The 576,716-nt window shown below is 46.6% G+C and overlaps 2 protein-coding genes across 4 annotated transcripts; one reads left to right on the top strand and one right to left on the bottom strand.

The window, feature by feature from the left end:
- Nucleotides 1-130,301: 130,301 nt before the first annotated feature.
- On the bottom strand, nt 130,302-302,947 carry NKAPD1 (NKAP domain containing 1). Of its 3 annotated transcripts, none has more exons than XM_086957188.1 (9): nt 302,811-302,927; nt 281,233-281,284; nt 258,864-258,984; nt 257,244-257,320; nt 254,100-254,200; nt 250,174-250,227; nt 200,825-200,974; nt 180,306-180,359; nt 130,302-133,984 (listed from the first exon to the last, which is right to left on the bottom strand). In XM_086957188.1, exons 4-9 carry the CDS (start codon nt 257,310-257,312, stop codon nt 133,486-133,488), a joined length of 927 nt encoding a protein of 308 aa, XP_086813314.1. In that variant the 5' UTR covers nt 257,313-257,320; nt 258,864-258,984; nt 281,233-281,284; nt 302,811-302,927; the 3' UTR covers nt 130,302-133,485. The 3 variants fall into 3 exon arrangements, with proteins under 3 accessions (XP_086813314.1, XP_086813313.1, XP_086813312.1); XM_086957187.1 differs by lacking the exon at nt 258,864-258,984 and adding an exon at nt 286,422-286,530 and having other exon boundaries at nt 281,249-281,284; nt 302,811-302,898; XM_086957186.1 differs by lacking the exon at nt 258,864-258,984 and having other exon boundaries at nt 281,249-281,284; nt 302,811-302,947.
- Nucleotides 302,948-303,364: 417 nt separating this feature from the next.
- PIH1D2 (PIH1 domain containing 2) lies at nt 303,365-501,591 on the top strand. Its single transcript, XM_086957185.1, has 6 exons — nt 303,365-303,637; nt 364,644-364,860; nt 420,862-420,985; nt 460,531-460,776; nt 476,737-477,023; nt 500,719-501,591. The coding sequence occupies exons 2-6, from the start codon at nt 364,681-364,683 to the stop codon at nt 500,851-500,853; spliced, it is 972 nt and encodes a 323-aa protein (XP_086813311.1). The 5' UTR covers nt 303,365-303,637; nt 364,644-364,680; the 3' UTR covers nt 500,854-501,591.
- Nucleotides 501,592-576,716: the final 75,125 nt, after the last annotated feature.

Here is a 576,716-nt window from a genome sequence, read left to right as displayed (position 1 = left end):
TCAAACGTCAGACAATGAAAAAAACTTGCCTATCTGCATTGGAACCACGGCCATTGATCCACAAACTTGTATTAAAGGAATTGAAATTATGTAGAAGTCCTGAAGCCAATTATGCAGCAGCTTTGACTTATTTATGGAACAAGAACAGGTTGTTTACCATCAGCAAAAATATTTCTGGTGGACCTTCTCTATCTGCAGATGTATCACCTTTTGAATCTCCATCAACATGCAGAAACCCGGCCTTAGCTCCCCTCCACCAAGAGACACGATCACCCGGCTCCAGCTATCGCTCTGGTACCTTCTTCAGATTAGAGGTCACAGAGCCATATAATGCATCACCCTAAGTGCTGACAGCAATGCACAACCTGTTTTCCATGCCCTCAAATGTGGAGTTCAGACAGATAATGACAAAGTGATGCCCGATGGCTATGTGTGTACAACTGAACTAAATCAGGACAAAAGTTACAAAAGTCTTCAAGAATACAATTTAGAATGGAGAGGCAGCGAGTAATCTAATCTGCTGACGCACAGCGTACCCACCAGAAAATTGTTACTGAAGCTGATGAATGCTTCTATTTGATGACACCTGACCTTTTGAGTCACTATCCAAGTACTACCCCATGGTAGTGAGTCTGTAGGGAAAGCTGCACCAACAGTCTTGCAGCAGGACCTGGCTAAATTACCTTTCCTTTGGACTTAAGAGCCAAGGCAGTAGTACTTTCTGAAGGTGAGAACTTAAGCCCAAGCAACAGCACAGCACATGTCCAGGGCTGTAACTCTTTTGACAAACCAGAAAAACAGATTTACATTGGTGGAATGCATCCTGATGTCTGCAGGAATCACGTTCTAGGCTAGTGCATAGTTACTTGTCCCATCAAGCCAAGGAAAATCTGATCAGCAATTCCTTTATCTAGTTCTCTAAATGTAAAAGCCTAATGTGGTCCTAAGTGATGCAGCCTCTTCTCCTGATTGGTCCAATGAGGACATTAGGGTGATGTAGTGCCCACCATGAAACTGGGAGACCACCTTAAAGAGAAAGGATATCTATGTCTGAAGAACCAACATGTCCGAAAGAACCAGTTTAATTGTGAATGGACAGAAAAGACCTGCAGTTTGCTCATTCACCAAGTAGAGTTGAAAGAATTAAAGATGTCCAACATGAAGCACAAACAGGTCCTGCTGGGCATGATTGATGCAGAATGAGGACGCATATGGACATACTTATAAAAAACCGCATCACAACATTGTGATTAAACTATGAAGACTAAACTGGTAAACAAAGAAAAGCTGACAAAGCCAGCAGGGAGCCTTTCACCATGCTAAGAGCAAAGCCGTGGCAGACCAAAGAAAATACAAACCTAAACATCAGACACCTGTGGCTTCAGCAATTCAACTTTTTCCTCAGCATAATGAGTCAAGAAGTGTGATCAGCCTCTGAAATAACCTGATTTTGTGGGGGGACAGTGGGGAGCTGGGACGACAACCTCAATCCCAAAAGGCAAATAGAAGGCACTCAGATTGCATCCCTCAGTTTCCAAGGACCTTGGCCCCACATTGTGATAGGAGGTCTTACAGTGCAAAGGGGAAGAGGCGGATAAACACTCAGGTGGAGCAAGCACTCAATATCAGCCTCCTTTACCCAGTCTGGTCCACACAATCACCAGCTTGATCTTACTTCAGCTTCCTCAAAACACTAGTAATAAGGGACAATGCAGGCAAGGTGTAAAAGAATAGACATCCCACCGCACATGAGATGCATGCTCATGGCTCCTTGCTAAGTACACTGTAGAACACAGAAAACAGACACTAAGTAATCTCCAGAGTGGTGAACATGTCAGTTTGAGCAAAGCCCAAGAGGGAGACTATTGAGCAAACCCCCTCTAGAAGCTGGTGCCAATCATGATCGGCATAACACCTGCCTAACTTCCCCACCATCATGTTAAGAGAGCCAGATTACTCATGGTAGGACATCAAGAGTAACAGCCAATCACCATAACTTCAGCACCTCCTATTGCGGGGCACAAGAGCCCACACTCTCACTGTTGGAATGCCACTTTTGTGTTGTTGGTGAGCACCTGAACAGCCTGGCTATAAACTAAGGCAAGGAACACCCTGTCGGACAAACAAATATCCATGTTCTACAACTCACCCCCTTACCATGATAAAAGGCATCAGCCAACACTGCCAATCCAACGACACTTCTGGAGAAATCAGTACCCTGCCTGATATGTTCCCAAGTGCCAATACCACTGACAATGGAAAAAACATAGGTCATTGTGCCTTGGGGACAAGCAGAATGCAGGAACCCAGGAGATCAAGCAGTTGCAGTACAGTCAGACCTGGACAATGAACCTTTGTCCTAAGTATTGAGATCACATTTTCAATTTTCCAAGACCTTTCCACAGGTGGAATTAGTGTAATCATGCCTAAATCAACCCCAGTGAAAAGCAACCATTCAGGAGGTGGGACTGCAGGGATTTCACCAAAAACTCCACATTTAAAGAGCAAAGCTATTGTGCTCTAGGGGTAATCTAACACCATCTTTGGCAAGTCTGCTTTCAACAGTGTAAGAAATTGGGTTACTGGTTGAAGGGGCTGAGAGCAGCAGCCACAATCTTTGTCAGGGTGAAGTCACAAGCCAACCCTAAATTTACCTCTGCTCAACCCTCGGGTAGCATGACGCAGAACAGTCAGGCTTCACTTATAGGCAATATCTAAAGTATTTGTGCCATACTTCAAACAGTAATAAAGAGAAATACCCCGAACCAAAACAATCCCAAACCAGATTAGAAAAAAAGAATAATTTTCAATAAATAAAACAAGATCAAGACAACAAAAATCCGGGGAGGAGCTTCGCGGGCAACCAAGATGGCCGCGTGAGCTCGGAGCTCCGAAGACCCTCCGATCCTCCGTATTGATCCTGCTACCTATCCTGTCCCACAGTAGTGGGAATCTGTTGCGGTGCTGTTGCTGAGGTGGGGCCCGTTCTTCGATCGAAGATCCGGGTTTCCTGTGCTGAGTTACACCGTGGTGAAGATTGGAGACGACGACGCCATAACAGTCTGGCATTACGAGGGTGACGGTGGTGCTTCCACACGGTGGCAGTCCGAGAGAGTTGGAGCGGCCCCATTCTGCGCTGGTGGCCAGATCAGATTGTCCAGCGGCCTGACGTTCTGATGAGACGGTGGAGGTGATCACTGATTTCTGCCGCCTGGAAGCGGTAGTGCCGGTTGGACCTTTCTTCTGACTGTGATACCCCCGTCGCCCATCATGGCGGGCAGAGGCGACCCGGACAAAGGGAAGCCCCCAAGAGTCAGCAGGAAACCTTCCCTCTCGCAGACCACCATCTCTGAACGTTTCTCCCTCCCAAAGGGATCGCCTGGTGCTTCAGGTCGTACTAAAGACTCGCAGCGCGATGTTTCTCCGGAAGATGCTGAACCCACCCTCCGGGATGTTATGGGGGCCATTGCGGGCATCAAGGCCGAAATGCATAAGCAGCACGAAGTGTTGTCACACAAGGTCGACACGTTGGCGATTGAAGTCAACCTCATCAGGGCCGACCTCGGAAAGACGAACGACAGAGTCAAGTCGCTCGACATTAAGACGACAGAGTTTGACTACTGATATGTCCGACCTGCAGTCGGAGGTTCGGGACCTGAAAGCCACGAACACGCTGCTTGCCCGCAGGCTCGACGATTTTGAAGGACGGGCAAGACGCCAGAACGTCCGCATTATCGGTGTGCCGGAGGGCGCCGAAGAAGACGCTGCCAATCTCTTTGTTGAGAACTTGGTGTTGAAGCACTTGGCTCCCGGTGGACTGAGCAAGTTCTTTTCGGTGGAGCGAGCGCACAGACTACCTGGTGGCCAACCAAAACTGGGAGCATCTCCGCGCCCCATCATTGCCAGACTTTTCAATTTCAGGGACCGAGATGCGATCCTGCAGGCATCGAGAAGAGGTGGTCCGTTGAAGTTCCAGAATGCCGATGTGAACTTTTTCCACGATTTCACTCAAGCGGTTCAAAAACGCCGGCAAAGCTTTATGGGCGTCAAGCGTAGGCTGAGGGAGATGGGGATGAAGTACTCTATGCTATTCCCGGCGAAGCTTCGGATTGAACATGGCGCCCGGGTGGTGTTCTTTGACTTGCCGGAGGCTGCTGGGGACTGGCTGGACACCTTGCCTCAACGTCGGAATGCCCCTGAGGATCAGTCGGAAGAGGCGTCGGGGGGTCCTGATCTTCAGGAATGAACAATGTTTCCTTGGACTTCTTTCGGTGGATGGCCCTGCAAGCGCAATCAGTCACGGACTGTTGTTTTTCTTTTTCTTCCTAATGCTGCTTTTTCAAGACTGGGGGATAACGGGGGGTGATAGGATGTCTCCTTTCTCCTCGGGGGGCTTTCCGTAGATTAGTTTTTGGGGGCGACAGGCACACTGCTGGTTGGGGGGGCTTCTTAGTCTAATGCAGGGGTGCAAGGTGGGGGGTGGTTGGTTTGAGTGTTTTACTTATGCTTCTCCTTTTTCTTTTCTCTTGAGGCAAGGTGATTATTCTCCTGTTTACTATGTTGCGGTAGCTGCTTTCTGGGGTGGAGGTTGGGACGGTGCTTCTTTGATGATGGGGGGTAAGACGCTAAATGTATTGAGTTGGAATGTGAACGGGCTGGGGGATCGCATTAAACATGGGGTGGTACTGCAGATGTTTAAACGGTGTGTACCCAATGTCATTTTGCTACAGGAGATGCATCTCATTGGCAATACGTGCCACGCACTCAATAGGAAAGGGTTTAAGATGGTGGCTCACTCGGGGTTCTCTTCGGGGTCCCGAGGGGTGGGGATTATGGTGCGCATGTCTCTCCCATTGGAGGTGGAGACTAGGGTGATTGATGACAGAGGCCGCTATGTTGCCGTTGTGGGTAGATGGGAGGGGCGTACCCTGGTTTTGGTTTCTGTTTATGTCCCCCCAGACCTGCAGACGACTACCTTCCAGGATCTTGGGGGGGCCATTTTGGGCCTGCCGGAGGGATTGCTCATAATTGGTGGGGACTTTAATGCGGTGGTGTCGGGGACCCTTGACCGTTTTCCATCCAGAGATCTTCGTAGTGCACAATCATGGCTCCCAAATCTCCTGAGCACCATGGGTCTTATTGATTGTTGGCGGCTTCTCCATCCCGCCCAGCGGCAGTACTTCTTTCATTCGGGCGCGCACGGAAGCCTCTCCAGGATTGACTATATCTTGACTCCGGCGGTCCAGGCCTCGGCCGTTTCCGGGGCCCGTCTGATGGCTAGAGGCATATCGGACCACTCCCCGGTCTGGGTGTCGTTTGACTTTGGTATCGTGGCAGCCTCTAGACTAGCACCTGTCAATCCTTGGTACTTTCGCAACCCCAAAACTCGTGACCTCCTAGCTAAAGCTATCGACCTGTATTTCTCCGAGAATACGGGCTCGGTATCGTCGGACTTATCTCTGTGGGAGGCCTTCAAAACTGTCCTGAGAGGAGAAGCCTTCTCCTTAATAGCCGAGGTGCGCAGACGCAGGGATGAGGAAATGGTGCGGTTGGAGTCGGAAATTGAGGACCTTGATTCTCAACTGGAAATGGATCCGACACCCGATTTGCTACACGCCCTCTCCTTAAAGCAGTCGGAGTATCGAGCCACTGCCACTGACGCTGCCAAGGCGATGGGCAGAGAACAGCAAGGGAGGATCTACGATGCAGGGGACAAGGCGGGCAAGCCTATTGCCTGGTTGGATAGGAGGGAGATGGCTTCCCGCGTGGTGCCCGAGGTTCTGGGTGAGGACGGGGTGGTTGTTACTGACCCCAGCGCTATTGTTTCGGCTTTTGCCGACTATTTCGAGACAGTCTACACCTCGGTCTCCACCTTGACTGAGTCGGACTCGGCCTGTTTTCTGGAGGGAGTTGAGCTCCCTTGCCTGTCGGACACCGAGCGTGACGACATGGACAGGGGCATTACGGCTGACGAGGTGGCGCTCGCTATACGATCTTTGCGCTCCGGCAAGGCTCCCGGTCCCAACGGTCTTCCGGTGGAACTTTACAAGATTAAGGCTGACACCATCGCAGTGCCCCTGCGGCGTATGTTCTTGGAGGCTCGTGAAGCTGGTGAGCTTCCGCTGGACCAGCGATTGGCCACCATTGTTGTTATTCATAAGGAGGGGAAGCCCAGGGACCTTTGCAGGTCGTACCGCCCGATCTGCCTGCTGAATGCCGAACCCAAGATTCTGGCTAAGTTACTGGCCAACCGGCTGGTGGGTGTGATCGCCGATTTGGTTCATCCGGACCAGTCGGGCTTTATACCTCACCGCAACACCGCTCTCAATCTTCGGAGGCTTCACGCTGTCATGGCGAGGGTGCACAAACTCTGCGAGCCGACCGTCCTGGCCTCACTGGACGCGACAATGGCGTTTGATTCCCTCGAATGGAATTATCTGTGGGCGGTGTTGTCTAAGTTTGGGTTTGGCCCCGACTTTATTGGTTGGGTCAGGCTTCTCTATGCCTCCCTGCTGGCCAATGTAACGGTCAACGGCCGGGTGTCAGCTTCCTTTGCCTTGCGCAGGGGTACCAGACAAGGTTGTCCGCTGTCACCGCTCCTTTTTGCTTTAGCGCTTGAGCCGCTCGCTGCCTGGATACGCACCCACCCTGACATCTGTGGGATCAAGTGGTCGCCGGGCTTTGAGGACCGAGTCTCATTGTACGCGGACGATATCTGCTCTACCTGACTTCCCCCTGTCGGTCTTTGATTGTGGCTTTTGACATGTTGAGCACTTTTGGCGGGTACTCGGGCCTAGTCATTAACTGGTCGAAATCTTACCTCTATGTGCTCAGTGGAGAAACCCCACGTCTTCCCAGGGGTTGCGCTATACAGGTCTCGCAGCAGGGGTTTAAGTACCTGGGTATCTATATATCAACGGATGCCCGGGCACGATACACTAACAACTTGCTTCCCCCTCTTGCGCGCCTCAGGCGCGATGTGGAGGGCTGGAAAAGATTGCCGCTGTCCCTGTTGGGCCGCGCGGCATTGTTCAAGATGATGTCCCTGCCGAGATTCTTATACGCGCTCCAAAACACGCAGGATCCCGTCCCTTCCAAATACTTCAAGGAAATTGAAGGTCTGCAGCGGGCCCTCTTATGGGAGGGTAGGCCGCGTATCGGCGTTGTTAAACTGACTATCCCCTGGTACGATGGCGGCATTGCTCTGCCTGACATCCGCCGGTACTACTGGGCCTCTCAATTGTCCGCTCTTAACCATGGCTTTTATGGACCGGCGGAGAGTCCGGGGTACGCCATGAATCGTTGGCTCTTGAATGACGGGATGTACTACAGAGCGCTACACTTCAGATCTCTGGATGGAAAAATGACTGGTCCCACCAAGACTGCTGTGCACATTTGGAGGGCCATCACAAGAGCACTGGGGTGGAAGGGTAGACTTACTATGGCCACTCCACTTTATGATTCTGACTTGCTGGGTAGGCTGTGGCACTCGAAGGGGTTTGACCGGTGGGACCTCATTGGTATCTCCAAGGTGGCTGATGTGATGGCCAGGGGGGAAATCAAGTCTTTCGAGGTTCTGAAAACTGAGTTTCAACTGGGTGCCACAGAGTATTTCAGATACGCCCAATTACGACATGCCCTTACGGCTGCCCTGCCCGTTGGTGAGACGGTTCCCGAATCATCCCCGCTGGAAGACAGGGTACTGGACGGCCATATGCCTGACAGTGCCATTTCCCTGACCTATAAAAAGCTGATAAATGTTCGGACGGATCTGTTGTTGAATGTAAGAGACCAGTGGGTGCGTGATGGGATTGAGTAGGACGATGAGGATTGGCAGTGTGCGGTGTCTTCCCCCAAAGAAGTGGCAATCTCGGCTAGGCTTCGCTTAGTCCAATTGAAGATACTCCACAGAGTCTATGTAACTGGCCCTAGATTGATTCACATGGGGCTCTCTGTGGACGGCCTTTGTAGGCGTGGGTGCGGTGCACTGGCCACTTTCATGCATACCATCTGGGAATGCCAGGTTATTGCTTCTTATTGGGAACTGGTGCATGCGGTTATGCGTGAGGTGACTGGTGTGGATTTGCCTGCAGAAGCTCGGCACTGCTTGTTGAACGTGTGGGGTCCGACTGACTACACTACTGCCCAAACCCAGTGGGTCACACTAGGGAACATGGTGGCCAAACGCGATATTGCTCAGAAGTGGGGCGCCCCGACTCCCCCCACCGTGGAACTGTGGAAAACCAATATGGATTGGTGCATGCTCCGTGAGAAGACTGTGTATGTGGCCCGGGGTAAGCCCAGGAGGTGGGGGGTTGTTTTGGGGGCCTGGAACTCATATACGGGTGATCTTTGTGTGCCTCCCGATGCAGGTCCGCTGGTGGTTCGTCTTTCTCCCTAGCCCTTCCTTCCACCCAACTTTTTACTTAAAAGGAATCCTGCTTTTCTTCCCCCCCCCCACTTTGTACGCCTTTCCAGTGTGGTTATTACAGAGAGCTAAATGGTCCCACCCGCCCCCTGGAATCGTGCATTGCCGCTCATGTGTTGTACCTTGCCACTTCCTTTTCTTTTAACACCTTAGCTGTGTGTAAACATTTCTCCCCAGTGCTGCGCTGTCCATTAGAACTAGTGCTGAATGGACGTTCAATGGTCGTGCGCAGCACTGGGGAGGTAGCGCTGCTGACGACCATTGGCCGTCAGCAGCACTTAAGGGGTTAATGTTCCTTTCTTGTTTATTTTTTAGGTTTTTCATGTTTATAATATAAAATTAAACCTGATGTGCTCCTCGATTTGATTTGTGCGCACCTTTTCTCCGTTCTTTATAATGCTGCCTAGCCTCAGGGATGTAAGGCTGAATAGCTGTGTGCTTTGAATTTTCAATAAAGGTTTTCCCAAAAAAAAAAAAAGACAACAAAAATCCGACCATGTAAACTGGAGATATGCAGTTTTAAAGATTTTAGTGAAAATAGCATCAAAAAGCAAAAAGCGCACAACTTCAAGCTGCATATGATGCAGCGTGGACCGGCTAAAAGGACCCACTTAGGCTCGCTGAAAAGAGTACCGTACATCAGGGTTTGCAGAGCATTGCGACCAGGGCCGGACTGGTTACTGGGCATTTTTAAGTAAACAATGCAAAACCAAATGGTTTAAAACGATTTATTCTGCTTTCTTTATATATAAGTACATGTAGGTCACCATCAACAAAATCCGCCACCACCGCAGTGAAATCGACACCCAGCTTGGCAGCCCACCAAAACGCCAGTCCGGCCTTGATTGAGGCGATCCGCATCTAAGATGGGTTGCACATCCAAAGTGATGTGTCAGTTCCGAGATGTGGTGAGGCTGCGGTGCGAGGTCCTGAACCAATGTGGGATAGGACATCGACGAGAGATCTCGATGCAAAGTTTGGCATTGAGGATGGGTTGCGTGGGTTGGGCAATGTGTTGGTTCAGAGAAGCTACAAGACTCCGATGCGGAGTCCGGAGTCATCGTCAAGGCTGCCATGGATGACAGATGCATGGTCTTGCACATGGGATGCATAGTCCAGCGGTGGTTCTGATGAGGCAAGAAGGCTGCAATACTATGCAGGGTTTTGTGACAGTTCTGATCCACACAGCAGCAGCAATTCAACAGATCTACTCGGGGTTGCGCCACACAGCAGAGGAGGTTTGTCTGATCAGCTGGATCCAGAAAGGCTGACAAGCACCTTTAGTTCTACTTCCAAGGGCCAGGACTGGGGTGGCACCACTTGGCAGGATAGACTCGCAGATAGTAGAGTACAGGCACAGGAGCAGGGTTGTTGGAAGCCTGATGTGTCCCTGAGGCTTTAGACCGGGAGGCCAGCTAACTAGCCCTTGGAGTCACTATAGAGTTCTAGGTTCAAGTGAAGCATATCCACTCCTTCTCACACAGAAAAAAGGGAAGCAGGTCAGCACAGCAGGGCAGCAATAATTCAGAGCAGCAAACCAGCAGAGTAGTAGGCATTTCAGTAGCACAGCAGTCCTTCCACCTGGCATAGTATCCACATATCCAGAAATGTACTGGAGTTGGTACCTGAAGCTCACTATTTATACTAATTGTGCCTTTGAAGTGGGTGGGGAGAAGCTTCTAGAAGCATGCCCTTGAAGGGCACTGGTATCCTGCTTTCCTGGCTAATGATATGGGGTATGCTGCGCTTTGTGTGCAGCAAGGACACAGTCTAACCAAGTGTAAGTGGGACTGGGTCCAACTCCTCCCTTACAACCTACCAGCAATGGCCCTTCCAAGCATACATAAGCTCCATATTGTGTGTGGCTGTCTGGGAGGAGACAATGCAAAAACCAAAGTTGATGGACAGAATGCAGAACAATGTCATACATTCACCCCAGTACAGATATCTGGGCATAAATCCATCGTTTTTTTGCACTCCACACCACCCCAGTTCTGACATGGCCATATGCAAATCAGTCTGACCCTGTGCCTCATGGGAACAGTCCAGCCCGAACTGCCAAGCCATGCCTTCCCTGGACCGGAAACAAGGTTCTGAGGACCGGTTTCTGGCATTCCAGCCGTCTTCAGCCCGGCTTGCTTGAATCCAGTGGTGTGGAGAGCATGGGACTCACGTCTGAGCATACCCATCCCACTCGGGGTGACAAATGCAAAAACCACAGTTGATGGACAGAATGCAGAACAATGTCATACATTCACCCCAGTACAGAGATCTGGGCCTAAATCCATTGTTTTTTTGCAATCCACACCACCCCAGTTCCGACATGGCCATATGCAAATCAGTCTGACCCTGTGCCTCATGGGAACAGTCCAGCCTGAACTGCCAAGCCATGCCTTCCCTGGACCGGAAACAAGGTTCTGAGGACCGGTTTCTGGCATTCCAGCCGTCTTCAGCCCGACTTGCTTGAATCCAGTGGTGTGGAGAGCATGGGACTCACGTCTGAGCATACTCATCCCACTCGGGGTGACAAATGCAAAAACCACAGTTGATGGACAGAATGCAGAACAATGTCATACATTCACCCCAGTACAGAGATCTGGGCCTAAATCCATCGTTTTTTTGCACTCCACACCACCCCAGTTCCGACATGGCCATATGCAAATCAGTCTGACCCTGTGCCCCATGGGAACAGTCCAGCCCGAACTGCCAAGCCATGCCTTCCCTGGACCGGAAACAAGCTTCCGAGGACCGGTTTCTGGCATTCCAGCCGTCTTCAGCCCGTCTTGCTTGAATCCAGTGGTGTGGAGAGCATGGGACTCACGTCTGAGCATACCCATCCCACTCGGGTGACAAATGCAAAAACCACAGTTGATGGACAAAATGCAGAACAATGTCATACATTCACCCCAGTACAGAGATAAGGGCCTAAATCCATTGTTTTTTGCACTCCACACCACCCCAGTTCCGTCTGGGAGGAGAGCACACAGCCCAGCTGTCAACTACACCCAGTCATGTGACCCAAAAACAGACTGCATGCACTAAATGGCTAAGGCAGGAAAATGCCAACTCTTTAAAAATTAGATTTAAGAAAATTTAATTTAAAAATCCGACCTCACCATAATTTAGGATTTTTCATTACAAATCCAAAGATACCAAACATGAACTGGTCACCTGCTCCCATTCTGAAATTACAACATATTTAAATGTGATAAGGTAACTCCAATGTTATCCTTTGGGAGCGTAAGGTCTTGAAGTAATGAAAAATGATTTTAAATGTTTTTCACTACTAGGACATGTAAAACTTAAAAGTACATGTCCTACTTTTAAATACATTGTACCCTGCCATCTGGGCTTGATAAGAGGTTTATTTTGCCAGGTCGAAATGGCAGCAGTGGCAGGCCTGAGACATGTTTAAAGTTCTATTCAGACGGGTGGCACAATCAGTTCTGCAGGCCGACTAGTAGCATCTCATTTACAGGCCCTGACATAGGTTGTGCCACTTTACTAGGGTCTGATAAGTAAATTAAATATGCCAATTGGGTGTAAGCCAATTCCACCATATTTAAAGGGGTGAGCACAATCACTTTATTACTAGTTAGCAGTGGTAAAGTCCTGTGGCCACCAAAAACGTAGTAGGCAAACAGGTGATCCGAAGGCAAAATATTAAGGGCAAAAATCATGCAATTAAATATGCCAATTGGGTGTAAGCCAAATCCATCATGTTTAAAAGGGCAAGCACAAGCACTTTGGCACTGGTTAGCAGTGGTAAAGTGAGCAGAGTCTTACAGCCAGCAAAATAGGGAGTCTGAAACAAAAAGTTAGGAGGAAAACCATGCCAAGGATGCCCGGTCTGGCAGTATCATGTAGGATGATCGCGAGACCTCCTCCTGGTATGTGGTGCCAGTCTTGGTGGATGATCCAGTATCCAGGAGGGATGGCCATGGTGATGGCTGGGGTGGATGATAAGTTGATTCAGGTTTCAGTGAGAAAATGTATGTCCAGAGAGTGCAAGTCGAAGACCTCCCATACCATGGTGGTGTGCTTGAAGCGAGATCTGTTGTCCTTATGCATAAGATGCAGGGTGAGGCGTGCATGGCAGATGGAGTAGTAGTGATGCTGCAATAGAAGTGGCAATGAGCACATGAGGAAGGTCCTACCTTGGAGTGATGCATGGAGCGGGAATAGCAGTTGCCAGCTCATTATTTTGATGTCCCAGGTGGTACAAAAATAAGCAGTCACCTAAAGCTCTATTTTCAAAACTTATTTGTGCATACTCTGAACAGCAAATATAAATAGAAAGCACTTTAAATTGTGTTTTAGGGCTGCCTGAATGATATGACTGATAATAAAAGGGAATAAAGACAGAAAAGTCACATCATGAATGAATACATACTTCTTTATAACTCATATTTAGTGTCAAGAGAAGCAATTTGCAGGCTGTTTAAACACCTGACTGGGATTTGTCTTTTGGCAACTTAAAACCCTTTTTAGCCCTGTGATCATTGCACTCCTGCCAGTGTAATTTAAAAAGCAACATTGTCGCCTTTCTGGGAAGAGCCTGGACGGGGTTACATTCTGAGAGCTGAAATGCTTCAGCTGCAGTGGGAGGCAGGAAGCCTTCTCTGCTAAAACTGAAAGCAAGTAACAGACATTAATTTCATCTGCAGTGTGAGGCAAGGAGTCTCCTCTGCTTTGAAATCATCGCTTTCAGGTTTAACAAAGGGGGCTCCTTGCCTCCCACTGCAGCTAAAGCATTTTAGCTGTAAGAATTAACCAGGATAGCCCCTCCTCCCCCCCCAACCCCGTGTGTGGCAGCCTGGCTGAGACAGCTTCCACGTGCACCCGAGTACTTCAAAAGGTCTTTAAAAGACCTTTTTAGGTCTTGTGGCGATTACCGCGCGAAAGCGCGGTCTCGCCAGAGACCTATTGTCACCGGCTCAGCTTCCCAGGAGAAAAGAGATGGCCACACGCATCTTCAAGAATCGGATCGGAGCGGGCCGCGCACGCTTGTACACATCTCCTGTCTCCTTGGTAGCTCCAACACACACAGCCACACCTCCCCCTGCTGTCGCACACGCATGCGCACACAGAGACACACACACACAAGCGCACATGCACGCACACATACAGAGACACACACACCACCAACCCCCTCGCCTCACCGCCGCACACACACGAGCGCACAGAGACACCCCCCCCGCCGCCCCCCCTCCGAAGCTTCCTGTTTCCGTCAGTTGCGTTGCACTTGTTTTTTTTTGGGGGGGTGCTTTTGGAGGGGGTAATTACTTTCAGCGAGCAGGCCCGCAGTGTTCCGGCTGACCGAGCTCCCCAACAGTGGAGTAGTGTAAGCCTTCGTCCAGCTGGCGCTCCATGGCAGCGGTGCCACTACTGGGAAGCTGATGCATGAGCTCTTATGGACCCGAACTCCGTGCCAGGTACATTGGGTTACATGTTTGGCAACAACGGCTTTGCATGAATATCATTCAAGAACATGCAGCCACTCTAACTGTCAATGGGTCTGGTTTTAGCGTGTCTATTGGTCTTTTTCCACTCTATCCAACTGTTTTTGTTTTGGCAGATCTTTGTCGTCTTTGATCACCCCCTGCCCAGCGTACTGGCGTTCCACACATGGCCTCTCACTCGCAACAGGGTCTGTTTTTTTGCCTCTGTTCACCGCAAGGAACTACGTTTGTAGTTCAGGATAATGGTGCAGAGGTTAAGAGCGTCCTTTTGTCTTAGCTTCTCCCTTTGGACATGTTAAGGAGCAGCCCCATAACCTTTGGCCTGCGTACAATTGTACTCGCATCCTTCTTTCACCCACACCCTGCTTCTCCTTTATTCTGTAATGCATAGGCTCACATAGACACCTCCCTTCAGTTTGTTGATGCTGCCTACTCGCATTGGTTGTTGTGACTGCTCTTAGGTGAATGCAGGGCTTTAAGTGGGATGGAAAAACTGGGGGGGTCTCAAAGGGGTGTGGTCAATGTAATCAAGGGTGTTGCTTAAAAACACTTAACCTAAAAATCTGTGTTTAGTATAGTGTGCTGCCCAACTTGAATTTTGCTGTTCCTTGCATTGCATCCAGATATATGATACGAGTCACATCATACCTACAAGCCAGGACTATTGGCTTTGTAAATGGTTGCTAGTTGCGTAAGATAAATAAGCAGCAACTATTGCTTATATATAATATTGAAAAAACTTCCACTTAAAGCCCTGGTGACACCACGACAATGTTGCTGCTGCTGACTTTCAAAAAGAGACGGGCAATACAGAGAGAAAATTACTCTCTCTCTAAAGCATTTCCCTTCCCCTACAACTCTCACCTGGCATGACGCCCTAACTTCTCCAGATGGGTTCCCCCCTGATTCCAGCTGTTAAGGTTAGGAATTTGGGAGTGATCTTTGATAACAGGTTATCTTTTGGTTATCATGTCAACAAGGTGGTCTCTGCTGCATTCTTCGTGCTGAAGAAAATAAAAAAACTCATGCCATACCTACCTGCTTCGGCAGGAAAAACACTGATCACCACCTTAGTGTTTTCGAAGCTGGACTATGGAAACGCACTCTTCCTTGGCACACACAAATACATCCTGAACAAACTGCAGTCTGTGCAAAATATGGCAGCACGGATCCTGCTTAATATCCCTTGGCGACACTCCACTTCAGTAGCCATACGCCATCTACACTGGCTAAGAGTGGAGAGCAGAATCAAATTTAAGGCTCTCTGCATCGCCTATAAGGCCATTCATCAGACTGGACCAAAGTTCTTAAAGGAAGCTTTTCAGGTGTACATACCTGGAAAGAATCTAAGATCAGCAGCAAGCTATCTATTGCATGTTCCCCGAACAAGAACGGCCACATGGGGAGACAGACGTTTCCTGGTAGCGACCCCCATACTGTGGAATACACTCCCCTTGCATATTAAAACAGCACCAACACTCATTGCCTTTCGTAAGGCCCTGAAGACTTGGTTATTCAATCAATAAGTTTGTGCCCTGAATTTTGTGTATCCTAGAGCATCTCACTGCGCCTAGACACCCTAGGGTATTAGTTGCACATTAAAAATCCCATAAATAAAATAAATAAATAAACTAGTGAGAACTGAGCAGTGTGAGCACGCACACGTCGGTGTTCCTGCCGTCACTACAGTCTGGGAAAAAACGGACCGCCTGTGCCAGGGCACAAAGCAGAGCCCAATAGAGACCCGTTTCAAGGACCCCTTAAAAAAAATGCCGGTGCTCAGAGCCAGTGAGACCCGGCCCACTTAAAGCCCTGGGTGAATGATTCTTTACTACAGAGGTTCTGATTATAAAGCCTCCAGGCCTCCTTGTCAAACAGGAGATCTCTGACAGTCAGAAGGAGCCTTTAAGAAAATTGATGCAGGCTGTGTAACCCCAACGACCCCTTAGGAAAGTATTTCATGCAGCCTTGCACTTAGTAAACAGAAATAGTTTAAAGATGCTTGTCAGGGGCCAACATTTATTTCAGTGTTTATATTTTGTGGCTTTTGGAGCTGCAGCAGTGAAGTGTCCTTTACAACACTCATACTTCTCTTTTTCTGCATCGCTGCCCAATGCTGCAAATATAATCCACCCCTTTGATATGCTATCTACCCCCTCTTCAGTTGTTGCCAGGTGGCAGACCCAGGTCTCAAGATTTGTAAACTATGTTGCGGCAATGAAGGAAACCGACCCTGCCACAAAGCATGCCCTGCAGCTCCATTTCGCAGTAGAGGAAATACACAAGATGTTCATCACTCTCTCCAAAAACGAGACAATAAACTGACTATGATGCACTGCTCACAACAGTCAACAGGCAATTCAGCACCCAAGATTACAGATTATGAAAGGTGCGTATTGCTCCAAGCCATCTATTGCCCTCACTCTATCTATCTATGGCCCGCACTGTATCTATCTATCTTTCTATCGCCCTCACTCTATCTATCTATCGCCCTCACTCTATCTATCTATGCCCTCCCTCTATCTATCGATCACATTACCACAGCATCACTCAGCACCACCACAGCATCACTCAGGAGCACCACAACTTCACTATGCGCTACCACAGCATCACTGAATGCCACAGCATCACTCGTTGCCACCACAGCATCAATTTGTGCAACCATTCAACAACAACTGGTTCAAATATGTTCTCTCAATGTTTCAAGCTCCATTACAAATGTCACAAAAAGATGTTAATATTTCACTTATGTTCTTGGATTTTCGTCGCAGTAAAATACACTTAACATAATCTTCACAGAAGTTATTTACAAAACTTTAAGCTGTTGCCATTATAAATTACAATAACTTTTATTTAAGTATTAATTATTAAAAAAATTAAAAGCCATTGTTATTTGTAATATCAATACATCTAAGTCACATAAATACAACACATATTGCATTACAAATGCTATAGGTGTCACATTTGCGAAAGTTAAAACTATTGGCATTGTAAATGACAAAGCTATTAATTTTGCTATTTTCAAAACCAACACACAAAATAAGAAATTTGTCATTTACAATACCAAAAACTCAAACTGTCCTAATGCGAGACCTATTGCATTGCAAATGCTTGTTCTTGTTATTGAGGCTCTAATGGTGTTCACCCCTTCTGAGGGCCCCTGCAGCTCCACTCTGCCAGTCGTTTGAAGAACCGAGGACAAAGGTGAGATTTTAGGAAGGAGTGCGCGCCCCCCTGAGACGGTGTCGAGCCCCCCCAGGGGGGTGCGCCCCACAGATTGAAGAACTCTGCCTTAGGGTAGAGCGGTTCATGCATAATAAATGAGTTCTTGGAGAAATCAATAATCCAAGCAGGGAATGTCCCTGGGCGTTCGGGTCTGGTTTCTAAGAACTCGTTGTGACGTGGGATGGACGGATGTAGGTGACCATGCCTGTATTTGGATTGCATGGCAAATGCCTAAATAAGGACTGGGATTCTATGCCTAAATAAGGGCAATGCAAATTGTGCCTATATAAGGACATGATTCAGTAATTCTATGTGCGGGCATCTAAATCGACACACAACACTTCTGCCACCTAATCATTATTATCCCTTGCAAGACCTCTGCAATAAGCTCTCAGATTTTTTGTGTAACAAAACCCCCTGCATATACTACAACTTCGACCCTCAACTGGGCCACTTCACCATTGCAACTCTTCTTCCCATCATGGCCAAAGAACAAACCCTGGCCTTGTAGCCCACTGCCATCACCATTGAAACCACCAATACTAAGGAAGAGCATCCAATCGAGAGCCTCATGTGACCCTTGCCCGCACCACTCCATCACCAAATAACTATTGATCAGTGAAGCACTAACACCCATCCTCAATGACTAGATTGACTCAGTGCTATGTCTCACTATACTTCCACAACAGTATAGGAAGGTTGGACATGTCACTGGGGTTGGAAAACTGAAATGTCATCAGTGGGTGGAAAGCTGCGCTTGTCATCTTTGTTAGAATGTGAAGGCAGAGGAGATAAGCTGAATGGTTGGGGAGTTGAGGGAGATTTGCTGCTCGGAGTGTTTGATGGTTATATGTTGTATACTCAATAAAGGTTTCCTAAAGGCACTTGAAGAATGATGCGTGTTGGATTTTAATACTGGCGACGACTCAATGAGAGCCATCAACCCTACACCTGTACTCACGCATCGCTTAACATATTGCGGTTGATAAAACCTTACACCTGACAGCGAAATTTAGACATTATTGCCATACTGTGCAGTCACAGCATTAAGGAGTTTGATGTACGAGCAAAGGCTGTCAGTTGCATTGCACTCGTGAGACACCCAGTCAGGGGGCAGTGTGACTGGTGGTGAGGGTTGTGTCCCTGAGCCCCTTTGCCCAGAGTGGACTCACAAATGATGATGTTGTGTTCAGAGACGTCCTGCTACAAGTAACATAGGTGTTGGAAGCCTGGAGCTATCAACATTGATGTGCAAGCTCAAATTCCTTAGGAAACTGAATGTGGCTTGACACGTTTCAAAAACAAGCCCTAACTTTCCTAGAAAATGACCCGGTGCACGTTACAGCTGCAATCTTTGGTGAGGGGGATTAACTTTAAGCGCTTTTCACTTTATAGCTTCGAAGTCAGGATTGAGGGGGGATTATGCATATCTTTCTTCACTTTATTTGCATAGCAGGTTAATAGAACATAAAACCAGTAAACATTATAGACTACACAACCCATGAACCATAGAGGAGTGGTCTCCATGGTAACCATAGTCCAATCAACTAACAGTCCATAGTATATAATTGCGTGACGTCCCTTCCGCTTCCTCTTTCTTCACTGCTCATCAGTTAAGTGCATTCCTTTCATTCTTCGCTTAACCTGGCGTTTTTGCCTAATATTTGTGTAGCGGTTTTATTAGCTTATCAGTTTGTGCTTTTATCTGCTCCTTGCGCAGCAGGCTCTTGCCCGAGCGTGTTGTTCCCCACGCGGACCTCCTGGTGTGTGCTCCGCGCCCTGTGAGGCCGTGCGAGGCAGCTCCATTTAGCGCTCCAGCTGGCTTTTGTGCGTGCCTGGGAATTCGTCGTCGAGCCTCGAGCCGGCCCAATTCCTTCCAACCCTCGCTGTATTGACACCGCTAAGCGGTGATTACCCCACATGTTCACGTTCTGTGGCTGTAGCACCACCTGGTGGTGTCTGCTTGTTATCGTCGGAATCAGGACGGATTTTGAGATCTTCAGGTAATCCCAGCTGTTAGAGCACCGGCGAGGGGGCTGCCTGTATATTCTAAGGGCGTTTTTTCTGTGCTCATACCCTCTATTGACATGTCTTCTTCGGAGGACCATTTTTACTCCTCTCACCAGGAGGTGGAAGAGCAATGCCCCCTCCCCCAGCAGCTCCAATCAGCAGTGGACTAGGCCTGCTCGAATGCTATTTCCAGGGCGCTGGCTCCCTTTAAGGATAAAGGGGATAAGCTGGCGAAGAGCATCCCAGGGTTATTCAGTGACTCCGATCTCGCAGAGGCGGGTCCCAGTGGCTCTCAAGTGGGGAATAGATGGGTCAGTAAGCATACCAGGGGGCACATGGAAGAGTTTCATAGACTAAGAGAAACCTTCCTTAAGAGTGTGCAAATGCTAAAACATGCACCCTGCCGGGAGGAGGAGAAGCCCGGAGAAAATTGCAACATTGTCACCCCTAATTCGGACCCCGATGGCGGTCTTCCCTTTGAGGGGGAGGTTGTATAAGAGGGAGATCTCTCCTCTGATGAGGATAAGGACTCGGGCGCCCCTGGCGTCGAGGCTCCCATTCCTCTGAGTCCCCGGAAGGGTACGGGGGCCACTTGGAAATGTTCGAGCCTACCCAAATTTACCACCCTAGGTCGGCAGAGTGGATCCCTGATGCCAAAGTGGCGGAGTATGTGGCGCGGAGAATCCGTCAACCCCTAGAGAGGGAAGTCAGGACAAGGATGACGGGAGAATGTACCAGGCCCTCACTCAAGGGAAAAGTGGCACACTCTCCAGAAATCGACGAGAAACTATGTACCTTTTTCTCAAAATATATGAGAGATCCTAAAGAAGGAATTGATAGATCCTGGAGAAATTGCACAGATAAACTCCTGGACTTGGCAGATCCCATGACCCAAATTATTCAACTGGAGGAACGTTTGAAGGAGTCAGGATCCCCTTTGTCTCCAGACATTGTGGCTGGTTGGGTGCAACGGGCGATATGCCTTCTCGGCAAAGCGAATTGTGCCCTGGCAGTGGAACGAAGACAGTCTCTCCTTATAGAGATCGACCCCCAAATTGTGTGACTTAGCTACCTTATAGGCAGGCCCCATAGCTCAGGGTAAACTTTTTGGAGAACCTTTTGTTAAGAAGCTGAACAAATTTGTTACCACCTTTTCAGCCCTGGATAAGACTCAAGCCTCCATCAAAAATATTTTTCCAGAGCAGGTTTTGCCCGGGCTGGAAGAGGCAGGGGTCGCTCCACCGGCCGCGTCCTTCAGCAAGGCCCCTCCAACAGGGGTCAACAAGGAAGAAATAATGGCTAGAATGACGGCCGCCAAGGAACCTTTCATCCCAGCAGAGATTCTGGAAGAGGTAAAGGACGCAACCACAGAGGAGGAGCCAACGCTCCTGGAGGACCCTCTGGTAAGAATGATCCTTTCTTCCCCTTAAGATCTGGGGGGGAGGCTCCTGCTCTTCTCACACAATTGGGGAAAGATAATGTCAGACCTGTGGGTGTTGCAGACCGTAAGGGGATTCCACATAGAGTTCTACGGTGCCCCCATACAAGTGGTGCGCCCATGTCCCTTGGTGCTTTCGACAGAAGAGGAGAGTCTGATAGAGTCTGAAATTTTGGAACTCTTAAGGAAAGGAGCTTCCAAACGGTTTTCTCAGCAATCTCTCACAAGTACGGAAAAAAGACAGTGGTGAATCGATCACATGGCAGCCTGGAATGGACGGGCCATATTCGGATCGACCCTAGATTTGGTGATAGAATCGGACGCTAGCAGATTGAGCTGGGGAGCCCAATGTAGAGAGATCTCGATGGGAGGCAGATGGTCGGAGGAGGAGTTACAGTTCCACATCAACTGTCTAGAGTTGCTGGCGGGATCCTTTGTGGTGAAATCCCTTACCAAGGACAGTGCCTATTTTTTGTATCCTGCTGAGAACGGACAACAGCTCGGTGGTAAAATACATCAATCGCCTGGGCGGCTCTCAATCACGAGTCGTATCCAACCTGTCAAAGGATTTTTGGCACTACTGCCTCCAGAAACAGATCTCAGTGATGGCCGAATACCTTCCCGGTCTACAGAACACGGTGGCCGATTGGAACTCCAGGAACTTCTCCGACTACAGAAATTAGCAGCTAGATCGGGCAGTCTTCCCGGCTTTGATGGACAGATGGGTACCCTGCAGTCTCAACCTCTTTGCCTCATGGCTGAACCATCAACTTCCGCGTTTCGTGAGCTGGAGACTGAATCCGGAAGCCACAGCAGTGGACGCCTTTCCTCAAGACTGGTCAGGAGAACACCCTTATGTATTTCCCCCTTTCATGATGATACCCAGAGTAGCGGCCCAAGTTCGACGACAGGCAGCGTCCATAGTGTTGATCCCATCGATATGGAGGGCCCAAGCCTGGTTCCCAGCGTTGATGGAATTGTTGTGGGATTGTCCGATACCTTTGCCCTCATTCCCTTCCATTTTCAAAGATCCCCAAGGGAACCTTCATCCTTTGGTGCTTCAGGGGCAACTCATGACATAGAAGATTTCAGGGGAAGCTGGAAAGACAAACAGCTTTCATCGGATGCTGCAGATCTCATCTGACAGGCATGGGCATCAGGTACAGTCAAGAGATATCGCTCGGCTTGGAGTCGATGGTATCGTTGGTGCCTGGAGAGACACATGGATCCCATGGGAGGAACGGTTACTCACATTCTGAATTTTTTTGCAGTTATCCCATGATGGTCTGGCCTATCAAACAATTAACTTGTTTCGTTCGGCCATCTCTGCGGGGCATTGTGAAATTTACAGCAAACGGGCAGGGGAGCACCCCTGGGTTTGTAAGTTGATGCGAAGCATCTGACTGTCTAGCCCTTCAGAGCCTAGATATTCGGGACTGTGGGATATTAATCAAGTTAGTCAGAAAGAAATTCCCTTTGGGTAAAGTAGCAACAGTACATAAGTACTCACAAGCATACAAACAACCATTTAAGACACCCACATATCACAAGGAAGCAATGTAGACAAATGAAACTTGCCAATATATGTGAAAACACTCTAAAAATATTATCCTCTCTATAATCCCTTGGGCGCTTTAATCGCGGACGTCCTGCGTGCTTCTATTCGTCTTCCCGGCTAGCCTTTTTATTTGAATGTTGTTTTTATTGATTATTGCACCGTCCTTGTGTGTTTCCCAATTTCTGTTTTTATCTAATGTAATGTATCCTTAATAAATTGTTTTTATAATTTGAAATATTTTTAGAGTGTTTTCACATATATTGGCAAGTTTCATTTGTCTACATTGCTTCCTTGTGATATGTGGGTGTCTTAAATGGTTGTTTGTATGCTTGTGAGTACTTATGTACTGTTGCTACTTTACCCAAAGGGAATTTCTTTCTGACTAACGTCAATTGTGGAACCCTATCCCTTTGGTTTCGGGGTCCCTCTCTCTCTTTTATTAGGGATATTAATCAAGTACTGAGACTCCTTCTGGGTTGGCAGGATAACCAATATCTGTCCCGCAAGGATCTGTTGGCTAAGCTGGCCATCCTCCTATGCCTCATATCATGTAAACGAGCTTCAGATGTCAGCGCTCTGGATATCACTGCACAAATCTTTAACCCAGAAGGGGTCACCTTAACCATATCACGATGAACGAAGACTAATACCAGGTCAGTATTGTATCCTTCTTTTCCAGAGCACCCTAAGTTGTGTGTGATGAGGGGCATTAAGTCATATGAGGAGATGACCTCAGAGCTCCGGCCCCCGAAGAGAGGCAATTACTTATCGCCATGCAGAAACCTTTTAAGGCGGTTCCTCCCCTTCCATTGCTAGGTGGTTACGCTGGATCATGCCCGAGGCAGGTGTGGATGTTAGTAAATTTGGTGCACATTCCACAAGAGGTGCTATGGCGTCAAAAGCCACTCAGGTAGGTGGTAGACTGGAAGATATTATGAATGCGGCTGATTGGTCGTCTGATTCTACCTTTAAGAGGTTTTACTTCATACCTATTTCGGAAGCAGCGTCTCTGGTCGTAAGTAAGCTTTAAAAATGCATAATCCCCGCCTCCGTCCTGACATAGAAGGAAACATTTTCTAGCTAACGAAAAGGAAAGTTTCAATTCTATTAAGGACTAGGAGGCAGGGATTATCCCTCCCTGAGATCCATTTCAATCTCTCCCAGCCCATGGAATTCTTTCGGTATCAGTAAGTAATGGCTTCCAGTTTCATGTCGTTAATGCATTGTTGATGTCATTGAAGTTTGGTTCTGTTGCTATCAATAAGTTATCGTTTCCAGGTTTTTATTGCTGAGGAAATGTCAATGTTATTGAATTTTGGTACTGTCGAGAGGTTGCTTTTCTGTGTTATTCCTGTTTTTCCTGAACATTGTGAAGATATTAGTATACTGAAGAATGGGATAACGGAATTGTCTCTGTGTTGCAGGGAATGACCAAAAGTTTGAATGAGGCCGTAATCCCAGCTTAACATCCTCCAGTGAAGAAGAGGAAGCGGAAGGGACGTCACGCGATTGTATACTAACGACTGTTAGTTGATTGGACAATGGTTACCATGGAGACTACTCCCCTATGGTTCATGGGTTGTGTAGTCTGTAATGTTTGCTGGTGTTTTTGTTCTGTGTTCTTTTAACCTGCTATGCAAATAAAGTGAAGAAAGATATGCATAATCCCCACCTCCTAGTCCTTATTAGAATTGAAACATTCCTTCTCATTAGCTAGGATATTTTTCATTCAGCGTCCACAAGTGACGAGTGTCCATCCTTTCAACTTTGAAGGTTCAACATGCATAATTCTGAAAAAATTCTACGCGGGAGTCATCACGCATCAGGACACCTCATTTGAGTGTTTCCACTCCTATGGTCTGCCTTTCGTCACATTGTGAAGGGCTACATGGTGATAGGCACACCTGATATTTGTTGCTGTAATATTGGTAGGTATTGTCAGTTTACTACACGGTGATGGGCACACCTTTTCTCTATTAACTAATATTGTAACTGGCATTGTGTATTCTCTTCACACACAGTGGCTGACCTGGGAATGGGACTTTAATTGCAAGTTATTTATTGTGCTTGCTCTGTTTTATTTGTGTTGATTTTGTGGTATGTTATATTGAACGCACAGTCAAGGTGCCATGATGTTAAGGACCCACTTGTCTGAACCTCCTCATTTTCTTTCCGACAAGGTGACCCTCTTCTACGTTGGAGGAGATGGAAACACATTTCTGATTCCTACCTTATTGCAATGGTAGGGGGGGGGAGTTTTCAGCGCTCCACAATCAGGTAATTCTTTTACATAGATTTAATTGGAGGCAGAAATGTATACACAACATTGCGTGTATTGCAATTGGAGAAGAAGTCAAGTCTATATTCGTAGTTACTGTATTTGAAGGTGGTTGTATTTTCATGGAAAGGGCAGTTTACACAATTCCCACATCTATGATGGCCAAGGACCGGTGGAAGACCCCAGGCAGATTCTAACGTGCCAGTCTTTTGAACGGCATCAGTGGAGGATCTAACCAAGTGATCTTTAATATTCCTGGCTCTTTTATAGGCAAACAAAGGGACCTCAATTAGGGGATCTATACTCTTAATAATGTTCCAGTGTTTGGTAATTATGTTACGGATCTTGCTGGTATGTGTCCCAAAGGTGGTAACACAAACAATTTTGTTCATTTGTTGTTTGGTCTTTGTAGTTAACAGCTCCTCTCTCGGACAATACCAGGCACGCTTTAATGATCTTTTCACAAGTTTATTAGGGTAACCTCTCATTATTAATTTTCTTTTCAGAATTTCAGCTTCCTTCATGTAGTCTTCCCTTCGGGTACAGTTCCGACGTATTCGCAGGAACTGACCGAAGGGAAGGCCATCTTTCAGTGCTCTGGGATGTTGACTGCTATATGCTAATAGCGTATTTCTCTCAGTCGGTTTTCTATGAAGTTAGGTAATTAATTTGCCAATTGCTTCTTGGAAGTTCAAATCTAAAAAGGCTGTCATTGATTTATCTAGTGTAGAGGTAAATGTAAGGTGTGGTTGGATTTGATTAAGATATGTCACAAAATCATTGAATCTTTCTTCACTATTTCTCCAAATTAGAAAAATATCATCTATGTACCTGTACCAACACCCAATGTGGGTGTGTTGGGGATTGAGACTGCTTAATGCAAAAGTGAGTTCTATATAATTCATATAGATATTAGCCAGGTTTGGGGCAAAAACTGCTCCCATACTGGTCCCACTGCATTGTTGGTAATATTGTCCATTGGATACAAAGTAGTTAGTCTGTAATGCTATGCGGAGTAATGAAATTATGAACCAGGTTGGTACAGTAAATGGTCTTGGTCTAGTATCTAGGAGCTGTTCGATGACCTGAATACTTTAGAATTGAGGGATGTTAGTATAGAGTGAGGAGATATCCAATGTGGCCAACCAGTCACTGTTGGTGTCACACTCAAGTCCTTCCACTAGGTTTATCATGTGCATGGTATCTCTCACATAACTTTTTTGTAAGGGGACAAAATCCCTGATGAAAAAATCAATATAGTGACCAATAGGTTCTAAAATAGATCCGCACCCTGATAGAATAGGTCGGCCCGGTGGATGGGTGATGCTTTTGTGCACCTTGGGGAGGGTGTACAGAACAGGAGTTCTGGGATTCTCAGCATTTAAGAATTCAAATTCTTTCTTACTCAAAAAACTTAATTCTAGGCCTTCCGTGGTGATCTTTAAAATCTCATCACGAATTTCAGACAAAGGATTTTGTCTGAGTTTTTTATAGTGTTTTGTTTCTGAGATTTGTTTTGTGAGTTCTGTCTCATAATCAGTTCTTTCCTGAATGACTATCCCCCCGCCTTTGTCTGCTGGTTTGAGAATTATCGAGGAATCATGTTTAAGAGTATTGAGAGCCTGTCGTTCCGCTAGTGTGATATTATAGGGAGTGAATTGTCTGGTAGTTCTGAGATTATCTACACTCTGTAGAACAAGTTCCTTGAAAGTAAGTAGCTCTGGCGGCATCATTCCGTTGTAGGGGTAGAAAGTGGATGGTGGCCTAAGTCCTGTAACAGATTCTTGTTGAATGAAGTCACGATCTTTAAAGAAAAGTTTCAGGCGGATTTTCCTAAAAAATTGAAACAGTTCAGCCTTTAGATTGAAAAAGTTAGTTTTCTCAGTTATTACAAATGAAAGGCCTTTGCTTAAAAGAGAGATTTCTGATGATGATAGAACATGTTTGGATAGATTAAAAATGGGAATTGTATCCATGCTATTCATAGGAGTGGTTAGTAAGGTGGTTGCCCCCATTGGTAATGCTTGTTCCTGGTTTGGCGTTCTCCTGGGTACTGGTGCCAAACTCTCCTTTTGGGCCTTGTGCCTCTGCCTAAAAAAGGTTGACCTGGGTGTGTGTCAGCTCGGCTGGATCCTGCTTGGGCGTCCGAGTCACTGGATTCACCTGAGGATTCAGAAAATGTAACAGGCTGGTATCTTTTAAATCTACCCCACGTGTTCTGTCTGTTCTGATTCGGAAAAGTGGAGAAAAAGTCGTCTTTGAGGTACGGAAAAGCCTTGTCTTTGCTGTAGTTTTTAATGTCTTTAGAGACTTTGTCAGCTTTTTTCTTTAGTTCAAAGTTGTTGAAATCTTCTATTGATTTATTTAGTTTTTCAAGTAGAGCTTTAGCCTCTATTACCCCGTCACCTCCCAATAATTCTTTCTCTTTTTCCTCTATTTCTTTTAGTTCTGCCTTTGAGTGTTCTAAAGCTGTTTCCACTTCTAGTACCATCCAATGCCTAGAGCATGTCACTGAGATCCCACAGAAACTACCTTTAAACTTCGGATCTTCGCGAAAAATGCCTGGTACATTCCTTACTTGGAGGCCTTGTGGTATAATACCTGCTCTTAGTCGCTAAGCATGCGTGCATGTAATTCTGTTCTCACATGTTTTTTCTTCAGCTTCTCTAATTTATCAATCAATGTTTGTCGGGGGCTCACAGTGTTAGTTGGTAAATTGGAAAATAAGGATGGTCCACTTGTGAGTTTGGTAATATATTCTTCGGTGTAGAGTGGGGCGTCTCTCTCTTGCATCCTAACCTTTGAGAAACACCCTATACTAGTATAGGGTGTGAGAAAAATCCAAGTTACTGGATAAGACCCTGGATAAGACCCTTGCGGTGCAGCCACCGCGCAAAAAGTCACAAACAAAAACAAGGGAACCCTACCCACTAAGAAACAAGGGCGCGTATTTTATATCAAAAGAACATTGGTTCCAGTGGAACAATTGACAGTATATTTGATACTTACTGAGCAATGTCTGATAATAGTTATGAAGGTTCGAGGGTGCAAGAAGGAAAAACAGAAACTCATAACACCGATTTGAAAACCATCAGTTTGTTATTCTTACACAAATTCAAAGAATATACAGTTAACCTTATATTATCATTTACATTAATGTGAAAGCTTTTCGAAAAAAGTAGTCCCAGGTGTAAAGTGTGAACCGAAAGAGTGGTGAAAGCACACTAAGAGTGACAACAAGTGACAGTTATGTACACGGTTTCAGCAGAGGTGTATTTACAAGGAAATGGGAAAACGACCATACAAACAATATTCAATAATATATGCAATGGCTATTCAATTCATAGGCATTGTTTAAAAGGTTAATTCCCAATGGGCGTCGACGGCGTTTCGACCCTTTATAGGATTGTTGGTCTCGTCAGGACAGGGACGGTGTGGGACATCTGTGGGGATGAGAAAGGGTGGGAGTGAGCTCCATGTGTGGAAAGGTGAATTTACAATTAGGACTGTATGAAAATGGCCTGGTACCTTAGAGGATTCAATCAAGAGCTCGTGGTGGAGTAGGTGCCAACCATGCGTGAGAGTAAAAGATAAGGTGTACTCACAGTGGACCCAGCCGGGTACTCTGGTACAGGGGAACAAACAAAGAGGGTAAGAATATAATCATGGAGGGTAAAAAGAAACAACGCGCTATATGGGCGGGCTCAAATATGGTACTTACCACTGTAAGAATGTACACAGTGGAATATATCATGCGTGGCTACAGGTATGTCCAATCATTAACCAGGATCGTGCCACTTGGTGCTTCACTGAGCACAGAAACAACGTAGGCCAGGAAATTGCCTGCAAGGGTAATTGCGGGTTAAGGGGAGCTGCCATGCGAGTGGAGTGGCAAGGAGAATAATTGCGGAAGAGCGGCGCTTACCTGCGGGTAAAACGCGGTCTGCTTCTATCCTAAAGGTTACTGGCGCTATCGGTGACAGAGAGATGAGGAGAGAGCAGAGCGCTCGATCTTCTAGACGGGAGGGATAGTGAGACAAAAGCGGTTGGCCCGAGCTATCGATACGATCAAAAAAAGTGAAGGTACAGCCAGGCACCAGGGAACAGAATTTTACACGGCATAGATACAACAATAGTGAATACATTTTGTTATTACTAACATATCATTATGTTGCAGTAAAAACACCATAGTTGATATTTACACAGGGTGAAATCAATCTACAAACATAAAATAGAATCAAACAAGGCCTGACAAGGCAAAAGTACAACAGATTCAGAATTTATAAACAAGGCTCAGAATTTACAAAAAAGCTCATAGAGAGAGCAAGGACAGACCAGGGACATGTCAGCCTACAAGTCATAAATTGGTTATTGTCCTAGAGTAGAGACAAAGCCCCTCCATTCCTCAGCGGAATTTAGACCTTCATTTATAGAGTTAGTTTTATCAATCCAGTGACATTCTCTACGTTGCAGTATTTGTGAAATATCACCCCCTCTTTCGGGTAATCTAGCAATGTCAATCACCTGCCACTTAATGTCATCAGCTGTGTGATTTTTGTCCATAAAATGTGTGACAAGGGGTGCGGAGGTAACGGACCTTCTAATACGACTACGATGTTGTCCTATTCTTGCCTTAATAGGCTGTTGTGTTTGTCCAATATACGGTAGGCCACATGGACACCAAATGCAATACACAACATTGTGTGTATTGCAATTGGAGAAGAAGTCAAGTCTATATTCGTAGTTACTGTATTTGAAGGTGGTTGTATTTTCAGTGAAAGGGCAGTTTACACAATTCCCACATCTATGATGGCCAAGGACCGGTGGAAGACCCCAGGCAGATTCTAACGTGCCAGTCTTTTGAACGACATCAGTGGAGGATCTAACCAAGTGATCTTTAATATTCCTGGCTCTTTTATAGGCAAACAAAGGGACCTCAATTAGGGAATATATACTCTTAATAATGTTCCAGTGTTTGGTAATTATGTTACGAATCTTGCTGGCGCTGATTAAATCTTCCTTGAAAGATGCGTTACGAGAGACTTGGTGGGCACATCATGTTACACCCAATGATGTGATGTCTATCTCACCATTTACGGCATGTAAGGGCAGGAGACCACATTGCAAACTCAATCCTGTTTGTTTGAAATTGAGCAGAGAAGTGGAGAATAAATAGTCTGGTAGCGAGTTGAAGCTATGTAGACAAGAGTATCAAAGCCAGTATAAAAAACATTTTGGTGTAAAGAATTTTGGGGCATATTATCAAGGGGGTTTATCTCCACTTTTTTGGCTTCAAAAGCCAAGAAAGAGGAGATAAAATTATCTCCCTATTACCTAACTGTCACTAACACCAGTTAGCGACAGCTAGTAGGAGATAGCGACCATCTTGGGCCCCACTTTGCATGTCAGAGAAATGTATCACTAATGACATGCAAAGTGGGCGTGCCAAGATGTTAGCGACTGGAAACAGTCGCTAACATCGCTATCTCCTATTACCAACTTTTGGAGATATTCGCGCTAAGCGCGAATATCTCCAAAAGCTAACACCTGCCCTGAGCAGTTCTTAGCCATGTTATCCAATGGGAGGTGGATAACATGACTAAGAGCATTAGCTCGGTAATGCATGAATATCGCGGACTTTTCAGCGATATTCATGCATTGCGGCCGATTTTTATCGCATTTGTGATTAACCTTGGTAATACCAAGGTTTATCTGCGATAAAAATCGCCGCAGGTCGGCGATAAATTTTTGTCTCTAACCAAGCAATAGCGATAATTATCGCTATTGCTTGGTAATATGCCCCTGTGTGTGCAATTGTGATTTTAAGGTGGGTGACAAGGTGCAGGTGAAAAAGTCTGAAATGGTCAAGAAGGGGCAGTTGAAGTACATGGGTCGCTTTATAATAAGAGCTGTGAGACAAAATGTTGCGGTTTTACATTCTGGTGATGTGTGGACTACCAAAAGTTGGGGAATCCACTGTCCAAGATGCACGCCCAAAAAATCTTTTTATGGATGATTCAAAGGGTCATTCCACTGTTCAAGATGCATGACACAGCATGACACAGCAAACATTCTATGGATGGTTTAAATTTGGATAGAGTGGTATTCAAAATGTTGAGGGTCAAGCCCAAGTGGCAAGATGATTATGTAATGCTATGTAACTATGAAGGGAAACATTCTGGGGCAAAGGGAATGTTTTGATTGGTCTATTTAGTACCAGAGGTAATGTGTCAGAGCTTAATATGTATCCAGATGTTTATTTGTCTTTTCCTGCATTCATGCACTGGATGGCAGATTGTTTTTTTATCCTTATTGTGGTGTATTTTATACTTATTTCTTTTTTATTACTGTGTAGGGGAAGATGCGCTATGTCTCACTATACTTCTGCAGTAATGTAGGAAGGTTGGACATGTCACTGGGGTTGAAACACTGAGATGTCATCAGTGGGTGGAAGGCTGGGCTTGTCATCTTGGTTAGAATGTGAAGGCAGAGGAGACAAGCTGAACGGTTGGGGAGTTTAGGGAGATTCGCTGCCCGGAGGGTTTGATCGTTATTTGCTGTATCCTGAAATAAGGTTTCCTAAAACCACTTGAAGAATGATGTGTATTGGATTTTAATACTTAACCACACTCCCAGACATGCTTGAAATATGCCACCATCAAACTGCTTCTCGTGAAGCCACCCATTAAGCCACCTATGCTCTCCAACAATAGAATCATCTCTTTCAACCGGCTCCTCACTGACCACTTCAGCATCCACTAGCTCCTCGGCTCAATGCATTCTGTATTCAGGTGCAACCACAGCAGGATAGGCATTATTAACCGCCACAGATGACATCCTCATGAATTTTTACAAAGGAGCCATGGCAGACTCCATTCTCCTGGGCGACTCTGCAGCATTTATACAGTCTCACTCCACATCCTCATCAGGTGAAGGCACAAGACTGACCTCCAAGGACGCGCTCTTTTTTTCACCTGCTCTTAATGGATAGAGTAGAAGCTGTCAGTCTGGCACCTTAGTCCTCAGAAGCCCACAAACTATTCTGCAGAGTGCCTCCAGGGTCAACACTCTACCCCACCCTCTTCAACGCATACAAGATCCTCCCTATGGGCAATGCCCTCCATGCACAGCACATCAACATGCTTTCCTACGCCGATGAAATGCAACTCATCTCTTCCCTCTCAGACAAGACCCCCAACATAAGACCCAAGTTCACAAGTTCACTGCCTGCATGAGCGAAGTTGCTAACTGGATGAAAGCCAACTGTCTCAAGCTCAGTACTGACATGACACAAGTAGTGATCTTTGGCAAGAAATAGGGGTGCACAGTAAGGCCAACAGTGAGCCACTGGGAGACCAACATTAAATGGGGTATTACGGTGGGATAATATACAACACAGGTTTGCCCCAGTAAATTCGCCAAAGTTTGGGGCCCGTAGAAAGGACTGCAAGAGGGGCTGCCATAGGGTAGGCTGGGCGGCAGGCCAGCAAACCATTGGTCATATGTGGCTTACGGAAAGGTGTGATGGTGCGGCCTGGGGCGAAGGAACTACACCAGACTAAGAAGCTGGAGAGATTTATGCAGCCTGCTAACCAATGTGGGATAGAGAGTGGGGATGGGAGGTTTTTGATTTGACTCTGTTTTATAATGGTTTAAAACTTAATAAAAAAGATGTTTTTTAAATCTGGCATGGATTTGATCATTCTGAACCTACATTGGACACAGTGGTCAACAACAAATAGCATGAAAACTATGAATTACTGTTCAAACATCAGGGCAGGGCTACGGGGCAGGTGTGCGAGTAAGACAGACAGCTCATGAGAGAAGCTACCATCGGAATGAAAGAGGTCTCAATACGCTCAAAAACAGAAATTTGAGTGCGGTAAACGATTCGTTCGTGCAAGGCAGCCACCGTCATGTCATGCATCCAGTCAGTGTGAGAGGGTGGGCGCTGTTTTTCCATTTTCTAAGATTGACAGGGATGGCCACCAGGAAAGCCTTCCCACCCATCTCTTTGTGCGAGGATCCAGATCTGGCACTTCTAGTGTGTCTTGGAGTAAATCAGTCCAGGAGTGAGTTGCAGAGCTAAGTTATTGCTGGAGTTCACTGTTCCTATAACCTGGCCTCAGAAGACATGGAGAGGCTTGCTGGACCACTATTGTTTGTACAATAGACGCCGACTGTTACATTATTGTGCTCACGCTTATATCCTGATGAAGACCCCAACATGAGGCAAGAATAACCCTTCCATATCCATAGGGGTCGAAACGTAGACTACACCAACCCAGCACACCATAGGACTAAATACAATGGATTTGCTTAGCCTATGTGTGATGTGATTAGGGAACATGTGTACTAGCTTAAGTGTAAAGGCCTACTGATTTTAATGTGATGCTACCAATGTCACACCACCTTTACCCAGTCCCTCACAAACCCGATCACACCCCTTCCTTCCTTCACTGAGAGCACTATCGCTGTGAGGCTTTGAAAATTACGCTTATATATTTTGAAGACAAAAAGTTACTTTTGTGATGCAGCAATTCACAATCGACACGATTGTAAGAATAAATACAATCATATTTTGAATATTGTAAGCTTTATTGTTCACTTTGTTTAATAATGCATAATGATACATATATGTGGTGAACGTTTTTTCATGTAATAAAACAGAATATTTAGAAGCACTGCGTAAACTCGGACCACTTTTCCTGTGGAGGATTGACAGCATTAAACTTCTGCTTGATACATTGATAATTACAAATCAATTGAATGACTTTTGCATTGAAATGACTTCTGTTATCACTCAAGATCAAACAGGGCAAGCCGAAACGAGGAAATAACTCCTTCAGGAGTACCTTTGTAGTCATAAGGGCTGTATTGTCTTTAGTGGGATAAGCATCAACCTATTTACTGAATGCCCAGACAACCACCAAAATATACTTCAAATTATTGCATCTTTCTTAATCTATATAATCCATCTGAAGGACCTCAAAAGGGAAAGTGGGGGGTGCAAAATTACCAGGCGGTGTGGGGGTACTCTTTCCAGGATGGTGCATCATGCACACCATACAGTACTTCACTAAATGTGCAGCTGTCTTTGGAATATTGTCATTCTGCCATGCAGGGTCTAGCAACTTGCAAATACCTTTAGCACTAATATGGGCTGAGCCTTGGGCCATCACAACGACAGGAAAAACATATGCATCAGGCAACATCTATCTCTGCTTTCCTGACTTATCATCGCAACATCCCTCATCATTTAATTGTGCTGTACTTTCCTGCCACACTGCTAACTCTTCTATTGTGGCTTCGCTTTGTATCTCCTTCACATTCTCAAGTGTGTCCTCAAACATGGTAACTTCAGGCACCCACCTAGCCGAGCCTGCTACAAAAATTATTTTCATTTTAGTCTGGGCAATTTCTTTCACTGTCTGATCCACAAAAGCATTTCCCCTTCCTACATCGTCAGTGACTTTCCGGTGGGCACTACACTTCACTATAGCCACTTTCTTAGGGAGTGTCAAAGCAGACAAAAGCCTCAATATAAGGTGCCCATGCTGGATTTTGGCGCCATGTGAAGTAAGAAACCATCTCTCAGCCCAGAGTCGCCCGAAATTGTGCGCGACCCCAGAGGGATGCTGGATGTCAGCATAAATATTGACATCCAATCCCTCACTCAATTCGCAAGCTTGTATAAGGGCAACAAGCTCAGCAGCTTGAGGCGACTGATAAGGGACTTGTAATGTCTCTACTACGGTACTCATTGGAGTAATAGCAGAAGCAGCAGTGGTAGTGCCATCTGGTAATTTAAAACAGGGGCAATCAACATATAGTTCCCCTTGCGGGCCAGATAAGGGAACATCAGTCAAGTCTACCTGTCCTTTCGTTTCTTCTTACGTCTGGATTCAGAGCGGCACATCTTTTAATCAAGATATGTTTAGCAAACAATGTCAATTCATAGCCACTCAGACATGCACTGGTGAGGTGCTCAATCAATCAATCAATAACATTTGTAAAGCGCGCTACTCACCCGCTAGGGTCTCAAGGCGCTGGGGTGGGGTGGGGGGGGGGGGGGTGCTACTGCTCAAAAAGCCAGGTCTTGAGTTGCTTCCTGCAGGAGAGATGGTCCTGGGCGAGTCGTAGGTGGGTGGGCAGGGTGTTCCAGGTCTTGGCCGCCAGGTAGGTGAAGGATCTTCCTCCGGTGGTGGTTCTGCGGATCTGTGGGACGGTGGCAAGGGCGAGGCTGTCGGAGCGGAGCTGGCGTGTTCGTGTGTAGAACATGAGGCGGTTGTTGAGGTATTTGGGGCCCAAGTCGTGGAGAGCCTTGTGTGCGTGGGTGAGGAGTCTGAATGTGATCCTCTTGCTGACAGGGAGCCAGTGCAGGTCCCTAAGGTGGGAGGAGATGTGGCTGTGTCGGGGGATGTTCAGGACGAGTCGTGCTGAGGCGTTCTGGTTGCGCTGGAGTCTTTTCTGCAGTTTGGCCGTGGTCCCAGCGTAGAGGGCGTTCCCGTAGTCCAGACAGCTGGTGACGAGGGCCTGGGTGACCGTCTTCCTGGTTGCAGTGGGGATCCAGCAGAAGATCTTACGGAGCATGCGGAGGGTGTTGAAGCAGGAGGAAGTAACGGCATTTACTTGCCTGGTCATCGTGAGGGAGGAGTCAAGGGTGAAGCCCAGGTTGCGTGTGTGGTCCGTGGGCTAGGGAGGGGAACCCAGAGCAGGGGGCCACCAGGAGTCGTCCCAGGTGGAGATGGATGGGCCGAGGATGAGGACTTCCGTCTTGTCTGAGTTCAGTTTCAGGCAGCTGAGCTTCATCCAGTCCACGATGTCTTTCATTCCGTCCTGGAAGCTGGCTTTGGCGGAGGCGGGGTCGTTGGTGAGGGAGAGGATCAGTTGGGTATCGTCGGCGTAGGAGATGATGTTGAGGTTGTGCTTGCGTGCGATGGCTGCGAGGGGGCTCATGTAGACATTGAAGAGGGTGGGGCTGAGCGAGGAGCCTTGAGGTACGCCGCAGATGATCTTGGAGGCTTTTGCGAGGAAGGGCGGGAGACGCACTCTTTGGGTTCTGTCGGAGAGGAAGGAAGTGATCCATTCCAGGGCCTTTCCTTGGATCCCGGCGTGGCGGAGGGGGGTTGTCAGGGTGCGGTGGCAGACCGTGTCGAACACAGCCGAAAGGTCAAGCAGGATGAGGGTGGCGGTTTCTCCATTGTCGAGCAGGGACCTGATGTCGTAGGTGGCTGCGATGAGGGCAGTCTCGGTGCTGTGGTTCGCTCGGAATCCGGACTGTGATGGGTTGAGGGAGCCGTTTGCCTCGAGGAAGGCTGTCAGCTGTTTGTTGACGGTTTTCTCGATGACGTTTGCTGGGAAGGGGAGGAGGGAGATGGGGCGGAAGTTCTTGAGGTCTGAGGGGTCTGCGGTGGGTTTCTTCAGGAGGGTGCTGATCTCTGCGTGCTTCCAGTTCTCTGGGAAGGTGGCGAATTCGAAGGAGTTGTTGATGATGTCCCGAAGTTTGGGTGCGATGATGGAGTCGGCTTTGTTGAAGATGTGGTGCGGGCAGGGATCGGCTGGGGAGCCCGAGTGGATGGTGTTCATCGTGTGGGTGGTGTCTTCCGTGCTGACCGGGGTCCAGGCGCGCAGGGTGGTGGTGGGGGGCGTAGGTTCAGCGGCGGGGTACGAGTTCTGGGCGCTGAAGCTGTCATGTTTATGTCGACGATCTTACGGTGAAAGAAGGTGGCGAGAGAGTCGCAGAGGTCTTGTGAAGGCGTGATGTCGTTGTTGATGGCGTTGGGGTTGGAGAGCTCTTTCACGATGTTGAAGAGTTCCTTGCTGTTATGGGTGTTGTTGTCCAGTCGTTCTCTGAAGGATGAACTTTTGGTGTTGCAAATCAGCTGGTGGTGTTTGCGGGTGGCGTTCTTGAGAGCGGTCATGTTTTCCGTAGACTGGTTGTGGCGCCATGCTTTCTCGAGGCCACGGTAGGACATCTTGGAGTCTTTGATATCGTTGGTGAACCATGCGGCTTTCCTGCTGTCCAGGTTGCTAGGAGGGTTTTTTAGTGGAGCAAGGGCATCGCGCAGTCGGTGATCCACTGTGTGAGGTTGCGGGCTCCTTCGTTGGAGTCCGTGGTGTTGGTGGGAGGGTTATGACTCAAGGAGGTGGTGAGTCGGTCGGTGGTGATCTTGCTCCAGCATCTACGGGGGTTAGACGCGGGCGGTGGTGGGTCGTTGTTTTCCTGAAGTTGAAGTGTACGCAGCTGTGGTCGGTCCAGTGGAGCTCGTGGTGTGGCTGAAGGCAATGTGGTTGCTGGAGGAGAAAACGGGGTCAAGCGTGTGTCCGGCGTAATGGGTGGGGGTGTTGACCAGTTGCTTGAATCCGAGGTTGGCGAGGTTGTCTAGTAGGGTGGTGGTGTTGTTGTCCTTGTCGTTCTCCAGGTGGAAGTTGAGGTCTCCTAGGAGGATGTAGTCGGGGGAGGTGAGGGCGAGCGGGCTGATGAAGTCTGCGATGGCTTCGCTGAAATGTGAGCGTGGTCCCGGGGGTCTGTAGATGAGGGTTCCTCTGAGGGCGGTCTTGGGGTCGACGTGGATCTGGAAGTGAAGGTGCTCTGCGGCGGTGAGGGCGTCGTCGGTGTTGGTCGTGATGCGGATGGTGTTTCTGTGGGCGATGGCGATGCCTCCACCGGTCTGGTTGTTGCGGTCCCTCCGGATGATCTTGTAGCCGTCCGGGATGGCAATGGCGATGTCAGGGGCTGAGGTGGGGTTCATCCAGGTTTCCGTGAAGAAGGCGACGTCTGGTGCTGTTTTGTCCAGGAGGTCCCAGAGTTCGACGGCGTGTTTGCGGACGGAGCGGGTGTTGAGCAGGATGCACTTGAGTTGGTTGTTGCTGGTGGCTGTTCTGGCTGGCTCGGTGCAGGACTGAGTGCAGGTGAAGTTGCAGGCGTGGCAGGTGAAGGCTCTGTCGGTGCCTTTCGGGGTGGCTTGATAGCAGGCCGGCTGCCGGCCGGTGTTGAGTGCGAGGACGGTGGTGGCGTCGTATCTCCGTCGGGTTGGCTGGCTCCTGCGAGGCCGAGGGGTTCCAGTGCTGGGCGCTGTCCAGTCTTGGATGGGCGTCGACGGGCTTGCCTTTGGCGTGCCTTCGGCGCGCAATCGGCGCGCCCACTGCGCTTGGCCGCTGCACGTACGCGTGGTCCCCACCATTTATGGCGAAGTGGGAGAGAGGATCAGCTGGGAGGCGGGAGCGGGGCGGCGAATGGGGAGCGGGAGAGAAGAAGAAGAGGGCGGCCGCAGGGGAGCAGCGGCGGGGAGCGGATGGGGGTGGGAAAGAGCGGGAAAAACGATGCAGGGAGAGCGAGGACAAGCCTGGTGAGCAGGACCCAAGGATAGGCAGCAGGCAGAGAGGCCAAGAGCAGGCAGCAGAAGCAGAGGCGGGATCAGGGCACATGGGGGCCGTGCGGTGAGTGGAGTGACCGTATCAAGGGTCTTTATCTTTGTCTTATTCAAAAGTGTATCCACAGCATGGGGTACCATGACTGTGAATTCAGTATCCAGTACAAGTCTGGCCGATTGTCTGATTGAAGTTGCCATGGCTGTGACCACTCTTAGACAGCTCAGGAGGGCTCTCGCGACTGGATCAAGGACAGCAGAGAAATAAGCACACAGCCGTTGCTTATCTCCAAGTTATTATGTTGAAACAGAAAACACGCAACCAGCCATTTCATGGTCGTGCAACACAAACAGATTATTATAATCCGGGATGGCGAGTACTGGACCTGAACAAAGCGCAGATTTTAATTGCTCAAAAGACTGCTGACAGTCAAGTGCCCAAGGCAAGGGTTACCGCACTTCCTTAGTCGTTAGTGCAAGCAAGGGTTTAATTAGTAGGGAATAATTAGGTATCCACTGCCGACAGTAGGAAGTGATGCCTATAAAGACATGCACATCTTTTTGAGTTTGTGGAACAGGAATTTAAACAATGGTACCTATGCGCTCATGGCTCAACCTCCTACCCTCCTTTAACAGTAGGTGACCTAAATAGGTGACTTCCTGTCGACAATACTGAAATTTAGAAATAGAAACCTTATGGCCATGATGAGCCAAATGCAGCAACAATTTAACAGTACTATCTCTGCAACCTTGATCTGAATCGGAAGTGATAAGAAGAGTGTCAACAAACTGCATGAACACATTGCCTGTAGGAAGCAAAAGGGAATCCAATTGACTCTTTAAAGCCTGATTGTAAATACTTGGACTCTCAGTATAGCCCTGAGGAGCTCGACAGAACCTAAAGCTTCTTCCAGCTAGGGTGAATCCAAACAGATATCTGCTATCAGGATGAATAGGAATACTAAAGAATGCATTTTTCAAATCAATGACGGAAAAGAATTTAGCAGTGGAAGGACTCATTGTCAAAAGTGTAATAATGTCTGAGACCACTAAAAACTGAGGAATTACTATTTTATTAACTTTGTGCAAATCAAACACAAAACGATAAACATCTTCGTGATCATCAGGGGAGCCTGAGTGTGTCCATTTAAGAATCGGAAGAATGGGGCTATTACAAATATTGGCAGACATCTCCTCAACCCCTCCCTTCTTGATCAAGTCTTGAATAATTTGCAATAAGGCTCTCTCTCCTGCCTGTGGTATTTTACAGGAATACGAAGAATAACAGCATTATCTTTAACCTGAATCAAAACCGCCAGGATATGCAGCAGTCCCACGTCCGTATCACCCGTCCCCCATAAAGTGGATGGTATTCCAGCACATTGAGCAGCAAGAGGGAGAGACAGGCACTGTCTAGTACTCACATTTGGGCCCATCGTCATATAAACACCTTCCGGGGAATAAAAAATAGTAGCATGCGATTTCTTCAACAAGTCTAAACCCATCAAATTTTCACCACAATTAGATGTCATCACAAATGAAGAATTTACAGTGAAAGGACCAATAGTCAATGCAAGGAGTCTTGAAATGGGGCTCACCACCGGTATACCAGAAAAACCTACCAAAACATTACTATTGTCAGACACAGCTGCCCCAGGGACCACACAACGAGAAACAGAACTTTTCGTCGCACCTGTGTCCACCCAAAATTCCTTAGTCGAACCTTGCAGTTCCGCTGTTACTTAAGGACCACGCTGGTCTACAGATACCGAAACTGGTCCCTCACTCTGTCCCTGGCTATCCTAGCTGTAAGACATTCCTGTCACTTCCTCCATATCATAATCATCATGATTGTACTGTCCATCATGAGGATTGTCAAAGCAATTATCATAAGAACGGCCCTGTGAAGCTGCAGCATTCTGAGCTCTATCAGCCCCGCCAGCTTCATGACCCCATCCACAAGAATCTCAGTCTGTAGGGTCTGCCACCTTCTGAAAAAGCAAGGGGCACTTGCTATGCCTGTGACCCTCTTCCTTACAATGCACACACTGATTTGGCCCCAAAGGCATCGTGTTTGGCTTCCTACTAGTATATGGAAGCTGTCGGGCAGAACCACCACGTCCTCTGCCATTCCCTCTAAAAGCTTGCTACAACAACACCTTTGCTTTTAAATCTTTATGCTTTTTCTCTGTCCTTTCTGTCTCCTCATTGTCTCGATGTTCATAATATTGAGCCATATTCAAAATAACAGAAGGGGAAGAGGTGGACCAGGTACTCTCAGAAGCCTGCAATCGAGTCGCAATTTCAGGAAGCAAATTAGAGACAAATCTATTAACAAACAACCGAACACCTCCCTCAATAGAAAAATCCTGCCCACTATAATCCAAAAATGTATCCTCAAACCGAGTGAAAAAATCAGACACACTCTCATCTTTCTTCTGCCTACAAGCTGACAATTTATCCCAATCTACTTTTCTTGGCGGAATAAGAGAATGCATATAGGTAATAATGCGACCTAGCAATGCTAAAATATTTCTACTAGGGGCTTATCACCTGGTTTTCTCTCCTGGTCCTATGCTTTAATTTGATCCCAAGTACCACCCAACTCCGGAACATGATCTTGAGTATGGAACTGACTCCAAATATCAACTGGAACAAGAAGACCAAAAAACATTTCAATATCAGAGAGTCATAACCATCAAGGAAGCAGCTTCAGTCAATTCCTTATAATAAGCAGTAGGATATTTACTCCTAGGATCGGGCAAATGAGTTTTAAGGGACAAAACCTCACATCTTTTCCACAGACTATAAACCCATTGCTCTTCAAACTGGGCCACCACTGCCGCTCGAGTAACATTACCACACTGGTCTGTTCACTCCGGTATCTCTGGGTGATATATGGGATGCACCTCTCTCATCGGAAACTGGGACACTGTAGTAGGACTCTTATCATGCAACCTGCCTCTGTAGGCAATCAATGTGGTAACGTTACTAAAAACTTGACCTGGGTCCATAATGTTAGTATACACATGATCTTTAATATTGCAATGAATCTGCTTTTCACAAAAAGGACAGACTCTAACTGCAACACCCCTTTAGGCCCAGGCAAGACTCAGCACTCCCCTAAGGCGAGGTAAGAAAACACACCCAATTATGGGTAAAATAAAATATACAAGATTATTAATGCAACCTTTTAAAAAGACAGGCCAATGACATCAATCATGGCAGACTCAAAAACTGTTGATTAATGCAATGTTCAGAAAGGTAAGCCAAATGTATCAGTACATGCAGATTCCCAAATGTCAAATGAAAGATTAAATGACCAATTGAAATAGAATTCAGTATGTACAGATAGCAAAGAGTAGAAAATATATACAAGAGAAAGAATGATTAGGAACACCTCACCAATTGAATTTGCAACATCCTTGCCAGCTCAAGCTGTAGGAAGTCCGTCAACAGCCCAGGAAGGAGTTTCAATCAGGAATCAAGTTCCATCACCAAGCCACAGCAATACGTCTATTCTGTGGTGAACTTCTATCTGGCCCACAAGAGCTCCTAGCTTTAATACTATTATTCAATGTGGGACGAAGATTCTAGAAAATCCTGCCCTTGTCTCATTGGAAAAAAACGAACTGGCTAGTGCCAGTCTGCGTCAAGGCCAAGACAGTGGCTGGCCAAGCCTCTGTATTTTGACTTCGAGGCAGAGTTGCACATTCTACAGATAATATCCAGTTCACTCAGGTCGGTAAGAAGCGAAAAACAAGTGAGCAGCAGAAAAACATGCCCTCTCCACTTTGCAGCTACGTGCAAGCACAGAACATGGCGTCAGTTTTGAAAATGGAGTCAGTTATGCAAACACTGCCATGCACATAGAGAAGCTTTAAGCAAGGTAGAGTTAGGAAGCAAGATGACATGAGGCCATGTCAAAGCCAATAGTAAGCACTGCCGTGAAGCAAAGTAAAGTCAGAGCAAGTTGACATGAGGTTGTGTCAAAGCCAATAGTCAAAGTCAGAAAACTAGATGACATGAGGCCATGTCAAAGCCAATAGCCAATAGTCAAAGTCAGGTTAAAGCCGATAGTAAGCACTTATAATATAAATGTACTGTTCTACTCTGTGACAACTGTCACTAAAAGACAACAAGATTACAAGACAGAAGAGAAGCAGGCACATGCAGGACCGTCGTTCATTAAGGCTAGGTTAAAATAACACACTAAAGTCAGTTAACATGGTGGTAGCTAAATCATAAGGTACCAAAGCACAAGAGTGGCTCTTTTACTACAAATATCAAAAAACAATTGCGGCACAGCATTCCAAAATTGTTGCTCCCAAAGACCAATTAACGTAGAGGACATATGCTTAAGAGCATGCTGCTGTATAAAAGGCTCATAATCTTTCATCGCATCCCAGACATCCTCCACACTGTAAATGGGATTACAACCCCACTGTGCTGCCTGATTAGCCACAACCTTCTTTTCTTCATCTCCCACCGCAGACGAGACAAAAGGGCCCACACGCTCATGAAAGATTGGTTCGTCTCTATCCTCGAACCCACAAACTGGTGTCTCAGTGCTTACAAATATCGGGGGATGAAGAACCAGAGAAGGAGAAGCAACAGACGTAACAGGCACAATTGTCACTGGCATATGCGTCGCAGAAGTATGAGCTGGGAACATGAATGCTGAGACAATAGGTGTGGCACGAGTGCTAACAGTGACCGTTGCCACAGACGGCAAAGAAATAGAAGAAAGAGGAGGAAGAGGAGCCGAAGGTACAGCCGTTGAAACGACAGCAGTAGACACAGGAACAGAGAGGACAGCTATAACAGGCTGCTGTGATGGCACAGGGACGGTAGGATATATCCTTTGAGGAGCATATGGCGGCGGGGGCCGAGTATCTAACAGTTCTTCCACAAAAGTATCTGTTTCCTCTTGAGCCAAATACGACTTGTCAATATGCAATCGGAACCTCCTATCTTCGCATTCAACTCCCTTTTCCTGTTTTTCTCTATCATTTGCTAAAGCTTTCTGAGTCAGTGTCTGCATTTTCCCTTACGGAGCCTCCTTCTTGGACTTCAGTCGTCTCTGCCGAGCTGCCTTCTGCCACGTCCTAAGAGAATCAAAGATAGACTGTCTACTTTGCCTTTTAAATAACTGTTCCTGTAAATACCAAATATTTTGTTCATCGAAATTGCCCGTTAGTAGCCACTGCAGCTCAGCATTTTCCCTTGAATATTGGTGCCATAATGTATTAAACATAATAGGGCCAAGACCATGCTTCACATACATATCAAAATTTGGAGTGCCTTCTGGAGGCGCTGGCTGAGCTTCTTCCAATCGAGCATCTGCAAATAAACAAATGTTATTTCTTAAACGACAATGATCAACGCTATTGGAAATGATAAAGTTTATTCCGATAAAGAACTTTGGTGGATAAAGAGTGCTAAACTGCACAGAGTATTAAAGTGACTACATATGATGTGCACTGGTGTGTTGTTTTAGATGTAGTAAAACAGTGAAGTACAAAAAATTAGGTATTGATTCTGGGGCCTGGCACACACTATCTAATAATCAAGGTCATTATGCCTGTGCTGGCCACTAGACAAGTGGGAGAAAGCTTCTATCTAAAGGAAGTCTATTCATTAGTAAAGCAAAACCCAACTTTGGACAAATGGAACACAACAGGGGCCTTTTCTCGGAAATGACAAAGTATAAGTTTCGATTGCAACCCAAAATGACGCCGACATATATAATGGCGCCGCAAATGCTAACATACATGAAATAATGCATAGGTAGGATTTTTCTATTCTAACATGTGTGAGCAATGGAGAATGGGGCCTGCCTATCACTACATTCTCTCCAAGGACCCCAAATGGTTTTGCATTACTTAACGCATCTTCTGCATTCATAAACATATTTGTCTGGACGCCCACACCAGTTCATAACAGACTGGCAGTGTGTCAGGGTTGGAACCCCAGGAGTACTCCATCATCTGGTTATATTTCACATTGGGATCATTAGAGCTAGCTTGCAAAACATTTTGTTGTATTTTGTAAGCATGATATCCTGTCATATTTCCAGTAGTGCAATTTGGCTATGGAGGTACGCAAGTCCCCAGCACCTTATTCAGACACTTATTTACCTCGCCTCTGTCTATCCTCAAATGGGGGCATTACCATATTATATGGAGAAATCTTCCACCTGTCCATATCGCCTCAGATACAGGTTTGCTCTTACTTTTCCCATTTTTTTCTGTTTACTTTTTTTTTAATGTTATTGGCTGAGCATACTAATTGTAAAGTATAGCTGTGTATGCATGTTGGAAATTGGCTTACTGGTTGAGGGGGGTGAAGCCCAAATCAATCAGCAATCACAATTCTTCTCAGAGTGAAACACAAGCAAAACCCAAATTAACCTGTGCTTAATCCTCTGGTAGCTTGGCACAAAGCATTCAGGCTTAACTTAGAGGCAATGTGCAAAGTATTTATGCAGCATTTCAAAGAGTATTAAAGTGAAACACAACACAAGAAAAATCTCACACCAAATTAAAGGAATTGAGTATAATGTAATAAAATATTAAAGACCAGAAATGCAAGCAGTAGAACCGGAGATATGCAATTTTAAAGTTTTCAGGTAAGTAGAGCCCTAAAAGTACAAAGCACCACTTGCGGCTTTCTGATCATGCCAGTATGGGTGAAAGTCACAAGTTCAGGTTGACCATGATAGGAGACCAGCTAGTCTTCTGAAAAGTTCCCTTCTAGAGTCCAGCGTGAAAAGTCCAGTTTGCAGTGCAGGGGGCCACGATGATCAGGGAGAGCGTTGCGGATGATTGCTACAGACCGGCATTGCTGGAGATTTGCATTGGTGGTCACCATGAGCTGTTGATGCTGTAGCACACTGTGCAGGGCTTGCGTTGCTGACATCACTGGCATTTGGTTTGGCATGAAGATTCTGGTTCACCAGAATGGGAGGCATGGTCTTGGTGAGAACAGGCCATTTGCAGTCTTGAAGAGACCCAAACTGCTGAATTTCTCTTTTCTTTGAAGGGGAACTCCGCTGAGGCTACACCAAGAGGTCAGACCTGAGGGGCACCTCTTGAGGGGGTCAGTAATGCACTCCAAGATGCCAGCAGGGCTCAGACAGGTCCAGTTGCAGTTCAAGACAGCAGGTCAGCCGGGCAAAGGCAGAGAGGCCTCTGCAGCTTGTTATGTCCCTATAGCTCAGAACAGGAGGTCAGTCAGCTGACCCTTGGAGTCACTTCAGCCTGGGATGAAGGGCCGAGGTCCAGTCTTCCTGCTCAGAAAGCAAGGAAGCAGGGCAGCGAAGTAACAGGCCACCAGGATAGTAGTCCTTCTGGCAGCAAAGCAGCCCAGCAGTCCTTCTGTTGTATCCACAGGTCCAGGAGTGTACTCAAGAGTTGAGTCAGAGGGTACAATATTTATTCTTTGTGTCAGCTTTGAAGTAGGAGAAGTTTCTAGAGGTTTCCTGCACTGGCCCCAGCTTGTCTGAGGTCACAAAATACCAGTGTCAAACCCTTTGTGAGTGTGCTCAGGAAGAGGTTTTGTGATGTTCAAGTGTGGTACGTTACAGCTCCTCCCCCCATCAAGTCAGAGATGGCCGATCCTGCCAACACCTAACCCCACTTTGTTTCATTGTCTGGGAGCAATTCACAAAGACAAACTGCTAGCTATATCTAGTCATGTGACCCACGACACAGACTGCAGGCACCATATAGGAGAAGAAAAGGCCAACTTTCTGAAAGTCACCTTTTCAAAACTGTGACTTAAAATACGACTTTACCAGTAAAGATGGTTTAAAATTAAAAAAATGTAGGCACAAAACGTGACATTTCTACCTGTTCCCAATTGAAAGTTATTAGGTAACCCAATGTTATCCTATGGGAGAGGCAGACCTTGCAGTAGTGAAAAATGAATTTACAAGTTTTTCACTACCAGGACATGTAAAACTTTAAAGTACATGTCCAATGTTTTAAACACATTGAACTCTGCCCTCTGGGCTTTGTAGGGGCTCACCTAGGGGTGACATGTATGTATTAAACATGAAGGTTTAGGCCTGGTAAAAGGTTAACTTTGCCAGGTCCAAATGGCAGTTTAAAACTGTACACACAGACTGCAAGTGAGTGGCACAATCCGTGCTGCAGGCCTACTAGTAGCATTTAATTTACAGGCCTGGTGCATGTAGTACCCTTTCACTAGGGACTTACAAGCAAATTAATTGTGGCAATTATGTATAAGCCTATTTTGCCATCTTTAAAAGTGAGAGCATAAGCACTTTAGCACTGGTAAGTAGTGATAAAGTGTTCAGAGTCCTATGGCCAACAAAAATGAGCTCAGTAAAAACAGGAGGAGTAAAGCAAACTGTTGGGGGAAGACCACCCCATGGCTGATAGGTCTAACACATGTCCACCATGCCGAAAGTGGGAAGAACAACCCAAGCTCATGGGAGTCCTCATCACTTAGGTGGAAAAACCTGGAGAAACCATCAGCATTGGCATGGTCCAAACCAGGGTGGTGTTCCGCTGTAAAGTTCATTCCCTGTAAGGAAATGGACCGCTTCAACAGCTTTGGATTCTTACCTCTCCTTTTCATGAGCCACCTGAGGGGCATGTGGTCTGTCTTTCTGAACCCGGAAGTGAATCCCAAACAGGTATGGTGCAGATTCTTTCATGCCCACACCACAGCAAAAGCTGCCCTCTCATTAGCACCCCAGCTCTGTTCGTAGGTGAGTAGCCTCCTACTAATGAATGCTACAGGTTGGTCTAGGGTCTCCTCATTTATTGTGCTAAGACAGCCCGTATGCCATGCTCTGAAGCATCTGTCTACACAATGAACTCCTTGAAGAAGTCAGAATTATTGAGTACAGGTGCTGTACACATGGCTTCCCTTGTGGAGTCGAAGGCTTTTTTGTCCAGATAACCTTCATAGGGTACTTCTTTGAGGTCAGCTCAGTTAAGGAGACAGCAATAGTGCCATCTCTTAACAAACCTCCTGTAATATTCTGAGAGGCCCAGACAAGCATTCACTTCATTCTGAGTTTTGGGGGACTGCCAAACCAGGATTATCTCAATCTTGTCCTGGAGGGGCTGCACCTTGCCCCTGCCTACCAAGTGGACCAGATATACCACTGTACCTTGTCCTATCTGGCACTAACTGGCCTTGTTAGTCAGGCCTGCAGTGCCTGAAGCACCTCCTGGTTGTGGTGCAAGTTGTTTCCCCCAGCTGGAGCTGGAGCCGAAGAGAGCTATATGATCTAGGTAGGCAGCACAGCATTCCTCTTTCGCAGCCAGGACCATGTTCAACAACCTCTGAAAGGTGGCAGGGCATTCTATAAGCCAAAGTGTATCACCTACAACTGGAAGTGGCTCTCTGGGGTAGAGAATGCAGACCTCTATTTTGCCCCCTCAGTTAGAGCAATCTGCATGTAACCTGATCAAATGTAATGAGAAATTAGGCAGCACACCTGCCTGTCTATGAGCTCTTCAGCTAAGAGGATGGGCTGAGTGTCAGTCTACATGACTGAATTGAATTCCATTTAGTCCACATAGAAGCTAAGTTCTGAGGTGGCACCTGGTGTATCAGCCTTCAGTACCAGCACCACTGGACAGGACCAGGAATTGTTGGAGGCTCAATAACCACTAATGCCAACATCTTGGAGACCTCCTCCTTGATGCTATATCTCACCTTGTCCAACAATCTGTAAATGTTGTTCTTAATAGGCATCTGTCTCTAGTATCAATGTCATGGATACACAAGAGTGTGAGCCCAGGGGTGAGGAAGAATAGGGAAAAAATGGCCCCAGTAACTGACGGCAGTCACTGTGCTGTTCTGGGATGGTAGGGTAGAGGTTAACACCCTCTACTGACCGATCGTGCTCATTTGTAGACAGGAGGTCAGGGAGAGGAATACTCTTGTCTTCCACTCTGTCAGCTTTTTCAAAGTGCAGTTTAAGGTGATTTATGTGGTGCACTCTTAAGGGGTTTCTAGGGCTCTTGAGATCCACCAGGTAGGTGGCATCCTCCTTCTTCTCCTTCACCTCAAATGGGCCATTCCAATGATTTTGAAGAGCTCTGGTATCTACAGGCTTCAAGACCCACACCTTCAGGCCAATTTGAAACTCCACCAGAGTGGCCTTCAGAGTGGATTCATTGCTTTTTGACTGGCCTAAAGATTGTCTTGAGGCTTCCAGAAATGCTGCATCTGGTTGAGGACAGCCGGCATGTAGCGCACTACTTCCTGAGGGGCTTTCCTGGGAGCTTGCTCCCACTCCTCTTTCACAGGGCTGAGAGGTCCCCTGACAGGGTTCCCAAAGAGGAGCTCAAATGGGCTAAACCCTACCCCCTTCTGTGGTACCTCCTTGTAGGCAAATAGCTGGCATGGCAAGAAGACGGCTCACTTCTGCCTCATGCGCTCATGGAGGCCCATAAGAAAGCTTTTGAGGGTCTTATTGAATCTCTCAACAATCCTGTTTGTTGGAGAGTGATAGGGTGGGAAAACTTGTAGGTTACCCCACACTCATCCCAAAGGGACATCATGTTTGCTGACATGAAGTTACTGCCTCTGTCAGATACTACTTACTTGGGGACCCCTACATGGGTAAAAATCCCCATCAGGGCCCTAGCCACTGCAGGTGCAGTCAACAACCTCAGAGCGATGGCCTCTGGGCACCTGGTACCGGGTGGCATGCTCCAGGACCTAAGGCTCGCTTTATACGAGGTCATTCTCCCAATAGATAAGGTGATGCCAGAGGTATGACCTGCTGCCTGGGCCCTCAGCTTACCACCTCAAGCCTTTTATCTTTGGCAACTCTTTCTGCACCTTGCAGAATACCACCCTGGTGGACCCACCCTGAGCTTGCCATCCAGCAAACTCAGCAGGTCTCACAGGGTGGCAATGCTCTTCCTGGTAGGCTCAGGGGAGACTTCCCCAGGTGCCTCGTCAACCTTCATGGTGGTAACTTCAGGGGCTAGTTTCCCACTCTCCTTGCCCTTCCTCCTATTGGCAGCTGCCTGGGCCATTTTTGCAGGCTCCAGACTTCCTTGACTCCTCTCTTAGGCTGTCATGACGTATGGTCATGTAGCCCGTTTCAGGCAAGCCTATCACCTCTGTGTGTGACCTGAGCTCCACTTCCTTCCAAACAGTGTGCTCTAGGTCGTTACCTACCATATAATATACAGGCATGGTTGGGCTCACAGCTACGTTTAAAGAACCTGAGACCCACCGACACACAAAGGGAACCAAAGCCACTGATTAGTGACTCTCAGAGGGGTGTGGAATTTTTAAATGTTTGTATTTGTACAAGGGGCAAAATGTTACTGAAATCTACCTGTCCTGTGAGGAAAAACACTTGTCCAACATACAACCTATGTCAGTTAGGTGGTCTGAACACATTAATATTTTTATTTTATTGAATTTGATTGACAAAATGAATACTCTGCAACTGGAAATACGTTTTGGCAGGAAGGGGAGGTGTTTTTTTGCTTGAAATATTTATACATTTTGAAAATAAATGTTTCAAACTGTATTTTTTCATAAGTTTTAACCCCTGAAGTTTGCTAGTGTAGAGATCATATTGTCAGTGCGCTACCGATATGGAGGTACTCTCCTAAACTTAGAACCTTTGTTACAAAGGGTACATAAGGATCCGTTGAGTAGGTGCATTAACCCACTTATCAATACACTGATTGCAATTAGCGATCAAACAATTACAAACAATTGTTCTCTAGGCACCTTAACCTACTGGCCTCACACTGTGTTATTATATGTGATCTTAAGGAATACACAACGATCTGTCTGTAGTGCAATTAAGACACATTACGTGCATACTTGTATCTGTGTAGCCTATTATGAACCCACTGAACTATCTCGAGAGCTGGTATCAGTGAACTGCAGATTACAGCTAGCAGTCTGTGACGAGCACGTTCCATGTGGCATCTGACACAGATTTTTCGGAACAACATACAGCTTATCTACTTTACAACGTGTTAATGCTCCATCTTTTACCTTTTCATGTCCCTCCTGACTGACAGGATTGGGGTGTTCCAGACTCTCAATGCAGCCAAGAATCCCACTCCCCAGCCCTTGTACTATTGTACACAGCCATGGCATACAATTATACAGCAGTAAAACTATTACCCCTGCTGAGTATCCTTGTGGGATTCCGGACAGGTATAAATGGAGCTATTTTATGCCGCAAAAATAGATTCAGTGCAGTCAAAGGTTTTGTAAATAGGGAATGTGGTTTTCCAGGTGTGGTAATAAAAAAGAAATCTTTTCACAAAAATGCTTCCTTGTAAATATGTCAATGTCAGTTCTTTTGAAACAAGATGAACATTTAGGGCACCCGTCTGTCTTCTAGGCAACGATAAATATCAGGTTAGACTTTACATGCAAAAGAATGTAATCCAGACTTCCACGCATGCAGATCTGTCAGTCCAAGAATGTGTTTTGTGTGTGTGGATAAACACTTACTGTAAATCTAGGTGTGGTGACTCATTCTAAAAATACACCTGACTCTCAGAAGCAGGAAGTACGGACACCACCACGATGGCTGCCCCTCTCTTTAACTTTTCGTGTATCTGCAGGGCTTTATGGCGCTTTAAGTCAAACAAGTTGAAAGTCGGGCCAGGCAGACAAATCCTTGCAATGTTTTATGGCTATCCTCCTAAGATGAGTTTAGATACAGGGGGGCAGATTTACAAGGCCCTTGCGCCACTTTTGCGTCACTTTTAACACGGGGAAAGTGACGCAAAAGTGGCGCAACAGGCTTGTAAATCTTCGCCAAGGGGTCTAAACGGAATCCCTTACATAACAAGAGAGCATAGTAAAACCAGGGGCGTAACACAGGCCCACGCAGTGCGGGGGGCCCCCGGGCTTCACTATCCAAGGGGGGCCCCTCATGCCCCCAATGCTTCAAAAAAGAACAGCTCGTGGAAGGCAGCCTGTTTTCCACCGAGCTAAAAGCATAAAAATCTTTGCAATTAGGGCCAACATGAGCGCTCTAACCTCGGGCCTGGGAGCCGCTGAACAACGGATTAGCGATGTTGAGGATCTATCGCGACAATCAACATCCAGGATCCAACGCCTGGAAGACACCACCGACGCCCTCAGACGCCATAATGCGGAGTTAGAGGACCGCAACAGACGGGGGAACGTTAGAATTTTCGGCATACCAGAAAACGCGGAAAATGATGCTGATTCTTGCGTGGCCTTCCTAGAATCATGGATCCCCATGATTACCAAGACTGAGTTCCCACATGGCCTCGAACTCGACAGGGCGCACAGGATCCCTACCTTCACGAGCAGGAATGCTAAAGGCCCCAGGCCAATGATATGCAAGCCGCTCAGATATCAGCACGCTGATCTGATTCTCCAATATGCGAGGAAAAATCACTCCATTACATGGGAAGGACACAGGATCATCTTCACGCAGGACTTCTCCAAAGACACAGTGGATGTACGTAAGGGCTTTCTGGACCTCCGCCCTAAACTTAGATCCAAGAACATCCCCTTCTCTTTCGCAGGACCAACCAAGTTCAGAATTATGATAAATGACCACCCGAGATTCTTCACCGACCCGAAAGTCCTGGCGCATCTTCTCGAAGAATGTCCAACGCAAGAAATGGATCAATCGACCGGACTCTCCAACAAAAGGAAGACCACGTGCTCGACTCAACAAGATGGAGCCAGTTAGTTCCATGTCACTCTCCTTTCATCCAGTGGACCGGCATCGGTTGCCTCGACGGAATCCTCCTCCGTAGAACTTTACTCAACTCGTGACACGGACTCCTAAAATCTGCATGCCAGGCTCATCGAAGCTACAGTACCGTGAGTTTGTAAGCGTGGCAACCTATGGCCAGCATAATGGCTTCATATAGCATGTGACTAGTTACGCTTTGTGACTGCTTATGACTCACGCAAGTTATTGCATTTAGACCAATGGGTACTCTTGTACATTTTGCTCATCTCAAGTAGCGCCTCCACTCTGGATCTTGACATTCCACATACTCAACACGTGATGGGAGTAGCGCAGCCCAACGAGTATACCATGGTCGCATCTATTAGATACTCTCATAATCTCTAAACTGCCCTTTACCTATTTAGTCCATATTAGGTCAAACTGTTTATGGCCTGTTACTCGTATTCGTATTTTGCTAACAATCTCCACTAGGCCACTTTCCTGTTGTTTATACTGTTGGTTATACTAACCGTCTACATTCATCTGGGATTGATAATATGCACTCATTATTGTTATTGTTACTCCTGTTTTTGCGTAGCATGGTACTGTCGTCGTACTCCCTACGTACGTATTTGGGGGGGAGGGAGGGAGGGGGGAGAGGGAGGGATCATTTAGAGAGAGGGGAAAAGAGAGAGGATGTAGGAGCAATCACTTGGCAGAGTCTCAGTAGGTTCCCTCTCATTTTGTATCACATCCTGTTTTTTTTTTATGCTAATGCTTATGTTTCACAGAGTTGCCACACACAACTCGCCACACCAAATCCACTTTATCCCTTATTGTTTCCACAACACAGGCTGCAGGTACGCATCACAACACTTGTATTTATGCATATTGTCAAAAAAGGTTGTACTGAAATTTATCCGATTTTGTCAGATTACGGCACCCGAACTCGTCACAACACCCCGCCAGCTTCCCAACGAGCGATGAAACATTTCACCGATGGCTAACCCCAACTCAATTAAAGACGATCTTAAAGTGATTTCACTAAATGTCAAAGGACTTAACCACCCGGTGAAAAGGCGGAAAGTGTTCGACTATCTAGCAAAAACTAAAGGAGATATCGTTCTTCTACAGGAAACAAAACTTTCTGAGGAGGACTTGCGATTCCTTAACATACACTGGTCATCCCACGTCCTGTCCTCTCCTGCGCTAAAAAAGAAAGGTGGTGTAATCACACTGTTGTCTAAGAATGCCAACCTGACACTGCTATCACACACTCACGATACAGATGGTAGGTTACTAGTGACTCATCTACGCAGAGAAGACGATCCCATACATGTAGTGAATATATATGGCCCTAATTCCGACGATCCCACATTCTGGGATTCAGTCTCTCGGTCCATTGAACATATCTCCCAAGATGAACTACTAATAGTGGGGGGCGACTTTAACCTACCCCTAGACCCCTTACTAGACCGACAATCCAAGTGCGCATTCCACCCCTCACGGTCACATGGGGCCCTTCTCCGTCTCTGTGAGCGCTACTGTCTCAAAGATTCTTGGCGACTACAGAACCCCGATGGGAGAGACTACACCTTCTACTCTGCCCCACATAACTCCTATTCACGTATTGACTTCATCCTATTATCCACCTCATTCGCACACCTGATTGAAGAAATTGGTATTGCCCCCAAACTGGTATCTGATCATGCATGTATTCACACCAAACTTGCAGGCTCCCGCTCGATTCGCCCGCCTAGAAGGTGGCGTTTTAACGACGAAATCCTTACCAACATAGAGGACAAACTCAAGATAGCGGATGCCATCGAGGAATACTTACTCCTAAACGATACCGCTGATACAAATCCTAACACTCTATGGGACGCCCTTAAGGCCACAATCCGTGGGGTCATCATAAATATTAGAGCTAAAACCAACAAAAAATTAAACAAAGACCTAGAACAATTGGAACGAGATATCACAATCCTAGAAGACCGGCACAAGGCCAACCCTCAAGACCTCAATCCCCTCGACCTTCTCACTAAAAAGAAGTATGAGTACAATGCCATAACTAGTAAAAGAGCGGGCGTTTGGATCAACCGCTTCAAAGCCCTAAAGCTTTGCGAAGGAAATAAAGCAGGTAAACTGCTGGCTTCGTATCTCAAACATAAGCAAAAACTGTCTACCATTTCATCAATAAAGGACGCCACAAACACTACCCACACAAATCAAACTAAAATCCTTGATACATTCAAATCCTTCTACGAAGAGCTCTACAAGAATGACAAATCACTGGACATAGCAGCTTGCACCGAATACCTTGAATCTCTAGACCTTCCTAAACTCTCAGAATCTGACAAAACACGATTAGGTTCCACCATCAGTAAAACAGAGATCGCAGAGGCCATCAAATCTCTAAAAAATAACAAAGCCCCCGGCCCAGATGGCTTCACTGCTTCTTTTTATAAAGCCTTTGAAAACCAACTTACCCCCACGCTCCACACTGTTCTCAACTCTACGGCGTCCAGTGGATGTATCTCACCCTCTATGAGCGAAGCCAACATAGTCGTGATCCCTAAAGAGGGAAAAGACCCGCTCCACACCAAAAACTACCGCCCCATCTCTTTGATAAATCTTGATTGCAAGATATATGCCAAAATCCTAGCGAACCGATTAAACGCTGTTCTTCCCAAATTAATAAGCCCGTCGCAAGTTGGCTTTCTGAAACATAGGATGTCAAATGACAACACCAGACTTCTGTGCCACATTTTAGAGAAAGCTAACAACTCCCAATCCCCGATGGTTGCGATCACCCTGGACGCTGAAAAGGCCTTCGATAAGGTTTCGTGGTCTTTTCTTCAATACTGTATGCGCTCATTCAATCTCGGACAATCGTTCATCACAATGGTGATGGCCCTGTACGCCTCCCCCTCGGCTCGGATAGCAATTAATGGCACCCTCTCTGACCCATTTCGCCTCTACCAAGGTACCAGACAGGGCTGTCCGCTCTCTCCTGCACTCTTCCTTTTGGCCCTTGAACCCCTTCTAACTGACATCAAAAAGAATGAAGATATTCAGGGAGTCTCCTTTGGAGATACTCAGATAAAATTGGCAGCGTATGCTGATGATATATTAATTGCAACAGAAAACCCGGCCAAATCGATCGAGGGTCTCATGACCTCAATCAGCAAGTACTCGTACCTGTCGGGATACAAGTTAAATAAAGATAAGTCCGAAGTTAAACCACTAAACATCTTCACCACCAAAGAAGTTCTTGGTACCTCAGGTCTAGCTTGGCAGACAGGAGCTATAAAATATCTAGGAATAGAGTTTACCGACAAACTAATGAGCACCTTCACACACAACGAAACGTTGACATTGACAAAAGTTAAAAGAATCCTTGACGGCTGGTCCCCTCGATTTATCACTTGGTGGGGAAGGATTGAAGCTATAAAAATGATGATATCACCGCTAATCAACTACCTGAGCACTATGCTGCCCCTCACATTCTCAAAGGATTTCCTTTCCAAGCTTGATAAATTAATTTCCTCCTTCCTTTGGCAAGGGAAAAAAGCCAGAATTAGCATAAAAAAACTAAGGCTGGATAAATCCCTAGGAGGCGTCAATCTAGCCGACTTTAGGCTCTATCAAACCGCGTTCTTAGCTAGACAAGGGGCTTTTTGGCTCATTCCCCACCCAGACTACACCCCAGTCTGGTTGATGGTGGAAAAATCCATTCTGCGTGGCCTTCCCCCTTCCACCCTCCTCACTACCAAACCACAACCCACTGTATCCTCAGGTACCATCTTCAGAAACACGAAGGCTGCCCTTCTCCACTTAAGCAAATTTTTACCGCACCAATTTTGTAAATCAAGATGGGAATCACTGTGGAACAACACCAGACTGTTATACAAAGGGAAACCAATGAATAATCCTACTTGGATAGAGAAGGGTATACACTTCCCTCATCAGCTGTTTGATGGTCCGTTGCCACTCACTTTCAACGACCTACAAAACAAGTTTCAACTCCAGAACATAGACTTCTATTACTTCTTACACATCAAAGTGGCCCTCTCCAAAATAGACTTATCCAACGTCACCCCCTCCCTCCCTGACTACCTACACACGATTAATAGACTGGGTCACCAGGTGTCCAGAATATACAAACTGATCCGCCCACAGTCCACAAAGCTGACATCATCCACACAGTCCTTCTGGGACTCGTACTCTTCCACACCAACCTCGGAAGCAGAGTGGGCCAGAATATGGGAATCTGCCTCTCAACACAAAATCAGCCCTACATTATCCCAATCTAAATTCTGGCTTCTCCACAAAGCTTTTTGGACTCCTAGGAGACTCTTCCTGCACAACATCAAGGAAGATGACTCCTGCTGGAACTGCATGGCAGAGGGTGGGGACCTTGAACATCTAATATTCAAATGCCCCTGTGTGTCCGAATACTGGGATAGAATTTTCGAATTTATCACCAAAGTGCTGCATGTCTCGCTCCCGAGGGAATTTGCAACCTTAGTCATGGGTTTCACCAAAGCTGTTAACCTCAATGAAAATGATAAAGCCCTACTTGACTTACTTTTGACAGCAGCGGTCAAACTCATACTGAACAACTGGAAGGACACTGGCAAAGCTTCTTTCCCCCACTGGCTCAACTGGGTCTCGAACCTCAGAGGAGCCGACAATATTGCGCTGGCAGCTACACCTTGGCGCCCCCCCTATAGGAACCTATGGTCCTCGCTGGACGCTCACTTCGACCTATTTAAACCACCATGATTATGCACATATACACCCTACCCATAGTTCGGGCTGCCTACCTGCCCAAGCGACTAACCTCATTGACTTATATGACTACCTTGATCCACCTATGACTGTAACCTTTGTAAATGTACTGATGCAATGCCTGTGCTTTACATTACTATTTGTGTTTAAATTGATTATTGTTTTTCGTTCCTTATGTTAATTTAATTTACCCCTCCTTTGTTCCCGTTACACTTGCATACTTGCTCTTGTTGATACCGGAACCATGCATGATTTCTGCTCACGGCTGTAATGCTTACTCATCTCTCTCAATAAAAATTTTTGTGAAATAAAAAAAAAAGAAATAAAAATCTTTGCAATGTTATTGCGGTTTGTACTGTGAGGCCTCGCTCTCAGGAGCTGAACAGGGCCACACAGGGAATCCTCCCCCCCACCCAGGAAGGGGACTAAATGAAGGGGGCCCCCTCGCTAGGTGAGAGAGAGCCTTGCTCTGTCTTTTAAGCAGCCTGCACGCTCTGACCTAGGACTGAAGCGAAACAATGTTTCAAGTGACTTTGTTTCTCTTCTGTCAGAGCGCAGGAGGCTCGGAAAGAGGATGGGGGTGGGGGCCCAGTTAAAGCAGGAGGCAGCACAGAGAGGAGAGCTGACGCAGGAGAAGGATTGCAGCTCCCTCCAGGAACAGGATCTGCTGGGACCCATTGGAAGGCAAACACACATTTGCAATATATGGTTTTGCAATATATGCATTTGCATATATGCAAGTCATATATGGTTTGGGATACAATTGTAAATTATGGATTTGTGTTGTGTAGATTAGATCTGTGTAGTGAAATAATGTGGCATGGTGTGCAGTGTAATTATGTGGAATGTTGCTACGTGGCATAGACTGGATTTGTGTGGAATGTATTTATGCAATATGGAGTAGAGAATAATTATGTGGAGGTACATTATGTGTTGCTGAGTGGTATTATGTGGAGTGTAATTATGTTGTGTGATGAATTGTGTGAGGTTTAACTGAATTGTGTGACGTGTGGAATTATGTGGCATGGTGTGGTGTATAATTGTGCGAAGTGGAATTATGCAGCATGTTACAGAGTTGCATTTTGTGGAGGGTAAATAGGTCTTTTGCAGTTAAGAGTAAATATGTTGTGTGAACAGTGGCGGCTGGTGAGTTTTGAAAGTGGGAGGGCGTAAAAGTTGCGGGATGAGTGTTATATCGCGAGTGAGCAAACAAACAAGCCCAACTGAGAACATTTGGGATGAGGGGGGTTCCACCCCAAGAATTTTTTGAGATAATGAACGGTAAATGGGACGAAAGGATAGTGTGTGAAGGGGGCATTCTGCCGAGAGAAGGTGCAGGCACAGGGAGGAGGAGGTGTTAGAAGGAGGGGAATATAAAGGGGAGATAAAGATGGGAGAAACACAAGTGTAATTAGGAGAGGGGTGAGCAAGAAGGAGGGAGTAGTGTAAAAAGGTTGAAGTATGTAATAGAAAGATCTGGGAGAGTGGGACATTGTAAAAGGGTGAGGAAGGAGGGGGAAAGCAAATGCGTAAGATGTATGGAAGACTTGGTTGAGAGAGAGACAGGTGGGTCTAATGACCAGTCAGAGAGATAGGGGAATGGACAGCGAGAAGAAGCAGAGAGATGGAGAGAAGATAGGACAAATGTGTCAGAAAAAAGAGGAGTTATAGGCAAGTGAAGGAGCAGTGGAGAGTGAGTGAAAGCTTGGAGAGCATGAGTGAGGGTGTAGCGGTAGAGAGTAGGGATGAGCAGGAGTACAAACTGGAGAGAGTGGAGGCAGAGTGGGATGGGATCAGCACTTCCTGGTACAGCGCGATTGGCGGTTAGTCAAGATGCAGATGAGCGGCCCCTCTTATTGAACCTCTGTGCATTACTAAATATTAACTGCCCTTGTCTGGCACTGTGCGCCCTGCCAACTCTGGTACAGCACTGTGAACATGATCAGCCTCTATGCAGCTTTGTGCACACAGTGAACCTTTGTAAAAAATAGTGCCTCCGAGTTAGTTAATATCTGTACCAAGTTACAAAGCTCATAAGTGTCTGTGTGTGTATCCCTGAATGTGCTGAAGTTGAAAGGGTACCGCAAAAACGGTGTCACTTTATCATGGTGGGGAATAAAGTCATTTTGCATTAAACACAAGTGATAACAATATATTGTATTTCGATCACCAAAACCCTTTTATTTTGAGCACTGTAAGGATCACACATCAAAAAAGTGATTGGCCTTCGGTATGCTTCTGGCAGTGACGTACTGTATGTAACAGGCACATTTTCACAATTGGACAGTTCACTGCTGGGAAGAGCAGAGAGAGTTACTGTTTGGAGTGATGGGGGGGGGGGGATAAAGGAGGTGCTGTGCTTGGATAAATGACCCTAACACTATACTCACAGCCACGAAGGCTAGGTGTGGTCGACAACAAATTTATAAGCTTTTAAAAAAGATCATATGAAGAATCACTTCTCAACAGTTTCCATTCGGCAACCATTTCACCCATGAGTAACTTTCACCTTCAATCTATGTCCTGCATCTATTTGAATTCAGCATAGTTCTTAGGCCGGCTGATCATTAGTTTTCGCCTATGTCTTCGCTTACTGTCTGTAAAATGCTTTAGTGGACTAATGGCACCCACTATAGAGATCTGTGTGAAAACTGAAAACTACAGCTTCACATCTTGCAGTGGCTACTAAACGTTGCATCCTTCCAAGGTCCATTCAGAGTTAGTGAACAATAATAATACTATTAGTGCCTAAAGATGGAACCAATCGTGAAGTGTGCCTTTGTGACTGTACTAATTATGCCGCACACTGGTGCCCTGGCAAGTAGGTTTGAACTCTATAGAAACCCTGACTAAATTAAATAAATGACAGTGTGATGAATCTGCCAGATGAGTCACAGAATCACAGTTGGCACAGCGTGCCCTGAATACATTCCAGTGGATTGGACATTATCTAAATAGTATTCCATCCATTTATTTTGGCCTTTTAAACATCAATACAAAAATATTTTATTGGAAAAAGAGATGGTATGGACACTCTGAAATCTTTTAACTTTAAAAAAGAATTAACACAGTTGTGGTTCACAATACTTGCGGGGGTGGAGGCTGGGGGAGTTGAAAATTAAAATAAAAACTTACCTTGCCGGTACCGCACCGCCTCTGCTCCTTGACCAGGGTCCAGCGTTGGTGCTCTTCAACAGGTACAGCTGCGTCACTGGCAACCCCTCTCAGCCAATACCGATGCTGCCCCAGCAGCACCAGAATTGGCTTAGCAGGGATACTCGCTGCCCTGCCGCCCATTAGGAGATTGAAGGTTGCAGCGTTGATCAACCCTCGCTCTCCTAATGCGCAGCCACCAGCCACAGCTAACACTAGTGCGCATGACTGGGCTGGTCGGAAAAATTCTCTGACCTAAACCCAACATGTGCATTTGTGCTGCTGTGTGCTCCGCATCACCCACTGGTCTGACAATGCATGTCAGTCAGCATGACGCCGGTGGGCGGTCCAGTGTGATGCTAAATTGGGCACTTCAGCGCTGTGGTGTCATTGTGTTGGAATCTTAGGTCCCGGCTTCTCCATGCAGAGCTGCCGTTTTTGCAGATCGCTCCCCGCAGGGAGGCGGAGGTTATCCTGGGTCACAACATCGCCCACTCCAGAGCTCTGGTGCCCTTCTCAAGCCCCTAGCTCCTGTGAGGAACCAGTCCTTGCAGATGTCGCACTCAAAGCGGCTGACATCGTAGGGCTGCTGGGGCATGGCGCACGCGCCTGCAACAAATCCTCAAGAGACCAAACTTTATGGACAAACTATGGAAATACGGCAAAATGTTGCGGGCATAGTAAAGGGACACTCATTACAGGACTACCACGCAGGCAGCTGTACTGCATAACGAAAATTACTGCATCATGTGTAGGAGACAGGGAAAGCACCAGAAAAAAGACGGTGGCCACATGGAAATACTACACCAGCTTTGATTAGCAGCGCTACCCGAGGAGGCACGATGCCTGTTATGCGTGATTTTGCATTCCAGTGCGGTGATGCGGATCACCACACTGAAATGTGTTAGTTTAACACCAGTTGCGTGGTACTTGGCAAGACTGAATTAGGTAGTGTCGTTTGGACATGCTGGGCATGCTAAGGCTTTTTTGTCATGGGGTTTAAAGTGGACGCTTGTCTATTTTTCTTTGTAAAAATAATATGGGCAGTTTCTTTACCTTCCGGTACATTTATGAACAATTTGTTAAGCTAAATTGCATTGTTGCATTGTGTGCGCATGCAGCTCTGCCAGACATGCACAAAATCATCCTACGTCTCAGTATTAACTTCCACACTTCTAAGCTGTAATTCCAATCCGAGAATGAGTTACCTGTTTGCTTTAAAATGACAGTTAGTAAAACAAGTAAGTGCTTGTATAAGTAGCAAAGGTTTTAACGGGACTTGTTTTCGTGCAAGGTATTGCCTTTCTCAGTTCATGAAAGGGATAAAAAACATGTCCAGATAATAATAGGGTTGACTGGATGGTGTGATAGCAGAATATTGAAACATGTGGATCTGGTGAGGACTGCGGGCAGCAAGTGCTTGATACGCTATTTGCATAAAAAATACTATATTTTATGTTGTTATCCTCCCTTGGTTATTAGTAAAGAAGGAGCGTTCACCGACAGCATTTGGTTAGTCTTAGGGAGACAAAGAATGCTGTGGTCTGTGGTAGATGCCGCCCAGAAGTCATAGGTATATTTATCCGGAGCTGCCATTGAAAGGAAGTGGAAATGCGCTTTAGATGTTGCTGGTATTGATGGCTACTATGCGGTTGCAGACTTCGCTGGGCTGACAGTGGGTGGGGAAATGCTACGTTGTCACCATAGGTTTAATTACATGAATCGCACATTCTCTCTGGTGTTTGTCCTTGGGGTACTTGCCGACTGGTGCTACACATGGGATCAGGTTTGCCTCTGACAGGAAGTATGGTTTAGTGGGGAACATAGTGTAAATTAATGTTGGTGTGAGGAAACAAATATAGGACCCTTTGTACATTTAATATTATTGTGTGCATCATTCAGAAGATGAAAAGTAGCAGGAATGGCTTTGATGCTGTAGAGGCTAGCAGGAAGATCTGTTTTGGGGTGGTCAGTTGAAGAGATTGTTTAACATGTTTTAAACTACCACAGTGGCATTGGGGAAGGGCAGCAGCTGAAAGGCTCTGTCTTTACTGGTAGGCAGCGGTTACATGGGGACCGGCCATCAGTCTTTCTGTCGGTGGTGGACAGGGGACCAGTGGGCGGCAGTCACAGGTTTGCAGTGACATCCGAGGGGTGGTTTGAAAAGGCGGGCGGAAAAGCATAACTGCGGGTTTCGTAGGGGCGAGAGTAGAGTTGATGGATGCGTTAGTAGCAGGCACGAAGGCAGTGGTCTGTGTTTAGAGGTGGTTAACTGAGCAGGCTTCGCTTGAAGGTGGATCATTAACATTACATAGAAGGATGTGTTTGGTGGGTGGCTGGAGGCAGTGCTTTGTAACTTTGCTGGAGGGCGCAGCAAAATTTACTGATGTATGTAAATCACCTGATAAAAGGGCGGATGTGACCAATGGAGGAACCAGAATCCTTTTTTTATGGCTGGGGTGAGCCCCTGCAATATGGCGGGTCGCTGGTTGGAGAGCTCTTGACTGGCGCGGAGAATGAGGGGCCCCCTCCATGTACTTTGCAGGGGGGGGCCCTCAGGTTTCGTTACACCACTGAGTAAAACAAATGTTGTGCCTTAGGTCAGGTCCAAATAGACCCAGGCTGGGAGTCTGGGTTTATTTTTTCTTATGGATTCACATACGGTGGCAAATAATATGAAGAGTTATTAGGGGATTAAAACAGTTAAGCGTTCGCTGGCCTTAAAGGTGCAGATCCGCCTCTAGTTGGTGAGTAAGACACAAGAGCTGAAAGGACCCGCATCAACACTGCAAAGTGGAATGACCGAATATTGCCCTAAGGACCACTGAACATCTCTACTGTTGGTCAAGTTAGCAAGGCTTAGTAGAAGTAACCTCCTGAAGACAGCAAATTTTCATGGAAACCGTGGTGGATACCCTTTCTGCGCCCTGCTTTTGCACCTTTCTATTTTTATTAAAACCTCTGTCCTGCACAGTTTCTGTTGTGATTTCCACATGGTCTTGTGGCCATCACTGCATACAGGGCCTGCTGTCTGCAACTGAACAGACCACTAACATTAACCTCTGCGCATGGGACTTACAACAACGCACATTTGAAAGGTTTTTCCCTAGTGCCAGACGTCTACCAGACCTACAAAGGATACAAAAGACGGATCGAAAGCACACACACAACAGGCAGGCACTTCCGCTTGTGCGAGGTTGTTACATTTTCACAGCTGCTGAAGTTTTTTTTCTTCTAATAGATTACTAAATATAATAAATGAGGAGTTTGTGGTTAAGGCCCAGCCAGCTGTCTGTATAGTTGACTGTATTCACAAGAATTTTCCTGATGCCTGTTGGCATCGATGCATTTTGCCATGCCTGAGACTCAGTAGCGGCTGGTGCTGTGGAAGAGTGGTGAGGCGTGGAAGAGTGGTGAGGCGTGGGGTGGGGTGGGGTGGGTGGTGTGGGGCAACATTAAAAAATCTGCCGCGTCACGCTTTTCTGCTCCTCTTCTCATAAGGCACAGGCTCCCAGACTCCAATGCAGCCTATCCTGACACTGCTCTCATGTCATGATTGTCAGGATTGGCCTAAGCGCTCTGGATTTGTACTGCCAGGGATACTGAGAGGCTGTGCCTGCTCTCTCCAAAACATCAACGCTGCTCAGGTTGGAGTTCAGGGGGCATGAGAAGGCCGGCCAACCGTCATCACAAGGATCACAATGCACTACCACTCCTCCTGCGCTTATTGTCCCCCATGACCCCACCCCAAAAGACTCGGCAGGAAAGAAACAATAAAACTGTACTAAAATGTGTTCATCATCTTTTTATTTTTCCTTTCATGCCATTTTGAGGCAGCTGGCAGGGGGGCAATGCTCTTCCACTATAGCAGAGGAGCCGCAGCTGCTGAGACTTCTGTTTTCACTGCCACTATACTTACTTGGGATTTGTGCAATGAAAACCCCATACAATGTTTTGCAAACCTATTCATTATATGCATACCCAGCCGAACTACTTTGTAAATACTGCATATATTTTTCCACTTACTCTTTTTACCTGCACTTTATTCATCTTTTTGGTATCTCTTTTTCACCATATTTTATATTTGTGCTCATATTTTTCTTGTCTCTATGTAAAACACCCTGATGTAGAATGGGCCTTGTACATGCTATCCAAAACTGCAAATTATTTAAAATAAAACAATTCACTTTTTTCAGCTAAACTAGCTTCTAAGGATGAAGACCAGGTTCCGGGGCGTATCTTCCATTGGTGCAGTAGGAGGCATGGCATCATGACCCAGAGTCTTCAGGAGTCCACTCAAACATAATTATTGTTGTATTTTACAATTCAAACAGCAGCTATGGGGGGTCCTTTTTCTTCCTTGTGCTAAGGCCTGTCACACATTGCCTACACCACTGACTAGCAATGTGTGTTTTTGGACACCCAAAAATATTTGTGCTTTTAGCCAGTTTTCTTTTTTAGATTTCTTTTTAGATTGTTGTTGAGGAAGCTGACGGGCCCTCATCAAGGTTTTGCAAAAATCATGGCAAAATAAAATGTAGGAAAGTAGGATCTGCTTCTATGGTAACCCCCACTTTTTGCTTGATGTGATCCTGTTTTTGACTTGTCTGACTGGGATGCTGCTAACCAGGACACCAGTCTATCTGCTTTCTCCATAAATTGTTGTGTGCAGTACTTAGTTACATCCCAGATTGGATACTGGGGTACCCTTATGTTAGAAGGTGTCCTGACCATCTGAGCCGCCCGGATTTTTCGCTTTTTGAACTTTTGAGCTTTTACTGTTGAGCTTTTACTGTGGGAGAGCCTCATAAATTGGGACTCAACCACAGTGAACTCATGATGAAAGAGACTGCATGTGGATTTTACGGGTGTCCCCCTGGTGAGAGTAGACCGCTACGCTGCAGCCGGAGTAAGGGGCACTGGGCTGGTTACATGCAGACACGTGTGTACATGAATGTGCACACGTGTAGGGGCTGCGCTGGGAGATTCCTGGCGTGCGAAGCCCAGGCGTAGGTACAGATAGAATGGTGTGGCAGGAATTAAGAAGAGCTGGGTGGTGACATGGAATAGGCTTTATACTATGGGAAGAAACATGTAAGGGAAAGTCAGTGTGATTTACTGTTTTCACTGACAGAACACTCAATTATTCTCCTATAAAGATGGGGATCACATGGGGTAGTTTCACTTCCCTAGGGCCTCCAAATTCTAGACACACACCAAAGTACACTCTATCTTATGTGAGAAGAAGTATTCTGTCCCAAGCCATATCTGTACTGCTTATGGGTCATCCAGAAATGTCATATTCATCTGACTGACTCAGCTCATCACCAGAGCCTGGCTGGGTCTGACCCTGCCAGGCTGTATTAATAACCTTCCTCCCCACGTTGAAGAATCATAGGCCTAGCCCTTCACGGCAAGCATTCTAAGGGCGAAGGTCTCCTCTCCAAGAAAGAGAGAAGGTGGGTGGAGCTGCAGGTTATCCATCAGCAGCTGTAACCTGCTGCCAGGCACCAAGCTGGTCTGGAGAGAAGGCAGCTAGGGGGAAGGGGCTTTTCAGAGACCATGTGGAATGAGACCCCTGGCGGACGCCATTTTGAACCATCCCAGAGGCCTGGGCAGCAAGGAGGGAGCAGGGGCAGAGAGGTGATGTGTTGCTGCCGGATAGTACAGCAGAGCCTTCCTGCCAGCCCCCTCCAAATTCTTTTAAAAGGTCTCGCCAGGAAGAAGAGCTCTCTCTGGGGTGTGGTCTGCTGGGGAAGACTGGTGCTGCAGCCTGGCGCCATGGGCAGTTGGAAGGAAGAACCCCATGACTGTCCCAGGACCCTAAATTGCGCCAGAAGGGGAATTCAGGACCAGTGAGCAGAAGCCTGGGCCTCGGCGCAAGGAGGAGAAGGACCCAGGAGGAGAGCCAGGTGAAAGGCTGGTGCAGGAAGCCAATGAAGGTAGCTCTCTGCTGAGTTTACTCTCCTGGAGGCCAGGAGGGCAAAGGAAAGTGCTCGAGAAGGGTAGAGCTGATCATCCGGAGCAAGAGGAGGCCAAAATGATAAAAAATCGTCTGCTGGGGGCCGAGCTACACCCTCCAGAAGGTAGGCAACATTTGACCTCCCAAGAAACCGACGACGAAGCGCGTTGGGCTCCGCCGCCAGTCCTAGATGTGCCCCCAGGCTGGGTCAGGTCCCGGGGCCTGCCCCCACAAGAAGAGGAAGTTGGGGAGGCTATTGCGCTCCCCTGAAATTATCCCCAAGGGGGGTGCCTGGAGCGCACCTTGGCCCCCCGAAGACACTGGAGGGAGGGGAGCGCCATCGCACTCCCCTCGAAGAAAGTTCTGGAGCCTGTGATCCCCTCCTCCAAGCACCCGGTGACAGTGGTGAGGAGGAGGGGGCGTGCCATTGCGCATCCCCCCTCATACACAAAGAAAAGCTAGGGAGCACTGTCATGCTCCCGGTGAAGACTATTATGGGGCCTGGGGCCCCAACTCCGGGCCGGAAGCCGAAGCAAGGAAGCACCGTCATGCTCCCCATGAAGACCTCCCTGTGGGGGCCCGGGACCCCCAACTCCCAGCCCCAGTGTGCCCCACAAAGGAACTGGAGTGCCACCGCACTCTCCCGTGACAGGAGGGAGGGGGGGAGTGCTGTTGCACTCCTCTGAGGTCTGCCCGGATTGGCGGGAGTCTCCGTGTCTGCAAGGCAGACCAGAACAGAGATGCCGGCTCCCTCAGCAGCACGCAAGGGTTCTTGACAGAAGCCGCCAGGGGTGGGCTACCCGAGGAGCTCCCCAACGAACATGAAGGCGGGGTGCCCGGGTGGGACCAGGCCCCCAAGAGGTGTCCAGAGCAGCCGGGGTTGGGCTCCCTGAGCTGCAATAACTCCTCTGGCATGAGGGGCCTGGGTGGGACCGGGCCCACAACCGGCTGAAGAAATGGCGTGAGGCCTCCAACACTGGAGCCGCTGCTCTCCCCGAGCAGTGGGGGAGCCGCTACTATGTTATGCACGAGGCAGGAGCGGCTCACCCCATAATGCCTTGCAGGCCCAGACTGGCCTGCAAGGAAAAACTGCGGGTTCTCTGCCTCCCAGGAGGACGGGGTCACCGCTAAATGCCTACAAAGGTGCAGGGGGAGCTGCAGGGGGAGCTGCAGGAGCAACGCAGACTCCCCCAGCACGAAGATGTTAAGTTCCTCACTAATTCTCTGGGGGACTTGAAAGAAATAACCCATCAAGGGTTCAGTCAGGCATCAACAGCATCTTGGGGCTGGAACTTTTGTTCTTCAGTTGGGGGTGTGTTTGGGACTGCACCAAGGTATGAAAGACTGAGCTGGGGATGTCTGGAGAAGGGCATCCCTTGGAGGTGGAGAGGTTCAATTGCATGAGAAGTGCCTTTACCTACTGTTATTTCTTATGAGGTACGGAATGTCACATGTTTAATGTGAAGTCATAAGCAAAGTGGGGTTATGTTGCTGGATATTCTTGCTAGGGTGTCTGGCTGTATATGCCTAATCCTGTGATTATAACTGTAATGCCTTTTAGGGGCTTTTATTGCAATGCATTATAGCGGTTATCAGCTATGATAAATACTGTCATTTTTAGTGATGCTTAAACATGTATTCTTGTTTCTGCATTAGGTGAAGAACAACCCTGACTGTTAGTCACTAAGATGTAATGGTGTATGGTTAGTATGAGATGCTCAGTCAGGGTTATGTGTCACCATGGCAGGTATGTCCATTTTAGATGCTTGTTGAGATAATGGTGTGGGTCACCACTCGGATGGTGCCAGTGGGCAAGGCCCTCGCTCCAGGTTATGGTCAACCTACTGCATTGGGGGCAAGATGATGTGCAGTCATGGGAGTGATGGTACTAGGCCCCACCCCCCGCGGGAGGGTTGGGAATGTTATACAATGTCACAAAGTAATTCCAACAGCTTATGTATATTTGTATATTGTTGCATAGTATTGAGTAGTGTGTGTCTTTAATAAATGTACTCTTCCTTTTATAAAGCAAAGTACAGACTGGACAATCAATTATTGGGTGTTATTTCTGTGCACTGGTAAATGGTGATTATTAGCCCACACCATCTCCCTTGAGTAAGCCTTAGACTGCTCTGCAACACTATCCTCTGAGAGTCAAGCGCTACAATGGGGTGTTTGGTTCCCAGGTGAAGGACAAATGTTGTCATGTTATTTGTGCAGGTCTCACAAAAAGTGCCTCATTTTCCAAAATCTTATCAGTTCCAAGTATATGGTACTAAGGTACCCAGGGGATAGGTACCCCAAATGTCTCCCATGGGCTGAAGTATTATGCCACCCATGAGAGACCATGCAATATGGAACTACAGGCCTGCCATTGCAGCCTATTTAAGTTGGTGCTTGCATCACATACTAAAGATATAGGTTTCCTATATCTAGGTTCACTGTACTTAAAACCTATAAGTCATCCCTATAGAAGTGTTTAAGGCAGGGTGCTTGGTTCTAACTGAGAGGGTGCCCCTGCATTAGCAGGGTACCCCTGCATCCTACAGTGTCCATTCTCCCTGGTTGTCAGTGAAGCAGCCATATAATATATAGAGGGGCACCGTGTAATTACGAGGTGACCATCTCGAAACTGGCTGCAACAAATCCTATCATGTTTGGTAGCAAACATGTTGGAATCATACACCAGAAACGGTGCAGGAGGTATGATTCCAAGCACTGGAAACGCCCTCTGTTAGGCTCTCAGTGTTCCCGGTGCCAATCTTCTAGACCCAGACAACACAACATGGTTGCTGCCAACCAGAGACACATTTCTGCTCTCCTGCTGCTGAGCCAAGCTCGGGCAGAGGAAGGTGGAACAATAGGTATCCTGTCACAGGGAGGTGTCACCACCTCCCAGACAGGATTTAGTGTATTAGGACCGGGTGGTGTGCTTGTCAGCACCAGAAAGTCTGCATGAGGGGCACATTTGGTGTCCCTGCTCATAGTTCAGTTCAAACCAGTTCTGGGAGCCCTTGGCTCCCGCTCTGGCATGAAACTGGACTAAGGACATGAGAGTAACCCCCCCCTGTCCAGACCCTTCCCTGGGAGGGTCCCCTGCATCTTCCCAATCTTTTTCCTAGGGTACTTAAGTGTTTACCTGGGTGTAGGTCCCTAGATTCGTTGTGGAATAAGATTCAGATTAGACACCACTCCTACTTCTACCGTCTGGGCACTCTGGACTTCGTTTGGGCCTGACTTCGTCTCCCTTCCTGTCTGCTGCATTGTCTGTGCCTGTGCATCATACAGGAAACTTCCAAGGCCTGTGAAGCATCAAAGGCACCTGAAGGAATCTCCCACACACTGCAACTAAGTCAACCAGCCTGCAGATCCTGAGATCCTTCGGACTCCATGGGCTCTGCAACACAGGTGGTGGTATTCCACAACCCAGAGGCCTTCCCTGTCCTTCACCAAGTTTAAGGCCAGTATCCCCCGTGGAGGTTGTAATAATCGAACCCCTGTGCACAGCGTCCAACTTGCAGGTGGAAAGGCTTGCTGGCTTCCTTCCAAAAAGATCTTTGGGCTCCAAGTAGCCCCAACCTCGAGCACCTCCAGTGACCAGAATCTTCAACCACACCGCATTGTGTGCATCGTGGCCTGCATCCTTTGGTGAGCTGCTTGAGGTCCTCTCGCGACTCCAGTGCCTCTGGCCTGTGGGCTCATTTGAGGGTTACACTTGTTTATTTGGGCTCCCCTGATTGATCGGGCCCACCATCACTTCCCTGCTTTTGGTGAGTCCCCTGGACCTTGTTGGTCCCGATGTTGCTCCTTCTTTGATTCCTGCTTTGGTTGCATTTGCCAAGGCTTGTTGGTGCTCCCACTGGACACCGACCCCTCAGCACTCGACATCCTTCATGGGATAGCTCGTGCATGGCTCCTGGTCCTCCTCAGCATTGCCTGTCCTCACAGTTGCAGAGTCAAGGTCCTCGTCATCCATCCTGCAACACCCCACATCGGAGGGCATTCGTCTTCCAAGTCTCCTGGTCACCCCTGAGTGATGTAGACTCTGTCCACTCTGCTTAAAGGTACCTCTCATCAAGAATCCATCTTCGGATTCCACCGGACACTTCTTCCTTCCTCCACAGCAGCACTTTCCTGAAGTCCTCCATTAGATTCGAAGGCGGTTTCCGATACCACTTCACACGTGTGCACCCGTCTTCCCTGCTGTAGGTAACTTGGGTACTAGGGTATCCATGGGCGGGGTGGCTCTCCAACCTTCTGTCCTTCACAGAGTTTCTTCATAGACTTGTACAGAGCATGCGGTTGTGTTCCCACACTGCACACACTTTTCGTGGGGTTACTATCTACTTACCTTGGCTGTTATGATCCGCAGGTTTTACCCAGTACCGTGTGCAGTACTCTGTGCACTACATGCTAATGTACTTCAATAACATAACTAAGGTAGACTCAATAACATAAATAAGGAAGACCGTGTTAGTACTCCAGCACCTTTGTATGTAATTAAAACATTATCCTTTATTTTCGTCCTTAAGTTGCTTTATGTGTTTATTTACATGGAAACATGCCATAAACGTGTACTTTTGCCAGTGCTTGTTTGTGGAGAGGCATGACATGGTTTCCAAGATCTTTTGTCCCCTTGCAGCGCTAGTAGTTTCATTCAAGAGCCGCCATCTTCACTCTCCTGAACAGTATAAATACCTGCCATGCTCCATGCTCAGTGCAGATTTTTGAGAACACTGAGATGAGACGCAGCGGGGATCGCGGTTAGGGTGACCAACTGACATGAGTACAAATTCAGGACGGTGAGTGTAAAAATTCAGGTTATAGGGTACCGATCCAGAACAAAAGTTCAGGACAGAAGGTCAAAATTCAGGACAAAAATTTGAGACAAAAGGTAAGTTTTACAGACACATCAGAGGAGGTCGCTCAATAGTATATAAGTATGTAAATAGACAACCAACATAAGTACAAGTCAAAATAAGTTCATATTAAGTTGCGATAATTGTGGAGTTCACCGTTTTCTGTGTATGCATGCAGCTTTGAGCAACTGTGCAGGTATTGTAGTGGTATTTCATATGACTGATAGAAGCAGCTTGAGTCCTACCTCACACACTCTTCTCTGCTAACTCCATGACTGAGCTACAACCTCCAGTTCAATCACTTATTGGACTAGATGTTACAGAGCTGCGGTTTTTGTAGTCACTGTTGTTTTGTTTTAGGTCACTGCTGCAATTTCTGAGTTGTTGAATTGGTGTTGCTAAAATGCACCTTTGCACTGAAACATTTTACAGTTTGACTGTGCACTTGCATTTGTATATGCTGCTGGGTGGTGATTTTTGCCATGGCTGATATCAAGTGCCATGGTGCCCTTGCACTTGTGAGATCTGCTGAGATGCCTAAGTTGCACCATTAGGGAGGCCAGTTCAGACAGCTTGTTAGTGCTCATATATCCTGCTGTTGTGTAGTCAGAGTGTAAATGGATAACGGATGTTAAGCATATGTTTTTGCGCCTCTCTTGCATTTCTATCTCTTCCAGGTATCAGCACAGTTGTTGCTGATGTTGTGGAGCATATTATAGTCTTGATAGTCTGACACTGGCGGGGCAGGAGGGGGGAGTATGAGGAGAGAGGGTGTTCATGAACGCTTTGGCAGTTGTGGTGCCCTTTGAGGTTATCCTGTCCCTGCACAGAGAGGCCCATTATCATTCTGTATGTGATAATGAGGCCATCATACATAATTATAATGGACCAATAGCAGTCTGTGCCTGGGCAGGGAGGGGCTGCTGCAGCCCATTAAATTCACAGCAGGAGTATGAGCTGGCCCCTGCAGTGAGAGCTGCAGAACTCTCAGACGGCTTACAGGGGGCAGCTCGCACCTATGTCTGCAATTACGGACAAAAGGCGTCCGTTAAAGAATGTCTCACGGCTTGACCGGTATCCACTGCGGGAAATCAGACCCGCACAGAAGCGGTTACCGGACTTTTTTGAGTCCATGTGGCTGGTGGATCGCTGGAGGACACATAATTCAGACAGGACCCAATACACATTCTTTTCGGGAGCTCAGCACAGTCTATCTCGTATCGACTATATCCTCGTCCCGGTGGCACAGGCATTCAATATCCGGGAGGTTTGCCACCTGGGTAGAGGCATCTCGGACCACTCTCCTGTCTGGATGAAGGTAGTCCTGGGTCAAATGAGCACTGGGAAGATAGCACCCATTAATTTATGGTACCTAAGAGATCCAGAAACGCAAAAAAGAAAATAGCCCAAGCTACAGACAACTACTTCCAAGATAATGAGGGGACTGTTGAGTCAGCTCAGATGTTATGGGAAGCCTACAAAACAGTTATTCGTGGGGAAACTCTATCCCTGATTGTGGGAAAGATAAAGGATAACAACAAGAATAGTACAGAGTTCCCCAGAAGGATTTAACTAAATTAACTAATTAAAACCTCTCTCTTAAAGTGTGTGATAGAGCAGGGAAAGTGGGAGTCCCTTATCGGAATCATGGATGCCTCACACAAGTCAAAGGCTGGATGACAACTGTCACCCCACCCGATGATTGTCCAGTGTCATCATTGGCTATCCTGCTCCTTCGGCAGGCTGGCGATGCAATGCCCGTCGGGCAGCACGAAAGTGCTGCACTTTAGCGGAGATCTTTTATTCCTTTAGCCAATGAGTGCATGTGTGTGAGGGACCTAAGGAGTGCAATAAGTGAGCGTGAGTGAAGATAAGTTAAAAAAGGTCAGTAGAGTCCAATAGGGGAACCTTTAATAGCATGGCTCACTGCCTTATTAAAAAACCGTGAAAAGTTGAGGGGTATTAAGGCGTGACGGTAAGGGTAATCAGGCCTTATTCAACCCTCAGTCCGGGTATGGTCAACATGTTTCTTGCCTCTAAGGCAATTCATCAGGACCAATTGCTCATAAGATTGCTCATGAATTCCTCCAAAAAATAAGGAATCAAGTATACGACCTGTAATGTGTCGCTGAATCAACCCTTCATTGAGGCCCTCCCTGGGACCGTAGTCCCTGGTCGGATTTCAAACCGGCTGACCTGGTGGGGCCAGTGCTATGAGGTTAGGTACCTGGTTAGCTGCTGGCAAGGCGTGTATCACCTACCCCGCCCACATCGGTACTGCCGCCAGCAGCTAACCAGGTACCTAACCTCATAGCACTGGCCCCACCAGGTCAGCCGGTTTGAAATCCGACCAGGGACTGCGGTCCCAGGGAGGGCCTCAATGAAGAGTTGATTCAGCGACACATTACAGGTCGTATACTTGATTCCTTATTTTTTGGAGGAATTCATGAGCAATCTTATGAGCAATTGGTCCTGATGAATTGCCTTAGAGGCAAGAAACATGTTGACCATACCCGGACTGAGGGTTGAATAAGGCCTGATTACCCTTACCGTCACGCCTTAATACCCCTCAACTTTTCACGGTTTTTTAATAAGGCAGTGAGCCATGCTATTAAAGGTTCCCCTATTGGACTCTACTGACCTTTTTTAACTTATCTTCACTCACGCTCACTTATTGCACTCCTTAGGTCCCTCACACACATGCACTCATTGGCTAAAGGAATAAAAGATCTCCGCTAAAGTGCAGCACTTTCGTGCTGCCCGACGGGCATTGCATCGCCAGCCTGCCGAAGGAGCAGGATAGCCAATGATGACACTGGACAATCATCGGGTGGGGTGACAGTTGTCATCCAGCCTTTGACTTGTGTGAGGCATCCATGATTCCGATAAGGGACTCCCACTTTCCCTGCTCTATCACACACTTTAAGAGAGAGGTTTTAATGAGTTAATTTAGTTAAATCCTTCTGGGGAACTCTGTACTATTCTTGTTGTTTTCTATGTTTTAGGACATGTACATTGGACCCCGTTAAAAATTGTCCAACCCCTGTTCCCCCCTTTTGTTATAATAAAAGATAAAGGATAGGCAGATAGATTTAGTGTGAGCAGAAGACAAAATACTGAAAGTGGAGAAAGAATTGGATCAGGCTGTGACACCCGAACAACTACATCTCCTTAATTTGAAACAAGACGACTTCTAAAGCATAGCTTAGGACAGAGCTAGGGCACAGGGCAGAGACACGCAGAGCAGAATCTATGAACATGGTGATAAGGCGGGGAAGCTAATTGCATAGTTGGATAGGAGAGAATGGGCGGCCCGTCAGGTGCCCAAGCTAGAGGGCGGGGACACCATCCCTATAACTGACCACAGGAAATATCTGACAATTTTGCTGGCTACTATCAAACGGTTTACCGCACAGCTGGTATCCACACAGATGAAGACAATAGTGAATTGCTTAGAGATATCAGATGTCCTACCCTCTCAGATGATAATAATGAATATCTTGAATCTGCTCTCACGGATGATGAGGTGGCGCAGGCGATACAGGCGGTGAATTCGGGAAAGGCATCAGGTTCCAATGGCATTCCAATTGAATTGTACACATTGCAACTGGAGAAGATAGCCCTATACCTCCATTCGATGTTCTTAGAGAGCAGAGACAAGTGGATGCTCCCCTTTGACCAATGAGTTTCAAATATCGTAGTCATCCACAAGGAGGACAAACCCAAAACCAGCTGTGTGTCCTATAGACCAATATCGCTGCTTAATGCAGAACCTAAGATCCTCGCAAAACTATTATCTACGCGCCTGAATAAAGTAATTGATACACTAGTGCACCCCGACCAGTCCGGCTTTATTCCACATCGAAATACCGCCCTCAACTTACTCTGCTTACATGGTATTCTGGGCAGAGCGCCGAATATCCTAGAACCCACCATATTTGTATCTCTAGTTGCCACCATGGCATTTGATATGGTCGAATGGCCATATCTTTTTGCTGTGCTTGACAAATTGTGATTTGGTCCCATCTTTAAGAGCTGAGTCCGCCCACTATACTTCACCCCAGTTGCCCAGGTACAGAGAGAACCGCCCAACCTCCTGAGGGGCTGTCTGATACAGATAGCATCGGATGGCTTCCGCTATCTCGGCATCTTCATCACACTGAACTCGGAGCGCCGCTTTGCCCGCAACCTGGTGCCGCCTATACAGAGGCTAAAAAGTGACATCAAACACTGGAAGTCTCTACCCCTCTTGCTGCTAGGTAAAGCGGCCCTTTTCAAAATGATGGACCTACACTGCTTCCTATACACCCCCAGAACTCAATGGATCCAGTTCCCACATCTTACTTCAAAGAAATAGAGAACCTTCAAAGAGATCTTTTATGGGATGGTAAACCCCGAATAGCCCTACCCAAATTGACCCTTAATTGGTATGACGGGGGCATCAGCCTCCCAGATGTTAGCAAGTATTATTGGGCATCCCATTTGGTAGCTATCAATCAAGGGATCTATGGTTGACCGGATGACCCCGGGTACGCCATGGACAGATGGCTACTCCCAGGGGGATAATATAGCAGAGTGCTCTATGCCAGGCCCTGCAGGTACCCTCTCACAGGAACAACTGCACATTCGTCCATGTTTGGCATGTGGCAAACAAACAGCTGGGTTGGGACCGCAGACTTACCCTGGCAACTCCACTGTGGAACTCTGAAAGACTGTGAAAGCCTGCGGAAATCTAAGGGCTTTGACAAATGGGACCTGATCGGAATCTCACAGTCAGAGATATCTGGGGTAAGGAGACTATTCTTCCTTTTGCCTCCCTCCACTAGCAGTATCGCCTGGCGGATGCTGAATATTATCAGTATCTTCAAATATGGTACGCCTTGCTCACACACGTCACAATCAAATCCACACTTCCGGAGGCCTCCCCCTTGGAGGACAGACTACTCAAGGGACATCTCCATGGGAAGAACATCTCCCTGATTTACAAAAAACTGATTAATAATATGGAAGATCCATTACAATCGCTGAAGGAGAAATGGGTTAGTGACGGTCTAGAACTGGACGAGGAAGACTGGCAAGTTGCGGTCTCCTCCCCGAGAGAAGTAGTAGTTCAGGCAAGGCTATGTTTAGTACAGCTCAAAATTCTGCACAGGATTTACATCACGGGCCGGGCCTGGTACGCATGGGCAGAGCAGAAAATGGGGAGTGCAGACGTGGGTGTGGGGAGATCGGCACGTTTATACACATCATATGGGACTTTGTACACATACAGTCTTTTTGGCAGGCCATACATCACACTCTACGGAAGGTACTCAAAATTGACCTGCAGCCCGAGGCCCGCAGATGTCTCCTAAACATATGGGAACCTACGGATCTCACCTCCTATAGCACACAATGGGCAACTCTGGCATTAATGATTGCAAAAAGGAATATCTCACAGCACCGGGGAGCCCTTCAGTCACCTACGCTGGGAAAGTGGGAGGAGGACCTAGATTGGTGTAGGTTCAGGGAGAAGTCGGTCTATGTTGCAAGAGGGTGCCCTGGCAAATGGAATAGAGTGTGGGGGCCACGGAACCACTACAGAGGTGATATCTGTACTCCACCGACTCCCTTGCATGAGTCTGAGACTCTTGAGACTCCTTGATATGTCCTACATTGTACAATGTGACTTGATTTACTGTGTTCCAGATTGGAAATTTGGAACTTGCATGTTTCCTGCTCATGAATGTTAATGGTGTTTAATAAAAAGAACTATAAAAAAAGTAATGTCTCACGGACAACGGAAAAGAGGCGCAAATAACGGTCTGTGAAATTTACGGACGGTTGGTCACCCTAATCGCGGTTCGCCTTCGCCCTTGGATGCAGGTAGGATTGTGCATTTATTTTTCTTTGATGTAACAAAAAGCTGACTCGTCTTTCTTCGCTCAGCGGGAGCGGCTTTCAGGACATTGTTAAACATTACGTAGCACCCAGAGGGAGCGGTTTATTTAAAAACAGTATTGAACCTGGTTTATCGCTCAGTGGGAGCGGTTTGTTTCAAAACATTATTGCACTCGGTTTTTCGCTCAGTGGGAGCGGTTTTCAGAATACTTTTAGAAATGTGTGACTTTTGTTTATCACTCAGTGAGAGCATTCCCTAGGCACGTTTTTGTTTCTTCAAACGCCGCATGTGAAACGATTTACAGCAAATACAGTTATCAGTCCAAAGAACGTATTTGGCATAATTAGCATCCTGAAGAGTATATGTGGGTGCTGACACTTTTCAGTCTAACAAGTTAAATATAGTATTATTTACAGAAGTGGAATTTATTCAAGTGAATGGAGTTCTAACTTCACATACTAGGTATTACATTACAAGGAAAGGCAAATATTAAGAAGTTCCACTACTTGCTTGGAATAATTAGATTCTAATCACAAATAAGCACTCTATATGTGGCATCTTTTTTCTTTACAGGTATGCTATGTTCTTACAACATTTAATATGATAATGCTTGTACAGTAAGTGTTTGTTGTGTCATGAGAGTTATCAACAAGTATTAATCAACGGAAACATCGTGTTCCAGGTCTCCCTCCCCGCATTACCCTCCCTAAATTCCCTTCCCCGCATCTAGCCACTTTGATCCTCTGTATAATTCAAACCAGAGTCAAAGCTGCTGGAAGGTGGGCCTCTTGAGGGTACTGCCCCTGAGGAACGCCCACATAATATAACAAACCTGACATTGGGTGGCTCTGTGGGTCCCCAGCAATTCTATGTCCTCTCAACATCGTCCTGACTCGAGTTGTGGTTCTTATACCACTTTCTTTGTATATGGTTTGCTCCCCCCGGGATCTACTGTGTATTCTGTGCGATTTACTGTGTTTCTTTGCTGAAGTATTGTGTGCATTGTGTTTATCTCTGTGTTGGAGATTTTTGAACGTACTAGAGAGTAATATATAATAAATACATTTTTTTATAAAAACTTGGTGTGGTTCATTTCACTTAATCTATACTCTAGGATTACATTCTGGTAAAACAAGCTGCTTTACACTCCTTCTGGACTAAGCCTGAAGGCTGTTCTCCATAGCTACCACTTAGAGAGCTTTCTAAAGTTGTCAAAGACCTCTTAAATCACCATAAGACTGGTGCAAGGGGGCCACTTACATAAGTGTACATCATATACCAGGCCAGCTTCTCACATAAAACAAGGATTTATAAAGCCAAAATGCTGGCTTCCAGCATCAGATCTACTGGGCTTTCCAAAGCTTGTTGATTGCTGTCTTGGTCTGCCACTCTATTTTCATGATTTATTTCTCAACTTAAACACCCTGCCCCTATAATACTTAATTTACATGTAATCTGCCATTGGCACTGCTTCATAGCTCATTTTGGTAGTCCTGGCTATAACTTTCCATCCAAGAACAAAGTCTGACTCTGTTTTGTGCAGATGTGCCCTTACTAGGGTGTCAGTTTGAAGATTTTGTGAACTTTGGTTAGTGGGTGAGACGTAATTGCTTATGTATTTACTCATTTGGTATGGGTGTCCATTACCTAGTAAATGTATGTGTGTTTGGTAGCTGACAATAACGTACTGTTGGTTGAATATAGTGCCGATTTTACTTGAACGAAACAAAGTTAGACAGGGAAGGGATGACAGGAACCTTTATAAACAGGCCCTGTCCCAATACCATCAGAATATAAAAATGGCCAGACGAACTTTCATTATAAATCAAATAGAACAAGCCAGTAACTAGTCAAAGACACTGTTTAACATAGTGCGGACTTTACTTACCCTCAAGCTTGCACTCAATCACTGGTAGAATCTCAGGAGTTCTGCGATTCACTGGCTGTCTATTTCCAGGAAAAGATCAATAACATATATGCAAAGTTACCAACGGCCACTACGCAGGACATAGGAAAAGCTATTAGACCCAATGAGCAAGATAAAGCGTCCCATAGTACCCTGAACTGTTTTCAGACAGTCACATTAGAAGAGGTGCTCAATTCCTTGGTCACGGCTAAATCTGTCTTGCCCTGGGATCCCTGCCCCCCCCTAGACGATGACCTCTCTAGCCATTTGCTGTGCCCCAATGATTCAAGTTATTTTTAACTGCTCTATACATATTGGAGTTATTCCCTGAGCATGGAAGGAAGCACATGTTCGACCTATTCTGAAGAAAGCTACATCTGACCCATTAGTATTCAGTAACTACCGCCCAATATCACTACTACCTCTGTTAGGCAAGCTACTTGAAAATTGAATAAATAGGCAGTTGGGGTCGTATCTTGAAACTAATAAAATCTTAGATCCTTCACAATCAGGGTTCCGATCTGGTTTTAGCACATAGACGGCGCTCTTGGCAGTTATTGACTTGTTTAGACAAGTGATGGACGCAGGAGTTGCGTCCATCACTTCAGCCTTTGATACCAAGTCACACACAAAGCTGCTGGAAAGATTGCAGACTTGTAGTATCCATAACACTGCTTTAAAGTGGCTGCAACATTTTCAAACAGACAGGCAACAGACGATTATACTGGGGCCTTATTGCTCAGACAAAATGCAGTTGGCCAAGTGTGTGCCCCAGGGGTCCTGTTTAAGTCCACTGCTCTTCAATATATATATATATATATATATATATATATATATATATATATATATATATATATATATATATGACGCCACTTGCAAAGATCGCTGTGCGGTTTGGCTTCGAGATAATTTCATACTTTGATGATAATTAGCTTATGTTCACTGTTGGTCCCAACCTAGAACTAGAGAAAATGTGCTTCACAGCAGGAATGGTGGCAATATCAAATTGGATGACTGCGAATTGCCTCCAGCTAAATTTTGGAAAGTTGGAAATAATGCTAATGGGTAAAGCCCCTACCCTTTAGTCGGAGGAATGGTGGCCTCATCAACTTAATACAGCTCCCATGCCATGCCCAAACAAAGTGTTAAAACTTGGGGATAAAACTTGACCAGTCCCTAACCATGAAAGACCATGTTGCCGCCACTACCAATTCATGCTACTACAATCTTCACCTTCTACGTAGAATTTTTCCCTCTCTGCCCACGAAATCTCGCAGGACTTTCGTGCAAGCCATGGTGATTAGTAGATTGGACTACGGGAATGCCCTGCTGGCTGAAGTGGGTGAGACACTGATCTCCAAGTTACAGGTGGCCCAGAACACTGCGGCCAGACTCACTCTGAACCGTCCCGCAGGTACTCCCTCTGACCCATTGTTGAAGGAGCTGCACTGGCTACCGGTAAAGAAACGGCCCTTTTTCAAAATCTGTTGCCTCTCATATAATGCCCTGCGAGACAAAGGTCCACTCTACCTTAAAAAAAACGTAGGGCCTCATTTATGAGGCCATGCGTCACTTTTACGCCGCCGGTGCGTCACTTTTTGTGACGCACCAGCAGCGTAAAAAATGTGCCTTGCTGCACCATATTTACAAAGTGACGCATCTAGGTAGATGCGTCACTTTGTAAACCCATGCGCTACATCATACCTGGGTCAGGTATAATGTATGCAGGGGGCGTTCTGACGCAAGAAAGGGTCATAGAAGTGACGCAGTGAAATCTATAAGATTTCACTGCGCAACTTCTAGGACGCAAATGCGTCAATTTCCTACGCCTCCCTCACAGCAGGCGTAAGACTGACGCTGGCCCTTTCACATGGGGCTTGCCCCATGTGAAAGGGCACATTGCTGGAGTTGTGTCACTTTTGTGACACACTCCAGCAATGCGTCACTTTTGCGCCATGCAGATACGTCAGAAATACTGACGTATCTGTAACTCCTTGCGCAATGATGCGTCATACTGTAAATATGACGCATCATTGGTGTCGCAAGGAGGGCGCAATGAAAAGTGACGCATCACTGTTTTCACGCAGCACTGTGTCACTTTTCATAAATGAGGCCCTTAAAGTTTACAGACCATCCCGAATCCTCAGATCAAGCTCACAGGCTCTCCTGCGTGTGCCTCGCATACGTCAAACGTGCACCGGGGGCAAGGCCTCTCTTACCTGGCCCAAGGATATTGGAATAAATTACCCATCACTCTTCGAGAGATCCCTACCTATAATATTTTAGGAAACAACTGAAAGCTTATCTATATTAATTACTCTGGTGATCCCCCCTGCTCAGATGCTCCTCTACAGCGCCGACATGCCCCCCTGTGATTTGTGCGCTACAAAAGTGGCCATAACATAACATAACAAGAAAAATGAGGACCCGGTTACAACTCAATTGTTAGTTTGGGTGCAAATTATACGCCCACTAACTATCATTTGCCTGGGGAGCAGTAGAGCTATGAGAATAGGAAATACATGCCAACTGCACATTTTCACGGAGGCAGAGCTGGGTAAACTGATCATTGGTAGTATTTGGCCCCTCCCATCCTTGATTTGCAGACGAATTTACTTGGTGAACGTTCAAAGGGTAAATCCACACAGGTAAATTCGCAACAACACTGTAAATCACCTTTACAGACAGCTACAGGAGTTTGAGATTGAAATGCAAACGCAGCCCAATTGTAATCCTAGCCTCTGGGAGGAAGTTACTAAAAAGCAAGGGCGAGTGTGAAAGTGTAAGAGTAGTAGTGTTTTGTCAGATAGCAAGCAAACAGACTCTTAGAATGAGTGAGTCTTAGCGATTGTTTGAGAATGGGAACACGTCTTAGAAAGAGTATAAAAAGCAAACACAAGGAGATGATGGACGGAGCGCTGAAACTTTTCAGACACTCAACATCAGTCACAGATCTGGGTTGAATCCATCATCATTCTTTAGCTCACTTCGACACCTCAGTTCAGACCCATCTATATGCAAATCCATCTTGACCCTGTGCCTCATGGGAATAGCCCAGCCCAAACTGCCAAGCCAGGTCTTCCCTGAACCGGAAACAAGCATCCTGGAACCGGTTTCTGGGTAACACCCTTCATCAGCCAGGCTAGTTCGAAACCAGTGGCAAAGTGAGCAAGGTAGCCACGTCTGGGCATACCCTGCCAACTTAGGGCGAACAAAGCAAACACAAGAAGATGATGGACGGAGCGCTGAAACATTTCAGACACTTACCCTCAGTCACAGATCTGGGTTGAATCCATCATCATTCTTTAGCTCACTTCGCCACCCCAATTCAGACCCAGCTATATGCAAATCAGTCTTGATCCTGTGCCTCATGGGAACAGTCCAGCCTGAACTGCCGAGCCAGGTCTTCCCTGAACTATAAATAAGCATTGGTTTCTGGGTAACACCCATCATCAGCCAGGCTAGCTTGAATCCAGTGGCAAAGTGAGCAAGGGACCCATGTCTGAGCATACCCTGCCAACTTAGGGCGAACAAAGCAAACACAAGGAGATGATGGACAGAGCGCTGAAAGGGTATAGGCAGTACTTCATTTGAGCCTGTGTTTTCCAGTGCTCAGTACCGGCACCGCCCTCTGGGACATGAAGTGATTTGCCCAGAATCACAGGATGGTGAGCCAACGCCGAGACTCGAACCTGGTTCCCCAGCTTCAAAGTCTGCAGCTCTGGCCAATACGTCAAATCCTCTCCCCACTTTTATGGTTGGCAGCTGGTTCTGTTTTAGGTTGTGCGAACAGCTGGTGAAAGCTACCTCCTGACGAAAGACCCGGCACGTATTTTTTTTACAAATTGACCACTATGTATAGGTGGAATATCAATGTTGCACATGTATTTAAAAGTATATACTAACAGTAGGTTCGGTCAAGAAAAATACAATTACTTCAAAGAGTTTACATTCATCCTGATCTCCTAGGAGAACCAATCAATGGTATACATTCAACATTCATTACTACAAAGACAATAAAGATGAGGCTGAAGCTGTGAGCTCAAAATATACAAGATATATTAAGAATCATAGATTGTGTAAAACAATACATATAATAATATCTTAAAGACACACGACTGTTCCACAACATATAAGATTACATATATAAGTGCCATATAAAAGGTACATCAAATAAAACACAACCCAAATGATAAGACACTCCACATTATCAACAAACATAGAAAAAACAACTTGATTGGGCATCAGTGACATAGCGGGGGAGTGGTCCACCCCAGGGGGCACGAGATTTGTGGGCAGCCGACCCCCGTTCTTACCTGCGGCAGACGCAGGGACCATCGCCATACCCCATCGCTGTCACTTGCGGCCATGGCAGGGCGGCAAACACTCCGGCCGCCAAGGGCGGTAAAAGGCCATCCATATGTTCTTAGTTTATATATTCAAACAAATGCCCTTATTCTTTGAGCATAGATATGACAGATATTAGTACCGAACGCCTATTATTTTACGCCAATGTTTGGCCCCTCAATGTAGAGTGTTTTACAGAACATCACCCAGGGTCTTCTCCAAGAACTAAGGATTTTTCAAGAACAGCCTGTATGATAAAGAAGACTGCGTGTCAGTGTGGAGGCAAGCTTAATATTTGTGCAAAAAATAGGTTGAGACACCTGTGTAACTCTCACCTGTTTTGAAGACCTCTTATTTACTACAGGGAAGTAGGGATCACAAAATCTCAGCAGTCCTCACTGTGGGCCTGCATTAGAAGAAACAGTATTGACTAAGTATCTGAGATACAAGTCATGTAGGAAAAAGAGAGTACAATGCGCCCTAACCATTAGCATCCCTAACTTATAAATCTCACAGCACCTCAAGAGACACACCTAAACATAAATAATACCAGATAGCATACCGGTTCTCAGCCAGAAAAACATAAAATAAGATGACTCTCTTCTTTTATAAATCACTGGGCGATGCCGCTATGGAGAATAAAAATGATAGCCAAGGAAGGTAAAGTTATGGTGGCAAATCCAGAATACACAGATCAAAATAGCCACTGCTGTATAAGCCTGTAATCTCAGATGGGACCATTTCTTACTAATCTTCCTAAATACCCTAGCAGGGTTTGCTTAGGGTATTATAATAGTGACTAAAGACTTTAGCTTAGAGTTGGATGCTGAGAGGGTTAGATCAGGCTCCGCCTTCTCCCACTGGATCATAATCTCTAAAAACCTTAAAGACACTAAAGATCCTCAGCCTGTACAATCCTTGTGGAGCACCACACAGATCAGAGACCTCACATTTTATTCCCATGTCACCCAAGTCATTCGAGAAATCACTATGCATTGTTAAACACGGCATTGATGCTTCTTGTACACGATATCAAAATATGTCCGATAATGCTATCGGCTCCTGCCTCGATTGAGCTAACCCTGACCTGGAATTGTGGTATTCCACTGACAAGATGACAGACACTACTTCCAACACTGTTCTGCTATCTAGTTCTAAGAACAAATAATCTATCACATGTCGACAAATACGTTCAGCTAAATACCCCAGATGAAGTGGGCCTTGTGCCCCTGGAGCGGTTTAAAAGCAGTCCTGAAGGGTAAATGCATGAACCTCAAGAGACTACGGTACAAAGAAAAAGATCTACCACAGAATAAGTTCATAAAAGCTGAACACATAAACAATCTGACTTCTACTCAATACCTCCAACACACATTCACATCTTTGAAAGGCAAATTTAGTAAAATGGCAACCAGCAAAAGTAGAACTGACACCTCTGCCTTAAAAAAACTGAACAGGGAGGTAGAATAGGACCCCATCTACCATGCGCTTGAGCCAAAAGCAAGAGAACGGATACATAGCAGACATACAACCACCCCAGGGCTCGACCCTTACTCCGGAAGGAGACAAAATGAAGCCCTCTATGCCACCTTTAATCTCCTGAACCTGTCTCAGACAATGACCAAACATGTTACTCAAGATCAGAGGAATGCACTTGAGGAACAAGATACTTACCTGTGGTAACGATATAGCTGTAAGAAACATAGGTAAGTTATAGATTCCTTACCTTAGAATTACCCCTGGCGTCAGACTGGATCTGGAAAGTTTTTCGTCAGCAGTACCCCTGCGCGTCAGAAGGTGGCGTCGGTCGACTCCGCGTTCGTTGTCGGCATCGTGGTCGCCGGGATGACGTCGCGGTAGCTACACAGACGCGGTCCTCATGCGCTGATGTTAGTTCTGTACACAACTTTCCACGCCAGAAGCGCAGGGCTATGCAAGACACTGACCACTGGTGCACAAAACTGGGGCCATCAAAGGAAGTCCTTCACCCTAGAAGTCAGTTCGCAGAGCGGGGAGGATGGTTGGGGCGGTAAGGAATATATAACTAACAAATGTTTCTAACAGATATATTGTTATCGAAGGTAAGTAACTTGTTCATCTGAAAGAAACAGTTGGTTATAGATTCCTTACCTTAGACTAGATACCCAAGCAATACCAACCTCGAAGGTGGGTCTGCGAACCAAGTTTACACCTGAAAGTCCTGGAGAACAGAAGAGCCAAAGAAGCCGTCTCTCCGGACTTGACTGTCCAGGCAGTAGTGTTTGGTGAATGTGTGCAGCGATGCCCACGTAGACAGATGTCATTTACGGGGAATCCTCGTCCCAAAGCAGTAGTTGCTCACCAGGGCCTGGTGAAATGTGCGCTCAACCCCACTGGATGCTCCTTCTTTGCCAAAGAATAGCAGGCTATGATGCACAGAATGACCCACCTGGAGATGGTCTGTTTGTGCATGGCCCGCCCTTTTTTAGTGCCCACGTAACCAGCAAAGAGCTGGTCGTCCACCCGGAATTGTTTGTTGCAATCCAAGTAGAAGGAAAGTGCACGTTTTGGATTTAGACGGTGGAGCATCTCTTCCTCTTTCCTAGGATGCGGAGGCGGAAAGAACATGGGCAAAGTGATGGTTTGGCCAATGTGGAAAGGAATGGTCTAGTTCTGAGGACAACCTTGTCCGGATGACTAGCCAGAAAGGGAGCTTGGAAGAAAGAGGTTATAGCTCACTCACCCTGCGTGCACAGGTGATGGCCACCAGAAAGGCAGATTTCAGAGTGAGAAGTCTGAGAGGACAGCTATGTAGCGGCTCAAAAGGAGCTCACATAAGATAGGTAAGAACCAAGTTCAAGTCCCACTGAGGCATTACGAAGGGAAAAGGAGGAAAAAGATGAGCAATGCCCTTAAGGAATCTATTTACAACAGGGGTCTGCTGTTCAGGAAGCCTAAGGAAGGATGAAATGGCGAAGAGGTAGCCCTTACGAGTGCCCAGAGCAGAGCCCTGCAGTGCAAAAGAAATGAGGAACTAGAGAACCTCAGAAAGAGGGGCGGAAAGGGGATCCACAGCCTTTGCTGTGCACCATGCCACAAATTTGTTCCACCTGCAGGCGTATACTGTCTTGGTGGAGGGACACCTGGCTGCCAAGATAATCGCAGACTTCGGATGGCAGGTCGAAAGACGTCAACTGCCGCCGCTCTATCTCCACGCAAGGGGGTGGAAACTGTACAGGTTCGGGTGGAGGACGGTCCCCTGTTGCTGCGACAGAAGAGACTTCCAGAGAGGCAGTCTGATTGGAGGATCGATGGCCATGTTGAGCAGCTCGGGATAGCAGATTCTTCGTGCCCAATCCGGAGCCACAAGAATGACATGGGCTCGGTCGCGCCCGATCTTCTTCCGCACTCTCTGCAGAAGTGGTATCGGCAGAAAGGCGTACAACAGACCGCAACTCCACGAGGCCAGTAAATCCGACTTTATCCTGCAATTCAGAGCGCAATCTGGGCATAGAGACCGGTCCGCTGGGTTTTCGGTGCCTGTGTGAGCCCACACACCCGGTTTGTCGGAGCTGTGAGCGGTCCTGGCTGCGAAATGGCCACCGGAGCCACACAGCAGCTTTGAGGGCAGACAGAGAGCTGGACACTGCTGGGGGCTGTGCGGCTGCTGCGGCCGCATTCGAGTGTAGCCTGGTAGGCCGGTGCTGCGGCAGATCGCCGAGGGGGCAGTGACTGGTGGAAGCAGATTGAAGGAGGCATTGCAAGGTAGAGTGTGACCGGGCTACATTAGATGAGCCCCTGGTGGTGGAGAGAGCCCAGGCGAGTCCCCTCTCTATGACAGAGACTGCCGGGAAGTGCGCGGCCTAGTGAAGCTCTGCTCAGGACAAAACGGGAGGTGTGACAGAGCCTGCTCCCCGTGCATGCTGCTGGGACGTTGTGGCGGGCTGTGGGACGACCTGCAGCACTTCTGGCCACGGCATTGGGATGATCTCCCACCGCATATGCAGGCGAGCGGCGTGGGGAAGTGAGAACCCTCGGGGCGGACCCGGCCGGGCCCTATATTTCAGAGGAAGGAAGCTGGCGCTGTAGGTGACTTAAGCGGCTGAAGTTTCCCACTTCCCTGGCCTCTATATACCCCCTGCATAGCACCATGCTGTGACTGCCTGCCAGTGGGAGCACTCCGCCAGTCCCTGGGGCCCTGGAGATGTAGAGTGCGACAGGTGGGAAGTACTGTGGCCTACTGGTGAGCAAACAAGGCGCTATTGCCCTGTGCATTGTCAGCTATATCCGTTGGGCTTAGAAACCTCTTCGGTGTCCATCTGACTGCGGTGCCACGCCCTGCTGCTCCCCATGTGAGAGATTTGCTGGGACCCATGACCAAGCCCTGAGCGTGACCCTGCGTGCCAACAGCCATTCATCTGCACCTGAGAGCCAGTGAGGAGCAGAAGCGGGCATACTGGGGGTAGCACCCTAGTGGGCAACAATTGGGGCATCAACGGAGTGCGCAAACTCTGTAGCTAGCTAAGGGGGTGCCCTGCAAATACTCCGCTGTGATTTCCTGAGCTGAGGGTGGGCGCTGAGCTACACAGAGACCTCTCACCTGCCACATGGTGAATGACACACCTTGGCGGAATGGGTAGACAGCGTCCAGGTGCCTCCTCCATGCGCTCGATGTCAGGCCCACCTCATTCTGACCAGGAAAGCAACCTGTCTACCGCATATAGAAGCTCCAGCCTGAAATCCAAGATTGACTCTGTTCTGCATGCGGTAACACAACTTGGAGAAATGCTTTCAGACCCGTACCTCCTCGGAAGGACGCATCGACAAGGTCACATCGGACTTCACACTCCTGCACGCTGACCACAGACAGCTAGTGGAGAGGGTTAGCGAGTTGGAAAATGGTGTGAACAAAATTATTCCAGTGACCAAGACGACTGCTATGGAGACTAGCGCTCTCGCGTCCATACTCCACTACCTGGAACGCAGAATGGATGATGCGGAAGGCTGTTCTCGCAGGAACAATGTGCGTGTCATGGGATTGCTGGAAGGCGCGGAGGGTGGAGATGCGGTCGCATACACGGACGCCTGGTTACAGAACTTGATACCTGCGGGTGTGCTCTCTGCCTTCTTTGCTGTGGAAAGGGCGCTGTTGCGCCTTCCTCCCCTAGGGTGCTGGGCCGAGACTATTTCTGTTCCGCCTCATGAACTTCAAGGACAGAGACACAGTGCTCCTGGAAGCCAGGAAGCTGGAGTCGATAAAGGTGAATAAAGCACAGGTCCTCTTCTTCCCAGACTACGCCCTGAGTGTACAGCGGCAGCAGAGTGCTTTCCTCACTGTCAAGCGCCGGATGCAGGATCTGAACTTGAAGTACTCCCTCATATTCCTGGCTAGGTTGTGACTGGTTGCAGATGGCTCCACGCATTTCTTCGACATGGTGGAGGAGGCATGGGACTGGTTTGAAGCTAAAGGACACCACACTTTGCCGAACCAACGAATAAGCATTGCGGTGGGGCGGGCAGGTGCCTGCAGAAGCCGCTGCCTTAACCATCAGATGCGAACGGCGGCGTCCCAAAAACAGCCAGTCGCGCGCTCCAGATGGTGTGCAGGTACTCCGGGAATGGCGAGACGTACTGTAGGCGGGGATGGACTTGGGAGATTGGCGTAACACTAAAGACACAGATGCCTCCTCGGAGCAATCCCTGCCTGAGTGACGATAGTTCACAGGCTGTATGTCCAGTACATGAGGGCTCGCAGTCACTTCAGAATGTAATGCCTCAAACCGCGGATGACTTGGTGTAGTGGGAACATACAATATATGATTCTGCAAGTATACGAATGAATGATTTTTGCCTATACGTTGTATGTGTCTCTCAGATGACCTGTGCGCGTAATGTTTTAATATGCTCTTTATTGTATGGTTTATGATGCAGATAGTGTAGTTATACATGCGCCCAGGGCAGCGGTTCATTGGCATTTGATACAAGACATGATACAGCACAGCTTTACACACGTCTGCAACAGGCCCGAAGTACAATATGGCCACCCCTCCCTCTCCTTGTTTTGCACGTTTGAAAATGCGCACATTGCCGTGGGTTGCCATATGGCGTTCTTGACAGTTTGGGCAGGCAAGCACTGATGCTATGCTCTTTTCCAGTTGACCCTCACAAGGTCCTTTCCCATTACCCCTGTTCGAGTTAGTACACCCCTGTACCCCTGGATGTCACAGATGTACTTAACACTCCATAACACTTTGGTATATTGCTACTGTCTTCCTCACACACTCAGCCGCCCACTTAGTCCACCAGCCTATCACCATACTATATGCTGTCTACAAATGTTATAACATGGAATGTTAGGGGTCCCCACAAGCCAGCCTGCAGGTATGAAATATACACATACCTCAAGTGTCACAGTGCCCATGTGGCACTTTTAAAAGAAACACACGTTTCACAACCAGAAATTTTTAGGTTGCAACAAAGGTGGAAAGACTAGTTAGTGGCCAATCAATCAATCAATCAGAATACTTGTAAAGCGTGCTACTTACCCGTGAGGTTCTCAAGGTGCTAGGGGAGGGGGGTGCCGCTACTGCTCAAAGAGCCAGGGCTTGAGAAGTCTTCTGAAGGAGAGTAGGTCTTGGGTCTGCCGTAGGTGGGTAGGCAGGGTGTTCCAGGTCTTGGCGGCGAGGTAGGAGAAGGATCTGCCGCCAGAGGTAGTTTGTTGGATGCGGGGGACAACGGCGAGGGAGAGGCTGGTGGAGCGGAGCTGGCGGGCCGGGTTGTGGAAGCTGAGTATGTTGTTCAGGTAGGCTGGTCAAGCGTTGTGGAGTGCTTTGTGTGCGTGGGTGAGGAGCTTGAAGGTGATCCTCTTGTCGACGGGGAGCCAGTGTAGGGATCTCAGGTGGGGGGTGATGTGGCTGTGGCGGGGGGCATTGACGATCAGTCGGGCGGAGGCGTTTTGTATGCGTTGTAGTCGTCGTAGGTGTTTGGCTGGGGTTCCTGCATAGAGTGCGTTGCCGTAGTCCAGTCTTCTGCCGATGAGGGCCTGTGTCACCGTTCTTCTTGTTTCGGTCGGGATCCACTTGTAGATCCTGCGAAGCATACGGAGGGTATTGTAGCAGGAGGAGGAGACGGCGTTGACCAGTTAAGACATGGAGAGGGAGGAGTCGAGGATGAATCCTAGGTTGCGTGCATGGTCGGTGGGTGTTGGTGCTGTCCCCAGTGTGGTCGGCCACCAGGAGTCGTCCCAGGCTTAAGAGGTGGGTACGAGGAGGAGTACCTCCGTCTTATCAGAGCTTAGCTTCAGACGGCTGTTCCTCATCCAGTCGGCGACGGCCTTCATTCCCTGGTGGAGGTTGGTTTTGGCTTTGTGCGGGTCCTTGGTGAGGGAGAGGGATATCTGGGTGTCGTCGGCGTATGAGATGATGTTGAGGTCGTGTTGGCGGGCCACTTGTGCGAGAGGGGCCATGAAGATGTTGAACAGCGTCGGGCTGAGGGATGAGCCCTGGGGGACGCCGCAGATGCTGTTGGTGGCTTTGGATCGGAAGGGCGGGAGGCGGACGCTCTAGGTTCTGCCGGAGAGGAAGAACGTGGTCCAGTCAGGGGCCTTCTCTTGGATTCCAGCTTCTAGGAGGTATGTCTTTAGAGTCCGATGGCAGACCGTTTCGAAGGCGGCTGATAGGTCAAGGAGGATGAGGGCTGATGTTTCGCCATTGTCGAGTTGGCACATGATGTCGTCAGTGGCGGCGATGAGGGCTGTCTCCGTGCTGTGGCTTCGTCTGAACCCGGACTGGGACGGGTCCAAGATGTTGTCTTCCAGGTGGCAGGCCAGTTGCATGTTGACGATTTTCTCGATTACCTTTGCCGGGAACGGGAGCAGGGAGATGGGCCGGGAGTTCTTGATGTCCTTGGGGTCCGCCTTGGGCTTCTTGAGGAGGGCGTTGATTTCAGCGTGCTTCCAGCTTTCCGGGAATGTCGCTGTTTTGAAGGAGATGTTGATGATCTTCCGTAGTTGGGGTCTGGTGGCAGTGTCTGCTTTGCTGCATACGTGGTTTGGACACGGGTCTGACGGAGATCCTGAGTGGATGGAGTTCATGACCTTGCGTGTCTCGTTGACGTTGGACCAGGAGGTCAGGCGGTTTGCGCAGGTGGTGTTCACCGTAGAGGTGGGGTCTGGCGTAGTCGGAGTGGTCGTGGTATTGAAGCTGTCATGGATGTCAGCGATCTTGCGGTGGAAGAAGATAGCTAGTGAGTCGCACAGTTCTTGTGAGGGCGGTATGTCGTTGGTGTTGGCGCTGGGGTTGGAGAGTTCCTTTACGATGCTGAAGAGCTCTTTGCTGTTGTGTGCGTTGTTATCTAGGCGGTCTTTGAAGGAGGATCTCTTGGCTAGTCTGATGAGGCGGTGATGTCTGGGGGTGGCGTATTTGTGGGTTACTCATACTATGCCAGGGGAGCATTAATTTGGATACGTCCCGAGTCCCAATTTGGAGGGGGGTGAAAATTGACATACATGGCAGATACGTACTTGGGAGGGGCCGCCTTAATGGGATGCCTGTTGTGTTGGGATCCATTTATGCCCTCAACTCTAATCAGGGTGCATTTTGGCACGTGCTGTCGGGCGTTCTTTCAGACTGGAGCTAGGTCCCCTGACTCTTGGGGGGTGATTTTAATTTGGTTCTGGACACGTCCCTAGATAGGTCATTTCCACCTTTGTCACAAACAGTAGCAACATACAACACTAAGAACTTGGGGGCATCGCTCCATCACTGGGGTCTATCAGATGTGTGGAGGTCCCTCAATCCCCAGCTGCGGTTATATGCACATTACTCACATCCCCACAGGCTGCATGTTCGCATTGATCGGTTTGCGGCGAGCGCGCTGATGTTAGCAAACTGTTTGAGTGTGGACTACCTTGGTAAGGTGCATTCTGACCATAACCCATATATTCTGTCACTGACAGATGAGGATGGAGGGTCCACCGCCCGTCTCTGGAGGCTACAGCCTCTGGCTCCTGAAGGCCCCCCGTTTCGGGAAGCGGTTGGTACAGTGATCAACACTTACTTTGAGGGTAATGAGGGGTCCGTTGCTGACATAGGCACTCTCTGGGATGCAGGCAAGGCGGTGATTAGGGGGTGCAGCATGTGGCTGAGCTGGAGCAGCAGGAAGCAGCTGGACGCGGAGGTGATACATATTGAAGGTGCCCTGACCAAATTAGAAGCAGAGTTAGCGCAAAGTAATGATGTGCAGCAGGACAGTTGCAAAATAAACAATTGATGGATGGAATGCTAGACAAAGCAAACATTCACCCCCAGTCACAAGGATCTGGGTTTAATCCATAATTATTTTGCTCACCACACCACCCCAGTTTGGACCCAGCCATATGCAAATCATTCTTGATCCTGTTGCTTAGGGGAACAGTTCCAACCCGAACTGCCAAGCCAGGTCCTCTCTGGACCGGAAACAAGCATCCTGGGACCGGTTTCAGGGCATCACCCTTCATCAGCCAGGCTAGCTTGAATCCAGTGGTGTAGTGAGCACGGGATCCACGTCCGGGCATACCCTTCCCACTTAGGGCGACATTGCAAAAGAAACAATTGATGGACGGAATGCTGGACAATGCATAGATTCACCCCCAGTCACAAGGATCTGGGTTTAATCCATCATTCTTTTGCTCACCACCCCAGTTTGGACCCAGCCATATACAAATTAGTCTTGACTGTTCCTTATGGGAACAGTCCAGCCTGAATTTGTTTGCTGTAACACTTTTCACCCTAAATGGGATGGGTATGCCCAGACGTGGGTCACTTGCTCACTGTGCTACTGGATTCAAGCTAGCCTGGCTGAAGAAGGGTGACATACTCTGAAACCAGTCCCAGGATGCTTGGTTCGAGGCCAGGGAGGACCTGGCCTGGCAGTTCGGTCTAGATTGTTCCCATGGGGCACAGGGTCAAGACTGATTTGCACTGGGAGATGGTACAGATGCGTTTTCATTGTACGCGGATGACTTGCTGATCTATCTCAGGGATGTTGGGCAGTCTAGTACGGCGATTGAAGAAACGCTGTTCAGATTTGCTACGGTATATGGCAATTAACAGCGTTCCGCTCCCTTGGGATTCTTTTCTGCAGGGACTCATCTGACCTTCTTGGGGGCAACCTGGGGCGTGTCATAACGGCAGTGCGTGCACAACTGACCTTTTGGAGCACCTTGCCTTTGCCGTTATGAGCAGGATAGCGCTGTTGAAAATGGTGGTCCTGCCACGTCATCTTTATTATTTTACAAACTTGCCCCTACACATTTGACCACCGTTTTTTAAAACCCTGGAGTCCAACATGCGTCTGTTTATCTGGAACGGGACGCGCAGTAGAGTGTCCCTGACCAAAATGTATCCGTCGACTCTCCGGGGGGGGCCTCTCACTGCCCAATATGGAGCACTACTACTTGGCGGCTCCGCTTCAATGGGTGGCGCGATGGCTGGGTGCGCACCAATTAGATGACAGAGCAACACAATTGCCCAGGCTCAGACAAGCCCAGAGTATGATGCTGTTCCAGCCACACAGGACTGGTAGCCTGCCAATGCAATTATTGGTGGAGGTGACATATTGCTGTTACAGCGAATTACGCGCCCGGTGTAGCCATACGCGCTTCTCTTCCTATATAGGACACGCCCAGGAGGTGACAGACGGTAATGGGTACAGAACTCACCAGCTGGGAGGAAGTGGGCGTACTTACACTTGGTGACTTGTATAGTGATGGGCAGCTCCTACCATTTGAGGAGCTGGCTGACAGCACGGGACTAACGCATGGTCAGTTCCTGGTGCACGCTGCAGTGATCCATACCCTGAGCTCACTGTGGGGCATCGTGGCAAAGGAACCGATCACTCATCTAACTATTCAGTACTTGCACAAACTGGACTGAGCCGTCATCTTACCAGGTGGTTTGCAGACTCCCTCAGGACCCACACGGCACCGAAGCTGCTTTCACTCCGCGCTCATTGGGATGCAGATTTGCAGATAACCACTACGGAGCGTGAGTGGGAAGATATACTTGGGGTCCCATGAGAATACCCCGCAATGTTAGTTTTCAGTTCATTCAATATTACATAGCCCATAGGGCCTACCTAAAGCCAGAACGCATAAATAAATATTTTGATCGGACGGATGCCAAGTGTGCAATGTGCAGCGAAGCAGGTGCAGACATACTTCATATGCTATAATCATGCATGACTTTGCGGACATACTGGGGCACGATCACTAGCTGCTTGAAACAGTACCTGGAGCGCACCTTAGATTGGTCATGGGAACTATGCATATTGGGGTTATACCACAGGCCCAAAAAACACAAAGTAACGTCCAGATATATTTATTTATTTATAAAGTTTTATATATTAGGCCTCATAGTGGCAAGCGCCTGCTTACTTGACGCTGGAAGTCCCCTGTCCCGCCTTTTGCGAAAGCCTGGTACCAGTCCCTGTTGTGCTGGGTGCAGACGGAAAGTGTAGCGCTCTGCCGCAAAGATGCGATAGGTCTGCGCAAGCAACCAATAGCATCAGCTTGGGATGCAATTCTATTAGATTTCCTAATGGCCTGGCAGGAATGCTCAGAGATATCAAAAGACGCACCGGTGAGCAGGGAGGGGAGGCATGGGGGGTATACCTGCACCACTCTTCCCTGCACAGAGGAAAGGAATGCCTTCAGTGCAAGACGAATCGCCCAGAGCTCCAGAAGGTTGATGTGAAGCCCAAACTCCGTCGGAGACCCGAGGCCTCTGATCTGCCCCTCTTCCACGTGGGTGCCCCACCCCAGAAGGGAAGATTCCGTCACCATAGTTTGGTCTGGTTGGGGAAGAGAGAAGGATCTGCCATTGACCCAATCCTGGTTCATAAGCCACCACTGCAGCTGGCGAGCAGTGCCCTCCGAAATCTGGATGCAATCGGACACATTCCCCTGATGCTGCGTCCACTGAAACTTCAGGTCACACTGCAGAGCCTGCATATGCCACCTGGCAGGATCGATCAGCAGGATGCAGGAAGCCATGAGGCCTCAGGGTCATCCTGACCAAAACCTGGGACATAGCCCGATTATCCCGGACTCGCTGTTCGGAAGGATAAACCCGAAACCGTGTTGTGTCCAGAACCGCTCCCATGAAGAGGAGTTTCTGAGAGGGAATCAGGTGCGATTGATGGAGAACCCCAACATACGCAGGAGGTCGGCCATTGTTTAGAGGTGGGAGACGACTGCCTGGGGCGAGTCCGCCTTCAACAACAAGTCGTCGAGATAGGGGAAGACTGAAACTCTTGATCTGCGCAGATGAGCTGCGACCACCGCCATCACTTTTGCGGACACCCGAGGGGCGCTGGTAAGGCCAAAGGGGAGCTCGGTCAACCGAAATTGCTTGTGACCTACCATGAACCGCAAATCACGCCGGTGGGCCAGCAGGATGGGGATGTAAAAATAAGTGTCCTGCAAGTCCAACGCTACCATCCAATCTTGCAGGTCAAGGGCAGACAAGAGCTGAGCAAGCGTCAACATTTTGATCTTCTCCTTCCAGAGGTCCAAGATAGGACACAGGCCCTTATCCTTCTTAGGAACCAGAAAGTAGTGGGAGTAACAACCACAACCTATTTCTGGGACAGGAACGGCTTGATGACTCCCTTGGCCCAGAGAGCAGTAACTTCCTGCTGGAGCAGGGCCAGGTGATCCTCCGACATGCAGTGGGATCACGGTGGGATGGCTGGAGGGATAGTCTCGAAGGGGAGGTAGTAGCTGTGAGAAGGTGGCTCTATATATAATGGACCAGAATAAGGTACAGTGTGTATAGAGTTCGCAAACCCCAGAGGTATAACAGAGGTTAAAGCCAGGTGTGACCTTACTCTCTAAAGTGGTAGCTTGGTCGAGCAGTAAGGCAGTACCAGAGGACAGTGTAAAGCATTTGTTGTACACACTTAGTCAGCAAAGGGTTTCACACACTCAAAGACTGAACTCCAGGCCAATTGTTTTTATATCAAAGATATAGTTGTTTTATTTTTAGAACCAACAGGTATCAAAATATACTGTTCTCAATATGAGAGGTCTCAGATGAGTACTTTGCAGAAAGGCAATAAACTTTGTAAACACAATAGGTACAGGTGTTGCAGTAGGCAACATAATTCTACACACAATTTAGCATTGACCTCAATGGGTTTTTCTACATAACACAGTTTAATACTTTGTAGATTACTTTGGTAGGTCCAGGACTGGATCCTAGATTCAGTCCTGGGGTCTAAGCTGAAAACAATTTAGTAAAAACGTTTTAGTTAGTGCAGTGATTTTTCAGGAATTTAAAGCTATTTTAAAAGTTCACACTTAGAAACTTTTCAACAGAAATCTGGCAATGTTATCCAATGGGAGAAATTTCAGGTTGCAGGTAAAGTACGATCAGGTAAGTAATTTTCAGTATTTTGTATGATTTTTAAAGAATATTTCAAGTTTTCAAAAGTAGACAGAAGAAATGTCATAGCAAAGCAGACAATGGATTCCTGTGGAGAAAATACAGGTTACTAGTAACAGGGGCGTAGCTAGAGCTTGCGGCACCCGGGGCTATCCCTCAGATTGCCGCACCGGGGGAGGGCTGGGGGAAGGGGGAGACGAGTCAGAGCACAATTGCCGGCGGTGAACGGAACTCGTCTTGTTCCGGGACCGCAGAGACTGAATACCTTCCATCCAGAGAATCACGAACTTTACCTGCCTACATAATCAAATTCTGTCTTGAAAAAGCCCACGTCCAATTGGCCACTAGGGCGAAACACGTGTTGGCTGCCTTTATCGGGTTGTGTGTCCTGGCTGCAGCCAGTGCTCTCATTATGAGCAAAACACCTGGCTGTATGGGCTTGGTTGCCATTATGGATTCAGGGGATTTGTGGGAGAGGCGGGCTCACGATTTCGGCACAGTGCTTTCACTGACTGAATGGAAGGGAAATATGGTGGTCTATTAATGACCAGCGGTTACATTTGCATATTAGGCAGCCTTCCAGAGACCCGACTTTAAAAGAGACCTAGTGTTCATTGCAAGCTCCTCAGATGACGAGCAAATAAACGGATACATAACAAGTTGTCCTGTTGCACTCCTGTGTATGGAGCCAGCATGGTCGGACAGGGACAGAAAATAAACACAGGTGACAACATAAAAGTGGCTCCCATTAGTGAACCACGGTTTTACAAGTGACCCACATCTGCAAGTCGGGGCACTTTTGAACTTGTGGTGGTGTGGTTATTTCAGGGAAATCAACTGCAAAAAACGGCACCCAATCCCATAAAACAGGCCCAGTCACCGCCAAAAACCGTGATCTGTCAGACCAGCCCTTCTGACATATTGCCCTATAGATCAGTTCTGTGTTGTGAGCCAGGACTTATCCAACGGGATGGGGAGAAATAGCAAAGCAATAGCTAGTCACATTCGCAGAATTATTGGTAGAGCACCAGTGCTCTCTGCTCCCTACCTCTTCTGCATACACACTGCCTCCTCTTGTCCCTGTCTCTAAGTTCTGTCCACACACTACATCCTTTGCTCACACTTTGCTCTAAGCTGTTTCTGCTCAGACATCTCTGCTGACACACTGTGCACTGTTCATACCATGCCCCATCTCCTCACACACTGCCTCCATCGGCTCCCTGTCCTTTCTGTTCAAAGACAAGTGCCTGTCCTCACACCATATTCCCTCTGCCCCTTCTCACACACTAGCATATGCTCACAAATTGCCCAAAGTGCTCCCTGCCTGTTCTCCTCACATGCCAACCCTTCTTCTCCCTTGACCATCTGCTCATAGTCTGCCCTTTTTGCTTACTTACTGCCCCTTCTGCGCCCACACTACCCTTTTGCTCTCACACTGCCACTCTGCTCCTTGACCCTTCTGTTCACACAGTACCCCCTACTCACACTGTCAAATCTGCTCCTTGAACTATCTGCATGTACACTGACCCCTTTGCTCACACACTGTCCCCTCTGTTTACATATTGCACCACAGCTCCCTGCCCTTTTTCATAACACACTACCCCTCTGCTCCCTGCCTCTTCCTGCTCCCACTCAATTCTTTCTGCTTCCTGCACCTTCTGCTGTTGCTACCCTTCTGATCCTTACCCCTTCTGCTCTTACCCCTTCTGCTCTCACATCTTGTTAGTTCACATATTACACAATATGCTCCGTACCCCGTCTGCCCATACACCGTCCTTCTCCCCCTGAACTTTTTTTCGTTTGATTTCTACATAGCCTTTTTGCTGGCACACTGCCCCCTCTGCTCACACGCTAATCTCTCTTACCTGCCTCTTCCCCCACACAGTGTCCCTTTGCTCACACATCACCCCATCTGGTCACATACTGCTCCTACTGCTTCCTGTCACACTGCCCCTTCTTCTCTCTGTCCTTTTAGCTCCTCGTAGAGAAGTACGACCCCTTCCCTACTGTCACTGATCACTTCTCTTCAGTCTTCCTGAACAAAGGGATTTGGATTACAGGGATTCCTTTCTTGCAAGAGCAGTGAGCAGAACAATGGGATTGCTCAGACTTTGTCCCAACCAGCATGATTCCTCCTAACCTGAAAACATTGCTGGGGCTCATGCCCCAGAGACACATAAAAGTTGATGCCCATGGCTGGAGCATTTATGTAAACCAAACCAATTAATCGGAGGGTCCAAGGGCGAGTTTAGTGACCCACACTAGGTACATGCCCCCAAACCATATAACTCATAACACGAAGAGTACCTAGAGGTCAAAACATATGTCACTCAACTGTGGATACAGACCCCAGCACCATACAAATAACACAGTGGGAACAAACAGTGCAACTGAGTGTGATAATTACTGATTTAAGACTCAAGGGCATAGGGAAAAATTCCCATCACAAGCCACACTGTACCGCCCTCTTTTACATCATTTGGGTACTCATTGCCCAGGAGGCAAAACAAAACAAAACGGACTGCCAGATGTTACCATGACCGTTTGTAAATGTGAATCAAATGTGTCAGTAGAGGGAGGTTGTCAGAAATTTTCAATGTTAATGTGGCTACTGAAAAAGCAGTGTGAAGGTAAGTGAAAAGTGAGTGGAGAAAAACCTAAAATTGGATAGGCTGGGTAGATGTTAATAGTTTATTGTTATCTCCCAGTCTCCCAAATTTAAAAACCAAGTGCAAACACAGATTTGACATAATATCTGTGATCAGTAGTGGTCGACATGTTTCAGCATATCAATGAAATAGTTTCCATGCCTTCTTCAGGACCCGTTGTGAATTAACTCCTGCTTTTGTAAGTGAGAAATAAAAAGATATCACCTGCAATGTTCAGGTTGTATGTTCAACCACATACCATTAGTTGTGGTTGTTGCACTTCACCCCACCTGGCTGCAGCTCAGGTTTAGAGGAGCACCGCTCTATCCGTCGGTGTCTCCCGGCAGTCGTCCAAACTGTCTGGGGGGGCTTTATGTACCAAAATATACATGGTAGGAAAAACATGTAGTACATTTGAACGAATATCCACCGCAACCGCGTGCCACAGTAGATTAGGGAACACTGAAAAATTTCAATAAAAGTACTCACGTTGTTTGAGAGGTGACGTCCAAGTTGGGCACGAGGCTGCAGGGTGACAGGTACTCAACACTTTAGTAGCTTGGCAAGTCCGAATGAGATCCTAATTATTTAGAAATAGTCAAGGCGGCTGCAATAATTTCGGCGGGCCTGGGGGTAAATTAACAGCTGAGCTAAAGGCATGGTGACAGCTCGGGTCGGTGCGAGGTGCCTGCAGCAGCGTTGTGAACGCCGGCGCCCTCCTTCAATTTGGGACACTGTGTTGTGAATGACAAGTAATATACAACAGACACCACCAGCAAAACGGCCAGCATGGAGGCGCGCAACTTCCTCAACTCCCGGGCTGCTCCAGCAGCAGAATGTGACGTCCCCTGCGTGGCTGCAAAGTAGCACAACCTGACGTCAGGCTATCCGTCAGAGCAGCGCCGCGGGTGAATGATTTTGAATAGTGTGCGAGTTGAGGCTGCCTGTAGCTCCTGACCTCACAGCTAATGCAGTGCACAACACTGATGGCCCGTTGCGGCGCCCTTTATAATTTATTTGGGGACACCGACACTACTGTGAGTGTCCCCAAATAAATTATAAAGGACGTCGCAACGGGCCGCCGCCCCTTAAATTGTGCCGCCTGGGCCGGTCCGCCCCCTGCACCCCCCTAGCTACGAGAGTGAGGATTACTTTTGCAGTTCAGCACTGCGCTACAAGGTGCAGTACTGGCTTCTCTCCTGATCACAGGTGAGTACTTCGGAATTTGGTTGATTTTATATGAATATTTTAAGTTTCCAAAACTTCACACTTAGAAGATATTTTGAGTCAAACCAGTCATTGTTATCCAATGGCAGGTAAGTGAGTTACCGGTTTCCAGGTGAGTACTCGACTGCTGAAGTTAAGGTTCTGGACATAGACTCAGGGGTCCCCCACGGTCAGGTAGGTACAGTTGGTTCACCCTCAGCGGCACAGGGGCGGCCGGGTGCAGCGGTAGTTCGACCCAATGTTATCCAATGAGGGGCAGGGGGCCTCTGGTTGGTGGCAGCTGGCTAGCAGGCCACGCGGCTGTGGGAGCTGGGCTCCTGGTCACTTGCTCAGGGCAAATGGGGAAGTAGGATAGGGTAAAGGTGGCACAGCCAGCCACATTCAGGCAGCTGGGTGCAGGGTGCTTTTGAGCTGTCGGGTGCTCAATGTTATTTATTGGGAAAGGTAGCAAATGAACAAAGGCTGCAGGCTCGGGGATAGAGACTCTTCAGGGGCAACCACCACTTCAAAAGGTAAGTTGGGATCTTGGAGCACAGGTAGATACCCCAAAGGACGGCACAGTGGGCTGTAGGGCGCTGGGTGCAGGGTATCTTTGGGTGTCGGGAAAGCTTACCTTCAGCTGGTCGCGGTTGCAGGGGCCCCTGGTTCTGAGTCTGCAGGCGTCGTCTGGTTCATCGAGGAGGGTCTTTGGGCACTGGACCTCGGGTCCCAGTCGCCGGGGGGACGTCCTCGTGGTCTTGGATCACTCAGGCACCGGCCGGTCTCGGCGGGTGCAGAGTGGGCTGGTCCATTTTTCCTGGCTGGCACCAGGGGTGTTGTTGCAGCAGATCCTCTGCTGATGGAAGTCCCAGTCTTTAAGAGGGTCAAGGCAGGCAGGTCCTCTGGGTGTCCCAAGGTTGCTGTCCGCAGGAGTCGCCGGGATTAGGCAGGAGCAGGTTCCAGGGTCAACAGACCGGTAGGGCTGGGGCCAAGTCAGTTGTTTTCGTCCTGTTAGCAGCTGCACAGCGGATCCTCTTCTTGATCTTCTTTTCGTATCAGGGTCTGAGGAGGAAAGGTCAGGGTGCCCCTAAATACTACATTTAAGGGTGTTACAGGAAGGGCAAGGGCAGTGACCAATAGGTCCCTTTCCTGGGGTGGGTACAACCCATAGCCTGCTCCTCTCCTGTGGGAGGGGGGGCAGAAGCCTAGCTGTGATTGGGCAGGGCTCCTCACCTCCAAGATGGCTGGAGCCCGGGGTCGTGCTTCACCTCGCCTCTCCCACCTGAAGGGTGGGGTTGGCACAGGCTGGCACACCCCCTTCCTGATGTAGGGTTTCCCGCCAGTCTTCCCGCCAGGGGGTTAGAACCGGTGGGGGCCCGTTGCTGAGTACAGCAAAAGATCTGGAGAAGCTTACAGAGGCGGCATGCCTTTGAAGCTTCCCCCTGCCCATCCGGGGGGGGGTGAACCTAGCACCTCGCCCAGGATGTGCATTGTTGTACGCCCAGGAGAGTGGGGGGCTCTCCACCCAGTAGTCCAGCAACATGTCTGCTGTGTGGCAGCCTCTGCAGCCACTCGGCCCAGACGTGGATTGTAGGTTAGGTTTTCAGGGGGCGTCTCTAAGATGCATTTTACATTAAATCCCACACTGGCATCAGTACAGGTTTAATGTGCTGAGAAGTTTGGTACCAAACTTGTCAGTCTTCAGTGTAGCCATTGTGGTTCTGTGTAGTTCGTAATGATAACCTCCCAGCGCCATATATTCTTAAAGGCATCACTTCACTTAGTGCATAGGAATGGCCCTAGGTACTGTAGGGGCACAGGGCTCATGCACCTGTGCCCACACCTCTGGCATAGGGCACCCAGCTAGAGGGGTGACTGAAGTATGCCAGGGCAGTGGGTTCTATGGGCATGGCACACACAGATGTGTGCCATGTCGACTCTTTGTTTAGTTCTGTACCTAGACACTCAGCCTGTAAAGGAAGTGTGTGGGTGTCAGGGTACAGGGCCCCTGAGGGTGGCACAATGAGTGCTGCAGCCCTCAGGGGTCTTCTCTGGTCACCATGCCCTGGGTACCATTTACTAGGGGCTGACAGGTGGCCAGAGATGCCAATTGGGTTTTAGTTTCAGCACAGTTTTAGGGAAGGAACACAGGCCCTGGGTACCTGGTTGGCAGGAGCCCAGGGCGCACTCAGTCAAAGCTCATCAGCAGTTCAGAAAATAGTGGGGCATACCAATGCAAGAAAGATGGCACTTTCTCACAGTAGCCCCTTCGGACCATTTGCAAAACCCACCTGTCCGAAGTGATGGTGCAACAGTGGGGGAGGTGATGGAGAATCCTGCCACCCACTGGTGTTTGGTGGGCCTGAAAGGACAGACTAGGAGGGTTTGGAGGCTGCTGAAGAGGGGGAGTTGGTGGACTGGACCGCCCGCTGTCCCCCGGAATCTCGCCGGTTGTTTCCATGTCCCCGGCCACGCGAAGGCTAGGTAACTGGCTGCGGCCTGTGGCCCTGGATGGGATGTAGAGGGGCACTCCTTTAGCTACAAAAGAAGCGAAAAGCACACTGCGCCGGACAGGAGAAGAAGCTCAAGGACTTGGCCGTAGCCCGTGAGTCCTGGAAGCGCTTTAGGACGTTGTCTGCTTTGTCACCAAAAAGGCGACAGACATCAAAGGGCATGTCCATCAGGGTGTTCTGGACATCCCCTGAAAAGCCAGTGGACCTCTTCCAGGCGTAGCTGCGAAGCTCAACTGACGTTGTAACGGTCATGCGACGAGAGTCAGCGGTGTCCAGCCCACAACAGATCGTAAACTTTGCTGCATCTCTCCCAGCGGCTACAGCCTGGGAGAGCACTGCCCGGGCCTCCTCCGGACACTGAGGCAGTACGTGCGCCACTGTATCCAAGACTGAGTGCGGATAATGGCCCAAGAGACATGCAGTGTTTACGGACCGCAGTCCAAAGCTGGCGGAATAGAAAATGTACTTGTTAAGATGGTCCAGCTTCTTGGATTCCTTTTCCGGTGGTGCGATAGGGAAGGCGCTTTTGAAGGTGGAGGCTTGGACCACCATGCTCTCCGGGGTGGGGTGTTGGGAGAGGAAAGTGGCGTCACCCGGAGCCGGGCGGTGACGTCGGGTGATCATCCTGTCCACGGGCCCAAAAGGAAGTCAGTGAGGGCTTCATTAAACGGTAGCAAGGGCTCCGCTGATGGTTGAAGCACCTCAGTCAGGAGGTTAGTCCTGACTGCCACGGTAGGAAGCTCGAGGCTCTTGAGAGCCTCGGTCGCCCTATGCAACACCACAGTGTATGACGCTCCCTCCTCTGTAGCCACGGTAGGAGGAGACAACATGCCAAGGTTGGGTGAAGTGTCAAGACCACTGGTATCCCCCAGTTCCTCTCTCCAGTCCTGCTCAGTATTTATCTGGTCAGTGAAAGGGTCACCTGACCCTTCCCAGTCCTAATCACCCTCCTCTGGCTGCCAATTGAGCTGAAAATGGCCACGGTGGAACAAAGGGACAAAAGTACCCATCAGGAAAGGATCCGGCGTCGGCTGATGCCGGTCCGGCTCCGTGTCCACGTAGGGATGGAGCCAGGGTTCGATGCGGGCCGGGAAGCCAACCGGCGCTGAACGTGGTAGTGGTGTCGAAGGAATCAGCGCCGGCAGAGGTGTTATGAGGTCAACCGGCGCCGATCCAGATCTAGGCCTGGATCCAAGGGAGACCTGCGGTGCCGGGGCTTGAGCCGCTGGCGGCAAAGACCTAGGCCCCCAACCGAGTCCACTGGGCCCAAAGGCGCACCTGCGGGGTCGGTTCACCCAAAAATGGCATGCATCGCCTCCTAGAACATATGGAGCTGGGCGGGAGTCACTCCGGGTCCCAGAAAGGGAGGGAAGCTCGGAGTCAACCCTTCGGGTTTTGCGCGCGGTCCCACAGGAGGGGCACAACCCGCGAGCCTCGTCAGATCGACCGACAGATGAGAAATCGAAGAGCGACAATACTTCATCAACTTCTTATTATGCTTCGATTTACCCGACCACGAGTGTGACGACTTCGATGGTTTGTCGGAATGGCAATGGCTCAGTGACCGGTCCCTCGACCTCCCTCTCAATGGGGTCCTCGAACGGCACGGAGCAGACTGTCGGCGTTCAAGCAGCTTTTGGGACCACTCCCTCGAAGCCTTCAGCATCAACAACTGACAGTCAGAGCACGACTTGGGGTCGTGGTCACGCTCCAGGCAAAAGAGGCACACATGGTGCGGATCCGTCACCGACATCAGCCAGTTACAGGAACCGCAGGCCATAAAACCGGGCATCCCTCGTGCACCTGCTCGGAGACAAAGACTCGAAACAAGAAGTCGACAAAAGTCGAGAAAAACATAGTAAAAAAATGACTGAGCTACCGCTCTTCCCGGATCTGCGCTGGATGGTGCTGAAAATAAAAGAACTGATGTTACCGCGCAAGTGCCGCAACATCATCCCAGCGACCACGATGCCGCCGACGGACGTGAAGCCGACCGACGCCACCTTCTGACGCGCAGAGGTACTGCTGACAAAAAAACGTTCCAGATCCAGCCTGACGCTTGGGGGTATTTCTAAGGTAAGGAATCTATAACTAACGTGGTTCTTTCAGATAGGGAAAGACTGGAGCCGCTGATCTGTGCAGAAAAGCTGCGACCACCGCCATCACTTTGGTTTACACCTCCGGGGCGCTGGTTAGGCCAAAGGGGAGCACAGTAAACTGAAAGTGCTCATGGCCTACCGTGAACCACAGGCAAAGCCGGACGGGGTTGTTAAAAAAGGCGTCCTGCAAGTCCAACGCTACCATCCAGTCTCCAGGGTCGAGGGCAGACAAGACCTGAGCCAGGGTCAACAATTTGAACTTCTCCTTCCGGAGGAAGTGCTTGAGATTCCTGAGATCTAATATAGGACGCAGGCCGTTGTCCTTCTTGGGCACCAGAAAGTAGTGGGTATAGCAACCACAACCTACTTCTGGGGCAGGAACTCGTTCAATGGTCGCCCTTGGCCAAGAGAGCCGTAACTGCCTCTTGGAGAAGGGCCAGATGATCCCCGACATTTGATGTTCCTTAGGTGGCATGGCTGGGGGGGTAGTTTAGAAGGGGAGGGAGTAGCCCCTTCGGACTATCTGCAAACCCCACCTGTCCGACGTGATGGATGCCAGTGGGGGAGATGATGGTGAATTTTGCTACCCACTGGCGTGTGATGAGCCTAAAAGGTCCTGACTAGGAGGGTTTGGAGGCTGCAGCAGAGGGGGCGGTGGTGGACTGGCCCGCCCGCTGTCCCCCAGAACTACAGCGGTGGTTCCCACATCCCCGGCCGTGTTGGGGCTGAACAGCTTACACCGGCCTGTGGCCCTGGAAGGAACGTGGTGGGGCACCCCTTCCGTAGCAACAAAAGGGGCAAAAATCAGTCAATGCAGCCATGTGGTGAAGAGGCCCAATGACTTAGCCGTAGCCCGAGAGTCAATGAAGTCCATCAGAGTGTTCTGGACATCCCCAGAAAAACCAGTTGACCTCAGCCAGGCATAGTGTCGAAGGGCTACGGATGTTGAAATTGTCCTACACGACGAGTCGGCCGTGTCCAGTCCACAGCGGATGGTAAACTTAGCTGAGTCTCTCCCCTCGGCAACTGCATGGTAGAGCACGGCCCGGGCCCGCCTCCGGGCACTGAGGCAGCACTTACGTTACCATATCCCACACAGAGTGGGAATAACGGCCCAACAGAAATGCAGTGATTACCGACCGCAGTCCCAAGCTGGAGGAAGAAAACATCTTCCCAAGTTTGTCCAGCTTTTTGGATTCCCTATCAGGTGGAGCGTTAGGGAAGACGCCTTTGGATGTGGAGGTTTGGACCACCAAACTCTCAGGGGTGGGGTGTTGGGAGAGGAAAGTGGGGTCGCCCGGGCTGGGCGGTGGTCTCGGGCAATCTTTCTATCCACAGAAGCCCCTGTGTTGGGCCTGGACCAGATGCCCAAAATGATGTCGGTAAGGCTTCATTGAACGGCAGCAGTGGCTCCGAAGATCTCACTGCTGGCTGACGCACCTCTGTCAGGAGGTTAGTTCTGACTGCCACCATAGGTAGCTTGAGGTGAAAAGCCTCGGTCGCCCTATGCAACACCACTGCGTTTGAAGCTCCCTTCTCTCTCCTTAGCCATGGTAGGAGGAGACAACATGCCTAGGTCTGGGGAGCTATCCAGACCACTGGCATCCCCCAGTTCCTCTCTCTAGTCCAGATAAAATCCAACTCGTTGGTGAAAGGGTCACCAGACCCCTCCCAGTCTTCCTCACCCTCCTCTGGCTGCTAATCTGGCTGAAAAGGGCCAGGGTGGAACACAGACACAAAAGTACCCATCGGTGCCATATCCGACGTTGGTCGATGCCCGTCCGGCTCTGTGTCCACATTGGGGCAGAAGCCAGTGTCGACGCCGGCTGGGGGTCCTTGAAGCCGGGCATCCCTCATGCACCAGGAGTCGATAGGCTCAAAAAACAAAGTCGACAAAAGTCGAGAAAAAAGTCTGTCAAAAAACGATTGGAGGTACCGCTCTCTCCGGATCTGCGCTTGATGGCGCGGAAAAAGAAAGAACCGATGTCTGCGCACAACATTTATCTACTGTCATACGATGTTGTCTATCTGAAACCTCAATTGCACGATCAGTTTCATTGTCTTTAAATTTCTGAGCAGCCTGTATAACAGACATTTCTTTTTCCTTTCTGTCTCTTTTGGCTGGTTTAATTTCATTCTTATTTTGATTCCTTTCGCCAAATGCGAAATGAGTCAAACATTGCCGGCCGGGCTTTTCTCTTAAATAATCTTTCCTCTAAATTATCCAACACACATGGCTCAAAACTACCATCCTTCGGCCATTGTAAAATACCATCATTCTTAGTGTATTTTCCCCAAAGCTCGACAAAGATAATAGGACCAGTTCCATGTTTGGAATAAACTTCATATTTTGGAGTTCCTACTGAAGGCACTGGACAAGTGTCTTCTAATCGGGAATCTCTTAAGGAACAACAACACCACCATCTCTTGAACTTACTGAAACCAGGCATCGTTACTTCACTGGCCTCTTACTAACATCAAGGGGTTAATCGACTAAACAGTACAAATGTACTCGCCCCTCTGCTTCGATTATTGCAACAATCGAATCAAAGCACAATCAAAAACAAGGTTGTGTGAGCTACCCAAAATTACTTAACCAAATTGTTCTCTCACACCAACAGAGGACCGTCTATTGTCTCGAAATGCCAGTCATCACCAAACACGAACCAAAGCAGGGCGGTGGTCTGGGCAGCAGTCATCAGCTGCCGTCGGAAAAGAGAAGCCGCGCTGTAAAGACCTTTGGTCCACTTTTGAATGCAGGGGTCACTTATGTGGTGCGCTTCCTCCATAATTTCCTCACGTAGCTCCTCACGACACTCAGGCTTGACCACGACCTTTGACACTACCCAACGTTGGGCGCCAATTGAAGAACCAGCCCTTTAAGGGCCTAGCGGCGCAGGGCACGCCTAAATCTCAGAGTTCACCTGCTTTGTTGTACAGAGACACGGGACACTCTGTTAAGCGTAGACAACAGGATTTATTAGCTGCAGCTATGCACAGTGATCCTAGAAGTACATCAATAGTATGTTCTCAGTAGACTGCCCCTTTACTCCGGGGCTCACAGTCTTTTATATTCTTTTTACACCTGTATTAGAACACTCCCAATGCGCAAAATGTAAACCAATGAAAAGATATGTTTTTGGGGAAAAACAAGACGTCACATGATTAAATTATCCACCCTCTAGGTCATGTTTTGACTAACCCCACAGGTGATTCAATAATGGTGTCCTTAAGTTAATCAACAGTGGTCGAAATGTTTGTGTATTGCAGAAAAGGCTAATTTGCAAAGTAGGATAAGGCGGGAAGAAGGACAATGAAAACCAACAGATGGTTTGAAACAAGGATTAGTGAGTCGGGACAAGAATACTGAAGGCCACTTTATTGGGGGGAGGAGCCTAGCGACGAACGAAGATGGCCGCATAAGCTCTCGGCTCCGTCGACCTCCTCCTGCTGCTTGAATATCCTGCTACAAATCCTGCTTTTTCGCCTCACCCCCGTGTGGGCGACCCGTTGCTGATACTGGCGGCAGTGGCGGCTGGTGGAATTTCAAACTGGTGAGGCAGATGCAGAATAAAGCAACGTATGCGAGCAAGCTCGACTGCAATAAGGGGAATTGGGGGGGTTCAACTTTTTCTCTGCATATCTTGTCCATATCCACATCTTCAACCCACTCTCCTTCCTCTTCAGCATCCTCTTTTCACTGTTTCCAGAATGCACTTCCTCACTGGTCAACAGCCTTGTACTGCAAGAACACAATGGTATAACAGAGTGCAGGCTCCTTAGATAAGACAAGCAGGAGTTTTGTCAGCTGCTCCAAAATGCAATTGACACTGAACAAGGCTTAAATACAGAGCACTGTGTTATGGACTGCACAAGTCGAAGGTGAAGACTACAGAAAATATCCAAATAAGAGGCAGAGATGGACCCAGAGTTACAGAACAGCTTAGCACGAAAGAAGCCAGAATAGACACGTGTTGGAAGTGGGTGAAAAACAAGATCAGTATAGGCCAGCCAGAAACAATCTAGGTAGCATATAATTGACATTATGCACAAGTGTAACATTTTGCCCTCCCAGAACCATATGTCGTACTACTCAGTCAAACCTTGTATACACCCTAGTCCATTATTTTGTGCTGCGGTCCCATGCTCTATGCCTCCCATCATTCTGTACTACAATGTGCAATGCAATGTGCTGCATAGTAAACTCCCACTTGTTTTTTTTTTTGCAGTGCCGTGCCCTGCAAGGCACAGTTCCCTCTCCCTGACCTGTGTAGACTCGTATTCTGCATTGAGCATTCATTTTCACGCTGTTCTGTTCCATTTTCCAAACATGCTTACCCTACAGTCCACACAGGAGCAAATTTCAATGTCATCCTGCATTCTTCACATCTACACATAGTACGTGGTGTAATCACCCAAAATCAATCTTTTTAAAGGAGTATGGTCTCACTCGTGTGCTGACCAGCACTATGCTCTGCCCTGCACTGCCCAACATTCTAGTTTGTGCTTTTAAGTCCAACCCTCTGCACTGGACTATACCATGTTTAGCACCGCACATCCCTTCATGCTGCACTATTGAATTCAACTTTTTGCAGAGTCAAACACTTAAAATTCACCTTGCTGCAATGCAACTGAATTTGCACAAAATCACTCCGTGTAATATGTCCCTAAAACACCCCTCTGTGTAATTAATTGCACAAAAATGCTGAAGGTAAAACACAACGAGCCTGCTGGCTGACGAAAATCAGCTCAGAGGGACATAATTCCACACCCACGTCACTTACTAATTGGCACCAAGAAACAGATGCAACTTGGAGCGGTTTTCTGTTGCTTGCTGTTATATATATATACATAATTTTCTTTTAACTCTGCGCTTAAGTCTTTGCAGTCAGGTGATGGGTTCTAGACATCATGCACAGCACAGTTGCATGCACGGGGTTTTTAGATGTATTTCAATGCCCCACCTCTGCCTCCTTAATGCATTTCATTTTCTACACAAACTCTCCGAGACCCGCCTCAGCCAGTGGAGCCTGGCCGGTTCCCTCCGCCATAGTCTCTGTAGCACGGTAGCACCAGTGACTGCGCCCTGTTTCCCTTCTAAGTGCACTGCACGTACGTGTGTAGCCAGTACCCACAATGCGCGAACGAGTGTCCCTGCACACTTTAAGCAAAGCTATGCCCGCTTCCACAGCACCTTCTCTTTGTGCTCACCGTAAGGGAGAGGCTTTGGGCAGCGGCGGGAGTAAAGGAAGGGTTAGGGTACAGGGCAGGCAGAGTTACAGTTATCTTTAACACTAGGGTTAAGGTAAGGTTACGTAGCGCGAGCTGTGGTTATAGTATCTTTAGTTGGATGAGCTTAAAGGAAATTAGAAAAAAGTGATATAATGACGGTGCACATGGAGGCGTTGTACTGTATTGTAATGGCATTTATATAGCGCCTACTACTACCCCATATCAGGTGTTGATGGCAGGTGGAACGCTACTCTGTAACCTGGTGGTTATTCATTATTGCTGTACACGTTGGAGGTAGATCTGGGGAAATCAGCGTGCACTAGTGCACGCACATCCGTTCATCGCCTGAAGGTACGAGTTGAGGGCCTGATCTAAAGACATATATAGGAAGGTGGTCCTCGACACAATTTATGAGAAACAATTAATGTAAGTATTAGTTATTCACAACGAACAGATAATCAGATACAATCTGAACAACAACAGGAGATATATTATTAGCTTGTTATGCTAGAAATGCAATGTACCCAACACAACAGTATCAAGAGAATTTATACTGCAGTTTATTTACATATTCATAAAATGAACAATGGGAAAAATAGAAAAGGAGGTGCTCAAGTGATGAGAGAAAGAATAAGCTGAAGGCATAAGGTTTAGAATAATACAGTGCAACAAGGGAACAATTTACAATGCACTCAGTAAAGCCTACCCATACAATTTTATATACACTATTATACAAGGGGACAGGGAAATTGGTATAGGCTTTAAGAAAATAAAAGGGGGTGTAATCGTCGACGTTTCGACCCTGACGCAATACGGGGAAATCACGACCTCTGCTGCGGGTCTTCTTCAGGACAAAAGTGGGGAGGGGACGGGAGGGAAAGGAGCACCTGTAAGGAAAGTTTAAATACGGTTTAGATACAATTTCCATCTACAGGGGTTCTATGAGAGGGGAATTAAAAAGAGTGGTTGGGTACATTACCACAATAACAAGGTGGAGGTGTATCAGGCCAGATCAGTTGGACGGGTCACCTGCGAACGATAAGAACAAGGGGGAGACTGTCAGCCCATCTCCAAAGGCACAGTCATCCCACTTCAAACAAGCCAAACACAAAGTATTCGGCCCGGATCCGACTCACCTATGACTGGTGTGTCCGTTGATAATCAATTAGTAGAGTTGTTTTAAAACAGGGGAACGATATGAATCGTGCTGCATAAGGAAAAAGGGGGGACCAAATCAGTCACGGGACAATGTAAACTATAGAGCAATCAGGTCTCGAATAACAACTAAGAGCAACTCACCCTGGTCTGGTGACACAGTGGACGTGTAACCGGTCGCTCAAGGGACGGGTCAACGGTCGCTCATGGCGAGGAGGAATGGTCTATTTGAATTGACCTGTATTGGAACAAACAACCCGAGGTTTGAGTCCAACAACTCTGAAAAATGCGACTGCAAATGTCTAAAATTACGGAATACAGCCACGAAGGGTGTCTTTAAAAATTATAATTCGCATGATTTGCCTTAATTTGGTTCGTAAATCCCTGTATATAGTACTGGAAATCAGTTATTCAAGCACAGTTGCTCGTTATCGCAACATAGGTCCAGCACATCCCGTCTCTCACGTCCGGGAAAGACCACGTGACGGGCACCCCCAATCACATCTATTAGTATTAGACCAGACGCGTAAAAGTAAACAGAGAACTAACGACTAAACGCGTAAAGGTAAACAAGGGACTATGTTCCTTAGAGTCTCTAGTTGCGATTAGCGGTAAGAGGGGATGGATACCAGCTATAATTTGGATCGATTGACATTCGGTTCCCGATCGGACCATGTATTTCCATAAAACATATTTAAAAATTATAACGCATTGGGCATGCACCAATAATCAATATTAGTAAACATCAAATGACAAATTCAAGAGTGCAATTACATCTTAGCGCCAGTTCATTTACAAACGTGTCATCAAATTTCAAAAAACAAACAAAAACAATTATGTAAATGTTAAAACAGACAAAACAATACATTATTCAATCGAAATTGGCAGCATGTGTAGAAAACAATTACATGAGACGCTGTACCTATTGTCAGGCCAACATTGATCATTTATTACATTCCAATGGGAAATAAATCAATGGGGACAAAGATACGTTCATGCAGAATACTGATAATGGCAAGGAAAATCCACTCAAGAGGGATAATCAGCCATTTGGTATTAATGCCATCTGCCTCATTACTTCCTCCTGCTCATTCAGACCCTTACTTACAGTATCGAACATGTGCATCCATCTGCATTCACGAATGCTAATGGACTGAGCAAAATTGCTTCCCCGAGGGTTTGGGGTAACTTTCTCAATTACACACCACCTGAGACTCTCAGGGGGGGTGATTAAATTTGACAAAGTGTTCCACAAGGGGGGCTCCCTGCACCTTACAGCGTACCCTGCTGCAGTGCTGCAGGATGCGGGTTTTCACCTTCTGGGTGGTTTGCCCTATGTACATGAAGAACCCCTGTAGATGGAAATTGTATCTAAACCGTATTTAAACTTTCCTTACAGGTGCTCCTTTCCCTCCCGTCCCCTCCCCACTTTTGTCCTGAAGAAGACCCGCAGCAGAGGTCGTGATTTCCCCGTATTGCGTCAGGGTCGAAACGTCGACGATTACACCCCCTTTTATTTTCTTAAAGCCTATACCAATTTCCCTGTCCCCTTGTATAATAGTGTATATAAAATTGTATGGGTAGGCTTTACTGAGTGCATTGTAAATTGTTCCCTTGTTGCACTGTATTATTCTAAACCTTATGCCTTCAGCTTTTTCCTTCTCTCATCACTTGAGCACCTCCTTTTCTATTTTTCCCATTGTTCATTTTATGAATATGTAAATAAACTGCAGTATAAATTCTCTTGATACTGTTGTGTTGGGTACATTGCATTTATAGCATAACAAGCTAATAATATATCTCCTGTTGTTGTTCAGATTGTATCTGATTATCTGTTCGTTGTGAATAACTAATACTTACATTAATTGTTTCTCATAAATTGTGTCGAGGACCACCTTCCTATATATACAATTACCCAGGTCCTGTTGACTTATTGGGTCTACCCCATTGTTTTCAATGATCTCTTGAGCAGGGATTCCTGCGAGGGTTGTCTTTGTTTATATTTGTTTGTATTATTTGTATGGTTGTACATTTGGAAGCTGTTAGGACATGTCAGAGAACGAGACACTGACTTATAGCGAAGACTATATCAAAAACCTAATAGAGGTACAGGGAAGTGGTAGTTTCTTGGGTCGAATAACAACCCCGATCGACTCAACATTAAATGATAAAATAAACAAACTAGAAAGACTTGAAAAAAAGCTCATCAGAACAAGATTACATGGACACTCACTCACTCAATATCTACAAGCGAATGTTATACCAGTAGGTTTGCAGGTTCGTAATGAGCCTGCGATCTTTGTAGATAACCCTAAATTTAAGGGCAAATTTAGCTTCATCTCAAACAACTGTTCAAGACATTGGATGGTCTTAGGGGTGGAAACTGCTTTGGAGGAAGTTGAGCGTCTAGTAAAAGAAATAGGAGATCTAAGAAAAGAAATCATAGAAGACTCAGCTTTACTTAATGCTAAAGAAGCCCTAGAGCGATTGGAGAAAACATTGAAGGAATTTGACATTTTCACTCAATCCATTAAGTTGGACAAGTTATCTAAAGACATAAAATTCTTTGATAAGAAAACTGTCTACCTGTACTTAGCAGAAGGTTACTACAATCAGGAATCCCAGGGGAGATATAGTACTAAAGGTAGGGGTGGATATAGGAGGTACAATACTTTCTCCAACTCCTCTGTAAGTAGTGGATCTGATTCCGAGCAACCAACTACCAGTGCATCTGCACAACAGGACCCGCAACCTGATTTTTTAGAGCAGGACCCATGGCAAGAGCAACGTGGCAGTGGCCGCCCCTGGGGTCGCTCCAGGGGACGGGGTCATACCAACTGGAATCAGGGCAGAGGGCAAATGAATTGGAATCAGGGGCGTACACGACCGGGGAAACAGGTCCATTTCCGACAGGAGTCGCATGGCGAAATTCAAACCCGCAAACAACACTACAGGTGGTAGAGCACCAAAGTTTGGTCAATCAACCCAGCCCTTTGATCAATCTCTCTAATCATGTCCTGACTAATGATGAACAAAAAATCCTTGAGAAGGGTTTATCGTTTGTTCCGACGAATTTGCCGAATAGTTTCAATTTAAAATTGGAGCTCTATCAGTTCTTTCGTAAAGTACGCTTGAAACATTTTTTCAATAAAATACCACACCAACCGGTATTTAGGAATACTGGTTTGAGACCACCTTCCACTTTTACACCTCCCCCTCAGAAGATGCCACACAAATTGTTGGCGTATGAACAAATCGTGATGGGGGATGTAAACAAACTATTGACGGATAAGAAATATGTTAAATATAATGTTTCTAAACAGGAACGGACAGCCCTCCAAAATCTGAAGCAAAATCAGGACATAGTGATTAAGCCCGCCGACAAAGGCGGGGCGATTGTCATTCAGAATAGGGACGACTACACAAAAGAAATCCGAAACCAACTATCGGTGGCTGCAAACTATATGAAATTACCTGCCAATCCCACCAAGGACATTGCCCTTGCCATCAAAGCGGTGACAGATAATGCTCTTCACGAGGGCTTTATCACAAAACATGAACATGAGTACCTTAATAACACTCACCCTCGCCTACCAACGATTTACACCTTACCCAAGGTGCATAAAAGGCTTAACAACCCACCTGGGAGACCCATTATATCTGGGCGCGGTTCAATTCTTGAACCGCTTTGCAAATTCATTGACATCTTTATTAAACCTATAGCAGAGAACACAGCTTGCTATCTTAGGGACACTATGCAGGTGATCAAGTTGGTGGACGAGAAAGTATTTGATTCCACACAGGAGTTATTGGTAACAATGGATATTACCTCCTTGTATACCAACATCCCGCAACATGCTGCCTTGGAGGTAATAAGAACTGTTTTGGAAGATAGAATCAGGCCACATCGAGTCCCCAACAAGTTTATAATAGATCTTTTGGAGATCGCCATGAAACGTAATTTCTTTATTTTTGATGGAGATTACTTCGTGCAGATAAATGGCGTAGCTATGGGGGCGAGTTTTGCCCCAAACTTGGCAGTTATTTATATGGACCATTTTGAACACGATTTAGTCCTCTGTGAGAACAATCCACATAGAGAGAACATCACCCTATGGCGTCGCTATATCGACGACGTTCTTCTCATGTGGAAAGGCTCAAAAAATGATCTACTTACCTTTCATAACTGGCTAAATGGGAGAGATAATAACATTCAGTTCACCATGGAATGTAGCAATCAAGCCATACATTTCTTAGACATCACTATTAAGGTGGAAGAAGGCGTTTTGCACACGACTCTGTTAAGAAAACCGACAGAAAAGAACACTCTGTTGAGATACTCTAGCCACCACCCCCGCAACCTCAGGGACAATCTCCCTTATGGACAGTTCCTGAGGTTGCGGAGAAATTGTAGTTGCAAGGTGGACTATTTTTCTGAATCTTCCATCCTGATGACCAGGCTGGTGGAGAGGGGTTACCCTAGAAGTTTGGTAAAAAAGGCCAGAAAAAGAGCATGTTTTGCCACAGAGAGGTATTGCTAGACCCTAAAATAAGGAAGGAGAATGATGATGGGAGGTTGATTTGTGTTACAACGTTTAATACCAGGAGTACAGAGATCAAAAGGGTCATTAACAACCATTGGCATCTGGTGGCAGAAGAGACAGGCCTGCCGGATCCCCCAATGCATGCCTTCCGTAAGGGAAGGAGTGTGAGAGACTATGTTGTGCACTCTATGCTACACAAGAAAAGTGCGGAAGCACAGACTACACTATGGAACCTCCCCACTGTAGTAGGCCACTTCAAATGTGGATCATGCAAGGCTTGCACTATGGCGATGGAAATTAAGGAATGCACATATAATGGTTACACTCATACCCTGCAAAGCCACACCAATTGTAACACCATGGGGGTAATATATGCCATCCTCTGCCCCTGTGACTTCATGTACATAGGGCAAACCACCCAGAAGGTGAAAACCCGCATCCTGCAGCAATGCAGCAGGGTACGCTGTAAGGTGCAGGGAGCCCCCCTTGTGGAACACTTTGTCAAATTTAATCACCCCCCTGAGAGTCTCAGGTGGTGTGTAATTGAGAAAGTTACCCCAAACCCTCGGGGAGGCAATTTTGCTCAGTCCATTAGCATTCGTGAATGCAGATGGATGCACATGTTCGATACTGTAAGTAAGGGTCTGAATGAGCAGGAGGAAGTAATGAGGCAGATGGCATTAATGCCAAATGGCTGATTATCCCTCTTGAGTGGATTTTCCTTGCCATTATCAGTATTCTGCATGAACGTATCTTTGTCCCCATTGATTTATTTCCCATTGGAATGTAATAAATGATCAATGTTGGCCTGACAATAGGTACAGCGTCTCATGTAATTGTTTTCTACACATGCTGCCAATTTCGATTGAATAATGTTGTATTGTTTTGTCTGTTTTAACATTTACATAATTGTTTTTGTTTGTTTTTTGAAATTTGATGACACGTTTGTAAATGAACTGGCGCTAAGATGTAATTGCACTCTTGAATTTGTCATTTGATGTTTACTAATATTGATTATTGGTGCATGCCCAATGCGTTATAATTTTTAAATATGTTTTATGGAAATACATGGTCCGATCGGGAACCGAATGTCAATCGATCCAAATTATAGCTGGTATCCATCCCCTCTTACCGCTAATCGCAACTAGAGACTCTAAGGAACGTAGTCCCTTGTTTACCTTTACGCGTTTAGTCGTTAGTCCTCTGTTTACTTTTACGCGTCTGGTCTAATACTAATAGATGTGATTGGGGGCGCCCGTCACGTGGTCTTTCCCGGACGTGAGAGACGGGATGTGCCGGACCTATGTTGCGATAACGAGCAACTGTGCTTGAATAACTGATTTCCAGTACTATATACAGGGATTTACGAACCAAATTAAGGCAAATCATGCGAATTATAATTTTTAAAGACACCCTTCGTGGCTGTATTCCGTAATTTTAGACATTTGCAGTCGCGTTTTTCAGAGTTGTTGGACTCAAACCTCGGGTTGTTTGTTCCAATACAGGTCAATTCAAATAGACCATTCCTCCTCGCCATGAGCGACCGTTGACACGTCCCTTGAGCGACCGGTTACACGTCCACTGTGTCACCAGACCAGGGTGAGTTGCTCTTAGTTGTTATTGGAGACCTTATTGCTCTATAGTTTACATTGTCCCGTGACTGATTTGGTCCCCCCTTTTTCATTATGCAGCACGATTCATATCGTTCCCCTGTTTTAAAACAACTCTACTAATTGATTATCAACGGACACACCAGTCATAGGTGAGTCGGATCCGGGCCGAATACTTTGTGTTTGGCTTGTTTGAAGTGGGATGACTGTGCCTTTGGAGATGGGCTGACAGTCTCCCCCTTGTTCTTATCGTTCGCAGGTGACCCGTCCAACTGATCTGGCCTGATACACCTCCACCTTGTTATTGTGGTAATGTACCCAACAACTCTTTTTAATTCCCCTCTCATAGAACCCCTGTAGATGGAAATTTTATCTAAACCGTATTTAAACTTTCCTTACAGGTGCTCCTTTCCCTCCCGTCCCCTCCCCACTTTTGTTCTGAAGAAGACCCGCAGCAGAGGTCGTGATTTCCCCGTATTGCGTCAGGGTCGAAACGTCGACGATTACACCCCCTTTTATTTTCTTAAAGCCTATACCAATTTCCCTGTCCCCTTGTATAATAGTGTATATAAAATTGTATGGGTAGGCTTTACTGAGTGCATTGTAAATTGTTCCCTTGTTGCACTGTATTATTCTAAACCTTATGCCTTCAGCTTTTTCCTTCTCTCATCACTTGAGCACCTCCTTTTCTATTTTTCCCATTGTTCATTTTATGAATATGTAAATAAACTGCAGTATAAATTCTCTTGATACTGTTGTGTTGGGTACATTGCATTTATAGCATAACAAGCTAATAATATATCTCCTGTTGTTGTTCAGATTGTATCTGATTATCTGTTGGTTGTGAATAACTAATACTTACATTAATTGTTTCTCATAAATTGTGTCGAGGACCACCTTCCTATATATACAATTACCCAGGTCCTGTTGACTTATTGGGTCTACCCCATTGTTTTCAATGATCTAAAGACAGGCAGCCCCTGCGTGACGTGGACACATCCTGCAGTGGGGGTGGGGGAAGGCTTGGTGATATGTGGGTGAGCAGAGCTCACGTTTAAACTGCCGTATCTCTCGACTCCAAATGGCGTGCATTCATTATATACATTTTCTGAATGTTCTAAAAGAGTTTGGCTATTGAACAGATCGTGATCCAGCAGGTTTGTTGAGATAAGAGGAGGCGCTCGCACAACACAAATCAACGTTCACGTGAAGCCGTGCACAAGGAAACATTGCACCTAGCCTAGGTCCTAGATGTCCCCCACGCAGTGCCAACTACAAAACTTAAACAGCAGCGGCCGAAATAAATACTCGAGTGAGGGGAGGGGGGGGGGGCGCGACCCGTGGGTGGAGAATACAAATCCACCAGCATTAAAATGTTTAAAAGTACACGTACCTGAGGGCTAGGATACAACCTCCGCTCTGGCCTGTTCTGGTGGGCCCGCTACGCTTGTTCCTGCTGCAGGAAGCAGCCAGCAGGCAGCTTCCCTCCCCTACGCAACGCAAGGGAAGCAGCGCCGGCCAATCACTGAGTACATGGAGCAGGGCTAATACTGCCCATAATGAGACCCGGCTCCCCCGGGTCTCTGCCTGTGTGGGTGCAAGGAGAGGAGTCGGAGGGAAGGGCCTACTGCGTGTGTGCGCATGCGTGGGCAAGTCATAAAAATGACTTGTCCTAAATGCGCACACACTTCTGCTGCCCCCTGCCCTCCTTGCCACGCTGCTGCCTGCTATCTGCTAGCCCAGCCTGCCGGCTGCCACTCACTGCCGCAGGGCAGGCCCGCCCCCCACACCCTTCCACGATGACGTCACTATAGTTAGTGACTCCGACCGACGGCGACCTCTCAAGGCAAATGCTGACTCGGTAATCATATGTATGCAGTGACGGTCGTCCATGGCTAGTGGGGCAACGCCCCAACGCCCCCAATGGACGAACCGCCACTGACTGGCGGTGTGGTCCTGGGAAACTTACGGCCTGGATTGCCGGAGTTACATCGAGTGGAAGTTCTTGGCCTAACGCTGACCGAGAGCCGGGACCTCGAGTACTGACCCTGCCGGGTTGCAGTGCAACAACGGCAGCCGGGGGATCCAGACACGGTCCGGTCGATAGAAGTGGAAAGCAACCTGCCCCTGGATTGGTGGAGAGCCTGCGGTTCTACCCGCATTGTGGAGGTGTAACGATCCTGTGAGTGGCTGAGAGGTCGGGGGTCCACTTCTCGGCATTCCCTTCCCGCCGGGGTGGGGCCCCCTTCCGAGAGGCCCTATCGTTGCTGGACTGTGTGCCTCCTGCCCCCGCCTGCCCTCATCACACTTCGGTCCCTGGGGGAATCGGGTGACCCGAAGTGCGCATTGATGTCTGGAGTCGATCAGTTTGCGGCGGTGCGGGGTGAAGAAGAGCCATCATTGCGAACCGTGATGGCCGCCATTAAGGGTCTGTGCTCCTACATGGTTGCTCTTTCACATAAGTCGATCGTGGATGACACCGAAACTGCCCGATCGCATAAGGACTTTGATCTGTCTGGTCCCCCTAAGCGAGCCATTTCTCCCACTTTGATCCCGGAATCTACGACTCGAGGCCCATCTAGTGTCGAAGCCTGGATAGCAATGTCTGTACTGCTGTGTGCGGCTGAACCCGCCGCCATGGTGTATCGCCCGCCCACGTTGGCGAGTCCACCTGTGGTCGTGTTCACGTGCTCGTCCCCCTATGACTTTGACACTGTGACCAACGGAAACAGCGAACATCTATCGATCATGAGAGCTGTGCAGTGTGGTGGAGTATGGAATGGTCGGGATCTGGTCGTACCGTGGCAAGTGTCATGGCGGCTGAGGATTGTGGTGGACGGTGGATATCCGTTGGACTCGCCGCACAGATTCGTGGACTGGCTGAACTTTTGATCTATCCTGTGAATATGCGGGTGCGGAACTCATGGTGAACACTCGTAGAGGTCAAGGGTGAGACTGGCGTTCGACTCGGATGCTAGGGGTTTGTGAGGGACCCGGGATCCGCCATATTCTTGTATCAGGGGGCGGGGCGGTGTAGGACGTCTTTCCTGGGTTCTACCGAATTTACTTTGCTTTGCTGCTGATTGTTTAATGGCCAGGACTGTACGTTGCAGGAGGGGGGTAGTGCGACCGGGGATGCGTGGTTCTCCTCCTCCTTTAACTTTTCTTTTCTTTCTTTTTCTGTGTTTTCTTCCTTTATAAATCTCTTTTCACTATATTTCGGGTTTTTGGTCGCTGGGCGATAGGCACGCTGCTAGGGGGGTAGGCCGTAGCCATCTGCAGGGGTGCGGGGTGGGGTATTTTTGGTTTTCCGTTCTCTGTTTCTATGGCCTTTTTCTCTTCTTTTAGTTTGACTGGACTTCCTTTTTCTCTCTCCCTGGGTTGGGGGTCAGTTTATCGAGTTACTGTTTGGACTTTTTGGGCGGTGCTGGGACTGTGGCCGCTCAGTCTCTCCTGTCATTGGATTCATCGGGTGGGGCATTAGTCGGGAGTTTTCAGAAATGTGTGCTTGCTTATATTGTTCGCTTCAAAATGTTGTCGTCTCTGCAGTTGGACATGCTTCCCTGCCCACCCGGTGATTGTATCTACTTTAGATCCTGTAGCCGGCCCCCTCCTGTTCTCTTTTCTCTTTCCATCTCGTTAACATGTGGAACTGTATTACGTACTTACCGTGTATATCCTGTTTTATTTTTAAAAATTGTCCTCTCTAATCCTGAGATGATCTCCTGGGTGTGCCGAAAAAGTCTGATTTTCTAATTTTTGCTGCCATGCCTCCGGGATGTTTGGCTGAATAGCTGTGTGCAACCTTTTCTAAATAAAGGTCCTCCAAAAAAAAAAAAAAAAAAAAAAAAAAAAAAGAATACTGAAGGCCAACAGACAGTTTGGATAAGGATTAGTGAGTCGGACCGATTCCTGGAATTGACTTCACCTCAAGGATAGAGGTGTCAATTGATACGTGACAGCACGAAGGGCAAGAGTTCTCTGTTCGCCGTGCAACACAAAATGGCGTTGCAACACAAAATGGAGTCGGAACCAGATTCCCTCAATGCTGACTGCATTTCCACTTCATGAAGTCTCACCACTGGCAAGCACAGCTCAATTTACATGTTGAAAAAGGAGTTGTAAACAGCCTAAGGTCTGTGAGCAGGTGGCAATGGAGTAGGAGCAGTTGTCCTGTAACAAAAGGGGATTTCGAGCCAGTGTGCTGGAGAATAAATGGGAATGAGCCTCTGGTGTGATGTGGAAATGAAATGGAGCCTGCAGTGACAGGGAGGAGGTGAAGTGGAATGGAGCGTTTTCTTATGAGTAGAGAAAAGTGGAACATGTAGAGTATGGTAGGAGAGTAGCTGTGCAGACAGAACAGCCTGCTGATGGCTTGAAATGTGAGGTAAAATAGGTATGTAGCTAAAGGTGGGTGACTAATATAGCAAGAGTTCTGGAGCCAGCTTGTGGTGAAAGATTGGAAGCAAAAGGAAATGGTATTGCTGGTGACAGAGTGGATGCCACAAGGCAAGCCTTTACCTGTGATGAGAAAATGGCAATGAAAGAATTGGGGAAATAGTGAAACAAAATGGAAGACTGCATTGTGAGAGAATATATGAAAGGGAACATGTAGGCTGTGAAGGGAGAGCAGGGGGAAATCATGGAGAGTTCAAGAACTAGAGTATAAAGGGAATTTATGCTATACTGTAAATGTTGAGAGAAGGAACTCATAACTCTGGGTAATGTGTATGGGGATATGAAAGCCTATGGTATGTGATAATAAAGGAACAAATAGGTTTAGCACCCATCGGCCGGCACATCCATTTAGACAACAGTTGGGACAAGTTGATATCTTGTCAGGACAAGTAGATTTCGATTGCTTTTTGTCCTTTGACAAGTAGACGATTTTAAAAATTCCACAACCCTGTGGAGGTATAGGATAAAAGCTTATTAGAAATATCAAATTTTTGGGAAGAGGGATACTGGGAGGGAGATTTAATGCAAGCATGGCAATCTTCCTACTCTATTCTACACACAGTGGTGAAACCCACCTCACTTAAAAGAAATCACCTGTTTACAACTCATAGGGTGTATTGGTCTCCGGCTCGGCTCTCAAGAGTGACTGGGAATGATTGTGTATATCCGAAGTGTGTGCTTTCTTTGGCAGATGACCTACATATGTTCATGCAGGTGCCAAAGATTGTACCCTTTTGAATGTCGGTGTGCAACTTCATAGAGGAAGTGACCGGTCAATGGACAGAGTTAAGCCCTCGACCTTTATTCTATGGGTTATGTTCAGAAGCAGGCCTACGAGTAAATCCCATCATAACAAAATGTGTTTTCTATGTGGTCCTGTTGGCGAGGTGGGAGATTTGCAGACTATGAAAATCCGAAACCTCCCCCTCTTGCTGTTGACTGCTTTAGAAGCATTAAGTTTACGAGTCATATCGATAATACTTGCGATACCAAAAGTTTGGAGAAGGTTTGGGCACTGTTGGTAGCTTGGAAACAACAGCTAAGCGGGTTAAATGATTAAGCCCTACATGCTGGAGGTCCGGTTCCCCTCCATTTCTTTCTCATTATGGGAGGGAGATGAATGTGAAAACAGCAGCATTCTTTGCGGGGACATGCTTATATGCCCTCTTTCGAGGGGTAAGAGCTATACCAGTAAGAAAGGTGGTGGAATGAGGACAAAAACAAATAGATATTAGATGAAATATTCAAGATGGTTTTATCCCTGGAGCTTGGATGCTTTGCAATGGTTTGGGCATTTTTTGTTCTGCATGGCATAGCAAACATGCCAGTGTAACATTACCCCACTTCATGCAGAGTTAATGGAGCTCTAGATTGTGGAGTTTGCGTTTGTGGTAATCTGATAATGAGTGACTGAGGGAGTCTGCCCGTTTGCTTGAAATGAATGGAAGATGTTGATATATCCACTGCTACGCATACCCCAATCCCATGTTGTGCCTTCTCAGTCAGAGTTTGGATCTCCTTCCTCCTTGGTTAGCAGTGTAGTACACAGAGGTTGTCTTGGTGAATGATTAGAACAGGTGGGTTTGCAAGTCATGGCAGAAAAGTCTGTAGAACAAATCATATAGCTAGCAGCTTCAATATACTGAAGTGAAGGAATTTTTTTCCTGATCACATGTCTTTTGTGGATAGTTCTTGCACATGTCCCAACCTTCCACAGAGGTATACCTTGTCTTATCTGACCTGGTAGTGCCTGTCCTAAAAAAACCTTTTCAATAAAATATATGTGTGTGGTGAGCCTATTCCAAGGTCCTGGTCTGAGGCTACAGTAACTCCGATTTTAAAAGCCGACACAGACCCAATAAGGTCTGTTGTTGGAGGAAAATGGTGGCCTGTGTTGAGGTTTTATGGAACTTATCACCACAGCAGAGCTTTTTTCAGGTGACTAATAACTCTTGTAACATTTCACAAGTTTACTGCTTATGAAACTCCCACTACAGTTGTACAGGTCTCATCCATAGGCAATACATTAAAATAATGTATTAAAAGACGAGCAACCCAAATGTCCATGTGGATTTGGGTATCTAAGTCAGACTTACACAATTGTGCACTAGGAACTCATTTCCAACATTTATCAGTAATATAGCATACTCACTGTTGTGGTTAGGACCAGAGCAGATCAGTACATGTGTTAGGTTTCAGTCATCGAGAATAGTATTTACTGCACATTGTAGATCAACAAATGAAGCAATATGATGTGTAGAGTGAAACCCAAGTGAAATACAATAACTAAGAAAAACGTGAAAAGGTGCTAATGGTACAAGGTATATTAGTTTGGCAAATAACCATATAATGTATCATTTCTAGAAAATATAGCAGCACTATGTTAAAGTCACATAGTGCTGTAATCATAAATGGTTTGTCTGCAGAGATGTCAAAGGCGTTTTGACCCTATTAAGAGGAAAGTGTTTCTTCAGGACCAGGATTAACCTGGGGAAACCTATCAAGAAATTGAAAGAATAGGTACTAAACCACTGCTATAGTATGTAATAAGGAGGTAATGAATAAAAAGGAGGAATGAAACCTACCAATCTCCAAGAAGAATAAATGGAGAGGATCCTAATGGGAGCACAGTCCAAGATAGATTTGTAAATAAGTGCCAACTGATGTACGCATATAACAGGTAATAAATGCTCTCGGGCAGAGTCTTGGCATAAGAGAAGGGTAAAATGTAAAACATTTTTTTTTAAAAAACATTTGAAATTGCTAATAGACTGCCTGAATAAGTTTTTTTTAAATTCAAAAAAACGCTTACCTGTGATATGAATATGGCACACTGTATAGTAGGGAAATAGGAGCACATATATGTACAGAGAGGACCAATAGGTTATCACTGTCATTTGGGATGTCGATCTATGTAAACACCAAGTACAATTATGGTGCCGAAATGAAGGCGCTGAGTGTCGTCACAGGTGGGTGTGGTACTAGGGAGGGGCCATGGGAACAGGGCCCAGGGAGAACTAGTGTGACAGGAGCTGTCAAGGAATCGGATAAAAAGATACTCCCTGGGGCAGTTAGGACTAGCGAGAAATACTCCAACTGTAATAGAGGGGAACATGAATCATAATAATACCTTTAAGAATCCCACATCAAAAATCAAACACAGCTATTGTTTACAAAGCCATATTGTACGGTAAAAAATCTCTTGTGATCACTGTGCATGCTATTAATGTTTCTCTTGACACAATATAACTGTTGTTAGTTCATCTTTGACCTTACACTAACCTAGAGTAACAAATTTACTGATCGCCTCTGGTTCTAACCACCACAGTGATTATGCTGTATTACTGATAAATGTGGAAAATGATTTCCATTTAAAATGAAATGAGCCAGGTGCAAGGTGACATGAAAGCCAGAAAGATTTTGAATGCTCTGACCGCGATTGCTTGGAATCTGGGGGAGTTATCAACTACCGCCTGTAGCTTGTGGGTTATTCCACTGACTGAAATACTTGTCCTGGAGTGTTCCCAGATAGTGGATCCTTGTAGTAGGACAGATACATTTCTAAAAGTGGAAAGTAAGGCCTAACGGATGGAAGAGAATAATAAAAGCCTTTGTGAAGGCGCTAGCTCAGAACATAGTGCTTTTATCAGCCAATCAGCCAGGTATGGCAATAAACGAGGGCCCAGTCTATGAAGAAAGGCTAGACCTGAAACTGGACCCTCAATAGTCAGAGAGCGAATTTTAGGTAAAAGAAAGGGTTCTGTATTCATGGTGCTGCTTGGTCACTGAAAAGTTCAAATAGTGTGATATTTTGGGCATATTGAACATGGAAGTAGGTATACCATGGATCTAGGGAGGTGAGTAACTCTCCTTCTTGCAGCAAGAGAAACCCATTTTAAAGGATTACTGTTCAAAAGGACGATTTTTGAGAAATGTGTTGAGCCCTCAAACGGTGAAGAATTGGATGCTATTCCATGGTCTACTTTATCATCGGAGTAAAAGCACAGGTTTCTCTGGGACTGGGAACCTTCTGAATTGCTCTTTTGAAGAGGATGGGGATCATCCACAGCAGCTCCTGAAGGTGCAAGTGATGGTCCTTTGCTGGAGGAAGACAACGTGGCCTGGGGTGGGAGAAGGGTGAGCCCACAGTTTGTACCATCCAGTGATTAGTTGTTATCTTCCTGCATTCAGACGAAAGTGAGAGCTCCTGCCCTCCCTGGTCTGTCAGGTGGGTGGTGACAAAGGCAACATTAGGAAGTCAGGCACTCTTGGTGCTCTTAGAGGGTTACTGGATTTTCCCTCTATTTTTTTTAAAAAAAACTTTATTGACAGGAAGGAATAGTGGTTAATCAGTTGCATACATTCTTCCGGCAATCGTTACATATCGTGTAAATTATCATTTCTACATTTGATGATCGACATTTCGGTAGCAAGGACTGTGTTGCCTGCGGCAACCCGAGTCTTGTATATACATCAATCGTCTGTTACAGTGTGTAAATTGCAGTCCTCTGATAACCCCTCCCTCCTATATCAGTGATGGCAACATCTCTTTTTATTCAAAACATTATCAACAACCTTCCCAACTTACCCCCCCAACCATATGTCATCGTAACCCCTTTGTTTCACCCACATCTCGTAGTAGCCTGTGTCTCTACTTGCACTTTGGAATATGGCCAGGTTAGTGCCGCCAATGTCTCGTTGTCCCGTTATTGAGGTACCTGCCACGCCTCCATTCAGTTACTCCTCCTCCCCCTCCGAGTCTAAGTCCTCTCCCTCTGGTAAGGGTTCACAGATTTCCCCTCTGTACATGTTCCACGCCGCCCAAACTTTGTTCCACTTCCGGGGTGCTGCCCGAAGTACGTAAACTGCTCTCTCTGTCACCATTAGGATGTCCATGTTTTTGGCCCATCTCCTGGCGGTGGGTACGTCAGGCGCTCCCCATTTCTGCGCTATATCCTGCTTAGCCACTGTCATAGCCAATGATGCCCAAATCAGTTCGCATCTACCCAAATCATTGGGGTCCCAGATGTTTAAAAGGCATTTGCGTGGTTCAGGTAATATGGAAAGTTTAAGGGCCTGGGAGATTGAGCGGAGTATCTGTCTCCAGAATTCGCGTATTTGTGGGCATTCCCATAGTGTGTGTATCAGTGTCCCCTCCTCCCCGCAGCCTCTCAAACAGAAGGGGTGTAGTGCTCTCTGTATTTTATGCAACAGTGTCCTGGTGTAGTAGATGCGGTGTAGGATTTTAAGTTGTACCAGTCTGAGCTTACTAGAGATTCCAACCTCCTTCGGGGAGGCCAGCGCCTCATTCCATTCGAATTCATCTGTCTCACCTAGTTCCCTTTCCCATTTTTCTTTAAGTTTTAGCGTTGGGTCTTTGAGATTGTTGATCAGTTTTTTATATGTAAGGGAGGTGGCGCTTTGGAGCATGAATTCCGTTAGCAGTCTGTCCTCCAACGGGGAGGAGTCCGGTAGAGTGGTGCCTGTAGGGATTGCCTGCAGTAATGCATGTCTAATTTGGACATATCTAAATGTCTCGGTGGGACCAAGGTTGTACTGTTGTTGTAGGTGCGGAAACGGTATTACTGAGTCATTGTCCCAGAGGTCTCCTACTGTAGAGATGCCGATGGAATCCCACCGCTCAAACCCCTTACAGCCCCTCAGGTTCCCCAATGCCTTCGTGTCCCACAGGGGCGTCATTTTGGTGATTCGACCTGCCCATCCCAGACGGGCCTGTGCCATGTGCCATAGGGCCGCCGTGTGTTTGGTCGGACCAATCAGGGTCTTCAGTTGTGACTTGTTGTAGAGCACGGACAGCATACAGTCCGTCCCAAGTTGTGACCAATCCGCCCGCTAGGCCGGGTCGTCTTTTGGGGCGTGGATCCAGTAGTTTATAATTTTGAGTTGGGCCGCCCAGTAATATAGTTGAATGTTGGGGAGCGCTATGCCCCCCTCGTACCAGCTTTTTACCAGCTTGTCGTACGCTATACGCGCCGGGCCTGTATTCCAGAGCAGGGCAGTAACCAGCGCCACAATCTGTTTGAAGTAACGCGGTGGTACCAGGTGTGGAGTATTTTCCAGGACATAGAGGAGCCTCGGGAGTGCCATCATCTTGTACAATGCCGCCCTTCCCAGTAGGGTCAGGGGCAGGGCCGCCCAATGTTTAACATCTGCTCGCAGACGATCTATGGGTGGTTTTAGGTTGTTAACAAAAAAGTCTGCTTCCACGCTTGTGATGACGATACCTAAGTATTTGAAAGAGGCCGATGTCGTAAGCAGTGGACAGTTCCCCTGTAGTCTCGGCGCCGGGCCTTTTAACGTATATAAGGTGGATTTCGACCAATTGAGAGTGTAGCCCGATGCTCGCCCGTGCGTGTCACATAGGTCTAGCAGGGCTGGGATGCCGGTATCAGGTGCGGTCATATAGATGAGCATGTCGTCTGCGTATAGCGAGACTTTGTCCTCCCACCCCTCCTCCCATTTGATGCCTGCGAACAGGGGTGTGGATCTGATCCGGATGGCCAGAGGTTCCAGCACCAGTGCGAAGAGCAGGGGGGACAGGGGGCAGCCCTGTCTAGTTCCCCTGCCCAGTGGGAATCTCGGCGATATGTGGCCATTGGCTACCACCTGTGCGACGGGTTTCGTATAAAGCAGCCGTATCCATGCTATGTATTTCGGCCCAAATCCCATACGTTCCAGTACCACGAAGAGATATTCCCACTCTACCAGGTCGAACGCCATTTTAGCGTCGAGAGAGAGAATCACAGCCTGCTCCGTGAGGAGGTGCGCTCGGGCTAACACTCTGTGTATTCTTCTTAGATTCATCGCAGTGCTTCGGTGGGGCATAAAGCCCGACTGTTTCCCTCTATTTTTGAAGGCATCTGGTAGCTTTGGGCTTGTCCTCTGCCTGATGTGTAATCCTGATAATATCCTGTCTGTAGGGATACTATTGAGAAGTCCAGCTGCCAAACTAACTGAACAAACCGTTCTAATTCCTGTTATATTCTTAAGCCACGAAAGGAAAAGGTTTGCTCTGGAGGCTTCTCAGGAAACTATCGATATCTGTCTTTCTTGATTGAAGAACAATGTCAACATATTTTCCAAATAAAGTCTCAGTCTCCGTCTCAAAAGGCATGTCAAGAATCTTGGCTTGCACTTTAGGGTGGAAAGAGGTGGCTTTCAACCAGCCCTGTTTTCAAAGTAATGGTTGTGGCTTTGTTCCTTCTGTCTATGGAGTACAGGTTAGCAGAGGAGAAAAGCAGTGCCAATTCTTGTATCATCACACATTAGCCAGGAATATGCCGATGTGACTGGGTTTTTGAACACACTTTAAGCTACCATCATGATGATAGCTATTTTAATACTTTTAATTGGTATTCTAAATAGTACCAGGGATTACAAGACTGACCGCTGGAAATGATTTAAGCATGTGAAGGTATAAAAGATACTATGCTGGAGAATCTCAGATTCCCCAAGCTGTCCCCGACGTAACAAGACCATGCCAAGTCAATGTAGGTGAACAATGTTTTGAAAGGTAAGGAATGATTGAAGACTGCTGATCCCTTGAAGCACATGGGAAGCACTCAGAGTATTGGGAGACTGAATAGGAGTCCAAGGCAGGTGACAATCTCCAAATAAGGGGAGAGTTGAGAATTATGGAATACTTCCCAAGTCACCCTCATTTGGAGTGCACCACCCACAGAACTAAAACTGATTTAAGTTATTGTATTTCAGTCAATGAAGAAAATGTGTCATAACAAGCACAATGATCCCCAGTTTAAAAATATGTATTGCTGTAAAATCCCACAAACCCCTGATCAGGCCGCATTTACAACCTCAGCATCAGCAAAGAAATGCCAGGATTCTTCACCTGAGAGATGGCCTTAGGTGTCCATGAATTTAAAGAGGTCAGATTAGACTTCATACATAACATGGCATTTGTGAACTGGCTGGGGAATTATGACAAGTTGAATTGGAAGGAATTTGCTGATGCAATCAGTTGATGACTTAATGATGTCAACTATTTTTGGGGAAATACACTCTCAAGTGTTGAACATGTACCTTATCCTAAAATCGTTCCAATGGTATATTCATAATTGCTAAGAAAGATAGAATCTTTCATTTAAAGGGATGTATTTTGTAGAACATTCTTCTGCAATAATATAGACCCCAAAAGAATAAAGAAATACGTAAGCCATTTAATCAAGCATTAAAGAGTCCAGTCAAAAATCAGCCATTTTCTAGGGTCGAAATGCCCATCATAATAGGTTGAGGCAATTACATGAGTAACATTAACTAGGCACTACCTAGTTACAATAGCTTGTTTCCTGCTCAAAATCGGTTTACAAAACTAGCATTTTAACTGATCTAACTGTTTCAATTCTTATGAGGCTTACAATCCTATTAACTTAAACGTGTTTTTAAGACAACCCCACAACTATCAAACATCAGAATATCAAAACATAAAAATCTCAAAGTTATGCAGCAAAATAGTGTGCAAAATTGGAAAGCACATGCTGAGGCAACAAATCTTACCAATTTCGGGACGCACACTCGTAGTAACCCCTTGAACTGACACCATACAGTCATGGTGTTCTTATTTGTAAGAACACCAGTAACTGCAGGTAATTGAAGATGTTCGAATAAGGGTCAGCAGAACTAGGACGTTTGAAGGGAGAGTTGTGTTAATAGTTAGGAAAGACTGAGCTGAAGTCTAGCAACTGAATTCTATATTTCCAAATGTATTCTGTATTTCTGGGAAAATATTATTTAAAGACTAGGAGAGCAGACGGATCCTAAAAGTATTTTCCTATGTGAATTGTTCACTAAATCATAATATTAGAATTGTTTCTGTTTGAATTTCAAGTAAGTTGTTTGTTAAGAACGGAAATATTTCAGGAAACTCCTTGCAGAGAAGACAGCATAAACTAAATTTCTCTTCCGTACTCTCAGCATTCAAGCTACTTTACAGAACTATGTAAATAGTGATGACGCAGACAGAGTGATTCTGCCTATTATGGGGAAAAGACTCAGTTACCAAATGTAAAAACACAATGATGCCGAATGTTCACTGAAAAAAAAAAGATTTTTTTTTGTTTATTAAGAACCTGCAAATTATTACAGGATAGATCATTATAAGCCGCACTTACCAGAATATACAAAAGCACAAACAAATTACACTGCACTCATGAGTAAAATTAGAAGTAGTTCACATGGCAAAGCAGCATTCAGTAATAACAACATTCATTACCGTCCAAGTCACGAAGAAACACATTTGACAAAACCAAGTGCATCATAAACATGTTGTAATTGCTACATTTGGACTAAAATTTAAAATGAATGTTGCACAGTCTTACAACATTTTCGTTTTCATTTTCAACTTGAGTGTTCCTTGTATTGGGAGTTTGGGACAGATTTAAAAAGCAGAACAGCACTTTTGAGATCGGTAGAATAAGCTTAAAGCAACTGTTTCAGTATGTGCCCTTTATACAGAGACAAGGGTTTTGAATGTATGCCAGGGAATACATGGAAATATCCAGTAGATCCTATTCCCTAACCCACCTGGTATTGTTTCAAAACCAACAAGGGTTTTGAAACAATACCAGGGAATGTATTGAAAAACCCTGCCGAGCCCATTCTCTAACACACAGACACACCAAATAGCGCTATTTGTTTTCGTCACACTTCTCACACTATTTGTTCCTGAAGCTGGAGACATAGGGGCCCCATTTGCAAAGTTGTTGACCTCTGTCCCCATGTCTGATGTAAGGGGCGCAAAAAGCTAAACTTGCATAGGCTACATTGCACTACTGAAACACAGAATCAGGATTAGATGTATTTTGGCCTCACAAACTGAAATTGCTAACAGAAATTGCAATAGCATGGTGGACTGTCTGCAATCGTAAACTTAAGTATTGCATTAAAGAGCATCCCGGCTGATTCTCGAGGAACACCTATAAATCCATAGTTTTGTGGCATTCAGAAATCCCTTGCAAGTATCTTCTCACCCTGGAAACATATACAGACTTAAAAAGTCCAGAGCAGCATACATTTGTTTCAAGTGTGGGAACAAGAATGTGCCAATCCAATATTTAACAAGGGTGTAGGTGGAAAGGAAAATTCTTTGAAACAAAAAACAAGAAAAGTTAAAAGTGCAAATGTACATTTATATTTGTTTTTGTTATGCAAAATTTTGGAAAACCAGTGCGAAAGATCTGCATGTGTACTTTTAAGGATCCAAGTACTACTGTAATGACTACTGTAGCTCTCATGGACTTCACAAAAATGTCTGCTTTCTTTGGCTAAACTATAAATAGTCATGTTGCTGCTTTACTCCGGATACTCTTTGCCTTCCATTTATGAATAGGAAATACTTAATTGCGTACCAGAGTGCAAAAAAAACCCCAAAGCCCTCAGACTTGCTGGATAAACAGTAACTTGATATCTCTGTGCTGCAGAAACAGTAGACACCAATTAATAGTGAAGTATCATGGATCAGCAAGTCAACAGTGAACTAGGGAACTAATTAATAATTGGGACAGCGAGAAAATAATATCTTTGAAGAAGTATAACATTACAGAAAAAAACATTACTTTTCTGCATTATTTTAAGAGAAAAACAAAAAAAGAATAAGGCGGATAAATTACGCTTGTTATTGCATTTAATGTTGAAAATATAACTATTGTGTCATAGCAGGGAGTTTGAAAAGTATACGAATTTGAGAACAACTGGACAGTTCATTATTAGGAAGGATCTCCATCACCTTAGTCTTCAAAAGATTTACCAAAATGTTCGGTTCTACAATTAAACATTTAAAAACTTAAAAAGGTAATGCTATAAAATAGTAGAAGCGCACTCAAAGCACAGAATACTTACCTTCAAAAACTAATACACACACACACACACACACACACACACGCAGGCGCACACACACACACACATACACTTCAAAGAGGTGTAGTTATCCTCAAATTATTGCATTTTTAAATTACATTTCAGAATTTCACTGTGTACTACACCCAATTACAGTTCATGTTAAATTATCCTGGTTGAAATTAAAACTCCCCAAGCAAAATAGGAAACCCTGGTGGATATAATTTGTATGTGGCCTCTGCAAAGTACGGAGCATGTAGCTCACAGATGTATGGCTAACAATCTCAACATGAGCCCTACCAACAGCCTGATTTAAAAAACACAAAACCTTAACAGCAAAAAGAAAATGGCTCTTAGATAGGTATTCCGTTTGTCTGCCTGGAATCATCCCCTTTTTGTTTGCAGTATGATAAAGTACAGGGGAAATGAACAGGCACAGTGCCTTAACCTATGCTCATTAAAGCAACACTAACAGCCCAAATTCAATTTTTCACGTTGTATAAAGAGGTTTATTCATGGAGACAAGTATAAATCCTCCAACAAGTATGCAAGACAAACAGATCTGGAACAAAGTATGTAACAGAAAGATTTTTAAAATATGGAATGAATTCCTTCGGGATGTGATGAAAACCAACTGACGCCACCAAATGCATTGCTTGGTAAACGAGGATATCGGTTCAGCACATTGAGGAATCCACTGTACTGAAATATAAATCTTGGTCATTAGTTCTTTTCAATTACACTGTGCTTTTGACAATGCGTCTGCTTTTGGGTTACAAAAAAAAAAAACACAATTGTATCCTGGAACAACGTGCAGGAGAAATAAAACCTCAATTTTGCTATCCCACACTTTCTTTCCCGAAGTTGGTCTCCATTGGGGTGTTGTCAAAGAGCAAAAGAGAGAATTGGAACAGCTCAACATGGTATTTCATGTAATATGTTTTCCGTTTTTGTCCTCTCGTGTAATGCTGGCTTCTTCTTAAATGCTTAGTCAGAACTTCAACAAAGGAGTATCATTATAGAGAAGCTCACAATTTCTCAATCACCCTAAAAATATAGGAGTGCTTTTGTAACCTAAATGCAGCCACTGAGCTATTTCCTTGCGCCTAAAGACATGACTCGTTTATATTCTCTTTACCAATTGTTTCAAACCTCCCCAAATATTTCATTTGGCGAAATATCAAGAATTAAATAGTTCCCAGCCAGTCTTGCATTTCACCTGCCAAGCCTTCTCCAGGTCAAGCGCCTAGACAATTATGGCTCCAGGAAGATAAAAAGTCTCCTTAAAATCAGTTTTCTATCAACATTGAAATACTCTGGAAGTCACATTTAAAGATATTTTTTCAGAGGTCTAGTTGTTCAGTGCCATGTCCTTGAATCAGTCTTCATCGGAACTGTCTGATCGGTCATCATTTGCCACTTTCCAATTTTTCCGTTTGCTTTTCCTCTCTTGAGATTCATAGTCTTTCTTAGCTTTTGAACGGTGGCGTCTTTTCTTATGACTTTTAGTCTGATTTTTGTTTTTATCATCTGACTCACTTGCTTCCGAGGTGCTCTCTGTCAAACCGCTGGAATCAGATGAATCACTCTCCTGCCCAGAAGATGATGGTGGCTTCCTTGGAGGCTTTTTCCGAGTTTTTTTCTTTCGTTTCACCTTTTTTGCCCGGGAAGTGCTCTCATCGGAACTCTCACTTTCAGTCGAAGACTCAACAGGCTCCTCCTTTTTCCGCTTCTTCAGCTTTTTGTGCGACCGTTTCTTTTGTTTCCTTTTGTGTGACTTCTTGGATCGCTTGCGTTTTCGTGACCCTTGCTCTTCGCTCCGTCCAAGGCGAGAAGCTTTCTTCCCATTCACCGTTTGGGCCACTTTCTGTTCATCACTGCAAAAAAACAGAGAAAAATAAACACAATGGATTCAAAATTAGAATAAATGAAAGGTCGTGAAGCTCTGCAGTCTAGTCGAAAGATCCAAACATTTCAGGTTTTGGTAACTTCTGAAGGGCTAGATGAATGTTAAATGCAGCCACAGCACAATACACACTACATTGTATCATTATTACATTTTCTTTTCGATGAGTACAATAAAACTTCATTCAACCTCTAATGTTTGAACAACAAAATATAGAACATTTATTGCACAGCATACAGCCCTTAATGAACAAGTGGTGGTTGTAACCGCAGACTCCTCACCAGGTATTCTAAGGTTGAATCCAGGCAATTTTTTTGTAGAAGTGCTCCAATGCGTAACTAGGTGCCATTGTGAGGCTCCTCCATGACTCATACCACCCAGGAAGTAATGGAGTGGAACCATTTATTAGCATCACCTTTCCGTACTGACATCAGTTTTTTGTTTTTCCACTTTCTGCACCTAGAGAGGCTGAGCATGATCAAATGATGAAAACAGTGTGCTGATCACTAACTTGGAACCATTTTAGTTGTTAAAAAGAAGCTACTCCACACAGGTGCGAGGGCTGCGAGTAAGAAACTGCTCGACTAAAGATAAATAACTTGTTCTTCTGATGGATACATCTAAACGCAGAATAGATACTAAAGCAGTACATTCTGCAGGAGGTGGGTTTGTGAAGTGGGCTCAGACCAAAAAGTCCTGCAGAATCGAGCGTAGTCCTTCCCTTCTGACCAGAATGTCAAGGCAGTAGTGATTTTTAAACGCATTCGTCGACGTCCAAGATGCAGCCGACATAAATCAAATGCAAGCACCAACACATTGGTAGTGGCCTTGGTGGAATGGACTTCAGACCTTCAGGAGGTTGATTCTTTGCCAAAGTATAGCACATCTTAATGCAGAGGACTATCCACCTCAACAAGGTCCTATTTTACAAAGCCTTTCATTTCTTTGCCCCGGAGAATCACACAAAGTGGCATGATCTATGTAAAAACTAAAAACCTCTTTGAAGTCCAACCAATGGAGACTCTCCTCCACTTTTGAGGGGGGTTGGGGAGCACAGATCACGGGTCACAAGCTTGTCCAAGCATCCAGCATTGACTGATTTCATGTAGGGGAGTCTAGCAGCAAGGATGACATCTACCAGCTCAAGTGGCAGATCAACAGCAGCTAACAGCAGCTGCTCAATCTCCACACATGGAAGGAGCAAGCTGTGAAGATTCAGGGGAGGAGGCAGTCCTCGGACAGAAGGTTCTCCTGAAGCAATAACCTGTTCTGAGGAGAGATGCTCTTTGTCAGGAGCCGAGTTACACACTCAGCTGGTCCAATCCCAAGTCACTAAGATGACATTGGTTCGGTCACTCTTGATCTTCTTCAGAAATTGTGGAAGGAGTGGAACTGGCAAAAAGGGGGAACTGGAGCTCCTTGTTCCAGCATGTGTCTCCAAATGAAATTTCTTGCAGATATCAACAAACAAAACTGTTAGATCAAGAATCCTCAGAGATACCCTCCCCCGGACTCAGGATAAAGCCTGAACCATTGAGCTCATTGTCCAAATGTCCTGGGCTTCTTGGTGCAGAGAAAAAGCCATGATTGCTACCATTTCCTTGTTCACCCATATAAATGGAAGCCTTGGTGAGGAATTAGGTGAGACTAACTTGTTTATGGTTAAAAAAAAAACAAAGTTAAAAAGTCATCTGGATGTGGCCCACAAACGGAATGTGGCGAGCCTGCCTTCAGCAGCTAATTATCAAGGAACAGGAGTACAGGAACTCTGATATGCGAAGATGGGCAGCGATCACCACCCTCACTTTCCAGAACACTCAAGAGATGCTGGTGAGGCCGAAGGGTAGCATGGCAAATTGAAAATGCTCCTAGCCCAGCTTGAACTGCAGGTAACCCCCTGTGGGAATGCAGGACGGTTATATGAAAATGTGTCCTGCAAGTCACCATCCAGTGTCCCTGGGTCCAGAGCAGATAGGATCTGAGTCAATGTGACCCTTTTGAATTTTCCCTTCTGTTAGAAAGTGGTCAAGCATCAGAGGTAAAAGATATAACTGAGGCTCCCATACTTTTTCAGGACAAGGAAACAACAAGATAAACAACCCCCATCTTTCTCCTGGTCCGGTGCACTCTTTATTGCAACCTTGGAAAACAAAAGGCTGACCTCCTGTAGCAGCATGAAGAGATGATCTACTGAAATTAGTTCTGGAGTGAGATGGATATTGAGTGGGGAGGAGAGGAAATGTAGTTAGTAGCCTGTCTGAACAATTTTCAGAACTCATCTGACAAATATGTTGGATCACCAACCCGGGAGAAAGAGCTGAATCCTGTCCCCCACTGGTTGCGCATAAACTGCTCTTGACAAAGTAAATGGTTTGTTGGAAGTTGTAGCAGGGGACAACTGGTGCTACTGCTGGTCTGTGCATTGCCTGCTCGATCTTTCTGTGTCCTTGAAAGGCCTGGCAGGTCTACTTTATCAATTGCTGGAAAGGCTGTCGCTGTCACCGGAGTACCTGGTGGAAATCATCCAGGCATATCTACGAAGGACAACACTAGTACCGATTGCCCTACCAATGCATTCTGTGGTACCCAGACTGTCGAGGATAAAATACATGGCAGTGTCCTGTCCGCCATGTATTGTCTGAGTCAGAGAAGGCCCTGCTGGCAAGATCTGCCTGACCATCTGCCAAAGGGCACATGTGTATCGGTCCAACAGACAGACTGAGTTTATGTATCGCAGTGCCAAGATAGCAGAGGAAAATACATTCATCAGAGGCGTTAATGGGAATTGAGTTAGGGTTCATCTTTAAGGGCAGAACGATAAGGTGCTCTGGCATGTGGTGCTTGGTAAGAAAATCCAGATCACCAGGCGTGGTCTAGGACACCTGGTCATCTGCCTCTTAAGAGGCAAGTAAGAAGATGGCTTCAACCATGTAGCCATCAGAGTATGTGAGAGGGCATCATTAAATGGTAGCAAGGGCTTGAATGTTGCCGGCCAGGCTGCAGAATTTCTGTCAAAACATTTGCTTTAGTCTCAATTGAGGGCAGGTGTTGGTTTAGTACCGCAGCTGCCCTCCGAACCACCACTACAAATGAGGCACTTTCTTCCATTGGTGACCCATTTGCTAGGTTGACCTTCGTCTCGGGGAGATCTCAAACTTGCTGGTGTTTTGTAAATCAAGGTATAAGGCATCATCATTGTAAACGGGGGAGGGGTGCCAGCCATCTTCCTCTCCATCATTATCACCATCATCAACATTCTGGGGTAAACCTGCTCTGGAATAGGGTCAGGATCCGAGCGAAAAAAGAGAACGTGGCGCCTATGGATGGGTGAGATGTGGTATAGGCACAGGGTTAGAATCAGGGTGCATGAAAAGGTTGCTCTTTTATATTCTCATAGCACAATATCAGTTGAGCTTGTGCTAACGTCAGTTTGAGATGAGTTATGGGCCGTGACACCGAATCATCCACCGGCACTTCTGTCACAGTGGCAAAAACCGGCATGGAACCGGGGGTTAGGGTGGAAGCCTGCACCAGAGTCATTTCGGGCCTAGTATTGGTTCTAGAGGGAACAGAGAGTGCTAGGGAGGGACCTGCAGGCGGTAACCTGAATGCATGTCCAAGTGGTTCTGTGGAACCTGAAAACACCAACAGGAGATGGATTCATAATTTGCAGCAGGACCTCTTTGGAGGCCTCAATTTGCTCTGGGTTGACAACTGCCTGGGAAACTCTTTGTGGCCAGTGACCCCCATGGACTTGTTGACCCCCTCGCGTCTTCTCTTTGGAGTCAGAGCAGTGGGATTGGGTTAACTCCTACTTTGGTTTTTCATGCATACGTTTGGACTTCTACATACCAGAAGACTTCAAGAGGGAGTGGAGGGAATGGCCCTGGGACTGGGAACAAGACTGCAACTTGAAGCAGGATGTATGCAAAGGCCATGACTTTTTGTGCTAACTACATGCAACTTGCATTATGATCTCAAATCACCTTCGAGTGCACAAGGGCACACGAATCACATTGCTTTGAGTTCACACCTCATTCGGGTTCGTAACCAACATCTGGTTCCAGCAGTCGTGGCGCAGTTTAAATCCTGTTGTTTTCAGTGGGAAAATCGTTCTCTAGTTCACTGTGGAAAAGATATGGAGTTGCCGGAAAAGTGCCAAAGTAGGAAACAGGGCTCCAGATCTGCATGAAAAAGCGCAGCAAGAAAGAAACAGAAGTCAGCGTGCGAGTGTGGCAGATCCACTCTGGCACTGTCGGAACAGCATGGAGCCGCATGCCTCCACCCACAGGTGTGTGGGGTACTGCTAAAAAATACTCTGGGCCCAGGCTGGCACCTACGGGGTATTTTAAGGTTAGAAATCTGCATTAGAAATATTAATTAGAATTAAAAAACTTACCCTTAAGTCCTATAATCTATACAAGTTTAAGGCTTGTTCTTTAGAAATTCTAAGCCCACAGTTTTAGTAAGCACATGCAATTAACTGGTGTTACAGTCAATTCAAAAACCTCAATTCAAAAACCCCACTTCCTGAGAGAAACAATCTACTGTGCACCGGGTTAAGACAGCTACTTACTGTACAAGATTACTAAACTAACACCTGCAAAGCTTGGCCAACAAAAATCCAACAGAAGACAATCTTTGCCAGTGGTTTAGATCATTTGCCACCATTCTTCCCATTACCTTTCATATGTTTGGAGCCTCTGAGAACAAAAGTGTAGCAGGCCATTTATCAATCAAGGAAACTAGTATGGGGCATAACTCTTAAGTGAAGACCACAACAAACAAAACGTGTACAAAACACAAACAATCTAGTTTTTTTGCACGCAATGTCAGTGCACCCAACCTTGCAACACAACCCCAGTTATAGTCAGAATATTCATTTATTTCCCTCCATCTCTCAGAAATAAGTTGTTCATCCCAAGTTCCTGCAACAATTCAATACTCTCATCCTCTAATCCCGAAACAAATTAAATACATAGGATTACCAGACCACCTACCACAATTTGAGCTTAATGATGCTTCTGCATCAGAGGGATGCCTAATGACCTTCGTCACAATATAACCAAGAGATTGGACAGTATTGGTCATCAAAAAGAAAACACAACAGTGGCATAAAGCATCTAAAAGCAGTTCAACTAAGAACTAATCAACATTAAGTCTGACGAAACATGAAATGACTGCAAGCAGTCAAACACTAAAGCAGATGCTCTAGGTTTGAAATTCACAGGAATGTGTCTCATGAAGCAGCGAGCAGGGGAAAAAAGTAAGAAGTATGCCAACTACATGAACTACTCAGCCAATCCAATGTTTTATACACCTTTCACAAGGCACTCTGTAACCAGGTCTTAACTGTATGACCGTGGTGGGTCTGCATTACATATCTGTATATGACCTGATCAGTCAACACAGATCCCATTCCTTGTATTATGTTGGTATCTGTAGAACGCTTTTATACCACTGATTAGGCCAAAAGCATACCTCTCAGAACAAATAAACTGTGGCCAGAATCAAGTGGTTTTCTACTGCGAGCTCTCCGTCTGAGATGATTAAACAAATGTATTGTTTAACTGTAATTGTTTGTTGTTGAAAGCTTAAATTATTCACAAGCTCTGCCAAATCTTCATCCGTGACACTGATGCAACATACTTAACTCTAAAGGTTGCATCTAATACGATGCATAGGTTGCACTGGTGTTTCTACCAATTATATGTTGTACACTGCTGTACACTCCTGGCTACATAGAAAGACCCTACCCTGGAAAAAGATAATGGTCACAAAGTATCCTATCCTATCTATGGCTTTGCCTCCATATGTTGAAGTTTTTAAGCCTCTATTATATACATTTTTACTGACATAACAAAATGTATCCAAGATAACAGCCAACAGTGAACCAGAGTCTCTCAACAACTCCAAACTGTATTTATTAAATGATACATTTAGGAGGTCTGTAGGGCTCCTAATTCACCACACAACAGCGTTGTGAGTGTTCACACACATGCGCCATTTCTGGAACACGAAATCAAACTGACGTCACTGTCACTTGTAAAGTGTCTTGCCTCATCTTCTAAAACCCTATTTCTCCATGGCTCGCCAACTTGCAGCTTAGATCCACATGTTAAACACCTAGAGCGTACCCAAGTTTTTAATACATCACAGAACTCAGAAATGTATCCTCGTTAAAAGATCTGATTCATTGAGATAACCTTTCTACATTCTTGCCTAAATTGATTACCTTATGAAGTAGCAACAGTCCCTACATCATTTTATTGAAGGAGTAAACCGATATTTGATCTCAAATATATTATTCTACAACATGAAAAAATGAGTTTTTGGCTAAAAGCCTTATAACCCCCACATACATTTCATTAGGTCCCTTGGGCGATGCATGGGCAGTATAAAATCTATGTCCACAGTGACAAGACTTATCAATAAAAATGGTGTTTCAGTCTATCCAATGCTTTCTGCAGCAGTTCCAGAATATGGTAAACTAAGTAGAAGATGCTCTAATGGACAAGTAACTTACCTTCGGTACTACCTTACCTGGTAAGGACATGATCTAGCCGCAGATTCCTTACCTTTGAACTTCCAGGCGTCAGGCTGGACCCAGAAGATTTTTCTTAACAGTACCCCTGCGCGCTGGTAGATGGCGTCAGTCGACTACGTGTGAGGTCGTCGGCATCGTGTTTGTCGTTGTGACGTCCGCGTCATCAATATAACCGCCACAATAGCACGCTGATGTCAGTACTTTTCACGAATTTCCACACCAGAAGTGCAAAGACATGAATTGATTGACCATTGGTGTGTTTAAAAATGAACAACTAGGACCCTGAAGGGGATCATTCCTGACGCTTAAAACCAATTCGAAGACACGTGGAGGCAGCACCAAATTCAAAGTAAATTCCAGAGGCAATGAATCGTATAAAAAATATATTTTTCTTTATTGATTTTTTCTTTTTTTGAAGGTGCACAAGACAGCCAACGTGTTTCGCTCCCCAAACTTGGGAGCTTCGTCAGTGCAAGGTCAAGTGAGCTGAAACCTATGTGGGTTTTTAGGTCAAGTAGTATGGCTTGATAGGCGCAAAATCGATATTTTAATTTGAACGAAATCCAGTTGAACAAAGATATTGCTCAGGGAAACAAAGGAAGAAATGACTAATTTCTCCACTTGTAAGTCCAAAGAGCGTCACGGGGGCCGTAATAAATGACAGCCAGTATGCAAGCTTGGCATTTTTTCGCGGGGGCCGGTTCGTCTGTCGTCGTAACGCGAGACCTATTAAATTGTGCAGCTTATCAAGGACTGCTTATCTCCGTGACGCTCTGTATACTAATCTATATAAATATGGAACATATGTGACATCTATAGGAACTTGCATACTATTGCATACTGACTGTCATTTACTACAACCCCACTCCGCCCTGTTTGTTGCAGCATGGCGGTGGTGTTGTCCGTGAGCACCTGCACAAGCCTTCCCTTTATTGATGGTAAAAAGGCTTTCAGTGCCAGTCCGATCGCCCAAAGCTCGAAGAGATTTATTATGGAGTAGACCAGAGTCCTCTGACCTCCACCTCCCCCAGATGGCCAACCCATTTCAGAAGGGTCGCATCTGTCACTAACGTAAGATCTGGGTGGGGGAAGGGAGAGGTGTCTGCCTTTGAACCAATGTTAGCCACCACTGCAAGTCTTTCGCAGTGCCCTCTGAAATCTGAACCAGGTCAGTGAGATTTTCTCGATGCTATGCCCACTGCAGAGCCTGCATGTGCCACCGTGCATGGGTCACTCGCAGGATGCAGGAGGCCATGAGGCCCAACAGCCTCAGTGTCATTCTGACTGGGAGCCAGGATAGAGGCTGAAACAGCACCATGTACAGAATCGCTCCAATGAAAGGGAGTGTCTGAGAGGGAGTCAGGTTTGACTTCGATACGTTGATAGTGAACCCCAGCAAATGCATGAGGTTCGCCATAGCCTGGAGGTGGGAGACGTCTGCTTGGGGCGAGCCCGCCTTGAACAACCAGTCGTCGAGACAGGGAAAGACTGGAACACCTGATCTCCGCAGATGGGCTGTAACCACCACCGTCACCTTTGTGAACACCTGAGGGGAGCTGGTGAGGCCGAAGGGGGGCACTGCTAATTGAAAGCACTCGTGACCCACCTTGAACCGCAAGTACCGACGATGAGCAGGCAGGATAGGAGTATGAAAATAAGCATCCTGCAAGTCCAGCTCTACGATCAAGTCTCCTGGGCCCAAGGGAGACAGAACCTGAGCAAGAGTGAGCATCTTGAATCTCTCCATTTTGAGGAAATAATTGAGGGCTCTGAGGTCTAGGATAGGACGAAGGCCTCCATCCTTCTTTGGGACCAGTAGCGGGAATTGCAACCACTGCCTACTTCAGGGACGGTAACCTTCTCTATGGCTCCCTTGGCCAAGAGAGTCTTGACTTCTTTGCGGAGTAAAGCAAGGTGATCCTCCATCATTCGATCGTGCACTGGGGGCATAGATGGAGGAACCGTCTCAAAGGTCCTTCTGACTATTTGCAACACCCGACTGTCTGATGTAAGTGCTCGCCAGTGGTGGAGATGATTGTGTACTCTGCCACCAACTGGCCGAGAGTGATCCTGGTGGATCGGAGTAGGAAGGTTTTGCAGTGGAAGAGGGGCTTGTGGCTTGGCTCAACTTCTGGTTTCCCAACCCACGGGGTCGGGGTGAACCGCGTCCATGACCCCTCAGAAGTTGCTGAACTTGCGGGGTCCTCTGGCCAGAATAGGGTTGGCATGGTTGATAGCCCCTTTCGTAGCCATGAAAGGCGCGAAAATTTGATCAAGCCCTAGGGGCCTAGTGAGGCCCAAAAACTTGGCCGTGGACCGCAAGTCTTTGAAGCACTCAAGGGCAGCATCCGCGCTGTCTCAGAAGAGACGGGATCCATCAAAGGGCATGTCCATGAGGTTAGACTGGACAAAACCAAAAAAAACCTGACGTTCTCAACCAGGCATGGCGTCGAAAGGTCACCGTTGTGGAAATCGATCTGCCTATCGAGTCCATTGTGTCCAAGCCACATCCGATGGTAAACTTAAGCTGAATCTCTCCCATCTGCGATAGCTTGGAAGAGTAGAGCCCGGTCCTCCTCCGAGATTCTGTGCAGCACCTGCGCAACCGTATCTTATATCGCATGGGAGTAAGGGACCAAAAGGCATGCAGTGTTCACCGACCATAATGTCAGACTGGCAAAGAAAAAAAGGATAATGTTACTTACCCGGTAAGCATCTGTTCTTGGCATGTAGAGCTGTAGATTCCCATGCTTTGCATACTCCTGCCATTTGGTGTTGGGTCCGGATGTTGGCAAGTTGTTTTTCTTCAAAGAAGTCTTTCCATTCACAATGTAGGTGACTCCTGCTTTCGGTGATAGTGCGCATGGGCATTGACTCCATTGTTAGACTGTTTTCCCACAGAGAATAAGAACGGAGTTAGTAAAGGTAGCATAGAGCTGACCGTGCGTTGTATATAAGGTAAGAAGGAACTGCAACGGGTATAGGTACCCGGGGAGGCGGGGGCCGCATGTGAATCTACAGCTCTAACTTGTAACTGTTGCAGTTGTCCGAAAGAGGGTCCTAAGTACTGCTTGGCCTACATTCGCTTGCTGCATTGCTAACACATCTACATAATAGTGTTTGGTGAATATGTGTGGTGTAGACCATGTTGTAGCTTTTACAAATGTCAACCATGGGAATGCTTCATAAGAAAGCCATAGTAGCCCCTATTTTACGAGTGGAATGCGTTCTAGGGGAATTGTTAAAGTTCTCTTTGCTTTCGTATAACATGTTTGAATACATTTAACAATCCATACAGCAATAACTAATTTGGATACAGGATTGCCTTTTTGAGGTGGAGCAAAAGCAACTAAAAGTTGTTTTGTCTTACGAAATAATGTTGTTCGGTCTATGTAATAGAACAAAGCTCTTCTAACATCTAAAGTGTGTAGAGCACGTTCTGCCACTGAATCTGTTTGAGGAAAGAATACAGGTAACTCAACAGATTGATTGATGTGAAAGGCAGATACTACTTTAGGTAGAAATTTAGGGTTATTACAAAGGACCACTTTGTCTTTGTGAAGCTGGAAAAAAGGTTCTTCTATGTTTGGTACCTGTAGCTCACCCACTCTCCTCAGTGAAGTAATTGCAAAGAAGAAAACTATTTTCAATGAGAAAAATTTCAGTGCACATTTATGCATTGGTTCAAAAGGTGGACCCATTCATCGTGTAAGGACTATGTTAAGATTCCATACTGGGGCAGGTTGAAGTTTTGGTGGTATAACTCTTTTTAGTCCTTCCATAAATGCTTTGATAACTGGTACTCTAAACAGAGACCAGTGCGGTTTGTTTTGGAGGTACGCAGCTAGTGCAGCAAGATGTAAGCAGATGGATGTGTAAGCTAATTCTGACAGCTGCAAATGTAATAAATAACAGATGATATTTTGTACAGAAACATTCAAAGGATTAATATTGTTATTATTGCAATAGATAACAAATCGTTTCCATTTAGCTGCATAACAAGCTCTTGTAGTAGGCTTTCTGGCCTTTTTGATAATGTTCAAACAGTCTGGAAGGAAGATTGAGATATCCAAACTCTATGACTTCAGGAGCCAGATCGCTAAGTTGAGTTTAGGATCTGGGTGACTGATTTGTCCGTGACTTTCTGTGAGGAGACAGAGATGTAGCTTTTGATGTGGAAATATTAATAACGCCCAACAGGGTTGTGAACCAAGGTTGACAGGCCCATGTGAGAGCTATTAGGATTAGTGTATGGGATGTTTGCCTGCGTTTCCGAACCACTAATGGAATGAGTGGGAGAGGCGGAAAAGCGTATGCAAATATCCCTGACCAGTTCATCCATAGTACATTGCCTTTGAAGAGCAGGTGTGGATAACTGGAGGCGAAGCTTGGGCATTTCGCGTTTTTGTGTGTGGCGAAAAAGATCTATTTGAGGAAAACCCTAACTTTGAAAGTATGGGAGGAGAACTTGAGGGTGAAGTTCCCACTCGTGGATTTGCTGCCTCTGTCTGCTGAGAAGGTCGGCAATTTGATTGTTTACTCCCAGAAGGTGTTCTGCCAGTAGACACATTTTGTGGTGTATGGTCCATTTCCAAATGACTTGAGCTTGGTGTGACAGTTGTAGAGAGTGTGTCCACCCCTGTTTTTGTAAATAGTACACAGCTGTCATGTTGTCGGTGCGGACTAGGACAGCTTTGTCTAGAAGGTGAATTTGAAAAGCTTTGAGCGCTAGAAACACTGCTAGCAGCTCTAGATGATTTATCTGGAGAGCCTTTTGGTTTTGGCTCCACAAGACTTGAATTGTGTGATTCGGGAGATGAGCTTCCCAACCAGTGAGCGACGCGACTGCTGTTAGCACTGTTTGTGGAACACGGTCTCTGAAGGACCGCCCTTTCGATACATTTTCTGGGTTCCACCTCTGCAGAGAGCAATGGGTGCGACCGTTTACCAACTCTAGATCAGTCAAATGACTCTGCGATAGGTTCCACTGACTTGCTAAGCATTCCTGGAGGAGACGCATATGATGCCTTCCATGTGGGACAATCGTGAAGCAAGAGGCCATCATTCTCAGTAGTTGCATATACATTTGAGCTAATAGTGAGTGGGTGGGCTGAAACTGAGCAACTAGATCCTGAATATCTCCTAGATAGGTTTGTGTGTTGGAAAGTTGGAGATGAGACTTTAACACATTGACTGTAAACCCCAGTTGGTGCAGTAACTGTAGTGTTATGTGAGTGTGCTGGAGACACTTTATGTAAGTGCTTGCTTTGTTGAGCCAGTTGTCTAAGTACGGGAAGACAAGTACAGGTGAACAGCGACTACTGCCAGGCATTTGGTAAATACTCTGGGAGCAGAGTTGACTCTGAATGAGAGCACTTTGAACTGGTAATGCTGCCCCGCTACCACAAACCTGAGATATTTGTGATGAGCGTGATGTATTGGAATGTGGAAATATGCATCTTTTAATTCTAGAGTAGACATAAAGTCGCCTTGCTGTAGAGGAGGGAGCACTTGTTGAAGTGTCAACATGTGAAAATTATCTTATTGTATGTAGTGATGTAACTCTGAGGTCTAAAATAGGTCTGAGAGGGCCGTCCTTTTTGAGTATTGGAAAGTACAGGGAGTATACGCCCGACCCTTGATATTGTAGTGGTACGGGGTCTATGGATACCTTTAAAAAGAGAGACTGAACCTCCTGTTTGAGGAGGTGTATATAATCTGGTGACATTTTGTATGAGCGCATGGAAATATTTGGAGGATTGTTGGTAAGCTCCAGGCAATAAAAAGGTTGGAAAATTCCTAGCACCAATTTGTCTGTAGTTATGGATTGCCAGGCAGGGAAGAATTGTGAAAGATGTCCCCCGACAGGTATTGAATGATCGGGGGAATCGTAGGCAAGTCACTGTTCGTTATTTGTGGGGGAGGAGCATGTTGTGGAACCTCTACTCCTTGCCATTGCTGCCTCTGTAGCCTCCTCTTCTAAAGAAACCTTTTGAAGAAGAGGGCTGATTGTTGCCTTTGTATGGTGTATAGGCAGTGTCTGAAGAGATATTTTGGACCCCCACAATAGAAGGTGTGCCGAAAGAATCCACGGTTGGAAGGGGACTGTAGGGCTCCCATGGATTTTGCCACGTCTGTATCCTTTCTCACTTTTTCTAAAGACATGTCTACTACAGGACCAAAGAGATGTTGTTTGTCGAATGGTGTGTTAAGAATGGAAGCCTGAACTTCGGGCTTAAAACGCAAAATCCTTAAGTATGCGCATCTACTTCAAAACACACTGGTATTGACGGCTCTAGCCACAGTGTCTGCTGCATCTAGTGCACACCTAATCGAAGAATTAGAGATGATCTTCCCCTCTTGCACTAAGTCTTGGGCTTTGGTTTTATGCTTTACTAGCAGAAATTGGAGTAACTGCACCATTTCGTCCCAATGCGCTCCACCGTACCTGGCTAAAATGGCCTGGGTATTAGCAATATGCCAGTAATGTGCAGCTTGGAAAGCTATTCTTTTACTATTGGTGTCTATGAGCTTAGACTCTTTGTCTGGAGCATCCCCTGACGTCTGAGAATTGGCCTGTTTACGGGCATTCAAAACCACTAAAGAGTCTAAAGGTAACCGCCCTTATATAAAAGCTGGATCTGATGGTGCAGGTTCATATTTTTGGTCTATCCTGGGGGTGAAAATGCGAGCACCAACCGGGTCGTTAAATATGTCGTCCACATGTCTTGAATGAAGGAATTCGGATTTCTAAAGCGCGGGTAGCTGCCCTGAGGCGTCCAAGCGCTATCTAAAGCGCGGGTAGCTGCCCTGAGGCGTCCAAGCATGTCTTAACATGCCTTTGAGCATAGGGAGTGTGTGGGTGGTTCTTTGGGCACCACTAAGGGTTTCAAAGAGGAAATCCTCCTCTAGAGACTCCCTATGTAATTGTACACCATGATATTCAGCAGCTCTACTTAGCAGCTCTATATAGCCTACATTATCATCTGGTGGAGAAGGCTTGGTAGAATAAAGGTCAGGATCATTATCTGTGGGAGAATCCATATTATAATCCTTCCAGGGGTCTGCAGGTGAAGGATCATTGCCCCCATCCCCATCATCATGATCATCAGGTGTTTGTGGCGAATTAATAATAATAATAATAATAATAATAATAATAATAATAAGCAGCTGTAGAGCGCACGGCTACCTCCGACGGAGCGGTCTCAGCGCTAGTAGTGCTAATTGACCTGGGCATAGAGGCGGGGAACACAGTGTTTAGGAAAGAATAAAGAGCCATGTTTTAATGCTCTCCTGAACAAATTCAGATTTGATCTTCCTTAGATGTTCTGGCATAGAGTTCCACAGTGTAGTAGTTTTAACCGAAAAGCATCGGCCTCCGATTCTGGCCCTCGCAAATCGTGGAATGACCAGAAGATTATGGTCATTTGATCCAAGTGCTCTGCTGTTGATGTATTTTCAAAGTTTTTGCCTCAGGTAATGCAGACCAGTGTCGTTCATTGCTCTATGGGCCAAGGTGAGAGCTTTATACTCTGTTCTTCTTTTCACTGGTAGCCAATGAAGACTGAGCAGATGGGGGGTTATGTGGTGACGCATTGGCACGTTCCTCACAAGCCTATCCGCCACGTTCTAGATAATCTGCAGCCTCCTGAGAAAATACTCAGGGAGCCCCAGATAAAGGCTGTTCGCACAGTCAAGCTGGGAGTTGACCAATGCGTGCACCACAGTTTTCCTACAGTCTATAGGAAGATAGTGAAGGAGGCTCAGTAGAGCCTTCCACTTCCAAAAACACTGCCGAGAGACATGGGCAATTTACACTTTGCAAGACATTTGTCTATCAAACTTAAAGCCCAGATTCCGTTTAGTTTTAAGCAGTGATTCCGTTTAGTTTTAAGCAGTTCTTTGTCATCCAAGATGAGCTGGTCAAAAGACACTGCCTAAAATTACCAAATCTGTCTCTCTGTGATCTTTAAAGGAAAACACTAATTGTGTATCATCCGTATACAAGACGACCTTCACCCCATATTGCTCAATAATTGCCGCCAGAGGGGTGAGATACACGTTAAAAAGCTTGGGACTCAAGGCCGAGCCCTGTGGGACCCCACACACAAGGGGGATGGAGGTGGAAGCTTGAGGGTCACTTGCTGTGTACGCCCCTCTAAGAAAGAGCAAAAACCAGGGCCAAACCGTTCCTGACACCCCTAGACCCTTAAGTCTGCTTAGAACAATCCTGGGCGACACTGTATCAAATGCTGCGGATAAGTCCAACAGCACCAGCAACGCACAGCTTCATTGATCAACGCAGCTTCATTGATCTACAGTTTCCCGGATAGTCTCTGCGACTTCCAGCAAAGCTGTTTCCATACTGTATCCGAATCTAAAACCAGACTGGGAGTCGTGAAGAAGATAGGTCGACTCTAGGAAGTCCCTAAATTGTATCTGGACTTCCTTTAGTAGGAGTAATTATTAAATGCTGTGTCTGTGGGGAAGGAGGTGAGGAGGAGGAGGAAGAGAAGGGTTAGTACCAACATGTTTCCTTTTTAAAGGAATGTGAGAAGTGTCCTCTGACTCAGATTTGCGTGTATATGACAATTTGGTTGCAATATGTCCAGTTTTTCGATTAATATAAAGTTCTTTAGGTTTTGGGTTCGGTTTCGAATGCAGGGCGTCAAAACAGTGCTCCTGTGGTGGTTGCGAACCATCTTTATGTTTTGGTGCCGAAGTTTTCATGTCGGTGTCTTTGGTGCTGTAGATTTTGGTTCCGAAGGCTGTTTTGGTGTCGAAGGAGTTGGGCCTGGGACTGGTTTCAGCTTCGAACCTGAAGGTTTCGGTTTGGTGCCCGAGTGTGGACGACTCGATTCCGAACCGGAAGGCTTTAATGTGCGTTTCAGTGCCGAGCCAGAAGGAGGGGCGTTGGAAACATTTTCTCGGGGCCGACCATGGCCCGAAGGCAGAGGTGGGACCGGAGCCTTTTTCTTAGTCTGAGTAGGACTTTGAAGCAAGGGAGGTTCGGTACTTGCGATACTTCGACCTTGCACAATCTCTTCATCCACATTGGAGCTGGATTCTGAGACTGATATAGGATCCTCCTGTTCTTCCTCGGCACCTAGGGGATCGCTGGTCTCTTGTTCGGAATCTTCTCCGAAGAGGTCCGGAATGGAAACGGTGTGTTGTCTCTGCATGTCGCGACGTCGTGCCCGACAGGCGCGGAGCGTTTTCTTCCAGCGGAAAGATTTACACGCATCACAGTCCTGTTCGTTGTGATCCGGAGATAAGTACAAGTTGCACACTTTGTGTGAGTCGGTGCGCAGGAAATTCACCTGGCACATAGGACAGAATTTAAATGGAGTCTGTTCCATCGACTGGGAGGTGGACCGACGCAGGTAGGCCCGACGGCCTTCCACGAGTTTCCCGATCGAAAATATTTTTTTGTATTTGACACGATACGTGGAGGAAAGTGAAAACGCGATAGAAAACAATACCGTTGAGGGTAAGTGGATTGCGTACCGATGGGAACCGAGAAAAGGTTTTGAACCGGAGCACAGCAATTCATGTCCGAACCTGATGGCGGAAACAAACAATCTAACAATGGAGTCAATGCCCATGCTCACTATCACCGAAAGGAGAAGTCACCTACCTCGTGACTGGAAAGACTTCTTAGAAGAAAAACAACTTGGAAAGGGAAAGGGATGGCAGGAGTATGCAAAGAATGTGATCTACAGCTCACATGCCTCGAACATTTCTTTCCGAAGTTCTCCAATCTCTTGGATTCTCTGTCCAGGGGTGTGGAAGGGAACGCGCCACAAGAAGTGGAAGCCTGGACCACCAAGCTTTGGGGGTGGGGTGGGTGGTGAGGAAAAGTGGGTTGCCCGGTGCAGGGCGATGGCGGCGGGTGATCGTCCTATTCACAGGGGCCCCTGTGCTGAGCTTGGACCAGGTACCCAGAAGGGCATTTGTTAAGGCCTTATTGAAAGGTAGTAGGGGTTCTGAGCTCAAGACCCTAGGCTGCAGGACCTCTGTCAAAACCTTATTCTTGACCGCCACTGTAGGAAGCTGCAGGTCGGGACCTCCGCAGCCCCACTGTAGTGCTAGAGGCACTCTTGTTGTCTGACACCACATGATGACCTTTGACTATCATCATTTTAATTGACATTGGTGTGTTACTTTACACTACCCTGAAAGTACGACATCCTGCATATGCCTTGTTTCGTACTTGTAATCTTGGAGTCTTGCAGTGGGAGCTGTCACAGAGTAGAACAGCCTTGCCAAGAACAGAACGTGGGGGAATGTGATTTTGAAAGCATGAGAGATAGTGAGGTGTGGAATGTATTTTTTGGACTTGAAGTGCAGTGTTACGAGCAGTGGTGCACAAATGTGCACTGTGTTGTAAATGGAGAGATGAAGTATGTGATGCTATAGGCAGTGGTGCACAAATGTGCATTGTGTTGTACATTGGCGAGTATTATTAAGATCTTACATTTAGCTTTGACACGGTCTCATGTCATCCTGAATTCTGACTCTGCCTTGCTTGAGCTTTTCTGCATGCACAGACAGGCTTGCAAGTTGTTCAGGTTAATCACGTTGAAGGATTGGTTTGTGAGAGACTGTTTAATGTACCCTGGAAGGCTTTCGTAAGCTTTGTTAAGATAAAGAATGGAACATGTGAGAATGTAGAGGTAACGTGGGAACTTCTTCCTGCCGAGGAATTCTTGCCTGGAAGCTGGCCAGTTCCAGTACCTTTCCTTGGCGAAGAGGGGAAGACACTAGAACCTTCTAGTGTGTATTTTGAGATTATAAAGCTGAGGGTTGTTGACCTAGTGGAATAAGATGCAGTGTTTGCATCAGGTGAAGTGTTGAATTTTGATTATTGCAATTGTGATGTGTGGCCAGTGGCTTTGATCATTCGAGGTGTTTTCTTTGTGATGTGTGAATGAGTCAGAATGCAAATCCAAAGTAATCATTTGATGTATTCAGTGTATATATCTTTCTGATTTCTTGCGTGGATGTCACGACGACGATCACGATGCAGACACAGTAATGCGGAGTCGACCAACGCCATCTACCGGCGCACAGGGGTACTGCTAAGAAAAACCTTCTGGATTCAGCCTGATGCATGGAAGTTCAAAGGTAAGGTATCTGCAGCTAGATGTCTCTATCAGATATCTTCTGCATTCGATTCCTAACAATTTCAAAAGCAACGCCTTGCGCCGTTCTACATTCAAAGAAAAAATGAAGAGCTTTCACCACTTCCCCAACCTCATTAAGTACTCAATGGGATACTGTAGCAACTGGGGTGGTTAATTTCAGCTCAGCATTTTTATTAATTTTATAACATATTTTAGCAGTCTATGTTGCCAAAACTACATGTATTTGAAAGCCAATTTAAAGATAAATGAATCCTAAATTAAACCAGGTGATAAGAAAAACGCTTTCTCAAACTTTTATTTAAAAAAAATAAAGAGGAAAATCTATGCAAGGGATAGCCAACCTTTTCGGCAGTGAGAGCTACTTATAAACAGTGAAAATCATTGTGAGCTACTTAAAGCCAAGCACCTCGAACATTACTACCAGACACTCTCCCCCACCAAGCTTCACTGATTTTAAGCTTAAAGTTCATAGAGCCAGAAACTAGGGTTTGAACAAAATACTTTGGGAACTAATACAGTGTGTGTCAATGAGTGGTCTGTGGAGTTGTATGAACATGTGTGTTTGTGTGTATGAATGGGGTATATGTGTATAGGTTACTAAGAGACTTAGTCGAATGTACTTGTGGCACAGGACATATATTTGATCATATGTGGCATAATTTCATGAATAACACAAACACCTTTTTTGTTTTAAAATGGTAGAAATTTAAAATGCAGAAAAATGTTCCATGATATGCAATTTTTCTGCACTTTAAATTTCTCCCACTTAAAAAATAGCTATATTTTTCAGTAATAAATATGGGAGACATGATCTAGGAAAGTTCGACAACTCAAGGCACTAACTGTCCTTCAAACCACAAGTGGGGAGTGTAGTCAGGACATGTTGTGGCCTTCACTGGTTTATGAGGAAGTTCTTGCTCCTGTTCTCAGCCCCTTCTCACAATATGGTAGTAAATGCCCTTATAATATCCCCACTGGGTTATGCCAATGCATTATAATGTATCTCACTTTGTATCAACTTAAGAAAATCCAGTTGGTGCAGAACACTACAGCCTGGCTCCTGCTTAACATTCTGAGGAACATTTCTGTTCAGGTCCATCTCAAGGCCTTGCATTGGCTTCCCATCCGGGCGAGAGTGAAGATCAAGCGACTAGTGCTAGCCCACACAGCTTTCTATGAACTAGACCCCAAATATTTGAATAAGAGGCTTTCACACTATCATCCATCCACCACTTTAAGCTTTGCTGATGCATTGCTGGTAGTGGTGCCTAATATAAAGAGAGATGGGGAAGTAACCTCCATCTCTGCGCTAGCTGTTGCGGGTTGGAATGCTCTTCCCCTGCACCTTCGTGCTATTAAGGATGCTAGCTCCTTTAAACATAGCTTGAAAACCTGGTTTTTAATGGTGCCTTTTAGTTTATGCTCCTCCCCTGTGAGATAAGCGGTCAATTAACCTGTAGTCCCGGGACAGACTATAGAGTAGCCGTGCGCTTTACAAGCACTATTTTATTTGATCGCAATGTAGTCGGATAGGTTGCAGCCACACAATGCTTTAAAACAGGCGCTGCAGCTTTCAATAATCCCATGGCAATTGTATCAGGTTTTTTTAATGACAGCACAGGATACCCCTAAGGAAGCCATCACATTTCTTATTCTTTTCACCCAGGAGGAGGGATAATTCTTAGGATTTCAATGGTGATTCCCCCAGAAGGAGACCTAAGATTACAGGTAGGTAACTACTCCTTCTCCTTCAGTGGATCTCCATTGATAATCAAAAGTACTGAATAGCAAGCTCATCCTAACTAGAAGAGGTCGAAAGTAAAAAACAATGAATGTTTAAGCAAAGAAGTTCCTCAAAGAGGCCTGCTACAACTGAGCGCCTGCCGTATCTTAGTCAAGTCAGGATTATCATGTAATTGTATAACGTAACCTGCAAGTAACTACTATACAAATGTCCACAATAGGGATATTCCTAAAAAACGCAGTAGCTGCAGATTTACCTTATCTATTTAAAGAACAATTATTTTAAAGTAGCTTACCCTGTAATAGACCACCGTTGACCAATAAATGTTTTGTCTTACATAGATCATTGGTTTAATCATCAATAAAGTTCAGTCACTTCCTGACATCAAGTGTATGGAGAGATCTTTTAGCTGGAGAAATCAGGATTCAGAATGAAAGTTAGCAATCAGATGGATTGAATAATTGGAAATCAGATTACTCTTTCACCATTGCGACAGAGTACCTTGTCCTCCGAACTGTAAATCTTATAAAGAGAAATAAAGTGAGCAGCAGACTCATTTCATCAAAAGAGATTGCATAAAAGGAACTATTAGATCCACCATAGAATCTGCTTTATTATCAGGCAGTAGTGCATGGAGAATTTGTGAGAGGTCTTGTGTGGACATGCAGCAGCCCCTTGAAGGTTGTTCAAAGGCCAGAAAGATTTAGTTTGTTTGTCAGGAGTCATTAATGCTTTCAGGGAAAATTCAAAACACCTCCACATATCCAGAGAATGCAAGGATTTCTCTACATTTCTGCGAGAATTTGGGAAGGCTGACCGAAGCACCAAAGGTTTGATGAAAATCAGATGGCAACATGGGTATACATGATATGCTGGGATAAAGTCTTTGAAGAATAGTACAAAAGGCTTTTTGATACTCAAGATGTGCATTTCACACTCTTTCCTGAAAGATGTCAGGAAAGAGGCAATGCAGTTTTCGGTGACAGGAACTTCAGGTTAGTCATAGGAAATGGCTGAAATGTTAGTGCCTTGAGTCGTCCAAGGACGATGTTCCATTCCCTAAGGATTGGACCTTGCATCACTGCCGGGGGCGGGGGGAACACTCAGAATAGACCTTTCATGAACGGTTTAATCAGGATTAGGGAGAAGAGTCATTGTTTAGAACATCTGTATCTGATGGCTGCCAACAGAGGTATACCAGATAACAATTTAGCAGACGCAGTAGCTAAGGCGGCACTTAATGGAACAGTACAAGCAGCAGGCTTATGCCCCTAGGTACACACCAGACACAAACTAATTTCTGTTGGAGTTGTAAGTTTCTGGTAGTTGGCGGGACTTGTGCCTGTGCCAGAATATAGTTACAATAATATCTACATGTCCGAACTATAATCAGGAGCCAGACTGTGATATTCAAGGTCATCAGGTTGTGATGGAGAATCTAGTCGTCCCTATGGGAAAGGAGAGCTTAAGGGATCTTGACATTCAAGGGCAACACGCTCAAGAGTTGTACTAGTTTGGTATACCAGCATTTTCTCAGTCATGCTGGGGTAAATATATCATAATTTTGCATGGCTTCCATTTCACCTTGCAGAGGAAACGTAGGAAAAGATGTTGGCCTAATTCATTGAAAAAACTTCCTGGCTCCTATGTTAGAAATGCCTGCTGACAAACAGCCTGTATTTCTTGGTTTCCCAGGTCGCAAACAGGCCTATCCTCAGGTGACCATAGTGTTCATACAGTCGCTGCACTTGGAGAGTGTGCAGCTGAGGGTATCTACCTAGTGTTTTGCGAAGCTCGGTGTGGAGATGTGGGTTTGGCGGGCCGGAATAACAGGCTGGGAGGCCGGATGTAGTGAGCTATAGTTTCGGATTTTATTCACAGGTAAGGCACACACAGTAGTGTTCCACAGAGGTATAGGGGAGGAAGTCCAGAGAGAACGTCGTGATGGGTGGGCTCTGTTGTAGGGTTGAGGTCTTGTCTCGGGTACTCTGTAGGGTGTTGTCATCAGATGCCGGTCGGGTGATGGGTCTCCTCGGAGATATGTAAGAGAGAGAACAAATTGGGGTTAGTCCAGTCCGATGAGGACTACGGAGTACTCTCACCTTCACCGGGAGTGAGTGGGCCAGGAACGGAAATGTGGGGAAGGCGGGGAAGGGTAGAGGGGTTAGGGTCAATTGCAAGCGGGAGGGGTATAGTGGCTGGGGTGTCCGGGTCAGTGCAAGGATAGGGATATATATATATATACAACGTGCTTGTGATACTTCGGTTATCTACACGGACAGTGCTGGGTGCTCGTGACTCTTTCTATCTACAGGTTTTTACAGGTATTTACACTATATTTACACAGGGACACGGAGAAAGGATAGAAGGTACTCACGTGCCCCGCCGCAACTCTCATCCGAGTTGCGGCCGCTCTCCTGCCACCTCCGGAGGTCGCCACCAGTCCTCCGACCACAGGTCTTCTTCCTCCTTCTCCTCTCTGCTTTCCGCCTTCTCTACGCTCTCCTCTCTTCTTCCGCTCTCCGTCGGGGGTTCCGCACCGTTCGCTTTCTCCTGCCACGAGTCCGCTGGGCTGAACAAAGTCTTGACTGCTCTCCCGGCTTTTCTATCTTCCTGGTGGAGCGTAGTTGCCGCACTTCCGCTTCCGGATGGTTCGGGTTCCGGGTCACCAGTAGGGACTTCACTTCCGGTTTCCGGTTTGTCGGGTTCCGGGTCGTCAATGGTTCGCGGATCCTGTGGGTGAAGAGAGGAAGTCCGATGACCTAGGGATGCGGTTTGTCTCGGTGTGGGGGTGGGAGGCCCCTGTCGGTTCCGCCCTTCGGATGAGGTAGGGACCCCTGATTTTCCACATCCCCTTTCCCTAGCTGTCTTACTAGTAGGGGTGGAAGGGGCTGGATAACGTGAGAGGTAGTCAGCATTGCCCTGGTCTAGTCCCTTTCGATGTAGCGTTGTGAAACGAAATGGTTGTAACGACAGGAACCACCTAAGAACCCTGTCGTTGTGGCCCCGATTGCGGGCCATCCACTCAAGTGGAGCATGGTCCGTATACAGGACAAATTCCCGGCCCTCTAAATAATACCTGAGACTGTCCACTGCCCATTTAATCGCCAGAGCCTCTTTCTCCACAACTGCATAGTTTTGTTCCCGCTGAAAGAGCTTCCGACTAATGTACAGAACTGGTTTTTCCACCCCTTTTTCGTCTTTCTGGGACAGGACCGCCCCCAAACCCTGATCGGAGGCATCTGTCTGCAGGATGAAAGGACGGGAATAGTCCGGACTGATCAACACTGGTTCCGACAATAGGGATTGTTTGAGGAGGTCGAAGGCCTGCAGCAGAAGAGGAGTGGGTTGTTGCAATTCCTCTTCAGTTCTGGCGGTCTTTTTCAAGAGGTCCGTCAAGGGAGCGGCTATCTGGGAGAACCGGGGAATAAACCTCCTATAATACCCTAGTAACCCGAGAAAGGCACGGAGTTCTCTCTTTGTGTGCGGGAAGGGAATAGAGTGTATGGCTTGTATCTTATTGTTTTGGGGACGAATGACCCCCTCCCCTAAGAGGTATCCCAGATACTTCACACTTTGGGCCGCCAAGGTCGTCTTGGCGGGGTTAATGGTGAACCCATGACTACCCAGGGAGTGAACCACAGCCTGTAAATGGAGTAGGTGTTGTGCCCAGCTGTCGCTGTATATGACTATGTCGTCTAAGTACGCCCCGGCAAAGTCGGCATGGGGTCGTAAGACCAGGTTCATAGCCCTTTGAAATGTCGCCGGGGCCCCATGTAGCCCGAAGGGCATCACTTTAAATTGGAACAAACCCTCAGGGGTTGAGAACGCTGTTTTAGGTTTGTCGTCCGGCTTTAAAGGGATCTGCCAGTACCCTTTACACAAGTCCAGGGTACTGATGTATTTAGCTTTGCCTATCCGTTCCACCATCTCGTCCACTCGAGGCAGGGGATAGGAGTCGAAAGCCGAGATTTTATTTACCTCCCTGAAATCTATGCAGAAACGGGTGGAGCCATCAGGTTTGGGTACTAATACGATTGGGGAATTCCAACTGCTGTTAGACGGTTCGATTATACCCATCTTCAACATTTGGTTGGTCTCTTCTTTTATTACTGCTCGGCGTGCTTCTGGGATCCGGTAGGGCCTCTGTCGCACGATTTTCCCTGCTTCAGTGTGGATTGCGTGTTCCACTATGGTGGAGTGTCCGGGTAGGGATGAAAACACGGCTTGGACGGAGGACAGGGCCTGTTTAAGGTCCTGTTTGTTGATTTCAGGGAGGTCAGGGTCTATACAGCTCTCGAAGGGCAGAGAGAGTGAGCCAGTCAGGACAGGGAGGGGTCCCTCCCACCTCTTTAATAGATTGACGTGGTAGATCTGGGTGACACTCCGGTTGGCATCCAACTCCAGTTCATAGGTGACGGGAGTCACTTGTCTCAAGATAGGGAAGGGGCCTTGCCACTGACCCAACAGTTTATGGTCAGAGGATGGCAGGAGTAACAACACCAGGTCTCCTGGGTTGAAAGAACGGGCCTTAGTTCCTTTATTATACTGCTGTTTTTGAGTGACCTGCGACGCTGTCAGATTCTGCCGCACTATTTCTCTGATTTGGGTCAAGTGGGTTCGGAGGTTATCAACATACTCGGGGAGAGGGCGGGTACGGTCTGGCTCAGCTTCCCACGCCTCGCGAGCCATGTCTAACAAGGTCCTCGGGGCACGTCCATATAATAATTCATATGGGGAATACCCGGTGCTGCTTTGCACTTTGCACCGAATGGCGAAGAGGGCGAGGGGAAGCATCTCCTCCCACCTTTTACTTTCAAGGCCCAGGAGCTTTTTCAGGGTGGATTTGAGGGTGGCGTTATATCTCTCCACCAACCCGTCTGTCTGGGGGTGATAGGCCGAAGTCCTTATCTGTTTGATACCCAAATTGGCGCATACTTGACGCATGAGGGAGGACACGAAAGGCGTACCCTGATCCGTTAAGATCTCCCGAGGGAATCCTACCCTACTGAAGATGGAGACAAGGGCTTTAGCGATGTTTTGTGTAGTGGGCTGCTTCAAGGGGATGGCCTCCGGGAACCTAGTGGCGTAATCTACTAACACCAGGGCGTACCTACACCCCGACCTAGAGGGTAACAGGGGTCCTATCAGGTCCATACCCACTCGGGAAAAAGGGACGTCAATAAGAGGAAGGGGTTGGAGAGGCACTCGGGGGGGTCGATACCGGCTGTTTCTCTGGCAGACCGGACACTCCTTACAGTATCGCTTTATTTGGCCATGAACGCCCGGCCAATAGAACTTGTCGAGGATAGTTTGGCCGGTTTTTAGATCACTGAAATGTCCTCCCAGCAAACGACTGTGGGCCAGGTATAGGACCTTGTCCCGAAACAATCCGGGGATAACTAACTGAGTGGGATCCTGGGGCCCCCCTTTTCTATATAGGAGTCCATGTTTGCGAAAGAAGTAAGGACCTACGTGCAGGGGGTCCTCATTGTCCAGGGCACGATTCCAGGCTTCCTGTAAGACGGGGTCCTCTTGCTGTGCGGCGCGGAATTCGCGGTCCGTTTCCCAAGGATGATCGTCGACATGAGCAGGGAAGGCGCCTGTAAAGGTTCTCTTTTCTCTTTTCTTTTGTTTCTTAGTCTTTCCGGGTTTTGAGGGAGAGTCCGTAGTCGGGGATCCATGGGGAAACGGAGCCTCCGCCCACCATTTCTTGAGGGAGTCTGTAGCGTCTTTCAGGAGGTGGGGAAGACCGCTATAATCGCTGCCTAATATGGCTTGTTCCGGGAGATTAGGAACCAGCCCGACTGTTAACATGCTACCCACATCTGCGTTTTGTTGTATCCTTACTTGAGCCGCTGGATAGCTCTTGGTGTCACCGTGAACACATTTTATAGCGACAGTCCCAGTATGGGGTCCGACAGGATGGGGTAGTTCCTGGGGTCTTAGGACACTATGTCTACACCCCGTGTCCGCCAAGGCCATCATACGGTGTCCATCAATTCTCACTGGGCAGCGAAAAGGGGGAGGGGTGACTTCGTTGGTGAGGCATACATAGTTCCGTGCCATCCCTATGTCCATCGGCTCCTCCTTTTGAGGACACACCCGGGCTATGTGTCCGTATCCTCCACAGTGATACCACTGGGGACCGGGTGGGGGAGGTCGAGGCAGGACTGGGTATGGCATCAAGGGAGCGGGATCCGGTTTTCTGACCGGGGTTGGTGCTCTTTGGGGCCGGGAGTGGTTGCTATGAGGAATGCGTGGATGTTGTTCTTCTTTGCCCCGTTGGGACTCTTGGGCTCTACTGTAGGCGCTGGCTATTTCCACCGCGCTGTCCAAAGTCAGGCGGGCGTGTTGTCTCACCCATTTTTGTGTGGCTGGATGAAGAGACGCCAAGTACTGTTCTAAATATATCTTTGCAAGGATCTCTTCCTTCGTGGCAGTGGCCGGTTTTAGCCATCTGTTGGCCAAGTCCTGTATCCTAAAGGAGAGTGCACGCGGCGTTTCTTGGGGGCCCTCTTTGGCCTGACGCAAACGAACCCTATACGTTTCGTCGTCGATTCCCAGTCTCTCAAGAATGCAGGTTTTTACATCTTGGTAGGGAGTCACTCCCTGGATATTGGCCTGCTGATAGGCGGCCTGTAGTTCGCCCGTTAACAGTGGACCAAGGTAGTGGCTCCAGCGATCGGCAGGCCAGGCGGCAGCCTGCGCCAAGCGCTCGAAATTGGTGAAAAAATAGTCGGGGTCTTCACCCGACACATATTTTTGGAGAACCACTGAGGGTAAGGAGGTGGTTGGCCTTTGTTGCCCCATGACGGTGGTCAGTTTCTCGAGGGCTTGGTCCTGAGCAGTCCCCTGTCCTTTAAGGACATCGTGTAGTTGGCCACGGTCATCCTCGGCAGTCTTGAGGAACCTCTCCATCATTTTTCCAAGCATCTCCTGGCTCTCCGCCAGCTGTTTAACCGCGGCCTCCATGCTTCCGGCAGATCCCACTTCTGACACCACCTGTGGAGATGTGGGTTTGGCGGGCCGGAATAACAGGCTGGGAGGCCGGATGTAGTGAGCTATAGTTTCGGATTTTATTCACAGGTAAGGCACACACAGTAGTGTTCCACAGAGGTATAGGGGAGGAAGTCCAGAGAGAACGTCGTGATGGGTGGGCTCTGTTGTAGGGTTGAGGTCTTGTCTCGGGTACTCTGTAGGGTGTTGTCATCAGATGCCGGTCGGGTGATGGGTCTCCTCGGAGATATGTAAGAGAGAGAACAAATTGGGGTTAGTCCAGTCCGATGAGGACTACGGAGTACTCTCACCTTCACCGGGAGTGAGTGGGCCAGGAACGGAAACGTGGGGAAGGGTAGAGGGGTTAGGGTCAATTGCAAGCGGGAGGGGTATAGTGGCTGGGGTGTCCGGGTCAGTGCAAGGATAGGGATATATATATATATACAACGTGCTCGTGATACTTCGGTTATCTACACGGACAGTGCTGGGTGCTCGTGACTCTTTCTATCTACAGGTTTTTACAGGTATTTACACTATATTTACACAGGGACACGGAGAAAGGATAGAAGGTACTCACGTGCCCCGCCGCAACTCTCATCCGAGTTGCGGCCGCTCTCCTGCCACCTCCGGAGGTCGCCACCAGTCCTCCGACCACAGGTCTTCTTCCTCCTTCTCCTCTCCGCTTTCCGCCTTCTCTACGCTCTCCTCTCTTCTTCCGCTCTCCGTCGGGGGTTCCGCACCGTTCGCTTTCTCCTGCCACGAGTCCGCTGGGCTGAACAAAGTCTTGACTGCTCTCCCGGCTTTTCTATCTTCCTGGTGGAGCGTAGTTGCCGCACTTCCGCTTCCGGATGGTTCGGGTTCCGGGTCACCAGTAGGGACTTCACTTCCGGTTTGTCGGGTTCCGGGTCGTCAATGGTTCGCGGATCCTGTGGGTGAAGAGAGGAAGTCCGATGACCTAGGGATGCGGTTTGTCTCGGTGTGGGGGTGGGAGGCCCCTGTCGGTTCCGCCCTTCGGATGAGGTAGGGACCCCTGATTTTCCACACTCGGGTAGATGTTCCGCCCAAGAGTTGATTAGATTGCCTGCCGCACAGTCTCAAAACTGCTTTGCCTCTTCCCAAGCATGCACAATTTCGTCAGGCCCTATTTTGAGATTTAATGCATTTATGCTGTGTTGTCAGTCCTGATCAAGAGGGAGGTGCTCATGAGACAAGGCAGGAAGGCTTGTAAGGGGATTGCACAAATTTCAAGATTGTTTATGGATAGGGGAGTGTATGAAGTTGGCTGATTGCAAATGCACAATGCGATTTGTGAAACTTGCCAGAGGAAGTTGGTATCAACTAAATGCTGTTTTTTTGCATTGTTTTCAAAATAAAAATATATTTAAAAAACAAAATGATGTTTATGGGCAGGGTTTTGTCTTTATGTGAGCAGTTTCCTTTTGTGAAAGGGCTTCTTGTTCTTTCTCAGAATCATCTCACCAGTGTGGATGATGGAAGAGGATATTGTGACATCATCCACCACAATAATGCTTGCTTCAATTGGTGTGCGACTGTCACCTTTTCCTCTCAAAAGTCAGTGGTCTTTCAACATTGAAAGTCAAATTTGTGCTGGACTGGTCGCATCCAAAATCTGCAATGGGAAACCAGAAGAATGCACATGAGTGCCATCAGAGATTTGCACTGGAGGACTGGTACTGTGTTGAGGTCCGAGATGGATGTGGCTAAAATTCACCAGCTTTGTCTGCCTTTCTAGTGAAAGGAATGCCTCTCCATGGGAGGTGCCCAAGAACGCTCCCTGAAAGGTAAGAGACTTTGCATCGACTAGTGGTACATATGCTTTGTTTAGAGTCCTAATCCATGAAATAGTGACAGCCAGTCCCTTGTTACATCCTCTGCTGCTGAACCTTTTACAATCCAAATATCTAAATATGGAAATAACTGGCATCTGTCTTTCTACACGTGCAGCTACAAGTGAAAGAGCTTTGATAAAACTCATTTGGCGGAATTGTGGCATAACTGGAGTGGCTTGAAGTAATAGTGCAACCTGCCCACTTCCACTTCTAACCTGCTCTGCATGCATTTGTTAATATTCTAAATATATAGGATGGTTCTACCAAGAAGAACAAATAGTTTCTTACCTGTCGGTGTAGTTTTGCAGCTTGAAGACTTTCTGGATTCACTATACTGTGCATTATTCTGCCATCTCGTGGTTGGGTCCGGAATTGCCGTATTTTCCTTTTTTTTTTGCCCAGGTAGGGTGGGCGTTGACGTACCACCATTTGGTGTCCTCTGAGACGTCGGCGCGCTTCCGGCGGAAGCTCCCTGCTGTGGTGGCAATCTTCGGATTATTTTTTTCAGTTCCTGTTTGAGTGTTGTTGTTAGTCTATGAAACCCATTCCTCTTGGCTCCTTCTTCTGGCGGAGGAGGGTGGAATCGCTAGTGAATCGAGAAAGTATTCAAACTGCAAAACCACACTGACAGGTAAGAAACTATTTGTTTTGCAGTGTGAATCTTTCTGGATTCACTATGCTGTGCATAGACTTTGTAGCGGTTGCATAGTTTAGTGCGCCAGTACCACGTTGAGGTTCCATGTTGGTGGTGGTACCCTTCTAGGGGGGGCTATTCTTTTTGCCCCATCCAGAAACCTTTTTACCACTAGTAAGGTGAATACACTTCTCCCCGTTTCTCCCCTTGTGTACCCTACTATTGTTGCTAAGTGGACCCTGAGAGAGGTGTAACTTAGCTTACTTTGCAGTAGATGAGTTAGGTACTTTAATACTGTGGATTCCCTTGTTCTCCTGTTTTGAAGTTTCTCCTTGGCGCACCATAGCGAGAATCTCTTCCATTTGGCTGCATAGCATTTTCTTGTGATAGGTCTTCGTGCCTCCAGCAACACTGCTCTAGTGCTCTCTGGCAGATTGAGGTGTGCAAACTTTAAGTCTTCAGGAGCCATGCTGCCAGGTTGAGGCTCTCCGGCTCTGGGTGCAACACTTTTCCGTTTTGTATGCTTAGCAGATCCTTTCTTTTTGGGAACTTGTGAGCTGGGCCCTGCACCATTTCCATTATTTGTGAGAACCAGGTCTGTCTGGCCCACTGCGGTGTGATTAAAATCAGCGTCATGTTGCTGGCTCTGCACTTGTTCAGTACTCTGTGTAGCAGTGGTATCGGTGGAAAAGCGTAGGCAAATGCCCCTGACCAATTTCTCCATAGGGAATTCCCCAGGGATTGACTGCACGTTTGTCTGGATGCGAAGTGTTGGCATTTTGGGCTGTTGCAAATAGGTCTATCTGCGGTGTCCTCCATTTGTTGAATATTTTCTCTAACTCCTGATGGTTGATCTCCCACTAGTGGGATGCTCAGCCTGTCCGCACCCACATTGTCCTTTCCTGGGAGGTGTACTGCTAGTAGGTCTATTTGTTTAAGAATAGCACATTTCCAAATGTTCTGTGCTAGCAATGACAGGGTCTCTGAGTGAGTACCTCCTTGTTTGTTTATGTAGAACATTGTTGTGGTGTTGTATGTTTGAACCAACACTCTCTTTCCGTATAGGTGCTCCTGAAAGGCCTTTAACGCTAGGAAGACTGTCTTTAGTTCTAGATAGTTGATGTTTTGACTGTGTCCTGGGGCTTCCACAATCCTCTCACTTTGAGGTTGTTCATGTGCTCTCCCCATCCCAGCTGGGATGTGTCCGTTGTGATGGTCACTGATGAATCCGGTTGTGTGAATGGTTTTCCCAGTGTTAGGTTTCTCTTGTTCCACCATGCCATCTCTTGATGTATTGTGTGTGTGGCAACCCCCAGGTTCTCCCAGCTCCCTGTAGCCTGTGACCATTGCTGTTGAAGCCATTCCTGGAACGGTCTCATATGTAGTAGGATGTGGGGAATTAAGTGTATGCAAGACGCCATCATGCTCATAATTTTTCCCACCGTCCTCACTGTCAGAACCTGCCCCTTGCAGTAGTTCTGTATCTCCTTCAGAATTGCCAAGGTCCTCTTTGTGCTTGGGAACACCTTGCCCTGTCAGGTGTTGATCACTGCTCCCAAGAAGACTTTCACCTGCTCTGGTTCTACAGAAGATTTTCCCCAGTGGATGGAGAACCCCAATCTTGACAGTGTTTGTATCGTTGTCTGAGTGTTTTCTTTGCAGGCGTCGTATGAGTTTACCTTTACCAGCGAGATATGGATATACGTGTATCCCCTGTCTCCTCAAGTGTGCTGCCACTGCTGCCAGGCATTTTGTGACCACCCTTGGCGCTGATTTCAGACCGAAGGCTAGCACTGTGAACTGGTAGTGTGTATCCTTTACCAAAAACCTTAGGTCGTGTTTGTGTTTTCTGTTCAATGGTATGTGCAGGTACGCATCCTTTAGATCTATTGTTGTCATGTAATCCCCTTGTTGTATCTGGGGAATTACTTCTTGTTGAGCTGTCATTTTTAATTTTTGCGTTCTTATGTACTTGTTTAGGTACCTTAAGTCCAGGATAGGACATAGCGTCTCGTCCACTTTTGGTACGAGAAAGTAAGTGGAGTAGACCCCCTTCCCTCTCTGATGTGCTGGTACCCTTTCTATGGATCGTTTGTCTAGAAGTTCCTTTGTTTAATGTAACAATTGTGACAGTTCTCTTTTTTTAAAATTTTTTATATAGACCTTTATTGTACACTCTTGTAAAGACACAGCTTAAGGCCTACAACCTCTAGGGCCAGCCACGTCATTCATGGTGGTCAGTTTACTTATCCAAAATAACACAGCCCATCAGCCGACAACCCTGGGGTCCAGCGGCATAATAGTACAAAGTGTACATGCATTATGCCATTCGTTATCTGAGCAAGTCATAGGTCTATGGTTTTTTTTCCTTTTAAAACCATGTAGAACATAATGCAACACAACAAACTTAGACGTTTGCAGGCAATACAATCATTTTAACGCATCTCTCGGATATTCAGGTGAGTGTAGCCGAAAATTAGTCTGAGTCCTCCTATGTGTTATGACACCGTTGAAGGTGTCTAGGTGTTAAGCTCCCCTAGTCTCCCATCAGTCCCCGTCTTCTTCCTCATCTGAGCTAGCGTCATCATCTTCTGGTAGTGGATCACATATATCCCCCTTATAGTCATTCCAAGCCTTCCACACTTTGTTCCATTTGCGGGGACAAGCCCTGCGCACATACACTGCCCGTTCCGTCAGCATTATTACGTCCATATTCCTGCTCCACTGTGAGACGGTGGGAACTTCTGGTGCGCCCCATTTTTGTGCTATGTCTCTCTTTGCTACCATAATAGCGAATACACCCCATATGTGGTCATACCTGGAAAGGTCAGTCGGTTCCCAGACATTTAGAATACATTTACGCGGCTCTGGTAATAGGGATACCTTAAGCGCCTGTGAAATTGTGCGCATCACTGGACGCCAATAGTCAGTTATAAGTGGGCATTCCCAAAGTGTATGGAATAGTGTATCTTCCTCTCCACAGCCGCGAAGACAGTAGGGATGTGGAGCTCTGTGCAGTTTATGCAGCATGGTTCTAGTGTAATAGACCCGGTGTAGGATTTTAAGTTGCACCAGTTTGAATCGGGCCGAAATTCCCACTTCCCTCGGGGATGCCAACGCCTCATTCCATTCCGTGTCATCAAAATCCCCAATTTCTGCCGCCCACCGCTCCCGTAGTTTCAATGTAAGTTCTGATCAGTTATTGAGCAGTTTACGATAGGTAAGTGAGGTCGCACTATGTTGTATGTAGTCTGTAAGTAGCCTGTCCTCTAATGGTGATGATTCCGGCACGTCTGTGTCTACCGGTATGGCCTGCAGTAGTGCGTGTCGAATCTTTACATATCTGAAAGTCTCGGTCGGTCTCAGGTCGTACTGTTGTTGTAGCAAAGTGAATGGGATCACTGTACCTTTATCCCACAGATCTCCCACCGTGGAAATGCCGATGCTGTCCCATTGTGTAAATCCTTTACTCGGTCGTAGTCGCCCAAGTGCCTTTGTGTCCCATAGTGGGGGGGGAGTTTTGTAATCCTATCCCGCCAACCCAGTTTCACCTGTGCTGTATGCCATAGTGTGGTCGTATGTCTCGTGGGTCCTATCAGTGTCCTAGTCTGGTACATGTTGTAGAGTGCCGAGAGCATGCTGTCTGTTCCTAATTGTGCCCTATTAGTTTTATAGGCTGGATCCTCTCTTGGTGAGTGTATCCATTGATGCACAACTTTGAGTTGCGCAGCCCAGTAATACAACTGCAGGTTCGGTAGTGCGATACCCCCTTCGTACCAACTTCTGTTTAGTTTGATATGCGCTATACGTGCCGGTCGGTTGCTGCATAATAAATTAGAGACCAATGCCATGACCTGTTGAAAGTATCTCGGCGGTACGGGGTGTTTTCCAGGGCGTAAAGAAATCGCGGGAGTGCCATCATTTTAGAGAGCGCTGCTCTGCCGAGAAGGGTAAGCTGCAAGGATGCCCAGTGCTTCACGTCAGTACACAATCGTTCCAGGGGAAGTTTCAGGTTTTTTTCAAAGAAGTCCGTCGCGTGATATGTATACCCAAGTATTTAAAGGATCGTGACTCCAGCGTGAGCGGACAGTCCGCTGCGAGTGAGGGCTCAGGTCCCTTCAGCACATAAATTACTGATTTCGACCAATTTAGCGTATACCTTGACGTCTGCCCATGGGCATCACAGAGGGTCAGGAGTTCTGGGATGCTCCTGTTCGGGTCCATTAAATATATCAACATATCGTCCGCATACAGTGACACTCGATCTTCCCAGCCTTCCTTCCAACTGATCCCTTTTAATAGCGGTGTCGATCTAATGAACGTCGCCAGTGGCTCCAGAGCCAGGGCAAAGAGCAAGGGAGACAGGGGACAGCCCGGACGAGTTCCTCTTGCTAATTGAAAGGTGTGGGAGATGTGGCCGTTAGCAGTGATTTGGGCAACCGGATTAGCGTACAATAAGCGTATCCACGCTAGAAATTTCGGGCCAAAGCCCAAATGTGACAGAACTGTGAATAAATATCCCCATTCCACCATGTCGAACGCCATTTTGGCATCCAGCGAGATAATTACCGCCGGTTCCGATAATGATGCAGCTCGTGCCAGGACTCCGTGCACCCGTCGGAGATTAAGAGCAGTGCTCCTATTGGGCATGAAGCCCGATTGGTCGGGGTGTATTAATAGCGGGAGATGAGTCATCAATCGTGTGGCTAACAACTTCGAGAATTTCGACTTCAGCGTTGAGCAGTGATATGGGGCGGTAGGAAGAGCAATCCGCCGGTGGCTTACCAGGCTTTGGTATTGCCACGATCGTTGCGGTACGCTGTTCCAGCTGGAGTTCCCCCTGTGCCAAGCTCTCAGTGTACATCGCTAGCAATGGTCGACTGAGCTTGTCTGACATTAGTTTGTACCATTCTATGGGAATCCTGTTTGGACCTAGGGCTTTCCCGGATTGTATCGCATGTATCGCCCGCTGTATTTCGTCCACTGTTAGATCTGTTTCCAGGTCTTGGACCGCATCTGGTGGAAGCGTTTGGACTATTACGCTGCTGAGAGTGGCTAGCGCCTCTCTCTCAGTAACTTCCCTCTCCTGGGAATAGACCGCCTGGAAGTGGTCTGCCAGCGCTTGCACAATATCCTCAGGGTGCGTTCGTATCAGTCCCTCTCGTGTATGTAACTGTTGTATACCTCTACCGCCTCCCTCTCTCTTGTCCAACCAGGCCAGCATTTTCCCTGCCTTGTCTCCTATATCATAAACTTCATGGGCCGTCTCCGAGACATTGGCCATCACCTGCATTCTGAGATGTTCCTGATATTGCTGCTGCCGCAGCTTCCGTGTGTGGGCTGTGTCTGTCGTGGGATCAGTCATATGTGCCATGTTTGCTGTGTGGAGTGCCAGTTCCAGCTCAGAGAGCTCCCTCTGGCGTGTTTGTTTGTGTCCCGAAATGGAAGCGATCGCCTGTCCCCGCAGGACTGTCTTATACGCCTCCCATAGAATCGACGGAGAGGCCACTGATGTCACATTCTCTGCAAAATAATATGTGGTTGTTTTAAGATCTTTCTTAATCTTGGGGACCTTCAGGTAGTTAGGCTATATGGGATACATTCTCTTACGGGTCTTTTCTCAGCTGGAGAGGCTTAGCACTACCGGTGAATGGTCAGATATGCCTCTGGGTAGTATCTCCATAGTATCTACGTTGTTCATGCCATTGCCTAGCATGAAAAAATAGTCTATACGGGACAAACTATTGTGTACCGGAGAGTGATAGGTGTATTGCTTCGCTGTGGGGTGTTTGTGTCGCCCGATATCCTCAAGGCCCATTGCTTCTAGAAAGCCTGGGAAACTGGATGAGCCGGCAGTGCGTGCTCGCACCGGGAACGTGTCCAATATCGGGTCTACTATAGAGTTAAAATCTCCCCCAAGGATAGTATCTCTCGGAGGGAGATTCAATAGAAACCCTCCCAGTTCCGGCAGCGCCATCGCCTGAAGGGCAGGTGATATATAGACTGACACAATGTTTAGAAGTCGGCCCTCCCATTGCCCATGGATTGCCGCGAAACGGCCATGTGCATCTATCTTGTGTTGTAACAAAAATGAATGGTGAGGTCTTTTTTATCAGGATACCCGTCCCCCTTGACCCAGAGGTAAACTCCGGGTGTGCAGCCATCTTATAGCCCCGTCTATCTAGTGCCTTGCATGCCTTCCCTGTGAGGTGTGTCTCTTGAAGTAAAACCAGCGCTGGGCCTTGGCGTTTGATCGCCTGTAATACTAGTCCCCTCTTTATTTCGTCTCCCAGTCCTCTTACGTTCCAAGTAAGGATTCGAAGGGGGGAACCGCTGTGTGATGCGCTACGCCCTCAGTGGCAGTGGATTGTGAAGGTTGCGCCATAGTGGGGCTTTGTGAACGCCTCTAGCTAGTCTGCTGTCAACCCTGGGGTATGTGAATGCAGTCTTCATCGGAACATTTTCAGGAGTGGAATCATGGACCACTGTTATAAGCCACCATAAGTAGTAGTGTGGGAATGGTGTGATACAGTTAGGTAGTGGGAATGTGCTTAGCCATGTCCCCGTCCGTTGTATCCGTCCTCGGTTACCGCACAGAGCAGTGTGTATACGTATCCTGTCGTATCTTGCCATTACGTGTGAAACTTGAATTACAACAACTAACCTCCCCTTCCCCGCCCCCCTCCCTGCTCCACGGACATATAACCGCCCGCCTCCCCAACTTGGCAGAGGGCTTATCCCTATCCCAACCCAATGTACTTGCTTGCGGGGGTAAGGAGTTCCATGGCGGCAGCAGCCCCATCTGTCCTCCTTAGCTTCTCCCTGCTCCGAGTCCGAGGGCAGCACGCCCAGGCTTTTAAATGAACACTGTCCTATCCACATCGGTTGGGTCTTCAGGACTCCTGGTGCTGGTCTTCATCTCCCAGATCCGCCTCCAATCGGTTTTCCAGATCAATACTGTTCCTGGTTCGTGATTCCGGATGGTTCTCGGTCCGTTGATTCCGCTGATCTCTGCCAGTGCGAAGAGGTGCCTCCTTTCAACGCCAGCCGTCCAACTAATCTTATGCTATCTCTGGTGAGTCAAAGAACCATGTTTTGTGGTTGTCGACGACTCGCAGTCTTGCCGGGAACAGCATTGAGTAAGGCAGTTCTTTTGCTCGCAGGGCTTTCTTTACTTCTGTGAAGGTTTTCCGGCGACGGGCCACTTCAGCCGTGTAGTCCAGAAAGAAGGCCAGCGTTGAATTCTGTATCTTAATTGGTGGTGCCGTTCGTGTCAGCCTGTAGTAGGCTAACGTCTGTAGATATGGATCCTACCGTCGTCTGTACATTAGACAATGTCTTTACGATGTCCTCCAAAGTCACTTCTTTGGATCCATCACCCTCCGGACCCTTTCCAGTGGGGGGGGCGTCCCTCCTTCTGTGAGGTAGTGTTCTTTTCATAGGCATATTTGTCAAGTTTCGCCTGCGTCATGTTGGTCCGTGGCCTCCTACCCACCATTCTGGATGCTGTCCCTGTGTCCAAGGTACTATCCGGTTATGAACCACCTGCGCCGCACCGGATACAGCGTGCGACTCAGTGTGGGCCGGACAACACTGCGAGGGGGGGGGGGGCCGCAAGGTGAAGAGCGCGAGCGCGCGGCTATGTTGGTTATTCCTTCGTGTTTGGGCCTCAGAGAATAGCCTGGTAGTGTTACTGCTATGGGTTACCAATCCGACCCGGTCTTAATTAGGTGGTCTTGGGCCGTCTCTTCTATGGTGTTAGTCGCTCTACGGTGTGATTTGCAATCCCTCTCACTGTCCCTGCCAGCCTCTGTATGCCCCTCGCTGCGTCAATGCTTCAATCAGGCGTACTGCATCCCCGTGCGCCCGATGATTGATGAAGGTCTCGGCCGTCTGTGCGTATTCGCTAATTTATAACCCTTGAGCCAGTGCGGGGTCCGCGGTTACTCTGGACCTTCTGCGTATGTCTAAGTCTCTGCAGTTCGGTGTCCGGGCCCCGGCAGCCGTCCTGGGTGGGGAGGGGGGTTGGGGAGGGGGGGGGGGGGGGAAGATGTGAGCACTCGCTTGTGTCAGCCCTCTTACAACTGCTAGTTCATCTCCGCTCGATCCCCCGTGTGAAATCCGGGCCGCTCTCACCTCCGCTTCAGTACACTGTCTAAGCGGCAGCCTTCTACCGCAGCGGCTACGGCTGCCAGGGACGAAGGTCTCTTCCAAGCGTCCCGGGCTGAAGCTATGTCTTCCGCGCCGCTCTGCCTCTGATTTTACTCCTCTGCCGCCCGTCTTTCCGTAAGGCCACTTCCGGATCTCGTCCCCCGTCCGCTCGCACTTCCGCAAAGCCAGGCCAGCAATAGAGTCCGGTGCTGCCTCGCACTTCGAAGGCCTCTGTCGGATGCAACGCTTCCAGTCCGGTTCCTGATGTCGGACCGTGACCGAAGTTGCAGCGGACAGTGCCGCTCTGACTCTTCCCTCGGGAGCCGCTTGTAGAGGTTCAAAGTGGTCGGATTAAAGCCCGGATTTATCGGAAGGAGCTGCCTAGCCTGCCGGTCTCCTCAGCTATGCAGCCGCCATGCTTGGCTGCTAGCCACGCCCCCCGTGATAGTTCCCTTCTTGTGTGAATCTTTCCGTTTGGCTTTCTGTGTGGGGGATGTCTTTGTAGTTCTATACAATAGCCGTGTTTTATGATGTTTAGTATCCACTTGTCTGTGGTAATCTCCCTCCATTCCTGGAGGAAGTCCATTATCCTGCCTCCTACTGGTGTTGCATGTTGGAGGAACTGACAAACTTTTGTTTTTTTTGTTATATGACACACCCCTGTGGATGTTGGCTGGGTGTGTGTTGAAGTTTTTGTGGAGTCACTTGGAGGCGGGCTGTTGGCCTCCTCTGGGTGTGCTACCTCGTCCTCTTGTGCGCCTACGAAAGGACTGGCCCCAAGGCTGGTAATGCCATGTCTGCTGTTGCTGTCACTGCTGTTGACCCTGGTTCCCCCCTTGGAAACCTTGGTTGAAGGATTGGTGAGATGTGGGAGGTTGATTGTTACCCCTGCCTGCTGGCCTTCTTTGAGGTACTCCCCTTCTCATCCCCCTGAATTGCAGGGCTTCCATTGACCTTGCAGTCTCATTTTCCTTTTCCAGCTTGTTTAACTTTTCTTCGACTGTGCTGCCGATCAGTTGTTCACGATTGAAGGGTGTGCTGAGGATGTTACTTTGTACTTCGGCTTTGAAGCCAGAGATGAGCCAGGCATGTCTTCTCTCTGTTACCCCTATCATCATTTGTCTACTTGATGTTTCCGCTGCATCTGGAGCGGATTTCAAACATGTATTAGCCATGTTTTCCCTCTCCTCTACCAGGTGGCTGGCCCTCTTCTGGTATTGGTCTGGTAGGTGCCTGAGTAGTTCTCCGAACTTCTCCCAGTGTTGATACACTTGCCTATTGATGAGGGCATTGGAGTTTGCGATACGCCACTGCATTGCTGCACTCCTTTCCATCTTCCTCCCTGTCAGGTCCATACTCTTGTTTTCCTTGTCAGGAGGTGGTCCTGTATTTGTGGTGATGTTGGCTCTCTTTCTGGCCGTGGCTGCGATGATGGAGTCAGGTGGTACTGACCCCTTGATGTACATGGGGTCCTGTGAGGAGTGTTTGTATTTCTTCTCACACCTTGGGGTGACAGATCTGCATATAGCTGGTTCTTTGAACGCCTCCCTTCCCTAGTCCAGCACACTAGGAAGCATTGGCAAGAATTGGCTCCTTGTTTGTGTTGGCAAAAGTGTTTCCAGCAGGAAACATGCCTGAAGCTTTTGCTCCTCCAGCTTCACCTTAAAGGTCTCTGCTGCCTTCTTTATGACGTGGTTGTACATTCCAAATGTCATCTGGCAGCAAAGGCCTTGAAGGGTAGGACTCTACGCCCCTTTCCGGCAATTCGACGTCGAGATCCTGCCACGAGAGATCTTGAGACTCCGAAATTGTCGAGGCCTGGTACAATGCTTCTTCCTCCTCACCACAGTAATACAGGTCTTCTTCTACCTGCTCTTCGACGAGTTCTGGAGTGTTCTGCGGTTGGCGTTCATCTGCGCTGCTCTCGCCTTTGACCTCGAGCACGGGTTTCGATGGAATCATGTACCGGCTCATTTTGTCGTCAAAATCCTTCTTTCTCTGGAGAATACTCGCCATTTCGGCCTAGAGTCTTCTCCTTTTCCTGTCCATCTCGGACACTTGTTCGGTTTTGAGATTCTCAAGCCTCCGTTTTACGGTCGTCGACATCGATGATGTTGCGGTCGTGGGCCTGGACGATGGGCCTTGCTTTTGGGATTCTTGCCTCGACGTCGAGTGTTCCTTTTCTAGAACCGCTTTCGACGGCCTTGCCTTTTCCAGGCTTTTCGCCAGCTGGGAGTCCTTAGCCAAGGATCCGCTGGTCTGTTTTTATCTTTGGGTGCAGCTGCTACGTTGAGGACTTTGACGGCAGTGCCCCTTTTTGGGAGGATTGAGACTCACTTCTTAGAGTGTCCATCGAGCGGTCGACGAGTCTTACCTCCTTCCTGGTTTCAACCTCGACATCCGTCGAGCCTTCTGGCCCTTCAGCGATGTTATCCTCTTCTTCACTGGAGAGGCCCAAGTCTCGGAGCGATGGAGGTGCTCCTTGTCCCTGCATGGCGTGCTTTGCCATCCGCTGTCTCTCTCTCACCCTAAGTGTCTTAGGCGTGAAACCACGCAGGCGTTGCAATCCTTTCTTTGGTGGTCGAGCGGAAGGCAGAGGTTGCAGACAGGATGCTGGTCCTTCTGCGCGTACTTGTGTCTGTAGTTCTCGCACAATTTGAACAGTGTCTTGTCCATCACGGTGCTCAGGGGCCCCCTGTGAGTGCATAGTCCGTGGTACATCGTAGAATTGGTTCTTCTACTTCTTCGCCGTCCCTGTTAGTTGACTGGTCCTCTGGTCACTAAGTTTTTCTGTTGAATTTCGTAGGTTTTCCGGTGATTCTGCCTCCAAAGTTCTGGAGCTCCTTCGTTGACGATCACGACCCAACGGCGGTAAAAAGAATCTGTAGAGGGCGACCACAGGAGGGAGCTTCCGCCGGAAGCGCGCCGATGTCACAGAGGACACCAAATGGTGGTACGTCGATGGCCACCCTACCTGGGCCGAAAAAAAGGAAAATACGACAATTACGGACCCAACCACGAGATGGCGGAATAATGCACAGCATAGTGACTCCAGAAAGATTCATGCTGCAAAACCTAGAGTAGAAGCTTTGCGCCATATGCTTTTTTGCACCTTTAGGAGAAGATTGAGAACCTCTTGTGATTGCTCAAGGTGGTGATCGCTCTCCTAATGTCACATAGCTTTTGAAAAAACTTCATAGTGTGCACATTTGGAGGATCTTGGCAAAGTGTGGTGTGCCAGCAGTACAGAGAAGTCAGGCTCACTTTGACTATCTTAGTTTCAGGAATGAGAACCACCGAAATGTTTCTGTGAAGTCGTGGTGTAGGATTGTTTTTGTTATCCTGATTAACCTTGGTCACCGTAGTACTAACAATATTGCCCTTATTGACTGTTTTGAGAGCCAGCCTACGATTAGCCTTTTTTGTAGGACTGAGATCTCTTGGGACCGCAAGAGCCACAAGAGACCTTACTGTATCAGCATCTGTCTTAATTACTTAAGTGGTTTGTCCACATGATTAGCAAAGAATGTCCCGCATCAAATGGCAGGTCTGTCACCTCACTTTGCCAAAAGGAGATTCTACTAGGCCATCCTTCGTGCAGGAAAGGGCATGATCATGGTGATATCATCTGAGGGTGAAATGGGTTGCATCTGTTTTTTTTTATCATCGCTTGGCAGTGATTTCATGTAGTCCTTTGCATCATGATCTTCACCAACTTATTGATTGCACCCTCTTCAAGTTACATGTCCTTTCTGTCACATTCTTCATCCTTCATATAAATCAACAGACACAAGTGGGACCAGAACTACTGCAGTGGCTGAGGAGCCATAGCCAGAGCTTACTGAAATGACACAGGTAATTGTCATGCAGTTGTTGGCTGAAGAGAAAGCAAGGATGGTGCTAACAGCTTAAAGCAAAGATTTTCCATCATTTGCTGGAAGGGTCTGAGAAAATCAACAAAAACTAGCTCCATTTTGTGGTTCCATGGGTTAGTGTAGCATAGAATACATAATAATGGTCACAGTACTCTTAGCGTCTATACTTCTCACACCGTTATCTTTCAACATCATGCTCATCTCATAATGGACTTGCATGGGGTAAATGTTATAATCATTTTACATACTGGACATTAAATTAATGTTGAATAACGGTTATCTAGAGTTAGTCCATGTCTGACATTATTTCCTCCACATCATGTTCCTCTTTCGATTCCAAAACATGGTTTGGAAGGTGTTCCAATACCTTGGTGTGTGACAAATGCAAAGTAAAAATGATGGATACTTCCAATGAAACCGTAATGGGGAAAGCCATGACATCCCCATTATGACATGCATAAAGCCAAAGATTAACTGTTGTGGTGACAATGCAAAGAAAGGTTAAGATGTCTGTTGAAGAGGTGGTGATCATGGATGGTGATTTTGTTAACCTGTTTGACCATTGATGATGGCAAGTTAAATGACAGAATTGTTTGCACCATTTTTGGCTGCTAGTCAGCATATAAAAGTTTCTCACTATTTTCCCTCCTGGATGGGAGGTTTTGTGGTAATCAGCAACACAAGAGGGGCGGACTTCTTTTTTGAAAGCAGAAATAAAATAATCTGATGCAGGGTTATGAACACCTCAACAAGACCAAAGGTTTACTTTTTTTGAGGGAAGCATTCCGATGGCCCTTTATTCATATCATCCAGAAGAGGGAATATCACAAGAGAAGAAGGATCTCTCTTGCGCTCGAGTATATACAACAGAAGGTGTGTGTGTGTCATAAAGGGTTTTGGAGGAAAAGATCTTAGAAATGTCACAGCTGGTTGTCATCTGTCTATGTATATAGGCAACAAATATACTTAGTGTGTGGGTAATCCTCAAACAGGTTTTAAAGATCACAAGTCAAACAGGCTTTAAAAAAACATTTTTTCTTTCCCTGGAGATGTCATTTTTGAGGAAAAGTCTCTCCCATTGTCCAGAATAGAAAATAGCCTGGAAACTAACTCGCCACATCATAGATCATGAAATCAGGTCTAAGTAGAACTCTGCCAAGGACTCCCCAACATTCAATGTGCGCTAGAAAATCTGAACAATGACATCTTTTAGGGGGAATGTGTGCTGGGCAGTTGTTGCTCGATTGGCTAGAGTTTGGATGCTGTTCAGTGATGAGATTTTGTTACTAAAACAACATGGTTTTTATGTCAATGGCCGTTTGAACACGGCTTACCCCAATTCTAAACTACTGAGGATTCCCAGCATCAGAACAGGGGTTACGTTAAGCATAGTAATCTATGAAAGGACCAATGCTGAGCAATAGCCATTTTGCAGAATATTCAGTTCTCATTTGTTTTTTGGGATTTTTATTTTTTTATTCACTTTTATCCAGAAGAGGGGGGGGGGGTAAAAGGCACTGCTTGCCTACTGCAAGAGGTTTTTCTCACAGCTGCAAATGGCTGATGTCCTCCTTTTCCCCTTGACTGACGTCTCTGCTAATGGATTTGTTGTTGTTGCTTTAGCTGAGGCAAAGGGGGCTTGAGACCTCAGTGAGAAAGGGAGATATATTTAAGGTTGGAACAATGCTTTTTTAAATTCTCTTTTCTTCTCCAAGCCTACTGCTCTTAATATTTCCATCTTGGTCTTTATGTGTTGCATTTCAGAGTGTTTACAGAGGAAGGAAGATCTAAGATTCTCGGTGGAGTCTATGGTTTGAGGCCAGTGTGACAGAACACCAAAGAATATCTAAGCAAGCTTGTGGCAATAACAAAGATCAGCAAGAACTAAATCATTAGCAGCTGTGCTGTAAACATGATAGGAGCCAATCATGTCTTTTTACAGGATTTCCGAAAAAATCCTCCTTTCTTAAGGAACGACATCATCAACATTCTTGGAAAGAATCCCACATGGATCTTTAGGAAATGCCAACGAAAGCAGGGGTAATGGTCATTATATGTAGATGCCACACAGACTTTTCTTCCCACAGAAAATAGGTGCTTGTACTCCCATAAGGATGATCCAGAAGGGGGATGTTTTAGCATGGTTCTTTAGAGCTCAGAGAATTACCAATTCTGGGCAAGGGAACAAAGGGCCTTGCTGAGGAGATATGCACTGTGTTTGAAAGAGAGATAAAGCTGCCTTTGCAGAACAGGAGCAAAAATAGTTCCACTACAGCACTGAGCAGACCTGGAAATAGTAGAAGTAAAGATATGTTAATCTTGTTGACACCTTTGATCAAAACCTTTTGGGAAGTACGGATATCTATGGGTGAAATAAGTGTGGGTGGAGACATATTGTCTTAAGTTGGTCAATATCTAATGGCTCTTGAGCGATGTCTAGTCTGAAGTTCTAGAGACTCTCCAACTGAGAGTTTTGGTTCTCATTCATGATGTATTTGGATTGTTAGAAAGGCCGGCCTTTTGGGTGAATCCCCGGTGGTCTAATAGGTTGTGAAGGTCACTGAGGCTTGAGAAGAGCAAAGCTGGAATTTCTACTACAGATGTTACCACCCTGACAGGAAAGTTGTATCAATTTAGGGCCTGATTTAGATGAAAGCTTTCTAAATGACATAAGTCTCTAATCTGAGTGTTGCTTCAAAGTTAAACGTCTAGGTTTCTTGGATAACTTCCTCGGTGACAGCACCCCTACCCTCAACAGCAAATACATTACCATTGTATTTTGCCTGAATGTCATGGATCACATTGTCGAGTAGAAATGGTGCGATTTCAATGGTGGAATCCTTTTTTTAATCTCTTTAGTCCTCAGAAAGGGTGGGTTGTTGCTCTGGTAAAAGGAACTCATCCATATGCTCACCTGATCTTCCCGAGATAGAGTTCTTGAGTTTGTATTCCTTCTCTTGAAGACCATGGAGCCATATCTTATCTCTGTCCACCTGGAAAATTTAAGGCAGTTTTGCCGCCCATCTGAAAAATGCATTTCTAGCCAGCAAGCAGTTCGCAGATCATGAGGGTCTGGCTGTGCCTTTTTTTCAGCCACAACAAAGGCACTTATCCCACAAAAATGGCACGTTTGCGAAGAAGGAAAATTCAGAAAATGACAGGGAAATGCAGTAAATCTCAAGGGATGTCAAGTGTACCACTTTTAAAGAAGGGTAGGAATCATTTCCATATCAAAGAAAATCCCAAAGGCTAGGCTCAGTGCTCCGAAATTCGGTAAATAGGAGCCAGAAAATAACGGAACTGGCGCACCTACCACTGACATGTCTGGCAGTGTGGGATTTTGGAGGGCTGTGATTACTTAAAGGTGCATTGACAGTTTTTCCAGTCTTATATAGTTCAACTCTATCTGGCTACATAGCTGAAGTTTCCCCTTTATTTTTACCCTAAAAAAGAGGCTTAGGAAAACAACGTCTTTCATTTCACTTGGATTATTTGTAAATTTTTCTCTCCCTTAAATTGACTGTTCCTTTTTTCAGAGAATACACAGAATTTATCAGTACAGTTTTTAAACAGGCTGGTAAAATGTGTTTTACATTACAAAATGTATCTCCTCCAACAACAATAAAAGTAAGTGATCTTGTTAACAATTCTCTGGAACCCACTCAAGTCAGGTTAATTAATGGCAGATCAATTCAGTGCTTATGATTATAAATGGTGTTTCCCTGAAGAAGAACCACCAGATGGATCCAGATGCAGCTATTCAGGCTCCTGTCACTCTCGTGAAAATAGAGTAAGGAGGAAGGAAGCCAAGGAAGTTCTTCTCTTTTTTTTACGTAGTTTTGAAACAGCAGCAAATGAGTGTGAGACCAACAAAGATTTGTATTTGTATTTATTTATTTGTAAAGCGCTAACATTCATCCTTGGAAGGACATCACAGCGCTGAGGAGAGGTGGCAAGTGATTCGATAGCAGCTCTGGTTGAGGATTATTGATCTGATCGGGGGAAGAGAACTGTCTTTAGTTGTTTCCTAAATGAGAGGAAGCAGTCATTTGTTCTGAGGTTAGGAGGTAACTCATTCCATTTTGTTGCGGCAATGTGAGAGAAGGCCCGTTCTCCCATCCTGACAGTCCGTGCTCGGGTGGTGGATGCTCTAACTGACGTTATGGATCGTAGGTTCCTTGAGGGTTTATGGAATCTAATCTTGTCATGTAGGATGTTGGGGCCTGTATCGTGAAGTACTTTGTGTGAAATACATAGTAGTTTAAAAGTGGCTCGTTGTCTCATTGGGAGCCATTGAAGCTCACGCATGCAGTTTTTGGCGGAGTCGTATTTTCTTTTATTACAGATGGCTTTGGCCGCGGCATTCTGAACCATCTGTAATTTAGAGAAAAGGTAATCTGCCATTCCCACAAACAGGGAGTTACCATAGTCCAGCCTACTCATCAATAGTGACTGGACTAGTGTTTTACTGCACTCTGTCGGAACCCAGGGGAAGACTCGTCTAAGCATCTTCAATAGCCCGAAGCCTCTGCCGCAAACTATGGAGACATGGGATTTCATGGATAAGTCCCTATCCAGTGTTATGCCTAGATTTTTGGCTTTTGCAGTAGGGTTGGGAGGCGAGCCCAGGTCACTCGGCCACCAGCTGTTGTCCCAAGCCTGTGTCCCTCTGCCGAACAGTAGGATTTCTGACTTGTCGGCATTTAGTCTAAGACAATGGTCCTGCATCCAAATTGCCAACTCAGTCAGGCAGTTTGTCAGTCTAGATTTTGAATCCTCTTTTTCATCAATGGTGACCATCAACTGGGTGTCATCCGCATAGGAGCACATTTCGACACCCCACTTTTTGCCAATGGTTGCCAATGAGGAGACGAACACATTAAACAGGGTTGGGCTCAACGAAGGCCCCTGGGGAACCCCGTATTTTATAGGTCGCGGAGGGGATGTGTAGTCTGCAGATAACGCTCAGAATTCAGAAACAAACGGTTTGCTGCAAGAAATGAGATGGAAAACAGCCTCATGACAGCATAGATATGAGAATGTAGAACACACTACATGGACTAGAGAAACTGCCGGTATGGAAAAGGAAGCTATACAAAACAAAGGGGTGCACAAGTTTGAATAACAAAGCAAAAGTTACTAAAGCACACTTAAATGCAGTTGCGTTTCTCACTAACCTATTTCTTTATATCCCTGGAAGTCAATAGGCAGATATCTGGAACCTTGCTTGCCGGATTTATAAGACAGTATTTTATTTGTTGTGCCCTACAAACACTGTTCACCGCCCCAAAATAAATGCTGCTTTGGAATTTAAGCTTCCAATGAAAGCGTTTTACATACGTTACCTATCTGTATCAAATTCTTCTGGGTACAGCTCTTTATAGCCACTATGACCCCATCTGCAAAAGAGCGAAACACACTACTTTAGCTGCCATAACATGTTTAGTAAACCAGAATACTTAAAAAGACCTTTGGGAAAATATACATGCAAGTGTGCCATAGGACCTTGTTATACATATTATAGCACGGTATGTCTTGAACACAGAAAAGTAACGGCATTGTTTTAGAGAACCTTAAATGGAAACGTACAATGTGTACAGAATGATGAAGTGCTTTAGAGTAATCCAACCATGATGACAGAGGTGCTTGGTGGGGTACATAGGAAGGTGGAGAAATCCCTAGATATATTACCATATCCCCTACTCAAAATCCATTCCTAATCCTGGTCTTGGGATCCTGGAAGTTCAAAATAACACTATTTTCCTTTTATGCAACTGAACAGGTGAAGGCAAATGCATTTTTCCACAAACTTTAATATGGGATAAATATTTTTTTAAGTCAAAATATCACTAGTTTGATGAATCCCTTTTAAAGTTAATTGGTTAGTCTTTGTAAAAACGTTTTACCCACCAATCATTTTTTCCCAAATCAATTTCTGTGGGGCATGTATGAACATTTTTGTTATAGGGCAAATTTTCTTCTGTGAAACCCAAGAGTATTTGCACTTCACAGAAAAAATAAAAGAGGCACCAGTAAGCTGGAAAATGTAACTTAAATTCACCACGCATTAACATTGATAGCCAATGTTTCCATGTAGGCCGTTTGCAGGATTCAAAAGAAAGCCCTCACTAAGAGTGGGAATATTCCAAATGGAGCAGTAACCGTGGATGTCATTCTACCACTTGATCATTCTTAGTTCTTTGGGCCCCTGAAACACCAACCCACTGAGTCAGCAACTTTGTACACAATATTTTTTTTAAACAAATTATTTATTGATTTCTCGTTAATCAATAATAACAATAACAGTCAAAGTGTATCACCAGGTGTGGCGATAGTTCGTGTTAAGCAGAGTGACACTACACAACAATTCTTGACCCAGAGACATCAGACCTGGCTGGTTTCACTGGATGCTGAGGCACACTCAGTGAAAGCACTGAAGGGGCTAAGGGCAGAAGCACAGCATGCCCCGCTAAATCCAGCAACACCTCTGAGCGGGCCCAGGCCGTCTCCTTTCCCCCTCCGCGGCTCCACCTTGCCCTTTCTCCAACCCTCTTCCAACAAGAATCAAGGCCGGGTGCATGGATTCACCAAACCATATTCAGGACCCGGGCCAGAAGGGGCCCTCACCCCATTTCTCCATCCCTCTGCTCCAAAGGAAGAATAACAGCCTGAGTCTAGAGCCTGAGTGAACTCATCTCACCTGGCCTTCCCCTTACAAAACAACTTGAATAAGCAGACAGTGCTCCACAGGCACTGTCCTCGTGTGTCATGAACCCCTGACCGTCACACCTCTCTCCAATTCTTCTCACATCTTTCACCTGTTATGAGTAGGTCGAAAATGCCAGATTGGTCTCCAGAATTGGGGAAATCATAAATCAAAGGACCAGGTAGTCCAAGGTGTGTGCAGGTATTCTTCATCCTAGGGACACCACTAAGAATAATCTGAATTGCTGTTCAGGAATGCAAATGAACTAGTCCAAATCCCTCTTATTTCCCCTAACGGACAGGACGCTGCCTTTCCATACAGAACACCCAATTCAATGGGCGTCTGAACCGATTCAGTAATTATGCATATGCATAAGCCAAGACCCTGGTGTGTTAACTACAACTGGGCAATTGACTGGCTAGAGGACAGAATTCCAGTCTGGTCTAAATTGCCACCGTCATTAGCAGGACGCATTGTAATAGTGAAGATGATAGTCCTCCCCAAATTTCTATACCTGTTATTTAATGTGCCCCCCCACTGACAGCCCAATTATTCAAACGTATCAAATCAAATTTGACGACACGGATATGGGCCAATAAACAACCATGCGTCTTGGGACTTCCTCACTCTGCTGCTTGTGCAGGGTAGTTTGGGGGCACTCAATATGAAACTGTATGCCTTGTGCACCCAAGAATAATTTCTTCACTACTGGCTTCACTCAACTCCATTCCGGCCCCACACTTTCATAGAGTTGGATCGTGCTTCTCCGTGGCTATTGACAACGGCACTCTATGTACCTTATAAAACACCGACAGCCAAAACTGACACAGGAGTGTGCCTATGCTGGGCATGGAAGGGATTGCGCAGGCGAGCTGAGCTGGAGTGTCTGTACGCCCCATACATACCTCTTGCCAACAACTCCCAGATCCAGCCACTTCATGACAGGGGTGCTGTGTTGTGGGCTAGAGGGTGACAGCTCAAGAGTATTTCAAACTTACACTCTGGGGATCGATTCATCCCTCCGTACAAGGTCACGTCCACCCTTACACCTACCCTCCTAGACACTCTTCTTTATTACCAACTCAGGGCTGCTTGCCACGCCATTCATGACACGTTTCCTTCTCCCCCGCCAGGTCTCTCAGCACTGTAACTTTTCCATGTTTTCCCATCCCTGTGCAAACTAATCACGTTCCTAAATAACAGCATGTAAACAGCATCACCGATTACCATTCCACTGCACGCAAGGCATGGGACGCAGATATAGACCGTGCCCTGACCAATAGGCAATGGGAGTTTTGCTGTGGACCGCTGGAATCTCTCTCTCCCACCTACAAATTGCGGCTAAACATTTCAAATTTCTCTACCGGCTATATTGCACTGCGCTTGAGCTTTTCAAGATAGGGCTAGTCCCCAATCCTCACTTCTTCTGTTGCGGTTCCTATCAGGCTACATCCATTTGGCATGACATGTTCGAGAGTGGCATCGTTCTGGGAGGAGGAAGTTTATATGCCCATACACACTATTAATGGGCACCTACCACCCTACACCTCCCTGGTGGAGCTCCTGGGGTATGTCTCGGACAAGCCTGTCTCTCACCGTCATGCTGTTACTATTAGCCAAACACAGGGTAGACATGCAGTGGGGGCGAAAACCTGGTCCTACCTTCAAGGTATGGTTGCGAGATGTCAGATTGTCAGGAGGAATAAACAAATTACTGGGAGCTAATGCCATTCTGCTCTCGTCCCAAAGACATATGGGAGCCCTTCTTATCTTGCTTTTTTGTAAACAAGATTCCTCCTCGTCGTTAGTTGAGGAGTCAAATCGAGAGACATAAGCTGAACAGGATAGCAATCGGCCACTTGCCTTAGCCTCCCACAAGCGATAATGCTCGATTACCCTTGTTGGGCTGGGCAGTTGTTCGAATACTTCAACAAAAGAGAGAGGGACCAAGGAGCTTTTTTAAGGTCCAGTGTCCATGCTCCTTAATTATAAATGTATACCAAAAAGGGGACACTGTTCCTAATGCAAGGTGCAAAAGTCACCCATGCAAGAGGGTGCAAAAAGTCACCCATTTAAAAACAGGGAAAAGAAGAAAAAGAACAGAAATCCTAGGTAACAGCCCCCACCAGTGATAGGAAGACCATATTGTTGTCCTCTGTTGCCCTCACACACCCCGAAAGGTGTCATGCTTCATCATCGGGCAGTTGCTCCTCGTAGGGCCGGTGCTGATTTCCCTACGGGTCCCCCGAAGGGTCTCTTTATCAGAGATCTTTTTACCTAGGATTTCTGTTCTTTTTCTTCTTTTCCCTGTTTTTAAATGGGTGACTTTTTGCACCCTCTTGCATGGGTGACTTTTGCACCTTGCATTAGGAACAGTGTCCCCTTTTTGGTATACAGTTGTTAGAATACTCATGGTGGAGCCGTGCCCTGCTTGCCGGTCAAACTCTTTGCAGGATAACATGCTGTAACATAATGTATGCCTATGACACATGCTTTCCGCTCTAGCCTCAGTATATATATATATATATATATATATATATATATATATATATATATATATATATATATATATATATATATGAATTTGTTTCAGGGACACAGGCTGGAATTGGAGATTCCAACCCCTAGTATCCCTGCACCAAATTTCGGAAATCAAGGTGAGTGTTAATAGCGGCTAGTACTATCCCATCCTAAAGTTAACAGACAGCTCTGCAAGTACGGGCTAAAACAGGAGATGTCCCATAATTAGGGGACTGGGAAATCAACAGCTCTTAATACCGAAAGGCTAGAGGGCAAACAAACTATTAGTTGACCCCCTTCCTTGTCCACTCCACGTCACAGAATGAGAGCAAACGGTAGTTAATGTCAGAATCTAAACATCCTGGATGACTGAGCAGAATTCCACATTCCATAAAGACAGCTTATAAAGCTGAAAGGTTTCTTTTGAAACGAATCTGTTAATGTTGTTTTCATACTCTTGACTAATGTTATAGGGGTTTCCAAGAAATCTGTCCTCCTAGATGTTTCTAATTTTAAACCTTTTAATGCTTGACGGTAAACTCAGCTTGGGCATTTTGTACATTTATAAAAGATACTTCCTCATTATTGTCTCACAATGAAGTATGATTGTTATAGTAAACAGGAGCAAACAAGTGTTGCAAGTTGTCAAGGGGTGCAGGGTTACTGCAACCGCGTGGTTAGCACCAAAGGGTGTTGTTATATTGACATCTCTGTATATTTGAATTTCTGTTTTCTTGCCAATATTAATGGTTAATCTGTACCTAAAAAAAACAATTTCACAAAAAGAAAAAGGTGTTTTTTGGCTAGAAGACAGTAAAATATAGCAAGTGGTTCTTGAACAGATAAGACACTGGAAGTGGTGGTTTAGTGGACTAATGCATCCACTGCAGGGGCCTGTGTTCGACCTCATGGTCACAGGTTCAAATCCATGCGGGTCCACTCAGCCTTTCATCCATCTGAGGTCGATAAAATGAGTACCATTGAGTTGGGTAACAATAAACATTTGTTATTCAGCGCAAATATATCCCGTTAGCGGTGAATGTGGGCTTTACAAATACACGTTATGTTTTGTCACTTGCAAATATGTACAAGTCACTTTTGATCAAAGAGGAGGGCACCAATCTCAACATGCATTTGAAGCTTGACAGATTTAGCAATAATTATGGAGCTTGTTGTATGGCAAAGAAATTATCAGGTCTGTCGATGGAACGTTACTTGCAACATATATGACAAGTTAATGCCTATCTAAATGTGTCAAAATGAGTTGAATTAGGATACTGCTGCACCTTCATAATGCCATTTGGTCTCTCCAAAACTAATTTACAGGCTCAGATTTAATTAGAATTTAAATTGAAGAGTCGGGCACTGTTCAGGAAACCAACTTCCTTCAAATTTGTATTACGTTTAATGCAGCGCCTGAGGAAACAGCAAAGTCTCAGTTGCGCTGTGAAGCACTGAAAAACTGTGCTACTTTTCTCAAACCGAAACCATGTAAGCCTTGGCTCAAATATCTAAAGCATGCACTGTCCGATTTGCAGATAGAAAAAGTGTGGGAATTAGGTGTGGCAATTCAAAAAAGTTGGTGGCTATTTAGATTAAAACTATTTCTCATAAATTAGTCCTAGATAAGATCAATACCAACCAGCATGTATGGATAATCATAGGCTTTGAAATGCCTTATAATTTAAATACAATTCCACATATTTGAGCTTCTATCTTTTCCCCTTGCAAATGTTTCGGACAAGCTGGAAAGGAAAGTTAGGTTCACTACACTACAGACAATACGGATTTAAGATATCATTACTTGTACTTATTACCTGTCCTTGCCAAACATTAGCCTCTTTCAGTACTGACGCCCATGTTCATTAATAAAGGAATTAGAGGATGTAACAAAGTAGTCACAGCATTCATGAATACAGACGATTCACGTGAGTGGGTGCTTTGAGAAGTTAATGAATAAGATCTTAAACAGTGTTTTTGTTTATTACTGCTATACATACTTTTTTTTATACCTCAGCAGAACTGTTAGGATTTTGTTTAAAATATTCATCATGGACTTAATTCAAAACTATGGTTTTTACTGTAGTAGTTTTCAATTGACCTAATATTTGTTTGACATTCAAAGTTAAGCTGGTCATAGTTCTTGATCAAAACTGCTTTTCATTGATTATTCTTAGGAACATATTTTAGTCCGATTGCTTGTCCCATTAATGCATGACTCAAAGTTGTTTTAGCATTTAGGACTACATGTGGCCAAAATTCGTAATTATAACAAACTGTTATTTTACGTTTGCAACTGGTTTGCCTTTGCCATACGAATAAAATAATATTTTATCTAACAGAATATTTAAATGAAAAAGACAGATTAACCCATTTAGGATATTCCTGTTGAGTCCTGATCGTCCAATGAACTGAATGGCATGCACTAACGACCACAGGGCAACCCTTTTCGAGTTAAGGGCACTAGTGGATATTAATACTACAATAAAGTGGGCTACACACTTAGTGGTTTAATGTGAACTGTACTAACAAAAGTAACACTTCAGCGGTCTAGGATAAAATCGTTCAATTCAGGCTCATGAATGACACTGAACAGGCATTATTCAGTCACACTCAAGGATACAACCTAGTCATGGGCCTGTTGTTCTCTAAAGAAACTTATAGCAGGGACTCAATGAGGCAAAGCGAGCGAGCAGTACAGTGTCCCCAACAAGCACATTCTTGTGTCGCTGACATACGGTCTATCCTCTCAGCATGCAGGAAGTGTATGCGCTCCTATGGTTCCATTGCGGTCAGCTGGGTAGCAGATGGAATAGTTATTTACCTGTAATCCTAGTTTTCCTTCAGTGGAATTGTCATTATAGTCCTAAGCTTTTAATTGCAATTTTACTTTATTATTTTAACAGAAAGGCTGTTGTTGGGCTGGGACTGTCACAATCAAGAGAGTCAACTTCGAGTCATCTAGGGTGGGCCCACTGGATATAGGGGAAAGAACTTTTATTTAAAGGAACTCTCACTCACTGAATGTTATCCAGTGACATGCTTCATCATAGAGTTCTTTCCAACTGTCTGAGGGTCAGAGTATTCTGCTACCTCTTTCCTTACAAGGGAGCACTTTTAAGGAAAAAGGGTGTGGGATTATATGAGGTCATCTTTAAAATTGCCTAGGCAGTGCCCAAATCAACATTTATTCACAAGATCGTAAGACTAGGTTAAAAACTGGGGGAAAAGAGCAAGTTGGAGTTATCACTCCTTTGCCCTCAAGTTTGATCAACTAGTTTCGGACACATACGCCAATCTAACACCCTTTTGGGAAAGGGTGGCTGGTTATTATTTATTTAATCATTCATACTATCCCATACACAGTACACTACCATAATAACCTTTCTTGGAAGAGGGCCCACTTGTATAGTGGACGCATGATACCCCGTAGGGATCTCCAGAGGGTTGTGTGCCCAGAAGTCAGATAGTCATAATGGGTCGCCACTCAGCCTAAAACCTATTCACCTCCTAGTTTTTGGATTTTGGTCACAGGGTCATTCAAATCAATTCAAGTATTTGCACTAATGCCTAGGCCTGCACTTGATTTGCAATGAGTTCTGGACTGGTCGTTGACCTAGAGGGGCACTTGAAAGAGGCAGCAGGACAACTGGCCGTCACATGTTTCATTGTGTAGAGCAGTGATGGCAGCATACTGTTTTGTAGTAATTCTAGACTGACAAGGCCTTTTTACTTGTGTTACTTGAATGACAGAATACTGGTCCTTTCAAATAAAGTTCAGCTGCCAATCTTGAACCTCCAACTCTAGAGTCGAATCCTGTGTCGTTGGACATATGCATGTGTGCCAGTGGATTTGGTATACAGTGTATGAGTGCTTGAGTGATACAGGCCTGTGAGATAAATTTTGGAAGCCTTTTGCCTGTTCATGTGCATTAAGATGAAGGGGAGGTTGCTTTTCCAGACAGTGGAAGTATATTGCTGAAATTCCTGAGACTATAGAGAGGGAACCCAGACAATGAAGTTGTGAAGGAGGTGGCGTGCGCTCCCTTTGAAATTCCATTCGGTCCTTATTCAGACATCAAGGGCTGCAGAATAGTCTTCCTGAGTCTTCAATTTGGTGGATGGCTATGGTGATGGGTGGGACTGCTGTATCGGTGCCAGAGAGTGAAGAATCTTAACGAAAGGGAGCAGCCCATTGTTTCTCTTCCTGTTCACTGTCAGATGCGACTATTGATAGTCAAGGTGCACACTGCTTACACGTCTCTGAGCATCTGTTGTGGATGTTCCAAACTGGAGACAGCCCTTCTGTTAAGAACATCACTCAAAAGCCTGACACATGAAAGGGAAGCCGACCCAAAATGGTTCTGTAAAGGCAGACAGAGAATCCACACCAGTGTCTGCTTTTTTTTTTTTTAAATAGGGCATGTTGTTCCAGTAACCAGTTCTGTTCAACCAAGAAGAGGGTGCTCCGCAGAGTAGCCGGAGGACTGCTGTGCATTCAGTGGTATTTTCTGCTGACATATAGCTTCCCAATGGAGAGTGGATAGCACCTGGAGTACGATCTGGGGAAAACATTGCCAATTTGTCCCCAGAATCAAAGGGGGAAAGAGGGATGGGGCGCGCCGCACCCTTCAGGAGGAGCTGACCATTGGATGGGATTAAAGCAGCTGACCCTGGTGCAGGGGCCCACCCACCAGAAACTAAAACTTTCACTAGGGTGATCAAGATTGCCGAGCAGTCTTTGCAATCGTCAGAGAAGCTGTAGCATTTTTTAAGGGCTGCACAGCTTCCATGTGTTATCAGTCATTGCTACCAAGGCACTTGTGAACAGTGTGCCCGATTGGCCAGCCTGACTGACTGAAGCCACCATAGACGTGTTGCTGCACCTGTTGTGTGCTCGTAACAGACTGCACGACCACAGGGGCACTGGCCCCATGTTGTGCGATCCAGACCTCCAAGAAGTAAAGATTGTAGACCCTGGGAACCTGTCAAGGTACTTCCTGTTAGTGTACCCGGTACTGCCTCAAGAATGCCCGGTGGGAAGCACTAATCTGGAGGGCAATGAAGTTGCCTTGCGGCATCCCATTGTGAAGTTAGCATTTGGAAGCTGTCATACTGAAGAACTCAGTGCCTGACAGGATTTCTGTTAACATTCTCCCTGCACAAAGCAAAGGAGTGTGTCATCGCAACCAGAGACTTGCACCAGGAGTGACTTTTGTGGTTCACCCTGACAAGGATTGTGATTATTTGTAGTAGGTTCCCACCCCCTTCAACCAATAATCCAATTTTTAACTAAGACCATCCATATGGGCTCCCCAACCCAACAGCGACGCATTGGTCATGATGGTCTGAGAAAGAGTCTCTGGTTGAAAAGGGACACTTTTGAAGAAGACTGGACGATCAGCACCACCAAGGAAGGAGGGGTTGGACTACTGTCTGTGAAAGAGTCGATTTGTCTTCCCAACTACCTGAGAGCTGACACCACTGGTCTTTTAGGCATAATTTTGAAAAGATTTCATTTGAAGACAGGCATTTGGAGCCAGAAAAATGCAGGAAGCCATTGAACCCAGAAGTCATAAATGTGGTGGCCGTTGGGCGTTTCATCCTTAGAAGCTTCTGACACTCCTGAAGGAAAGAATATAGAGTCTATCCTCTTAATGATACACTCTGGCGGATAGCGTGTCTATGAGCGCTCGCAGGTAAGGGATGAACTGCACTGGAATTGTTGTTAACTTGGTGTGATTCACACAAAGATCCAGTTGATGAAACTCAGAGTTGTGTTGTATTGGCATTGGGTATCTTGAGGTGTTGATAGGTTTATAAGCCAGTCATTCAAATAAGGCTAGCCACACATTCCCATTTTTATGAGGTATGCTGCAACCACTGCCATACATGTCAGAAAGGTTTGTGGTGTTGATTTCTGCAGGGAAGTATCCATCATCAGTATAAAGTACTACCTTTTCCGCCTCAAGTCAAGTAACTCAATGCTTTCAAATGATCAGGCTGATGAGGGTTGGGGTATATCCGGTGAAGCACCAACGTCCAAAACATTTTTTTCTTTACTTTTGTTTGGTGTCCTACGGATCTAGAATTACATGTTATCCAGTCCTATTTACGGTACCAGAAATTAACAGGGGTAGACTCAATTCTCTATCTGGAGCAGAGAGCCCAGCTCCATTGGTTCTTTGATTAGGAAAGTCTGACTTTCAAACAAAGAAACTCTAAGCCCAGTGCTATTCAACCTTTATGTTGAACCTCCAACCGAACTACTACAGCAGGCGACTATCTCCTATCACATGAACGCGGACGACACTCAACGTTACAACAAGATCACTTCCATTGAAGCAATAGACGATGAATCAAGCTCTCAGAAAAACCTACACTGTTTAACGACCAACTTCCTGAAGTTAAACTCGCAACAAACTGAATTTCTGTTAATCTTCTCCGCCCCCTAAAAACTCTTTGGAGATAAAGGAATGCACCAAGGTGATCTCTGCTCTAAATTGTACACCAATTCTGGGGGGACTCTACAAAATCGCTTGGAATTACACTGGATAAAAACCTTAACATGCATACACACATCAACCTGGTGGCTACAAATTCCTGCTTTCACCTCAGCTATCTCAGAAAGATGAAACCATTCATCGAGAACCATGACCTCAAAACTGCAGTGCAGGCTTTAGTCATGTCGAGGTGGAGTACGGCTGTACTAGCCTTGCAGGACTGCCCAAAATCTCTACATCGCCTCTAAAGGCCCATCTCAACACAGCAGCAAGACTCCTAAGAGGATCTAGGAAATTTGACCACATATCACCACACCCGAAGGCTTTCAACTGGCTGCCCTACGAATCTAGAATCCACCTAAAGATGGCCAGCATCACCCACAAAGCTCTTCACCACAACACCCCCTAATACCTATCCCAGCAACTCACTTTATCTGGAGGAAACAGACACTGTAGGAGCTCTGACAACCTACTCCTGAAACCCTCTCACTTCATTCAGAAAAAACCTTCAGACAGAGCTTTCTCTGGAGCGGCGCCAAGAATATGGAACTCACTACCTCCATGCATTAGAAAAATCGCTTCTACACCACTATTCAAAAGGGAAGCTAAATTCCTAATGAGCAAATTCCTCCCTTAACTCCACACCTGCCTCATTGTCAGGGGCCCTACTAGCACACCAGCTATTTCACTGACATGCAAGGCACTGTTCCAGTCCACTTCTTCAAACTTCTCTCAACACTCCCCTTAATGACACCATCGGCCTCTATGACTTACACGTACTCGAACTTGTTCCCACTGCTCTGAACAAAACATCTCTAGTACCGTCTCTGCTACCTGCCAAAGTTAGTTAAAAAATGTTTTGATACTATCTCTGCTTTGTTTAGCAAAAGGTTTAACACTAACTCTGCTTTTGTTGTAAAGCGCTCTGATACCCTAATCTGGGTCTTGTGCACGCCTCAGAAAACTCTAAAAATAAATAAAATAAAATCAATACTACTGAAATGTCTTCTTTGGCAGAAGGGATAGAGAAGATGATGTGAAGCTAGAGAATAGTCATTATGCACAATATTCAGCATACATGTGCATGTTTTCCTCGCCTACTCAACCAGATGATCCCCTAATGGAGTTGTGAACGGAAGAGAAGACTGTTTGGGTTGTTTTCCATCAGAAGCTGGTGTTTGCCTTTTTCTTTTCGAGTTTTTTCAAGATTAAAAGCACGTTGATGGTACTACTGCGATCACAGAGGAGCTTGAACACTGTTGCTAGTAATGCCTCTTATAAAGATCTGTACAAATGTTTCCTGTACTCCTTAAGCCTCGCTTGTGCCAATCCCTAAAGTGTGTATCAGCTTTCATGCACTGCATTTCTGCACCCACATGGACCTGGGCCCAAACTTAGCGAATGGTATGACTTAAAATCTGTTGTTTTGCTCCCAATTTTAAACTGCTCAGGTAGAGCCAAGAAGACAGACGAAGTGCCAGGCCATGACAATAGCAATGGGCAGCCAAGTCAGCATAATATTCAGCAGCACTAATCACTTAATTTTACACCATCACTTCCCTTCAAGTACCTCTGGGAGCTTTACTTGAAACTATTTTTATGACAGTCACTAATGTTTCACAACATTTTCTGACAAAGGGGTCACATTTTCTGCTTTCGTTTTCAGGAGGCACTGGACAGGATGGCGATATGGGATGGTGTTTTCTTGCCACCACTACTAAAACAGAGTTAGGGAGAGGGTCTGCGCACAGGAAAAAAAGGGTACCGATAGGGATGTGTGTACTTCGGCAAACATCCTGGAGAAAACCAAGCTGGATTAATTGAAGCTAGAGACAACTTCATCAGAGGCAGAAGAAAACATGTACCCAAGGACAGCAAAGGACAATCAGAAGATCGATGATGTATTGTTTCAAAAATGATTAAAGGCTTTTCTTGGAGCATTTGTATTAGTATGTTCAGTTTATCAGCATTTCTTACCAAGACTTCGTTGAAGGTGATAATATCATTAATAGGCGTAACCCAGGAAGCTGCAGAAATTGAACGGGTTACAAAATATTGATGAACTGAACAAGTATAAAAGAACAACAAGTCGGTTTGAGGTTTGATGAGAAGAGAGTTTGTTGATCTGTAACAATTCTCTGACCTTGAACAGCGAGGAGACCTGGAGTGGTGTCAACAGTAACAACGCCAAGGAGAATGTCGCTGAATGGTGATGTCTAGTCACATTTTTATAACACTTTCTTGATGTTCTGGATATGGGCCTTGAAGATTTCAGAGTATTCACTTGTGTCACCGGAGCATCAGTAGAAGGGTATGGTAGGGTCGGGGTCGGTGTAGGAGGCATAGGCACCATAGGTGGAATAGGTTGAGGTTTTGTCATGAATACAGCAGGCACATGTGTTGCAGAAAGCAAAATTAACACAAACTGAAAAGTCTACATGGTCTAAAATACTAACTGAGGCAAAGGGAAATCTCCAAGAATAGTGGACAAGTCCTGAAGTAATCAAGAGTCTGGCATATGTGGAATACTTCTCTTCTTTAACTTGCAGACCAACTAACAAGCGAGACAAAAGATATGCTTGGAGAGGAATCTTGCAGCACTGAATGTTTTCTCAATCTACCGCTCTATGATGTCAAGGCAGCCCTCTAGAGCAAGCAAGTTGTGAATGATATCTTCAACTTATTGGGTCCCAACATCGAGGGGCCTTTTTTTATTTATTGTCTTCTCAACAGGAGCTCCTTGGAGATGGTGGAAGGAGGGGAGAAGAGGGAACACAATCTACCATTCCATCAGATCTATAATCAATTCATGCTAGTGCAATTCTTCCTTAAGACCATGAAGCCTGATATTCACTCTATTTTCTAAGAGCTTTTTTTTACATCTTACAGACGTCACAGGTGTCCAGAAGCAGAGAAGGAAGGCAGACAATTAAATCAGTCTTCTGTCACAATTAGGACTTCATGGAAAGAGATGTCATTTTGTGAAGTAGGAAAAAATGTTTTGCAAGATTCAAAAACAAAAGAAACAAAAAAGAGGTTTAGCTCTAGGATTGTTGCGGCACTTGCTGGAAAAAAGAAATGGCTCACCTGCCACCTACAAGTAAGAGGAGATACTGGTGGTATGCTATTCCTTAAAGGAGCAGCACCAGTGTCCCCAGCCTTTCAGACTCCAGGCTATAAATCTACATAGTTCCTATTTCCTCTCACCCTCCTTTACAAATTGTGGTGAAATTGTTTTCTAGTAATTATGTTATTTTCTAGTGGCGATATTTCTATTAAAATAGGTTACTTTCTCATAATAAGTGGTTGAGAATTGCCCAATATAGGCCTTTCATTGGCATTTTTTAAATTAACTGGCTTAAAAAAAAAAAAAGAAGTGCATATTTGTTCAGTTATGTCAGATTCCGTTCAGGAGTCCACAAGGCAAGCAGGGTATACTGCACCAGAACATGGATATTTAGGCCTTTTACCACTGCTGTTCTAGGGATTGCCCCTTTATGACTGCAAACTAGGCAAGTACATCCCTTTCCGCACTGGACTCTCAGTAGTAGCAAGGGTGAGCAATCACTGGCTTCTCAGAGAGGTTAGCACTGGGTGCACAGGTTTACTCGGGCTTGAGAATCAACACCATGTTCATAGCAGTGCAACAAGATCAATGTTCTGCTCAGTGCTTCACTTTGTATAAAAGAAAAATACTTTATTATTACACAGAAAACATACAATTCCACTACACAATCGCTGCACGAATACCCGGTTCACAGGTGCAAGTCTTTGTGCTCTAGGGGCTTCCATTAGCCCTTCATCTGTCCCTCGAAGGTCTCCCTGTTAGGCCTTGACTAGTTCAGTCTCTTACCAAGTTTGCAGTAGCACCTTGGGCCTCTTCTGCCACAGCTATGGCAGCAGGATCTTACCAGCAAAAGGAGCCTACAGGCAGCACAAGGCATTGTTCTGTCATGAGCCGTGCAGCAGCCAGCATTGAGTGCGTTGCTCAGAGAGTTGTGGCAGGAGCGAAGGCATTCGAGGGAGGCCCACTCCCAAGCAGCAGGCTGTAGGTCCCAGATCATTCTGGCATTACAGACCACAACACAGCTCACTCAGACTCTCCAGTGAGTACCTGGAGCTGCTTCTTAAGCATGATGACCACACACTTGCAGATTAGGATTCTTTGGCATGGTGATCGCCAGATGATATCTTCGGCAATTAGTGCCGAGGCCAAGACCTTGATTCTTCACGAGATGCCCACAGGGCACCCCTCGGGTCACTTTAACTTCAAGACTGGCTCTGACCAAACAACACACTTTGCAGTTCACTTGCTTTACACAGTCCACTAATAGGGCACACAAACTACGAGCTGGCACTTATCCCTGCTTCAGTGCCTACCACACAGACACACCGCCCCCAGTTGCTGGAGGGCTATGATGGGGATAAATGATGAAGGTCGCACTGCTGGTCTGCCAGTCCTGCAATTTCTTCAGCAAACTTGCTTAGCAAGTCCCTGTCCGATGGATCCTTATGCCAGGGTCAATTACCACGGGCACTTTCATGAACCATTCCTCATATAGGGTTGTTGCTCTCTTCCATTGCTTACAGAGGGAGAAGAAGGGAGAGAGAGAGGGGGGGGGAGGGAGAGAGAGAGGGGGGAGAGGGGGAGAGAGGGAGGAGGGAGGAAGAAAGGGAGAGAGAGAGAGAGAGAGGAGAGCGAGAGAGAGAGAGAGAAGGAGACGGAGACCATCTTATCTGAGAGGAAGAGTATAAGTTGCTTATCGTCTGAGTAGTGAGGATGTTGTTGTTTTGTATGAATGACGTTGGCCGGAGGAATCATGTATGCGTTGAAGAGGGTTGGGTTTAATGATGAACCTTGATGCACTACGCATATGAGTTTGTGTGATTCCAAGGAGTAAGATACCACTCTGACCACTTGCACTCTATCCATTAAGAAGGAGCAGATTAATAAGAGCGGATCCTTAGATGACAGTATCTCGCTGGCGTCGGATGAGGATGGGGTGTGAGATGGTGTAAAATGCTACAGAGAAATCCGGGAGAAGAAGCGCTGTGGTGTCTCCTCTGTTAAGATCACGAGTATGTAGTCTGTGGTGGCGATGAGTGCCGTTTCTGTACTTTAGCTGGGCCTGAAGCTGGACTGCGTGGTGTCAAGGAGCTCGTCAGTGAGGCATCAGTTGATTAGTTTCTTTAAGAGCTTTGCTGGGTACGGTCTTGAGCAGGGGCAGGACAGAGGCATTTTTCCAGGTGTTCGGGAATGTGGCTGAGTTGATGGAGGCACTGAGGGTGTTAGTGCTTCGCTGATTGGTAGCAGTCCATTGGTGAAGGTGTGGTGAGGTCAAGGATCTGATGGAGCCTCCAAGTGATGGTCTTCAAGGGGGGCAGCAATTTTTATGGTAGTGACGGCAGGTCATGAGGTCTGGGTCAATTAATCAGCAGTTATAGGAAGTTGAAATGTGCAGATGACTGGGTTTGGTGGAGGGTCGCCTTTGCTGTATATGGAGGTGATTTTTATCGAGTTCCAAGAGCTTTTTGCAAATGTCTTGTGAGGGGGTGATGTTGCTGGAGGCAGCAGGAGGTGTTATGAAATCTTTAATGATGGCAAAGATTTCCTTATTGCAGTTACTACTGGCAACAAAGCGATATGCAAGAGCTTTGTACCATATCTGTTTGTGGTAGCGCCTTAGGGCTGATTTGAACATGTTTTATACTGAGGTGTGATCCCCATTGCGCTCCAGCTGTTTTTAGTGGTGTTTTGTCAGCCTGAGGTCTGATGATCCAGCTGCTGATATTTTTATGGCTTTCAGCAGGTCATTGATGTTATCCAGCCAGTGCTTACCCAGCTGTATCAGGCAGTTCCAGAGGTGTGAGGTCTGTGATGGTGAAGGGCAGGTATGGTAAAACTGGCAAGGGTTTGGTCTGTTCAGGTCATACCTGCTGGATTGTCGACCTTGATGTTGCTAATTGAGGAGAAAATCAGGGCCAAGCTGTGTGGGTGGGTTTGGTAAGGTGCTGGAGGAGGCCAAGGTTTGTGAGGTTTTCTAGAAGGGCTGAAGACTTTGGGTCGGTGCGGAAAGTTAAGATCTGCAAGGAGCATGAAGGTGCTGGGTTGATGATGTGTGCGACTAAGTCTGTGATGTCTCTGGCAAACTTTTTTTTGTGTGGGTTCCTGGTATCTGTATACTAGAGTTCAATCCAGGGAGAAGTTGGCTGTAATGCTCACCTTGAACATGAGGTTTTCCATCTAGCTGGTGGAGGTGTCCTTGTAGGTGGTGCAGCTGATGGTATGTTTAAAAATGATGGGGACTCCAATTCCGGGCTTGTGCTGATGGTCTTGCCCAATGACCTCTTTTAGCATGCTGTGATGGCTGTAGTGATGCCCTGCGCCAAGGAGGGGTTAGCCGTGTTTCATTGAGAGAGAGTAGATTCGAAGGAAGGTCATGCATTAGGCTGCATATCTCGTAGCACCTTTGGTGAGAGAGCATGTGTTCAAAAGCATGGATGAGTGTGGCATGTTGTTTGGTTGGTCATTGGTCTGTGTGAGTGGATAGCTGGTTTGTGAGCAAGTGAGGTGCTGTTGGTGTTGGTGTTGGTGTTGGTGTGGGAGTGGTGGGTGTAGGGTGTGGGAGAGTGCATGAGAACTTGCAAGAGATGCACTGGAACGCTCCTTCTGTGTTGTGTAGTACAGAGTGGAACCGCTGCGGTAAGCAGTGGCCAGAGTTAAGAGCATGGAGAAGCGCAGCAAGGTATCAGTGGGTACAGTCAGGCCCAGGGTTCATGGCATTGAGCGAGGGTCAGGCACAAATGAGCTTGCCTTTGGCGTGCCAGCTGTGTGCGTCCACTGACCTAGTCGATGCAGCCGCCATTAAATAAGCCTGGAGATGAATGAGGAGTAAAAGGTAGACGGGGAGGTGGGGGTGTGGGGAACTAGTAAAGTCACTTCCTGTGCAGATGAAGGATGGGAAATGCAGTGATGTTACTTTCTGGGGAGATAGGTGATGGGAAATCCAGCAATGTCACTTCCTGTGCAGAGGAGCAGTGGGAAAATAAACGGGCCTGTAAGCGTGCATTCATGTCTCACAGGTACACGCATGTCACTATAATTCACCAACCATGGTATGCTGCCATGACCATACTCCATGAATGAAACCGGCGACTAGGACGATAGTCTGCTGTCACTATAAAATTGAGCTTGGTTCTCTCTCCTCCCAGTTCAGGACTAGGTTCAAAACCTCTCACTGTCAAAAGGCCACACCTAGGTAACCACATGCTCTTGGGATTAGTGAGTGTAGGGCATGCCTAAAAATCAATTAAAGCATGATCCTAGGTATGAAGATCAGGCACAAAGGGCATGGAACACAATTTTACATCATGCAGGGGACGTTCACGTGCCAGCATAATTACTTGTACAAAGTGCTTGGTGATCCCACTCAAAAGAGTGACAATTCGGTGCTTAGGACCAATTACGAAGTCAGGGAGTTCCTTTGCAAACACAGCAATCCAGCTATTTGTCCTCCTACAAGAGACAGCAGCTTCAACTTTCATCTCTGGTACCTGGGAAAAGTGACAGCCTTGGTAGAATAAGCAAAAGGCATTTTGCCTCACACATCATTATCTGAGCTAGGGCAACAGAGTTGCTTCCAAAGGCCAAATGAGTAGTTGGTACTGGCTCCTAATGCTAGAACTTACCCAAACTGGAGTTGCTGAGTTAAAGTCAAGGCAAAGTTGCAAGGTATGCCAGATTCAAATCTCATAACCTTAGCACCTCAAACATAATGCATCTTTATAGGAATTTTTCTGAGCTTTCTATGCTGAAGGATGGTGGAGCATCTAATGGACAGCGGCATGTACATTGAAGAGCCAGTTGCCAAATGCCAGGGAGCGGGAAGGTTACTATAAATAATCTGGGACTAGACTTCCCAGGCGGACAAACAGGTTTCAGTCTTGCACTGCTCCAGAGCAGGTCTCTGGACTGAATGTTGATTGCAACCTAGACATCAAGCTCCAAGGAAAGAGAAACTGAAAATAATATTAATCTTTATGGAGAGAATAAGCATACAATGGGACATGTGAGATGTTCCCTCAGAGGACACATTTCGGACAGCACATGGTCCATGAGTAGTGGAGTAGTGGAGAAGTGTGGCTCAGGGGTTAGAGGCGGCAGACCCGGAAGCTGAGATCGGTCCTGGACCAGGGTTCAATTCCTCGGCGGGTCTTGGGCTAAAAATTCCACGGACTTGATCATTCTCGCTCCTGTGCCTTCTCGACTCATGGGTTCACACTCTGCGACTCTGGGCAATAGCTTGCTTAATCTCCACAACGGCCCTTCGCGGCGGGATGCCTGACTTTCACCTTGTGGATACCCTGCTGGGGCTATCACACAGGGGAATATCAGGACGGGTTCCCTAAGCAAGCGCCGGGACACCCACTGTGGGTAGCTGTGCGCTATATAAGCTCAAATACATTTACATTTACATTTACATATTTTCACCTTCACACAAGACACATTACGTGGGGAAGTGAAGTATTCTAATATGAAGGTACAGATTGAATATACAGATTTCACCAATTGTGTTAATATATATTTCCATCTTTGCATAGAGACAGGAAAAGCTTGTGCCACTGCACTACGATTGGCCATCAAAAGTCACCCACAGCCTGGTTAAAGAGCAGTTGCCACCATGAACTTGGTATGGAGGCAGACTGTGTTCCCACATTTTGGTCTGGTACTCTGCTGTCAGGGCTAAAACTTCTAGTAGCACTTATAGTGAACTCAAAGTGGTGTAAACCTCTGGTAGTGACATAAGGGCTGCCCAGAATGCATAAAGAGAGGAGGCAAGATGTCACAGAAGCTGATGATTGTGTGCCTCTGTGTGCCTTCACACACCAACCTAATGGATGGGACCCAAAGCTCACAAGAACACCCAGGTCATAACACAACAGTCCTAACTTCAATAATCTAAAACAGACCCTATAAAAAAGTTGCAGACCTTATGGGGCCTCTGCAAAGCATCTCAAGAGTATCCTTGGGATCTCACAAACACTAAAGGTGAAAGGTCCAGATTCTTGGCCCAGGAATCTCAACAAAATCAAAGACCACTAATAACATACCTGAAACTAACAGAAAGCAAACATCAATTGTATAGGAAGACTTCAATATGAAGCAAACTACTCACTGTTACAAGTCTAACAATTTCAGAAATTACCAAATATGCTAAGCTCATTTTAGTTCAGCTCCAGCTAGTACATTAGGATATACCCAGAGCACAAAGAAATTCATTCATCATAACAGAAAGTCCTAGGAAACAAGATGCACATTCCTCAACAGTCATAAAGGCTGTAGCAAGCCCTACATGTGTGCCTGAGGAAGGCCAATGCAGTTAAATTACCAGAGACCCTTTCTTATAACATATTTTATCCACAGACATTGGTTTGTCTGTTGTGGAGCCTTCTGAATGTCAAAAATGTTGACTGATAACTTATGTCATTTCACCCTCATTTGTTTGGGTTCTATCATAACATTGTCAGCTGTAGGGACAAATCCTGGTATGATGTTCCTTCTGCTTGGGGATTGATCCTCATTTCCTCGTGTATGTAAGTAGTGCTCGGATTGAGGAATTCCTCTTATTGTGCTCTGATTGGTTGTGAGGGATCAGAGGGTGGCTGTGCAGGCAATGTTTTTGGCTGATTGGCTGAATATCTGCTCCTGTAACTGTTGATGCCATTGTGTGTTGCAATGTCTGAAGTTGGTAAGAAGTATTGTTACTCAGATATGACTAGGTCTTTTTATGAAGTGCTTGGCAAACGATTTAACTTCCAACAACTTAAACGTGTGCAATATGAAAGGAAAATTAAAGCCAAATATAACCATTTATGAAATACCTAGCTGCAAGTATGTCCATTTCGAAGGTGGTATGAAAAAGAAGACTTGTATGCTTGTGTGTATCACTTATTTTAATAAGGAAATGGTCAATGCAACTAACGACTTTAAATACATGTATGCTATAGTTTATAATAAGAACAGATCATCTCAGTCTTCATATATGAAAAGGGGTACAAGGGTAGGCAATTTAAAAACAGGAAAGTTGTGTGAGTTCTCTTCAAGATAAAACCTAGATTCTGATGCTCTACTCACCTCTCGGGGATGCTAGCCTCACATTCATAAAAGCGTTTATTCAAAGACCGAACTTTTCGAAGCTCTTTCTCAGAGGTCACTGGATCATGACTCTTAATTCTCATGTGCCTTTGAACATCACCATCAAAGCCATCACAACGCATGTGTGTCCTGTAAACAGACATTTAACAATGATTCGCAGAAAACAAACTGCAAAGGTGGCCCTTTTAGCTTTGAGCCCAAGACTTAAAAAGGTTTCATATAGCACTCTCAAAGACAGCATATGCAAAAGCTCTTCATAAAGTCACATTTACATATAAGTGGTATTGGCTTCAAAGACACATTCTTATGGAAATTTCTAACCAAAGATTCCTTTTATTTTTTAGAACATGCCCCAGACGCCAGCCTGGAACAGAAAACTTTTACATCAGCACTGCCTTGTGGTCCAGTGCGCCTCGGAACTGGTCGACATTTCCCTTCTGTGTTTTATGATGAGGACCTGGGGATCTGCTCCCAACCTGGTCATTTTTCCAACGACTTCTAAACTATTTCAATCCAGTGTACTAGGAAATGATGACCACATGGAAAACAACATATATCAAACAAAGCTGCAACTGCAGGAAACAGATCTTGTTCAAGGACATGCACGATATGCGTTTAGGCTCGGGCCACAACTCTGAGATGTTTGATAAATCCATCCTCATGCACCAAAAAGCAATCAGAGACCAGGAGGCAAAGCTTTATGTTGCTAAAAACAAAAAGAAGTTGTGGCCTTCGTGTAAGCCCTGATCCTGATCCCAGTCACATGCGTGGACACAGCCCAGAGGCCATTTCTGAGACAGTTCCACTTCATGTTCGAAGTTCTACAGTAAATGCAGCAATCCCAAGGACAAGAATGTGTTTCAGAAGCTGATTAACAATATAGGCGACCCACTACTGGCACTGCGTGAGAAGTGGACTGGGGATGGGTTCGAACTAGATGATGAGGACTGGCAAACGTCAGTCTCCTCCCCTAGGACTGTTGCTATCCCGGCGCGGCTCCGCCTAGTACAACTCAAAATCCTTCACAGAGTGTATTTGACTGGGCCCCAGTTAGCACACATGGGTGGGCTGGCAGACGAATCATGTAGGCGGGGATGCACACAGACAGGCACATTCATGCATATTGTCTGGCATTGTGACTTAATCCAAGAATACTGGTGGGCAGTGCATGCAGTCATGAGCGAAACACTATGGGTCGAAATCAAGCCAACAGCACCGAGATGCCTCCTTAATATCTGGGAACCAACTGACCTCACCACACATGCTTCACATTGGCTCACTCTAGCTTGCATGATCGCCAAAAGAAATATAGTTCAGCTCTGGGGGGCCACCCATGCATCCACAGTTACTGACTGGGAAAGAGATCTTGATTGGAGTATGCTACGGGAAAAGAAAGTTTATGTGGCCCGGGGCTGCCCCCAGAAGTGGTCTAAGATATGGGCCCCTTGGAATGCATATCGTGGGGATATTTGTATTCCCCCCGCGATTTGGACGACGATCCACCCTCCCCGTGACTTCCACTGATATGCACTATTGTATTCATATGCTCCTTCTTTTGTAACCTGCTGTATCCTACCTATTAATCATTGTGATAATGTACCATGATGTCGAGATTGTTTAATAAAATTAAAAAAAGATTTGAGAAAAAAAAAAAAGAATGTGCATCAGAATTGTGTAGGAAAGTGCCCCTTTATGTCATGGTAACCCCCACTCTTTGCTCCCAACACTGATGTTTTGTGCACTGGGTCCGTCCTAACCAGGGCCGGACTGGCCGTAGCGGGCACCGGGCAATCCCTTGGTACGCCGCACAGGCGGGGGCCGGTTTGGGGCCCCTGGGGGCCGTTTTTGTTACAGGGCCGATTTTGCAGCAGCTGCAAAATCGGCCCTGTAACAAAATCGGACGAACACGGGCCCTGGCAAAGAGTTTGGCGGCACCCACAACCCCCCGGGGGGAGGGGGGCGTGCCGAGCACTTTGCCAGGGCCGGTTTTGGTTCCCAGTCCGGCCCTGGTCCTAACCAAGGCCCAAATGCCAGTGCTCTTTCCCTAAAGCAAAGACATGCTCAATTGCTCACCAATTGGGAAGGACTTTAGTACCCATGTAAGTCCTTAGTAAATGGTGCCCCTGGTACACAGGTCATGGGTACTGAAGAGGGTCCCTGAGGGCTGCAGCATGTATTATGCCACCAAAAGGGACCCACACAGAAATTGCTTGCACCCAGCCCTAGCAGGATGCATGAACGTGTGCAAACCATTGTGAAAACACAACATGGCACACATCCTGAGGCCCAGCCATGTGCAAATCAGTCTTGACATGGTTCTTCTGGGAACAGTCCAGCCCGAACTGCCAAGCCAGGTGTTCCCAGGACCGGAAACATGCATCCTGGGACCGGTTCGGGGTAACACCCCTGGGTCCAAACTGGGGTGGTGAAGTGAGCTAAAGAACAATGATGGATTTAAACCACCCAGATCGGTTACTGGGGGCTAGTGTCTGAAAGGTTTCAGCACTCCATACATCATCACCTTGTGCCTTGTTTGCACTAAGTTGGCAGGGTATGCCCAGACGTGGGTCACTTGCTCACTTTGCCACTGGATTCAAACTAGCCTGGCTGATGAGGGATGTTATCCCGAAACCAGTCCCAGGATGCCTGTTTCTAGTCCAGGGAGGACCTGGCCTGGCAGTTTTGGCTGGACTGTTCCCATGAGGCACAGGGTCAAGACTGATTAGCATATGGCTGGGTCCAAACTGGAGTGGCAAAGTGAGCTAAAGAACGATGATGGATTTAACCTAGATCTGTGACTGGGGCTGAGTGTCTGAAAAGCTTCAGCACTCCGTCCATCATCTCCTTGTGTTTGCTTTATTTATTTTTGCCCATCAATTTCAACAAAGTACATTCAACGAGTTTTGTTCCATCAACTTATAGAACTCAGTCAGGGCTGAAAATTATTTACAAACATATATAAAAACACATATAAAAATACAATCCAAACACTTCACACCAACATATGACTTATTGACAGCAATATACATTCCACATTAATACCAAAAACAAACAAAATCAAACAATGAAATTACCAACAATATTAAGACACTTTAAGCATTAGACAATACCCACATTGTAAACACATGTAAAGCACAGACTGGTGTCTTCATTTTCTTACCAAGCATCTCATTCCAGAGAACATTATTGTGCAGGCCTCGACCAGTATGGTTAATGCGAATTAATTTCCAACTACTACACCAAACAATGGGTCCAAGAGGCTTGTGGCGTTTGCAATGCTAGGCCGGCAGAGGAAAACATGCTTGCCGATATGTAAATCCAATTTGTTTGTTGGGTAGCAACATGCATGTGCCATTGGACACGTCCTGCAAGATCCTTCCAGCAGTCTTCTTTGGCTCAGACAATTCATGATGGACAGGACGCAGCCAAATATTGTTCACGTAGTTCTGGAAACCACGGATTGCCTGTGGAGGGCAGTTGGTACTAGTGGCATACTTTGTAGCCACAAGTGGATGTGTTTAACTGGATCTTCAGACGATGCACAGGCCTCCCTCATGCATATGCCCTTTGATGGGTCCTGCCTTTTTAGTAAGAAGGCAGGGTCTGTGTTGGAGGGATTTGGACTTGGCAAAGAAGGAAAATGCTACTTACCCAGTATGCATCTGTTCTTGGCATACAGAGCTGTAGAGCCATATGCTTTAGCATAAATCGCCATCTAGTGTTGGGTCCGTATGTTTGCACTTTGGTTTTTTTTTCGAAGAAGCCTTTCCAGTCATTAGGTAGGTGGCTCTTCCTTTCGGTGATAGTGTGCATGGGCATCGACTCCATCCTCAGATTGTTTTGCCGTAAGGGTGAGGTTGGAGTTAGTAAAAGTAGTAAAGGGATGTCAATGTATAGTGTATCTAAGTAAGATAATACTGCAACAGATAAAGGTACCGGGGAGGCGGGTGGGCGGATATGGCTCTACAGCTCTATATGCCAAGAACAGATGCATACTGGGTAAGTAGCATTTTTTGTTTGAGGCATATGAGCTGTAGATCATATGCTTTAGCATAAACTATATAACAGTTATCTCCCAAGCGGTGGCTAACCTGTATCTGTTGCAGTGGTTTGAAATAGTGTTTTTAACCACATTGCTGCGGCGGCTATTCCGCCACAGCGCTAAGGGGGCGGGGCGGCCATGCGGCGGGCGCATGCTGGTGACAGAACCGCTCCTTCACCAGCCGCGGTTGGGCTGTGCTCATGACGGAGCGGTTCCGTCATGGCCCCGCCCGCACAATGGAACGCCCAGCGCAGGCGCAGAATCCGTGCCGCGCAGGCGCGGCGAGCGGGTCTTGACGTAACCGCTCAGTCATCAGCACAGCGCCACCGCAGATGATGACGGAGCGGTTCAGTCATCAGCATCGAAAGAGTTAAACCTGCCTGGCCCACACTAGCTTGTTGTTTATCTTACCCATCTACACAATAGTGCTTTGCGAATGTGTGTGGTGTAGACCAAGTTGCAGCTTTGCAGATGTCATCTAAGGGTATGTTCCCTAAGAATGCCATAGAAGCCCCTAGTTTGCAAATAGAGTGCGCCCTAAGGGGGAATTGTTAATGGGTGCTTAGCTTTAATGTAGCATATCTGGATGCACTTAACTATCCACCGTACAATACATGCTTTTGATATGGGATTGCCTTTATGCGGTAATGAAAAAGCAACAAGGAGTTGTTCAGTTTTCCGAAAAGATTTAGTTCTTTCAATGTAATATAGTATGGCTCTATTTACATCCAATTTGTGAAGAGCGCGTTCTGCTTGGGGGAAAAAAATAGGTAACTCAACAGACTGGTTGAGATGAAATGCAAAAAGTAATTTAGGTTAAAACTTAGGGTTAGTCCTAAGGACCACTTTAGTTTGGTGAATTTGTAAAAATGTTTCTTGTATAGTTAGTGCCTGGAGCACACCTACTCTTCTAAGAGATGTGATGGCAATAAGGAAGGCTACCTTCCAGGTGAGAAATTGAAGTTAACATTTGTGCAATGGCTCAAAGGGTGGACCTGTGAGTCTTGTAAGGACTACATTAAGATTCCACACTGGAGAGGGTGGAAGTCTAGGAGAAATTATTCTTTTGAGTCTTTCCATGAAGCTTTGATAGCAGGCACTCAAAACAAAGAAAAGTGTGGTCTGTTTTGTAGGTATGCTGCTATTGCAGCAAGGTGTAAGCATATAGATGCATATGCTAAGTTAGAACGCTGTAGGTGTAACAGATAGCAAATTATGTTTTGCATGGAAGCATCTAGTGCATTGATTTTATTGTTTGCACAGTAAATTTCAAATTGTTTCCACTTTGCTGCATAGCATGCTCTTGTGGTAGGGCGTCTAGCCTATTTAATGGCGTTCATGCAGTCTGGCGGAAGATTAAGGTAGCCAAACTATGACTTCAGGTGCTAGATTGCAAGGTTGAGTTGACTGGGATCTGGATGTCTCATCTCATCTCTCCATGGTTCTGATATGAAGAAGCTTGGGGGAGAGGTGTCGTTTTTGGTGATGAACTGCTGATAGTTCTAACAGGGTTGGGAACCATGGTTGTCGAGGCCATGTGGGAGCAACTAGGATCATTGTTAGGGAATGTTGTTTGAGCTTCTGAACCACTAATGGAATTAGCGGGCGAGGTGGAAAAGCATAAGCAAATTTTCCTGACCAATTCATCCATAGTGCGTTGCCTTTGGACAATGGGTGAGGATACCAGGATGCGAGGCTTGGGCATTTTGTATTGAGGTGTGTGGCGAAGAGATCTATTTCTGGGTAGCCCCACATCTGGAAGAATGGGAGGAGAACTTGAGGACGTAGTTCCCATTCGTGATTCTGTTGTAGTTGACTGAGCAGATCTGTAATTTTGTTGTTTAATCCTGGGAGGTGTTCGTCAAGGAGATATATGTATTGAGGTATGGCCTATCTCCATATGCTTAAGCTAGTTGTTAAAGCTGTAGAGAGTGTGTGTCCCCCCTGTTTTTGTATGTAGTACATTGCTGTAATGTTGTCTGTACGAACTAAGACAGTTTTGCCTACTAGATGCAGTTGAAAAGCTTTCAATGCTAGAAAAATTGCTAGTAGTTTCAAATGGTTTATGTGGAGTTGTTTTTGTTGTGGGGTTCACATGCCCTGAATGGTATGTTTTTGAAGATGAGCTCCCCAACCAGTGAGCGATGAGTCTGCTGTTAGTAGTATCTGTGGAACCAGATCGACGAATGGCCACCCCTTGGAAAGGTTTTGTGTATTCCACCACTGCAGAGAGGGATGGGTGCGGCCGCCTACCAACACTAAATCTGTTAACTGACCTTGAGCCTGGTTCCACTGACGTGCTAAGCATTCCTGTAGGTGACGCATTTGAAGCCTTGCGTAAGGAACGATTAGAATGCAAGAAGCCATCATGCAGATCAATTGCATGAAGACTCGGGCTGGTAGTGAGTGTTGAGGCTGGGATTGTGATATTAGATTTTGCTTGTTGCGTATCATGACTGGGTTGGGGTATGCTAGAGCTTTGCTAGTGTCAATTGTGGCTCCTAGGTACGGCTGGAGGTGAGACTTGGTGAGGTTTACAGTGAATCCCAAGTTGTGAAGTAGCTGAACTGTTTTGTGAGTGTGGTGTATGCAGATGTGTTGTGATCTGGCTTTTATTAGGGAGTAGTCCAGGTAATAGAAGACGTGAATGTGTTGTCTTCTTAAATGAGCTGCGACTACTGCCAGACACTTGGTGAAGACTCTGGGTGCTGTAGTTACCCCACACTGGAGAACTTTGAATTGGAAATGTTGTCCGTCCACCACGAACCTGAGATATGTTCTGTGACCTGGGTGAATGGGAATATGGAAGTAGGCATCCTTTATATCTAGGGTGGATAGAAAGTCATCTTGCTGAAGCAATGGGAGCACCTGTTGGAGGGTGACCATGTGGAAGTGGTCTGACTGAATGTAGAGATTTAGCTGTCTGAGGTCTAGTATAGGCCTGAGAGAGCCGTCCTTTATTGGAATTAAGATATTCAGGGAGTACACTACGGTCCCTTGATGATGTAATGGTACTGATTCTATTGCACGTTTTTGTAACAGAGAGAGAACCTCTTGTTTTAAGAGGGTGAGACATTCTGGTGACATTGCATGGTCTCTTGGAAGAATAGTTGGGGGAGTGCATGCAAGTAAGTTCCAGGTAGCAACCATATTGGATAATTTGTATTACCCACTTGTCTGAGGTGATTATGTTCCAGACAGGTAGGAACTGTGAGAGACATCCCCCAACAGGAATGGAATGATCAGGGAGTAGCGAAGGGAAGTCACTGTTTGTTGGCAGGGGAAGTGCGGGTAAAGTTACCTCTGCCTCTTCCCTTATTATTTCCTCTGTAGCCTCCTCGAAAATTACCTCTGGAGGAGGTAGATTTGTTATTACCTTTATAAGAGGAGGAGGGATTCTCTGTGTACACTGATTTGGAGCCACCCCTGTAAAAGGAGTGGCGGAAGGAACCCCTGCTAGAAGGTAATTGTAAGGCCCCCATGGACTTTGCAGTTTCCTTGTCTTTCTTCATTTTTTCTAGGGAAGTATCGACAGCTGGCCCGAAAAGATGCTCCTTATCAAAAGGCTGATTAACTATGGAGGACTGTACCTCCTGCTTGAATCGAGAGATTCTAAGCCAAGCATGTCTGTGCAATAGTATGCTAGTGTTGATGGCACAAGATGCTGTGTCTGCCGCATCTAGTGCGCATTCTTGAATAAGGTTGTTCGCTTTGGTTTGATACTCATCTGGTAAATGCTGCATGAGTTTTTCTAACTCATCGTAGTGAGCCCTATCGTAGCGTGCTAAGAGAGCCTGAGCACTGGCAATACGCCAATGGTTAGCCGCCTGCAAAGCCACTCTTTTGCCTGAGGCATCAATGAGTTTAGACTCCTTATCAGGAAGAGGTGCGTCGCCTGTGGTTTGAGACTTAGCTTTCTTGCGGGCGTTTGAAACTACAAGACAGTCTAGGGGGAACTGACCTTTTATATAAACAGGGTCTGTAGGAGCGGGCTTATATTTTTTATCTACTCAAGGTGTGAGTATCCTGGATCTAAAAGGGCCTTTGAATTCCTCATCTGTGTGTTTTAAGATGCCCTTGAGCATTTGTAAAGTATTAGTAGCCTTTGTGAGTGCGTTAGTGTCTCAACAAGGAAGTCCTCTTCTAGAGGGTCTGTATGAAGCTCCATTCCATGCTGTTGAGCAGCCCTGTTAATAAGCTGAACATAGCCTATGCTGTTGTCAAGTGGAGAGAGTCTAGAGGGATACAAGTCGGGATCATTGTCTTGATCTGGTTCCCTATTATTTTTCTGCCAGGGATCAGTGTCCTGTGGTATGTCCTGATCTTGTGGCATATCCTGCTCTTCATCCCCATCATCTTCGTCCTGTGGGTCAGATGGTAGTGGAGGTGGTGGTGCATTTGATGGTGTAATGATTAAATTTGGGTTAGGAGGAAGAGAGGGAGGTATGTAAGTGGGAGATGGGTTAGTACCCATTCCTTTTTCTTCCGAGGTATTTGGAAATCGTCTGAGAGATCCAGCTTCTGTTTTTAAGGAAGAGTGGCCTGTTTTGGGATCAGTACTTAGTCTTTTTTGTTTTGGATCCAAAGGTGGGTCCTTGGACCAAGACTCTTTGGGTGGAGTATATTTTCTTTAGGAGTTGATTTTGGCGTTGAAGATTTGGGCTGAGAGTCTTTGGGCGTGGAATATTTTGAATCAGAGTGCTTGGTTTTAGCCGGTTTGGGCTCAGAAGCTTTTGCAGTTGGAGGTTCTGGCTCCGAACTTTTCGGCGCGAAAGATCTCGGCTCCGAGCCTTTAGGTATCGAGGTTTTAGGCTCCGAAGCCATCGGCTTAGAGGATTATGGTTCCGAAGCTTTAGGTTTGGAAGAGTTCGGCTTTGAATCTTTAGATTTGGAGGATCTCGGCTCCGAGATATTCGGTGTCAAAGGTGTTTTCGGTGCCGGCAGTGTGGAGACTAGCAAGTGCTTAGACTTGTGTCTCGGTGCTGTGGGTGTTGGTTTGGTACTGAAATGAGGCTCGCTCGAGCCAGAGCCAGAAGGCTTGTGTTTGTGTTTCATAGCCGGGCTGGAGAGCGAAGGTGAAACCGGAGCCTTAGATTTTGGTTGAGTGGGCACTTCGGGATCTGCACTCCCGGTACGTTGACCCGGAATGATGTTCAGTTCTTCTTCCATGTCGGAGTCGGCTTGGGACATGGAGACCAGTTCTTAGTCCTTGGCTTCTGTTGCTGGATGATTCGAATCTTCACCGAAGATGTCCCGTATGGAGTCGCTACCGCGTTGCATCTCGTGGCGTCGAGCCATTGACACAAATGGTCTTCTTCGATCGGGACGATCAACATGCTTCACAGTCCTTTTCGACGTGTTCTGGGGCTACGCAGAGGTTGCAAACCTCATGCAAGTCGATGCGTGGAAATTTAGTACGACACCCAGGACTCAGCTTAAATGGAGTCCGGTCCATCGACTGCTGGCGTGGTCGGCACAGGTAAGCACAGGTAGGCCCGACGGCCCGCCCCAAAGTTCCCAATCAAAGGTTTTCTCAGTTTGAACGATACGTGTCGAATGGGAAACCGCGATCGAAAGACAATACCATCGAGGGTAGAGGATTGCCTGTCGAAGAGGTTTGAGAACAATACGAACCGGAGCGCAGCAATACACATCCAAACCTGATGACGCAAAAAACAATCTGGGGAGGAGTCGATGCCCATGCGCACTATCTCCGAAAGGAGGAGTCAACTACCTTGTGACTGGAAAGACTTCTTCAAAGAAAAACAAAGTGCAAACATCCGGACCAAACACTAAATGGCGATCTATGCTAAAGCATATGATCTACAGCTCATATGCCTCGAAAAGGGGGTACCTCGTAGTTTTGAACATCTGTCCTCCGATCAGGCAGCTACTTCCTAAGGACCTCCTGAATCAGCAGCAGGGCAGGGTCCTCCACCCGAATCTGCACAATCTACACATACATGCATGGAGACTGATCTGCAGCACAAGACTTTGTTTGATCACCCAAATGAAGTGTTGGATGTCATCCTTGCTGCTAGGCTGTTTTCCACTAAATCAATTTTTGACGAGCACGGGGACATATTTTTGGCTTGGTGTGGCATTCCCGAGACTTTAGAAGCAAAACTGATGGACTGTCCTTTGGTTTTCTGATCTCGGACCCAACAAGGCTTTGCAGAGGGTACTAATAAAGGCTAATTGTCTTACTTTTCAACCTTTCCATGCTTGCCAAACCAGCTATCCCCGTTTAAATCACCCATTGTGATGACATTTATGAAAGGTTTGACAGGTTTCCTCCAGAAACATTTGAGATGCCAAAATGCAGTACTTAATTTGTAAAATAATAAGTGCCAGGCCCCTGAACAGTAGTCCACTGCAACGTGCACCATCCATCACCCCGGTCATAGCAGTCAAAACAACTACTAACCATCTCTCTCACCTGCAAATGTGACAGTTCACATTATTCCAGGTCCCAAAAACTAAAGGAATGGCTGGGGAGGCAGGTATTTGTCATTTTTGATGTATTGTAGTCATAAACAACCGTTCTGCTCATCTCTAAATTAGCTGAGCACCACCACCGTGTGGCAGATTCTCCTAAGTGCAGTGTTGATAATTAAATGCCGGAGCACCGGAAAACAATTAAGTATCAGCACCGAGAACCGAAAGTGCCGTCCCAAATTAAGCACTGCCACAGTAGGACCGTAACTGACATATTTCTTGTGTACACACTTTGAGCCAATGCATTGCTGCTTCCAACGACTTTAAAGATCATTTTCCTCATTACAGTTAAGTCAGCTTGTCATAGGAGTGAACGCCTCACACTTTCAGTACAACCACCCAATATCACCCACCCTTCCCGCGACAGGATGGTAGCATCATTTTTGCCAACAGTCGTAGTACATGCCACATTGGGCAATTATCACTGTGCTTGCTTTCTTTGTCTCCCTCCCCCTTCGAAAGAGGAGAGGATTGTAGGAAGCTGGCTTTTTATGTAATGTATCAAAATTAGGTATACTATGTAGAAAGTCCAGGCGACACCTATTGGTTTACGGGGCTTAAATTATTAATCAGAAATTATCTCTTTTTTGGTTGTGTGGGCGAGCAGTTTCGGCTTTCCAGAGGGTAGTGTCAAGCATTTGTTGTGCACACAGATCAATAAATGATAGTGACACTCAAGAAGAAACTCGAGACCAATTTAAAAATATATTTTTTTTAATCTAATTTCAGACCCTAACATTTTTGTAATTGGGGAAGTACTGTAGACTTCATCAAATTCACAGTAAAAACTGTAGAAAATGACAGCTGTCAGATTTGAGGCACGAGTCTCAAAAGTGGTATTGTCATCATATGGGAGAAACATTCCCTGAATAGGCCCACTTACAGAGGACTTACAGGACTGTTCTTCTAGACTTAAGGTAAGTAGAGGCCAAGGTCCAAGAAAGCACCAACTATTCAAGTTTACCTGTTGTGGTGTGTCTGGGTGCAGAGGTGCTTTCAGCAGTGGTAGCCTCGAACGATACACGCTAAAGTACCTGTAAGAGAAGGAAAAGTACCTGTACCAAAAGGCAGCATGGGAGGCTTGGGTAGCAGTCCAGAAGAACCCAAAGGTAAGGTATGGCTCGATGGTCTCAGGACCACAGAGACTCGCTTGGTTTACATGAGCCTGGGCACAAACATGCCTGTGTTCTTGCAACTGGCTCCAGTGCCCCGGGTATTGGTGCAGGGCTGCTTATGAGGGTCCTGGCAACTCCAAACTTGGTAGGGAGACGGATCTGACCTCCAGGAGCACAAAGACCTTTTGCTCCGGTGCCGCTCCTTCGGTAGGCCCGGGGTCGACAGAAAACTGAACCGGGCAGTTGTATCCAGTGACTGCTGGTGCAGGGAAGTGGCTCCTCCACTCCAAGGGAGATGCTGCTGGGTTGAGGAAGTGCTGGGCAGACCTCCAAGGGCTTGGGGAGGCTGTTCAGATTATGGATTAAGGCAGTGTTTTGCGCCCAAGATGATGCTGGTCCACAGTCCTCACGTCTGCGGCTCTTCTTTGTCCTTCTACTTTGGGCAGACAAATAGGAGCTCCTAGTGTCAAAGGGCCACCAAAATACTGAATTTAGGGGTGTTAATGGGAGTGAAGGGTGGTAGTAAATGGGCTACTTACCGCTAGGGTAACTACATCCCCTATATGACCACTTCCTGTGGGGAGTGGGAATAACCCTGTCCTAAAGTTCCTAATACCACCACAAACAAGATGGTGGATCCCTTCTTTCTCTGCTCACTTCAGTCAGCCCACCTTAAGGGTGTAACTGGCCTGAGAGTGAACACGCCTCCCGACTAGCTAATTTTCCCACACGCCCAGGAGTCAAATCGACCTCAGGGCAGGGGGTGGCATCTCCCAAGTCTGGGGGAAGCTGGGGTTGCATATAAAAGGCACCAAGGGCTTTGAAGCCCATGGGCTTGATATGCTAAATCACTAGCCATTCTGCTGGAGGAGGTGTGAACAACGTTCCTCCAAAGCAGGCATTGTTTCTGGTCTCAGAAAGCGCAGACTCTCATCTGCAGGGGGTCAGAAACTTGTCTGTGGTGGCAGGCTGGAAGATACTAGTCTGCCAGCACACTAGATAGAAGTAGGTTTTTCAGAGGACCCCACTTAGGTTCCCTCTGGGTAAATGTCGGATTTATTAAGACAAATTGATTGATACCAAACACAATAGGCTTCAAAAAAAGCCATCATGTAGCTAGAAACAGGTAATGACCAGTGCCCAGCATATATAATTCAGATGGCTTTCCTGTTAACTTGTACTATCTAGTAATTGAACTAGGCAGCACATGGACATATCTGCTCATGCAGATATGCCCTCACATGCAATATAATGCACCCTGCCTTAGGGATATAAGGCCAACAGTAGGGGTGACAGACCTATATTATTTGCAGTGACTTTGGGATGGCACACAGTGAGAGTACCATGTTGTGTTTTCATATATGGCTTGCACCATGTCATGCAGTCTGCCAAGGCAGCCTGCATGCAATTTGTATGAGGGTCCCTTAGGGTGGCATAATGCATGCTACGGCCCTTAAGGACCCTCTTTAGTACCCATGCCTTAGGTACAATTTCCTAGGGACTTATAGGGGTGCTAAAGTATTTGTAACTGTAACACAATTAGACCTTTTTACCTTGTTTTTAGGAAAAGAGCACTTGCACTGGAGCCTCGTTAGCAGAGACCAAGAGCACATCAGTCGAAAAAGATCAGTACCAGTGTCAAAAAGTGGGGGTAACACAAAAAAAGGGGCACTTTCCCTCAAGGCTTTACTGATTGGACCCCAAAGGGGGCTTTAATCTTGATTGTACCAAGGATCATTGAATGGACTATTATTAGGGTTCTCCGGAGCAAAGAAAGAGAACGCAGTGCAGAAGAGGACCCTATCGTGGTGGATAGTCCTCTGCATTAAGATCTGCTACACATAGGGAAAAAAGCAGTCCCAGATAGATATGAGAACCCATACCACTAGAGCAAAGGCTACTACCACTACATTGGTTACAGAGTGTCTGTCCGTAACATCTGCCAGGCTGCGACATGGTCATCACTAAGGCTTCCGGAACATATGCACTACTTTAACAGCTAGGTCGGTCAGAAAGGACATATCACCTCTTTTGGCCTGGCCCAAACCACAGATCCTCCACCAGGGGAGGTACTACTTTGGTATCTATTCTAAGGTGAGTTATCTGCGGTTAGAAATACTGATCAGAAGATCAAGTTACTTTGGTAATACGCTTTCTAGTGGATCGGCTATCTAAACACCAATTCCTCACTGCCATATCAGATCCCCATTCTGTTGAATGGCTTCTTTATAACATTTAAAAAGGTCCCAAGTTAGCACTCGGCACACTTCTGAGACCGCAAAAAGAGAAATAGACAAGAAACGGACATCAGGAAACAGGTATGAGTCTTGTACACAAATCTGTTCCATCACTTCCGGTGCATGTGAGCACAGTAGTAAAGCATTTCCGAATCCAGTCTGACAACTGGAGAGCATTTTAAGGTGAGGACTCTGTGGTAAGACAGAATATCCCCCAGAAAAAGATACTAAAAGTAAGTAACATGTTCTTCTCAAACAAATAGCATTTAATATAGCACCTTATTTACGGTTTGTATTAGAGTGCTAAAAGCTTCATTCATATCAAAAGCGCTGTACAGTTTTCAAGACACTCATAAAACCAATAACTTATCTTGCCGACAACCATTTGAAGGCCATACGGTTACTTGCAAACTTTATCTTCTCAGGCTCGAGATTGAGATTAAGTCAGACCACATTTTCTTAGAGAGCATTCTTGCTGGTAATCCCACAAATGACTAATTCTCTTCCTGTTTGACTCCAACCGAATGATGGTCTGCTGGGCTCCCAAATGATACTTAGTTACACTCGTCTCAGCAGGTCTGCAGTGAAGTGCTTTGAAAGATTTCCCTTTCTACCCAATGGACAGTTGTATGACGTTACAATACATGCCTTTACCCCGCATGGTAAGTATATGTAAGTTAAGAAATATATATATATATATTTCACTGAAAAACTCGGAGGTTAAAGTGACTTTATAGTTCAAGAAAAATATCAGTTACAACTAAACATTTTAAACTAAAACCAAAACAAAAAATTACATTCCCCAGTTATAGTTCACTGAAGAAACCACTCCATGCACGTGTTGTCATCAAATATTTTGTTCCAGATGTCATCAGTGATGTTATTAATGGTATCATGGAACATTTCAAGAGTGATGTAATATTAAGGTCATAAGCAGTGTATGGCGAGGACGGGCGTTATAGTTTCTTCAGTTAACTGTAACAGGTGAATATCAGAACTTGTTTTTGGAATGTTTTGTGAAGATTTGTTAAACTGTGCCAAAGTCATTAGCAAAACCAGTTGCTGCCTGGAAAATCGCTTGGCCACGATCAGATATCTATACATTTTGAACCTTAATTTCTCAAAAACTACTGAAATGATTTATACCAAATCATGGAAAAGCAAAACTTTCTGAGTAAAGATCTAGCTTGCTGCCAAATTTGGTGTAGTTCCACTCAGCTGTTTTTTGCATCACTGTTTGATTGTCGCATGGAAAATTGCTGTTATTAGTTACGACAAAGATTCCATAGGGAATTATTATTTTGATTAATTAGTACCTTAAAGGCCATTTGAGAAACCTTTACGAAATCTTCAAAAAAAAGGTCATCCACTTCTGCTCCTTCCTTGAAAGTTATGGGCTCAAGCGGGGTGGGTGGGTGATAGTGGCCACCCATGGGGGTGCAGGTGTCGGGGTGGCAGGAGGTCCTGGCACAGGCCCAACCCTGGGCCAACACACACGCCGCACATAGCCTATGGCTGAGCCAAGCTTGATCAGCAATGGTAACAGAAAGAGGATTGCACCTTCTCAACAAACAAGGGCCCATAACTGCACCCTGAGCCATGCTCGCTCAGGTGGCGGCCATCTTGAAGTGGCACTGACCTGCTATAGCAATCATTAAAAGCCTTTTGGCCCTTGGAAAGCTCCAGGAATTTCGTCTCACTTACGACCCGGCCAAACTCTTATCTCTCAAAGTCACTATCTCAATGACTACGGACATAAGGATTTCTGCTGATTATAGACCCAGGTCGCTCCTTTAGTGCCCAACCCTTGTCAACATGGTTGTGCCTGGCCTGACTGCTACTGGGGTAAACACATACACCCTGGTTTACCCCCCCTACCCTCTCCAAAACCGCCGCAAAAAAATTCAAGCACCTCACCATGAAAAATCACCCCGAGACTCTGATCTCTGAACTACGCTTCAGTGCGGCACAGTCATCAACGACCTTGTTTTTACTCCAGAAGAACCCCAGCTTGGTGCAATACCTTTGAGCACCTCCTTAATGTATGTTCAACCAGGAACATTCCTTACAGCACTAAACTCACAACAGCGCCCTCCACAACCCTGCGAGCCGACCTTACCATCACCCTTTACAAAAGCAGCATTGTATTGGTCCAAGCCTCAACCAAAAACCTCAATAAATTTGCGGACCTTTTTACCCTCCTCAGAAACCATGTGCATGACACTACCAGTGCGACCAACACCCACCTCGATGTCCTTCCGACCTGCCCGCCCCTTATATCTAACCTCCCACAAACCAAATCTCTAAGGCTCTCCAACACTACTCCTCCCAACCCTACCGCCCGAGACCCCCCCTTTCTCCCCTTACGGTCTTGGAGGTCTCTAACACAGGTCACCCTAACCCCCTCAGCTCATCTACCGGCCCTGCTAACGCAACTGACCCGAAACCCCTGGTCTCCTCCCATCTAGCTCCCCACTCAGACTCTTGAGACCGGTAAGCCTCCATTGACCTATGATGCAGCTCAAGCTAACCATGCTAGCCTACAAACCACCCCCTACTGCTCCCAATACAGCCCATCCTAACCCTCCTCTCACGCCTGCTCCCATCATAGCCCTTCCTAACCCTCCTGGTACCCCTATCGCGCCTGCTCCCAACACAGCCCATCCTAACCCTCAGTAGCTCCCCTACCGCGCCCCTCCTTGTATGGATATCGTTACTCTGCACACCAGAGCCACCAAAATAATCCAGAGCATCCTTTTCTCCATCCTGGATCTAATGAACCTCCTACACCTCGCTGAACTCTCCTTCGCCAGCCTCAAGCCCATGTTGAACTCCACTTCCCCACCTATTACAGAGCTCCCCGAACACCCTCTACCTCCATCCCTGAGGCACCTTCGCCCTCGCAAGCACCCATGCCACCTATCGGAGAATGAAACCCTAGCTCTCGCCCTCTCCTATAACCCTTACCTCGCCTCACCAAATCCGCTAGACCTCACTGAAAAAGAACTTCTCGCCATTCTACAAGACCACAATGAAGCCCCCGTCACCCTTTGTCCATCAGACGTGAGTCAGACGTGAGTGAAGAACATCCCATCTGCACGGTCGCAATCAACCCCTGCAGATCTGCTACCCTCTGCAACAGAAGTGTGACCAGAAGCAATCTAACATGTACTTCTGTCTGCCCCAACAACCCCCCCCTCTCCCTCCCCTCCCCCCAACAGCTCCCTGACTGGTCTCCTAATCAACTGCCGATCGGCAGTAAATTACGCCGCTGATGTTGCTCTTCTCATCATGAACAGTAAGTTTGACTTAGCAATTCTAACAAAATCATGGCTAAACAATTCCTCATCCCCATGCCTGGACCTCTTAGTTCCTCCCAACTATAACATTGGGAGGCTGGACAGACAACATAGCAAGAAAGGAGGGGGCATCGCCTGCATCTATCGCTCTGACCTTCATGTCACGGAAATTCTGGTAGATACCACTGATTCCTGCGAATACCTTGCCCTCTCAATTTGCAATAACTCCACCCAACTATGCAACCTCCACACCTTTTACCACCCCTCAGGCATGAACGACTCCTTCACTGACCTCCTCATGGAAATCCTCACAGCAAAGAGTTCCTCCAACGCTAAAGACATCTTCCTCTGCGATTTCAACTTACACTGGAACGACCTCAAGTATCTTCAGGTCAACACCTTTTAAGACCTCCTGACCGATCAAGCCATGACCCAGTCTTGTTTACTCCCAACTCACTTGAAAGGGGCCACTTTTGACTGGATTATCGCTAAGAATCAACCATCAAGCTTATCTCAATAGACCCCTGTGACTGGTCTGACCACCACGCCATTGCCTCCCTACTACCTGGCACACAAGACAAGACGATGGGTCAGAGACGCTAAGAACCTAGACCATAAGGAACTCAAGGCTCTGTGCAAATTTGAACTCCAACCCCCCCCCCCCCCCCCCCCCCCCAAATTTCACAAGGGTCAGTAACCTCAACGATCACTATTCTGCAACTATGACCAACATTCTGGATGACCTAGCCCCACTAAAACTAAAAAGAACTCAAATCAAAAATAGAAATCCCTGGTTCACTGGACCCCTCAACATTGAGAGGAAATCCCTCTTACAAGCCGAAAGAATCTGGAGTCAGCACCCCTGTGCCGCGAACTTAGTTCCGCCCCATACTCTCTACCCCCCCCGCCGGACCTGCCTCCTAAACTCACACCGCCCCAACAGGCTTCACCCAAGAACCAAGCACACTGGATCGAGTTCACACTGTACGACGAAGACCCGGTCTCCAAAATCCTATCCACCTTAAACCCGAACAACCACTTCAGCGACCCGCTCCCCTCTAAATGCCTAGCTACCATCGCCCAATCCATTATTCCTAGCTGGACTACGATAATTAATGCCTCCCTCCGGCAGGGATCAATTCCTGACTCCCTGAAAGTGAGCCAAGTCCTCCCCATTCTGAAAAAGCAGTCTCTGGATCCAGCCTCACCTGACAATTTCAGACCTATTTCCAACATCCCTCTCTTAGCTAAAGTGCTGGAGAAGTGCATGCAACTGCAGCTAAGTCGTCACATCAACAACTTCCACCTACTCGATGACTTCCAATCTGGATTCAGGCTGGGACACAGCACTGAAACCACTATGCTCCACATCGTCGATGACACCCTCCAAGCCCTTGATCAAGGTAAAACCTGTCTCCTAATCCTCCTAGATCTATCCTGGGCCTTCGACACGGTCAACCATGGGAAGCTTCTCGAACATCTAAAACTCAGGATGGGACTAGATGGCACCGTCCATGAATGGTTTAGATCCTTCCTACAAAACCGATCTCAGAGATTCCTAATCAACGGCATCCTGTCCGCTCCCTCTGCGGTCATGGTTGGAGTCCCTCAACGCTCAACGCTGTCCCCCACCCATTTCAACCTTTATCTACAACCACTTGCCGAAGTCCTTCGCACCCCAAATATCGCCTACCATATGTACGCTGATGACAAAGATCTACATCATTTCTCTGGGAGGTTCTCTCCCTGAATGAGGCCCTGAAGCAGACCGTCCAATGGCTCGCCTCCAATCAACTCAAACTAAACGCAAAGAAAACGGAATTTCTTTTAATTTCCCCTCCTAAAATCGACCCCGAGATTCAGACTTGGATTAAGGGCATCACAGACTTAAACTGTCCACCGACCATTGTGAACTGGGCCAAATCGCTGGGAATAACCTTGGACTGCAACTTGAACATGCAAGACCACATCAGCTCGATAGCCAAATCTGCCAGATTCCACCTGAGCTACCTATGGAAACTGAAACCCTTCCTTGATGCTCCCGACCTAAGAATGGCAGTCCAAGCACTAGTCATTTATAGACTGGAATGTGGCTGTTCCACCCTCTCTGGTTTACCCAAGATCTCTCTAGCACTTTTAAAAGCCTGCCTCAATGCGGCCGCCAGACTAATCACCGGCACAAGGAAATTTGATCACATTTCTCCACACCTGAAAATGCTTAACAGGCTTCCTCTCGAGGCCAGAATACAGCTTAAGATGACATGCATCACACACAAGGCCCTATACTCAAACTACCCTTCATATCTGGCACAGAAATTTGTGTTATCTGGAGGAATTAGAAACTCACGGTCCGCCAGAGACCTCCAACTCCAGCCCGCACGCTTTTGGGGGAAAAAACGTATAATCGGTGTTTGCTGGGGCTGCGCCAAGAATATGGAACTTCCTCCTTGCACCCGCCATCAGAAAAATCCCCTCTGTTGCACATTTCAAAAAGGAGGCCAAATCCTTCCTCATGAGTAAATTCCTTGTCTAAACACTGCCCCAAAACCCCAACAGAGACTATTGCCTCCTTCCGTCTACCTTTCGCCCAACCAAGAAACCTGGGGCCTGTCTTCAGCAACTATAAAGGTAACCGTATCTTGTATCGTTCAATCCCTCCTGTGTCCTCAGCAACTGAAATGCTTAACTGTACCTTGTGTTTCTTCCATCCCCCTTGTGCTCTTGTGATTCCATGCCTTTTGTACAACTCTTTGACTATGTAAAGCGCTCTGATACCCTAACGGGTCAAGTTTGCGCTCTATAAAACACAAAAATAAAATAAATAAAATAATGTGAAACCCAAAGTGCTCTATTAGTGGTAGTTTGAGCGAGTAGCCTTAGGCCAAACACAGAGGTGTGTAAGACATTTATTGTGTAATAGTGAATGGACTCAAGAAGGAGATCCAGAACAATTTTAGAAAATTATACTTTTTTGCACTTTATTTTAAGACCATGATTTTTGCAATAAGGTAGGTATGTTTTAATTAAAAATACTTTGCACTTTGAACAATCGACATTATGAATATTTCTACCACAGTTCAATGTTATTCTATAGGGAAAGGATAATGGTACTTACCCAGTAAGCATCTGTTCCTGGCATGTAGAGCTGTAGATTCACATGTTTGCATACTCCTGCCATCTAGTGTTGGGTCCGGATGTTTGTAAGTTGTTTTTGTTCAAAGAACTCTTTCTAGTCACAAGGTAGGTGACTCCTCCTTTCGGGGATAGTGCGCATGAGCATCGACTCCATTGTTAGATTGTTTTCCCGCAGAGGGTGAGAATGGAGTTAGCATTTGTAGAATAGAGATATCCAGGAGTATGAATGTGATTTGAGAACTACAACAACTACAGAAGAACCGGGAGGTGGGTGGGCGTATGTGAATCTACAGCTCTACATGCGAAGAACAGATGCTTACTGGGTAAGTAACATTATCCGTTCGAGGCATGCGAGCTGTAGATCACATGCTTTGCATAGACTATATAGCTGTAAACTCCCAAAGAGGTGGCTAACCTGTAGCAGCTGTAGTTGTTAGACATAGAATTGACCTACATTTAACTGTTGTCTTGCTAACACATATACATAATAGTGTTTTGTGAATGTGTACGGTGTAGACTATGTTATATCAGCTAAGGGAATATTTCCCAAGAAGGCCATAGTAGTCCCTATTCTGCGAGTAGTGTGCGCTCTGGGGGGTACTAACAAAGCTCTCTGTGCTTTAACAGAACATATTTGGATACAGTTTACAATCCACCTTACAATACCCGACTTAAATATAGGCTTGCCCTAGTGAGCTGGAGAAACAGCAACAAATAGTTGCTTTGTTTCCCTAAAATCTTCGGTTCTTTCTATGTAGTAAAGTATAGCACGTCTAACATCAAGTGTGTGTAGGGCTCGTTCTGCTACAGAATCAGGTTGAGTAAAGAACACAGGTAACTCAACTGATTGATTGGCATGAAAAGCAGAAACTACTTTAAGGAGAAATGTAGGATTGGCGTGAAGAACACTAGCTTTGTGAAGTGGATAGAAAGGCTCTTGTATAGTTAGTGCCTGAAGTTCACCAACTCTGCTTAGTGAGGTTATGGCTATGAGAAAAGCAACTTTCCCGGATAGGAATTGTAACTGACATTTGTGCATTGGTTAAAAAGGTGGACCCATTAGCCTTGTAAGGACTATGTTTAAGTTCCACTTTGGAGCAGGGGGAATTCTTGGTGGTATCACCCTTTATAATCCTTCCATGAAGGTTTTAATCACTGGTATTCTGACTGGAGAGAAGTGTTGTCTATTTTGCAAGTATGCAGCTACGGCTGCTAGATGTAAACAAATGGATGTGTAAGCTAGTCCACATTGATGTAAATGCAACAGATAACAAATGATGTTCTGTACAGAAGCGTCAAGTGGATTGATATTGATGTTGTTACAATAGACAAACTGTTTCCATTTTGCTGCATAACATGCTCTATTAGTAGGTCTTCTAGCCTCTGAGAATATTCATACAGTCTGGTGGCAGTTGTAAATAACCAAACTCTATGACTTCAGGAGCCAAATCGCTAGGTTGAGTTCTCTGGGATTTGGATGTCTGATTTCTCCAATGCTCTGAGTGAGGAGACAGAGTTATAACAGGGTGATGGACCAAGGCTGACGAGCCCATGTGGGGGCTACTAAGATCAGTGTGAGGGACGCTTGTCTGGGCTTCCGAGCCAGTAATGGAATTAGTGCGAGAGGCGGAAAAGCATAAGCAAATATCCGTGACCAATTCATCCCTAGAGCATTGCCCTTGGATGCTGGGAGTGGGAACCTGGATGCAAAGCTTGGGCATTTTGCGTTGTGTACTGTGGCAAAGAGATCTATCTGTGGAAATCCCCAATTTTGAAAGAAGGGGAGAAGAACTTGGGCTGAAGTTTCCACTCTTGTACTTGCTGGCTGTGTCAGTAGAGGAGGTCTGCAATCTGAATGTCTACTCCTCGAAGGTGTTCTGCTAGGAGATAGATTTTGTGGTGAATCGCCAAATTCCAAATGCTTTGTGCAAGGCGTGACAGTTGGAGAGAGAGTCCCTCCCTTTTTCTGTAGGTAGTACTTTGCTGTCATGTTGTCTGCGCGAACAAGGAAAGTCTTGCCTACAAGTTGGGTGAGAAAAGCTTTGAGTGCTAGGAACACTGCTAGAAGTTCCAGGTAGATGATGTGAAGATGTTTGCGATTGTCGGACCACAATCCCTGTACTGTGTAATGTTGAAGATGGACACCCACAACCTGTTATTGATGCGTTTGTTGTCAGTATAGTCTGTGGAATAGAGTCCATGACAGCCTTTTGCTAAGTTTTGAGGGTTCCACCACTGCAGAGAGCGATGAGTGCGGCTGTTTACCAACACTAGATTGGTTTATAGACCCTGTGACTGATTCCACTGGCTCGCTTAACATTCTTGCAGAGGATGCATGTGAAGCTTTGCATGAGGTACGACAGCAATGCAAGAGGCCATCATTCCCAGCAGCTGCATTAAGACTCTGGCTGGTAAGGATTGGTTGGGTTTGAATTGTAATAGGGTGGCCTGAATATTGTGAATTCTGGCTACATTGGGAGTGGCTAGAACTTTGAGAGTGTTGAGGGAAGCTCCAAGATAAGATTGCACTTGTGCCGGTTACAGGTGAGACTTTTGAGCATTTATTGCAAAACCTAACTGGGAAAGTAGGTGCACTGTTGTCAGAGTGTGTAGAATACAGCTCTGGTAAGTGCCCGCTTTGAGAGGCCAGTCGTCCAGGTAAGAGAAGACATGTATACATTGTCTTCTGAGATGAACAGCTACTAATGCGAGACATTTGGTGAACTCTCTGGAGGCTGTGGTAACGCCAAATGGAAGTGCCTTGAACTGGTAATGTTTGCCTACTATCACAAACCTGAGGTATTTGCGATGAGGGGGATGAATTGGAATATGAAAGTAGGCATCTTTTAGATCTAGAGTAGACATAAAGTTGCCCTGTTGCAAGAGAAAAAGTACTTGTTGAAGAGTTACCATGTGAAAATGCTGTGACGATATGTATTTGATTAACTCTCTGAGATCTCGAATAGGTCTCAAGGAGCCGTCCTTTTTGAGCATGTGGAAGTAAAGGAAATAAAGCCCTGACCCTTGGTACTGAAGTGGGAGTGGTTCTATAGCCCCTTTTAAGTAAGAAAAGCTGCACTTCTTGCTGAAGCAAGTACTGGTGATATGTTTTGAGATTGAGGAGGAATGTATGGAGGATTGTTGGTAAGCTCCAGGCAATAACCATGTTGGATAATTCCAAGCACCCATTTGTCTGTGGTTATTGATTTCCAAATGGGGAGAAAGTCTTGAAGTCTTTTTCCAACAGGTGTGGATTAGTCGGAGGGAAGTGTTAAGAAGTCACTGTTTGCCTGAGGACGGGAAAGTGCGAGGTGTGTTGTTTTTACCTCTACCCCTGGGACTGTTTCCCCTATAACCTTCTCTGAAAAACCCTCTTCTAAAAGAGGATTGGAAATTACCTTTGTAGGAAGACGTGTTCTGGTCAGTGCCTGTGGACTTGGACCCTACCCTATAAAAAGAGGGCCAAAAGGAACCTCTACTGGAGGGAGATTGAAATGCTCCCATCGATTTTGCTATATCTGTGTCCTTTTTCATTTTTTCGAGCACTAGATTGACTTCAGGGCCAAAAAGATGTTTTTTATCAAAAGGTATCACCTGGATGGATTGTTGGACTTCAGGTTTGAACCCTGATTTTCGCAACCATGCATGTCGTTGTAGTAAGGTGCTAGTATTTACTTTCCAGCTGCTCTGTCAGCTGCATCTAGAGCGCATCTGATATGAGGCATTAGAAATTAGTTTGCCTTCCTGAACTAAATGATGAGCCTTTGCCCTATGTTTCTCTGGGAGAAACTGAAGTAATTGCTCCATTTCATCCCAGTGGGCTCTATCGTATCCTCCTATTAAGCCCTGCGTATAAGTGATACGCCATTGGTTAACTGCTTGCGCAGCCACCTGTTTACCCGAAGCATCGATAAGCTTCGATTCTTTATCTGGGGGAGGGGCATCCCCAGGAGCTTGAGAGTTAGCCCTCTTTCTAGCATTTGATACTACTAAAGAATCGAGTGGTAGCTCACCCTTAATAAAAATAGGATCTATGGAGGAACATTTATATTTTGTGTCTATTCTAGGAGTAAGGATTCTGGCACAGACAGGATCTTTAAAAATATAATCTGTGTGCCTTAACATAACCTTGAGCATAGGAGGGGTCTGACTGGACTTATGGGATCCTAGAGTGTCAAAGAAAAAGTCTTCCTCTAAAGACTCTTCATGTAGCTCCACCCCATGGTACTTTGCTGCTCTAGCAATAAGCTGTTGTTAAGACAGATTGTCATCAGGTGGAGATGGTCTGGCAGGACACAGATCTGGGTCTGTGTCCTGTGGAGGGTCAGTTATGTAGTCTGTCCAAGGATCTGGTAATTGTGCATCGTCAGTACCAACTGTGTGAAAATGAGGTAGAGGAGACTGACTCAGTGTAATATATAATGGATCAAGCTGTGGTGGAGAGGCAGGAGGAGATGGAAGTGTATGGAAAGGACTAGTGCCTACACTTTTTCTAGAGAGGAATTTTGCGTGGGCTATCATCCTCAGAAAGCTTGTGCTTAGATGGTGTTTTAGCATGGATATGCCCCGTGTCACGGTGAATGTAAAGCTTTATGTGTTTTGGATCCAGTTTAGGAGGTACAGTGTATGTTTGGATCCGGTTGTGTTGTAGGCAGGTCTTTGCTTTTTGGCACTGAAGCTTTCGGAGTCGAACCGGAATGTACTTTCGGTGTAGAGGGTTTCGACTCTGTGGGATGTTTCTTGATTTTTGGTGTCGAAGGTTTGGGTTCCGAATGTTTCGGTTCGGAACCCATCTTGGATTTCGAGCTGGAATATTTCGGCTCAGATGTGGGCTTTGGCTGACTCTGCCCCAAGCCGGAAGGCTTTTCAGAGAGTTTTGGTGCCGATCTATGAGGCGGAGCGTTGGAAACCTCTTCTCGGTCACGACCTTGGACTTGAGGCGGAGGTGGAGGTGGTGCCAAAGCCTTAGATTTCTTAGGGTTGGTGGGAGAAGATGTCTTCGGTACTCACGTCCCCTTGTCCTCTAGGTCGATCTGTAAGTCTGATCCGGAATCGGACGCAGCTGAAACCATCTCCTCCTCTGTCACTGATACCTCTTCTTTTTCGTAGTCTTCGCCAAAGAGGTCCGGCGTGACATCCAACCGTTGCATCTCTTGACGTGGAGCCCGACAATCATGGAGAGTCTTGTTTGGCCTGAAGGTTTGGAACATGTCGCAGTCTTGCTCTTTGTGCTCGGGGGAAGAGCACAAATTGCACACCTGGTGAGAGTCCGTACGCGTATATTTCGCGTGGCAAAGAGAACAGAATTTAAATGGAGTCTGTTCCATCTGCAAGGCGCCAAACAGACACAGATGGGTCAGAAGGCCGCCCGCAAATCTTCCAATCGAAATGTCAAAGTTTCTTGAAATTTTAATCGAACCGTGGGAAGAGAAAACATTTTAAAAAACAATACCATCAAGGTAGTGAGAGTACGCACTGAGGAGGAACCAGAGGATCGAGTCCCAAGTGGAGCGCAGCAATACCTGACCGAATACGATGGCAGAGAAAATTCAATCGAACAATGGAGTCGATGCCCATGCGCACTATCACTGAAAGGAGGAGTCACCCACCTCGTGACTGGAAAGACTTCTTCAAACAAAAATAACTTGCAAACATCTGGACCCAACACTAGATGGCAAGAGTATGCAAAGCATGTGATTTACAGCTCACATGACTCAAACAGAGTTTTATGGCTGTCATATGAAAAGAACTCAGCGGCGGACCTTCCACTCTGCACCTCAGGCTAGTTTTGTTTATTCGAGAGTCCGGAGCACAATAGCTCCAGCACCTGCCATCGTGCGGTGCCCCTGTGTTCCAGATCCTTGGTTGATAAAGCAAAAAGGAGGTGCACCTGGTAAGGAAGTCCATTCAATCTTTTTTTTTCAAAACCTTTATTTGTACTTTTTCTCATTGATTATGATCCCTTATTTACACGTAGTGCTCAGCCAACGTGTTTCGTTCCAAACAGTAGGAACTTCATCTGGGCTTAATCATTACATCAGTAAGTTCAACCTCCACATATATCTCAATATCCTTATTTCAACGTTATGTGCTGGTGAATTGGGGATTCCCTCAAAGCATCACCATGCCCATTTACGAATACCCCGATACGTATCCTGCTTCTTCCTTGAACGAATCGGATAATCCTGTAAGTATGCAACTTACATCTCCAGTCTTTGGGGCCAAAGATCAGCAGTGGGCAAGGGTCAGGTAAGTACCAACACTTCACTACCAGCGGCACAAGAGATGCTGGGTGCAGAGTTCAAAATCGGAGTTCGGTCCGATGCATTTCAATGGAGACTGGAGGTCCTTGGGGTCACACTGTTTGCAGGTAAGTGGAACGGTTGCAGGAGCCAAGCTTTGGGTGTTAGGACCAGCACAGGGTGGGAGGGGAACACAAAGAAGCACCAAACATACAATACCAGCGGCACAGGGCAGCCGGGTGCCGAGTGCAAACACAGATTAGGGTGACCAATGCAGCCTAACAGGCTGCAGGCGTCAAACCGAAGGGTCCAGGCAAAACACGAGCAACAGCCCAGGTAAGTTGAGGTGTTGGGGATGACAAGGGTACCGCTGGTCGAGTTCAGAAAAGCCCGGGGCAGCAGGTGCAGAGGTGCCTTTAGACGTTGGAAATCTTATTGGCTGGTCGCAGTGTGGGGGGACACCTCAGATTCACTCTGCAGACGCCGTCGTGGGAGTCAGGAGATGTCGGTCAACACTGGATTCGGACTCCTGCTGACTGGCGAGACTTCACTGGGCAGTTGGGCTACTCGACTTGAGTCATGAGCGTCTGATGCAGTTTGGGCACAAGTCGCGGATCCGCCTTGATCCAGAGTCTTTGTTGTTTGTTTCTTCGGGACAGGTCCGCTGTCCAAGGGATATTGGAGTCTTTGTTGAAGGCAGCAGTCCTCCCAGGGGTTTCAGAGTCGCTGGCTGTAGGACAGGTCACAGGTTCGTTGAAGCTGGAGACAGGTCAGTAGGGCTGGGGACAAGGCAGTTGTCTTCAATCTTCTCTACAAGATCATCTTTTTTCTTCTTAGGTTGTTGCAGATCTAGTTTCCAAGTCTGGGGGAGCCACCTAAATACTAGATTTAAGGGGGGTTTAGGGAAGTTACAGGTAGGGCCAATGGGCACCTTATTTGGTGCCCTCCTATAGGAGGGGGCCAAGACCTAGCCATGATTGGAGGAGTCTCTCCATCTTCAAGAAGACGGGGAGTAAAGGAGGGCTTCACCTCGCCTCCCTCACCTGAGGGGTGGAGGTTAGCAGAGTTGGGCACACCTCCTATTCTTCTTATGTGTTCCTGCTGGTTTGCCCCCCCCCCCAAAGTGGGAGTGTAAACCGTGGGCTGCCAGGTGTTGCTAGCAGCAGAGGCTGGGGGAAGCATTACAAAGCCAGCAGGTCTTTAAAGTTCCCCTCTTCAAGCACTGGCCCATATTGGGGGAGGAAGTGTGACACCTCTGCCCAGAATGTGCATTGCTTCTGGTCCCAGAGAGCAGAGGCTTGCTACCCAGGGTTCCAGAAACATGTCTGGTAGTGGTTGGCTGCCTTCAGCCGGTCAGAGACCACACCAGGGTTGGTACAATAAATCCCACACTGGCATTAGTGTGGATTTATTGCAAGGAGTAGTTTGGTACCAAACACTCCTGTGTTCAATGAAGCCATCATGGTGCTTTGGAACTTGAGTTGTCGAGTTTCCAGCCCATGTACTCTCTATGGCTTCCCCGGCACTTACAATATTAAGGAATGTACCCCAATATTGTAGGGACATATCTTCTCCTGCAGATATGCCCTCACCTTTGGTATAGAGCACCCTGCCTTATCCTTTGATACACTTTTTGTTGGGTTCCTATGCTAGGTGGGACACTCATGTTAAGGCAGTCCTTGTGATTGCGATCACTTTTCATTACAGGACACATTACATTTTACCATGTTTTGCGAACATTATGCACCAATTAGGAAAAAATATTTATTACCAATTCTCAGGGAGGCTGGCTTCTTACAGGTTAGGCCAGCGCTCTTGTTTTTACAACTTTTGTCCAGTGCACGCGTAACTTTTCATGTAGCAAGCTTTTTAGTGGCAGGAGTTCGTTTAAACAAGAAGCGTAACAATGCACGGCACGGACACATAACTGAACTATCTTAGCAAGTGCCGGTGCTCCATTTTGAAGATCATGTAATAAATGTAATAAATGTCATCATGAATTTTTTAACGATGAAAGAAATAATTACAAACATTGTTTTTATTGAACCTATGAAATATGCTAATTTTAAACATGAAATTTTTAGCCGCATTTCTTGTTTATTATAATTGTATGTATTTTATTGCCTTTTGATGATCTGTATCTTGTGTCTTTTTGTGATTTTTATAAAATCGAATAAAAGTGATTGACTGACTGACTGGCTGTTAGAACTGGCTATTTCTGGTAGGCTAAGGCTGACGCCAAAGCCAGGCAGAAACCACCAATCTAGCCAGGGCAAGGTAGTCACACGCCAAGATAACCCCTGCTCACCCCCTTGGTAGCTTGGCACAAGCAGTAAGGCTAAACTCGGAGGCAATGTGTAAAGCATTTGCGCCAGCACACAACAGCAACAACATACTAGGCACACCACAAAAGGAACTCCACACAAGGTTATTTATAAAATAACTTTTGTATTGTAAAAACACATCAGATAGTACCACACAATATACATGGTGCCAACTGGCACGGGCAATATTCACAAGGGATTATTTACAGGAGACAGGGCCACGTGGGCCACTGTCAGAATCAGAAATAGCACTTCTAGAACTTAAAATAAGTATAGCACAAAAATAACAGTTATAAATCACATCCAGTAACTACTGGGAACAGGTACCAGGACCTCATTAGGACCACCTGTACTAAAAAGAACCACCTACCTAAGAATAAAATACATTTAGGGGTATACACAAGAACACATTACCCATGATGCCTGAAACACATTCAGAGGAGTAGTAAAGAGAAACACATGATGCCTAAAAACATTCAGAGGTGTAAGACAAGGGAAGCACATGATGCATAAACCTACACATTCAGCGGTGTTCAGAACAAAGCGCATGATGCAATAAAATACATTCAGGGGTGCAGCGCAAGAAGACACATGGGAAAAGGAAGACACATGATGCCTAAAAACATTCAGAGGTGCCAGAACAATACAATAGCGCAAAAACACACAGTAGGCAGTTACCATCCTAGACATAGCAGATAACCACATTGCGCACAACTTACATAAGCCACCACCTGTGACAGTCCCTAGGCCAACTGGCCTTGTTGGGGCTAAGACGCCCTGTGTCCAAATGTCAGGGCACGCTGCCATGCAGCGCCAGTCCAAGCACAAGCCTAAACCTGCCTAAAGGGCCGGGTCCAACACTGGCCTTCAGGCAGTGCTGGTTGGCATAGCACCCAGGCAAGGTACCATGTCAACTTTGTTGTTTTCTCCCTTACAGGGGAATACAAGCTGCAAGGGCAGTGGTATGGTCCCAGTGAGGGGGGGTCTGGGGACCCTCTTCAACTCCCAGGCACTCAGGGTACCATTTACTAGGGCCTTACAGGGGGTAGAAAATTGCAAAAAACACAGTGGATGGACAGAATGCAGAACAATGTCTTACATTCACCCCAGTACAAAGATCTGGGCCTAAATCCGTCGTTTTTTGCACTCCACACCACCCTAGGTCAGACACTGGCTATGTGCAAATCAGCCTTGACCCTGGGCCCTCTTGGGAACAGTCCAGCCCGAACTACCAAGCCAGGTAGAAGTACACAATGGAAATGTGGTTTTAGGGATGAAGCACTGGCACAGGGGTCCTGGTTGGTAGGGACCCCGTGCACTACAATTGAAACCACATCAAAACCAGGCAAAAAGTGTGGGCTAACCATGCAAGAGAGACACTTTCTTTCAGTATCTGAAATTACATCATTGATAACATAAATGTGCATGGCATGAGATCAAATTATAGTTACTAGAGTTACCTATAACTGGTGAATTTCAGTGGTGTTTAGAGTTTTACATGTTAAGTTTTAACTGAAATTTTTATCCAACTATAACGCCACTTTAACCTTTATGTTTTTCATTCCTAACTGTAACATGATCTATATATATATATCTCTATATATATATATATATATATATATATATATATATATATATATATATATATACACACACTCTCAACACACACACACACACACACACACACATCTTCCCCCCAACTCCCTAAAAGAAAAGAGCACGACCGTACACAGAGCACAGAGACTGGAGGAATGAGACTTGTTTAATGAGAAGTTTTTTATGTATATGATAAATTTGGAGGATAAAGAGGCTACCAAAATGGAGCTTTCAGGATTGAAAAGGGCTGTTGCACAGCCGAAACGCGTCTCTCAGAGTCACCGGGGAGGGAGAGGTCTGTTTCATTTAACATGTCTAATTACGCAAGTCTCTGTGGGCGTGCTCTCTTCTTTAAGTGAGTTGGGAGGAAGATGCACGTTTAAAGCACCAGTGGTGGCGCTTACAGTGGTGTGGTCTCTCTCTCCATAGCTAAGGATGTTTTCACAGCTGGACTCTTTTTCCTATTTCTCTCCCTTTTTATTCCCATCATTTTCACTGTTGAAGATTCTAATTATAAATGTGTGCCTTAAGTAGGTATTGGACAGCAGGCCATGTCTTTTCATAGTCAGATGATGCACCAGTGAACTGTTTGATGTAGGTAAATGAAATAGTTAATTTGGAGAGATAATGCATTACAACATACATTGCCAAAGAAAAGGGCAACTGGAGAATGGCCAAAGGTGCGGTTTGTTGTATGTAAGGGATGACAGGAAGCAATATTCCACTGCATGCCTCCTTAATCCACCGCCAGACATTCACAGCCGCTTTTTTCACTCTTGCAAGCTTTTTTCATCCCTGCCTTCTTCCATTGTCACTATATTTCAGTTTTTAGCTTCCTTTCCCCTTTTATGATTTCTCGCCCTTGCTCTAGATGAAAGTCGGATGAGGAAAAGCAAGTCCCCGTCCCCAAAAATTAGTACAGATTGTCCCTACCTGGAATCACAGGCTCAAATTAACCCTTTCGATGCTGATGACGAGCTGGGCTCGTCATGGTGCACGGTGGTCGTGTGCTGATGACGAGCCCAGCTCGTCATGAGCCCCACCCTCGGGGGAAGCGCTGGCGCTCCCCCCGAGGTTCTCTGATCTTCGTTGTTTTGCTCGGGGCGGCAGCGGGAGAGCTTCCGCTGCCGCCCCCGCCCCCCCCCTGGGAATCCCTGATGACGTCAGCGCGCACAGCGCGTGCTGACATCATCAGGGATTCCCTGCGCTCGGGAAGCCATTTGCTTCCTGCGCGTCTGGACAGAAGGTGAGTTTCTCGTGTCCGGCGGGGGTTTGGGGCCGCAAAGAGGCATCAGGGGAGAGGAAAGAGATTTTCCTTTCCCCTGAAGTCTCTTTGCAGGGCATTTCTGCCTCACTATCGCGCACAGCGTCGCGATCGTGCGGCGGAAATGCCCCCACTAGCACCAGGGATTGTAAATTTAGCTTTTCGGAAGCGACCCCTTGGGCAAGGGTCGCTTCCAGGTGGGCAGACATTTTCTTGACGATTTTCTGCCCCCCCTGGGGGCAAATCGGCCAATTATTTTGGCCGTTTTGCCCCCAGGGGGGGCAGAAATAAACCACTGGCACCAGGGATTATTTGTTTTGGCAATGTTTGTTTTTGGAAGCGACCCCTTGGGTAAGGGTCGCTTCCTGGGGGCCTTTATTTTGTCGTTTATTTTCTGTCCCCCCTGGGGGCAAATCGGCCCGTTTTTTTTGCCGTTTTGCCCCCGGGGGGGTCCGAAAATGCCCACTAGCACCAGGGATCGTGAAATTAGCTTTTAGGAAGCGACCCCTTGGGCAAGGGTCGCTTCCAGGTAGGCAGCCATTTTATTTTCGATTTTCTGCTGACCCTGGGGGCAAATCGGGCCGTTATTTCGGCCGTTTTGCCCCCGGGGGGGGGGGCAGAAATAAACCACTGGCACCAGGGATTTTTTATTAGTGCATGTTTGTTTTGGGAAGCGACCCCTTGGGTAAGGGTCGCCTCCAGGGGGCCTTGATTTTGTTGTTTATTTTCTGTCCCCCCCCCCCCTTGGGGCAAATAGGGCCTTTTTTTTGCCGTTTTGCCCCCGGGGGGGGCAGAAAATGCCCACTAGCACCAGGGATCTTGAAATTAGCTTTTAGGAAGCGACCCCTTGGGCAAGGGTCGCTTCCAGGTGGGCTGTGATAATATTTTTGTTTTTCTGCCCCCCCGGGGGGCAAATCAGCCCGTTTTTTTAGTTGCTTTGCCCCCAGGTGGGGGCAGAAATTCCCCACTGGCACCAGGGATCTGTTTTGAGGCAATGTATATGTTTTGGAGGCGACCCCTTGCGCAAGGGTCTCTTCCTGGTGGCAAGTAATTGTTTTTGAATTTCTGCCCCCCCTTGGGGCAAATCGGAGGGGTGTTTGCCTGGCGGTGTGTGTAGTGGTGCTTGGCTGGATGGTGTGCGTGGAGTGGTACTTGGCTGTATGTGCACGGAGTGCTGCTTGGCTGGCGGTGTGTGTGGAGTGGCGCATGGCTGGATGGTGTGCGTGGAGCGGTACTTGGCTGTCTGTGCACGGAGTGGTGCTTTGCTTGCGGTGTGCGTGGAGTGGCGCTTTGCTTGCGGTGTGCGTGGAGTGGTGCTTGGCTGGCGGTGTGCGTGGAGTGGCGCTTGCGGTGTGCGTGGAGTGGTGCTTGGCTGGTGGTGTGCGTGGAGTGGTACTTGGCTGTCTGTGCGTGGAGTGGTGCTTGGCTGGCGGTGTGTGTGGACTGGTGCTTGGCTGGCGGTGTGCGTGGAGTGGTGCTTGGCTTGCGGTGTGGTGCTTGGCTGGCGGTGTGGTGCTTGGCTGGCGGTGTGTGTGGAGTGGCGCTTGGCTGGATGGTGTGCGTGGAGTGGCGCTTGGCTGGATGGTGTGCGTGGAGTGGCGCTTGGCTGGATGGTGTGCGTGGAGTGGTGCTTGGCTTGCGGTGTGCGTGGAGTGGTGCTTGGCTTGCGGTGTGCGTGGAGTGGCGCTTGGCTTGCGGTGTGCGTGGAGTGGTGCTTGGCTTGCGGTGTGCGTGGAGTGGCGCTTGGCTTGCGGTGTGCGTGGAGTGGTGCTTGGCTTGCGGTGTGCATGGAGTGGTGCTTGGCTTGCGGTGTGCATGGAGTGGCGCTTGGCTTGCGGTGTGCATGGAGTGGCGCTTGGCTTGCGGTGTGCGTGGAGTGGCGCTTGGCTGGCGGTGTGGTGCTTGGCTGGCGGTGTGGTGCTTGGCTGGCGGTGTGGCGCTTGGCTGGATGGTGTGCGTGGAGTGGCGCTTGGCTGGATGGTGTGCGTGGAGTGGTGCTTGGCTTGCGGTGTGCGTGGAGTGGTGCTTGGCTTGCGGTGTGCGTGGAGTGGTGCTTGGCTTGCGGTGTGCATGGAGTGGTGCTTGGCTTGCGGTGTGCATGGAGTGGCGCTTGGCTTGCGGTGTGCATGGAGTGGCGCTTGGCTTGCGGTGTGCATGGAGTGGCGCTTGGCTTGCGGTGTGCATGGAGTGGCGCTTGGCTTGCGGTGTGCGTGGAGTGGCGCTTGGCTGGCGGTGTGGTGCTTGGCTGGCGGTGTGGTGCTTGGCTGGCGGTGTGTGTGGAGTGGCGCATGGCTGGATGGTGTGCGTGAAGTAGTACTTGGCTGTCTGTGCACGGAGTGGTGCTTGGCTGGTGGTGTGTGTGGAGTGGCGCTTGGCTGGATGGTGTGCGTGGAGTGGCGCTTGGCTGGATGGTGTGCGTGGAGTTGCGCTTGGCTGGATGGTGTGCGTGGAGTGGCGCTTGGCTTGCGGTGTGCGTGGAGTGGTGCTTGGCTTGCGGTGTGCGTGGAGTGGCGCTTGGCTTGCGGTGTGCGTGGAGTGGTGCTTGGCTTGCGGTGTGCATGGAGTGGTGCTTGGCTTGCGGTGTGCATGGAGTGGCGCTTGGCTTGCGGTGTGCGTGGAGTGGCGCTTGGCTTGCGGTGTGCGTGGAGTGGCGCTTGGCTGGCGGTGTGGTGCTTGGCTGGCGGTGTGGTGCTTGGCTGGCGGTGTGTGTGGAGTGGCGCATGGCTGGATGGTGTGCGTGGAGTAGTACTTGGCTGTCTGTGCACGGAGTGGTGCTTGGCTGGTGGTGTGTGGAGTGGCGCTTGGCTGGATGGTGTGCGTGGAGTGGCGCTTGGCTGGATGGTGTGCGTGGAGTGGCGCTTGGCTGGATGGTGTGCGTGGAGTGGTGCTTGGCTTGCGGTGTGCGTGGAGTGGCGCTTGGCTTGCGGTGTGCGTGGAGTGGCGCTTGGCTTGCGGTGTGCGTGGAGTGGCGCTTGGCTTGCGGTGTGCGTGGAGTGGCGCTTGGCTTGCGGTGTGCGTGGAGTGGTGCTTGGCTTGCGGTGTGCGTGGAGTGGTGCTTGGCTTGCGGTGTGCATGGAGTGGTGCTTGGCTTGCGGTGTGCGTGGAGTGGTGCTTGGCTTGCGGTGTGCATGGAGTGGCGCTTGGCTTGCGGTGTGCGTGGAGTGGCGCTTGGCTAGTGGTGTGGTGCTTGGCTGGCGGTGTGTGTGGAGTGGCGCATGGCTGGATGGTGTGCGTGGAGTAGTACTTGGCTGTCTGTGCACGGAGTGGTGCTTGGCTGGCAGTGTGTGTGGAGTGGCGCTTGGCTGGATGGTGTGCATGGAGTGGCGCTTGGCTGGATGGTGTGCGTGGAGTGGTGCTTGGCTTGCGGTGTGCGTGGAGTGGCGCTTGGCTTGCGGTGTGCGTGGAGTGGTGCTTGGCTTGCGGTGTGCGTGGAGTGGTGCTTGGCTTGCGGTGTGCGTGGAGTGGTGCTTGGCTTGCGGTGTGCGTGGAGTGGCGCTTGGCTTGCGGTGTGCGTGGAGTGGCGCTGTGCTTGCGGTGTGCGTGGAGTGGTGCTTGGCTTGCGGTGTGCGTGGAGTGGTGCTTGGCTTGCGGTGTGCATGGAGTGGCGCTTGGCTTGCGGTGTGCGTGGAGTGGCGCTTGGCTAGCGGTGTGGTGCTTGGCTGGCGGTGTGTGTGGAGTGGCGCATGGCTGGATGGTGTGCGTGGAGTAGTACTTGGCTGTCTGTGCACGGAGTGGTGCTTGGCTGGCAGTGTGTGTGGAGTGGCGCTTGGCTGGATGGTGTGCGTGGAGTGGCGCTTGGCTGGATGGTGTGCGTGGAGTGGCGCTTGGCTTGCGGTGTGCGTGGAGTGGCGCTTGGCTTGCGGTGTGCGTGGAGTGGTGCTTGGCTTGCGGTGTGCGTGGAGTGGTGCTTGGCTTGCGGTGTGTGTGGAGTGGTGCTTGGCTTGCGGTGTGCGTGGAGTGGCGCTTGGCTTGCGGTGTGCGTGGAGTGGCGCTGTGCTTGCGGTGTGCGTGGAGTGGTGCTTGGCTTGCGGTGTGCGTGGAGTGGTGCTTGGCTTGCGGTGTGCATGGAGTGGCGCTTGGCTTGCGGTGTGCATGGAGTGGCGCTTGGCTTGCGGTGTGCGTGGAGTGGCGCTTGGCTAGCGGTGTGGTGCTTGGCTGGCGGTGTGTGTGGAGTGGCGCATGGCTGGATGGTGTGCGTGGAGTAGTACTTGGCTGTCTGTGCACGGAGTGGTGCTTGGCTGGCAGTGTGTGTGGAGTGGCGCTTGGCTGGATGGTGTGCGTGGAGTGGCGCTTGGCTGGATGGTGTGCGTGGAGTGGTGCTGGCTTGCGGTGTGCGTGGAGTGGCGCTTGGCTTGCGGTGTGCGTGGAGTGGTGCTTGGCTTGCGGTGTGCGTGGAGTGGTGCTTGGCTTGCGGTGTGCGTGGAGTGGTGCTTGGCTTGCGGTGTGCGTGGAGTGGCGCTTGGCTTGCGGTGTTCGTGGAGTGGCACTTGGCTTGCGGTGTGTGTGGAGTGGCGCTTGGCTGGATGGTGTGCGTGGAGTGGTACTTGGCTGTCTGTGCATGGAGTGGTACTTGGCTGTCTGTGCATGGAGTGGTGTTTGGCTGGCGGTGTGTGTGGAGTGGCGCTTGGCTGGCGGTGTGTGTGGAGTGGCGCTTGGCTGGATGGTGTGCGTGGAGTGGTTCGTGGCTGTCTGTGCACGGAGTGCTGCTTGTCTGGCGGTGTGTGTGGAGTGGTGCTTGGCTGGCGGTGTGCGTGGAGTGGCGCTTGGCTTGCGGTGTGGTGCTTGGCTGGCGGTGTGTGTGGAGTGGCGCATGGCTGGATGGTGTGCGTGGAGTAGTACTTGGCTGTCTGTGCACGGAGTGGTGCTTGGCTGGTGGTGTGTGTGGAGTGGCGCTTGGCTGGATGGTGTGCGTGGAGTGGTGCTTGGCTTGCGGTGTGCGTGGAGTGGCGCTTGGCTTGCGGTGTGCGTGGAGTGGCGCTTGGCTTGCGGTGTGCGTGGAGTGGTGCTTGGCTTGCGGTGTGCATGGAGTGGCGCTTGGCTTGCGGTGTGGTGCTTGGCTGGCGGTGTGTGTGGAGTGGCGCATGGCTGGATGGTGTGCGTGGAGTAGTACTTGGCTGTCTGTGCACGGAGTGGTGCTTGGCTGGATGGTGTGCGTGGAGTGGCGCTTGGCTGGATGGTGTGCGTGGAGTGGCGCTTGGCTGGATGGTGTGCGTGGAGTGGCGCTTGGCTTGCGGTGTGCGTGGAGTGGCGCTTTGCTTGCGGTGTGCGTGGAGTGGTGCTTGGCTGGCAGTCTGCATGGTCTGTCGCTTGGATGGTGGTGTGGGTGGACTGGCGCTCGGCTGGCGGTGTGTGAGTACCTACTTTCTGTTGGTCACTACACACACTGCTAGTTGAGTGACACTCTACTCAGTCCATCATTTTGTGTAGTTGCTGTGGCAGATATTTGGGTGTGTGAAAGTGATGGGCCCTTGAATGGCGCTGTCTGCTGGTGTGAGTGTTGTAATGTGATGGGTCTGCGGCTGGTGGTGTGAATGTTTTGTATGTGTCACACGTACGAAAGGTGTATGAATGTCCTTACTGCCCCCGTGTGATGGGGGTACTGATAGGAGCAGAAAACCGACTGGCACCAAAGGGGTTAGGCAGTAAAATAAATTCAAAAAATTAACCAGTGTCTTGATGTTAAACCTCATCTAATCCCAATTGGTATTTGCCCTATTTGATGGCCCCTCTGTGCAAATGTAAATTTGGGGGGCAAATTTGTGTGTGGTTTTTTCAATTGTTATATTGTTTGTGAAATGTGGTAGTAATTTTTTTATCTTCTCCATTTTTGCCTTGTTCCAGGCTTTTGCTGTTTGGATTGTTGTAGGTTGCGGGTCAGTTACTGTTGGTTTTGCAGCTTGTGTAGTTGCTTGTGCTTGGTAAGTGAATGTATTTTGTACTACTTTCCCTTGTTTTTTGTCTTTTTGAAAAAGGTTGTACTTATATCACTTTGTGTGGCTCTGTTTCTTTTTTTCTTCAGCATTAGTGTTTTATGTGCACTTTGATTTCTAATTTGTTTTTTTTTCTTTTCTTTCTAGTGGGATATCATTTCTTTTTGCTGTGTCTCAGCAGAGTAGGTGCTGGTGAGTGTAGCTGTATTTGGTAAGAGTGAAATTGTTTTGGATTGTATTGATCTTTGTGTGAAAGCCTTACCTTGTTTACTTCTTACTTTGCACAGTGTAGGTTGTTGTTCACTTGTGTGTGCTGTCTTTCTTTGTAAGGATAATGGCTAGTCGCAGGATTACTGCTCAGCAGGTTCTTAGTTTGCTTTTTGAGTCTTCCTCTGACCATGGTTCAGAGACTGACTCTGATTCGGATTTGGAGGTTGGTGGAGAAGATTCAGGCAGTGAGTTTTCTCTTTGCCTGGATTCATCATCATCGGATGAAGAATCTTCTTCTAGTGCTGATGAAGTGTCTATGGTAGCGGAGGACATTGTTGCGCCGGTAGTGGACCAAGAGGCAGCTGTGCTACTTCCTAGGGCTGCAAGGTATCCTTTCTTTTTACGTCGGCATGAGGCAGGTGGGCTGCAGCCTGCGCCCAAAAGGCTTCACATTGCTGTGGTGCGCCAAGCGGCATCTGGTGCTGTTAGGCCTCCTATTGTTGTAGAGCGGCAAGGTGCATCAGGGTCTGATTTGTTTTCCGGTGGTGTAGTGCAGCAAGAAGCTTCTCAGGCTGCTGGGCTTCCTGTTGGTGAAGTGCTGCAAGAGGCATCTGGGGCTGGTAGGCTTCCCATTGTTGTAGAGCAGCAAGATGCATCTGGACCTGCTTTGTTTCCCGGTGGTGTAGTGCAGCAAGAGTCTTCTGGGGATGCTATGTTTTCTGTTGGTGATGTGCAGCCAGAAGTATCTGTGGATGTTAGGCTTCCCGTACGTGTACAGCAACAAGTGGCTTCTGGTCTGCAGGCTGAGGTGGCTGCTCCCCCCGTTCATGGGGATGGCCTCTGGGTTCCCCCTGGCATGGTGTAGCCGGCATTGCCAGAGTTCACTGGTGTTCCTGGGTGTAGAGTGAATACTGAGAATTTTCAGCCAATAAATTTTTTTCAGTTGTTTATGGACGATGTGTTTTTGCAAAATATTGTTGACCAAACCAATTTGTATGCAGAACAGTTTTTGAGGGACAATAGTGCCAGGCTTAAGCCCCATTCTAGAGCTACTCTGTGGACTCCCACAAATGTTGAAGAGATGAAGAAGTTTTTGGGATTAACTTTTTTGATGGGCTTGCTAAGGAAGCCATCAATGTCTTCATATTGGTCCACTAGTCCCTTGATGACAACAGCTATATATCCAGCAGTCATAAGTCGTGATCGTTTTTTGCTTCTTCTTCGGATGATGCATTTTGTTGATAATGGTTTAGCCTTGGCACGCGATCACCCTGATTGTGACCGTCTGTTTAAAATTCGGCCTGTCCTTGATCACTTTGTTGATCGTTTTTCTGAGATCTTTGCTCCTGGAAAAGAAATTGCAGTGGATGAGTCTTTGCTATTGTTCAAGGGCCGCTTGGTTTTTAGGCAGTACATTCCTAGTAAGAGGGCATGCTATGGAATCAAACTGTATATGTTGTGTGACAGTGAGACTGGATATGTCTACAATTTCAGGGTGTACACTGGTAAGGAGTCCAGCATTAACCCTCCTGGTTGTCCTTCCACTTTTGGAGTGACTGAGAAGATTGTATGGGAACTAGGTAGAGGATTATTTCACAAAGGCCACCATTTGTATGTAGATAACTTCTACACTGGTGTGCGGTTGTTCAAGGAGTTGGCCAAAGTGGGCACTGTTGCTTGTGGCACAATGCGCAGTAACCGGAAAGGTTTCCCAAAGGAACTTGTTTGCAAAAGGCTTGTGAGGGGACAGTCTACTGCATTGCGATGTGGGGAGCTTCTGGCTGTGAAGTTTTCAGACAAGAGAGATGTGTACATGCTGACTACTATCCATGACGAAAGTACTGTACCTCTGCCTGTTTGGGGTCAGGTTGCTGAAGTGCGCAAACCTGTGTGCATTCTAGATTACAATAGGTACATGGGTGGTGTTGACCGAGTAGATCAGAGGTTGGAACCTTATGATGCTATTCGAAAGGCTTACGTTTGGTACAAGAAATTGGCTATTCATCTTTTCCATTTGGCATCCTTCAATGCTTTTGTTGTGTTCCAGAAGTCTTGTCCTGAGTCGAAGATGCCTTTTGTTAAGTTTCAGGAGTCTGTAATAGCCAGCCTTGTACTAGTGGAGCAGGCAAGTGTTCCTAGATTTGGAGTGGTGGAGGAGGTGGCTAGATTGAAAGATCGCCACTTTGCTGAATTCATTCCTCCCACTACCGCAAAAGACTTTCCGACTAGAAGATGCAGAGTCTGTTGGCGTAGAGGCGTGCGGAAGGAGTCTCGTATGTACTGCCCTGACTGTCCTTCTAAGCCTGGATTGTGTCTGTCAGCTTGTTTTAAATCATACCACACGAAAAAGAAGTATTGGGAGTTTTAATGAGCTGTGAAGTGAATTGCCTGGTCTGTATTCTGTAAAAACATTTGGTTTGTTTCAAGGTTTGGCTTTAGTGCAATGTGTTTGGTTTTAGAATTTGTGTAAGTTGATTTGTAGGTATTTCCATTTGTTTAGTGTTTTTTTGAAAAGAATAATTCTAAATGTGATTGTGGTGTGTGCAGGCTGGCGCTTGGATGGCGGTGTGCGTGGACTGGCGCTTGGCTGGAGGTGTGTGTGGATTGGTGCCTCCCTGGCAGAGTGCATGGTTTGGTGTTTTGCGGGTGGTGTGTGTGGATTTTTGTTTGGCAGGCGGAGTGCATGGTTAGGTGCTTGGCTGGCAGTGTGAGTGTATGGTGCTTGGCTGGTGGAGTGCAAGGAATGGTGTTTGGTTGGCGGTGTGTGTGGAGTGGCGCTTGGCTGGATGGTGTGCGTGGAGTGGCGCTTGGCTGGATGGTGTGCGTGGAGTGGTGCTTGGCTTGCGGTGTGCTCGGAGTGGTGCTTGGCTTGCGGTGTGGTGCTTGGCTGGCGGTGTGTGTGGAGTGGCGCATGGCTGGATGGTGTGCATGGAGTGGTACTTGGCTGTCTGTGCATGGAGTACTGCTTGGCTGGCGGTGTGTGTCGAGTGGTGTTTGGCTGGCGGTGTGTGTGGAGTGGCGCTTGGCTGGATGGTGAGCGTGGAGTGGTACTTGGCTGTCTGTGCACGGAGTGGTGCTTGGCTGGCGGTGTGCGTGGAGTGGCGCTTTGCTTGCGGTGTGCTTGGAGTGGTTCTTGGCTGGCGGTGTGCGTGGAGTGGTACTTGGCTGGCGGTGTGCGTGGTGTGGTACTTGGCTGTCTGTGTGCGCTGAGTGATGTTTGGCTGGCTGTGTGCATGGTTTGGTGCTTGGATGGTGGTGTGGGTGGTCTGGCGCTCGGCTGGCGGTGAGTGAGTACTAACTTTCTGTTGGTCACTACATACACTGCTAGTTGAGTGACACTCTACGCAGTCCATCATTTTGTGTAGTTGCTGTGGCAGATATATGGGCGTGTGAAAGTGATGGGCCCTTGAATGGCGCTGTCTGCTGGTGTGAGTGTTGTAATGTGATGGGTCCGCGGCTGGCGGCGTGAATGTTTTGTATGTGTCACACGTACGAAAGGTGTATGAATGGCCTGTAAAGAGGTTGGTGCCTTGAAGTGGCTTTACAGCTCACGAGCTGTGAGTCAGTGGTTCAGTTTATCATACTTTCAATTATACGCAGTGTATTTCATTTTTGTGAAATTACTTGCAAATAAAATTGTATGTACTGAATCATCACTCATCCTCGTGCCAAATCAACCAGTATGTGTGTGTGTTTGCGGTTTAGATGGCTGTCCAGTAATATTTGTTTTTGTTTTCCCTTTTAGAAGTAGGGTGTACCTTGTCCCTTTTTGTGAATGTTGTAATGTGTTGCTTTTCCTTTCGGATGGTGTCAATGGTCTGGTGTGTAACAGGTATGAAAGGTGCGTGAATGGCCTGTAAAACGGTTGGTGCCTTGTCGTGGCTTTACAGCTCACGAGTTGGGAGTCACTGGTTTGGTTTTTATGCATTTATTTATTGACAGAGCATTTCATTTTTTGAAATATCTTAATAAAATTTTATGTACTGAACCATCACTCGCCCTCGTGCCAAATCCAACCTGTATGTGTGTGTCTTTGAGGAATAGTTAGCCGTGCTTGAATGTTTGACTTTTGAGTAACTCTGTTACGGTGTACATTATAGCTATAAATAACTTACTAAATTTAGATTTTATTGTTAAACCATGGAAGTATATGGTCATGTCTTTCTGGTGAATTTTATTGATTTTTTTCCACAATCTCCTGCAAACTTGAAATTGTCGGTCAAAATTTCCTTGAATCACACGCTCTCAAATTGAAAACTTAATTCGCCACCGTACAATTTGGACCGTTTCCTTTTGTAGCCACTATGCCTCCCCACGCAAGTGAGGTACCATTTTTATCGGGAGACCTGGGGGAACGCTGGGTGGGAGGAAATTTGTGTGAGCCCAGTGACGCCACGCTTTCCCACGCAAAAAAAGTGTGTAAACACTGATTTTTCCAGCAAAAATTGAGGTTCGAAGGGATTCTGGGTAAAGGAACGTTGGAGGATCCACGCAAGCCATACCTCCTTGGAAGCCCCTGGGTGTCTACTTTTCAGAAATGTGTGGGTTTAGTAGGTTTCCCTACATGGCCGTCTCGCACGGGGCCAAAAACCCAGGTAACCCCTCTTTGAAAAGCTGGTGCTATTGACATTCAATACCCCCAGCTTTTGCAAGAGAGGTTACCTGGGTTTTTGGCCCCGTGCAAGACGGCCATGTAGGGAAACCTACCAAACCCACACATTTCTGACATGTAGACACCCGGGGGCTTCCAAGGAGGTATGGCTTGCGTGGATCCTCCAACGTTCCTTTACCCAGAATCCCTTGCAAACCTCAATTTTTGATGGAAAAATCATTTTTTACACACTTTTTTTGCGTGGGAAAGCGTGGCGTCACTGGGCTCACACAAATTTCCTCCCACCCTGCGTTCCCCCAGGTCTCCCGATAAAAATGGTACCTCACTTGCGTGGGTAGGCATAGTGGCTGCAACAGGAAAAGGTCCAAATCGTAGGGTGGAGACATTACAATAACCAATAGCAAGATTACCTTCTTTTTTTAGGGGGGGGGGGGGGCTGAGTTATTGGACCGGGGCTCGGCGGGCATCTTTGGTAACTACCAAACCCAACCATTTCTGAAAACTAGACACCCGGGGGAGTCTGGGGAGGTATGGCATGCGTGGGTCCCCCAATGTTTTCCTACCCAGAAATCCCTGCAAACCATAAATTTAGGTTAAAAAAACAGTTTTCCATACATTTTTGCGTGGGATCGCCGTGTCGGCACAAATGTCCTACCACCCTGCGTTCCCCTTGTTCTTTCGAGTAAAATGATACCTCACTTGTGTGGGTGGGCCAAAGGCCTGTGACTAAGGCAGGGGGGCTTAATTTGTAACACTGAAATACTACTTTTTTCAACATTCATTTTTGGCCTGTTCTGCTTTGGGGCACCCACACAAGTGAGGTATCCTTTTACTCGGGAGAACAGGGGGAGCGCTGGGTGGTAGGACATTTTTGCCGTCACGGTGATCCCACGCAAAAAAGTTTGGAAAAGTGATTATTTTACCTAATTTTAAGGTTTGCAAGGTGTTCTGGGTAGGAAAACGTTCGGGGGCCCACGCATGCCATACCTCCCTGGACTCCCCCGGGGGTCTACTTTTCAGATCTGTTTGGGTTTGGTGCTTTCCAAAGAATACCACCGAGCCCCGGGCCAAAAACTCAGGTGCCCCCCCCCAAAAATGAAGGTTGTTTAGCAATTTGGTTTTGTAAATTCACCACCGTACAATTTGGACCGTTTCCTTTTGCAGCCACTATGCCTACCCACGCCAGTGAGGTACCATTTTTATCGGGAGACCTGGGGGAACGCAGGGTGGGTGGAAATTTGTTGATCCATGCAGATTCCGGAACTTTCCACCACAGAAATGTGAGGAAAATGCGTTTTTTTTCCCAATTTCTTAGCTTTGCAAGGGATTCTGGGTAAGGGAACCTGGGGGTAGGCAGTCGAGTCACCCCATCCTGAATTCCCCTGGGTGTCTTCTTTTCAAAAATATATAGGTTTGCTAGGTTTCCCTAGGTGCCGGCAGAGCTAGGGTTCAAAAACAAAAGGTAGTCTCTTTGCCCAAAAAGGCCACAATTTCACAGAAAAATTGAGTTGTGACCACGTTGCGTTTTGCGCTGTTTCCTGTCGCAGCCACTATGCCTACCCACGCAAGTGAGATACCATTTTTCTCGGAAGACCTGGGGGAACGCTGGGTGGGTGGAAATTTGTTGATCCACGCAGATTCCGGAACTTTCCACCACAGAAATGTGAGGAAAATGCGTTTTTTTTCCCAATTTCTTAGCTTTGCAAGGGATTCTGGGTAAGAGAACCTGGGGGTAGGCAGTCGAGTCACCCCATCCTGAATTCCCCTGGGTGTCTACTTTTCAAAAATATATAGGTTTGCTAGGTTTCCCTAGGTGCCGGCAGAGCTAGGGTTCAAAAACAAAAGGTAGTCTCTTTGCCCAAAAAGGCCACAATTTCACAGAAAAATTGAGTTGTGACCACGTTGCGTTTTGCGCTGTTTCCTGTCGCAGCCACTATGCCTACCCACGCAAGTGAGATACCATTTTTCTCGGAAGACCTGGGGGAACGCTGGGTGGGTGGAAATTTGTTGATCCATGCAGATTCCGGAACTTTCCACCACAGAAATGTGAGGAAAATGCGTTTTTTTCCCAATTTCTTAGCTTTGCAAGGGATTCTGGGTAAGAGAACCTGGGGGTAGGCAGTCGAGTCACCCCATCCTGAATTCCCCTGGGTGTCTACTTTTCAAAAATATATAGGTTTGCTAGGTTTCCCTAGGTGCCGGCAGAGCTAGGGTTCAAAAACAAAAGGTAGTCTCTTTGCCCAAAAAGGCCACAATTTCACAGAAAAATTGAGTTGTGACCACGTTGCGTTTTGCGCTGTTTCCTGTCGCAGCCACTATGCCTACCCACGCAAGTGAGATACCATTTTTCTCGGGAGACCTGGGGGAACGCTGCTTGGGTGGAAATTTGTTGATCCACGCAGATTCCGGAACTTTCCACCACAGAAATGTGAGGAAAATGCGTTTTTTTCCCAATTTCTTAGCTTTGCAAGGGATTCTGGGTAAGAGAACCTGGGGGTAGGCAGTCGAGTCACCCCATCCTGAATTCCCCTGGGTGTCTACTTTTCAAAAATATATAGGTTTGCTAGGTTTCCCTAGGTGCCGGCAGAGCTAGGGTTCAAAAACAAAAGGTAGTCTCTTTGCCCAAAAAGGCCACAATTTCACAGAAAAATTGAGTTGTGACCACGTTGCGTTTTGCGCTGTTTCCTGTCGCAGCCACTATGCCTACCCACGCAAGTGAGATACCATTTTTCTCGGAAGACCTGGGGGAACGCTGGGTGGGTGGAAATTTGTTGATCCATGCAGATTCCGGAACTTTCCACCACAGAAATGTGAGGAAAATGCGTTTTTTTCCCCAATTTCTTAGCTTTGCAAGGGATTCTGGGTAAGAGAACCTGGGGGTAGGCAGTCGAGTCACCCCATCCTGAATTCCCCTGGGTGTCTACTTTTCAAAAATATATAGGTTTGCTAGGTTTCCCTAGGTGCCGGCAGAGCTAGGGTTCAAAAACAAAAGGTAGTCTCTTTGCCCAAAAAGGCCACAATTTCACAGAAAAATTGAGTTGTGACCACGTTGCGTTTTGCGCTGTTTCCTGTCGCAGCCACTATGCCTACCCACGCAAGTGAGATACCATTTTTCTCGGAAGACCTGGGGGAACGCTGGGTGGGTGGAAATTTGTTGATCCACGCAGATTCCGGAACTTTCCACCACAGAAATGTGAGGAAAATGCGTTTTTTTTCCCAATTTCTTAGCTTTGCAAGGGATTCTGGGTAAGAGAACCTGGGGGTAGGCAGTCGAGCCACCCCATCCTGAATTCCACTGGGTGTCTACTTTTCAAAAATATATAGGTTTGCTAGGTTTCCCTAGGTGCCGGCAGAGCTAGGGTTCAAAAACAAAAGGTAGTCTCTTTGCCCAAAAAGGCCACAATTTCACAGAAAAATTGAGTTGTGACCACGTTGCGTTTTGCGCTGTTTCCTGTCGCAGCCACTATGCCTACCCACGCAAGTGAGATACCATTTTTCTCGGGAGACCTGGGGGAACGCTGGGTGGGTGGAAATTTGTTGATCCACGCAGATTCCGGAACTTTCCACCACAGAAATGTGAGGAAAATGCGTTTTTTTTTCCCAATTTCTTAGCTTTGCAAGGGATTCTGGGTAAGGGAACCTGGGGGTAGGCAGTCGAGTCACCCCATCCTGAATTCCCCTGGGTGTCTACTTTTCAAAAATATATAGGTTTGCTAGGTTTCCCTAGGTGCCGGCAGAGCTAGGGTTCAAAAACAAAAGGTAGTCGCTTTGCCCAAAAAGGCCACAATTTCACAGAACAATTGAGTTGTGACCACGTTGCGTTTTGCGCTGTTTCCTGTCGCAGCCACTATGCCTACCCACGCAAGTGAGATACCATTTTTCTTGGGAGACCTGGGGGAACGCTGGGTGGGTGGATATTTGTTGATCCACGCAGATTCCGGAACTTTCCACCACAGAAATGTGAGGAAAATGCGTTTTTTCTCCCAATTTCTTAGCTTTGCAAGGGATTCTGGGTAAGGGAACCTGGGGGTAGGCAGTCGAGTCACCCCATCCTGAATTCCCCTGGGTGTCTACTTTTCAAAAATATATAGGTTTGCTAGGTTTCCCTAGGTGCCGGCAGAGCTAGGGTTCAAAAACAAAAGGTAGTCTCTTTGCCCAAAAAGGCCACAATTTCACAGAAAAATTGAGTTGTGACCACGTTGCGTTTTGCGCTGTTTCCTGTCGCAGCCACTATGCCTACCCACGCAAGTGAGATACCATTTTTCTCGGGAGACCTGGGGGAACGCTGGGTGGGTGGAAATTTGTTGATCCACGCAGATTCCGGAACTTTCCACCACAGAAATGTGAGGAAAATGCGTTTTTTTCCCAATTTCTTAGCTTTGCAAGGGATTCTGGGTAAGAGAACCTGGGGGTAGGCAGTCGAGTCACCCCATCCTGAATTCCCCTGGGTGTCTACTTTTCAAAAATATATAGGTTTGCTAGGTTTCCCTAGGTGCCGGCAGAGCTAGGGTTCAAAAACAAAAGGTAGTCTCTTTGCACAAAAAGGCCACAATTTCACAGAAAAAGTGAGCTGTGACCACGTTGCGTTTTGCGCTGTTTCCTGTCGCAGCCACTATGCCTACCCACGCAAGTGAGATACCATTTTTCTCGGGAGACCTGGGGGAACGCTGGGTGGGTAGAAATTTGTTGATCCACGCTGATTCCAGAACTTTCCACCACAGAAATGTGAGGAAAATGTGTTTTTTTTGTCATATTTTTAGCTTTGCAAGGGATTCTGGGTAACAAAACCTGGGGGTAGGCAGACGAGTCACCCCATCCTGAATTTCAAAGGGGTGTCTAGTTTTCAAAAATGTATAGGTTTGCTAGGTTTCCCTAGGTGCTGGCAGAGCTAGGACTAAAAAACTAAAGGTAATCTCTTTGTCCAAATAGCACAAGATTTCACTGGGAAATTGAAGTGCAACCACGTTGCATTTTGAGTTGTTTCGTTTCGCAGCCACTATGCCTACCCATGCAAGTGAGGTACCATTTTTCTTGGGAGACCTGGGGGAACGCTGGGTGGGTGGAAATTTGTTGATCCACGCAGATTCCAGAACTTTACACTACAGAAATGTGAGGAAAATGTGTTTTTTTTGTCAAATTCTAAACTTTGCAAGGGATTCTGGGTAACAAAGCCTGGTGGTAGGCAGTCGAGTCACCCCATCCTGAATTCCCCAGGGTGTCTACTTTCCAAAAATGTATAGGTTTGCTAGGTTTCCCTAGGTGCCGGCAGAGCTAGGGTGCAAAAACTACAGGTAGGCACTTTGCCATAAAAGGGTCAATTTGTAACTGCAAAATTGAGGTGTGACCACGTTGCATTTTTCGCCGTTTCCTATCGCAGGCACAAGGCCGACCCACACAAGTGAGGTACCGTTTTTATCGGGAGACTTCGGGTAATTCAGATTTCTAAATCTACTGTTATTACCAAATGAGCTTTCTAGCATTTCTCCCTTTCAATGACAGACATTGTGTAAAAAAAAATGTTTTTGAAAAATGACCAATAATTCTCAAGCTAGTATGGGTATTCCCAATTTTGAAAATGTGCAATTATATACTGTTTCTGAACTCTATATTTTGTACCCAATTCAGAAATACATAGGTGTCTTTCATACAGATTTTTCCATGTATACATTTTCTAAGACAAAGTGCTCTATACCCAGTAAAAGAAAAAAAACCATTGCAAGTTGCTGCTCAGTTTTTGGATCTGGGTTCGTTGGGTTCTTGGTGAAACTACAAGTCCTATATATCCCCACAACCAGGAAGGTCTAACGGATGTAACAGTATATTGCTTTCCAAGAGCTGTCAAGATTAGAAAAAGTTATAGGTGAAAACGTTGAGACAAAAGGCTGTTTTTTTCAACAAATTTTCTATTATTCCAAGATTTAACTGTTAGTTTCGATAAAGAATCCTTCATGGATTTAGACAAATGACCCCTTTCTGAATTCAGAATTTTGTTTACTTTTCGAAAATGTACAGCTTTCTAGGATCCATTATTGCTTTCAAACTCTTTTCTACCATTAATTGGAAGGAGGTGGAAAGCTCTAAAAATAGCAAAAATAGGCTATGTCCCAGAAAAATGCCAAAACTGTGTGAAAAATGTTGGTTCCCTGACAAAAGACTGTCATTCCCTGAAAGCTGAGAAAACGGAGATTTCAGCCCCACAAACCCTTTTTTGATACCATTTTCAGGGAAAAACCCAGAGGCTTTCATTTGCGCCCGTTTTTCCCATTTTTCTGAAAAAAACAAACAAATCACTATATTTTGGTTAATTTCTGGGACCCCTCCAAGGGAGTCCACAAACCCTGGGCGCCTTTGGAATCCACATGATGTTGGAAGAAAAGGACGCAAATTTGGCGTGGATAGCTTATGTGGTCAAAAAGTTACAGGGGCCTAAGCGCGCACTACCCCAAATAGCCAAAAAAGGGCTCAGCACAGGAGGGGAAAAGGCCCAGCAGCGAAGGGGTTAAGCACTAATGACAGGATTTTAGATGCAGGCTATTGTTGCATCTAAATTGGAAATTAGTCTGATATTGCTACTTCCTGGTACGGTGGTGTAAGTCACATAATAGAAATAAATGGTAACATTGGGAAGATCACAGAAGCAGCCCTAGAACAGGGCATTCTTTTTAAATGGAAGCATTAAAATATTTCGATTAAATCCCCACAACATGGCAAATGGCAAAAACTATTAGAATGGCAGACAATATTTCTTTCTGTTGTACTCCATGGCAGGCATGTGTACGTTATTAATATAATTCGATGTTACACTACAAATAAATTAAACTTACTTTTTAGGTTCAAATTCCTCAGGGTACAACTCTCTGTAGCCGCTGTGATCCCACCTATATAAGAAAAAAAAGGAACAGATAATGATGGACAAATACATCAGAGTTCATTAAAAAAACTTCAGATATGAATAATACAATACAGTAAAAGAGAAGTGGGGAAAATGCCTAGCATACGACACACACTTAAAATTGAACAAGCATTTTCTTTATGTAAGATTTAAACTTTTGAAGAACGTGCGTACCCTAGTGTCTCTTATGCCAAACAGATCTTGAAAATCAGGTAAAGAAAAAGTATTTCAATACTGCATCTATGTTTGAACATTTCAACCATAAGCTCAGAAAAGAACACAAGGGCTTCAAATACCATATGGAGAAATTGACGAGTGACTAGATAGTAAGTTTGGTTAATTTTGAGTCTCCTAAAACATAGTGCTATGAAATGTTTGGGTCTACTTCAGAAAACCTAAATAACATGCCAATACATTCTTATGAGTGACACGAGCAGGCCTAGAGGAGCAAGTAGTTAGGGCCCTTGTGAGAGACAGACTAAAGTGGTTGGAGAACAAAATAGGTGGGAGTTGTGAGGTAGCTGGTGGTAATCTGATTCCTAAGGGGACACTAGATAATTTTCAAATGTGGACTTTTGAGCTGCAATCCACACAAGTCCTTCCCTTATATTTAAGGCAATATATAACAGGTGGAAAGAGCAGACTCTTCAACCCTTCACACTCTAGAGCAGAGCACGTTATTTTTACTTTTGGAAATACTCTTTCTGATGGACTCTCTAGCCACAGATCCATCACCTTTTGAATTCTCATCGGCGCTAGATAGGTTCTGGAAATCTTTCTGTAACAACTCTGGCATGCCGACAGGTGGATCTTTCATCAGGCTTGGTAGCCTCACTGCACCTCTAGAAGTGATGATGCAGAGCCATAAATAGGTGTCACACTTGTGTTGAGACGTTAGTTTTAACAAGATAGTTTCCAACGCTCTCAGACGCAGATCCATAGACAAATCACTAAACAGACAGCATGCAAAATCTACAATGGGTTCTTATGACCTACTAACAGTTTACTCCACAGAAGAGGGGGTCGGGGGAGTGGGGGTCGGCGAGGAATCAGCATTATATAAAGTATCCACCAGAAAGATCATTACTTAAGTTAAGTAACGACTTCTTCTGATAGATACTTCTAACTGCTGTGTCCTCAGATTTGAGCAGCTATACAAGCAGTACCCCACAAAAGGTGGTGGATCTGGTAAATTTACACCAGGAAGTCCTGCAGGCAAAATAGCCCTTCCTACAGACCTGAGAATCAACACGATAGTGCTTGTAAATGTGTAGCAAACGGACAAATGTTCAGCACCCAACACTCCAAAGCAATAGTGCTAGCAATGGAATGAGCCAGAAGGCCCTCAGGAGGTACCTTCTTGGTCAGAGCACAGCATCTTGATGCAGAGTACTATCGAGCTAGATGAGCTAGATGAGTTATATTCTAAACCCCCCACCCCTTCCCTTCATGCACTGACAAATCAAACAACCCCATGCACCTTAGTCCATCCTATAATGAAATTAAGGGCGCTCTTCAGATCCATCTGATGAAGCCATCCCTCCTTACAGGCAGGTGTCGGAAAAAAGAAAACGGGAGCCAAATGGACTGTCCGTCAAGAAAGGGAAACATTTTTGGCAGAAAGAATGCCAGAGTCCTGATCACTAACTTGTTAGGAAAGAGGGGGTACATGTCAGTTGCACCTGTAGCTCACTGACCCAACAAGCCAAAATTGTGAGGAGGACACAGCCTTAAGGATCATCAGCTGCAAAGAATAGCTGGAAGAGCAAGCTGTAGAGGTTCAAAGAAAGATCCCTGCCCTTTTGTTGGTAAAACAGGTCCTCCTGAAGAGCCAGGAAGAGCAGACTATACATGTAGATCCCATAGTATCAGACCCTCAGAGCCCATTCTGGGGTTATCAATATGAATTGAGTCCAGTAACTCCGGACATTCTTCATAACTCAAGAATCCCTTGACGGTCCAGCCATCTCTAACATATCTGTGCCCCATGCCATAGAGCACACAAACTTACTATGCCCTGTATCTTGCAGTTCCACATGGCAGGAGTGTTATTTGTTAGAACCTGAACAGGCTTGGCCCTGATAGAAGCAAAAAGGCCTTGCAGTTGAACTGGAGGGTACACAGCTCCAGGAAATTAATATAGTGCCTTGCTTCATCGGAGACCAGAGTCCCCTGATCCACAATATATCTAGGTGGCACCCACCCAGAGATGATGCATCCATCACCATTGTGCGCTCTGGATGTGGAGGGCTGCCCTAAGTATGCCTTGGACCAGGCCGCCATCAAGTCATCCGTCAGGGCTGACTGGAGGAAAAAAGCAATGGTTTCAAAGTTGAAGAACATGAATTGAAAATTTCTGTGAGGAAATTTGCCTTAGTCTCCACAGTAGGCAACTGCAATTCTAGCACCTCTGCAAACTACTACCAGGAAAGCAGAGCTTTTTATAGTAAGGGGCCCCAATGGGGAGTCCAACACAGGAGAGATATTATGGCCATTAGCATTCTCTAGCTCGAAATACAGACAAGCACCTGTGTGGTGTGGGAGGAGCAATTTGTCCGCCACCTCCGTTTCTTTCTGAGGAATATGCTGAATGCCCTGTATATGGTCCAAACCAGACCTAAAGACAGTCTTCAACCAACTGTAAAATGGGTGTCAATGCCAGGGAAGGGCATCACAGGGGAATCTTCTTAAAATAAGGGTTGCATTTTGGTGATTCCGTAGTGCGACACTGGTCGAGATCGAGCCAAACTCAGTGCCTCTGAAGGAGAGAGAAGTGTCGGACCAGCTGGAGATGGCATTGCATTTGGTGAAGGTGGGAGGCACAACTTAGAGCCAGCAAGAGGCCAGGAGTGGGCCTAGCAGAGTTTGCTGGTGCTGGGGAGGGTCTTGCCGGTTGAAGCGTACCTCGAGGTCCCAGAGGATCTATGGAGCCCAAAGGTGCTCAAGGGGAAACCAGAATCATTTGAAAAATCTGCAGATTTGAAGGCTTTAACCACTAATGACAATGATAGCCTGGGAAGTTCAAGGCACATTAGTTCCAACAGAGGAATGGTATTGTAGTAGGACGATTGTGGCCAATTGGAACCATTAGAACCTCGATTGAATGACTTCTCTTCCTGGAGCAGGAGCGATGAGGTGGTATGGACTCTTGCACAGATTGTGTGTGCACACGTCAAGACTTGCCTTTTGACTTTGTCTTGGACTTACCCGAGACAGTGACCAGGACTGATCACAAATCTTTGGTTGGGAGTCGGTCTGGGTCTTTGAACACAAATTACCTCACTTTTTGTCTTCTGCAATGTACAGCTTTGCTCCATGAAAGCCTTAGGTGTATTCTGGAAGTCTTGTCGCAGGACTTTCGAGTGAGGCTTGTAATCTAAGCACCAAGCGCAAACGTGCAAATCCATGATCAACATCAGTTTTCTGCAGCTGTCACCATATAAATCCTGCACTCTTCAGAGGAGCATTTCCCCTAGGGACACTGTAATTACTAGCTTCTTTGGGAGCCCGGGACTGCTTGGGAGTCCAAAAGCAAAGCACCAGATCCATATCTGAGGATGCGGGGGGAAAAAAGGAATCAGCATCAGTCCACAACTATACATGGCTCAGTGTTGTCAATTCTGGAGTGGAGGAAAGGCCACAGTGGAGTCAGATGGCACCACCTGCCAGAGTACTTGAGTTGGTGCAGGAATAATTTCCAGACTCAGTGTGGTGCATGGAGTAATTCAAAACTTAAGGAACCTTGGGTTATAAGGAGCCAACAGAAACCACATCTATAAAAACAAAGAAAACAACATGACTGTTTAAGCAAAGTAGGTCACACCTGCGCAAACATCTGAGAAAATTCAAACGGCATACCTTGCACCATCTAGTGAGTCTCTGCTTTGCTTTGTTTCATAGATCTCTTTTGTCTGCTTCTCAAGTTCTCGGATTTTCCACATTTCTGATTCTTCCTGAATCTGCAGAGAACATCCAAAATATAGACAAAGAATTCATAGCTGTGCAGCGAAAATGAATGTCCAAGTTTTGGTTTCCAGTCCGTGATTTAAGAATATTACATTTGTCTTTGGCAGTAGGGTTTTCCAGCAGAATATCGCCTACAAAATATTGTGAGACTAAAACTAAAAGGCCTCAATATTAAGAACCAAAATATTGTGAAGTGAAGAAAACCAAACATGCTGCAAACTGCTGTGAACAAATGGGGGTGGTATGCACTCCAAATTTTCAAAAGTTCACCCAATACAATCATCTTTATGCTTTTTGTGTGCAATCTAGGTAGTGCTTGCCCTAATGCACTGAATAGAATTCATTGCAATGGGGAACGCAGAATCTACACTCCACACCCAGATGGCACAGCGTAACTGGATACTAGATCCAACCGTTTAATCTGCATTTCTCTTTACTCAAGTTTAATCCGTGATTTATCTGTGATTATTCGGAAAGCCCCATCCATTTAAGGAATTACTGAGCTCGTACTGCGTGTCACGAGGGTGGTATTATTTAATTAGGGGTCAATGGGTGAACAAATGAAAAAGGACAACTGGGTGAAGATAACAGTAATTGAGCACCTTTTTTCATTGATGAATCGGATTTAGAACTCTAAAATGTACAATATTAAATTGAAAATTTCGTGCATAATGTGATAAACTGTATAATCTATTACTGAGGGGTTTTCCTTGATTGGTTAATTTGCAGTGACCCCTGACGAAGGGCTGGTGACACAGCCCGAAATGCGTTGGGCTTTCAATAAAGAAATGCTGCTCGAAACTATTGGTTGTATTTGTATCATATTTCAGTGAAGGTCTGGATGAGCACACGAAAATATGCGAAGCTTCCAAAAATGCAATTGGTGATTGATGTGGACATGACAAAGAGAAAAAAGAAAATGAATAATCACAGATAAATCACGGATTAAACTTGAGTGAAGAGAAATGCGGATTAAACGGTTGGATCTAGTATCCAGTTACGCTGTGCATCTGGGTGTGGAGCGTAGATTCTGCGTTCCCCACTGCAATGCAAACTGCTGTGAAGCCATATACTAGCAGGTACAAAGTTTAAGAATCAAGAGAGGGACTACCATTTTGGTCACAGATTTCGTGGCAGATACTGACACCAGTGTATTTTCCACCCCTCATATGACCACCAAATTTGTCATTGTGAAGGGTGGAAGAACTGGTTGATGTAGTTCCAAATATTTCTTCTGGCAGAAGAAGTTATCCATGCTCTGTGAATAGAAGGCAACTTCGGGATTTGCTTGAAAGAGTTCAAAAAATCATGGTGAGGTGGAGATATGGTGAAGATATAGGAACAGCATCAAGCCCAGGTAAAGGTTGTCTCCAGGACTTGAGAAACAATACCTTGGGTTGATTTTGATAACACTTGGAAAAAGGCAATTATTAACATAAAGCAGTAGACTTTTTAGTAGTGCTAAACACACTAAACACATACAAATGGATATCCAGGACGTGATAGTCCCATGTGAAGAAATATCTGAGTGTGCTTGGCTTTACTCTACACGGTATAATTATTTATAAGACTAGAAAAGAATTATCCAGCAGGAGCTGCAGATGTAAGTCTTAGATCACCCATCAGCCTGCTTATGAAGAAAAGAGGTGCAGTTTAAGAACAAGAGTAATGTTTCAGTGGCCCTATGTGGCATCTCAGACTGATTTAGGAGGTTGAGGTTCAAGCATACATTATACAAAGGACACTCGACTTGAGCTACTCTAATAACTCAAGGGTGACTTATTTCCATAAGGTACTGTTATAACAGGGGATGAACAATCACAAGGACCTTTATTTACACAATCTAATAAAGCCTGGGGAATAGTATTGTAATAATAATAATAAAAAAATAAATAGACTGTAGACTAAGGCAGTTTCCAGCAAATCGTCACTCAGTTGTTTGAGATCATGATGGAATTAAGGCACAATTATATGCAGAAAGCACATTGTGGAATTTGGGACTTCAAAACAGTCCTGAACTGCAATATTTTTTCTCTCCATCCCTCTAGTGATGTTCACATTTGTGACACTGAAAAGATCTTGATATGGCTCAGTGTAATGGCGGGAAGGTGAATGTTAATTAATGTGTTCTAGCAACCTGGCTATGCTTGTTTTACTGCCGATTTTCTTGGATTTTATTGTATGCTGCGATGTTGTTTGGCTACAGCACTTCAATCATGTTGATATGTTGGATCAAAGCATGCCCAGACTTCTAGATATTTCTTGACTGAAATCTTCTTATGTACCCAAATAGGGACATTTCCTGTACCTCTTGCAGTTTTAAGTCTTGAACTCTGCTCACTACCGTGAGCACTTGTATTGGGGTTAAAGTGAATGGACATTACGTCTCCTTTTACACTTTAGGCCTTTCCTGCCAGGGAAATCATTAGAGGACAAACATATTCAAGAGAAAATATACTTTATGGTTTCATATGACTATGTGCTACACTCATTCGTTGTTATGGCAGCGTATCACTTTTTCACCTACTGCTGCAAGTGCGGCTAATAGGAGGGACATTTATTTAAGATACTCTTGCAGACATAATCAGCCACAACAATCTCCAAGGAGCCACAACTCAGATGGGAAATGATTATCCCATCCATGTTTGTTTTGTTTATTTATTGTCTCGAGGCTTGCGGGAGAAAAAATTAATGGAGACTAAAAGGGGCCGAGAGTCTACTGTGGTACGAGACAATATGGAAAAATAAATGCACGGATATTTGCAGTTTAGGTCTGAAAGGAAATGAAAAGTCTGATGTTTGCCTTTTTCTGCAAAGCACAAGTAGCTTGCCGCTTTCCTCCATGCCCAAGGAAGGCGGCAATAAGGAAGCCATCAGTGCGTTATCCAAAACGATATAAAGATTATGCCCAAAAAATATAAAAATCATGATCTCCCTCTAACACTGGGCCAAATCCTGAATTGATCCTGAATCCGGAAGGGGGTAGAGGAATTTGGGTCCTGGATGGTAAATGACAGACAGTTCTGAAATGCCTACCTTATTATGGGCATCTGTATGGCGTATAACATTCCGCAGGAGAACCTTGCCAAGAGGAATACGAGACATTCTCCAGCCTGAAAAATAACAGTCACATTAACCAATGCCAAATGTGGCAGGTACAACCCTACAGACCAGTGGTTCTTAATCTCTAGACTTCTGTAGACTCCCACTTAAACATTACTGGAACCCACGGTACCCCAGTGAATCATTATTGGAATTCAAGGAGCCCTACTCAGTCAATACAGGAAGCCGGAGACCTTGGGCTAAGCCTTTTCGAGGATTTGAACTGCAAACACAATACTCAACAAATACAGAAACAAACAAATGCACAAATCATGAAACATTTTAGTTAATTCACACGAAAAAAAACAAAAAAAAACACTTTACAAAGGAAAAGGTTGGAGCTTTCCTAAATTCAGTTGAGGCCAATCATTGTCCATACTATATTAGGTTTGATGCACATCTACTGCTCTCACAAAACAATTTGAGGATACTAATTTAATTTATAGCCTCAAATGTCAAACTCCTTCACATTTAAATTGCATTTTAAAATGTTCACTTGTACATGTTGGTTCTTTATTTATATATACTTTTATAATCTGTTAACATTATTTTATTTTCGAAGTAGTCCCTGATGCACTGAAAAGGCTTTTCACATCCCCAGGGGTCCCCCGACCACTAAGAACCACTAATATAGACCATATAATGTACTTCTATGAAGAAACTGTTCATTTAAAACAGAAGTAGTAAAGTGAAAGTTTACGAAAATGGGATCACATCCCTGGTAAAAACAAAATTGCTTGTATGATTTGCCACTTCATAAAATATTTAAAATTAAAATTAGAGTTGCAGATTTTCTTTCAAGTCATCAGCAGAATTACTTAAAACCAAATTAAAGAACAATTTTAATGCAGAGATCAGACTCAGCTGGTCAGGGTTGTGTACAGAGCACAAAAGTTAAGATCCTGGAACCAAGTTAGTTCTCCTATATCGAACTGAGCAACTCCAGCAAGTACAGAAACTGATAACCAAGGATCAGTGCTATTTTCCTCTTTCATCTCTTGTTGGTATTCAACAGCGTTAACAACAATGCCCTCTTTGCTCAACCTATGAAGCTTGGGAAAACTGACCCTGTCCTAGGCTGCATTATAACCTTTCTACCTGAACAATTACATCAAGTTGCAGTACCCCAGTTTATCTCCACTGCTCAATGGTTTACCTGTTTGATGCATCAGGGATTTTCACTCTCTGTTGCTTAATGCTAAAAAGAGCATGCAGACTATGCCCGTTTCAAGGCACAGGCTGTAACATTTCACCAAGCATCGAGCTGTCAAAACCACGCAGAGCCATGCATCACTGCCATTTTGCTATGAAAGTTGGTCTAAAATTTCTCCGCCCCGCCAGTTTTAAAATTCACCAGCCTCCACAGACTAGGACCCACGTTTTTTCAAGGATAGGTTTCTCAAACGTAATCTTTAATGATCAAGGCACTCCTTTCCTGTTTAAACTAGTGGGCCAAATATGTAAACAACTAAATTCAAAACATTTAAGAACCACGGTGTACCACCCACAAACTGATGGGCTAGTACAACACTACAATAGGATCTTAAAACTAACCTTAAAATAAACGCTCATAGGACCAGAAAAAAACTGGGGTCAGTTACTTCCTTTGGCCGGATTTGTGATCCAAAATAAAGTTCTGGGCTGTTCATCCTTCAAATTACTTTTTGGAGGTAGACTATACATCTTAATTGAAAAGATGATTGGGAAGATTCAAGAGATTTGACTCTAAACAATTTAGAAAAGGCAAAACAATGACAACAAAATTGTTATTACTGTGGGAAGAAATTGAGAAAATTAAAAGCTGGTGAATGGACCTTAGTTTACTCCGCACCTCAGAGAACAAACTATGGTCGAAATGTGGCAAGGCTGTATAAAATAAAGAAGAGAATTGTGTCACTTAGTTATAAGCTACATCTACCAGGTGGCGTATGCAAATATACGGTATCGGTATCAAAGAGAGTGTGGGGATATATGAGAACTAGTTCATATCCCCTGAGAATTGTATTTTATCAATGGGAACTAGTCATTCACGACGTAGTGGAGATCTGTGTGGTGTTTGCCAGAAGAAAGAAAGTGTCTTTCTTCATGAAGCCCTCACCCACTAACCTAGTTGGTGGCATGCTTCATCATCGGGCCCACCTGGTGACACAGAGTGTGTCCCTGGTGTGCTACAACGCCTATATTTCTGTGTGTGCGTTGTGGGTGACATGAAACGTGAGATTTAAAAACTGTCCATAGGTCCCAAAAGGTTAATTTTAATAATTGGGCCTCTGGCAGTGTTAAAATACAAGGCAGCGGATGTAGGGGAGTTGTATTTTAGGGAACTCCTACATCCTGTGGGCGGTCGACATGTTTCAGCCAGGCCTCTTCTATAAAACTGGCTTTCCTCAGGACCTAAAATGTGTATTGTGTGATCTATACTGCTCTAGTGTATAGATATGTATAGCACTCGCTAAGGTGCTTTAAATGGGAGAAAGATACCTTCAACGGATTTTAATAGACACAGGAATTTTGAAATCACTTAAAGGATGAGATCGTGTGGGCTTAGTGATTTGGACCCACTAATGCTGGTTATGCAACAACAAAAATGACATATATTCAAAGCTGCTACTTGTGAGTAATCAGTCAGGAGAGAGAGCAAAAAGAGATTGAAAAACGGGTGTATATAAACAAAGAGTATTTAAACTTTTTTACAAATCAAGTTAAAAAGTTGGGTACAAGATAAACAGCAAAGATGTAAAAGGGTAAAACCATTAATCCACACAGCCCTTGTTACATCAATTGTTCAAGCTTTTCTACCTAACACAAAATTAATTAAATATTCAATTGTAGATAAAGCCACAGTCGACGTTTCGGTCTCTATTCTTTTGTGTAGGAGACCATCCTCAGGACATGGATTTCATATCTTGAGTACCCTAAACATGATAACAGATTAAACATTTTTTTTAAATACCGTCTCAACCCAATGAAAGTATGATCTACTTGATCGGAAACGACCGACGAACGACCGACTTAACAGGTATTCTGTGATTAACTCGGCTACTATGTCTTAATAAAATCTAACAACCCTGTTTAGCTAGAGCTCTGGTGTTTAGAATATACAGCTGCACGGGACATTAGAATGTCGGCCGCATTCACAATGTAAAGTGATTACTGTGATTCGACTTGTGTATCAATGTGTTTGAGCCTGAGATCAGCCAGGGTAGATCATGTAGGAACTGGATCAGGTGCTTCACCCTTCTTGTACCACAAATAATAAACCTTTTAAAAAATGAGTGACCCGCCCCCCTTTTTTCTAAATCTGTGGCTTTACACAGGCAATTTAGTGATTATTCGGATATTATCCCTTTTCCATTTCTATAATGTCGTAAAAACCTGACAACATCAGTTAGCCAAAACTCTATCATAGAGAGTATACAGTATAATTTAACATTAAAACTGGCCACCAACACTGACTAGTGAGTGTTTTGGTCAACAAGGCTAACAATGCAGAATGTTTTGGGAAACTCTTGTGACTTCGCCTTAAAACAAAAGATATAGGCAAATGTACAAGTAAGAAATAATAACTTGTGTATAAAATGGGGAAATGCATAGACGCATAATGGATAGTATCAGCTTACCAATACATCTATATTATCTATAAATACAGATACCGCCACTGCATTTTTAATCTCTATGGTGCAAACTATTCCATCTACCTGGGACACCTGTTGGCTCCCATAAGGTAACAAGCATTTGCAATGCAATAGGTCTCGCATTAGGAAAGTTGGAGCTATCGGTATTGTAAATGACAAATTTTTTATTTATGCGTTTGGTTTGAAAATAGCTAAATTAATAGCTTTGTCATTTACAATGCTAATAGTTGTAGAGGGTAGAGGGGAGAGTGGTGAGAGGGGGAAGTGTGGTGAGAGTGGTGAGAGTGGTGAGAGGGGAGAGTGGAGAGAGTGGCGAGTGGCGAGTGGCGAGTGGCGAGTGGCGAGTGGCGAGTGGCGAGTGGCGAGTGGCGAGTGGCGAGTGGCGAGTGGCGAGTGGCGAGTGGCGAGTGGCGAGTGGCGAGTGGCGAGTGGCGAGTGGCGAGTGGCGAGTGGCGAGTGGGGAGAGTCGGGAGAGTGGGGAGAGAGGAGAGAGAGGGGACAGAAGAGAGTGGTGAGAGGAGAGAGGGGAGAGTGGTGAGAGCGGAGAGTGGTGTGAGAGGGGAGAGAGTGGTGTGAGAGGGGAGAGAGAGGTGTGAGAGGGGAGAGTGGTGTGAGAGGGGAGAGTGGTGTGAGAGGGGAGAGTGGTGTGAGAGGGGAGAGAGTGGTGTGAGAGGGGAGAGAGTGGTGTGAGAGGGGAGAGAGTGGTGTGAGAGGGGAGAGAGTGGTGTGAGAGGGGAGAGAGTGGTGTGAGAGGGGAGAGAGTGGTGTGAGAGGGGAGAGAGTGGTGTGAGAGGGGAGAGAGTGGTGTGAGAGGGGAGAGAGTGGTGTGAGAGGGGAGAGAGTGGTGTGAGAGGGGAGAGCGTGATGTGAGAGGGGAGAGCGTGATGTGAGAGGGGAGAGTGGTGAGAGAGGGGAGAGTGGTGAGAGAGGAGAGAGGTGAGAGGGGAGAGTGGTGTGAGAGGGGCGCCGTCTCCTGAGCCCGCTCTTTAATCCGTGGCTTTAGTGGCTCAGTAAAGTGCCTCGAGGCCACAACAGGGTCATTCCAAGTGTTTACTCAAAGAACACGTTTTTAAAGTGCTTGGGTTTGTGTAGCTCAACTGTTAATCGTGACTGGAGGCGAGGAAGTGTGTACCCCGAGGCCAGCAACATTCTTAAAAGGCCTGGTTTTGTGAACAGTGGAATGTGCGGCCTAGTGAGACAAATGAAATGCGGACCCCGGGCCCTCGAGAGACACGCGTGAAATGTGGAGCCTTGGGACCTCGAGAGACACACGTGGTAAGCGCAGCTTCGGAGTCTCCTCTGCCATCACAAGGCTGCGCTCATCTCAGCTCAAGGGGTTTAGTGCCTGCTGCTGAGGTCTGTTTCCTGCCTGCTGAATGCTATGTCCGCTCAGACTTTCATCATTCTGCGGTCGATAACATGCGCACTGCTGGGGTCTGTCTCTTTGCTGATGAAGGTTATGCCTGCTAAGCCTTTCATCATTCTGCGGTCGATAAGATGCGCACTGTTGGGGTTGGTGACGGTAGCTTGTGGCACGCACACACTGTAACTAATGACGTAGGCGGCCCGTACAGCCCCTGAGCACAGCTGGCATGACGGGTCCCGTGCTTGATGAAGGCGTGCACTCAAGTGTTATGCTTTTGGAGTTTTGGTATTTTTGACACAACCGATGGATGTTTATTTATTTATTGGCTTCTCTGTGGCGCTGCTGCCTCCCTGTGCCAAAAGAGCCCACGTCAGGCAAGATGAAAGGCGTGCCACGGGTAGCGCCTCGGGTATCTGGAGAGGGGAGGCGCCCTCGCAGAGGTTCCAAAGTATTCACACTGTTCCCCTACAGTGCCCCACCCCGCCAAATTGCCCTCCCGGTGCCAAAAGCCTGAGCTGAGAGCCCACGTCAGACAAGATGAAAGGCGTGCCCGAGGTAGCGCCTCGGGTGTCTGGACGGGGGAGGCGCCCTCGCAGAGGTTCCAAAGTATTCACACTGTTCCCCTACAGTGCCCCACCCCGCCAAATTGCCCTCCCGGTGCCAAAAGCCTGAGCTGAGAGCCCACGTCAGACAAGATGAAAGGCGTGCCACGGGTAGCGCCTCGGGTGTCTGGACGGGGGAGTCACCCTCGCAGAGGTTCCAAGGTATTCACACTGCTCCCCCCCACCACACACTGCCCCCCTGCCTGCTGAGGGGAGGGGGGCGCCTCTGCCAGGTGGTCTTGCACGTGGTACCTGGACACCCCACCCCCTGCTCAGATAATCCCCACTCAGCCCCACCGGGGGCTCACGGTGCCGTCTGCTGGGTGGGGGAGGGGGCAAGAAGGGGCGAGGAGGGGTGTCAGTAACCCAGCAATGAACGCCTCCTCTGAACCGAGGATGGGGTGTTTGAGGAAGGCTGGGCAGGAGGGCTATTAAAAGGCCTTTATGGGCTGTTAATGTCTACAGCTGAGCACACCTTTTATCCAATCCCCACGCCCCAGCCACTCTGAAATGTGCCGAGCACCGCAGCACGTGCAGCACGTGAAACACTGCAGAGTCCTGATGGCAGCCGGACAAGTGGACAAGAGCTGCGAGGTGCTGTGCTGCAAAGGAGAGTACTGCGAGGCGCTGTGCCGAGGAGGGCTGCGAGGCGCTGTGCCGAGCAAGGAGGGCTGCGAGGCGCTGTGCCGAAGAGAGGAAGGCTGCGAGGTGCAGTGCCAGTGCCGAGATGGTGGACTGAGGACACACAGAGCCCCCTCTGTCCTTGTCATACTTCCTGCATCCGGGTTAGCAAAATCATTACAACCAAATCGGCTTAAACAACTACAAAAGGGGGAGGGTAGAGGGGAGCAAAATTCCATCACACATAGTGTGTCCCTCATATTTAAAGACATTCAATCAAGGGGAATTTGAGTTAAGCGTAGCGCCATGGACATGTTGACAAGGAAATCGGCGAACCACAAACTAGGGGGAATCTCGCCTTCGCCAATTGTAAAGCAATACACTATATCGGCCGTTGTGACAATGGTCTAAGTCAGTTTCTCGCCGCATTCTTACACAGTTATGAGGCATAACCTGAAGCAATCGTCCCTTTTAGGCCACATCATCACACAATTAGCAAGCATAACCTCAAATTAATAGTTAGCCTTGTCAAATCCAGGCAATAATACACCATGGCTTGTAGCAGTAATTATCGCATTTGCCCCGGTCCTTTAAGTGGTAAACCAAGCATTCTCGAATTCAGCCAAATATAGCATACCGTGCAAATTCGGTATCCTCTGTTCCCTGTTCCGAAAAGGATTCTGAATTCATGGTCAACCCACTGCAATCTTTAAACGAGAGGAAATCGATGGTTACGGGCCGCTTTGGGTGGGAGGAGGCGGCCCGCGGCGACCCGGAAGCTCTTAGCCGGCCGGCCAATCCGGTCGCGGCCGACCGGAAGTCCCGCCTCCCGAGGTCCGCGAGCTGCCGGCGCATGGAGCGCCCTGCCGGTCCGAATCAGCCCGGGTCCCCAGGAGGGGGCCGGGGAGAAGGAGGAGTGTCGCGCCTGTTGCGGGGCTCCTCGGACCTGAGGGAGCCCCGATTGTGAAGAGGAGACGAGACGCGCGGAGAGCGAGAGGAGCCCGCCGGAAGAGCGCAGTCGGTGAGTGGGGCCCAGGGCTGAAGTGAAGTGCGTGCGTGCCTGTGTGTATGCCTGGGAGGGGAGGGGGAGGGGGAGTGTGTGCGCGCGTGTGTGCGTGTGGGAATGTGTGTGCGCATGCGTGACTGTGTGATTGAGAGAGAATGCGAGGTAGGGGATAGTGTGCCTGTATGTGTGCCTGTATGTGTGTCGTATGCCTGCGTGTGCATGCGCGCGCCTGTGTGTGTGTGTGTGCGTGCATGCAGAGGGGTGGGGGCTGCCTGTGTGTGTTTGAGAGCAAGGGATTTCATTCGCGCATGCGCAGCTACCAGACGCTCGCTCCCGAGGTGAAATCTGACCTCGTCAAAGCGCGCGTCTGGTAGCTGTCCACATTCCTAAATACGGGCCACAAAAGGTCTGAAGCAGACACTCTCAATGCTCACGCATTGAGAGTAGGTCTGCTCGACCTAATAAAAACCAAGTATTTAGTTACACAGAAATTCGATTTGATATAGGGATATGGAATGTAATCCAATTCTTGTTCTGCTTCACTATCCAATCACAGGGTACTTCAGCGCAATACGATAATTCTTGAATCGGTATCAGCGCTAGGAAATTGACTTTATGATCCGGACGCTTGCATGATTGACACATGCGCCTATATGATTGAGGTACACAAATGTTAAAAATGAGGGTTGCTTTTATGCCAACACTCGAATTAACTTGTCTATCATGTATAAACAACGTGCAAATTTGATTCCTGACCTAATTCTTTTTAGATCACTGTCCTAACCATTATAGAACTAATACATTGAATGTTAACCTAAGGTTCTCTTGGGCTAAAATGGATACCCTGCGGACAATTTTGATGACGACATAGAATTGACATTATTTAGGAAGTGCATTCCTTAATTATGATATTATTTATTTAATTTGATGTTTAAATTGTATCTTTTAAATGTTTTTCATTAAGTAAATGAAGAATTTACTTTTTATCTAATTTGATTCACAAACTGTATCTCCTGAATGTCATTCATGATGTAAATAATAGCTGTAACTCAAAATCTTGTATCTGTTACTTTACCACTATTTTTTGATTGTGGTTCAACTAAAAGGTATTCCTAAATATCTACCTTTATTCTTAGGAGATGAGAGCTCTTTGGGTGTTATATATATCAAGTAGATGATACTTTCATTGGGTTGAGACAGTATTTTTAAAACAGTTTTTAATCTGTTATCATTTTTAGGGTACTCAAGATATGAAATCCATGTCCTGAGGATGGTCTCCAACACGAAAGAATAGAGACCGAAATGTTGACTGTGGCTTTATCTACCATTGAATATTTATTTAATTTTGTGTTAGGTAGAAAAGCTTGAGCAATTGATGTAACAAGGGCTGTGTGGATTAATGGTTTTACCCTTTTACATCTTTGCCGTTTATCTTGTACCCAACTTTTTAACTTGATTTGAAAAAAAGATTAAATACTCTCTGTTTATATACACCCGTTTTTCAATCTCTTTTTGCTCTCTCTCCTGACTGATTACTCACAAGTAACAGCTTTGAATATATGTCATTTTTGTTGTTGCATAACCAGCATTAGTGGGTCCAAATCACTAAACCCACACGATCTCATCATTTAAGTGATTTCAAAATTCCTGTGTCTATTAAAATCCCTTGAAGGTATCTTTACCCCATCATACTCTTTGCCCAAACCCTCAAGGGTATACTGGGTCGCCCACTATCAATTCTCATATCAAGCACAGACGGCTGTCTGGTGTGGGTCACTTTTTTAAGTGGTTTTATGTAGCTTTAAACTTTAGCTATATGTCTGAGGCAGAGACTTTAGCCTACTCAGAAGAATATATTCTGAAAATTGCTAGCGGACCCGCGCTATTGGGCAATAAAACATTGTTTGTCCAACCAGCTCATGAAACAGACCTAAATCAGCTGGAAAGACTAAAAAAGAAACTGGTGCGGACAGAGCTGCATGCTAAGTTCCTCACTGACTGCCTTAGTGCAAACATAATTCCAAAAGGGCTGCAAATACGAAACATACCGATCATCTTTACTGATGACGAGGAATTTAAAGTTGGTTTTAGTTACTCAGCAAACAGGTGCTCTCGCACCTGGATGGTGTTAAGTATTGAAACAGCTGGCAGACAAATCAAACTTCTTACCACAGAGATAGAGGCCCTAGAAAAGAAAATTCTGGGAGACTCCACCATCACCAATAGTAAGTCTCTACTAGAGAAAGTCCAACAGACAATCAAGGACTTTGAAATCTTTAATGCCCATAAGAAAACAGATAAACTTCAGAACGACATAAAGAAATATAACAAAGAACGCACATATCCTTATTTAAATAAGGATTTCTATGGCCCACAGAACACTAACCAACAACCCAGGGGTAGAAAAAGAATTAAATTTTCCGATACCGTGTCTGAATCAGGCAGTGATAAATCTGCTGACAATAACCAACACCTACAAGACCAACAGCCATCTACCTCGCCAGCCCACTTTTTTAGCTCAGGAACGGCGATACAACGGTCAACAGCACAGACCCCAAATACAACCGCAGAGGAGAGGATGGAACCGGACCCCATATAAACCGGGGTTTCGCAAGACTCGCAACCAGTATTAAGAGTGGTAACATCGAATCAGTCCATCCCTATTTTCAATGTATCTAGTCATGTGCTGTCAGAAAAAGAAATTGAGGTTTTATCAGCTGGTCTCAGTTTCATCCCTACATATAAAAATGACCTCTTTGAAACCAAACTTGAAATGTACAGATTTTTTAGATCTGTGAGACTTAAAAACTTTTTTGCTAATAATATCAGTAGCAGAAATCAAGGCATAACGGGCCTTCGTTGCCCTTCAACCTTTTACCCTTTGAATCCCATGGTTAGGAAGGAATATGCTACTTACCAGTATGAATCTGTTCTTGGCATAGAGGGCTGCAGAGTGGTACATTATGAATAGATCGCCATCTGGTGTTGGGCTCGGATGATTGCACTTTGTTTTTCTCTTGGAGAGTCTTTTGTATCTTGGTGACTCCTCCCTTGGTTGGTAGTGCGCATGGGCATCGGCTCCATCCTTAGATTGTTTTGCCATAGTAGGGTTAGATGGAGTAGTGTAGTAGAATACAGATAAGAATGCCCATGTAAGTGTATCTAAATAAGATAATGTTGGAACAGACACAGGTTTCCGGGGAGGCTGGGAGGGCATGTACCACTCTGCAGCCCTCTATGCCAAGAACAGATGCATACTGGTAAGTAGCATATTCCGTTCGAGGCATATGGGCTGCAGATGGTACATTATGAATAGACTATACAGCAGTTCTCTCCCTAGCGGTGGTCGCCCGTGTCTGTTGCAACTGTCTGAAATAAAGTTTTTAATACTGCTTGTCCCACTCTAGCTTGTTGTGTTGTGTGCACATCTACACAATAGTGTTTTGTGAAGGTGTGCGGTGTAACCCAGGTAGCTGCTTTGCATATGTCATCTAGTGGAATGTTTCCCAAAAATGCCATAGATGCTCCTAGTTTACGTGTAGAGTGAGCTCTAGGAGGAACAGTTAATGTTCTCTTTGCTTTTAAGTAGCATATTTGAATGCATTTTACAATCCATCTGGCAATGCCCGCTTTAGAGATGGGATTGCCTTTGTGTGTTGGAGAAAACGCAACAAATAGCTGTTTTGTCTTTCTGAAAGTTTGTGTTCTTTCTATGTAGTACAATATGGCCCTTCTAACATCTAATGTATGTAGGGCTCTTTCTGCTACCGTTTGTGGTTTTGGAAAGAAAACCGGTAATTCCACTGACTGATTGATGTGGAATGCTGAAATTACCTTTGGTAAGAATTTTGGGTTTGTTCTAAGAACCACCTTATTTTGGTGTAACTGCATAAATGGTTCTTGAATTGTAGAAGCCTGCAACTCACTTACTCTTCTAAGTGACGTGATAGCTATGAGGAAGGCCACCTTCCATGTGAGGAATTGTATTTCACACCTATGCATAGGTTCAAAGGGTGGCCCCATTAGTCTGGTAAGTACTATGTTGAGATTCCAGACTGGGGAAGGTGGTCTTCTTGGTGGAATGACTCTTTTGAGTCCTTCCATGAAAGCTTTAATTGCTGGTACTTTAAACAGGGAAAGATGTTGCCTGTTTTGTAGGTACGCCGCTATAGCTGCGAGATGAACTCTTATAGAGGTGTATGCTAAGTTACATTGCTGCAAGTGTAGTAAATAGCAAATGATTTGTTTAGTGGATGCGTCCAGAGGGTTGATGTGCTTACTGTTACAGTGTATAGCAAACCTTTTCCATTTTGCTGCATAGCATGCTCTGGTGGTAGGACGTCTTGCTTGTTTAATGATTTCCATACATTCTGGTGGTAAATCTAAATATCCAAACTCTATGACCTCAGGAGCCAGATCGCTAGGTTCAGTTGTTTGGGATCTGGGTGCATTATTTCTCCATGGTTCTGTGTAAGATGCATGGGTAATAATCTTAGCTTTTGATGTGGTACTTGTGAGAGTTGTAGCAGTGTGGTGAACCACGGCTGCCTTGCCCACGTGGGTGCCACTAGTATCATTGTCATTGAGTGTTGCTGCAGCTTCCGAACCAGTAACGGAATTAGTGGTAGAGGAGGGAACGCGTAAGCAAATTTGTTTGACCAATTTATCCATAGTGCATTGCCCTGGGACCGTTGGTGTGGGTACCTGGATGCGAAGTTTTTGCATTTTGCGTTCTGATGATTGGCAAACAGATCTATCTCTGGTTGCCCCCATTTTTGGAAGAATGGCTGCAGTATTTGGTCGTGCAGCTCCCATTCGTGTACTTGTTCTGACTGTCTGCTTAGGATGTCTGCTATCTGATTTTGAACTCCTGGTAGGCGTTCTGCTAACAGATAGATCTCCAAATGTCCTGTGCTAGTTTGGATAGTTGGAGAGAGTGTGTCCCCCCCTGTTTTTGAATATAATACATTGCAGTCATGTTGTCTGTTCTGATCAGGACTGCCTTGCCTGTAATTTGCATTTGGAAAGCTTTTAGTGCTATAAATACTGCTAATAGTTCTAGGTAGTTGATGTGCAGTTTCTTTTGCTGCACACTCCACTTCCCCTGCACTGTGTATTTGTCCATATGCGCTCCCCATCCTGAGAGCGATGCGTCCGCTGTTATTATCACTTGTGGAATTGGCTCTAGGAACGACCGTCCCTTGGAAATGTTTTCCGTGTTCCACCACTTCAGAGAGCGATACGTCCGGTCGTTTACCAACACCAGATCTGTAATCTGACCTTGAGCCTGATTCCACTGTGTCGCTAGACACTCCTGTAGTGGACGCATTTGTAGTCTGGCATGTGGTATTAGCAGTATGCAGGAGGACATCATGCCTAATAGTTGCATAAACACTCGTGCTGGTAGTGAGTGTTGTGGTTGAAATCTTTGTATTAACCCGACCATTGTTTGTATCCTGATTGGGTTGGGGTATGCTATTGCCTTTTCTGTGTTTATCGTAGCCCCCAGGTATTGCTGAATCTGGTTTGGTTGCAGGTGTGATTTTTTGTAGTTCACCGTGAACCCTAGGTGGTGCAGCAATTGAATTGTCTTCTGTGTGTTGTGAAGACATTCTTTTTTGACTTGGCCTTTATTAGCCAGTCGTCCAAGTATGGGAAGACATGTATTTGTTGTCTTCTTAGGTGTGCTGCCACCACAGCTAGGCATTTTGTGAAAACTCTCGGTGCTGTTGTGACACCGAACGGAAGGACTTTGAACTGATAGTGTTGTCCTTCTAATACAAACCTTAGGTATTTTCTGTGGGCTTTGTGAATTGGGATATGAAAGTAAGCGTCTTTTAGATCCAGTGTAGAAAGAAAGTCCCCTTTCTTCAGTAAAGGGAGTACTTGTTGGAGCGTGACCATGTGGAAATGCTCCGAATTTATGTAAGCATTGAGAGGTCTGAGGTCTAATATTGGTCTTAGGGACCCGTCCTTTTTGGGGATCAGGAAGTATAGAGAGTATACTCCTGTTCCTTGTTGATCTTTTGGGACCTTCTCTATTGCATGCTTTTGTAGAAGTGCTAGTACTTCTTCTCTTAACAATGTCAGATGATCTTGACTCATTGGACGCTGTTTGGGGGGGATGTTTGGTGGGGTAGCTGTGAGTTCCAGGCAATAACCATGTTGGATAATTTGTCTCACCCACTTGTCTGATGTGATGTTCTCCCAGACAGGTAGGAACTGTGATAGACGTCCCCCGACCGGTGTTATGTGGTCTGGGGGGAGTTCTATGAAGTCACTGTTTTGGGGTTGAGGCGTTGCGGTTGTTATTATTTCCGCGGCCTCTACCTTTGTTGTTGTTAACTCTGTAACTGCCTCTTGAATTACCTCTGGGTGATGTTGGTGTGAAAGAGGTGGATTGCTGATTTGTTCCTGTATTCTTTGAGCCCCCTCTATAGGTGGATCTACGAAAGGAACCTCTTTGTGTTGGCTGTTGCAATGCTCCCATTGACTTAGCCGTTTCTGTATCTTTTTTCATTTTTTCTAAGGTCTCATCTGTGCTTGAACCAAACAGTGTCTTTTGATCAAATGGTTTGTTCAGTAGGGCCGTTTGTACTTCCTGTTTGAATCCTGAGATTCTAAGCCATGCATGTCTCCTTAACATGACACTGGTGTTGATAGATCTTGCTGCAGTGTCTGCTGCGTCTAGGGCGCACTTAATGGAAGTATTAGTTATTATTTTACCTTCCTGTATTAACTGATCTGCCTTTTTCTGATGTTCTTTGGGGAGATGTGTGATGAGTTTTTCTAATTCATCATAATGTGCCCTATCATAACGTGCGAGTAGTGCCTGTGTATTGGCTATACGCCAGCTATTTGCCGCCTGTGATGCTACTCTTTTGCCTGATGCATCTATTAATTTTGACTCTTTATCAGGTGGAGGAGCCTCTCCTGTAGATAATGAGTTTGCTCTTTTACGAGCGTTTGAGACCACCAGCGAGTCTAGAGGTACATGCCCTTTAATAAATATTGGATCCTTTGGAGCCGCCTTATATTTTTTATCAATTCTTGGGTTTAACACCCTAGCCCTCACTGGGTCTTTGAATATTTCTTCTGTGTGACTGAGAAGACCCTTCAACATAGGAAGAGTACCTGATGTTCTTTGTGCATTAGGTAGCGTCTCTAACAGGAAATCCTCTATTTGAGGTTCTGTATGTATATCTACTTTATGATATTTTGCTGCCCTATTAATGAGCTGCACAAACCCTGTGTTATCATCAGGTGGTGAAGGCTTTGAGGGATATAACTCTGGGTCGTTGTCCTCATCTGACCCTACGTCATAATTTTCCCATGGGTCATCCTCATCTGGGATGGTTTCGTCATCCCCTTGAGGTTCTCCCTCCCCTAGATCGCTGTCTACATCAGACTGAGGTGTAGATGGTCTTGGTGTGGAAGGTGTAGGAATATTTGGCCTAGTGTGAGGAATAGGAGAAGAGGGTGTGACTTTAGGTCGAGGAGAAGCAGGAGGAGTTATATTTGTCCCCATTGTTCTCTTTTTTGAAGGAAGAGATTTATCTTCTGTCTGTTCATTCTTTCTCTTCTTCGTGACTACTTTGCCAGTTTGCGGATCGATAAACAAGATCTTTTGTTTGGGATCTGTCTGTTGCTCCTGAATCGGTACCGAAGGTCCTGGTTCCGAAAGGTGCTTATGTTTTCGATCGTCAGTGTTTGGTGTTTTCGGCACCGAATGTCTACTCGATTCCGACTTCCTGGGTATCGAGTGAATCTTGGACGACGAATCATATTTATGTTTCGACATGGAATGTTTCGATACCGAGCTTTCCCTTGTATGTAGCCTCGGTGCCGAAGTCGATGTCGCCCTTTTCTCGGATCCGACATGGTGGGAGTCCGAGTGTTTTGGTTTCAGTTTCGGTTTCGTTGCCGGGCCCGAGGGCGGGGCGTCGGAAACTTTTTTCTGCGGTTTGACCGGGCCCGAAGGCGGGGTCGTTACCGCACGGGGTCGGTGTTTCGGTAAGGGGACGTCGTCACTCACGGTTTGTTGCTCGATGAGTTCTTCAACCTCCGACTGGTCCCCTTCCGACCCCGACTGATCCTCTTCTTCCTCAATTTGCTCGTCTCCGAACAGCTCCGGGATCGCCTCCGACTGCATTCTGGAAACCTCGTGTCTTCGAGCTCGACGATTTCTAATCGTTAGCTTGGAGGAGAATGCTGCGCAGGCTTCGCAGTCCCTGGATTCGTGTTCAGGCGATAGACAGAGGTTGCACACCTCGTGTAGGTCCTTGTGTGGGAACTTAGCACCACACGTTGGACATTTTTTGAATGGAGTCCTTTCCATGGACTCCGGGCTTGACTGCGTCGAGAAAGGCCTCCTGTTCGTCGACGTAGATCCAAGTTTTTTTCTCTTCGATTTTGAATTTGCAACGCGTCGGAATGGAAATGAAACGCGTTCGATAACAATACCGTCGAATTGGAAAGGGAATATGCGCCGATAAATCACTTTTCTCTGAAGTAGATCTGGAGCGTCTCGATCCTCATCCGAACCCGATGGCGGAAAAAAACAATCTAAGGATGGAGCCGATGCCCATGCGCACTACCAACCAAGGGAGGGGTCACCAAGATACAAAAGACTCTCCAAGAGAAAAACAAAGTGCAATCATCCAAGCCCAACACCAGATGGCGATCTATTCATAATGTACCATCTGCAGCCCATATGCCTCGAACAGAAGTTGTCACATTTTAGAACACTGTCTTGATTGAAATAGATAACGTTTTTAAGAAGAGACTGCAATACAAGTCAAACTTCCCTATTGACCAACAAAAAGCGTTACGTAATCTCCAAACATTGGAGAATACCCTAATTAAACCTGCAGATAAAGGTGGAGGAATAGTGCTCTGGGAACGCAACAAATATAACAGAGAAATGCTTAAACAACTATCTAATAGAACCAACTATAGGGAGTTGTCAACCAACCCTACTCCCCGATTGACTAAAGAAATTTGTGCCTTAAGTAAAGAAGGCTTGGATGGAGGCTGGCTTAATGACAAGGAAGCAGCTTTCCTGATCAACAAAACACCAACAGTGCCAGCAATATACCTATTGCCTAAAGTCTATAAGAACCTATTAGACCCTCCCGGACTACCTATAGTGTCCGGTTGGAATTCTATACTCAAACCATTGGCACAATATGCCGACCATTTCATTAGACCATTCGCCACCGAGTCACCCTCCTACATCAGGGACACAATGTCTGTAATAAATGCAGTGGAAAACTTCGAATTCAATCCCATGGAAGACATTCTTGTCACTGTGGACATTGAAAGTCTATATACGAACATTACGCAATTGGAAGTAATATCCATTCTTAAAGATCTATTAAATGACAGACCGAGACCACATGAGGTGCCCACTGAATTTATAATTGAGTGTGTACGCATATCTTTATGTGAAAATTTCTTTCTATATGAGAACAACTTCTACCAACAACTCAATGGAGTTGCCATGGGGGCAGTGTATGCCCCACATATAGCCAACATATATGTCTCCCATTTCGAAAACCAATTTGTTCACGATGTCGCTACCCCTTTCTTGAGTAACATCCGAAAGTGGTTACGATACATCGATGATGTATTTCTGGTCTGGCATGGTTCTGAAAAAGAACTACAAAACCTCCATGTTTGGTTAAATAATCAAAAGCCTAATTTGAGATTCACTCTGGAATACAATTCATCTGAAATGAACTTTCTGGACATATACATAAAGAACGATATGACTAACCATCTATATACAAGCTTAAACACTAAGCCAACATCTCGCAACACGCTTTTAAAATATCAAAGCCATCATCCCCAAGCACTCAAAGATGGGCTACCCTTTGAGCAATTTCTGCGTCTGCGCAGAAATTGCACCCTAAGATTGGACTACTTTTCTGAAGCAAAAATTCTAAAGGAGAAATTGAAGGCGAGGGGTTATCCTTCCAAGCTCCTAAAAAGATCTCTCAAATGAGCTTGGTATAACCCAAGAGAAGAGCTCTTGAAAGTTAAAGACCGCCCTAAAAAAGACAATCTAGTATGTGTATCCACCTTTGGCACTCATGCCAATGCCATTAAGAAAATCATACTAAAGCATTGGAATCTGTTAGTGACAATTCCTGAGTTGATCCAAAAGCCGCTTTTTGCGAGAGGCACCAATCTTCAGGATCGGTTAGTCCATGCGTATGATAACGCTAAAGACCAACATGTGGTTGATAACATGAGACAACTGGCACCCATTATTGGTCACTTTAAATGCTGTAGCTGCCAAGCCTGTAATACCACACAGACAGTAAAAACCTGCAACATCAATGGCATTAATTTGATCAAGTCCTTCTCTAACTGCAATACTGCCAATGTGGTTTATTGCATAAAATGCCCATGTGAACTACATTATATCGGCAAGACAATTCAACCTGTACAGAAGCGGATACTTCAACATCAGTCCCGCATCCGATGCAAGGTAGAATCTGCCCCACTTGTTGAACACTATCTCAGATCAGGCCACACTTTTGACCAAATGACCTGGTGGGTCATTGAGGTAGTCAAACCAACAAAACGGCAACAAAATGTTGACCGTATTCTGACACTTAGGGAAGGAAAATACATTTGTAATGCCAATACCATTGAGAAAGGGCTCAACAGCGCCACTGAATGGCATTCACTTGTGTGTTTGTAAATTTGCATGTTTTTCCTGTATTCCGATCTAGGTGTAAACTGGTTGTGGACTAGGAGGGACTCCCTTTAGATATGTAGGTTAGTTGTAACCTAGGACACAACCAGGAGGGCCTCATAATAATCTTTATTGTATACATACTAATTGATGTAAAAGAAGACCTTATAAATCAAAATAACAATATATTTTCATCAAATGTTTTGTACCCATCTACTTTTGGATGTTAATTTAATGTTTATGACACCCTACTACAGATTGATGCTGGCATTCTGAACTTTATTACAGATTGATGCTGGTATCCTGAACACAATTGTTGATATGTTACCACATTTGTTTGTTAGGTACATACGTTTTTGACTTAAATGGAAACCCGACCACGCTTCTCTAGACGTGGTCACAAACTTGATAATGACTTTTTCACCAACGTGGCCACATACGCTAGGTGCCATGCAAAATTATGAGATACATCAAAGAATTTTGTCCTTTTCTATTTTATTGTGCACCCACTATTAAGATAACTTTGTGGGTCCCGGAGACAACTTTGTGGGTTCCGGAAATATAGGTCTATAACAAATAATTCTTCGTGCCCAATGGGTATGCATTGTTGCCTTACACCACAAATTTTGTGACAAAGGATCACTGTATAAAATAACCGTGACATATGGTAATTAGACACTATACTGGCGTGTCGATGAGTTACCTGCTTAAGAAAGCACCATTACAAAATGGCCGCCCCTTTGTGCAATAGACTCTATGAGTTTTAAGTATTCTAGTCCTGTGTCGATCTCCAAACGACAGAGTATAAACTCATGTGAACCTGCGGCCACTTTCTCTGCACCCACTGCTGTATCATTCGCTGCGTGAGGACGGACTCTGACACATTGAACTCAGGTATTTTGAATTAGGTCACCCCGCAAATTTCCCTGCCTAAATAAATTGCCTTGATTAATTGCCCTGTTTTCTATTCTAAATCTTATGGTGGTCTTTAAAACTTTTAGAACGGACTACCTCACTTAAAAAGATTTACAAGAAGGCGTCGCTATACCTTCCAATGTGTATGGTATGTATGGACTCTTAGAGTAAAATTATGCATAAACGCATTTGAACCCTTCTAAAGGTTTAATGTAACCTCTTTCTTTCCCTATACAGCAATCAGGGAATCCTTTACAATTAACGAGGACCCTGTCCCTAAACCCGTGGTTTCGGAAACGACCGACTTAACAGGTATTCTGTGATTAACTCAGCTACTATGTCTTAATAAAATCTGACAGCCCTGTTTAGCTAGAGCTCCGGTGTATAGAATATACAGCTGCACGGGACATTAGAATGTCGGCCGCATTCACAATGTAAAGTGATTACTGTGATTCGACTTGTGTATCAATGTGTTTGAGCCTGAGATCAGCCAGAATAGATCATGTAGGAACTGGATCAGGTGCCTCACCCTTCTTGTACAGCAAATAATACACCTTTTAAAAAAATGAGTGACCCACCCCCTTTTTTCTAAATCCGTGGCTTTACACAGGCAATTTAGTGATTATTCGGATATTATCCCTTTTCGATTTCTATAAGGTCGCAAAAACCTGGCAACATCAGTTAGCCAAAACTCTATCATAGAGCGTATACAGTATAATTTAACATTAAAATTGTCCACCAACACTGACTAGTGAGTGTTTTGGTCAACAAGGCTAACAATGCAGAATGTTTTGGGAAACTCTTGTGACTTCGCCTTAAAACAAAAGATATAGGCAAATGTACAAGTAAGAAATAATAACTTGTGTATAAAATGGGGAAATGCATAGACGCATATTGGATAGTATCAGCTTACCAATACATCTATATTATCTATAAATACAGATACCGCCACGGCATTTTTAATCTCTATGGTGCAAACTATTCCATCTACCTGGGATACCTGTTGGCTCCCATAAGGTAAAAACCAAGGATTTAGTTACGGAAATTCGATCGGATATAGGGATATGGAATGTAATCCAATTCTTGTTCTGCTTCACTATCCAATCACAGGGTACTTCAGCGCAATACGATAATTCTTGAATCGGTATCAGCGCTAGGAAATTGACTTTATGATCCGGACGCTTACATGATTGATACATGCATCTATATGATTGAGGTACAAAAATTTTAAAAATGAGGGTTGCTTTTATGCCAACACTCGAATTAACTTGTCTATCATGTATAAACTACGTGCGAATTTGATTCCTGACCTAATTCTTTTTAGATCACTGTCCTAACCATTATAGAACTAATACATTGAATGTTAACCTAAGGTTCTCTTGGGCTAAAATGGATACCCTGCGGACAATTTTGATGATTACATAGAATTGACATTATTTAGGAAGTGCACTCCTTAATTATGATATTATTTATTTAATTTGATGTTTAAATTGTATCTTTTAAATGTTTTTCATTACGTAAATGAAGAATTTACTTTTTATCTAATTTGATTCACAAACTATCTCCTGAATGTCATTCATGATGTAAATAATAGCTGTAACTCAAAATCTTGTATCTGTTACTTTACCACTATTTTTTGATTGTGGTTCAACTAAAAGGTATTCCTAAATATCTACCTTTATTCTTAGGAGTTGAGAGCTCTTTGGGTGTTATATATATCAAGTAGATGATACTTTCATTGGGTTGAGACAGTATTTTTAAAACAGTTTTTAATCTGTTATCATTTTTAGGATACTCAAGATATGAAATCCATGCCCTGAGGATGGTCTCCTACACGAAAGAATAGAGACCGAAACGTCGACTGTGGCTTTATCTACCATTGAATATTTATTTAATTTTGTGTTAGGTAGAAAAGCTTGAGCAATTGATGTAACAAGGGCTGTGTGGATTAATGGTTTTACCCTTTTACATCTTTGCTGTTTATCTTGTACCCAACTTTTTGACTTGATTTGAAAAAAAGATTAAATACACTTTGTTTAAATAGACCCGTTTTTCAATCTCTTTTTGCTCTCTCTCCTGACTGATTACTCACAAGTAACAGCTTTGAATATGTCATTTTTGTTGTTGCATAACCAGCATTAGTGGGTCCAAATCACTAAGCCCACACAATCTCATCCTTTAAGTGATTTCAAAATTCCTGTGTCTATTAAAATCCCTTGAAGGTATCTTTACCCCATCATACTCTTTGCCCAAACCCTCAAGGGTATACTGGGTCGCCCACTATCAATTCTTAAATGGGAGAAGGCTGTAAATGGGAGAAGTGCTTTAAATGGGAGAAGGCAGTTCAGCGGGTATCCAAAGCAGTAACAAGAGGTTTAACCGCAGGTCCTGGGCATGAATGTATGCCAGTACCTCTGCCGGAATCCTATGGGGCGCTCATAGCAAGTTGCTATCAGTGATTGAGGAGGAACTGCCTTCTCCCATTTAAAGCACTTTAGCGAGTGCTACACATATCTATACACTAGAGCAATATAGATCACACAATACACATTTTAGGTCCTAAGGAAAAACAGTTTTATAGAAGAGGCCTGACTGAAACATGTCGACTGCCCAAAGGATGTAGGAGTTCCCTAAAATACAACTCCACCTACATCCGCTGCCTAGCATTTTAACACTGCCAGAGGCCCAATTATTAAAATTAACCTTTTGGGACCAATGCACAGTTTTTAAATCTCACGTTTGACGTCACCCATAATGCACACACAGAAATATAGGCGTTGTAGCACACCAGGGACACACTTGTGTCACCAGGTGGGCCCGATGATGAAGCATGCCACCAACTAGGTTAGTGGGTGAGGGCTTCATGAAGAAAGACACTTTCTTTCTTCTGGCAAACACCACACAGATCTCCACTACGTCGTGAATGACTAGTTCCCAGTGATACAATACAGTATGCAAATATATCACATAAATTACAACAAAAAAATGGTTAGGGTCACCCTCTGATACCAGTCCAAACTGTGATAAGGAGAAATCCGATGAGAGAACCATGGAAGCCCTTACCATTGGAGGAAAGTTAACAGAACTCCAAAAGGAAGAACTACACCTATGTAGATTACCTTTTGCTAACAATTTTTCTAACCTTCCTGGTAGGACACACCTGGCTATACATGCCATTCATATAGAAGTGGAGAACGTTACCAAACAACTGTCTTGTCGTATACCTGACTAGCTATACAGGGAGAAGTTCAACATATGTTCAAGCTAGGGGTATTTGAATCCTCTGTCAGCAATTGGTGTTCTACCATTGTCATTGTTTCTACACCGGACATTAAAAACATTTTTTGCACTTCTTTTCAAGCTGTAAACAAGGTATCAAAGTTTGATAATTTTAATTATCCCTTACAGAGAATGGAGTTGTCAATTTATCAACTAGGTGAATCCCACTATAATGCCAGACACAAGTCCTCGGAAGCTTGTTTCCGGTCCAGGGAAGACATGGCTTGGCAGTTCGGGCTGGACTGTTCCCATGAGGCACAGGGTCAGACTGATTTGCATATAGCCATGTCTGAACTGGGGTGGCAGAGTGGGTTAAAGAACGGTGATGGATTAAACCCAGATCTTTTGACTGGGTGTGAGTGTTTGATTGGTTCAGATGCTCAGTCCATTACCACCCCCTTTTGTACCGCTTTTGGCCGCCATAGGTGTGGCAGGGTATGCTCAGACGCGAGTCCCTTGCTCACTTTGCCACTGGATTCAAGCAAGCCGGGCTGAAGACGGCTGGAATGCCAGAAACCGGTCCTCGGAAGCTTGTTTCCGGTCCAGGGAAGACATGGCTTGGCAGTTCGGGCTGGACTGTTCCCATGAGGCACAGGGTCAGACTGATTTGCATATAGCCATGTCTGAACTGGGGTGGCAGAGTGAGCTAAAGAACGGTGATGGATTAAACCCAAATCTTTTGACTGGGTGTGAGTGTTTGATTGGTTCAGATGCTCCATCCATTACCACCCCCTTTTGTACCGAATCCCAGTATATAACCACCATAGCCCTCACAAAAGGCTACTGGCAAATTCCCTTGTATCAAGAGAATAAGGAAAAAACTGCCTTTTCAACATCCTATGGGCTTTCCAGTTTACCATTATTTGGGCTACATGGAGCTCCAGCAACTTTTCAACAAGAAGTGAATAGAATCCTGGGATAGCATAGGGGTTTATAAGTCCGTTTACGTAGATGAGATAGTCATTTGTAGAAAGAACTTGTAAGGAGATCTGCTCCATTTACAAGGTGCACTGGCTAAATTACAAAAAGAGGGCCTTCACAATAATGCAAAAAATCCAAACTAGCTCACAAAATGGGTAGGTACCTGGGATACTTACTTGGTGACAAACTTATTGAACATGAGGGTAATCAGCGATGTTCCATTCCCAAATGACAAAAGGGATAGGAGAGCATTTCTTCGGACCTATTGGATATTAATTACTATTTTTAAAAAACTATTCTAAGATCTCTGCCTCTTTTACTGACATGGTAAAGAAAACAACCAAAAATAAGTCATTTGAAGCGCCCTCTTTGACGACCCTCAAAGTATTCGTAGATTTAAAAAATGAATTGCCTCACAACCCATTTTGCAATCTGCAGAGTTTAACAATCTCGACCTACTTCAAACTGATGCATCCGATATTGGGATTGGAGTGGGTCTTTCATTGATGAATGATGTGGGGGAAGAGAAGCACATCGTATTTGTAAGTAGCAAACTACTCCCACGGAAGAGGAATTATCCTGCTGTCTAGAAGGAGTGCCTTGCTATTAAATGGGCAGGGGAGTAGAACTGCTATTATCTATAAATAAACTCCTTTATCTTGTATACAGATCATGCTCCTCTGACCTGGCTAAGTAGTAATAAAGATAATAATGCTAGGGTGTTGTGGTGATTCCTGACAATGCTTACTCATTATTCCAAAGTCCATCTGAAACAGGGCATCGACCAGGGTTATGTTGATTTCTTGTCCAGATTTGCCAATTTTTCCGACTGGAACCATCAAAGTGAGGGGGGTGTGTAATAAAAGGGTAGACAATTAAAGGGACTTACCCGAGTCTCCAGGTGTAGACCTCCTGCAAATAAGACCTTAAAGAGAAACAAAAGAAGCAGAGAGTGAGAAAAGAAACAAGGAAACAGTGGAAAGATAAAACCAGAAAAGGGATTCTTATTTCCTCACAAAGGAGGAGACAAAAGCGCCAAAATAGAGGAAGGAAACAAGGAAAGGGCATGGTCGGGAGATGCCTCAAACGGGAAATAGGACTCCCAGAGAGGCAGCTAGACAATCACAGAGGCATATATATCGGAGCATGAGCAGAGTTACCAAAGCCACCACAAGACTCATGGGAGACTTCCATGAACACAAGAGTTCTGTAACTGTGTCCCTGTGATGATTGTTCAGAGCCAACACTCCACGTGGTCTTATTCTGTACATTTTATAATGTCCAAAGGAAAAAATTGATTTTACCTCTTTAAAAATATGGTTTTAGACAATGTGGTCCCGCCTATTTCGCATTACTGTTTTCAGAAAATGTATATATAACCTGGATTTCATGGTTTTTTTTAAATTTAGCAAAATGTAGGAAATCAATGTTAACGTGACAGTTTAATTGTCCAACAAGTTAATCATTAAAAGGGGGTGCAAATAATTGCATACTGTCTGTCGCCAGTAGGTAGTTATAGTTAGGACTTGGTTTCTATTCGAAAAGTGGGGTTTTTTGTCAATATCTGTGGCGCCATTTGCCGAATCTATGCAAAATTTTCTAAACTAATGGCCCACTCACTTCAGCTGTTGTGTCCGTGAACCTTCCCGATCTCGTGCCTGAGATATGATTGGCTGTCAACACTTAAAACAAGGAAGTGTTAGCAGCCATCTTGCGACTCGGATTAACTGAGTCACAAGGAAAAAGGTAACAAAATGTGAAAAATTAAGGAAAGGGGGCGGGGAGGAAATACCCTGCCCCCTAGGCCTGCTCAGGGGGTCCTTCGGGCCAAAAAACAAAAAAAGCATATTTTTAAAAATAAATTGTCAGGAGCCCCATAGTAAGCGAATCCCGCCAAAATATATTTTTTAAATGACGCACGGGCTTCCGAGCTTAGTTTTCTTGAAGCACCCGGGTGAGCAAGGTCCCGAGGGGAATGATCTAAATATATGCGCGGCCCGCACGAACCCCCGCAGCCTCAGGGACCGCCATCTCCCCAGGGCTATGTCCATTAAATGTGGAGGGCCATGCGGGCCCCCCTTGCAGCCCCGGGGACCGCCACATCCCCAGGGCCTTATATTGTTTTTTAACGGCACAGGGGCTCCAACCCCCACGCAGCCCTGTGGACCGCCACCTCTCAGGGCTATATTCATTAAAAGCGGGGCCACGCGCCCCCCGCTGTCCAGAGGACCACCCCCTCCCTGGAGCTAGCTTAAAAACTAAAGTGTGGGGGGGCTCGAGCCCTCTCCACACTGCCCCGAGGACCACCACCTACGTGGGACACAAATGAATTAAATGCGGGGGTCTGTTGTGACCCCTGGGACCACCACCTCCCTGGGGCTACAAAGAAGATGAGTGATGCAATATAGGTCATAAGCAGTGCATTGCGGGGGCACGAGTTATAGTTACCTCAGTTAACTATAATGGCTGAATTTCTCTTTGTACGAGTGAAATGTCAGACTAACAATAACTTCCTCTAACCTTTGCTTTTTTCCGTGACTCTCTAAGGTTTTTTTAAATACTAATGTCTAAATATAACATCTCTGAAACCTGTGGATTTTTTTCAGTGAATATATAAATATGTACATATACACATACATCTGCATGTTGTTTTACCGGTTTCGTTTGACATCTGGAAAAAGTATTTACGTTAGAAACTGCTGCATTAATAAAACCCCACGCTTTATTTTGAAACTGCCTTTTGATTTGCCTCATTTTTTTTTAGTTCTGAGCCTCCTATCCAGGTGCTTTTTGTTTTGCTGAGTGTCTCTTCTCTGGAGGGCTGAATTTCTTTTATTTGGGAGTGTAAAGCAAGAAAGGGGGAGGAGAACTCTGCTGGGGGTTCTGTCAGTGGAAGTTTCGGCCTGGAACAGTAGACTTGTGGTTGTGCACAAATAAACTCCTACACTTACCTGAGTTGGCAGTGTTGGCATTTCTGTCCTAAATATTCTATCAAAACAGAAAGGCAATCCTACTCAACAAGAACCAGGGTCTTAAATAATATTGTCAACAACAGTGGTTCTCATTGTAATTATATATGAATTCATAGTAAAGCAAAGGCACAATCGCAAAAATTACACAGTGATAGGATGTAGCTACAGAGAGACGTACAAGGAGTCTCATATATCCAATTGTTTTTGAAATCCTGAATATATATTTGCCAGACATACATATAAAATGCACAAAGTGTCCCAACTGAAATGGAACCAAGCCTACACAAAAAATAATAGTGATCTCAGTATACAACTAAGACAAACAAGCATTTGCAATGCAATAGGTCTCGCATTAGGACAGTTTGAGCTATTGGTATTGTAAATGACAAATTATTTATTTATGTGTTGGTTTTGAAAATAGCGAGATTAATAGCTTTGTTATTTAAAATGCCAATAGTTTTAACTTTCGCAAATGTGACACCTATAGCATTTGTAATGCAATATGTGTTCTATTTACGTGACTTAGATGTATTGATATTACAAATAACAATGGCTTTAAATTTATTTGATAATTATTACTTAAATAGAAGTTATTGTAATTTATAATGGCAATAGCTTAAACTTTTGTAAATAACTTTTGTGAAGATTATGTTCAGTGTATTTTATTGTGACAAAAATCCAAGAACAGAAGTGAAATATTAACATCTTTTTGTGACATTTGTAATAAAGCTTGAAACACTGAGAGAACATATTTGAACTAGTTGTTGTTGAATGGTTGCACAGATTGATGTTGTGGTGGCACTGAGTAATGTTGTGGTGGCGACGAGTGATGCTGTGACGTTCAGTGATGCTCTGGTAGCACATAATGTGCTCCTGAGTGATGCTGTGGTGGTGCTGAGTGATGCTGTGGTGATGTGGCGATAGATAGAGTGAGGGCGATAGATAGAGTGAGGGCGATAGATAGAGTGAGGGCGATAGATAGAGTGAGGGCGATAGATAGAGTGAGGGAGATAGATAGAGTGAGGGAGGGAGATAGAGTGAGGGCGATAGATAGATAGAGTGAGGGCGATAGATAGATAGAGTGAGGGCGATAGATAGAGTAAGGGTGATAGATTTGGGTAGGTCGAGATTCTTATCCCGAATAACGCCTCTAACCTGAAAGGAATGTCTGACAACAGAGTGCGTGTCTTAATTCAGAACAGCACCCCGGGAGGGAGGAGGGCTGTTTCACAAGCCTGATGAGATAAAGGAATAACATCTTTCCCCGGTTATCAAAGTGTGTTTCGCTGAGTACTGGTACTGTGAGAAGACACCTTGATGCCACGCAGGCCGTTTTAATACAGTACTGATAGTTCCTGTTAGACTTCTAGTCCTATAAAGAAGAGCCACGTGAATCAAGCAAGACAAGGTTTGTGTGGGAAGGATGGGGGCGAAATACATCTATTTGTGGATGTAAGCCATGGCAGGGGGTGTCTTTGTGCTGCTACCGCGAATTAATGACTATAAAAAACAAGGAACAGCGAAGGCCAACAGCACAGACCAATAACGAAAAAGAAAGAAAACATGGCAAGTCATAAAAGTCACATTTGAAACTTGCATAATGAAAATTAAATCGGACTCCAACTGCATGACAGTCCTTAATGTCATGTTGCTGGGTTACCTCCAAATGTGAGGGACAGACTTCCCAAATAAATACACGGACGATAGTCACCATTTAAACAGCCTGCACTATTTATAAGCACATTCAAGCGGACTTATAGAGATGTCAAATATACCAAGCCTTCAGCAAAAAACAGTTTCCGTGTTTCAGGGAAAGGCACATGCAGTGGGGAACTCGTCAACGGTTTCTCACTGACCAGAGGTCAACATTTTGCCGGACAAACACCCCCAAGAAGTCCATTCTTCTGTTGTCTCCTTTCTACACATCCATTCTTCTGTTGTCTCCTTTCTACACATTTTAGTACTTTCCACAAGGTGGCGTTACTTCCACGTTGTAAATGCAAGATATTAAAGGCATGAAAGAAAGTTGCTAACCCTCATGATCGGTTTATTCCTATTTGTATCTGATGTGTTGTAGTTGCTGATTCAAACTTCATACATAGCTAAGAATTTTGCTAAGTAGGAAGTCTGCAGTGGCGTGCAGGCAGCTTCTTCCTTACATGATTTACGAATATACTGAAGCATCATGTTTTTCTGGTCACAATAATAGAACATGATTCTATTTTATTAGCTTATTCATTTTGTGTAGCGTGAATATACCCTAAGGGACTTTCGAGTGCTGAATCATGAAAGCAGGATAGACACAAAAGGAAACGAACATACAGCAAGAAAAACGAGTTAAAATATATACTGCCTGGCACTTTACCTTTGTATCACAAAATATTTGGAAAGGAAAGCAATATTATTCCAGGCCGCGGTGGTCCAGCCCTATAGGGGCCGCCACTCACCGGGACTTGGGGCAGAGGAGCAGCTCTCGGAACCGGAAAGCCGGAGCTCAGCCTGCGGGGGAGGTAAGCGACCATGGTCTGAAAGCGAAGGGGCAGAGTCTGCGGGACTTATCCTACTGCCTGATTGTCAGGTGGCAACAGTATGAGGGGGGTCCGAGGACATAAGGACTGGGGGCGCACAGTCAGGCGAAGGAGGTGGCAGTAGGCTGGGAGGCGTTAATAATAATGGGCGGGGAGAAATAACAGGTTGGGGGAAGAAGAGTCGGTAACCACGGGGAAGAATGCCCAAATACAGAAGAGGGTCTTTGAAGTACGTCTGGAGCAACATCAGCGATTACTAAAATGATGTGGTTGATGTGGGCCAGGGGCAGAGTGTTTTAACAGCTACGGGTGAGGGAAAGGACATAACCGAAAGCGAAAGTGCTCGCACACATTCACAGCAAACAGCCAGCAGCAAAAGCGCGCTCACAAGGACAAATCTGACACTGAAAAAGCGCAAGTCTGACTCGTGTCTACATTCAAGTAAGTATATACTAAAGTATATACAAGAGGTCTCGAATGCTCGACCTAAAAAGGGAAAAAGGTTTTCAAAGTTAGAAACGACATAAACACTTCTACACATCACATGTATATCAATCAATACCTTAATCAATCAAAGGGACGAGTTATACGGTTCATTTGACACGGTCGATGATGTTTCGAGCCTCTATATGATATGGGGTCTCATCAGGGTCATAGAATGAAAGGGACACCTGGAAAAACAAAATACATGGAGAGACTCCTTAATGAAAGGAGATAGAGAAAAGCCAGTGGTGCAAGTAAAGTCAAGGTGGTGTGCCTACCTGATGAAATTGTGTTTACCTGATGAAATTGAAAAAAAACAGAAGGTAGTGCAGCTCAGCTCACGTGTTTACAAGCGTAAAGGTACTTACACTGGGAACTAGTTGGGAACTGTGTGTATTGGGTAACAGACAAAAGAAACAGTAATGGAGTGAATCGCATCAAGGATTAATATTGCAGCATAACAATTATCCCGCGTCCAACCCATTAGACCTACCCCCAGATAGAGGGAATCATTTGGTACATATGATCCATGTGCTCAACTGATTAATGAAGCGCCACGGTCCAAAACAGGATAAGGAAACGCTCCTCAATGGGAAGAATACTGAGGCTGACTGCAGCCTTGCCACATACCACAGAAGCTGACCGTGAGAGACTCTGTGTTGTGCTTAACCAAATAGGAGCAAGGCATCAAAACGAAGCTTGGGAAGCACATGTTCCCATCTACGGTGGCTAGAAGGGGGCGAGTTTTGGCCCGTTGTTAAGGGGATTGACACCCTAAATCAGGAAAATGGGACAGGGTGTACGCTGCATATAAAACATACAACATACCACAATGAGGACCACTATTAAAGCAAAATCTCAAAGTAGGTCTAGATACATTCAATTGGCATAATAAACCAATGATAAATCAGCCCGTTTTCATCATGAAAGAACATTTTACATTCTCAACCAAGCAGGAACATGAAGGGTTACAATACAACAATTGTGTTCAAAGGCACAATTGTAAAATAGCATTGGCCCTTTGCCTTCCTTAATGGGCACTCTCAGTGCTGCAAGTCTAGTCACAATGGGTATGTATGAGGACATATAACATGTAATTGCAACACAAGGAGGGGGGAAATAAACACGCAGCCATGCGGGGCAAGAATAAACTGCGAGAGTTCAAAAACTGAGAATTGCCAGCAAGGCTGGACTACAGCAACAATGGTCCGATAATAAAAACACAGCTGGTACTGTTGTTGGTAAAAAGAAGAGGCGGAACGGAGGCGGAACGGGGGCCGAAGGGAGAGTGAAACACAAATAGCTCAGATTAGCATCGGTGAACGTAAAGTGTAAAATATGAGGCATGGAAGGCTACTTAGAAATTAATGAACAGTAGGACAGGCACATATTAAAAGGGCAGGTACCAATTTTAATAGCCTCTAGGTCCCACAAGAGGAAAAAAATACAATGATAGAAAAATAGAATGCAGAGCCAAATATATGCAAGATCTGCCATTGTCAGTGTGAGAGAGGCATGTTCCGGGAGGCAACGCTCATTCAAATGACTTCCAGATACAAGACAATGTAGGCCCCACCGAATGACAGTTACAATGATACATCTGGGCAAAAACAATTGTACATTATCTACTGCCCAAAAACAAATTCAACATGCTGACATGACTAAGCGATAGTTAAATTAGTCCACTTATGCAGAGGAGGTGTACATGTAGAGAAGCATTAATTGTCCATAAGCAAATACGTGCGGCCGGGTGGGGAAACAGAATTGTCCAAGCCAAAAGGATCTCAAACCCTCAATTCAGCCACATATGAACGCTATCCCTCTGTTGTATTTAGGGATTGGTCCATAAAATTGCAACACTCAATCCATTTCACTTCATTTTCCTCATGTCAGCATGTTGAAATTGTTTTATGGGCTATTGAACTGTATGCAAAATTCTTTTTGCACAAATGTATCACTGTAACTGTCATTCGGTAGGGCCTACATCATCTTGCATCTGGGAGTTATTCGATTGAGACTTGACTCCCGGAACATGCCTCTCTCTCACTGATAGAGGCATATATTGCATGTATTTGGCTCTGCATTCTGTTGTTCTCTCGTTTGAATCTTTTTCCTCTCAAGACACCTACAGGCTATTTGATTTGGTACCTGCTCTTTAAAACATGTCTCTGTCCTACTGTTTAGGTTTCGACCTGGCGAGGGGCTTGCCCCTCCCAGTTTGAAAACGTTTGTTTTCAGTAGGGATGTTCAGACCGCCTCTGTTTCCAATTGGTTAGCTCCATAAATGGAGGCTAGCCATTGGGAGACAGAGGCTGTCAATCGCGCTTTCTCTTGAAAACGCGATTCGGGGGCGTTTCTGGTGCTTTTTTTAAGCCCCGCCCCTCTGTCCCGGGCCGCGCTGCGATTGGCTGCCGGCCCGGGACACCCCCACACCCCCGTGATGTCATTCCCCGGGCCGCGCTGTAATTGGCTGGCCGGCCCGGGACCTGACTTGTTTTAAATATGCAAACGCAGAAGTTTCTCTCACACATACACAACAGATGCTTAGCAAGGTTGTCTCAACCTAACATAAACTTATTGTGACTTATGCTTGTGTTGGTTTTCTATTTACTTATGTAAAATTGTTTCCTGAATTTTAATACTCACTGTCCTGAATTTGCACCCGCCAGTTGCTCACCCTAGTTTTGGCTGTTAGGCTCTGGGTCGATTTCTGGCTCGGCTCTCTCTGACAACTAACTGTAACTCTTCACGACAAAAAGCGGTGGTGGAAACCCCCCCCAAAGAAAAAAACAATAGGTTCAAAACCTATAGGAAAGCAGTCCGTCAGTTCAACTGGGGGAGCCCAGTGGCTCAGAGCGCTTGCGCAGAAGGACTTCTATCTGACAGGTCACAGCTTATTGCGTCACCAAGTGCCATGAACGCAGGAAGCGGAAGAGAAGTAAATTGAGGGGAGGAGATAGGGGCGGGAGTAGGATCCTGGGTGGGAACATACAAACAAGGAGAAGGAGAAAGTGGTACGGAAGTAACGTCCGGGTGCTGATACTTTTACCTATGACTGGTGGTTGTGGCGTAGTCTCGCACCGCCTGGCGGAGTGACAAAGTAGCAGTTTACTCATGTGGCTACACACGAGTGTCTTCTTTTCAGAGCCTGCGGTAACAGCGCTGTACTGTGTTTGCTCCTCCCGAACCAAAGGGAAGCTGTGCTTGAAGTTAAGCTGACACAGCTACTCTGTGTGTCGCAATCCAGCATTTTTGGTTACAAATCTTGCAATTCACGGTGTTCTTTTAGAAACACCCTAGCCTAGGTCACGCCGGAGTTGTTTTTCATACCCTTGCATAAGGCGACGTTATCTTTACAAATCCACCCAGTACAAGGCTCTCTTCACAAAACCTGGTTCCAAGTGGCGTTCTCTTTACAGCGAGGACATTTCCAAATCCTGACATAATTATAGTAATCGTCTAATTAGAATTTCTGGCACAGAGTGAGCCCTGCCCTGAATCCTGCACCGAAGACGCGTCCCTTCGAAGTTCTGAACGTCTCTAGTGGGCATCATGTCCGGGACTCCTACAGACCCCGGGGCACTGCTGGCCCCCGCGCGCCAGGTGTATGTAGAGGCGTTTGGTGGATCCGCTCCCAAAATCGCAGTGTCCGCCCCTGGCCGGGTGAACTTGATCGGAGAGCACACGGATTACAACCAGGGCTTCGTGTTGCCCATGGTAAGGAGGAGGGGGTGGCACAGTGACGAAGGTGGATGCTGCACCCTTGGGGATGCACACGGGTGCGTGTGGGACGTTCCGAGGCGGTGAAATGACGCTGGTCACAGTAAAGGTTTTATTACGAGGGCAGAAGGTTTTGGGTAGGAAGTTGTAATATTTTGCATTGCAGCCGTCATTCTTTCACTGCTCATAGTGTTGTAGAGCTGTAGGGAGGTAACTGCAGTCAATAAAACCTCTACCGTGTACAAGATTTGTGTCTGCTGAGGATGAAGAGGGACAAACATCAAATCTATGGGTTCTTCTAGCCTTTGATACCCGTCACCACATTCCAAAATCATGCGTGAGCCTTACAAGTTCCATTACCACAGTTTAACTACACCTTAAAACTGATAAAGACATTAATATATATGATTTTAAAAAAATCCTTGATTACAAGTACAGTGTGTTCCTGTTGTGAGGGAAAGAACATGTACTTAATGTTGCTGCCTCTAGCTGGAGTTTGTCTTCAAGCTCCCTCTGTTGCATGGTGGAGGCCCTCAGGGAGTTGGGACCTTTTTGAGTTGAAAGGGATGACATGACCTGCCTGCCACAATAAGGAGAAGAGGACTAGGACAGATGAAGACACGAGGAAATCCTTTCATGCCCAGCTCAATAATTTGGCAGATGCATGCTTTTCCTTCTGGCAGACCTTATACAGGCGTTAATTAGGATGAAAACTGGCTAAAGACTGTTGTTGGCAGAGATCCATAATATGGCTGCAATTGCAAGTTACCTCTCTGTTTCTCAAGTGGTGTATGTGGATATACAATGGGTGGGTATTTCACTTTTAAATGTTACTTTTACATTTCTGTGTGTGACACACCTTCCTACAATAGTGTGCCATCTTTCCACTACTAATGAGCTCCACCCATATATTTTTATTTATGCATGTTCCTCCTTTCCGGATGCAAAGAGACACTGGTCTGGCGCTAGTTGGTTGTCACTATACAAAATACAAATTTGATTTATCCATGGTTTCGGCATGCAGAACATCTTAATGGTTGCATTCAGCATACGGTCTCAATGAAGCAACTCTTCTGGCCTGGGTTTTTCCAAGAATTTGGGGAAGCTGTCCCCGATGGTGGAATGTTCACCTATACTGAGTACCTAGGACGCAAAATCAGTAACTGACAACTTGTTTCTGCGACTGCTTGAACTTAACATTTGTACCATGTGTCTGCGAATGCACCTGTTTGGAAAGGTAGGCCCGAAGCCTTGCTTGATATTATGGCATATAAGAAAAACTTGGGCTGCTCTAGGCAATTTATTGTGGGAGCCAACATGGTGTGTGTATTAATAGATGTCAAGTGGCCCCCTTTGTAACCCCTTTGCCTACAGTAGAAGCCAGAATGTTAGCCCAGGTTTTCTGTCCAGTGTCTGAAATTCAGTCACAGGGGTTAAACATCCCAATGTCTCTATATTTATGGCAAAGTCACTACTTTGGGGAAAGTTGGTGAGAGCTAAATTAGTACACTGTGCTTAATATTTTCAATGTAGTTGATTTGCAAAGTGTACAACTAGCGTAGTAAACCCACCCGTCACTAAATAATCTTTCCAGAAACAAATGAATACACAAGATTGATTTCATTACATGGTCATCCATGTTTAAGGTGGGTGTAGAAAGCTTTTTGTTGAGTGTTATCTTTGAGTTTCACACGATTATTACAGCCAGGGTCCGATATGTGCCGTTAGGGGAGTGCAGTGCTCCATTCCCGATGGAACAAGTAGGTAGTCAGGGTTGTGTAATGACATCATTCCTTTTTAGGTTTCACCTGCACAGCGCTCGTTAAGTCTCTTGTAAATAAAAAACAAGCACTGGCGTTGCCAATAGGTTTCGCATTTGGAAAGTTGGAGCTATTGGTTTTGTAAATGACATTTTATATTTATATATCGTTATTGGCATTGTCAATAACAATATATAAATATAAAATGTCATTTACAAAACCAATAGCTCCAACTTTCCAAAGGCGAAACCTATTGGCAACGCCAGTGCTTGTTTTATATTTCTAAGTAGCTATAAATGCCTCATATTTTAATCTTTATGTTTGCGGGTGCTAATCTGTGACACGTGTGTCGTCACTCTCTCTTTGGCCCCATTTTTACCAACAACAGTACTGTCTGTATTTTCATTATCAGACCATTGTTACTGTTTATCTGGACGTGCTGGCAATTCTCAACTTTTTAACTTCTGCAGTCTATACTTGCTCTGCACTGCTGCGTTTTCATTGACTTCCCCTGACCAAACAACTCTGCCACCACGGTAGCAATTATGCATTATATGTCCTCATACATACCTATTGTGATTAGACTTGCAGCACTGAAAGGGTCACTTAAGGAAGGCAAAGAGCTGCTGTTATTTTACAATTGTGCTATTGAACACTATTGTGATATTGTAACCCTGCATGTTCCTGCTTGGTCTAGAGAGGAAAACGATCTTTCATGATGACAATAGACTGATTTATCATTGGATGATTATGCCAATTAAATTCATCTCCATTTACTTTGGAATCTTGCTTTAAATGCGGCCCTCATTGTAACATTCATTATGTTTTCTATGTGGCATACACTGTTTATGGTTTTCCTCATTAGGGCATCAATCCCCATAACAATGGGCCAAAACCCGCCCTCTTTTGCCCACCATATGTGGGAACGTGTGCATCCCATGCCTCATTTTCACCACTCGCCCCTATTTGGTTAAGGAAACGCCGCGTCTCTCGCAGTCAGCTTCTGTGGTATACGCCGAAGCTGGAGCCTTCCTCTGTATTCTTCCCATTGAGAAGTGCTTTGTTATCCTACTTTGGACCGTGGGGCTTCTTTAGTCAGTTGAGCCCATGAATCATATCTACTACAAGATTCCCTCTATCCGGAGGTAAGTCTACGAGGTTGGGCACAGGCTAATTGTTAAGCCGCAATACTAATCCTTGATGTGATTCACTCAATTACTGTTTCTTATGCCCATCTTCCTATACACGCAGTTCCCAACTGGTTCTCTGTGTAAATACCTTTACTCTTGTAAACAAGTGTGCTGGATTGCATTACCTTGAATTTCCTTCAATAACATCAGGTAGGCACACCGTCTTGCCTTTACCCGTGCCCATTGGCTTTTCTCTATCCTCTTTCACTAAGGAGTCTCTCTATTTATTTTGTTTTCAAAGGTGTCCCTTTAATTTTACGGTCCTGATGCGACCCCCATACCCTAAACAGGGTCAAAACGTTGTCGACAGTGCCAAATGAACCTTATATCGACCCTTTGATTCATAAAAGGGTTGATTGATAAACATGTGCATACGTGTTTAGTTGATTTGTTTAAAACTTTGGAAACCTTTTTCTTCCTTTTTTGCCTTAGTTGCATAATGAGATCACTGTATTATTTTTTTGCACAGGTTTGGATCCGTTTCACTTGGGAAACATTGTGCATTTTCTATGCATGTCTGACAAATATATATTGAGTATAACAAAAACTACTGGATATATATGAGACTCCTTTATATGGCTCGCTCTATCTACACCCTATCGCAGTTTAATTGTTGCGATTGTGCCTTTGCTTTACCATAAAATGCATGTAAAATTCCAATAACAACCACTCTTGTTGACAATATCATTTAAATCTGGAATTAGCCTGGATTACATCCTTTCACCACAACTACAATCCACAAATAAGAACGGAGAAATATACACTGAACACTCAAAACACTTCTTACGGTGTTCACCATGGATCTTAAATCATCCTCATGTTTTCTTAATGGCTATGAACTTCTGCTAGTTAATTTCCTTGATACGTTTGAGATACGATCCAAAAGTTATGCCAACAACACACAAATTCCAATTTGTCTAGCAGAAAACTGTGACAATCAAACAGATATCACTGCATGCTTCATTTCTGGGATTCTGGTATGTATGAGAAAAAGTACTTTGTTTCTGTAACTCAATGACTCAAAACTAATCAATGATTCAGAAAAGCGGGTGGTGATGAACAGAGTGTCTGAATTAAGCAGACCACTCTTACCCAGTCCAAAGATCAGGGCTTGATCCATTACCGTTTTTTAGCTCACTGCACCATCCCAGCTCAGAACTTGGCTATATGCAAATTAGTCTGACCCTGGCCCAGTGCATCATGGGAACAGGGCAGACCAAACTACCAAGCCAATTCTTATACTGGGAAGGAAACAAGCTACCGGGGACCGGTTTCTGGCATTTCAGCCATCTTCGGCCCGGCTTGCTTGAATCCTGATGGTGCAATGAGCAAGGGACTCACATCTGAGTATACCCTTCCACGCTTATGGTGGACAAAAATGATTCAGAAAAGGGGGTGGTGATGAACAGAGTGTCTGAATTAAGCAGACCACTCTTACCCAGTCCAAAGATCAGGGCTTGATCCATCACCGTTTTTTAGCTCACTGCACCATCCCAGCTCAGAACTTGGCTATATGCAAATTAGTCTGACCCTGGCCCAGTGCATCATGTGAGGTAATAGAAATTTTCAGATAGCCAATGTGTCCCCCACTCACACCCTATCCATGCACCCATGTTCCTTGTATGTCGTGTAACTTCTTTCCTGTTCATGCTAGAAAGACGCAAATACATTTGCGTCCAACGTTAACATGTCAGTTATACAGTTCTCCAAGAAAAACACGTTAATTAGGCTTCTAGGCCTATGGTGCCAACGTCTTTACATGGTGCACTTTCACGTTTTCTCCATGTTTTCTGGCCCAGTCGAGCCAGACCCTTAATCGAGGCTCCAAGTTCTTTTCTGCCTCTGAAAGCTGCCGTTTAGGTATGCATCCCTGACCTCTGCCTTACTTCCTGCTCAGACGAGCGGTGCCCGGCTCGGCCTGGTCTGCTTGCCAAGACGATGTTTTACCTACAAGTTATCTGCTCAGCCTCCTCGAAAACACATTCCAGTCTAGTGAAATAGGTAAACATATTCCCGGCTGCAGAGCAAAGGGCCCTGCCTTCCTGTCTCCATGCAAGTAATTTACTGCTCCCGTTACCATGGTAGGCCCATGGCCCCCGCACTCTACATGAAGATCCATATGCACGCACTAGCATTCAGTGATGAACGGCCCCTGCCCGAGAAACCTTTTACTTCAGACACTACATCCTCCAAACATGAGATATCAGATATGCTATAGGTACAGGTCGTTTTGACACCCCAGACATTAGTCTCCTCTACTGGTGCAAAAGTCAAAGCACACAGCTTTCCCTAGTTACACGTCATATTCAGTTGCGCGCGCATCCAGGTCATAGGTTTCTGCTGATCCTGCAAACTTTCTCTATGCATCCACCCACTTGTGACGTTTCATGTGACATTTCTCTGACATGTCAAATGCACGCCTTCTTACACGCCTCCTGTTACGCACATGTGTTCTTATCTCTCTCTTTTCACCTGTTACGCCTACTGTATTCACTTCAAGTGTACTGTTTTACTATATATAATGTGCGATGTTAATAAAATGTTGAATGTCCCTTCCTGAACCTTAGTGGTGATGGAACTCGATGTCCCATACCTCGAGGCATTTCATTAAAGCCCGTATGACTCAGATACCACGGACTCTGCCTCTCATTTGATTGAGCTATCCTTTTGACTTATAATTATATGGAAAAATGATACGGTAATTTTATTTACCACACATGGGAACAGGGCAGACCAAACTACCAAGCCAATTCTTATACTGGGAAGGAAACAAGCTACCGGGGACCGGTTTCTGGCATTTCAGCCGTCTTCGGCCCGGCTTGCTTGAATCCGGATGGTGCAATGAGCAAGGGACTCACATCTGAGTATACCCTTCCACGCTTATGGTGGACAAAAATGATTCAGAAAAGGGGGTGGTGATGAACCCCTTTTCTGTATCGTTTTTGGCCACTATAGGTGTGGCAGGGTATACTCAGACATGAGTCCCTTTCTCACTGCACCATCAGGATTCAAGCAAGCCAGGCCGAAGACGGCTGAAATGCCAGAAACCGGTCCCCGGTAGCTTGTCTCCTTTCTGGTGAAGAATTAGCTTGGTAGTTTAGTCTGCCCTGTTCCCATGATGCACTGGGCCAGGGACAGACTGATTTGCATATAGCCAGGTTCTGAGCTGGGATGGTGCAGTGAAATAAATAACGGTGATGGATCAAGCCCTGATCTTTGGACTGGGTAAGAGTGGCCTGCTTAATTCAGACACTCTGTTCGTCACCACCCACTTTTCTGTATCAAAACTAATCAATGGCTTACTTGGTTGGTAAACATGATCCAAGACATTTGCCTTCTCAATGGCCCAAATCAATGGATGAACCATCTGCCTGTGTGTAAAGAAAATAATCTAGGAGTAACTTTTTTTACCATAAACTTTCATTTATTCAAGTGAATGTAGTAACCTGAAATGCACTTTCACCTATCACTTTCTTCGCTGGAAAACCATCAACATCTCCTTCGAGAAAAGCAACCTTCCCGGAGAGCTGGAAGCCCGCTGAGATCAACGCCTTACTCAAGAAACCCAAGGCGGACCCCAAGGATCTCAAGAACTTCCAATCCATTTCCCTTCTCCCGTTCCCGGCGAAGGTCATCGAGAAGGCCGTCAACAAACAACTGACCAGCTTCCTTGAGGAGAACAGCGTCCTGGAATCATCCCAGACCGGGTTCCGCAGCAACCACAGCACCGAAAACGCCCTCATCGCAGCCACCGACGACATCAGGACCCTACTAGACAACGGAGAAACCGTGGCCCTCATCCTCCTGGACCGGTCAGCTGCCTTCGACACAGTCTGACACCGCACACTACGAACACGCCTCCATGACGCTGGGATCCAAGAGAAGGCCCTGGACTGGACCACCTCTTTCCTCTCCAGCAGGACACAGAGCGTCCGCCTCTCCCTTTTCCGCTCCGAAACCACCAAGATCATCTGCGGCGTACCCAGGGCTCATCCCTCAGCTGTTCAACATCTACATGGCACCGCTAGCCCACGTCACCCGTCTGCGCGACCTCAACATAGTCTCTTACGCCGATGACACCCACCTGATCCTCTCCCTCACCAAGGACCCCTACACCGCCAAAACCAACCTCCAAGAAGGAATGAAGGACGTCGCCCACTGGATGAGAAACAGATGACTGAAACTGAACTATGACAAGACGGAGGTCCTCATCCTCGGATCCACCCCTTCTGCCTGGGACGACTATTGGTGGCCGACCGCACTTGGAACAGCGCCAACAACCACAGACAAATGCACGCAACCTAGGGGTCATCCTCGACTCCACCCTCTCCATGACGAAGCAGGTCAACACCGTCTCTTCCTCCTGCTTCAACACACTCCGCAGGATCTACAAGTGGATCCCCACCGAAACGAGAAGGACAGTCACCCAGGCCCTCGTCAGCAGCAGACTGAACTACAGAAACGCCCTCTACGCAGGAGCTCCGACCAAACTCCTGAAATGGCTCCAACGCATCCAGAATGCCTCTGCACGCCTGATCCTCGACATCCCTCGCCGCAGCCACATCACACCCTACCTGAGCGACCTGCACTGGCTCCCTGTCAACAAAAGGATAACCTTCAAGCTCCTCACCCACGCACACAAAGCATTCCACAACACCGGACCAGCGTACCTCAACAGCCGTCTCAGCTTTTACACCCCGACCCGCCAGCTCCGCTCCGCCGACCACGCCCTGGCCACTGTCCCCCGCATCCGAAGACAGACCACGGGCAGCAGATCATTCTCCCACCTCGCCGCCAAGACATGGAACACCATCCCCACCTGCCTACAAAAGACCCAAGACCTTCTGACCTTCAGAAGACTCCTCAAGACCTGGTTCTTTGAACAGTAGCGCACCCCCCACCCCTCAGCGCCTTGAGACCCTCACGGGTATGTAGCACGCTTTACAAATGAAACGATTGATTGATTGATTGAATGCGTACGGCAAAGTAAAACCTAAACTTAAGCTTCCCAGAGTGGACCTGGTGCATATGTCTCAACTAATGCAATTGGACATACATATCACTCCAGAAAAAAAATCATTCAACAAATTCAATCAGTTTAACAATTGGCAAGACTTCTTTAAAAAATATCAAAGCTCATAGAGTCAACTCTCCACAGCCTACACTGGCTACCCATTAAACTTAAGTAACCTTCAAGATGCTTTGTAACATTCAGAACATACTGGTTTGAGGCCCGAGATATCCAACAGCTTTTAGCTAATAATAAGACCACTCAACTCCTGCAATTTTCATTTGACAACAGGGTTAAGATTATGACGGCTCCCTGTAACAAAAGGTCACAGAACTCTGAACATCTGAGGACCTGAAACTTGGAACAATCAGACTCCTGTTCTCAGACACAGGGGTGTAGAATTCCTATAGCCCGATGCCCAAGACGTAAAGTTTACAGTCAAGGGCAACACCATTTCATGTTTATTTTGTCCTTGGGACAAGTAGGCCTATCCCCCTACAGCACAAACCCTTAGGCTGCCAGATTACAGTACCACATTATGGATCAGGGAAGGACATTGCCTGTAGTTCAGGTTATATTGGTGTCCATATTTTAATGCTGTTCGAACTTGTATTTATGGTTCATAAATACAAAGCCTTTATTATTAGGGTGAGCGCTAAAAGGGAATTTAAGTTCAGACTGCACAACCAACAGTGGTTCCAGTATAAAAATGTGTAAACACGTTTACAAATCTTAACAATATGAGCCTTTGTATAAAGATTCCAGGATGTTCTCTGGTTAGATGCAAATTATAGGTAAAAGCTTGAAAGCTAGATTGATGATTATTTGATTTCAACATAAAAATGTTTATTAAAAAATGCAACTAGAAAAAAAAAACGTTTTGCTGAACTACTGTTCAATTTTAGGTGCAATTTCTTTGAAGCATCATTTAGGAAAATGTGTTGATGCATGCTAGTATTGCCAAATAATGGAAAATCAGTGTAACCAGTTTCAACCTATGCATAGGAAACATGAAAATAAACAAGCACTGGCAAAGTCAACAGGTATGACATTGGTGGTCAGCTATTTGGTTTTGTCATTGCACGTCTAGTTTTGACATGGTTTTTTAAAGACTTTATTTTTGTGGAACTTGGCGGGCCCTCCTCATTATAACAAACACAGGCAAAAGCAAAAATGTTTTTGGTCTCAAAAACCACATGTTGCCACAGTAGTTCCTGGCACAGAACAAAACTACTTTGGGTGCAGATATGCTCCTTGTGAAAGAACAGAATGCTGTCACTCACAGTGAAACCAGCTGGTACAGAGAGAAAGAATGTTAATGAAAACAAAAGGTCTTGGTTACCGCCATACCTAAATAGGGGCCTTTTTCTTAATGAAAGTCACAAAAGTGCACTAATGCATGGTATGTCCTTGCATTAGTACAGATTTACGGCTTTCATGAATTCACAAGAATTTACAGAAGTAGGTCAGGAAATCTTACTCCTAGAAAATATTTCTGAACTGCATTTTAGCAAGAGTAAATATGCATGTATATATTTGCTCATGCGAAAATCTGTTGAGCGTAAACAAGTTCACTTTCTCACCCATCACTTTTCAAGGCTCGAAAAATCCACCTGCCCGCATTTGCGAACCAGATTTAATTAGGGCAAGTTATTTTTAGGGCATACTCGCCTTTTCTGGCGAGTAGGAAGACAAACTGACTTTTGACCTCTGTCTCTGAAAGCAGAGCAAATGTTACAAGATAGCAAGAATTAAAGGCATCTTCATTGTGAGCAATAAGCAATAAAAATGCCTTTAAATCTTGTTAACTGATCACATTTGCTCAGCTTTCAGAGACAGATGTCAAGGGCTTTCAGAGACAGAGGTCAAGGGCCTTACAGTTAGGTCAAGTACCAATTTTATGATTTTTCGAGCCCTACTTTTTTTCCCCAACCCTGGAAGAAGTTTTACTTCTGCCCTTGTTAAAAGGAAATGTTCAACCTTTCTCTGTATGGGAAAATATTAGAGACGAGCTCTAAGGGCATTCCACTGGGGAACTATTGCTTAGGGCTACCTTCAGTCCCCACATGTAGATCTGCGGAAAAGTGGAAAATAAATAGACTGCTAGTATTCAAACCCTATGGTATGAGCTCTGGCATAATCAGAGAAGCTATAATCAGAGCTCTTATATGATGAGATTGCTGCCATAATTTGCCATCGCACTACATGGCACCAAAGGGAAAAGTGGATTTTGTTACAGGACAAGTAGATTTATGAATCAACCTGTCCAGAGGACAGGTAGATATTGTATTAAATTTTACACCCCTGCAGACAGCTGCAAAATCATATCAAAGTGAGAAGAGAGCCGAATGTCATACTTTTTCAACTGGCGTTTTACGATGTTTCACCATAATCTTCTGACACATCTTTAGCATGAAGGGAGTATCATTTCCTGTCTTTACTGTAACTTGCTCACATTTTGGCAGGACTAAATCATTTCCAAAGTTAGTATTGAGTTTAATATCATACTCTACTAACAGGCCTTCCCCGATGTTTCACCCTAATCATCTGCTACGCCTTTAGAATGAAGCAGACGTGATCTCCTGTCTTCACAGTAGCCTGCTCATTTTGTGAAAGGACCAAGTAATTTACATACTATTCAAATCTTTCGTATTCAATGACTCCAACTTCCACTTCAGGAACAGGAATGATTCCTTATTCCTTCAGGATTCTGCTGATCACACCAGAACTCTTTAAATACCAGCACTCGCCATCCTGTTTTTTAAAACGACCAATTTGCCATCCCCAGATCCCCTCTTGGAAATTTGACTCCTGCAAGCGACATGTAGTATCTTATAAATCACAAATAAAAAGGGTCAGGTTGATCAAAAGACAGTACAATATTATTAGAACTTACTTTATCTTTCTACATATTCTTTAGTCTGACCCAAGTAATTCCATTAAACCTTATTAGTACATAAGAAAATGTTGTAGATTGTCTTGCATGACCCACAAAGCTTTTTCTTTCAGTAAATGTGTTATATTTTAATCTTAAGTGTTATTTACACATAAATTATTTGGAGTAAGCCTTGCGTACGGACTAAAGCATACTGGCCACAAAGTGCACTCACAAATTTCCTATTAATGAGATTTGTTCAGTGAATACTCCAAAACCATTTTAAAATCAAAAGTACAAAATAAGACATTGTCACAGAAAACACTAAAAAAACAAATGTGAACACAAAATTGCAAAATATATATATATATATATATATATATATATATTTTTTTTTTTTTTTAATATATGTATAAATAAAGTAGGTTTAGATTACTTTCTACGGCACACAGCTGTACTGTTACCATTCACTCACTTATATTCACAATATTTTTGAAAGCATATTTTTAGGAATTTGTGATCTGAAACGCAGAGCATGTTTATGGGAAACAGGCAAGCAGAAGCATTGCTGTTAAGACTAATATAAATGGTAACCTGCATCAACAAGACCTAAAATTATGTGTGTGTGGCATATTCAGCAAATATAAGATAACCATTATACAGTTGGATATAAATTAAAGTTTATGTTCATCCTGGTAGGGCATTTCTCCATGACACCATCACTTGCTCTATTTGTATTGCTTGTGTTCCTGATTAAGTGCAGTAAAAAAAAGAAAAAAAAAGAGAGAACATTTGGACAGAGTCAAAAAAACAACCAAAAAAACACTTCAAAACGCAGCCTACATTATCAGCATGATATTTTTTTTTATCGAACTCAATTCGTACATTGTCAATGCCAGGAAAGTGACAGTAACTAAGACAGTTAATCAATTTAAAAGCTCATAGAGGGTGTGTGCAGCCAAGGGGGCGTGGCAATAGCCATGAGTAATCTTACACTTTTGTTTCACCGAACGTTCTTTTCTTCGAAGGGCTCAGAAATTAAGAACTCTTTGTACAGAACATAGCGGCCATATCCTTAGCACTACAACGTCACGTTTTACTTTACCAGAGACACGGTTTGAAGGCAATAGGTATGTTTGACACTTTGGAGGAGAAACTGCAAAGAATTGGGCATCAGCTTCTAGATAAACATTATTTGTCCACTAGCCTACTAGTCCACTAAAACAAACTATAGTTAGGAGATTTTTGTTGTTGTTTTTCTTTTTATAATTTTTTTAATAGAGGGACCACTATTCCGGTTAATTGGTAATGATAGCTTTATAGTCAGTCACCTTAGTATTCGCCACTTAAGAATCGAACACTCTTCCGTTGGCGTGTAAACCTCCTCAAACATACGCTAAACGTATTTTGGGATTTTCCCCAGATGTTTCAAGTCCACACTAGTTGGCCATCTCATTTGTAATGCCCTAACAGGTGAAATGATAAAAGGTGCCTAATACAGCACAGTCAAATACAACCAGTGGCAAGTATCAAAGCACACATCAAAGTCATTAACTGGTAAAACTACAATATAAGCCTTTTAGTGGCTCCATCTCATATCCAGTTGTGTTGCCTGCCAATCTGCAACCCGACTGAAAACAGAAACTTTGGCAACACTGAAGGCATGAACCGGAAGGACCTGCACCCGGAGCCTGCTGTCAGTCGTGAATGTATGCGTCCGCCAACCATACCACCGAAAGAACTGCTGGATTAGAACCATCTCTCCAATTTCCCTGTTTTCATCCTACATTAGCCCTCTTTCCTCCCTAGCTCCTGGAATTGTAGGAGGGGCCAGCTGGTCTGTATAGGGCATTAAAGACTGTCAGCTTCAGATTCAAGTTTACTGTCGGGTCCATGACTGACTCTAACTTACCTTACATCACCGTCCAGCTGATTCCAAATTACAAAAGCATCCCCCAAGCCAGTGGAGGACTACTCGGACAGTGTTTATTCTCCGCAAGGGCACGTGCGGGCACCACAGCCAATGACCATTGCAGAATTATGTGTCACGCATGAGGATTGGCCGAGGTGACACCTTTAAACCACTCCTCGATCACCTTACACGTTTTGAGTCCCTCCCACTCTCAGACAACTACGGAAATATGTTCAGCTATGGGATTGGTCGTGACAATGCGACCCGGAAGTACTCCAATTAAGGACAAACGTTATTCGTTGTAAGCTCAAAAGCTGAGCTGACAGCAGGCTCCCTTTCTTGTTGTTTCTGTGCAAGAGGCACCTAGGTGGCCATCTAAAACGTGTTACCTACACGTCTTCATCTGTGTCTCTATTTCGAAGAGAGTGAATTACACCTCATCCGAGTCTTTTACGACTGTATTACAACTCTGCTTACTTGCCTATGCGAATCCGTTAGCTGTAGGTTCTGACTTTATTAAAAAATAAATTAAATGCTTTAAGTAAGATGAAAACGGGGCGGGGAGTTCTCCAATAGGGGCGCGGCCAACTATGCGTAACTAAGAAGCCTCTCCAAGAGGCGTGGCTGTAGTTAAGGATGCGCGGCTTGAATGGTTTGAATCATGATGTAAACCAAAACTAAAATTTGGGATCTCTTTCTTGACGCTTCAACCCGCGAATACTTCGGGAGTTTTGGCAAGTGAGGAGCTACACAAATTCTTGTGGAGTGTGAAAAAAATATTAGTATCCACGATCTGGAGGGTCGAGAACAACTTCACGATTGCACAGGTATTGTGTTTTCCCTTTACTCAGGACCGTTGTTGCGGAAGGAAAGACTGTGGCTCACCGAGTGTTGTAAAGCTTGTCTCTGATGTGAGACTGAGAGCGGATTTGTTGTTGGCCACTTAATGAACTCTGGCAATGGTTGGATTTACTGGTGGTTTAATGAAACTGCCATTGGCAAAGCAAAATGGTCTCACCTATGCAAAAGCTATTTGCTATGCTAAAGTGTTTTAGCCATGTTGCACATAGCTGCCGAGGTTTCAGAATTCCATGTGTGACATTTTTAAAATTTCAGTGTTATTATGAGTGACATTTCAAAGAATATGAGTGACACTTTCTCGTGAGCATAATGAAGCAATGAAGGTGAGGGAAACATAAATATCACAAATTACAACCATTTGTGCAATGAGACACTATACTAGCTCCTCAGAAACCCCCTGCTTCCCTCTGTTGCAGGGGATGAAATGTCTGGCAGACATCACTGCACTGTGTGAGTTGGACGTCAGTCAAGTTTGAATGAGGGTTTCTGCAGGCTGTGAAAGGCCCGTAGGCAACGCTACTGTGCACACTCCAACTGAGAGACAAGGAGGCAGAAAGACATGGATTGACTGACACTGGGGGACACATACTATAATAGATGCTTATTTACACACTGGAATTTAGAGAGATAGACATGGGCAGACTGCCACTACAACTTAATGCAGACACAGGGTAGAAAGGCACAGGGAACTCGCACCACACGTCGAGACACATACATGGGACATAAAGGTATGGGTGAATTGGCACTGACAATTACACATGGGGAGAAAGACAGAAACCAAAACTTAAAGATACATAGAGAGACCGGAAACCGTGTAAAAGGCTTACAAATGAATGTCACCTTGTGGTGGTACTAGTGAAAAGTGACAACATGCTTTAAGCAGCAGCGTGACTATTGATTGCACAGTCCCCGTAACACAATCCATTGTTTAATTGTCATGCAGCACTCCCTAGGCTAATTTTTACTAGTTACCAGTCAATGCTAAAAAAAAGTCACAAAAAGACATTGTTTACAAGCAATACAACCAAATATTTCACAAAGAGAATAGCGGATCATACAGCAGTCAGATTTCTGGCTTACCTGACTGGTAAAGGAGGTCAAATTGCTGATAACAATGTATTTTTAAAATTTATTTTTATTTTTAAAGTTTTATATAGCGCTAGCTTGACCCTTAGGTATCAGAGCAATTTACACACACAGTAAACAGCAGAAGGACATAGCATTACATAGTAGGCCGGCAGTAAGGAAGCAAATCAAAGAAAAAAATACAGCATGGGAACAATATGCTGTGCAGCGGAGGGGGATAACGCAATAAAAAGAAAAAGGTGAGAATTACATAGTCCGGTCGCCCACTATCCTTGGATGTCCAGAGAGAGAGGAGACAGCTCGGATATAGAAGTCTAGGTAAGTTGATGTTGGTCATGAACGTATTTGTTAGGAGATGGAGTTTCAGGTCCCTTTTAAAACAGGAGAAGGAGGGGTTGCATCTGAGGACTCCAGGGAGAGCGTTCCATATCCTGGGCGCGTTGCCAGAAACCGATCAGTATTGGGTGGTTTTCTTTTTTAGTTTCGGAGGAATAAGAAGGAGTGAGTTGAGCTTCTCAACGTTCTGGATTGACCTGCTCTTATCAGTTTGTTATTCAGGTAGTTGGGGACAGGAGAGTGATGGGATTTGTGTGTGATGCAGGCCAATTTATAGATACATCTCCCTTCCATGGGAAGCCAATTGAGGCAGTAGAGAGCTGGAGTGATGTGTTCAAATCTTTTAACTCCAGATACGAGTCGAGCGGACATGTTCAGCACTGCCCTTAGAAGGGCTAGGTGAGCTTTTGGAGTCCCTGTAAGGATGGCGTTCCCATAGTCGATTTTAGAGAGAACTAGGGATTGGACTACTGTCTTGAGGTCATCGTGGGGTAGAAAAGGTTTCAGTTTCATGAGGTGTTTTAAAGAGAAAAAAGCACTTTTTGCAGAGTTTTTGATGTGGGCCTCCATTGATAAGTTCTTGTCAAGGGTGATGCCTAGAGACTTAACTGAGTCGGATAGGGTAAGGGGGCACTTTAGGGCAACCAGATTGTTTAACCACTCTTGGATTGGACAGTGGTTACTGTTTGGAGAGAATAGGATTAGTTCAGTTTTGTCTAGGTTGAGCTTTAAGTGGTTAACGTAGAACCAAGTTTGGATCTCGGTTAGGGTGGTATTGAGGAGTTGGATGTCGCTGGGAGACTTGATCCTGAAATAGATTTAGGTGTCGTCCGCGTAAAGGTGGTAATTCACTCCGGCTTTTTTCAATATGATTGTGAGGGGCTCCGTGAAGAGATTGTAGAGGGACGGGGAGATGATCAAGCCTTGCGGGACCCCAAGTGTGACTTTAGTTGGTTTTGAGAGACAGGAGTTAATTTTAATTTGTTGCGAGCTGGGTTGAAGGATGGAGGTGAACCATTTTAGAACTGTGCCATTTATGCTGCAACGTTTCGACAGGGTCTCCAGAGTGGCTGGATGGTTTACTGTGTTGAATGCTGCAGATAGGTCAATAATAATGATTAGGCAGACATCACCTTCGTCTACAGCCTTGTGAATGTCGTCGGAGACGTTGAGCATAGCTGTTTCCGTGCTACAGCCTTTTCTGAAACCAGATTGAAAAGCGTCGAGGAGGTTCAATGTGTTTATTGAGTTGAAGGAGAACACATTTCTCTTATGTTTTTGCAAGGAATGGGAGGTTAGAGATAGGTCTGAGGTTGTTAAGATCATTAGGGTCAGCCCCAGGTTTCTTGAGAATGGGTGTGCTTTGTCCTAGTTGAAGGGAGTCTGGGACACAGCCTGAGGAGAGAGAGGCGTTGATGATTTTAGTCCAGAAAGGGGAAATGGTGTGGTTGAGTTCTTTTATGATTGTGGAAGGGAGGGGATCCATAGTGTGGGAGGAAGGTTTTAGATTAGAAATTATATTGAAGACCTTGCTTACCGACATTAGCTCAATGTCGAACCAATGCGCATAGTTTTTTATCTGGAGGAAGGTCTGATTGTCCTTGTTAAGAGCTCTTTCCAAGTGGTCAAGGGAGGTTGAAGGGGGTAAGGTTAAGGGGGAAGGAGGGTTAGCAGTTTGTAAGAAGGATTGATCAATTTTAGAGACTTTATTAGTGAAGAAGGAGGCAATTTCTTCACATCGCTCATTGATGGCTTCGATTTCTTGAGGGAGTGCAGTTAGTTTGGCTTTTAACAATGCTGAAGAGTTCTCTTGGTCTGTTTTTCGCCTGATATAGTTGGCTGCAGAAAAAAGATGCCTTTTCACTGAAGATGTGTGTTTTTGTATGACCGCCGAGCAGATCTAAGATGAGTTGGGTGCAAGGACGAGGGGTTTTGTCTCCAAGACCCTTCCGTTTGTCTGAGTTGACGCCGTTCATCATTCAGCTCTACGTTAAACCAGGCTTTTGATTTGGTTCTCCTCAGTTTGAGTTTGAGAGGAGCTACTTGGTCTAAAACCTCTGTCATTCTTGAGTTAAAGTGTGAAGTGAGGTCATCAGCCGTCCATGATGAGGGATGGAGTTGAAGATGGGGATGAATCTTGGCTTCAAGTTTGGATAAAGGTATTTCTTTGATGTTTCTGGTCAAGAGTTTAGGTTTGACAACAAAAATAGGTTGGAGGCTGGCAAATGTGTCAATCCTGAACAGAATGAGGTGGTGGTCAGACCAGTCATGGGAGAAATCTCTCTCAGGGAGATCAGATCATTGTTGGTTATGATCGCATCTAGTGTTGCACCTTTGATGTGAGTTGGTTTATTGCAGAGTTGCTTGAGGTTATATATTTCCAAAAGGTTGGAAGTTCAGGACAGTGGAGTCTTCTGGGTCGTTCCATTGGATATTGAGGTCACCCAAGAATACGTCTTTGGTGTCGGTCAAGGAGAATCGTGTTATTAGGTCTGTTAGTTCTTCAGGGAAAAGGGTACGCTCTCCAGGAGGATGGTAGATGGTGTGGAATTTGATGGGTGGTGTGCCCTTGGTAGTGAGTTCGACACCAAGGTATTCAAGCGATAGGTATTCTGCAGGTTTGAGTTTGGTAATCTGTATTCCATCTCTATGAATGATGGCTAGTCCCTCCCCCAGTTTTGATCGGCCTGCCTTGTCTGATGATGTTGTACCCTGGAGGGGTGAGAATGTCAAGAATGGGGGTGGAGTGGGCATTAAGCAAGGATTCTGTGAGGAAGGCGGTCAATTTCTTCAGCGAGAAGAGTTTCAGCAATGTCAGTGGCATGTTGTACTGCTGATCTGCAGTTTAGGAGCATTCAAGAGAGAGGATGGGGAGCCTCGATGATGGGGGGAGTTGGGTGAATAGAGGTGTATTGAGCAGGGGGTCTAGGCGAGTGGACAGTATTCGCTATTCTGTTAGTGCTAATAGTAACAGGGATGTGGAAAGGGGCTAAGTTCTGGTACAAAGCGAGGTGAGAGTCGTAGAGCTCATCAGGTTTCGGTACTGAAAAAGGTTGGCTATCCCTGTTGGGACTGAGGGCCTTGCTGGATGATGGGCTGGAGGGTCGAGGGGTGCTCTGTGGGGCCATGTGAGATGTATTGAGTGTAGTAGGAGCAGAACACCTCGGAGGAGGGAGCATGGTGGCTTGGCCCTGTTAAGAAGGTCTTGTTTTAAGTACGGAAATCGGCAGCAAGGGAGTTAATTTTCTGCTCCATTCTGTTCAGTAGCTGTGCTAGTGAGCTGAGAAAGTTTGAGATTTTGGGCAGGGCTCGAGGATGACTTGGGTCTATGGAGGGAGATTGAGCAGGGGTCAGGGGTTGTATGGAGTCCCTGGGATTAGAAGAGGGGGAGGTTGTACGTGGAGAGTCAGTATTGTAATGTTCATATTCGAGGAGTTCGGTGGAGGAGAAGTGGGACTTGTGTCCAAGTGAGGAGGGAGAGAAATTCTGGGACGGGCGTCCGAGTTCCGGGCATTGTCAGAGAGATTGGCGGTGGAGGCAGGTTGTGAATGTGGGAGTGCCACAGCGTAAGGGCAGTATGCAGTGGTAGAAGGGGGGAGCGACACAACTAGATTGGAAATGTCGTTAGAAAGGGGGGGAGTAAGGGTCGGGGGAACAGGGACAGTGTAGGTGGTAGGGGAAGATTGTGAGGGAGGGTTCCGATTATCAGGGGTAGAGAGGGGCGAGTCTGTGAGGTCCTTGGAATTAGGAGAGGCGAGAGGTTGGACGCAGGGAGCCGGGTTTGAAATGTTCCCAATCAAGGAGTTCAGAGGAGGAGAAATGGGACTAGTGACCAGGTGAGGAGGAAGAGAAATTAAAGAAAGGGTGGGTATCAGAGTTCCGGGGCATGTCCGAGAGGATAGAGTTGAAGGCGGGTTGCGTATGGGCGGGGGTGTGACTGCGAAAGGGGATGGTGGAGTTGTAGAAGGGGGGAGAGAGACCTCTGGATTGGAAATGACGATAGACCAGGGGGAAGTAAGGGTCGTGGGAACAGGGTCTGTGTAGGTGGTCGGGGAAGGTTGTGGGGGATGGTTCAGAATCTCGGGGTGGAGAGGGGAGTGCCTGAGGAGATTTCAGTCGCAGGAGGGCTGAGGTTAGTGACCAAGTTTTTAAGGTTGGCCTTGAGGGGATTGTTAGTTGTGAGTTTGTTGCTCCTGGTGTGATCAGTAGATGTGAAAATGGTGGGTGTTTGGCGACGGAGAGTAATAATAGGGGTAGTGTGATTGTAGTGAGTGATGGTGGAAGTCCATGAGTTGAGGAGAGGGTCTTCAGGGTAGGGAGATTGGATCGGTTCCATGATATTAGTGAGGGTAGTGGGGGATAGGAGAGAAAGGGTTTGATGGCTCAGTTGAGTTAGCGAGGAGAGAAGTGTGGGGAAGTGGCGGTCAAAAGTGGTGAGGTGCGAGTCGGTGACCTGTATGAGAATGGTTCCAGTTCTGTAGAGGGAAATGGTGAGATCCCCTTTGAAGGTCGGGAGATGGTAGTGGAGATTTTTTCACCATAGGGAATTGTTACTGACTTGGCGACTTGAAGGTGAAGAGAAAAACTGCCGGAAATGGTTTAGTCAGTGGAGCGTGTAGTCGGCAGCCCCTCGCTTACACTCCTGCGACCTCTCCTTGGGATCCGGCTCCGTCCATGAGGACTGTTCGGTTCTACCTGTCACTGTACAGAGCTGCACCCCGTCCCTCCATGCGCCTCCTGGGGATGTGTCTCTACCGCATTGGGGTTTTTACAGTTTGTTCTGTTCTTCTTTTGCACCCCCCAGGCTGTGGCAACGTGACTCTCCCTCAGTGACCACCGGCCCACTCACAGCGGTCGCACGATCATGCAGCACTCTCCCTCACCAAGTGTCCTCGAGTCGACCGGCCCGGGCTGCTCTGAATTAATTCACAGACGGGCGGCATGGCCAATAAATTACCTCTTGGGCCTGTCCTGCTCCAGCGTGGGCAGCCCTGCAGGGCAGGACAGGGTCTGCGGTGCGAACAGCAGTGTGGGGTGAGCCAGCGCTGGCTGAGCACAATGACGCCCGGGCCCCTGGCCGGGCCCGCAAACCAGTGAGGCTGAGCAAGAAGTCGAGCTACTCCGCAGTTAAGAGTCTTTACAAAATGTAATAACTCAGGACGTGACGTCACGTGCTCCTTCAGCGCTACTGCAAGCCTGAGACTTGTGTCACTCAGCCCCTTGGCACCACGGAAATCAAAGATGGATACATTGTAGCACCACTGGCTCAGGCTGCCGCTGTGAGGCTGAGCCTGCTCAGCTGCTGGGAGCGCGCAAAGCCTGTGGGAGAAGCCAGCGAAGGCACTCTAGCGCTGCCAGCTGTCACACACAGTTTGCAGCACGCATTTTGTGACAGCAGAAACTACTGCATTATGCGTGACCATGCATTTCAGTGCGGTGATGCGGAGCACCACACTGAAATCCGTTAGAGTCAAGTCTGATGCGTGATACTTGACAGGACTGGTTGCACAGCAGCATGGCTAAAATTTATTGATGTGGAGTGTAGTGTCGTAGAGTGGAGTGGCGAGAGTAGAGTGTGTAGCATCTTCCCCAACTGAGGAGCATGCAAATGAACACGCCACACACTGAACTCTGCTACAGGAGTCTTTATTCCTCAGCATATGATCACACACGTTTAATCATAACTTGTATACTAACACCCCCCAGAAGATTACATAATTCATGTTTAGAGTCCGCCTAGAACCACAAGGGTCCCAGTCTGCATAATATCAAGACACTACATCTCTGCCTCTGTTAAATAAAAAGTATAAACAAAATTAGTGACACAGTTCCTCAATGAGTCGTCGCGGCGCTCACACTGGTCTGCCTGATCTGGTGGTATGAGGTAGTAGAGGTGCACCTTGATTGAGCACAGCGGACATCGACTTAGATGTTTCATCTGGACATTCAAGGGAGGTCACTTCACTTGTAATTCCAGGAGCTTACGAACATTGAGGTAGGTTTTAAAGTGTGACAAGCCTGGGTTGATGCGCTGCCAACATGTGCCCTTTGCACTTTTCAAACTTGAAAGGGTCAACAGCAAACAGTGTCCATTTTCCGCTTCTGTATCTGTTTGCCCAGTGCCCTATATCAAAGACTGCTTCTTGGGCACGTCAGCGATAATCAGCATATGTTTTCATTTGCACTTTCCAGAAGTGTGTGTGACACAAACCTAATTGGCATTCATTGATCGGTCTGCTACCAGGTGTGGTAGTTTGGTTTTGATGGCTCTCCCAAATAACAAGGTGGTGAAACTCTCATCAGTTGTGGAGGAAGGCGTTGATTGATTGGTACAAAGGACTGGACAGATGGTTTGGTTTAGATCGATTTCTTCTATCGATGCTTCTATCGATGCTCTTGAGGGTGCCCATGAATTGCTCAACAAAACCATTGGCATGGGTCCAAAGAGGTGTACTCTTTTGATGCTTGACATTGAGTCGAACTAGAAAGTCCTTGAATTCTTTTCTATTGAAAGGGGGGCCATTGTCAGATTTGAAAAAAGCAGGGATGCCCCACGCTGCAAAGATGTTATAAAGCCGCTTGATAACTTTGTCATGGGTTGTCTATGATAAGTTTTCCACCAAAGGAAAATGCAAATATTCATCAGTGACTGCCATGAGATGAAGTCCGTTTCCTCAAGGCCCAAAGAAATCAACTGCAACTCTCTCAGGCATGCGCAGGAAGGTCAGACATTGCCAGTAGATGCTGCAACACTTTAGGGGATAAACAGTTACAAAGGTGACATGCTTTTAACTCTTTCTCAACTCGTTCATCTCAGCGAGGGAACCACACTCAGTCTCTTAGGGCTCTTCTGGTGGCTACAATGCCACAATGTCCTTCATAGGCTAGCTCAGTGACTTGCTGCCTCAGGCTCTCATGAAATTCAACATCATCAGCAAAGGGTTGAATACTTTTTTTCCCACGATTTTTGAGGATGAGCATGTCTTTATCTCCATTAGTAGCAGTAATAATCTATTTAATGAATAGAGCTTCTGGCGTGCTGGACCTCACAATGAAGTTGAGACACTCTTCAGCCGCTTTGGATGTTGAACTGTGGCGAGATAGGGGCACTCGTGAAAAGTAATCTGCAGGGGTTTGGTAGTACTCTTGCAGTTGCAAACCCCAACTCTCGATGCTTGGTTGCATCTTAGCTTTTGGGTTTCCAAAGATAGTGAGCAACGCCTGGTGGTCTGTGATGATAGTGAAACGTTTCCCATATAACACTACAGCCTGACACTCCTCCGACTGAGAGTAGGCATGTTCTGTTTCAGACGGGCTTCTACTGGCATAGGCCACAATGTGTCTCTGGGCATTTGAATGACCATTCTGGGGAGCAAGGATTTACCTCAGCCCCACCGGGCTCACATCTATTGTGATCTCAGTATGTAACCTGGGGTCAAAGTAGGCCATTTCAGTTCTTTCTCAATTGCATGTTTTATTTCCTTGAAACTTTCGTCGCATTCAGGAGATTACTGAAATGGATCACAAAAAATGTGAGAGGGGGTCCCCCTTTGCCAAAGTGACAGGACACCAAAACGACAATAAGTAAAAAAAACAATTTCCCTTTGGTTGTTTAAGCACACACTATTTTTACCTCATACCACATACATGCCAAACACACTTATTTTACCAGAGAGTGTCACAAATCTCCAAACATAATATATAATTGTTTTATTCAAATTGGTTCTACTAAAAAGATTATGCAAAATGCATTAAAAACCGATCCAATGTTGCACCAGCAATTAACTACAAATGTGAAAATTTATATACACACATTGATTCATATAAATTCAATTCGGGAGAATACAATAGACATTTAAAATTTGTCATTAGAGGCACTACTCCAATAGACATTCCACGATCAAAACATCTTTGTACACAATTGTTTCTTTTGACCAAGATTAGTTGGAAGTAGTGCTTTTGTTGTAGCAGCGCAACGCATTTCGGTGGTTACTGTTGTTTCTTCCACCTTCTTCAGGCAGAAATACCTGGTATCTCCCAATTATCTTATCAAAATTAGTCATATGAATAAAATCAGTTCACTTAATAATCTGGCTCCTCCACTCTGCAATTCTAATCAACTCTACTCTGCCCCACTCCATTCTACTCTACATTACTCCACACAATGCCACTCTATACCCCTCAACTCCACTCTGTGCCACTCTAGGCCACTCTACTACACTCCACCCTCTCTATGCCACTCTGTTTTTTCACCCTCTATGCCACTCCACTCTACGCCACTTTACTCTCCTCCATTCAATACCACTCTACTCCAGTCCACACAATGCCAGCCCACCCTATGTGATCCTACTCTATGAAACTCTGCTCCACTATACTCTATGCCACTCCAGTTTAAGCCGTTCTACTCCATGCCACTCCACCCTACTCTATGCCACCCTACGCCATTGCACACCAGTCTACTCTATTCTTCCCCACGCTACTCTAGTCCATGCAGTGCCACCGTAAATGTAAATGTATAGGCATTTATATAGCGCACTACTTACCCGTAGGGTCCCAAGGCGCTTCGACCGCTGCGAAACCCTTCCTGGCTTCCCTGAGAGATGGTCCCTTAATGGGTATCTCAAGGGTGAGACCAGGCATCCCCGGCGGTCTGGTGGGGCCGTTAGTGAAGATGAGGCAAGCTAATGCCCAGAGTTGCCGAGTGTGATCGCTGATCAGAGTGGGCACCGAGGCGAGAGAATTATCGAGTCCGCTGACCCTGGTCCAGAAACCTGCCACGCCGGGAATCGAACCCTGGTCCCGGGCCGTCCTCTGCTCTCGGGTCTGCCGCCTCTAACCAGTGAGCCACACTACTTCAACGTGGGATCCAAACAGGAGCAACCCTTACGAAGTAACTAACTAGCAATCACTTAATACTTAACTGAGGCACTGAAGACGTCACCAAGGAGAAACCCGCCTTGTCTCGCCGTACTAAGGACTGCACCTCGGGTCCAAGACAGGGCGACGGTCAAGGCAACGGACCACTGCAGCCGTCCGAACGGGAACCCTCGTGGAAGAGAACGTCGGGCCACTTTTGCGATATGCCGGGATCGATGAAGTGGGGCGCCTCCCTCTGGAATCTTCACACGAAGCTTCTCGAACTCTTCAGGCTTTTGGACCGGTACCGAATGACGTCGCCCCACGTTCTCTACTGTACTCTACTCCACATAATGCCACTCTTCTCTAAGCAATTCAACTCTATTCTACACCATGTTACTCAATGCCACTCTGTTCTTCGCCACTCTACTCTATGCCAGTCTACTCTACGCCATACAATACCCCCTACCACTCTACGCCGCTCTACCCCATTCCTCTCTGCTATATGCTACTCCACTCAATGCAATGCCAATCTACAGCACTCTACACCACTCCTCTATGCCACACAACTCTATGCACGTCACTACTTCACTCCATACAATGTCACTCTATGCCACTCCAATCTATGCCACTCTACTGTACTCTACTCCACTCTATGCTACTTCAGTCTATGCCACTCTACTTTACTTTACTCCACGCCACTTCACACTAAGCTACTCAAGTCTATGCCACTCGACTATACTCTATGCCACTCCGTTCTGCTCCACATTACTCCACTACACACCACTCTGTGCCACTCTCCTCTGTGCCACACCACTAACTTGTAGCCATACTGAACAGCAACCATGCTGCTGTACCTCTTAGCTAAAAGATACTGGCAAAGCCAATAGTGTTTGCATAGGCGAGACTTATTGGCGTTGTCAATGCTTGTTCATCTTGGGCCTGCTTCTTCGTTGTGTGCTTTCCAAACTTTTTAAAACTGCACTTTCGAGTAATCAGTTATTTCTGCTCCCTGTCTTTTTTCGAGCTGCAATACAACACATACATACTTTTATTCATGCTTAATTACTTAAAACCTTTGCATGATCAAATACAACAATTAAAAATACTGTTCAACATTGCATATAAAATTAATGGAAGATCAGAGCGCAATCAAAAAAGGATGATAGGCTGAAAATGCATACTCAAGAATAACTCTCAATCACATGCACACTTAGCTGTTCAAGCATTTAGTTTATTTTCCACCAACAGGAATTTCACAAAGGCGTGTTTAGTATAGATTCATTTGGGTTTAACGAACATATGATAGCTTGCCAGCACGTTTATATACATCTTATATTAAAACATTGTCTTAAAAGGTTGCGTCTTTCCATTGAGAGTGCCAAACAAATGCGGACTAGATGGATTAACGATTTGTTTTGGTTTCTTACACAGTCTTCACAGATTATTGTACCTCTCCTTATCCCACTTGGCCAAGCGCCTGCGATAGACCTATAAGGCATTATTATTATTATTATTATTTATTACATTTATAGGGCGCACAGCTACCCAGCAAAGGGTTTCCCGGCGCAACAGATCCAATAATAGTGGGCTATAGCCTGCTAGATGTCGAATAGCCAGGTCTTTAAGGCTTTCCTAAACTTGACATAGCTCAGCTCCGATCGTAATGTCAGCGGCATTGAATTCCAAAGTGATGGTCCAAGGAATGAAAAGGACCTGCCACCCATGCATGACAATCTAAACTTTGGAATTTCGAAAAGATTAGCCATAGAGGACCGAAGAGATCTGGTGGGACGATAGGGACGCACTAGGTTTTGCAGGTATTTGGGAGCGTTATTGATGAAAATTCGGTGCATGAAGCAAAGAGATTTAAATTTAACTCGGTTCTCGACCTTTAACCAGTGGAGCTTTCTTATGTATTTTGTAGTGGGCTTCGCAAAGGGAATTTTGCATAATAATCTTGCTGCTGCGTTCTGAATTGTCTGTAATCTACGGACTGTGATCTTATTTGCCCCCAGATACAGAACGTTTCCGTAGTCAAGCCTTGATGTTACTAGAGCATTGACAACAGTCTTTTTGGTGTTTTCGGGTAGCATCCAGCAGATCTTCTTTAGCCATTTAAGTATGGTGAAACAGGTAGCCGAAGTTTTCACCGCTTGTTTGTGTAAATTGAGCGAGTCATCAATGATGACGCTCAAATTGCGAGCATGTGTAACAGGGGTGGGGGGGGGTACCCATTTCAGATGGCTAATGTTGAGGGCCCCATAGCCCTTTGTTCTTTCCCAGCAAAATTAGCTCCATTTTACCGCTGTTCAATTTAAAAAAAATTTTGTTCATCCATTCTGAGATTTTACTGAGTCCGAGCTGTAGCGAGGAAGAAGTGTTCGGGTCAGCTGATGTAAGAGAGAAAAGCAGCTGGGAGTCGTCTGCATATGAAAACATAAGCAGTCCTGTTTCCTCCACTATTTTTGCTAAGGGGCTCATGTATACATTAAAGAGTAACGGGCTAAGAATGGAGCCCTGTGGTACTCCATGTTTGAATGACATGATATCAGAACAGGCAGTTTGTGAAAAAATTTGAAATGTGCGGTCTTTCAGTAATGATTTTATCCATTCGAGAGCCGCGCCCCTGATGCCTATGGAATGGAGTGTCTGGGCGAGGACCACGTGCGACACAGTGTCGAACGCCGCGCTGAGGTCAAGCAGCACAAGTGCTACTGTTTCGCCCTGATCAACCAAACGGCAGATGTTTTCGGTGACGCCCAACAGGGTGGTCTCGGTGGAGAATCCTGAACGGAATCCCGACTGATGGGAAGGTAGTAGGTCGTGAGTGGTGATAAAATCAGTGAGGCAACGGTGGACGTGCTTTTCTAATATTTTGGCAAAGGTGGGCAACAATGAAATAGGGCGAAAATTGGATGGCAGATTAGGGTCAGCTCCGGCTTTCTTTAAAAGAGGATGGATCATAGCGTCTTTCCATTCACTGGGTACAGTTGCTTCAGTCAGCGATGAGTTCAGAAGATCAGTGATGGTTTCAAAAACATTGCCACTGAGCAACCTTAAAACAGTGCATGGCAGCGGGTCTTTAGGTGAGCCTGATTTAATTGTCTTCAGCAAATTCTGAACCATGTCAGGGTTCAAGAGAGGCCATTCTGCGAGAATAGCGATCGATGTATTTGATGAAGTGGAGCAATCTGACATATAGGTTTGGAAAGTGCATTATTAGTTATGGCTGAAGTGACTGGAAAGTGGTTATTGGGATCTTGGTTGATGTCTTGGTTGATGTCTTGATGAATTAAGTCAACTAAGGCATACATTTATTTTAAATGAAACTTGGATATCCAACTGAAATATAAGCTTGACCACGCAATGATGTATAACTGACTATAACCATCCAAGCATGAGATCGTTTTATTAAAGCAATTTGATCCTGATTGCGCAACAATATTCTTGTGCTTTTGCTGTTTTTTTTTTTAATTTGTAAAGTGGCTGGTGCATCCCGGACTTCTTCTGCCAGACGATCAATAAGGGCAGTTTCCATATACAATTGGGCTGGGAATTTAACATCACTAATTGTCATTTCGGCATAGAGCAAGTGGTTAAGGGAAGAATCATTTGATCTAAGTGTATGACAGCATTTTAAATAAGCCACTCACCTTAAGTGACCTTTTTAACAATCCCAAACTCCAGTCGCACCTGAGCAGGGGATTCAGCTTTTGGTAAATGAAATAATTGTTTGCACATTCTTGTAGCAATTTTATCCAACACGATTGATTCTCTCTCTCCCTTGCAGGGACTGACAACTGTAACTAATAGTAGGTAGCAATTTGGCATCAATTACTTTCAGCATTTGGGCAAGTAGTGGGCCCTTGAGGGTTTTTTATAAAGTAACCAAAGCTGATAATAGGGCACATGCCATTGCATGAATTTGCTGCTTATGAACAAGGAATGATCCTCTACGGTCAATGGTTAATCCCAGATGTTTGCATTCTCGGACCCTCTTGAATTGACAGTTCTTTAAATACAATGCTCCCTTTCTTTTGCGCTTTTTTTTTCAGATGTCATTGTTTTGGTTTTATTTAGATCGACTTCTAAGTTGTCGAAGACTAAGTAATCGTGTAGCTTCTTAAGGAGTTGTTAAAGAACAATGTAATGTTATTGATAAGGAAAACCTATCTGCATACAGCATATTTGAAATAGTTTTTTGCCACCGAGCTTTGGGCCCGATGTAGGTGGGCCAATACCGATCGGTAACGGCCGAAAATACCGATTTTTGGCCCTTACCGATCGGTATCCAGCCATCGTGATGTAGGACGCTGAAAACCGACCGAATCGGAAATAAACTGAATCGGAAATACACCGAATCGGTAAAAGAACGAATCAGTAACATACCGATTCGGTAAATATACCGATTCGGACCATGTACCGATTCGGTAGATATACCGAATCCGTAATTATTCCGAATCGGACTATCTACCGAATCGGTAGAGTTACCGATTCGGTAAATTACCGATTTGGACAGGCCAAAACTCTGATTGAGATGTAGGGAAGCACAGAAATACCGATTTTGCCTCAAAATCGGTATTTCAAATTCAGTATTTACCATGGATTCCAATCAGGTGGTAACCAACTGCAACCTATAAAAAGAGACCCAAAATGCAATGCAACTTGCAGGATGGCGGCATTTTATGTCATTGCAAGGCGGCTACGGCTACAGCAGGAAGGAGAGAGGGAATGGCAAAGAGAGTGTTGGACTTGGCCCTTATGGCAGGTTCACCCCTAAACTTTTTGCTTGGAATGGTGACCTGGTGATGGTGATTTTTGGGTTCTGCGCACTTTCACTGTGTCCCAGTGGAAAGTGCGTGCGCACTCTGAGTGCATGTGATGAGATAGGCCTGCCCTCCCATAGGAATGCATGGGGAATGTATGTGTCCCTGGTAGTTCCTGATGCGTGGGGTGTACAGGTTCGAATCTGATATGTGCGAACTCGTGAGAGTGAATGCTTCGCAATGGTGTGTGTTGCATGAGTGTGTCATATGTAGAAATGCCACTTCTAGGACTTGGCATATTAATGTAAAATATGCCTGGCGTGTGATTGGCTGGAGCAGGCTGGTGAGCCTGGCTCCAGGAAGGCTGGGTGGGTCTGCCCGGTGGTGAGTGTGAGATTAGCATGAGTGATGTGTGGGAGGAGTGTACCTGTGTCCTGGATGGGCTGGGTTTTCACCACACAATGCTGGCTCCGCCCCCCTGTGGTGTGACTGATGACCCTAGCCCTGCCAGTGAAAGAAAGGGGTGGTTGGGCCATCAAGGGTACTCCCAAACCAGCTGCGACTGGTTTCTCCCCCACCCTGCACCTTCAAACAAAGGATTTAGGTGTATAAAAATGGGGCTGTGTCCCCACAGAAATTGTTCTCTTCCAGGATCTTGAGGGGGCTGCTGCTGCTGCTGGGGCCAGGAGGAACCGCCACTTGGACTGCCTCCCTGCCTGGAGGGCCAGTGAGCTGGCCCCTGGCCCAGCCTTGCCCCCTACCTGCCTAGGAGGACTTTTGCTGGGCTTGTGCTGTGCTTTGGCGCTGGGGAGCGCCTTACCTTGCCCTAAAGCGCCTGGGAGCGCTGCATTCGCTTTCTAGCGCTTAAGAGCGCTTTATTGGGCTTGTAGCGCTTGGAGAGCGCTTTACGTTTACCCCTAGCGCCTGGAGCGCTTTGTCTGCTGCAGCCGGTGCCCACCCGGCGTGTTTCCAGCGTTATTGCCCTCTGGCGCCTGGAGCGCTTTTTTTGTTTTGGCCGGTGCCCACCCGGCATTCACCTCGTTTATTTGATTGGCGAGGGAGCCCACTCCTCGTTGGGGCCCCCGGGATCACCGCCGCAGCCCCGGGCTGAAGAGAAGCTGAGGAGAAGCCGGGGGAGCCACCGCTGATGTCACCCGGGAGCCGCGCTGCCATTGGTCTAGGCTGCGGGAGGCTCGCCGGGCGACCTGCGCGGTGATTGGCTGCCCCCGGAAAGCAGGAAGGAGGACGGGAGCTCACCCCGCCTCCCCCCGACGTGCAGTAAGAAGAGTGAGGCTGGGCGCGAGGTTCCCCAGGGCAGGAGAGCCCCGGAGAGCGAGAGGAGCCCCGCCCGCGGCCCCAGAGCGACCGCCAGAGAAGTGCTGCAGGGAGCGAGGCTCCCGTGGGAGGAGGAGAGCCCCGCCCGCCAGGAGGAAGCCGGTGAGTGGGGCCCCAGGGGCATTCCTTCTTTGAGCCGGTCGAGGCTCCAACATCCAGGCAGCACCATTGTTCATAGAGCCACGAGGGCTCTAGTGCCTCCCTGTTACGCCGGGTCCCCTGAGAGGGACCCCACGACCTGCATTTGTTTCCTGAGCCCTGAGAAAGGCTCGAAGTGCCTATTTGCTTTGCGAGCCCAGAGAGGCTCTTCAAGTGCTCCTAGGTCCCCCGTGAAGGACCCCACTGCCCAGTAAGGCGGCAGTCTTGTTCGAGAGCCTGTGAGAGGCTCAAGGGGCATTTTCTGCGTCTCGAGTCCCCCAGAGGGGGGGACTCCAACCAAGGCGGCACACTTGTTAAGCGCCCAGAAGCGGCTCTAGGGGGCACATCTTTGTTCTGGGGCACAGAGCCCAGCGAGGCTCCCACGTTGGCCCCAGTGTTGTCTGCACAGTTGCCCAGCACTTCGTGGGCAGCTGCCACGTTTAGGCCCTGACATTGGGACACAGGGACTGCCACAGGTGGTGGCTAATGTGGATTTTGCGCTATTGCGGTTTCTGCACCTCTGAATGTGTTGAGAATACATCATGTGCGTTGCTTTTACACCTCTGAATGTATTGTGATGCATCATGTGTTTCCTTCCTTAGACCCCTACAGGTATAGCGATACTTAGGTGGTTTCCTTCTTGCTAGTACAGGTGGTACTAGCGAGGCCCAGGTTCCTTGTGTGATCTCCTAGGATAGTGAGGATTGCATAGGTTGTGCTCACCTGGTACCAGTAGTGGCTGGGTGTGTGTTACAAGTTCTATTTTTGTACTACAGTGATTTATATTCTAAGTGCTATTTTTAAAAGTGTTACTTCTAAAAGTGCTGATTCCTGACAGTGGTCCAGGTGGCCCTGTCTTGTAAATATCCCCTGTAAATTCTGCCCGTGCCTCTGGCACATTGTAAAGTGTGTGTTTTATCTAATGTGTTTTGGTGTAATACAAAGGCTATTTTTATATATAACCTTGTGTGGAGTTTCCTTTGTGGTGGGCCTTGGGTGTTGTTGCTGGGGTGCGTGCGCAAATACTTAACTCATATCGCCTCCAAGTTTAGCCTTGCTGCTCGCGCCACGTTACCTAGAGGGTGAGCGGGGGTTATCTTGGCGTGTAACTCCCTTGCCCTGACTTAGGAGTGGTGGTCTCTGACTGACTTTGGCGCAAGCCCTGGCCAGCCAGGGATCCCATTTCTAACATTGGACGCAGCGGTGAGGATAAGGATTTGTGTTTGCGTTGTACCACAGTGGCAACTGCCACTTCAAAACTCTGCATTTTAGATGACCACATTTTAGGGGATTATTGTTTTTGAAGTTCCATTATTTTCTTCTCCTGAAGGTATCATTGTGCAATTGTGTCCAGTACATTTGTTCCCCCGCCCTTCACCCAGAGTTTGGTACCTGTGTCACGTGTGGTCAGGTTGAGGAATCAGGGGTGGTAGAAACTGCCTTACCAGTCCGAGGGGAGGGTTGTGTGTGGATGAATGGTGTGTGGCACTAGACAAGTGAGTGTGAGTTCTCTGGGGTAGAGAGCTTGCTGAACCTTTGTGAATTGTGTACTCCTGTGTAAGCTCAGACCCCTAAGTTCCCTGTGTAATCTTTTCTCTAGAACGTCCGCCAGAATGGAGCCTGCTTTTGATTTCTGTGATCTGTTTGGATACAGTATGGGAGAGTTGGTAAGGTTCTGTGAAGAGAGAGACATAGGGGTGGATGAGTCAGACACTCAGTCCGAACTTAGGAGCAGCCTGATCCTATGGCAAAAGGGTCAGTGGGATCTTGAGCGCAGTGAGGAAAGGGCCCGGGCTTCACGCCAGGAGGGTGGTGGGTCTGTGGGGAGCCCTGAAGATTCAGAAGAGGAGGGAGAAGATGACAGCACAGGGACACCAGCAGATAGTGAGCACCCCATAGATAGGGAGTCCCTTGCTGGGTCCAGCGTAGGAGGCAGCGCCTCATCCCTTTTCCTGTCCCCAGAGGAGTTGGAGGATAGGAGGAGAGAAAGGGAGCACCAGCTGGCCTTAGAGAAGCTCAAGTTAGAGCATGCCCAGGCTATGGCACAGCTGGGCGTTAGAAAGCAACAGCTGGAGGTTAAGAAGCAACAGCTAGAGACTGAGAGGGTCTTAGCACAGGAAAGGATAGAGGAGGCTGAGAGGGCCTCCACCAGAGGCAGAGGAGCTCTGGATGGTAGACTATCCCCTGCGCGCAGTGTTGATTGTCTGGATTCCCCGGGGAGGGTTGAGTCCAGTGGTGGCAGCTATATAGATTTCAGTGTAGGAAATCCCACTCCCAGTTCCCCGAGTATGGTTCCTGTTTCCCCAGAGGAGGAGAATAGGTTGAGGTTTAGGAACCTTAGGAAACCGTCTCATCAGTCTTGGGAAGATTTTGTGGATGACTGTTGTGGAGCCCTGTGTGATTGGGTACGGGAGCCCACGAAATGTGATTGGGACATATTGTTTGATATGTTTCTCAGAGAGCAGTTGCTCAGTGTTGTTTATCCAGGATTGCACCAACACCTAGTAGGGTGTGGATTGTCTGAACCATACGAGCTTGCAGAGGAAGCAGACCGCTGGGAAGGTACCAGAGGTTCTTTAGAGTCCCTAGTGAGCGAGTCCAACAGTAGTGGTATAGGTATCTTCCAGCCCAGCGTGGTGGAAGAGGCTCAGTGTAGCCCAGCTAGGTCCCAGTATAGTGAGAGGGGTGGAGGGGCTGACTACCTGGCTCAGTGGAGCAGGAGTCAGTGGGAGGCTGTGAGTCCCCAGAGGCCCGAAGCCCTATCTCAGAACCTGGGTGGTTTCTTGAGGGAACACCAGGTTAGGGACCTAGGCTGTCCTGTTAGTACACTTGAGGAGGATCTCCTAGGGTCTAGGGAACCTGGAGCGTCTGTAACTAGAGCTCCAGGGGTTCCAGTGTCCGGCAGTGCTACTCCAGGAGGGAGTGCACAGAAGTCCAAAGTGAGGAGTGATTGGGGGATGAGTTTCCCAGTGGATGCACCAGTGGACCAGGGACTAGCCAGTTGGGCTAGATCTTCTTGGGGGGACCCGGGTGGAGCCACTTCTGTGCTGGGGGATCTTTGCGCACTGTCAGGTGGACAGGAGGCGGGAGATCTGCGCCAGGCAGACAGTCACACGACACATGGGTCATGTGTCAGCCTCAGGGGGATTGCGTGTGAGTCCCCAGAAGTCCTGGAGTGCCAGGCAATTGTTCCACCAAAGGTTTTAGACCGGAGGTTGGGAGGCCAGGTTCAGGTTCAGCCTGACCTGAAGGGTAGGACGACTGTAACCAGTGTCCTGACCGGTTCTTCTTCCAGAGGAACTTCTCCAGTTGGGAGAGGGCAGACCTCTGGAAGGAGGTGCAGAGGGTGGGAAAGCCCACCTCTGACCCCGGTGCAACCTGAGGGGTTAAACCCTGGGTTGGAGTGGCGTTGTAAGGGTACCACTCGCAGGAGGAGGAGGAACCCTAGAAGAAGAGGTAGGGGGAAGAGAGCCTTCCCTGAGACTCCTTGTCCGCCTGAGGTTGTAGACCCTAGGCTGGGGAACCAGTGGCAGTCTAGTCCTGTCCTGCAGACAGGGAGAGTGGAGAATGGCTACTATGTACCAGGGGTTACTACCCCCCGCTCTGCGAATTGGCAAGGACCGGTGGCACCTGGGTGGCCCAGGGCCTGGTCCTGGCCGCGGACAGCTTGGGAGTACCAGTGGGGTAGCCCAGTTGGTCCAGACAGTGGTTTGAGAAGGAATCCCATGGGTTCACCGTGGCGTAGAACAGGAGGGTGTCCCTGTAGTTGCGGGCCCGCGTCCGTGTTCTATCGCCCCAAGCAGGGAAGTCCATCACGGTGGTGATTGTTCTCCCCTGCGTTTTGGCTGGAAGGGGGTTGTGTTGGACTTGGCCCTTATGGCAGGTTCACCCCTAAACTTTTTGCTTGGAATGGTGACCTGGTGATGGTGATTTTTGGGTTCTGCGCACTTTCACTGTGTCCCAGTGGAAAGTGCGTGCGCACTCTGAGTGCATGTGATGAGATAGGCCTGCCCTCCCATAGGAATGCATGGGGAATGTATGTGTCCCTGGTAGTTCCTGATGCGTGGGGTGTACAGGTTCGAATCTGATATGTGCGAACTCGTGAGAGTGAATGCTTCGCAATGGTGTGTGTTGCATGAGTGTGTCATATGTAGAAATGCCACTTCTAGGACTTGGCATATTAATGTAAAATATGCCTGGCGTGTGATTGGCTGGAGCAGGCTGGTGAGCCTGGCTCCAGGAAGGCTGGGTGGGTCTGCCCGGTGGTGAGTGTGAGATTAGCATGAGTGATGTGTGGGAGGAGTGTACCTGTGTCCTGGATGGGCTGGGTTTTCACCACACAATGCTGGCTCCGCCCCCCTGTGGTGTGACTGATGACCCTAGCCCTGCCAGTGAAAGAAAGGGGTGGTTGGGCCATCAAGGGTACTCCCAAACCAGCTGCGACTGGTTTCTCCCCCACCCTGCACCTTCAAACAAAGGATTTAGGTGTATAAAAATGGGGCTGTGTCCCCACAGAAATTGTTCTCTTCCAGGATCTTGAGGGGGCTGCTGCTGCTGCTGGGGCCAGGAGGAACCGCCACTTGGACTGCCTCCCTGCCTGGAGGGCCAGTGAGCTGGCCCCTGGCCCAGCCTTGCCCCCTACCTGCCTAGGAGGACTTTTGCTGGGCTTGTGCTGTGCTTTGGCGCTGGGGAGCGCCTTACCTTGCCCTAAAGCGCCTGGGAGCGCTGCATTCGCTTTCTAGCGCTTAAGAGCGCTTTATTGGGCTTGTAGCGCTTGGAGAGCGCTTTACGTTTACCCCTAGCGCCTGGAGCGCTTTGTCTGCTGCAGCCGGTGCCCACCCGGCGTGTTTCCAGCGTTATTGCCCTCTGGCGCCTGGAGCGCTTTTTTTGTTTTGGCCGGTGCCCACCCGGCATTCACCTCGTTTATTTGATTGGCGAGGGAGCCCACTCCTCGTTGGGGCCCCCGGGATCACCGCCGCAGCCCCGGGCTGAAGAGAAGCTGAGGAGAAGCCGGGGGAGCCACCGCTGATGTCACCCGGGAGCCGCGCTGCCATTGGTCTAGGCTGCGGGAGGCTCGCCGGGCGACCTGCGCGGTGATTGGCTGCCCCCGGAAAGCAGGAAGGAGGACGGGAGCTCACCCCGCCTCCCCCCGACGTGCAGTAAGAAGAGTGAGGCTGGGCGCGAGGTTCCCCAGGGCAGGAGAGCCCCGGAGAGCGAGAGGAGCCCCGCCCGCGGCCCCAGAGCGACCGCCAGAGAAGTGCTGCAGGGAGCGAGGCTCCCGTGGGAGGAGGAGAGCCCCGCCCGCCAGGAGGAAGCCGGTGAGTGGGGCCCCAGGGGCATTCCTTCTTTGAGCCGGTCGAGGCTCCAACATCCAGGCAGCACCATTGTTCATAGAGCCACGAGGGCTCTAGTGCCTCCCTGTTACGCCGGGTCCCCTGAGAGGGACCCCACGACCTGCATTTGTTTCCTGAGCCCTGAGAAAGGCTCGAAGTGCCTATTTGCTTTGCGAGCCCAGAGAGGCTCTTCAAGTGCTCCTAGGTCCCCCGTGAAGGACCCCACTGCCCAGTAAGGCGGCAGTCTTGTTCGAGAGCCTGTGAGAGGCTCAAGGGGCATTTTCTGCGTCTCGAGTCCCCCAGAGGGGGGGACTCCAACCAAGGCGGCACACTTGTTAAGCGCCCAGAAGCGGCTCTAGGGGGCACATCTTTGTTCTGGGGCACAGAGCCCAGCGAGGCTCCCACGTTGGCCCCAGTGTTGTCTGCACAGTTGCCCAGCACTTCGTGGGCAGCTGCCACGTTTAGGCCCTGACATTGGGACACAGGGACTGCCACAGGTGGTGGCTAATGTGGATTTTGCGCTATTGCGGTTTCTGCACCTCTGAATGTGTTGAGAATACATCATGTGCGTTGCTTTTACACCTCTGAATGTATTGTGATGCATCATGTGTTTCCTTCCTTAGACCCCTACAGGTATAGCGATACTTAGGTGGTTTCCTTCTTGCTAGTACAGGTGGTACTAGCGAGGCCCAGGTTCCTTGTGTGATCTCCTAGGATAGTGAGGATTGCATAGGTTGTGCTCACCTGGTACCAGTAGTGGCTGGGTGTGTGTTACAAGTTCTATTTTTGTACTACAGTGATTTATATTCTAAGTGCTATTTTTAAAAGTGTTACTTCTAAAAGTGCTGATTCCTGACAGTGGTCCAGGTGGCCCTGTCTTGTAAATATCCCCTGTAAATTCTGCCCGTGCCTCTGGCACATTGTAAAGTGTGTGTTTTATCTAATGTGTTTTGGTGTAATACAAAGGCTATTTTTATATATAACCTTGTGTGGAGTTTCCTTTGTGGTGGGCCTTGGGTGTTGTTGCTGGGGTGCGTGCGCAAATACTTAACTCATATCGCCTCCAAGTTTAGCCTTGCTGCTCGCGCCACGTTACCTAGAGGGTGAGCGGGGGTTATCTTGGCGTGTAACTCCCTTGCCCTGACTTAGGAGTGGTGGTCTCTGACTGACTTTGGCGCAAGCCCTGGCCAGCCAGGGATCCCATTTCTAACATAGAGGAACAGTTCTACAGACAGAGGATCACCCTGTTCATGCTCACAGAGGCAGAGATCCTACAGAGGTACAGGCTGGACTCAGACACCATTCTGGAGCTCATCAGGGACCTCAAACCACTATTGGACCACCCCACCCCAAGGGCACACGCCATCCCAACGCACGTGCAGGTGCTATGCAGCCTACACCTGCTTGCGTCTGGCAGCTATCAAAGTGGAGTCGCTGCGGTAGGAGGGGTGACCCAGAGCAACCTGTCAAGGTTTTTCAACAAATTCCTTGACGCCATGATACAGAGGATGGACCAATACATATCTTTCCCTGCAACCCATGCGGAACTGGTACAAACAAAAGCAGACTTTTACCAGATGGCACGATTCCCCCAAATCATCGGCTGCATTGATGGCACGCACATTCCGATTTGCCCCCCTGCTGACACAGAATACATATACTGCAATAGGAAGTCTACGCACACCATCAATGTGCAGGTGATCTGCAATGCTAAGTGCACCATCACAGACCGGTAGCAAAATTCCCAGGGAGTACCCACGACTCGTACATTTTTCAAAACCGCGGCATCTATGCACAGCTGACGGCTGGGGAATTTGGTGAAGGATACCTCCTAGGTGAGACACATCATCAGACCCCCATAACACAAAGTAGCAAAGTAAAGTACATGTATGCATGTGAGTAATGTTGCCCCTTTTCCTTCTAGGCGACAGTGCATATGCCCTCCGCTCATTCATACTCACCCCCTACCTCAACCCCTCTACACCCAGCCAAAGGAGGTATAACCGGGCCCACAAAAGCACAAGGAATGTAGTAGAATGGACCTTTTGGCATCTGGAAAAGCAGGTTCAGATGCTTGCACAAGAGTGGAGGTGCAAGGCAGTATACCCCCATCACCTGCTGCAAGATCATAGCTGTCTGTGCAATGTTGCACAACCTTGCGGTGAAGAAGGGCACTGAGGTGGAGTTGTCAGACTACGAGGACCATGACGACGACGTTGCTGTGCCACAAACACAACCTGCTGGGGTGTCTACGCCAAGTGATGGCAGATACAGACGTGAGGAGATAACGGAAAACTATTTCTGAGTGAGTACAGATGCACAGACAGGTCAATGGATGTGGAAAAAATAAATTTAATAATGTTGGCACAACGTTACTGCACTGATGTGCAACAAATTAAACAGTTACAGAATAGGTGGGGAATGTAAATTGTCCGGGTTGCCTCACCCACCCTGGCAGTCTTACTTCTTGCTGCGCTTAGCTGACCCACTTGGATGTTGCTCACCCCCTTCTGTGTGTCCGGCTGCCTCAGCGGAGCGCCTGGTGCTCCGGCGCGGCTCAGATACAGCGCTGCCCGGGCTGCTGCGGCTGCTGCTGTCCCCGGCCTCGCCCACGTCCAGGGCAGGATTCACCACCGTGTTTGATATAATTAGTGCCTCCATGGCAGTGGTGATGCGGGCCATGCCCCTGGTCACCTCTGCAATGTTCTGGGTGAGGCAGTCCTCCATGTTAGCCCCTCGGCGGCATAGCTGGGCGGTTGCTGCAGCAAGGCGGTTGATTGCCCGGTTTTGCACGCGGGCATCCCTGCGCCTACAGTGCTCGTGCTCCTCCATCTTACTACACTGCTGGGTTATGGCAGTAGTCATGCGCCCCAGTCCAGTTGCTATTTCCTTGTTGCTCTCAACGAAACTCCTAAATCCCTTTGTCATCTCCCCCATCTGCAGGTTGTGCTCCCGCAATTGGCGCTGGCAAGCCAGGATCGACTTGGCCTGCATCCTTTGGATCCGGACCATACTCCCCTCCAGCCCTTGGAATACACTGCCCTCCCGTGCTGGTAAAGCACTGCTGGATGTGCGTGGCCTGCGCCGATTGCTGCTGCCCTGCTGTGTGGGCTGGTGTGCCACAGGTGTTGCAGGGGTGGGTGCTGGAGCCTGACCCGCTGCTCCCTCCATGATGTTCAATGGTGCAACGGTCATCCTCCTGGCAGGAGATGTGGCAGGTGCTGGGTGGGTCTGTGTGGGTGAGTTCTCCGGTGAGAACTGCAATGGAGGCGTTAGTGACAGTAGGGGGGAGTGTGGAAATGAGAGGGTATGTCCTGTGTCATCCTCATTGCCCACGGCACTGCTGTTCTCCTCCTCCTCCTCCTGTGATGGTACAATGCTGCTTGGCCCTGCCACCGCACTGTCTGATGGTGCTGGAGCTGGAGCTTGTGTAGCTGCTGCTCCACTGCCTGATGGTGCCCCTAGGTATAAAGAAGCATTTGTGAACTGAGTGCAAATGTCTTACAGTCACTACAATAAAAGCATTGCACATCTCATTTTCAATACTCTGATTCAGTTTTAGGTGCATTTCATTTGAATGTGCACTGGCATTTGTTACTACATTAGCTGACTACATTTACCATGATGCATTGCTCATGTATGTTGCTAGCAGTACTGGGCTGGGGTTTGGCTGTGCATTGGGGCTAAAGGGGAAGTGTCTGGTAGGGTGTGTCATGCTGCGCATGCTTTTTACCTTTTGCTGTAGCTCTGGATGAGCTGTCCAGGTCCCCAACTCCCACCACACTCTCGGTCTCAATGGTCGTGGACACATGTTCCTCAAGGTCAGTGAGGGGTGGCGCCGGGTTCCTGCCTCCACCTGTTAGTCATGCCTGCTTGTGCAGCTCGGCCAGTTTCCTCTTGGTGAGGCTGCTTATGTCATAAAACCTCTTCTTGAGGTCGTTCAGGCTCCTGGGGGTGACACCAACTGCGTTCACCCTCTCACCGATTGCACTCCACAGCTTCCTCTTGGTGCTCTCTGGGACTGTGAGGGACAGCCTCCCAAACAGCTGCCTGTGGACCCTCACCACCTCCTCCACCAAAACTTGCAGCTCCATGCTGCTGAACTTGGCCTTGAGCTTGCGCTCAGCCTTCTGGCTCTCAGAGCTGCTTGCCATTTCCACACAGATCAGGATAGTGCTACCACTGCTGCTCACTCTGAATGCTCAGCTCAGGCTGCCTCTCCAGAAAGTTCTAATGAGTTGCACCTGCCTGGGTAGCCACTCCCTGTTAGGGTGGGGGAGGGTGGTTCCACCTCATTGGCTGTTGTCATTAGTTTCACTTTTACTTGCTCGCCGATTCCGTGTTTACCGAATCGTATTTACCGATTCGGTATTTACAATGCATTCCTATGGGCCTTTTGGCCCATGGGGGTGTATTGCAATTACCGATTCGGTATTTGCCGAATCGGTATTCGCCGATTCGGTAATTACTGATTCGGTGAATACCGATTCTGTAAGTATCGAACCACGATACCGATTGTTACCGATTCGGTATTTTACCGATTTTTTTTTTCCTACATATCATTTCCGATTTCAAAATACCGATTCGGTAAAAATCGGTATTTTAAAATCGGTAAATGGGTTTTACCTACATCGAGCCCTTAGTGTGGGTTTGAGTTGACATATTACGGTTCACTGGAAATATTGGCAAAAAATAGATTGAGTATTAACTGAGGTACCACACAACTCTTTTTTAACTCGATAGATGTTGGAATTTCACGAGAAACTCTCTATCCATTTCTGACCTTCACTCCCATCTAGGTGTTATGATGCAGGAGTTGTATTGCTCGAAGTAGGCTTGCAGGAACGCCCCAGTTCTTCATTTTCTCCCATAACCTGTTTCTGATACCTCTGTCGAATACAATTTAAAATCAACAGATCAAAAGAAACAGTGAGTTGGTTTTCACCATGGTGTTGTTGCCAATCACTGATAGTGCATGTAGATTTGTTGTGGTACCTGTACCTTGGCTGAAGTCGGTTTGATTAATTGTAATGATCTTTACTGATTCATCCCAGGCGTTGAAATCTTTTAGCAGAACTGTTGCAAAGTATTAGGCGTTGTTATCCAGCAGTGTAATTAGGCGGTAATTTGCTGGAGAAGCCTTATTGCCTCCAGAGAAGTTTAAGGCATAGGCACAGCCCAACTTTCTAGGGGCCTCATCATTAAGCTTTCTAGACAGTCTCAGACACTGGCATACCACAAAAATGATCAAAATGACTCAGAAACCACTTCCCAGGTCTCCAACATCTCATAAATATTCCCAAAGGCTTTGCACTGAAAGGAGTCCCCCTGAAGATCTTCTGGTGGATCCCCACCGAGACCAGGAAGACCGTCACCCAGGCCCTCGTCACCAGCCGACTGGACTACGGCAACGCCCTCTACGCCGGGACCACCGCCAAGCTCCAGAAGAGACTCCAGCGGATCCAGAACGCCTCAGCCAGACTCATCCTCGACATCCCACGAACCAGCCACATCTCCGGACATCTGCGAGACCTTCACTGGCTCCCCGTCAACAAAAGAATCACCTTCCGCCTCCTCACCCACGCACACAAAGCCCTACACGACCAAGGCCCGAGCTACCTCAACAGCCGAGTCAACTTCTACGCTCCCAAACGCCACCTCCGATCAGCCAACCACGCCCTCGCCGCCGTCCCCCGCATCCGAAGAGCGACTACAGGAGGAAGGTCCTTCTCCCACCTGGCCGCCAAGACCTGGAACTCCCTCCCGACCGACCTGCGCCTGACCCAAGACCACCTCTCCTTCAGGAAGAAGCTGAAGACCTGGCTGTTCGAGCAGTAGCGGCTCCCCCCCCCCCCAGCGCCTTGAGACCCCACGGGTATGTAGCGCGCTTTATAAGTGTCACTGATTGATTGATTGATTGAAGGACTGGAGTCCCCTTAACACCTTGACTGCTAAGGCAATTCCCCTCCTGTGCTGCAGATCCATGAATCCCATTATTCATGACGAGCTCAGCTCGTCATAAGCACACGGCCAGTGTACTGCATGACGAGCTGAGCTCGTCATGAGCAGCGAAGGGGTTAAAGCTTGGCGGCCATCAAAGAGGGCCGTCAGTGATTAGACCATAGTTGCTGAGGATGTGAATGAGCTGAAAATGGATAAGAAATGTATAGTTGTTCTGAGCAGAGCCCCCCAAATTTCGTTTGGCCCTGTGCCCCCAAAATCCTTAAGATGTCCCCGATTGCCTCCTTCATAGATTGGGTGAATGATTGCACCGCTCCATTAGTTAGGAATAAACCTGTTCACAAGTAATTTTTATACAGCTGTGCCAATTTTCTGGGCCAAAATTCAGTGTTTGATTTTGAATATGGCTTGAAGGAGGCTGTTCGGGCCGGAAGCACCATCTTTGCAACTGTGGATGATTAATATCAGCAATTTGCGCTGGCTCCTATGACAGAGGCTCAGTAGTTGTTGTCTTTTTGACTTCATGTGGTCTGTTGGGTTTTCCCGAAAGGGTGAAATCTATTGCCATTAGCTGGTAGCCAATGGTGTTAATGGCCCCCCGGCTTCCTTCTTTGCCGTATATAGTCTTCCGGTGTTCGGCCCACGTTGAATCAGCGATATTTGAGTTATTTGCTGTCAAAGCCCCTCTCTCAATTTGAGTGACTAATTTCCAGAATCTATTTGAGTTTTTTGCATTATTTACTTGAGTGGGGTTAGTCTAGCATTTATCTTAGTAATGTTTTTTGCTTAGTAAAGATCTTTTTTAAGTTGCCTTCTTGCCAATCTTAGGTAACCTATTATTTAATTGTTACTCCGGTTTTTCCTCAGCTTTCTAAATGCTTGGTTTACCTTCCTGAAGTTCCTTGAGTTTCTCTAAGAGCAGATTAGATGGATCCAATTGTACTGCATGTTGGGAAATTTTGCAAAAAGCTCCTTAGTAAACGGTTACCAACCTTGTGAGATTCCCTTCATGATTTTTCCAGGAGTTTAGAAGCCCTCTCCTTTGCAACTCTGTCCTGAATAGATCCATCATTCCATTTTAACCTCTTGAGAGTCTGTGTGCTGAAACCGCAAGGCAGTTCGACTTTGAGAGAGAGGGTAGTGTGTAACTCAATTGTCTGGGTAAAGTAATCACAAACAGATTGAAAGGTTATTTAAAAGTTCAAAGTATATGCCCGGTGAGACCATTGTGTAATTGATAATTGACTTTGAAGTAGTTGAAATAAGTAGCCTTGCTGACTGTTGAACACAACACAAGTTATTACGTTTGAATAAATTACCTGTTCCAGCATTCATCAAGACTTAAATTAAAGACATTTGTAATAGCGTAAAACGACTTACACCCAAAGGTGTATCTCAGTGCTTCGCAACCAAATGGCAAGTCCAGGTAGACCAGTTAAAACATCCTTATTTTTGGAATTTTGATAGATCTTGGCACATCTGGATTTGCAAATGAAGCTTTGACCAGTGAAATGGGGCAAGATATGTGTTAGACCTGGCATCTTTTGACGTGATTTCCCCTGCCCTCCTGTTTTTGACTGTGTGCTGCATTTAGTCTTTGCTGGCATTAGGACTTTGGCAAAAAGAACAAATAATGGAAGGAATGCTGAGAAATTCAAACATTCACCGCAGCCACAAAGAACTGGCTTTAATCCATCATTCTTTTGCTCAACACCACACCCCAATTCATGCCCAGTTATATGCCAATCAGTCTTGACCCTGCTCCTCATGGGAAGAGTCCAGCCCGAGCTGCCAAGCCAGGTTCCACCCTGGACCTTAAACATGCATCCTGGGAGTAATTTTGGGGCATCACCCTTAACCAGCAAGGCTAGCTTGAATCCCGTGGCTTAGTGAGCACGGGACCTATGTCTGGGTATTCGTCCCACTTAGGGCGACTAAAGCAAAAAGAACAAATGATGGACGGATGCTGAACAATGAAAACATTCACTACCAGTCTAAAAAATCTGGGTTTAATCCATTGTTCTTTTGATCACCACGCCACCCCGTTTCCGATCCAGCCTTATGCAAATCAGTCGACCATGCTCCGCATGGAAACAGTCCAGCCCAAACTGCCACACCAGGTCCTCCCTGGACTGGAAACGAGCATCCTGGGACCGGTTTTGGGGCATCACCCCTCATCCGCCAGAACACAAATAGCACTCAAGCACACACTGATAAAGTCACCAACAAAGTCTCATATTGAAGATCCAATATCAGTTCCAGTCCACACGAATCATTATGTGTCCAAAACATTTTTCTCCATAAGCAGTTTTCACATAGTATTAATCCAACAGAGCCGCAGCCGACACGTGTTTCATCCACCTGGACTTTTTCGAGGCTAAAGATATAATGATATATCCAAACGGGGAAGATGAGGTCTTTCATAAAATATATGTTTCAGAAGGTAAGAGCAAGAAGTTCATCTGTCTGTGACCTCACATGTTCGATTGCCCAGTTTCCAGGCAGATAAGTATTCCAAGAATGCAAAATATGTCATCAGCCAGGCTAGCTTGAATCCAGTGGCACAGTGAGCACGGGACCCACATCTGGACATACCCTTCCCACTTGGGGCGACAAAAGCAAAAAGAACAAATGATGGATGAAATGCTGAACAATGCAAACATTCACTCCAGTCACAAATATCTAGGTTTTATCAATTGTTCTTTGGCTCACTTCACCGCCCCAGTTCAGATCCAGCCACATGCAAATCAGTCTTGATCCTGCCCCTCATGGGAACAGTCCAGCCTGAACTGCCAAGCAGGTCCTCCCTGGACTGGAAACAAGCCTCCTGGAACCAGTTTTGGGCATCATCCGTAATCAGCCAGGTTAGCTTGAATCCAGTATTTTATGCAAATAGTGGTCCCTCACAGGAAAAATGAGAAGAAGGGATCAATGTAGAAATGCAATGAGATCTATGTTAGTTTGCCCATCCGGACAAGAATTCTTTAATGTTTAAGAAAAACAATCAAGTGGAACACAAACACGAACAGTTAAAAAAGGAGAAAGAGAGGCTCAGGCATTTCTAACCGATTGGAGACGAGTTTACCAAGCCATATATAAACAAACACCATAGCACAATTAATACAAAAATACATAAGCCAGTGTTAACGTGTGTAAAGTCGTCGTTTCGATCCCTTAAAACCAAAGTACCATGATCATCATTAGGACATAGGTATGTACGCCTGAGACAAATGCCTGTTGATCTACGGGAACAAGAAGGGGGGAAGGGCAAACAGAAAAATTAATTCAGGAGATAAGGTTAAAAACCTGAGGAAGGCGTAATAAAACCAAAAGACGGAGCAGAGCAGAGGAAACCATTCATCATAGGTTACCAAGGAAAGCCATGCATTAGCGAAATGGTCCAAATAGGAAAGTGACAACTAGTCGCATGTATCCGTGATGACATAAGTGATATAATACTATGAGAGCGACGTGTGATCAGAAAAGGGCCGCATTGTCACGTCACAATGTTATGTGATGAGAAACGGCACAGTATTTTGCGTGGTGGTATTTCCAAAAGCAACACGACTAGACTGCTTTTGTGTGACTGCTAACAATAAGAAGTGTGGTGATCACGGTGAGAGGAAAACATGGTGCTTATCGTTCAAAGCAGTGAACAAGGTCCCACAGGGGACTGAAACTAAAGCGGTAAGCGCGATAGCGCTTGCAACATGGAGGTCAAGTAAATATAAAACAAGGAGTGTGAGAGGTACAAGTGCAAGAGACTCGTGTCATGACTAGTGAACAGTGGATGGTTCTTACCACTTCGGTGATCCGGTGAATTAAATTTGAGTTGTAATCCCAGGAAAATACTACATTGATAAGCCAGGGCTGGCGATCTTAGAGGGCAATAATGTATTGTATTGGTTGTATGTGGCAGGAGGCCGGTATTTATTTTAAATCTGCACCGAAAGGGTCAAGTGCCAACTTACCAATTGGGCGGCTAGACTATCTGAACGGCGAGACCCGTATCCGCGTTGGGAGTGAATTGCGAGCGATAAATCAAGTGATTGTCGGACCACCGGTAGTGTGCCAGAGTGGTATAGTGCTGTGATGATAGAAGTAGCTGGCTCAAAAAGGGGGTGGTGATGAACAGAGTGTCTGAATTAGGCAGACCACTCTTACCCAGTCAAGAGATCAGGGCTTGATCCATCACCGTTATTTAGCTCACTGCATCACCCCAGTTCAGAACCTGGCAGTGCCTCATGGGAACAGGGCAGATCAAACTACCAAGCCAATTCTTCACCGGAAAGGAGACAAGCTTCCGGGGACCGGTTTCTGGCATTTCAGCCGTCGTCGGCCCGGCTTGCTTGAATCCTGGTGGTGCAGTGAGCAAGGGACTCATGTCTGAGTATACCCTGCCACACTTGTGGTGGCCAAAAACGATTCAAAAAGGGGGTGGTGATGAACAGAGTGTCTGAATTAAGCAGACCACTCTTACCCAGTCAAGAGATCAGGGCTTGATCCATCACCGTTATTTAGCTCACTGCATCACCCCAGTCCAGAACCTGGCTATATGCAAATTAGTCTGACCCAGTGCCTCATGGGAACAGGGCAGACCAAACTACCAAGCCAATTCTTCACCGGAAAGGAGACAAGCTTCCGGGGACCGGTTTCTGGCATTTCAGCCGTCGTCGGCCCGGCTTGCTTGAATCCTGGTGATGCAGTGAGCAAGGGACTCATGTCTGAGTATACCCTGCCACACTTGTGGTGGCCAAAAACGATTCAAAAAGGGGGTGGTGATGAACAGAGTGTCTGAATTAAGCAGACCACTCTTACCCAGTCAAGAGATCAGGGCTTGATCCATCACCGTTATTTAGCTTACTGCATCACCCCAGTTCAGAACCTGGCTATATGCAAATTAGTCTGACCCAGTGCCTCATGGGAACAGGGCAGACCAAACTACCAAGCCAATTCTTCACCGGAAAGGAGACAAGCTTCCGGGGACCGGTTTCTGGCATTTCAGCCGTCGTCGGCCCGGCTTGCTTGAATCCTGGTGGTGCAGTGAGCAAGGGACTCATGTCTGAGTATACCCTGCCACACTTGTTGTGGCCAAAAACGATTCAAAAAGGGAGTGGTGATGAACAGAGTGTCTGAATTAAGCAGACCACTCTTACCCAGTCAAGAGATCAGGGCTTGATCCATCACCGTTATTTAGCTCACTGCATCACCCCAGTTCAGAACCTGGCTATATGCAAATTAGTCTGACCCAGTGCCTCATGGGAACAGGGCAGACCAAACTCCCAAGCCAATTCTTCACCGGAAAGGAGACAAGCTTCCGGGGACCGGTTTCTGGCATTTCAGCCGTCGTCGACCCGGCTTGCTTGAATCCTGGTGGTGCAGCGAGCAAGGGACTCATGTCTGAGTATACCCTGCCACACTTGTGGTGGCCAAAAACGATTCAAAAAGGGGGTGGTGATGAACAGAGTGTCTGAATTAAGCAGACCACTCTTACCCAGTCAAGAGATCAGGGCTTGATCCATCACCGTTATTTAGCTCACTGCATCACCCCAGTTCAGAACCTGGCTATCTGCAAATTAGTCTGACCCAGTGCCTCATGGGAACAGGTCAGACCAAACTACCAAGCCAATTCTTCACCGGAAAGGAGACAAGCTTCCGGGGACCGGTTTCTGGCATTTCAGCCGTCGTCGGCCCGGCTTGCTTGAATCCTGGTGGTGCAGTGAGCAAGTGACTCATGTCTGAGTATACCCTGCCACACTTGTGGTGGCCAAAAACGATTCAAAAAGGGGGTGGTGATGAACAGAGTGTCTGAATTGAGCAGACCACTCTTACCCAGTCAAGAGATCAGGGCTTGATCCATCACCGTTATTTAGCTCACTGCATCACCCCAGTTCAGAACCTGGCTATATGCAAATTAGTCTGATAGACTACAGATAGAAGTAGCTGGCATCCGTGCGTGGTGCGTCAGCTCGCGTCACCGTGCCGATAGCGCTGCATAGTGACTGCAGTGTATGAATGACAGAAGGGTGCAAAAAGAAGGGGCCTTATTGGAGTGAAGGATTGAGATCTAGGGTGTGAGAAGGAATTACTATTTGGATGTTAAGGTTTCAAAAAATTGCAATAATATGGAATTGCAACTACAATCCTTATATGTTCTCAAGCACAGAAATAATTACAAGTTACTTCGTAAAGTGAGCTAATCCACAATGCATTGTAATGTAAATTATGAACAATCGCATCCTCGGTATTCAAGCACAATCAAATTCTGTAATAAAATATGCAAAAAAAAAGTTTTGAGCCTAGATGCGGCCACAGTGTGGTAAATTGGTCTTTTGAAATTCTTTCTGGTTGCACCATTAAGGAAAGAATATATACAGGACTGTGATGGGGGAGACCCGGACGGCGCCATGAGAGACAATGACCTGTTTCCTTTCTCCAAACAGCAGACAGAGAACTGGAGAACAGACAAGGTTGTTCCACATGGACTCGAGCACGACAAACAGGAAGAACACTGTTTCTTTAATTGGGCGGAACCCGAGGCAGGCCCTGCCCACAAAAATAAGGTAAAACCCTGCAGACAACACACACAGGTTTGTTCATCACCCGGAGGCGGAGTAGGAGTTTGGAGAGGCGAGGAGTGCGACGGCAAGGAGTGGAGGTCAAGTGTTTGGAGAGGCGAGGAGTGCGACGGCGAGGAGTGGAGGTCGGGAGAAGAGAACATCGTAGGCGAGCCAGGAGCTACGGCAGGAGGAGGGCGATCAAGCGCAGAGAGCGGGGACGGCGGAGGTGCCGGGAACATCGAGGAGAAGGAGGAGCAGGCCAGAGGAGAGCCTGGAGCAAGAGCAGACGACGGCAGCGACAAGCCAGGAGGCCAACGAGAAGGCGCTCCGCCCAGCCACACTTCAATCGGTGAAGTGTGGCTCTCGCAGGTATGGTCACGCTTTGCAGGCTGGGCGGGACGTAAGTGGGCTAAACCCCCTTGAGACACACACACGGCTATCCTGTGCACTACCCTCCCCTATCACCTGTTCGTCGCTCACAGTCCGATCCGAAGGTTTTTGCTGTGCACGTGTGTCCCTCACTCCCTTCCCCTAATCACTGTATATTCTTAAGACACTCGGACTAAGACCTGTCCCATTTTCTTCCTTACATACCCCACCTGATATCCGAGCTGGAAGAGGACGCGCCTACATTCAGGACTACAGGTCCCAGAAGACTCCAGGAGAGAAGAAGAACCGGAGCGGAAACGGACAGTGAAATCCCCCTTCCCTATTACCGAAGAATAATACAGCGCAGGAAAGTGTTTAAAGCAATAAAACCCGCGTTACCCACAGTTCCTGTGTCCGTGATTCTGTTCCAACCCCCACAAGGACCAATATATAAATTCGAAATCTGAAAAGGATGTTCAGAGGCATACCATGAGGTTCAGAGGTAAAAATAGAAATTAAGAATTGGCATACTTAGAGAGACATATTCTCAAGGTATCAATTGGTCTTAGTACATATAATCATTTCCCTTTTCATAGCACTAGTTGCACATTCCTATAAATAGTCCATACACCCATCCAAAAAGGCACTATAATACCAAACTATGGTATAAGCGAGCAGTAAAGTTGTCACTTGCATGCAAGGAGAAGTGCAAGGTCATAGAGTTACAACAAAGTAGTCCATTCTTCCATTCGGTTGAGTCCCATGTGGAGACTCCCAGTTCGCAGAATCTATTTGAATTCTTTCCTATTCAGTAGTTGGCCAATGTCTGAGCCTCTGGTTGGGGGTTTTATTGTGCGATGACTAGCCATCTGATGTCGTTCACTGTATGCCCTTTGAGGGTAAAGTGGTACTTTGGTTTTAAGGGATCGAAGCACAGTCGACTGTACACACCTTGACACTGGCTTATGTATTTTTTAATTAATTGTGCTATGGTGTTTGTTTTCTTATTGGCTTGGTAAACTGTTTACTCATCTCCAAGCGGTTAGAAATGCCTGAGCCTCTCTTTCTTCTTTTTTTACGGTCACAGTATTTGTGTTCAACTTGATTGTTTTTCTTAAACACAAATATATTAAAGAATTGTTGTCTGGACGGACAAACTAATATAGATCTCATTGCATTTCCTTTATTAACCTCTTTTTCTTAGCTTTACTGTGAGGACCGCTATTTGCATAAAATACAGGTACCCAAAGTCCCTGACCAATCCAAATTGGATTCCCTTGTCTACTTATAACACACCTAGCATGAATCCAGTGGCACACTGAGCACTGGACCCATGCCTGGACATACCCTGTCCACTTGGGGTGACAAAAGCAAAAAGAACAAATGTTGGATGGATTACTGAACAATGCAAACATTCACCCCAGTCACAAAGAACTGGATTTAATCCATCATTCGTTTGCTCACCACGTCACCCCAGTTTGGACCAAGCCATTTGCAAATGAGCCTTGACCCTGCTCCTCATGGGAACAGTCCAGCCCTAACTGCCCAGCCAGGTCTTCCCTATACCAGAAACAAGCATCCCACTTCAGCCAGGCTAGCTTGAATCTAGTAGCACAGTGACCACGGGACCCACATCAGGGCATGCCCTTGCCGCTTAGGGCGACAAAAGCAAAAAGAACAAATGATGGACAGAATGCTGAACTTTGCAAACATTCACCCCTGGTCACAAAGATCTGGGCTTAATCCATTGTTCTTTTGCTCACCATGCCACCCCAGTTTAGACCCAGCAATATGCAAATCAGTTTTGACTTTGCTCCTCATGGAAACCGTCCAACCCGTACTGCCAAGTACTGGGAAAAAGCATCCAAGGACCGGTTTCGGAACATCACCACTCATCAGCCATGCTAGCTTGTATCCAGGGGCACAGTGAGCACGGGACTCACGTCAGGACATACCCTTCCCTCTTGGGGCAACAAAAACAAAAAGAAAAAATGATTGATGGAATGCTGAACAATGCAACCATTCACCCCAGTCACAAAGATCTAGGTTTTATCCATTGTTTTTTTGCTCACCAGGCCACCCCGGTTAGGATCCAGCCACATGCAAATCAGTCTTGACCCTGCTTCTCTTTGTGACGCATTGTTAAGCATTCCGTACATCATTTGTTCTTTTTACTTCGGACTTGGTTTCTTTTGTGGTAGTCGAAGATCGCCAGTGGAATGAAGCTGCAGGCTGTAGCTGACGAGGGTTGCAGGAGGCCGGATACCCCTTTTGCAAGGAGCCCCTGAACAGGATTTGCTCCTGCGTAGAAGAATGTCACAGGAGCTACTGCCATGCCAGGCCAACCGGCGATGGACCTTGGACATATCAACTAACAGGTTGGTCCCTGTCTCCTTTTGATTCTCAAAGCACTTTTTGGTGGCAAATGTTTGAAGTCTCAAGTCTTGGATTTGGGCTGTCTGGGCGCCTTTAGCACCACTTCTAAGGATCCAGGAATGGAGAGGCTCTACTTGGAGGGTTAGGACTTCCTGAAACTTGGGTCCAAGTGTGGTTTGAAGATGGTTGGACCTTTTTCTGTCCCTGAAGCACTAATCAGGAAACCCGCCAACTAGCCATTGTAATAACTCTGGTAGGCCTCGGTTCAAGGAGAAGTGCAGTACACTGCAGCATGGCAGCCGTCCGGGGGCTCAGGGCAGGCTTCTGGCAGCAAAGCAGTCCTTCTTGGTGCATCATAGCAGTCTACCGAAGTACACAGCAGCGCACAGCTGCAGACAGTACACTGAAAGTCCATCCGCAGGTCCAGAAAGTGAACTACGGTGTGGGTCTGAAAGTCCTAGTTTAATACCCGATACCTCCTTTGAAATAAGAGAAGTTTCTAAAGATTCCTTCTACCAAAAGTGCTTTGAATTTCATGCCTCCCTCCAGCCTATCTACAGGCACAATGGGCTAGCATGAAGTTTATGTGTGAGCAGGGCCCTGCCTATTGATGTGTAAGTGGGGCTGTGCAGAGCTCCGCCTCCCCATCCTGCCAGTGATGGCTCATACAGGCACACCTAGTCTCTTTATTGTGTGGCTATCTGGGAAGAATATACAAAGGCCAACTTCCATTCAAACCTACTCAAGTGACCCAGGAACAAGCTACAGGCAGTAAATTAGTTAGGACAGTAAAATGACAGCTTTCTAAAAGTATGAACAACAGAATTGCCAGTACTGTGCAATTGTTTGTAATATTTGAAACAGAGTTGAGCCAAGGTTTGCTCAACCCAAAGACCACTATTTCAGTCCAGAATCTTTTGAAAGATAATTTATTTAGTAAATATATATTTTTTATTTTCTTTTTACTTTGTCATAGAAAAGTGTATCGTGAAAACAAGTCAATTTAAACAGAAAAGCTTTTTCAGGTGAGTATTTTCATCAATTCATCTAATACTCAACACCTAAATAACACTTGTTTAAAGATGTGTATTGACACGGAAAACAAAAAGGGGTTCAAAACCCAAATCACAATTCAAAAGGTGAAACAAAAACAATGACGCTTTTGGACAACAATTAGACAATAGACAAACATGTAGATGTAATGAGGCTGGTGAAGAAAGTGCCTCTATTTAAATTCAAGTTGTTTGAGATAGGGCCCTTAGCAGAATATCTGCTCAAATCTAGGATGGGCCTATATATCTAAATGAAAGCGTACCAGGTTTAACGTATCTTTTTCATATACTGCAGGGCTCGACAAATCCACTCGCCCGCTCGCATTTGCGAGGGAGAATGGATGAGGTCGAGCTATTTTTAGGTCCTACTCGCCCTTTCTGGCGAGTAGGAAAAAAACTAACTTTTGTCCTCTGTCTTTGAAAACGGAGCGAAAGTGACAATATAACAAGATTTAAAGGCATTTTTATTGCTCACAAAGGGACTAAGCAATAAAGATGCCTTTAAATCTTGTTAACTTGTCACTTTTGCTCCCATTTCAGAGACAGAGGTCAAGTAGGTTGCAGTTGGGTCGAGGGGATTTTCCAAGTTACTAGACCTGCAGGACGAGTACATTTTTTCAGATTTGTCGAGCCCTGTACTGAGGAAAAAGAAATTTTACATGGCCAATATGTCCCCTGCATGTGCAGTAAAATAATAATGAAACCTCTGCATTTGCGTCCCACATTAGGATGCCAGTCACCAAGTCTCCCATAAAAGAAACGTTAATTTTGCACTGAGGCCCATGTGTTTGCATTGTGCACTTTTAATGTATCGCGAGAAACCCATTTCTCCATTTCTGTGGCTCAGCTCAGCCAGTCCCCGAATTGAGGTTTCATGCCTCCAGACGCTCTGAGGGCTGCAGCTACGTATCCCTGACCTCGCATACTTTTGGCTAAGCCGAAAGGGGCCCAGCCCGGGGTGCCAAGACAGTATTGTGCATAACAGTTATCTGCTTGCTCTACAGAATCACATTCCTGCCTGGTGAAGGAGGTAAACAAAACCCGTCTGCAGAGATAGGGCCTAGCTTTTCTGTCTCCGTTTAAGTGATTTGCAGAGCTCGCGTCCATAGAAAGCTAAAGGCCCCCACGCAATGAACGAAGAAATAGATGCCCACACTGGCTCTTGGGAATGAGCGACCTTTGCTTCAGATAATACATCCCCGGACTTAAGATATCAGATAATACCAGACGTGCTGGTCGCCTTGACACTGAAGGCCTCCCTACCAGACCGAAAGTCAGCTCCCCCCAGTTACACGTCAGTTGCACGTCATGATCAAGTTGCGCACACAAGTAGGGCAAAGTTCCAGCTGGCCATGCAACCCCCCTCCATGCATCCACCCACCTATGACTCACCTATGACTCCTCAAGTGAATGCCCACATGCTCTTATCTCTCTATCTCTTGCTCTGCTTGGAGCGCTCCTCCCTATGTGCGAAATTGAATGTATAAATATTGTACTCTGTGAATAAAGTTTAGAAGACCCTTCCTGAACCCTCGTGGTGATGGAACCGATTCTCCCCTAACTCGAGTTATTGAAATAAAGCCCTTTTGAATCGGACACCACGGACTCTGCCTCACATTTTATACAAGACCCTTTGTTTAATTATAGAAATTATGACAGGGTAATACTTTATTTACCACATAAATCTGGCGCCCGAACAGGGACCAATCCCCTTCCCCACGCGCCGGAGATGTAGGTCCAGCCCATGCCCCCTTCTACAGCCGTGACGGACTTCAAAGTGTACACGCCAGTGGGACTTCCCGCTTACTCCCTCAGGCCCACGAGGAGACAGACTGCGACCAGGCATCCACACGAGGCGGTGAGGATCGCGGATCATCCCAACCAGAGCCCAACACGTGAGAGAGCAAGGTCTGAGGTTTCCAGAGGTCCACCTGTTCCGCGCATGCGGAGTATCAAGTATCCGAGGCCTTCAAGTTCTGCTTCCCGGTGAGTACCACTATTGGGAGCGCATAAAGATAAAGACGGGTTCATTTACATGAACATGGTAGAGACGGGTTCGTTCACACGAACACGGTAAAGACGGGTTCATTTGCGGGAACACGGTAAAGACGTGTCTCATTTACGAGACCGGTATGGTTGTGCTGTATTCCAGTGCATAAAGTTAACTGTTTTCAAGTACATAGAGTTAAACTGTATCTGTTTTAGTGTTTTAGTGTTAATGATTGTTTCAGTCAGACTATTTTGGTGTGTATTGTGTTTTCATTAAGTTGGTTTCAACATGCCACTGTTTTCAAAATTACGTCAGATAGGGACCAGAAAAGGTATACTAGAAGAGCCAGTTAACATCCCGCCTAGAGACACACCTGGTCATTATATGTATAATAAACACGGGCTAGATGCCATATTGTATTTAGACCTATGGGTAGATTACACAAAGGATTTAGAGGAGAAGTACAGATGGCCTGTCTCTGGAACGTGGGATTCTGAATGCATTATGAGAGTAGAGGAAGCGCTATGGAAAAAGAAATCAAGACCCTCTCAGAAAGATGCCATTGAGTTATGGCGCAAAGAAGCACATAGGAGAACAGAGAGAGAATTCGACCAAGCAGAGAGAACTAAACAAGCAGCGGAAAAAGCCAAAGAAAAAGAGCTGCGGGAGGAGGGGGAACGGGTCAAAGCAGAACAGGCTGATAGAGAAAGAAATGCCGTCGTTACTGGTATTTATCCCGTCCTCTCAGAAGAATTAGCTAGAGTGACCCCCTCAGAAACACCCCGTAGGTCGCGAACGCCACCACCCGTACCCTAAAGAGTACGTAGAATAAAGCCGACAGCATCCGAGGCGTTTATTTCCTCCTATCTAGAAGAGTCCCCACCGGACTACGCAAACGCAGATTTCCCTCCGCCCCCACCAGCGGAACAGCTCCAACAGCTCCAGCAGCTCGTGAAAGACGACGTGGGGCCTGGGGCCATAGGGGGAGGGGGGCCTACTATAGATGTAGCAATCCCCCACTGTATATATAATCCAGAACCAGGAAAGGGCTCAATGCTCGTGATTTCACTAAGACTAAGACAGGCCGTCGCATATTTGGACAAACTACCAGATATGAAAGACCACCTAGATAAAATATACAGTTTCATTAGAACGGGGGAGGGACCCGAGTGTATAGCACAGGCCATGCAAAACAGAAAGGTGGGGGTTAAGAACCACATCCTTCGTTTTATTATTAACTGCCTGATCAGGGAAAAAGACGAAGGAGACGTGGATGTAAAGCCTGGTTTGATAGAATGGAGTGATCACATCGATGCCGGTCGGCATGATAAAACGGGACAGATAGCATGATGAACAAAATACGAAAGGAAATAATAGCAACACACAAAGTAGAGCCTGACGAGAAGGGTGAGTCATCAACGGAAGAGGTAGACGAGGGGAAGGACAAAATAAATTATGTAGGCAATGCACGACGGTTTGACAGGCCCAAGTGCCTCGACTACCGTAAACAGGGGCCGGCTATAAAAGAAAGATATTCCCTTGAAAATCTATTCCAAGCTTCTGAAAAAGCACTGGATCGACGGATAAAGAACGAGCGATCTCACACCCCACACGAAATGGAGTTGGCCCGGTCAGCCACCCAGTGGGTGTCCAATTCTAATATATTTAGCAATGATATAGTGGCCCAAACGTTCTTGAGCCTCCCGCCGAACGAACAGCGTTTGGCCAGTATTTACATGGTCCAACATTTAATAACGTTGTATGAGAATCAATATTCCGATCCTGGTCAATTATATAAATTACTGGACGACAGATGGACAGGCCTGGGTACTGAATTAATTAACGTCATCCTGGATCAACGACATAAGTACTTACATTTTCTGAGCACATGCATGCTTCCCGCCCCACATCACCACAGAAAGCACATATACGTAGACAGACAGAACCCCCTACGAGAGGTACATCCCGTCAAAAATGCAAACAATGAGCTTCAACGGGTGTATGTTTACACCCCCTTGACGAAATTAGAAATACTGGAAATGAAAAAGATGTTGCCCTCCCATGATAAAGACCCGGGGGGGTTTCACCGAGAATTAAAAGACATTCTCCGCATCGGAGATTATACGTACGCTGACATTCTGAAACTACTGAAAGTACTATTGCCAGCAGGCATTTATGAAAAGCTTAAGGAAAAAGACTGGGAGGTGGGAGAGAAAAAGTTAAGCTGGGAAGTATTGGAAACAGAGGATAAAGACAGGGGCCCGGGGGTTGGTCTTGGTGACAAAGCTAAAGAACTACCTGAACTCCTAATACAGGTTTTGCCGAGACTATTGACTACTAAAAAGGAAGACTGGGATGCTATTTCAGCCTGTAAACAAAAACAAGAAGAGGACACAAGCGATTTCTATTCAAGATTCGAGAAATGCTTTGCTATTAATAGTGGCCTTAAGCCCGGTAGCGAATCATATCCCCATCTTTTCGTGAGCAAATTAGTAGAGAATTCCCTACCCCAGATCAAGAATAGAGTACTGAAGGTTGAGAGTACTTGGCAAGCAAACAGCCCTTCACAAATGTTGCAGATGCTACAATATCACCAGAACAGGATTAGAGAAGAGCAGGATCAGGAAAAGAGACGCATGAAAGAGACAAAAATGAAGGTGCTGGTTGCCCAAACGGTACCGGCAAACACAAACAAAAATGGCACGACACCTGTTAAGGGGAACTGTAATTATTGCAAACAACCAGGTCACTATGTAAAGGAATGTGCTGTCCTGAAACACAGTATAGCTACAGGCAAAACAAAAGAACGACCACACACTCCTAGGCAAAATAGCACCCACAGAGCACACCACAGACATTAGCGACTTTTCCACCCCCACCACCGCCTGTTCATGCCACAACACAAATGTATCAGTACACACAGTCAGACTATCCAGAATACCAATCATTCTCATGAAACAGCCTTGAGAGGGAAGATGGCTTGCCCCTTATTCACATTCCTGTAGATCAAGAGGGTCCCTATGTACATGCTCATGTACTGGGACAGGATAGAAAGTTTCTGAATGACACAGGGGCGAGCAGAACTACCATCAGCCATGACGAGGTTCCAGGGGCACCTCTCTCGGGCTCACAGAATATTTCCCTGGGATTTTCTGGAAAGCCTATTGTTAATGAAGTATCGAAACCAGTCTCCCTCGGGGTTGGTCCACTGTCACGTACCACAGACTTGCTACTTACTAAATCATGTCCAGAAAACTTACTTGGTATAAAGACATTAAAAGAACTAGGAGCAGTTATCTGTTGTTCTCCGGAGGGAGTGCGACTGTTCTTACGTGATTTTAAGGGACATTATGTATTGACAGATTTTGACCACAGACTTCAGAATGTACCACAGCACCTATGGGCACAAGGTCCGACTGACGTAGGTTACATGAACATAACACCACACCATGTCACTCTCAAAGCAGGAGTAGTACTACCACGTATACGACAATACAAAATACCACCTGATGCCGAAGTGGCCTTAATAAAAATTATTGACGAACTCATTGCACAAGGGGTGGTGGTGGAGACTGACTCGAATGTGTGTAACTCACCTGTCCTTCCTATCCTTAAACAATCAGACCCCAATGCACCACCAGTTTATAGGCTAGTTGTTGACCTTCGAGAATTGAATAAATGCGTAGTCCCACAATACCCAGTGGTCCCAGACATTTCTTCATTACTGACTGCTATTGATTCTGAGGCAACATTCTTTACAGTCTTTGACTTGAAGAATGCCTTTTTCAGCGTTCCAATTTATCCAGACAGCCAATATCTTTTCGGATTCAGTTTAAAAGGACGCAGCTTTAGATTCACGAGAGCACCACAGGGCTTCACAGAAAGTCCTAGCGTTTACAGTCAAGCGTTAAAAAGACAGCTGGACAGTATTAATATGCCTACCAACACAGCACTGATACAGTACGTAGACGACATACTGATTACAGCACGTTCAGAAACAGACTGCGAGGATGCATCACTGACGGTTTTACACTTTCTGGCAGGCAAGGGGCACAAAGTGTCCCCTTCAAAGTTACAATTCTGTGCACAGCAAGTGGTGTACCTTGGACACTTGCTGTCCAAGAGGGGTAGGCAGCTGACACAAGAACGTATTCAGTTAATCTCTAACCTTTCACAGCCCAAGACACAAAAGGAAGTGCGGGCCTTCATTGGCCTCACTTCATACTGCAGGCAGTGGATTCCCCAGTATGCCTATCTAGCCAAACCACTCATACAGTTGACAACACAGGAGGCAGCGTCTTCGACTGTCCTCCCTTGGACACAAGAACACACCTTGGCATTTGAGGAATTAAAAAGAGCCTTATGTCAAGCGCCAGTTTTAGCGACTCCTAGTTACAACAAACCCTTTATGCTTTTCGTAACTGAACGGGATGGAACAGCATTATCTGTCCTCACACAAGATCAAGCAGGAAAACACAAGCCTTGTGCTTATTTTTCTAGTACACTGGATCCAGTGGCCCAGGCTCTGCCTGCGTGCCTGAAATCGGTTGCGGCAACAGCCCTAGCCATAAGACAAAGTGACTCGATAGTGTTGGGACACCCCCTGACAGTACAGGTACCACATGCAGTGGAAGTTCTCTTGAACAGGACACAGACACAACACTTGACCGTAGCGAGACTGACAGGATATGAACTGACGTTATTTCAACCACACATAGAGATCAGACGATGTAACATACTAAATCCTGCTACACTTTTGCCCTCAAGTACAGTAGACACCGCACCACATGACTGTGTGGAAATAATGAATATAGTGACGAAACCAAGACAAGACCTGACAGATGTTGCACTCCCAGACCCTGACCTAACACTCTATGTAGATGGATCATGCATGAGGACAAGGGCGGGAGAGTTAGTGGCAGCATATGCCGTGACCACTGCTACTGAAGTCATAGAGACACAAAGAATAGACATACTGTCAGCACAAGCAGCAGAGCTCATCGCTCTGACACAAGCCTGCATAAGAGCTAAGCACTTGAAAGGGAACATTTATACAGATTCACAATATGCTTTTGGCGTAGTTCATGATTTTGGAGTATTATGGAGGGATAGAGGTTTCTTGACCTCTCATGGGGCCAAAATTCAGCACGGCCCGCTTATTCAGGCCCTGTTGGAAGCAATACATTTACCTGCAGCCATAGCTATCCTGAAATGCAAAGCACACACCAAAGCTACAGACACCATTTCCCAGGGTAATGACCTGGCAGACCGAACTGCTAAACTTACAGCCCAGACGCCAATAGATATGACAAAGACAGAGGTACCATTACTGACAAAAACTATGACAGTCAGGGATCCTTCTCAAGATGTACTCGACATACAGACACATGCCACTTCAGATGAGATAAAGAAATGGACTGAACAAGGAGGGGTCCAGACTGACCAAGGTTGGATGACTAAGGGCAAAGCAACATGGTTTCTTCCTGATTCAATGGTACAAGTGATCATAAACACAGCACATAGTCCAGCACACTTGGGAGAGAAGGCAATGGTGGACAGCTTACAGAATATCTGGTTTAACAAGCACCTGCGTGTAGCAGCGAAACAGAAAGTAAGAACATGCATGATCTGTTGTCAATTCCATCCAGGTAAAGGCATCCCGGTGGAACAAGGCGGATTTCATCCTCCTGACTACCCTTTTGAGGTCCTCCAGATGGATTATATCCAAATGGACAGATGTAGAGGTTACAAGTATGTCCTGGTAGTTGTGTGTGCACTAACTAGATGGACAGAAGCGTATCCAGTCCCAGATTATACTGCTGTGACAACAGCCAGGCAATTGGTGCGCGAATTCTTTCCTAGATACGGATTGCCCCGTGTCGTTTACTCAGACAATGGTCAGCCTTTTTCTTCTGAATTAATGAAACAAGTGTCTCTTCTGTTAGGATATAACTGGAAGTTCCATTGTGTGCGACACCCTGAAGCAGCAGGCCTTGTAGAAAGGCATAATCAGACAATAAAGACGAAACTAGCAAAGATCTGTGCAGACAAAGGCGTGGATTGGATGGTAGCCTTGCCGGTTGCCCTCTTTTACATGCGTATGGTAGCCCATTCCAGAACAGGCCTATCACCATATGAAGTGGTTTTCGGTAGACCGCCGAACATGTGGGGTACGCCTATGCCTAAGAAAATAACTGATGTTGACAGTAACATGCTTACAGATTACCTGGCTTCCTTGATGTCTGCACTACTCTCTTGTCGTTCACAGGTTGCCGCCGCCTTCCCAGACAACACCCAGGTCAAGGAGCACGCCATAGTCCCAGGGGACTATGTGCTCATCAGGAATTTTGATCGATCAAGCCCCCTTGAGCCGCGTTGGAAGGCGCCGAAATTAGTGTTATTGACAACGAGGACAGCCATCAAAGTCGAAGGGAGAAAAGGATGGCTTCATGCCCATCATTGTAAACGGTACTTTGGAGACTCTGGAACTTTGGTAAAGAAAAAAGACATTACAGACTTTGAGCCCCCTTTGCTAGAAAAGACTCCACAGCAAGAGTACAGGTCCAAATTACGATCTAGAAAGCCAGACTGCGTTTGATCAATTAAGTCCACTAGGTGGTGAATCGGTTGAACAAGATTTCTGACATGCATAAGATCGCAGACAATAATAGTAAAAAGAGCAAAATGAAAGAAAAACACTGCAAGATATTACGTAGTAGATGTATAGTATCTCAGATTTTTCTGTCTCTTCTGTGCATCACTATAATCTGTGTCAGCTTAATACTACATGTTTTCTTTCCTCCTATTGCCTCACATATACACTCTTCCATTAATGACACCGTAGAGCATACATTTAGTGATCTGCCACCCCATGAACTGTCATATCGACTGGCCCTGCGCAACAATACTTTTATTCGGATGTTGCACCGTTCTCATCAGACCAGCAATGCGACAGATTGCTGGGTATGTGGCCAACTCCCACCTTATCAAAAGATGAAGGGAGTTCTGCCCCTCTTCCCTTTTCCGTTCTCCCACAATGGTTCGTGCGGAGCATGGTTTGCCTTAATGACATCAATGGACAGAAAGTTCAAAGTTTACCAGGGTGACTGGATATGGGGAAACTTGAATAAAGTAATGAATGAGGTATGTTTTCCAGACGAAGACGGACTCCCCAAAGGAAGGGGACCGATCTAGAAAATGAAGAGTACGAGCAAGGAAATGCTTCCCTCAGCTTTATAATGCTGAATGTTCAGCCCATGCAAAATGCGGGTCCACCGTCTATTTCAGTCCTACCAGTAAAAGGTGATTTGTGCGTTAGAAAGAAAGGATCAGTACATATGGGACACAGCGAGTGTAATGCTGTAGTAGAGTTTAATGATAAAGGCAAGTCTTCTTTCAAAGCATCTCGCCATACCTATTTCATTTGCGGTCAGACAGCCTATGTACATCTGCCCTTAGACTAGGGTGGGACATGCTATATAGCGTTCCAGCTGCCACCCGTCTTTTTGGCCCCATCCCATTATCATCGAGATTCACGACTAGAGCATGTTAGGCTCAGGAGAGAGACCGATGCCTCAGGGATTGATCAGACTGAGACAGCGTGGGAGCAATATACAGATTTCAACAAAGGATTCTTTTTCTTCATAGGTCCCGTCCAAAACAGTAAACTCATACGCAGGTTAACAAGGACTCTGGAAGCAGTTGTGAATGAGACTGCATCTGCCCTGGCGAACTTGACCCAGGAGCAGTCTGCCATGAGACTGGTTGTTCTTCAGAACCGCCTTGTTCTTGACGTCATCCTGGCAGATAGGGGCGGGGCCTGTAAGGTGATCGGCTCCAGTTGCTGCGTTTTCATACCAAATAACGCGCCATCTGTGTACGCAGCAATAACAAGGCTCCCCAAGATTGTTCACGATATACATCAAGACCCAGGCACATGGACTTGGTCCAGTTGGCTCTGGGGTGTAATATCGGCATGGGGATGGATAGTGTTGTCGATCCTAGGAGTGATACTGCTTATGATATTCGGCTGCTGTCTCTGTCTGCAGTGTGGCCCGGCCATTTGCGGCCTGTGTGCGACTGCCTGTGTTCCACATCCACGTATACAAAGGATCAAAGATGAACAAATGATGCTGTATGAACAAATATACGGTCTCATGAGAATAGATGTGACCTGAAGGGTACAGTAGGGGACAAGGAGGGAATGAGGAAAAAGAAATTTTACATGGCCAATATGTCCCCTGCGTGTACCCAAACGTTTAGTGTATGTGCAGTAAAATAATAATGATGCCTCTGCATTTGCGTCCCACATTAGGATGCCAGTCACCAAGTCTCCCATAAAAGAAACGTTAATTTTGCACTGAGGCCCATGTGTTTGCATTGTGCACTTTTAATGTATCGCGAGAAACCCATTTCTCCATTTCTGTGGCTCAGCTCAGCCAGTCCCCGAATTGAGGTTTCATGCCTCCAGATGCTCTGAGGGCTGCAGCTACGTATCCCTGACCTCGCATACTTTTGGCTAAGCCGAAAGGGGCCCAGCCCGGGGTGCCAAGACAGTATTGTGCATAACAGTTATCTGCTTGCTCTACAGAATCACATTCCTGCCTGGTGAAGGAGGTAAACAGAACCCGTCTGCAGAGATAGGGCCTAACTTTTCTGTCTCCGTTTAAGTGATTTGCAGAGCTCGCGTCCATAGAAAGCTCAAGGCCCCCACGCAATGAACGAAGAAATAGATGCCCACACTGGCTCTTGGTGATGAGCGACCTTTGCTTCAGATAATACATCCCCGGACTTAAGATATCAGATAATACCAGACGTGCTGGTCGCCTTGACACTGAAGGCCTCCCTACTAGACCGAAAGTCAGCTCCCCCCAGTTACACGTCAGTTGCACGTCATGATCAAGTTGCGCACACAAGTAGGGCAAAGTTCCAGCTGGCCATGCAACCCCCCTCCATGCATCCACCCACCTATGACTCACCTATGACTCCTCAAGTGAACGCCCACATGCTCTTATCTCTCTTTCTCTTGCTCTGCTTGGAGCGCTCCTCCCTTTGTGCGAAATTGAATGTATAAATATTGTACTCTGTGAATAAAGTTTAGAAGACCCTTCCTGAACCCTCGTGGTGATGGAACCGATTCTCCCCTAACTCGAGTTATTGAAATAAAGCCCTTTTGAATCGGACACCACGGACTCTGCCTCTCATTTTATACAAGACCCTTTGTTTAATTATAGAAATTATGACAGGGTAATACTTTATTTACCACAATACGACCACACACTATTATTATACTTTGCACATTTTAGAAAAGAAGGGTTGGTCGCAAAAACTGAATAAATCTGAAACAATGAGGAGAAGGGGGGTCGACGCGTTTCGAATCTCTGCATGAATTCATAGATTCTCTTCAGGACCAACAGACATAATCTGAAAAACATAAATGAACAAACACTCAGTCAGATTCACACATGAGCGACCTTCAACTCGCATACGGGTCAGCACGTTCTATCATCATACCTGTATTTTCTTATGGAAGTGTTCAAGTCTCGAGGTCTGAAACAGAAAGAATGCACTATTCTAGATGTGTATGATGCAACACGTTGAACATCAGTGTAAAGAGGGTGCCACTTACATTATTCGGTGTTTACAAAGTCCAAAGGTAGATTGGAAAGACAAATGGGGAATTTCACCAAACGTCCTGGTCGATGTATAGTAATCTTTTCTTTGAATTGTCTACTCCTAAGAGAAATAATAACGCAGGAATGTGTAATTAAAGCGGCGTGTTGGTCGCGAAGCGAGGAAATAAACAAACTGGCTTGGTTGGGAAAGAGTAAAAGTGTCGATTTTGCTCGCGTTCTAATTGGGTCAGACATTCTTATACAGGGGCGTTTTTCGCGTGATACAGCATGATCAAAGTGCCATCAAGCAAACGTACGGGTCGCTTGGAAGGTCATAGAGTGGAAAGCTTGAACGATCAAACGGAGCGTCTATTACCTATATTTGTTCCTGTGTCCTCCTTCACTCACTCTCGCTTTCAGAGAAGATGCCGTCAATCTGGCATGTCCGGTTCCGCGTTCATCCGGAAGTTGTTATCAAGTCTAACAGGTGTTCATGGGAGTTGTAGTCTCTGCTGAGAATTGTAGTTTCTCAAGGGAAAAAGTTCGAAAGAAACTTCGTGACTTCTTATTATAAATTCAAACGCTGAGATTATTTATTTACACGATGGGCGCCCTAACGTGGTCCTAGATGAAAGAAATTCTAAAATGGTTTTGATTTGGACGACTTGCCGAAATCCTGGTTCATCATTTATAGAGGCTATTGTTGTTAGATCGTGGCGGTGTTCATGGAACTTGTAGTTGCCGGTGTTTTTTTTTAGTTTGCTGTATGGACGGCTGTAATCCCTAATGGGTGGTTGCTTCAAGAAATGCACAGAACGGAGTTGATTTTTTCATAATTTACATCGCCGGCAGTTCCCTAGTCAGAAAGAGTTGTCTCTGTACACAAATTCGCTCGCATTGATAACATGGGGCTCTTTTGAAAAAGGTCTAGACTCGCTTCTCAAGTTGGTATATGTTGTGCCATTGGGGAAGGGCATTCCTCTCAGTAAATCTGTGACGAGGCCCTGCATGGGATGTTCAGGATTGCTTCACAGATGGTATAGTTCAGACATCTCATTCAGGCCTGTAATAGTGGTGTTAAACTTTAAGATAAGCATCGCTTCTCTCTGTCTTAACTTGGCTTCCAAATCACCACCTCGTGGATCTGAGTCAATTTTGGATATAATTGTCCATTTCAAGTCCTCATTCCCATGAGATTCATCAATCCAGTGTTGGACAAGTGGGGCTGTTAGTACTTTCTTTTTTATACAAGATTTGTGTTGTGACATTCTTTGTCTGGCCTCTTGATTGGTTTTTCCAATATACAGCTTGTTGCAAGGACAAGTAATGGCATACACTATATTCCGCGTTTTACAGTTAACGGTTGAATTGCAACATAAACAAGTGCCGCATTTTCGATGGCCAGTAATTGGCGGGAGGCTTACATAGTCTCGTCGGGTCCTTGTCTTTGGTTTGGGTACAGCTGCTCTGATTATCTGGTTGGCTATACTTTTGTCCTTCTTGAAAGCGAAAAGTGGCACTTCTTTTAGTTGTTCATCGATTTCTTTAACTAGGTGCCAGTTTTGGTGGATGATCTTTCTCAAAAAGTTAGATGCAGGACAAAAGGTGGACACGCAAACAGTCCGGTTCAGTTGTTTCTTTTCTTTCTTTTTGAGGAGTTCTTCACGCGGTGTCCACCACGCTCGTTTCATTGCTTGTTTCTGCAATTTGGCTGGGTATCCACGATCTAATAGTCTCTCTTTCAAAGTATTAGCATGTATCAGGTATTCATCCTTGAAGGTACAATTTCTCCGGATGCGGAGAAATTGTCCTATTGGTAAGTTTTGTTTCAAGTTCCTCGGATGACTGCTGGAATAGTCCAAAGACTTGTTTCGGTCAGATTTTTTCCGATATAAAGTTGTTACTAATTGGCCATTTGAACAATAAATTTCGACATCTAGGAAAGAGAGGCGTGTTCTCGATGACTCAAGACTGAATTTAATGTCTCTCGTTCTATCATTGAGCCATGCGTGAAATAGTCCAAGCTGTTCATTATTCCCAGTCCATGTGAAGAAAACATCGTCGATGAATCGGACCCAACCTCCGATACACTCAAGGAAGGGGTTATTGTTGTAAATATATTTGTCCTCATACTGACTCATGTATAATATAGCCAGCTCTGGGGCAAAAGGACACCCCATTGCAACTCCCTTGATTTGGAAGTAGAAGTCGTCTTTGAATTTAAAGTAGTTCTTGGTTAGGGCCATTTTTGCTAGTTCCAGAATAAATTCAGTTGGAATTTTTGATGGCATCTCACGTTTATTCAGGAATATCTCTAAGACTTCTAAAGCTTGATCTTGGGGGATTTGGGTGTACAATGAAACAATATCCATACTGACTAGAAGGTCTTGTTCTGGATTGAATGGAAGTTCTTGCAATCTATTCAGAAAGTCCGTTGTGTCTTGAAGAAAAGACTTAACCGTGGTGCAAAAAGGTTTTAGAAAGAAGTCGATGAACTTAGAAACCGGTTCAAACAAGGAACCACAGCCCGAAATGATCGGTCTCCCCGGTGGCTTTTGCTCGTTCTTATGTACCTTGGGGAGTACATAGAACAGAGGGATCCGTGGATGTTTATTGGCAAGATAGTTGTGTTCATGTTTTCCCAAAAAACCTTGTTCCAGTCCTCCAGTCAAAATTTTTGAAAGTTCGTTTTGGAGTTCTTTTGTTGGATCGTAATTGATTTTTTGATAGCACTGATCATCAGTCAATTGTCTTGTAGCCTCCGCTACATATTCGGTTGTTCCCCAGATGACGATAGATCCGCCTTTGTCGGCTTGTTTTACTATGATGCTTGCATCATTTTTGATTGAAAGTAATGCTTGTTTTTGTTCACAAGATAAATTTGATGAGGCAAATCCTTTATTCTTTTTCTCATGGGAGGCGATGGCAGATAACACTGTTTTTTCAAAATACACAACCTCCTTGGGTATTTTGTGAATGGGTGGAGTGAAATTGGATTTATTCCTTAATCCAGTAGTCTCTGTTTGTGGACCCATTTCTTTATCTGCAAAGAAAGTGATTAGACGTATCTTTCGACAAAATTCAATGAACTCTAACTTGAGCCTCACAAAGTCAGTGGCCTTAGATGGTACAAAAGTGAGTCCTTTTTGAAGCACACTTATTTCACTTGAGGTGAGAAGTTTATTTGAAAGATTGTAGATGGAAGTATTATTCAGTTCTTGTAATTTTGTCTCCTTGTTGACATTTCCCAAGGTTGTTGGAATCTTGTTTTGCCTCTGGTTTTTTGTTGGTCCTGTTCTAAAAAAGGTTGTTGTTGTAAATTCGCTTGTTGGTAGTTAGAGTGAAATCGTTGTTGGTAAAAGTGGCATTTTCAAAGTTGGGACTTAAAATCCAACTTTACCATTAAAGTTGATTTTAGATTACAGTTTCTCAGACTCTAGACATGACTTTCCTACCTGCTCCCAATCAAAAGTTAGTACTCAAGTCAAGTCAAAAACAGCTTTATTCGATTTTGATAGTAAAAATCATAAAAGCACAATAAAACAATAAATAGCCATTTACATCCTATTTCATTTAAGTATGTTAAAAACACTTAAAATAAAAAAACATTTGAGAGGAAGAGTTACAGTGATTTCAAAAGTTATATTAAATTAATTCATTGAAGTCCTGGATCTAATTATGGTTTTTAGAAATGATGACACAAGGTTCATGATCAGTTCATCTTCCAACATTGTCAATCTCATTAACGCTGTCCTGCATTGTCTCAAACCCCACTTTCTTAAAATTGGCATTAAAAATATTTTCCTTGGCAGGCTGTAAAATTTACAAAAAAGTATGCAATGTAGGGTGGACTGTACAGAAACATCATCACAGGGACATAATGTTAGGTTTTTGGACCAACAATTTAGGTCCGGAAACGTAACCAATCTAAAAAAGGTCCCCCCTAAATCGTGTCAGTAGCATGCGGGAGTAGCAGCTTTGCACCTGGATCAAATATGGCTGGATACCCTGCCCTTTGAGAATCAGAAGGTTCTCCATGACTGATGTCTTACATTTCTCTTCCATCCATCGTTTGTTCTCTAAAAAGTGCAAGCACGTTTGTTTCAGCTTCTTCCTAGAAACAGTTGCTAAGCAACCCGGGGAGTCAAAATATTCTGTGTGACCAATGTCAACCAGAAATCTCTTTATATACATAATCCAGGGGATCCTTGAGACCCCCTCTAGACTAAGGCAATCCAGTATTACTTCTCTGTTCAGGCCTGTCTCATCAGTTGACCACACTTTATGCCACAGTAAGGTGGAATCAACTTTAATGAGGTCTGAGATATAATGCATACCTAGTTCTTGATGGCACACAAGAGTGGAAGTGGACTGCGGGACACCTAATAAGTAACGGAGGAATGCATTCTCACAAAGCTGTAAAGTGTGAGTTTCTTTTATCCCCCATATCCCTGCACCATATGTCGCCGTGGACGCGCATTTAGATTTGTATATGTCCACTAGTACTGGGACTGGACGACCCCCTAGTTTATTAGCGAAGTGTCGGACAGCCCGGATAGCTCGCGAAAAAGCCATTTTTCTAGCCTGAGCTGCCGAAGACGAAGTCCCCCTTTTGTCAAAGTTAATGCCCAGGTAAGAGAATGTATCAGTCATAGCTATTTTTGTGTCTGAGAGAAACATTTTAGGGTCTTCCTTGTAGTACAGCACATAGTGAAAGTCTTGCTTATGTTTATCTTTAGACCTCTATCACTCATGTACTGTGAAAATTTAGTGAGCGATCTTTGGAGGCCGACTTGGGTCCGTACCATTATCACTGCATCATCTGCATATAGTAGAATGGGGACTGGGGTATTCCTAATTTTGAGATCATCAAGCTGATCTTCCATGAGATGAGAGGCTACACTGTTTATATATAAGTTAAACAGGAATGGTGCAAGTATGCATCCTTGTCTCACTCCCTTTTTTATATTGAATTTGGAAGTGCATTCACCCTTATTCCCATGCCGGACCCTTGCCCCAGCCACCCGATATAGTTCCTTTATAAAAAATTAAGCAGTTTCGGTTCAACACCCAGTTGCAGTAATATGGACCATAGTTTATCATGGTTCAGACAGTCAAAGGCCGAACTTAGGTCTACGAAAGTTAAAAATAAATTTTCTTTTTTAGCCGTTACATACTTCGCTATTATCAACGCTAAGTTCAGACCTTGCTCCGTTGTGCCTAGTCCTGCCCTAAACCCGTATTGAAACTGTGAAAATATACCTTGATCTTCCACCCAAAGTTGCAATCTATTAAGTATAACCCTCCCAGCAACCTTCATGAGTGAGTCCAATAAAGAAATAGGTCTGTAGCATTTTGGATCACTACGGTCACCTTTCTTAAAAATGGGAATCACAATGGCCTCTTGCCATGTATGAAAAAACCCATGTTTATTACAGCTGTTTAAGACGTTAGTTAAAAGTGGGGCCCATAATTCTGTATTAGATTTATATACGTCTACCGGCACCCCATCCGGTCCTGGCGCTTTCCCTGTAGCACTATTATTAATAGCCGTTTCAACTTCTATTAATGAATATTCGATATTTATAGGGAAGGTTTTTTGGGCCACGTCAAAAACTCCATCAATTTCTTCTGAGCTCGCAGCCTCATTTAAAACATCTGCCTGATAGAGCTCACTGAAATAAGTTACCTATGTCTCTTCAGTAATTGCCACTTCTATTTTGTTGGTTTCTTTATCTGCGAAAAAAGGAGCATTTACGGCCTTCCAGAACCCAGTGTTGTCTTTAGCCAGGCAGGCTTGATGTAACGCCTGCCAGGCTTCCTGCTTCAGCTCTCTTTTATGTTTTTTTACTACGTGTTGATAGGCAGTTCTGGCAGATCTTATTATAATCTGATTTCTTGGTTCACTCTTTAGTGTTAACATAGAGGGGCCGATTAGGATGGAGGATTTTCCGCCTCCTCCGGGCCGGCGGAAGCCACCTCCGGCCCGGAGGAGGCGGAAAATCCATTGCGGGCTCACCAAAGACCCACCGCCACATTACGATGGCTGGTGGGTCTTGGTTTCTGTCCGCTGCTTTTCCGCCGCGGTCGGATTACAACCGCGGCGGAAAAGCTCTCATTTGGCTGGCAGTGTCTATCAGACACCGCCGGCCAAATTAGGAAGCATTTGAAAACATGCTTTTCCGCGGCGGTTTTTCCGCCGTGGAAAAGCATGTGTACTTTTGATTTTGGGGGCCCGTTGCGGGCCCCCAGGGTGTTGGTGGGTGGGGGGTGCACATGGGGGGTACCTATGGTACCCCCCAGCATTTACATGCACAATGCGGCAGGCACCGCGCGGTGCCTGCCGCTTTGTGCATGTAAATGTTACACATGCACTTTTAACATTGCGGCGGGTGCTGCTTCAAGCAGCACCCGCCGCAATGTTAAATATCCAGGATGTGACCGCCAGGGTGGCGGTCACATCCTAATCGCACATGAGGGAACGCCGCAGCCCATGCGGACGTTCCCTCATACTCTGGGGTCGCGGACGGACTCAAGTCCGTCCGCGATCCTAATCGACCCCTAAGTGTGCATGTGTCTTGCTGCACTCCGAGTTGATCCACCTCTGTGCCTTTATTTTGTCATGTGTCTGCGGTCTTGTGAGAAGCTGTTGGATTTCCTCAATAATTTTGAGGAAAGCCTCGCTAACTATAGCATCACCAATTTCTGCAGTGAGACATATTTCAAATTCCCTCTGTTTATTTTCGATGAGATTTACAAAGAAGGCTGTTGGCTCTACCTTATTCCACCTTATGGCATATCCATTCTTCTTTGCAAGGCTTAGTTTATAACTATATAGGTTCTCAATTAAGTTATTTACTTATCCTTTACTCCTTGCAAAGGAGAGGGATAGGCTGTTTGGGTAATGATCGCTCATTGCTATCTCACATGTGTCATAAGTGAGAACACGACTGGAATGCCGCTTAGTTATTAGGGCAAAGTCTATGACAGATTTACATCCCCTCCCAATAAATGTTGGCTTAAAAGGGACCGGGGGGAGCATAATTCATTTATGAGCCCAGGTCTAGTTGAAAAATTAAATCATTAAAAAGGTTACCCACGGTCGTATGTGAAAAATGTGCGCTAGTATCTTCTCTACCTGAGCCCAAGCCGCAGATGTTCAAATGGCTGTTTGGGCATAAAAGGCAATTGAAGTCTCCCACCCATATAACGCATCTGTCACCTGTAGATTTTTCTTCAAAACTCTTTAAGGTTTGGGACATATCCTCTAAGATGTTACTTATCTCTGCTTTTGGAATATCATTATAGAAATTTATCAAGACAATTTTTTGGTTTCTCCCATCTGTCATCTGCAATATCTGGTAGTATTCAGAGGCAGGTTCAAATTTTACTGTTACGCCATTTAAAAGATTTGATATGTAAGTCCAAAGGCCCCCCTTATTTCTTCCCCTAGCCATACGAGTAGCGGGGGCATGGAAAGTGCGGTAGCCATTTATATGAATGGCCTCCGTTACCCAACATTCCTGTAAACAAATAAAAGAGTATTCTTGGATAAATGATAGGCAGCCAGGATCTCTAGTCCTGGCTGATAGCCCCGCGATGTTCAAAGACATCAGTCTAATATTATCTGCTATCTCTGTGTTGGTAGCTTTTGTCCTATCAATTCTCTGTAAAGGTGTATCAGCTGACGTGCTTCCAGTTTTACTTTGGCGTGTCAGCTTGTGCTAGTTAAGGACCCTGGCCTGCTCGTTGAGTACCAGAGGTACTTCCCTTGCTATTAAATTTGTGATCGAATGTGGGTTGAATGGAGTTTCAGCTTTGTTGTGTATGTATTGATTTTTTTCTAGAATGGTGTCGGGGTAAGGCCCTTTTTCTATTTTGTTTCTATTACTCTGTACAGGAGGGTTTTCCGGCTTATCCAGGATCCTATTAGCTGGCATACTCCTACAAGGAGATGTTTTTTTTTCTATAATTATTCCCACTAGCTTTTGTTTCTTTTGTCTTTTGCCCCAAATTATTTAATATGGCAATATTTAGAGACAGCCAGTCCACCATATCAAGTGTGCTATATCTGTTACTAGTTGGAAATCCCATTTCCAACCCATAGACCTCAAGAGCTATTCTATTTCTGGGATGTTTTAATCCCGTACTCCCCTCCATGAACATTCCCTGTGAAGCATAATTTGATCTATTTATTTTAGGGCTGTAAAAGTAAGTAAGATCAAATGGCTGTATACTTGCGTTTGTCATGTAAGGCCACCCATCACAGATGTACTGAGGAGCTTGCGTGTCTCTGAAATTTATGATAATGCAATCTCCTTGGATGTTTTTTCTACTTCTCCCCACCCAACTAACCCTTCGTACTAGCAGAATCTTACTATGGGTGTGTGGGGGTAGGGGTCTGTTGGCGTTAAGCCAATGTATAGTCTTGTTTTTCAATTCTGCAAAAGATTACGAAGTACCTTTCCCTAATTCAGGGACTCCTGTCAGGACAATGACATAGGGGGTGGATTCTGGGGGCAGGTCTATACTTGGTAACAAACGTCCTCGATCATCATTTGTATCGGTTCGATTCCCCCCCTCCTGCGTGGTTTTAATTCCCCCCCCCCCTGCCACCATATGAATTGAGTCCCTTTATTTGGGAATATTTTCAACGTTCTTTGTACACAGTGCGCCTTTCGCTCTTTTCTGTAATAGTCCTGTCATTGGATCACAGCCAGATGTCTGAGGTGTAGAAGATGACGCCAGGGCATTCCTTGTCTCTTTTAGTGGGACCGGTTTCTCTTGGATCGCTGTTAACATTATCGGGTTTGTCTTTTTATTAAGCTCGAGATTTGATAGGGACAGTTGCTCGAGTTTTTTCAGTCTTTCTTCCATGTATTTTAGTCTATCCGTAATGGGCCGGATGGAGGATTTTAAGATTTCACCTAGTTTTGCCCAAAAGCCCTCCCCAAAAACGTGGATGGCAAACCGAAGTGTTAGCAGGAGTAGGGCTTATTTCCGATGCATGTATATCCGGGCTAGTTTGTGCAACAAGTAAAGGGACATCTTTATTAACTTTTGCAGCTTTTTCTTGCCTTCCTCTTTTAATTTCCACCACCTTCTTCTGTTTAGATATTGCTCCTGGTGTATGTCCCAACGAAAGAGTAATACCCCCCTTCTCAGCCATTGTTTGAACACAGGTTGATACTCTATCAGGCAAGATTATCACTGTGTCTGTTGTGTTTTACGTCTGTGTGTTGGTTATTCCACCAGCCATAGTAGTTGTAGAATCTGCGGTTATATCGCTATTAGGACTTATGGCTGCTGAGTCATTGATGGTATTGATGTTTGCACTAACTTCTGGGCTGTTAGACAAGACGATGTTACCCAAGGAAGACGGTTTTTAAATGCTGGGTCTAGGGAGAGGCGGCGTTCAGTTAGATCAATTTCACGGGCTAATACTTAAGCAGCTCTTATAATGAATTTGTCTAAAGTTCCTGCCACAGAACCTCCAGATGCAGCAGTCTTCCCTCTTCCTAGGTGGTCAGCCATTACAGGTTAAAGTAGGTACTGCTACGACGTATTAATGAAAGTAAGTACACTTACTGTTTTTTGTGTCGATCACCGATGTTAGGGGGGTGGCCCAGCCCAGCCTAGCCTTTCTAGCCTCGAACAGGCTCAAACGGGCCCGCCCTTGGCCCGGGCTTTGCCCGGCGCACGCGCAGTCCCGCGATGGGGGGGCTCTCCTCTGTTTTTAAGCGCCTCCAGGCGCGTAATGGGCGGTGGCGGCTTCCGCCGCAAAGGCTCCTGGTGAGTGTAGTCCCCTCCCTGACCGCGGCCGCGCTGCAATGGCGAGGAGCTGCGGCGGCGGGAGGGAGACCAGCAACAAGATCAGGGAAGCAGTGGCAGATGATTGCAAATAGATAGGTTGAATTGCCCCCAAGAGTCCGTAGAGCACTCATTAAAATATAATAAGGTAACCCAATGTTATCTAATGGGCGAGGTAGACCTCACAGTAGTGAAAAACTAATTTGAGTTTTTTTATACCAGGACATATACAACTTAAACACACATGTCCAACCCTTTAACTACAAAGCACCCTGTCCTAAGGGCTGTCTAGGCACTACATTAGGGATGACTTGTATGTAATAAAAGGGGAGTTTTCAGGCATGGCAAGTTGAATTGGCCATTTAAAACTGCTAACAGGCTGCAGTGGCATGCCTGAGACTTGTTTTAACGGGTACTTTAGTGAATGGCACAATAAGTGCTGCAGGCCCACTTGTAACATTTAATTTACCAGCCCTAGATATATTGCATACCATGTTACTAGAGACTTATGAGTAAACTAAATATGCCAAAACGTTATAATGTTTTAGCATGCGTTAGCAGTGGTAAAGTGCACTGAGTCCTATGGCCAACAAAAATGAATCTAGCAAAAATGGGAAGGGTGAATGCAATATGTTTGGGGGCTGTCCACCCTAAGGATGACGGATTTAACACATCCCTTTTACCTCTTCCCACCAACTGAACCCTCAGGTCACCCTCACCTCCCTTTACCTCTACCAACCCCAAAGCTCTCAAGTCACCCTCACTTCCCTTTAGCTATACCCACCCCTGAGCCCTCGAGTCAACCTCCCCTCCATTTACCTCCACCCATCCCTGAACCTTGAAATCACCCTTACCTCCCTTTACCTCTAGCCAACCTTAAAATCCCTTTATTTATTTTAAATAACACAAGTATGTTATTTCAAAAAGAAAATACCTGTGTGGTAAAGATTGCATGGTAAAGGTACTGTTTGGCAAAGGCGAGGTAAAGGCTCTTTCCACTTAAGCAGGACACAAATGCTTTTGGGGGCACCTCCTAATGATGTATGCCCTTCAGCATGTTGGTGGGCAAGTTTGCCTCTTTGACAACTTGCACCCTATGTAGTCCCTCCCCTCAAAATTTAGAGCTTGTTTATATGTTGATTATTTTATGATCCAGGAAATGTTTTCTCCTGAGGAATTGCTCATGCCGTTTCCATTTTCTTAAATGTAAAGCTGATGGAAGCATGCGTCTTTCCCCAAGCAACAAGCTGCATCCTCACCATGCAGATCTTTAGTCATGGTATAAACTAAAGCATAGCAAATGTTTGCATTGGCTAGAATGCAGAAGACAAATATTGAAGTAAAAAAAGTGTTTGTTTTATTTAATTGTCATTGATGTGTTTTGTAGGTACATTTTAGCCCTGGGAGAACAGTGTGTGCTCCTAATGGAAGCTGGCTCCTCACGAGATGTCCTCCAGCACGTGGAGCAGTTCTGGAGTATGCTGGATGATTTGGCAGACAGTGACCCAGCAGCATATAAGACATTTATACAGCGTCAACTGAGGGATGCTAAGGAACAGTGTGCCCCACCTGAACCTCACATATCACTGCATACCAAGATATTGGTAGGAATAGTCATTGCTGAAAACTGTTTTTTTTTTTTTACAGTTGTGAGGTGCATGTGATTGAAAACAGTGCTCTGGCTGTACAGTGAAAAGTAATCCCTTCTGCACATTTTGCCAGTGTGAAGGGTGATTTATAAAGTTGTGTTTTAGAGATGTACTTGGCCACGGAGAGCCCCACCACTAAGGGGTACTAGATTATCCATTTAAGAAGCTGTTGTTGCAATAGTACCATAATGAGGTAAGGTAGATTGAGGTGCCAATCATAGGTATTCAAACATCCTTTCATGAATATTGGAAATGCTTCATGCTGTGCAAGAGGTGAGGTGAAAACTTAGCAGAGAAGTTTAAAAATTTAATCTGTTAGACTTCTATCCACAGATTCCTTACACCCAGGCATCAGACTGAAGCCTTATGTTATATATATGAGTCTTATATAGCGCAACGGCTACTCCAAGGGAGTGTCCCGGCGCCTTACATTTTTCATGAGCAGTACTGCTGTGTGCCATTACGTAGCGTTGTTTGGCTCTGCGTGGCACCGTCGGCCGCGCTGGAAGTGACGTGCGCAGTGCCTGTGTAGGCGCACTGATGTCAGTTCTTTTTTTTCTGCCCCAGTCAGTGCAGATCTGGAAAGAGCTAACCCTAGTCCAATTTTTTTACTGACATTTTTCGACTTTTTGTCAAAGTCCTTTTAAGATTTTTCTCTTGATATGGCAGGACGTGTACTAGTAAGGCTGGCTTCAAGCGTCGAAGAGGGCTTCGCCCATCTGTCAAAGTCATCGGTTGAGCATAGTTATTCAAGGCCTGGCTCCATGGTTGAGCCTGTGCCTCCCAAGTTTCCAGGAGCCGCAGCGACCCCCACCCAACTCCCTAAGTTCTGTAAGGCCATGCACCTCATATGTGGGCAGCCCATTCCTTCTAGAGCATCTTCTTGCCCCATGGGCTCGGTAGGAACCCCCACTGGTTCTCTGGCTCCAGTCGGGCCCCTTGGATCCATAGATGGATCCGGACTAGCACCTCGACATTCCCCAGCCCCAGTGCCGACGCTGCTGGTGCCCCATGGCAGTGCCATCCCCATTCTAATCTCTGACACTGAGCGAGAGGGTGTCGTCCGCCAACTGGAGCCAAGCCTTCCAGTCCAGAGCCCAAGCCCTATTCTTATGGGCTGGGACTCTGGGATAATTGGAAGGGGTCGCTGGACCCTGAAGAATGCCAGCCCCTAGACTCCAACATTGACTGCTGTGAGGAATGGGTGAAGGCCTGTGGACTGGACACATCTCTAGAACCTTGCATGCTGTCTCTCCCTAGGTTGGCTACGTAGGAGGGGGCTTCTTTTGCTATGGTGGTGAGAAGGGTGGCCGAGGTCCTGACCCTTCGCCTACCCTCAGTGTCAATCAAGACTAACTTCTTGACGGAGGTGCTTCAGCCGGGAGCTAATCCCTCAAAACTGCTTCTCCCTTTCAATGAAGCTCTCACTTGGTCCAAATCCTGCACTGGGGCTCCTGTGCACAGGACAATAGCCCGCCGCCACTTCCCTGCCCCAAGGGACGCCAATTTGCTCACACAACACCCTAGCCCGGAGAGCTTGGTGGTCCTAGCTTCCATCTACCATGTAAATCCTAGCGCATTCCAAACCACCCCTCCAGATAGGGAGGCCAACAGGCTGGACACCTTAGGTAAGAAAGGGTTTTATTCCACCAGCCTGGTATGCTATTTGTAAACAATGCATACCTTTTGGACTGTTACTTCCATTCCTTGTGGAATTCAGTAGCGCAGGTGCTGCCTGTGTTCTCGGAAGAGGCCCTGGCCCTACTCACTCAAGCTATGTATGGTGGAAGAGATGCAGCTAAGTTCACGATTCGATATGGACTGAACATGACCGACTCATTGGGCAGAGCCGTTCTTCGTAGGTGGCTTTACTACACCACTCCTTGCTTTCTGAGGGTGCCGACGCGTCGCCTATGGACATACTCTTTACTGGCTCGCCTCACTTCGGAGGCAAAGCGGACTCAGCACTGGAGCTCTTCGAGAATATCAGAGCTACAGCCAGGTCCTCTGGCCTTTCAATGGCCACCTGCCAACCCCAGTCCGTCTTTCGCTCCTTTTATGGACACGGAAGGGGTTTCTAGCCACGTCTTTACCAGCCCAGCCACCACCACCACAAGTTTCTCAGCCTCTGCATGTCTGAGAACACGGGACCCACAGACCCTGTGGGTTGGGCAGCCAGAGTTCAGGCCAGTCCCTTACCTCCCTCCCCAAGCAGCCACAGCATCCAAACCCATTTAGCTTGCCCTCTTACCATCATGGGCTCCCAGTGGGAGACAGGATACGTCATCACCTGCCCTGCTGGAGGTCTATAACATCAGACCGCTGGGTTCTTCAGATTGACCGAAGGGGTTACTCTCTCCACTTCATGACTACTCATCCACCCATGCCACCCACTTTCAACAGGCTGACAGAGGGCCATCTACCCTTGTCAGAAAGTGACCGCTCTCTTGGCCAAGGGAGCCATAAAGAGGGTATCAATGCCAGAAGTAGGTTGTAGTTGTGATTCCCTCTACTTTCTGGTGCCCAAGAAGGATGGAGGCCTTTGTCCTATCATAGATCTGCGCCCTCTCAAATTCTTCGTCAAGAAGGAGAAGTTCAAAATGCTCAAGTCCTGTCTGCTCTGGACCCCGGAGAATGGATGGTAGCGTTGAATTTGCAGGATGCATACTTCCACATTCCCACCCTGCCTGCCCACAGGCATTACCTGCGGTTCACGGTGGGCCACAAGCACTTTAAGTTTACTGTGCTTCCTTTTGGCCTCACAGCGCCCTGTTGGTGTTCACTAAGTTGATGGCGGTTGTTGCAGTTCATCTGCGGAGATCAGGGTTGCTAACCTTCTCCAGTCTCTCGAGGGCTGACTGTTAAAAGGCGAGCTCGCCCCATGTGGTTGTCTCCTACCATCAGACTACAGCGGGCCTCCTGCACTTGCTGAGATATACTATTAATGTGCCGAAGTCAGACCAGTCTCCCTCTAGGACGCTTCCTTTCATCGAAGCTGTTCTGGACACAGTGCAGTTACTGGCCTATCCTCCTGAATGGTCAGTCCAGCATATTCAGGCTCTGAATCCAGTGTTTCAACCTGGATTTCATTGAGACTGACTCCAAAGCTTCTGGACCACATGGCCTCCTGCATCTTTCTTGTGAAACATGCATGCTGGTATATGCGGGCTGTGCAGTGGGACCTTAAGTTCCAGTGGGTGCAGCACCAGAGGAATCTCTACAATCTCGGAGGGAACTCCAAAAGATCTGCAGTGGTGGTTAAAGAACAGCCATTATGTCAGCAGCAGACCCCCCCCTTTCCCCAACCAGATTTGACACTGGAGACCAAACCATCACTCCTGGGATAGGGCTTGTTAGAAATGGGAGTCTCTAGTTGGCAATGGTTTGCACCTTTGTCCAAATAGGAACCCTTGCTTCTAGTCAGGGAAAGGTGAAAACACTCTTGAATAACCCCTGCTTAACCCCTTGGTAGCATGGCACAAGCAGACAGACTTATCTCAGAGGCAGTGTGTAAAGCATTTGTGAACACATACAGTAACACAATGAAATCACTACAAATGGACACCACACCAGTTTAGAAAAAGAAGTAACCTTTACTAGACTTAACACAAGACCAAACGACAAAAATCCACAATACAGTAATCCAAAATAAGACTTTAAATGGTAGCAATAGCTTAGTTCAATGTAGATGGTAAACGCAGCACTTTACTCTCAAAGTACCTTGGATGCATCACGCAAACCAAACCAAAGGGTCGCAGGGAAGGTGATGCGTCCATTCCTTGCTTCGGGGGAGGTGATGCGTCGGCTCGTTACTGCAGCGCAGGGGAGGTTATGCGTCGGTTCCTTACCGGAGAGGAGATGATGCGTTCGTTTCTTACTGTGTTCCTGTTACGATGCAACAAGATGGTGCCTCGATATGATGCAACGATCCGGTGCGATGCAACAAAATGGCGTCTTTGATGCGATGCGACAACGTGGATGCGATGCGTGCATGCCCGACGGCTGTTCGGCGAAATCGATGAACTTTGCAGCCGCAACAGGCCCTGCGACACGCTTCTCTGGTGATGTGACGGCGACATCTGCGGTGACGGCACGCTTCTCCGGTGATGCGACATGCTTCGTCTGCAATGCGATGGCGAACAGCGGCGGAGGCATGCTTCTTTGGCGATGCGGCTGCAACTGCTTCTCCTCGTTGCATCGCGCTTCCAGCTCCTGGCGACACGCAGTCTCTCAGAGGGCCCAAACAACAGCAGGTACCTCACTGCAGGTAGAATTCCCAGCTAGGCGACTCAGGGGGAACTGGTGGTGAAGTCCTTGTGTCCCTGAGACTTGAGAACAGGAAGCAAGCTCAGCTTCAAGCCCTTGAAGATCTTCCTCAAGATGATTAAAGTACACACAAAGTTCCTTTTCTCCTTTCCTTGGCAATAAAGTAACCACTGCAGGCCAACCCCATACAGTCACTTTCACAGGTCCTCCTTCAGCTTCCTTGGTTCTTCTCCTTGGCAAAGGGTTGTCTTGATTCCCAGAAGTGATCTAAAGTTCTGGGGTCTGGGCCCCAATATTTATACTGCAAAATCATTTGTTCTCTGAAGGCAGAGGGTGTCTGTGCCCAGCCAAAACCAGTTCTGTCCTCCTGGGTGCAGCTTCCGGGCAGGAGGTGGAGATCGCATTGTTTGAGAGCAGACCCGGCCCAGGTAGCTAAAAGGAAATCTCCTCACCCTACTCTCTATTCTATGAGGGCTCAGGACAGTGAAAGAAAATCTCTGCCCCCTACTCTCTATTCAATGTAGGGTCTATGCAGCCCAGCCCAAACCCATCAGACTGCTGGAGCCAAGGCCCTCTCCAGCCCACTGTCAATCACAAACCAGACATGGAATACACAACCCTAGCAGAGACATGCTGGATGGTTAGACAAGAAAATACCTACTTTCTAAAAGTGGTATTTTCAAACACAGAATGTAAAAATCACCCTCACTTAAAGATGTATTTTAACATTCTGAGTTCAGGCATACTAAACTCTAATTTCTACTGTGTTCCTAGGATTATAAGATGTTATAATAAAACTGACTATTCTGGCCTATAGGAAAACGAAATTGGCTGTAATTCACTATCAGGACAAGCCACACACATCAGGGCATCTCCTACCTTTTACATACAATGGACCCAGCCCTTGGGCCTACCTTAGGTGTGACTAATATGAAAGAAAAGGGAAGGTTTAGGGACTGGCAAGTGTGTGTACTTGCCACGTCGACATGGCAGTCCCAGACTGCACACAGGCTCTGCAATGGCAGACCTGAGCCAGATTTAACCTGCTGTGGGTGGTTCAATCAGTGCTGCAAAACCACCAACAAAACCTAAGGGGATGATGGACGGAGTGTTAAACATTGCAACCACTCATCCCCAGTCAACTGATCTGGGTTTAATCCATCATCATTCTTTAGCTCGCTCCGCCACCCCAGTTCAGACATGGCCATATGCAAATCAGTCTGACCCTGTGCCTCATGGGAACAGTCCGGCCCGAACTGCCAAGCCATGTCTTCCCTGGACCGGAAATAAGCATCCTGGGACCGGTTTCTGGCTAATTATCCGTCATCAGTCAGTCTAGCTTAAATCCAGTACCCTGCCAACTTAGGGCGAACAAAGCGAAACCAAAGGGGATGATGGACGGAGTGTTGAACATTGCAAGTACTCACCCCCAGTCAACTGATCTGGGTTTAATCCATCATCATTCTTTAGCTCACTCCGCCCCCCCCCCCCCCAGTTCAGACATGGCCATATGCAAATCAGTCTGACCCTGTGCCTCATGGGAACAGTCCAGCCCCACCAGTGGCATATGATTTACAGGCCCTGGGCACACATGGTGCACTGTACTAGGGTCTGACAAGTAAATCAGATAAGCCAATCATGGAGTCAATAATCCAATACAACACTTTACAAAAGGGAGCACTTGCACGTTGGCACTGAATATCAGTGGCAAAGTGCCCAAAGCATCGAGACCAGCAAAAACATAGCAAAAACACAGGAGGCAGCAGTGAAAAATGGAGGGGGGACCCACACCAATGGTGCCAAGTCTAACAGAGCGGTCATTTGGGAGAAATGGAGATCAGAATATTCTGGTCTCCGGCAGGGTCCAGACTCCACATAAACCTACTGGCAACGGGCAATCCAGTTGGCATTAAAAGCCTTTCTGCCCTCCTTCAAGGATAGGCTGGTGCAGGTATTCACGGACAACACCACTGCCATGTGGTACTGCAGCAAGAAGGGCGGGGTGGGGTTGTGGACTCTCTGTCAAGAGGCCCTGCATCTCTTGAGATGGATGGAACGTCCGGGCATTTCCCTGGTGGTTCAATACCTTGCAGGCTCTTAGAACGCCAGGGCAGGTAAACTCCGCCAAAGGTGCCAAGTAGATCACAAAAGGTGTCTCCATCGGAGATGGTGCACTGTCTCTTCCAGCTGTGGGTTAAATCTGTTGGCCACCACCAAGAATGTGCAATGACAGCAGTTCTGCACGCTGTAGTTTCCGTAGCGGCTCTCGCTCAGAGACTCTCTTTCTCTAGTGGAGGTCAGGCCTCTTCTACTCCTTTCCACTCATACTACTCCTGCCCAGAGTTTTCAAGAAGATCGGGAACAACCAGGCCCAAGTTATCCCTGTTGCTCCAGATTGGGTTCTGAGAGTTCGGTATCCTGAGCTGTTGAGCATAGTCATCAGTCCTCCGATCAGGTTGACTCTTCCAGAGGTTCGTCTATCACAGTAGCAGGGGAGGGTTCTACACCCGAACCTGTCAATGTTCCTCCTTCATGCTGGAGATTGTGCAGTGACAATTGATAGCTTTCGACTTTCTGCTCAAAGTCTGCACTGTTCTCTTGGCAGCCAGGCGTCCTTCCACCAAAACTGTATACACCTGCTTTGGGGCAAGTTATTGGCATGATGTTAGGAGAAGCAGATTGACCCTCTTTCTGCTACCCTCTCTCAGGTCTTCCTTTTTATCCTTTCTCTTGCCTAGCAGGGCTCTGCTCTAAGCACCCTAAAGGGCTATCTTTCTGCCATCCCAGCTTTTCTGTGGTTGCCTGATCAGCCATCCATGTTCAAATCCCCTGTTGTAAATAAGTTCTTGAAAGGTTTACAACACATTTCCACGTTTGCCCTTCATCTTGCCTAAGTGGGACCTTAATCTGGTCTTAACTCTAATGGTGTGCACTCTCTTTGAGCCATTGTACAATTGTCCTTTCAGGCTTCATACCATCAAGACTGCCTTCCTGGAGGCAATATCTGCCTGAGCTTCAGGCTTTGCCATCCAAGCCTCTGTACCTGAACACCTACCCAGATAAGCTTCTTCTTCACACTAGAGCTTCCTTTCTGCCAAAAGTTATCACTCCCTTTCCTGTAGTCTAGTCCATCGCCCTGCCTACTTTTTACACTCTGCCAAATCCCTCCAAGGAAGAGGAGCAACTTCACCGTCTGGACAGAAAAAGAGTGTTGTTCTACTCTTACTCTTTGTGGGGTATGTTTAGGCTGTCCGGAAATCGGTTAAAACAGACTCTGCCCGATATTACCCTACTGACTGCAAATCAGCTGACACGGTTTAAACCGAGTGTCACTGATTTTTTCAAATTTTATTCACCACTTGGCCACTTGCACCTTTTGGCCACTTGAGGGAGCCAAAGCAGTACAAACCAGCATCCGAGCTCGGCATTGGTAAATCCAATGAAACATTTCACCCTACCGCTGTTCATGGTGGTGTTTGCTCCCTTTCTACCTCATCCTGCAATCCGTAGCTTTGCATGCTCATCGTGCTCTCTTTTCAACGTCCGTTGCTTTGCTGCCCACCATTCGCTTCCCTCATGGGTCGATTAATGGCATAAGGAAAATGAAAATCAATTCTTTCCCCTAACCCAAATCAAGCTTGCCGGCTGCACAAAGATCACTGCAGAAGGCTCTGTGATCCCAATCCAGCTCTGCTATCTGGTAGGCTAGAGTGCTTCCAGCTGTGAAGTTGACTCTCCACCTCCCCTGCGCCCCAGTTTCTTTAATGAGAGGTGCACTTGGCCCACCCGGGGGTCCATTCTCTGCTGGGAGCACAGTCCTCAATTTTAACAATAGAGATTAAAGGTTCAGTTAATCACTCTGGCTCGGGCTATTATGGTTGCCCCTGTTCACAGGATACAGCGATTGTTTTTGGCCAGGGACCAGCGTGCACGACACAGCCTCCCCCTTTTATCAAGCACCCCACGTGGACACAGTAGCCCACCTTTGTGCATGTAGACACACCAGACTGCCTATCACCGGAGAAACAGAAAATCACTGCAGACCTTCTCCTGGTGGAGAAGTTATTCTGTTACCCACTATCCGCAGGATCTCTCTGCAGTGTGAAGTTACAGCACGGATGTCTTTCTCACTCTTGTTGTGTCACCAAGGGTCAAAACGAGTAAGTCCCTGCTAGTCTCAGGACTGTATGTCCTTCTGTCAATACTTATGTGTATGATGCAATATCAGATTGCACATTATAATGAATGCATCTCGTTGATGAAGAAAACAGATGTACATGTGTTTAGAAAAGAGAGAAAGAAAGGGCTGAATGAACCAAGAATAGTCACTGCATACATTAACAGAGTTGGCACCAAGGAAGGGTCAGACTAAGTTAGGACAACAACCTAAGTCAGTACCGCAACAGCCTGTCGCTATGTACTTGTGGGGGTAACTGGCAGATAAGGTGAGCGACTGCAGTCTTGCCTCAACAGTAAACCTAAAACACACTATCAGAGGCGGAGTGGGGATTTGAGCAGCTCGGTGGGCCTTTGTGCATAAAAGGGTTATCTAATAAATACTGATCCCATCTCACTGGGGGAAGACATGATGAATAACTGACTGCTTGCAAGCCAGGCCTGCAGGGAGGCACAATGGGATGAGCTGTGGGGTGGAGACGCAGCGTGTAAACACTGGAGATGGAGGACGCGCCTTCACCGGCCGCAAGAGCTGGTACAACAGAGAGCCCCCTCTGAGTGGAAGATGGCACTGAGTGTGCCCGGTTGAGCCCATGTGGACGGCTACGGGCGGAACGGCTCCCCTCCATGTGACGGCGGAGGGGGCACTGGCACAGGTGAGCTTTTTATATCCCTACTTACAGATACAGTACGCATAGAATATCGCACAGGTCACCCTGAACCCCTCTCTGGCAGAGCATGTTGTGTGCAAACAACTTCCCGGAATCCCAAAAAATGCAGCATTTGAAGAGGTCACGTGGAACAACCAAGATTTATATTTGTGCTACGTGTTCAGTAATTAGGGGCCAGGGAGCTCGTCTATATTATCTGCAATTTATTCAATAGCTTTGAAATTGACATATGCCGGTTATGTCTTTTTTTTTTAAACGGTTCTAGGGTAGGTTGACGATAGTGATGCACCTTTCATATGCTGCTACACTTTTTATCTCTTGGCACAGTGATTATATCTGTTAATGCTGTACCTTGCATCTATATCTGTTGCACAGCATCTGCATCTCTTTGGGGCCACCTGCACTGAACAACGCTGAATTTATTTTCCATTTTCAGCTCATTCACACTCATGGCAACTAAGTTCAGATCATTGTAAACCCTATTCCTTGACCAGCCTCCATCTGGGCCTATTCATGGAACAAACAGCCTCTATTTGGCCGGCAACCGAAAAGCCAGAGGACTAGATGTTTGAACAAGACAGCTGGTGCCTCATTTGTGGCCCCATGCATAGAGAGGGTGTTTTTATGCTGACTGCACTCCTGTCTCAGCTCTGAGGAACAAGGATTTTAAGTCAGGTGGTACTAGATTGTGATCGTACCAACCCAGTCATGGAGCGATCATATAATGTCTCTCTGCACTGCACTTTGACATTAGGCTTGCCCCCAGGCCCTACATTGGGAAAGCTGTCTCCAGCTGGAATGTGTAAGAAAAGCATTTGGTAAAACATGCACAACAGCTGTCGCTAGAGTAGGGCAGCCTTATAGTGCTCACTGAGGGCCTCCCTTTGCCTCTGCTGTGGATGAACCCCTCCCCTTTCCATGTTTCCTGGTCTGAGCTCAGCCATGATCCAGGCACAGCCTAATGCGGACACTTTCTAAATGTCATGCACTATCAGTGTAGAAAGCAAGCAATAATAAAAGCGAAACGTTCCAAAACACTGTTTCTGTTGTTTTTAATGGCGCGAAAATGGGTAACCACTGATAACCACTGTTTCTTTACGGTCTTAAGGAAAAAAAACACCTGAATTGACCAAAAAATAGACACTGAAAACAGGAAAGCCTAGGTATGTTGGAGCGAAGAAAAGAAAGTCTTTGCAGAAATGGGCCATCTTCCAATAGAGCATGCTTTGCTTTAAAATCTGCTACACATTGGCCAAGAAGCAACCCCCTGAGGGCTTGCATGCTCATTCCATCAGAGCCAAGGCTACGACTTGACACTTGAAATCCCAGGCGTTGACATCTGCCAGGCAGAAATGTGGGCCTCCCTGCACACGTTCACAAAACACTGCTGCCTGGACAGTCAAGCCTGTTGGGATGGGCACTTTGTCCGTTCGGTCATGCAAGACATTTTGGTGCGACATTGTTTTGCAGACCCACCACCGAGGAGGAATTGCTTTGGTATCTATTCTAAGGTAAAGAATCAGCAGCTAGAAGTCTCTATCAGATGAACAAGTTACTTACCTTTGGTAACACCTTATCTGGTAGAGTCTCTATGTAGCAGCAGATTCCTTACCGACCCAAACGTCCTCCTGCTCTGCTAATGGATTTCTAGGGACAGGGCTTTTCCCCTCAAGGCCGTAGTTTTCAACACCAGTGGTCAGTGTTCTTCGTGGCTCCGCATCTCCTGGCGTCGAAATTCATGAAAAGAAACTGACCTCTGCATGCTAGGCTGGTGCATGTCCTTTCTGGCGCAGAGCCGAACAACGCCACTGGTATAATCTATGAGTAATGTCTCCTTATGTATGTTCCTGCCATCTGGGTGATGTCCATTAGAATGCCTCAGTGCTGTGATGTAATATGAAATGTTCAGTGCTGCTGGGAGACTAATGACAGTTTAGATGGGGCTGAGCTACCTGCTGGCTGCTCCTGGTGGGGCTTGATTTGTTCTAGACTTTGATTATATCTTGACTAACTTAACATCTTAATAAATACATTTTAAAATATACCCACTTGTCTGGACCAACGTACTACATTTTGATGGCGATGAGGATGGGATTCGAACCCACGCGTGCAGAGCACAATGGTTATATCTTGACTAACTTAACATCTTAATAAATACATCTTAAAATATACCCACTTGTCTGGACCAACTTACTACAGCCACCTACTGGCACGCAGGAGTACTGCTCACAAAAAAACATCCGGATCAACTCGGATGTGTGGGGATAATTCTGAGGTAAGGATTCTGTGGCTAGATAGAGTCTCTACCAGCTAAAGAGTTACTTATGGTAAGTAACTTGGTCTTGTCTGTTTACGAGTATTGTGCTTGAGGGAGGCTGGATATTTCTAAATGGCAGAACTAATGTAAAAGTGTGTTTAACCTACATGACGTTAGTTGGAGGTTGCAGCTTGTTGGTAACTAGCTAGTTTTCCATTATCTGGGTAGAATAAGTATGGTGATCTTACTCCAATGAGTGACAACTCCTCCCATATTCACAAACTACTGTTCTAGATTGGGTATGTTTATGATGACGGCTTCACTGCAGATGGGGAGAGTACTGGGGTTCCAAATACTCAAGGACAAGACCCATTGCTCACAAAGTACTCCAATAAGGAGAATAAAGAAAACAGTCTGTAATAAAGATGTCAGTGGGAGGAAGGGGTGCGATCTGTTCCTGTAATATTCTTGAGCCTGTATGTTAAGATAATACCAAGTTAGGCTCACACCCAAATTAAAATAGTTCATATATGTCCATGCTTCATACACCTCACTGTATCCAAGGCCTATGATTGACAGTAATGGAGCCCATTACCCCTGCCATTCGTGTAGGACCCAGAAACCTCCACGTGTAATACATTTGCCATACTCTATGGGGTCTGTACCAAGTGCGATAGCCCACTGTCGATAGCCACCGTTTTGCCTACTGATCTACTAACTAGAAATCAACGTATGCCTTCACTGTTCCTTCTGAAGGGATGGCCAAAGCCCTAGTAATCAAGCCACCTATATTATACCATAGCCGTTGTCGCTTCGGAGTTTCCAACATTGAACTTTGTTTGTTTGCTCCAAAGAGAAGATATATATATTTTTAAAGCTTCAGATTATGGGCTGAACTATTCACCTGATACTTGTAAGTGTGAGGAGGGACTTCTAAGAATTGCTCTCCACTACAGGGTTCCACAAGAATATCCTACTATTAAGGCTGACTGTGCTAACCAACACGGATGTGTAACTCATCACTGTTCTACTTGAAAATGGAAAGTACTGCGGTTATTACAAAGGCAGCTTCCAGCTCTTCCTAGGCTTGTGATGGTAAAGGTGTAATCTATGATTTACCTCTCAAATGCAGCAGAGCGATGTAGTGCGAAATAGCTGTTCCTTCTGCTTGCTGTACGACACTGCATTCTGTTCTCTTTCTTTGTCTTCCAAAGATAGTGGATTACCATAGAAAAACAGGTTATTATCTAAGGGAGGTGAATTCCTATAGAAAGCTGGCTTTTAATATAGTATGCAAATGTAAGGGCATTCCATTGAAAAATTGCAGCCGACCCATATATGGTTTACAGAACTTATTATTATAATCCCAAGTGCTCTATTTGTGGTAGTGTGGTCGAGCAGCTTAGGGTTATCAGGGGGTAGTGTTAAGCATGTGTTGTACAAACACAGTGAATAAATGATTCACGCAGTCAAAAAGAAATCCAAGACCAAGTTCGAAAAATGAAGTCAATTTTTATAGGAATTTAGACGCCAAGATCTTTAGAATATCTTCAGTACATTCAGTCATTGAGTTTAAAAGAAAACAGTAAAAATGCTCAAATAATGTTTTTTGAGGTATGAGCCTCGAACACAGTAATGTTATCCTATGGGAGGAAAAACACACACCAAACAGACACTTGCAGTCGGAGTTTGGGAGTGTCCTTTTGGACTGCAGGTGCTTTGGGGGCAAGGTCCAAAGAACCACCAGCTGTTTCATGTTACCTGCCCTGGGTTGTCTAAGTGCAGAGGTGCTGGTTGGGATGGTCCCCTTGAGCGCTACACCGTAGAAGTCAATGGGGACCTGAAACAAAGACTGCAAGGAGGGACTTGGGGGCAAGTTCGGGGGAACCCAATTGGGGCGTTCAAGTTGTGAGGACCCTAGGCCAAGGGACACAGTCAGGGGTCACGCCCTGTGCTGTGGAGCTCCGATGCAGAGGGCCTTGGCCGGCTGTCCGCTGGAGATTGAGGCTCTCACAGTTTGTTGATCGGGTCTGTAAACAGAAAGAAAACAAACATCAGGGTCTCTCTGGTCATGGACCTCGCCTTTTCTGAAGTGACCTCTCCTTTCCTGAAGTCCCTCGACGTGCAGGAAGGCTTCCAAGGCAGTGGTGTCCGGGCTGCACGAAGAACAAGCCTTTGTTGGTGCAATTACCTCTGTACTCAGGGTATTGGTGCGAGTGGACTCCTAGAGAGTCTAGCATCTCGAAAGTCAGCAGAGAGACGGGGCTGGTCTTTAGAAGCCACGAAGACCTGTTCCTGAAGTGATGCTCCCTCAGTGGGCTTGATGGCCAGCAACATCGTGAACCGGACAGATGCATTCGGCGCCTTAAGATACAGGGGGTGGCTGCTCCACCCCAAGAAAGATGCTAGATGGTTGGCAAAGTGCTGGGCAGTCCTCCAAGTGTTAGGGTGAATGCACAGCTGCAGGAGGAATCGGGTCTTTGCAATTGTTGGGGAGCAAGCAGCAAGGCGGGGTTTGGTGCAGGTTCTGTGCAGGTCCTCTATTCTTGTGGTGTTGTCTTTTCTTTGTCCTGTTCCCAGGTAGTCAAATCTGTTTCTTAGGTGTCACAGGTATATACTCATTTTAAGGGCATTTAGGGAAGTATATGGTAATAGCCAATGGGCTACCTACCACTAGGGTGACTGCACCTCCTATATAAGGAATTCCTGTGGGGAGTGGGCATAACCTGACCCAAAAGTCTCAAATTTTACCAAAGTCAAGATGGTGAAGCCCTTCTCTGGCTGTGCAATTCAGGTAGTCCACCTCGGGGGGTGTAACTAGAATGGGAGTAAAACACGCTTCCTGAATATCTAATTTCCCGTATGCAAGGTGCCAAACGGGCTCTATGGCAGGGGGTGGCATTCCCCTGGTCTGGTGGAAAGCCGGGGTCATATATCAAAGGCAGCAGAGGCTTTGAAGCCTTTGGCTTTGAGATTCTATTTCACTATCCATCCTGCTGGAGGAGGTCGGAACACCTTCTGCCAAGCAGGCTTTATTCCTGGCCTCTGACAGCACGCACTCTCACTGGCAGGGTATCAGAAACTCATCCGTGGTGGCAGGCTGGAAGAATCAGGCAGCCTACACGCTAAGTGACTGGTAGGGTGACCGATGATACTTCTAAGGTGCCCTCTAGGTGCGTGTCTTCATAAATCCGATGCTGGTATCAGCCCGGATTTATTAAGACAAGGTGTTTGATACCAAACACTATTACTTTCAGTGAAGCCATCACTTAGTTGGGTGCATTGTAGTGACCAGTGCCCATTACATGTTCTTAAAATGGCTCCCTGAACACTTGCGATGACTAGTAATGGAACTAAGTATCACAGCGGTACAATGCTTATGCATAGGTGGCCTTGCATGTAATATAATGTGTATATAGTGGAGAAGTGTGGCTCAGGGGTTAGAGGCGGCAGACCCGTAAGCTGAGATCGGTCCTGGACCAGGGTTCAATTCCCCGCCTCGGCGGGTCTTGGGCTCTAAAATTCCAAGGACTTGATAATTCTCGCTCCGGTGCCTTCTCGACTCACGGGTTCACACTCTGCAACTCTGGGCAATAGCTTGCTTAATCTCCACAACTGCCCCTCGCGGCGGGATGCCTGGCTTTCACCTTGTGAATACCCTGCCGGGGTTATCTCACAGGGTAATACCAGGACGGGTTCCCTAAGCAAGCGCTTAGATACTGACCTCGGTCAGTGTTTTGCGCTAAATAAATACATGTACATTTACATTTACATTTACATAATGCACCCTGCCTTGGGGCTCTAAGGGCTACTGTAGGGGTGACGTACATATAATACATGCAGTGTGCATATGCATTGCACACAGGTTGTGTGCAATGTTGTGTTTTCAGAATGGCTTGCACCATGTCACCCATCCAGTCTTGGCAGTCTTGCTTGCAGTTTGTATGTGGGTTCCTTTGGGTGGCATAATGCATTCTGCAACCCTTAGGGACCCTCTTTAGTACCCATGCCCTGGGTACCATTTGCCAGGGGCTAAAGTCCTTGGCAGTTGGGTTACATTCAATAATTGTATCAATTTAGGGAAAGAGCACTGGCAATAGGACGTAGTTAGTAGGGACCCAGTGCACTTCCAATCAAAATAATCAGTACCAGTGGACAAAAGTGGGGATGACCATGTCAAAAAGAGGCACTTTCCTACAGTTCCCATCTCAGATAATAATCAATTTTTTGTCAGCGTGAACCACTAAAGTCACTAAAAAAACTGAGCTGACCCGCTGGTAGCTAAGGCACAGAGCAGACCGGTTTAATTTAGCAGTACTAAAAAAATAATAAAGTAAAAATGCTAAACAATAAAAATCCCCAAATGAATTAAAAAATAGGCAAACATGAAATTAATGAAATGGTCCGTAAATAAGTTCATTGTTGACATGTTATGTCTTTTGAGAATGTCAATAAACAGAAAATATTAAACATTAAAAAAACATTTAATGTCACCAAAATTACAAAAATCCAATAAAGTTAAGTGTAAGTATGATTGTTTTATGTTTTAAATTGAAATCCTTCCAAAAAGCCCAAAGTGCCAATGATAGTCAATGGTTGTGGTAAAACTGGTCCTAGGCACAATTTGACGCTGACCGTGATGGAGCGTGGATCAGATACACTAACAAGGTTTGTCCTGGTCAAGGATTTTACCTTCTTATGTTTTTTTCTTAAAGTCCCAATCCACCCCAGATGTTACACTTCTAAAGCCCCCAGGACCTCAGGGGAGGAAAACCCACAGGGCAGCAGTCAGAGTCCAATTGCCATTGATCAGCTTGGTAGGTGCAGGAAAGGCCTCTTGGAACATGTTGTATCCCTGTAGCTTGTAATTGACATCAACCTTATAACCCTTGGAGTCCACTTTTTTTGTCCTGTCTACATGAGGTATTGCAGATCCAATCTTCTAAGTTCTTCTGAGGCCTCAAACAGCAAATTTAGTCCACTTCTGATCTTTCACAGGTCCAGGTGTGTTCTGGCATTGGTGCCTGGAGGTGCCAAATTTATGCCTGGCATGATCTAGTATGTAGGAATTACTCCTGGGGATGCCCTTACCAATGGGGTTAGGGTTCCGTGGCTAAGCCTTCCCACTTTAGACATTTTAAAGATGGCTGAAGTCTTCAACCACACTTTAAACGTAGGCTCTGACGGCTGAGTGTGTGTGTGTGTGTGTGTGGGGGGGAGTATATTATGTTAATCCCAGTGTGTTCCCACATCTAACATTTTAATTTAAATAAAGTTTTAGATCATCCCAGTACCCTTATTACACTTGGAGACAAGAGTCTAGTGAAATCACCACTGTGCTTTTAGCAATCAGACAGTGGATGCACACAGAATTATTTTGTTCGGTTCCCTCCTTTGAAGTGTGCCTCAAATAGTATTGGTAAAACTCCAGCAAACCTGTCATGCACAATGTAACATTGAAACAGGGTTTGACACTGTAATATATAAAAGAATGCTCACAGCCCTTCCCTGATGGTCACTCTAAACTGGTTCTGGGTTGGCCCTCCCTCCTACTAGGGTTGAAGCCTGGCTTGCTAGAAGGGAGAGGCAGACCAAGGTGTGAGCTACATCTGCCTGTGATAGGGTAGGCTCTTTTCAAGTTCACCAAGGGTGTGGGCACAGCCCAGGGGCCACCCTGTCAAGGGTAGATAACACCTCCCCACACCCAAGATACACTGTCGCTGTCCTGGGAGCAGTTCACATCTCATCACGGGAGCCATCAAGCTGCCATGTGTCAATTGAATATTATCAGAAATGCCTCCAGAGGCTTTAGGCAAGTAAACGGTAATTTTTCTAAAGCACATTTTCGGCAATAGTTAAACAAAATTCATTAAATTGGATTTTACCTAACTATTACAAACAGTCCTTGAAATATTTCTGTAGCTGGTACTAATCTCAAATTTGAACTATAATGTTCTTTTTTGTTTGTTAAATAATTTTTATTGAAGATAAAGAACACAGGAATAGAAATGTACATTTGTCAATTCTGATGTAGAAATGAGCATACAAGTATAGATAAATAGTAACTGTAAATTAGATGAAGTATAGATAAAAGATTACAATATGGTATAACTCTTATACCAATGTTCCTAAACAGTGACTATGAAAAACAAAAATACATTTTAAAAATAGAAATAAAATATGTTACTGGTATACAAAGAACCTGTGTAATTACTAGATTGAATACAACATGTAGAGAAAGAGAGTTAGTTTTTTATAGGAAAAGAATAGAAGATAGGAGCAAAGAGAAAGGAAGATAGGAAAAGAAGAAGATAAAGGAAAAGAGAATAAAGAAAAAGGAGGATATATGAAATATAGAATAAGAAACTATAAAGATTAAGATGATGATGATAGCAAAGTAGTGAAAGGTAGCCATAATAGATCAGATTTAATTTGTAAATGAATTTTAGATTGAGTTACAGAAGCAATTCTGTGTTCATCACATATTAAATTCCACCAAAGTAAAAAAGATAATTGAGAGTTGTCTTTCCAGCAAGTCAATATAAATTTAAAAGCCACAGCAAGAAATAAATCAAATACAATAGATTTGGAGGTAATTTGATCAAAATCAGGTGACATAGTACATAGAAATACATTGTGAATGTTAAATTGGATCTTATAAGAAAAAATCTATATACATTTTGACCATTTAGCTTTCCAAAAAGTATGCACCTTAGGACAATAAAATAGTAAATGTATTAAAGAGCCTTCAGCAGTAAGACATGACCAACAAGATGATGTAACAGAATGGTTGAATTTATGTAAAAGGAGGGGAGTAATAATAACTCTATTATAAATAAAGTATAAGGATTGTGTGATATTTGCAGCTTTGGATGTCTTGAAAAGTTTTTGCCAACACTTATCCCACTGAGATACAGACAGTATCTGAGATAGATCCTGTTCCCATTCTAGTTCAATATTAGATTTACTCCGTGTGCCATCCAATGTAGATAAAGTTTTATATATAAAAGAGGCACTAGGAATAGTATCAGAAGAAATTTGATGCAAAGCAGTATCAGGAGGGAAAGAAGTAGGAATTGGGTGAGAAAGGAAATTCTGTACACATTTCTGTAATATGGGAGCTAAAGTGTTATACTGCTGAATACAGGAATCGGATAAGTGACAGGTCTCTTGCAACTGATGGAAAGGTAAACTCATATTATTAACAATCTATCGATTGACATTAAAAAGGCCCTTTTCTTTCCACTGTTTGTAGTAAAATAATTTGTGACATAATGTAATGTATTTATTAAACCAAAGAGAGGAAGCTAGAAAAGATTGATATTTGTCAAAATTCTTAAAGAAAAGTGAATGCAACAGATATTGAGAATGTTTCAAAATTGGATATCTGGAAATAAAAGTACAGTTAGTCATTTATGCAATATCCCGTACTGAAAAATCGTTTAACAATGAGCATTCAACATTAACCCAGGAAGGTTTAGGTAAATCCTGATAGTCTTTGGATAGACGATTCCGAAAAGCATTATGGTACAATTGAAAAACAGGAAATCTTATACCCCCCTCGTTCTTTGGACAAATCCATTTGGACATAGCAATACCTGCATGTTTATTATTCCAAAGAAATTGAATAGATAATTAATTAATCTGAGTAAAATAGTATTTAGGGATTTGAATGGTAACACAGACAATATGAACAATATCTGGGGAACATCATCATGTTAATTGTATCAAGTCTGCCCCACCATGATCAAAATAAAGGTGACCAAAGGTCCAACAAATTGGTAATTTTAAGTTTTAAGGCAGTAAAATTATGGATTAATGTATCACAAATTTTAGAGGTGAACCATGTGCCTAGATATTTAATTTTTTGAGGAACCATATAAACTTGGTCGAATCAAACCTATGTCTATAGCATTAAGGATTGAAGGGTAAAATCTCGTTCTTAGAGAAATGTAATTTATAGCCTGAAACATTAGAGAATGAAGAGATCTCTTGTAGAAAGGGGGTAAAGAGGAAACAGGATTGGACATATAAATAAGAACATCATCTGCGTAAGCAAATAATGTAATTTGATGGGATTTTAGTTTAAAACCAGTAATAAGAGGATTACTTCTAATGCGTTCCTGGAAAGGTTCTAAACAGAATAAGAAAAGTAACGGGGAAAGGGGACAGCCCTGAAGATTACCTCTTTGGAGAAAAAAATATGGGGAAAAAAGACCATTAACAAAAACACAAGCTTTTGGATTTTTATATAATAATTTGACATTTGAAATAAACTTTGGACCAACACCAAACCATTTTAGTGTGTGTATCATGAAATCCCAGTTTATTCGATTAAAGGTTTTTTCTGCATCTAAAGATAGTGCGGCTAATGGAGTGGGATATTTTTTGCTAAGAGCAAGAATATTGGAAAACATTCAAGCATTATCAGAAGCTAGACGACCTTTAACGAAACCAGCTTGATCTGGGTTAATGATAAAAGGGATACCTTTCTCTAGACGAGATGCCAAGATTTTTGCAAAAATTTTACAATCATAATTGATTAGTGATATAGGATGAATTTATTTGCAAAAGGAGGGGTCTTTATCTGGTTTAGGGATTACAATAATAAGGGCTTCCAAAAAAAGAGCCACAAGCCTCAGAATTGGATATGAAAGTATTAAAAAGTTCTAATAATTTAGGGGCAAAAATTGAAGAGAAGGCTAAAAAGAATTCAACTGAAAAGCCATCAGGGCCAGGAGCCTTCGCTTTTTTCAAGGATTTGAGAGTGTCAGATAATTCTTTGAGATAAATATCCTCCTCAAGCTGTTTGAAAATATTCGAGGAAGTTTTAGGTTCGGGAATATCTCGGAATAAAGAGGTAAAGTCTTCTTCAGAAGGTTTAGTAGTTTCTGTGTATAAAAGATTGTAATATGATTGAAATGTGTTAATAATATCAGAATCAGTTGAGAGGAGTGCATTATTAGATTCTGAGTGAATAGGGCCGATAGCTTTACGTTCTGATTTGATTTTTAAATAAAATACTAGCATTTTTCCTGCTTTGTTTTGGCCTCTGCGATATTTCGATTTAATCTTAAGGAGGATGTTACAAGCATCAGAGGTAACTATTTTATTCAGGGTAGATTTAGCTTTAATTAACTCTTGTAGTGATGATGGGGATTTGGATGAGTAGTAATTGTGTTCTAATGTTTTGAGAAGAATTAGTGTTTCTTTATATTTAGCGTTCGTTAGCTTTTTTCTCTTTGAAGAGTAATCAATAGTGAAGGCTCTAAAGGAAGCTTCAAATGCATTCGAATGATTATGTAAAGAGGTGTCTAACGAATTATTAAATACGAAAAATTCCTTAATAATGGAGGACTCTTCTGACACGAAAGTACAATCTGATAAAAGGTGATTATTAAAACGCCATCGGCCTTGTTTGCATGTGGTGATAGATAGGTCAATAAAGGTAGAAACAGAATCATGGTCAGAAATATAATCAATAAGAGATCTAGTATGGTGTACAGGAGAAAAGAAAGTAAACTCTGTGGTATCTGGATCACACGTTTTCTATGTTTAAAATAGGGGACGGGAGGAAATGGCTGATTGAAATGATTTGTGAGTTTTATCTGGTTTAAATGTGCATTTAGATTGTCTGTCTGAAAACGGGTCCAACCATTTGTCAAAATCACCACCAACCACAATGTTAGAATTGGATACAGATAATAGTTTCAATTTTATAGTTTGCCAGAATTCTGGATCTGGTTTAACAAGCCCATAAATATTAAAAAAGGTCATTTGTCTTTTATTAATGATAACATCAACCATTACCCACCGACCTAAGGGATCACAATCTGATGACAGAATCTGTGCATTAGTAGATTTATGAAACAATATAGCAACACCACCATGACGATCAATAGCAGGAGAAAAAACAATTTGATAGGCGTTTGAGTTTAAGAGACTCTTTCTCATTACAATAGGTTTCCTGTAAAAAAGCTACCTGGGTGTTAAGTTTAGCTAAATGAGACAATATTTTTTGATGTTTGACAAGATGACCAAGACCACGAACAACCATGAGACCACATTAACCATGACGTTGGAGTAAGGGGTACATGAGGAAACAGGAACACAATACTGCATAATCAACAAGAGAAAAGATGGAAAGACATTGTTCAATATGTAAGAAGGGAGATATATTATTAAAAAGAAAGCAGTTACTAAAAAACAGGATTAAAAGTGAGATGAAATGTATCGAAGAGTATATAGGGAAAGAAAAAGAGAGAAAATAAAGAAGAGACAGTAGGAAGAAACAAGTAAACAGATCAAGGAATAAAATCCAGATCTGTAAAAAGAGAAGAAATGGAAAGAGGAGGAGCATAGTGACGCCAGAAGACACGGACCACAATGTTAGGTATAAAGGAGGAGAGAAAAAGAGAACCTCATGAGTACAAGGAATATGATCAAATAGAAAAACATTAGGTTAGCAAGTTTGTTGGATTCAAATTAACAATCCTGAAATACAGAGAAGTGAAAGATTAGTATCCATTCCATGTGATGAAAGACTATGAAGATAGAGTTTAAGTTTCTCCTGCTCATCAAATGAACATGATCGACCATCATGTGTGATTTTGCAGAGACAAGGATGAAGGATTCCATATTGGATGTTGAGATGTCTCATCTGAGGACATAAAGCCAGAAATTCTTTGCGACGGGCATTAGTTGCATTGGAGATATCTTGAAATATGAAAATATTATGGCCTGACCAAATAAGACGCCTTTTAAGTCTGACATCTTTCAAAACATGCATCAACTCAGTGAATTTGAGAGAGCATAATTATTCCACGTGGCTTATTAGCGGTAGGGTTTAGACGTCCCAGACGATGTGCTCTTTGTATGTTGAGAGGATTTGTTGAAGCTTGAAGATCAAGGAGTTCTGGAAGGAACTTCTGCAGGAAGGATACCATGTCTGGACCTTCAATATTTTCCGGAAGTCCATAGAGGCGTAAATTATTTCTACGATTACGATTTTCAAGGTCCTCAGTATGAATTTTTAATTTATGAATTTCCTGTTCTAGTCACAGAATTTTTGTAGAGACATCTTGCAGGTCGCTGACACGTTGTTCCAGCTCTACAACCTTACTTTCCATGACAATCCATCTTTCCTCAATCTGTTTACTCAGATGAGAATGCTGCAAAGGAGTAATGTAAATGTGGAAATTTGAAGCCTCCGTCATATCCACATTGGTAAAAGATAATAAGCAGTGACATAAAATGACTGTTATCACTAAAAGCGGCAACATTTAACAGTGTAGAAAGACGCGAACGGAGCGACCCAAAATGGCGGCCGCTCGCATCTTTGAGAGAAAGAAATGAGTGCTGGTTGAAGTAGGCTCAAAAATGACCCAGAACTGACCCAAAAGCGATGACCAAATTCACCGTAACCTCTGTATCACAGGACCTTCACTCGCCGTTTGAAAATTCGGGTATAAGGCTCAAAAAAGGAAGTCGGAGATCCCTGATGTAGCGGAGCTCATATCCAGTCATTCATATTTCTCAGTGCGTAAGCCACGTCCCAGAATCTCGAAATTAAAACAAGCTGAGCTACACAGTTGCCATTCATTTTTCTGTTAATGCAATATTTGTGAGCCAGAGAAATAACTGCAGTAGTGGTTGCTAGAATGGCATTGCAGAACATAAACAATGTTACAACATTAAATTTGGCTCCAGAAAAGGTGTTAACGTCTCATTAATAATTGGGATCAGACTTTCAGCTTCAATTATAAATGTGATTAAAGAGCAGACATGTTGGTGACATTTTATTGAGCCCTTTTTGTTTTTCTCTACTGTAAATTCCAATGAGTGAAGGGTAGAGACTGTACCAGCAGAAATCCGCTGTGTAGAAAGACGTGAGCGCAGCGACCTAAAATGGCAGATGCTCGCTTCTCTGAGAGGAAGAAATTACCGCTGGCTGAAGGAGGCTCAACTAAAGCACAAGACTGTCCAAAGAGCGGTATGCAGACTCACTGCGTCTTCTTTAACGCAGGACCGTCACTCGCCGCTTGAAAAAATGGAATATGAGGCTCAAAAAAGAAGTCGGAGTCCTGCAACGCAGCGGAGCTCACATCAGGTCCGCCATTTCCCTCGGCGCTCAAGCCCGCCCCAACTATAATGTGTTTTAATGTAGTCTAGCATTTTCTGATTAAAGCAGACAGCCTGGTTGCAGTGAAAATAGCTTTTATACTTTTTCACTGTCAAGACGTGGGATATTAAACTTCTACATGTCCTACATTGACCTACCAATCAACCGGCCCTATGAGTATTCGAGGCTATCTTAGGGGCAACCTCTTAGTATTTAAAAAGGAAGGTTTAGGCCTGTCAAAAGGGTTAATCTTGATAGAAGGACCTGGCTGTTTCAAACTGCACAGCAAGGCCTTTCTCTGTTACTGTAGTGGCCGGCACAAGGGGAGCTGCAGCCCAATAGTTATGTTTCATTTACATGCCCTGGGTATATTTTAAACAACAAACCAGAGATTTACAGTTCGCTAAATGAGCCAATCATTAATGCATTTATTTCATCATGTTTAAAGGAGGAGCACACGCACTTTACCACTGGTTAGTCGCGGTAATGTGCATAAAGTTCTACAGCCAGCAAAAGTGAGGTTCAGGAAAAAGGCCCAAAAATTTGGGGTGATCCTTCAGAAAAGGCATATTTCCATTAATTACAAACAAGCCAGAGATGAAAGTCCTTTGGGACTCTATCTTTCTCACTATTCTTACTCTCTCACTCAACCTTTTGCTATTTCTGTATTTGAATTTCAGTTTTAATTATGAATAATTCCCAAAGATTTGAGTTTACAAGTTTGGCCAGTGCGGGGCGTGGCTGACTGCAGGGCAAGATGGCTGCTTGCTTGAGCGGCTCCTGATTCTTGTCTGCCTGATCACCCACAATCCGTCCACCTATTGGTCTCCTGATACTCTCTGGCAAATGCTCTTAAAGCCAGGAGCTGCGGGGATACTGAAAATGCCCTTTGATACAGCTGGGCTGATTAGAAACGAACCAGCAGCGAGGTGTGGCCTGATGCAACATGTGGAGATTTGGCCTTGAGTGTGCAGCCCGGACCACGAGTGACTGGCAGAACATGAGCGACTTACGGAAACCCATGCTAACTCCAACTGCCTCTTATGTGGGACCTCCGAAGGGGCATCTTCGAGACCTGAGTGAAACCTCGGAGCCAACACGCCCCTAGAAATCCTGCTATAACGGAGCGCCCCAGGAGTGCCTAGCGAAGTGATGGACTGGGACTTAAGTGCAGAGCTGCCGGTGGGCTGAGCAACAATTGAGAGACATCGCTCTGTGCTCCCGGCCCCTCATTTGGCAAGTACAATGCCCACTGAGATGTCTACAAGGCCCCTACAAGCAAACCGACATTGGTGAGTCCAGAGTGTCCCCCTGGAAGGAACAGAACAACTGCGTGACCTGGTGAACATAGGCGGGTAAGCCGTATTAAAACTGTTGCGGCATTAACCCTCTTCCAGCAGTGACTGTCTTTGCCGGAGACCTCCGACAACCATTGCTGTCCTCCCCAGACCATCAAAGCCCTTCACAAGCTCCGATGGGGCAGAGGATTGCATAGCAGGAGTGAGAGCGGCGGCCTGTGCTCTCTTTGCGTCTTTGGGATACTTCCCATGTTTGCACCCCAGGCCTCACATGACACTGGTGAAAGCGTTGAAATAGCTGGAGTACAGGACAGCAGACTAGTGGCGAGTGCAGGGGTCCCAGCTGAACTGCAGGTGCTTGATGACTGCTGGCTTATTCCTCAGATGACCTGCTGCTTGAGCCCACGATATTTGCATGCCTAGCTAGGGACTCAAATTGGGCATATAATACGAGCCACTGTGGATTGTGCTGGCGACCCATGTTGTGCACTTACTGAAATACCAGGCCCCACAATTCATAATATGCATACCAGTGATTGCCCCCTCCCTTCACATATTCATTGCCCTCCACTGATTTTGAAGTGCTGTGCTGTAAAACCAGCGAGGGACTGAGGCAGCGAGCCTTCATTACGGCTACCATCCAGTACAGGATGGCTGATACCCACTGCCAGGTTCGTACAGTGCCATATTGGGATTATCCTTGATTCTACGCTATAGGCGTTGTGGGCCCTACTCCAGGTGAAACCTGCCTCCGGCCTTGGTACAGGTCCCAGATACTATAAGGTACACACAGAGTAGAAAACCGACAGGCTGCAAGGGAATACCTTGGTAAAGAGTTCCCCTGACTTGCAGCGATGACTACCTCTGTGCCACTCTTGCAAACAACTACTCTGATCCCCAGCGTAGATGACGGGGCTAGGGTGTCCGAGTGGCGCATCAAACAAAACTAGATACATTTGTACTCCCCTGATAAGAGGTGAATACAACTGGAGTGTTAGATGCCCAAGGCCCGCTGATCAACCTCCGAATGTAAGTGATGCACTCTTACTTAAAGGCATTATGACTGCGATCCAGGGAATTCGGATATCCCTGAAAACAAAAATGGACATGGTCTCCACTGTCACATTGGATAGAACAGACCTCTGCAATATGAGTGCATGACTGGAGGACACAGAAGACTTGCCCAAGACCCTTTAGACTTAAACTGCAACTCTTAAAAAGCAAGTTAAAGAGATGCACGCTACCACATAAGTCTTAGGGGCCAACGTGGGGGACTATGAAGGGTGTTCAAGGAGAAACTACATTCATATAGATGGAGTCCCCAAGACGGCTGAGGGACCCTGTTGGCTCTTTTGTTGAAGAAATACCTTATTCGGAAGGCATTACTGCCCCAAGGATTATCTATTTACCTTTCTGTTGAGAAAGCTCATAGGATCGCGGGGGTCCAGCCTAAAACCCTGGGCCCCACCACACTCAATTATAACAAGGATCTTTTATTTCAGAGATCAAGATGTTATCCTCCAGACAGCTCGCAGTACTTTGCCAAATATGACAATGCAGTCATCAACTTCTATCCGGACTTCACGCTCCTTGGGGGTGTTCTTGTGGCGGCCATGACTCCTATTGTTTCAGTATTGTTTTTTTGTCGACAGGCACTCTGTAATGTTTGGGGGGGGGCAGGCAGGTGTGAGGCCTCTGTGCAGGGACACAGGGAGGATGGGTTGTTCCATTTTTTGTTTGACATTGTCATTTTTGTTTGACAGTTCAATTGTTTGTGCAACACCCACACTGCAAGTTCATTCAAGCTTACACATAGTATCCTCATGCACCTCCCCAGGTTTACTGTTAGTTTCAGTAGATCGCCATACCGTCTATGAAAGGTAGCCCTGACACATCAGCCGTAAAGCTATTACCATGGAACGTGAACAGCCTGGGGAACAAAATCAAAAGAGGGCTTGTCTTGCAGTACATCAAACGTCTGGTGCCTGATGTAGTCCTCCTCCAGGAGACTCAGATGCTGGCTACTACCTATCGTGCTTTAAGTTGATGGGGATAGAATATGGTTTCCCATGCAGGATATACGGCTGGCTTCAGGCCTGTGGGTATTCTAATACGAAAGACACTCCCACTTATTATGCAGTAAGTTTGGCCAGATACTTATGGGATTTATTTTGCCCTTACGCGGAGCTGGGAGGGAGTAACGCTCAACATCTGTTCAGTTTATGACCAGCCCGTCTCCATGACATTGCACTCCCTGATCTGAGCACCCTGCTTCTTTAAATGCTGGATCGAAACCTGTTGTTGGGGGGGACTTCATCATGACATTATATGACCCACAAGACCAGTGGCCCATCAAACCAATGGGTTCTTCTTGCCGACTAATTGCTGTTTTCCTTTCCTCCTTGGGTCTGACTGATATATGGTTGGCTTCACATGTGTTTCCAACAGGTTGTTGGTCCCATCCCTTTGTGCACACCTTCTTGTTCTTGGGTATGATTCCAAGAACTCCACAGAAAATATTTTTAATACACTTTCAATGAATTTTCAAAAGAAAGTTTTATTTCTTTTGTCTTCTCTTCATTTGACAAAATAATATTTTGTAGTTTTATGTTGTGTTCACATAATTGTAACGTTAGAATGCATCTGGCTTCAACTCCTTCCATGCATTTCGGGCATAGAGCCTTCTTCAGGGAGCATATGGTTGGTACATAACCCCAGGGCCCGACAGTACACATTCCACTCAAGAGCACATGGTAGCCTTTCTTGCATAGACTACCTTTTTACCCTCACACACCAACTGTAGTATTATTCAGGAGCCCAACTTTTAGCACGAGGGATAACCGATCATTCTCCTACATGGACTGAGTTTAGGTCTTCACAGATGTTCAATCCAGCGGGACATAGTACTTACTTCCTGGTATCTTAAGGTGCCTCATTAGACACCTCAACAGAGCAATATTTCTCCAACAATGAGAAATCGATTGACTCTGCTCAGACCCTATCGGAGGCATATAAAACTGCAATAAAAGGGCAGGGCCTCTTCCATGATTGTGGTTCATAAACCATATAATAGGCCTAAATGGAGAGGCAAGAGGAAGAAATTCAGGCATTAGAACATGAGTTTCTTGACCGACAGTGCATTGATGCTTATCATGACCTACAACTCAAACAGAAAGAACCCAGAGATGCTGCAACTAATACAGCCAAGGCGAGCCATAGAGCCACACATCACCACCTGTATGAGGTGGACAATCAGGTAAACTCCTGACATGGTTAGACAAAAGAGACCAGGCTGGGCGCTGGGTATTGGCGATCAAGACCAACGATAATGTCACTGATAGGGACAAACAAGTAATAGCGGACGTCTTTGCAACCTATTATGCTCTGCTCTATTCTCCATCAGTCTCTGCCACTGCACAGGAGTCCCGTGAACTCCTGGCCGATATTCGCTTACCCAACCTCACACCTACTGATCAAGCCCTACTTGATGAGGAGATGACAGAAGATGGGATGGTGAAGGCCATACATATGACTTAAATTCTGGTAAGGTTCTTGGTCCCAGCGGACTGCTGATACAGTATAAGCTAGCTGCCCCGAAGCTAGCCCGCTACCTCTTCCGCATGTATAAAGAAAGTCATCAACTCAAAGCACTTCCCAGAGATCAAAGATTGGCCTCCATAGTGGTCATTTTTAAGGAAGGAAAACCCCCTGATGAGTGCTCTTCATACTGACCGATATCACTCCTCAATGCAGAGGTTAAGTTCCTGGCTAAAGTGTTGACTTCCCAATTAATAAAAGCAATTATGACATTTGTGAATTCAGACCTATCCCGTTTTATGCCCAGTGGATGTACCTCCCTAAGTCTGAAGTGCCTTTATGGCCTGCTGAGTTAGGTGAGAACTTCGGAGAAAGCACCCTGGTACTCCCCCTCGACACCAAGATGGTGTTTGATACTATGGTGTGAGCCTTTATGTTTGAGGTACTACCCAGGTTGGGTTTTGACCCATGCTTCCTGAAGTGGGTATGCCTCTTATATTCTAACCCTCTAGCTCAAGTGAAGGTCAATTGTGGACTATTCCAGGTATTGGGACTTCTACGAGGCACACAACAGGGACGCCCTTTGTTGTCACTAATATTCGCACAAGTGCTAGAACCCCTTGTGGCCTGGGTTCAGTAGGACTCATTGGTATGTGGCCTACGCTGGACAGATGATTTTGAGGACAAAATATTGTTGTATGACGGCATGGCAGGCGGCGCTTGCATCACCTAGGGAGGTGGGAATCCCGGACCGACTGCGGCTTGTCGAGCTTAAATCTTACATCGCGCATATCTCACTAGACACACACTTCACAAAATAGGCAGAACACAGCATCCATATTGCCTAAGGGGATGTGGTAATGAGGGCTCCTTTTTCCATACGATCTGGGATTGTCCTTTACTAACTGACTTCTGGCGCTAGGTCCTCCGAACAGTGTCCCAGACTCTAAAGGTTTCCATATTGCCTGAACCTCGAAGAGACCTCCTCAATATTTGGGAACCCAATGACCTATCGAGATATGGGCAACTATGGGCGACACTAGGCCTCATGGTAGCCAAACGCAATGTGGCGCAGAAATGGGGAGCAGCCGATTTGCCCTTATTGGAGGCTTGGTGTAGGGACATGGACACCACCATGGTCACTGAAAGAACTGTGTATATTAATCGGAAGTGCCCCCGAAAATGGACTCAAATTTGGACTGCCTGGAATGCTTACAGGGGAGATATATGTGATCCCATACCTGAATCTGATGATGACAGCTCAGATGAAGAGTCCGATGATGACCGTTGCAATGGAGTGGGTGAAGAGTGAAGGGGTTTCTTTTTTGATAAAGGTGGGAGGGGAGGGAAATGGTGTGATGTTTTGCTTGGCTGACTTGCTACTCATTGTAACTCAAATATTCATAACTGCACACTGTCTTTCCGATGTCTGTTTTCATATTAATAAACAATTAAAAAAATATATATATATATATTGTTGTATGCAAATAATGTGCTGCTCTTTGTTACAAATCCGTATCTTACACTTGACAAACTGATGCAGATATTCTCTTTATTTTTTTAAAGACCTTTATTTTACATTTCTCAGTTTACACAGCTTTAGGCCTACAACCCAGGGGCCGGCCGCTTTATATTCAATTCCTGTTCAGTACGTTCGGGATAACACCGCCCTTCAGCCGACATCCCTGGGGTCCGGTGGCGCAGTAGTTTAACGTGTAAACAACTCATTCATTTCGTGATCCGGATAAGTTATAGATCTAGGGCATTTTACTTTTTTTTTTTAAACCTGAAACAACTTATAGTTACTGTATCGAATGATGAACATACACAGGGTCCTCCTTCACGACATTTGCAGTAATAAGATACACATGTACAGACCTCCCTATTCTCTATTGTTGTAGACCTCAGTACGTGTGCCATTGCTTTCCCATGTTTGGAAGTCGGTTACCCCTGAAGTTTGTCGTATGATTCACCCCTGTCCTAACTCTCTTCGTCGGAGCTGGAGACATCATCTTCCGGTAATGGTTCGCATATGTTACCCCTATATACATTCCAAGGTGTCCACACTTTATTCCATTTACGCGGGCAGGCTCTGGTGACATATACTGTACGCTCCGTAACCATAAGCATGTCCATGTGTCTGGACCACATCGTCAGGGTCGGCACTTCTGATACGCCCCATTTTTGTGCTATGTCCCTCTTTGCCACCATGATGCCTAACGTGGCCCACAGTTGACCATATCTGGATAAGTCATTAGGCTCCCATATGTTTAAAATGCATTTACGTGGCTCTGGTATCGGTGAGACTTCAAGCGCCTCTGAAATAGTTCGCATTACCTGCCTCCAGTATTCAGTTATTAAGGAGCATTCCCAGAGGGTATGTAGCAGTGTCCCCATCTCCCCGCAGCCTCGAAGACAATAGGGATGTGGTGCCCTGTTTAGTTTGTGCAGCTTGGTTCGAGTGTAGTATATCCTATGTAGGATCTTGAGTTGAACTAATCTGAACTTTGCTGAGATTCCCACCTCTCTAGGGGATGCCAGCGCTTCATTCCATTAATTATCATCCATGTCTTCCACTTCCTCTGTCCATTTCTCTCTTAATTTCAATGTGGGGGTTGGTAGGTTATTAATTAATTTACGATAGGTGAGTGAAGTAGCCCTATGTTGCATAAAGTCAGTAAGTAATCTGTCTTCTAGCGGGGAAGATTCCGAGATGTCAGTGTCTAATGGTATGACCTGTAGCAGTGCATGTCTGATCTGCACAGATCGGTAGATTTCATTCGGCCCTAAGTCCTATTGTTGCTGGAGTAGGGGGAACGAGAGTACCGTCCCCTTGTCCCACAGGTCTCCTATGTGGAAATACCGATACTGTCCCATCGTGCGAACCCCTTGCTATGTCTCAGGTGTCCTAATGCTTTAGTGTCCCAGAGCGGGGTGAGCTTTGGTGATCGTATCTTTCCAGCCCAGTTTCGCCTGCGCTACATGCCACAGGGTGGCTGTATGTTTCGTGGGGCCAATAACTTAGTCGCTTTGTTTCTGTCATAGAGGGCCGTGAGTATTCCATCTGTACCCAATTGTGCTCTGTCTGCCCAATAGGCCGGGTCGTCTTGGGGCACGTGAAGCCACTGGTTAATAGTTTTGAGATGCACCGCCCAGTAGTACATCTGCAGGTTGGGTAGTGCAATTCCGCCCTCGTACCAGCTTTGGTTTAGCTTGACGTGCGCAATGCGTGCTGGGGGGTTGTCCCACAATAAATTAGACTAGTGCTGTGACTTGTTGAAAATATCTTTGTGATACCGGGTAGGGCGTGTTTTCAAGTGCGTACAAAAATCGCGGGAGCGCCATCATTTTGTAGAGTGCTGCCCTGCCAAGGAGTGTCAGTGGCACAGACGCCCAATACTTCACATCCCTACGCAGACGTTCCAGCGGAGGTTTCAAGTTTTTTTCCAAATATTCCGCCGGGTTATCTGTGACATATATGCCCAGGTATTTAAAGAAACCCAAGGCTCGTATCAGAGAACAGTCCTCCGCAAGGGAGGGCTCTGGGCCTTTCAGTGTGTAAAGCACTGATTTTGACCAGTTTAGGGTTTAGCCCGATGTTTTCCCATAGTTGTCACAAATCGCAAGGAGTGCTGGTATGCTTATATCTGGGTCCAACAGGTAAACTAACATGTCGTCCGCATAGAGTGTTATTCGGTCTTCCCTCCCCTCCGGCCAATCAATGCCCTTCAGCAATGGAGTCGCTCTAATTAGCGTCGCTAACGGTTCCAGGACCAGGGCAAACAATAGGGGTGACAAGGGGCAACCCTGACGGGTACCCCTCGCTAATCGGAAAGTGTGGGATAAATGGCCATTAGCCGTGACCTGCGCCACTGGGTTGACATATAGAAGGCGTACCCACGCAATAAATTTAGGGCCAAATCCCATATGGGTCAGGACGGCGAAGAGGTGTCCCCTTTCCACCATATCGAACGCCATCCTGGCGTCGAGGGAAAGGATCACCGTCTGTGTCGATATTAGCGGGGCCCTCGCCAGAATTCCGTGTACTCGTCTGAGGTTAAGCGCTGTGCTTCTATTGGGCATGAAGCCGGATTGATCCGGGTGTATCAGTTGTGGAAGATGGGCCATCAGTCTTGTAGCCAGCACTTTTGCGAGGATTTTCGCTTCGGCATTAAGAAGGGAGATCGGGCGGTATGATGCACAGTCTCCCGGCGGTCTACCAGGCTTCCGGATTGCCACTATTGTTGCGGTTCTTTGGTCCTTTGGTAGTATTCCACTTGCTAGCAGTGGGGGGCTTAGCGTGTCTGAGACGGCTTTGAACCATTCTATGGGGATACCGTTTGGGCCCAGTGCTTTACCGGAGGACAGCGCATGTATGGCTGACTGTACTTCCTCCGTCGTAAGGTCGGAGTCCAATTCTAGGCCGCATCTGGTGAAAGTGTCTGGGTCACTATATGGCTAAGGGCGTTTAGCGCTGTTTCTTCTGAGACTTCGCGGTCAGGGGTGTAGAACTTTTCAAAGTGTTCTGCCAATGTGTGTACTATCTCTTCAGGGTGTGTCTGAACCACTCCTTCTCTGGTGTGTATTTGTTGTATGCCCCTAGTGCCACCCTCTCTCTTGTCCAACCACGCCAACAGTTTTCCAGCTTTGTCACCTACGTCGTAAATTTTATGCGCTGTGGCCGAGATACTTGTGATTACTTGTAGTCTAAGATGGTCATTGTATTGCTGCTGGCGCAGTTGTAGGATATGCGCATTGCGCGTTGTGGGATCGGCCATATGAGCCGTGTTTGCTGAGTGCAAAGATAATTCCAATTCGGCAAGTTGTTGCTGTCGCGATTTTTCGTGGCCCGTAATGAATGCTATCGCTTGGCCCTGCAGGACCGTCTTATAAGCCTCCCAGAGAATTGAGGGTGAGTCTACGGAGTCTGTATTTTCTTCAAAGTAGTATTTAGTCAGTGTCTTGAGTGCCTTCCTAATTTGGGGGATTTGCAAATAATTGGGGTATATGGGGTACACCCTTTTACGGGTTTTCTCTCTGCTAGAGAGAATCATAACTATTGGAGAGTGGTCTGTGATTCCTCTGGGCAATATATCGATGGTGTCTACTGCGTGCGTACTGCCCCCAAGCAACAGGAAGTAGTCGATGCGGGACAAACTGCTGTGAACTGTCGAATGGTAGGTATATTGTTGTGTAGTGGGGTGTTTATCTCTCCATAGATCTGTCAGGCCTATCGCCTCAAAGAAGCCCCCAAGTCTGGAGGGACCGGTCGTGTGTGTCCGTGTCGGGAATTTATCTAACGTTGCATTAACTAGCGCATTGAAGTCACCCCGATGATGATGTCTCCTTCAGGGAGATTTAAGAGGAATTCACCCAGTGCTGGCAGGTCTACTGTGTGTAGTGCTGGAGGTATGTAAACTGACACTATGTTGAGGGATCTGCCCTCCCATTGGCCATGTACTGCTGCGAAGCGTCCCTGGTCGTCCACCTTGGTTTGTGAAAGAATAAACAGGGTTGACTTTTTCAGTAGGATACCTGTCCCTCTTGAGCTTGAGGTGAACTCGGAGTGTGCTGCCATCCGGTAGCCCCTTCTGTCTAGTGCCTGGTGTGCCCGACCCGTGAGATGTGTTTCTTGTAGCAGGACCAGAGCTGGGTTTTGTCGCTTGATCGCAGTTATTACTAGCCCTCGTTTAATTTTGTCTCACAGCCCTTTCACGTTCCAGGTTAGGAGGCGCAAAGGTTGAACTGAGGTCTGTAGTGGTATGTCGCTACGTGCAGTGATATGTGGGTGGTTTGCCATTGTGAGGTGGTGTGCGCACATCCTGTCCGTCTCCCCACCGCCGCGCCATATATTCGTCGTTCTGTGGAGTAGTACGTGTGTATTCTTCATCACTACCTGCCATCATGTGTGGTTCTTTAACAATAACTCCCCTCCCACTCCCTCCCCCCTCCCTGCTACCCCGCTCCACGGACATAGAACCACCCGCCTCCCCAACTTCGCAGAGGATATTCTCTTTATTTGACCAGTACTCCGGCTAGGCAATAAATTGAAATAAATCCTTAATTTACAACCTGGAGGGCCTGACACCGCGACTGCCCCATGACTGCAAGGCTATTATAGCCATTGAGTGGTTCCATTCCCTCGGAATTTATATCACAAACGATCCTGACTTGGTTTTTGACAAAAACCTATCATCCCCACTGATCGGACTGAAGAGCGATGTCTGTCATTGGGGGTCCCTGCCGTTGTCGCTCCTCAGCAGAGCAGCTTTGTTTAAGATGATGTCCCTACTCTGTTTCCTGGATGCTTAAAATAACATGCCTTATGCAGTTCTCAGTTCATATTTAAAACATAGGGCAAGCTCCAGACGCTGCTCTGGGATCGGGGATAAGCCTGCATAGCACTACATAAACTTACGAATGAGTGGTGCAATGGAGGGATCGCCCTTCCCAATATCCAATCATCCTACTGGGCAGCGCAATTGACAACCATAATTAGCTTGGTTTTTCTGCAACCAGATGAACCTGGGTACCGAATGGACAGACTGAAGATGCAACCGAGGGGGACACTTTAGTGCTCTTTATGGTGCTACTCAAGTGCACAAAGTCCAAAGTCCGACAACAATGGTGATTCACTTCTGGCATACAGTTATGAGGGCACTGGGCTGGAAGGGCAGGATCACACAAGTGACACCCTCTGGGATACTGTGGTGTTGAGTTCTCTGGGGACACTGCCAGGTTTTGACTAATGGGATATCATTGGCCTCTCCTGGTTTGGCGATTTATGGGCACAAGGGAATGTCATTCCCCTCATAGATTTACAGTGAGATTACAAATTAGCCCCCTCTGAGACCTTTCATTACCTGCAAATAAATCATGCACTCAGAGCAGCATTGCCAAAGGAGAGGAACTCCCCGAGTCCTCGCCCCTAAAAGACAGACAGTTAGATTAATATATGCTGCATCCCTGATGTATAAAAAGTTGACCAACAACGTCCCTGATGTCCTGCTATATTTTAGGGAAAGGTGGACTCAGGATTTAGAAGACCTGGGAGATAAAGAGTGGACAGAGGCCTTAACATACCCAAAAGAGGAGGCTACACGGGCAGGGTTTCGCCTTGTCCAACTAAAAATACTACAACGCTCCTACTATGCACAGCACACTATGTTCAAAATGGGTAGAGCATTGGATGAGGGTTGTAGGCGCGCCTGTGGAAAAATTGGCACCTTTTACCACACTGTATGTGTTTGGCACGCTGATCAACGGTTTTGATAGTTGATTGTGAGATGTATTGCTTCCCAATGCAGTAGCAATGTTACTAGCTCTGTTAAATGGTGTCTACTCAATATTTGGGGACAGTCAGATCTCAATCGCATGGAACGAATATGGGTTACATTGGGGCTGAGCATAGCCAAGAGAAACATTGCATGACTCGGGGGGGGGGGGGGGGGGGCAGAACAGTTACCGCAACTGTACGATTGGGACATGGACTAGTGCACATGTCTTCAAACTTTTTGATGCCGAGACCCTCTTGTAAAACCTTTTTAGGCTTAAGGACCCCCTTCCAACAAATGTTTCTAGAAACTGGTACTCCTCATCATCAACAACTATCGACAACCATAAATGCGCCTTTTAGACCTCATCACATCCATCCATCATTCATCCACCCACACTTTCACACATCCATCCATCCTTCATTCATCCACCCTTTTCATCCTTCCATCAATGCATTCATCCTTCATCCATCCACCCTTTCATCCTTCCATCCATCCATCCTTCATCCATCCACCCTTTCATCCTTGCATCCATACATCCATCCTTTACCCATCCATCTCTTCCATCCATCCATCCATCCATTATTCATCCACCCACCTTTTCACACATCCATCCATCATTCATCCATGCAACCTGTTATACATCCATCCTTCATCCATCCACCCTTTCATCCTTCCATCCATACATCCATCCTTCATCCATCCACCCTTTCATCCATCCTTCATCCATCCACCTACCTTTTCATCCTTCCATCCATACATCCATCCTTCATCCATCCACCCTTTCATCCTTCCATCCATACATCCATCCACCCTTTCATCCTTCCATCCATACATCCATCCTTCATCCATCCACCCTTTCATCCATCCTTCATCCATCCACCTACCTTTTCATCCTTCCATCCATACATCCATCCTTCATCCATCCACCCTTTCATCCTTCCATCCATACATCCATCCACCCTTTCATCCATACATCCATCCTTCATCCACCCACCCTTTCATCCATCCACCCACCCATCATTCATCCACCCACCTTTTCACACATCCATCTTGATCCATGCAACCTTTTATCCATGCATACATCCATCCTTCATCCATCTACTGTTTCATCCTTCCTTTCATCTATACATACATCCTTCATCTATCCACCCTTTCATCCATCCATTCACTTATCATTCATCCACCCACCTTTTCACACATCCATCCATCCATCATTCATCCATGCAACCTTTTATCTATCCATACATCCATCCACCCTTTCATCCTTACATCCATCCTTCAGCCATCCACCCTTTCATCCATCCATTCACCCATCATTCATCCACCCACCTTTTCACACATCCATCTTGATCCATGCAACCTTTTATCCATCCATACATCCATCTACCGTTTCATCCTTCCTTCCTTCCATCCATACATACATCCTTCATCTATCCACCCTTTCATCCATCCATTCACTTATCATTCATCCACCCACCTTTTCACACATCCATCCATCCATCATTCATCCATGCAACCTTTTATCTATCCATACATCCATCCACCCTTTCATCCTTACATCCATCCTTCAGCCATCCACCCTTTCATCCATCCATTCACCCATCATTCATCCACCCACCTTTTCACACATCAACCCATCATGATCCATGCAACTTTTTATCCATCCATACATCCATCTACCGTTTCATCCTTCCTTCCTTCCATCCATCCATACATCCTTCATCTATCCACCCTTTCATCCATCCATTCACCCATCATTCATCCACCCACCTTTTCACACATCCGTCCATCCATCATTCATCCATGCAATCTTTTATCCATCCATACATCTATCCTTCATCCATCCACCCTTTCATCCATACATTCATCCTTCATCCATCCACCCTTTCATCCATCCATTCACCCATCATTCATCCACCCACCTTTTCACACATCCATCCATCCATCCAGATCCATGCAACCTTTTATTCACCCATACATCCGTCCTTCATCCATCCACCCTTTCATCCTTACATCCATCCTTCATCTACCCGCCTTTTCACACATCCATCCATCCATCATTCATCCATGCAACCTTTTATCTATCCATACATCCATCCACCCTTTCATCCTTACATCCATCCTTCAGCCATCCACCCTTTCATCCATCCATTCACCCATCATTCATCCACGCACCTTTTCACACATCCATCTTGATCCATGCAACCTTTTATCCATCCATACATCCTTCCTTCATCCATCTACTGTTTCATCCTTCCTTTCATCTATACATACATCCTTCATCTATCCACCCTTTCATCCATCCATTCACTTATCATTCATCCACCCACCTTTTCACACATCCATCCATCCATCATTCATCCATGCAACCTTTTATCTATCCATACATCCATCCACCCTTTCATCCTTACATCCATCCTTCATCCATCCACCCTTTCATCCATCCATTCACCCATCATTCATCCACCCACCTTTACACACATCCGCCCATCATGATCCATGCAACCTTTTATCCATCCATACATCCATCTACCGTTTCATCCTTCCTTCCTTCCATCCATACATACATCCTTCATCTATCCACCCTTTCATCCATCCATTCACTTATCATTCATCCACCCACCTTTTCACACATCCATCCATCCATCATTCATCCATGCAACCTTTTATCTATCCATACATCCATCCACCCTTTCATCCTTACATCCATCCTTCAGCCATCCACCCTTTCATCCATCCATTCACCCATCATTCATCCACCCACCTTTTCACACATCAACCCATCATGATCCATGCAACTTTTTATCCATCCATACATCCATCTACCGTTTCATCCTTCCTTCCTTCCATCCATCCATACATCCTTCATCTATCCACCCTTTCATCCATCCATTCACCCATCATTCATCCACCCACCTTTTCACACATCCGTCCATCCATCATTCATCCATGCAATCTTTTATCCATCCATACATTCATCCTTCATCCATCCACCCTTTCATCCATCCATTCACCCATCATTCATCCACCCACCTTTTCACACATCCATCCATCCATCATGATCCATGCAACCTTTTATTCACCCATACATCCGTCCTTCATCCATCCACCCTTTCATCCTTACATCCATCCTTCATCCATCCACCCTTTCATACATTCATCCACCCACCTTTTCTGTGCCTCTCTCATAGGGGGGAGCGGGGGGAGGGGTCAGTATCTCTCTGCATCTTCTTCCTTCTTCTTCCTCTCTCATGGGAGGGCATCTCTGTGCCTCCCTGCTGGGGGCGGGGGGCGGACAGGCTGTAACAACATCTCACCTGAACAACAGATTCTCAGGCACATTTCTCCCGCACAGGCGCCAGGTATGAGGGTTCGTGCTTTGTGCTTTACAGGCGGGACCCACAGCTCCAGGCGCGCAACGTCCATGGAACTCAAAGGGCTACAGCCTCCTCCGCCAGCCACCCTCCCCTGCCCCCCATCCCTTCCCCTCCTCGTGTATGTGAGCCGGGCTTAAACACCTTTAGGGACACACACAAAGCTGCACCCGAGTACTTCACAGGTCTTTAAAAGACCTTTTACTTGTTAATGAGGCTTTGTTGTTTTTCACCCCTTGGTGTGAATTAGGCCTCCGCCGTGAGCACCCTCAACCAGCCCGACGCCACTAAGGCAAAATGATAATCTGCGACCCCCTTCCAAGGACTCCACGACCCCCCTGGGGGTCGCGCCCCACAGATTGAAAACCCCTGGACTAGTGTATGCTGGTTGAGAAGGGGGTATCTGAGGGCTGTGGATGCCACCATAAATGGGCTAAAATTTGGGGATGTTGGCATAAATATTGAAGTTTCGTCTGTGATTCTTTTGCTCACAATGCATTGGAAAGATGTACGTCTGAATATTTGGGATTGAACTCCATTATTGTCAGCACTGCGGGGAGGGAAAGAGGAACTGTTACTAGTCTGTACTGAGATGTCATTTAATTTACTAACACACAATAAAAAGATTTATATATAAAAAAAATGTTAAGTGTTGCCAGTGTTTTACGGATTTACAATTATTGAAGTGGGCTTATGTACCATTTGCTTGCGTTTCCCATGGTTTCACATTTTGACAGGTGTTTTGTTGTCTTTTCTGTACACTCTGACATTCAGATAGCACAATGAATGCAGATCTTGTACTCACCTGCAATCTTTATGAAGCCCAAGATCCTGAGGTTATGCGCTATTCGCTGATATTCCTTTTTTCCCTATGTTTGAGGCAGAACTGTATCCCATTGTCTTCAAGACGCATGTCACATTGTCAGGTCATCTAGTGCCTCCCTCTCTCATTCTGCAGACATTGATTATTAACCTCGGGCTGTTGTCTGGCCTGTGTTTTCACTTTGATCAGATACTAGACACCTCTCAATCTGGATTCCACAACAACCACAACACAGAGACAGCCTCCTCGCCGCCACTGATGACATTTTCGCCCTCCTTGACCAAGGCCATATGGCAGCCCTATCAGCAGCCTTCCACACCGTCTCCCACTGCACACTAGTCACACTATCTCCAAAAAAAGAGAGTTTCCCAGGGACCAGAAAAGACTGGGTATCAGATACTTATCAAAAAAGAGAAATTCCTTTCTGTGTATTAATCTTTCAGTTGGTGACCATGAGGCCTACACATTTAAGTCAATTCTTGTTACTTTATGATTTAGATAAATGTTGGGTGAACATTAGTACTCCACACTAGAATGTCATTTTTGTTACTCTCAAAAATTTATTTTTATAAGTTAACATTTTTAAAAATTACATACAAATAGTACTGTTAAAAGGGTGCTCTGTTACACTATTAACCACTTTCTAACAATTCCAAATTACGGTATCTATCGCAGAGTCACACCTGATTAAAAAATTGTATACTTTTATCTGTTCAAATTAAATACATAATACAAACAATTCATATACAGTAAAAAAAAGTCCCACTGTCGACACGTTTCGGTGCGCTGGTTACATTTATTGCACCTTCCTCAGGACGGACGAAATTTAAAACCATAGATAATTTACTTCTTTCTAAAAAAGAAAAATGAATATAATTAATACATTGTTCCTATAGAGAGTTTTAATTCTAGTTGTGGACTAGTCTGGTGGAGTTCACTAATTATATGTTTTACGCCCTTACTTGAAGTATAGGGATTGCAGTCCTTATGTTAGTTTTCAGGACCGTTATATTTCCTTTTCACGTTTTTAGTCACTCACACCGTAGTCTTTAGGATCCTTGACTTTCTACAATAGAAGAGCATGGAATTATATACCATACTACAAATACTTCTGGCTTGTTCTTACATATCTCATAAGCCACTTACTCATAAACTTTTACTTGACCCTTTATATATGGGTGTCTGTCGAAGCAGGTGCGTTTTTCAATGTGCACCTTCTAGATTGAGTAATCTTGCTGTGCCTGTAGGGTACACGAAGATTACTGAGTGGTATGGGTCATAGTTTTAGGGCTGGTGAGTCTAAATGGAATTTATCACACCAATACATACCGAAAGCTTTTGAATCTAATGCCGACACTCAGGCTGTTCTTGCTTACACCCTCTCACATGGTTTCTTTATACCTATGCCAAAATAACATGACATTGTGCTTTAGTACGTTTATGCACGAAGATCATGAATCATCCTTTTCCCTGTCATTATTTGTTGAAAAGGGTGGTATACATACCTATTGGGGATGTGGTATCTTTTAGTTGCCTGAGATGCAGCACTTGTTTACTATTCCTTTAGCGCTGTTGGTCTCAATGTCGGGCGGGGAGATGTTTTCAATTCAATCTTCTCCCGACCTATGAATAAATCATATTCAGTGGAACGTCATGGGCTAATGTTGACATCGCATTTGTAAATCCCTCAACATGCCTGCACCATTTCCCTGGTTTCTGTAACTACACTTCTTATTACATGCCCCTTAATTGAGCCGGTACTAACCACTGCTTCTGTGGCACAAATATACTTTGACTTTTCTGTTGATTGGGAGCGCACAGCTATTTTTTAAAAGAGAATTCAAATTGATTACGTGAATTTATTAAAGATTGGGTGCTACAAGCAGGTGGCACGTCCGTCCTACGTGCGTTCGGAAGATACACTCAAAGTCGTGTTCCCATGTGACTTGGGAACATCCCTGTCTTCTGTGCACACCATACGGTGCTTAAATAAGCTTCCACAACATTTAGATGTTTGAGATATTTTTAATCATCATTGTTCGTCATTATTTGCATGACTGAAGTTTCTTTTGTAGGTTAAATGTTTTCAATATAGCTCCAATGCATTTCAGGTTTATTCACCCTTCATCTGGGAGCTTCTAAAAATAAATGAGACATAGCGCTGTTTTAGAAAATATTTGACATGGAGTGGCAGTCGTAGCATGCGTGGTGGATCGTGATGTGAAGGGATTAGCCGAGTTACACTACTCGAGATTCACGGTGTGCACATAACGAGGTGAAGGGTCCAGGTAAAGGGGTTCATGCGGAAGAGAATAAGTGGAAAAAAGTGGAAAAACTGCTAGATTAGCGTGCTCTTTTTTTCGGAGTGACATGCGGGGTTTAACCAAGCTGTGCCGGGGCTAAAAACCTGAAAGACTCACGTTTGACCGTTAACTATGCAGGCTTCTGGAAATAAAGTATGGGTTTTGTTTTAGTAATTTGTTTACTACCACGGGTCAAATGTGTGCAAAAGGCACCTCTCAGGTTGTGGCGTAGTACTTACTGGATATCGGCGTGCTCGGTTTCAAAGCGGGTGATCAGTTTCGGCGTCCCTGCTCCTCGCGGACCGGGAAGTGAGTGAGAGTTAGTTTGGGAAAGTGTAAAAATAAGCGTAGGACTACCGGTGGCGGCCATCTTGGGTAGGTGAAAATCGAACGGAGGTGTGTTGAACAAACTGGTTAAGTGTGATATTAGATAAACATATGGTAATGACATAAATACATTACAGCAAATGTTTGATTAAAGTAAAATAAGTATAAACGCAAAAATAATCATGTGTAGAGAGAATACAGTGCATTGGTGACCAATCGTACTGCAGGACAGTCAGTAAATGGCATCAGACACCATAGGGTGTTCTATAAGTAACATGAGTACTCCAAGCGATCATTTAATCCAGTGGGTTTCATAGATTGTAGTCTATAAATCCATGCCATCTCTCTTTTGAGGAGTTCCTTGTGGTTGTCTTTTCCCTCTCGTTTTTCGATCACTTCAAGTATCAGGAACTTGAGTTGTGACACGTTGTGTCTGGACTCTGTGAAATGTACTGCTACATTCGATCTTGTGCTGTTGTTCCTTATGTTGGACTTGTGCTCGTTGATCCGAGTCTTTATTTTCCTCTCAGTTTTTCCAACATATATGCTGCCACATGGGCATTTGATAAGATAAACGACGTTCTGTGTATCACACGTGGCGTTGACTCTTAGTTTGATTTCGTTGCCTCTCATTGGGTGGTTTATGGACGGGCCTCTGATTATGCAGTTGCAATTTCCGCAATTCATGCAGGGTTGAGTTCCTTTGTATCGGTGTTTGACAGTTGTATCATTGCTGAGAATTTCTTTTATGTTTGCGCTGCGAGTGTAGGCAAAGATGGGAGGATTCTTGAAAGAGTCACCAAAGTCTTGTTCTGCTGTGAGAATGGGCCAATGTTTTAAGATGGTTTTTTTGTATGCTGTACTGTGTGTAGAGAACCTTGACACCACGACCATCCTGTCTTCCTGCTTTTTGGTGGTTCGGATTAGTAAGTTTTTTCTTGGGGTGTTGTGGGCTTTTTGTATGGCTTCTTGAATGATTGTATTCGGGTATCCTCTGTCGAGGAATCTTTTTCCCATCTCGTTCAGTCGCAATTCAACTGTTTGGGGGTTGGAAATGATCCTTTTGACTCGTAACATTTGAGATGTCGGTAAATGTCGCTTCAGGGATCCTTGGTGAAAACTAGTGTATAATAGTGTATTATTTCTGTCTGTGGGTTTGCGGAATAGGTCCGTGTCGAAGCCAGTTTCTGTTGCTGTAATTCTTACATCCAAGAAAGTGATTGTTCTTTGGTTGGTTTCCCACGTGAATTGTATTCTATCATTTATAGAATTGAGGGTTGCTAGTGCTTGTATTAGGGATTCCTCTGAACTTTTCCAGATGATAAAAACGTCATCTATATATCTGGCGTACATTTCAAGATGGTTATTCCAGTTGGGGTCGTTGTAGATATTTGTCTCTTCAAAGAGTTTCATATACACGTTGGCATAGGTCGGTGCGGCACAATTGCCCATCGAAGTCCCGGACCGTTGCAGGAACCAGGTGTCCTCTTGTCGGAAGTAACTGTGGTATAGTGTGTAAACTATTAGTTCCATCAAGAATGTTTGCATCTCTTTTTCTATGTTACTCTCCAGAATGGCTTTCTCCATCGCTTCTATCCCTCCTTCGTGGGGGATGGACGTGTATAGTGATCGTACATCCGCAGTACACATAGTGAACTGTTGGTTAGGGTTCACCTTGACAAGTGCCAGTTTCTTTAAAAAGTCTGTAGTATCTTGGATGTAGCTGTTCATGTTTACCACTATCGGTTGGAGATATCGGTCAATGAATTTCCCTATTGGCTCATGGAGAGAGCCCTTGGTTGAGACGATGGGTCTGCAGGGAGGATCCCTCAAATTTTTATGAATTTTAGGAATCATTGTGATGGTTGGGCTCCTGGGAAATGTTTTGATAAGGTATTTTTTTGTCCGATCGTCAATGATTGTTCTCTCATGTGCTTTGTTAATGATGTGAGCCAGCTCTTCTTTGAATTGGTTGGTGGGATTATTTGGGAGTTTCAGGTAGAGTTGTTCATCATTAATATGTTCGTCCATCTTTGATTTGTACATGCTGGAGTTCATTATCACAAGTGCGCCTCCCTTGTCAGCTTTCACGCACTTGATGTTGGTGTTCTGTGAGATTTTGCGTAGAGTGTCAAAATCTTTCTGTGTTAGATTCCTGTTGATGGGTTTATTATAGTTGAATTTGGATATATCCTGTTTGATTAATGTTTCAAATAGGTCGATGCTTTTGTGGCTTGTGGGAGCCTCAAAGGTGCTGGATGGTCTTAATCCCATGAGCTGGTCTGTCTTGTTGCTGGTCGGGGGAATGATATGATCGAAAAAATGTCTCAATTTGAGCTTCCGTATCAGTTTGTATGTACTTACTTGAAGTTCCAAATGATTGGTTTTGGTGGTTGGTATGAACGATGTGCCTTTGGATAGTAGTCTAATTTCGTGTGGGTTCATGATGGTGTCAGAGATGTTTATAATTAGTTGTTTCTCTTCTTGGTTTTCTTTGAGCCTCTCGTGTTTGCTTGTGGCGGATCTTTCTCTGTTGTTCTTCCTGAGGCCCCTCCTGGGTCGTCTTGATTGTCTTGGCCTTCCACTAAAAAAGGAACCGCAGTGGTGGGTTCAGTGGTGGTATCTTCAGTTGTTTGTGTGGTTTCCTGGGTTCGTGGTTGTCCTTCTCTCCTAGGTGGTCGATTGGATGTATCACTCCCAGATGACGATGTATCGGTCTGAGGGTTAAAGGGTTTGTTGCGTCTTCTCTGGGCATACACGTCTGCCCACGTGTATACCTCCCCTAACTTATAGTCCTGTGTATCTCTTTTGAATTTCCTAATTTTTCGATCGTTTATTTCTTTGGCGTGTTTTTCTATCTGTATTTTAGTGTCCTCCAGGATCTGTGTTAACTCCTCAGTAGTGATCATTTTGGTTAGTTCTTCTTCCACCTCTTTGATTTCCTTGTTTAGTTCTGTGATGATGTTGGATAACTCTTGAACGATAAGTAAGATTAAGTCAAGACTGCACTTATTTAAAATGGCGTTCCATTTTTCTTGGAAGGTCTTCGAATTCTTACAGAGTGATGGTTTTAGCGCCAGTCGTAACCCTCTGGGAATCCGCATTGACCGATGGTATTTTAGCAACGTGGTGGCGTGAAGTTTTTGGTTAATTTCTCGTTTGGATAAGTACATTAGTTGCCGGATACACTGTTCTTTCGTGCGATTGGAGGTGTTAGTTGCTATGTCTTCATTGATTAGCGCATAAATGCGTGTTGTTTCTTCTGCATCAAATGCAAGGGTATCAGCCTTTGCTTCGGTAGATCTGGCTATTTCTTCGTATTGCATTTTGTATGTGGCGTGCTGCTCTCCACTGAGCGGATAATTGAAATGACTTTTCTGTTGATTGGGAGCGCACAGCTATTTTTTAAAAGAGAATTCAAATTGATTACGTGAATTTATTAAAGATTGGGTGCTACAAGCAGGTGGCACGTCCGTCCTACGTGCGTTCGGAAGATACACTCAAAGTCGTGTTCCCATGTGACTTGGGAACATCCCTGTCTTCTGTGCACACCATACGGTGCTTAAATAAGCTTCCACAACATTTAGATGTTTGAGATATTTTTAATCATCATTGTTCGTCATTATTTGCATGACTGAAGTTTCTTTTGTAGGTTAAATGTTTTCAATATAGCTCCAATGCATTTCAGGTTTATTCACCCTTCATCTGGGAGCTTCTAAAAATAAATGAGACATAGCGCTGTTTTAGAAAATATTTGACATGGAGTGGCAGTCGTAGCATGCGTGGTGGATCGTGATGTGAAGGGATTAGCCGAGTTACACTACTCGAGATTCACGGTGTGCACATAACGAGGTGAAGGGTCCAGGTAAAGGGGTTCATGCGGAAGAGAATAAGTGGAAAAAAGTGGAAAAACTGCTAGATTAGCGTGCTCTTTTTTTCGGAGTGACATGCGGGGTTTAACCAAGCTGTGCCGGGGCTAAAAACCTGAAAGACTCACGTTTGACCGTTAACTATGCAGGCTTCTGGAAATAAAGTATGGGTTTTGTTTTAGTAATTTGTTTACTACCACGGGTCAAATGTGTGCAAAAGGCACCTCTCAGGTTGTGGCGTAGTACTTACTGGATATCGGCGTGCTCGGTTTCAAAGCGGGTGATCAGTTTCGGCGTCCCTGCTCCTCGCGGACCGGGAAGTGAGTGAGAGTTAGTTTGGGAAAGTGTAAAAATAAGCGTAGGACTACCGGTGTACTCTATGAAACCCACTGGATTAAATGATCGCTTGGAGTACTCATGTTACTTATAGAACACCCTATGGTGTCTGATGCCATTTACTGACTGTCCTGCAGTACGATTGGTCACCAATGCACTGTATTCTCTCTACACATGATTATTTTTGCGTTTATACTTATTTTACTTTAATCAAACATTTGCTGTAATGTATTTATGTCATTACCATATGTTTATCTAATATCACACTTAACCAGTTTGTTCAACACACCTCCGTTCGATTTTCACCTACCCAAGATGGCCGCCACCGGTAGTCCTACGCTTATTTTTACACTTTCCCAAACTAACTCTCACTCACTTCCCGGTCCGCGAGGAGCAGGGACGCCGAAACTGATCACCCGCTTTGAAACCGAGCACGCCGATATCCAGTAAGTACTACGCCACAACCTGAGAGGTGCCTTTTGCACACATTTGACCCGTGGTAGTAAACAAATTACTAAAACAAAACCCATACTTTATTTCCAGAAGCCTGCATAGTTAACGGTCAAACGTGAGTCTTTCAGGTTTTTAGCCCCGGCACAGCTTGGTTAAACCCCGCATGTCACTCCGAAAAAAAGAGCACGCTAATCTAGCAGTTTTTCCACTTTTTTCCACTTATTCTCTTCCGCATGAACCCCTTTACCTGGACCCTTCACCTCGTTATGTGCACACCGTGAATCTCGAGTAGTGTAACTCGGCTAATCCCTTCACATCACGATCCACCACGCATGCTACGACTGCCACTCCATGTCAAATATTTTCTAAAACAGCGCTATGTCTCATTTATTTTTAGAAGCTCCCAGATGAAGGGTGAATAAACCTGAAATGCATTGGAGCTATATTGAAAACATTTAACCTACAAAAGAAACTTCAGTCATGCAAATAATGACGAACAATGATGACAAATATACTTTGCTCACTCTTTTGGGGTCTAAGGCACTCCTAGCATGAAGCCCTTCTTTTTCTCATTATTAAAGCCCATAGGGATATGTTCCGCCTCTACGCACTTGCGCATTAAAGGTTCACAAGTAATCTAAGATTAGAGTTTTCTAAAGCGGACAGCATCAAGCTGTTCTTGCTACTGGTTTAAAGCCCCAGGGATTTCGTCTTCCTCTGTTAGCTACCTCCCAAGTGCACGATCCTTACCTTCTCGACCGGACATTCGGCGAACCTGCTTGCGACGGCTTCCTGCTATGACCGCTCCTCCTGACATGAGTCACATGCGCGGGCCTTAAATACCCTTGTATTTCGTTAATTGAGTATCAATTAACTACTTTAAATGATGCAATCAAGTTTATTGTGGCACGTGTGTTCGCGCCATTTTAGTAGTTTTTAGCTGTTAGGTTTTCAAAGAACTACAAAACCGAGACTATAACTTCGCCCTTCCTCTGTGATTAATTAACGGCACCCGATTGTTAACAAAGTTGTTAAGTGGTTTTAAATGTGGAGTGTTGAGACTCTAAAACCGCGGACTGTGGCTTCACGCTTTCTGTGTAATTACTTGGCGGCACCCGTATCTCTGCGCCATTGTTGTAGTTTTTGATAACGGTCATGTGGGAACTACAAGATCGCGATTTAAGCCCTGTACTTGTAGCTTTATCCTAGGGGCTCTGACTTCGGCTCCCATCATGTTGTTAGATTAATTCATTGATTTTAATGCTCGTTATGTTTTATTTTATCTAATAATTTAACTCAGACACGCGCCGGCGCCCGTGTGTCAGCGCCGTTTTAGTAGTTTTTTATAAAGGTCCTATGGGGACTGCAAGAAACGGGTTCAAACCCTATGTTTGCTGCATCTCTAGATTATATTGTTTGAATTCTCTATACATATCACAATATTTTTCAAACATATTGAGTACAAAGTGAACAGTGTGTGTCCTATACTTTTAGCTTATTTATCAATTCAGTTTAAAAACGAGTTGTGATTCAATTCTTATATAGTGTTTGTTACAGCAATATTTAATTTCGCTTATAAAGAATAACAGTATATGGTACAATCTTTTTCACAAACTCTCATAATGATAACTCTATATCCAATTTATCTTACCGTTTTTGCACATACACATGGTAATTGGTTCAAATGCAGTACGACTGTACTACAGTTTTTATTTTATACAGGTTAAGAACAATGCTGCTCACATTTTTTCACATTTTTATGAGCACAAGATTAAGCATATACTCATGTCCTATTCGAGCTGGTATACAGTTGGAGGGGTACTCTGGCATATATGTCACTTTTATTCATATCAGATAGTTTACATAGGGAAGGGATATACAATATTATCTAATCATTCTGTCCCATTCCTCTCGACCATTTAGTCCTTGGTAATATGACTTAAATTTGGACATATAAAATTGTTCCCTTTGCTTTCGTTTTCTGTTCAAATCACCTCCTCTTACTGAGATCTTAATCTTTTCCAAAATGAACCACTTGATTTCATCAATGTTATGATTTTCAGCTATCCAGTGCTCAACCAAAGGGGCATGCTTTTTTTTGTTTCTTATTGCAGAGCGATGTTCCGTCAAGCGCAGACGCATTTCGCGCCCCGTCTCTCCAATGTAACATTTGTTACACGGACACAACACAAGATACACTACATTGGTGGTACGGCAATTAACGTGCTCATTCATCCAATGGGTTATGCCCTTCACTTCTAATTTGTCAGTCTTGATGATATTCTTGCAGTGTGAGCAAGATCCACAAGGCAAGTTTCCCCTAATGGGATTGTTGGTCACAACATTTCTTTGTCCTCCACTTTTTGGTTCTTTAAAGGTATGCACTAAGTGGTTTCTTATGGTCTTATTTCTCCTATACGCATAGGTTGGTTTTATCATGGGTACTGTTCCTGCTTTATTTAGTATGCCCCAGTTCTTATTTATCAGGTTTTTTACCTTGTTACTGAAACCATTATAGTCAGATACCATAATAATTCCATCGTTGCGGTTATTTGTTTTTGAAGATGCCTCAAATAAACTGTCACGATAATAATACTTGGCACGCTTATATGCTTGTTTTATTAAGCGCTTAGGGTATCCTCTCTGTGCAAGCTTAGTTTTTAAAATAGCTGCATGTTTTTCATAGCTCATTCTATCACTACAATTCCGCCTTACTCTTAGGAATTGACTAAAGGGTATCCCATCTTTCTGACATTTGGGGTGGTAGCTCGTATGATGAAGTAGGGTATTGCGGTCCGTGGGTTTTACAAACAAATCTACATTGAGGACCCCTTCTTTTTCGTAGATCTTAATATCTAGGAAGTCTACTGAAACCTGACTTTTGTTGGAAGTGAACTTAAGGTTTGAATCCCCACAGTTTAACCATTCTAGAAAATTTATCTAGTTCCCTTTCCCGACCGTCCCAAATAAAGAAAATGTTGTCTATAAAACGAGACCAGCACTTCACATTCTCGAAAAAAGGACACATTTCGTTATAGATGTGCTGGGTCTCAAATCTACCTACATATAGGCATGCCAGGCTGGGAGCACATGTGGCTCCCATACTGGTGCCTTTGATCTGACAGTAATAATCCTGTTTGAATAGAAAGATATTATTTTTTAAGATTATCTCTATACATTCTACAATGAAGGTGTTCTGTGAAGTTAAGTCGCCATTTTCATTGCCTAAGATATCCTTCATCATTCTCACAGTATCTTCTTGCGGGATATTTGTATATAATGCTTCAATATCAAGACACACCAACCATTGTGTATCTTTATTAAATTCTCTCCCTTCAACTTTGGAAATCATGTGGGTGGTGTCTTTTATGTATGACGGTAATTGTGTGACCAAAGGCTGAATAAAGTGATCCACGTATTTACTAAGTGGCTCAGTTAAGGATTCAATTCCTGACACTATAGGGCGCATTGAAATGAAATGAAATGAAATGAAAAATTCCACTTATATAGCGCATAACTGCCCGGAGGCCTCGCAGCGCTGGTGACTGATTACTGTGCTTGACTGCAGGGCAAAGTTAGTACGCTTTTGAAAACAGGTAAGTTTTTAGATCTCTCCTAAATGACATCAAATTGTCATTTTGTCTAAGGGATAAAGGCAGGGAATTCCATGCCTTCGATGCTGAGCAAGTAAATGAACGGCCACCCCAGCGGGCTTTCTTGATTTTTGCCGTGGTTGCCAGGTGCAAAGAAGCCGAGCGAAGAGTTCTAGGCGGCACATAAGGCAGTACTAGGGGAAACAGCACTGCCGGGCCAGTTTGATGAAAGGATTTGTGCAGAATGCACATGGCCTTGAACAAAGTTCTTGCAGCCACTGGGAGCCAATGAAGCTCCTTTAGGGCTGTTCTGGCTGACTGCCAACGAGGAATGTTAAACAGTAAGCGCGCAGCACAATTTTGAGTGACTTGGAGATTTTTTTGTCACTGATGCCGGAGCCCCTAGATATAAAACGTTTCCATAATCCAGGCGAGGGAGTATCAGGGCCTGTACCATGACTCTTCTCGCCTGAAATGGAAGTAGGGGGAGCACTTTCCTGAGCATTTTCATTAGCCCTACGCATACGGAAGCTGTTTTTGTGGCTTGGACCGAAAAGTCCAGTGCTCTGTCCAGCCAAATTCCCAGACTCTTTATCTGGTCCTTTGGGGGAGGGGGGGTGCCGAGACATGAAGGCCAGTTCACCGACAGGAAGGTAGGAGAAGGGTTGCCTAGTAGCATGATCTCGGTCTTCTCCCCGTTGAGTTTGAGATGGGAAAGTTGCATCCACTCAGCAACAGCCTCTAGACACGGACCCAAGGTGTTGAACGAACCCTCCTTGTGGTCTAAGGAGACCACAAGTTGGGTATCGTCAGCGTAGGTAACAATCCGCACACCATAAGGGAGAACTATCTTCTCTAGAGGCTGCATATAGACATTAAATAGTGTGGGGCTCAGGGAGGAGCCCTGAGGAACCCCACAGCTGAGCGGATGCTTAGATGATACCACCTCGCCCTCAAAGACCTGGAAGAAGCGTTCCTCTAAAAAAAGAGGTCAGCCACTTCAGGGCCGCGCCCGACACCCCCATGCCTTTCAAACGATGTAATAGGGTGGCATGGTTAACAGTGTCGAACGCGGCACTGAGGTCCAACAGTATGATAGCAGTTTTTCCACCTTGATCCATTATTGCTCTGGCCGCCTCTGTGACTGCCAGAAGGGCGGTCTCAGTGCCATGCTGAGGACAAAATCCTGTTTGGGAGACCTGGAGAAGTTTGTTAGACTCCAAGTAGTCCACAAGTGTTTTATTGATATGTCTCTCCAACAACTTACTCAACCACGGAAGCAGCGAGATAGGGCGGAAATTGGATAAGTTGTTGGAATCCAAGTTCGGTTTTTTCAGCAAAGCCCTAACCCGCGCACATTTCCACGTAGAAGGGACTGAGTTGGCGGTAATGGAGGTATTCAAAACCTCCAGCAAAGACGGGCGAATGGCGTCCATTACTTTCACCAGGGTCTGGGGCGGGGCTGGATCGTTAGGGGATCCTGAGGTGACCTTCTGGACCAATGTGTCTAAAGCCTTAAAATCCAGGAGTGGAAACGTGGTCAAAGAGCATGATATATGCAAGTCTGAGTCAGAAGCAGAGGGAGTAGATATGTCATCGCCATTTGTCACAAATTGGGAGTAAATGGTCTGAATCTTCTGGGAAAAGAAGGAGGCGAGATTCTCACAGCGGGCCTGTAAACCCTCTGAAGGTGGTCTTTCAGATGGAGGGGATATCAGGGATTTAGCAATTTTAAAGATTTGCCGCGGAGCGTTGGCCGCCATACTAATTTTAGTTTCATAAAACTCAGCTTGGGCAAGTTTTATCTGGCTCTTATAGTGCCTTATTGCTGATCTGTACTCTGAGCTCTTAAGTTGAGTGCGGTCCTTCCTCCATGCTCTCTCAGCTTTCCGGCAAGCTTGTTTTAGCAGCCTAAGGGCGGGAGAGTACCATGGGGCAACTTTAGGTCTTTTTATTGTTTGCAAAAAACACTTCGGGAGGACTAGATCCAATGTGCTAGAGATCCAGTTATGGAACTTAAGGACAGCTAGATCAGGATCTTCCAAATTTTTATGCACCTTAGGCAGCCCATATAGTGCAGGGACCTTAGGGTTCTCGTTTATCAAAAAACGGTATTCCTCCTCACAAATGATGTTGTCTTCCTTTGCGAAATTTACAACATCATAGACCTTTTTCTTAAGACTATTCCATTCTCTCACACTACTGGATTTGTAGTGTAACTCATTATTCAAAAGTGTCAGCATTCTTTTTTCATAGTCTTCTGTAGTTAGAACCACTATACTGCCCCCCTTGTCTCCTGGTTTTATCGTGATATCATCACTGGATGACAGGGATTTTAGTGCCTCCCTTTCCTCTTTTGATAGGTTGTTGTCAGTCCATACCTGTGTGTCTAGTAGTTTCTCTAGACCAATGGTCACTGCTCTTTCAAAAGTATCTACCTCTGGTCCTACCATTGCTATACTGGGTGTCCAGATGGACGGTGGTTTTAAGCCAGATTTATTAGTGGTTTCTCTGTTTTCTTTTCCCTCAAAAAACTTCTTGATTCTAATTTTTCTGAATAGGTCCCTAACATCCCTTTCAATGTTGAATCTACACCCTGTTGTACTCGGGGCAAAACCCAAACCCTTTTCTAGGACACTAGTTTCGTATTTAGTTAGTATTTTATTTGAAAGGTTAATTATTGGGGCTTTTAAGGCTTCTATCTCTATTGTCTGTCCATGTTTGGGGAGTGTAGAGTTCTCTCCCACTATTCCCACTCTTTGTGGCTGCGGGTCCGCATGTATGGTATCCTTGTCATTCCCCCCGCTTGCTGATTGCCCTGACGTCCCCTCCCCCGGGCTCTGAAGCCTCTTTGTTGTCGCCTCTGTGGCTGTCCTAAAAAAACTGGTTGATATTCTCTGTTGTTTATCTGACCTCCTTCTCTTGCCTCAGTTCTATTTCTTGAGTCCTGATGGTTGTCTCCTTCTGAGTCGGAGCTATTGTAGGAGGTATCAGAGAATGTCACATTCTTTTTATGATACCTGTTTCTGTTATAGGTAAAGTGTTTGCCATTATATTCTGTTGGTGCTGGTTGCTCATAGTAGTCTTTTTGGATATAAGGATACACAGATTAAATTTTATAATTGGCTATATCTTTACGTAGCTTGTTTGTTTTTTTGTTTATCATGTACTCCTGGTATCCACTGATATCTTCCATTATCTCGTCTAGTTTTTTCTTTGCGTCTTCCAACGCTGTGCTATCATTAAGTTGTTTTTCAAGGGTCTCGATTTCCTCCCTCTCTATTATAATGATGGCTTGTGCAGTCTCTATTATGAGCAACATCCAGTCGCGACTGCATCTGTTCGCGATTAGTGTCCAGCTTTCCTTAAACTTCTCATTGTTCACGAACAGACCCGGTTCGTTCCTAATCTGAAGTCCTACTGGTATAATGCCTTTCCTACAGTACTGAATTATGAACTCCGAATGTAGTTCTGTTCGTATCATTTTTTTCTTTAGGTTCCAGAGTTTATTCCACCTCTCATCGTCATTTTTCGTTAGTGTCATGGAATTAATAGTTTTTGAGGAATCTCCTATTAATTGTTTAAATTGGTCTTCTGAAAAACCAAACGTACGTAGTGTATCCATTTTCTTATTTAGCGCCCACTCTCCAGCTACAAGAGCTGTAGAACAATCTCCAAAAAAAGAGAGTTTCCCAGGGACCAGAAAGGACTGGGTATCAGATACTTATCAAAAAAGAGAAATTCCTTTCTGTGTATTAATCTTTCAGTTGGTGACCATGAGGCCTACACATTTAAGTCAATTCTTGTTACTTTATGATTTAGATAAATGTTGGGTGAACATTAGTACTCCACACTAGAATGTAATTTTTGTTACTCTCAAAAATTTATTTTTGGGGGCCAATAAAGTGATGGGTTATATGTCAAGCAGCGGTCTTTGCCTCCTGATTTAAAAAAGTCTAATCCGCCTATGAGGAAGAACTACTTTGTTCGAAACACGTCAGGCATTATACTTTACCTGTGGTTGGCGGAGAACGCTGCAGCCTTATTTGAACAAATGGAGAGTGCATCCTAAAGCTTCTGGCAATGTGAACCCTTATGTATTACGCGGTAGTAAAACCGCGGGGATTGCACCAACCGCCGAAACTGCGGCCGACGGCCCTTGATGTTGGGGCTGTTTTGGATCCATTTTGTTGGCGCTAGATGATTTGCAGCGTCATCTGCCTTGCACGGATGGCCCACTAATGGCATTATTGTAACTATGTACATTTTGATTGACTTTTTAGAAGCTGATGATCTTCAAGGTTTATATGCATGGACTGCTGATCCCAACATGCAAAGCAAAAGTTCTACAAGGCTCCCCCTGGGGGCCAATAAAGTGATGGGTTATATGTCAAGCAGCGGTCTTTGCCTCCTGATTTAAAAAAGTCTAATCTGCCTATGAGGAAGAACTACTTTGTTCGAAACGCGTCAGCCATTATACTTTACCTGTGGTTGGCGGAGAACGCTGCAGCCTTATTTGAACAAATGGAGAGTGCATCCTAAAGCTTCTGGCAATGTGAACCTATATATATATATATATATATATATATATATATATATATATATATATATATATATATATATATATATATATATATATATATATATATATATATATATATATATATATATATATATATATATATATATATATATATATATATATATTCATATTCATGCACTGAATTTCTGACTTGGAGCACGTTTTTTGTGGTCTGTACCCGTTTCTGGCGTCTGAGGATTCAGGACTTGTTCTGAGACATATATATATATATATCTCACTCCAAACTTCAGCATGCAAGTAAGGCACTGACTCCGTGAAATTGATGATCCCAAATAAGTTTTATTCACTCATTAGGCTGCTTGACGCGTTTCGGCGGTAAGCACCTCACTCTGCTCTTCTCTTTCTTTCTTATCTACATCCTCTCTCTCTTTTTCTTGCTTTTCTATCAATTTTTCTCTGTTGATTTTTCTGTCTTTCTTATTTCATGCTCTCCTTTTTATTCACCCTTTCTTCCTACTCTTCCTCCCTACTCTTCCTCCATCTTTTGGCAGACTCTTCAACAAGGGACCAGTAAAGGCAAATACAGAATTGGGTAATTGCTATGCAGCAGGCCATAGAGGGGACATCAGAGAAATTGCACTGTAAGAATCTCAGTTCCTTCTGATTTTCAGTCGCATTTTTAAGATCCAGCAAAAAAAGTTCTACTTAGAAAAATGTATGATTTCTTTGTAGGTCCCAGAGGAAACAGATTTATTCATTAATGTATGCAAGTGGAACAAGATCCCGGCTCCCCAGTCCCATGCCGACCCTGTTCCCTTGGGCGCTGGTAGATTAGAAGAAGTAGGCAGAGAAGCAGGTATGTTACATTTCTTGATTGCACTAATCACTTTCTTCCTCCATTGTTGTTGGCATGGCATGATAGTAAATTGTAAATGTACTCAACCAACAACACAGGAACCAATTCAGAAACCTGTTTGCTTTTGAATGCTCAGATGTTAAGTTTGCGGTCTGAATATCTGCGCATTAATTGTGGCTATCTGTATTTGTGAATGTGATAATTTTTTTTTTATTTATCTAGTGGGTAATCATTATGTATTATAAATATTTTCAGGCAGTGCAGTGGGGGGGGTTACCCGTGGGACATGGGTGATTCATTGGACGGGGCAAAGGTGTAGTTAGGCACAGACAGGGTTGAAACACCCACTGCTAGAATTTTGTGGGTATTATCAAACATTTTGTATGGTCAGCCTAATCATTGATTTCTGTGTATTAAGGGGTTGGCCTTTCTAGAAGAGTGTCTAGTCTTCTGAGGCCAGCTCCTTTTTTTCGAATTGAGAAAGTTAATTTCTTAAATCCTCTATATATAAATATAGCAATTACGTTAATTCTTTTATTTAACTTACTTTAATTATTTAGAACTAGTCTGGCTTGTTACTATGAGAACCTAAGTTAATCCAACTTCAAAATGTATGTTTTTGAAATGAAAAACCGTTTTGCCAAATCCAAACCAAACACACCTTAGTCAATAGGGGAGATCAATCAATGTAAAAATTAATGAAATCACAACAAACTGCGGATGAATTTTTCAACTAACTGATTCTGCCTTATTCAGAGAGATACCTTCATTCACTCAACTAATATTATATATTATACGTGTAGCCACACTTTTTGTAATCTTCACTAACTCTGTGGTTTCATTAATTGATTTTTGGTGTGTTTTTTGTAAAGTACTCAGTGATTCCGTATGTCAACACCATCCGACCTTGGCGTTTAAGAGTCTACTAGCAGAATATGTCTCTGCTCTCCTCGAAATTATGCTGATAATGGTGCAAATAAAAACAGATCTACCATTTATCATGGTAGATGTATAGATTTTTGTTTGTGGGGGTAATTTGTCTTAACTCTCCGGCATTCATGTTTTAATTTAATAATTAATGAATATATTCATATTTATTCAGATTTCAGTTTTTTGTATTGATTTTACTTTCTTTCTCTAAATAGCTTCTAATCAATTTTGTGACCATGCCACTCTTGAGCACACATCAAGTAAATCTTTATTGTATGATTCCCAAAAATCATTTACAAAGAGCGACCTATATTGCAACATAAAAGCAGAAGTCAAATATAACAAGCATTTACAATGCAATGGTTTCGCCTTTTGAAAAGTTTGAGCTATTGGCATTGTAAATGACAAAATGTGTATTTATGTATTGGTTTTGAAAACAGATAAATAAATGGCATTGTCATTTACAATGCCAATAGTTTAATCTCTGGCAAATGCCACTCATCAAGCTGAGACACTCAGCTGCAGTCACAACTGTGGTTTGGAAAAGACACGGACAAACTGGCAAAGCCAATAGGTTTAATGTTTGTGTGATCAAGCAGGTGCAACCCATTGTACTAAAGGTGCTGACAAAAGCATCAGAACAATAGATGCTATAGAAAAAAAAGGTTAACTTTATATTCTATAGCATCTATTTTACAAATACTTTTACCAATTCTCACTTCCCAACAGATGTAAAAAGTCCCTCATGCATTCAAGTGGACACAAAAGAATGCACCCAAACAGCCAACAGACAAAACTGTGATAATGAAATAAGCCAGTCACTTAATACAAGAGGAGTTTGAAAATACTGCAAATAAATGGATGAAGGCTCTAGAGCTAAAGAAGCTAACAACTGAAGGATGATCATCCAAAGCACCTAAAGAATGTTTAGAATACGTTTGACATGAATAACACAACCACCATAGACGTCTCACCAAAAGGACGTTCATTCCTTACCCAGTGATAACATACATCTTTCTCAAATGGATAAAATAGCATTTCCAAAACCAGGGGAAAAAAATCTGCACTTTTTGGGTTAAGTTCCACCCGACATTTTTTGAACATTGGATGAGCCACAAAACAGAAATCATCCATTTTTTATTTTTTTATTTAAGTTCTCTCAGTGTTAAAGGAGCCTGCCATCTTTTTACCTCTTTGGGAAATGTGACCCTTCAAATGAGAAAAGTCAGCCACTCTGCAAATTTCCGCACCATCCTCTTAGCCTCAACTTTCCCTGATATCCGTAATTAGCTGAATCATTTGGGAACGCCCGGACCGAGACAAACTATCACCGGCCAACTCCAGTTCACTGGCTGGTTCCTGAACGACTTAACGCAGGGCATTCGCCACCCACAGTCTGACCGTCTGCTCCAAGCCACAAGGCGCCCGCCAGCTACCTGATGACAGATGGGACAGTGTTTACACACTGAAGAGGCACGTGCGGACTACACAGCGAATGAACACTTAGTAATTCTATGCAGTGCGCTAGGATTGGCTGAGTTACCCCCAATACTGCAATCCTGGGTCACCTTACACATCAGGAGTCCCTGCCTCTACCAGGCGACCCCCATAATATGTTGAGCCGTGGGATTGGCTCCCGTGCGAACCGGAAGTACTGAAATTACGGACAAATGTCATCCGTACAAAAGATGAATAACAGACCCCGAGCAGACTGAATTCTCGGACGATCCGCATGAGTAGCGGACAGGTGGTTGTTTTTAACGATGTGCAGACTTGGGGAGGGGGTTTTGTATAGAATAGAGCGAAAGGTTTGTGAAGAGATTAGTGATGTACCAATGTAGTGAGCGAGAGTGCATGTTGTCTAGACTTTGGGGAGGGGCGCTTTATATCAAGACCGCTGAATATGTCACAGAGAAGCGAAAAGGGCGCTTTTGGAACCAGGACCTAATTTTCGTAAGGGCATGTTCAGTTGAAAGTTAATGAGTCATGCAGGGCTGTATGTCACAGAGAAGCGAAAAGGCCGCTTTTGGAAACAGGACCTAATTTTCGTACGGGCATGTTCAGTTGAAAGTTAATCAGTCATGCAGGGCTGTTGAATGATTATACATTACTGCAACTTCAACAGAAGGAATCAAATCAGTGCAATTGTATAAAATCTGACTGCTCGGAATATGCCTGGCTTCATTTAACAAGGATGCACAAGCACCTACGGACAGCTGGAGGGGGGCGGGAACAGACAGCGGTAGGGGGGCGGGAACGGGGACACGAACAGCGGGAGGGGGGGCAGGAACGGGAAGACGGAGATCGGAAGGGGGGTGCAGGAACGAACGGGCACACGGAAAGCACTCACCTGGACCTGGACTTCCTCCGGCGGTGGTCGGCCGCGGAATGACAAAAAGAAACCTCGATGAACAAAAAAATAAACCCCGCCCACCGCCGCACTGACGTGACAAAAGGGGCCGGATGAGAAAAATTCTCAGAAACGCCCACGAGTCGCCTCGCAAAATGACTGACTCCTCTGTTTTCCAATGGCTAGCCTCCATTTATGGAACTAGCCAATGGGAAACAGAGGCGGGACAAACAGTCATACTGCAAAACAAAAGATTTCGCCTGCGCGAAATGCTGCTTGCGCAGATTTCGACAGGCGAAACCTAACTAGGTGATTAAAACCTATACGAAAGTCATTTATAAAATCTTATTAAGATTGCTTTAAAAACATAATTTTTAGATCCCAAATGAAATTGGCAGTTTGTGTGTATGCGACCTAAAACAAAGATCAAGATTATAAAATCAATATAGGACAATATAAAAAGGCACAATATTTGAAGCCCAAGCAAGATTGGCAACATTAGTATGTGCAAGGGGCCAAGTATTGTGAGAGCAGCAGATAGCTCCAAAAATTGTATAATAGGGCTGGGCGTTTTAAGCCATAACCTGGCATGCATAAGGCTGTAAAGTGCATGGGCGTGCAGTTTTAAGCCATAGACAGAAATGCATAGGGCTCTAAAGTGCATGGGCTTGCATAGACTAATTGCAGTAAATTACACCAGTGTGGAATTGTGGCACTTAACATTTTTGACCATGGCCACACGTACATGAGGCTTTAAAGTACGCTGATATGCATAGACAAAGAAACAAGAAGTGCTGAAACATCTGAGGAGCCGTAAAGTGCAGAGTGTGTGTGTGTGTGCAACTATAGGCTTCCATGATCCTAAATTGCAGGATTAATGCATAAATACACGTGGTGCCAAATCAAGTGCAGGGCCCCTCCCAAAAAGATATACAATAAAGTGCTGAATCCTAAAGTGCAAGAAAAATGCATAAATCTGTGCAACGCCTGTTCATCCAAGAGACCCCACCAGAGGGAGTGTGCAAGAGGTTCATGAGGCACAAAATGCAAAGTCAGACCCATGCACTGGTCCCTTGAAGTGCAAGCTTCATGTGTGGGGATTTGCACTTCCAGGTCCTAGAGTGCGAGATACTTGTGTGAAGCCATTCAGTGCCAATTCATGTAAGGTACCCCACAGGAAAACTTTCTACAACAATTGATGTTCAGCAGCATGTGCTCTGCTCTCATTTGCCTTCAATTCATTCGACATTCGTAAAATCCTTTGTGCTTCCACGTAAAACTTGCCAGTTCGTGCAAGGTCCATTGGCACCGCAGTTGTGTAGATAAATGTTACAGCCTCTTTGCAAGTTCTCGTGCATTTTACAGAATCATCATCTCTGATGTGACAAGGATGGGCAGCAGCAGACAATTCAGCCCATTGGTCCGACTGCCTCATTAGGATGCAAGCGATGTTGGGGGTGGGTGGGCGGGAAGACCGCCGCGTCCGACTCAATCAAGGATCTCGTCAGTGAGGCGGTCGAACTCCCATTTCCTGCAATGAGGGTGGTGCCTGCTCAGGCACCGCTGAAGGGATTACAATGTCCCTTTCCACCGGCCCTTTCATGGCGGTTCACCCAACATGAAAAGGCAGGTGGAAAGTGACTTTGGGGGGCCCCTAGCAGGTCCCTGTTACACCCCTGGCCCTCCGCTGTGGGGCCTGGGGGGCACCTATGGTGCCACCGTAAACATCCCTGCACCATGTGGCAGGCACCAGAAACATGGTATAATATAATATATAATAACAAGAGGAGCTTAGAGGGAAAATAAAGGGTACTGTTAGGGAAAGCCCTCCACTCAATGAAATGCAATCCGAAAATTCCCTGTACCCAGGATATGAGTTAGCAATTGTCTTGTGGGCATGAGAATAAACTCCTCTAGAATATTCTATAATAAAATTCTAGGTATACCTCTTCGTAATTCTCTAAGTAGGTATTTTATTGTCTCTAATGCCCCGCTCTCCTAAGCAAACACATTACTTGTAAATACTAGTGAAAAAAGAAGGGGGTTCACTGTGTATTCAACTCGGCGCGACCAATATAGTCAGCCCTAAGTAGGACTATACCAACATCCACACTTACACAATTCGTACCAGAAAAAAAGTTGTGGCGGAAAGGAAGGCACCTCACGGGCGAACACCCTCGGGGCAAATTGGTCAGATGTTTACCAAATATTGTGCCCCTTTCTCATCATAGGTGGCCGTTCCTATTTCCAGAATTTGTGAATCAAGTGAAAAAAAGGAAAAGGGTAAAGAAAAAGTGCAGAGAAAAGGAGCTTCAGAGCATAGCTCCTCACAGAGTGATAGTAAAATCAACAGTCAGACCTCTTGAACCACTTTATTACTAACTGAGGTCTAGGCTGCTGAGTTAAAAAGGCTGGTAGCTTATTGTCGCTTACCACTACCTGCAACCGACATGTTTCACTGCCCGTAAGAAATTATGGCAGATTCTTCAGGGTTAACACTCTGTTGCTGCACCCACATCAAACATCTTTAAAACTGGAAGCTGCTGAGTTGAAAAAACAAACATAAAATAATTTTAGGACCCATTCTGAACCTTAGCATTATAAATGTTTGATTTCTTAAATCCAAAACAATGTCCTCCACCAGTATATTTTGATTAGAATAGAGTAGAACTTTTACCCTGGATCAGCTATGCTCAATCGTACCAGCTGAAGAGGCAGATCTCCGCCTTACTGTTGGTTGTCGTATCAACCTAAAAAATCATTTAAGGACAATAGGTATAAAAACTAGCTATAAGACTAGCATGCCCTTAGTAACTCGTTTCAGTACTGTCCTGTTATCACTTCGCCGGACATAATGTATTCAAACAAGATATCTATTGTTTCAGTCAGATCTTATTGTGTGTAAAGAAAATATGTGAGATTTATCTCCCTAAACCCATTTCAAGCGTTTACTGTGGCTACTGGGTTTAGGTCCCGGCTGGTAGCTAAACAAGATTTCCCCATTTTTTGAAAGAGTAATATAAATGCCTTCTTATATCCATCTCGCGTCTCAAGATCGTTCATTTACTTAAAGGAAAGTCCTCACTCATCACATATGATGTTGCAGCCCATTAAAAAAATTCCATTCCAGTTGCCATCGTGAAAGATATTTGACAACCACGGAGGAAGCCGCTGTGCCGCTAAACTAAATCACACCACCCACGGGTCCCCTCCTCACCATACAGGTTTTGAAATCGCGCCGTAAATCATCCCAGGAACAATTTCGGGATTGAATGCGCGCAATTTAAATGCTCCGTGTAGACGCCTGAAAACACACAACCCCCGGTCACGTGATCGTGAACACCTCGTCACGTGCAATGGTGTAGCGTGTAGTCATCCAAACAGAGGTGGAAAGCCGACCAATACGGGGGCCATTTTAACGTGGTGGAATCAACACAACCATGTACATATTATGCCCTGAATATTACAAACTCACGGTGTTTGGTTTACAACCCGGAGTGTTAAGTCTTATTGATCGCATTCATCTCTGATAAATGGTGAATATAATTTTATCAACGGTTAACTAGTTCGAATTATTAACCGATAATTCACTATTTTTTGTGTTTATAATAATGAGCAAAGGAGGGGGGAAATATACCAGGCTCTGCCACTCTCGAGTATTAAATCTGGATGAAACACATAGATGTTTAATAATAACACAATGCAAATTCGATAAAACGGATGGAAATGACCAACTAATGCGGGGGCCATTTTAAAGTGGCAAAGTCATTGACACTTTAGAGTTCAATTTTGATGGGGTACATTTAATGTTTACTGTGCTTTCACAGAAGATCCAGAGAGGATCTCTGATAAATGGTGAATATAATTTTATCAACGGTTAACTAGTTCGAATTATTAACCGATAATTCACTATTTTTTGTTTTTATAATAATGAGCAAAGGAGGGGGGAAATATACCAGGCTATTGTCCTTAAATGATTTTTTAGGTTGATACGACAACCAACAGTAAGGCGGAGATCTGCCTCTTCAGCTGGTACGATTGAGCATAGCTGATCCAGGGTAAAAGTTCTACTCTATTCTAATCAAAATATACTGGTGGAGGACATTGTTTTGGATTTAAGAATCCAAACATTTATAATGCTATGGTTCAGAATGGGTCCTAACATTATTTTATGTTTGTTTTTTCAACTCGGCAGCTTCCAGTTTTAAAGATGTTTGATGTGGGTACAGCAACAGAGTGTTAACCCTGAAGAATCTGCCATAATTTCTTATGGGCAGTGAAACATGTCGGTTGCAGGTAGTGGTAAGCGACAATAAGCTACCAGCCTTTTTAACTCAGCAGCCTAGACCTCAGTTAGTAATAAAGTGGTTCAAGAGGTCTGACTGTTGATTTTACTATCACTCTGTGAGGAGCTATGCTCTGAAGCTCCTTTTCTCTGCACTTTTTCTTTACCCTTTTCCTTTTTTTCACTTGATTCACAAATTCTGGAAATAGGAACGGCCACCTATGATGAGAAAGGGGCACAATATTTGGTAAACATCTGACCAATTTGCCCCGAGGGTGTTCGCCCGTGAGGTGCCTTCCTTTCCGCCACAACTTTTTTTCTGGTACGAATTGTGTAAGTGTGGATGTTGGTATAGTCCTACTTAGGGCTGACTATATTGGTCGCGCCGAGTTGAATACACAGTGAACCCCCTTCTTTTTTCACTAGTATTTACAAGTAATGTGTTTGCTTAGGAGAGCGGGGCATTAGAGACAATAAAATACCTACTTAGAGAATTACGAAGAGGTATACCTAGAATTTTATTATAGAATATTCTAGAGGAGTTTATTCTCATGCCCACAAGACAATTGCTAACTCATATCCTGGGTACCAGAAACATGGTGCAGGGATGTTTCAAATGTGTATATTTTGTATTGCGTCGTGTGCTGCAGCCCGTGGCACATGCCTCAATACGAAATATACACATTGCGACCGCCATGAAGGTGGTCGCATCGTAATGCAGGCAGCAGGACTGCTGACTTCAAGTCAGCGGTCCTGCTTCCGCCACGGTGCCAGTCGGACGAGACTCCCACCGGCATCGTAATCAGACCCTAAGTGTGTATATGTGACATACAGTATTTGATGTAAGATATGTTCTATGCACTCCAGCCCAGAGGCCACCTCATCCAGTAGTATAACGGAACATTTGCGAATCCGATTCCCCTGCCATTTGTTGGCAGATGGGTTACTTATGCAAAACTGGAATTCCTTAGCGTACTGTTTTATTCTACCCTCTGAAACAGAGAGTGCCTATGCACATTGTCCATGGCTTTTTTTAAAATTATTGGAGAGCAGGGCACACTAATATTCAGAGTATAGTGATGAGACAAGATATTACTGAGTTGTCTGAAACAGTTTTGCCTCTGCCGGGAGGTAAAGAAGCGGTTTTCATCATCATTTATCAGATTACGTATCACTGTACTCAAACGTTTGGCTAAAACCTTGGCTAGTGTTTTAGCCTCTAAGTTCATTAGGGATATAGGTTGATAAGAAGCGCATTCATTTTGTGGCTGACCGGGTTTTAATAATACAGATACACCCCCCAAATCATAGTACAACTTCCTAATTTTGTGGGTTTATTCTAATAAGATTAATAGGTGAGGAGTTAGGTGAGATGCATATCGTTTACATTTCTCCAATTGGAAGCTACTGGGGCCTGGCGTTTTCCCATGTAAAAGCCTAATAAAGGCTTCCGCTATGTTTTCTGCACTCTAAGGCTCTTCTAACTTATGGCTGTCCAAGTTGAGGAGTTGCAGGACTAACACGTCTTCTATAATAGGATTTAAACATTCAGCAGGAGGCAGGACCCTACCTGCATAAAGGGATTCATTCTTGAGCAATCTGCTATTAGTCTATCAGGCACATCTTAGTGGAGTCTATTGGATTGTGAAGAAATCTACAGCCTAGATCTTTATTAGCTAACCAGCAGTGCAGGACCTAACCAGCTGTTTCACCTAATTCTTATGTACGGTATTGTACTGTGACATTGGCGAGAGCAATTTTTGTCAACGTTTTAACTCGAGGATCTCTGTATTTGTTCACCATGTTTGTTTATCAGTTCAGCCTCCAGTCCCCTAGAGGGAGCATCCAAGGTCAGTATCTCCTGAACTCTATGCTTTTTGGTTTCAAATGACAACTGTTTTCAATGCCTCCAAAAGTGTGGAGGGGCATGTGGCAGTGCCTTTATTCACATCAAAGTAGTTTGCAATGTGTTTTCTAAGATGTTCGGCAAAACTCACATCATGGAGCCACCATGCACTCAGTCTCCATAGCTCATTCCTTTGTTGACCAAGTATTCTCAACTTACTTAATCTGGGAGCATGGTCTGTTAGGGCCCAGCTGAGTATTTGTGCCTCAGCATGGCATCCTATGTTCATGAAGGGAATGAAGATGTAATCTTATGTGTGTGAGAGTGGCGCGTGAACTCAATGGAATTGGAGTGCATTATACGCCACATATCCGTTAGACAAATTGATCCCTAAGATAAATATCCAGTGCATTGCCAAAATTACAATTTGCAGCTTAATTTCTATGGGTGGAAATGTATTCCTCCATAGTTTCTCTTACATCCGTATCCTTTTGAAGAAGTTAAAACGTTCAAGGAGAACACTAGGTTGTTCCGTGAACTTATGCTCCAATCTTGCCACTGATTCAGTAAATTAATTCCATCCATCAAATTGAGCAGGAGATAACATCTGTGGCAAATTGTCAAATGCTTGTTGACCTTCTGCGCCTAAATGAGTGAACAGAAGAGCTCCTTTTCTCCTGGGTGCAAATGTATTGTATGTAAATGTGGTTCAACTGGATTTTGTAAGAAGGGCTCCAATTGCACGAACAAAGGTAAGTTACTCATCTGAGAAGACAGTGGTAGTAACTGTTAAAAAGGAGCTTGACTGTGGCAAAATTATTAAACTCAATGTACATACGAACGTGCCACAATTTGTCAGTTGATGAGAGATATCCTCCAAATGCTTTGCGTACCAACTGGAATGATGGGTAAAGACTCTAAAAACTGCTCAATGCAAAACAAAAGATATGCTACACAAACGTGTGTGAAAAGAAACTTCTCAAAATACGTGCTGAAAGTTCCTCCGAAGGTAAGATGGCCACCACCTATCTGACGTGCCTACATCAAAGAATAGTACATTGTCGCTGACTGTTGTCTCTTTCAATGGTGCACATGTCTCTATCAATGAGCATGTGTGCAACTCAAGCTGGGACCGCAATTGCGCCAATGAGAATAAATGTGCCTCTCACCAGGGCTAAAAGTTATAGGGACGTTCCTAAGGGAGGATGGTACTTACAGCTGCATGCAGGCAAAGAGACTGACTTGAAGAATATAGCAAATACGGCACCAAGGTGAAGATTGTGGTGTTGATGAAATTGCGATGAGACCTGGATAATTCAAAATCCACAGAATAATGTCAGCGGTGGGCTCCTGCCTGCAACTCGTCGTTAAATGTGAACTGTGCCATTAGCACATTGAAGAAGCCAGTCAATTCAATGTAACTTGAACATACGTTTATTTAGCCAATGGAGCCCACGTCTCTCAACTCCAACTGGCTCCGCTGGAGTTGGAAACCTTGGAGAAGGAATCCTGAACGGCACGCCCCATACAAAGGTAAACAAGTTTTGGCCAGCATGTGCCACGATACAACACAAGGGTTGGACAAGTCCTGACACTGCAGTGTGTTATCAGGGTTAGAGGCCTCTGAGTGACAGCAAACCTTCATTTCTGAATTTAAATTCAGAATCCATTAAAACAAAAAGGCTGCTCATGTCCGTTATAAGAGCAGAGGCTTCTTTCAAGGATAAATGTTAGCATTGAGGTATTGGCTTTGGCATTAGCAGGTAAGAGTCACTGTACCGCTGTCTGCTCTCTCCACTGGAGCTACCATTCAAAGGTGGAAATTGTCTCTTGGAAAATCTTCTATTTTCTAAATGTGTTACCTCTCTCTTTTACATCTCAGCCACAGGTCAATAGCTTCCGACAGCGAATGCAGTTGCAAACTGTTGGACTTGGCCTTCTGTGCACGGTCACCCCCAAACTTTTTTGCCTGCTCCCCCTCTTGTTTTCTGAATTAATGTTTGTTGCCAATAGGACTCTAGCACTGGTTAATAGCTGTAAAGTGCTTGTGATCTCTTCCTAAAACATGCTAAAATTGTCCTACACCTGACTGGCAAATTTAATTTACTTATTAGTTCCTAGCATAAGTTACTACTAGTACCCAAGGTCTTTAAATGAAATGCTACTACTGGGCCTGCAGCACTCATTGGGCCACCCTCTAAAAAAGTCTCTTTGTTCCTCAGAGGACTACCCTGCTGCTACCAGAGAACTGTCCTGCTGCCTGAGGCCTGCTTTGTTTTCCAGAGGACTGCTATGCAACTTGAGGCCCGCTTTGTTCTCCTGAGGACTGCCCTGCTGCTCGAGGCCTTCCCTGCTCTCTGAGAAGGAAGACTTAACCTGCTCCCTTCAGCCTAGGCTAACTGAGTTACTCCAAGGGTTAGTGAGCTGACCTCCTGTTCTGTGCTACTGGGACAAAAACCAAAGGCCTCCCTGCAGTTGCCCTGCTGCAACTGGATGGGCCTGAGCCCTGCTGGCATCTGCTGGAGTGAACACCAAGAGGTGCCTCCCCAGGTCCTAGTACCTTGGCTGGCATCAGTTGACCCCCTCCTGTAAAGCGAGAGAAATCCCGAAGTTCTGGGCTCTTCGTAAGTGTGAACTGACCCATTCACGCTGTGACTCTGCTGCCCACGATGACTGACACGATGCTCCAGTGAATCCAACGCACAGCTGCAGAAAGACCGTCCATGACGCCCAACTGGGTCTTCCCACAACATTGATTACCATCTGCGACGCCAGGCCTGCTCTTCACTCTACAGCGCCAACCATCTGCAATGCTCTCCCTGTTCCTCATGGTCCCCTCCACTGTGAACAGAACTCTTTGCACTGGACTTTGAGAAGGTAACTTTTTCAGTGGAATTAACCTGGTCCCTGTGCCTGGTCCACGCTTCACTGTGGTCAGCCTGAACTTGTGACCTTCCCTATGTCTGGCACTACCATTTAGATTAGTTTCATATTAGTTTCATGTTATTTATTAAAATGTTTACTATTTTTCAAAATTTGTTTGTAATTTTGTTTTTACTCTATTACTGTTTGTGTGCTGCATAAATACTTTACACATTGCTTCTGTGATAAACTTTACTGCTTTTGTGCCAAGCTATCAGAGGGTTAAGTAGGGGATAATTTAGTGACTTTTGTGGTTCACGCTTACAAGGATTCTGATTGTTGCTTGACTAAGGTTTTCACCCCACACTCACCAACAAATAACACAAATTCTCCCGCAGATCATTGTTACATTGCAACTCCAAGATGACAGTGGGGTGTTTGTTACATGTTCCCTGTCCTTCGTGATTGGCTTGGGGTTACAAAGTGCACTTTGGTCATTGTGACACATTATTTACCGTCACTGTGTCGTTTTCTTTTTTTTTTTTAATTGCTGGCTATATAACCATAAAATGTACCTGTGTGCTTGCTCTGTGTTTCTTGCAAATTGCATCTGCTTGATCCTAAACATATTACTGAAAACTTTTTTCTAAAATACTTTACACTCTGCATCTTGGTGGGCCGCACAGATATTTTCCAAGGAAACGAGTGTCAATTCATATTCCTTTTACATCGCAGCTGGATCGACCTAAATTATCATTAAATAACACCAAGGTTGACTTTTATGTACTTTCTTCACTACTGAATAATTCACCACATTTCTTTTATTTCACATCCAAATTGATCTCACATTTTTTTTATTGGTTCTCTTCTTTCCTTATTAAACCATATTTTCACAAACTTAAAAATATGTTTCCTAGGAACAGATGAACTTTCAAAACTTCCTGTAATGTAGATCATTTTTTAATTTTTTTAATAGCCTGGCACTGCTAATAACATAACCTAAACTTATTGTAATGGTATAGATTCATACTCTTACTCATCTGACTAAACCAAGATTTGCAAAAAACAAGCCCCATTAACCATCTTCCTACCCTTATGTACATCTCGTCCTTTTCATGACCAATCTACTGTTAAAATTCTCAAGTCTGTAGTGGTGCAGCAACACATTTGGATGTGCTGTAGTCTTATTTGGGACAAAGAAAGTGACAGGCATTCTTATACCTATTAAACTTCTTTTTGGACAAAAAATCCATTAAAGGCTTTGCACATCCACTTTTTAATGCACTGGTGTGTCCACAAGTGAGAGTGAGGCAGAGAGTAGATGTTTAGTGGGTTGGTGAAAGTGTATGCGGCTGTTCAAATATTCTGTTGCTGTGTTATGTAGGGTTGATGGGCTTTTCATGGGTGACTGAGCAGTTTAAATTGGCTGCACTTGTGACTTGGGTGCCAGTGAAGCTTCCCGAGGTGCGGTATGATGCTGGTGCAGCATGGGGTGCCGAGTATTAGTCTTGCATCAGTGTTTATGGATGGTCTGGAGTTTGTTTTGGAGTTGTTTGGCTATTCCGGGGTAGAGAAAGTTGCCGTAGTCCACCCTGCTGGTGATTAGTGCTTGAGTGACGGTATGTCTGGGGTTCATTTGAAGATCTTTTGCAGCATGCATAGAAAGTGGAAGCAGTGTTATGTTGAGCTTGTTGTCTGGGATGATCCCTAGATTTCTTGAATGGTGTGTGGGTGTTGTTCCTAGCCACCATGTGAAATATCCTTCATGAATTAATGGATTTTTACGGAATAAAACCCCAAGCATATGAACACCTGGCTGTTGTATTCCCCTTTGTGGTATATTTTCAAAGTTACAATCAGCTGTTACCCCCAAGGTCTTAAGTTCCTTAAGATGGCACCCTTACTGTATCACAAGACAACATACCTGCAAGATATCCCAACCACAGTTTCTAATATAACTCCTCTATCCACTACCCACATTATCTCCACAGTGTTTGGCCAGGCAATATGTATTTTTAAATTTTTATTTATTAGAGTTTTATGTAGCACAAACATGAACCAAGAGGGTATCAAAGCTCTTTACAAAAGAACAGGTGAGCGAAACAGGTAAGTCCGACAAAGTGTATAAAAAGGAGTGATCCACAAAAATCCTTTGCTTGCCTGCTACTTGAAATTGAAAATATGCAGGTTCTGTACTTCCATAGACTAACATCATGCCCCCAAACTACCACCCTGCCTGTACAAATGTTCTGATCAAATTCCTTTTAGATGCATAGAATTTTAAATGAGTTATTGAATAACTGCAATGTTTTTTCACCGAGGGATCCTGAGTGACATCAGATGGACAAAGTGGGCGAAGTTCGAGATGTTTATGATGTAACTCAGAAGCCCGAGTGAAAAATATGCCTGTTATTGACTGTTTAACTATTTATAATTGTATGTTATAAATGCCCTCAAACCTGCTTTTGTTTCCGATCTATTCACAGGAGTAGGGAAGTAATGAGTGAACCATACATAACATAGCCTGTCATCTAAAAAACAAAAATGCGAGGGTTATATGAGCCCTTCCTACTACATATTTAATTGTGTGTTTATAACTGGGTGGAACTTGGGTGAATCTGGGCAAGGTTGTTCTTGTTATTGATAGTTGTTTTTCAGACACAACGATTCAGCATATGTAATGTTACAAATATGCCTCATTATGTACCTCTGGGTCTCATGCGGAATATTCCATGTAAAATCAATAAAATCTGTTGTTTTAAAAAAATGGCTTTCTGCCACCCATGCAAACCACCCCTCGTGCATCTGTCCACAATATTGAACAAGCATTGGCAAAGCCAATAGGTCTCGTCTATGCACCTGCTATTGGCTTTGACAATGTTTTATAGCTATGTTTTACAGTAGTGCGGCTGCTATGCAGCTTGGCTAAAAGTTAGGAACAAGCATTTACAATGCAATAGGTCTCGCACCATTAAAGTTTGAGTTATTGGCATTGTTTATGACAATGTGTTGCATAACATTATTAGCAAACTTTGAATTGGTGAGCAGTGAGAGTGTGTACAAGAGTATGCTGTTCGTGAAAGCAGTGTGGTAGAGAGTGCAGGAATTTGGATGACCTGAGCAATGGGGATGATGCACATCATGCACGGGGCTGATGCAGTTATTATTCACACAGCTCTGATGATGCACCTTAGGCACGGGCTCACAGCTGTTATTATTCACACAGCTCAGATGATGCACCTCACGCACGGGGCTGACGCAGTTATTATTCACACAGCTCTGATGATGCACCTCAGGCATGGGCTCACAGTTGTTATTATTCACACAGCTCTGATGATGCACCTCAGGCACGGGGCTGACACAGTTATTATTCACATAGCTCTGATGATGCACCTCACGCACGGGCTCACAGCTCTGTTATTATTCATACACCTCTGATGATGCACCTCCGGCACTGGCTCACAGCTGTTATTATTCACACAGCTCTGATGATGCACCTTAAGCACGGGCTCACAGCTGTTATTATTCACACAGGCTTGATGATGCACCTCAGTACGGGGCTCACAGCTGTTCTTATTCACACAGCTTTGATGATGCACCTCACGCACGGGGCTGACGCAGTTATTATTCACACAGCTCTGATGATGCGCCTCACGCACGGGGCTGACGCCTCCTGAAAGTGCCTGTATTTCTGAGCCTCCCTTGAAACTCAAAAGAGGCAAATAAGTGATGCACCTCACGCACAGGCTCACAGCTGTTATTATTCACACAGCTCTGATGATGCACCTCAGGCACGGGGCTGACAGTTATTATTCACACAGCTCTGATGATGCACCTCATGCACGGGCCCACAGCTGTTATTATTCACACAGCTTAGATGATGCACCTCACGCACGGGTCTGACACAATTATTATTCACACAGCTCTGATGATGCACCTCAGGCACGGGCTCACAGTTGTTATTATTCACACAGCTCTGATGATGCACCTCACGCACGGGCCTGACGCAGTTATTATTCACACAGCTCTGATGATGCACTTCTGAGGCCTACAACAAGACTATTTTACCGAAAGTGTTACTTATGTATTCCTTTATGCTTATCTCTCTACCCTGGTTGTATTACGCTCAAGATCTGTTATTAGGCCCTTTGCATTTTTGGTAATAAATGATATTAACTGTTGAGCTTGCCAGGAAATACTTCATGGGTGGGTATTGCCCCCTGCTCCTATGGCAAACCTGTTTTTGTTTAAATCTGTTTTATTGTTTTTCAAATAATACACAAACAGTCATGTTACAAAAAGTGTTAGCATTGTTTGTATACTATATTTTGCTGGATGATCGCTATATATGCAAAGTTACGAACAACGCCAATATAATCATTAACAGTGTAACACTGGTATGTATGAAAAGTTCTCCGCAGTTCTACGGCCTCCGCCGCAGTTTATTGTTCAGACCCACCACCTCATAATCTGTGCTGAGGTACTTCAACTGGCGAATCCTGTATTTTGCAGAGGGGCTGGGGGCCAGGATATTGCTGGATGGAGGATTCAGAGGCTGGAGTTCCGAAAATTACTCCTGTCTACATCGGTGTTAGGCAAGGCCTCCCCCAAATACTAGTTAGTCTTGATATTTCCTCATGGACTTTAGTATATTTACCACTGCCCACAATGTGGGATTCCGAGACAGAGGCAGCATTTAATTATTCACGATTGACAGTTGCATGGTAGTCAAAGCGCAGTGACTAATTTATTTTATTTCTGAGCTTTAATAGTTAAGCCCAAAGAAAAAGCCACATGATGCTATTTATCATTGATATGTCCCACAAGAATAAAAAGCACAAAAAGTTCATCACACACAAAAAATGCAAACCACATTCTGAAACAAGAACTTTATACGTTAAAATACACTAAATTAATTCAGAGGTGATGAGAGAGAAAAATAGTTTACAGTGTACTGGACAATGAGCAGCATGGCGCCAAGAATAAATAAATAAATAAATTATATATATATATATATATACATATTTATTTATTTAAGTTCTTGTATAGCGCAGGAATCGACCCAGAGGGTATCTCCGCGCTTATGGTCTTCCAAGATGCCAGATCAGAAACCTAATCCTAGGGAGGCCAAGATCTTATATGGCTGCAAACAGATGAGTTTTTAGAGCTTTCTTAAAGGTCTGTATGTTAGTAATTTGTCTTAAGGCAAGGGGCAAATTGTTCTACAGAATGGGGCCCTTATAGGACAGGGCACGGCCCCCTTGTCTTGCCTTCTTGATCCAAGGGACTTGTAACAATGATAGGTTACTAGAACGCAATGAACGAGTAGGGATATACAGCTGAAATAGTTCAGCCAGATATTTAGGGCCGAGTCCCTGAAGGCATCTATGAATTATACAGCACACTTTAAACTCGATTCGCTGGCGAATGGGCAACCAGTGGAGTTTATACAAAAGAGGGCGTGAAGAGGACCTAGGAGGGGCGTCCAGAATTAATCTGGCCGCAGTATTCTGGACTACCTGCAAACGACTCAACTGCTCCTCGTTGGCAGAGAGTAATAGTCCGTTGCAGTAGTCCAATCTACTGACCACCAGTGTCTGGACCAATGTTTTCCGGTAGCAGTCGTCCAGGAGCGGGAACATGCGTCTCGGGAGCCCAATGGTCCTGAAACAGGTTCCCGCCACCAGACTCACATGTTCCTTTAGTAACAGCGCCTGATCTAGCCGTACCCCCAGATTTTTCACTGTCTGCTTAGGGAGAGGAGCAGATCCTAAATCCGGGGGCCACCACTCAGGTGACCACAAGAAAGGGGCTTCTCCAAAAAGCACGACCTCCGTCTTGCTTACATTGCATTGCAAGCAATGGGAGGCCATCCAGTCAGATACTGCTCTCATATCAGTGGCAAATGCCTGTTTAGTTGTCGGTGTCAGGGAATGGAAGCTGAGTATCGTCAGCGTACGATATTGGAGTGAACCCATATTCTCTCACAATATCCGCCAAGGGGGCCACATACACGTTGAAAAGTGTGGGGCTTAGGCATGAGCCCTGTGGAACCCCCTTAGTTAGCTCCCTAGAGATTGATTGATGGGAGCCCAGCCTGACGGTTTGAGACCGACCCGAGAGAAAGCTTTTTAGCCAGAGCCGAACCGCCTATTCCCACCTTCCGCAGACGACCGAGAAGAATGTCATGCGAAACCGTATCAAAGGCAGCGGACAAATCCAACAGCACCAAGATCATGGAGCCTCCTCTATCGTGTGCCATCCTTTTATTTAAATTTGTTTTTATTGTTGCAGTAAAGTATTTCAGTACAGAATAAACAGACCGCCGACGTGGCCTCAACATTCAGCCACGAACAGCTATGTGTGCAACGTTTTCTTGCTATATAGAACTGGTACACATAAACATGACTTCGGTGAATCAGTGCATTATAATCATGTAAAGGCTCCTGCAGGCTGAGAGGTGATGGGACGGTATCGCCATAGGGGCGATGAATAAGATCAGATGGGTACTTTCATGCCATTACAGCGCCGGATCTAGATCTGTACTGTGCACACAGCAGTGTTACCAGTGAACAGGGGGGTAACAGAACTGTGGGAGGGAAGCATGTAGGCGCTAGCAGGGTCTAAGTAGGGAGATAATGGCGGCGGGTGTCGAGGGGGGGGGGGAGAAACCCACGGATGGCTGGACATGCGAGAGGTTGCCTAGGATATAGGGGGTTATCGGGGTCCGACTCAGGGGTGGCTCACTTCAGCTGAAGGCTACCGGTCTTCTCGGGTGGGGGGGAGGGGAAGGGTCTGGCGGGTCTCCAGCCTGCGTGGACTGGCGGAAGCTGTGAAGGAGCATGGCCCATTCCATAGAGATGGGAAGCTTGCGCGCGCCCTTGGCTTCTTCTTCCCTTAAAGCGTCTTCCTCCGCTGCCGCCCATTTGTTAACCGCCCCCTGCCAGTGTGCTATGGGGGGACCCTCTGGGGATCGCCAGCGCATGGTTATACATCTATTGGCTAGTAGAAGCGCTAAGGACACGAAGCGCCTATGCACCGGCTCACGTTTAGAGATGTGGAGGATGCCTAATGCACTAGACTCCCAGGTGGCTAGTGTAGTGAGACCCGTGAGTTCCAGTAGTGTGTTGTGCACCCCCTGCCAGAAGGGTTGGAGATTGGGACCGTCCCAGAACATGTGACGGAAGTTCGCAGCTGGGGAACAGCATCTGGGGCACAGGAATGGCGTGGAGGGGTAGAACTTCTGTAATCGCGCTGGGGTGAGATATGCCCTGTGTAATATATAATATTGAATATTTTTGAAGCGGGCGTTTCTAGAAACGCGTTTAGGGGCCTCAAGAGCTTTAGTCCACTCCGAGTCGTGTAGAACACGGCCTATGTCCTCTTCCCAAGTGGCTCGTAGGGTCGTCAGGGGGGTGTATGAGAGTTCCCGGATGGATTTGTATAGCCATGTGACCAGGTGGCGACCCACCCCCATATGCAGGATAGTATGTATTACTGGATGCGTGTCTGGCTCGCCATTTTGGAGATTGAAATGGGGTCGGTATCCGTCGAGCAGTTGCCTATACCTGAGGAATTGGCCTGGGGGGAGCCCGTATTCTGCGATCAGGCGGTCCAGCGGTTTCAGCTGACCCTCCTCGAAGAGTGATTCTAGATCTGTGATGCCACAGCGGGACCAGTCGGCGAGTAGTGGGGCCGCAAAGTAGGAATCCTGCTTGGGGCCGCCTATTAGCGGCAGCAGCGGGGAGTATGGGGGTCTAGCGGGAGACAGCCGGTGAATCCGTAGCATACATCGGCGCGCTATCGTCACCTGGAGGGGGTAAGTGCGCCGTGGCTTGGTGCCCGGGAGGAGCAGACAGGTGAGTTCCGGAGTCGTGATTCTACCAGTAGGGGTAACCGTCTCCTGAGGGTAACGGTCCGCTGTCCAGTAGGACAGCCACTGGAGCTGTGCTGCGAGGAAATATGCCTCGAAGGATGGAGCTCCGAGTCCCCCCTGTGTTGTGGGGAGTTGAAGAGTTTTCAGGGCGATTCTGTGGCGGCCTGCTCCCCAGATGAGAGTTCCTAAGAGGGAATCAACGTCGCGAAAGAAGGATCTGGGTGGTATCACCGGCAGGTTTGTGAAATGGTAGAGGAGCCGGGGGAGCATCACCATTTTAGCAAGGGCTATCCGTCCAATCGGGGCCAGTGGTAACTTATTCCAGAAGGCGACCGTCGGGTGCAGACTCTCGAGTACCTTGCGGTGATTGCCCTCAAAGATGTCCGTCGGAGAATGGTATAAGCGGACGCCGAGGTATCGGGGAGCTTCCGTGGACCATGAAAGCCTATGTGGTCCAAGGTCGATGTCTCGGGGAGGTAGGTCCGGGTGTAGGGGGTAAACCGTGGACTTGTCCCAGTTGACTTGTAGACCCGAGGCAGTTGCAAAGTCCGCCAATGTGGCCCCTATGGGGGTTAGGTCCATTTCAATGTCTCGGACATATATGAGGAGATCATCCGCGTACATGGACACACAATGGGTCCCGTCTGCAAGCGGTACTCCCCAGTCCATCCCCTCCCGACGCAGTCGAACCGCCAGCGGCTCGACCGCTAGCGCGAACAGGAGGGGCGACAGGGGGCAACCTTGTCTTGTGCCTCGTCGGACTGCAAACGCCGGTGAGATACGTTTCCCGATACGAACTCGAGTAGTGAGGTCGGTGTATAGGAGGCGGGTGTATGCCAGGAGCGTCGGGCCGAGATTAAGGCGCCGCAGGACCGAAAATAGGTAGGGCCAGGTAAGGGTGTCAAACGCCTTCTCTAGGTCCATAATGAGGCAGGCAGCGCGGGGAAATCTGTCGCGTACCTGATCTTGGATATGGAAGACTCGGCGGAGGTTCTGGGAGGTATTCCTCCCGGGGACGAAGCCGCATTGGTCGGGGTGGACCAGCGGGCGTATGACCTGCGCATAACGATCAGCTAGGATCTTCACCAGGATCTTACAATCAGCCGACAGGAGTGTGATAGGTCGGTATGACCCCATGTGAAGCGGATCTCTGTGGGGCTTAAGAAAGGTGACAATCACGGATTCCCGTAGCGACTGGGGTAGTTTCCCCAAGTGGAGTGACGCCCTGAACACCCGTGACAGACGAGGAACCACCAGGGGAGAGAATGTTGCGTAGTATTCTAGTGGGAAGCCGTCCAGTCCTGGTGCTTTATTTCGGGACATGGCGCGTATCGCTTGGGTAATGTCAGAGGGGATTATCTTGGCGTCTAGTGTGCGCTTGTCGGAATCCGATATCGTGGGCAGCGTCAGAGGGTCTAAAAACTGATCTGCGGTAAACGGGGTACAGCATGTCGGGGCTTCGTATACTCGTGTATAATGGCGTTGGAATGCTAGGAGAATCTCCGCTTGTGATTGCACCAGTACACCCTCCGGGTTGAGAATGTCCGTGATCGGCTTGATTTCGGTGTCCTGCTTCGCCATCCAGGCCAGAAGCGCCCCGGTTTTGTCTCTGTCCTTGTGCACCCGAGAGGCGTATGCCCTGAAGTTATACTTACGGAGGTCAGCGCAGGCAGTTTGGTATTCCGTTTTGGCCTCTGCCGTGAGCACGGCGTGTTCCTCCGAGTCATCAGGCCGTTTGGTGAGAGCAGCTAGAGCTTGTTCCGTCTTTAGGAGCGACCGTTCTAAGGTGCGGCGGACCCCCACTATCTGTTTGATGCATTCTCCCCTTGCCACCACTTTATACGCGTCCCACTCCACTAGTACCGATGACGCTGTGTTCTCATTGTGCAGAAAGTAGTCGCTTATGCTGGTTTTGTGCGCGTCCCTGAAGACCGGGTCCGTTAGGCAGTCTCTGGGGAGGCGCCAGGTGGGGACCGGTGGATGCGGGGGGCGCCAGGTAAGCCGTATTATGTGGGCATCATGATCTGAGAGGATCCGTCCCAGGTAATCTGTAGACGTAACCTTAGGGAGGATCGGAGCAGAGCAGAGGAAACGGTCTAGGCGGACCCGAAGGTTGTGTGGAATCGAGTGGAAGGAGTAGATGCGAGCCAGTGGGTGTAGGTGTCGCCATGCGTCAGTGAGCGCCCAGTGTGTGGTCCATGCCCTGAAGAGGGCCGCCTGCCGAGGGGCCGGGGAGTGCGTGGGGGGAGGATGTGAGCGGTCCAGCGAGGGGTCTAGTGTGCAGTTAAAGTCGCCTCCCAGCACCCATGGGACTGTGGTGAACTGGGCCAGGACGCCCGTAAGGTGATCCCAGAACCGGTCCTGATCCGTATTAGGGGCGTATATGCTGCCAAGTAGTACCCCTTGCCCATCAAGAATTCCCTCCAGAAGCGCGTATCTGCCCTCTCTATCTACTACTCGCCGGAGCGCCCGGAAGGGAGTACCAGGTCTCACCCAGATTAATGCGCCGCGTGCGAACGCTGAATATTGTGTGGCGCAGATGGTCCCTCGCCATTTGGCTTGTAGGCGAATGAGTTCAGTAGCGTTAATGTGCGTCTCTTGTAAGAACGTTATGTTGGCCGCCATGCGCCGTATGTAGGAGTATACAGAGTAGCGCTTGCTGGGCGTGTGTAGGCCCCGTACATTTAGTGTAAGGATACTAACGTCAGAGTGGGGGACAGCCATTGCTAGGGTGACGTGGTTGGGGGAGGGGCCCCTCTACAGTTCCCGTGTGCCGCCTATGTGTGCGTGTCGTGTATGTTCCTGCGCGCCAAGCTTCCTTAAACGTGGGGGGGGGACTGGGGAGGTGAACAGTAACTAGAACTTCGGGTGGGTAACTGTCCCAATACTGAGGATACGTCACTGGGGGTGGCATATCCAAACTAGTGTCCCACTAGGGGAGAAAGTCAACAGTAGTTTGCGGGGGTGGCAGCATGTGTCTTCGCTGGGCCTGTGCGCGGGTCGGGCTCTAGTAGGAGAAATATCTATCGCTCGCTGGCGCTCACAATTATCTAGTAGATCAGTCTAGGCTTCTAGACGTCGCGCATCATCACAGGCATTCAAGAAAAGGATATGTCAGGTGACAGTTCAGTTGTTCACGAGGAAGTGACAGGTTGGCTGGTGAGGGCAGCGTCCAGTGTTTGTGCCACAACAAGGGGGGAGGAGATCGGGCCAAATCCCGACATAGTTCCATCGCTGTCTCGATCTTTCTCCGGGGTGAATAGGTGTGGCTGACCTTCCAAGTCCGAAGCAGGGGGTGACGAATGTAGTTCAGTGACCGCCCGCAGGGCGTCTCGTCGTTCCTGCATGATTTGGGTGAGATCGGGTGAGCCCGCTGGGGAGGACGTCTGGCTCTTGGGGTGGCCAGATCGCTCATGGTTAGCGCCACGTCTCCTGGACCGTCTGGAGTCATTATTGCGCGCCTTCCGGGGTCCGGGCTTAGGGAGCAGCGGGCAATGAAATTCGGTCCAGTCCTGTGCGTCTGCCGCCGTGTCGAAGAAGAGGGCTTTCCCCTTGTGGATCACCTTGAGGCGGGCAGGGAACAGCAGGGAATATTGAAGTTCATTTGCGCGGAGGCGCCTCTTGACTTCTAGAAACGTGGATCGACGCTGTTGAATCTCCCTGGCATAGTCTGGGAACACCATAACGTGTTGGTCCTCCACCTGCGGGGGGCCCGCCGTCCGGGCCGCACGAAGCACCGCATCCCGGTCCCGGAAGTGCAGAAACTTGGCCAGCATGGGCCGCGGGGGAAGACCAGGTTTGGTTGCCCGGGCCGGGACCCTGTGTGCCCTCTCGATGGAGAAGTAAGGCGACCGGTCACAGTCCGGGGTGAATGATTTAGTCCAGGATTCCATGTAGGTCAGAGGGTCCGAGTTTTCTATCCCCTCCGGCAGGCCCAGGACGCGAATGTTGCAGCGTCTCGAGCGTCCCTCCAAATCCACTGTGCGTTCCTCCAGGGTCGTCACGCGGCGTAGGATCTCCTGCATATCTGCTGCCTGCGATTGCACCGTCGGCTGCAATTCAGTCACGATCCGCTCACCCTCCTTCACTCTGTCCGCTAGTTTACGGTGCTCATCTCGGATCAGGCTAATGTCTGTTGCCAGGGTGCCCAATCTCTCCTCCATCGAGAGGCGAGACATTTCTATTGCTGCCAGCACCTGGTCCAGCTTCGTTGATAGCGTAGGGTCGGCTTGCGACGTATTGGACTGTGTCCATGCCCTCGTCTGGGGCATCTTCTCGACAGCCGTTTCTGGGACTGCCGTCCCCTGGGTGCTCCTCGGCTTCCCCATGGGTGCTGCTGGGGGGAAGAGGGGGGGGTTTCCCCCTCGGTCGTCGTGTGTCCTGCGGGTGGTAGGTCGTCGCCACGTGGTATCGGTGGGGGAGTGGGCCGCCACTCCGGTTCCTCCGGGTCCAAGGCGAGGTTCGTTTCACCCCGGGGGGGGCCACCACCAAGGCGTCAAGGGTGGTACGCGGTTACCGGGGTCGGTGGATTCGATCGCGTGGGGGCCTCTGCACTTCACAGGGCGGGGTCCAGTGCCCGCGCCGACCGGCAGGGCAAGGTCGGGTGGCGTGAGCTAGGGGAGGCGCTGACAATGTCTCCAATGCAGGTGGGATGCTCTCGTCCCCAGAGCGGGACTCGTGGCTGTTCCTGGTGTTAGGCCTGCACAGGCGCCATGTTAAGGTCAGGCACTCGGATTCACTGGGCAGTTTGTACATGTGAGTGCGAACTGGGTGCTCTGGCCGGGTGGCAGCGTGCTCTGTGGCTGTCCTCGTGGGTGGACGTGAAGAGGGGGCCACCGGGGTGCCGACCGGAGATCCTCAGGGAGCAGGAGGGGAAATGGCAGCACAGCACTCACCGATGGTAGTGGCGGGTTCTCCAAAGCGCTCAGCTCCGTGTGAGTGGCGGTCCTCCTGTAGTCCGCGGTGGCAAGCTGTCCGGGTTTGAGGGCCGATCAGGCTCCCGGCAGGGAAACAGCTCCGAGGCGTCGGAGCTCCGGGGTGGCGGCCGCCATCTTGGGAGCCGGGGCTCCGGGGTGAAAGAGGGCTCCGTTCGGTGTTCTAGCCCTCGCAGGGGTGGCTCCCGGTCGCCGGCTGGCCGTACTTCCTGGGGGCTGCTGTGCAGCTTCGTGATCGGCCAACCCTCACCTCACTGCGCGTCCGGGTAGGTGGTAGCCCGATGCTGGCAGGCCTCTCCAGGTCCGCCCGGGCTCCAAACGGCCCCGGCCTACTCCAAGGGGGCCTCCCCACCAGCCCGGGGTGTCAGAGGTGGCTCGTCAGGGCCGGCAGCGCCCGGCGCCAGGAGGTCGTGGAAGCGCCCTCTCCCTCGCTAATGTACAGTGCAGAGTCAGTGCCCGACTGGCTGGGTCAGGTGGTATCGGCCCAGGGGGGGCGAGGTTCGTGTTGTTCCCGGCGCCTAGGCCTCCGTGGGCGCCATGTTAGGGTCAGGCACTCGGGCTCTCCATCCAGCCCCCAACGCACAGTCCTTCGGTTCCCTCCGCCCGGTGGCTATGTGGGCTGTGCACCGCTGCAGGGCCTCGAGTAGGTAAGGGAGGCCCCGCCGGGCATCGGTGTCGGGACTCCGGGGGGGGGGGGGGGGGAGCGATTGGCACTCACCGCCCTTGAGGAGAGTTGCGGGCCCCCGGAGGCACAGCCCCGCTCTGGCGGCACTTCCGCCGGTCCCTCGTGGTCCACGGTGGCGGGTCGGTCGGTGTCACGGCCTGATCAGGCCTCCGATGAGGTAGAAGCGCCGGGGTTGCGGAGCCTTGGTGCGGCGGCCGCCATCTTGCGCGTCGGGGGAGTAGAGGCAGAATCGAGCGCCGTCCAAGGTGCACCCTCGAGGGCCGGACCCACAGCTCCCCCGGGACTCCCCACCGCCGTCAGCTAGCAGTATCTTCTGTGGCCGTCGCTGAGGGTGTCGGCTCTTAGCGGGTTCCGCGTCCGGGAGACGGGGCTGCGCCCGCCATTTTCAACGTCGGCGCTCGGCTCCGGTAGGAGACTCTCCAGGGTGCGCCGTCCGTCAGCTGCTTCTGCAGGTCGCTTGGGGGATGCCCCAGGGCAGCACAGGTGATGTGTGTGGAAGTTGAGGCTCCCGGCGATCACAGGTAATGGGCAGGATGCTAGCCCGATCGCGGAGCCTCAGCAAGACACAGCCGCCATCGTGGCTTGCTTAGCCACGCCCCCCTCTATCGTGTGCCATCCTGATGGTATTGGTCACAGAGAGGAGGGCCGACTCGGTGCTGTGGTTGGGTCTGAACCCAGATTGAGAATGGTCCAGACCACCCGCTGCCTCGATAAACTTGGATAGATGGATATTCACATGTTTCTCGGTCATCTTGCTGATATGAGGAAGTAGAGAAATAGCACGGAGATTGGAAAGGTCCGACCAAGGCAGGGCTGCATTCTTTCGAATAGGGTTCACTACCGCTCTCTTCCATTCGCCTGGCACATGACCTTCTCTAAGGGACAGATTGATCACAGTTTGAATTCCAGGTAAGAGCAGATTCCCTATAGAGCCCACCATCTTTGCTGGCAGAAGATCTGAGGGAGATCCTGTTTTAATTTGACTGGCCAGATAAGTAACTTCAGAAAGATTAATCTCAGGAATTAAGGTAAGTGAGATAGGTGAGATGCTGGCACCCATAGAAGACAGAGATGGGGTAGGAGAAATAGGTGAAGTCCGGGAGGAACTGATGGTATTACTCCCGACAATCCCTGACTGCTTAATCTTCTCGTAGATAAGCTCTATTTTGTTCTCGAAGAAAAGCGATATTTCATCACACAGGATTTGAGAGAAGTCATCTGGACTCTCGCAGGCCACAGGTTTTTTAAAGGACTGTAGTATCTTATAGCGTTCTCTGGACGAGTTGCCTGCTTCAGCTAAGTGTGTTGCAAGACAGCTCCTCCTGGCCATCTTTAGGTTTTTATGATAAGAGGCCAGGGCATCAGTATACTCTTTCTTACTATTGTCCATGTGTGATTTCCTCCAAGCCTTTTTGAGCTTTCTACACTTCTGTTTCTCGCCTCTAAGTTCTTCGGTGTACCATACCTCTTGTTTGGATACTGGATGCTGTTTATGAAGCTTCAGTGGCGCCAATAGGTCCACTGCTTCTAAAAGAGCTTTATTGTACTTAGCTAGGGCGGACTCAACATCATCTATCTTTGTGAAGATGGGTTCCTTCCAGACCCTCAAAAATTCATCTGGAGTTACTTTGTGCCATGATCTCCGCAAAATATCAGGGAGAAACCTTTGATGTGAAGCGGCCAGACCACAAAAGAAGAATTCAACCATATGATGGTCAGACCAGCTCACTTGGGACATTGACCAGTATTTAATTTTAGAACAGTTGGTAAAGATTAGATCCAGAGTATGCCCACCTATATGTGTGGGACCCTCATTTTGGATCTCTAATCCTAAAATTGTAAGATCAGAGAGTAATAGTGCAGTATCAGAATGACTAGGGAGGTCTGCATGAACATTAAAATCTCCAAGGAGGATAAAGTCTTCTTTAGCTTTCAGATGTGGAGCTAGGAATTCCACTAGGAAAAGTGAAAAGCCTGCGCTTGACCCTGGGGGGCGGTACACTAATGCCCCCTTCCAGTGAGTTTTGGGGGTGAGATTGATCTTAAAGACCATAATTTCCATCATGGGACAGCTTCTTTGTTCTAACAGGGAGATCTTCAACCCCTCTACTCTATATACTATAGCAATACCGACCCCCGGTTTTGACAGGACGATCTAATTTAAGGACCTTATATCCCTTCGGAACTACTAACGTAATGGCAGGAACTGTGTGGGGCTTTCACCACGTTTCTGTAAGGAAACAGATGTCTGGTTTTACAGTAGTAGCCAGATCCCAAAATTCAAGATAGTGCTTAGGTAAAGAGCGAATATTTAAAAGAAAACTTTTTAGACTGTTCGCTGGCGCAGTCTCCTCAGTATTGGGGCAGATGGAAAAAATAGGAGGAAATGTTTGCGGATGGGGCCTAGTGGGTAGCTTGTATTCCTCAGCAATACAGGCAATTCCCAGACTAGTAGTAGATGCCTGAAAGCAGCAGTGTCGACATGAAAACGGACCTTCGGGGCCTAATAAAGAGCGCGCAACACAACCTACCAGAGGGTCTGGCTGCAGATCTTTAAGCGCCTGGGAGGAATACCGAAAGCTATGACTTGTAGTTGCGTATGAGTCCTTTGGGATAGAGCCCATGGCCCCTAGTCCTGTCCAGTCGCGGACGGGCACAGACGGGCTTCTATACATATACACACATACACCTACATACACACATACACCTACATACATACACACAATATTCAGGACCACATTTGATCAAATCAGTGATCAACAAAGACAATACATCCATTTATATGACATTGTTAAACAAGTCAGACAACTAAGTGAGTTTTTTTCAGTACAAACACATAAGCAAGTGAGTGCTAAACAGAAGAAAACACGTTTAAGTAAAAAGCCTCGAGGTCAGCAATTAATTGGATAGCAGACCATGCTCCAAGATATAAAGTCAACAAAATAGCTCAGTGAGCTCACATCTCTTGGTAGAAAAAGGCAGCCCGCTTTTCAAGAGTTCAAATCCTACAAGGCCAATTCAACACTGTGTGCTGCTAATGTGGATAAAACAAGAATCATTTAGGGGAATACCAATTATCTTCCACTCAACTGTCAAAAGACGTAGAATCCGAGTTGTTCACGATATAGCGGGTAACTTATGTACACGAGGTCAATTTTTTTAAGAACTGTAATAGGTAAATTACAAGATGGAAGGCCAGTTTAAAAAACATCAGATTCTTCCTTTTCTAAAAAATGGCTTACATAAACAATGCCGGTGGATATGTTTGGTCAATACAAACATGATTGACGGGTTCCGTTCTCAACATCTGAGAAGGTGTGTTAAATGCTGACAGGATTATTTGCAATGAATCCAGGTAAACACCATGTGCAGCCTCAAGGTCACTTAATAGTACAAAGGGCTAAAGAAATCCAACAGTAATTATCTATTATTTGGTAACCTTTCGGCTCTGTCACACAGTTACAGCACACCACTGAATATCACGTTCCACCTGTAACATTTAACTCAATGCTGCATTTAATTCTCAACGGACCACAAGACAAAAATACATTTCAATACAACAAAACACTCACCCAAATCCACAGAATTTGTCGAGCTCTGCTAGTCAATATGGAGGAATCCACACATTTGCTTCACAAAAATAGAATAGAGGCTTTGAATTCGAAGTTTAATTCACCATCTTGTTTTTGACAGCAGTGGGCTGGTAATCCCCAGAGATCAGCGTCTCTGATTCTAATTACATAATTCAGATAGCAAGGTCTTAAGTTACAGGTGACCGTGCTGCAGAGCTGTAGTATTAATGCAAACACGTCATATTTAATAAAAGACAATTAATTCCCGAGAGCGAGCACCGTACTTATGCTGGAGACGAGTCTGGTGTGCATTAATAGCTGGCAGCTGTGTACTTTGCTCTGCCGATGTCTGGGCACTCATCCTGAATAGGCCTGGATTCCGCGGCTGCTGAAGTCCCTGGTACATCTCCACCCTTGGCACCACACCCAACCACGGCGACGGACCTGCAATTCTATATTCATTGGGTTACTTGGTTACAGCACGAGCAAGGGCTGATGTCAGCCCACAGCTATCCTCCGCCCTTTACGAGAGAACGGCTTGGAGGGACTGGGAAGCAAACGTATATGAATGAACCAGCAAAATGAAAAGAAGCGCAAAACTAAAGAAACAAGACGTGAGCGAAACTGAAACCTTCTGTGGTTCGGGACTTCCGTCTTCGGAAGCCCGCGCACGCGCCCACGGAGTGCATGGCCAAACAAGCAGTGCTGGTGACGCGGGGCTCCCCTGCCCAAGGGACAACCCCGCGGAGGCTGCAGAACTCTACAATAGCGGTAAGTGGGGCTTAGTTGTGGGAAGTGGGTGCGCTTGTGTGTGTGTGTGTGTGCGCGTGTGTGGGTGTGTATGTGTGCATGTGTGCGGTGGCGGCAGGGGGGGTTGGGGTGGGGTCTCTGTATGTGTGTGTGCGTGCGTGTGTGTAGGTGTGCTCGTGTCTCTGTGTGCGCATGTGTAAGGGGGAGGGGCTGTGTGTGAAAGCTTCCCAGGAGAGGAGACAGGAGCTCGGCACAGCGAGCGTGCGTTCGCGTGCGCGTGGCCCGCTCCATTCCCCTGCGCGCGGCCAGCTCCATTCCCCTGCGCGCGGCCAGCTCCATTCCCCTGCGCACGGCCAGCTCCTTTCCCCTCTCCTGGGAAGCAGAGTCGCTCACAATAGGTCTCTAGCGAGACCGCGCTTCGCGCGGTAAACACCACGAGACCTAAAAAAGGGCTATGCCGTGGCCAGAAACACAGTCAATGGGAGAGTGAGAGGGAACAAGCAACACGGATGTGATGAGGGGGAACAAGCAACAACAATGATGACCGTGGATGACCAAGACAAAAATAGTGCCTCAATCACAGCACGAGCAGTGGAAAGAATCTAGTCAAAATGCAACAATCAGTACTTGGTCCATGCTCTACAGAAGGCAGAAACAAAAGGGGCAGAAACATTGACACGCAATGCCCAATTAAGAGGCAGCAAATTAGAGCGACAATGCAATGGGGGTTCACCAAGCCCCTTCTTGTAAACAATATCTCTCACAAGTGAGAGCGCATTTGCTCCAAGTGTATGTGCTATCACATCATGTCCTAAAAATGAATACCTGCCACTTGCCACTACCACCCTCTGAAAATAACCCTCCCCATCTAAATTAAAATATAAAAATAAATACCTGGGGCCTGCCACCCCCGACCAGGCGCTGTACCTTATAGCCCATTCCCTAACCGAAGGAGTCGACTCTGTGTGTGCTGGCATCTGATCGGCGAAAGGTACTGATCATCGCAGGTTATTTATTCTGTTGGTACAGGTCTGTAGACATCTGCACTGACTGGGGAGACCGCAGTTGGAGCAGATGCAGCATCTTCTGTGTTCTCCTGAGGAAAGCGGGTGAGACCTCCAACTGCCATTCCTCAACTGCTTCCCTCTGCCATGCTCAGGCCTCACATTGGTGAGTTTGCATGTTTGTTATCCACTGTTGTTAGGTCACAGCAGTGATTGAGATTGTGATTGTTGACAAAAAGGCTCCCCATGGAGGTGATAGCCAACAGATTTATAACATATATAACACGTTTTATTCTCTCAACTCTTTTGACTGAACATTTTCAACCTAATCCTAAACTGAGCCCTCTATAGTTAACAAACTTGTGAATCATTTTCAACTGAAAGACACCAAGGCTTGAGGCTTAGCATCTATATTGGCACTCTGTAACGACCGGATTCTCAGAACAGGCAGCTCACCATCTGTGGCTAGCCCAGTCGTCACGAAACGACACTCTTCTCAGGCCACTGTTTACAAGACATCTAGACTACTCACCTGAGAAAGTGAAAAGAAGCTATTTACATGCCTGTATAGTCAAACATACCACTAACACCTAATGGATTCCATATCTTATCCTATATTTACCTCATTTTACATCTATCTTTATAGTCCCGTAAGACTCTCTTTAACGTCACCCGACGATCTCTTTAACGTCACCCGACGATGTCTTTAACGTCACCCGACGATGTCTTTAACGTCACCCGACGATCTTTTTAACGTCAACCGACGATCTCTTTAACGTCACCCGACGATGTCTTTAACGTCACCCGACGATGTCTTTAACGTCACCCGACGATCTTTTTAACGTCGCCCGACGATCTCTTTAACGTCACCCGACGATGTCTTTAACGTCACCCGACGATCTACACTAATGGGGATAACTAATAGGGGTTCACCTTTAAGAGTTATTTCCCAAATGAAGTTCACACTCTCCCCCAATCATCAGTTACCTTTGCAGAAGGGCATATCCCATCCTTCTGTATATCAGCACCTGGTTAAAAGGAAAGGTTAATCTCATTCATGAAAACAACATTCAAAGATATTGGGCATTAAATCTTTATTCTACAATCAAACATGACAGAATGAGCAAAGAACAAATAAACGAAATCAATCGATACCTATGACCTAAAAAGGGGAATAGGGGTGAATAGTTAAATGTATTCTACACTAAGCTCAGAACGCCTCACCTTAGACGTGTGTCTTTCCATCTCAGCAGCGGAGCTGATCCCTCTCTCTTGTTCTCTTCTATGCGCTTGGGACTCTGCTCTCCCTCTATGGCTCATGAATACACGTCTGCACCGCTATGACTCGTCTAGGCTGCCATGGTTCCAGAACACTCGAACCCTCTTCTGGTCTTAGTCTCTGCCACTCCTGTATGATGTCACTACAGGACTTTCAATCACTCTCCTTCTTCACTTCAGGATTTCGATTAGCTGATGGTATCAATCTCTATGCACCAGCCTTCAGACCAATTTCTTCGGTCTTCTCCACACGTTGCTCTCTCTCTCTTCTCTACTCGCTCCTTGATAATATAGAGCTCACTTTCTCTATGGAAAATTCTGGCATTAGGCCGACTCCCACCGAATTCCTGTACCAGTCCCCGGCTCCCTTCGCCCTCTGCAGTGGCCACCTGCGTATTGTGTCTAGAGCCGGGTAGACAAAAACATTCCTTCGATAAGGGCCAGTCTTGACCGGTTCCTCTCTAGCGAACAACAGGATGAATTCTAAACATTAGCTTTACCCTGCAAGCGCCTCGGACAGCCGAGGCAGAGGTACAAAATGGCTTCTCTCTAGCTTTCGGGCCTGTAGGCCCGAGAAAACGGAAAAAAGGCACTAAACCCTGTCAAAGCACATAGTTAAGCCCTACGAATAAACGCAAATGCAACTAGGACTGAAATGGTAGTAAATTATAGTCACCACCAGTCTGAAAATAGAGTACAATTACCCTGTCGCTACACACTCCTAATTAAAGACACTCTCTTTTGATCTATTTAGTTAGTTTTGGTTGCAAGACAATTTGTGCCATACCGATTCGGTATTGAGAATTCGGAATCTTCGATGTAGGTAAAAATTCTGTATTTTTTACTGAATCGGTAAAAATCGGAAAAAAACATTACTGAATCCTTAATACCGATCGGTATTAGCAAATCTGTATTACCGAATCGATAATTCAAAACACCAGCAATCGAGGAATCAGCCAATCCTGTGCATCCACCCCACCTCCCAACCAGGAAGTGGCCACACCAATGCAGGTGCACTGAACCAGAACCTTCTGGAGAGGCTGGGAGTTCAGAGAAGAACACAGGAACCACTGGGAGAATTTTTCCTGTAAAACCTGCACAATGGCTAACCAGGAGACAGACAAAGAAGGTGCTGAAAGTAAGAGAAAGTTAAAATTCAACGAAAGGGAGCTTCAGGTCCTGATTGAGGAGGTGGTCAAACAACATACAAAGCTGTTTGGAAAACAGTCCTTGCAAGTACCAGAATCCGAGAAAAGGAAGATCTTGCTGGGAATACAGGCACAAGTGAATGCCATAGGAGTGCCCCCACCGGGAAATTTAAGTACTTAAAAAAAAGTGGTATGATGGCAGGAGCCTCACAAAAAAGAAGATGGCTGAGATCAAAAAACAATCTAGCCAGACAGGAGGAGGAAGGAACAGGACACCTACAGTGACTGCACTTGAACAACTTGTGGAGTCCACCATAGAGCCTGAAAGCATCTGTGGAATCGGGGATGCAGACAGCTCAGCAAGAGCTGCCAACAAACAAGGTAAGAAGCATGCACACCAATCTACGCCGCCCATTCCCTATCCCCATTCCCCAATGAGGCTGTGTGAATCCCACTCCAGTACAGGTTTTACTAAACACCAGCAATGCATTATGGGAGATGTAGTCAGTGTAACACATATCATGACAGTCATCACACTGCACACCAAGGCATGTGACACACATTAGTGATAAGCAAGCAGAGGACAGAAAGATAGTGTGCCAGAAATGAAAATTTATTTTTGCTACGTAGGGCTGCAAGACTAGTGAGCTAATGTATAATTTGTGTCCACAGGCGAGACATCGCCCAGGTCTGCACAAGACAAGGCAGGAAGGGGACCCCGGAAACAGAGATCGAAGGAGGCCAGTGCAAGTGCAGGGCACATCACACCACCGGCATCACCGGCATCACCACCACTGCTTGCATCACCACCACTGCTAGCATCACCACCACTGCCAGCATCACCAGCAGCAACACCACTTGCAGTGGCAAGTTCCAGGAGGCATGCAGTTGCCAAACTCCAAGAGATGGAGTCGTCCTTGGAAGACACCAGGGGTGGAGAAATCTCGACTGTGCCAGTGGATGGCAGTAATGCAGGGTCGCAGCCCACCTCAGAGAGAGCACACACAAGTGCCAGACGCCACAGGGCTAGGGAACCCAGTCCACCTTTACAGGGTGAGGAGCATGGTGTTTTTTTAGGGCTGGAGGCAAACATGGTCAAGGTTCAGCGCATGCAAGGGAAGGCAATACAGTCTGTACAGTGGCAAATGCGACACCTGAACACTAACATGGTGAACATTGAGAAGGGCATCAGCACTATGACCTCCAGGCTTGCTGAGGGCATGAAGGAGATGGCTGAGGACATGAGGGACATGTCCCAGTCAGTGATGCTGCTGTGCAGCAAACTTGATGAGGACAGGATGGCACGGCGCAGGGAGAGGAAGAAGATGGAAAACCATACAAAGGCGGTGAACCGCCTCTCAACTGCCACTTCTCTGCTCTGCAGGCGCTCCATGGCCATGCAGGAAGATATGGCACACTGCAGCTGTGATGTCTCTAGGGGGCTTGTCAAAGTCACAACTGCACTTGAAGTGCTACTAACAACTCAGGCTGCCAATACTGGTGCAGTTGATGTGGGGGACAGTGAGGAGATGACCAGTCGCAGCAGCATAACGCCCCCTGCAACTGTGACCAGGAGGAGCAGTAGACGTCATGGGGCTGGCATTGGTTCCACTGCCAGTGAAGACAGTCTGCTGAGTGAATCCAGCAGTGTTGTGCGTGGCCACAGACGTTAATGCAGCCCACACTTTGTGTACTTAATTGGGTGACTAAACCCATGACATCCTCTTAGGGTTGTCATAATTAGGACTGGCAAGTTGAGCCCTTTGTGTAGTGGCAAAAAATGTAACTACGTCATTCAAATGCAACAACTGGCTGTGTCTCCTTACTTACTCAAAAATAGTTGCGTGTGATCTCTGTCCGTCTTTGTCTCCCATCTGGTGCTGGCGCCACTCCAGCTGCGTTGGTCTCTGGCTCAGCAAATTCATCATCATCGTCCTCTGAGTCAGTTAATTCAACTTCTGTACCTTTCTTAGTGGTAAGGTTGTGCAGCATAGCACAAGTTGCGATGATTCTGCAACAGATGATGGGTGTGTACTGAAGTGCGCCTCCGCTTTTGTGGAGGCAGCGGAACCTGCTTTTCAATAGTCCAAACGTGCGCTCCACAACGTTGCGTGTTGATTTGTGTGCCACATTGTATCGTCTCTCACTTGGGGTTGATGGGTTTTGGTAAGGAGTGAGGATGAATGACCACACCGCATAAGCTCCATCACCTAGGTGAGAAAGAGAGTGCCATTAATTACAAACACCATCACATTCATCTGCAGTATCCATCAGGATGTGTCACAGTGATTTACCTAGCAGGTATAATTCTCCAAATTCTCCCGCAGCCAGGCGTGTGTAGATCCCACTGTTCTGGAAAATGTATGAGTCGTGGGTGCACCCTGGAAATTTGGCCACCATGTCGGTGATTATGTTGGCTGCATCGCAGATTACCTGCACATTTATGGAGTGGGTGGATTTTCTGTTCCTGTACATGTACTCAATGGCTGCAGGTGGGCAGATTGGAATGTGTGTCCTATCAATGCACCCTATGACATGCGGTAACTGTGCCATTTGGTAAAAGTCTGTCTTGGTTTTCAGCAGTTCCGCCTGTGTGTTTGGAAAGCTTATGTAGTGATGCATTCTCTGCATCAAGGCATCCAGGAACTTCTTGAAGAAACGGGACAGCAGTTCCGCCTGTGTGTTTGGGAAGCTTATGTAGTGATGCATTCTCTGCATCATGGCATCCAGGAACTTCTTGAAGAAACGGGACAGGCAACTCTGTGACACCCCACCTACCGCAGCTATCACCCCCGATAACTGCCAGATGCAAGTAGGTGTAGGTTACAGAGCACCTGCCCATGTGGTGGTATGATGTGCGCCCTTGGTGTTGGATGCTCCAGGAGTGGGTGCAGGGCCCTTATCAGGTCCAGGATGGTGTGGGGGTGTAGCCTGTACCTTTCATGTATCTCAGCCTCAGTAAGTTGGAAGAGTGTGATGCGCTGTCTGTAAACGCGCTCCTCCCGTCTCCAGATCCTCACTCCTGCTGCCTGTAGCCGTAGCCGCCTTGCAATTACATAGAAGGCCGCCATAGTGATCACACTGTTGCATTTTGGGACTGCTTATATACACTGCACCGGATTACCACCTGCTTTCACTCAGTGTTTAATACTGACTCCTAAATACCGAATTTCATTAAATTCGGTATTACCGAATTTTCCTACATTTCTTTCATCGTTTTTACCGTTTCTTATTTACCGATTCGGTATTTTGGTGTTTGGTAATTCCAATTCAGTAAAATAGAAATTTGGTAATAAGGATTCAGTATTTACCGATTCCTTTTTAATGATTCCTTCCCTACATTGTGCATGCTTATATACCGGTCGGTAACAGTGACATTTACAGATTTTCACTGTTACCGACCGGTATTTGGGACACCTACATATGGCCCAAAATGATTTGTAAGCACTCCGATATTCTTTGAGCTGGAGTGTGTTAAACCTGGCACCCTTGGCGTGGTTTCCTCTGACTTTTTCCTTCATCACCTCCTGTTTTGCTGACTTCACTTTTGCTGGCTTTAGGATTCTGGGCACTTTACTTACCACTGCTAACCAGTTCATATGCTCTGTACTAAAACATGTTAACTGGCTTATCCACAATTGGCATGTTTAATTTACTTATAAGTCCCTGGTAGAGTGGATTATATATGCCCAGGGCCTGTAAATTAAATGCTACTAGTGAGCCTGCAGCACTTATTGTGCCACCCACTCAGTAGCTCTTTAAACATGTCTCAGGCCTGCCAAATGCAGCATCTGTGTGTGAAGTTTAAACTGACATTTCCTTGCCAGGCCCAAACATTCCCTTTTATTACATATGTGTCACCCCTAAGGAAGTCCCTAGGTGGCCCTTTGGGTAGGGTACAATGTGTTTAAAAGATGGGACATGCACTTTTGAGTTTTACATGTCCTGGTAGTGAAAAACTGCTAAATTCGTTTTTCACTACTGCAAGGCCTATCTCTCCCATAAATTAACATAAGATTGCGTTAAAAATCTTGGGTAAAATAGAGTTTTAGAGTTTGGTGTCGCTGGATTCACATTTTAAAATCACAACTTATGGTCGAAGTCCGATTTTAAAATGTAAGTCTGAAAATGTCCCCTTTAGGAAGTTGGCCTGTTCTTACTTTAACCACTCTGTGCCTCAGCCTGTCTCTGAAAACACATCTGGGTTGTGGGGGCAACTAGGCTTTGTGCATTCCCTCTAAACAATCACACTAAGGGAGCTGGGATGTGACATTTGCATCCTGATGGCCCATCACCAGGCTGATGGGCCTTCCTGAGGTTGATTTGGAGGGAGGAGCTGACACTTGCAACGGAATAGGGCTCTACCTGTCCCCACACAAAGACTGTAATGAGTCTGGAGCCAGGGCAAGAAAACCAGAGACCTTGTGATCTTCAAATCCTTTTTTGAAGTCTCCCCCACGTCAAAGGCACATTTGGATATAAGTACTTGACCCCTAGCGCCACCAAATCAGAACTTTGTTGGAACCAAGGGCATTCTGCCTAGAAGAAGAGCTGCTGTGCCATTGGAGGGACTGCCACTTTGCTACCTGCTCTGCTGGCTTGTTGTCTGCTGCTTCTTTCCTGCTATTGAGATGGACTGAACCTGCTCACTACGTCCTTGAACCCAAGTTTTTACAAGGGCTTGTTGACTTGCTTCCTGTTCTCTGAAGTCTTAGGGTAACAAAACAATTCTTGCAACTCTGCTGGTGCTACTGGACATCTGTAAGTACTACCCTTGCCTGAGGCGCCCCCTCCAGCCCTGGGCCTCAGAAGTGGGTTCTGGAGCATTTTTATCTGTAATAATCGATGCAGTGACCCATTTGCACCAATCGCAACTGATGCTGCACCTAACGCCGCAGTGCCAATTTGATGACTACATGGGTCTCGACTGCGAGGTTCGCCGATGAATCAGCACCGATTTGGAGACGCTGCTGAAAGGGTCGATTCCGACACATCGCTGACCCTTCGACAACGACTGCGAGGCTCGACTTTGATGCATTGACCCAACTGTGTGAATCAGAACTGACGATGGAAGTCCTTGAAGCCGGCGCTTGCTCTGTACAAAGTACATTTGCTGCCGGCCCTGTGTAGGTCCTGTAGCCAGCCTGCCCTCCATTGGGGTCTACCTAAACTTTGGATTTACCCCTGTCCTAACACACCTTTTTAGTGCTATTGACTTGTAAGCACCGTTTTTGGATTTAATCTTTAAAAATGTACATCTCGACTTCTACTAATTTGATTTTTGTCATTTTGCCTAGATAAGTATTCTCTATTTGTCTAAACTGGTGCGGAGTCTTTTTATGGGGATTTCACTGTGTTACTGTAATTAAGGTGTGCACAAATACTTTTCACATTGCCTCTTAAGTTAAGTCAGACGGCTCTGTCCCAAGCTACCAGAGGGTGAGCACAGGTTAATTTAGGTTGTATATCTGATGTACCCTGACTAAGATTTGTGGCTCCTGCTTGAACAGGATGTAGACTCTGCCAACCAGAAACCTCAATTTCTAACACTGTTCATGAACATACCTGTCAAAATGGTCTTTTAATGACGTAACGCATTTAGACAATAACACCTTAAGTATGGCTCCAAAGATCCCATTAGCTAATGTAGAAAAGGAGGACTTGTTAACTTGAAACATGTCTAGTAGTATCAGAATTGGTTATGCAAGTAGACTGCTATTTATGTTCCATAAAGTAGTTCTGCTGCGTATATATTTGTTGATTGTCTAGTTTTGTTCTGTTATTTTAAGCTGTTTAAGTGTGTGTTGATGTTGTTTGTCCTGGCTACACCCCTATCCCCCCCATAAAACATTGTTTTTGTCATGGCAAATTTTCATGCAAACATCAAAGGCTTTGAGAAATATGTTTTCTTTATTTGCTCTCCTACCAAATGTTGTAAGTATGGCATTCCTCATTACATTTTTGGATTGATTTATAAACTTGCTTCATACTGTATTGTCAACAATTCCATGACTTGTTTTCCTAGACTTGTACAAAGTGATCGATATTGCCTACAACCCGGTTGTGCTAAAAATGGCAGAGGAAGATGCAACTGAAATGGATCAGTTGATCCGACTGGCAATGAAGTACATCGAGGAGACCCACAAAGTACGACTGTGCCACTCATACCAGATTGCGAACTTCAAACTAAAAGGAAGTTTAAAGAGGATGAGAGACAACCTGAGAGGTTTCCAGTCACCTTCCGCAGTGGTTAAAGAAGATTGGTCTAATGGTATGTGGAGGAAAATCTAATATTATTAACATAGTGGTCTCTAAGAATAAGAGAGTATGGAGTGTTGTAAGACCTGAGGGCAGGAATCCAGCTGCTAAGGAAGTTTGTGCAACCTGCAAGTCAAATGCTCTAATCCAACTTTTGCAGACTCAGTCTTTGATGCTCCAGAAGTTGATAAATTAAGTACCATTCATTTCAGTACTACCTGCATCAGTTCTTTACAGTGCCCCAAAATGGCAACATTTTTGTTTTTATATATAGACACTTGGCTTAGGACATTTTTTTAACCTATTTTTTCATTAGTTTCCAATAAGCAGTAGAGGTATAAAGCATTAGAACAGCATGGATTGTAGTTAAAATCATGTGGCTGAGGACATTCTGATCAGCCTTAGCTGGTAGTGTACATTGATGCAAATTGTCATTAGGTCATGTTGGCTTTGTTGAACATGCTTATCTCCAGCATGAAAACTGAAGCATTACCAAGGAACCAGCAGCCTCCTTGAATGTATGACGTTACAATGCATACATTTACAACGCATACCTTTACAACACAGTTTTTAGATCGCAACTTCCATTACAATGCATACAATTACATTTCATGCCATTACAACACATTTTTTAAAACTACATTTACAATGCATTCCATGACATCGCATTATACCTTTACAACGCATACCGTTACATTGCATTTAAGGTAAGTGGTGGATAGTGTAGGGGTAAAAATTACTATTCTAACTCCACGGGGTGCAACAGTCGGGTAAGTGTAGGGCTAAAAATTACTATTCTAACTCCAGGGGAGCAACAATAGGGTAAGTGTTGGATAGTGTAGGGGTACTATGTGTTGTAATGTTATGCGTTGTAATGACATGCGATGTAAGAGCTGCGTTGCAGTGACATGTGTTGTGGTGTCATGCGTAGTAGTAACATGCAATGTAATGGCTGCGTTGTAGTGGCATGCATTGTAAAGGATGTTGCGATCTAATGACTGCATTGTAAATGTATTGTGATGTAAGGACTGCATTGTAAAGGTTGTTTCGCGCCTCCTTTTTGTGACGGTATAATGTCTATTTTTGCCATTCTGTAGTGAATGGCACCAAGCGTAAGTTTCTGGTGGCTCTAGTTAAGTCTTGTAATTCAAAATATGCTCTCACCAGGGGCCATTGACCACACTCAGAGTCTTTGACATTTAACATGAAGGTAAAAGTGTCAGAGGAACCTAAATTCTTCAGTGTCATTCTTTAATTATTACAAGAAGATCAAACTGGAGCCATTGATGGTGTCCCAGTAGGAAGTATTTTATGTTTGTTAAATCCGATAGCATTGTTAAAAGACACACATCACTATGATAGAAAAGTAAAACCGGAAGTAAACATCTGGTGTTTGAAATCAGGTTTTTGTTAAACGTGACTACTCACCCGTAAGGGTCTTAAAGCGCTGGGGGGCGGGGTGGGGGGGGTTCGCAGGTTCCAGTCCATCAAGAAAGGGGTCTGTCGAAGAGCCAGGTTTTGAGGTTTCTTGCGAAGATGGGAAGCAATGTTATCTGTCTGAGGTGGAGCGGAAGGTCGTTCCAGGCACTGGCCACGTGGAAGGAGAAGGAGCAGCCTCCCGATCTGGTCTTTCTGGCGGGGGTACCACGGTGTAGGAGAGCTGGGCTGATCATAGGATCCTTTGGGGTGCGTGAAATTTGAGTCGGCTGTTCAGGTATGCTGGTCCGGTGTTGTGGAGGGCCTTGTGAGCGTGGATTAGCATCTTGAAGGTGACTCTAGCTCCGATGGAAAGCCAGTGGAGTGTTCCGCAGGTGCTGGGAGATATGGCAGTGGCTTGGCAGGTTGAGGACCAGTCTTGCGGCGGCGTTTTGGATGATCTGTAGCTTGCGGGGAAAGTTTTTGTTTATTCCGGTACAGAGTGCGTTGCCGTAGTCGAGCCTGCTGGTGACTAGGGCGTGAGTGATAGTCTTTCTGTGTTCAAGGGGGATCCATTTGAAGGTCTTGCGTAGGAGGCGGAGGATGTGGAAGCAGGAGGACGAGACAGAGATGATCTGGCGGTCCATTTTCAGCTCTGAGTCCAGGATGATTCCCAGGTTACGTGGTTGGTCCGTGGGGGTGGGTGGGCTTCCGAGGGCGGGGGGCCACCAGGTGTTGTTCCAGGCGTCTGGTTTTGGGTCCTTGATGAGTACTTCAGTTTTGTTTGTGTTTAGTTGTAGGCAGCTGTTTTTCATCTATTTGGTGATGGCTTCCATGCCTTCTCGAAAGTTGTGTCTGGCGGTGTTGGGTTTGTTGGATAGGGAGAGGATGAGTTGGGTGTCGTTTGCATATGACACAATGTTGAGTCCGTAGGTTCTGACGATGGGGGCGAGCGGAGCCATGTAGACGTTGAAGAGTGTAGGGCTGAGGAGGACCCCTTGGGGACTCCGCTGGTGGTGGGTGTAGGGTCTGAGAGGAAAGGGGGGAGTCTAACCCACTGCGATCTGCCGGAGAGGAAGGAGTGGATCCAGTTGAGGGCCTTGTCTTGGATCCCGCCGAGGGTTTCTTCAGGAGGGGGTTTGTCTCAGCGTGTTTACAGTTGTCAGGGAACGAGGCGGTTGCCAGGGAGCAGTTGATGGTGTGGCAGAGCATGGGTGCGATGGTAAGGGCGGCTCTGTTGAAAATGTGGTGGGGGCAGGGGTCTGTGAGGGCCCCGGAGTGGATTGACTTCATTGTCTTCAGTGTGTCTTCGGTGGTGAGGTCTGTCCAGTTGTCAATCGCTGGCTTCAGGGTGTCGGGGGTGGTTGGTGAGGGTTCAGTGTGTTGGTTGTCTTCGTCGAAGTTGTCGTAGATGCTCTTGATTTTGTGGTGGAAAAAGTTGCTGAGTATTTTGCAGAGGTCTTGTGAGGGAGGGATGTCGGTGGACTCGCTGGTGGGTTCTGCGAACTCCTTGATGATGTTGAAGAGTTCTTTGCTGTTGTGTGCATGAGTGGAGATTCTGTCTTCAATCGCTTATTTCCTTGTTTTTCTGATGAGTTGGTGGTGGGCATTGGAGGCGGCTCTGAAGTTGTGGGCTTCTGTGGATTTGGTGTTCCTCCAGGCCTATTTGAGGCGGCGGCAAGTGTGTCTGGACTCTCGAAGTTCGGTGGTGAACCATCTAGCTTTCTTGGCGTGGGTGTTGTTGTTTTTCTTGAGGAGGGCTATGGTGTTCGGGCTGTAGTGTTGGCGTCGACGTTTCCGCAATTGTTGGGGTGGAGTTGCTGAGTGATGAGGTTAGCTGGTCATCTGTGATTCTGGTCCAGTTTCTTCGTGAGAGTAGGTGCTGGTGTCTGTGGATGGTGGGTGTTCTAAAGGTAAAGTGGACGCATCGATGGTCAGTCCATGGGAGTTCGGTGGTCTGGCTGAAGGTGATGGAATTTCCTGTTGTGAAGAGGGGGTCGAGGGTGTGTCTTGCTGAGTCCGTGGGTTCGGTCAGGATCTGGCGGAGTTCAATGTTGTGGAGGTTGTCCAGGAGGGATGTTGTGCTGGGGTCCAGTTGGTTGTCGAGGTGGAAGTTGAGGTTTCCCAGTATGGTGTAGGTGGTGGACGCGATGGCATGCGGGGAGATGATGTCCCTGATGGAGTTGGCGAAAAGTCTGCGCGGTCCAGTGGGTCGGTAGATGCGGGTTCCACAGAGGGTGGAGGTAGGGCTGGCCAGTATCTTGAAGTGACCGTGTTCCATCAGGTCTGTGGGCTCGTCGGGGAGTGTGCTCAGGTGGAGGGTGGATTTGTGGACTATGGTGATTCCTCCTCCTGGGCGAGTGGGGCTGTCCTTCTTGGAGTTCTTGTATCCTTGGGGAATGGTGATGGCGATGTCCTGTCCCGAGGTGGTGTTGGTCCAGGTTTCGGTAAAGAATGCTATGTCCGGGGTAGTGCTGTCGAGGAGGTTCCAGATTTCGGTGGGTGTTTGAGGAGGGATTAGATGTTGAGGAGGATGCATTGCAGGGTCTTCGGTTCTGTTGTGTTCTTGCAGGCGGATTGCGCTGGGTCAGTGGTCTTGGCAGTGCTGCAGGTGTGCCGGCAGCGGTGATCGCTGAAGGGTCCGTGGGTGTCGGCTGGTCATGCTAGCTTGCAGTTGTTGTTGCGACCTGGGTTGAGAGCGTGGAGTGCCGCTGGGTTGTAGCGTTAAAGTGCAGAGACGTTGTACTGAAATACAAGGTCTCGGTAAATACGATAAAGAATAGAAGGCCTGATAAAAACCACAAACCTAACTGGAAGAAACTCTCCAGTAGGCCTGACCTCGTGGATATGTTAAAAGAAAGCACGCCCGTTCTTACGGGTGATACTTCAACCGATAATCAAAAATTCTGCGACTGGATAGCAACTGCTGGCCCTTTTTTTAGGTTCAACTGGCAAAAATACTTCCGGTATCGCCAAGAGCAAAAGGAATGCTCCGTGGTTGAACAAAACTAGGGGAGTTGAGAACACTGGAACGAAGGTGGCGCAGGAATTATGATGTCGCCGCCCGTAATGTCTATAAATCAGCCAGAAGGCAATATCATGCAGGGATCAAGCTAGCCAAAAAAGCCCACTATTTGCAGGCCATATCTATCACGGGCACTGGACAAAAGGAAATTTTCAAAATAGTAAATGATTATACCAATCCACCAGCTCTATCGCAGGAGATTCCTCCATCTCAGGACTTTTGCAATGCGATTGCTGACTATTTTAAACATAAGATCTTGGACATCGTGAAGACCTTCCCTCTGGTATCCCCCATTCCAGGGAATCCAGAACAGACAGAGGGGGAGAAGCTATTTACTAGGCTGAACGAACACTCCACTCCACCTCGCCTGGACTCATTCGATCCTGTCTCCCTTGATGATACTTTTAAGGCCATTTTGGTCAGTAAATCTGGATCTCCTTTTGATCCTTGCCCACCTTCAGTCCTGCAGACGTTAGTAGAGGTGATTAACCCTACTATTAATAACATCATAAATTCATCATTAGCCACGGCAGAAATTCCCAATGAATGGAAGCTTGCTGCAGTCAAGCCTCTCCAGAAAAAGGCCCTATCGGATGTGACCACCCTCTCCAACCTGCGTCCCATTTCCCTGCTCCCACTGGTATTCAAACTGGCGGAAAAATTTGTGAATAGCCAACTCACAAATTTTCTGGAGGAGAATAACATCCTGCACCCAAACCAGTCAGGGTTTCGGTCGAAACATTCCACCGAGTCTGCCCTGCTGTTTACAGCAGAGACCCTACGAATTGCCATGGACCAGGGAAAGAAGGCTGTCCTGATTTTACTCGACCTGTCGGTAGCCTTCGACACGGTCTCACACACCATGTTAGTGGACCGGATGGTTACTGCAGGAATAGGAGGGGTGGCTCTGGCTTGGCTCAGAAATTTTCTTAACAACAGACGCCAAGTCACAGTCCTGGGCCCATTTCAATCGGAAGCTAAAGTCATCAGCTCTGGGGTCCCTCAGGGCTCTAGTTTAAGCCCTATACTCTTCAATATGTACATGGTACCCCTGATTGAGCTAATTGCGTCATTCCAGATTAGCACAATATTGTATGCTGATGACACGCAGCTCATTCTGGTGTTGGATAAGGAACTGCCTGGTGCAGAGGAAAACCTGAAAAAATGCCTAATGGCTATGTTTGAGTGGATAACTAACAATCATCTCAAATGTAATTCCGGTAAGACGGAAATTTTGCTGTTTGGAAATCAAAATCTGTTTTCCCCGAAACACTGGTGGCCTGATGATGCTGTAGCCCCCCCAGTACCATCTCGTCTGCTCGAAACTTGGGCATTAAATTCGACGACCAATTGTCCTTCAAACAGCAAGCGGTGGCCGTAGCTGGCATGTGTTTCCACATAATTAAATCTTTGAGGAAATTTTTTGATCTTCTTCCTCTGCCAGCCAGGAAAATGGTGGCAGTTGCGCTAATAACTTCGAGGCTGGACTACTGTAACAGCCTATATGCTGGAGTTAATTAGTCTATGCTCCGTAGGCTACAGATGGTCCAGCACGCAACTGCCCGGTTGGTACTACGGTGGCCGCGTAAGTCATCTGCCTCGGCAGCACTTAATGCGCTTCATTGGCTACCAATTGGCAAAAAGATCTTATTTAAGATCCTCCTGATCACATTTAGAGCCTTTCAACAGCAAGGACCTGTTAGACGGGACCTGGAGGGTCGGCCGAGGACAAGAGGAGAGGTCTCCGGGGAGAGCCGTCTCCAGCGATCGTACAGACAAGTAACTTCCCCCCCACAGATGGACACCACACAAAGATAAGGTTTAACGTTCTTTATAAGCAATCTTGAAGTACGGTAGAATGGTACAAGGAGGTCAGGACTCAGGGGTCCCCTCGATTTTAGTCTCTTGGAGGGAAAAGGGGGTAGCGGGACAGTCTTGTTACCAATCTGGCAGTGGCGATGAGATGATGGGTAGCTCGCAATCCTCGAGCTCGGTGTTGTAGGCAGACGGGCCGCGGCAGCGCCAGCAGGTCCCGATGAGATCGAAGGTAGCAACGGTCCGCGGCAGCGCCAGCAGGTCCCGACGAGGATGGTAGTTACAACGAGCCGCGGCAGCGCCAGCATGTCCCGACGAGGATGGTAGTTACAACGAGCCGCGGCAGCGCCAGCAGGTCCCGACGAGGATGAAGGTTGCAGAAGGCCACGGCAGTGCCAGCGGGCAGGACGACAGTTCACAAGGCAGGGCTGCGGCAGCGCCAGCAGTCCGTCAAGGATGAGTTCTTCACGGTGTCTCTCAACTCCAGGATACAACTCCTTCCTGCTCTGGAGCTGCCCCGGTTATAGGTCTGGCGCCCTTTGATGTCCGGACCCTCGCACTTGGAGGTCGGGAGGTCCGGGATGAGGGAGTCCAGACACCCAGCAGGGGGGTGGAGCCAGCGCCCGGGGAGGCTGGGGGCGATCGGCACCTGGCGGGGGAGAGCCATCGACACTCCTCTCTCCCATTGACCTGCCAAGTAGTCCGATCACCTCCTGGGTGGATGGTGGTGCCGGGATGTCGGGGCCTGGCCAGGCCCAGGGTTAGGGTCGAGCTGAGGCCACGCGGCCTCGTGGTGCAGTGTCCAAGATGGCGGCTGGGCCCGGGCAATGGTGCTGGTGGATGCCCAGGCCGGTGATATGAAGATGTTCGGGGGCAGGTGTCCCGTGTGGGACGGGTTACGGGTGGCTTCTGAGGGTGGCTTCTATAGAGTCGGTGTCCTGGCTCTGTCGTGCGGGGAGGGAGCGAGCCCCCTTCTGGGGCCTGTCCAACATGCGTCCCCCCCAGCTGAAGGCGGGGAGAGTCACCCATCCTCTTGGGGACTCTCTCCGTCGAGGCGGAAAAAGCGTGACAGGCCATCCGCATTGGCATGATCTTGACCAGGGCGATGCTCCACAGTAAAGTCCATCCCTTGCAGGGAGATGGACCATCGCAGCAGTTTGGAATTCTCCCCCCGCATCTGCATTAACCATTGCAGGGGACGATGGTCTGTTTGTACCCGGAAGTGGGTACCGAAGAGGTAGGGCCGGAGTTTCTTGAGGGCCCACACCACTGCGAAGGCCTCCCGCTCGATGGTACTCCAGCGCTGTTCTCGGGCCAGTAGGCGCCGGCTGATGAAGGCCACTGGCTGATCGACCCCTTCGGAGTTGAGCTGCGAGAGGACAGCCCCAATGCCATGGTCCGAGGCATCGGTCTGGACTATAAACTCACGGCTGTAGTCGGGGGCCTGGAGCACCGGGGCGGTGCACATGGCGGCCTTCAGTTTCTCGAAGGCCGCTTGACAGTCTGGGGTCCAGTTGACCGTTTTGGGATGCTTTGTGGATGTGAGTTCCGTGAGGGGCCCCACAATGCTGCCGTAGTCCTTCACAAACCTCCGGTAGTACCCGGTGAGCCCCAAGAAGGCTCGTACCTCAGTTTGAGTGACGGGGGGCTGCCAGGACTGGATGGCAGCGATCTTGAGTTGGAGAGGGGCCACCAGACCGCTCCCCACTTGGTGTCCAAGGTAGGTCACGGACCCTTGGCCGATTTGGCATTTGCTGGCCTTGATGGTGAGGCCAGCTCGCTGAAGGGCCTGTAGGACCTCTCGGAGGTGGCAGAGGTGGTCTGACCAGTGGCGGCTGTATACTGCGATATCGTCCAGATAGGCGGCGCTGAAGTCTTCGAGGCCTGCCAATACCTGGTTCACAAGTCTTTGAAAAGTGGCTGGAGCGTTTTTCATGCCGAAGGGCATCACAGTGAACTGGTAGTGCCCATCCGGGGTGGAGAAAGCGGATCGTTCTTGGGCCCTGGGGGTGAGGCCGATCTGCCAGTAGCCCGCTGTCAGGTCGAAGATGCTTAGGTAGCGGGCAGCCCCCATGCGGTCGACCAGTTCATCTGCTCGGGGGATAGGATGAGCGTCGGTTCGGGTGACAGCGTTCAGACCCCGATAGTCAACGCAGAACCGGAGCTCGGGGTGGTGCCCGGGGCGGCCGCCTTGGGTACCAGTACGACCGGGCTGGCCCAGGGGCTGTCTGAGGGCTCGATGACCCAGAGTGCAAGCATTTTAGTGACCTCTTCTTGGATGCAGGCGCGCACCCGGTCCGGGACTCGATAGGCCCGGTGACGGATAGGGGGACTGTCCCCAGTATCCACGTCGTGAGGGCACCAGGGGGTGACCCCGGGGGTGAGGGAAAATAGGTCCGCAAATTGCAACAGGAGGGTCCGACAGCCTTGGCGCTGCTCCGGGGTCAGGGCATCGGAGAGTCGGACCCCGTCCACGGATCCATCTCTCTCCCGGGTCCTCAGCAGGTCAGGGAGGGGCTCGGAGTCTTCTTCCGCCCCACTGTCTGTAGCCATCAGGAGGCTGAGCTCCGAGCGCACAAAGTGTGGTTTGAGTCTGTTGGCGTGGAGGACCCGGAGGGGGTTTCGGGGGGACTCCATGTCGATGAGATAGGTGACAGGGCCCTTGCGTTCGACCACCTTGAAGGGTCCTGTCCATTTATCTTGCAAGGCACAAGGTTCGGTGGGGGACATCACCCACACCTGCTGTCCAGGTTCGAACTCAATGGAGGAGGCATGTTGATCGTACCATTTCTTCATGTCCCCCTGACTAGCCTCTAGGTTGGCTTTAGCGATCTCCCTGAATCGCCTGGTCTGGTTGCGGAGGGTCAGGAGGTACTTGTAGACATCCGGAGGGGTTTTCAGGGGGGCCATCTCCCATTCTTCTTTCACTAGGGTGAGGGGCCCTCGGACAGGGTGCCCGTACAGGAGCTCGAAAGGGCTGAAGCCGAGGGACTTCTGGGGGACTTCTCGGTAGGCGAAGGGGAGGCACGGTAGTAGCACGTCCCACTGGCGGCGTAGGGGCTCCTCCAGCCCCATAATCATTCCCTTGAGGGTGAGGTTGAACCGCTCGACCAGTCCGTTTCCTTGCGGGTGATAGGGGGTTGTGAAACGGTAGGTGACCCCGCACTGCTGCCAGAGGGATTTCATATACTTTGAAATAAAGTTCGTGCCCCGGTCACTGACGACCTCCCGGGGGAAGCCCACTCGCGAGAAGATCCCCATCAAGGCCCGGCCTACTACCGGTGCTGTCATGTTCGAAGGGGGATGGCCTCGGGATAACGGGTGGCGTGGTCCACCAGGACCAGGATGAAGCGGTGCCCTTGTGCTGTTCGGGGGTCCAGGGGCCCCACAATGTCTATTCCCACCCGTTCGAACGGGGTGGTGACAACGGGGAATGGCTGCAGGGGGGCCTTGAGTTTTCGGCCGCTCTTGCCGCTGGCCTGGCAGGTGGGGCAGGCCCGGCAGTGGTTGGAAACGTCATTTCGCATCTTGGGCCAGTAAAAGTGTGTCACCAGGCGGTTGTAGGTTTTATCTTGCCCCAGGTGCCCAGCCAGGGGGACATCGTGGGCCAAGTTTAAAAGGAAGTCTCTGAAACGGAGGGGTACCACCAGTACCCGACTGGCCCCCAATTCTGCAATTCTTTGCTCGCTGTACAATAGGTCGTTGTCCCAGTAGATCCAGTGCGCCCCGGCGGTGTCTCCCGCGCTCTGGGCGAGGGCTTGCTGTCGGAGTCCCTCGAGGGAGGGACAGGTCTTTTGCTCCTGCCGAAATTGTTCTTGGGTGGGCCCCCCCTCTTGACGCCACTGAGCCAGGTCTGGAAGGTCCTGAGGCTGAGCGGGCTCTTCCGGGGCTTGTTCTGGGGGGTCAGGGCGGCCGGCGTCTTACTCTGGAGTGATCGGGGGAGGAGGTGCTGGCCATTCGGGCTCTTCGGGTCTGGGGATGGCACGGGCAGCCATGGACCGGGTGGTTCCGCACGCCCAGTCGGGGAGGCCCAGCATCCCCAGGTGTTCTCTTCTTTCAACGGCCGCCCACGGGGAACTCTCAAGATCGTTCCCCAGGAGGCAGTCCACGGGGACATCATCGCAGACAGTCACTTTCAGCATGCCGGACACTCCTCCCCATTCGAAGGGGACACAGGCCATCCGACATAGGCTCTCAGAATTGTCAGCTGATCGGACAGGGCAAAGGACGTTTGGCAGGATTTGTTCCGGGGTCACCAGGTGACAGCGGACGGCCGTCACACTGGCCCCTGTGTCATGCAGGGCTTCGGCCTTGCGTCCATTTATGTTCACCCACTGGCTGTATTTTCTGGTGTTTGCGGGTAGGGGGACCCGCGGGACCATGTCTCTTCCCCCTAGGCAAGCCAGGACCATGGCGGCAGGTTCCCACTCGGGCTGCTCTTGCTCGTATTCTTCATGTTCTTCGGAAGCTTGTTCTTCTCCTAGGGCGGCGGCCACGACCTGGCGGGGCCCGGGAGTCTGGTTCTTGGGGCAGTTCGGGTCGTTGGCATAGTGTCCGACCCGCTGGCACCGATGGCACGTGACATTGGCTCGGAACCCTGGGCGCATTGGAGCGTTCCCCCGCCCAGCCGGGGGCGGGGTGTTGTTGACGGGAGCTGTTGGGGCGGCATCTTTGCCCCGGCCCTGGCCTCCTCCTACTCCTCGGGGACGATGGTGACCTTGGTTGTTTCGGTTCTGCTCGGTTGGCCCACTCCGGGCCACGCGGGAGCTCTCCCAACGGTCAGCCTCAGCAGCGAGCTGCCGAGGGTCAGTCAGTTTACTGTCGAGGAGGTGCTGCCTGAGCTCGACGAAGCAGTTGTTGGAGAGGTGCTCCCATACAATGAGATTGAAGAGTTGCTCGTAGGTGGTGACTCGGCTACCCTTGATCCACCCTTCGAAGGCTCTGCTAAAATAGTTCACATATTCCACCCAAGTTGTACCCGGGATCCGGGTGCAGTCGCTGAACCTCTGGTGGTACATCTCGGGTGTGAGTTCATATCGAGTGAGGAGGGCGGCCTTCATGTGATCATAGGACGTCATCTGATGGTCCGGGAGCTGTAGCAGGGCATCGCGGCCTTCATTGACGAACCTCCCCCACAGACCGGCTCCCCAGTCACTTCGATCGATCCGGTGGGAGGTCATGGCGATCTCATAGGCCTTGAACCACTGTTGTATGTCGTCGTTCCGATAATCTTCTCGGACGACGTCCTTGGGAATGTGGACTTTTTGTTCCGTAGCGCCCGGGGTGCGCGGTTGCTCGGGCACCCCTAGTTCTTTGTTTTGTTTTCGTAGTTCGATTTCAGCTAGCTTGCGCTCGTGTTCGTACGCCAGTCTCTTTTCTTCGAGTTCTCTTTGTCTTTGCTTTTCTTCCCGCTCTTCTCGGAGCCGTAAGTGTTCTAAGTTCAGTTTTTGTTCCGCTAGTTTTAGCTCTCCGTCCAACTTGAGCCGTGCCAACTCTAATTCGTGGAGTCTGGTTTTTTCCCTTTCTTGGATCTCTTCCTGTGAGAGACCCGCTCTCCGTTCTTTGGGAGAAGTGGTGTTGGTTTCTGAGGTTTCGACGTTTTGGTCCCGGGGTCTGACGGCCCCGGTTTCCGCCCAAGATTCTATGGCGTGCTTGAAGTCGTCTTTCGTGCTCAGACCGGTGGTAGCAATGCCTAGTTCTATGCAAAACTGTTTTAACTCTCGATGGTTGTACTCTTCCAATTTATCCATCTGGAATTTCTCTGTGGATCCGCTCTCTTTGGTTGTCATTGTGGTTTTAGTCGTGGGGTGAGTTACTCTCTGTACGGTACGCGTTGATTCGGATCGCGCCGCTGGCCACCAATGTTGGACGGGACCTGGAGGGTCGGCCGAGGACAAGAGGAGAGGTCTCCGGGGAGAGCCGTCTCCAGCGATCGTACAGACAAGTAACTTCCCCCCCACAGATGGACACCACACAAAGATAAGGTTTAACGTTCTTTATAAGAAATCTTGAAGTACGGTAGAATGGTACAAGGAGGTCAGGACTCAGGGGTCCCCTCGATTTTAGTCTCTTGGAGGGAAAAGGGGGTAGCCGGACAGTCTAGTTACCAATCTGGCAGTGGCGATGAGATGATGGGTAGCTCGCAATCCTCGAGCTCGGTGTTGTAGGCAGACGGGCCGCGGCAGCGCCAGCAGGTCCCGATGAGATCGAAGGTAGCAACGGTCCGCGGCAGCGCCAGCAGGTCCCGACGAGGATGGTAGTTACAACGAGCCGCGGCAGCGCCAGCAGGTCCCGACGAGGATGGTAGTTACAACGAGCCGCGGCAGCGCCAGCAGGTCCCGACGAGGATGAAGGTTGCAGAAGGCCGCGGCAGCGCCAGCGGGCAGGACGACAGTTCACAAGGCAGGGCTGCGGCAGCGCCAGCAGTCCGTCAAGGATGAGTTCTTCACGGTGTCTCTCGACTCCAGGATACAACTCCTTCCTGCTCTGGAGCTGCCCCAGTTATAGGTCTGGCGCCCTTTGATGTCCGGACCCTCGCACTTGGAGGTCGGGAGGTCCGGGATGAGGGAGTCCAGACACCCAGCAGGGGGGTGGAGCCAGCGCCCGGGGAGGCTGGGGGCGATCGGCACCTGGCGGGGGAGAGCCATCGACACTCCTCTCTCCCATTGACCTGCCAAGTGGTCCGATCACCTCCTGGGTGGATGGTGGTGCCGGGATGTCGGGGCCTGGCCAGGCCCAGGGTTAGGGTCGAGCTGAGGCCACGCGGCCTCGTGGTGCAGTGTCCAAGATGGCGGCTGGGCCCGGGCAATGGTGCTGGTGGATGCCCAGGCTGGTGATATGAAGATGTTCGGGGGCAGGTGTCCCGTGTGGGACGGGTTACGGGTGGCTTCTGAGGGTGGCTTCTGTAGAGTCGGTGTCCTGGCTCTGTCGTGCGGGGAGGGAGCGAGCCCCCTTCTGGGGCCTGTCCAACAGGACCCAAATATCTGTCCAGTGGCTTTAAACGGTATCACCCTACCCGCTGTTTGAGGTCTGTTGGCCAGAATCTGCTAATAGTCCCTAGATTTAGGTTGTCAACTAAAGGAGGGAAATCTCTATTTGTCCTGGGAGCTAAGGCCTGGAACAAGCTTCCGTTGCACCTTCGATCACTGTCCCATGAAAGTCACTTTAGGACATCCTTAAAAACTTGGGTGTTTTCGCTCACAGATGCTGCGTGCAGGGCACTAGTGTAAGGTATGTGTTCACCGAATGGCTTCTTTCCCTCCAACCTATTTTCATCTGGGTTGGCTGAGCGCCAAGATACTCCTTGGAGTGGTAGGAGCGCTATATAAGTATCCATTACATTACAGATTCAGGGTTCCTGGCGCTGGTCGCAGTCGGTTTGTGGACGTGCGCAGACGGGCTTTCCTTTGGCGCCCCGGCGGCGCGGCCACCCAGTGGCCGCCATTAAGTAGGGGTCGGGGAGGGCTGGACAGCTGGGAGCGGAGAGGGGAGCTGGATTGGGCCGGTCACACTGGTTGTGCTGGGGGGAGGGGCCGCGGGGGCAGCAGCGGCAGGGAAAAATTGGCTAAAAAAGGCAAAAAGAGAAAAGTGCAAATAAGGCAGCAAAAGTGCAAGAAAGAGTGGAGGAAAGACACAGAGGACACAGGGTAGTGAAAGGGGAAGATTGAGATGAGGGTAAAAAACGAGTGAAAAATGGAGGAAAGACACAGGAGGGTGAAGGGGGAGCTTGAAATGAGGGGAAAACGACAGAAAATGGAGGATAAGAACCAGAAGGAGAGTGAAGGGGGAGATGGAATTGAGGGAAAAAGCGAGTAAAAAAGGAGAGAAAAAGCAGAGCAAGAGAATGGAGGCCGAGGTCCACTTGACCACCAGGGATTAGGCGCAGGTGAAACCTGCGGGTGGAGGAGGGCATCGAACACCAACACTCGAGATTGCAGGGGCTCAGGGGAAGGACTCAATTAATGGTGGAGCTGCGAGGGAGGGAGAGCAATTTCACTGACAGTGAGTCGGTGATCTTGCTCGCCTGCGCCATTAAGTAGGGGACGTAGGACACTAATGTATTAAATCCATATTAACACTTGTGTGATTACATGATATAAACAAACTTGATTCAGTAAATGTCATAATCCACCCCCTGAATAATACAATCACAATTAATGCAATCACAATGTCTCTAGCTCATCCGTAAGTATATTTTGTATCCCGTAATAATGCATGTGTGATTACCTAACTTGAATAAACAAACTGCCATTATTAGATACGAAAATTCAACCCAAGATTTAAAAAAATCTCTAATTATCTAACGCATCCTGAAGCACACATCACATCTCATAGTTACTGAACAACAGTTCAACTGTTTTAAAAAGAGGGAACAAACTGGCAATACTTACTCATGTATACCACTATCAAGTTATGTCACTTAAAGGTAACACTGACAAATTAAAACAGAAACAACATCCAGGTCATTTGTCCTGCTATTTAATTTTGTTAACATTAACTATGACTCTAGGAAGTATTTGAAGGATGAATAGCAGGCCAACACTTTTTTTCATGAGAAATGTAATTGCAGGACCACCGGCAGCTCCTTGGAACTACGGTGGCGGAGCTGCACCATAATGTAACATGCTGAGCGGGACCTGCGCAGTCCCGTTCAGCCAGTTACGAGTTACGCCCCCACCAGCCATTTAATGACGGGAGCCCTACCATGAAAAGGCTGGCGGTGGAGGAACAAAGGGGGCCCTGCATGGCCCCAATGTCCCCCACCCCACCATATGGATACATTCAGGGGGGCACAACATGTGCCACCCTGTCTGTATTTCCACAAAGTTCCAGCCGGCATGGATGTCACAGTTCGCAGCATTATTAAAACACACCAGATATCCCATTCTGTTCAAATAGCAGGTTTTGTACTTGAAGCGATAAGAAGGGACCCTAATGCTGAAAGACTGTAATAATCTGAAGGTTATAAAGCACTCTATTGACCAGAGTCAAAGTCAATTGTGTATGCTGTACGTTGATTTATCATTTCAATGTAAAAAAATATGAGCTCCCATTGGTTAAAGTGTCTATAATGGACTGCAACTTCGCTTCTTATGAAGGTATAGTGTGTCAGTGCAGGATAGAACACTCTACAGCATTGGAATGTATTTCTGATTGCATACAGATCTATGTACGTATGCATTGGCCTATGAGCTTGCCGCTGTATGTTTACCCACCTTCACATATCCCCTAAGTTAGGGGCCTGATCAGAGAATTGAATTGCAATTCTCTCTAGGTGGGAATGGAAAAGTTGAAATAAAGTTCCTGCTATTTGTTTATTCTATAGAACTCCACATTTATCTGAATTATTCTGTTCACTTCCAGTGTAGCAGTCACACACTAGCATTGTGCATTGTAAAAAAAGACAGAGTTTATTGCTAAATACCAAGCTAAGGAAAGCAAGTAAAACAGCCAGAAGGTGCTTGAATGACTAGCAAACCTTCATTTAGCCTTAATATATAACCATTTTCTCATGATATTTTTCGCAACGGTGTATCCAATGACCGATCCACCCCACCACCAAATCAATCCCAAAAATGCCTGTGCCTCACCTATGAGTCGGATCATAAGAACCTGAAACTATATTTGTATTTTTTCATTCATCCAGAGATATTTACTAAATAAATAGTATGTGCGTTTTTTAACCTCTGTTAATTACATGTTAATTTATTTTGTCAGGCACGGAAGCATCTTTGCTGCATCAAATAAAAAATATTTCAGTCCAAGGCAGAGAGGAAGAAGTCGGTCATCCTATTCGGTTACTTAACGAGGATTCTGGCCTACGGCCAAAAAGATGCTTGATAGAGGAGATTTCCAGTTCAGAAGTGCTGGAGAAAGATCTACCAACACCACATTATGAACTGTCCATTGTCAAAGCTGAAACTGGGGAATCAAAGACACTGGAGCTCAAGGTGGAACTTCCTGAACTGACCTCTGTTTCTGAATGTGATCTGAGCATTTCCACGGTAGGTTTAAGTGACTATTGTTAGCCAAGGCTGATAGTGCAGTGGACTGTGGGCCACAGCCTCCTCTGACCTCTTCTCAAATACATATTGTAGGAAGCTGGCTCTTTATATAGTGCACCAAAACAAGGTACATTGTGCAGAGAGTCCAGGTACCCCTATTGGTTTACAAAAGCACAAGTAACAAACCCAAATGCTCTCTTTTGTGGTAGTGTGGGCTATCAGTTTAGGCTTATCAGAGGGTAGCACTAAGCATTTGTTGTACTCACAGAGGCAATAAAGGAGACAAACACTCAAGAATAAATCTGAGACCAATTTAGAAAAATAACACATATTGTTGTATACCTTTCAACACCAACAACTGGAGGATCAAGTATGTACTTTCCGAGATATTGATTTTTACAGGGAAGTAAAATGTTCACTTAAATGAGGCTTTATGCTGCAGTGCTTTCATAGGGAAAAAGGCATATACTGCATACAGTTACTTGCAATAGGTTTCCGAGGTCCCCTTCAGAACTTGAAGGCGGTAGGCGTCCATGGTCCTAAGAACCACCAGCAGTTAGCTTTTTCTTGCCCCAGAGTGTCCGGGTGCAGAGGTGCTGGTCAGGTTGGTAGCTTTGCTTGATACACCAAAGGGGGGAAGGGTGGGCACCTAAAAACACGCTTCACATGGTAAAGCCCTGAGGCTACCCAACAGGGGCTCAATTCATGAGGGCCCTAGGAGCAAGGAAGCACAGTCGGTTCTCGGATACTCGGGTGGGGAGCTCGGGCGCAGAGAGGTTAGGTCGGCTGGGCTTGTGCGTCACGGGGGCTCACAGTTGTCGGTCTTGCTGGTTTTGGAGACAAAAAATCAGGACAGCTGCTCCTCTCTAGAAGTGGGTCTATGTGGTGGTAACGCCCTTCAACAGCTGCTCGGTCCTTAAGTCCGGCTTTGGCTCAAACAGGCTTTCGTTGCTCCAAGGGGTCTAGTACCCCAGGTATTGAAGATGTGTGGCTCCGGTTGGTCTCAGCGTCTTCTCACTTGGTGAGTAGATGGATCTGACCTCTTGGAGCACACAGCATCTTCCTGGGCAACTGCTGTGTCTGTGCAACTTGGGGCCAGCAGAACAGTAGACCGGACTTTGCTGTTTTGTGCCTGCAAACTGCAGGGGAGTGGCTCCTCTACTCCAAGGGAGATTGCTGGCAATTTGCAAAGCACTGGCAGCCCACCAGGGTTCTTGGCAGATGCAAAGCGGCAGAATGAGTCGGGTTGTCTTGATTGTCGGGACAGTTGTAGACAGGGTTTGGTGCCAAAAAGTCTGCAGCTGGTCCTCATTTACGAATGATACGAATGGTTAGTCGCTCCGCCGTTGATAGTTCTGACCCGGCAGGACTCGAGACTTAAAATGGAGTTCCAGTAAGAGGTTAACTTTTTTTAATCTTTGTGGTGAGATCCTAGATGTCCTATGGTATTGAATCACTCGAAGGATATCATCTGAAAGAGCTAATGTTGCCTTTTTGCTGTGTCGACGCAGTTCGCGTATTCAACGCTGCGGGGCTCGTTGCTCTTTCGTATCTTACTTGCCACACAGCCCTGAGGAGTCGCAGAAACACTATTCCTGTGCGACGAAACACGTGTCAGCTGGCTTGTTTTGAAGTGATTAAAAGAGACTGAACTGTTGACACATCAAACAAGAATTATTTGTGTTGTTTCTGCTTAAGCTTTGTACTGTAACTTACATGTGTCCACATTGACACACCTTCTATACTAATTTGCTGTGTGCATAGGGCATTCTGTTAAAACTCAGGTTTTTGTAGGACATGCCTCCTGTAGTCTGACTTCATTATCTTTCGTCTAACATGGGCACTTGTGTCACCTGGTACCCATGATCCTCTTACAGATGGAATGCAATCTCTGGCTCCGCAGATTGTAGTGCTGTCTTGACTATATGTTTCTAGCGTAGAACTTTTGATCAATCAATCGGAGGGTTGTAAAGAATAGCTACTTAACTGTGAGGGTCTCAAGGTGCTGAGGGGGGAGGGGGGGTGGGGGAGGCATGCTGATCCATCTGGGTGTGGAGGTTCAGTTGAAGTGCCAAGTTTTGAGGTCCTTCCTAAACCGGGTCAACAATGCTGATTGCCTGAGGTGGGGGCAGGGTGTTCCAGGTCATGGCAGCGAGATAGAAGGATTTTCCTCCAGTTCTGGTCTTGTGGATCCGTAGGACGGAGGCCAGGGCGAGTTGGGCAGGACAGAGTTGTCCGGCAGGTGTGTGGAAAACGAGGAATGGTTCAGATATTCTGTTCCTGTGTCGTGGAGAGCCTTGTAGGCGTATGTGAGGAGCTTGAAGGTTATTCTCTTGTTGATAGGGAGCCAGTGGATTTGTCGGAGGTGTTGTGTCATGTGGCTGCGGCAGAAAATGTTGAGGACCAATCTTGCTGCTGAGTTTTGGACATTCTGAAGTTTCCTGAGCTGTTTCTGGGTGACGCCGGCGTAGAGTTTGTTTAATTGACAACAATTTTTCTTTACTTGGCTTTTCCATCCACTGTCCTGTTCCGAGCTGGCTTGGTTATTTCGTGTGTTGGACAGGCCTCGTGAAGGGGCCGCTCCCTCCCCGCATAATAAGACTCGACCACCGGCTCTCCCGGTGTCACCAGAAGAACCACCCCGGCAACCCACAGAAGCAACCCGCAACCCGTCCCCAACGGGACGCCTGCCCCCGAACACCCCGACATCGGCCGGCCTGGGCCACCATCAGCAGCATTACCCCGGCCCAGCCACCATCTTGGACACTGCACCACGAGGCCGCATGGCCTCAGCTCGACCCCAACCCTGGGCCTGGCCAGGCCCCGACATCGAGGCACCACCATCCACCCAGGAGGTGAACGGACCACTTGGCAGGTCAATGGGAGAGAGGAGTGTCGATGGCTCTCCCCCGCCAGGTGCCGATCGCCCCCAGCCTCCCCGGGCGCTGGCTCCACCCCCCTGCTGGGTGTCTGGACTCCCTCATCCCGGACCTCCCGACCTCCAAGAGCGAGGGTCCGGACATCAAAGGAGACCAGACCTATAACTGGGGCAGCTCCAGAGCAGGAAGGCAGTTGTATCCTGGAGTCGAGAGACACCTAGAAGAACTCATCCTTGACGGACTGCTGGCGCTGCCGCAGCCCTGCTTTGTGAATCATCGTCCTGCCTGCTGGCACTGCCGCGGCCTTCTGCAACCTACATCTTCGTCGGGACCTGCTGGCGCTGCCGTGGCCCATCCTTGTGTGAACCATCGCCTTTGCCGGCTGGCGCTGCCGCGGCCCTTCTCAAATGAGACTTATCATCCGAGCCTGCTGGCGCTGCCGCGGCCCGACCTTCCAGAACTCCGAGCTCGAGGATTGTGAGCTATCCATCTTACCACCTCAGTACCAGACCGGTACCAAGACTGTCCCGCTACCCTTTCCCTTCCAGAGACTAGAATTGAGAGGACCCTCGTGTCCCGATCTCACTGTATCGCTGATATCCCTGCTTCAAGAATCGTATATAAAGAGTGTTGACCTCATCCTTGTGTGGTGTCCATCTGTGGGGGGGAAGTTACTTGTCTGTACGATCGCTGGAGACGGCTCTCACCGGAGGCCTCTCCCCTTGTCCTCGGCCGACCCTCCAGGTCCCCGTCTAACATTGGTGGCCAGCGGCGCGATCCGAACCAACGCGTAATCGTACAGAGAGTAACTCACCCCACGACTCAACCACAATGACAACAAAAGAGAGCGGATCCGCAGAGAAATTCCAGATGGAGAAACTAGAAGAGTACAACCACCGAGAGCTAAAGCAATTTTGCATAGAACTAGGCATTGCTACCACCGGACTGAGCACGAAAGAGGACTTCAAACACGCCCTAGAATCTTGGGCAGAAACGGGTACGGCCGTACCCCAAAACCAAAACCTCGAGGCGCCAGAAACAAACACCCCTCCGACAGAAGGAAGGAGATCGGGTCTCTCCCCGGAGGAGATCCGAGAACGAGAGAAAAGCAGACTCCATGAATTAGAGTTGGCACGGCTTCGGTTGGACGGAGAGCTGAAATTGGCGGAACAAAAGATAACATTAGAACACTTGCGGCTCCGAGAGGAGCGGGAAGAGAAACAAAGGCAGAGGGAACTAGAAGAGAAAAAACTGGCTTACGAACATGAACGCAAGTTAGCAGAAATAGAGATTCGGAAACAGAATAAAGATCTCGGGGTGCCCGAGCGCCCGAACACTCCAGGCACTGCAGAACCGAAAGTCCACATCCCCAAGGATGTCGTCAGAGAATATTATTGGAACGACGATATCCAGCAGTGGTTCAAAGCCTACGAGATAGCCATGACCTCCCACCGGATTGATCGAAGTGACTGGGGAGCCGGGTTATGGGGGAGGTTCATCAATGAAGGGCGCGACGCCCTGCTGCAGCTCCCGGACCATCAGATGACGTCCTATGACCACATGAAGGCCGCCCTCCTCACTCGATACGGACTCACGCCCGAAATGTACCGCCAGCGGTTCCGCGACTGCAAACGGATCCCGGGTACAACTTGGGTGGAGTACATCAACTTTTTCAGCAGAGCCTTCGAGGGGTGGATCAAGGGCAGCCACGTAACCACCTACGAGCAACTCTTTAATCTCATTGTGTGGGAACACCTCTCCAACAATTGCTTCGTCTAGCTCAGGCAGCACCTCCTCGACAGTAAACTGACTGAACCTCGGCAGCTCGCCGCCGAAGCTGACCGATGGGAAAGCACTCGAGTTGCCCGAAGTGGGCCCAGTGAGCCAAACAGAACCAACCAAGGTCCCCATCGCCCCCGAGGAGGAGGAGGCCAGGGTCGGGGCAGAGACGCCGTCCCGGCAGCTCCCGCCAGCAACACCCCGCCCCCGGCCGGTCGGGGAAACCCCCGATGCGTCCCGGGTTCCGAGCCAACGTTACTTGCCACCGGTGCTAGCGGACCGGCCACTATGCCAACGACCCTAACTGCCCGAAGAACCAGAGTCCTATACCCCGCCAGGTCGCTGCCGCCGCCCTGGGAGAGGAGCAAGCCCCCGAAGATTATGAAGAGTACGACCAGGAACAGCCCGAGTGGGAACCCGCCGCCATGTCCCTGGTTTGCCTAGGGGAAAGAGACATGATCCCGCGGGCTCCCCTACCCGCCAGCACGATAAAATACAGCCAATGGGTGAACATCAATGGGCGCAAGGCCGAAGCCCTGCGTGACACCGGGGCCAGTGTGACGGCAGTCCGCTGTCATCTGGTAACCCCAGAGCAGATCTTGCCAAACGTTCTTTGCCCCGTCCGATCAGCTGACAATTCAGAGAGCCTGTGACGGATGGCCTGCGTCCCCTTCGAGTGGGGAGGAGTGTCCGGTATGCTGAAGGTGACTGTCCGCGATGATGCCCTGGTGGACTGCCTCCTGGGAAACGACCTCGAAAGTTCCCCCTGGGCAGCAGTTGAAAGAAGAGAGCACCTGGGAATGTTGGGTCTCCCTGACTGGGCCTGCGTGACGACCCGGTCCATGGCCGCCTGCGCCATCCCCAGTCCCGAAGAACCCGAATGGCCAGCACCTCCTCCCCAGATCGTCCCGGAGAGAGACGCCCTCAGTACTAATCCCCCAGAGCAAAACCAAGAAGGGCCCGCTCAGCTCCAGGACCTTCCAGAACTGGCCCAGTGGCGTCAAGAGGGTGGACCCACCCAGGAACAATTCCGGCAAGAACAGAAGACCTGTCCCTCCCTCTCGGGACTCCGACAGCAAGCCCTCGCCCAGAGCGCAGGAGACACCGCAGGGGCACACTGGATCTATTGGGACAATGACCTACTCTACAGCGAGCAAAGAATTGCTGAGTTGGGGGCCAGCCGGGTGCTGGTGGTGCCCCTACGCTTTAGGGACTTCCTGCTGAACTTAGCGCACGATATCCCCCTTGCTGGACACCTGGGACAAGACAAAACATACAACCGCCTGATAACACACTTTTACTGGCCCAAAATGCGAAATGATGTCTCCAACCACTGCCGGGCCTGCCCCACCTGCCAGGCCAGCGGGAAGAGCGGACGAAAAATCAAAGCACCCTTGCAACCATTTCCCGTCGTCACCACCCCGTTCGAACGGGTGGGAATAGACATTGTGGGGCCCCTGGACCCCCGAACAGCACAGGGGCACCGGTTCATCCTGGTCCTGGTGGACCACGCCACCCGCTATCCCGAGGCCATTCCTCTTTGGACCGTAACAGCACCCGTGGTAGGCCGAGCCTTAATGGGGATCTTCTCTCGAGTGGGCTTCCCCCGGGAAGTCGTCAGCGACAGGGGCACGAACTTTATCTCCAAGTACATGAAATCTCTCTGGCAGCAGTGCGGGGTCACCTACCGGTTCACGACCCCCTATCACCCGCAAGGAAACGGACTGGTCGAGCGGTTTAACCGCACTCTCAAGGGAATGATCATGGGCCTGGAAGAACCCCTACGTCGCCAATGGGACGTGCTGCTCCCGTGCCTCCTCTTCGCCTACCGAGAGGTTCCCCAGAAATCCCTCGGCTTTAGCCCCTTCGAGATCCTGTACGGACACCTGTCCGGGGCCCCCTCAGCCTGGTCAGGAGGACATGAAGAAATGGTAGGATCAACATGCCTCCTCCATTGAGTTCGAGCCCGGTCAGCAAGTATGGGTGATGTCTCCAGTCGAACCTTGTGCCTTGCAGGACAAATGGACAGGACCCTTCAAGGTGATTGAGCGCAAGGGCCCTCTCACCTACCTAATAGACATGGAGTCCCCCCGGAACCCCCTCCGGGTCCTCCACGCCAACAGGCTCAAACCCCACTTCGTACGCTCGGAGCTCAGCCTACTGATGGCAACCGATAGTGGGACGGAAGAAGACTCCGAGCCCCTCCCTGACCTACTGAGGACCCGTGAAAAAGACGGCTCAGTGGAAGGGGTCCGACTCTCCGATGCCTTGTCCCCGGAACAACACCAAGACTGTCGGGCTCTCCTGCTGCAATTTGCGAACCTGTTCTCCCTCACCCCGGGGGTCACCCCCTGGTGCCTCCACGACGTGGACACTGGGGATAGTCCCCCTATTCGACACAGGGCGTACCGAGTGCCGGATCGAGTGCGCACCTGCATCCAGGACGAAGTCTCTAAAATGCTCGCACTAGGAGTGATCGAGCCATCCGACTGCCCCTGGGCCAGCCCAGTCGTACTGGTCCCCAAAGCTGCCGCCCCGGGCGCCACCCCCGAGCTCCGATTCTGTGTAGACTATCGGGGCCTGAACGCTGTCACCCGAACCGACGCTCACCCCATCCCCCGGGCAGATGAACTGGTTGACCGTATAGGGGCTGCCCGCTACCTGAGCATCTTCGATCTGACAGCAGGCTACTGGCAGATCGGCCTCACCCCCAGAGCCCAAGAACGATCTGCCTTCTCTACCCCGGATGGCCACTACCATTTCAAAGTGATGCCATTCGGCATGAAAAACGCTCCAGCTACTTTCCAACGACTCGTGAACCAGGTATTGGCGGGCCTCGAAGAATTCAGTGCCGCCTACCTGGACGATATCGCTGTGTACAGTCGTCATTGGGCCGACCACCTTCACCACCTCCGAGAAGTCCTGCACGCCCTCCAGCAGGCCGGCCTCACTATCAAGGCCAGCAAATGCCAGATTGGCCAGGGGTCCGTGACCTACCTCGGACACCAAGTGGGGAGCGGTCTGGTGGCCCCCCTTCAGCTCAAGATCGCTGCCATTCAGTCCTGGCAGCCACCTGTCACCCAAACCGAGGTCCGAGCCTTCCTGGGGCTCACCGGATACTACCAGCGGTTTGTGAAGGACTATGGCAGCATTGTGGGGCCCCTCACATAACTCGCCTCCAAGAAAAACCCCAAAACCGTCAACTGGACTCCGGACTGTCAAGCGGCCTTCGAGAAGTTGAAGGCCGCCATGTGCACCGCCCCCGTGCTCCAGGCCCCCGACTACAGCCGGGAATTCATCGTCCAGACGGACGCTTCAGATCATGGCATTGGGGCAGTACTCTCTCAACTCCACGCCGAGGGAGTCGATCAACCAGTGGCCTTCATCAGCCGACGCCTGCTGGCCCGAGAGCAGCGCTGGAGCACCATCGAGCGGGAGGCCTTCGCAGTAGTATGGGCCCTCAAGAAACTCCGGCCCTACCTCTTCGGTACCCATTTCAGGGTACAAACAGATCATAGACCCCTGCAATGGCTGATGCAGATGCGGGGGGAGAACCCAAAACTGTTGCGATGGTCCATCTCCCTGCAGGGGATGGACTTCACTGTGGAACATCGTCCTGGCCAGGACCACGCCAACGCGGACGGCCTGTCACGCTTTTTCCGCCTCGGCGGGGAGAGTACCCAAGAGGATAGGTGACTCTCCCTGCCTTCAGCTGGGGGGGACGCATGTTGGACAGGCCTCGTGAAGGGGCCGCTCCCTCCCCGCATAATAAGGCTCGACCACCGGCTCTCCCGGTGTCACCAGAAGAACCACCCCGGCAACCCACAGAAGCAACCCGCAACCCGTCCCCAACGGGACGCCTGCCCCCGAACACCCCAACATCGGCCGGCCCGGGCCACCATCAGCAGCAGTACCCCGGCCCAGCCGCCATCTTGGACACTGCACCACGAGGCCGCATGGCCTCAGCTCGACCCCAACCCTGGGCCTGGCCAGGCCCCGACATCGAGGCACCACCATCCACCCAGGAGGTGAACGGACCACTTGGCAGGTCAATGGGAGAGAGGAGTGTCGCTGGCTCTCCCCCGCCAGGTGCCGATCGCCCCCAGCCTCCCCGGGCGCTGGCTCCACCCCCCTGCTGGGTGTCTGGACTCCCTCATCCCGGACCTCCCGACCTCCAAGAGCGAGGGTCCGGACATCAAAGGAGACCAGACTATAACTGGGGCAGCTCCAGAGCAGGAAGGCAGTTGTATCCTGGAGTCGAGAGACACCTAGAAGAACTCATCCTTGACGGACTGCTGGCGCTGCCGCAGCCCTGCCTTGTGAATCATCGTCTTGCCTGCTGGCGCTGCCGCGGCCTTCTGCAACCTACATCTTCGTCGGGACCTGCTGGCGGTGCCGCGGCCCATCCTCGTGAACCATCGCCTTTGCCGGCTGGCGCTGCCGCGGCCCTTCTCAAGTGAGACTTATCATCCGAGCCTGCTGGCGCTGCCGCGGCCCGACCTTCCAGAACTCCGAGCTCGAGAATTGTGAGCTATCAATCTTACCACCTCAGTACCAGACCGGTACCAAGACTGTCCCGCTACCCTTTCCCTTCCAGAGACTAGAATTGAGAGGACCCTCGTGTCCCGATCTCACTGTATCGCTGATATCCCTGCTTCAAGAATCGTATATAAAGAGTGTTGACCTCATCCTTGTGTGGTGTTCATCTGTGGGGGGGAAGTTACTTGTCTGTACGATCGCTGGAGACGGCCCTCACCGGAGGCCTCTCCCCTTGTCCTCGGCCGACCCTCCAGGTCCCCGTCTAACATCGTGTCTGAACTACGTCAGTGGCCACGGTCTTGCGTGACAGCTACGGTGGTAGGTGCTCTGCAGCAGCAGCCATATTTCTTTTAACTCTCTGTCATACAGACAACACTCTTCTTGCTTCAAGCGACTTATCGGGTAGACTTCAGATCGTTGCATCATGTAGCATGCTTCTCTGAGACATGTAATAATGCTTATAGATACCTCTGACCACTATGCTCCAAGACTTTGGTACTCAAGTGGTTTACCTTTGCAGTTACCTCGAGAATGTGAATGGTTTGGGGAGGGGGGGGTGTCTTGTACTGCCTGCATGGTCATGCAACACAATCTCTTCTGACCGGGTTATATTGGATAATTTATCCATTAATAATGCACTGAAAACAGGCTACATTATTTACAGTGGTGTTACCTGTATTATGTTTGTGCACTTGCTAATCTTACCACTAGCATACCAATTTAACCTTAAAGAAGTCAGGTTTTTGACGTTATCCTGACAAATTGGACCAGGTATATCTGTCTTGACAAAAATGCATTTTTCATTGTCAGATCTGTTTGGTTTGATCATTCCTAATAATTTTCTATCAGCAAATACTTACTAACTGTGTTAATAAGTGAGACCCCTTAATAATTCCTCTCCTTTCTTCTCAACCTCATCTTTGCCTTTGTGCGGAAGCATGTTTTGTGTACATACCCCCAGTAACCACCTGTCCCTACTTATCTGTTCTTCTTTTAATTCTCGCCTGACGTATTAATTAATATAATTAAAACATTTTTTGAAGGGGGCTTTTTTACTTACTTCTCACCAAACGTAACACACCTACCTCGGCCCTGCCCATCCGTTTTACCGTCCCTGGTGCAGTATGGGGTGTTATATTACCCATCTGATTTGTCACCTTTAAGTAATGTCCTTCCGTTATTTCTCACAGTAGTCATAAGATACCATGCCCTTTTTTATGTACACTCTTCCTGATAGTTTTTTTTACATTTAAAGCAATTAATGATTTATAATTTTTTTTTATATACTGAACGTTGCACGAATTCTACAAAATGTATATATTTATTTTTCATTCACATCTACAGCCTCTAATTCGTTCATTTTTATTCAAAAAGTTATTTACTTTATAACCATCTGTAGCTTTTCATGGTGTAGGTTTGCTTGCTCGGCTTACTCGTGCCATCTAGTGTTGGGTTGTCGTCGTTACAAGTTGTTTTTCATCAGAGAAGTCTTCAGTGTGTATCTCATGGCTCATCCCTTAGCACACAATGCGCCAGGACAAAGGCTTCATCTTACATTGCTTTTCCCCATCTGCGAGCAATGTCAGTGAACTATTATGAAATAAGACCGGAAATGTGTCCTGGGGATTGTAAATTGCAAAGTTAAGTTGTCACATCAATCTCAATCAGTGCTTGCTTCCAGGGAGGATGGCTGGCTCATGTGAATCTATAAAATATCAGTGCTTGCTTCCAGGGAGGATGGCTGGCTCATGTGAATCTATAAAACTACAAGTTTTTAACAGATGGTTACAAGGCAAGTATCATGTTCAGTTTATAGCTTGTGTCACTAGACACACATGATCTGCTTGAACTAGAAAATAGTGCCTCCCTGAAGTTGGGAAAATATAGTTAAAATAAATATATAATCATTAAATTGGATTAATTTAGTAGTCCTATCAAGAATCTTTAACATGCATTTCACAACATTACCTTGTGTTCCTCAAAAATCAACCTCAAAATCTCAGATTAACATCTCTCACAAGGAAACCCAACCACTGTTAGCCAAAAAAGTAATAGAAAAAGATCCATCTCCTCAAGAAAATATGGGGCTATACGTAAGATATTTCCCGGTAAAGAAAAAGAGTCAACCCATACAATAGCTCCCAATTGTAGACCCATGTCTTCTCAACAAATTTATTTTAAAAGAAAAGTTTAATGGAAAACTGCCTTTTTATTTGCAATCACCCCAGCATGGGTAGTTCGTGAAATTCAGGCTCTGTTCTCAATAGAACCTTTCACAATGTTTTATGCTAATAGTGTTGTTATACAAACACAGCCCTCTTTCTTACCTAAAGTAGCATTGGACTTCCACATAACTAAAACTGTCACATGAACTATGTTTTTTTTATCATTCCACATCTGTGGAAAGGTCTCCACATTATCTTGACATTAGAATAGTTTTACACTTTTACTAGACAAAACAAAAGACGTTAGAAAGACAAATCAACTTTTTATCAATTACAGTCACTTTAGACAAGGTCTAGCTACTTCAAAGCAAACTGTTGCTAAATGAATAGTGGCTCGTATCTCACTATGTTACCAACTTGCAAACAAACATTTACCAGGCAGACCTAAATCGTATTCCACAAGGGATGCCACGACTGCATGGATTGGAAATATCCCTATCACAGACATGTGCTATGCAGCTCTGTGGAAGTCAATTCACACGTTCACAAAACATTGTTTAGACACTGATACTGAAGCTGATCAAGAGCAGTGGCGGCTGGTGACATTTGTAAGTAGTGAGGCGTAAAAGTTCTGAGTGCCCTGTGGTAAGTGAGAGTAGCAAGCAAGCTTCATCGCCATAAGGGTGGTTCGGGGGGGGGCTTCTCCCCACAAGAACATTTTTAAACAAGAGTGGGTAAATGGTGCATTTTCAAACAATTTTGAGAAAGTGACAAGGTTAATAAAACAATTGCGAAAAAGTAGTTATGACATCAATAAAGAGATTTCAAATGATAATGATGAGGGTAGCTGCTTATTCAGTATAACCACAGAACTGCATAACAGACTTTGAGATAACAATGAATCATATTTGTGTAAATCAGTGTATAGAAAATATTACATAAGACAAAGGGGACTACAAGGTGTAGGATTCATTTAATCTATATTAATAGGCATTTTTAAGAGTGCTTGGTGATATAGAGAAACACAAACTCAGGATTCAGACGTAAAACACAGTGGTTAGTGTTAACTTTGCTAATAAGAATTTATTTCTATCCAAACAAACCCTTTTTTAGCAACATTAGGATAATGAAAGCCTTAGAAAAAAACATAACTTTCAAACCTGTACCGTGTAGCTTGCATGCAGCTACTGTGTTGGATACAATTGTAATTTATGAACTTCACAGTAACAGAAGGGCCTCTGTGACAAAAGCAGTAACCCAAAAGCTATCCACATAAAAAGCTGTGCTGTAATCTGCATAGTGCATGTTATTTCCAGCAGGCATATGAACCCTCTGTGCTCCCTTAAATGAGTCAAAATTGTGATCTCTCTCCAGGAAGAACATTAATCATTAGAGTTATCTTGAACCTACTGGATGTAGAGGGAACTCTGCAGTGGATGCTTTCAAAATTACTGCACTGCTACAAAACGGGCCTCCTCAGTCCGGCCCGCACCCCATAAAGACATCTGTGCTGTACTAACTGCTTAGAAATACACAAAACCCGCAGGGCGGAGATCTCAGCCCAATTAAGATAGCCCTCTGGGTGACAGCACCTACTGCTGATGACTGCGGTTATCCTGCATACCTCAAGAAATGCCCCATAGGATAACTGAGTGGGTACATGCACGAGGTGCAGAGCTCGGCAGTCGCCTACTGACCAAAGGCTCAAATGATGTGAGATAGACGAATAGGTGCATTGTTTACATTTTATAAAATAATTACCAGTGTTATTTATCAAGGCGGATATGTCTCCGTATCATAAGGCAACATGTTTATTTCTAAATTGCATAGAAACGTTTCCCTGAAAATACATCAAATAAGAAAACAAGCTTACACGCATTCATCAAATTATGTCACAAATTAATTGATTTGTGGAGAACCGAATCGTTCTTGAAAACAAACCAATTTGTGAAAAATGAAATGAAGGCAAAACAACACAATTTTCACAGAAACACATTGCTTCAGTTTCGTTTTGTCTGTATTCGCGGAACCCACATTTACGCATTTGTAAAAATTATAAAACCTATTTTGTCCATTCCTAACCTCAACATACCCAATATAAAAATTCCCCTTCCCCACCCCCACAACAGATCATGAGAATTTCTTTTCACCGTAGGGCTGAACGGCTTTCCTCATTCTCCCACATTCGTCAACCTTGCCTTCCAAATCACTGACCTCTCATTTATTGTTTCCATTCAGGGGAAGGTTTGCAATTTTGGGGAGAAGTTGACGTTTTTGTAGACTGGAGTGACAAGTTGTATGCAGCACACACTACAAAATCAACTGCCTGGTGCCGCTACACAATCAGCAGTAGTAGCCGAAAAACACAGTGAGGGCTTCAGGAAAAACATTGTCTGCAAAAACAAGCAGGTCTCAGTTTGTCTGTACTACCGTCCATGGCTCACCGCTGCTGGCAGTAGCTTTACCAATGGTTGCAAAATTGTGCACAAGCATTGGCAAAGCCAATATTGTTGGGTGGCCATCTTTGATGTAACTATCCAGGCTCAAAACATTACTCTGAAAACAGAAAAGAGGGAGGGACGTGTAGTGTCTCTCATGGAATGAAGACGGACACGTGGGTAACTATTCAGGAGCTTTATTAGCTGTGTCTTATCTGGTCCCTGTCCCTACTCTAACTAACCCCATCCTGTCCACGCTCCTCCTCTTCCCTTCCACCCCACTAGCTCCATTAATCCCAGCTACTAGACTGCTGACCACATAACATCTCCCCTCTTCTTAATAAAACAAACAGAACAGTGTGTTGATTCATATCTCTTCAATGAGTCTCTTGGGTCGTTGGACATCTCGGCGGGGTCGCGTAACCGGGGCCCCGGTATTCTCGTTGATCAGGAGTTCGCTCTCCTGACCATTGCTCTCTTGGTCAACTTGGTCTGATACTTCTGGAGTGAGTAGTTCAGTCACACTCACTGAAGGTCCTTTCAGGTCCCGAGGACACTTCTTAAAGTGCGACATATATTCCGGGTAACTCGCCGTTGATCCGATTCTGCAGTAAGCATGGTACCCTTCTGATGGGTGACCAGCAAAGGTTTATCTCGGAATCGACAGTCTGTTTTTCTTTGTTGGTCTTGCTTGACAAACACGTAGTCTCCTTCATGCAGGGATGGTGACCTTGCTCTTCTTTTGGCATTGGCATATGATTTTATCTTGTCTTTGTTGCGTTTATCAGTCGCTACCATTTCTAGATGCCTGCGGCTTGGTGACACTGCTCGCAAGGCCCCTTCCCACGTCTGGATGCGATTTCTCATGGGGCGCCCCAGCATCAGTGTTGCGGGGCACTGTCCGGTGGTTGAATGGGGGGTTGTCCTATAGGCTCTGAGGACCTCGTTGAGGGCCACTTGCAGGTCCTTCTTTTCGGCCGTGGCGCACTGGAATGTCTTTTTGAGCGTGGCCATGAATCTTTCGATGGTGCCATTCGCCTGTGGCCAAAGAGGTGTAACTTTCCTGTGGTTGAAGTCCAGGTGCTTGGCAAACGCACTGAACTCGTGCCCATTGAACGGAGGTCCACTGTCTGTTTTCACCTCTCTGGGGACACCCCATTGTGCAAGCACTTCATCAAGCACTTTGAGAGTGCTGGAGGCGCTTGTGGACGGCACGAATTGCGCGATGGGATATCGTGAGTATTCATTGATTATGGCGATCACGTATTTGTAGGAGGATAGTGAGCCGTAGAAATCCATGGCAAGTTCTTGCCGCACTCCATCGGGTAGGGTGGCCATTTGCAATGGGGCCGGTGGGTCGCCTTTGTTGGTCAGCTGGCACAGATGGCAATCTTTCAGGGTGGACTCTACCATTTGGTTGAGGAGAGGAAACCACACGCATTCTCTGAGGGCTCGTTTTGTTGATACCACTCCTCGATGGCCTTCATGTGCAAGGTCGATGACACCTTGCCGGAGCTGATTGGGGACCACGATTCGTTGACCTCGTAATATTATTCCATCTGTGGTAGCAGACAGTTAATCACAGACGTGTCGGAATGCTTGCATCTCCTGCTTTACCCCCGGGTCATTGTCTTCTTTTTGAGGATCATGTCTCCACCGGTTGGTTTGAATCCTGCGGAGTACTTTCTGCAGGATAGCATCTTGCGCTGTGACTTCACAGATAACTTCCATGGGGATAGCCGGTGGCAACACTTGGTCGGCCACAAAGTGGATGTACTCTTCGGCAATGGAATGGTTGGAGTCTGATTATGCAAGGGGATGACGGGACATATAGTCGGCCGGGTTTTCCGCCTTCCCGGGTTTGTGGACAATGGTGAAAGTGTACTCCTAAAGTCTCAAGCCCCACCTCTCGATCCTCGGAGGCATTTTGGATCTGGGGTTGCCGTAGATGGTAACCAGCGCCTGATGGTTGGTGATCAAGTAAAATGTTTGCCGTATATGAAGACATGAAAATGTTCACATGCCCACACCACCGCAAGGCTTTCTTTCTCAGGTTGTGAGTATGCCTTTTCGGGATCGGACAAGCTGCGACTGGCATAGGCAACGATCCGTCGCTGGTCAGAGTCATCATAATATTGTGCTAGGATAGCACCTAGTCCCACAGGGCTAGCATCTACAGTGATTTCGGTTTTCCGTCTAGGATTAAAGTACGAGAGGTTGTCGGCAGACTCCACTGCATGTTTGATCTCCCTGAACGCCTGTTCACACTGTGGCGTCCAGTCAAAAGGTTGTCCTTGTTTGGTGAGGATGCGGAGAGGATGGCTGAGGGTCGCATAGTCTCTGATGTAACGAGCGCAATAACTGGCCATTCCCAAGAACGATCTTAGTTCACTGACATCCTGAGGGCTCTTGGTGTTGTTCAGAGTCACTATCTTGTCCGGATCAGGTTTCATCCCCACACCTGAGAAGATGTGGCCAAAGAATTTTAAAGTGGACTGGTGAAACTCACACTTGTCTTTGTTTAATGTCAGATTCGCATCTAGCAGGGCGTGACAGACACGATCAAATGCTATGTTATGTTCACGGACGTTGGAGCCGTACACAAGGATGTCGTCGCTGTAATTTAGAGGGTTAGGGATATGTTGAATGATTTGCCGGATTGCTTCCTGAAAAATTTCCGCGGCTGATGAGACCCCAAAGCTCAGTCTCTTGTATCTGAAGAGTCCTAAGTGGGTTGCAAAGGATATAATGTAGCGGGACTTGACGTCCAACTCCAGCTGGTGATAGCCTTTGTTTAAATCCAGCTTCGATAACACTCTCGCCCCGTTCAAAGCAGAAATCATGTCGCTCAGATACGGCCCAGGATGGCGCTCTCTTTCAATCGCAGTGTTGGGCAATCGCATGTCAACACACAGTCTCACTTTGTTAGTGGTGCCTTTCTTGGGTACGATAACTACTGGCGATACCCATGGGGTCGGGCCATCCGTTCGTTCAATAATGTCTGCTGACAGGCGGTCATGAAGTTCATCCTCGACGGCTTTCTGGAGATGGAATGGTACAAGTCGAGGGTGCTGTGCCACGGGCCTTATCTGTTCATTGATGTGTAAACGTATTTGACAACCCTTCATTTTTCCCAGTCCTTGAAACAGCTTGGTAAACTTGCTGACGATGTCTTGGTCATCATTGACTTTAAAGAGGATCTCAACGAGGTGGAGATGCTCTGCAGTTGGTATGCTGAGTAGACAGTTAGCCTCTGGACCCTTGATGACGTGTATGACCGCCGGTATGGTGATGGGGTCGTGTTTGAGAGTTGTTGGGAATTTTCCCAAGCATTGTAGTGGTCTCTTGGACATCCAAGTGAAAACTCGAACTGGTGCATATGTTAGTGGAGGCTTAGGACTCATCCTCTCATATTCTGTTACTGGGATATAGTTCAACGAAGCCCCGCTATCTAGCACGAATTTAGTGTCATGGTTCCCTACTTTTATGTCCAAGCACGGATATTTTTTGAGTTGGTCAGGGTCCGCGATCATGTTTACGTACTCAACGGTGTATTCCGAGTCTCTAGATGATGATCTGGACTCCCGGGACGGTGACCTACGCTCCCATCGGGATCTTCGCGAATCTCGGCTGGAGTGTGATGAGCCTGAGGATAATGTATCCTTTCCTTGAACAGCTCTTATGTGATGCTTTCTGGTGTCAGAGCGAGACAACCTCGTTGTTTCACTTCGCCTCTCTTTGTGATAGTCCCCAAACATTGCTTCGAAGTGGTTCGTCCGCCCGCATTTCCTACATCTCTGACCCATGGCAGGGCAAACATCCGCATGAGGGTAATCATATCCACATCTGTAGCATTTTTTTGTCCTCTCCGGTCTCCTTTCACTCCGCCCAGGCTCTTGTCTCCTGTGTTCTGGATATCTTTGGTGAGACGACGGTTGTGACCTCCACTGCTTGTCTTTCGAGCTTCTTCGACTGCTGCCTTTGGCTTGGACGCGATGCACTTGTTCATGACTCACGTTGCGTCCCGTTTCAATGTTGGTGGCATGCTCCTCGGCCTGATCATAGACACGAGTCATTTCTTCAATGTCGTCTAGTTCGTGGGGTTTCCTTAATAGCCGCCTCCTGAGAGTTTCTGAGTGGCACCAATCTATGATTTGTGATTTTATGGCAGCGTCCGTTGAAAAGGTGTTGAATTCGCAATGTCTGGATAGCCGTCGCAGTCGGGTGATGAATGCGCTAATCGCCTCGTCGTTCCCTTGGCGTGCTTGATGAAACGCATGACGTTCGTAGTCCACATTTCTTTTATGGAGGAATTTCTTGTTCAGCGCTTCACGTACTTTGTCATAGGTTCCAGCATCTGCAGGGGGAAGATCTTTGATTATTTTGCTTATCTCTCGACCCCGCCAGGTTGCGGAGAGCAATCAATTTCTCTTTATCGACAGTTACTTTAGATCCCTCAATGTAGTCTTCAAAGTCTTCAAGCCACTCTTGCCACTTGGGACCCATGCTCCCTCCTGTGGTTAGTGTTAGAGGTTCCGGGGCCCGCAGGTGCGACCCTCCTGCAACAATTGGCTTGACTTTGTTTCGCTGTGGGGATACCTCTGGGGTCACCATCTTGGGGACGCATGCTTTCCGCCTTTTCTGCCTTTAGTCGACTTGTTCGAAGATGCTTGGATAGGTTGATTGCGGTCGTTTCTCTCTCACTGCTAATTTAGCTTTGCTCGTGCTTGTTTCTTCTTGATCACTTGCGTTGTCTCACACTTGTTATGCGTGTCTTTGCAATTCGCGTGTGTCGTTTCACTGGCAAAATGCTATGCCTGACTTTAAGATGGCCGCCCCACAATGACCAATGGGTCTGTCCTCAAAGCTGCCTGACTTCAAGATGGCCGCCGTTGCTATCTGCACGCAAGGCTTTCTCTCTGCTCACTCGGCACCCAGTCAGTTCACTCGGGACTCACCAGCAAGCGATCTCAGGAGGCAGCACACTTCAGGGTTCAGTTCTCCTCGGTATCTGCCACAGCCAGGTGAGGTTGGGGTGGGCTCCCACCTTGCTTCGCAGGGTCCCGTGCTCACTCGGCGACAACGTGCCGAAGCTCACGCATCGGGCGTGAGATTTCCGATGTCGGGCCGCTCGAGCTCCGTTTTCGACGCGCTCGACTGCGCTTACCAGCGGACCGTCTTCTTGAGGACAGCGTCCTCCACCTGGGGCAATTTACACCGCCTTGGAGTGCCGGGCAGAGTCGGAGTGGGCTCCCGACTTCTGTTCTTTCGGTGTATGCCGACTTGCACGAATCAGGCGTGAGTCGCGTTTTGGCGCGAAACGGTTTCCTTTTCTTCGAGCGTTTCAGCGCTCGTTGCTTCGGTCCTTCTTGGCTCCCTCTCAGTCGCTGAAGGGACAGGGTCACCTGCTGCTGGCCTCTCTCTTTAGGCGGCAGCTCCGTTTCACGCAGCAGCATTCTCCTTATCTCAACGCTGCATGGGACAGGGCACTCTCGCAGGGTTCTGGGGCAATGAACATGCCGATCCCACCCTCGTCGCCAGATGTAGTGTCTCTCATGGAATGAAGACAGACATGTGGGTAACTATTCAGGAGCTTTATTAGCTGTGTCTTATCTGGTCCCTGTCCCTACTCTAACTAACCCCATCCTGTCCACGCTCCTCCTCTTCCCTTCCACCCCACTATCTCCACCCATCCCAGCTACTAGACTGCTGACCACAAAACATGACGGAACAGTGCTGGTGTGGACTAAGACACATTCGGAGAGAAAGGCGCAGGGACAGAGGTAGCATGAAAGAGGATGTGACCCAAAGGGAGAAAGAATGGGTAGAGAGAAAACATAGCAGTGGAAAATAAGCAGGGCCTTGCACTGCCCATCCAGTAACAATCACAATAATCGTTTGCGCTGCCAATCTCCTTTTGTAAGGGTGATTCCATGTAAACATACATAAGTGCCAACCTGTATTCTTTCGGGCCTGTGTTGCAACGAACAAGATGAGAGATTTGCACACAGAGAAAGGGCTTCGGCTTCAGCTTCATAAGTAAGGTTTCCAAAAGTGAAAGCACACGACGCACGAGGAATGAAGAGAGAATCCGGCCGCACCCCTCCTACAGCCCGCCCACTCTTGTGATGACTTTAAATTGTTACCACCCATTACCCCGTTCTCTTTCTCAGCCTGCCCCGCCCCCTGCCATTGAAATAATGGAGTTCTGTGAACTCCTCCCAGGGCCATTGTGTAAAGCGCCCGAAATCCAAACTTTTTTATGGCATTGAAAATCGGCACGCCCTCTGCCCTGATGTCACAGCTGTAGCTTGTGCCTGCAGGTCGAAGAATACCTCGCCCAGCAGGAACATGCACAGCAGGAGCAGGAAATCTGAAAAGTTCATCCTAGCTGCCCATAAAAAATAAGAGAGCAGCAACTAGAACTTTGTTTTCAGCTGCGTGGCATTTTCATAAATTCTCTTTTTGACTCTCCCCTCAGAGTGGTAGGGGCAGGGCGACTCCTACTTTGCCCATTAACACCAGCCGCCTCTGAGCAAGAGTAGGACAGAAAACTCTTAGTCATCTTTTTAAGAAATTAGTATATTTTTATATTTCTTGTCAGCTGAGGCTTTACATTTATCTCTTAAGTTTGCTATTCTATTCAAGCCTTTATGACTATCATTGAAGATCCTACAGTGCAGAAGAAAAGGTTACCTACCTGTAGGCCTTGTTCTGTATCGTAGGAATCTTCATTGAAGTCATAAAAGACCCACCCTCCTTCTGCAATATATCCTCATGTTGAGGCATAACTATTACATATAATGCATATTTCCTGTACACTTTGCCTTCCAAATGGGAACTGAGTGAGAACGGCAGCTGCCAGTACAAGGCATTCTGGGTAGACATGATTCCCAGGTTCTTAAAATGATAGCTTCCTTTTCTTTTCTGTCTCTGTGAAATGAAAGTTGCATTTTTCGCACTCATGTTCACTGAGTAAAATACTTATGTATCCTAAGTGTTTTCTATTAAAAGAAAGATGCTGTAATATGTTATTAATAATACAATTGGCAAAATTATAGTTGTAGAACATCCAGAATATAGGACACCTTTTTGGGCTTTGTTTCATCTGATGCATGCAGACATTTTCTGATTCAAAGACAATATTTTCATGCTGTCTGGCACGAGATTCAGCTATATGTTGGTGTTCTGGAGTCCACAAAAATGGCAGGGAATCATTCAAACATTTATGACGATTCCTACGATGCAGAAACAGGATTACAAATATGTAAATATGTTGTTGCTTTGTCATTAGTAAACAGATGGTGCAAAGGTTTTAAGCCATTTTTCTAATAATACGGCTAACCAAAGCCTCCTGACAAGCATAGATATCCATTCAGTAATGCTCGTTAAACTTGTGTGGCATTTATCATTTCGAACCTTTACATATGTCTGTACAGTGGACAGGTGCGACAAATGTGCCCCTCTGTCCGCGCCAGATAATTGATATGGTAGCCCTGTTGTTGTTGCTGGTGATTGAGCTATGCCTCATAACCTGTAAAACAGTAATCTGTGGTAATAGTCAATTATAGCCGAAGGGTTGAGAAATGATGTGCCCAGTAACAATTTTATTTTTTTCACCATTTTTGGCTTTGCTGGACCCTGGACTTCAGCACACTAGATACTCTCTTTCATTCTCTGCCTATGGCCATTGGCTCGCTAGACACATTTGTCGTGGATACATGTGTATCCTTGCGTGAGGCACCATTGTGGTGCACAAGGCCATCAATGCTAGCAGTTTCTTGCCCATTCGTGCCCATTTAAAATGCTATCACCATCTGTTGGTTGGGGTAGGCTTTTGCTAAAAGTGTTTAGCACAGCTCTAAGAAAGGTTTGGTATGACTGGACAGTTTCTCAAGGCGAGGAAGCCAGTAAAGATGTGCTTGGGTGGAGTATGAGTGGAGGGAATTATGTTGGAGGGCTGGTGGCCTTGTCCCTACTCTTTTTGGGGATTTGATAGAGTTGGAGTTCTTCTGAAACCTGTTTTTCAACTGTGAGCTTTGTATTCCTACCTGGCGTTGGCTGTGTTAAATGAGTGCGCTCCTGATGGGGTAAATGTGCATGGATCTTCCCCATAGAGATGTGTATGTAGATTTAACAGTTTTACATCAGGCATCTCTGGGAAGTTGGGTCACTGGTCTCCGAATTCAACGTCAAGGACTTCTTCAGAGCAGACTTGAGGGTGACTTCCGAGTTGGCTTCAGAACTGATTTTGCATTGTGGTTCGGCTTGTCAGAAACCTAAATACTGGTGACTTGAGTTCTGGAAAGGAACCTCCCAGAGGTGGTTCAGAACTGAAATCTGCGGTTGGCGGTGTTCATGATGCTGCTTCTTCCATCGTTCACCAGGATCATTGATGGTTGGAGTCAAAAAGAATAGAAAATTATTTGGTTGTCCCGGGGCTTAAGCTGATTGGCCAAGCTCATGGTGGAAAAAAACAATCTGAGATGGAGACTTTGTTCCAATGCATTGTGGGTGAAAGGAGGATTCATGTGATATTTTGAGATTGAAAATGTCTTTGAAAAAAACAATTTCTAATATCTACAACACAACAATAGATGGCAGGTATATGCAGAGCATGTGTATCTACAGCAACACATGCTACCCACAGGAATTACTGGAACTGTTTCATATGGAAAAAATGTTTATGCTCTGAAAGGGTGAAGGCATACATTTGACAATATATGGACAGTTTTGCCAACATCAGATATATAAATGAGGAGGATGAAGGACTTGGCCGTTAGGGGCTACAAGGGTTACTTACTACCACCTGCTATGCCTTTTCAAGAATGAAGAGTCGGTCAGACAGTAGAGAATACAAGCAGTTAGTTTTATTAGCAATACTCTGCAGAGGAGTCCATCATGACCTGCACCCTTAGATGTCTGCCGAGGGACTGGCTTTCCCAGGCATAGAAGTAATATTTATACATTTCAGCAGGATTACAAGACACACCCACCCAGTAACTTTCCACAGAAGGAAGCAAGAGACAAAGGGGGCATACAAGGATGAGCTAAGAGTCTGAGACTGGGCACACACTATTTCTCTCTGGCAAGGTCATTCTGTTTGTGCCTGCAGCTGAACCAGTAGGAGCAGGCTTTGTCTCATGGGAAAGGTATGCAGAAGTACAAACAATATATATTCATTAGTACAGCGAGACCCAGCCTTAGGAGAAAATGCACCCCCGCAGCACATATATTAAAACTTAGTTTAGTCACAATCTAATATGGATTGCGAAATACAAAATGGAGCCACAGGCGCTAACTTAAGCCTGCATTCTATTAGGACAACTCAGTGGGTTACCTACAAATGTGGCAGCAGCTCCTAACTTAGCCTTATAATGCTAATATAGCACAGTGCAAAAATAACACAGCTAGGGGATTTTCAGACGAACAAGGAAAAGACATAGTGTCACTAACGGGTTTTCCTGGTGTGAATGCTAGTTTTGCTGCCTGATGCTGGACTTACACATTGGCCAAGAGATTAATGACATTGATAGACATAGGTGCATCAGTGTATTTGTGCAAAGTTATATTATTTGAATTGCACTTTATTATTAGATGACCTTTGATATTCAAAGAAAAAAGGCTTGTGAAGCAGGTGGGTGTTTTATTTTATTTTTTAAATAAAATGTATGTAAATATAATATGGTTGCGGAGAATTAAGATAGCATGGTAAGTGTACTGCTTATAATTACTGTTTTAATAATTTGATGTTTTTTTATTTGGCTCAAAATCAAATAGGAATTGCCACAATCATGATTTTCCTTATATTGTTAGACACCAGAGATGAAATATAAAGTTATTTCTCCCAAAAAATGAAGTGTAACTCATGTACATCATATTTGTTCTGTTGCAGGATGATGTCTCCCTCGAAGCCCCAGGGAAGTACAAACTGCATTTGGATTTGCCTCTTTCAGTCAACGAAGAAGCTGTTACTGCTCAGTTTAATAAAGTAAATCGTACATTGCTAGTTACGATGCCAGGATTGTAAGAAATAAAAACCGTTCCAGCCAAAATTGCCTTATTTAAAGCTTCTAATCAGACAATCTAGGTTAGAAGAAAAGTCATACATTTGGGTGCTGATTGACAAACTCCAATCAGAATAGGAAGAATGGATTTAGATCTTAGATGTCATTATTTGTGCTCCGTATCCGTGAGGAATGCCTGCATAATTCAATTCCACTGAATGCAGTGAAACTTCTGAGGTCTTTTCCAGGAAACCAGGGTGCAACGATTGCTCTGTTTGATGATCCCACGCGTCCACCACATTTAGAAATTGAAATCTTTGACTAGCATGCTTCACAAATGTTTTCTGTTTTTTTCTTCCCTAGTAAGTCATTGCAGCCTATTCGTCCTGTGTACTGACACTTAGATGAGGCAGTTGATAGGGCTTTAAAGAGCTACAAATTCAAATAAAAAAGTTAACTGTTTATACAACAGTGTTGCTTTAATTCCGTTGTTTTATGATACAACATTGGAAAAAAAAAATGTCCTCCATGAATGTGATGTTATGAATAAATCATAAGCTGATGCTGTTTGTTGGAAAGTCACTCTCAATACCGTGTGGTGAAAAATGTGACTTATGTTAACATATCTGTTATCTTAGCTCTAGCCTTTAGGATGCAGGGAATGTATGCTCCTTGGTTTTGCTTCATTATTTTAAAATATTTGCATTTATTTATTTAAAATTATTAATGAGACAACTTGTTCCATTAAACATCAACCTTGCAATATGTGGTGTAAATTATTACATTGTTTATGATATTGAAAGTGAATTGTGTCATTCAGCTATTTCCAAGGAAGATTAATTGTCCGAACCCATTTGGGGTGTGGGGAGTTTGAAGGGGGTGCAGTCATGGGGCAAACAGATGTTACTGGGTCTCAGTCATAGTCGTTTATGTCCTGGGGCCTGACCTACTATTATTCTGAACACCAAGAGATACCCCCGGGTGAATGTCGTGCTTTAGAATTAGTATTTTCATTTCAGCACTTGACTCTCGGTGGTAGTGATGCGAGCAGTCCAAGCCTTCTCATTGAGATATCGTGGGAAGTGAGGCTCCTAACCCAACAGTTATGCAATAGACACAAAAGCTGTCCCACTGTGCCTTTTCGTGAAAAAAGATAACACTTTAATATGTTTCAAAATTCTATACTTAACATACAAATAACAAAGGCATAAAGTTGAATTCAAGATTGCTACAGCGAAATTAATCAGATTAACATAAACACGGTACAGACACACTATTGAATTCCCCTCCCCCCCCCCCCCCCCCCCCCCCCCCCAGGTCAGTCCTTATTATCCAGCTCTCACTCTTTTAAGTTATGGCTGAGTCTCAACCCACTTATAAAAATATATATCTTTATTGGTGATTGGTTTTAGATACAAGTAAGTACATGCATGTCAAAAAGATTGATACTTCACATCTTATACATTTCACAGCTAGCAATACGTGAGGTGGATTCTGCTATTGACACACAGCTTGGCCTGACACACAGCTTGGCCATCACTTCTGTTGGCACAAGTATTTTCCATACAGTCACATTTGTTTGTGTGCACATCCTCCCGCCCAATAAAATTGCACACGCCTGTCTCGTCTAAATCCCACAAAGATCAGTATCAGCAAAATGACAACTCCTAACTTAACCCAGTGTCAATATTATTGTCTCTCATTGCAACTCTGCCTAGTTTGCAACTCAAGCGGTCCAGGACTTCTTCAGCCAGGGTCTATGACACATGAGCCCAGGGTGGGACAGAGACGTGTCTTGCTGGTCGTTTCCTTCTCCCAGCCCATCCAAGCCTTCTCCATCTGCCTCCCTTTTGCCCCACCGTGGTTCCCTGTTGGACACAACAGGGGGGGCAAGGATGTGCCTTTTCCATCATAAACTGTACATTACTAATCCAGCTCTAGGAAGCTAGCGACCAACTCTCCCCAGAAGTCCGTTAATGGTTGTCTGTGGACCCCTCTGCGATCATCAGTGCTGGCTGCCTCTTCTTCCGCCACCTCCCTCCCTTCCTCTGCTATGAGGTGGGCCATGTGGGTGCTTTCAGTGGTCTGTTATATCTCTACCCGCTATTCCCAGAGCCAAAATAATCTGTTGCCCAACATCTGTGCAGGCCGCCTTCTGTACAACCAAAAGAGACTGATCTTCACTGTGTGTAATCACTCGTGATTGAGAGTGCACTCTAAATGCCTTGCGACTTGCAACCATAAACGCGTTATGGTCGGGCAATTCCAAACCATGTGGAGGAAATCTGTGTCAACGTGGGCACATCTAGGGCGGCTCAGATCGGTACTCTGCAACATAACATTAAGTATGTGAGGAGGGAGGTATGTGCAATGGTTATAGTTAAATTGTGTATAATTGAATCTAGTGTTGTGTGTGGAAGAGTAAGTGTATTCCAATGTTCATGCCCTTTCCTTTCCAGAGAAGGCCTGCCAATATTGGCCTCCCATCTTGTCTTGAAGCACAACAAATCGCCTGTCCACATGGACCGTGCAGATTTGTATAACCAGGTGACCAAGTGCCTGCCCTGCCAACCTTTAACATGGTATGGAACAGGTTTTGTGAAGGTGGCTCTGACTCTAGTGTCCCTAACAAGCGTTCCAGGGCCCAGGTTAGATCTCTATATGTCAGAAAATGGGTACCAGGCAGGCCGCCTTCTGTCACTTATGTCTCCAATGGCCGAAAGGAGCCCTCTCAATAGCAGTCTCCCACAGTTTCCCACCTTGCTGCCATCGAGGGTGACCTACGTCAAGCAGTAAAATAACCCCCTAGAGTGGTCAGACAACCCACCAGCGGCACTGCTGGGGCATAGAAGACAGCCAACACCTAGGCGCTGCACATATAAGTCGCGGTTGTCAAGTTTAACGCTCCTTCCCTGCTTGGGTCCCTGAATTCCTCTAAATCCGCCAGGTTGAGCCACAATAATCACTGTGCCATCCATTGCAGCTGGGCTGCAAGGTAATGTAATACTTAATCCAGGAAGGGGGGCGTGGCCAAGAGCCGATCATGGCGGACGCGTTTTCCCTGAGCTCCGTCCATAGCCCTCGGCACAAGCACCTTATCCTGATTGCCCGAAGTGCAGCCTGCCTGAATCTTGTGCACGGAGTCCCTGGGGGTGAGCAGAGTACAGCGGAGACGAGCCGCCCCCTCGGACACCGCCGGAAACGCTGCGGAGCTGTTGTGCCTGCTGCAGCCTGTGGCGCTGAGGGAAGCCGCGGCCTCGATTGACAGTCCGACCGAGCTGCCCCTGGAAGTCGGAACACTGTTGGTAGGACCCAGGCTGGAGATAGGACACGAGACCTGCTGATGTGCCCGTAGCTGCTGGAGAGTGCCCACTCCGACTGCCGCCTTGCTGCCACCCCTCGGACGCTGAAGCCCGCAATTGGCTTATCCTGCCGAGCGGCCCGCCCGCGGCTGCGGGAGTTACCGGATCCGGCCCGTCGCCCGCCTACACACAACGGAGGCACTCACGCGGACAGCAGGAACGGGTGAGGAGTGTGGGTCTGCGGGAGCGTGTGAACCTTCCCTGCAACTGAGAGACCCGAGTCCTCTGACTGCGCCACGCTCCAGGGACACGGTGCGGCCCGACACTACGGCAGTCCTGCTGGCGCCATTTTATCTCACCCTCGGACCCCGGACACCCGAGTGCCTGCAGCGGCGCCCTGCTACCCCCGACCTACGCAACGGCAACCTGGGAGCAGAAACAAGACTCACGGCGGCACCCACACACGACCCCTGCACTCCACACCATATCGGGGGCCCCCGAGCACCTGGACTGAGATCGCCCACTCGGCGGCATATGAGCAGACCGCAATCCGCGAGACCACCACTACTGGACCAGGCGGGGGGCGCCCCTCGCCCTCCCGGCCTCTAACGGGGGACCCCACCACTGCCTGCGGACTGTGGCCCCCCCCCTACAACGCCATCTCACCCATCAGAGGCGCAATTACTACCGCGCTATTGTTTTTTTGTTTTGTTTTTAATTACTTTTTATTGTTGCATTGAAAGCATCACAAATGAAAAAATGAGCACACGGGCAGGCGTCAACATTCAGCCTTGTCTGTCAGTTACGCAACTTTTTCTTTTTTTTGAGTTTCCCTGGATTCCACATGTGTCAACAGAACGCGTGGATCTTTAACAGACAACAAAGCAACCCCTAAAACAGCAGCCCACATGCCCACCTCCTCCCCCCCTCTCCCGGGTCCATCCCACTCCCCCTGATGCATTCCCACCCACTGCTCATACCTGGTCTTAACATTTAAGTCTGAACATGGCCTCCCCGAGTTACTGCCGTTTGGCCTGCCACACTGGGGGTCTCTCCAACTCTCCCACTCGAGTTCCTTGGGGCTTCACTCCAACCCATGGTACTGTCTCCACTTCGCCCACACTCTCCGAAACTTTTTTGGGCAGCCCCTGGCCTTGTAAGTCACTCTCTCTGCCGCCATGTACAAATCTAGCCCCCTCCTCCATTCCTCCAAATCTGGCGGTTCGGGTGCCCCCCAGTGTCGTGCAATGTCCCTCTTCGCCACCTCCAAAGCAAGTACCAGAAAGATGATCAAGGGGCGGGCCAGGTCAACTTCGGATGTCATGCCCAACAAAGCCAATCTAGGGTCGCGCGGTAGGGTCACTCCCAAGACCTCATCTAATTCCGTGAATATTCCTTCCCAGTACACTTGGATGACTTCGCAACCCGAGAGTGTGTGAAAGAAGTCGCCATTCTGCTGGTGACACCTAAGGCACGCTGTGTCAGTTATCCTCCCCACTTTAAAAAGGCGAATCCTGTCAAAATAGGTCTGTGGAGCACCTTCAGTTGTATGAGTCGAAGCCTAGACTTAATCGCCACCTCGCGTGGGTGCATAAGAACAATCTCCCAGTCTAGGTCCTCCATGGTCCCCACGTCTGCCTCCCATTTGTTCCGCAGGTCTTGTTGGTCTCCTAACATGTTGTTGGTCAGTGTTTTATACGTGAGGGATATCGCCCGCCCCTTATCTGCTCCTGTAGTAACCTACCCTCCAGTGGAGCGTATTCTGGGATGTCTGTAAGCGTGATGTTTTGTGCCCTCCAAGCGTGTCTCAGTTGCGCATATTTATAGTACTGGGTGTTGTGTAAACCAAAATCTTCCCTGAGCGTTTGAAAGGTTTTCAGTTCCCCCCTTGCAATCACATCTCCTACTGTTGAAATGCCTATATCATCCCATCGTCTGAAGCCTTTCAGTTTGTTGAGTTCACCAAGCCATTTACAGTGCCATAACGGCGTCTGTCGGGTGGGCCGCTTTTCCCATCCCATGCGTTTAGTCGCCTTATGCCACGCCGCCAGTGTGATCCTTGTGGCCGGTAGAAATTGCTTTCCTACGGTCCCTCCGTATAAGTAATACAATATGTTGTTGGTAGACCATTTAGACCGTTCTAGTGCATAGGTAGGGTGATCCGCTGTCGCATGCAACCATTCGTTAATCGGGGCGAGATGCTCTGCCCAATAGTATGCCTCTAGGTTGGGAAGAGAAATCCCTCCACTGTACTGGTGGCGCTGCAGTGTGGATAAAGCCACTCTCGGCTGTTTCCCCAGCCACAAGAATGTACGCAGATCCGCATGGATTTTACAAAAAGTTTTAACCGGCAACGGATAGTATTCGTTTTGAAGTGCATAGAGAAACTTCGGGAGCAGAACCATCTTATATAGTGCCGCGCGACCCAATAAAGTGAGTGGGAGCTGTCGCCACCTATCCATCTCTGCCGTTGCGCCTGTCATAACTCGGGCCACATTATTAGTAAAGGAGAGCGTCCTGTCTAGTGTTATGTACACTCCCAAGTATTGGAAGCCCTCTGTGGTGTGAATGAGTAGCTCTGGCAGGCACTCCCTCCGCTCCAGACATTGCGGGTCATATAGAACCGATTTGTGCCAGTTAATAGTGTGGCCTGCTCTTGCACCAAAATCAGCCAGTTCCTTGAACAGTATCGGGATTGTCGTGTCTGGGTCGGTGACAAACAACAGGACGTCATCGGCATATAGTGAAATTTTCTCCTGTGTAGCTTCAGAGTCTCCCCATGTGAAGCCCCTAATCCCCTGGTTCCATCTAATCCTGATCGCTAGTATTTCAATTGTAAGTGTAAAAAGAAGGGGGGACAGTGGGCAACCCTGGCGCGTTCCCCTGCCGATTTGGAATTCGCGAGACAACCTCCCGTTGACCCGCACTCGCGCCCTCGGGGCTGAATATAGGAGCCGAATCCACTTCAAAAACTTGGGGCCAAAGCCAAACCTCCGCAGTGTCTCTAGCAAAAATGGCCAATGGACTGCATCGAAGGCCTTCTCTGCGTCCAGTGAGAGGAACCAGTGGGGTTCGCTCCTCCCTCGGACCTCCTGCAGCCAATTATGCGTGCGGCGGAGATTCAATTTGGTTGCCCTATCCGGGAGGAAACCGGACTGGTCCGCATGTACCAGATCCGATATTACCTGCCGCAAGCGTTTAGCGAGAACAGTGGCCAGAATCTTCATCTCCATATTGAGGAGGGAAATCGGGCGGTAGGAGGCACATTTGTCCCTAGGTTTGCCCTCCTTGTATATTGGGACAATTGTGGCCAGGGCGAGGTCTGGTGGCAGGCTCTCCGCCTGATATGCCTCAATAAATAAAGTTTTCACATGGCGTTGCAACAGGTCAGCCATCCGCTTGAAGAATTCCGCTGGGAAGCCGTTAGGCCCCACTGTTTTCCCCGGTTTCAGCGATGCTATAGCCTCTGATATTTCCTCTAGTGTCATCTCCACCTCCAGGGCCGTGATGGCCTCAGGTGACAGAGTCGGCACCTCCATGTCGCACATGTAGTGCTGCGCGTCCTCCTCGCCACCCAGGTTTCTGGCCCTATAAAAGTTTTCGTAATATGTCGCAAAGGCCTCTGCTATGGCCTCGTCCGTGCATGCCAATCTATTCTCTGCCAGCGTTATCCTATCTACCCATCTTGCTGCCCTTTCTTTCCTGCTCAGCCATGCCAGGAGTTTGCCAGACTTATCCCCAACGTCATATAATCGGTGGAGCGTCGCCAGCGCCTGCGTGCGTGCTTCATCAGTGACGAGTTCCCTATAGTGTCTTTGCGTGTCTAACAGCTTCCTAAGTATTGCCTCTTCCTTCCTCTGGTGGTATTCTGCTTCTAGGGCTAAGATAGACACCTCTTCACTAGTTACCGTGACCTGCCGCTTCCGCCTAGCCTCTCCCAGCTTGCTTTGTATGCGATCTCTCAGGACCGGCTTCATTGCCTCCCAAAGGGTGATCCCTGATTGAACCGTACCCTCATTTTCGGCCACATACACCCTTATGTCTGCTCTGATGCCCTTCAGTAGTTCTGGCGTTTGGATATCCCATGCTGCTAGGCGCCAGTCCGCCCTCTGATCTGAGATTCCCTATGCTTTGTATTCTGCTACATCTCTCACAGAGACATCCTGCCTGGCCACAAATATATAATCTAGTCTTGAGAATACCCTGTGGGCCCCGGAGTAGAAGGAGTAGGCCTCCTGCGTAGGGTGAAACCACCTCCATACATCGGTAAGGCCTATGATATGCATCTGTCTCGCTAGAGCCGTGTCGGGCCCTAGTGTGTGCGGTGTCCCCGATCTGTCCCTTGTGACACACATAACGTCGTTAAAATCCCCCCCCCCCCCACTATTTGAATCGTGTCAGCCGTGTCTATAAGGATAGCGGTGATTGCCTTGAGGGTGCGTGCCTGTAGCTTTGGGGGGCATATACTGAGAGGATCATGTACCTACGCCTCTTCCAGACCCCCTGTACTCCTGCGTAAGTCGCCTGCGGGTCCAGCCAGGTACGTGTGACAGTGAACGGTGTCGTTTTTTTAATGAGGATCGCTACACCCCTGGAATCTGTTGTGTAACCTGCGTGTGCTAGCACTACATGCCTGCCTCTTGCTATAAACGCGCACTGAAGGTGAGTTTCCTGGAGAAGGATAATATCCGGCGCTAGCCTTTTAAGGTAGGCGTTTACCAGGCTTCTTTTAATCTTCGACCCAAGGCCATTCACATTCCATGTTAATACGGTGACTCCTGCGTTACCTGTGTGTGGGGTATCTACTGTATCTGCCATTGCGTGTTACATTTCTCTTCCCCTGTGGGTCCCCAGAACAGGGGTGGCTCACGGTGTGGCATGGCGTGTCGCTGCTGTTTCTCAACTGACCCCCCCTTACCCTCCTGGTCCCCCAACTTGAGTGAGTAAAAAAACCATCCCCTCCCTGCACCCCCCTCCCCTCCCCACCTCCCTCCCCTTCCAGTCGCATCCCAACCAGGGACCAAGCTATCCATGGGAGAAGGCCTGTCGCCCTCCCACATATCCCCCTCATCACACACCAAATAACTGTATAGACAATTCAAACAACATAGGAGGGCGTGTCAACTTGCATGGTCCCGGTAACCGGGCTGCTGTCTCATTGTTCCCTGGAGATCTGTACTCATGAGTGTGATGAGTCCTGAGTGTCTGTTGCGTGGCCCTGCCCCGACGAGTCCTGCTCCAACAGCTGTATTTCTGTGACTAATGGGTGGACTGAATCGCCAAGACCGTCATCCTCATCTCTTCCTGAAATATGTCCCTCCGAGTCCTCCTCTTCGTCCCCTTCAGAACGGATGCCATTCCTGGAGCCCGTTACTGATTCTTTACCCGGAGACGTCGATCTGCCCCCTCTTCTTTCACTGGCACCCCGGGTCTGATAGGGCGTCGCTGGCTTACGTTTCCTAACCTTTCCAGATCGTCTACGTTGCGGTTTCGGCAGCTCCCAGCGTGACTTTTCCCTCAGTGATTTGTCCATGGCTTCTCTTCCGGCTGCCTCCCTACTGTTCAGGATAGGGCGTTCTTCAAGCCATTGCCAGGCGTCCTCCAGGCATGTAAAGAAAATGGATTTGTCCTTTTAGATTACTTTGAGTTTCGCTGGAAAAAGGAGCATGTAGGCTATATTCAAGGATCGTAGTTTCATCTTTACTGAGTCAAAGAAACAGCGCTGTTTTGACACCTCCTGGCTATAGTCCGGGAAGATCATTATTGTGGCATTCTCGAAGTGGATTTCCCCCAGTTTCCTGGCTTCTCGAAGTATCAAATCCCTATCAGCATAGTTCAGGAATCTCGCTATGACTGGTCTCGGTCTTGCCCCCTCCGGTGGCTTGGCCAGGAGCGCCCTATGTGCCCTCTCGATGATGAAGCACGCTGAGAACTGCGCCGCCGGGAAAGTAGTCTTTAGCCACGTGTTTAGGAAGGAGGCCATATCCCTCACCTCGAGTCCTTCTCTAAAACCTACAAAGCGAAGGTTATTGCGCCGTGATCTATTTTCAGCATCGTCCACCTTCCATTGCAAGTGACGGTGTGGGGCCTGGAGCTCCGCCATGTCCTTTTTTAATGCTGTGATCGATGTCTCGTTGTCCGTGACTCTAGTTTCGGCCACTGTCACTCTCTCCGTTAGATTTCGAAAGTCCTGTCGCAGCAACGTTATCTCGGAGCCCATTTCTCCAATCTTCACCTCCAGGGCTGCCCGTGATTCCTGGATGTCACTCCTAGAGGCTTGGATGGCTGCCAGCAGCATCGCTGTTTCGGATTGTGGTCCAGGCGTCTCCGGCCGATGCTCCAATGCCGGCCTCGATGTCGCAAAATTATCCATGGGGCCCTGTTTAGTTGGCTTAGGGACCTGGTCTCTCTTTCCCATGGTGATCCTCGTTGCAGGGCTGGCGGCTCTATGGGCGGTTCGTCTGTAGCGTTTGAAACTCGTTGCTTGCGGGAGATTGCACTCCGGAGGCCGTCGGTTTCAGGGTCGTCTCCACTCCAACCTCCGCGGCCTGTGCGAAAGTATCTCCAAGGGGGCTACCACACCGCCCGGTCTCTCTCGGTGTCTCTCCTTGGTGTCGTGGGTCCTCGCCCACCTCCGGGTTCAGCGTAGACCCCCTGGCTGCTTCCCTCCGTGCCACCAAAAAGTCTTTCCTCACCGTGCCGGGCCTCCAGGCGCGCCAAAATCTGCCTCCTGCTCCTGGCCCAGGAGCGTCTCCGATGCCAGAGGCGTATTGTCCTTAACACGCAGTCCGCAGCGGGGTGGCCGCTGGTGCCAGGGTGGGCGGGGAAGGTTGCCCTGTCCACTCGTAGTCTGCTAGAATTGTGTGCTCCCCCCTACCATCTCCTGTACACTGCCGTCCCTTCTGTCACTTCACCTCCGGTCTTACCGGTACCCCGGGGGCACTGCCTCCACTCCCGGGTCTTGGTTTCCCCACTGTGCCTTCAGGGTCTTCTCCCCCATCTGGCTGGGCGTATTGCCTTCCGTACGAGCAGCTCCGCAGCCGGTGGCTGGCCCCAGCCTCACTCCGCTCCTCGCCGCCACACTGATCTGCGCACCCCGGGTGGTGACTGAGTTCGTTGCCGGCCCTTCGCCTCTCTCTGCAGCCGGTCTCAAGGCCCCTCCGGTTCTCCCATGCAGTGTGGTGTTTCGCACCAGGACGAGCGGGGGGGAGGGGAGGGGGACGCGGCCGATGCGGGCGCTCCAAAAGCGGGCTTAGGGACAATCACGGGCGTACTGGGCCGCCACAGCCAGGTCTCTCCTCAGGGAGCCCCCTCCGTCGGCGCGCCCCCCCTCGGGCTCACCTCCTCTGTCGACTCCACTCCCACTCCGCCTCTGCAGGTGCGGACAGGTGACGCAGTCCCAGGCGCTCGTCACCGCCGTCTCCGTCGCTGGGGGAGCCCCTCCTGTTCACCGCTCCCGTCCGCCGCCTCACAGCGCTGTGTCGTGTGGGGGGCTGCCCCACTCCTCCCCCGCTCACCGTACACCGGGCTAGTAATCAGCCGGCCGCCATCTTGGCAAAGGCGGCCGGACTTCAATACGGATCTGCCGCTCCGGTTCAGGCTCCGCTGTCGGTTATTCAACGGGGCTCAGATCAGGCCCTGTCTGCGCCGCAGTTCCGATTTTGCCTCCGTGGTCAACCAGGGGTATGGGACTGCTCCGCTCCGTCCCTGCAGCCGCTTAGTCCCTCGCCGCCATCTTGTCCGCAACGGGCGCTCCCGGCCAGCCGCCGATTCTTCAGATTTCGGGCAGCTCCGCGCGGGTGGCGGTTCCGCTAAGCGCTCACCGGGTGCTTGATGTATTCACACACCGCCAGGTGAAAGGTGCGTTCTCCGGGGTGTTAATGATCGTCGGATTAATGTGCAGCCCGGCCGGAGCTCCGGCGAGGCACGTCTTAGCCGGCCATGCTGCTGGCCACGCCCCCCTACTACCGCGCTATTGTTGACCCTACTTGCGTTGGGGACCTGCCTCAGACTTACCTCCCCCCCCCTTTTTTTGACTCAAGGTACTGCGCGGCCACTATCCGGCCCTGTGCGTGGTCGATTGAAAGGAACAGAACCAGCGAGTATACTTACTACAGCGCCACCCTGCATACCAGATCAATGGGCAGACACAGGGGCAGGACTCAAGACCAAGGCGCGCCAACAGACATGCAGTCCACGGGCTCGGAGGACCCACTAGCCTCCTCAAACGCGGACATTATCCCACCGACTGGGAAGGGGTCCCAGGACGCCAAACTGGATCTTATCCTCAACGAAATACGCGCCACTCGTGAGGCGTTGGAATCACGCATAGACAGTATGGCGACGGGCCTATCCCTGCTACGAGCCAACCATAACAAGCTGGCGGAGCAGGTCTCAGAACAGAAGATAGCGCTGAACGACCTCATACCCCAACAGACGGAACACTCTACGAAGCTGGAGAGCGTGGAGAAACAACTTAAACAGCTGTGGGACAGGGTGGACGATGCGGAAGGACGTGCCCGCCGCAATAACGTCCGCATCCTAGGCATTCCGGAACGGAGCGAGGGGAGAAACCCCACCCAGTTCGTGGAAGATTGGCTGCGGAAACTGGTGGGCCCGGAAGATCTAACTGCCCTGTACAATGTGGAACGGGCACACAGAATGCCATTGAGGCCCCCGCAACCGGGAGCACCCCCTCGTCCTTTGATTGCGCGCCTTCTCCACTCCAAGGATCGTGACACTGTGCTAAGAGCGGCCAGAGAGAGAGCGCCAATACGCTTTGAGGACAAAACTATCTCTGTGTATTCCGACTTCGCGCCCACGGTACAACGAGCCAGATCCACTTTCATGGGGGTGAAACACAAACTGAGAGAAAGAGACATGAAATATGCACTTCTGTTCCCCGCACGACTCAAGATACTGCATGGTAACAAATCTCACTTCTTCGACTCACCAGAGGAGGCGGAGGAATGGATGGAGGTCACGCTGACTCCGCCGGCCTCACAGGACCCATTTGCCGACAACAGAAGCGACGGACACCGGAGCCAATCGGAACGGAGGGACACTGCTTCCAACATCAGACACTCCCCCTCGGCGGGGGCGCCGCCGAAGCCCCAACCCGCGGGGGACAGGTCAACGGGTCAGTCACCATCACTGACACGGCTGACGGAGGAGGCGCTAGCCGCACACGACGCAGGAGCGTCCGGAGATGGGATTTCCGTTGCCACCGACACCCACACTGGAGGTATCTGGGTCGGTGGACAGCCTGCAACTGTTCCCTAAGATCACGGCCCAGATGGCAGCAGAGTTCTGACCGGCATCACGCTTGACACTCTCCGGTTGGTAACGTATAACTGATCTCCATCTCCGCACACGGTGGGTTGCATAGGGCCTGTTTTGTAGAGGGCTACCATGCCATCGCAGGCCATTAAGAGACAGGCACGAGTGGTCTGCGCCCCCCCCCGAATGCACATGGACCTAATCGACTTGTGCCCACGTTGGGCACCTTGGTTCGGCTCCCGAGCCCGTTGGCCTGGGGACCTTAATGTTAAGGGGTTACCTGTTTGTAAGACACTCCTCCCTTTTAGCAAGACATATCTGGCACGCACACCCGTGAACTCTATTATACTGCATTACACACTCAGTCATTGGGCCTCTTAATGCTTACCAATTGTGCACCTGGAATGTACAGGGCATGGGCTCGGTCCACAAACGTCACAGAATTCTGGCCCAACTCAACCGTAGGGGGATACAGATAGCTTGCCTGCAAGAGACCCACCTGACCAGTGCCGAAAATGTGAAATTGCGCAAGAAGTGGAGAGGGCAACTCTTCGCTACCTCCTATTCAGCGTTCTACAGGGGTGTGGCTATTTGGCTCCGCAATTCTGTACCCTTCGAGCTGTTAGAGCAGAGAATTGACAAGGAGGGTCGCTATGTGTTTATAAGGGGTTTACTAGACGGGGATGCCATAGTACTTGGTTGTGTGTACTCACCGAATACGGGTCAGTCGGAGTTCTTGATAACTGTCAACGGGATCCTTGCAGATTGGGCCGATCACCACTGGATAATTGGGGGGGATTTCAATGCTGTTCTTGATATTGCCCTGGATAGATCGCACCCCACCACATGCCACCGAAAGCAGGAAACAGGCGGACGCTCTGGCACAATGGGCAGGGGGGTGGGATTTGGCAGACTCGTGGCGCAGATTGCATTTACAAGATAGGGAATATACCTTTTTCTCCCCACCTCACCAGCTACACATCAGAATCCACCATATATTCTGCTCCCGCTCCCTGACGGGATCGATTGTTCAGGCCCAACACATGGCAAAAACCCTCTCTGACCATAACCCCGTTGAACTCACTTGGCAGTGGGGCAGACTACTGACCCCCATCCCGACTTGGAGATTGCCCACGGACCTGCTTGAGGACACGGTCTTCAGGTCGTCCCTGTCTGACACCATTGAAGCCTACTTCAACACAAACGCGCACACCGCCAGTACCCGCCAGATAGAATGGGACATCTTCAAAGTCTTCCTCAAGGGGGAGGCGATGGCCACTCGGGTGGGCAGAAGACGGGAGGTGATAGGTAATCTGAAGGAAGTGTAGGGTACACTAGCGTCGCTGGAGAGTGAAGCAGCAGGCACGAATGCACACTTCACACCACTACAGGACGCTCACATAAGACACGCAGAACTTCTAGAAGACCTGAGGTTATTAGACTACAGGAATACACAAATAGGCAGCACACGCAGGCAGATAGAGCTGGCCCCCTACTGGCCCGTATTATAAAAGACTCTCCAGTATGTCACACGATTTTGGAAATATTTGATCAGACAGGGATACTGACCTCCACCCAAATAGGGATCAATACTGCGTTCAAAGACTACTACACCACACTGTACAGCCCCCACCAACCCCTTTCAGAGGTTGCCTTTGAGGAATTTATGAGGAATTTGGACCTACCCCAACTCACTGACAAGCAATGCAAAGACCTAAAACGTAACATTATGATAGCGGAGATTAGGCAGGCCATACACGCCCTCCCGAAGAGCAAGGCCCCTGGGACGGATGGCCTACCGGCCGAATTCTATGCAACGTTCATTGATCTACTAGCCCCACGCTTACACACTATCTACTTAGAAGCATTACGGACTGCCACCCTGCTGCAGACATCCATGCAGGCCTTAATCACCTCCCTCTTAAAACCGGGTAAAGACGGGATGCAGCTGGGGGGCGCTAGAGGGCGCACTGCGGAATGGCCGCACTGTCGTGAGGCTCCCGCTGCCCGGAGCTGTTATCCGTCTAGGGATCCTGATTATCATCGCTGCGCCCTGAACTGACCCCACAGATCTATTGTGATATCGACTGACTACCCACGGTCCAACTCCTGGGCCATTTGGAGGTTGCTGGCCGAAGTTACGAGGATCCCAGGCTTCCCCGACTTGCGCCCTGGAAGTCTGATGCCCTCTGGCCCGGCGTCATCGTTCATGCCAGTCCGGGGCTCTGCACGTGGGGTGTAGGCCTTGCTCCTCCCCTCTCCACCAGGCCCGCTCGCTGTCCGGGCAAGCTGTTTGGCCCTTCCTTGCTGTCGGACTTATCTCTCGGCCTTTACATCTGCCTGCCTAGATACCATTGCTCACAGAGACGCAACGGATCTTCTTCTTGGACTCTGAGGGCTTGTCTCCTTGAGCTGGAAGCGGAGACGGCCATTTCTCGTCGTTGGGAGTGGCGGGGCGCGCTGGCCTGCTCGTGCCCCCACGACACGAGTTTTTTTCTTCTTGGCCGTATCCCTTGTCCGACCTATATCCTAACTCCCATTTGCCTTGGTCCCCCACTGCATCACTAGCGCTCCGCTATGGGGAAGCCGGACACTAAACAATCCAAACTGTCCTTTGACTCTGGAGGGGCTAGGCGGGGGACGCGTTTGCTCCAGGAAGCCGGGACTTCGCGGTCCCCCCCCCGAATGTCGCTGAGAGTGTCCCGCACCCACCACCACCGGATCTCACCCAAATGATGCAGGAGATGAGGCAGGGGTTTGCCACTATAGTGGACAAAGTGGACAAGATATCGTCGCGCATGGATGCGGTCGTCCAGAAATTGGACGTGCATGAGGAGCGATTGACGGCGGCGGAACAGCGCATTTCGGACCATGACGACACGGCGGCCACCCATACCACCCAACTGGCGAGAATGGACAATATCTTGCGTGTTATTGCCGCTAAGAATGAAGAGTTGGAAGCGAGGAGTAGGCGCAATAACGTGCGCATTGTAGGTGTGCCGGAGTCCACGAATGTGGGCAAAATGGAGACTTATGTGGAGAGGCTACTGGTGGGCGCCATTGGGACGGAAGTGTTCTCATCCCAGTTCATCGTTGAGAGAGCACATCGGACACTGGGACCTCGGCCGGCTTCTGGGGCTGCACCGCGCCCCATCATTGCGCGCCTTTTGAACTATCGTGACCGGGACGCCGCCCTCCAGGCCGCCCGCACTAATAGGGCCCTTTCCTTCGAAGGGGTGACTTTCACCATGTACCCCGACTTTACGCCGATGGTGCAGGACCAGCGTCGTAAGTTCCTGGGGGTGAAAAAGAAGCTTCGGGACCTCCAAGTGGACTACGCCTTGCTTTACCCGGCCAAACTCAGGGTGACGCATCAGGCTAAACAACATTTTTTCACCAACCCACAGCATGCTGAGGACTTTGCGAAGCGCCTCCAGCGTGAGCGGGCTGCTGCGGATCGGGGAGGCGTTCGAGACCCGGAGGGTGAACATTCGGCGGCTGAGGAGGAGGTCGCCTGATCCTGGTGACTTTGGACTTTGTCTCTCTCTTTCCTGTTTTTTGGAGTACTGTGGACGTGTATCTTTTATATTGGGTTCTACTGTCTTCCTTCTCCGCATTTGTGGCCTAACTATCGCCCGCTTTGATTTTTGGCTGATGCGGGGGACATGTCTTTATTGTGATGAATGAGTGCGTTTTTGGTTTTTTATATCTTATGGGGGTCGGTATGGTACCGCAGGATGGTACTATTTGATGTCGCGCTCTGGGCACCCACCCCCCGCGCTGCGCCTGGGGCCGCCTGATACTTGTTGGCGCGGACACTGGCGTGGCGTGAGGGAGTGGCGTCGTGCACCTCTGGAAGGTTCCCCGGAGGGTGTGCCCCATGTGTACCTTTGATTTGGATTCTAGTCCTTTGTTGTTTGACTGGATGTGTGTTGGGAAGCGGGGGGGGTGGGGGTGCGTATGGCCTGATAGTTGGGGCGATGTCAGGTGGGTGGATGGGGCGGGAATGAAGCTGTCCATGTTTGGTTGCCCGGGACCCCTGGATCGCTATGAGAGGTGCTGCTGTTGTTTGCGTGCACAGATGTGGTGTTGCGCCTGCTGTCTAGGCTGGTCCACTTTTCTATCTGGCGGAACTGATCCTGGGGTCCGTGCTCCCGTCCTTTTTGGGCCCGAGTGCGTCGGCCGCCATTTTAGGCTGCCACGTGACGGGGAGTGCTCTACAAGCGTAACACGTGTGCGAGTTGTGGGCCGCGTGAGAGGGATTGGCGGCGCGCGGCGTGCAGTCTGTCCTGAGTGCTTGTTGCATGGATGGTTTGGTTGGGGGGGAGTTGTTGTGTTTTTGTTTGATTGGTTCGTAGATGGCTGGGGACTGAGTGGAGTGTATGTGGGTGGTTGTCCGTGCCCTAGGGCGTGGACCTGTCACTGGCTGTGGCTGGTAGTTGGATGCCCTGTATTTGCTTATTGGGTCCCGCGGGGCCCTGAACCTGGGTGATGTCGACTGCTGTTGTAGATCAGATATCGATTCTGTCCTGGAATGTACGGGGACTTAATGATGCCAGGAAGTGTCGTAGTGTGATCCAGTACTTGGACAGGCATGCTATTCATGTTGCTTTCCTCCAGGAGACGCATCTGCGTCCCGCTCCCTCCCCCACCTTTGGCGGGAGGTGGGCTGCGGCCAGGAGGTTTGCTTCCTATTCTTCTTATGCTCGTGGGGTTGTCATCCTTGTTAAAAGATCGCTTGCATTTCAGGAACTTGGATCTGTAGGGGACCCTGAGGGGCGATATGTGCTACTGTGGGGGCGGCTCGGGCAGAACACTGTGCTGTTTGTTAATTGCTATGCTCCTAATGTCGATACGCCAATCTTTTTTGTCACTTTGTGGGGTCATGTCCTTGCTGTGGATGCCACTTACATTGTGTGGGGGGGTGATTTTAATTTTGCTTTTCAGGCCCAGTCGGACAGATCGGAGGGGAGCCCTCAGTATAATGTACAGGCTAGAGAAGTGTTGCGGGGGATTGTGGAGGAGGCTGGGTTGGTCGACAGCTGGAGGTACGCCCACCCTGCCACCAAGGAGGGCACTCACTACACCACACACTCTCGTTCATGGGCGAGACTGGATTATGTGTTTCTCTCTAGAGGGTTGATAGCTGGCCTAAGGGAGGCTACACATCTGGCTCGGACGTATTCTGATCACTGTCCGGTGAAGGTTGTTCTATCCGTCCCCGGGCTGCATAGACCGCGCCCACCTTGGCGTCTGTTTCCGACTGCTTTGCTTGACCCGGTGTTCAAGGAGGAACTTGGTATGGAGGTGGAGGCGTTCTTCCCTAGAAACAAGGGCTCTGTGGATAGCGTTGAGGTCATTTGGGAAGCGTTCAAGGTTACGATCCGGGGTGTCACTATTTCTAAAAGTTGTGGAGTACTTCGTCTGATTGTTCAGACCCTCGAGAGCTTGGAAGCTGACTTGCGAGGTTTAGAGCGCAGGATGCAGGCTGACTCGGATCCCGATCTTCTGGCACAGTTCCGTACTAAGCTCTCCGAGTACGAGGAGGAGGCTGCTAGAGAGGCTAAGCATAGGGGGAAATACTGGACGTCGAGGCGATACTGCGAAGGGGAGCGACCCGGTAAGGTCCTCGCTGCCCTTACTAGACATCCAAGACATGGGTCGGACGTGTTGGAACTGGTGTCGCCGGATGGTGCTCGCTGTCGAGACACTTCGGAGATTCAACGTACTTTTATTGATCACTATGCACACCTCTACACGACACAGCAGACGGGTGAGACTCGGTACGGCGGCTTCCTCGATGAGTTGGCACTTTGTTGGTTATCGGATGGTCATCGGGAGTTCTTAGGCAGGCCCCTAGAGGTGGAGGAGGTCAGGAATGCCATCATGTCTCTCTCTAATGGGAAGGCCTCTGGTCTGGATGGCCTTCCTGCTGAATTTTATAAGTGTTATGTGGACACCATGGCCACTGTGCTCCGTGAGGTTTTTGAGGAGTCCCTGGAGGAGGGACGTCTGCCGGGCTCCATGCGAGAGGTCGCCATCACGTCGCTGCTTAAGCCGGGTAAGGATCCGCTGGATGTGGGCTCCTATAGGCCCCTCTCATTGCTCAACTGCGATGTCAAAATTCTCGCGAAGGTCTTGGCAGTGCGACTAGCCGAGCTCATGCCCGTTATTGTATTGCCTGACCAGTCGGGATTTGTGCCCGGCCGTGCTACTTCTCACAATCTTTGCACCTTGTTTTCGCTTGTATCGACCATTGATCCCACTGTCCCGGTTGCCGCTATCTTTCTTGATGCCACTAAGGCGTTTGACTCTGTTGAGTGGGGCTATCTTATTGATGTTCTTTGCCGGATGGGTTTCCCCAGGATCTTCATCTCATGGGTTAAGCTCTTATATACTGATCCGATGGCGAGGGTAGTAGTGAATGGGGTGCTATCCCCCTCGTTCCCTCTTACGAGAGGGACCCGACAGGGATGCCCCCTCTCGCCCCTCTTGTTTGCTATTGCCATTGAGCCGCTGGCCTGTAGGATTCGTCAGTTTCATCAGCAGAGCGCCTTTAATTGTCTTCAGCGGCAGGTCGGTATTTCCCTATACGCCGACGATATTACACTCTATGTCAAGGACCCTGAGAACAACCTGAATTCGCTCTTACGAGAGCTGGTCGCTTTTGGAGGGGTCTCCGGTGTCCATATCAACTGGCGGAAATCTCATTTTTTCCCCCTCACTGCTGCGGTGGCCAGGTTTCCCCTTGACTACCCTCTGGAATGGTGTGATTCGGAGTTGCGATATCTCGGCATTGTCGTGTCCTTGGACAGAGAAGATGCGGTTCGGCTTAATTATGGTGTGGCCATTACTAAACTTGCGGATGATGTCACCAGGTGGATGTCTTTGCCTCTCTCCATGGCCGGTAGGGCGTCTCTTATCAAGATGGTGGTTCTGCCCCGCTTTCTTTATCTCTTTCAAAACCTCCCATATCATCCTGGTGCTTATTTCTTTCGCAGACTTCGTTCCGAGCTCCTGCGGTTGTTCTGGGGGGGCAAGCAGCCACGGGTGGCTTGGGCCACCCTTACGTTGCCTTATGCTGATGGCGGTTTCGACGTCCCTGACTTTGAACTATATTATCTCAGCGCTCAGGCGCATTATGCTTATCATTGGATGCGCCCCATGCCGTTCATGCCCCAGATTGCTGCTGAACATTGGGTCGCCCACCCGCTCCCACTTGAGGGGATGGTTTTGGGCAAGGTGTCAGATGTGGAAACGCCTCGCACAACGGTGACGTGCACGGTGGATGCCTGGAAACGGGTGGCTCAATTGCTGGGCGTTTCCTTTCTTTATTCGCCGGCCTTGCCTCTGTCTTATCATCCGGATTTGTCGCTGTTGTTGGAAACGGGGTTTCAGCGAATGTGCAGGCGGCTGGGTGTCCTCACGTGGGGCGACTTGTTTCATGAAGGTGCCTTCCGTACGCAGGCTCATTTCTTCGGTGCGGCTGCTTGCTCTCCTCTGGAACTGTTCTACTTTATCCGACTGCGGCAGAGCATGCGTGCTCTGCTACCAGACTACCCTTCGGAGCCTGGGGTTACCCTCCCCCTCCACGTGCTGTTGGTTTCAGATGGGCGACACCTGGTGTCGAAATTATACGGGGCTATTCGCAGACAGCGTTCGGTCCCGGCCAATCGGGTGCGTGAGCAGTGGGTTGCCGAGCTGGGTGCTCCTATTACAGACGAGCAGTGGAAGTACTGTTGTGGGCTTACGGCCAATGTTTCTTCTAGTTGTCGCCTTAAAATTATCCACTACAAGTTTGTGCAGAGGTACTATTATACCCCGGCGAGAAAACTACGGTTTCACTTAGCGGAGGATGACAGGTGTGCTAGATGTCGGGCGGAAGGCGCTGACTTCCTGCATTTGGCTTGGAGCTGTGCGGGGGTGTTAGTATACTGGACTCAGGTTCATGAAGCCCTGCAGATTATGGCGGAGGATGGGGTGGCGTTTGACCCCTTAGTGATGTTACTGGGCTACTCTAAGGACGTACCTGCCTCTCACCGTAGATTTGTCGACGTGGCCCTGCTGCTGGCTAAGCGTAGGGTTGCTTGTTGCTGGGGTCGTGGTAGGGTGCCGCGCTTTCAGGATTGGGTGACTGACCTCATATACTGTCAGGATCAATACAATATCTATTCTGACCTCATGCCTGTCCGATGCAGACCAAAGGACTTTTGGAGTCCGCTCCAGGTGTACCTCCTAACCAGAGCTGTGCAGGACTCTGATTCTGAACCTGGGGACCGCGAAGGGATAGGTTGATGACAACATGATGGGCTGGGATTTTACACTACACCTGCTGATCTTCCAGTATCGGGGGGGGGGCTGAGCTGTCTCCTTTCCCTGCGAGCTATTGGGGGCTGCAGTCTCCCTCACGACTGGTGTATTACTGGGAATTGAGATCGTATCCCTGGGCGGCACCTTTATTTCATGTGTCCCTTATATCTGAGTCCCCTCTGCCTCATGTGCTCTCCGCTAACGGAATGTGTTTATACTGTATTGTCTTATTGGCTTGCCTGCCCATGCTGGATCATTGCTTCCTAATTTATACTGTACAATTCGCTGTTGATCCTTGTATTGACTGATGTCCTGCCCTGTACTTCCTTGTTTCTCCCCTTTTCTTTGGCTCTGACGCACCATTGTAATGGCCATATGTGACTGTATGTTTTGTGTGTACACTTCCCTTGAACCTGCTTGTCTCCAAATAAAGGTTTAAAACGCCTTTGCAAAAAAAAAAAGAAAAAAAAAAAAAAAGACGGGATGCAGCTGGTCCATCCCGACCAATGTGGATTTGTGCCGGGACGCAGTACGGCCATGAATCTTAGGCGATTGGCCCAGCTGATGCTCAGAGACCAGACGGGCGTGGGCTCAGAGGGATGCATCTCGCTGGATCTGAAACAAGCCTTCGATTCCCTCAGATGGGATTACATGTTCGCAACGCTCGCGAAATTCGGGATTCCACCCGAATATATTGCCTGGGTCAAACTGCTATACACCCGCCCCACGGCTAGGGTGCATACCTCCAAGTACATTTCAGGACCCATAGCTATAGCGAGGGGCACCCGGCAGGGCTGCCCACTCTCCCCACTCCTATTTATCCTGGCCCTCGAGCCACTGCTCTGTAAACTTATGACAGTAGCTCCCCACTGCGGTATTCAGAGGCACGGGACGGTACATGTTGTGTCCGCCTACGCCGACGATATCATCTTATATCTCCGTGACATACGGGGCAACCTGGACCCTATACCTCATATGTTTGAGGACTTCAGGTCATTATCAGGCCTCACAATAAGCGAACCTAAGTCCTACGGCTTCACCTTTACGGATGCGGGCTCGTCTGCTCCTCTACCATTAGCCCCACACACATTCCAGATGGCAGACACCACTTTCCGATACCTCGGGATACACACACTTGGGGCGTCACTCATCCCATAACCGTTCTCTGATCATTGTACATTATGCACATTGTAAGTGTATTTATATAGCGTTTACTACCCCTGATGAGGTATCAAAGTGCTTTTTGGTGGGTAGTACTCTACTCTGAAACTCAAACAGGATTAGTGAGGAATTAGTATAGGGAAATATGAAATTAATTTGAGTCGTGGACATGTTCGTCTTATTTGGATTGAAAAGGCTAGTGAGGGGGATAGAAGAGGGAAGGTTTTAGAATTTTTCTGGGGGGGGACGGTCATAGCAGTAGGATGAGGTTTGGGATGAGTAAGGTGGCGGTGGGGGGGAGAGTTCGAGGGGAGGGTTTAGACAGACTTGTTTGGGAGAACTGAATAGTAAAAGAGGTATGAGATGATGCAAGGAGGGATAGAGGAGGGAAGAGTCTAGAAAGGGGTATTTTTTTATTTTTTTTATTTTGAAAACCTTTATTCGTATAAATGGTGACATACAAATACGGGCCTACAACCCGGAGGCCGGCCACGGAACAAACTGGAAGACACCAATAGCAATACAAATACGGAATGGTCACGCAATACTACCCACTGATGCAATTCTATAATGCTAACGAAGCGTAACCCCCCAGTAAAGGATCACTGAAGGTTAATTTTATATATATAAAATAGAGGATCGGTTGTATAAGAAGCGTCTTGGTACACATGACGGGGAACAGAATCAACATCATTATAATAGGGAATACGTAAGTCAGTTATCAGAATAGTCCAAAGCGGTCAAGCCATCGATACCCTTGCTATTCTTTTTCAGTCAGTGTCCACCCGCAACCTCATGTGCCCATTGACAAGCAAAACATCACTCTCATGATAATCAAATCATAAATGAGACGGAAAAAGGTGCAATCACCATACAACCCAACCCGGAGAATAAAAGAAAACAAAAATATTAGAGAAAAAAGGGGAAAGGAAAGGGGGAATCCACATTACTGTACCCGCCCCACGGCGACAATGGCAATCCACAATCAGACAGTAAACATTCTTAGCGGCGGGAAGGCTAAGTCAGGAGAAGCAAAAAGAACCCCACCGAAAATACAATACCATATGGGAATACCTAAACCTCCCCCCCCCGGGTACTCATCCCGCGGGGATCACGCACAGCAATGGAGACCCAAGAAAAGGACAGATAAGAGCCATAGAAACAAGGAACTATCTAATAGACCCCCATCCACCCGCCCCACCCTGCACCCCTGCAGAAGGCTATGGCCTACCCCTCCCAGCAGCGTGCCTGTCGCCCTAATCGTGAACCCGAAATATAGAGTGAGATAATGCAGGGAAAGAAGAAGAAAACAGATAAAAAGGAAAAGAGGAAAGTCAAGGGGAGAGGGTACCACGTAAAAAGGCGCACGGCCCGCACCCCCCGCCCATACAAACATTCTAGTGTAGCCCAAAACGAAACGGGAATGATTTCAAGTAATCATACATATTAAGGGTCCGGCAAGGCATCCCAATTTGTGGCAGTCCATAAATCCATGCATCGAGCAGCAGTCCTCCGGGTGAAAAAACCCACGGGTTCACCCCAGTCCTTTCTTATCTATCGCCGCGATGTATGGAAAGGTAGCAAGCATAAAACAAAGCAATGAGAAGAGGTCATGAAGCCACCGCTGGATGGTCAATGGAGGCAACCCACTGGATCTCCACCGCCGAAGGCAATGCATGAGCTGTTCCCGGCAGTCATGCAAATCAGTTGCACTGATCGCCGGCAGTTCTTCCCGCATGCGATCCAAGCCATCGCCGCCCCCACCAAAGTAAGGGAAACAAAAAGTAGCCACCTCAGAACCATCCGCATCCCTGGGGGACGGCTCGGAAGCAATGGCGATCTCCACGTCGATATGCACACAAACATCCGGGATCAGGGTCGCCTGCCAAATCCTTAGTGCCCGCAGGACGTCGCCAATCGTGGGTTCACACTCCCCGGTGCAGGTCCCATCATGACACAGCGGTACAGTATCAGCATCCCAGGGCGTCCCGCAGCTTACATCACCAGCCGCCATTTTGTGGTTACTACGCAGTCTTTTCGTGGCCGACTCCTGGGGGGGGCCCACAAGCGTGGCCCCCGCGGGATCCCCCTCAATCATCCACGCAGCAGCCACGGCGCAAAGATGAGGGCCACCGAAGAAAAGGGAACCCCCAGCGCCAACACTTCGCCGGAGCCACTTTCCACCACCGAGCGAAATCAGGATGGCCGAGCGAGGCAACAAGGGGGGGAGCCACCAGCACGGCGTCCCCCACACACAACTTGCCGCACCTCACCTCTGGACCACCGGAAGGTAGACCCAGGCGCTTTCAGTTGCCTCCGGCTTTTTCGCACAACGGCCTCCTCCGGCCGGCATCCGCCCTCCACCTGAGGCCGCCGCCGACTCGTCTCCGCTGGCTACTCGCTAAAGGCAAGGCCCCGGTCTCCACTCCACAGAGGCCGCACTTCCCAGGAGGACGCCGCTGCGGGCCCACTGATCTCCGGAGCCACCAGGATGGGAAGTAAGTGTCAGCAGACCTTCGTCTGCAAAATATAGTCTTTTCTGGGCAGGATGGGCGACAGGATAGATTAGTTTGGGCAGGGAGGCCAGCGGAGCCGAGCTACCGTGCGACCATCTCGGTGTCGAGCTAGGCTCCTCCCCCTAGAAAGGGGTATTTTGTAGTAGAATGGAGATGGAGGTTGAGGATATATTACGAGAGGCACATGGTGAGATATAGGGTAATGCAGTGGAGATGGGGAATTAGAAGCAAACTAATAAATATACATAAGTCCATGACATGTATATATGTACAGGGAAGGTAATATATGTCGATTTAAGTTGTATTTAATAAACTCAGACTTTCAAGTGTTGCTGTATTTAAGGTTAATTCTTTTGTAATTCAATAGTGAATCAATTGTAGATAAATAGTTATGAGAAAAGATGTATTATTCATGCAGTCACCTATATACATTTTAAACATAGAATGATATAACCATAATTAATATGTACATTTTTTAAGCAGAATTAAGGAATATCTAGATATTTTAAAAACATACATGTTTATACAAAGCAATACACATATGTAGAAACAAATCTATTGTCCAAAGAAATGCTTACATCCAGAGGGATATGCTGTATATTTATGTTTGAGTACCTTAGTTATGTAAGGGGGCAATTCTTGAGTAGTCTTCTAAAGATAAGTAGTTATCTTATGTTTTGGGGGTAAGGAGTTCCATATTTTGGCTGCTTGAACAGAGAAGGATGTGCCACCTATGGTATTTTTTTGTATGATGGGATTTTGAGGCGACGTGCCAGTCTAGAGCGGAGATTCCTTTGTTGAATGTATTTAGTGATTTTATTCCTGATGAAGAGTCATTTTCCATGTATCACTTTGTGGGTGATACAAAGCAGTTTGAATGTGGCTCTTCTGGCAATTGGTAACCAATGTAGGGCTTTCAAGGCAGGGGAGATATGAGCTTGTGGCTTTATATGTAAGAGTAGTCTGGCAGCAAAGTTCTGAATCCTTTGTTGTCTTTTCATAGTCATATTGGCGTAAAAGAGTTTAGACCTAAGAGAGATAATAGCCTGAACCTTGTGTGGAAATCCTGGGGCGTGGGGAATGCGTTGCAGAGTATTTATAGTAACGAAACTTGATCTTGCTAGTTTGTCCACCCGTACATTCATTGATCGCTTGGAGTCCATTGTAATTCAGAGAATTCTTACTTCCTTGGATACTTTAGGCGGTGTTACCAGATCATCAGGCCAGGTGGCGAGTGGGTCATTATTTTTCCAATCGCCACATGAGAGTATTTCCGTTTTGGAAGCATTCAATTTGAAATGGCTCCATGTCATCCACGGCTCTGAGACAACTGAAAATTTGTGAGTAGCAAATGTCTTTGGGGCTTTCCAGTTTAAGGATTATTTGTGTCATCTGCATAGTTATAGCATGTGAGCTGAAAGGCATTGATCATTGCTGGTAATTACTTCATGTAGATGTTTGGGTGAGGTGATAGAGCCTTGAGGGACCCCTTCTTTTGTGAAGTATGGTTTGGATAAGAAAGGAGGGGTATGGGTGGCATAAGTTCTGTTGTGAAGGTAGGATGTGATTCGGTTGAGAACAGTACCCTAAATGCTGGCTTCATAGAGTCTTTGGATTAGAGTGTCATTGTCAACAGTGTCAAAGGCAGCCGAGAGGTGCAAGAGAAGTAGTGCAGCAACTCCGTTCCAGTAAACTGTATTCTTATGGTTATCCCAGATGGCAACGAGTGCAGATTCTTGGCCTCTTCCAGGATGGAAATCTTTTTTGAAGTCTGATGCATGCACTGACATAATTATCAGCCCTTGCAGTGTACACGTGGCAAAATGGACTAATACCCACATCGACTGACTCACTCGGATATCCTTCTCACAGGAGCATGACTGAGGAGAGGAGATTACTTCGCAATACACTGGTACAGACACACTCCTAAGTGAGCCTCAGTGGCTCCAAAAGTGCCCTCAAGAAGGCTCCATCTCAAGCCAACTGTGCATCTCCAGGTATTCCCAAGAAGCCCACAATAGCAACACCAAGAAAAATGAACGTCGAGTGCCACCCCTCCCCTCCAAAGGACCACACCAGTGGCACCAGCAAAAGGGTGCACCCAAAGTGCCTCAATCACGAGATGATCACATTAGGAGCTTTACTACAGTCTGCACTTCTGATGTACAGCTAACTGTAGGCACCTTTCCACCTCCAGATTATCCACTGCTAGAATCACTATGCCAAGAGGCTAAAGTTATGTGGTTCTAACCGACACCCAGTCATGGGCAGCTTGGGTATTTGGGGGTCAGTGCCCTGAAACAAATGGTTAATACTCAAGGGGTTAAGATAGATTTAATGTAAATCAGATATCTCTAACCAGTCAATCATCAGCTACCAGTAGCTCAGAAAGTTTCAGTAGTTCAAAGCCTAAAGTAAATTTTTGAATAGGCACATGGTCAGTCTTTCCTTTTTAAAGTTAAGGAAAGACTGCATTTATTTTACACTATCTTTAGGCTGCAGATAGCAGGGCCTGATAATGGGCAGAGCTGGAGTCAGATTTATGACCCAGGACTCATAGGTAAAGAACTGAAGTACTGAGGTATTTAGCTCTTAAAATAAGTCCTTGTCATCTCAATATTGGAGTGTGAGAACAAATGATGTTTCTGAATGCTTTTAAATGGGATAACATGAAAAGTTACCTTAACGATTAAGTTAACTCATCATTTACATTTTCTCCCACTTCAAAGTGTTGCATTTACAAACAGCAGGTCTCTTGCTTCTAATGGCTAGTAGACACTTTGCCATATGTATAAATGAAAACTTTTACTTTTTTTTTCATGGGAGAAATTTAAAGTGAAGAAAAATATTTCTATGAAACATTACTCCCCTGAGTGACCACAGGTAATTTTTTAATTGGGCTGGTGATTTTGTCACCAGACCCCTTGGGTATGCTGGTTCAGCGCATTTTCTTTTTTTTTTTTAAACTTCCAGGTGCTATACCAAAGCCAGCCCTCTGCATTAGTCTGCATGGGTACGAGGAAGCCTGTCTGACAATACGAAACAGCATTTTCAATAGCCCACAATTGCCAGATGGTCTTGAACAGAACCCTGAGCGTCAGGGTGATTTTCATCAGCACAACAAAGGCTAAAGGGTGAATGAGCGGTCAAAGAAGTCTGTTTCATATAACACTTGGCAGATGCTTGGAGATTTGGAGAGCTGTACAACAGTAGCACGCTAATGATTACGTTTTTAGGCAGCAATGAATGCTATCCCAAATCCAGATAGACTCTCACCATGGAATATTCAGTCAATCAATCAATCACTCAGGGGTTGTTAAGTGAGCTACTCACCTGTGAGGGTCTCAAGGTGCTCGGGGGGTCTCAGATCCATTAGCCGAAAAGCCAGGTCTTGAGGGCCTTCCTGGAGGTGACCTTAGCTGGCAGCTCCATGTCTGGAACATCCTTTGGCTGGCTTTCCGAAAACAAGACTGTATCGATCCTGGCATGGAGCAGCTGGACATTTTCAGCTGCCAGCCTGTTGTTATCATGAGTTTGAGAGACCAGAACCAAGCTCATGGCACCCAGATTGGAAGATTTACAAAGTAGAACAGGACTCTGGGAAGCCCCACCATCTTAGTCAATGCTATGCAGGCCATGATAGAGAGCTGCAAGGTCCGCCAAAAGATCACACTACTTCTTAGGCCAAACATCAAACCCGAGGTTGCCCTCCAGTACGTCTATATCAGTATGATAAACCTTGATCCCTAAAAATTAGAAAACTGGGTTCCAATTGGATCCCGTAATCAGTCACTGATGCCAGCGACCTCCCCGGCTCCGCTGATACAGGGAATGCACACAACTTTTGCCAGTTCATGTGTAGGCCCGATACCTCTCTGAAGTTCTCCGTAAGGGCCACACTTCACGGGACCCCCAACCGGAGCTTTCTCTAATAGACAAACATGTCATCTGTATACAGCGAGACCACGTGTTCCCTATCACAGAGTGGAATGTGCTGGGCCCAGCCCTCTGGATGCAGCACGTGGCTCAATTGTCAGCGCAAACATGGGGGGGGCAGCCCTGTAGTATGCCCCAGCCAATTTCAAAGGGTTGAGAAATGCACCTGCCTGTATACACCCCACATAGAGTAGATCGACCCATTTGGTCCAATTGTTTTCCAGTGACATCCTTGTCATGACTGCCTCCAAATAATCCATAAGGTATTGCGCTTTGGAATTAATCCATTTTGGACTTTGTGTATTAGCTCACAAAAATGGCGCTGGAGATGATTGGCCAGGACCTTACTGAGGATTTTATAGTCTAGGTTTAACAAAGACATGAGTCGGTATGACAATGCATCCTTGGCATCACCTGAGGTCTTAGTAATGGACACTGTTGGGGCTTCCCTGGTGATTTCAGGCGGGCTACCGCACTCCCTGGTGCCCACACACATTGCTGCCAGCCTCTGTACCAGTTGAGGGACATATGCTTGTTAGAATTCAGCTGAGACGCCATCCGTACTGGGAATCTTGCCACGGGCCATACCTTTAATGGCGTCTCTAATTTCCTGTTCAGTTTTCGGAGCACCCAATGCTTCCAGGTCCTCCTCAGAGAGTAGTAAACAGGGTCGCTCTATTCAGGAATAGGTCTAGGACTTTTCTCGGTAAAGAAGCACCGTGCTCGTATATGGTCCAGTAGTTAGCCGTGAAAACATTGTGTATTTCAGTTTGGATGTAAAGCCTGTATCTCGAGGGCCCCACTATCGGTTGCCTCATGTGTTTTTGCCTGTGTAAGATGCTTTGGGCACTGTGCTACTGTTGTCCAGTGCCACAGTGCGAGTGCTCCCTATTGTAAATTAATGTATGAATTTGTGATTCCATGATTGACTTGTTTGGTTTATCTGTCAGACCCTAGTACAGTGCACCAGGAGTGCCCAGGGCTTGTAAACTAAATGCTGCTGGTGTGCTTGCAGCACTGGTTGTGCCACCCACCGGAGCAGCCTGTAAAAGTGTGTCTAAGGCCTGCCATTGCAGAGCCTGCGTGCATTCTGGTACTGCCATGCTGACTGGGCAAGTGCACCCACTTTTCAGTCCATAAACCTTCCCTTTTCTTAATATCAGACCCCCCCCCATGGTAGGCCCAAGGGCAGGGTGCATTGTAAGTATAGGGTAGGACATGCCCTGGTGTGTGTGGCATGTCCTAATAGTGAAATACAGATGTTGTGGTTTTTGACTATTGCAAGGCTACCTGTTCTCCATAGGCCAGAAGGGGCAGTTCGATTATTACATCTTATTGTCCTAACTGACTCAGGGAACATGGTAGAAATTTGGGTTTAGTATGCCTGAACTCAGAATGATAAAATACATTTTAGTGAAGTTGGTTTTAACATTCTGTGTTTGAAAATACCACTTTTAGAAAGTAGGTATTTTCTTGTCTAACTATCCAAGCCTGCCTCTGCTAGGTTGTGTATTCCTTGTCTGGAGTTTGAGTGACAGGGCTGGGGATTCCAGGAGACAGAATGGGTCAACCCAGTGGTGAATAGAGAGATCTGCATCTAGATGGGAGGGAGGAGTTGCACCTGGGAACTGAATAGGGCTGTGCCTTCCCTCCACAATGCTGGCTCCACCTCCTGGGGTGTGGCTGATGTCTCTGCCCTGCACTGTGAAAGAAGAGAAGGAATCATGTCAACAAAGTGCACCAGGGCTGTGCTTTCCCTCCACAATACTGGATACACCTCCTGTGGGGCGTCTGATGTTTCTGCCCTGCACTGTGAAAGGAAAGAAGGAGTCATGTCAACATGTGGTAAATATTTGATTTACCGTCTTAATTTCTATGCAGGTAAGTACTTAAACAAAAATAACTCAATCGGAAAGAAAGAGGCAGAGTCCGTGGTGTTAGAGTTCTTAGGGGTTTTATTCCTTAAAAAGGAATGGGTCAGGTACTGGATATCGGGTTCCTGCCACCACTGGGGTGCAGGAAGGGATAGAGCATAGTTTATTGACATTACATTACTTTTATACTTAATATACACAATAGAAGTCAATGCAGAAGGCGTAACAGCTGAGAGAGACAAGATAAAGATGCACACGTGTTAGCCATACGTAATCAGAAGGCGTGAACTAAGGCGTGCACAGAGGTGTGTTCTAGAAACGTCACATGTAAGTGTCAGAAGTGGGTGGCTCTATGACAGAATAGTGCAGAGTCAGCAGGAATCGTTAGCTAGGATGCGCGCGCAGCTGCATGACGTGAGATTGACGTAAAGTTGGAGGGTGCAGGGGACTTGACATTTACACTAGAGGAAAGAGACAGAAGTCTGGCATGTCAGATCAACTCGTTCCTATATCATATCTGGTATCTGATGTTTGGGAACCATATTATCTAGAAGGAAAAGGTCTCTCGGACAGAAGCTATTCTATACTGACTGTGAGTGCGTGTATAAGCGTCTAGGTGTCTGCATGAGATGCGAGGGGGCATGGGCCTACCATGGTAACAGAGACTATGAATTACTTGGACGGAGACAGTGAGGCCGGGCCCTTTGCTCTGCAGCTGGAAGGATGTTTACTTAAACTAGTAGGCAGGAATGTATTTTCGAGGAGCGGAACAGATAATTCGAAGGTTGAATACAGTCTTGGCAGGCAACAGGCTGAGCTAAGCGCCGTGAGCCGCGCAGGAGTAAGGCAGAGGTCACGGGTACAGGGGCCGGCTCAGGCTGAGGCATTTCAGAATCTGAAGGCAGGAAAAGGCTCGATGGCAGAATTCAGGGCCTACTTCGCCTGGGCTGGAAAAACGTGTAAAGTACACCACAAAAAGACGTTGGCAAGGCATACTTAGAAACGGAATATTCAACCCGTTCAGGGTGGGTCTAAAAGAGGACATGTTAACGTTGGACGCAAATGTGTTTGCGTCTTCATAGCTGGCACAGGAGGGAAGTTACATGCACTTTAAGTTCGTACATGGAGACGGTGGGGTACACGTTAGGGAACATTTCTTGACCATAAAATTTATATTTCCTCATTCCCTCCTTGTTCCCTACGGACCCTTCATGATATATCGATCCTCATGAACCGATCAGTCTGTTCACGTAACATCATTTGCTCTTCTTTCTTCTTTTCGCGTTTTGCATGAAAACTGGAATGCGGAATACATGACGTGGCGCACAGACCGCAAATCGCTGGCCCACATTGTAGACATAAGCAACAACTGAATACTATGAGAAGGGCAATGCCTAGGAAGGATAGGATCTTCCATCCCCAAGCAGTCAATGTTGTCCAGAACCAACCGGACCAAGTCCAGGTGCCTGGATTCTGATGTATCAAACTTGCAATTTTATGAAGACGTGTGATAGCTTTATATACAGTTGGCGCGTTTTCTGGAATGAAAACACAGCAACTTGACCCGATGACCTTACAAGCTCCGCCTCTATCTGCCAAGATGACGTCAATAACGAGACGATTCTGAAGAACAACAACCCGCATGGCGGACTGCTCTTCTGTTAAGTTGCCTAGAGCGGAGGTAGTTTCATTCACTACTGCTTCGAGGGTTCTAGTTAATTTGCGTATCAGTTTACTATTGAAAACAGCACCTAAGTAGGGGAAGAAACCTTTATTAAAGTCTGTATATTGCTCCCATGCCGTTTCAGTATAGTCGACAATCGGGAGATCTCTTCTGAGTCTACTGTTTACTAGATTTGTATTTCGGTGATAATCAGGAGGAGCTAGGAAAACAGGGGGCAGAAGGAAGGCAATGTAACAGGTACCATCCCAATCTAGAGGTAAGCGTATGTATGCGGTATGGCCACAAACAAAGTAGGAATGACGAGTAGCTCTAAATGTAGACCTGCCCTGATCACTGAATTCGACCACAGTGGTACATTTACTATGACCTAAGTGTACTGAACCCTTCTTTCTGAGACATAAGTCACCAGTGACTGGTAATACTGACATAGCAGGGAGAACTGGTGCAGCTTCGGATTCAACAGTAAGAATCATGAGGTTAATTGTGTAATTACCTAAACCATATACTTCATTTTCTAGATCAGTTCCTGTCCTAGTGGGAAGTCCCCTATTGTCAGGGTAGCAGGCGTTAAGCAAAACTAAGTTCAGGTTTCCCCAAACCCAATTTCCTTCAAAAATAGCAATGTCAGAATCTAAAGAATTAATTAATCTGAACCATGCACCACAGGAGCCATTGTGAGTGAACGGGTACGGAAAAAGAGGCAGAACTCCCTTGTATTTCTGGTAGGGAGGGAGTCGGCCACATATCCAACAGTTGGTAGCATTGTTAGTCTGATGGGAGTGATGTAACATACTAATGAATGTATTGTTGCGCAGCGCGAGTCTGTAAGATAACTCATGTAATGGTAATTCACTAAAAGAATGTTCGGCAGAGACATTGTAAGCAGATTGTGTAGGTTTGAAGATAGGGTAATATACAGGTAGCAATATACTAGCAGCAATAATCAGAAGGCTCAGAAAAAACAAAATCAATAATGTCACTATACAGTGACTACGGAGTGATTTACAATATGCACGTTTCTTGAATTGTCTCTCTCTCTCTCTATCTCGATCTAGGGGATACATGTCAGAAACTAATTTAACCGATTCACCTAGGGGAGGACTTAAACAATTAAACTGTCTGACTTGCTAGATCGTAGTTTAGTTCTGTACTCTTCTTGCGGAGTTTTCTCTCTTTTAGGTACTTTAAAGTCACTAGATTCTAGGCAGTCCTTTGAGGGGGTGGACGAGTCAGTTTCGGGTAAAAGTTTGTTTGCTCTTGAACTGGTTTGGATTTAGATCACTATTGGACAAACTAGAAGAAACCTTTCCTGAGGAGAGGAACCTGAAGAAATTGAGGAGAGACTATCCCTAAGCTGAAGTGCTGCTTGGGGGATTGGCCTGCAGTGGTTGCCTGACTGCCAAAGAAAGGAGAAAGGACTTTGTGTGCACTTTATTACAACTTGTAAATGATCTCCAAGGGTTTGAGAGAAGAGCTTGCCTCCTGCTGAAGTCTCAGGGACAACAGACTTCAACCCCCAGCTCCCCAGAGTTCCTTGCGAAGTGCCTGCTGCTGTTTTGGGCCTTCTGAGGGACTGCGTGTCGCATCCACAGAGAAGCGTGCCGCCGGAGGAGCTGCTGTCATCACATCCCTGAACAAGGGTGTCGCCGCTGCAGTTGTCGCATTGTGCGGAAGCGTCTCGCAACGTCAGAGAACAGTGTTGCTGCCGAACCTGTTGTCATTGCATCAAGGAACAAGGGTGTCGCCACTGCAGCTGACGCATCGAGTCGAGACTTCTCGCATCATAGGAGAAGCATGCCGCATCTGGAAGAACTTCATGTCTTTATTTCTTTGCACCGGAACTTTGCCGCATCTCCATTGCTGCAACACTTTCGTTGTGGAAGCGTAATGCATGGTAAGGTACATTGACTCAAAGTGTTGCATTTTAAGAACTAAAGAGAACTAAGCTAAACCTACCATTTTAAGTACAATATTGTGGATTTTTGTTGTTTGTGGTCTTGTGATAAGCCTTTTTAAAGAATAATCATTTTTTTATATAAAACCTGTGTGGTGTCCATCTGTGGTGTTGTCGCTTGATTACTGTATGTGGTCACAAATGATTTACACACTGCCTCTGAGATAAGCCTGCCTGCTCATGCCAAGCTACCAAGGGGGTGAGCAGGGGTTATTTTAGGAGTGTACCCCATTACCCTGACTAGAGGCAAGAGTCCCTATTTGTCACACGTACCTACCTGTGCCAACTAGAGACCCCCAAATCTAACATGCATGATAGGGGTCCGCCTATCCTTGGATTAACTCATATATTCCAGCAGCCAGCCCACTCATCCACCCTCAGTATGCACTGTGGTAAGATAGTCCTGTCTGCCTTTGGAGTGAAACTTTTCCAGTACCTCTAAGTGCTTCCCTCGCTCCTCATGGTCAGGCTGAGCCTCTGGATGTGCGGGTATGTCATTGTCTAGACATCTTATATTTTCCTCTAGAATAGAGAACTCTGTGCAGAGCGAGCGGCCCACTGCCACTGACTAGCTAAGGCAGTATCCCCTGATGGCTGCCTTAAAGGCATCCCACCCCACGTTAGTAAGCGACAGGGTGTGTCTTCTTGTCAAATTAGTCCATTATCCTGTTACCAAGGGGGTCCTGAAACGTGGGCTCATAAAGGTGGTTGTGTGAACCGCTCTAGGTAGGAATAGGTGCCAATTGCCCTCCCCAGTGGAGCACCATCTGCAGTGGGTTATGGTCTGACAATGTGCGCACCAGGTACTCAGCTTGGGTCACCTGGGCTGTCCAAGCCGCCAAGCCCAGCATCTTATCAAGCCGAATGTGCAAGTCATGTACTGGAGACTAGAATGAAAACTCTGCCCTTCCTGGGTTCCGCTCTCACCATTTGTCCCTGAGTGCCCAGTGGTCCAGCCAGTCTCTGATGCCTTACGCCACCTTCACCACAGGCGATTCAGCCAGGGGAGGGACGGATCAGTCCCGGTAAAGGTCCACCACACAGTTATAATCGCCCTCTAGTAGCATAGGAAGGTGAGGGTCATGCGTGAGGATTTTGGAGAGGGCAGCCAGATATATCAGTTGTCTGACTTTGGGAGCCCAAAGTCTGCCTAGCAATAATTCAAACTCATTAACCTTCACCAACACAATGACATAATGGCATTCCTTGTCAATGTATGTCTTATCTACCGTCAGTGGTACTCCCAGTCTGACCCAGATCAATGCAACCCAAGAAAGCACAAAGTACCCAGTCACATATATCTGGCCTCTCCAGCGTCTCTGCAATTTAGTTGTCTCCCCTGCCGTCAAGTGCGTCTCCTGTAGCAGATCTATGTCCACCCCACTGCGTTTTAGGGAGTCCAAGACTTTCTAACAGTTGCCAATGAAGTCTAACTCTTGGACATTCTAGGTTAGGACGCAGTAGTGATTCAGTCTCACTCCATTGCAATGTATTTTTAAGACCCCCCCCATCCATCTCCACCCCTCTCTTCCCTCCTGCCCCTCACCATTGCCACCTCCCTGAACACACAGCAGACCAATCATGCGTCATTACTGGATGCAAACTATATAACCATCCCAAACTCCCTCTCCCCATGTAGGAGTAGCCACAGCCCCCAGCCAAAACAAAGAATCTAACTGAATGGTAACAGCCAAACCCCCATACCAGAATATCATATGTGGGTTTTCTTGGTAGGGGGCAGCAGCCTCAGTGCCTAACACGATGGCCACAATACCCGATTCCCTGCAGTAGGATAACATAGGATTACTCTCCTTCGGAGCTGAACCACCTGAATCCCAACCAGTCATCATAGTCCATCCTTCTGTAGGACAGTGCAGGTGCTCTGATCTGGGAACAGCATAGGACCAGGATTCTCTCATCCTCTCTCAGCCAGGAATGTCTCCCAGGGCGAGTACAGGTTCCGAATGTAATTAAGATTATGAGTCTAGGAGTCAACAGCAGCCCAGGGGCAAGGTCCTCGGGTAAGATCTCAGAGCTCCCATTCTTGGAGGAGAAGGTAGAGCAACTCTGCTTCCAGGGGAATACCCCAGCGATTATATTAGAGAGGATGGTGCTTTGGTCACTGCTGCTCGGTTTTTCTTAGTCTGCCTCTTTGTTGGGTGCGTCACCCTTACATTCCCGGCTGTGGCTATTTTTGGAAACATATTGTACTGGGCATAGTGCTGATTAATTATAGACAAGCATGTAAACTCTAGACGCACAAAAATATGGTGCACATCATGACAACTGACATACAAAAGTATACAAAAATATTCTGTTTTAATTAATCGATTTTTTGGTTTTATTAGATCGAAAAAATATATATATATATTTATAAATACAATTAACATATAGTACATTCCAATTTACGAACAAATACACATGACCGATAATATTGTACAAATTAGAACCACATATTAATATACATTATGGTATAACCTGAGAACAATGTGACTTCAATTAATATATGCAGGATGATCAAAGACAATTTATGTAACTCATAATAGTCTGCATAAACAATATTAAGCTGAAAATGATTTAAGACCTATATAAAAACACTGGCAATGTTTGTTGAATACCAACGCGTTTCGGCAAAGCCTTCTTCAGGATTTCATACCAGTGGTTACTAAAAATAGAAAATATAAACATAATTGTGATCTAGAGCTTAGACCCATATGCCAACACATACAATATATATATACATTCATAATGCCTAAGGAAATTACCCTACGTATAAGGTCTGAGAGAACTGAACCTGAACACGTCTGAATCATTGAAACAAATATTTATAATAAATGCATCATATTATGACACAATCTCTTTTCACACCTATACTGTGATATTACTCATGCAACTATATACAACATGACACAAAATATAACATAAAAATATAGTATAAAAGCTGTATGTCACTTCTGTTATGTTTCTCAACTCTAATGACTATACTACTTTTGCTGTTGGCTCTAAATTGGGGAAATAATGCTATAACGACTCTCAAGTTTAAGAAAACTCGAAAGGGGTTAAAGACAAATGTAAACCACAATTGGGCAAAACATAACAATCACCATATATATTACCTCTGTTCAATCTTTAGATGGTATTTTTATATGCAACCAACCCTCATTGTTTGAAGTTGGACACTCTTATTTACCTGCACTGTATATATCTAGAACCAAAAGATAAAATTGCACATAAACACCCATTTGTATTACAACAGTGTTCTTAGACACTAAGGTTTAAACTATGGGTCTATACCCATCTACCTCAATGAATAAAGAACAAATGTACCTTCATTCATGAAAATGATGGTTTAAATCTTTAAAATGGTCTTGTGCCGTAAGAGTCCACACTAAGGAATCCTCCTACCTAAAATTCACACAGAGTATAACGTACGATGTTAATCACGGAAAATAGAGCTAAATTCTCTGAACACAATAATATCCGATTGATCTACCTAGTAGATACTTACCTCTTCTATTATGGTGTGTCCCTTAAATGGCTTCTGACTTAATATCCTGTTCTATATTATCGATCGGAGGCTTAGAGGATGAATGATTATCCTGAAAATACAAGATATTCTCCATGAACTACCTCCTGTCTAAAGGATATTCAAAAGTTAGTTTTATAAAAATTTACAAGTAAGTTCTATACTACTGACTATAAAAATTTGGGAAAAACTGTCCACAGAAGCGAATTGATATACTTGTGACTTCGCTGAACTATTAGTTTCAGAAAGTTTAGTTTTACGCCTATGAATGTTAAAAAAGGAAGAAGAGAAAAGGTGGATCACATAACTGTCCACATAGAATCACAAAAAATCACATGAACTGTGCAATTGATACAATGTAATGTCATAATAATAATAATAAATCTATGTGCTGCATGCCAGATAACACTTACAACTCTGGCCCGACATTATCAGGACATGCTCACAATAGCATATATCTTGGATCTATATAAAAAGAAGGAATACTTTAAATCAATCAATTCCATTTACATCACCCGACTTCAAAAGTGCCAACCTCTACAGTTAAAAGTCAGAATTGCGAGACGTCAATAAACAGCCCTTAGTATGTACATATGTATGCTGCAATTATAGCTAATCAATCAGGTCTTACTTTTGCATAAGGTTAAATCGCTACTGTGTCTATTTTCCCAGGTTGACGATATTAACCCCTTCCATGCTCATGGCGGAGCGGTTCCATTATGAGCGTCGGTTGAGCTGTGCTCATGATGGAACTGTTCCGTCATGAGCCGATAGGCTCATTAGAACCTTCAGCACAGTGCGAAAATTCGCACCGCGCTGAAGGGGTTAAAAATAAGGTCAAGAATAGTAAATAATATAGCTAGTCATACTTGATATCCACGATAACGTGATGTTATCTACATCGACCGCCAAAGAATATTCCAGGAGATATATACGTAGCCGTGCCCAGGAAATTACATGGTAGGCACAACCATAATGCGTGTGTATCGCTATGTGATTGTCGACATGCACCTCACAATCCAATTATTAACTGAAGGTACAAAACACCGCCAAAACTAATTACCTACAAAAATTAAGTGCTATGGTATATATAAACACACTAAGATTGTGATCCCTTCACTTACCGATATGGCAATGTACATCGCGTATGCCTCCGACCGATAGTGGAGAAGTGTGGCTCACTGGTTAGAAGCGGCTGACTCTGAAGCAGAGATCAGGCCCGGGACCAGGGTTCAATTCCCGACGCAGCAGGGTCTTGGGCCCAATGTCCGCGAACTCGATAATTCTCGCCTCAGCGCCTACTCTAATCATGGGTCCCACGCTGCAACTCTGGGCGATAGCTTGCTTAATCTCCACAACACCCCCAACAACACTGGGATGCCTGGCTTCACCTTGGGGTTGCCCAAGAGGGGCATCTCACAGGGAGAGCCAGGAAGGGTTCCACAGCGTTATACAGCACCGGGACGCCCCGTTGCTGGGGCAACTGTGCGCTTTACAAGTATACTACATTTACATTTACATTGACAAACAAACGAGGCAACAAGGATAGATTGCCAGTTTAAATGTACCGACGTGACCCTCCTCTATTACGGCATTACGTCATGGGCGTGCGTGCCCAACGAATGAAACACGCATAGTGTGTGCCAGCATCATACTTGAATGGATGTACGTTGTTACGACGAGTGGTATTACCACGCGTACCGTTACAACGCGTATTTTACAACGCAAGTCGTTACCACGACTTGCGCTGTAGGGGTGCGGACTTAGGAATAGTTTAATTTACTATTCCAACACCAGCCTACGTACAGTAGGGAAGGTGTTGGAATAGTAAATTTACTATTCCTTGTCCTTTAGCGCCCTCCAGCGCAAGTCGTGGTTACGACTTGCGTTTTAAAGTCCACGTTGTAACGGTACTGCAGGGTAACATCTGCGTCGTAAAGGATGTTCCCCTACTTGAATGGCCGATATTAAGGCATATCCCAGTACAAATTATACACGAGATACCTACAGATACTTGAAGTATGCAGAAATGCAGCAACTCTCAGTCTTTATTATGCGTAAAGTTTATATATATTATATATGCGAAAAGATATATTATCTGCGAAAAAATATATATATGAGCGCGTGTCCCTTACTAATACCAAGTTAATACGTGCAGATGGTATATGTAGTACATACGTTATCGGCGTGTTGCTTTATGTTCCATAAATGTTGCCAAACAATACTAAACAAGCATTTACAATGCAATGGTTTCGCCTTTTGAAAAGTTTGAGGTATTGGCATTGTAAATGACAAAATTTGTATTTATGTGTTGGTTTTGAAAACAGATAAATAAATGGCATTGTCATTTACAATGCCAATAGTTTAATCTCTGGCAAATGCCACACAAAAACACACAGAGCCACACACACACACCCAGAGCCGCACACACCCAGAGCCGCACACACCCAGAGCCGCACACACCCACCCAAAGCCAAACACACACGCAGGGAAGCAAGCACAGCGAGGGGGCATGGAAGCAAGCACAGCGAGGGGGCATGGAAGCAAGCACAGCGAGGGGGCAGGGAAGCAAGCACAGCGAGGGGGCAGGGAAGCAAGCACAGCGAGGGGGCAGGGAAGCAAGCACAGCGAGGGGGCAGGGAAGCAAGCACAGCGAGGGGGCAGGGAAGCAAGCACAGCGAGGGGGCAGGGAAGCAAGCACAGCCAGGTGGCAGGGAAGCAAGCACAGCCAGGTGGCAGGGAAGCAAGCACAGCCAGGTGGCAGAGAAGCAAGCACAGCCAGGGGAAGGGGAACCAGGGGGCGGGGGAGCAAGCACAGCCAGGTGGCAGGGAAGCAAGCACAGCCAGGTGGCAGGGAAGGAAGCACAGCCAGGTGGCAGGGAAGCAAGCACAGCCAGGGGAAGGGGAACCAGGGGGCGGGGGAGCAAGCACAGCCAGGGGGCAGGGAAGCAAGCACAGGCAGGGGAGCAAGCACAGCCAGGGGGCAGGGGAGCAAGCACAGCCAGGGGGCAGGGGAGCAAGCACAGCCAGGGGGCAGGGGAGCAAGCACAGCCAGGGGGCAGGGGAGCAAGCACAGCCAGGGGGCAGGGGAGCAAGCATCCGGCCTGCCACTGAAACGAAAACAACTCCCAGAATATCTTCTATGAGCATTGGTACCCAGGAACCTGAACTAGCCTAACTGACTTGATAAAGTAACCGTGACCAAGTGGTCTCACTAGTGGTGTGACACCTTGAGCCAGTTCGGACCTTTTATACAATCGCACTTTTGACTCTGGGAATAGTGAGTCGTTGACTTGTGACTGCAGTATGCGGCTACAGATCCCTACGCACATCGCAACAGCTGGTAAACGTCAGACACTATAGTGCTACCTATTGTGTGTGGGAAGAGGGGGTGCACACTGGTTCCAAAATGCTTGGGCATATTTTCAGCCCTGACTATTTATAGGTGGGGGGAGCCAACATGTTAACAGGCAGAGCAAGGAGTAAACGAACCATAACAACCCTGCCACTGATAACTGTGTGCGGATTATCTCGCTATTGTCTGGGATTAATAGCCCCAATATAACCAAGCCACACAAATACGAATAGCATCAATAATAGAAGTACGAGTATATACACATGTATAAGCATTTAATACAAATTATTCAAATATACTTTGATACCTTATGTAAACAGTTCAATAAACAGAAAAAAAACTTACACCCCATAACTGACAAACGACTCGGAACTTGGCCCCACTATCCAATTCATTCAAACTCCTCACCCATACCTACACACCACAAACACTAACCATACACATGCTATTTATTATCACCTACCACACTACATCTCATTTGGTACCCACAATACACATAAAGGTAAATAATTACAACAGGGGCAAAATAATGCATCAGGATGAAGATAAAAGCAGTCTAGCGCTGGATAGGTTTGTCAGTATTGAGGTAGATGGGTTTCTTACTCCCCTGTTTAAATCAATAGGTCCCCATGCCCTAGCCAAGGAGGGTATCAAAGGTTGCCATGCTCAGCTCAGGCTATGTATTATTGGTACGTTGCCCGGATAAGGCTGAGTGCCAGATGCTGTCATTCCTTGGCTAGGGAGGGTGACAGAAACAGCCGGTTTCCACCTTTGGCAGTGGCCCTTGCAGGTTGCGGGCCAGGCTGCCTGGGGCTCCCGTCCTTCGGTTACTGACTCCGGGTGGCAGAGAAGCTGTGCTCTTGTCTGGCTGGGTACCATCGTTTACAGTGCCCAATGCCTAACTGGTTGCAAAGATTGCAGTGCCCGGGGTTCACTCGGTGCCAGGTGTAGCCGCGCACTGAGCACCTGCTGTACCCAGGGCAGGTTGGATGCCCTGCTGAAAATGGCTGTAAAAAAAGGCGACCAGGGTGACCGAGGCTGCCAGGACATGCTCCGGGCAGGCATTGGTGTAGAGTCTGCGCCTCAGCTGAGCGCTTCCCGACACTTCAGTACAGGCATTTGGCACGGGCTTTCATGCCCAGTAAGCACTGGTGGTAGAGCATGCCAGCCCAACACTGCCCGATTTCCCACTTCTGGAAGTGCACCGACCTTCCCGTCTCTGTGTGAACATTGACAGAAGTCTCCCACCCGCCCCACGCCCCCCCCTTTCCTGTTCGCCCCTCACTCACCTGGCAGAAACTGTGTGCTGCTAGGACCCAGGGTAGACGCCACCTCATCCCTGTCAGCCGGGGCTAGATACATTGATTGGACCCAGAATGGCACCCTTGTTTTAAAATCCAAAAAAACACCACTTAAGAGAGTTTCCAGCAATCCCAGCCTGGCAGGTCCCGGCAGCCAGCTCTGTCCTCTTTAGGGTTTTATTAAAGGCGGGTCTGACGTCAGGCAGAGGGACAGGCCCTGCATTTTTTCTCCAAGGAAACTTTTTTTCCTGCCTTGAACTTGCTTTTTTCTCCCCACCTCCACTATTCTCTGTAATGATGAGTCTAAGGATTCTTAAAGGTAAAGTAACCGTGCACACATTCTGCGGTGCACCGGGACATCACTCCAGCGTGGCTTGCAGCGCTGCAGGGGGGCGGGCTCACGGACAGCGGGAGGGGGGACGGGCACACGGACAGGGGGAGGGAGGGCAGGAAGAGAAGGCTAAAACGAAAACGACCCACATCATTAAAGGGGGAGAAAAGACACACAGCAAGAGCAGGACAAATGTGAAAGGGTGCAAAGAAATTAAGAGAGAGGGTAGTGATAAAGCACACAAGAAAAGGGAAACAGAGCAGGGACCAAACAATTGTTTGTTAAATCTTGCCAATTATCAAGCCGATAATGTGTGGGTATCCCAAGGCATCTTCACCATCAATCAACCAGGATCAAATAAACTCTCTAGTCTCACTCGCCCCTTGAGTGAATCCAGCGGTTGACCAGCGACGTCAGACGTATTCACTCACTCATACCCGTAGTATTCCCTCCCCCCACAGCAGTGAGTCCCTCCCGCCTGGTACTCACACGAAGACCCCGAAGAGCAGGGCACACATGGCCCATCATGTAGCGCCACTGCCCTAGAGCCTTCCGAATGGCCCTCGTGCACAACTAACCAATGGCTCTTTTGCAGAGCTCTAAGCTACCACTGTTAATACCAGCAATCATAGCATCTACTGCAGCTTCCATTGCCTCTTACACATTGCATCTCTCCTACAGAACAAAACAGCTCATACCCAACAGCGTCTGTCCTGAACACACCACCGGTAGAGCCACCGCTGTATGGAACTGTCATAATCCGTTATACCACCCCAATGCTTCTCCACAGCGTACCTGCGTTTACCCTCCACAGCTCATCGGTGCCTCTCCAGCTAGGACCATAACATACACTGCCCACCAGCCTCTCCTCCACAGCTTATCAGTGCCCCTCCCGCACAGACCACCGGTGCTCTTGCGTTTACCCTTCGGCCCCGAATTAGTTTATTTAAATATACATCCAGCTCCCACGGTACCACTGAAACATCCGAGTGCCCAGGACTCACCATGAAGTCGCTACAGAAGCTGTCGTCACCGCAGCGCTCCTTCCTCTCCATGGCTCTCACCCGCTGGATAAAGCTCCATAGGATCACCGCCTGCTCCATGCTGCCTCGCGACGTGCCCGTTCCCCTATATCAGCAATTGCCCTTCAAGCCCCCATCCAGCCCCGTGCCGGGTCGCTCATCACGCCCGGCGGCTGTTCCCAGCCTGGCTACTCTTCCTAGGCTCGGAGACTCCTCCGGGTAAGGGAGGGACTGGCCGGAACTGGCGGCGCCGAGCCCTCAACGCCCACATAGAAACAGAAGACGGACTCTACGTTAGGAACCGTGCGTGCGTGAACAAAGAAGAAGGACTGGGGAACCGTCGCCGTGGCGCTAACGTGCTGCCATCATCCAATGGGAGCGAACTCAGTCGCCAACTAGAAAGGAATTGAATTGTAGCCTGACCTGGTTAACCAGACGAAGAAAGAATGTTTTGTTGAGTATTAGTCAACATGTTGGAACGGGAATAGCTCCGAGTCTCCAGTATTGACGACCTAATGTGGGCAGATTCAGTAAATTTCACTAAATATAATAAAGGGCGTGCTATAAGCTTTATGTTATCTTGTCCCTGAGCATACCATTATTTCGATTACTCTATTATTCAGATGGAATAGAGCAGTGGTCTTCAAAAATGTTTATGCTGCACCCTCAATAAATAAACCAGGAAACAAGTCAGGTCCCGGGCCGGCAGCCAATCACAGCGCGGCCCGGGGAATGACGTCACGGGGTGTCCCGGGCCGGCAGCCAATCACAGCGCGGCCCGGGACAAAGGGGCGGGGCTTAAAAAAAGCCTGAGAAACGCCCCCGAATCGCGTTTTCCCGAGAAAGCGTGATTGACAGCCTCTGTCTCCCAATGGCTAGCGTCCATTTATGGAGCTAGCCAATTGGAAACAGAGGCGGTCCGAACATCCCTACTGAAGACAAAAGTTTTCGAACTGGTGCCCCTCACCAGGTCGAAACCTAAAAAAGCTAGACTCCTCAGAGGGAACCCAAGGCCCTCTCTTGTCGGTAATTGATCTAAATCTCATTAACAGTCTACTCAGTTAATACGCAAATCTTGACTAGATATTATGTTCCTAAATAAATGTATCAACAACGTTTAGACATTAAAAAAACTTAAGTACACATAGATATTATGTCTAGTTCCCAGTATATTCTTCGCCTCAAACAGATGCACTACGCCGGCACAGGTAAGTGTTGCGTTAAATCTATCTTGATGGTACATATCACTATAATAACCTATGTGATATGACCTAACCTTTATTCCTGGATATAAACTATAATGGATCTAACTGGAGACATCCGAACGCTTCGATATATAGAATGTGTATGATATAGATCCTCTAAGTACTTTAGCTGTGGCGCCATCTTTGCTTCAGAGATCCAGGGTCTTGACTTCCGTCTGTACCAGCTTTATGGGCTTCCAGCCAATCCCAAGCTGCGGGTGGGTCATCAAAGAACAGTGTGTGGCCGTCTGCCATGATTTTAAGACTGGATGAAAACAGGAGCATATATTGCATCCCAGCCTTTCTCAGTTCTTTGTTGACGGCAAGGAACGACGCCCTTTGCTGCTTAACCACCTTGGTACAGTCTGGGAAAATTGCTACTTTAGCATTTTCCAGGAGGAAGTTTCTATGGCTTTTTGAAGAATTAAATCCCTATCCTCATAGTGCAGCAGATGAGCAACAAATGCATGAGGGGGCACGCCTGGCTGCGGCAGTCATGCAAGGCCCCTATGCTCCTTTTCCAGCGCAAAAAATTATGACAGACTGGAAGGTGCTCTCATCATGGTTAACAAGTGCTCAAGAAATGCAGCCACATTGGGCCCCTTTGCCCGCTCGGTGAGACCAATAATTCTGATGTTGTTGCGTCGGCTGTGTCCTTCTGCATCTTCAGCTCATTTATCCAGCAGGTCTTCCCAACAGTGCAGGACAGCTACAGTCTTCTGTAGCCCTCAGACCGCGGGCTCTATTCTTGCAAGCACCTCAGAGTTTCTCTTCACTTTAATGGGGAGCTTGCGGTGATAGTCGCGGAGGATTGTCGGATCTATACCAACTTTGTCTATCTTGCTTTAAAGTATCTCGCTGGAGACTTCACTGCATTTAATATCAGGTCCACTGTGTCAGAGCTAGCTGGTTGTTGGGTCATGTCCTCTCTGTGCGGTTCATCAGCAGTTCCAAGACAGTCCCCCACCATTGGTTCTCTCACAGTTTTGGTGCTACCCATGCTGCCCTGGTATTCATCCCTACAATCTCACTGTTAGTGCCCACTGAGAGCAAGTGTGTCATGAGCAGGTAGCTCACCCTCAGCGCCCGCAACCCGTGTCTCCTTTTCCACAGATTTCAACCTTGTGGGCAGATGTATCTATAGTGAGCACTGTTACGGTCCCCCGGGCCCCACTTTCCTTATCAATATTTCCCAGTAGGGGGCCTCCGGCTCCACTTTAAAGCATCCAAAAAAAAACAGTAGGGCAGCCAGTCCTCACCTCCATGCCGCTGTATCAGTCACCACTGGGGGGGTGGGGTGTTCTACCACAGTGTGCTACTGCTGCTGGACTGGGTGAGGCTGCTGGCACGGTCCTCACACAGCAGGGCTGAAAACTGCACTGGCCTCCTTGGTGTGCAGCTAGCCACAGTCCCAACTCACTATTATTCAGCTCACAACGCACACAAAACAGTTAATCATTTCCCACCATTAACTGGGTAGTGATTCTCGGATGTGATGAGTGGTGTGTGAGGTTCTTGATTTAGATGCGTAGGTAGTCCAGCCTTCTATTGTGACTCTCAGTGCTCTGATTGGCAGCTTACAGGACCTTCTTTGACCTACCTTGGTGTTGGTTGGCCTGCGGATGTGTCAAATGAAGACAACGTAGGTCGGCAGAGTGGGCCCCAGTCACTTCAGCACTCGGCAATGATGTACTCTGGGGTATCAGATCGATCACTCATTACTTTAGGCATTTAATATCATGGTTGCTTGTACCTAGGTTCCTCAGGCCATGATCGCTCCTAACTACAGGTACGTCAGGTTGTGTTTGTATGTAGCTGGAGAACACTTGACAGATCATAACATCTTGCAGAATGAACAGGTGGAAACCAGAGACACACACCACTCTCTGGTGGGTGCATATTACACTCCAAATTGAAGTCTGCGATTTCTGAGGCTGCCTGAATGAACCTGGGGCTGCGGCTTTGCTTCTTAGAACATTTGTCTCCTTGCAGGGTCCAGGCGCTCCTTCCCCTCTCTCGCCGGGCCGTCAGATCCAAGGTCAAAGGCAGGCCCATTGCTTCTCTCAGCAGTCTTGCAGTCTTCTGGTTGATGTCACCAATTGGATCTTGAATATACAATACATCAGCCTTGGATCTCAGGATTTCTCTCAATCTCTGCAGAGTACACCCTCCCTTGATCAATGAAGAAACTGAACATGAGTGGTAAGGGTTGAATTTGTCCAATAATGTTTAAGACATTGGTTGTAGATCCTATTGGCAAAGGCCTAGAACAAGTTTGGGGAAGTTCCAATATGTATATTCCACCTCCGTGTATCCAAACTAGTCTTTGTTTAGTGTGCGGCTCTTTTGAACACACAGTGAAAAGGGCATCTCCAACCAAAGCAGCCACAACACAAAATTAAGTGTGAAGCTTTGCACCTGGCTGTCAGCAGCCAATGAAAAGCCATTGTAAGGTGCAGCTCAGTTGTTGGCTCTGGCTAATATTTGGAACTGGTTAAGGAGGCTTTGTTTGTTTTGTTTACTGGTTCCAGTACCCCCTGGGTCCCCATCCTGCCTATTATTTGTATTATGTATTTGTACGATATTCGCTCCAACTTTTCGTATTTTATAATCTTTAATGTACCTGTAACTTTTTAATTTGCAACTTTCCTTATGTGTAACTTACCCTATTTGCGCCACCTTTTTGTATTTCATAATATTGAATGTATCTGTAAATTGTTAAGTTGTAACTTTCCCCACGAGTACCTATAAGTAGTAGTAGCTACTTCCATGAAACTCATACCCTATGGAATTTACTTTGACCTATTGTAAAGTGCTCTGACACCTCTGGGTAAAGTTTGAACTATATAAAAATGCAGAAAGAAATAAAAGAAATAAACCGTGGGACAAGGCATTTAGTTAAAAGGCATCACAGGAATAGGGATGCCACCTTTCCAAAAGAAAAATACTTGACATTTGCTGTTTTTTAAAGGCCTCGCCTTGAAACTAAATGGGACTGTAAATAAAATGGTATGTATTAATTTGCAACATGCCTTTTCTGTCTTTCTTTCTTTTTGTTTAATTAATCTTAAACTGTAATTATTAGTCACAGATCGTTGATGCAGCCCTAGAAAACAATTAAAAGTGCTTTCTATTTGTATTTGCTGTTTGAAGTATGTACAGATAGGTGCTAAAAATACTGGCATTAGATGATGTTGCTTATTTTTGTACTGACTGAGACATTAAAATACCGGTAGTGGCAGTAGAAATCCGATCAGCTGGCAACCTTAATAGAGAGACTGAAAGTTTGTTGCAGGAGCAGCACATTATTTATTTATTCCACCCTCTATCCCAGATTGATGTCATAATAGCAATGGTTTAACATATCTGAAATCCTATGCCAGTCGTCAATACAATGCTGAATTACTCCAGTTGTCTGGGTATACATCGTACATTATGACAACTCACTCCTCATTCGCATCACTGACCCTTCACTATTACTCACACCCTGCACTCACAGCAATCACACTGCACTCACACTTCTCACCATGCTCTCACACCATTTACCCTCCTCCTACCCTGCACTCACAGCGCTTACCCTGCATGCAAATGGCACTTCACTCACTTGTCACTTTCACTGCTCACCCTACACTCACAGCAATCACGCTGCACTCACGCTGTTAGCCTACACTTACACAGTTCATCCTCCTCTTACCCAGCACTTACACAAGCACCCCGCTCACCTTGCACTCACAGTGACCACACTGCACTCATGCCCCTCGCCATGAGCTCACACCATGCTCCCTCCACGTGCCTTACGGTCGCATGAGCACCACGCTTACCCTGCACTCACAGTGATCACACTGCACTCACACTTTTCACCCTGCACTTACACGAGCACACTACTCACCCTGCACTCGTGTGACACTTCACTCACTGGTCACTCTCACTGTGCAATCTCACTCAAACAAGCACATCACTCGCCATGCATGAATACCTCAGACTCTGCACTTTTACCGCACCCAAACTCATATGTCCCATCACTCACCCTGCACTCACTCCTCTCAACCTACTTTCACACTGTCACATTGCTCTGTGCACTCACATAGGCACTCCTGTAACCCACGCAGCTTACCCTTCACTCACATCTTCAAGCACATCTTCACTCACATGACCACAGCACTCTCCCTGGAGTCACACTCCACTTTCTCCACTCCCCCTGCAAACACATCAACAAACCTCTCTGCCTGTATTGATAAAGGCACTCTGTTCATCTTGCCTGCACATAGGTACAACGGGTGCCGGAACTCTTAGGGACACACCACTCACTCTGCACTAACTCCTTTCACCATGCACTTACCAGTCACTCTCATAGATCCTCCTTTACTCTTGACGCTCATCCTGCACCACACACAGACACACCACTCACCCTGCACTCACTCCTCTCACTTTATGTGCACTCCTCTCACCCGACACTTACATGGGCCCTCCGCTCACATTGCATTCATGGAACTCAATTGACACTCACATCTGCAAATTTCTCACCCTACACTCGCACCACTCACTGCACTCACTCACACTATTCACTAATACCCAGCATTTACATGAGCACACCTCTTCCTCTGAACATATACAAATTACGCAACTCACATGAATATACACATATTTCTACAAAGGCACCCACATAATACCTGCTCTTTCCATGGTACTACATGCCTACTTAATTCCATCATCAACAACAGGGCGTGTACAAGAGGGAAGAGAAGAATGAGAATGTGGGAATGCACAAGGAGGGAGGCTAGGGCTGAGGCTTTGGGGTATTGTCCTGTATTGAGAATTGTGTGATACCTTGAGCCATTCCTGGCTTTCCATTCACCACAGTGCTTTATTCTGTTTTCATTTTTTTACATTGTAAACAGGGTCTCAAAAACCCAAAATGGATGAAGTCCATGGATGCCAAAGACAACAAGCATTTCATACGATCAGTTGGATGTTGTGATATTACATGTTAGGATGTGTATTAGTAATTTCCAATACAGTAACTGCTTGATCCACATGTGAAACCAAATATAAGCCTGATACAGCTATTTTAAGAAGTGCCCTTTTTTATTCACATCATACTTGTCACAAACATTGACAAGGCAATATATTATTTTTGAATAGCTTATAGAGAATATGTTTTTATTAAGCTTCACTAAAAGACAAGGCTGGTATAGCAGAAGCAGCAGGGCAAGCTTCTCTAACTCAATAAAAGCAGATTGATTAATGGAAGTGTGAGTGACAGTGCATATGTGTGTGAGTGTGACAGAGTACAAAGGTTCAAACAAGTGCAAGAGATATAGTGAGAATGTGAGTGTGAAAGAATGTGGGTGTGTTATGGGAGCAAGTGTGCTGCTGGCCTCGCACACCGGAGTCTAGTCTTGCCTTATGGCACTAATAGCATTTGGATGGGAGGTGTTACCTATGGCAAACTGCAGGCCCTGACATGCTTCTATGAAGAAACCATCACTGGCTGTAGGGACACAAACTGTCTAATTGAGAAAGTCGCTAACCCAGTCGTGCCCAGTGGCAGGGACACATAACATGTGCCACCACACCTGGCAGAAATTCCTGCCATGATTCACATAATTCTTGGCATATGTGGTGGATCCATAGCAAATTGTTGGAACTGGTATTTGAGGTAACTCTTGTCATAAGATTTCTTGTACTAATTTTACAGGGGGTGTCAATGGCAAATTGCTGACCCTTCTATACCAGAGGGGAGTGTTTTAGGTACCCATAACTATGATCCCATCTGAATAGGAGTTGGGCATCTTTAAGCCACCTTAAGACACATCATCATAAGGATAATCTGAAAGGAATTTGAAATAATTCATGTGTACTTGTGTGATCTTGTGGAATTATACCCTCATTCAAAATAAGAATTCTATTACTCAATATCTACAAATTCAAGCCAACATATTGGATTTTACATTAAACTCAATTAAATGTCACTCAAAAATCACTGTAATGTCTATCCCAGAGTTAAAAAAAATGTTAGATGACAGTGGGTAGAGCAACAGATAGAGGTATTGGGTATTTTATTATGGGCATGTTGATGCTGTTATGGCCACTAATGTTGCCTCCATTTTGATAACATAATACTGCTGTCCTGTTTCTGAGTTAAGTCTTGTGCACATTGGTTTATTTATTGAAAAACTTAAATGTGTTTATTAACATGGGCTTAGAGAATGGCAAGTCCTTATGACAAGATGTTGTACATCTTTAAGCCTCTGTAAGACATATCTTGGATAAAGACTTTGGTATGACTCATGTGTACTTGTCAACTTTTGGAATTTTGCTCCCTTTCCAAATTAGAATTTCATTACTCAATCTCTGCAAATTCAAGCCCAAGTATTGAACAGTATATTAAACTTTCGGAAAATGGTAGGAAGACAGTGGATAGAGCAACAGTGAGGGGTAGAGGTAGCCTGAAAAGAAAGGTTGAGAAACTGGTGAATGAGCACTTTCCCTGGGGGCAGCCTAATAGGTGGGACACCTTGAGCAACTGTCCATACCTTAATACCTCTAGTGTATTTGAAGCTTCAGCAATGCCCAAATTAAAAGTATAAAGTCAAAAGCTACATGAAAAGTCTCTGCAAGGAGGCTGGTGTTAGCTTTTGGGAGGCATAGACAACTGTCTCCACTCACTTTTTATTTGGGTATATTATTAAAGTGGCTTCTTATGCTCTATGGTAGTCATATGTGTTGCCCCCACATTACTAATACCAGCTATGATGGCTTGTTTTTTTGGGGTGGGTGTGGGGGTGTTGGTTCTTGGCTTGTTGCACCTGGTATCCTTGCTGTGTTTTCCCCGAACTTTTTACCTGAAACCTCCTTTTTTTTGTGGCTCGGTTTATAATGGCTCAGTTTATAACAGCTCAGTTTTGGCTTTTTTTTGGCAGCTTTTTTTATTGGCTCTTTTTTTTGGGCAACACTGTATTTGACAGCTCTGTATTTGACGGTTCTGTATTTGACGGTTCTGTATTTGACGGTTCTGTATTTGGCGGTTTTGATTTTAGCGGCTCTGTTTTTGGCAGCTCTGTTTTTGACGGCTCTGTTTTTGACAGGTCTTTCTATTGTGGTGCATTTCTTTTGATGGACATCATAATGCTGCCATTGCCAGTAACTGTACCTCTATTATATTAACTGAATACTGCTGTCCTGTCTCTGAATTAAGCTGTCCAGCGCTTAAATCTCTTGCACACATTGGTTTATGTGTTGAAAAAGTGTACTAAAAATATATATTTTTTAAAACTTTGTTTAGACAAATAGACTTAGAGAATGGTAATCCTTTTGACAAGGTTTTGTCCGTCAAAGCCACTATATGACATATGTTCATAAGGATCCCTAGTAAGGACTTTGGTATGATTCATTTGACAAAATAAGAAAGAAAAGGGACGAGAAAATAGGAAAATCATACATTTAAGGGACAATCATGGTCTTAAAGATGAGAACCCTCACTCACCCGAAGGTGACATGCTTCATCATTGGGTTCCCTCTTCAACACTGTGGCCGCAAGGTACACAGTGTGGGCTACAACTCTCCCTCCGGAGAGGAGCGCGAGGTGTTTTGTTACATCCAATGTTACAATGAGTGAGGGGCAGAGTGCAAAAATGAAAAAATAGTGAATTAAAACTTTCTCCACAAAGGGTACAAAACTTTAATAGTTTTCCTAGGCGGATAGAAGTAAAAGCAGTGTGAAAATAAGGGTATGGATGTTCCCTATATGTCAGGTAAACATGTTTCTGCCTTGATGACTAAACGTTTGGGGCATTCGTCAGGACCAACATATTGTCACTCTGCTACAACGTGAAAAATAATAAAATTACCATACTTAATACGTATGGAAAGCCAATGAACCAGCTGCAGTCTGGTCCGTTTTCTGTGAATAAAAAACATTCACTGTCAATACTGCTCAATACCCACATTATCCTTAAAACCCATACACCCAGTGTAGGTAAAAACCAGTGTGATAACCATATCACCGCACACGTGTGAGATGGAGTTATATCACCTCACCACTTTCTGAAAGATCATCTACTTCTTCCTTTTAAGGTCCTAAATGCACGTCACAGGAATCTAGAGTGTAGTGATCAAAACATTTTTTTTAAAACAATACAATTTGACACAAATTCTTTGGCACTTCAGTCATATACATCAGCATATTCCATACAATACTCTTGATGTTCAATTCACTTCATTGACATTCCTAATGGGAAGATCTACAAATCAAAGCCACCCAAAAGTATTCTTTATCTTTATGGGGGACTCAGAGACTTAACTGTCAGCCAGATCATTATTTCAAGGTATCTCACCCGCCCGCCTGCCGAATACGAGTCTCGCTGTGTTTGCAATTTACACTCAAACCCATAGAGCTAGATTAACAGTACTTCCATTAGCGATATGTATAGATCTAATAGTGACGGCAATACGTGTGTGTTTAAAAAATCATTAGAGCTACAATGCGGGTCTTACCGACTTTCCTGGAGCCTACAGCTGCTGCATCCAGGCCAAAAGGGAACCCGCCAGGCTTAGGAGACATTTAAATACCCTGTATTGCCAGCATCTCGCGTCCTGTGTCCCGGAAGACTCTCAAAACGTATCCGGTTCACACAGGACCACCTCCTTACGGCAATAACTCGGGACCACACACTTTACATACAAAATATGATATTAAAGGCACCTTGTGTTTCGCAATTATCATTATTGCAGAGTTTCTTCTTGTGAACGGAACTACAAGAGTATTGGGAATTGTAGTTCTAAAAGAAGATATAGTCAGTAGAAATATCATCCTGCTGGGAAATGTAGTTTACAACATAAAACCACATCCCTGAGTAGCCTTATGAAAATCAAGAGAACAATGGACAAAACTAAAGCCTGTCACACTTATGTACACTCATTGTGCGCCTCTCTGTAATATACATGGGTGTACAACACATATAAAACATAATAGAGTAGACACACCTGTGTCATTCATTACCCCAATTATATTGTATAGTCACTACACCATGTACTATGCCAAACTGGAGTATAATAAGAAATCTATAATGAACCCAACGGTATATCCTCATTCAATCCTATCTCATGACTTTTTGTACAGAAAACCCATCTCTGTTCACACCCAAACAGTACCTTTTCAATGGGCCCCATACTGGTATCATATCTAGGTTTATTCACAATGACCCATGAGAAATCGTTTTCAGAATGGCCCATCTCTATGTAGTGTCTAGTCATGCGTGTGTTAGATTTCTTGCATCTAAAAGCACTACGGTGGTCAACCATTCCATGTTTAACCTTACGTGTAGTCATACCAATATATATCAGTGAACACGGGCAAGTAATTATGTAAAATACCCCACTCGTGTTACAATTGGTATGTATCCTAGTTGCCAAGGTGTTTTCAGTCCCATATCCAATTGCTTTGTATGTTTAGTAAGATGGCACACGGAACAACATCCACATGGGAAATGACCTATAACTGGTGATGCCCCCCCATAAAGTATTCTGTGTAGCCCCTTGTTGTGGTAGTCACAGTCTAGTATGAACTAGTAGATCTCATAGATTACTACTCCTTTTCAAAGCAAATAGAGGTGTTTCTAAAGTTAGGGATCCTGTATTCAAAATATGCCAAGATTTTATAACAGCCCTTTTGATATTGTCCCTCAAGTCACAGTAAGTAGTCACACAAACCATTCTCTTATTTTCTGGTTTATCGTAATATTCAAGCAACTCTTCACAATGGTTATTGCGTGCTCTTTGCTCTGTACACCAAGTGGGTGGGATAATTTCTAGCAAGTAGTTCTTCACTCAAATTCTTGGCATGTTCTTTATATCTGGCAACCTCGGTACAATTCCTACGTAGTCTTAAAAACTGGCCTATAGGAAGGTTTGTCAGTACGGCACGTGGATGGAAGCTGTGATAGCTAATCAATGAATTCCTAACCATAGGATTTTGATATAATTCTATGTGGATTTTACCATTTTTGGGGTATAACCTAAGATCTAGGTAAGATACTGTCATAGTACTGGACTCACCAGTGAATTTCAGATTCACATCACAGTCATTCAACCAATTGGAAAAAGAGTCAAGAGGTCCCTGGTCACCTTCCCAGATGACCAGGATATCGTCTATATACCGTTTCCACAGTTTAAGTTGTGGTTGAAACGGGTTAGTATTGGAGTATATAAACTTGGTTTCAAAGCCATGCATGTATAGATTAGCGTGCTAGGGGCACAAGTGCTGCCCATAGACGTGCCCGTAGTTTGCCAGTATAATTTATCTTCAAAACTGAAGAAATTTTCTTTTAAGGCTAAACTCACACATCGCATCACAAAGGCATTGGGGGTTTGGTCCTCACGTGGACGACACTCAAGTAATTGTTCAATGGTCTCCAATGTGTCATCCTGTGGAATACAGGTGTATAGCGACTCAACGTCGTACGTCACCATAATATTCACCAATGGGACAAAAGACACAGTATGCAACAATGAGAGGACCTGATTAGTGTCCTGCAAATAAGATGGCATAGTTGCCACTATAGGTCATACAAAATGGTCCACAAACTTCGAAAGAGGTTCTAAAATAGAACCTATTCCTGCAACAATGGGCCTCTCAGGAGGAGGTCTCTAGTTTGTGTATTTTGGGAAGGGTGTAGAAGGCAAAAATCTTGGGATGTTTTTGAACCAAAAATTCTGCCTCACTCTTAGTTATCCAACACACTTCCTTTGCTTCTTCTACAAGCAATTTGATCAGTTGTTGCAATCTAGATGTTGGAACTTGTAAGATGCGAGTATAAAATATGACATCATTGAGTTGTCTCAAACATGCATTACGATAAGTTTCAGTGTCCATTATGACTGTGACCCCGCCATTATCGGCAGGTTATATAGTGATGCTGGTATCATTGCCTAATTCATTTATGCCCTTTCTCTCTGCATTAGAAGTATTACAGAAGGTTCTCTTGGGGTACTCCACCGTTGATTCATATTCCTTTAGAACAGCTTTTTCAAAAGTATTGACTTCGGATGGTACTTGTAATAAGGAAGGTAAAAAGGTAGATTTATTCTTAAGACCAGTACTGAGGATGGGAGTACTCTCCTTCCTTACATGATCTGCAAAGAAAAATGTAATCGCACCTTCCGAAAAAACTCAGCCAGTTCTCTATGTATCATAAAGTCATCCCCTTGTTTAGTAGGAACAAAACCCAGACCTTTCGACAACACACTATGTTCTAGTGTGGTGAGAAGTTTGGTACTAAGATTGACTATAAGGTTGTCTGGCCGCTTGTTGATGCACTCATACTCCTGGTAACTCTCTGTTCTATTGCTGGGTCCCAGCTCACTTGTTGTGGGTGGTTTCCTGCTGCCCGGTTCCTGTTCCCTCCCCTGTGCCCTCTTCTTCCTCTGTCCTGTCTAAACAAAAGTGGGGTAACCCGGACCTCCAAACGGGGGGCAGGGATTGAACAGATGCGGCGGATATGACCACGGTTGTGGTGGCCACCATGTTGGCTGTTGTGGAAACGGAAATCTATTCCCTCGTCCTCTTCCTCTTCTCCCAAGATTATAAGATGTATGATCCGAATCCAGTTCTCGTCTTTAAGACAATGATTGTCCCTTTAATGTATGATTTTCCTCATTTCTCGTCCCTTTTCTTTCTTATTTTGTGTCAACTTACGAATTGGGTATATACCAAAACCATTTGGGTGTTTTTGTGAGAATTGTAGGTCATAATCGTTTGCCAGAGACTCAAATGGTATCAAAGCTCCTTCTGTGTAGAAATCGCCTAATGTCTTAATCCCGCATCATGCCAGGGCGCAAGTGCCCCGCTAGATGTGCCCGTCTGCCCCAATGTGTCACTAGAAGTGGTAGCGACAAGGCATAGGGGTTGTAACTTTTGTTAGGTACAGGTTTCTCTTATAACAGCGGTGTGCCAGGGCCAAGTAGATCTGTGGTGGGCGCGGTACCGGGCAATAGGATGAAACAAATGATATATTTGGGATTGAGACCACGGCGGCTGTATCTTCTAAACCTTTACTTGCAAACCATCTTGTCACCCATTGTAATTGCGCCGCCTAGTAGTACAGTTCCATATTCGGAACCGCCATTCCTCCTTTGCTGGTAGGGGCATATAGTTTCCATAGTGCGATACAGGCTGGCCCTTATTCCAGATGAGATCCTGAACTAGTTGGTCGAGGTCGCAAAAGGTTCTGGTCAGGACATAAACCGGGAGATTCAAAAAATTGTACAGCAATTTTGGTAGTATTATCATCTTGGTTAGTGTTATTCCACCCATCACATTCAAAGGGAGTTTCTTCTAGAAATGAGTCTGGGCTCTGATAGCAGATATGGCCCTGATCAGATTACCCTCCAATGCATCTGTGGGATTCCGGTATATAAAGGGTATATAAAGATGCCTAGATATCGAAACGTAGATGGATACCATCGGAGAGAAGAGTTGTTCATAAACACGTCTGATTCAATATTGTTGTCACGGAATAAATACTGGCCCGTTTTTGCCCAGTTCACCTGGAGTCGCGATATCCTCTCAGAATTTAGAAGTGTGTCTGCTATGGTAGCTGGGATAATATGCAGATCTCTCAGGTACAATAGTAAATCATCTGCATACAATGAAACAGTATGCAAGCTATCTCCCAGGTGGATGCCCCAAGCTGCTCCCTCCCTGCGAAGTTGTGTTGCCAGTGGCTCCATGGCTAGAGAGTACAAGAGCGGGGGGATAAAGGGAAGCCTTGTCTAGTACCTCTATTCACCCTTAGGCTGTTTGTATAGCAGCTGCACCATCTGTAAAAACGTGTCACCCAGTCCGTACCTACGTAGCACCTCGAAAAGGTATGGCCACTCCAAGGAGTCAAAGGCCTTTTCTAGGTCCAAGACCAAACATCCAGTTCGAGGCCAAATATCTGCCGGCGTAATGTTGCACCCTGAAGAGCCTCCATATGTTAAGTGCCTTACTTTGGGTGGGGACAACCTCGTTCTGGTCCGTATGTATTAACAGCGAGATTCATCAAACCAGAATCGACTCGCAAAGAGCCAGATTCTGAGAATCTGGCCCTTTGCGAGCGCTATTTTTGCATTTGGGATGCATCATCCCAAATGCAAAAATCGCAAATCTAGAAATCGCTAAATTGCGATTAATTGCATTTAAGGAATCTCAATTTGAGATTCCTTAAATGCAATTCATGAACCATTTAAAAATTGCGAAATCGCTATCTGGGGCCGCTATTTACCGCGAAGTCTAACTACGTGGTAAATAGCAAAAACTTAGAAAATGCACTTTAGTGCATTTTTCTAAGTTGTATGTTACACACACACATGTCCTTGGGACATGTGTGCGCAACACCAGCGGGCATTACCATTTCAGGGGTGCAACAGGATGTCCTATGGACACCCTGGCACCCTTGGAATTGCTTCCTTATTTGCGATTCGCTAATTGCTAATCGGAAATAAGGATTGGCTTTCCCATTCATTCCTATGGGCCTTTAGGCCCATAGGAATGAATGGGAAAGCCAATCCTTATTTGCGATTAGCAATTAGCGAATCGCAAATAAGGAAGCTGTAGAAATCGCAAAAATTATTGCGATTTCTACATGCATCCCGTTTTGCGAGTCTTTAATAGCGAATCCTTAAAATTTGCTATTAAGGACTCGCAAAACAGGCCTTTGATGAATCTGGGGGCAGGTTCCTTACCAATGGGGCCAAGCGTGCAGCTATTATGGATGTTAGAACCTTGTAATCTTTATCAAGAAGTGCTGGTGGTCTGTATGAGCCCAGTGCCTCTGGATCCCTAATGGTCTTAGGAGAGAGATCAGTAACCCTTCATTTTGCGTATCAGAAAGGGTGGAGTCCTCTATTGCAATCTCAAAAACCTGTAGTTGGGGGGCCAGCACCTCCACGTAGGCCTTGTAGAACTCCGCTGGCAAGCTGTCTGGGCCTGGAGTTTTACCATTTGCCAGTGCGCGTATGCACGCCAAAATTCCCTCCTGCAAAATGGGGGTCATTAAGCTCAAGTGCTTGCACAAACGTGACCTGTGGCAGGGCAGTAGTGTCTAAGTACCTGCAAATGTTCCATCTCGGTGGCTTGGAGATGGGACTTATATAGTGTGGTGTAGTGTGTTATGAACTCTCGATGTATGTTTTTTTGTGGGGTGGACTACTTCTCCCTGTATTGAACGCAGCGAAGTGATGGGTGATGTAATATCATCTTGATGGATTACCCAGGCTAAAAGCCTGCCGGCTTTGTCACCTGAGTGGTGCGTGTGTGCTGAGTGTGCTGCATAATTAAGGCAACAGAGTCTTTATTGCATGTGTGTATGTTCCTTCCTGCTGTGAATTAACCTCACATGCACTCTCCCTACCGCCTCTCTTTCCAGGGACCCCAATTTTCTTTCTACAACAGTAAAGTCTATCTCCAACTGTCTGCGCATACCATCCTGCATGCTGAGGCAATGTCCTCTAGTAATTACCTTAAAGGCGTCCCATTCTATCAATGGTGACGAGGCAGTATTTGTATTTTCCTCAAAATATTGTACAGCGGTTATCTGCAATCACTCCTGGAATGCCGCGTCTAACAGTGTATCTGGCTGCCGGCACCATCTCGGAACTGGTGGTACACCACAGATCCACTGTAGCTGCAGCGTGTGCGGGTTATGATCCGAGTGGGTTCTCCCGAGATATTGTGGGTTGTCAACAGCTGTTAAAAGGTCTTCTGACACTATTATTCTGTCTGGGCAGACATGTAATCTATGTGCCCCGTAATAGAATGAGTACACCCTATTGTGTGAATTTCTATGTCTCCATGCATCTGTTAAACGCCATTTAGCGCCTTCACAGCAGTATATGTGGATGCTCCAGGAAGCGGAGGGAAAGAATTATCCAGGGAAACATCAAGCACACTGTTATAGTCCCCCCCACTATCATTGGAACCCCATGCCAGATTCACAGCTTACCCTGATCAGTCTTCGGTGCATATATAGATGCGATGACTACAAGTTGACCATCTAGTTTCCCTCCTACAATAAAATAACGGCCTTCAGTGTCAATAAGCGGAATGGTATGCCCAGTCTGACCCAAATTAAAACTCCTCTTGCATATGCTGAGTAGCCCGTAGTGTGTAGTTGTCCTCTCCATCTTCTTTGCAATTGTTTCACTTTAGACTTTTGCAGGTGCGTCTCTTGAAGAAGGGCAACCTGCACATGGTGTCTTTTAAGATATGAGTAAATGAGGTATCTACGGTATGGGCTATGGATGTCTCTCACATTCCATGTGCATATAATGAGCGGTGCCATGGTATTATATCATGGATTAAAATATATGGCATGGATGGCATGACTTGTATCTGAGGTGAATGTTGTTGTGGGATGACTGTGTATCTATTACTCAGCATACTTCGACCCATCGAGTGACAAATGACTAGACAACTATAAACTAGTACTAACAATACTAAAAGGGCGAAAATGCAACATGCAGTATGTATATGATACAAAATGTGTTTTGTCACCATTGCCCCCATTACACCCGAGAACAGGAGTCAGGATCTATTAGCAGTCTACATAGACCGGTGCCTTAAGGGAGATCCTGCAAAATATGGCGCAAGCTCAGCCTTTCACTAACTCCACTTCCTTCCCCGTTGACCAAAACAATATACTATACAAGCATACATGTACATTACAACAGCTCAACGCTGTGATACATCAATAACATGGACTTATTATACTTGAGTATGCTGCGATGTGGTCTGGGCAGCCTTGATCTAGAGTTCTACACCCTGTATTAAGCAATGTCATCTGCAGTCTGAGGAGTTCCTCTGATTTCTGTGAGTCAGGGACTTCGTCTGATAGTTCTTCCTTGCTTTCTTGTTCGTTCAGGCTGGATACGGAAGCAGTTTCCCTTTGCGTCCTTCCAATTTCCGCTGCTGCCTGGAGGGCATTGCATTGGTCCTGTAACATCTGCTCCTGGTCAGGGCCATGGTTTTGTGATGCTTGAATTGCTTTGCTTCTTTTCCCCCTCCTGTGGCATCCCAGTGGGCCTTCTGTGGTCGTGTTATTTGCTCCAGACGGCAAAGCAGTGTCTCTCATGAATCCATGCGCTTCCAGCCAGTCCTCTACTGCCTCTGGAGTGTGGAAAAAGTGAGTCTTGCCACTTGCTACCACCTTCAGGCAGGCTGGGAACAACAGCGAATATTTGAGATCTTGTTGCCGGAGTCTCCTCTTTACTTCCATGAAAGAGTATCTCTGCCTCTGCACCAGCATCGTGAAATCAGGGAAAACATGATTCTGTGATTATTCAGGTGTATGTCCTGAAATTTCCGGGTCTCTTGGAGAATGATATCTCTATCCCTGTAGTTCAGCAGACATATCAAAAGCGGCCTAAGATTTGACCCCAGAGGTGGAGGACTGGCCGGTACTCTGTGTGCTTGCAGTTTGACAAACTGGGGGGAGAGCGTCCCTTCTGGTCGCAGGTCGCAAAGTCAGGATCAGCATAGGCTACTGCGTCTCTGCCCTCTTTACCTTCTGGCAGGCCTACCACATGCACATTGTTGCGCCTCGATCTTCCCTCGGCGTCCATACTTCTTTCCAGGAACTCCACCCAGGTGCCAAGGTCCTTAATATGTTTCTCCACTGACATTATCTGTGGAGAGATCTCCGTGATGGTGGCCCCCACTCTGGTCATTTTGTATGTAAGCTTGCAGTGGTCTGCATGAAGGAGATTCAAGTCAATGGCCACCTTGTCTATTTTCCTTTCTAGAGAATTACGGGTCTGATTCATAGTTTCACCCAATTTTTCCACTGCTGCCAACACGGCATCCAATTTGCTGGACGTCGGATCGGATGCCTCTTCCCTGAACATTTTGTCGAACTGGGCGTGGTTCAGGGGGACTGGGATATCAAGCCTCCAGTGCCAGTCCGCTGTTCACCTCCACACGACATAGGTTCAGGGTGAGAGATTTAGCAACAGCCTGTGCAATCTCAGGATGCAGGGTGGGCTAAAGGGGAGTACCTCTCAGCCCCGCTAGGTCAAAAGAGAGGCGGGAGGAGAAGGAAAGCTAGCCGGTGCTCTAAAATATATATCTTTATGTAATCTTGCATCTCCAGAGCGTCACTCGTCTTGCCCAAGGTCCAAAATACGTAAGGTGTGCCAACTCTGACCTCACTGGGGTCTCGTTGAATCTTCCGATCTACTCCAGCTTGTCAGCGGCATTGAATACCGAGTATAGAATTTAAAGACCAGATATAGCTAAGTTGGCACCCCGGGCTTCTGTCTACATATCTCTCACTATCCAGAACGTATCCCAATTACTTGTGCGATGTTTCCAGCTGGGCGTCTGTTGTTATGTCACATCTGGTGCAACTTAATCACAAATGTGCACTCCCCAAGCCTCTAGCGTTTGCCCTGGGCGTTTCTGAGGTCTGGACTTGCTTTAGAAAGTCACCACCTGGCCACGGGTTCCTTTTGCACCATATTTGTCACTGCTGCGCACTTCAATGACTGACCAGGTGCTTACTGCCCAATTTTTCACTGCGTCCCCCTGTAGCTATCAGGTACTCACTTGCTGTTGGTTGGCCTTCGATAACACCCGCCGTGTGTGGCTGGGTTTAAGCAGTCTTCAGCAGTTTAGCGCCATTCTCCCAGTTGCCTTCGGGCCAAGATAAATCTTATTCGTTTTTTTAAAAGATTTTATCTCCCCCTCCCTTATGTGTCTGCACAACTGGGTTCTATTTCACCAGTAATTCCGCTGCATCTCTGGTTCTTCCAGCCCAGGCCCGCTCCAGGAATTTTTATTTGGGTGGGCCAATGGTGCATTAGGGTGGGCCACTGCGGCACTCGCGGCCGGCATCACTCGCGGGGCAAGGGAGACAGGGCAGGGGGTTCACGCGGGGTGGTGTTTAATTTAATATTAATTATTATTACAAAATATAGCTTACCTTTCCGTTGGCTGGGACCCACGTCTTCTCGGCTCCTGCTCTCCTGCCTCTGGTAGGAACAAGATGCAGGCAGCCTGGCTCCCTCCCCAAAGCCAATCACAACGCTGCAAGCAGTGTTGTGATTGGTCGGGACACCGCCCAGCCAGGGCCTTATGTGGAGGCCATGTTCTCTATGCAGGCTGCATTGCAGCCAATGCAGCCTGTATGGAGAAAGACAGAGTGGGCATGACTAGTTTGGGCAGCCCCAGAGGGCCGACCAAACAGTCTGTGCACTCATGACCTGACAGCTAATTAAATAAACAAAAACTGAAAGAGCATGACAGGACCGGCTTTAGCACTAATGCGAAAGTCTTGTTTGGCGCCCCACCAATGACCTCTTCATCCGTAGATACCATTACTACCACCCTTCAACAGTGCTCTTCAACCCTCTGTAGCCCCTCTCTCATATGCATTTCATTTGTTGTATAGCACTACTCATATCAGTGTAGGGTGTCACAGTACTTCACATCACACACACATTATACAGAGATAATGAATGATGCAAGTAGGTAAATCAGTCTATGGGGAATGTTGCATAAGCCAATGAGGATTAGAAAGTGTAGGACTCGTGTCATCCATACTGGTGGGCAATATATTCTAAGAGGGTATGGTCTGGAGAAGCACAAACTCAGGATTTAAAGCATACCCTAATGGTTGGTGGGTTGGCTAGACTAATAAAAATGTATATCTGCCCAAGCTAACTCTTTTTAGCAACATTAGAATAATGAAAGACTGAGGAAGTTCTAACTATATCTCAACACAAACAAAATGTGAAGTTCTAACTAAACCATTCAGGTTTGTATGCAGCTCTTTGATGACAGTTTATAGGTCACTGTTCTATGTTAGGATTGTAACTTCTGAGCTGCAAGTAAAACAAGAATCACTGTGACAAAGACAGTAACCCACTGAGCTATCCACATAAAATACAGTTGATCTGCATTTCAAAACTACCAACAAAGGATTGCTCTCCAGCAGGATCAGTAATCATCAGTTATCTGGACATTTTTATTGTTGCCTTGCATTCATGGTCAATATAATGATAACAAGCATTTACAATACAATAAGTCTCTGGATAATTAAATTTGAGCTATTGGCATTGCTAAATATTGCAACACCAATTGCAACAAAAGCCAATAAATTGTAGGCCAAAAAAAGTGTATGTATTTTTGTAGCAATGGTGGCATGCTGCGCTTTAGATGAATATGTTTAAAAGTAAAGTGCGCCATACTGCGATTGCTACAATAGTTAATTATGTGTGCGCTAACGGCTGGTGGTGTGTGTGCCTGTAGAAATTGTGCACTGATGGCTGGTAGTGTGTGTGTGCCTGGTGAAAGCGTGCAGTGACGTCTGGTGGTGTGTGTGCCTGGTGGAAGCGTGCACTGACTGCTGTTGGTGTCTGTACCTGGTGGAAGTGTGTACTGCTGGCTGGTGGAAGTGTGCCTGGTGGAAGCGTGCACTGTCGGCTGGTGGTGTGTGTGCCTTCTGGAAGCGTGCACTGAGGTGTGGTGATGTTTGTGCCCGGTGAAAGCGTGCACTGACGGCTGGTGGTGTTTGTGCTTGGTGAAAGCGTGCACTGACAACTGGTGGTGTGTATGTCTGGTGATAGCGTGCAGTGACGGATAGTGGTGTGTGCCTGGTGAAAGTGTGCACTGCGGGCTGAAGGAGTGTGCCTGCTGAAAACGTGCACCTCCTACAGCACCACTCAACCCCAACGCCTATATCACCACTCAATCCCCACCGTGTACAGCACCGCTCAACTCCCAACACCTACAGCACTGCTCAACCCCCTATGCGTACAGCATCACTTAACCTGCAACGCCTACATCACCACTCAACCCGCAATGCCTACAGCGTCACTCAATCCTCACCGCGTACAGCACCACTCAACCCACAACGCCTACATCACCACTCAACCCGCAATGCCTACAGCGCCACTCAATCCCCACCGCGCACAGCACCACTCAACCCACAAACTTCTGAATGCAGGGTCTCTTCCCGTGTACCCTCTCAACTCACCTGAAAGGACATCTGCATGTAAACAGAGGCCAAGTTGGCTGAGGTATGGGGACTAAGGCATCCATTTTGCAAAGACTTCCCATACCCTTTGGTAAAAACAACCATCCCAGATGTGTTAATGGGTACCTGGAGGTACCTCTGTGTGTGAGTTCAAGGAGGGGGTCTAATGTGATTTCATTTATGGAATAACTTGAAGCATCATGATGACAAAAAAAACTTTTTTTAGAGGCAATGTAAGGTTGTTGAGTTTTAAAACGTGTACTTTTAATGGTCATAAAAAATGTCTGCAATAGGTACAGTCTGGTTAGCTATTACTGCTGCTAAAGCACTTGTTTTAGCTGATACAGGGCTGCTGGAATTATGCGATTCTGCATCTGTGACATTTTTCACATAATTATGTATTTGCCACATAATCCACCAAGTGCAGTATAACATGCAGATTTAAAAAACAATTGAAGCTCAAATGGATCAAAAGTTACTACAAAACATGGTGACGTGTTTGCGCGCATTGGAAGCCCTTTTCAAAGGGTAACTTGCCAACTTTCAGTAGCTTATTTCTGTATTTGGCTGTTAAATTGGTACTAATGGGGTGAAATCTTTACCCAGACAGTTCTACCAAGTAAAAAAAAACAAAATAATTAACTTATACTAGTAAACAATGTGCTGCATTATAATGCATAATTTGTCTATGGTGCTCCCCTTCCACATAATTCCATTGGCCCTGATCACATAATCATTGTCTGGCAACCTATGTTATACAGTTTTTATTACAATTCTAGAATAATGCCCTACATATTCACATTGCTTCTGTTACATGCTGGGACCGCAAAACTATATAAATACACGTCACTATTATGCACTCCACCATCCTGGATTCAATTTTGTGACTGTTCTCATACAGACATCTTCGGGTATCACATTAACCAAGTTTCATGATGTGTGTGTCCCATCAATTAGTTTAATGTGCATTTATTTAACACCTCTTTACTCACTTGTAGGCGTGAGCATTATTTTAAGTGCAGTTGCTGAACGTGAAAATACAACAAAATACTTATCAAATATTGTGTTGTTTTTAGCAAAGCTGTTGACTTTAAATGAAGACAGCCTAGAAATGCAAAAAAAAAAAGTTGCTCTTCCAGGCCGTCTTCATTCTTCAGTACTTAAAGAGGCATTTGCACCCTCCTGGGACTGCCACCACTGACCCACAGTTTGAAGACCTCCGCCCTAAGGCCAGGGCAGGAGCTCCCACCACATGCTGTGACTGCTGGCTTTGGCCCATTGTCCTTCTATATGTGACAATGGGCCGCGATAATCTGTGCTGGGCTGCGCAAAGGCTGCAGCAGCCTCTTGAATCGGATCAGGAGAGCCAGCCAGAACACAGATGGGGGTAAAAAAACGGCTCACATCATGTTTGGGTGGGCCAGGCTCATGTTTGGGTGGGCCTGGCCCTCCCGGCCCACCCTCTAGAACCGGGCCTATCCAGCCCCCTCCCGGCCTCTGCAGCAATTAGCGGGGACTCTGAATAAAGTGCGCCACTCTGTGCTGCTGCGCGTTATGGCCTACCAGTCAAGATGCATCCACAGCCTTGCCTTACAATCGCCCGTGCCTTTGGCTTTTCGGCTCTGCGCCTCGCTTGATTTCCTGCTCCAGCAGCAGTCTCCGACATCCGCGGCGATCGTAAACTTCACCGTACTTCACCTGGCGGGTCAGGGCTTGGCAGAGCCAGTTACCGGTCACAGATTGCCTTTCGTGCAGGATGCTTGCGGCGGGGAAAGGGTAGCCAGCGCCAGAGATCTAGCAGAGCACATCCGGCCCCATTGATTGCGTAGCCATACCCCCTTTATTTGGGTATATTATGATAGTTCTTGACCAATTATATTCCAAGCTATTCAGATATGTTGCCCATTAATTACTACTATGCAATTAGGGGTGAAGTTACACACTCCTTCTTCCGGACGCACAGCGTTAGGTCAATACAAAATGATTCCACTAGGTTATCCACTTTTGATGAAGTTTTATTTCATGTCTTTTACAATTTCCTTTGTACTCATTTCATCAGGTCACATGAGAGACACAATATATTCTTTCAATTCTAATGCAGCAGATATGCCTATCCAGGCCTTTTTCTGAAGCAAGAACAATACATTTATCATCCTCTGTAGAAATTGTCATTCCCAATGCATTTCGGACTTATCGTAGTCCTTCGTCAGGGGTTCTCTACGAATTAAACAACACCAACATTAAATTATATGTTCATCTATTCATGCATCCAGTGCAATCAACATTACTTCTCACTGTTCGTACCTATTGTAACAGTCCCCACTTAATTGACGTTTTCCCTCTACTAGCGTAACTGCACGCCATCTACAAACTGCCCAAACTAGCTTCTACTCCACTAGATAAACATTCCCTAATTCACCTTCCTCTCTTAACCTCGCCCAATGTATGGAACATTATGTTGTACATTAATTATGTCGCTGGCTCACTGTCTGTTCTTTTCACCTTCCCAAACACTTCTAACTAATCCACTCAGCTGCGCTTTTAGACATAAAGTCTAGGAACCGTACGCGAAGGAGAGTATGCTGATAGAGACAGTAGGTATGTAGGAATGATGTTGATGGTTCGTTTTATGGAGATAGGTTAGCACTGCCTAATGATAACATGAGTTTATGGAACTTTACTCTGAGACTTTATATCTAAAAGCGCAGCTGACTGGATTAGTTAGAAGTGTTTGTCAATTGAGTGGGGACTGTTACAATAGGTACGAACAGTGAGAAGTAATGTTGATTGCACTGGATGCATGAATAGATGAACATATAATTTAATGTTGGTGTTGTTTAATTCGTAGAGAACCCCTGACGAAGGACTACGATAAGTCCGAAATGCATTGGGAATGACAATTTCTACAGAGGATGATAAATGTATTGTTCTTGCTTCAGAAAAAGGCCTGGATAGGCATATCTGCTGCATTAGAATTGAAAGAATATATTGTGTCTCTCATGTGACCTGATGAAATGAGTACAAAGGAAATTGTAAAATACATGAAATAAAACTTCATCAAACGTGGATAACCTAGTGGAATCATTTTGTATTGACCTAACGCTGTGCGTCTGGAAGAAGGAGTGTAACTTCACCCCTAATTGCATTGTAATCAACTACACGTGGCTTTTGGGCAGACCACGACACGGGCTGCACGCAAACACGTTTAAAATGGAAAACTGTGAAAGATACAGAAGCAGGTTTGCACTTGGACACCCCCATTTTGTGATTCATTAATTACTACTACCAGCTGTGATAGATTTTTTTATGGGTTTTCTTGTCCTGTTAGTCCCGGCATCTTTGGCAAGGTTCTCCCCTAACTTTTTGCCTTCAAAGCTCCTATTTTTGGTGGCTCTGTTTTTGGAGCTCAGTATTTTGCAGCTCGGTATATAGCAGCTCACTATTTGGCAAATCAGTTTTTGGCTTGCCTTGTTTTTGTCTGCTTTTTATTGTGCATTTCTTTTTATCTGCATGTTGATGCTGTTATTGCCACTAACTGTACCTCTATTTTGTGAACAAAATACTGCTGTCTTAATTGAGCTAAGCCTGCCAGCAGTTATGGTCCTTCACTCTTTGCTTTGTTATGGGCTGAAAAAAATGAAAGGAAACTGTTTATTTAAAATATATGTTTATTCAAACAGGATTAGTCTGGTGATCCTGTCTGACAGTGTGGTGGGCATCTTCAAGCCACTTTAAGACCTATATTGATAGGGATCCTGGATAATAACGTTGCTACCATTCATGTTTACTTGTGTTACCTTAGGGAATTTTGCCAGCATTTAAAATCTGAATTTTATGACTCTATATCTGTAAATTCAAGCCCATATAACTGTATATTAAACTATCATGAAATGCAACTCAGAATTCACTGTAATGTCTTGTCCAGAGTTCCAAAAAATTCATGAGGGGACAGTGAATAGAGCAATAGTGAGAGGTAGCCTAAAAATATAAGTTAAGAAAATGATGAATGATCACTTTCCCTGTGGGTAGCCTAGAAGGTAGGACGCCTTGAGCAACTGCCTGTGCCTTAATACCTCTGGCATACTTGAAGCTTCAGCAATGTCTGAATTAGAGCTAAAAAAATTAATAGCTACACAACAAGCCACTGAAAGGAGGCTGGTGTTATCTTTGGGAGGCATAGATGCCTGCCACGATCTACTCTTAAGTTTGTATATTATGCTAATTCTTGACATGTATTCCAAGCTAGTCAGATGTGTTGCCCATTCATTACTTCTACCAGCTGTGATGGCTTGCTTTATTGGGGGGTGGAGGGGTCTGTTCTTCTCCTGGCATATTTGGTGGTCCTCCCCTAACTTTTTGCCTTCAACCCTTCTGTGTTTGGCGGCTGTGTTTGGTGGCTCTGTTTGGTGTTTGTCGGCTAAGTTTATGTCGGCTCACTATTTGTGGATGGCTCACTATTTGGCAGCGGCTCAATATTTTGCGGCGGCTCACTGTTTTGCGGGTGCACACTATTTTGCGGTTGCTCACTATTTGACAGTGGCTCACTATTTGGTGGTGGCTCACTATTTGGCAGTGGCTCACTATTTCCTGGCTAACAATTTGGCAATGCCTCACTATTTGGTGTCTCATTATTTGGCAGCAGCTCACTATTTGGCAGTGGTATACTATTTAGCAGTGTCTCACTATTTGGAAGCGTCTCACTATTTGGCGGTGACTCTATTTCGCAGCAGGTTTCTATTTGGCAGTGGCTCACTATTTAGTGGTGGCTCATTATTTAGCGGCAGCTCACTATTTAGCAGCAGCTCACTATTTAGCAGCAGCTCACTATTTGGCTGCAGCTCACTATTTGGCGGGGGCTCACTATTTGGCAGAATCTCACTATTTGGTTGCAGCTCACTATTTGGCACTGGCTCATTATTTGGCAGCTGATGACTATTTGGTGCGGCTCACTATTTGACGGCGGCTCGCTATTTGGTATCCGCACACTATTTGGTATCAGCTCACTATTTGGTGGTGGCTCACTATTTGGCATCGGCTCACTATTTGGCATCAGCTCACTATTTGACTTCGGCTCACTATTTGGTATCAGCTGACTATTTGGCAACGACACGCTCGCCAACTTAACATTGGTGAATGAGAGCGAACGTAGCAGAGTTCACAGCCTAGGCCTAATTACTACTACCAGCTGTGATGGGTTCTGGCTTCAACTCTCCTATTTTTGGAACCTCTGAATTTCGCGGCTATATATATGACTGCTCTATATTTGGCGGGTGTGTCTTTGGCGGGTCTGTGTTTGGCGGCTCTGTGTCTGGGGGCTCTGTGTTTGGGGGCTCTGTGTTTGTTGGCTCTGTGTTTGGCAGCTGTGTTTGGCAGCTGTGTATTTGGCGGGTAACTGTTTGACGGCTCTGTGTTTGACGTGTGAGTGTTTGGCGGGTGACTGTTTAGCGGCTCTGTTTTTGGCGGCCTTTTATATTGTGGTGCATTTCTTTTGATAGACATCATAAAGCTGTCATTGCCACTACCTGAACCTATATTTTTTAACAAAAGACTGCCACCCTGTCTCCGAGGTATGCCTGTCAGCGCTTATGGTCTTGTACACATTGGTTTATGTGCTAAAAAAAGTAAAACAAGTATTTATTTAAAAAACCTTTGTAGGAAAGTGCCCCTTTTTGCATGGTTGTGCCCCTTTTTGCATAGTTATCCCCCACTTTTTGTCTGATTTCCGATGCAACCAGACATGATGTGCCCTGGATCCCTGCCAAACCCAGGGTCTGTGTTCTTTCCCAAAGATGTACATTTGAACCCACAATTGGCACATCCCCGGCCACAGGTAAGCCCCTTGTAAAAGTTACCATGGTTACCAAGGGCACTGTGACAAAGGAAGGCTCCTAAGGGCTGCAGCACTTATTGTGCCACCCTTAAGGGCCCTGTACCTTAACACCCACACACTGTCAACATGACTCAAATCCCTGTGTGTCATGCCTGCAACCAACTGCCTAAGGCCTAGTTAAGTCAACCCTCTAGCATGGTGCACTTGCCCTCAGGCGAAGGCACAGTGGCATGAACCCTGTGCCCCTACAGTGTCTTAGTCCATTCTCAGACACTGTAAGTCTAGTAAAGCCATAACGAGTATATGGTCAGGGAGTTGGTCATTACAACCTCCACAGCTCTATAACTGCTTTACTAAAACCGGGGAAGTTTGGTAGCAAACTTCTCAGCACATTAAACCCACACTGATGTCAGTGTGGGATTTAATGTAAAATGCACTCAGAGGGCATCTGTGAGATGCCCACTGAAAATCGACAAGCCCCGGTGTTGTTCCTGAATACCTGCCTGCCACCTGCCACCACCAGACAGGTTTCTGGACCCCTGGGTAGAGACCCTCCTCTCTCTCAGCCCAGAAACAAAGCCCATTCTGGGCAGAGGTGTCATACCTCCTCGCCTATGATGGGCTGGGTCCACGAAGGGGAAGCTTCAAAGGCCTGCTGCCTTTAGGAGCTGTCCTTGCCTTTTGCTGCCCCCCAGCAACTGGCTACCACTAGTTCTGGCCCCCACTTTGGACAGGATAATCGGCTGGAAAATCAAGCTAGGAAGAGAGGTGCGCCCACATTTACAAACCCCACCCTAAGGTGGGAAGGCGAGGTGAAGTCCACATCTCAGTCCCCTCCATCGTGAGGATGAGGGGACCCAGACAATCAGGGAGAGGCTCATGCCCCCTCCCACTGGAGGGTGGCATAATAGGAATGGGCCATTTGGTCCCAAACTGCATGTATTTAGGAGCAACCCTGATCCTTGCATCCTCGGATCCGAGGAAAGAAGGACTGAAGAGCTGTGCCGACCCAGGAAGAAGAGGACATCTACTGCTTTGGGCTCAGAACTACCGGCCAGGCTGACTCCGACCTGCCTACAATGAAGAAAGTAGCATGTCCAACAGCCCCCCTGAACACAGGGGACCCGCCCTGCACTCCCCTAAAATATTCTGTCTCCTGTGAGCACTGGATTTGCTCAACAAAGACACCAAGACCGGAATTCGTAATCAGTTGACTACACTATTCTGCACCACTCTGTACCCGAAGCCCACGGCCCGAGTTCGAATGGCCCAACACCAAGAGGAGGTCTCCCCAGCGAACCACCTGGGATCTAGTGACCCCCGACCTCCCTCAAGCTTCAAGAAGATTCCTACAGCCTCAACCTGAAAGGTCACCTTGACCACGACCGTAGCTGGTAAGAATACCCGACCCCAGAAGACACCCCTGCACTGGATGCCCTACTGCCTTTGGTGGCCCAAATGACAGTGTACAGGGATCCCACAAGATCCCAACTTACTTCTCCAGTCAGTGGTCGTCTTCAGGAAGCCTCCCTGCCCAAGCCTGTAGCAACTTCACAGAACCAAAGTTTTCCCTTAAAAGCACAGGGTCCACAATGTCTTTTTGGCACCCTGCACCCGGCCACACCAGTGCCACTAGTGGTGCAGCTCCTGTGCTGATTGTTGGCCCCTGCAGTGCTTACCTTAAACCAAGGAGCTTTGCTCCCACACCCGATTGGCCTGCTTGTAAGCTGTCCCTAACCGAAGGCCTCCTCTGCCCCATTGGCTAACATTGGGCCCTTCCACTCTGCACCCGGCTGCCCATTACCGCTGGTGATGCAACTCAAGTGCCCATCTAGACCTTAGGCAACCTCGGGTCTAACCCCCAAAACTCCCACTCTTAAGTTGTGTACTTACCTGAGAAAACGCTAACACTTTTTCTCCATTAGGAACCCATGTTATGAGACTTTGGGTCTAAAATGTTCTAAGTGTTGTACTGATGTTTGTACGGAGAAAAGAGAACTAAACTAAAAAGTATAAAGTTGGACCTACCGTGTATTGTGAGAACCTTAAGTGCGGTATCTGGACATACCTCCCTCAGTCCTCAAAGTAAACCAAAAGCAGGGATGTGGAATTTCTATAGCCTGATGCCCAGGACATATTGTTTGGGGTCAAGGGCAACAAGGTTTCATGTGTATTTTGTCCTTGGGACAAGTAGGCCCAAATCCCTGTAGCACAAACTTCTTTGGCTGCCTGTTTGCAGTACCACATTATGGATCAGGGCAGGACACTGTCTGAAGTTAAGGTAATATTTTTGTCCACAAGTTAAAACTGTTCAAACATGTATGTATGGTTCATTAATTGTAAGCCTTATTATTATGGTGAGCACTTTAAGTACATGTTGTAAGCTCTGACTGCACTACGGACAGTGGTTCCAGTATAAAAATGTATATACGTTTTCAAAGTTTAGCAGTATGAGGCTATGTATAATGCTCCCAGAATGCTCTCTGATTTGATGCAAATATTTGGAGACGCTTGAAAGCAAGATTGATGATTCTTTGCTTTCAAAATAAAATGTTCATAAAAAAATGAAAGCAGGAAAAAAACATTTAGCTAAACTACTGTAAAATTTCAGGTAACATTTCTTTGCAGCATCATTTAGTAAGGTGTTGATGCATGCTAGTATTTTCCAAAAATATTCATAATAGAAAATCAGTGTAACCAGTTTCAATAAGATTATGGGAAACAAAAATAAACAAGCATTGGCAAAGCCAGCGGGTCTGAAATTGGTGGTCAGCTTTTTAGTTTTGTCAATGTGTAAGCTGTTTTGGCATGGTTTTTGCAAAACCTTATTGGTGTGGGGGGCTGTGGGGCCCTCACCATTATACCAAACATTGTCAAAAGCAAAAACTGTTTTTGGTCACAAAAAGCACACACTGCCACAGTAGTTACTGGCACTGAACAACACTACTTTGTGCGCCAATATGCTCCTAGTGAAAGAGCAGAATGATGTCACTCACAGCGAAGCCAGCCGATACATAGAGAGACATAATTTTAATAAACGCAAAAGGTCATGGTCAACGCCAGACCAAATTAGGGGCCCAATTATTAAAAAAAGTCTCAAAAGTGCACCCATGGTATATGTTCTTGTATTAAGTGCAGTATACGGCATTCATGAATTCACAAGAATTTACAGAAGTAGGTCAAGAAATAGTACTCCTGGAAAATATTTGTGAACTGCATTTTAGCATGAGCAAATATGCATGTCTAGATTTGCTCATGCAAAAATCTGAGTGTTTGCAAGTTCACTTTCCCTCCAACCACTTTTTTCCTAACTCTGGAAGATGGTTTACATCTGCCATTGTCTGGAGTAAATTTCCAACATTTCTCAGCAAGTGAAAAGATTAGAGAAGAGTTGTTGAAAACCCTTACAACATGCAAGTTAGAAGGTTTGCACAGACACAAAGGGGCATTCTAACCCTGAAACTATTACTTACCACTACCTTCAGCCCCAGTATGTAGATCTGTGGAAACGTGGCAACATAGGGGATTGTAAGTATTCAAACACTACAATGGTATGAGCCCTGGCATAATCAGAGAGGCTATATCAGAGCTTTTAGATAATGAGATTGCTGCCATAATTTGTCACGGCACTACATGGCACCAAAGGGACAAGTGGATTTTGTTACAGGACAAATACATTTATGAAGCAACGTGCCCCATGAACAAGTAGATATTTTATTAAATTCCTATCCCCTGCATTTACAATCACTAGGATAACCTTCGCTCCACCAGTTCTAAAGGCAGGTTAAATTACTGAGCTCAATAACTTGGGTACTTATTGTTTAAAAACTGAAATACCTTTTGCACTACCCTTCTCATGCCATGTTAAACTGCTGGGCTCCATAACCTGGAGATCAATCGTTTAAAAAAAAAACAAGCTGGCTGACTCTGTAGTAGCCAACTTGCAGCCAGACCAAGACATTGGTTATAAATGGGGATTAAACACTCAAACATCATTCATAATTTTGGCAACCGATACTGCACACGTACTGTTAAACAAATGTTAAGACGCAAGAACTGAGCCTGGTTTCAATGGCTTTAGAGTTTTAATAATAGATTACAATTTAAGCAACATTGACTTTTACAGGTTTCCCTGCGGCTGGAATGTCACTGGTACAAGTGGGATCCAATAGTAGAATCTCCCCTCACAAGTTGGAGTATAAGGTGTCAAAGACACACTTGATGGCCTGAATAGGGACAAGTAGCACGCCGTTTTGGATTTTTTTTTTGGGGGGGGGGGGGCACAAAGTCATCGTTTACAAAAGGTGCGAGGTTCATAACTGTCATTTTGTCACTGATGTGCAATTTGCAATGTTTTTAAGGAATTATGCTATAAAATTATTCATTCATGCGTTCCTCTAACACCTAATGACTGGTACATGGCAGGGCTGGGCTAAGCGTCTGATCCTGACATACAATCAAGATACTTTACTTTGTGATGCAAAAATGATCAATATTCACTGAAACCCTATATCCACGTGTTATTATATGTATGCAAAATAGTTTTATCAGCAAAACTGTATGTTTGTGCAAATTGTGTGGCCATTTCAATGGAAAAGGTGTTGTCTGTAAATTACAGTGGACTACTACACGATGATTCAGTGATATTAAAAAATCGCCATAGGTGCGCCACAAACGTTTGTCGTTCTAAAAAGTGGGCCCTTCTGAAAAAAAAATTGGGTAGTATTGATCTACAAAATAGGAAAATGTAGAGGATGATGAAAGTTACAGTGTCAAGCCATCCGGGATCCCCGCCTTCTCATCTATCAGGAATGTTATACCTGACCCCACCACCGTCGGCAAAGGCAAGTCGGTTAATGCAGACATGCCAATCCTCCCGATTCAGGCGTGAGACTACCGATTTCGAAGCTAGTCTCCCGCCTCCCGATTCCTGCATGCAGAAACCCGATTCCTCAGGGTTTCAGCTGACAGGGCTTGGTATTGTGTAAAGTGCCAATTCTTCCAGCAATACTCGGAGCGGCGTTGCAGGGGCTTTAGAAGGGGTGAAAAACCAACAAAACATAATTAACAAGGGAATGGTCTTTTAAAGACCTGTGAAGTATTGGGGGGGGGGGGGGGGGGCGGGGGGGTCTGTGTGTGTGCACAAAAAGCTGTTTTAGCCCGGGCTGTCACATGGGTGTGGGGGGGGGGGGGGGGGGCATGCACTGCCAGCAGCCTGCCAGGCCAGTGCACAACACTTGCATCAC

Source organism: Lissotriton vulgaris, chromosome 2_1, assembly GCF_964263255.1.
Source record: "Lissotriton vulgaris chromosome 2_1, aLisVul1.2, whole genome shotgun sequence".
In the NCBI taxonomy this organism is placed as follows: Eukaryota; Metazoa; Chordata; class Amphibia; order Caudata; family Salamandridae; genus Lissotriton; species Lissotriton vulgaris.
Note: the sequence above shows the minus strand (reverse complement) of the source record. Positions and strands in the feature narration are given on the sequence as shown.

Excerpts from the sequence above, each read along its gene's own strand:
- NKAPD1 (XM_086957186.1), bottom strand. The coding sequence starts at position 257,312 with ATGTCTCGTATTCCTCTTGGCAAGGTTCTCCTGCGGAATGTTATACGC. Across the intron at positions 254,201-257,243 it reads ATACAGATGCCCATAATAAG|ATTCAGGAAGAATCAGAAAT; the intron begins GTAGGCATTTCA and ends TGTTCTCTGCAG. Across the intron at positions 250,228-254,099 it reads GACTCACTAGATGGTGCAAG|GTGGGATCACAGCGGCTACA; the intron begins GTATGCCGTTTG and ends TTTCTTATATAG.
- PIH1D2 (XM_086957185.1), top strand. The coding sequence starts at position 364,681 with ATGGAAGCTGGCTCCTCACGAGATGTCCTCCAGCACGTGGAGCAGTTC. Across the intron at positions 460,777-476,736 it reads TAAAGAAGATTGGTCTAATG|GCACGGAAGCATCTTTGCTG; the intron begins GTATGTGGAGGA and ends TTATTTTGTCAG. Across the intron at positions 477,024-500,718 it reads GTGATCTGAGCATTTCCACG|GATGATGTCTCCCTCGAAGC; the intron begins GTAGGTTTAAGT and ends GTTCTGTTGCAG.